Source organism: Anomaloglossus baeobatrachus, chromosome 4, assembly GCF_048569485.1.
Source record: "Anomaloglossus baeobatrachus isolate aAnoBae1 chromosome 4, aAnoBae1.hap1, whole genome shotgun sequence".
NCBI classification, from domain to species: domain Eukaryota; kingdom Metazoa; phylum Chordata; class Amphibia; order Anura; family Aromobatidae; genus Anomaloglossus; species Anomaloglossus baeobatrachus.
This window is the reverse complement of record NC_134356.1, coordinates 224,513,208-225,020,773: the sequence shown is the minus strand read 5'-3', so window position 1 is coordinate 225,020,773 and position 507,566 is coordinate 224,513,208. Positions and strand designations below refer to the sequence as shown.

The following is a 507,566-nucleotide window of genomic DNA, read 5'->3' as shown; positions in this document are numbered from 1 at the left end:
TTCCACTGTGCATGTTCAGTAGCGTGCCGCAACCGGAAAAAAACGGACGGGCCGCATGTAAAAACGTATGCAAAAGATGCAGTGTTTTCGCCGCATCCGTTGCATAGGTTTCACAACCGGATTGAGCTGCACTGCTAAAACCGGATGTTTGAAAGTAGCCTAAGGCTATGTGCGCACTAGAAATGTGAAGTTTCTCAAGAAACTTTCTTGAGAAACTTCTGGGAGTGAAAGATTTCCGGACCTCCGGAAAAAATCCGCACCAAATCCGCATGCGGATTTGACGCGGATTTGCCGCGGAATAGCCGCGGAATTGCCGCGATTTTCCCGCGGGTGGTTCCCTGCGGATTTTTGCAGGCTGTACTGCAGAAATCCGCAGGGTACCTGCGGAAATAATGGACATGTTCATTTTCTCAAGAAAGTTTCTCGAGAAATTCTTCTCGCGGAAATTTCTTGAGAAAAATCTGCACCAGTGCGCACAGCTTTTTTTTTTTTTTTCATAGAAATTGCTGGGAAATGTCTGCACAAAAATTGCAGACATTTCTCAAGAAATTTCCGCGGCAAATCCGCGGGTAAATCCGCGGGTAAAAAGCTCTAGTGCGCACATAGCCTAAGGCTGCTTTCACACATCACCTTTTTGGCATCAGGCACAATCCGGCGAAAAAACGGATCAGTTGCATCAGTTTTTTCCATCAGTTCCTTGAGTTTTTTGACAGATCCGGTGTGATACTGAGCATGCTCAGTTCAAAAAAACTGATCCGGCGGCCGGATCCATTTTTTTTGTTTCATTACGCCGGATCTATAGGCTTCCATTATAAAACATGCCGTACGGCTACGAATCCGGCGCGATCCATTTTTTTTGCCGGACACAAAAACGTTCACTTCAACGTTTCATCTTGCCGCAGGACAAGTACATTTTGCCAGATCCAGCAAAAAACGGATGAAACGCAAGGCCATCCGGCGCTAATGAAAGTATATGGGGGTAAAAAACGGATCCGGCGGCAACAGACACCGGATTAATTTTTTCATGTTTTTGCCGGATTGTGCCTGATGTAAAAAAACTGATGTGTGAAAGCAGCCTTAGGCTGTAACGTCAGGTGACGAGACCCGCGTTCAGTCTAGTTATTGCTTTTTAAAACTAAAAATGGTAGCCACAACACAAGATATTAGCCGGCTTACTCCTGGAATTAAACCGGAAAAATAAAGACTAGATCTGCGCTGCCGTGAAAAAGGAGTGCGGGACATACAGGGAAGAACGTGCAGTTTATTCAACGCGTTTCAAAGCTATCCAGCTTCAGGAGAAGAGTATTGTGGTTCTCCTGAAGAAGCTGGATAGCTATGAAACGCATTGAATAAACTGCACGTTCTTCCCCTGTGTGTCCTGGACCATGGATAGTTTATCACAGCAGCGCAGATCTAGCATGATTTTTCCGTTTTATCTCCACGTGTCTGCAGCAGCTGGTGGTTTATACCCATACAGTGATGTGTATCACACACCCCTATCAGGTGAGCCGCCACTGTCATTTATACCCCTTTTTAACCAGACCTATTGCACTTTTGCTACCCCATTGTCTTCACTCCTGCAATTAAGAAGTCATGCCTCTTTTATTACATGTAGATGGGATAGACGTCACTCTGTACATGTGTATGGTGCCCGGATATAATACTGCTCCATATACAAATAAAGAAAAGGAATCCAGCACTCAGAAATTAACAAGAGATCTGGGTTTTCATCGAAACGGCAATCCTGGAATATCACGCTTCAGTTATAATAGGGGTAGATGCCCACATGCATGGTGCCATGCTGGGCATTTACCTCTATTCTAACAGCGCTAGTCCATATACATTTCTGTCGGCAGTTAATCTGAAGAAGTCCTTGCCGACTGAAACGTTACATATTTCAGGATTACAATTTCCATTAAAACCCATATTTCTTGTTAATTTATGAGTGTTGGATTCCTTTTCTTTAGCTTTTATTATATGTCAACAGAAATAAGGGCTTATGAAGCTGTCCGTACCCATCTGCTAACCAGGAACCTAACCCTTTAAGTGTCAGTTTTTGTGAACACTTGCATGGTCAGTGTATCGTCACAAATGCCAAACATATCCATAGGTCCTCGTGCACCCAGCGGATACCTTATGGGGTATGCTCGGGATACCTTATGGGGTATGCTCGGGATACCTTATGGGGCATGCTCGGGATACCTTATGGGGCATGCTCGGGATACCTTATGGGGCATGCTCGGGATACCTTATGGGGCATGCTCGGGATACCTTATGGGGCATGCTCGGGATACCTTATGGCGCATGCTCGGGATACCTTATGGGGCATGCTCGTGATACCTTATGGCGCATGCTCGGGATACCTTATGGCGCATGCTCGGGATACCTTATGGCGCATGCTCGGGATACCTTATGCCGCATGCTCGGGATACCTTATGGCGCATGCTCGGGATACCTTATGGGGCATGCTCGGGATACCTTATGGCGCATGCTCGGGATACCTTATGGCGCATGCTCGGGATACCTTATGGCGCATGCTCGGGATACCTTATGGCGCATGCTCGGGATACCTTATGGCGCATGCTCGGGATACCTTATGGCGCATGCTCGGGATACCTTATGGCGCATGCTCGGGATACCTTATGGCGCATGCTCGGGATACCTTATGGCGCATGCTCGGGATACCTTATGGCGCATGCTCGGGATACCTTATTTTTCTATTGCATAGGAACCTGTAGTCTGCTGAATTTTCTTATACAGAGAAACAGAGTAAATAGTGAGTGGGAGGGAAAAACGACAGTGCCCTATATTGAAGGCTTCTGCGGGAGGTTTACATCGAAGGATACACTGATGGAAGCCTAAAACTAGATGTTAACAAAGCCCTTCCTGCATTCAAATAGGTCTGGTGGCCATATAAAGGCTCCAAGAGCCAGGTCACACCACTGGGCCTTCTCCATCCAAGAAAGATGGTCTGGAAAAAAATATTATAATCAGAGTCTGTCCAAAATGAGATTTTTTTTTTTTTTTTTATGGAGGTGGAGAATTAAAACAAAAAACAGTTTTACCATTATGTCAGTTCTATTTTTCACAGACTCTTAGGGGCACTTTGCACGCTGCGACATCGCAAGCTGATGCTGCGATGCCAAGCGCGATAGTGCCCGCCCCCGTCGCAATATGCGATATCCTTGTGATAGCTGCCGTAGCGAACATTATCGCTACGGCAGCTTCACATGGACTCCCCTGTCCTGCGACCGTCGCTCTGGCCGGCGACCCGCCTCCTTATTAAGGGGGCGGGCCGTGCGGCGTCCCTGCGACGTCACACGGCAGGCGGCCAATAGGAGCGGAGGGGCGGAGATGAGCGGGATGTAAACATCCCGCCCACCTTCGTCCTTCTGCATATTCTACGGAAGCCGCAGTGACGCCGGTAGGAGATGTTCCTCGCTCCTGCGGCTTCACACACAGCGATGTGTGCTGCCGCAGGAGCGAGGAACAACATCTGACCGTCGCGTCAGCGTAATCATGGATTACGCCGACGCTGCACCGATGATACGATTACGACGCTTTTGCGCTCGTTAATCGTATCATCGAGCCTTTACACACTACGATGTCGCATGCGATGCCGGAAGTGCGTCACTTTCAATTTGACCCCACGCAGGTACAATATCGTGTGATAGCTGGCGTAGCGAAAATTATCGCTACGCCAGCTTCACATGCACTCACCTGCCCTGCGACCGTCGCTCTGGCCGGCGACCCGCCTCCTTCATAAGGGGGCGGGTCGTGCGGCGTCATAGCGACGGCAGGCGGCCAATAGCGGCGGAGGGGCGGAGATGAGCAGGATGTAAACATCCCGCCCACCTCCTTCCTTCCGTAGAGCCGCCGGCGGCAGGTAAGGTGAAGTTCCTCGCTCCTGCGGCTTCACACACAGCGATGTGTGCTGCCGCAGGAGTGAGGAACTACATCGTACCATCGCTGCAGCACAATTATGGAAAAGTCGGAGCTTGCAACGATGATACGATAACGACGCTTTTGCGCTCGTTCATCGTATCATCTAGGATTTACACACTACGACATTGCAAGTGACGCCGGATGTGCGTCACTTTCGATTTGACCCCACCGACATCGCACCTGCGATGTCGTAGTGTGCAAAGCCGCCCTTAGGCTTTAATGGGCCAGTGCTGTCTGGCTCTAAGGCAAATTGTGTATTTGCATTTTTTTTTTTTTTTTTTTTTTTTTTTTACACTGAATTGGATTGTGAAGAGAAAAAAAAAAAGGTTTATCTGCATCGCCTGATTGAATACCATTGGTCTGAGTGCGGTCTGGTCGTCTGCACGAGCTTTTACTAAGATTACATATGACATGGCTTGATATTAAGCCTATTCGCTAATACACACTTTCCTAATGACTGCACCTCTTTCTTCTTTTAGGGGGTTTCTTTTCCAGCATCTTCTCCAGCTTGTTTGGAACCAGAGAGATGAGGATCTTGATTCTGGGTTTAGATGGAGCTGGAAAGACTACAATACTTTACCGATTACAAGTGGGAGAAGTCGTCACCACTATTCCCAGTACGTACCACCAATAACTGCACTGATACTCATAGTCCTGTGTGGACATTGGAGCGATAACAAATCTTGTGTAATATTTTATATGTATATGGTTTTTGCTGTATATGGGGGTTGTGTGTGTGCGTGTGTTTATATATACTAGCTGTAGTACTTGGGCATTGCCCGAGATAGTAACTGTCTCTCTCACAGTCTCTGTGTCGCTCTCCCCGTGGCTGTCGCTCTTCCCGTGGCTGTCGCTCTTCCCGTGGCTGTCGCTCTTCCCGTGGCTGTCGCTCTTCCCGTGGCTGTCGCTCTTCCCGTGGCTGTCGCTCTTCCCGTGGCTGTCGCTCTCCCCGTGGCTGTCGCTCTCCCCGTGGCTGTCGCTCTCCCCGTGGCTGTCGCTCTCCCCGTGGCTGTCGCTCTCCCCGTGGCTGTCGCTCTCCCCGTGGCTGTCGCTCTCCCCGTGGCTGTCGCTCTCCCCGTGGCTGTCGCTCTCCCCGTGGCTGTCTCCATACTGACATCTTATTACCTTTACACATAAGCTTCTTATATTAACATTGTCCTTTGTTCCTATAGCAACCACTCACAGTTGCTATTAATAAACTGTAGTTCCAGGCTCCATTCACTTGAATGGAGGCATGTTTTTTAGAGAGTAACTGTAAAGCGCGGGGTTAAATTTTCCTGTCAAAACACTTTGACGTCCCCTGGGTCATATGGGGTGTCTGTGCAAATTTTGTGATTGTAAATGCGCCGGTGTGGATTCCTTTAGCAGACATACACACACACACTCAGAGATAGAGATATATATATATATATATATATATATCTATTACTAGAAGGTGGCCAGATTCTAACGTATCGGGTAGTCTAGAATGTGTATGTAGGTTAGCAGATTGAGTAATAAATGGATTGGATGGGTTACCTAATGTGTACACTGGTTAACAGTGTACGCCGGCTCCGGCACACGTGTGCCGGGAGTCGGGGTAAGCTAGTAACCATGGTACACATCGGGTAAATCTTCAATGCAACAGTGCTGGTTCATTTTTTTGTTTGTTGGTCTCCTGCTGTGCAGCACGCATCGGCGTGTTTAACAGTGGGAGAGCAACAATCTTAATGGGCAGGGAGCCGGCATACGCTGGTAACCATGATACACAATCGGGTAAGTAAGCAAAGTGGTTTCCATGGTTACCCGATGTGTACCATGTTTACCAGCGTATGCTGGCTCCGACACGATCCCAGCAACGCAACGGTATGTCTCGGCTGGCTTGCCGGTGTGGGCTTCCGGGGGTGCAGCAGTCACCTGGGAGTCTTCGGGGAATGCGTGCGGGGGGCGGGGCCAGGTCGAGCATCCAATGCGTGAGGGGGCGGTGCCAGGCCGAACGTTTAATTCATGCAGGGGGCAGGGTCTGGCTGAATGGCCAATGCGTGCAGGGGGCGGGGTCTGGGCGAGCGTCCAATGCGTGAGGGGGACAGGGCCTGGCCGAGGGGCCAATCCATGCGGGGGGCGGGTCCAGGCCGAGCGGCCAATCCGTGGGGGGGCGGGGCCAGGCCGAGCACAGCGGCCAATCCGACGGTTGTCACTGTAACGACACAATTTTGGAGCAAGACAGACAGACAGACAGAATAAGGCAATTATATATATATAGATATATTATATATATATAGATATATATATATATATATATATATATATATATATATATATATATATATATATATATATATATATATATATATATATATATATATATATATATATATATATAAATATTATGCCAAACTGTGACGGCTATATGACTGGGGCAGACCATCTCCAAAATGGCAGATCCTGTGTTTGTTGTTTACAATGCCTAACACCTATCGAAGGTTGTGTAAGGAGAAGGACAACTGGTGAAGCGTGTCGGGGTCATGGGTGAATAGAATGGGCCCACAGAGGAAGGTGTCTGATGATTTTTACATTACATGGGTGGCCGGGGTGTGCGTGTTGCTTATCTGTGCAAGAACAACACCAGGATGCACTTATGATGGAAGCTATAGTGCAGAGGTAGTGTGGCACCCTGTGTTATTTTTTGCTGGGAAACCATGAGTCCCAGTTATTCTAGTGGATATTACTTTGACATGTCCTATCTACCTGAATATTGTTTCAGACTAAGTCAAACCCATTTCAGTCCAGTTGAGCATCTGTGGGGTGTGTTGGAAAAACATCTGGGATCCAAGGAGGCCACAACTTACAGGACTTAGACCTCGTGCACATGTTGTGTATTTGGTGAGTTTTTTACCTGGGTATTTGCTCCACTGCTGGTTCCTGGTTTTGGCCACAATCACAGGAAAAGTATAATAGAAACACGTCACCAACTCTGTATTTATTACCACTCCTGGTTTTGGCCACAAATATTGAGGTAAGAGAAAAACAAAGACCAAGTACAGCGAACCCCATAGAATACATACAAAAACTTGTGAACGAGGGGGGGTATTTTTCATGTTTTTTTGGAGTAAGAATTACTGCACCACAATTGTGAAAAAAGTATACAGTTTTTATTATTACCAAAAATACAAAATACTGGAAATCACATGTGATTGCAGTTAGTGATTAGACATACATAGTTAAAATCCAATTAAATGAGACAGAGAAAAGAAGGTCACAGGGAGGGAGACAGCCTACCCCTTAATTTCTGTGCGGGGAACAGGATAGTTAGATTAATTCCAGATGGCCATATAAATAACCAGAGAAACATAGACATATCCCCTAAGATAGTAGAGTAATGGAGTGCTTATACATGAAAAGTAACCAACAGGATAAGGTCCAAATCAGGGTCTGAACACAATAGTATGCAACACCACGAGCGAGTACATAGCATAATCTCAGATAAAGAAAAAAAAATAAAAAATTTTCATACAATGGTGGAGATTGGCACCTGAAGGACCTACCTGTGGTATGTATAGCACCCAAGGAGGGGAGTCTGTCAGCCTCACATGTGGACCCAGTCCCGACACGTGTTTTGCAGGTGCTTCAACGGGACCGTCACATATGAGATTATGCTATGTACTCGCTGGTGGTGTTACATACTATTGTGTTCAGGCCCTGATTTGGGCCTCATCCTGTTGGTTACTTTTCATGTATAAGCACTCCATTACGCTACTATCTTAGGGGATATACCTATGTTTCTCTGGTTATTTATATGGCCATCTGGGATATAATCAATCTATCCTGTTCCCCGCACAGAAATTAAGGGGTAGCCTGTCTCCCTCCCTGTGACCTTCTTTTCTGTCTCATTTAATTGGATTTTAACTATGTATGTCTAATCACTAACTGCAATCACATGTGATTTCCAGTATTTTGTATTTTTGGTGGTAATAAAAACTGTCTACTTTTTTCACAATTGTGGTGCAGTAATTCTTACTCCAAAAAAACATGAAAAATACCCCCCCTCGTTCACAAGTTTTTGTAAATATTGAGGTAAAAAACTCACCAGGTACTTAACCTGTACACTTGATCTTAAAGGGGTTTTCCAGTATTAGGAAAACAGGGCTGCTTTTTTTCAGAAACTGCACAAGCTATACTTATGGGTACTTAATGCAGCTCAGCTCCCTTCAAGTCAGTGGGCCTGAGTGGGAATAGCATGTTGAGGGGCAGTGCCATTTCTTAACCCCTTCACACACCATGCTGTACATGTAGGCCATCTATGTACGTATTAGATTCTGTTCACTGTTGCATTTACAATCACAAAATTTTGCACAGCCGCCACATTTGGCTCAGGGAACGTCATAGACTATGTTTTGAGGGGAAAATTTAACCCTGCGCTTTAGTTATTCACCAAAAAAACCTGCTTACATTAAAGTCAATGGAGCTGGGAACTACAGGCCATTAGTAGGAACTGTGACTGGTTGCTATAGGCAACGAAGGACATTCTTAGTATAAGAAGCTTGTGTGTGATGTAAGATGATATTGGTGGAGAGACAGAGGGGAAAAAGAGACACAGTTACTATCCCGGGCAACGCCGGGGGTACTACAGCTAATATTAACCCCTTAACGACCGCGGGCAGTAAAATTACGCCCTAGCGGTCATAACCTTACTGCCCGCTGTCTGCTGGCAGCAGCATGCTGCGATCGGCACACATCTCAGCTGATTTTCACAGCTGAGATGTGTGCCTGCTAGGCACGAGCAGAATCGTTATCTGCTCGTGCCGTTTAACCCCTTATATGGCGCTGTCAATATGTGACAGCGCCATTATAAGCGCGATCGCGGTAAACTTTTACTTACCGCCCAATACCGGAAGTCACGTGACGCGATCACGTGACTTCCGATAGTTGTCATGGTAGCACAGGGTCATGTGATGACTCCTGTACTACACATGATTTGCTTTCACTTTCGTTGTGCCCGCTGCACAGTGAAAAAGACAGAGCGTAACTGCTGTTTACAGCTGTATAGCTGTGATCAGCAGATGGTGCAGAGCGATCGGATTGCTGATCGCAATAGCCCCCTAGGGGGACTAGTAAAATAAAAAAAAAAAAAAAAAGTTTTAAAAAATTTTAAAAAAAAACAAAAAAACCTAAAAGTTCAAATCACCCCCCATTCGCCCCATTGAAAATTAAAGGGTTAAAAAAAATTAAAAATATACACACATTTGGTATCGCCGCGTTCAGAAACACCCGATCTATCAAAATATAAAATCAATTAATCTGATCAGCATACGGCGTAGCGGTAAAAAAATTCCAAACGCCAAAACGACGTTTTTTTGTCGCCACAACTTTTGTGCAAAATGCAATAAGAGACGATCAAAACGTAGCATCTGCGCAAAAATAGTACCATTAAAAACGTCAGCTCGAGACGCAAAAAATAAGCCGCCACTGAGCCATAGATCCCGAAAAATGAGAACGCTACGGGTCACGGAATATGGCGTAAAACATGCGCCACTTTTTTCGGACAAACTTCCGTTTTTGTTTTTTTTTTTAACCCCTTATATAAAAGTAAACCTATACATGTTTGGTGTCTACAAACTCGCACTGACCTGAGACATCACACCCACACATCAGTTTTACCATACAGTGAACACAGTGAATAAAATATCTCAAAAACCATAGTGCTATCGCACTTTTTTTGCAAGTTTTCTGCATTTGGAATTTTTTTGCCGTTTTCCAGTAGAATATATGGTAAAACTGATGGTTTCATTTAAAAGTACAGCTCGTTCCGCAAAAAATGAGCCCTCACATGACCATATTGACTGAAAAATAAAAAAGGTTACGTCTCTCAGAAAAAGAATGGCGGAAAAAAAAAACGGAAAGCGAAAAATCGGCCGGTCGTGAAGGGGTTAATAGAATTTACAAAATATGTTTTTTGTTGATTCTCACTGGAAGTGTAATAAAAAAAATGACCAAGAAGTCGTACACAGCACACAATGCTACCAATAAATGGTACATCGTGCCATAAAAAAATAAGGCCTCACACAGAAAAGTACCGTATGTCTGGCTCTCAGATTATGGCTGAACATGTCCTGAGGGATCCGAGCTGTGTTTTGGAGACATATGCTGGATTCAGGCAATTTTTTCTTTTCTTTTTGTTTTAATGTTATGGTGGATTATAGTATGTATTGTATGTAGACACTGTAGTGATTGCTCTGAGCTGGATTTTGGAAAGGTTTTTACGTCATACTGACAAGTGACACAATGTTACATAAGCATGCAAGGTGCATTCTCCCGTGTTATGCCTTGTTCATGAAGTTGAAGTGATATTTATGTATTTTTGGAACATGTAATTGTGAACCGGCTGGTTAAACATAATGACGTTCTATTGTCTTGTCCAGCCATCGGTTTTAATGTTGAGACAGTAACCTACAAGAACCTGAAATTTCAAGTGTGGGACCTTGGAGGACAAACCAGTATCAGGTAAGATTGATGTTATTTAGAAGGAAATGTTTAGACTTCCTTTTCAATAATCTATACTGCAACTTCAATTCTGTATCCTTTTTTTTTGGCGGGGGGGGGGGGGGTATGCTTCCCACCTTGTATCCTAATACATTTCCTTTTGTAATTGTGTAGTATACAGAAAATTAGAGGGGATGTCCAGTACTTCTACATTGATGACCTATCCTTGGGATGGGTCCTTAATATCAGGTCGGTGGTGGTGCGACATGACACACACCCCCACCGATCGCCTGCGTTCTGTGCTGCTGACGGCCAGATGTGGCTCTGTTAGCTGTACAGTGGATGCAGCGGGTTACTACAGATGCGCTATTATTCAATAGGGGACTAAGGAGGGTTCATCTTGCTGATTCCCTTTAAACTAGGATGATTTAACATAGACGTCCCACTTACCTATGTCATTTTAGAAGTTCCATTGTCATGTGCCTTTTGTTCTTGTTTTTTCCACAGGCCATATTGGCGCTGCTACTATTCTAATACAGATGCAGTAATTTATGTGGTAGACAGCTGTGACAGAGACAGGATTGGCATTTCCAAATCTGAACTGGTTGCGATGTTAGAGGTAACAGCGAGATGTGAATATATTGCAAGTAACATAGTACAATATTGGCTCTATAGTCGTCAAATGGTTTCTTTATAACCACTATTGATTTTTAAACTTTTCTGTGGTTAACTTTAAAGTGCATGTTTATGATAAACTTGCTACTGTCATGTGCCTGTATTTAGAACATAAGGGTAGGGCCAGGCATTCCATTGTATCTCTGTATGTTCAGGGTCGTTGCTCTACTGGAAGGTGAACCTACGCCTCAGTCTCAAGTCTTTTGCAGTTTTTCTCCTTTATTACCCTGTATTCTTCTCCATCTAGCTTCTGTGTCCCTGCTGAAGAAAAGCATCCACACAGCATGATGCTGCCACCACGATGTTTGACAGTGTGGATGATGGTTTCAGGGTGATGTGCCTTGTTAGATTTCCGCCACACATAGCATTTTGCCAAAAGAGTTCTTCTTTGATCTCATCTGACCAGAGCACCTTTGTCCATATGCTGTGTCCCCTACATGGGTTTTTGTAAACTGGACTTCTTATGGGTCCCTTTCAAAAATGACTTTCTTCTTTTCAGTGATTCATAAAGGCAAGATTTGTGGATTATATGACTAAGGCGATTCCACTTGCGATTAACACGGACTAGTACAATCCAATAAAACATTGGATTGCACTCACACCAGTGTTGGACACCGCTCCATTGTTTATCTGCTATTTTTTTTCCCATTCCATATCAGCATGACAAAAGAATCGTAGTATGTATGCTGCGGTTGGCAGCAAGTCTCGCATTAAACGCACCCATACATGTCTATAGGTGTGTGAGAACCATCGCACTGCACTCGGATGTTATCAGTGTGATATACGCACAGACAGGCAGCAGAGAAGGGAGAAAAGCGCTCACTCCCTCTTTTCCGCACCTGTGATCCAATCGCAAAATCAGATCACAGTTGCATGACACTCAGCTCACGCTCGCTGGGTCATTAGCATATCGATCTGATGCTCTCACGTCAGATGCCATATGCTAGTAAAATATCATATTTATTCACTTATATAGTGCCATTAATTCCATAGCGCTTTACATAATCAGAAACACTGTCCCCATTGGGGCTTATAATCTAAATTTCCGATCAATATGTTTTTGAAGTGTGGGCGGAAACTGGAGCAGCCGGAGAAAGCTCATGCAAACACAGGGATAATATACAAACTCCTTGCAGAAGTTGTCCGTGGTGGGATTTGATCACTGCACTGCAAGACTGCAGTGCTAACCACTGAGCTGCCCTTACTTGCTTACATAGAACACAAGATGCAAATATGGCCAGTGGAACTTAGGCCTAATGGATGCCCTGTGGATAGATTCTTCCACCTGAGCTGCGAATCTCTGCAGCTCCTCCAGAGTGACCACTGGCCTCTTGGCTGCTTCTCTAATTAGTATTCTCCTTTCTTGGATGTCAGTTTAGGTGGACGGCCATGTCTTGGTAGGTTTCCAGTTGTGTCATACTCCTTCCATTTTTTGATGATAGAGTACACAGTGCTCTGTGAGATGTTCAGAGGTTGGGCTATTTTTTTTTATTTTTGTTAATAACCTAACCTTGCTTTACTCTTCTCCACAACTTTCCCTGACCTGTCTGGTGTGTTCCTTGGTTTTCATGATGTTCTTTGATTCCTAATATTCTCACACAAACCCGAGGCCTTCACAGAACAGCATACTGAGAATAAGTTACACACAAGTAGACTCAATTTACTAATCAGGTGACATCTGGAGGCAATTGGGTCACTCAGGATTCTTTTTAGGGTAGCAGACTACATGAGGCTGAATACAAATGTACATCTGATTTGAAGATTTATATTTTTTTTAAAATACTTAGAAAACCCTGTATTTTTTTTACACTTCACAAATACTTACTACTTTTGTATTTGTATAAAACCCCAATAAAATACACTTGTGTAATGTGAAAACATGGAAAAGTTCACAGGGTATGAATACTTTCTCAAAGCTGTGTGTGTTTGTATTATAAATAAATGTGCAAAATCTGAAGCTACACTTCATTCTGGAAGACTAAATATCTACTTGTTGCACATACCTAAAAAGAAAATCACATCATAATGCCATTTTTCTTTTAGGAAGAGGAGCTGAAGAAGGCCATTCTAGTGGTGTTTGCAAATAAACAAGACATGGAACAGGCAATGACTCCCACAGAGGTTGCAAATTCATTAGGTTTACCTGCTTTGAAGGATCGCAAATGGCAGATTTTCAAGACATCAGCTACAAAAGGCACTGGCCTTGATGAAGCAATGGAGTGGTAAGCAAGTTAACATATCCATTTTACAATGCAAGTGATCTCTCACAGGCGTGTAAAGTCCTGCACTGAATGGTGAGGATGTCACACCGACGTGGTATGATTACAGCACCTAAGGCAGGAGGAATCTGGGGAATAGAGTCCCCACCAGACTAGTCCTGGCTAATTAGGAAATCGTGAGCCATGTAAATGTGCTGTTTAAAACTCATATCCGAGTCTTGGAAAACACCACATTTCTTTAAAATGTAATATGGCTCTTAAACGTACTAGTGACATTTTACATTTTGGGGTCCGTAGGGAGTCTTAACAGGTTTCCTTTAAGCCAAATATGGAGTAACATTATATGATAATTTTTATTTATATAGCGCAAACATATTCCGCAGCTCTTTACAATTTAGAGCAGACATGTACAGACAATATGAGACAATACAAAGTAACAAAATTAAGATGCCAACAGGAGTGAGGGCCCTTCTTGTAAGTTTACAGTCTATAAGGGAATAGGGGAGAAAAGCTTGTGATATATGGTTCAGCCATCGATTTAACACTAGAAGTCCAAGAAATTTCGAGCTCCATAGGGTTCCAATGGTAGAAATGGTAAATGACCCCTCTCTGGGACTTCTAGTGTTAATAGGGGTTCAAATCCAGCTGCGTGGACCGGTCGCCTGCCAGAATTTATGCATAGTGTAAAAAAAAAGTACATGAAGAGGAGTGGAATCAGAAGATACAGGGGACAAGATTTGGAAGTAAATTTTATGAAGGGCAGAATTGGGTTAGTTAAATGTGGGAGGTGAGGTGATAGGCTAGTCTAAAGAAATGTTTTTTTTTAGGGCCCGCTTAAAGGTGTGGATGTGGGGGATTAATCGAATTGTTCTTGGTAGTGTGTTCCAGAGGATAGGCGCAGCTCGTGAGAAATCTTGAAGACGAGCGTGAGTGGTTCGAATTATTGAGGATGTTAGTCTTAGGTCATTAGCAGAATGGAGGGCACGGGTAGGGTGATGGAGATGTAGGGCGCTGCAGAAGTGTGGAGAGCTTTGTGGGTGAGAGTGATAAGTTTATATTAGACTCTAATAGATAGGCAACCAATGCAATGACTGGCACAGAGCAGAGGCATCAATGAAGTGGTTGGAGAGGAAAATGAGCCTGGCTGCAACATTCAGAATGGATTGAAGAGGGGAGAGTTTAGTAACAGGGAGACCAATTAGTAAAGGATTACAATAATCCAGGCGAGAATGAATGAGAGCAACAGTAAGAGTTTTTACAGAGTCAACAGTATAAACATTTGTATACTGTTTTAGCTGTAGATGTCCATAACCTAGGTGGGACTTTGGTACCTTGTTCATGTAATTTTGCATTCTTGTCTTGCAGGCTAGTGGAGTCTCTGAAGAGCCGGCAGTAGTTATCCTGCCAAGCACATTCCTTTCTTTTCATTGTCCCACTATAAGAACGACTCTGGATGTAAATACACACCACCGCCTACCTATGCTCCAACAGTGATTGGCGAGGGAGTCTGACATCTGTGCCCATCTCCAATGGCACTGTATCATACTGCACTACTATTTGCGCCTGATCTGTAGTCTAGTTTCACCTTATTTATGACTGTTTTGTAAGAATAATTACAATTTGGGGAAATGCAGAATTCGGTTTTGAGATCACATATCTTGTTTGTTTTTTTTTCTTATGTAAGGTTTTTTTTATGTAAAAACCTGGTTGATTTAGATGATGGCCAGCTGGAAGAATGGCCCTCGGCTGTGTAAAGAATCTACTCTGAAATCCATCTGTATAAAATAAACATTTATTATAGGAAACCTTGTCTGACACCTTCAGTTATCACAGCTCTATTGTTTTTTTTTTTTTATTAAACATTACTTGATAGTTTGTGTTCATGTAAATAGATGAGAGCAAAATATATCAACAGCTTTGCCAGCTTTTGAGAGATTGTTTTTTTTTCCCAAGCAGTGGGGATCCCACTCCAGAAACCCTACTAAATGAGTATGAAGGCTGTTCTGTTTAACGGTTCTTTAACATCAGTTTATCCCTGGCCAGTGTTGGTACCATTAAACAGAACCACAGAACCAACCAGCAGGATTTTTATATATAAAGTAAAGCCAGTGCTATACTGAAGCTTAATGTAACCAGACCTTTGGTTCTGAGGTTGTATGTTTTATTTCAAAATACTGTATGTGCAAGTAAAGTAACAGAAAATTACTGATTTTTGATTGACAGATGCAACAGGGGTGGGAATACGTGGGTCGGGTTTTGCTATCTATTCCTGCCCCTGTTGCCGTCATGGATGTTAATTCCGGCACGTGCGCAGTAGCATTTGTAAGTATTGCAGAAAACTCTTCACTAAGATGGCATTGGAGTTGGCGCCTGGCACGATCTCCAGCGCCATCTTTTGCGAACACTGAATTCCTGCATTTTTTTGTCCGGTCTCCTCTGAAGCTTGCGGCTCGAGTTCTGGATGTAGTCTGTGGTGAGCCGATTTTGGGGACTGTCTCCACTTCTTTTGTGACTACGCACACTCCTGCAGTCACAACAAGAGCAGAGGATGCTGATGCAGGAAGACAGAGCATTCACAAAGATGGAGCTGGAGATTGCGCTATACGCAGGCATCTACTAAAACGCCATCTTGGTGAAGAGTTTTCTGTAACATGTACAAATGCAACTGTGCATGCGCCGGAATTAATGTCTGACGGCGACAGGGGGAGGAAGGGCAGTAATAGATAGCAATACCTCACCCACATATTCCCACCCCTGTTAAATAGCATGGTATTGTTGGAACTTTACTTGCACATATTTCTGAAATAAAACATCCAATCTCTGAACAAAAGCCATTCTTACATTCACCATCCTAGTGCCAGTATAGCACTGGCTTTACTTTATATATGAAAATCCTGATGGTTGGTTCCCTTTAAGCTACTGTGCAGGGAAACATGTAAAAGATTGCAGAGGCTGCATCACTAAACAAGAATTGCAGTGCCTTAGTGGGAACATTGTCACACCAATTACTTTCATACATCGGAAAGCAATGACATCTCTTAGCAATTTGCCATAACATTCCATGTTACATACATGCCATAAAGGGAAATCACCTATACTTATACAATCTCTATTGATATTCCTCTTCTGATTGTTGAGCCCTTACGCTCTGGGTAATATACTTTTCATCCGGAGGCCCAAAAGACTTCAGTAGTCATTGCGAAACACTTTACTTGGAAATACTCATAAGGCTTTTGCAGGGACATTATCCTTCCAATTCAAGATAAGCAAATTACTATTGAACCAGTTTTCTTCTACGGAGAGGTAAAAACTTGGTTGATAGAAAATTGTTACACAGCTCTTAATAATAAAACAAGTATCAGTTTTTTTCATTCAGTCCCACTGTCGTGTGTATAAAACCCAGCCATGTAGTCTTTACTAACAGTTGGCATAGGTCATTCTAAAAAGCTCACTCTGTCGTATAGTAGGATGCCACTGATGTAATAAGCCCAGCCCGTGAAGGTGGTTCTCTCCTAAATATCCCATCATCAACTGTGATTCTGTATTATTGGAAGCATTTAGGAACAACACACTTGGAGTGGGGTCTCTGAATGCTAAGGTGCGTATAAATCAATAGAGTCCAAACCATCTGGCAAATAACATCAGCACTAGAAACGGTGCACCAGGGGCTTCATTATATGGGTTTCTATGCCCAATCAGCGGCATACAAGCCTTACACAACTAAGCGTCGGATGGAGTGGTATAAAGCATGCTGCCACTGGATTATGGAGCAGTGTAGACGTGTTGAGAGAAGAGGCGAATTTCACTTCTCTATTTTAATCTGATGGATGGGTCTGGGTTTCTTACCTGCCTTCATTGTGGCAACTGTTGGAGAAAGGATAATGCTACGGCATTGTTTTTTAGAGACTAGCCTAGGCCTCGTCGCTCAAGTTAATGGAAATTTTAACCAGGACATTTGTAGCATTGCATGCCTCTAACTTTATGGGAACAGTTTGCGGAAGTTTTGTTCTGTTCCAGCAAGACTGTGTTTCATAAACAACGCAAGGTCCATAAAGGCATGATTGGGTGAGTTTGGTGTCTTAAGAACTTGACTGCCCACAGACACCAACCTCAACTGCATCAAACCTTTGAGATTAACTAGAACAGGGATTGTAAGCTAGGCCTGGTCGTTTAACCTCATCAATACTCTTCTGGATGAATGGGCAAAAATTTCCACAGACACTCCAAAATCATGTAGAAAGCCTTCACAAAGACTGGAAGCAATTTCAGCTGCAAAATGGTTGACCAACTCATTAATGATGCTAAAGATTTAAAATAAGATGCCATAAGATACCCTTAGGGTATGTGCACACGTTGCAATCCAGGTTGACAAATCTGCAGCGTTTTGTCACTGCATGTGGGTTTCGGATGCTTGCTCTCCCATAGACAGACAAGGAAAAGCATCCAAAACACACAAAAGAAGTGACATGTTGCTTTTTAGAACACATCGATTTTGTAAAAAAATTTGGCATCCAAAACGCTGCGTTTTAAAATGCAACCTGCGGATGGAATTTGCTTAATTCTCAGACTTTGCTGGGGACACACAACGCATGCATTTACACTGCAGTTTAAAATGCTGTGTAAACGCATGAAAAAACGCAACGTGCGCACACAGCCTTATACGGACAGGCTGATGTAGGAAGCAATGTGGGGATCTATATGAGATGCTTTTACCTATCCTGCTGTTATGTCTGCCTGTTGTATATTCTATTACCATTAGTCCTTGCTCTCACTTGTGTATGGCTTCCAGTAAGAGAATTGGATGCAATATGCCAATGACCCTCAGCTCAGGCTCTGCTGCGAGCGTGATCTAAGTGTCATTCACTGTGATCAGATCACCGATGCAGAGAAGAGGGAGAGATTAATTTCTCCATCTTATCCACTGCCTATCGCTGTGTGTATCACACTAATGATGACATCCAAGTGCACTGCAAAATTTCACATGCACCGATAGACTTGACGTGGGAGACTCCCTGCCAAACAGCATGCTGCAATTCTTTTCTCATGGCGATCCGACATGAGAAAAAAAATTAGATGAACACCATGTCATTATTTATCGCTGGAGTGAGTGCAATCTGATATTCATCAGATTGCACTCGTCCATGTTAATTGCAAGTGGGAGTGAGGACTAATACAAAGGAATCTTACAATACCATAAGTATGTGCCTTGCTGGTGTTTACATTTAGACAAAAGGCATTTTTTTCTCCTAAATACTTTTATAGATCAAAATTTCATAGAAAGCCTGTTGAAAAAATGGTTGCCTACTTAGTTGCTATATACTGTGTAGCAGTAGAGTTAACAGGGAATTTGTCTGAGCTTTCATAAAAAAAAAAAAGTAATTCAGCCTTCTGAAAAACCCTTTCTTCAACTAAATATACCCCAGGAAGACACCATAAGATGTCGCTTTGACTTATTCGTATATGAGGTGGCAATTCCCCAGACAGAGATGAATAAGTGAGAGAGAGCATGTACTGGTGGACATCTTATGGCGTCTTCCTGGGGTATATTTAGAATCGCCGGCAGGGGCCCATCAGTGACCCGTCTGAGCCTGCAGAGATCAGGGACCCATTGCCAGCCAAGAGAAGTGACCTGACTATTCTAGCGGTTTCCATTGGGAAGACGCTCTGTACTTTACAACACAGGTTTATGTGAAAGCTTAAAAGATGCCCCGCAGGACGCATCTTGCCATATATTTTGCTAAAAAAAACCAAAACACAATAGCAGTTTCTTCAATAGTCAATGGCATGGAAAAAAATAAAATAAATAAAAAGCCAGCAGCCAAAACAGTTGGTAGAAACACTCAGGAAATAGCCGAAACAACGACAAGATGTTTCAGGAAAAAAAGAATGAGAGTTTCCTGTTGAGCCTTAGTGAGGAGAGCAATGAGTATTTTGGATCTTTTGATGTCCAACCTAGAAGCTGTACCATGGTCAAATATTTTTGAATTTCTTTCAAGACATCCTCTCACAGTGGAACAAGATATCTTGACCAATGATTCCCTGTTTCAACGCACATGAAGTACCTCAAATGGGTAGTGTTGTGTCCTTTTGAACTCTGTGGGGAAAGATCTGTAAATGTTTTCCAAGAGGTAGTCCTGACAATTAAGGCTGCTTTCACACTTTTTTTTTAGCATGCGTCATGAACGTTTTTTTGCTGCAAATGCGGATCCTATTTTTGCAAAGAAAAAGGCATATGTTATTTCTCTATCATTGGGAGACACAGGAAACCATGGGTGTATGCTGCTGGGACTAGGAGGTGACACTATGCAAATAAGAAAGTTGACTCCTCCCACGTAGTATACACCCACTGACCGGAGCTGAGATCAGTTTTTGCTTAGTGTCCAAGGAGGTTGGACACGCAGGGGCTGCTCTCAGCCCCTCAGGTTTGTATTGTTGTGTTTTATTAATCTTTTTCCTTTGTTTTTCAGACACAGCTCTTCGGGTGACAGGGTGTAATCGCTCACCCTGCTCTCCCACATAGAGACCGGATGCACAGAAGTGGGGTCCGTCCGCCACTTCTGTTGTCTTCCGTGTCTGTCTGGCAGGACCCTACCCCCCTAACACTTTTAAGCGGTTTGGGGGGCATCCGCACAGAGGGACAGGCGGATGGTCCTTGCCCCCCTCCCCAAAAACTCTCTCGCTCCCGAGCCTGATTGTGGGGTAGGAGGACGAAGACCGTACCTAGGATGGAGAGGTATCCTTCCGACCTCCCCTATCCCCGGGACGACCGTCGAGATGTCTTCACTCGCCTTCCAGGACGCATCCAGGATCAAGGACAAGCCGGGACCTCAGGATAAGTACTCTGCACTCCCCCGTCCCGGGTTATGGGGGGGAGGGATCCCATCTATATAATCCCCACAGCCCCTTCTCCATTTGGGTCAGGGGGTCCCATATCTCCCTTAGAGCCCCACTCCAGGCCCCCCGTAGCTTCCTGTAGCGCGGACTCCCTGCGCTCCCCCGATCGGCCCCCCTGCCGTGGCGTCCACTACCCGGCTTCCCCCCCCGCGGCCCACCTTTAAACTTTAGTCCCCGGCTCCATTGCAGCCCGGCGTCCCCCCCCCATCCCACGGCGGCCTGCCTTTAAACTTTCCATTGCGGCCCGCGGCTCCAATGCGGCCCGGCGTCCCCCTCCAGCGGCCTACCTTCAAAATTTAGCCTCCGGCTTTGCGGCCCCCTCAGTATTTGCGCGCCCTCCAGGCCACGCCCCCAGACGGTATTCTGTCCGCGCGCGGGTTTTTCAAATCTCCCGCCTCTTTTCCCCTCGCGCGGCCCCAGTCCTCCTCCCGGCATCTGACGTCATTTCCTGGCGCCAATCCCCGGCGCGCGTCAACCCTGCGCCTTCACCGGCCCTTCCAACCGGGTAAGCGGCGCTGCCGCCACCGCGAAATCCGACCCCCTCCGCCCGGGTAGGTCGACTCTGCAGCCGCCGCCACGCCCGTGCTTCCGCCCGGGTGAGCGCTGCTTGCGCCGCCGCCAGGCCCGCTCTACCGACCGGGTAAGCGTTCCGGGCACCGCCGCGACTCTCCCTTCCCAGGCTGTCTGTGCCACCACCGCCGCAGGTTTGCGACACTATGCTCATCCGCAGGCAGTGCTGGACCCAGCACTCCCCACTGGCAGTGATTAGGCCACTGCTCCCCTGACCTCGGGGTCTGTCAGCGCTCTTGCAGCATTCAGTGCGCCACATCTGAGCCCTCCAACAGGCACCTAACTCCCCCTCAGGGCTCATTCTCCAGGGTACTGTTCTCCCTGAACATGCAGTCCTGTTGGTGAGGGGACAGGCCCATTCACTAGGATACCGCTTTGTGAAGCAGCCGTATGTCGCACAATTTTATTGTCTTCTGGCTTGTGTTGTACACACATCCTTCCTAACCCAGATGTGCTCCTGATTTCTAGGTGTTTATTGTCAGTTTGCCATTCTGTCTCCCAGATATTTACCGCCTGTAGCACTAATTACTAATCCTAGGTGTCCAGCGGTATTATGCGCCTGTGGCACAAATTACGGACGTCACTACAGCATTCTAAATCTTCCCCAGAGTATTGTCCTTACACCCGGTTATCCGTCAAATTACGGATAGATTATAGCGCTCTACCCAGCAATCAGAAGTTCACATCTCGCTACACACGTTGTTACCCGGCGGTCCATGACTTGGCCTTTCCGTGATCGTTCCAGTGTCTCCGTGAACCGGTCAGTCTTTTCCAGTGTGTTCCATGCTTACGCCCTGTGTATTCATATACCTGTCCTCTGTCCCACGTGTCAGTGTCTCTGCGTGCCACCTAACGGTTACAGTGCGCAGTTGCCTTTTTCTCTACACCAGTTTCTACCTGTGCGCAAGTGACACCAGTGTGCCTGTGTTTCTTTATGTACTAGTTTTCATCAGTGTGCTAGTCTCCTACTTGTCCACTACCCAGCGGGCCAGCGTTTCTCTGGGCACTGACCTGCTCCTGTGTGCCGTTTCCCTGTACCTGTTCACTTCCTGTGTGCCACTGTCTGCGTCAAGCCTGATGTTCCAATACCCAGGTGCTTTGGGGATCCTGCCCGCTGTTCCGTGGGCCAGCGTTTCCACATACATTTGTTTGCTTTGGTGTGTCAGGATTTTCACAAGCCTTTACACTACTCAGTGTAACAGGGTTTCTATACGCACCTGTCTACACCACTGTAACAGCGTTGTGTGAACCTTCCCACTGTTTAGGGTGTCAGGTCTCTATGTGCACCTGTCAGTATCAGTGTGCTAAAAGTTTTTTTCTATCAACCCGTCCGCCATTCTGATTGAGGGTTCCATAGACCTGTCCACTTGCCTGTGTACCAGTGTCTCTATATGTCGGCCCATCTCCCAGGGTGCCAGTATCCACGATCCAGTGTTTTCTCTATCCACCTGCCCACCATCTGGTGTGCTAGTATTTCTAAGACGTACCCTCTATATATTGTGTGCAGCGTTTCTATATCCCCCTGTCTACTACAGCGTGAGAGTGATTTGGGGAGCCTGCCCACTTACCTATGGGCCAGCACTTATCAGCACCAGAAGCCAGATACAGCAGCAGGCTTGAGTGCCTTGTTCAGCCTTCCGCTCATCTTCGACCTAGGCGAGAGCTCCATCCAACACTGCCCTATGAGGCGGCCTGCCAGCAGCTGTCGCATTCAGTGCCAGGATTCAAGATCACTGATCCTGCCCACTATCCAAGGGACTAGCTTTTCTCCTGATCAGAAGCTGGTTACCGTAACAGGTATGTGTTGCCCTGCTCACTACCCAGCGAGTCAAACGTAATACCTCACCTGGCGGGTCAGGTATCTCCTGTGGTCTCAGGTACGGCAGCAACTGTCACATTCAGTCCCAGTATTCAAGATCGATGATCCTGTCCGCTATCCAAGGGGCTAGCGTTCTCCAGACCAGATGCTGGATACCGTAACATGTAGGTGTTGCCCGCTTACGACCCAGCGAGTCAAACTTACTACCTCACCTGGCGGTTCAGGTATCTCCTTCTTCGACTGACGCGAGGACAGTGGTCTCCATGGACCCCTAACGTGGTACGGCAGCAACTGTCATCAGGTCGCTTCCCAGTGACCCGTGGGTTTTCTCCTGCTTCAGACAACTCATTCAGGTAACCTGAAGGTAAGCCAGGATGCCCCTGGCCAGTTCACTTCTCGGCGATCTGCAGCCATCTCCTACCTCACACCATACGTGTAACGTGATCTTGAGGTAAGGCAACACGCGACCTTCTGACTGGAGGGTTGTGTGATTCACTCCCTGCAGCAACCACGGACCCCATGACGCAGCACAGCAGCAGCTCTCATTTGGTCGCTTCCCAGTGGTCCTGGGACCTTCTCCGACCTCGCACCATTCATCTAAGGTAGCCACAAGGTAGGGTTTTTCTCTCTTGACCATACGCTGGCTGCATCGCTTCTTGAAGCAGCAGTCATTTTGGTTTTCAAATGAGGTAAGCAAGGTGCAGCTCTGTCCGCTAACCAGTAGGTTGTCCGTTTTACTTCCTGCCACCGTCCCCGGATGGTCGTGGTAATTCCGGTATCTGCCTATTCCTTGGTCTAGAACAGCCTTGGCCGCACCCCCCACTAGGGTTCCGGCCAGGCACTGTAAAGGTTTAAAACCATATATCGTTACTTACATTTTCTCTCAGATAGAAATCAGATTTCCTCAGTCCCTTCACAGTCAACAGATGAAGTTAAGAACCAGGCACAGGATCGTCTAACCAGTATTGATTCCACGGAGGACCAGCTTCACCAAGGGACTTTTAGTATCCTGACGGCCCAGTATTTGGGCCCACTCTTCCGGACAAGCTGTAAGGTTTCCTATAACTGTCTGTCTACTTTCCACAGCAGAATTCTTCAGGGAGCCCTGAATGCTCAGACCACTGGGTGTTTCCACCTGAACACTCAACACTACAGCGACTGGTCCACGTCTGATCTGCCAATCTCAGTTAACCTAGACATGACCTGCTTCCGTTTCAGGCCAAGAGAGGTCTTCATTTCCACTGCCCCGGGTCTACCACTTCCCCCCCCCCTCGTAGTCATTCTGGATGGCTCTTGGGGATATGCTAGATCTCTCCGATGCCCCTGACATACCAAATTCCGCGACCACTCGCCACCGCTTGGTCTCAGACGCTTGTGCATTCCTCTAAGTTCCTGCCAGACCATTTATACTCTCATATTCTTACTCATTTCCTTCCCTTCGTCGTCACTCCTTGTTGTGACGTGATGACGCGTTTTATAATAATAAGAAGAATATTTAATTCATTCTTCTGTCACATCTTCCTTGCCACCTTCCAGGGATAGGCGTCAATTCCCTGGTCGGCTAGCGCTTCAGCCGACGACATAGTCCGAGCCCTTTCTCGGAGTCCCCCTCGAAAGGGTTCTTCCTTCTCCCACTTCAGGTCATACATGCCAGGTCTTGTGCCTTTTGTCACTCACAGGAGCCCTCCCCCATGGGGGTTCTCCTTCCCATAATTCACCGCAATGGTCACCCAGTACCCGATTCCAGGGTTCGAGTTTCCCAGTCACGTCATTATAGATGCTAGGACTCCCTTCTCCTGTCTGTCACGTCATAGTGAGAATTGGTTCTTGGAATTCCTTTGGCTGCTTAACCTTGTCATTTTTCTCCGAACCTCACAGGTTCTCTGGACCCCTTCCATACACAGGGGAATTATCTCCCATATTATTTTCCCCGCCTGCAGGATGTTTCGTCCACTAGAGTAAGATCACTTCTCTCAGGTGCTGTGGAATCAACAGGTCAGGTTCCCCTATGGCAGAATCCCCTTACACTTTTCTCGAGTATCTCGACTTCCTTGCTACCTCTTAGGCGGTCGGTTTCCCGTTTAGTCATCCTGTGGCAATAATGGGCCAAGGCTCCTTTGGCCTCCGCTTACCTGGCACCTACCTCTACCAGGTGCCCTAGTTCTTCGCTCATTCTTCCACTCTCAAACGTAGTACCAGGGCCTGTCGGGTTTTTTCTTCTTAGCCAGATCTATTGCTGTCAGTCGCCTTAGCTCCTTAGCTTTCTTAGGTACAGACCTCAGAGGATGCAGTTTCTCCCTGATCATCCTATTCCCCATGCATTTTACACTAGTTCTTAGTACTCCCTAAGTACTCTAACTCTTCTCCTGTACTTCGGCCCCTGGCCGGGTAGGGGTTCCTTACGGGGTCTAGGACCAGGTTCCGGTCACAGAACCTTGTCTCTTCTAATCCTGTTTTCGGGTCTTTCTCTTCCCACCCCTGGGGACTGCTTTAGGACGTCCCATGGTTTCCTGTGTCCCCCAATGAAGCGATAGAGAAAAGTAGATTTTGGGTACTCACCGTAAAATCTCTTTCTTGGAGCCTTCATTGGGGGACACAGCACCCGCCCTTTTCTAAGACTTCAATGGATCCGGAATGTTCTAGTTTTCAAGCTTCTCCTCGTACTGCTTTTACACAAACTGATCTCCTCAGCTCCGGTCAGTGGGTGTATACTACGTGGGAGGAGTTAACTTTCTTATTTGCATAGTGTCACCTCCTAGTCCCAGCAGCATACACCCATGGTTTCCTGTGTCCCCCAATGAAGGCTCCAAGAAAGAGATTTTACGGTGAGTACCCAAAATCTACTTTTTGCAGGATCCTGTCACTAAGTTTATGGGTGCGCATTGGAGTCATGTGATTGGGAGTGAGGAGAACTGAACGTGAGACTGGGAGCCGACATCTGACAACTGTGGAGGCTCCTAACCAAGGTAAACATCGGGTAACTTGCTTGGATACCCGATATTTACATTGGTTACGAGCGTATGCAGCTGCTAGGAGCCGGGCTCCCTGCACACGTAACCAAGATAAACATCGGGTAACTAAGACCGCGGTTACCCGATTTTTACCTTGGTTACGAGTGTCCTCCGCTCTCAGGCGGGGGAGAGTGGAGCGAGAGAGAGAGAGAGCCAGAGAGAGGGACTGATCACGCGAGGCTGGTTTCTGTGCATGCTCAGTAGAGCAAGCAGGATCCTGTCTATCAGTATGCCAGTGTTCACATGCGGTTGCGTGCTGTTTAGTCAGGATCCAGCAATTTGCAGTATTTGGACGCAGCTCAAAAATGCTACTTGTAAGAAGTTAAACTGCAAGTCGCTGGATCCTTACTATAACGCAGGTGAACGCATGTTGACGCAAGTCCATTGCAAATGCATTGAAATGAAAACACATTTGCACTGGATCCGTTTTTTTGCGTTAAAACAACGTTCATGACGGATGTTAAAAAAACGTAGTGTGAAAGCAGCCCAACACTGTCAACTAAGGCCGAGGAGTCCATATCAACTTTAAGTGGTGGTTTCAAGGCACTCTGCAATTTACCTGCCCTTCCTACGTTTAACCCAGGCCTCGCTTCCACTTGTGATTAACATGGACAAGTGCAATCCAATAAAACAAATGTCAGATGTTCACATACCGGTCACCCCGAATTACAAGGCTTACTGGTTGAGCAGGAATTATGTGGATCCAGCTGGTAAAGTGGAGCTGAAAGATTTTGATCAGACCTCATCCAGACTAAAGCGGGCTAGCGATGTCGAGCGCGATAGCACCCGCCCCCGTCGTACATGCTATAGTGTGATCGCTGCCGTAGCGAACATTATCGCTACAGCAGTGTCACACGCACATACCTGCTCTGCGACGTCGCTCTGGCCGGCGAACCGCCTTCTTTCTAAGGGGGCGGGTTGTGCGGCGTCATAGCGACGTCACACGGCAGCCGTCCAATAGAAGCGGAGGGGCGGAGATGAGTGGGACGTAAACATCCCGCCCACCTCCTTCCTTCCGCATTGTCGATGGAGGCAGGTAAGGAGATGTTTGTCGCTCCTGCGGTGTCACACACAGCGATGTGTGCTGCCGCAGGAACGACAAACAACATCGCTAACAGCCTGAAAACGATTTTTTTGTTTCAGGACGACCTCTCCGCAGCAAACGATTTTGCCCTCTTTTGCGATTAAGATCGCTCTTAAGTGTTACACGCTGCGATCTCGTTAATGACGCCGGATGTGTGTCACAAACAACGTGACCCCGATGATAATTCATTAACAATATCGTAGCGTGTAAAGCCCGCTTAAGTCCAAACTTCAGTTCTATAACATCAGTCGGAAATGCCAGCAGGGGTCCATCAGCAATCACTGAGCCTGCAAAGCTCGGCACTATGCAGAGCAGGCAGGTAGTTAGCAACTACCTGCCTATAAGTCCTTAATCCAGGATAACCCCTAAAATTCTTTAAACTTATTATTTTTTTTTGTATTTGTCCCAGCAGGGAATCAAATGATTTCATTGTGTGTTGCCTTTGTACTCAAAGAAAAAAAGAGAATTTTGTTTACTTACTGTAAATTCTTTTTCTTAGAGTTCCGTATTGGGAGACCCAGACCATGGGTGTTTAGCTTCTGCCTCTGGAGGACACACAAAGTACTACACTAAAAAGTGTAGCTCCTCCCTCTGAGCTTATACACCCCCTGGTGAGCAGACCCAGCCAGTTTAGTGCAAAAGCTGAAGGAGAATAGCCACCCACAAGTAGAACAGAGCAAGAGCCGGAACAACCGGAGACTCTGTCCATGACAACAGCCGGTGAGAACACGCGGAACAAGAAAAATGCCAACAGGCAACAGGGAGGGTGCTGGGTCTCCCAATACGGAACTATAAGAAAAAGAATTTACGGTAAGTAAACAAAATTCTCTTTTTCTTTATCGTTCCTTTGGGAGACCCAGACCATGGGACGTTCCAAAGCAGTCCCTGGGTGGGAAAGAAACAGTATAAACTAAGAAGTAGGCAGAACCTAACTTCACAAATGGGCGACAGCCGCCTGAAGGATGCGTCTGCCCAAGCTCGCATCTGCCGAAGCATGAGCATGCACTTGGTAGTGCTTCGAAAAGGTATGCAGGCTAGTCCAAGTGGCAGCCTGACAGACTTGTTGAGCCATAGCCTGGTGCCTAAAAGCCCAAGAGGCACCGACAGCTCTGGTCGAATGTGCCTTGATCCCTGGCGGGGGAGGCACCTGAGAACTCTGGTAGGCGTCCGAAATGGTCGATCTAATCCAACGGGCTAAGGTCGGCTTAGAAGCAGAGAGGCCCTTGCGCCGACCTGTGGTCAGCACAAAAAGAGAAGCGCACCGTCTAAGTGAAGCGGTGCGAGACACATAGATCCGGAGAGCACGCACCAGATCCAGAGTATGCAGCGCTTTTTCAAAGCGATGAACAGGAGCCGGACAAAAGGAAGGCAGGGTAATGTCCTGGTTAAGGTGGAAAGGAGAGACCACCTTAGGAAGAAAGTCCGGAGTCGGACGGAGGCAAAGACCACCTTGTCTTGATGAAAAACCAAAAAAGGTGACTCAGAAGAGAGCGCAGCCAAATCAGAGACTCTCCTGAGGGAAGTTATGGCCACCAGAAAGGCCACTTTCTGTGAAAGACGATACAAGGAAACCTCTCTAAGAGGCTCAAAGGGGGGTTTCTGCAAAACCGTGAGAACCAAATTAAGGTCCCATGGATCCAAGTGCCGCCGGTAGGGCGGAATGATGAGAGACGCGCCCTGCATGAAGGTGCGGACCTGAGCCAGCCGAGCGAGACGTCGCTGGAACAGGACTGACAGAGCTGAGACTTGTCCCTTGAGAGAGTTGAGGGACAGCCCTAGCTGCAGACCGGACTGTAGAAAAGACAGAAGGGTCGGCAAGGAGAAAGGCCAAGGAGGATGGTCGGTAGAGCGACACCAGGACAGGAAAATTCTCCAAGTCCTGTGATAGATCTTAGCGGAGGAAGACTTACGGGCCCGAGTCATAGTGGAGATGACTTCAGGAGGAATACCAGAAGCCGTCAAAATCCAGGACTCAAGAGCCACGCCGTCAATTTGAGAGCCGCAGAATTCAGACGGAAAAACGGACCTTGCGAGAGAAGGTCTGGACGGTCCGGGAGATGCCACGGCATCTCTATGGACAGATGGAGCAGGTCTGGATACCAAGCTCGCCTGGGCCAGTCCGGTGCAATGAGGATGACTCGACGGCCCTCCATTCTGATCTTGCGCAGGACTCTGGGCAAGAGCGCTAGAGGGGGAAACACGTAGGACAGACGAAACTGGGAGCAGTCTTGAACCAGAGCGTCCGCGGCGAATGCCTGAGGATCGTGTGAGCGAGCCACGTAAACAGGAACTTTGTTGTTGTGACGGGATGCCATTAGGTCCACGTCCGGAGTGCCCCATTTGCGGCAGATTGACTGAAACACTGCCGGGTGCAGGGACCACTCGCCACCGTCTGACGGCTGAGATAATCTGCCTCCCAGCTTTCCACGCCTGGTATGTGGACTGCGGATATGGTGGACCCCGAGTCCTCCACCCATTGAAGGATGCGTTGTACCTCCAACATTGCCAGGCGGCTGCGTGTCCCGCCTTGGTGATTGATGTAGGCAACCGCTGTCGCGTTGTCTGACTGGACTCGAATGTGCCTGCCCGCCAACAGGTGGTGAAAAGCTAGGAGAGCTAGAAGCACAGCTCGGGTTTCCAGCACATTGATTGAAAGGGCTGATTCGGACGGAGTCCAAGTGCCCTGCGCTCTGTGGTGGAGACATACCGCTCCCCAGCCGGATAGACTGGCATCCGTGGTGAGGATCACCCAGGACGGGGCCAGGAAGGAGCGCCCCTGGGACAAAGAGAGGGGCCGAAGCCACCACTGAAGAGAGCTCCTGGTCTGTGGCGACAGAGCCACTAACCTGTGTAAGGAGGAAGGCCGCTTGTCTCAACAGCGGAGAATGTCCAGCTGCAGGGGGCACAGATGGAACTGGGCAAATGGGACAGCTTCCATTGACGCCACCATTTGACCCAGCACCTGCATCAGACGCCTGAGGGAAGAACGGCGGGGCCTCAGCAGAGAGCACACTGCCAGTTGGAGGGACTGCTGTTTGACTAAGGGCAACTTCACAAGTGCCGGAAAAGTCTCGAACTGCATTCCTAGGTACGTGAGACTCTGGGTCGGAGTCAGAGTGGATTTGGGCAGATTGACCAGCCACCCGAATTGGGCTAGAGTGGCGAGAGTGAGCGAGACACTCCGCTGACAGTCTGCGCTGGATGAAGCCTTGACTAGAAGGTCGTCCAGGTAAGGAATCACTGCCAACCCCTGTAGGTGCAGAACCGCAATCACTGCTGCCATGACCTTGGTGAATACCAGATGGGCTGTGGCCAACCCGAAGGGGAGAGCCACAAATTGGAAATGATCTTCTCCGATTGCAAAACGTAGCCAACGCTGGTGTGAAACTGCAATTGGCACATGCAGATAGGCATCTCTGATGTCGATGGACGCTAGGAAATCCCCTTGGGTCATTGATGCAATGACTGATCGCAGAGACTCCATGCAAAAGTGCCGCACCTGAACATGCTTGTTGAGAAGCTTGAGATCCAGGATGGGTCGGAATGTACCGTCCTTTTTGGGTACTAGGAAGAGATTTGAGTAGAAACCTCTGAACCGTTCCCGGGCGGGAACTGGTACAATTACTCCGTTGGCCTGCAAGGATGCCACGGCCTTCTGGAAGAGAATTCTATCCTGTAGCCGTGGGAGATGATATCTCTCACCCACTGATCGGAGACGTGTTGAAACCAAGCGTCGCAAAAGTGGGAGAGCCTGCCACCGACTAAGGACGTTGCTGGGGCGGGCAGATAGTCACGAGGAGGCTGCCTTAGTGGCAGCACCTCCTGTGGTCTTCTGTGGACGCGCTTTGGTTTGTGGCATGGAAGTACTCTTCCCACCAGTAGCTTCCTTAATAATTTCATACAGCTGTTCTCCGAACAGCCGGGACCCAGCAAAAGGGAGCCCAGCAAGGTACTTCTTTGAAGAAGCATCTGCCTTCCACTCTCGAAGCCACAAGATCCTGAGGATAGCGAGGGAATTAGCCGAAGCCACCGCAGTGCGGTGAGAAGCCTCCAGCTTGGCAGACATGGCATAGGAAGAAAAAGCCGAAGCTTGGGAAGTCAAGGCAACCATTTCGGGCATAGATTCCCTGGTGAGGGAATGCATCTCCTCCAGAGAAGCAGAGATGGCTTTGAGAGCCCACACTGCTGCAAAGGTCGGGGAAAAGGAGGCCCCCGCCGCTTCATACACGGATTTGACCAGAAGGTCAATCTGACGGTCAGTGGAATCCTTAAGGGAGGTGCCATCAGCCACCGACACAACGGTCCGGGCTGAGAGCCTAGACACTGGGGGGGTCTACCTTTGGGGACTGAGCCCACTCCTTGACCTCCTCAGGTGGAAAGGGAAAACGGTCATCAGAACTACGCTTTGGGAAGAGTTTGTCAGGACAGGCCCTGAGCTTGGACACAGCGGCCTGAAAACTGGTGTGGTTAAAGAACACACTCTTTGCTCTCTTAGGCGAGGTAAACTGGTGCTTTTCTGCCAGAGAGGGTTGCTCCTCTGATACTGGCGGATTGAGATCCAGTACAGAGTTAATGGAAGCAATCAAGTCACTAAAATCTGAGTCACTTTCGGACAGATCAATGGGGTACATGGAGTTAGCCTCCGAACCCCCTGTAAAGGCATCCTCCTCATCCTGCGAGTCCGCTCTTGAATCAGAGCCGCGGGAGGAGGAGGGAGAGGGAACCCTACGTCTCTTCTCAGGAGGACGGGGTCTGGGACCTGATGATGAATCCTCTGTGAGCTCCGGTCCTGAGAGAGACCTAGCAGCAGAGGCACCCTGTGAGGGGGGCTGATGCAGATTCAGCAAAGTCCTGGACAGAAGTCCCATGGACTCAGCAAAAGACTGGGAGATAGACCTAGAAAAGGATTCTACCCAAGCCGGGGGTTCAGCCACAGGAGCAGGAGCAGCCTGAGAGACCACTGGGGGTGAGACTCCAGGGCGTGGCACCGCCAAGGTAGAGCAGGCATCACAATGTGGATAGGTGCTCGGTTCAGGCAGCAGGAGCTTACATGCAGCGCATACAGAATAAAGCTTTGGAGCCTTGCTCCTCGTGTGAGACATGCTGCTGAAGTGGGGGCTCTGCCAGCGAATGAACCCCAGAGAGTATACACAGAGGTCCACAACCAGAACCGGTTGTGGCTTACCAGACCGCGGTGCTGTGCAGAGCGGTGTTGTGTGCCCTCCAGATCCCGAAGCCCGGACCCCCAAACACAGCACCTCAGCAGGGATGCAGAGACCAGCGCTGAGTGAACGCTGAGAAAATGGCCGCCGGAGCGAAGAGAGGGGGCGGGACTAGCATGAAGAGCGGGATCTGGAGGGCCATAGAGACCTACAGGGGAGGAGACACTCACAGCAGTGGGGAGTGTCCCTCCCTTTGCAGAACGGCCGCCGGGAGGAGCCGAGCCTGTCCCTCTGCATGAGTGACATGTGAGGGCAGTGAAAACGAAACTAGGCCACCGGCGAAGCCGGGGCCTAAATTTGAGCGGCGAGGCCGACGCGCAGGCACCATCGGCGCGGTTCTCGGGCGATAGCTAGAGAACCCGCCGGAAATGTCACTAAATACAGCAAACACACTCTCCCCAAACAATACAGCACAGGGACCCCCAAATATAAACGCCTCAGGTACTTAGCTGCTGAGACGCAGGGCCATGTCCCTGGGGATGAGTGCTCCGGTCCAGCAGGGTCCTTAAGGGCTGCGGATGGAGACCGGTCTCCTGCCAGGCATGGAGACCGTGCTGGCTCCCATTTCAAGCCAGAGCCCAGGAGGGATGGTGAAGGAGCACGGCATGTAAGGCTCCAGCGTAGGAAATCAACCTTACAACACCGCCGACACAGTGGGGTGAGAAGGGACATGCCGGGAGTCCAGACGTGGACCCGCAGTTCTTCAAACTCATTCCAAAGGAAAAAAATCATATGAGAATGCATGTGTGGATGTATGCCTCCTGAACACAAAGCGATAAACTGGCTGGGTCTGATCACCAGGGGGTGTATAAGCTCAGAGGGAGGAGCTACACTTTTTAGTGTAGTACTTTGTGTGTCCTCCGGAGGCAGAAGCTAAACACCCATGGTCTGGGTCTCCCAAAGGAACGATAAAGAAAACTTAATTACATATAGCTAGAGCAGAAGCATTGTAATGTAACTCAGGGTAAAGTAGAATCCTCCAGCAGTTTTTTTGTCACATTTCTTGTTTCTGGCTCTTAAGTTCTCTGTAATTTTCCATTGGGGTAAAACTGGGATAGGCAGGAGCTAAATTACTTTTAATTATGTACATATATCTGCTAGTTAACTTATTGAATCTTGACTTTTTTTGTTCTTGCCCACATTGTTATTTTTATTGTTTGGCACAGTCATCGGAGCAAAAAAATCAGTGTCATAATGGTCATGCGATGGGAACCAATGGTCATGCACTAGTCTCTTCCATACAACAGATAAGACTCACCCATTGAAATGTGTGTGCAAAAAAAAAAAACAAAAACAAAAAAACCCCCCAAAAAAACAGGTCATATAGATCATCCGGATATATTGGAATTAGTATAGGAAACTGTATTTGATCTATAAAAATGGATGCCAGGATGTAAAATGGATGACAATATGCATGAAAACTGTCCATTTTTTCATAAGTTTGTATGAAACCCGGCCTAAGACTAAGAGAAGCATATTTTTGACCCATGTACTATCCATACAAGTAACAGACTAAACAGACATTAGCCAATCTTACTGTGTATGCTAGAAAAAAATGGGATAGTTTCCCATATAGATTTTAGGTCCGCATGTAAAATATCACAACATGGTCTCTATCCCGGTTGAAACTACTAGTCAGACATATGTAAATAGTAGGCAGTTTCTGTAACCATCCACTATGTGGACAAGAAGATGGAGCCGTCACATTTGCAATTGTGCTCTGCAAAGATCTGCATTTGTCTGAACTTAGTCTTATTTATCTGGTGGAAACCAGGAAGCAATTCATATAAAGCAGATATCAACTACTGTGTTTACCCGAAAATAAGACAGTGTCTTATAGGTTTCTGCCCCGAAAAATGTGCTATGGCTTATTTTCAGGGTAAGGTTGGACTCAGACGAGCGTATGGCATCCAATGCGACCGCATCTGATGTGATATGCTAATGACTCCCGGCTCAAGCGTTATTAAAAATCAAGTTACACTGCAGAGTGCTGCCATTCTTTTTCTGTGGATGGACTTTATGTACTATGGCATAAGCACCGCGGGCAAATCATCAGCTGTTTTCCGCTAGCCGTACGGACTTAGTGAAGACTCAGAAGGCGTACATCACCCCGCTATATACTGACTGAGCACACGTGGCTGTTTCATACGCTTGGGAAATTGCCGCCGGGACTTTACATATGGTAAGCAGTGCTCTGCATATTTTTTCCTCCTACTTGCATTACTTTATCTGAGGGATACGGCTCTAGCAGAAAATCGCAGCATGCTGCCGCTTTTCTCGCATCCAGAATATGGATGCGAGAAAAGCTGACTAACTGCTCTCCCTCATTGACCAACATATGTCTCGCATTTTACTCGTCTGATTTTCACCCTAACACTTATTGTTGGGGAAACATGTTTGGAGGAAAGTTTACTCCCCAAAAAAATGCACACCCCCCCCCCCCCTTCCCAGGAGAATTCTTCGTACCAGACCCAGGACATCTGCGTCACTCACAGACACTCACATAAATCAGATTGTGCGTGTGCACATCAAATGGCGCACTTGCGCACACACACACACACACGCACCAAATAGCGCACATGCGCACGCACCAGATAGCACACGCGCATCAATGCGTTCCACCTCATGTCCTCGCGCTCCACTGCACTGTGTCCTTGGTCCCTCTGCCAGCTGTAAAATATCGGTATCACTGGATGTGGTGAGTGTGTCTGATCTGATGTGTGTAGATGTCTTCCACCGCAGGTCCTTGATGCATTCCACTGCAGGTCCTCCCATTCGGCATCTGGTAAGTATCATTGCGGGGTCTTCCGTCTTTTCTTCTCTTTTGGGGGTGTCTGCTTTCTACAATAGACTAAATTAATTACCGGTAATGGGATTTTCCGGAGTCCACGACAGCACCCACGAGAGAGGGATCCGCCCCCTTCAGGACAGGAAACCTACAGATAAAAAAGGGGCGTTCCCCCTCCCTCATCAGTTGGTTTCAGAGTATGTGAGAGGAACCGCCATGGATTAGTAAAATAACCAAAGAACACGAGATGTCACCGAAGACTGAAAGAGAAGAAGGGTAGGGGTGTAAAGGGTGCTGTCGTGGACTCCGGAAAATCCCATTACCGGTAAGTAATTTAGTCTTTTCCATTCGCCACGACAGCATCCACGAGAGACTTGCAGAGAAGCAGACACCTAGGGAGGGATCACCACCTGAAGGACCGATCTCCCGAATGCAAGGTCTGAGGTAGAAGAAAGGTCCAACCTGTAGTGCTTGTAAACAGTAGGAGAGGACCAGGTAGCAGCCTTACAAATATGGTCGATGGAGACGTCTGCCATTTCAGCCCAGGATGAGGCCATCGCCCTAGTAGAATGAGCTCGCACAACGGGTGGCAGTGGCTCTTGCTTAATTGTGTACGCCAGGGAAATGGCGTCCCTCATCGATCTAGCTAAGGTATTTTTAGTTACCTGGCGTCCCAGTCTAGAACCTTGGAAAGCAACAAACAATGCCCTATCTTGTCTCCAAGGCGCCGTCCTAGACCGGTACGCGAGAATGACTTCCCTGACGTCTAGGGTGTGAAAACGGCATTCCTCCGGAGTGGTAGGGTCAGGAAAAAAGGAAGGGAGAATGATCTCCTAACTCTTATGAAACTGGGAAGCTACCTTGGGTAAATAAGCTGGGTCTGTCTTGAGAATGATCCTATCTGGAAATACCAGCCAGCAGGAAGGGAGGATCCATGGACAGGGCTTGAATGTCGCTGATGCGACGGACAGATGTAAGGGCGACTAACAGGCAGGTTTTGAGGGATAGCAATTTATCTGATGCTGAGGGGAGGGGTTCAATGGTTGCAAGGGTTAGCGCATCCAGTACTAGAGTGAGGTCCTAGGGGGGTGGACTGGCCATACGGACGGGCTGGCTGCGGTCACATGCTTTAATGAAACGCATGACCCATCGATTACCCGCTATGTTGGTATTGTAGAGGGCGCCCAGGGCAGAAACATTAACTTTTAGGGTACTGACCGAGGAACCCATATCCCACCCAGACTGGAGAAACTCCAGAATAGAGGAGATTGGGACCGCAGCCAAAGAGGAGTCAGAAACGAGTCACAAAAGTGCTTCCATACCCGGCCATACTGTCTGGTTGTGACCGGTTTTCTATTGCGCAACAGGGTGTCAATTAGACGGCTGGAAAACCCGTGAGTGGCTAGTAACTCCCTTTCAAATTCCATGCCGTCAAGTGGAGACCCTTGACGCGTGGATGAAGGAAAGGACATTGGGACAGGACATCTGGCCTGGATGGGAGAACCCAGGGTTCTGTGACCGACGTTCGTCAGGAGGGAGAACCACGGTCGCCTGGGCCAAAAAGGAGCTATAAGGATCATTTGTGCCCGTTCCTCCCTGATCTTCCGGAGGACCGTGAGTAGGAGAATCACTGGCAGGAAGGCATAGGCCAGGCTGTACTGCCAGGGAACCTGAAGGGCATCTAGGACCCAAACCCGCCCTAGCAGAGTCATGGTGGTCCGGAGGGACAGTGACGGGTGATCTTGCGCATGTCTTATGACCCCTTGCAATCTTGTGACCTAGTCTGGAGGTAGAAAGCAACGCTGTTATCGGGAATCCAGGAGCATGCCTAGGAAAGACTGAAAAGGTGGTAGGCGTGAGTCTAGATTTTTGCAGATTCAATATCCACCCGAGACGTCGCAGGGTTGAAATAGTATGACCGAGGCGGGATGAACATTGTGCTGCCATGCTCCCCACCACCAGAAGGTCATCTAAATACGGGATGATCAAAGTCCGGTGTTCGCAAAGGTGAGTTGTGACCTCTGCCATGATCTTGGTGAATATCCGCGGAAACAGGGAAATGCCGAAGGGCAAGGCCGTGAACTGAAAATGGTGAATGGAGTGGTTAATCATGAGTGCTACCCGGAGGTATTGCTGATAACGCGGGTGGACAGGTATGTGGTAATACGCATCCTTTAAATCGAGGACCGCCATGTAACAATCGGGAAAGAGCAGCTTCATAGTGGACAGGAGCGACTCCATTTTAAACGGTCAGTATCTTAGTTAGCGGTTAAGCTTTTTAAGATTTATAATGGTTCTGTATGACCCATCTGGTTTTGGGACCAGGAAAAGGGGAGAGTAGAACCCCCGTCCTCTTTGATGTAACGGGAACGGTACCAGGACCTGTTTATCCACGAGAGTGAGAACCTCAGACACCAATGCGTGTTGTTGTTCCGCTGATCTCCTGGTGGGTGTAATGAAAAAAGGACTGTGGAGGGAGGCATGTAAATTCCAGCCGGAGGCCCTCCGAGAGCAGGTCCAGAATAAAAGGAGCTGGAAGTGATGGTCTTCCACACGGCCCCGAAAAAACCGGAGCCTGCCTCCTACCGGAAAATTAGGATTACTGTTTGGGATATTTTCGTCGGAATGAAGGGTTGCCAAACGGGGCTCTCTTGGACCCAGAAGCGGGATGGTCAGATCTGTCCCGATGCTCGGGTCTGATGGGCTAGAAGTGGCGCTTGTTAAATGGGTGCCTAGAGGGAGGAGTAAATGTATTAGGGAACCCGTTTTTACTATCTCCTGCCTTGGTGAGGATGTCGTCCAGTTGAGGGCCAAATAAGAACTCACCCTCACACGGAAGACTACATAGCCTTGATTTGGAGAATGTGTCCCCCTTCCACGATTTCAGCCATATAGCTCTACGGGCCGTATTAAAGGACCCTGCTGACCGGGCTGCCAGCCGGACAGAATCAGCCGATGCGTCTGCCAGGTAATTTGCCGCATCCTTGAGTAGAGGCAGGGAGGAGAGGATCTTATCTGTTAATGTCCAGGACTTCAGTTGCCTTTCCAACTGGTCTATCGAGACAGAGTGACCTGGCCGTACATGTGGCAGATATGGTCGGCTTCAGTGCCCCTGCTGAAGCTTCCCAGGTCCGTCGAAGGAAAGCATCTGATTTCCTATCTAGAGGATCTTTCAGAAATCCCATATCTTCAAATGGCAGGGCTGATTTTTTGGAAGATTTTGCAATGGCCACATCCACCTTTGGCACCTTGCACCACTGTGAGAGGTCCTTGTCGTCAAAGGGGTATTGCCGCTTCGAAGAGGATGGGAGGAATCCCCGGTGGTCTTGCTTCTGCCACTCCTTATGGATAAGGGATTTAAGGGCATCATTTACTGGGAAGGACTTTTGCTTTTTCTGGGTTAAGCCTGCGAACAATGTATGGTCCGCAGATTTGTTTTTTTTTTCCTCTGCAATTCCTATAGTCGAGCTTTTACCAGGCTGTCCATCCCTTCCTAGGAAAAGCATGCCTTCCTGCTTCATCAGAGGAAAATGACGAAGAAGCCAAAGGCGAGGCACTGTCGCTACTGTCTGAGGCAGGAGACAGAGGGAAATCAGGACGTGGGCAACTCTTCTTGTGCTTCTTGGGCCCCTGAAGGGATTTTAAGGAAGCCTGGACCTCTGAACAGATCATTTCCCGCAGATCCGGAAGGGGGACTGACGATGCTGGGGCTTCCTCCCGTATAGTGGCCTGTATGCATTTCTCACAGAGGCCCTTCTTGTAGTTCTTTGGGAGTGTATGGGCACACAGGTAGCATTCTTTATTGTTTTGCTTAGAAGCACACTTCCTAGGACCCTGCACAACATAAACTGGATACCGGCTTCAGAGGCGGAGACGAGGGCTTCGTCAGGTGACCCTTAGAGGATGCGGAGCCGGTGTGGTCCTCCTTCCTCTTGCGACCTGCAGAGCCTCTGGAGTCGCTGGAGTCCTTATGGCCAGCATCCCTGGACGGAGAAGGGTCCCGGGATGGTGATGTTTGCGGGCTAACCATAATGGAGAGGGCCGGAGCACGCTCTAGCAGGTCTCAACTCCACCTTTAATAGTGGAGGATCCCACAGCCCTCTCCAGGCCGCCTCCTCCGGATCCATTCCCCCGGAAGTGTCTGTGCACTGCCAGGTCACTGCTCTGGAGGCTGCGTTCTGGCGCGGCAGGCACCCAGGACTCTCCCCCTGCACGCGAGCTCTCCCTGCAACCTGGAAGAAGCAGGGCCATGCCACAAGGAGAGCTTCCGGTCCCACCGCGCACAGGATACTTACCGGCAGCCTCCCGCAGGCGTCATTTCCCTGGCGGCACCACCCGGACCAAGGCAAAGTGGACGCGGTGCACTAAGAGGAGCTCCACCGACCGTGCTTCTGGAACCGAAGCTCCGCCGTTCCCCTGAAAACCGCACGGACGCTTGCTGGACCCAGGTACCTGTACGTTCCGATCCATTCAGGACAGGAAACCAACTGATGAGGGAGGGGGATCGCCCCTTTTTTAACTGTAGGTTTCCTGTCCTGAAGGGGGCGGATCCCTCTCTCGTGGGTGCTGTCATGGCGAATGGAAAAAATTGTCCTGCGTATTCTTTAACCTTTTTAGCTGCATGGATACTTCATTATTGAACCGTGACTATGGCTTATTTTTAAGGGTAGGGTTAATATATAAGCCTTATGGTGAAAATGCTGAAAATTAATGCTAGGGCTTATTTTCGGGGTACGTCTCATTTTTGGGGAAACACAGTAGCAATTAAAACTGGATCACTCTGCCCCCTTACATCACTTTTTTTCCCCTCACACCTTTCTACCCTCTCCCTTTATTTCAGTTCATCATTGAAGATCAGAGAAGCAATTGTTGCCCATCAGTCTTTGAAAGGTTATAAGCAAATTCCAAACAATCATTCTACAGTGAGAATAATTATTGGAAAACATTCAAGACAACAACCTTACCATGAGTAGATATCTCAGCAAATTCAATCCAAGGTCAGACTTTTCACTGCTCAGAGAAATTAAAAAAACCTAAGAGCTACAGCTCAGACACTAAACGTATCGACACGTATAATATTCCAAGTTCATGATAGTACAATTGGAAGAAATTTACAAGTAGCGCTTATTTGGAAGGGTTACCAGGAGGAAGAATCTTATTTAACAAAAAACACAACAACATGGCACCAAAGCTAAGTTTGCAGAGTTGCATGTGAACAAACCACAAGACCTCTGCAATAATGTCCTTTGGATAGATGAGGTCAATATGGACTTTTTTCGCCATAATGTAAAGCTAGTCAACTCAAATTTTGATAAGCTTTTCATTTTCCATGTAGTATCTGTTTACTGTGTATACTGCATAAGAAGCTACTAAATACAGTAGGTTTTTCTCAGTTTGTTATAAATAAGTAATGGGAACTGCAGATCCTTTTCATATTCCTTTTTTTAACCAAGGAAACCATAATTATGTTGTTCAATAAAAACAACAACATCTAAAATCTAAAGAACTCTGTAAAAAGCTTGATAAAGATTCTGGTAATTCATCAGTCAACACATTACATTTTTAAATGAAATCAATTTTTAGAAAAAAAAAAATAATACAAAGTTTTGATAAGAATTAGAAGTTTTTAATAAGAAAACTTCAAGGTGTACATTAAACTGTACGTAATATTTTTTTTTTCCCCATAGGAGCACAACACACTTGGATCCATGTATAAAATTTAGCTCATAGAAAAAAAATTGGTATTAACCTTAGAAACCAGTCTCAATTTTATTTCTCACAGGTAAATGCCAACGATACTTTTGTTTGCCTTCATATATGCTCCCAACAATGTACATGTGTTCTATGCCTGATGGGATTATTCCACCATGGCCAAGTCTTTGAGAGCATGGCTGCGTGCCTTCTTCGCTCTATATCCAGGTCTCAGGCATTCTATTTTCCTCTTTTTGGCTACAGTTTGATTCTTGTGTTTCTTAAGCTTTTTCTTGGCTGCCATATCTGGGTTTGCGACCGCCTAAAAAGACAGACATGCATTATTAGGTGTACCATGCCACAAACGGTTATACTCAAATTATACTGGATTAATTTTATTCTAAAACCACTTTCCCTCCTCTACTCGTTACCCACATTTGCCCTTAGGAAAAGACACTTTACCTGTAATGCCTTCAGCTTCTTCCTCTTAACCCTCTTTAGATTGGCTTGTTTCTGTACGGCAGCAAAAGACAAGGAGAAAAACTCCAATCCAACCAAGCTCTTCAGAAGCTCAATGATTTCTTGAGAAAGGTTTTTCAATGTAGGGTCTGAAAAAACAATTAGCCAAAATTTGGTCAAAACTTATTATAAGACATCGCTTAAAATTCTTTACTTACTATCCCATAAGTCCATTATTACTTGAATCCTCAGGAAAAGTCACACAACAGGCCTCATAAAAACATGTATTTCACCCCTATAGAATTGTCTATTATGGAAGCAGCACCCAGGGGCCTTCACATTTACCAAAATTTCACATACTGTATGCACCATCAGGATATATCAATTACTAATATTGTTCATGGGGTTGTGGTATCCCAGCTTTTTAAAGGGAACCTGTAATGTTTAAAATTAGTATCTGATCTGCAGGCAGGATGTTATAGAGCAGGAGAAGTAGATCAGATTGATGTTCATTCTATGGGAAACATTTAAGTAAAACTTTCCTTTTATGCATTGAAATCCCTGGTGTTGGTATACATAAGAGTCCAGTGGGCGGTGCTATTCAGTGATAGACAGTCTTCCCTTTGTGCATGTAGAGATTACTGTGAATCGCAAACACTAGGGATTTTAATGAATGAAATAAAAGTTCTTCTGAATCTTTTCCAACAAATCTATCTATCTATATATATATCATTCTGCTCATCTTCTCCGTCTCTATAACATAGATCAGATCTTGGAAAACCTGTTACGTTGTACATGTAGTTAAGTTGTCTAGACAGTTTCCTAGGCTCGCCAAAACTACTGTTCTAGTGAGTAAATATTTGTCACACTTCTGCTTTATTAGGTGTGTGTACTTTTACCTTCCCCCCTCTGTATTTCTGTAATTTAAATATTTCACATACAATACATATCATATTTGGAACATTTTATAGAAAAAAAATTCCTTTAGGTTAACCCGTTAACGACCACGGGCAGTAAAGTTACGTCCTTCCAATCATAGTGTTAATCCCCACTGGCTGCTGCAGGCTGCCAGTGGGGACCTGCGCATGTCAGCTGATTTGTACAGTTGACATGTGTGCTTTGCAGGCACGAGTGGAATCACTATCCACCTGTATCTGTTAACACCTTAAATGGCGCTATCAAAATGTGACAGCGCCATTTTAATGGCGATAGTGCTAAAGCTTTACTCGCCGGCCGCTACCGGAAGTCACGTGACGTGATCGCGTGGATTCGATGGATGTCATGGTAGCACAGGGTCATGTGATTACTCCCGTAGCTCACATGACTCAGGTCTTGTAACAAGCAGCAGAGTACTGCAGGCTACAGGAGATGAGCATTTCTCCCGATCTGAGTGGCTCTGCTCTGATTGCTCATTCTTTTCTCTCAGACAGCTAATCCTTATAGTCCCCTAGGAGGACTAGTTAAAAAAAAAAAATAAAAGTATAAAAATAGTTTTTGAAAAAAAAAAAAATAAAACCTAAAAGTTTGCCCCGATGAAAATTAAAGGGTTAAAAAAAAAAATACACCCACATTTGGTATCGTCACGTTCAGAAATGCCCGTGCTATCAAAATATAACATCAAATTAATCTGATCGGTACACAGCGTAGCGGCAAAAAAATCCAAACGCCAAAATTACGTTTTTCGATTGCTGCAAATTTTATGCAAAATGCAATAACAGGAGATCAATACGTAGCATCGGCACAAAAATGGTACCATTAAATACGTCAGCTCGAGACACAAAAAATAAGCCAACGCTGAGCCCCATAACCCGAAAAATGAGAACGCTACGGGTTGCGGAAAACGGTGCAAAACATGCACCACTCTTTTTTTGGACAAACTTCAGATTTTTATTTTTAGCTAAGGGGTTAAAAAAATACCTATACATGTTTGGTGTCGACGAACTCGCACCATATATAGACGATAATAGAGTCTGGCTCACTGTTTATGTAGTAGGTGCACCGAGGAAAATATCGCAGTACCAAAACACCAAAATACCAAAAGGTTAACTCGGGCACACTGAAAGATGAGAGTCGGAGACAAAATGATGCTTGAAATTCAATTTGCTTGTTTTTATTGGTACAAAGGTCAAAAAGATTGGTTCTAACGTTTTGGCCTTAACATACAGGCCTTCGTCAGAGATAATCTCGACGATCTCGCACCGACCTGAGACATCACACCCACACATCAGTTTTATCATATAGTGAACACAGTGAATAAAATATCTCAAAAACAATAGTGCGATCACACTTTTTTTTTGCAATTTTTCCACATTTGGAATTTTTTTTCCCTGTTTTCCAGTCCACTATATGGTAAAACTCATGGTTTCATTTAAAAGTACAAGCCGTTCGGCAAAAGACAAGCCCTCACATTGCTATATTGACAGAAAATAAAGTTACGGCTCTTGGAAGAAGGTTGGTTAAGAAAGAAAAAAAAAAACAAAAAATGGAAAGCGCAAAATTGGGCAGTTGTGAAGGGGTTAACTGCTCTATGGATCCTACTGAACCATAGGGGAAAAAAATACTACTAAGCCCGATTTGTGGGAAAATTACCAGATTGTTGAAATACCACTTTATCATGCTATATTTAATAAGTTACAGAAAACCTAAAGACTGTGTGAACCGAGGAACTATTACAGGCACCGTAATTGCAAGACCTTACAGAGACAATGAACCTTGGAAAAAATTACGCAGTTCTCACCAATATTTTATCATAGACTATGCGGACATAGGATGCCATTGTGATACAAAAAAACTTTACAGGACTAAAAACCCTTATGAGCTGAAAAAACAGTGAATATGGCAGCTTCTCACCTTGATCTGCATACGTGCTATTCAGCTCTCTGAATAGTGGAGCAATGATGGTGGTCAGGAATGGCTTCACTTTCTCTTCTCCAAGATCTACTGCTATTGCGCCCAAGAATTTAAATACACATATTCTCTATGGCAGAAGCACAAAAAAAATTAATAAAGTTACATTTTTTTAAAGAAATATTTGTCCGACTAAAAAAATAAAATGTAAAATGAAGAAGTACTGAGTTTAGAAAAAACAAATCACGCCAATATAGTAAGACATGGTAAGATTCTACAATCTTTTGGAACGTTGGATTTACTGCCTTTCCATATAGAAAAATAATAATTCTCACTTAATCTATGACTAATATATGGACGATATATTTACGGAACCTTTTCTCTTACAGAGTACCAGGTCCTCAGCATTCCATAGTGCTACCGGCAGCATGGATTGTATCATTGCTGTACAGGAAACTTGGCGCTTTGTAAAGATATTTTATGTAATAGTCTTAGATTTCATGATAAGTGCAGGGAAACGTTAAACTAACTTTTAATGGATTTTTTGGTGTGTGTGCCGCTTCTCTCTTGGCTAGTATGGACAGCTTCTTCATAAGCCACATTAAGGTGGCAGGCTTCTCCTCCTGTGTCTCTTTTGCAGTGCTCTGCTCATCCTCAGAGTCATGTTCTCGTTCGCCCTGATCATCATTTCGCTCTTCGGTTTTGGCCTGGGTGTCCTCCACTTCAGGATGGAGGAGATAGATCACTTTCGCAACAAACAACAAGTTCTTTATGACCTTAAAAGAAAAAAATACTGTTTTAAACATTTAGGAATGGAAATACTTGATTCTCGATTGCAGAAATTACACTGCTTTCAATACCAAATGGACAGAGACACAGGAACCTTTTTATAGTCTACAGCAACTAAAGTGGGAAACAGCAGTAACAACCTTACCAGTCTATAAAACAAACTTTGAACCTGATATATTTGGTCTTAACCCTATACAAATTGCCTCAATAACTATGTACATGCCTTCACTATAGCTACAAGCAGGAATGGTTCATAGCCTAAAACAATGTGACAACATGGCACTGGGTGATCATCCATATTTACCTCCAGGTTTTTTAACATACCTGTTCCCCTAGCGTCTGGTCAAGAAATTTTGATTGCAACTGATGGCAGAAGGCAAGAGCAAGATCTTTCATCTGTGGAAAGATAGTTATATAACAATGATTTCAACTTACTTTATAAATGTACATCCATTTTTTTTCCAAGATTTGTGATGTTGTCTTTTTTAATCACAGCTAGGTTCAATAATACATTTACTATAAGAAATTATGGCAACAAACTATACATATATATTTTTTCATACACTTGAGAAGTTATGCTATTCCACACTTCCATAATACTGGGAGTAGGAACTGGTGTTACGTTCCCTTGTGAGGGTAAGGTGCGGGGAAAGGGTGAGGTGCGGGGGAAGGGTTAGGTGCAGGGGGAGGGCGAGGTGCGGGGGGAGGGCGAGGGGAGGGTGAGGTGCGGGGGGAGGGCGAGGGGCGAGGGAGGGTGAGGTGCGGGGGGAGGGCGAGGGAGGGTGAGGGGCGGGGGGAGGACGAGGGGCGAGGGAGGGTGAGGGGCGAGGGAGGGCGAGGGGCGGCGAGGGAGGGCGAGGGGCGGCGAGGGAGGGCGAGGGGCGGCGAGGGAGGGCGAGGGGCGGCGAGGGAGGGCGAGGGGCGGCGAGGGAGGGCGAGGGGCGGCGAGGGGTGGCGAGGGGCGGCGAGGGAGGGCGAGGGGCGGCGAGGGAGGCGAGGGGCGAGGGAGGGCGAGGGCGGCTGTTATTATTTCCTTTGTAGTTAAAGGAAAAAAAAAAAAAGATGGAGTACTTCTTTGTCTGTACATTGGCCATAACATATGAGCACCTGTACATTAATTTAATACTATAAGAGTGACCTTGTCGTAGGTGGATTGCTGATACACTTTTTGATCATAAACAGTTATTACTTCACATTTTTACGTGCAGTAATAGTGTAATTTGTGTGTTCATTAATTGCAGTGCCCTGATACATTTTAAGTTACTTAGTTAAAAATAAAACATGGGAAAAACAGAAGAAGAAGCTTAGTTACCCTCGTTTCCAGCTGATCGGTTAACAAAAAGTCAGAGGGTACAACTTGGCTTTTCTTCTTCTTCTTCTTGGTCTTCCTGGACATCCATTTATTGACCAGTTCTTCTGGCTTTTGAAGTGAAAACAGTTGTCCAAAAATCTGTGAAGACGTTAGCCAGACCCAACTATGGGGGTACCATAAATGGGACTGAACATGAGCTGAAAGATTAAGGAACAGGACATTAGATTCAATTATCATGGTTAACGCAAAGAATAAAGCATTAGTTACATAGAACATGACTAACATTTTCTGAAGATCCAGCACTAACTTCTTATCAGTAAAAATTAGACTGAAGCAACCCCATGTAATCCTCAATACAAATATATTAAAAAAACTGCTTAGTAATAGAAAATATTGTTTTAAATTTTCACTAATTTATGCATAGACTGCAACATTGTTTGTTTCAATCTGAAATCCAAATTTCCAATTTTTCATCACACTTCCTGAGCGACCAATGCATATTTACGCTAACAGAACACCACAACCCGTGTAGTCAGATCCTATAGTGATGCTGCCCGCCATCTGTGAGCTTCTTCTTGCTATCCCAATATTTAATTAGATTAAAGGAGACCTGTTATGTGAAAAAATGCTATTAACCTGTAGATATGGGGTTAATCTATAGGTCAGTGGTTTGAACCTGACTGGCACCGGCTTCTGGGAGGAAATTAACTTTATTCCTCCTAGCAGCATTTGGCTTCCAGTTATCTGTTTGGGCCAGCACCGGCTCATATTGCAGTATATACTGTAAGCTATCACAACATCGAAGGTTCAAGTCCCCAAGAAGACTAAAAAGAAGGGAATTTTGTTTACTTACCGTAAATTCCTTTTCTTCTAGCTCCTATTGGGAGACCCAGACAATTGGGGTGTATAGCTTCTGCCTCCGGAGGCCACACAAAGTATTACACTTTAAAAAGTGTAACCCCTCCCCTCTGCCTATACACCCTCCCGTGGATCACGGGCTCCTCAGTATTGGTGCAAAAGCAGGAAGGAGAAGACTTATGAATTGGTATAGGGTAAATTCAATCCGAAGGATGTTCGGAGAACTGAACCATGAACCAAAAGAACAATTCAACATGAACAACATGTGTACACAAAAGAACAACCAGCCCGAAGGGAACAGGGGCGGGTGCTGGGTCTCCCAATAGGAGCTAGAAGAAAAGGAATTTACGGTAAGTAAACAAAATTCCCTTCTTCTTTGTCGCTCCATTGGGAGACCCAGACAATTGGGACGTCCAAAAGCAGTCCCTGGGTGGGTAAAAGAATACCTCAATAACAAGAGCCGAAACGGCCCTCCTCTTACAGGTGGGCAACCGCCGCCTGAAGGACTCGCCTACCTAGACTGGCGTCTGCCGAAGCATAGGTATGCACTTGATAGTGTTTCGTGAGAGTGTGCAGACTAGACCACGTCGCTGCCTGACACACCTGCTGAGCCGTAGCCCGGTGCCGCAATGCCCAGGACGCACCCACGGCTCTGGTAGAATGTGCTTTCAGCTCTGAAGGAAGCGGAAGCCCAGAAGAACGGTAGGCTTTGAGAATCGGTTCCTTGATCCACCGAGCCAAGGTTTACTTGGAAGCCTGCGAACCCTTACGCTGGCCAGCGACAAGGACAAAGAGCGCATCTGAACGACGCAGGGGCGCCGTGCGAGACAAGTAGAGCCGGAGTGCTCTCACCAGATCCAAAGAGTGCAAATCCTTTTCACATTGGTGAATTGGATTAGGGCAAAATGAAGGTAAGGAGATATCCTGATTGAGATGAAAAGTAGATACCACCTTAGGGAGAAATTCCGGAACCGGACGCAGAACCACCTTATCCTGGTGAAACACCAGGAAGGGGGCTTTGCATGATAGCGCTGCAAGCTCAGACTCTCCGGAGTGATGTAATTGCCACTAGAAAGGCCACCTTTTGTGAAAGACGTGATAAAGAAACATCCCGCAGCGGCTCGAAAGGTGGTTTCTGAAGAGCCGTTAGCACCCTGTTAAGATCCCAGGGCTCCAGCGGACGCTTGTAAGGTGGGACTATGTGGCAAACTCCCTGCAGGAACGTGCGGACCTGCGGAAGCCTGGCTAGACGCTTTTGAAAAAATACGGAGAGCGCCGATACATGGCCCTTGAGAGAGCCGAGTGACAAACCCTTGTCCATTCCGGATTGGAGGAATGAAAGAAAAGTGGGTAAGGCAAACGGCCATGGAGAGAAACCATTATCAGAGCACCAGGATAGGAAGATTTGCCAAGACCTGTAATAGATCTTGGCAGACGTTGGCTTCCTGGCCTGTCTCATGGTGGCAATGACATCCTGAGATAACCCTGAAGACGCAAGGAGCCAGGACTCAATGGCCACACAGTCAGGTTGAGGGCCACAGAATTCAGATGGAAAAATGGCCCTTGTGACAGCAAGTCTGGGCGGTCTGGAAGCGCCCACGGCTGACCCACCGTGAGATGCCACAGATCCGGGTAACACGCCCGCCTCGGCCAGTCTGGAGCGACGAGAATGGCGCGACGGCAGTCTGACCTGATCTTGCGTAACACTCTGGGCAGCATCGCCAGAGGAGGAAACACATAAGGCAGTCGGAACTGCGACCAGTCCTGAACTAACGCGTCCGCCGCCAGAGCTCTGTGATCCTGAGACCGTGCCATGAATGCCGGGACTTTGTTGTTGTGCCGTGACGCCATGAAATCGACGTCTGGCGTTCCCCAGCGGCGACAGATCTCTCGGAACACTTCTGGGTGCAGAGACCATTCCCCCGCATCCATGCCCTGACGACTGAGAAAATCTGCTTCCCAGTTTTCTACGCCCGGGATGTGAACTGCGGAGATGGTAGAGGCTGTGGCTTCCACCCACTGCAGAATCCGCCGGACTTCCTGGAAGGCTTGACGACTGCGAGTGCCGCCTTGGTGGTTGATGTAGGCGACGGCAGTGGCGTTGTCCGACTGGATACGGATCTGCCTGCCCTCCAGCCACCGCTGAAAAGCCAAGAGGGCTAGATACACTGCCCTTATTTCCAGAACATTGATCTGAAGGGAAGACTATCGGAGTCCAGGTTCCCTGAGCCCTGTGGTGGAGAAAAACCGCTCCCCACCCTGATAGGCTCGCGTCCGTGGTGACCACAGCCCAGGTTGGGGGTAGGAAGGATTTTACCTGCGATAGAGAATTGGGAAGGAGCCACCACTGAAGTGACGTCTTGGTTGCAAGGGAAAGAGACGTTCCTGTCGAGGGAAACCGACCTCCTGTCCCATTTGCGGAGAATGTCCCATTGGAGCTGCCGTAGATGGAATTGCGCAAACGCCACTGCCTCCATCGCTGCCACCATCTTCCCCAGGAAGTGCATGAGGCGTCTTAAGGGGTGTGACTGACTCCGAAGAAGTGATTGCACCCCTGCCTGCAGAGAAAGCTGCTTGTCTCGCGGTAGCTTGACTACCGCTGACTGTGTATGAAACTCCATCCCGAGGTAAGTCAGTGATTGGGTCGGTGTCAACTTGGATTTTGGGAAGTTGATGATCCACCCGAACTGCTGGAGAGTCGTCAGAGCGACTGTAAGGCTGTGTTGACACGCCACCCGAGAAGGGGCCCTGACTAGGAGATCGTCTAGGTAGGGAATCACCGAGTGGCCCTGAGAGTGTAGGACCGCCACGACGGATGCCATGACTTTGGTGAAAACCCGTGGGGCTGTCGCCAGGCCGAAAGGCAATGCCACGAACTGAAGGTGTTTGTCCCTGATGGCGAAACGCAAGAAGCGTTGATGTTCGGGTGCGATCGGCACGTGGAGATAAGCATCTTTGATGTCGATCGATGCAAGGAAATCTCCTTGGGACATTGAGGCGATGACGGAGCGGAGGGATTCCATCCGGAACCGCCTGGTCTTTACGTGTTTGTTGAGCAGTTTTAGGTCCAGGACTGGACGGAAAGACCCGTCCTTCTTTGGAACCACAAACAGGTTGGAGTAAAAACCGTGACCCTGTTGCTGAAGAGGAACGGGGACCACCACTCCTTCTGCCTTCAGAGTGCCCAGCGCCTGCAGAAGAGCATCGGCTCGCTCGGGAGGCAGAGATGTTCTGAAGAATCGAGTCGGAGGACGAGAGCTGAACTCTATCCTGTAACCGTGAGACAGGATGTCTCTCACCCAACGGTCTTTTACCTGTGGCAGCCAAATGTCGGAAAAGCGGGAGAGCCTGCCACCGACCGAGGATGCGGTGTGAAGAGGCCGTGAGTCATGAGGAAGCCGCCTTGGTAGCAGCACCTCCAGCGGTCTTTTTAGGGCGTGACTTAGACCGCCATGGATCGGAGTTCCTCTGATCCTTCTGAGGCCTTTTGTACGAGGAGAATTGGGACCTGCCCGCACCCCGAAAGGACCGAAACCTCGACTGTCCCCTCCTCTGTTGGGGTAATTTTGGTTTGGCCTGGGGTAAGGATGTTTCCTTTCCCTTGGATTGTTTGATGATCTCATCCAGTCTCTCACCAAACAAACGGTCGCCAGAAAATGGCAAACCGGTTAAGGACTTTTTGGAAGCCGAATCTGCCTTCCATTCCCGTAGTCACAAGGCCCTGCGTATTGCCACCGAATTGTCGGCTGCAACCGCCGTACGGCTCGCAGAGTCCAGGACAGCATTAATAGCGTAGGACGCAAATGCCGACGTTTGAGAAGTTATGGACGCCACTTACGGCGCAGACGTACGTGTGAGTGCGTCAATTTGCGCTTGACCCGCTGAGATAGCTTGGAGTGCCCATACGGCTGCGAATGCTGGAGCAAACGACGCGCCGATAGCTTCATAGATGGATTTCAACCAGAGCTCCATCTGTCTGTCAGTGGCATCCTTGAGCGAAGCCCCATCTTCAACTGCAACTAAGGATCTAGCCGCCAGTCTGGAGATTGGAGGATCCACCTTGGGACACTGAGTCCAGCCCTTGACCACGTCAGGGGGGAAGGGATAACGTGTATCCTTAAGGCGCTTGGAAAAACGCTTATCTGGACAAACTCGGTGTTTCTGGACTGCCTCTCTGAAATCGGAGTGATCCAGAAACATACTCGTTGTACGCTTGGGGAACCTGAAACGGAATTTCTCCTGCTGAGAGGCTGACTCCTCCGCTGGAGGAGCTGAGGGAGAAATATCCAACATTTGATGTATGGACGCGATAAGATCATTCACTATGGCGTCACCATCAGGAGTATCAAGGTTGAGAGCGGCCTCAGGATCAGAATCCTGATCAGCTACCTCCGCTTCATCATACAGAGAGTCATCCCTCTGAGACCCTGAACAATGTGATGAGGTCGAGGGGATTTCCCAGCGAGCTCGCTTAGGCGGTCTGGGGCTGCGGTCCGTGTTAGAGACCTCACCCTGGGATCTATGAGACACCCCGGGGGAACATTGTTGTTCCAACTGAGGGGAACTAGGGGGCAGTGATTCCACAGTGCCCATGGTCTGAGATACCGGTCTGGACTGCAAAGCTTCTAGAATCTTAGCCATAGTCTCAGAAAGTCTGTCAGTAAAAACTGCAAACTCCGTCCCTGTCACCTGGACAGTGTTAGCTGGTTGTTCCCCCTGGGCCCCCCTTAGCAGAGGCTCCGGCTGAGTAAGTGCCACAGGGGCCGAGCAGTGCACACAATGAGGGTCAGTGGAACCTGCCGGCAGCGAGGTTGTACATGCGGCGCAGGCAGCATAGTAAGCCTGTGTTTTGGCACCCCTGCTTCTTGTGGGCGCCATGCTGTTGTCTCCTTTGAGCAACACAACAGGGTATATAGCCAGAAATCAACTGTGCACCCTACAGTGTAAAGTATAGCCTGTAAACATATAAACTATAATTACACTTCTGCACAAGTGGGGCCAGCACCTCAGGTGCTGCTTACCGCCCGCTTAAAGCGGTTGTGTGGCCACCAGAATCCCTGCCTGGGTCCTCCAGAGCTTGTCTCCCCTCTGCAGCGTCCGAGGAGCTGACAGGAATGGCTGCCGGCGTCCTGAGGAGAGGAGGGAGCCGTGGGCGTGACCCAGAAAGTGCGGGAACTGGTGCTCCACTGTGCACAGTGAGGGGGGTGGAGTATGCAAAGCATGCTCCAGCCCTCAGTGCTGCCGTGCTGTACAGCGTCCCGCCCTTCCCCTGACTGGCAGGGCTGGGGGCGGGAAGAAAAAGAGACTAGGCCCAAAAGCCGGGGACTCGAGTTATAAGCGCGGCCGCCGTATAAGCGCGGTCTGTGCGGAAGTCCCCGGCGCACTAACAGTCCCAGCCGCGCCGCAGTGTTAGCAATGGCAGCGGCGGTTAGCGCGGTAGTCCCCATACACTAACACACTCAGCGATGCTGCAGTGTGTAATGGCACAAACGCGGTCAGCGCCGCTGTCCCCGGTGCACTAGCACACCCAGCAATGTTGGAGTGTCGCTGTGCGCAGTCCCCACGGGGACACAGAGTACCTCAAAGTAGCAGGGCCATGTCCCTGAACGATACTCGGCTCCTATCCAGCAGAGTCCTCAGGAGCTGTGGATGGAGCACGGTCTCAGTGCCTGGAGACCGATAGGATCCCACTTCACCCAGAGCCCTAAGGGGGATGGGGAAGGAAAATAGCATGTGGGCTCCAGCCTCCGTACCCGCAATGGATACCTCAACCTTAACAACACCGCCGACAAGAGTGGGGTGAGAAGGGAGCATGCTGGGGGCCCTGTTAAGGGCCCTCTTTTCTTCCATCCGACATAGTCAGCAGCTGCTGCTGACTAATCTGTGGAGCTATGCGTGCATGTCTGCCTCCTTCGCACAAAGCAAAAAACTAAGGAGCCCGTGGGAGCACGGGGGGTGTATAGGCAGAAGGGGAGGGGCTTTACACTTCTAGTGTAATACTTTGTGCGGCCTCCGGAGGCATAGCCTATACACCCAATTGTCTGGGTCTCCCAATGGAGCGACAAAGAAAACAGGGTATATAGCCCGACCGAACAGAAATATATATATAAATACGTATCTATTCCGGCACCCTAGGGGGGACCAGCACCGGGTGACCGGTGTGGCTTACCGACCGCTAACAAGCGGAGTGTGTGCCTCCAGATTCCCAGCTTTAGGTCCCCTGGAGCTGTGAGAGCTGTTCCTGAGAATCCTCCACCGGCAGAATGCCCAAAAAATGGCTGCCGGAGATCTCAGGGGAGGAGTGGAGCCGTGGGCGGCGCCAGGAAAGTGCGGGAATCTGGGGTCCCCACAGTGATCAGTGAGGGGGGAGGAAACATGCAGGATGCTCCAGCCCTCACATCAGACGTCAGGTCGGCAGTCCCGCCCTTACCCCTGACAGGCAGGCCCGGGGGCGGGATTTTTGCGACTAGGCCGCGATGAAGCCGGGGACTAAATTTGAGACCGCGCCCGACAAGCAGGCACGGTCGGCGCGGAAGTCCGCCGGTCTCCACAATCCAGCAGCTGCCGCAGCGTCCGGGAAGAAGGTGCGCTCCTGCACATTCCCCAATGGGGACACAGAGTACCTTAGAGTTGCAGGGCCCGGTCCCTGAGGTTGAATATACTCCGGTCCGGCAGATTCCCACAGGGGCTGCGGAGGGAGCACGGTCCCAGCAACTGGATGACCGTTCAGGATCCCACTTCTCCCAGAGCCGCTAAGGGATGGTGAAGGAGACGGCATGAGGCTCCGGCCTTTGTACCCGCAATGGGTACCTCAACCTTAACAACACCGCCGACATAGTGGGATGAGAAGGGAACATGCCGGGGGCCCCGTGGGGGCCCTCTTTTCTTCCGACATAACTAGTATGAGAATGCATGAGTGGATGTGTGCCTCCTTCCACACAAAGCATAAAACTGAGGAGCCCGTGATCCACGGGAGGGTTTATAGGCAGAGGGGAGGGGTTACGCTTTTTAAAGTGTAATACTTTGTGTGGCCTCCGGAGGCAGAAGCTATACACCCCAATTGTCTGGGTCTCCCAATGGAGCGACAAAGAAAATATATTAAAGTAAAAAGTTTTATAAAATATAAAAAATATAAATATATTTAAGTTTTTTCTCCCTATTAAAAATCTAGGGAAAAAAATGTGACCTTGAAAAACACAAGCCCTCAACTCAGCCCATCAACAAAAAAATAAAAATGTTGCTAGTCTGGTAAAAAATGGAATTTTTTTGCAATCGGAAAATAGATACGTTTGGCATCACTGTAATTGGGCTGATGTGGACAATCATTTTTCAGGGCCATTTTGATTGCACAATGACCGCTCTAAAAACAAATAAAAAAAAAAGTCTGAATAGCATGTTTGCTTCATCAAACTTGAATTTTTTTCCCCATGTTTCAGTACATTATATAATAAAATGAATGGTGCCATTTAAAACTACAATGTCAACAAATATACGCTAACCAATGTCGATGGAAAAATAAAAAAAAGAAGTTATGTCTTTTGAAAGAAGGCGCTGAAAAAATGAAAGTGAAAAACAAAATTGCCTGGTCCTTAAAGGTTTAGACGTGATTTTTTTTCCTGCAAATTGGGTAATTGTTTTCCATAGGGTGTTGCCCCTTGGTAGCCACCTTACCGCATATTTTGTGGGTGATCTCCTTGTACTTCGGCAGCTGCATTACATTGCACTCCTTGATCAGCTTTGTAAGCAGGGTCAGTATACTGAACAGTAATCGGTCTGCTGCCTTCTCTTCTGTCTCCTCCTCTAACTGCAATAAACAAATAAAAAAAAAAAAGTCAGTGGAGCCTGTGTTAGGAGTCTCGACACGGAAACTAGCCAGATATCCCTCCAGGAAGAACCTAGCCAAGGAGTGGCTCTTTTTAGGAGATCACCATATTACGTGGCCCTTTTTGTCAATATCCAACTCTTTGACAAGTTTAAAGATATGACAAGGGAAATACCAAGGCCAGGTATCCATCCACAGACAGCTGTTTCGGGGTATTGCCCCTCATCAGTGTGGAGTAGGATTCTGGCCAGGTGGAAGCAATGTCTAGTAGACCAACAAGACAAAACAATCACTGATCTCGGGGAGACCAGCCAAAGAAATGAAGTATGACGTAATAACCAGTTGTTTGTTATTAACCCCTTCAGCCCCGGGGCACTTTCCGTTTTTGCGTTTTTGTTTTTTGCTCCCCTTCTTCCGAGAGCCGTAACTTTTTTATTTTTCCGTCAATCTTGCCATATGAGGGCTTGTTTTTTGCGGGACAAGTTGTACTTTTAAATGAAACCATAAGTTTTACCATATGGTGTACTGGAAAGCAGCAAAAAAATTCCAAGTGTGGAAAAATTGCAAAAAAAGTGTGATGGCACAATAGTTTTTGGGAACTTTTATTCACGGTGTTCACTATATGGTAAAACTGATGTGTGGGTATGATGCGGGAGGTCGGTGCGAGTTTGTAGACACCAAACATGTATAGGTTTACTTGTATCTAAGGGGTTAAAAAAAATTCACAAGCTTGTCCAATAAAAGTGGCGTACGTTTTGCGCCATTTTCCGAAACCCGTAGAGTTCTCATTTTTTGGGATCTATGGCTCAGTGACGGCTTATTTTTTGCGTCTCGAGCTGATGTTTCTAATGGTAGCATTTTTGCGCAGATGCTACATTTTGATCGCCTGTTATTGCATTTTGCGTAAAACTTGCGCCGACCAAAAAACGTAATTTTGGCGTTTGGAATTTTTTTGCCACTACGCCGTTTACCAATCAGATTAATTGATTTTATATTTTGATAGATCGGGCATTTCTGAACGCGGCGATACCAAATATGTGTATATTTTTTTTTTTAACCCTTTAATTTTCAATGGGGGGAAAGGGGGGTGATTTGAACTTTTAGGTTTTTTGTTTTTTTTTTTAATTTTTTAAAACTTTTTTTTTACTTTTATTTTATTTTACTAGTCCCCCTAGGGGGCTATAGCGATCAGCAATCCGATCGCTGATCGCTATCTGCTGATCACAGCTATACCGCTGTAAACAGCAGAAATAGTCACTTTCTTTTTTCCTCTGCTCCGTGCCGAGGAAAAAGGAAAGTGAAACTTCGTAGCAGCAGGCGTCCTCACATGACCCTGTGCTACGATGGCAACCACCGAACGTTACGTGATCACTCACGTGACTTCCGATGGGGGCGGCGGTAAGTAGAAAACATGGCCGCGCGCATATAGATCTCGCTGTCAGACTTTGGCAGCGAGATCTAAGGGGTTAATGTTCCGGGTGGAACGCGATTCCACTCGGAACATGTAGGCACACATGTCAGCTGTTGAAAACAGCTGATATCTGTGCCGATCCACGCCACCTGCCCGCGGCAGGGGGCGGGGCTTACTGGGACACGATCCATGACGGAAAGATCCGTCCATGGTCGTGAAGGGGTTAATGTGGAGACTTTAAGATACTTACATCCTCAAAGTGAATAGGGTCCATCTCACTTTCAATCTTTGAGAGGACAGGTTTAAGTCTCTGCTCAAATTCAACTCCTTCTACTTCAACAAACAATCCACAGGTCAGGGCTCCCAGTCTCTTGTGAGAGGACTAAGGGGAAAAGAAGGAAGGAATCAGACACATACATTGTACTTCTTACAGCTTACATATGAGCTCATATAACAACGCAATGTAGAAAGAAATATGGATTATAAACAATGATACAACAGGAAAGGTGGCGCTCCAACTCAAAATGATGTTATTGCTGCCGCCACGGCGTTGTCTACATGGATGACAAGAACACAACCAAACCCCCATCCACAACTCGCAGGGACAGGAGCTGTATTGTAAAGGGGACAATGTCCTTCAGTCTGTTAGATTGGCCTTCTGCAGCTTGATAATGTGGAAATAGTTAATATTTTAACTGCTCTAAAACTACAGCATGTTGCATTTAGAAAAATAAATTAACAATTTGGGAACTGGTCATGTAAAAACAAACACTATTATCCTGCAGAAATGGGGTTAACCTGCAGGTTACTAGCATTCCTACACCGTGTGGCTTTCAGTCATAGAGGCGCGGTTTCAGTTACCATCTGTGCATAGTGAGCGGCACCTGTCACCTCGCTCCAGCACTGACTGACAGCCACCTCAGTGTTGCATCAGTACAGAGCCGACTGTCAGTCAGTGCTGGGAAGTAGTACAGCTTTTGTGCACCATGTACTTAGTGATAACTGAATATGCGCAGGCCATGACTGAAATCCAAAGGCTGCCAGGAGGCATAAAGTTCATCTCCTACCAGGAGCGGGGCCACACTGAGTCAGAATGCCATTAATAAGCAGATTAAACCCATTTCTGCAAGGTTTTGTTTTTTTGACATGAAAGGTTCGCTTTAACTGAAGCGATGAAAATAAGACATTCTCAAACGGCCATTTAACAGCTATGCAGTTGTGTGGATTACTGTTCCATCGTTTGCCAATTTCTGCTATAAATCATGGTAAATTTGTCTGGTCAAAGGAGACTCAAGACTCCAAAAATTAAGTCTCGCCATTGTTTCAAAAAGTTGCAACGCAATGGAAAACACGGAAAAAAGAGAATTTTGTTTACTTACCGTAAATTCTTTTTCTTATAGTTCCGTATTGGGAGACCCAGACATTGGGTGTATAGCTTCTGCCTCCGGAGGACACACAAAGTACTACACTAAAAAGTGTAGCTCCTCCCTCTGAGCATATACACCCCCTGGTTAACCAGATCTAGCCAGTTTAGTGCAAAAGCTGAAGGAGAACAGCCACCCACAAGTAAAACAGAGTAAGAACCGGAACAACCAGAGCCTCTGTCTACAACAACAGCCGGTAATAACACGCGGAACAAGAACTGCCAACAGGCAACAGGGAGGGTGCTGGGTCTCCCAATACGGAACTATAAGAAAAAGAATTTACGGTAAGTAAACAAAATTCTCTTTTTCTTTATCGTTCCTATGGGAGACCCAGACATTGGGACGTCTCAAAGCTGTCCATGGGTGGGAATAAACAGAAACTGAGAAGTAGGCGGAGCCTAACTTCACAAATGGGCGACAGCCGCCTGAAGGATGCGTCTGCCCAAGCTCGCATCTGCCGAAGCATGAGCATGCACTTGGTAGTGCTTTGAAAAGGTATGCAGGCTAGTCCAAGTGGCAGCCTGACAGACCTGCTGAGCCATAGCCTAGTGCCTGAAAGCCCAAGAGGCACCGACAGCTCTGGTCGAATGCGCCTTGATCCCCGGCGGGGGAGGTACCTGAGTGCACTGGTAGGCATCGGATATGGTCGACCAAATCCAGCGAGCTAAGGTCGGCTTAGAAGCCGAGAGGCCCTTACGCCGACCTGTGGTTAGCACAAAAAGAGAGGTGCACCGCCTAAGAACAGCGGTGCGAGACACATAGATCCGGAGCGCCCGCACCAGATCCAGAGTATGCAACGCTTTTTCAAAGCGATGAACAGGAGCCGGACAAAAGGAAGGCAGGGAAATGTCCTGGTTAAGGTGGAAAGGAGAAACCACCTTAGGGAGAAAGTCCGGAGTCGGACGGAGAACCACCTTGTCTTGATGAAAAACCAAAAAAGGTGACTCCGAAGAGAGCGCTGAAACTGCAATTGGCACATGCAGATAGGCATCTCTGATGTCGATGGATGCCAGGAAATCTCCTTGGGTCATTGAGGCAATGACTGATCGCAGAGACTCCATGCGAAAATGCCGCACCTGAACATGGTTGTTGAGAAGCTTGAGATCCAGGATGGGCCGGACGGAACCGTCCTTTTTGGGGACTAGGAAGAGATTTGAGTAGAAACCTCTGAACCGTTCCCGGGCGGGAACCGGTACAATTACTCCGTTGGCCTGCAAGGATGCCACGGCCTGAGAGAAGGCGGCGGCCTTGGAGCAGGGGGGAGTGGACAGAAAAAATCTCTTTGGCGGGCTGGAAGAGAATTCTATCCTGTAGCCGTGGGAGATGATATCCCGCACCCACTGATCGGAGACGTGTTGAAACCACACGTCGCCAAAGTGGGAGAGCCTGCCACCGACTAAGGACGTTGCTGGCGCGGCCAGATAGTCAAGAGGAGGCTTCCTTAGTGGCAGCAGTTCCTGCGGTCTTTTGTGGACACGCCTTTGTGCGCCAGTTGGGTTTTTGGTCCTTGGCTGAGTTAGTGGACGAGGCCGAGGGCTTAGAGGATGACCAGTTGGAGGAACGAAAGGAACGAAACCTCGACTGGTTCCTACCCTGGGCAGGTTTCCTGGTTTTAGTTTGTGGCATGGAAGTACTCTTCCCGCCTGTAGCTTCCTTAATAATTTCATCCAGTTGTTCACCGAACAGCCGGGACCCAGCAAAAGGGAGCCCAGCAAGGTACTTCTTTGAAGAAGCATCTACCTTCCACTCTCGAAGCCACAAGATCCTGCGGATAGCGAGGGAATTAGCCGAAGCCACCGCAGTGCGGTGAGAAGCCTCCAGCATGGCAGACATGGCATAGGAAGAAAAAGCTGAAGTTTGGGAAGTTAAGGCAACCATTTCGGGCATAGATTCCCTGGTGAGGGAATGCATCTCCTCTAGAGAAGCAGAGATGGCTTTGAGAGCCCACACTGCTGCAAAAGATGGGGCGAACGAGGCCCCAGCCGCCTCATATACAGATTTGGCCAGAAGGTCAACCTGGCGGTCAGTGGAATCCTTAAGAGAGGTGCCATCAGCCACTGATACAACGGTCCGGGCTGAGATTCTAGACACCGGAGGGTCTACCTTTGGTGAATGAGCCCACTCCTTGACCACCTCAGGTGGAAAGGGAAAACGGTCATCAGAACCATGCTTAGGGAAGCGTTTGTCAGGGCAGGCCCTGGGCTTGGTCACAGTGGCCTGAAAACTGGAGTGGTTAAAGAACACACTCTTTGTCCTCTTAGGTGAGGTAAACTGGTGCTTTTCTGCCAGAGAGGGTTGTTGCTCTGATACTGGCGGATTGAGGTCCAGTACAGAATTAATGGCCGCAATCAAATCACCAACATCTGCGTCACATTCGGACAGATCAATGGGGCACATGGAGGTAGCGTCCGAGCCCCCAGTAAAGGCATCCTCCTCGTCCTGCGAGCCAGCTCGTGAATCAGAGCCACGGGACGAGGAAGGAGAGGGAGCCCTGCGTCTCCTTTTAGGAGGACGGGGTCTGGGAGCAGATGAAGAATCCTCTGTGAGCTCTGCTGAGCGAGCCCTAGCAGCAGAGGCGCCCTGAGAAGGGGGCTGATGCATGCTCAGCAGAGTCCGGGACAGCTGTCCCATGGAGTCGGCAAAAGACTGGGAGATTGACCTAGAGAAGGATTCTACCCAAGCCGGGGGTTCAGCCACCGGAGCCGAAGCAGCCGGAGGGACCACTGGGGGTGAGACTCCAGGCTGAGGCACCGCGAGGTTAGAGCAGGCATCACAATGTGGATAGGTGCTCGGTTCAGGCAGTACGAGCTTACATGCAGTGCATATTGAGTACAGCCTTGCAGCCTTGCTCCTCGTATGAGACATGCTGCTGAAGTGGGGGCTCTGAGCCAGAATGACCCCCAGAGAGTATATAAGAAGGTCCACAACCGGAGGTTGTGGCTTACCAGACCGTTTGTGTGCCCTCCAGATCCCACAGCCCGGACCCCCAAGCAGCTTAGCAGGGATGCTGCAGCCAGCGCTGATCCAGAGAAAAAACGCTGAGAAAATGGCGCCGGAGCGAAGAGAGGGGGCGGGACCTTCTCTGAGAGCGGGATCTGGAGGGCCAAGGAGATTTACAGGGGAGGGGACATGTACTCAGAGAGGAGTGTCCCTCCCCTGTACCGAACGGCTGCTGGGCGGAGCCGCACTGTCCCTCTGCATGATTGACATGCGAGGGCAGTGAAATCGAAAGTAGGCCTCCGGCGAAGCCGGGGCCTAAATTTAAGCGATGCGGCCGGCGCGCAGGCACCATCGGCGCGGTTCTCAGGCGACAGCCAGAGAACCGGCCGGAAATGTCACAAAAGTTACACAGCACACTCTCCCACCATAATAAAGTACCGGGACCCCCCCAAATATAAACGTCTCAGGTACTTAGCTTGCTGAGACGCAGGGTTCCAAGTCCCTGGGGATGAGTGCTCCGTCCAGCAGGATCCTGAAGGGCTGCGGATGGAGACCGGACTCCTGCCAAGCATGGAGAACCGTGCTGGCTCCCACTTCAAGCCAGAGCCCGAGGGATGGTGAAGGAGCACGGCATTTAAGGCTCCAGCCTTGTAAATCAACCTTAACAGCACCGCCGACACAGTGGGGTGAGAAGGGACATGCCGGGAGTCCAGGCTTGGACCCGCTTTTCTTCAAAAACTTTCCAAAAATTAAAAATCAGATGAGAATGCATGTGTGGATGTGTGCCTCCTGAACACAAAGCAATGAACTGGCTAGATCTGGTTAACCAGGGGGTGTATATGCTCAGAGGGAGGAGCTACACTTTTTAGTGTAGTACTTTGTGTGTCCTCCGGAGGCAGAAGCTATACACCCAATGTCTGGGTCTCCCATAGGAACGATAAAGAAATTGCTTTTTTTGGTTGCAGAAATGGCATGCGTCATAATTTGTAACTTTTTACTGAAAGAAAACAGGCGTTCAGCATTTCATTAATATAGCCTAAAATGGATTTAGATCAACCAATGAACTCAGAGATAAGGGACAAGGAACCCCTGTTTTCGTAATTGGCGGGGCTCAAGGCAATAAGGAATCTCAACTAAGAGAATAGATGATCATTTTGGATAAATGAATTGTGTGTTTTTATTAAAAACTAACAAATGTTGTTCAGCTTTTTTATTACCTTATTATTATTCAGCCATTGTGTGGCCAGCGAGAACATCAAGTCTTTCTGCTGTCGGCTGACTTTTCCAAGCAGGGCTTTTGCTGCCAAGGCGGCCATTTTCTTACACTTTGTGGAATCATCATTCACCATAATCAAAGCAAGGGGCACGAACATAAGCCCACAGTATACATCAAGTATCGCCTAGTGAGAGAAAGCACAGATTCATATTTTTTTTTTTTTTTAAGAGATGATAAAGCCATTGCCTGGATCATACATTATAAATAGAATTTAAAGAAATGTATGAATACCCGGGATTCTTTTTGGGAGAGAATTTTATTCAGCGAGTGTACAATGTCACCTGAACGTACAGTATGTCACCTATTTAGATATGGCTGTTTTTGTAAATACCATAAAATAATTTATCGATCGTTTTTAAAAACTCTGCATTGTGCTGTTCCTCTCACCTTTCCTGAATATTAAGATGAATGACTAAACTGACAAGAGGGCGTTAACATACAAAGGGGTGTATCATCATAAGGAGAGTAGACCAAAGAGTGGCATTGGTTTCATCCAGTATGAGAAGAAATGGCACTCACCAGGTCTTTGCTGTGCAGGGTACGGTTTATTTCAATCGTGGAGGTTACATATGTGAAGAGGGCTGGTGGGGAGGGAACACACGCCGGACACGTCAGACGACGGCCGTTTCGCACTTACACAGTGCTTCAGCTGAAGACGAAACAGCCATCGTCTGACGTGTCCGGCGTGTGTTCCCTCCCCACCAGCCCTCTTCACATATGTAACCTCCACAATTGAAATAAACCGTACCCTGCACAGCAAAGACCTGGTGAGTGCCATTTATTCTCATACTGGATGATACCTTGTCTTCTTATATATGTGCACCCCAGAACAGCACTGATTTATGCCTATATGTAAAAGACTTCCCTACAAGGACATGTATGGTGCGGAGTAGTGCCCTGGATTTCCCTTCCATTTCTAAAGTGGCATTGGTTTGCTAGGGACCTAACAAAAGAGAGGTCGCCTTGCCACTGGCTGTTGGGCTCACATAAAATCTGGCCATTTTTGTGTGCTAAGTATCTCGTTTACGTGTCTATATTCCCATATTCATTATTCCACATATAATAGCACTGCAGTATACAACTGTCTCCTTTTTGCTACTTGGAGAGTAGATCAGTCACCCTTGTGCTACAAAAGTGCCTGAACTGTAATTTACTTACCACGGGAAAAGTCTGGAACAGATAAGCAATCATTTCCAAAGCGGATTCCCGGCCAGTTTCATACTCATAACTGCTCAGAAGGACAAAAACAAAGAAGGGTTAAAACGACGACTAAATCCGGCTGTATGGTAAATGTAAGGCGTCATGGCACTATCTATATATGGATGATTGTGAGACGACAGATTTCAGCTTAGCAGTGGCATTATCACCAATTCCAATATTCACACCTGTGTTTTGTGTGTTTGCAATGTCAAAGCAAACATACACTCATCCCCCCCATAAACTAGAGAAAGGAGAGCTGCAGTGTACACAGAACAGAAGCAGACTGCACATTTGGATCAGATTCCAGGTAATGCAACTCGATTTGTGCCCATTAGCAGCGCCCTTAAACAATTTAACTGTGCCACTTTCACACTTTATAATAAACCATAAATATACGCAGCATAATAAAGAGGAAATGGCTTTAGCACATGATCATTTTCCTGGAATTTGACCATTCAATGTGTCTAAATGATACATATACAAGGGGCAGTAAAAAAGTAATAAGGCACAGAGTGAGCGGAATATCCTTTTTCTGACAGTAGCTACAGTTTATGAATACCATTTCCTACTATATCCCTATACGTAGGTCAGTCTCTGCAAACCCATCCAATGTCAATTAGCAATCCATATTTATGATCACCCACTTCAAGGGAGTCTGTCACAAGATGTTTTTACCAACTAATTTGAGAGAAGCATAATGTAGGGACAGAGACCCTGATTCCAGCGACGTGTCACTTGCTGCAGTTTTGAGAACATCACAGTTCTATCCGCAGGAGATTATCACTAGAGAACTACTAAACCTGCTGTCATGTAGTCCTCCATATTCATGAGCTATGTATAACCCTCCCCCACCACTGTGGCAGATTTCTGCCTATGCACAGTGTACACAGGAAACCGCCAGTGATGTGGGCGTGGTTAAAGAAAGCAATGCATCTGGATAACTGGTAGAACTACAGCACATAAAGCAGGGATTATTTTTTTCAAAACTGTACCAAGTAAGTGACACATTGCTGGAATCAAAGTCTCTGCCCTTACAACATGATGCTCTCAGATGGGAGAGCAGAAAACCTGAACGGACTCTTTAATATTCTGTTTAGCCACCTTCTGTAACAGTAGGCATTATAGTGCATTTCAGGAGGCAAAAACTGTATATGATACCCTAAGATTATCCATTGTGTTATTCATCAAGGATTAATATCCACATACACATTTGATTAAAGTGGACTGAAGGTGCTGATTTTGGTAGGATACATCAATCATGTACTGTGCACGGGGACCTTCCAACTCCCCTTTGGATGATGTTCAGGAAGAAATGGAGGAGTCATTTTAAAGTTTTAGGCTAAGTTCACACAGGGCATTTTTTTGCTGCGTTTTTGAGGTCACAAAGATGCACCTAAATGCATGCACTTCCTTCCCAAAGCAAAGACTGACATTTTGATTTTGCTGTCCACATTGGGCATTTTTTTTTGTCTACATCTTGGCTGCATTTTTCAAGATGCAGCCTGTCGATTACGTTTGCATTTTTACCTCGTTTTTGAGCCCTTCCAGTCAATAGATTTCACTTAAAAAATGCATTGGGCAAAACGCGGTAAAAATGCATTGCGTTTTGGATGCGTTTTTTCCGCGGTGAACACTTGGCGGAACCGAACGTTCATGTGTGAGAGTAGGGAGAGATAGCAGTTTCAGGGATATGGGCACCAATACAACCTACCTTCCCCACCACCATCCAACAGACACCTATTGGTTTAGAAATGGGAGTTAAATCAAGGCTAGCTTATAGACATATGTATGGTCGCATGTTCCATATTTGACTCGATTCCTGACATTTCTAGTCCAATGCCTGTGTGGAGTAGAGATGTGACTCAGTGGTGTCACCTCACCCTGGCTAAGTCGTAAACTAAGTCCACGTATGGTGAAATGGTTAATAATTAAGTTTGGAGCATTTTACTGAAATGCTTCATCTGCTCACAACACACAAACTGATACCCTTGGGCCACCATGTAGTTAGTATTTTAGTCTCCTGGTAACACTGTGAACAGTAATACAATCAGACACTACAAATTGAGAATAAATTTGTGAAAAAGAGAATTTTGTTTACTTACCGTAAATTCTTTTTCTTATAGTTCCGACATGGGAGACCCAGAACATGGGTGTATAGCTTCTGCCTCCGGAGGACACACAAAGTACTACACTAAAAAGTGTAGCTCCTCCCTCCGAGCATATACACCCCCTGGATGACCAAATCTAGCCAGTTTAGTGCAAAAGCTGAAGGAGGACATCCACCCACAAGTAGAGACAGAGCAAAACCCGGAACAACCGGAACCTCTGACTACAACAACAGCCGGTGAAAACACACGGAACAAGAAAACTGCCAACAGGCAACAGGGAGGGTGCTGGGTCTCCCATGTCGGAACTATAAGAAAAAGAATTTACGGTAAGTAAACAAAATTCTCTTTTTCTTCATCGTTCCTTATTGGAGACCCAGACCATGGGACGTCTCAAAGCAGTCCATGGGTGGGAAATAAACAGAAAACTGAGAAGTAGGCAAAACCTAACTTCACAAATGGGCGACAGCCGCCTGAAGGATGCGTCTGCCCAAGCTCGCATCTGCCGAAGCATGAGCATGCACTTGGTAGTGCTTTGAAAAGGTATGCAGACTAGACCAAGTGGCAGCCTGACAGACCTGCTGAGCCGTAGCCTGGTGCCTGAAAGCCCAAGAGGCACCGACAGCTCTGGTCGAGTGTGCCTTGATCCCCGGCGGGGGAGGCACCTGAGTACTCTGGTAGGCATCGGATATGGCCGACCTAATCCAACGAGCTAGGGTCGGTTTAGAAGCAGAGAGACCCTTGCGCTGACCTGTGGTCAGCACAAAAAGAGAGGTGCACCGCCTAAGAGCGGCGGTGCGTGACACATAGATCCGGAGCGCCCTCACCAGATCTAAAGTATGCAACGCTTTCACAAAGCGATGAACAGGGGCCGGACAAAAGGAAGGCAATGAAATGTCCTGGTTAAGGTGGAAAGGAGACACCACCTTAGAAAGAAAGTCCGGAGTCGGACGGAGAACTACCTTGTCTTGGTGAAAAACCAAAAAAGGTGACTCCGAAGAGAGCGCGGCCAAATCAGAGACTCTCCTGAGAGAAGTTATGGCCACCAGAAAGACGACTTTCTGTGAAAGTCGAAACAAAGAAACTTCCCTAAGAGGCTCAAAGGGAGGTTTCTGTAAGGCCGTGAGGACCAGATTAAGGTCCCAGGGATCCAAAGGCTGCCGGTAAGGTGGAATGATGTGAGATGCGCCCTGCATGAAGGTGCGCACCTGAGCCAGTCGGGCGATACGCCGCTGAAAGAACACTGACAGAGCCGAGACCTGTCCCTTAAGAGAATTGAGGGATAGTCCTAGCTGCAGACCGGACTGTAGAAAGGACAGGATGGTTGGCAAGGAAAAAGGCCAAGCAGCATGGCCGGAAGAACGACACCAGGACAGGAAAATTCTCCAAGTCCTGTGGTAAATTTTTGCCGAGGAAGACTTCCGAGCCTGAGTCATAGTGGAGATGACTTCGGGAGGAATGCCGGAAGCCGTCAGGATCCAGGACTCAAGAGCCACGCCGTCAATCTGAGAGCCGCAGAATTCTGGCGGAAAAACGGACCTTGAGAGAGAAAGTCTGGGCGGTCCGGGAGACGCCACGGCACCTCTACGGACAGACGGAGCAGGTCTGGGTACCAAGCTCGCCTGGGCCAGTCTGGGGCGATGAGTATGACCCGACGGCCCTCCATTCTGATCTTGCGCAGGACTCTGGGCAAGAGAGCTAGAGGGGGAAACACGTAAGCCAGACGAAACTGGGACGAATCGTGAACCAGCGCGTCCGCTGCGAAGGCCTGAGGATCGTGGGAGCGAGCCACGTAAACCGGGACCTTGTTGTTGTGCCGGGATGCCAATAGATCCACTTCCGGAGTGCCCCACTTGCGGCAGATCGACCGGAACACTGCCTGATGCAGAGCCCACTCGCCGCTGTCCACGGTTTGACGGCTGAGATAATCTGCCTCCCAGTTTTCCACGCCTGGGATATGGACTGCGGATATGGTGGACTTGGAGTCCTCCGTCCACTGCAGGATGCGTTGAACCTCCAACATTGCCAGGCGGCTGCGAGTCCCGCGCTGGTGATTGATGTAGGCAACTGCTGTCGCGTTGTCTGACTGGACTCGAATGTGCTTGCCCGCCAACAGGTGGTGAAAGGCTACGAGAGCTAGGAGCACAGCTCTGATTTCCAGCACATTGATCGAGAGGACTGATTCGGACGGAGTCCAAATGCCCTGTGCTCGGTGGTGGAGAAATACTGCTCCCCAGCCGGAAAGACTGGCATCCGTGGTGAGGATCACCCAGGACGGGGTCAGAAAGGAGCGTCCCTGAGACCGAGAGAGAGGCCGAAGCCACCACTGAAGAGAGCTCCTGGCTTGTGGCGACAGAGCCACCAACCTGTGCAAGGAAGAAATCTGCTTGTCCCAACAGCGGAGAATGTCCAGCTGCAGAGGACGCAGATGGAACTGGGCAAAGGGAACCGCTTCCATTGACGCCACCATCTGACCCAGCACCTGCATAAGGTGTCTGATGGAGTGACGGCGGGGCCTCAACAGAGAGCGCACCGCCAGATGGAGGGACTGCTGTTTGACTAAGGGCAGCTTGACAAGTGCCGGCAGAGTTTCGAATTGCATCCCTAGGTACGTGAGTTTTTGGGTCGGGGTCAGAGTGGACTTGAGCAGATTGACAAGCCACCCGAATTGAACAAGAGTGGCGAGAGTGAGCGAGACACTCCGCTGACAGTCTGCGCTGGATGAAGCCTTGACAAGAAGGTCGTCCAGGTAAGGAATTACTGCCAACCCCTGGAGGTGCAGGACCGCAACCACTGCTGCCATGACCTTGGTGAATACTCGAGGGGCCGTGGCTAACCCGAAGGGGAGAGCCACGAATTGGAAATGTTCCTCTCCGATTGCAAAACGTAGCCAACGCTGGTGTGAAACTGCAATTGGCACATGCAGATAGGCATCTCTGATGTCGATGGATGCCAGGAAATCTCCTTGGGTCATTGAGGCAATGACTGATCGCAGAGACTCCATGCGAAAATGCCGCACCTGAACATGCTTGTTGAGAAGCTTGAGATCCAGGATGGGCCGGAAGGAACCGTCCTTTTTGGGGACTAGGAAGAGATTTGAATAGAAACCTCTGAACCGTTCCCTGGTGGGAACCGGCACAATTACTCCGTTGGCCTGCAAGGATGCCACGGCCTGAGAGAAGGCGGCGGCCTTGGAGCAGGGGGGAGTTGACAGAAAAAATCTGTTTGGCGGGCTGGAAGAGAACTCTATCCTGTAGCCGTGGGAGATGATATCCCGCACCCACTGGTCGGAGACGTGTTGAAACCACACGTCGCCAAAGTGGGAGAGCCTGCCACCGACCAAGGACGTTGCTGGCTCGGCTAGATAGTCAAGAGGAGGCTGCCTTGGTGGCAGCAGCTCCTGCGGACCCTTGTGGACGCGGCTTCTTGCGCCAGGTGGGCTTCTGGTCCTTGGCCGAGTTAGTGGACGAGGCCGAGGGCTTACAGGATGACCAGTTAGAGGAACGAAAGGAACAAAACCTCGACTGGTTCCTGCCCTGGACAGGTTTCCTGGCTTTAGTCTGTGGCAAGGAAGTACTCTTCCCGCCAGTAGCCTCCTTAATAATTTCATCCAGCTGTTCACCGAACAGCCTGGACCCAGCAAATGGGAGCCCAGCAAGGTACTTCTTTGAGGAAGCATCCGCCTTCCACTCACGAAGCCACAAGATCCTGCGGATAGCGAGGGAATTGGCAGAGGCCACCGCAGTGCGGTGAGAGGCCTCCAGCATGGCAGACATGGCGTAGGCTGAAAAGGCTGAAGCCTGGGAAGTTAAAGCAACCAATTCAGGCATAGAGTCCCTAGTGAGGGTATGCATCTCCTCCAGAGAAGCAGAGATGGCTTGGAGAGCCCACACTGCTGCAAAAGATGGGGAGAACGAGGCCCCTGTCGCCTCATACACAGACTTGGCCAGGAGGTCAACCTGGCGGTCAGTGGGATCCTTGAGTGAGGTGCCATCAGCCACAGATACAACTGTCCGGGCTGAGAGTCTAGACACCGGAGGGTCCACCTTTGGTGAGAGAGCCCACTCCTTGACCACCTCAGGTGGAAAGGGAAAACGGTCATCAGAACCACGCTTAGGAAAGCGTTTGTCAGGACAGGCTCTGGGCTTGCACACAGTGGTCTGAAAACTGGAGTGGTTAAAGAACACACTCCTTGGTCTCTTAGGCAAAGTAAACTGGTGCTTTTCTGCCAGAGAGGGTTGCTCCTCTGATACTGGCGGATTGAGGTCCAGAACAGTATTAATGGACGCAATCAAATCACTAACATCTGCATCCCCCTCAGTCAGATCAATGGGGCACATAGAGGTAGCGTCCGAGCCCCCAGTAAAGACATCCTCCTCGTCCTGCGAATCGGCTCGTGAATCGGAGCCGCGGGACGAGGAAGGAGAGGGGTCCCTGCGTTTCCTTTTAGGAGGACGGGGTCTGGGAGCAGATGAAGAATCCTCTGTGAGCTCTGGAGAGCGAGCCGAAGCAGCAGAGGCACCCTGTGAAGGGGGCTGATGCATGCTCAGCAGAGTCCGGGACAGCTCTCCCATGGAGTCAGCAAAGGACTGGGAGATAGACTTAGTAAACAATTCTACCCAAGCCGGGGGTTCAGCCACCGGGGCCGGAGCAGCCTGAGGGACCACTGGGGAGACTCCAGGCTGAGGCACCACCATGTTAGAGCAGGCATCACAATGAGGATATGTGCTCAGTTCAGGCAGTACGAGCTTACATGCAGTGCATATTGAGTACAGCCTTGCTCCTAGTGTGAGACATGCTGCTGAGGTGGGGGCTCTGCAGTAAGAACACACTCCTTCAGAATGACCCCCAGAGAGTGTATAATAAAGTCCACAACCAGAGGTTGTGGCTTACCAGACCGATTTGTGTGCCCTCCGGATCCCACAACTCAGACCCCCAGACAGGTTGCAGAGATGCAGCAGCCAGCGCCGATCAGTGTGAGAACGCTGATAAAATGGCGCCGGAGTGAGGAGGGGGGGCGGGGCCTAGTCCAAGAGTGGGAACCGGAGGGCCAAGGGGATATACAGGGGAGGGAAACATCTCCTCAGAGAGGAGTGTCCTCCCCTGAGCTGAACGGCCGGTGGGCGGCGCCGCACGGTCCCTCTGCCTGACTGACATGCAGGGGCAGTGAAACCGAAAGTAGGCCGCAGCTGAAGCCGGGGACTAAATTTTACAGTGCGGCCGGCGAGCAGGCACCCTCGGCGCGGTTCTCAGGGGAAACCCAGAGAACCGGCCGGAAATGTCACCAAAATAACTAACATACTCTCCCCAACAATAAAAAATGCAAGGGACCCCCTGACAATAACGTCTCAATACTTAGCTTGAGAGACGCAGGGCCAGGTCCCTGAGGGATGAGTGCTCCGTCCGGCAGGGTCCTGAGAGGGCTGCGGATGGAGACCGGTCTCCTGCAAAGCAGTGAGAACCGTGCTGGCTCCCACTTCAAGCCAGAGCCCGAGGGATGGTGAAGGAGCGCGGCATGTAAAGGCTCCAGCCTTGAAATCAACCTTAACAGCACCGCCGACACAGTGGGGTGAGAAGGGACATGCCGGGGGTCCAGCTTGGACCCGCTTTTCTTCCAACTCTTTAAAATCAAAAATCAGATGAAAATGCATGTGTGATCCTCCTGAACACAAAGCATTGAACTGGCTAGATTTGGTCATCCAGGGGGTGTATATGCTCGGAGGGAGGAGCTACACTTTTTAGTGTAGTACTTTGTGTGTCCTCCGGAGGCAGAAGCTATACACCCATGGTCTGGGTCTCCCATAAGGAACGATGAAGAAAACAGGATTAGGCATTACACATGACACATTTAGTTACCCCCTATATCACTGCAGACACGTATTACATGTTTATAGATACCATTTATTGGAAGGATTAATAAATGTCACATGATTTTTAGAATAAATATGGGCAGAATAGAGATGAGTGAATAACTCCGCAGGACCCTGGTCAAGCAGCACGGTAGTATACGGTGGTCCCAGTACAGGGGCCCTGCGAGCTGCCTCCTAACTTCAGAATCCGCAGGAGTCTCTTAATTTGTAGGCTCAGTGCAACATCATTGTGACAACATGGCATGCACATGACATGGCGCCGAGCCTAAAAATCAAAGAAGCCCAGGAATGGCAGCAGTTGGAAAGCAGTTTTCAGGGTTCCCGTCCCATGGTCACAGAATACAGATATGGCCACTAGACCGGGATCCTTGAAATTGATTTACTCATCTCTAGGGAAGAGGTCATCATTTTAGATCCCATTCTATGATAGAAGACCAAATCACATTCGTCCAGCTTTGAAGAGGACAAAGAAAACTTTCACTTACTTTAATTGTGCAATTATAAACTCCAAGTTGACTTTCAGCTTTTCTCCAAGTGGATAGTCCAGCAAATAGCTGAGGTATATCTGGAAGGAGAAGTAAAAGGATGGATGTAGAAGCACATCTGCAGCAGAACCATATCTTGGCCTTGGGCTTCAACGTGGCACTCACCTGACGACACTGGACTCTGACTGGGTCGCTCTGGGCAGTGACTGCTAATTTTGCTACTTTCTTCATCACCTCATCCATCTCAGGAACAAGAAGTTTTCTATAGACTATCGCCTATAAGCAAACAAAAACAATAGGGCAGATCGATTAATTCCAAACTTAGACTAGACACTTAATGTACCACATTTATCAATGTGATTCATGCTGTATGTCATTGGACTGTTTAGACTCATTTTAGACCACCTATTAGTTGCCTTACTAAGTCCCAACATTTCCGTGCGTGTTGTTGCATGTTAAGGTAAGCCCCCTTTTTGCTTGCAAGGTGCAAGAACTGTCTAACACCCAGAAATATAGTGCAAGTCAAACACATGCTTTAAATCACAAATTGTTCAACATTTGTAAGCAAGTGTTTGGGAAAAAAATGTGTGCACTAATCCAGAGGTCCCCAACTCCAGTCCTCAAGGCCCACCAACAGTGCAGGTTTTTGGGATTTCCTTAGTATTGCACAGGTCTTAATGTAATTACCTGCCCAGGTGCTGGTTCCAACAGCAGTGCAATGCTAAGGAAATCCTGAAAACATGCACTGTTGGTGGGCCTTGAGGACTGGAGTTGGGGAACCCTGCATTAATCTAACAAACCAACCATAACAATCCTGTACTTCTAGGAGGTAGGAATTAGAACAGGTTGATAATTAAAAGGGATTGTCTTATAAAGACAACACTTGTGTAAATGTCATAATAGGGGATACGGACAACATGCCCAAGCTGTAAATGTCATATTAGGGGATACGGACAACATGCCCAAGCTGTATATGTCCTATTAGGGGATATGTACACCAATGACTATGCAAGAGGAATACATGTAATAGCAGAAACTGCTGTGTGAATACTGGCCTGAAAAATACAATAGCTATATGTATGAATTATAATCTGACAATGGAATCTGCATTACTGCCATGAACATATGAATAAAGAGAAAAAGAGAATTTTGTTTACTTACCGTAAATTCTTTTTCTTATAGTTCCGACATGGGAGACCCAGACCATGGGTGTATAGCTTCTGCCTCCGGAGGACACACAAAGTACTACACTAAAAAGTGTAGCTCCTCCCTCCTAGCATATACACCCCCTGGATGACCAAATCTAGCCAGTTTAGTGCAAAAGCTGAAGGAGGACATCCACCCACAAGTAGAGACAGAGCAAAACCCGGAACAACCGGAACCTCTGAATACAACAACAGCCGGTGAAAACACACGGAACAAGAAAACTGCCAACAGGCAACAGGGAGGGTGCTGGGTCTCCCATGTCGGAACTATAAGAAAAAGAATTTACGGTAAACAAAATTCTCTTTTTCTTCATCGTTCCTTATTGGAGACCCAGACCATGGGACGTTCCAAAGCAGTCCATGGGTGGGAATAAACAGAAAACTGAGAAGTAGGCGAAACCTAACTTCCCAAGTGGGCGACAGCCGCCTGAAGGATGCGCCTGCCCAAGCTCGCATCTGCCGAAGCATGAGCATGCACTTGGTAGTGCTTCGAAAAGGTATGCAGACTGGACCAAGTGGCAGCCTGACAGACCTGTTGAGCCGTAGCCTGGTGCCTGAAAGCCCAAGAGGCACCGACAGCTCTGGTCGAGTGTGCCTTGATCCCCGGCGGGGAAGGCACTTGAGAACACTGGTAGGCATTGGAAATGGCCAACCTAATCCAGCGAGCCAGGGTCGGCTTAGAAGCCGAGAGGCCCTTACGCTGACCAGTGGTCAGCACAAAGAGAGAGGTGCACCGCCTAAGAGCAGCGGTGCGAGACACATAGATCCGGAGCGCCCGCACAAGATCCAGAGTATGCAACGCTTTTTCAAAGCGATGAACAGGAGCCGGACAAAAGGAAGGCAGGGAAATATCCTGGTTAAGGTGGAAAGGAGATACCACCTTCGGAAGAAAGTCCGGAGACGGACGAAGAACCACCTTATCTTGGTGAAAAACCAAAAAAGGTGACTCAGAGGAGAGCGCAGCCAAATCAGAGAAAATTATAACCAAAAACTTCTAAAATTGCCAATTTTAATTATTATCAAGTTTAAAAGGGAAAGAAGTCCCAACATCAATATTAACAATAAACATCAATTTCAACAATACAAATATCAATCAAAAAACGTACAGGGGAGGGGGGGCCTGACCCTCAATAGACCCTAAAACTCGCCCCTTCCTTGCCGCGGAGGTCGGCACCCTAGAGGCCTGCGCAGTTGGCGCCCCCGCTCAACGAAGACTATCCCTCCGGGCCCTAAATGACCCTAGCAGATGAGGTGATAGTACTAAAGGAATAATTTCCAATATAATGAACCAACAATAATCTCTCAATTATGCAAAAAAATGGAAACACTGTCACCAGTATAATTAGACTAGAGACAGTGATAGGGTACAATGACCCAGGAAATAACCATTCAGAGATGAACTAATGGTTCAAAAAACAACCGCCCGACGCGTTTCCCCTCATCCATATGAGGTTCTTCAGGGGTGGAAAAAATAGTCAGTTCAAAATTAGCTCAATAGAAAATCATATGTTGGTAGTCCTGAGTCCCACTGAGAGCAAATTAACCCCAGAGTATATACAGTCCCAGTAAACATAAGATAAAGCCAGATGATTCACACCCAACAGGTTAAATAATCAAAAGGGGTGTTCAAATTGCATAGATAATGCTGGGACAAGGGGTAAACAGCAAATTATTCAAATATACAGTATTGACTACTTAGCTTAAGCCTCAGTGTAAGACAGATAAGGACAGTTTCCACTGGACTCCCTAGATAATGAGCGGGTCCATTATCCCCGTATCAGCAGCTAATTTTGAACTGTACGTTTTTTGATTGATATTTGTATTGTTGAAATTGATGTTTATTGTTAATATTGATGTTGGGACTTCTTTCCCTTTTAAACTTGATAATAATTAAAATTGGCAATTTTAGAAGTTTTTGGTTATAATTTTCTCACGTTGTACTTCTAAACTATCTTCCTTGAAAGAAATAGCCAAATCAGAGACTCTCCTGAGGGAAGTTATGGCCACTAGAAAGACCACTTTCTGTGAAAGAAGAGACAAAGAAACCTCCCTAAGTGGCTCAAAAGGGGGTTTTCTGCAAGGCCGTGAGGACCAGATTAAGGTCCCAGGGATCCAGAGGTCGCCGGTAAGGCGGAATGATGTGAGATGCGCCCTGCATGAAGGTGCGCACCTGAGCCAGCTGGGCGATACGCCGCTGGAACAACACTGACAGGGCCGAGACCTGTCCCTTGAGGGAATTGAGGGATAGCCCTAACCGCAGACCAGACTGTAGGTAGGACAGAAGGGTCGGCAGGGAAAAAGGCCAAGGGGCGTGGCCGGAAGAACGACACCAGGACAGGAAAATTCTCCAAGTCCTGTGGTAAATTTTTGCCGAGGAAGACTTCCGAGCCTGAGTCATAGTGGAGATGACTTCGGGAGGAATGCCGGAAGCCGTCAGGATCCAGGACTCAAGAGCCACGCCGTCAATCTGAGAGCCGCAGAATTCTGGCGGAAAAACGGACCTTGTGAGAGAAGGTCTGGACGGTCCGGGAGATGCCACGGCACCTCTACGGACAGACGGAGCATGTCTGGGTACCAAGCTCGCCTGGACCAGTCTGGGGCAATGAGTATGACCCGACGACCCTCCATTCTGATCTTGCGCAGGACTCTGGGCAAGAGAACTAGAGGGGGAAACACGTAAGACAGACGGAACTGGGACGAATCCTGAACCAGCGCGTCCGCTGCAAAGGCCTGAGGATCGTGGGAGCGAGCCACGTAAACCGGGACCTTGTTGTTGTGCCGGGATGCCATTAGATCCACTTCCGGAGTTCCCCACTTGCGGCAAATCGACCGGAACACTGCCGGATGCAGAGCCCACTCGCCGTTGTCCACGGTTTGACGGCTGAGATAATCTGCCTCCCAGTTTTCTACGCCTGGGATGTGGACTGCGGATATGGTGGACTTTGAGTCCTCCGTCCACTGAAGGATGCTTTGAACCTCCAACATTGCCAGGCGGCTGCGAGTCCCGCGCTGGTGATTGATGTAGGCAACTGCTGTCGCGTTGTCTGACTGGACTCGAATGTGCTTGCCCGCCAACAGGTGGTGAAAGGCTACGAGAGCTAAGAGCACAGCTCTGATTTCCAGCACATTGATCGAGAGGGCTGATTCGGACGGAGTCCAAGTGCCCTGTGCTCGGTGGTGGAGAAATACTGCTCCCCAGCCGGTTAGATTGGCATCCGTGGTGAGGATCACCCAGGACGGGTCCAGAAAGGAGTGTCCCTGAGACAGAGAGAGGGGCCGAAGCCACCACTGAAGAGAGCTCCTGGTCTGTGGCGACAGAGCCACCAACCTGTGCAAGGAAGAAGGCCGCTTGTCCCAACAGCGGAGAATGTCCAGCTGCAGAGGACGCAGATGGAACTGGGCAAAGGGAACCGCTTCCATTGACGCCACCATCTGACCCAGCACCTGCATGAGGTGCCTGATGGAATGACGGCGGGGCCTCAACAGAGAGCGCACCGCCAGATGGAGGGACTGCTGTTTGACTAAGGGCAGCTTGACAAGTGCCGGCAGAGTCTCGAATTGCATCCCCAGGTACGTGAGTTCTTGGGTCGGGGTCAAAGTGGACTTGGGCAGATTGACAAGCCACCCGAATTGGACAAGAGTGGCGAGAGTGAGCGAGACACTCCGCTGACAGTCTGCGCTGGATGAAGCCTTGACAAGAAGGTCGTCCCCAGGTAAGGAGTCACTGCCAACCCCTGGAGGTGCAGAACCGCAACCACTGCTGCCATGACCTTGGTAAATACTCGAGGGGCCGTGGCTAACCCGAAGGAGAGAGACACCAATTGGAAATGTTCCTCTCCGACTGCAAAACGTAGCCAACGCTGGTGTGAAACTGCAATTGGCACATGCAGATAGGCATCTCTGATGTCGATGGATGCCAGGAAATCTCCTTGGGTCATTGAGGCAATGACTGACCGCAGAGACTCCATGCGAAAGTGCCGCACCTGAACATGCTTGTTGAGAAGCTTGAGATCCAGGGTGGGCCGGAAGGAACCGTCCTTTTTGGGGACCAGGAAGAGATTTGAGTAAAAACCTCTGAACCGTTCCCTGGCGGGAACCGGTACAATCACTCCGCTGGCCTGCAAGGATGCCACGGCCTGAGAGAAGGCGGCGGCCTTGGAGCAGGGGGGAGTTGACAGAAAAAATCTGTTTGGCGGGCTGGAAGAGAATTCTATCCTGTAGCCGTGGGAGATGATATCCCGCACCCACTGATCGGAGACGTGTTGAAACCACACGTCGCCAAAGTGGGAGAGCCTGCCACCGACCAAGGACGTTGCTGGCTCTGCCTGATAGTCAAGAGGAGGCTGCCTTGGTGGCAGCAGCTCCTGCGGACTTTTGATGACGCGGCTTCTTGCGCCAGGAGGGCTTCTGGTCCTTGGCTGAGTTAGTGGACGAGGCCGAGGGCTTAGCGGATGACCAGTTGGAGGAACGAAAGGAACGAAACCTCGACTGGTTCCTGCCCTGGACAGGTTTCCTGGTTTTAGTCTGCGGCAAGGAAGTACTCTTCTCGCCAGTAGCCTCCTTAATTATTTCATCCAGTTGTTCACCGAACAGCCTGGACCCAGCAAATGGGAGCCCAGCAAGGTACTTCTTTGAGGAAGCATCTGCCCTCCACTGTCGAAGCCACAAGATCCTGCGGATAGCGAGGGAATTAGCGGAGGCCACCGCAGTGCGGTGAGAGGCCTCCAGCATGGCAGACATGGCGTAGGCTGAAAAGGCTGAAGCCTGGGAAGTTAAGGCAACCAATTCAGGCATAGAGTCCCTAGTGAGGGAATGCATCTCCTCTAGGGAAGCAGAGATGGCTTTGAGAGCCCACACTGCTGCAAAGGATGGGGAGAACGAGGCCCCTGCCGCCTCATACACAGACTTGGCCAGGAGGTCAACCTGGCGGTCAGTGGGATCCTTAAGTGAGGTGCCATCAGCCACAGATACAACTGTCCGGGCTGAGAGTCTAGACACCGGAGGGTCTACCTTTGGTGAGTGAGCCCACTCCTTGACCACCTCTGGTGGAAAAGGATAACGGTCGTCAGAACCACGCTTTGGAAAGCGTTTGTCAGGACAGGCTCTGGGCTTGGACACGGTGGCTTGAAAACTGGAGTGGGTAAAGAACGCACTCCTTGTTCTCTTAGGCAAGGTAAACTGGTGCTTTTCTGCCAGAGAGGGTTGCTCCTCTGATGCTGGCGGATTGAGGTCCAGTACAGAATTAATGGACGCAATCAAGTCACTCACATCTGCGTCACCCTCGGTCAGATCAATGGGGCACATGGAGGTAGCGTCCGAGCCCCCAGTAAAGACATCCTCCTCGTCCTGCGGGTCGACTCGTGAATCGGAGTCGCGCGACGAGGAAGGAGAGGGGTCCCTGCGTCTCCTCTTAGGAGGACGGGGTCTGGGAGCAGATGAAGAATCCTCTGTGAGCTCTGCAGAGCGAGCCGAAGCAGCAGAGGCACCCTGAGAAGGGGGCTGATGCATGGTCAGCAGAGTCCGGGACAGCTGTCCCATGCAGTCGGCGAAGGACTGGGAGATAGATTTAGAAAACACTTCAACCCAAGCCGGGGGTTCAGCCACCGGGGCCGGAGCAGCCGGAGGGACCACTGGGGAGACTCCAGGCTGAGGCACCACCATGTTAGAGCAGGCATCACAATGAGGGTATGTGCTCGGTTCAGGCAGTACGAGCTTACATGCAGTGCATATTGAGTACAGCCTTGCAGCCTTGCTCCTAGTGTGAGACATGCTGCTGAGGTGGAGGCTCTGCAGTAAAGAATACACTCCTTCAGAATGACCCCCAGAGAGTGTATAATAAGGTCCACAACCAGAGGTTGTGGCTTACCAGACCGTTTTATGTGCCCTCCGGATTCCACAGCTCGGACCCCCAGACAGATTTCAGAGATGCAGCATCCAGCGCCGATCAGTGTGAGAACGCTGATAAAATGGCGCTGGAGTGAGGAGGGGGGGCGGGACATAGCCCAAGAGCGGGAACCGGAGGGCCAAGGGGATATACAGGGGAGGGAAACATCTCCTCAGAGAGGAGTGTCCTCCCCTGAGCTGAACGGCCGGTGGGCGGCGCCGCACTGTCCCTCTGCATGACTGACATTAAGGGGCAGTGAAAACGAAACTAGGCCGCAGCCGAAGTCGGAGCCTAAATTTTAGAACGCGGCCGGCGCTCAGGCACCTTCGGCGCGGTTCTCTGGTGAAAACCGGAGAACCGTCCGGAAATGTCACAAATAGTACAAAACACACTCTCCCCAACATTAAAGTACAAGGGACCCCCCTGACAATAACGTCTCAATACTTAGCTTGTGAGACGCAGGGCCAGGTCCCTGAAGGATGAGTGCTCCGTCCGGCAGGGTCCTGAAAGGGCTGCGGATGGAGACCGGTCTCCTGCAAAGCTGTGAGAACCGTGCTGGCTCCCACTTCAAGCCAGAGCCCGAGGGATGGCGAAGGAGCACGGCATGTAAGGCTCCAGCCTTGAAATCAACCTTAACAACACCGCCGACACAGTGGGGTGAGAAGGGACATGCCGGGAGTCCAGGCTTGGACCCGCTTTTCTTCAAACTCTTTAAAATGAAAATCATATGAGAATGCATGAATGTGGATGTGTGCCTCCTGAACACAAAGCATTGAACTGGCTAGATTTGGTCATCCAGGGGGTGTATATGCTAGGAGGGAGGAGCTACACTTTTTAGTGTAGTACTTTGTGTGTCCTCCGGAGGCAGAAGCTATACACCCATGGTCTGGGTCTCCCATAAGGAACGATGAAGAAATTTAGCTATTGAATTGAGTTTTGGGGCTTTGTTGCATTGATCAATTCAATAGCTAAATTTCTCTTTATTCATATGTTCAAGGCAGTAATGCAGATTCCATTGTCATATTTTCATTCCTATTGTATTTTTCAGGCCAGTACTCAGACAGCAGTTTCTGCTTTTCATATATTCCCCTTGCATAGTCACTGGTGTGCATACTTTTTCTCCATATAGTGATGTTTTTTTAGGTTTTTGCACCCAGTTCAGACTTATAATGGTGTTCCAAACGTTATTTCTTAATTTATATTAGGGGATATGGACAAGCTGTAGATGTCATATTAGAGGATATGGAAATCATGCCCACGTTGTACATATCATAATAGGGGATATGGACATCATGCCCAAGCTGTAAATATTTTAGGGGTTTTGGACATCATGCCCACGAATATGGACATCATGCTTACGCAGTAAATGTCATATTAGGCGATATAGACATCCTCTCTATGCTGTAAATGTCATTAGGGGATATGGACATCATGCCCACGCTGTAAATATTTTCGGGGTTTTGGACATCATGCCCACGCTGTAAATATTTTAGGGGTTTTGGACATCATGCCCAAGCTGTAAATGTCATTAGGGGATATGGACATCATGCCCACGCTGTAAATATTTTCGGGGTTTTGGACATCATGCCCACGCTGTAAATATTTTAGGGGTTTTGGACATCATGCCCACGCTGTAAATATTTTAGGGGTTTTGGACATCATGCCCAAGCTGTAAATGTCATATGAGGGGATATGGACATCATGCCCACACTGTAAATGTCATATTAGTGGATATGGACATTATCTCCACGCTGTAAATGTCATTAGTGGATATGGACATTATCCCCACGCTGTAAATCTGTAAATGTCATTCGTGGATATGCACATCATGCCCACGCTGTGCGTGCAGCTCCTCGTCTAATAGACTCGAGCTATCCTTTTCATACATACAGGCCATTCATCTAAATGGTCACCATATTCAACGTTCACTTGCAGGGTAAATGTCTGGGAGCAGCACACAGTTCTCAATTTCCTCCAGTACTGCATTGTGAAAGATGTCAACTGTTCACAATCCCTTTGACATCTGACATGATAAAGTCTAAGTTCTAAAATAATATGAGGTTTAACCTTAAGGTATGACATAGCATCATGGTCCCTTAACTTTTCTAAACAACAATTCAACTAACTGGAAAGGGGAGAACATCTTAAAACCCATATGTTGCAAATATATTAATAAGTTAAGGCTGGCACAATTATGGAAACAAAAATTATAGACATTTGTGCAGTACTGCAATGTAGACATGTCTTACCGAAACGCATACAAATGGCAGACTGCCATTTAGAGACCCTAAATGCCCTGTCACACACAGAGATAAATCTGCGGCAGATCTGTGGTTGCAGTGAAATTGTGGACAATCAGTGCCAGGTTTGTGGCTGTGTACAAATGGAACAATATGTCCATGATTTCACTGCAACCACAGATCTGCCAAAGATTTATCTTTGTGTGTGATGGGGCCTTTAGTCTTCCCAAGAGCCCAGATACTAGGGTTGTAACTGGAAGGCTCCCATAGATGTAGCCAGTAAAGTATACGGTAACATTATATGTGAAACGAACAATGACCTGAAAATGAATTGCAAATAGTAAGAAAGTCACTTACTTTCAACAATCCAAAAGCTGTGGCCTGACGTGATGAATCGTACAGATCCTCCTCTGCGTACCCAAGTAAGACCTGTAGCTGCTTTTCAGTAATGGATCCCTTCATTTGTCGTACCAGAGTGGTAACACACTGCATGGAAAGATCACGTGCCACGGAATATTAAAACATTGACAAAATATTTGGAGATACATGAAAACAATGTAATAACAGTTTTTCCTTATTGTTGCATGTATAGACGGCAGTTCTGCTTCCTTCCCCTCTGCCTTAGCCACTCTCAGTAGTTGTCTAACCAAGTATCGGATCAGCATCTTATACAATCACATTGAGAATTGCTGTTTGAGAGTATAGTCATTTCAGTTGATTTAACAAGGCAATATCAATATTTAAAAGGGAACCTGTCATGTTGTACCTGTGAAAAGCATGTTATAGAGAAGAAGCTGAGCAGAATGATATATAGGTCTTAGGGAAAGGATTCAGTATAACTTGTATTTAGTGCACTGAAATCCCTGGTGTTTATATTACGAGTCCAGTGGGCAGTTCTACGCATTGATTGACAGATACCGCTGCATACAGTGTCATACAAGAAACACTCCCAGTACGTAGCTTAGCTTGGAAAAGACCATGCAGGTTGAAATGTTGCTGTTCTTATATGGAGGAATAAACAGATTTTTGTGTACTCACCGTAAAATCGTTTTCTCTTAGCCATCATTGGGGGACACAGGACCATGGGTGTTATGCTGCCTATCCATAGGAGGACACTAAGTAGATGCAAAAGCATAGCTCTTCCTCTGCAGTATACACCCCCTGGCCGGGCAACCTCAGTTTTAGTACACAAGCAGTAGGAGAAAAAAAACAGTAAAAACTTCAGAACAGAGGAACATGAGAAAAGAAGAGTCATAACCAAATAAGGTACTGAGAGAACCAAGGCCCAACAGGGCAACAGGGTGGGTGCTGTGTCCCCCAATGATGGCTAAGAGAAAACTATTTTACGGTGAGTACACAAAAATCCGTTTTTATCTGACGCCTCATTGGGGGACACAGGACCATGGGACGTCCTAAAGCAGTCCTTGGGTGGGAAACATAAAAGAAGACAACACAACCCAAGGACTAGGAACCAGTTCCAGACAGCCTGGAGCGCCTACTGAGAGAGGTGCTCTCTCTGCCGTTTTCAGAATTTTCCTACCCAGATTTGCCTCAGTTGAAACCTGGGTATGGACTCTGTAATGCTTTGAAAACGTATGTAGGCTAGACCAGGTCGCAGCCTTACACACCTGTTCCACTGAAGCCTGATGCCGAATGGCCCACGAAGCGCCAACTGCTCGCGTGGAATGAGCCCGCAGCCCACAAGAATGGGCTTGAGTTGCAAGCGGTAGACTTCCTGGATCACAGAGCGAATCCAGCGAGCCAGAGTCGCCTTTGAAGCTGCCTGTCCCTTCTTAGGCCCCTCAGGAATCACGACCAAAGAGTCCGTTTTCCTAAAGGGGGCTGTCCTGGATATGTAATATCTGAGAGCTCTGACTAGGTCTAACGAATGTAGAGACCTTGCCACCCTATGAACTGGGTGTGGACAAAAGGAAGGCAGAACAATGTCCTCGTTCAAATGAAACGGGGTAAGAACCTTTGGAAGGAAATCCGGAAGGGAGCGCAGAACCACCTTGTCCTGGTGAAAGATCAGAAAAGGCTCGCGGCAAGAGAGTGCTGCTAGCTCCGAAACTCGTCTGATGGACGTAATTGCCACCAGGAATGTTACCTTCCAGGACGAGGTTGAAGTCCCATGGGTCCAGCGGCCGTTTGTACGGGAGAACTAGATGGAAAACGCCCTGGAGGAAGGTCTTGACTTGAGGTTTTTGAGCCAGGCGGCATTGGTAGAAGATTGAGAGTGCTGAAACCTGCCCTTTAAGGGAACTGAGAGCCAAACCCGTTTGCAAGCCAGACTGTAGAAAGTCGAGAATTCTGGGGATGGCCAGAGGCATAGGCTGGACGTTAGTTTCCCTGCACCATGAAAGGAAGATTTTCCACGTACGGTGGTAAATGCGGGATGAAGCAGGTTTTCGGGCGCTGATCATGGTGGAAAAAACCGCGGGGGAGAATCCCGCTCTTGTTAATACCCAGGTCTCAATGGCCATGCCGTCAGCTTCAGGGCTCTGGAGTTCTGATGGGAAATGGGCCCTTGGGTCAGCAAGTCTGGGATGTCTGGAAGGCGCCATCGTGCGTCTGTGAGCATTTGTACTAATTTGGCGTACCAGGCGCGCGCCTGGGCCAGTCCGGTGCTATCAGTATCACCCGGACTCTCTCTGCCTTGATCTTCCCGATTACCTGCGGCAGCAGGGGTAGAGGTGGAAATATGTAAGGCAGGCAGAAGTGGTGCCAGGAGCAGACTAGAGCATCCGCGCCGATGGACTGCGGGTCGCGTGACCTGGCTATGAACGCGGGTACCTTTGAAATTCAACCTTGAGGCCATTAGGTCCACGTCTGGTGTGCCCCAGCGAGTGCAGATGTGTAGAAACACATCTGTGTGGAGAGACCATTCTCCGGCGGCCAGGCCTTGGCGACTCAAAGTCTGCTGCCCAGTTCTCTACCCCCGGTATGTGTACCGCTGATATCACTGATCCCATCGATTCGGCCCAGCTGAGGATCTTGTGGGCCTCGAGATAAGCCGCTTTGCTGCGGGTGCCCCCCTGCCGATTGATATAGGCTCCAGCTGTCGTATTGTCCGATTGGACTCGAATCTGACGACCCGCTAGCAGAGGGCAGAACGCTCTGAGCACGAGGAAGATCGCGCAGAGTTCCAGGGTGTTTATGGGTAGGGAAGACTCCTGGGGCGTCCAACGTCCTTGAGCAGTGTGGTGCCGGTACACTGCTCCCCAGCCTAGGAGGCTGGCGTCCGTGGTCAGGACCAGCCAGTTCACTGGGAGAAAAGATCTCCCCTTCAATAGGGATGAGGACCGAAGCCACCAGCGGAGTGCGTACCTGACTGAAGGCGTCAGGTGAAGATATCTGTCCAGGGAAAAGGGGCTCTTGTCCCAGGCCGCTAGAAGGGCTAGCTGCAGTGGGCGGAGATGCAGTTGAGCAAAGAGTACTGCTTCCATAGCCGCCACCATCTTGCCGAGCACTTTCATGCTGAATCGAATGGAGCGAGATGGAGGACGTAGAAGGCAGCGTACCGCTCGTTGAAGAGCGATCGCCTTGTACTGAGGGAGAAAGATCAAGCCCCGACGGGTGTCCAGGGACATGCCCAGGAAGGTGATGGATCGTGATGGGATCGGGGATGATTTGTCCAGATTCACTAGCCACCCTAAGCGGGATAGGGAGTCCACAGTGATCTGTACGCTGGTTGAGCAGTCGCGGAAGGAGGGGGCCTTGATGAGGAGGTCATCCAAGTAAGGGAGAACGATTACTCCCCTGGCGTGAAGGACGCTCATGGCGGCCGCCATGACTTTGGTGAAGATCCTTGGTGCGGTGGCAAGGCCGAAGGGTAGAGCTACGAATTGAAAGTGGGAGTCCTGAATTACAAAGCGGAGGAACTTTTGGTGATCTGGGGTGATGGGTATGTGTGCAGGTACGCGTCCTTGATGTCTGGAGGCGAGGAATTCCCCTTCGACCATGGATGCAATAATGGACCTTAGGGACTCCATTCTGAATCTCCGTACGTGCACATGTTTGTTTAGCTGTTTGAGGTCCAGGATGGGTTGAACTGACCCATCCTTTTTGGGGACCACAAAGAGGTTGGAATAAAACCCCCCAAACTTCTCGTCATCTGGGACAGGTATTATCACTCCTGCTGTTTGGAGCGAGTGGATTGCTGAGAAAAAAGCTTCGCGTCGTTTTCGAGTCTTTGGGGGGTTTGAGAGAAAGAACCGACTCGGGTCCGAAATTCTATGTGGTAACCGGAAGACACAAGGTCTCGCACCCATTTGTCGTCTGAGGCGGCAGCCCAGATATGTTGAAAGAGCCGCAGTCGACCTCCTACAATGAGTGTGTCTTCCGGGGCGCCGAAGGAGTCATGAGGGGGGAAAACGTCGTGGCCGAGTCTCCCTAGTCCTGGACTGTTTCGGTCTAGGCTGCCATGACGAAGTGGGTTTCGGGGAGAGCTGAGAAGGTCGGTCCCTGCGTAGTCCACGGCTGGTGGCGGGGACAGCACGGGATGTCGACCAACCAAATGAGTTCCGAAAGGAGCGGAACGAGGACTGTGGACGTCTGGTGAAGGACGTCCTGGACTTCAGCTGGGGGAGGGAGGTACTCTTTCCCCCCGTGGCGTCAGAAATGAGCTTGTCCAGACGTTCGCCAAACAATCGGTCTGGAAAAAAAGGGAAGGCCCGTGAGAGACGTCTTGGAGGCAGAGTCCGCTCGCCATTGTCGGAGCCAGAGAGCTCTACGGATGGCTATGGTATTTGAGGCTGTAAACGCTGCGCAGGTAGCAGCGTCCATGGAGGCCTGAATGAGGTACTCCGCCGCAGCGGCAATTTGAGCTGTTACCTCTGTGAAGGTCTGAGTGAACTGGGATTCCTCAAGCGAAGTATTAAGGGATTCTGCCCAGACCGAGATCGCCTTTGCGACCCACACAGAGGCAAAGGAGGGCGAGAGGGAGGAACCCGCAGCCTCAAAAGCAGAGCGGGCGAGGTGCTCCACCTGTCTGTCTGTCGGGTCCTTGATGGAGGAACCATCGGGTAAGGACAGGAGCGTTTTTGTGGCAAGGCGGGAGACCGGGGGGGTCGACCGAGGGCGGATCTGCCCAGCTCTTAGGGGCAGGTGAGGCAAAAGGGTACCGGGACTCCATGAGTTTTCGGTTACCGAAGCGCCTGTCAGGCTTCACCCTTTGCTTTGTGAGGATATCCTGAAACTCTGGGTGATCAGCGAAAACCTTTTGGGGTTTCCTTGCCCTCTTAAAGGAGACCGCATGGTCAGTGATAGTGGACGGGGGATCTTCCACATGCAGAGTTTGGTTGATTGCTGCTATAAGGGAGTCTATTGCAGTTTGATCATCTGGGGAGGATGAAACCAAGGAATCCTCTTGGTACAAACAGCATTCTCCCTCCTCCAGCTCTTCATAAGCCGTGGAGCGTGTGGGAGAGCCTGCCCTGTGTTCTCCCGAGGGAGAGCCCACTGGAGACACCCGGTCGTGTGCTCTTTTCCTGGTCTCTGCAACCGGTGAAGCATGTGCCCGGATTACCTCAAAAGGATCCTCCATAGGGGTATCCTCAGGCTGCATTCCGTCCAGGGACCCAGAAGGGTGTGGAGGACGACATTGCATAGTCAGAACCAGGTTCTGTGACAGTTTTTCCATGGATTGGGACAGAAACTGTGCCCATTCCGGTGGGCTGGGAGCCCTAGGCTCTGGGTTGACTGTTGCAGCGGTGGTGGCAGGGGGTCTTGGGGGGCTATAGGGGCACAGGACTCTCAGAGAGAAGAGGTGTGTTTACGTGGTAGCTCAGCGTGGCAGGCAGTGCAGGCTGAATAATAGACTATGTGGGCCTTAGCACTCTTGGTGCCCATAGAATTCTGCATGTTCCTAATAGGAGTATGCCAGGAGGGGGAGCAATGCTCAGCAGGGCTACAAGTGAAGCAAGTACCTCACCAGAATCAGCCGATGGCCCTGTCCTCAGGAAGGAGTAAGCTCTGTGGAGATCTTCGCACGCTTTTCCAGGGGGGGAGGCTTATCGCTGCCGCGGGGGGTGGTGCTTAGCGCTGAAAGAGCGCGAAGAAGAAGTCAGTGTGCCCCCCCCTGCTGTGGGTAGTAAAAAACGGCGGGAAGGGAGCTTCTGACAGTTTTCCTCCCTCTCCCTCCAATCAGCACACAGCTTGTCACTGGTGGTTCTCTCTGCCGGCTTTTCTGCTAGAGGAAATAAACAGCATATAAACAGCTTGAGTTCCTGAGCTCTGGACCTTCCCCCTGGTAAATTATCTGTGCAGGACTTTCTGCAAATAGCGAGGACTTCCCCCTCCTCCAGCCAGCAAGCTAGAGACAAGTTGTGTTCAGGATCCCTGGGGCTCTCCTCCTTGCAATCAGCAAGGGACTTTCTCATAATAAATACTGTAAATTCAGCAGTCCTGGGAGCCTTTCCTGCACCGTCTTTTCTCCCTTTGTCTGGGAAACCAGTCAGGGGGGATCTCACCGTAAACACTGCTTCAGTCCAGGCAGTGAAAATAGCAGAGTCAGCTTGCTGTGTCCGGTCACACAGGTGCCATATTCATGTGCCATATTCAACTCAGATCCTGCAAAGAGGGGCTGAGGAATTGTGCCTCTACCCTGGGCTTTGGAAAATCGGTGTCTGTGGAACCCGTCGTCCAGCCCAGGATCCAGCGTCACAGGAGGGGGTACGTGGAGGCGACACTCCACGTTCCCGCCCATTGATGGTAGTGGGAGATCGGTCCCAAAAAGAAACCGTCACCCTCAAAAATAACAAACCTTGAAAGGAAGTGCCTCCTACAGACACTAAGCTAAAACTGAGGCTGCCTGGCCCGGCCAGGGGGTGTATACTGCAGAGGAGGAGCTATGCTTTTGCATCTACTTAGTGTCCTCCTATGGATAGGCAGCATAACACCCATGGTCCTGTGTCCCCCAATGAGGCGTCAGAGAAAAAGGACTTTTCTATGAAACTTCCTGAATGGTTTTACACAAGCAATACTGTCAACCACTGTATAGGACCGCCCACTGGACTCCTGTACATACAATTCCAGGAACTTCAATGAATAAAAGGTCATTTTCATCTTAACATCCGACAAATTGTATAATCTGATCAGCTGCTCTACAATATCCTGCCTGCAGATAAGATATTATTTTCCCAATGACAGGTTCCCTTTAAGTTGTTGCAAATCTTCATTAACCTTCCAAAATTATAGTACAGATTTTCCGTGGACTGAGATGGTTTGCGAATATATACTAAATGCAGGTTCTATATGGAGGTTTGCATCACTTACCTTAAAACAACTAACCACCAGGTGAAAATTCTGCCCTCTGGCTACTCCTGCTTTAGCATAATCTTTCAGCAAAAGGAAAAGCTGTTTAATCATTTTCTCTGTGTTCTTATGTACAGATGGTAAAGGAAACTTCAAGAGCCAAATGAGAGATTGCAAAGAACCTGTGATAACCTGCAGAGAAAGGATCAGATGTTCTGGTGTTCAGCTTCAGTATGTATAGCAGGAAATAAATACAATGGTACAAATAGTCCACACTTTAAAGTAATACTTAAGTGGTTGTTCAGCACTATGACAACTCCTTCTCAGTTCCTATTAAAATAAAGTTTATATGCACCACCCAAGCCGATGGCGTTCCAGTGGTGCCGATGCTCGCATTCTCGGGGCTCATGTGAGCCCCAACGCCCTATCACTGCCGGCTTTTCTCTCCCTGCCTTGAAACACATGAGTAATCAACAGGAAGTGAGAAACCACCGCACAGCTCTAAACTGCTGTTGATTACTCATACATCTGAAGGCCGGAGGAGAGAATCCAGCAGTGATTGGACGCGCGGCTCAAGTGACTTTACAACTTCACGTGAGCGCCGGGAGAGAGAGAGAGCAGACACCGCTGGAACTGGAGCTAAAAGATTTTTTATTTTCATGGGGAAAAATGAGAATGAAAAGGGATTCACCAAAAAGTGGATAACCCCGTTAAGGTTTATCTTTTTTTTTTTTTTTTTTTTTTAACGCATCCCATCACAAGACCCCCATTAAATATATTTTAGCTGGTATTTTCTTAGCAAGTCATTCCTTTCTAACCAAAAATTCATGGTATACATCTCCTTAGTTAGCTCAGGTTATGAAATGGTGACCCCCACCCCACCCCTGGAAAGTACATGGCTTAAGTTCTCTAAAGTAGTCACTAGAAGTTCTAGTATTATGCAATTCTATTGACTGTACTACTTAATTAGTACACAAAGTAGGTGTTGGGGAGAAGATGTGCCAGACAGAGGCTCCCATCAAGGATACTGTAATAGTGTATGGTATTATAAGATCAGCATACCTTACTGTTTGGTTATAACACTGGTCAACAACAAAATTATATTTGGTTGGTAATATACCAAATCATATGTATTTTTGCCTCCAGGTTCCAAATATACCATCAAAAATGGTGTAACACGTAAGATTGTTTAGATATTAGAGATATTGCAGATTTTTTAAATGTATTTTGTGTACTCGCTTTGTCACCGCAATCCCTTGTTTTTTTGTTTGAAATGATTGAATCACTGAATAAGCATGTGATAGTATTCATCTTGGTGTAATATTCAGTGTAAAAAGCTATAAACAGTCACCAGAGGGTGTTAGAGAAGCCATTTTGTATCTTTTCCGAAGTTCATTATATTCTTGCACGTATGAGCATTTGATCAGTTATGCAATCAGTTATGCAATCTTGGAATGAGTAATTGATGTTCTATTCCACATCTGCTATTTGCTATGATTATCATTAAGGCCCTAGAATTGTTATTCTTTTATTGTTTATACGGTCATCTTGACATATGCAGTTTATTTGACAAGGTTTGATTGATTACATCTCTTGAAACGCTTTTGATTACATATCTCTTTGGCCTTGAAATATTAATCCTTTCCTTATGTGATGATATCATGCTTATATCCCAAAATGACTATATTTGGTATCTATCTAAAGTTATGTAACTATATCACATGTCTCATATTGCGTAATCAGCTTGAAAGGTATAAGAAACCTTCAGATTCAATAAAGGAGCAGAGTTATTTGATTCACTATAGACTCCTGTCTGTCTTGGTGTTTTAAGCTTACTCTCACAACCGGCCGGTCCGTCCCAGCTACCTGAGAGGAAACAAGAGCCCGGCTTTAACAATTTGGAGGCACCCAGCGAGCCCCATGACTGGGACCCAGACAGACTTTCCCCTTTCCATCCGTCTAGGACTGAACACAGCGTTCTTCCTCGCTTGAACAGAAAATACTAATATCAAACCTAGGTAAGTTGATCTTTTCGATCTCAAAGTATTTTCTCTTCAAGAGGGGGTAGAGGGCACGAGTCAGTCTCCGGGGGATATAAACAGGAAACTCGCAAATCCTCAGGTAGCCTGTATGTTTATTGTTTGTTTGTCTTGTCCTATATGCTGAAAACAAAGTTGTACTTTTTTTTGTAAGTAATGCTGCTATAAGTTTTTCCTTTCCTCCTCTGTCTTCTTTCTTCATCTATTTCACAATACTAACCCACTAACTAATCATATAATACTTGGCTACTTCTTCTTATTACATTTTCAATCGGATATATTATAATTGAAGTGGTTTTTTTTTGGTTTTAGGTGATAATATTCTGTCACTTTCCCCTGTATAGTCAGAGACTTACAGTGCAAAGTGAGGGGGGAGAACAGAGACTGCAGCGTTGTGACCTTATGACCCGCACTCGCTGAACAGAGCTCATAGAATTGGAATGCCGTGTATTAACTGAGTTAGAAGTATGTCATTTATTTCCAGATGGGCAAAAACAGAAGATCTAGTCTAGTATATATTGTTAACAGTTGTTTTACATCTCTGATGTTTAGAGGTATGGTTTGAGCTGCATATGATTTGTTAGGATTGGTGAACATTGTCTTTGCTTAGTAACATTGTGTGATATGAAGGTAAAGTTGCAATAGAAGATATATAGAGAGTTGTTGGACTGGGAATGAGAGGGGATCCACTGGATTACACACTCTGGGTGGATTCAGCCCTAGTAACGGGACCAGGAGGATGGACTTGTGTGTGCGGAGAACAAAATCCTGATTGGCGTGAATATTGTGCTGCCTGTGGCAGACCAAGACCACGAAAACGAGCAGGATCTTGTGTCCCCAGCATAAGATCAGGGAATAAGAACAGAATAGACGCACACCCTGTACCATGGGTGGATTCAGGAATAGAAGTGTCAGCATCAGATGATTCTGATGAATGAGGAATATATAGCTATTGCAATTGGAGTTGTGTTGTATTTGTTTGTGTGTCTTTACTAGCTTAGACAATGGTATATTAGGAAAAGAAAGAAAAAACTGGTTTGATTACCTTGAAAGATAGGGGTTCACCGTTGACTGCTAGTAGATAAATACTAGATTCAGGAAGGGAATTAGTAGCTAGCGGAAAGGAATTAGTAGCTAGCAGACATAAGTCAACCGCTTGAACTGCTAGCCAAGGGATCGCTACCCTTTGGGCAGATCAGCAGATAGTGTGAGGTGGAGGGCCGCTACCTTTTAACTACCACACTATGGGAACCAGTCTTACCAGACATTCTACTAAGTCAAACAGTATGGATCAAAGATTCAAAATGATTGACTTGGTCAGAGTGGAGAATGGAGAGAAAGCAGTTAAGAACAGTGCTAAAATACTGAAGAAGGCGGGGATGCCTAAGACAGGTTGTTTAGATTTTTGCCGGTGGCAGCAGTTCGGCCGAGAGAATTACCAATGGATTCAGAAGCACGGATACCATGCTCAAGTTGCAGCGTGGCTCCGGACTTCTGAACGCCATCATCCTCTTATAAATGACCATGACGATAAGGATAGACTTAAGGTATCAGAGGAAAATATGATTGATAGATTGTGTTCAGAAATGTTTCAAAGAAAAGATGAAAATGTAGACGAATATCATGCTCGATGTGTTTCCCTTTTTATAGATCATGGTTATGACTTAAAGGACTTTAGGGAAATAGCGCTCTTTAAGGGTATGTTTAAGGAAGGGTTAAGGAGAGATCTTAGAAAAGAAGTAGTAAGAACATGTGTAGATTATTCATATGTACCACTTGAACAATCATTGCACATGATAAGAGCTATAGAAGATCAGATGATGAAAAAGAAAGCTCAGGAACAAACCCCTGTAATGGTAAACATACACTCAAGAGTATTTGATAATGCGGTAAAAAGATCAGTGGAAGGATTACAGACTGAGCGTAGAATGGATAATATGCCAGACTTTGAGTATAAAGAAAAGGGATTGTGTTTTGGATGTGGAAAAAGGGGGCACTATAAACGAGACTGTCGCAGGATAAGAGGAAAAGGGCAACGGGAGGTACAGAGAAAGGGAGCATTTGTTAGAACAGATATAGGTTGCAATCATAAAAACAACATACTGGGACTGGGAAATAGGCAGCCCCCAAAGAAAGCAAATAATTAGGGGCAAACCTGTAGATGGCCCCTTAGCCACTGCACAGGATAGTATAATAGATATGAGAATAAGCCTTATACTAATTAATAAACAAAAATGCTGGAATAGTTCATTATAAAAAAATGGAATCACTGTTACAGGACCAATGCCGGAATCTATGCTTGTTGTAATGATGTCTTTGATTTAAATAGATGAAAGCAAGCTGGATGAGAACCATCATCAAAATTAAGGTACTGTATATTTGTGTATAAAATAATATCCCCTGAGCAGAAAGCAGAATGGAAGCCATCACAAAACAGGTAGAAAATTATCTAAAAGAACAGGATTGGAACAATTGGTGAGTTGTGAGTTGGGGAATGTCATTCCTTCAGTGTCAGAGAAAATGCAGCCAACTATTTCATGTGCTGGCAGCATGCAACAGGAACAAAATCCTGTCAGCAAAACTCTAAAAGTAAAAGAGGGTTTTGAGATGCTGAAGAGTGCTGACATTCTCTGTGGATTCATAATTCCCTCTACACCGGCACTGGAAGATATCTCATTTTATTTGTTTTGTTATAATTTAGGGAAAAACACCATCTAGTGGGATATGTATGTATAAATATATATATATATATATATATATATATATATATATATATATATATATATATATATATATATATATATATATATATATATATGTTCTAGTGGTGGTTACCCGTGCAAAGGAAGTATGTTAATGTTAATTTGGTAATACACCTTAGAAATACAAGGCACTATACTCAGTATAGTAATTACTATTTCAAGTATTGACAAAATATTTATTAAATGAACTGACTAGCAAAGTGTAAGGTAGCTCTACTCATAATATTTAATCCAGCTACTTTGTTATTCGACACAGATGATAAATGAAGTTTAGAGACAATTGTTTGTATCGAAAACCCACAACCTTTGAATTATTTGTATATTGTATATTTGTCCAGCAAAAAATTTTGAGTGAATAAATATACAAAAGGGGGGAAAGGAGGTTATCTATTATATACTCTAGTAGTATAGTAGCGCTTCCCTTGTAATAGCCACTATGAAACATGTCTATTAAGCAGAAAAATGAAAATATAATTGTTTTGTTCAGTATTTTTGACCATATCCATATAAAGTATAAATGCTGAAGACTATTAACTGGTTGGAGGTAATGTTATAAGAATGATATGATGACATATTTTTAGCTTTGTTTTTACAGATGATTGGTCGCTTCTGCACTGGAAATGCTACGGCTTACACAGCACAAAATAATTAAAATTTAAACCACTCCCTTCTTACCTATATTAGTACAGAAGGCAGTGATGATGAGGCCCTCTCTGAATGGGAAAAGAAGAACTGGGTAAGATAGTTAAAGATCCTTACTGAGTGTCAACTGAAATGAAAAACTGTAGAATATGTATGAGCCCGAATGAAGGTTCTCCTGTTGTTGCTCTCCTGTTATTAAATAAGCCAGGTACAATGAAGATAAAGTCTAGACCTGAGCTGACAGTGATGGAGCACAAAGAAGGGAATTTTGTTACTTACCGTAAATTCCTTTTCTTCTAGCTCTTATTGGGAGACCCAGACGATTGGGTGTATAGCACTGCCTCCGGAGGCCACACAAAGCAATTACACTAAAAAGTGTAAGGCCCCTCCCCTTCTGGCTATACACCCCCAGTGGGATCACTGGCTCACCAGTTTTAGTGCAAAAGCAAGAAGGAGGAAAGCCAATAACTGGTTTAAACAAATTCACTCCGAGTAACATCGGAGAACTGAAAACCGTTCAACATGAACAACATGTGTACCCGCAAACAAACCAAAAATCCCGAAGGACAACAGGGCGGGTGCTGGGTCTCCCAATAAGAGCTAGAAGAAAAGGAATTTACGGTAAGTAACAAAATTCCCTTCTTCTTCGGCGCTCTATTGGGAGACCCAGACGATTGGGACGTCCAAAAGCTGTCCCTGGGTGGGTAAAGAAATACCTCATGTTAGAGCTGCAAAGACAGCCCTCCCCTACGGGGAGGCAACTGCCGCCTGCAGGACTCTTCTACCTAGGCTGGCGTCCGCCGAAGCATAGGTATGCACCTGATAATGTTTGGTGAAAGTGTGCAGACTCGACCAGGTAGCTGCCTGGCACACCTGTTGAGCCGTAGCCTGGTGTCGCAATGCCCAGGACGCACCCACGGCTCTGGTAGAATGGGCCTTCAGCCCTGATGGAACCGGAAGCCCCGCAGAACGGTAGGCTTCAAGAATTGGTTCTTTGATCCATCGAGCCAGGGTGGCCTTAGAAGCCTGCGACCCTTTGCGCTTACCAGCGACAAGGACAAAGAGTGCATCCGAACGGCGCAGGGGCGCTGTGCGGGAAATGTAGATTCTGAGTGCTCTCACCAGATCTAACAAATGTAAATCCTTCTCATACCGATGAACTGCATGAGGACAAAACGAAGGCAAAGAGATATCCTGATTAAGATGAAAAGAGGATACCACCTTCGGGAGAAACTCCTGAATGGGGCGCAGCACTACCTTGTCCTGGTGGAAGACCAGGAAGGGAGCCTTGGAAGACAGCGCTGCTAGCTCAGACACTCTCCGAAGAGATGTGATCGCTACCAGAAAAGCCACTTTCTGTGATAGTCTAGAAAGTGAAACCTCCTTCAGAGGCTCGAAGGGCGGCTTCTGGAGGGCAACTAGTACCCTGTTCAGATCCCATGGATCTAACGGCCGCTTGTACGGGGGAACTATATGGCAAACCCCCTGTAGGAACGTGCGCACCTTAGAAAGTCGTGCTAGACGCTTCTGAAAAAAGACGGATAGCGCCGAGACTTGCCCTTTAAGGGAGCCGAGCGACAAACCTTTTTCTAACCCAGATTGGAGGAAAGAAAGAAGGGTAGGTAATGCAAATGGCCAGGGAGACACTCTCTGAGCAGAGCACCAGGATAAGAATATCCTCCACGTTCTGTGGTAGATCTTAGCAGACGTGGGCTTCCTAGCCTGTCTCATGGTGGCAACGACCCCTTGGGATAAGCCTGAAGATGCTAGGATCCAGGACTCAATGGCCACGCAGTCAGGTTGAGGGCCGCAGAATTCCGATGGAAAAACGGCCCTTGGGACAGTAAGTCTGGTCGGTCTGGTAGTGCCCACGGTTGGCCGACCGTGAGATGCCACAGATCCGGATACCACGCCCTCCTCGGCCAGTCTGGAGCGACGAGTATGACGCGGCTGCAGTCGGATCTGATCTTGCGTAGCACTCTAGACAAGAGTGCCAGAGGTGGAAACACATAAGGGAGCCGGAACTGCGACCAATCTTGCACTAGGGCGTCTGCTGCTAGAGCTCTTTGATCGCGAGACCGTGCCATGAAGGTTGGGACCTTGTTGTTGTGCCGGGACGCCATTAGGTCGACGTCCGGCCTTCCCCATCGGCGACAGATTTCCTGAAACACGTCCGGGTGAAGGGACCATTCCCCTGCGTCCATGCCCTGGCGACTGAGGAAGTCTGCTTCCCAGTTTTCTACGCCGGGGATGTGAACTGCGGATATGGTGGAGGCCGTGGCTTCCACCCACATCATAATGCGCCGGACTTCCTGGAAGGCTTGCCGACTGCGAGTCCCTCCTTGGTGATTGATGTATGCCACCGCTGTGGAGTTGTCCGATTGAATTCGGATCTGCTTCCCTTCCAGCCACTGCTGGAAGGCCAGTAGGGCAAGAAACACTGCTCTGATTTCCAGAACATTGATCTGAAGGCTGGACTCCTGCTGAGTCCACGTACCCTGACCCCCGTGGTGGAGAAACACTGCTCCCCACCCTGACAGACTCGCGTCTGTCGTGACCACCGCCCAGGACGGTGGTAGGAAGGATCTTCCCTGTGATAATGAGGTGGAAAGGAGCCACCACTGCAGAGAGTCCTTGGCCGTCTGGGAAAGGGAGACTTTCCTGTCCAGGGATGTCGACTTCCCGTCCCATTGGCGGAGAATGTCCCATTGAAGTGGACGCAGATGAAACTGCGCAAACGGAACCGCCTCTATTGCCGCCACCATCTTCCCGAGGAAGTGCATGAGGCGTCTTAAGGAGTGCGACTGACTTTGAAGGAGAGCCTGCACCCCTGTCTGTAGTGACCGCTGCTTGCTCAGCGGAAGCTTCACTATCGCTGAGAGAGTATGAAACTCCATGCCAAGATACGTTAGTGATTGGGTCGGTGACAGATTTGACTTTGGGAAGTTGATGATCCACCCGAACGCCTGGAGAGTCTCCAGTGCAAAATTCAGGCTGAGTTGGCATGCCTCCTGAGAGGGTGCCTTGACCAGTAGATCGTCCAAGTAAGGGATCACAGAGTGTCCGTGAGAGTGCAAGACTGCTACCACTGCTGCCATGATCTTGGTGAACACCCGGGGGGCTGTCGCCAGACCAAATGGCATAGCCACGAACTGAAGATGTTCGTCTCCTATCACGAAGCGCAGAAAGCGTTGGTGCTCCGTAGCAATCGGCACGTGGAGATAAGCATCTTTGATGTCTATTGATGCTAGGAAATCTCCTTGGGACATTGAGGCAATGACTGAGCGGAGGGATTCCATCCGGAACCGCCTGGCGTTCACATGCTTGTTGAGCAGTTTTAGGTCCAGAACAGGACGGAAGGAGCCGTCCTTTTTTGGAACCACAAAGAGATTGGAGTAAAATCCTCGCCCCCGTTCCAGAGGGGGGACAGGGATCACGACTCCTTCTGCTCTTAGAGAGTCCACCGCCTGCAGCAGGGCATCTGCTCGGTTGGGGTGTGGGGAGGTTCTGAAGAACCGAAGTGGAGGCCGAGAACTGAACTCGATTCTGTACCCGCGAGACAAAATGTCTGTTACCCACCGGTCTTTGACCTGTGACAGCCAAATGTCGCAAAAGCGGGAGAGCCTGCCACCGACCGAGGATGCGGAGGGAGGAGGCCGAAAGTCATGAGGTAGCCGCCTTGGAAGCGGTTCCTCCATTTGCTTTCCTGGGGCGTGAGTGAGCCCGCCAGGAATCTGAGCTCCCTTGTCCTTTCTGAGTCCCTTTGGACGAGGAGAATTGGGGCTTGCCCGAGCCTCGAAAGGACCGAAACCTCGACTGCCACTTTTTCTGTTGAGGTTTACTTGCTCTGGGCTGTGGCAAGGAAGAGTCCTTACCCTTGGACTGTTTTATGATTTCAGCCAATGGCTCACCAAACAGTCTGTCTCTAGATAATGGCAAGCTGGTTAAGCATTTTTTGGAACCAGCATCTGCTTTCCAGTCCTTTAACCATAAGGCTCTGCGCAAAACCACAGAATTGGCGGCCGCCATAGAGGTACGGCTCGTAGATTCTAGGACAGCATTGATAGCATAGGTCGCAAACGCAGACATTTGCGAAGTTAGGGACGCCACCTGTGGCACTGCTGGATGCATGATAGCATCCACCTGTGCTAAACCAGCTGAAATAGCTTGTAGTGCCCACACGGCCGCGAACGCTGGAGCAAACGACGCGCCGATAGCTTCATAGACAGATTTCAACCAAAGGTCCATCATTCTGTCGTTGGCATCTTTAAGTGAAGCGCCATCCTCTACTGCGACTATGGATCTAGCCGCAAGCTTGGAAATTGGAGGATCCACCTTTGGGCACTGGGTCCAGCGTTTGGCCACTTCAGAGGGAAAAGGATAACGGGTATCCTTAGAACGTTTAGAGAAACGCTTGTCTGGATGAGCGTCGTGCTTCTGGATTGATTCTCTGAAGTCAGAGTGGTCCAAAAAAGCACTTAATTTACGCTTGGGATACAGGAAATGGAACTTCTCCTGCTGTGCAGCTGCCTCCTCTGCTGAAGGAGCTGGGGGAGAAATATCCAACAGTCTATTAATCGCCGATATAAGGTCATTAACCATGGCGTCACCATCAGGGGCATCCAGATTGAGAGGGGCCTCAGGATTAGAATCCTGATCACCGTCCTCAGTCTCATCACAGAGAGACTCTTCTCGCTGAGACCCTGAGCAGTGTGATGACGTCGAGGGTCTTTCCCAGCGAGCTCGCTTAGGCTGCCTGGGACTGTCATCTGAGTCAGAGACTTCAGCTTGTGATGCTTGAGACCCCCTTGAAGTACGGATTAGTTCCAACTGAGGGGGACCAGAGAGCATAGCCACAGCAGTGTCCATGGTCTGAGGAACTGGCCTGGCCTGCAAGGTCTCCAGGATTTTTGTCATAGCCTCAGACATTTTATCAGCAAAAACTGCAAAGTCTGTCCCCGTCACCGGGGCAGGGTACACAGGCGTCTCTGCCTGGGCTACCACCACAATAGGCTCTGGCTGACGAAGTGCCACTGGGACTGAACATTGCACACAATGTGAATCATTGGAGCCTGCCGGTAGATCAGCCCCACATGCAGTACAAACAGTGCACACAGCCCGTGCCTTGGCAGCCTTGCGTTTTGCGGATGACATGTTGCTGCCTCCTCAGAGCAGTACAGGGTGTCCAGCCAAGAAGCGACCTTACAGTGCAACTATATATATATATGGTACCAAGAAAAAAGTACACTAATATATCACTGAGGCACTAGTGGGGCCAGCACTACTGTGCAGCTTACCGCCCGCTTAGGAGCGGTGTGTGGTCGCCAGAAATCCCTCTAGTCTGGGTCTCCCAGAGCCTGCTGCCTTTCCCCAGCCAGAACGCATGTGTAATGGCTGCCGGCGTCCTTGTGGAGAGGGGGGGCGGGCCCTGGGCGTACACCGACGAAGAGCGGGAAGTCTGCTTCCCCCTGTGCCTAGTGAGAGGGCTGGAGCATGTAAATAAAGCTCCAGCCCTCGGCGCTGCCATTGAGCAGCGTCTCTCCCCTACCCTGATTGACAGGGTGGGGGCGGGAACGAAGCGGCGCTAGGCCGCAGAAGCCGGGGGCTAAAGTTAGAAGCGCCGCCGCCGTAAAAGCGCGGTCGGCGCAGAGCCCCCGGCGCACCAAAAGTCGCAGCTGCGCCGCCGCTCCAGGAGCGGTCGGCGCAGTAGTTCCCAACACACAACGTCACTCAGCAAAGCTGCAGTGACCTAACCCCCAGCGTACAGCGCCACTGTCCCCGGCGCACTACAACGCTCAGCAAGCCCTGAGAGTGTCCGTGCCTGCCGGGGACACAGAGTACCTGAAAGTTGCAGGGCCTTGTCCCTGAACGGCACTCCCGCTCCCAATCCAGCAGGTTCTATGGGTCTGTGGATGGAGCCCGGCCCCAGGGCTTGGGGGCCGGCAAGATCCCACTTCCACAGAGCCCTCCAGGGGATGTGGAAGGAAAACAGCATGTGGGCTCCAGCCTCTGTACCAGCAATAGGTACCTCAACCTTACAAGCACCACCGCGGGTGAGAAGGGAGCATGCTGGGGGCCCTATATGGGCCCTCTTTTCTTCCATCCGATAGAGCCAGCAGCTACTGCTGACTACAAACAGTGGAGCTATGCGTGGATGTCTGACCTCCTTCGCACAAAGCAGAAAACTGGTGAGCCAGTGATCCCACTGGGGGTGTATAGCCAGAAGGGGAGGGGCCTTACACTTTTTAGTGTAATTGCTTTGTGTGGCCTCCGGAGGCAGTGCTATACACCCAATCGTCTGGGTCTCCCAATAGAGCGCCGAAGAAAAGATGCTTACACAGGTGTAGTTAACAAAGAAACAATAACCGGGCCTAGGGTTGAGAGTTTTCCATCTTTCCCTGTACAGACCACCTTGGTGGCTCCTGTCACGTCTGTGACGTCTGCCACTCCTTGTGTTCTTAAATCCCTACAGGTACAAGAAATTCAACGAGGAGTGGAGATAGAGACGCAGGAAGCCCAGCTGACTGAGGTCTGTGGATACAGGGCGGTAATATTTCTCTGCCATAAGCTCTCTTCTTATTGATGGTCCAGGTAACCAATAGATTAATAAGGAATTCTCTGTGAAAAACGGATATAAGTGTGTCTTAAGAAACAAGGTATGGGTGACACCAGAATTTAGTCCAGATTTACCCAGACTTGTAAGACATATGCCCAAAATACCCAAAATAATGTAAGAAGGAAAACTGTATAGTTCATAGAAATATACCCTGCATTGGCTCTTCCCATCTCAGAGACCGCAGATAAATTATAGTGATATACCATAAGCAGGAGTTATGCAAGTTTGTGCGTGTTCTGTAGATTTTTTCCCAGACTTGGTCAGAGGCAATCCAGTGCAGAAAATGATATGTTATTACTAGAAAAGCATATGATAGAAATTGTATATGTAAGATATGTATAAAAGATAAAAGATAAGAAGGTACAAAATGCAATTTTTGTTCACAGATCCAGTAAGATACAGTAATCTGATGTGCAATTTTTGATATATAAATGATTAATTAAATATGTAATACCATGTAATAAACAGTTGATTTCAGTTTCATTCCAGATCCTTCCAATCTGGCACACATTCTCTGAAGTTTGGGGGACTGGGTGACTGTCTGGAGGCGTCTGTGGGAAACTTGGATCTACACCAAGTCCAACTCAGTACACCAACCTCAGTAAAAGTCCATACATCCCATTGCAGGAGGGTTTACAAAGATTAAAGAAATGGCATTAGGGAAGTATCGTGTATTGCTTCTCTTTCTATATGTTGTTCTCCTCTTAGGAATAAACAGTGGGACAATAAATTTGTAATGTATCATGTATATATATCAATATCATATCTTGTTTTTGTAACCCCCATTCCCAATCAAATGTTAAAAGTTAGTTTTGAAATAAGGGGTTATGCCCCAAACCAAAATCCGTATTGTACCAGACCTCCTTGTATATCCCTGCAAAGATACATACATGAAACAAACTGGATCAGAGCCTATAGATTCGAACATGGTGACACTGATACCTGTGCAAATCGCAGTGCAATACACATGAGTGAAGAAGTTGAAGAGGGGCAATTAGGTGATGGAGCAGCAGATATGTCAATAGCTAATGATAGAGAACCATACTGTGTGCCCTTTCAATTTTATAGAGTAGTTACCACTGACTTAGAAGATTCTTGGTGTTTGTATGATGAGACCTTGCGATTTGTATCAGTAGTAATGGCGTTACTAAGTGAATATCAGTTTGAACTTCCAAAAGGTATTTACATTGTTTGTGGGGAAAAAGCTTATAGATGGATTCCAAAGGGAGCAGAGGGAACCTGTACATTGGCTAGATTGGAACCTGCAACATGGGTATGGAGTGAGGATGATTTCCCATACAAAAACATTCCTCAACACATGCTTGCAAAACGTGATACTGACAGGTCCATTAGGAATAATGTTGGGGAACATGAGAAATGCCCAAATGATTCAAGAACTAGGAGATATTTTTGATAATGTGACTGATCTATTATTTGATGCCATAAATATAGAATCAGCCTACACAAAGCAGCTCATCATCATTACCAATCAACATTCTATGGTACTCGATTATCTCACTGCTTCTAGTGGAGGTTTCTGTCAGGTGGTGGGATCTTCATGTTGTCACTTCATAAACCCTGAAGGACTGATGCAGGTTACACATGATATAAACCGAGCAGAAAGACTTAAGAAGGGATTTAAGGAAGCCAATGCATTAGGTGAACTACCCTTCCCTGAATGGCTTTCCCGGTTAAACCTACTGAATTTATTCAAAGGTGTGGGTGGATGGATCACAGGGATAATACATTATGTCATTCAAGGAGCGTTTATAATACTAGTAATTGCAGTATTGGTAAAATTATTTGTATTTCTTGTAAAGAAAATTCTAGGAGCTAATTGTAGCTGTTTTTCAGGAACATACCAACCCCAAAAGAGAGAAGCTATTGATACTGAATCCCTCCAAACTCAAGAAATGATGACCATAGCAACCACAAAGAGATGCAGATGTATGATATGTGACAAAGATACCCTGGCAGACTTAACCGACTGTGCCTACTGTGGAAGTCCTATGGAATCGTTTGACCACAAGATGCAAGAACATCAGCATGAAAAGAACTTTAACACCATACACCATAAAGTGTGTGATATATAAACACACTACAAGGACTATACAAACATATATCACATTTATATAATGAATAAACTGGTAGAACATACATATATGATATTATACTACATATATAGCCTTATATAGCCTTAAGTATATGTTCCCCTCTAGGAACAGTAGATAGGATGGGTATAGGGACATGTAGGCCGATCCCACAGAGCACATTTGAATGGCAGGTCCCCATGATGCGCGTAGGGAAAGCCTAGTGTATTGTGAAGTAGGACAAGTCTCTGCGGTCTACCCTATAGGAAGGGACAGATGAGATAGAACATAATTAATCAAAAGAGGGGAATTGTTAGAGAAGCCATTTTGTATCTTTTCCGAAGTTCATTATATTCTTGCACGTATGAGCATTTGATCAGTTATGCAATCAGTTATGCAATCTTGGAATGAGTAATTGATGTTCTATTCCACATCTGCTATTTGCTATGATTATCATTAAGGCCCTAGAATTGTTATTCTTTTATTGTTTATACGGTCATCTTGACATATGCAGTTTATTTGACAAGGTTTGATTGATTACATCTCTTGAAACGCTTTTGATTACATATCTCTTTGGCCTTGAAATATTAATCCTTTCCTTATGTGATGATATCATGCTTATATCCCAAAATGACTATATTTGGTATCTATCTAAAGTTATGTAACTATATCACATGTCTCATATTGCGTAATCAGCTTGAAAGGTATAAGAAACCTTCAGATTCAATAAAGGAGCAGAGTTATTTGATTCACTATAGACTCCTGTCTGTCTTGGTGTTTTAAGCTTACTCTCACAACCGGCCGGTCCGTCCCAGCTACCTGAGAGGAAACAAGAGCCCGGCTTTAACAAGGGCAGACGTCCTATATGATTGATATTGCGTAATATGATTTAGCGGTTTTCCATGGTATTGCTCAATTAAATGGTATTGCGCAATGATATGTAAAGCTTGGGAATGAGTGAAATGTCTGATCGGTATATAAATATGCAATCAGAGAGTTCTTCTGTATTTCTTAGCGTTTGTGAGACCCTTTTAAAATTCTTGTCTTATTTAATTACAGTGAAATAGCAAAATGGCAAGTGCTCAATGTCGTCGTTGTTGCGTAAACCATCCTGATAACTTCTGCTTTGTGTGAGGAAAGTTTACAACAAAAGCAAACAAAATTGTGAAATATAAAAATCATGATAGCAGATTTGCTGTGATTTAAAAGTTGTTGCTCTGCTTTTAGGTTTACAGGGTGGTTTTACTAAACTCTGCTGCTTTTTGTGTCTGTGGGACAGCCAAGATACCAAAAAAGAGAATTTTGTTTACTTACCGTAAATTCTTTTTCTTATAGTTCCGTATTGGGAGACCCAGACATTGGGTGTATAGCTTCTGCCTCCGGAGGACAGTACTACACTAAAAAGTGTAGCTCCTCCCTCTGAGCCTATACACCCCCTGGAGAACCAAATCTAGCCAGTTTAGTGCAAAAGCTGAAGGAGAATAGCCACCCCCAAGTAAAAACAGAGCAAGAACCGGAACAACCCGAGACTCTGTCCATGACAACAGCCGGTGAAAACACGCGGAACAAGAAACTGCCAACAGGCAACAGGGAGGGTGCTGGGTCTCCCAATACGGAACTATAAGAAAAAGAATTTACGGTAAGTAAACAAAATTCTCTTTCTTTATCGTTCCTATGGGAGACCCAGACATTGGGACGTCTCAAAGCAGTCCATGGGTGGGGATAAACAGAAAAAACTGAGAAGTAGGCAGAGCCTAACTTCACAAATGGGCGACAGACGCCTGAAGGATGCGTCTGCCCAAGCTCGCATCTGCCGAAGCATGAGCATGCACTTGGTAGTGCTTTGAAAAGGTATGCAGGCTAGTCCAAGTGGCAGCCTGACAGACTTGCCGAGCCGTAGCCTGGTGCCTGAAAGCCCAAGAGGCACCGACAGCTCTGGTCGAGTGTGCCTTGATCCCCGGCGGGGGAGGCACCTGAGAACACTGGTAGGCATCCGAAATGGTCGACCTAATCCAACGGGCTAAGGTCGGCTTAGAAGCAGAGAGGCCCTTACGCCGACCTGTGGTTAGCACAAAAAGAGAGGTGCACCGCCTAAGAGCAGCGGTGCGAGACACATAGATCCGGAGCGCCCGCACCAGATCCAGAGTATGCAACGCTTTTTCAAAGCGATGAACAGGAGCCGGACAAAAGGAAGGCAGGGTAAAGTCCTGGTTAAGGTGGAAAGGAGAAACCACCTTAGGGAGAAAGTCCGGAGTTGGACGGAGAACCACCTTGTCTTGATGAAAAACCAAAAAAGGTGACTCCGAAGAGAGCGCAGCCAAATCAGAGACTCTCCTGAGGGAAGTTATGGCCACTAGAAAGACCACTTTCTGTGAAAGACGAAACAAAGGAACCTCCCTAAGAGGCTCAAAGGGGGGTTTCTGCAAGGCCGTGAGGACCAAATTGAGGTCCCAGGGATCCAAGGGGCGCCGGTAAGGCGGAATGATGTGAGACGCGCCCTGCATTCGCCGGTAAGGCGGAATGATGTGAGACGCGCCCTGCATTAAGGTGCGGACCTGAGCCAGCCGGGCGATACGCCGCTGGAACAGCACTGACAGAGCCGAGATTTGTCCCTTGAGAGAATTGAGGGACAGTCCTAGCTGCAGACCGGACTGTAAAAAGGACAGAAGGGTCGGCAAGGAAAAAGGCCAAGGAGCATGGCCGGAAGAGCGACACCAGGACAGGAAAATCTTCCAAGTCCTGTGATAGATCTTGGCCGAGGAAGACTTCCGAGCCCGAGTCATAGTGGAAATGACTTCAGGAGGAATACCAGAAGCCGTCAAGATCCAGGACTCAAGAGCCACGCCGTCAATCTGAGAGCCGCAGAATTCTGGCGGAAAAACGAACCTTGTGAGAGAAGGTCTGGACGGTCCGGAAGATGCCACGGCACCTCTACGGACAGATGGAGCAGGTCTGGGTACCAAGCTCGCCTGGGCCAGTCCGGAGCAATGAGGATGACTCGACGGCCCTCCATTCTGATCTTGCGCAGGACTCTGGGCAAGAGAGCTAGAGGGGGAAACACGTAGGACAGACGAAACTGGGACCAGTCTTGAACCAGAGCGTCCGCTGCGAAGGCCTGAGGATCGTGGGAGCGAGCCACGTAAACCGGAACCTTGTTGTTGTGACGGGATGCCATTAGGTCCACGTCCGGAGTGCCCCACTTGCGGCAGATTGACTGAAACACTGCCGGATGCAGGGACCACTCGCCACTGTCCACGGTTTGACGGCTGAGATAATCTGCCTCCCAGTTTTCCACGCCTGGTATGTGGACTGCGGATATGGTGGACTTTGAGTCCTCCGTCCATTGAAGGATACGTTGTACCTCCAACATTGTCAGGCGGCTGAGTGTTCCGCCTTGGTGATTGATGTAGGCAACCGCTGTCGCGTTGTCTGACTGGACTCAGATGTGCTTGCCGGCCAATAGGTGGTGAAAAGCTAGGAGAGCCAGGAGCACGGCTCTGGTTTCCAGCACATTGATCGAGAGGGCTGACTCGGACGGAGTCCAAGTGCCCTGTGCTCGGTGGTGGAGACATACCGCTCCCCAGCCGGATAGACTGGCATCCGTGGTGAGGACCACCCAGGACGGAGCCAGGAAGGAGCGTCCCTGAGACAGAGAGAGGGGCCGAAGTCACCACTGAAGAGAGCTCCTGGTCTGTGGCGACAGAGCCACTAACCTGTGCAAGGAGGAAGGCCGCTTGTCCCAACAGCGGAGAATGTCCAGCTGCAGAGGACGCAGATGGAACTGGGCAAAGGGAACAGCCTCCATTGACGCCACCATCTGACCCAGCACCTGCATCAGGTGCCTGATGGAATAACGGCGGGGCCTCAGCAGAGAGCGCACCGCCAGTTGGAGGGACTGCTGTCTGATCAAGGGCAACTTCACAAGCGCCGGCAGAGTCTCGAACTGCATCCCTAGGTACGTGAGACTCTGGGTCGGAGTCATAGTGCATTTGGGCAGATTGACCAGCCACCCGAATTGGGCTAGAGTGGCGAGAGTGAGCGAGACACTCCGCTGACAGTCTGCGCTGGATGAAGCCTTGACTAGAAGGTTGTCCAAGTAAGGAATCACTGCCAACCCCTGGAGGTGCAGAACCGCAATCACTGCTGCCATGACCTTGGTGAATACCCGAGGGGCCGTGGCTAACCCGAAGGGGAGAGCCACGAATTGGAAATGTTCCTCTCCGATTGCAAAACGTAGCCAACGCTGGTGAGAAACTGCAATTGGCACATGCAGATAGGCATCTCTGATGTCGATGGATGCCAGGAAATCCCCTTGGGTCATTGAGGCAATGACTGACCGCAGAGATTTCATGCGAAAATGCCGCACCTGAACATGCTTGTTGAGAAGCTTGCGATCCAGGATGGGCCGGAAGGAACCGTCCTTTTTGGGGACTAGGAAGAGATTTGAGTAGAAACCTCTGAACCGTTCCCGGGCGGGAACCGGTACAATTACTCCGTTGGCCTGCAAGGATGCCACGGCCTGAGAGAAGGCGGCGGCCTTGGAACAGGGGGGAGTTGACAGAAAAAATCTGTTTGGCGGGCTGGAAGAGAATTCTCTCCTGTAGCCGTGGGAGATGACATCCCGCACCCACTGATCGGAGACGTGTTGAAGCCACGCGTTGCCAAAGTGGGAGAGCCTGCCACCGACTAAGGACGTTGCTGGCGCGGACAGATAGTCAAGAGGAGGCTGCCTTAGTGGCAGCAGCTCCTGCGGTCTTTTGTGGACGCGCCTTTGTGCGCCAGTTGGATTTTTGGTCCTTGGCTGAGTTAGAGGACGAGGCCGAGGGCTTAGAGGACGACCAGTTGGAGGAACGAAAGGAACGAAACCGCGACTGGTTCCTACCCTGGACAGTTTTCCTGGTTATGGTTTGTGGCATGGAAGTACTCTTCCCGCCAGTAGCTTCCTTAATAATTTCATCCAGCTGTTCTCCGAACAGCTGGGACCCAGCAAAAGGGAGCCCAGCAAGGTACTTCTTTGAAGAAGCATCTGCCTTCCACTCTCGAAGCCACAAGACCCTGCGGATAGCGAGGGAATTAGCCGAAGCCACCGCAGTGCGGTGAGAAGCCTCCAGCATGGCAGACATGGCATAGGATAAAAAAAAAGCTGAAGCTTGGGAAGTTAAGGTAACCATTTCGGGCATAGATTCCCTGGTGAGGGAATGCATCTCCTCTAGAGAAGCAGAGATGGCTTTGAGAGCCCACACTGCTGCAAAAGTCGGGGAAAATGAGGCCCCTGCCGCTTCATATACGGATTTGGCTAGAAGGTCAATCTGGCGGTCAGTGGAATCCTTAAGGGAGGTGCCATCAGCCACCGACACAATGGTCCGGGCTGAGAGCCTAGACACCGGAGGGTCTACCTTTGGGGACTGAGCCCACTCCTTGACCACCTCAGGTGGAAAGGGAAAACGGTCATCAGAACCACGCTTTGGGAAGCGTTTGTCAGGACAGGCCCTGGGCTTGGTCACAGCGGCCTGAAAACTGGAGTGGTTAAAGAACACACTCTTTGCTCTCTTAGGCGAGGTAAACTGGTGTTTTCTGCCAGAGAGGGTTGCTCCTCTGATACTGGCGGATTGAGATCCAGTACAGAATTAATGGAAGCAAGTCACTAAGATCTGAGTCACTTTCGGACAGATCAATGGGGTACATGGAGTTAGCCTCCGAGCCCCCTGTAAAGGCATCCTCCTCATCCTGCGAGTCAGCTCTTGAATCAGAGCCGCGGGAGGAGGAGGGAGAGGGAACCCTGCGTCTCTTCTTAGGAGGGATGAATCCTCTGTGAGCTCCGGTCCTGAGGGACCCCTAGCTGCAGAGGCACCCTGTGAAGGGGGATGATGCATATTCATCAAAGTCCTGGACAGAAGTCCCATGGACTCAGCAAAAGACTGGGAGATAGACCTAGAAAAGGATTCTACCCAAGTCGGGGGTTCAGCCACAGGAGCAGGAGCAGCCTGAGAGACCACTGGGGGTGAGACTCCAAGCTGTGGAACCGCCAAGTTAGAGCAGGCATCACAATGTGGATAGGTGCTCGGTTCAGGCAGCAGGAGCTTACATGCAGCGCATACAGCATAAAGCTTTGGAGCCTTGCTCCTCGTGTGAGACATGCTGCTGGAGTGGGGGCTCTGCCAGAGAATGAACCCCAGAGAGTATATACAGAGGTCCACAACCAGAGACCGGTTGTGGCTTACCAGACCGCAGGAGCGGTGTTGTGTGCCCTCCAGATCCCGAAGCCCGGACCCCCAAATACAGCACCTCAGCAGGGATGCAGAGCGCAGACCAGCGCTGAGTGAACTCTGAGAAAATGGCGCCGGAGCGAAGAGAGGGGGCGGGACTTGCTTGAAGAGCGGGATCTGGAGGGCCATAGAGACCTACAGGGGAGGAGACACGCACAGCAATGGGGAGTGTCCCTCCCCTGTGCAGAACGGCCGCCGGGAGGAGCCGAGCCTGTCCCTCTGCATGAGTGACATGCGAGGGCAGTGAACAGAAACTAGGCCTCCGGCGAAGCCGGGGCCTAAATTTGAGCGGCGAGGCCGACGCGCAGGCACCATCGGCGTGGTTCTCGGGTGACAGCTAGAGAACCCGCCGGAAATGTCAATAAATACAGTAAGCACACTCTCCCCAAACAATAAAGCACAGGGACCCCCAATATATAAACGTCTCAGGTACTTAGCTGCTGAGACGCAGGGCCAGGTCCCTGGGGATGAGTGCTCCGGTCCAGCAGGGTCCTGAAGGGCTGCGGATGGAGACCGGTCTCCTGCCAGGCATGGAGACCGTGCTGGCTCCCACTTCAAGCCAGAGCCCAGGAGGGATGGTGAAGGAGCACGGCATGTAAGGCTCCAGCCTAGGAAATCAACCTTACAACACCGCCGACACAGTGGGGTGAGAAGGGACATGCCGGGGGTCCAGACGTGGACCCGCACTTCTTCAATCTCATTCCAAAAGGAAAAAATCATATGGAATGCATGTGTGGATGTATGCCTCCTGAACACAAAGCGATAAACTGGCTGGGTCTGCTCACCAGGGGGTGTATAAGCTCAGAGGGAGGAGCTACACTTTTAAGTGTAGTACTTTGTGTGTCCTCCGGAGGCAGAAGCTAAACACCCATGGTCTGGGTCTCCCAAAGGAACGATAAAGAAAGATTTATCAATTCTATAGGGTTCTTATGCCATTTTTTACTTAAATATCAGATGGGACAATCCAATCCACAAAATGTTATCATCATCTAAATGAGACCTGCAGAAATCCATGCACCTGGTAACATCCTCATTTAGATAAAGAAAATTAATTTCCAGCCAGAAAACCTTCTGCAGTGTCAAAATATTTTACATTCTGTATTTTAACAAGAACATTAGGGTCAGGGAGTGGAATTTTTCTTTGTACAGACAAGACAGAAATCACAGAAGTAAAATTACTAACTTGGACATCCATCGCCTGCAGGCAGTCTATCAGCATCTGAACAAACGGATCAAGCATTTCCAGCGCACGCTCCTCAGAGGAGTTCACTTTGGATTTTCTCAAGCTCAGATGTAGAAGCTAAATCATAAGAGAAAATGCAAAAATAGACAAATTCAGACTGAAATACACTGACTAGCGCAAACTTTAGGTTTTAAAATATCTACAAGTAACCAGATTTCTGTGACGTTTTACATAAAACATTAATAAAAGATTATATTTTTTGCAGTCTATGCGTTGTAAACATCTGTCTGTTGGGTATGTCCAAGTAAAGACTACTCCTGCTCTCTTTACATCTATCATGCCTCACCCTTTCAGGCCAGGCATAACCAGGACTGTTGGCACAGAATGACTGTTCAAACCAAGCATCAGTGCATTGTGGCGTCACTAAACATTTAAGTGCTCCTTCCAACCTGCTTTTTTTCTCTCGATCTCTGTCCTTTTCTAGCTCTATGAAGCCACAGCTGTCAAAGCAGCATGTGAGGGTGGAGATGGATATAAAACAAGCAGGTGGGAAGATAAACCTAAATGTCTGGCCCTGCCATGATGCAGCGAGCACCTACCCTTGGTTTGAACCATTATTCTGTGCTGTCAAGAGTTCCTTTAAGAATAACAGTCCGTCAGTTTTACCGAACATGCTCCTTTAAAGCACTATTTCCATCTGATACAAGTGTTGTAAAACGTAAGATATACATCCATTTGGATCTTTGCACTTTAGTTTATGTAATGTCCAAAAACTACAATGGAGAATGCTATATACATGTGTATCTCATCTTCAACTTTCTGCAAAGCCAAACTGAGAAATCTGAGAGTTCATTCTCCTGATAAGGGCCGGGGCCACACGGGGGACTAATGCGATCCTCGCATGACACTCTGCTCACGCTGGCAGCACAGCAGGAGCCGAGTGTCATGCGAGTGTCACTGAGACTGAGGTCCGATCATGCGATCGGACCACAGCTGCGGGGAAGAGGGCACTGAGGAGGGGAGGGAGGGATTTATCTCCCTCTCTCCTCCGTAGCTGGCTATTGCCATTCTCACCCTGCACTCGCGGGACACCGATGTACTGCGAGTGCAGTGCGATTTTTCTCTCGCCGCATTGACTTGAATGGGTGCGATAGAAACCAGGAACGCATTACAGTCAGAGCATGCTGCGATTGTTTTCTCGGTCCGATTAGGGCTGAGAAAATAATCGCTCATGGGTGCTAGGACATAGGCTAATATTGGTCCGAGTGCAATGTGATGTTTTATTGCATTCCACTTGCTCAGATTTTCATGCCGTGTGTCTTAGGCCTAAGTGCGAGTCTCAGAAATAAACCCCACACCTACTGGACATTTATGGCTCAAACGGTCAACAAGCCTTTACCATTTCACATGGGAATTACCCCTTTAAACTTATTGAATCACTTAGTAGTGTTAAATCAGACAACGAGGCCTTCCGATAAGAAAAGGATGAAACCTCATATTGGTTCATTTAAGAATGGGAGGGGGAGATTGGAGAGGTCTTCTCTGAACAGCAATGAAGTAAACTTTTTTTTTTTTATATATATAGATTGTCATTGCCATACAAAATACAAGAAAAGAACTATAAAATTATGACTAGATTGGTAAATGCCCATCTGATCAGCACAAGGTATATCCATTGGTTTCCAGTCTCTACTGGAGATGTGAAACTGCTGAGGGTACCATGCTCCACATCTGGTGGGAATGTCCTGCTATCAAATGGCTTTGGAATCAAGTTCTCAATGTATACAAACATAATTTGGAAGAGGACTAGCCTAGCACTCCTCAGATTTGAAGTCTTTCCATGATTTCCGGTTCCTATAAAGCTATTAAACAAGGAATACTGAAGCATTGCTAGACAGCTACTTGCTCTATTATCCTGAGAAAATGGTACTCAGACAGCACAGTCTATTCCAGAATGGGCGTCAAAGAGGCTCTCAACAAACCTAATCCCGATTTATTTATTTTTTAGAACTTTGCTGATTTATATTATGTTCAGTGAATCTAACGATTTTTCAGAGATTCTATTGAGAGCTATTCAATCAACTATTTCTTAATGCTATGAATTTTTGCACCCACCCCTTCCTCTCACTTTTCGTCCTTTACTTATTTCTGTACTTTTCTTTCCTTTATGACATTAATCAAAAGGCAAAGTTGGTATCTCTGAATTATACTTCGGTTATACTAAAAATGTTATTGTAAGAGATTCTGTAGGTCTCCAAGTACATGAAAAGATATATTTTACCTGTCTATTCTGTAATGTGTTGATTTTTTTTTCAACAAAACATGTTTATTGGAGGGAGAAAAACGAAAAGGATGTGAACTTGTAATATTTAGTTCTAAATTAGTCACCATTTTTTTTTAGAGGTGTGTGGCCTAATACTCCAGTTGCAATTGTAAATAGAGGTAAACAATAATATATCTTTTTAACAATACCTAGAGAACTATTAAGACAAAAATGTTACAACTAACCTTCAGACCAGTGTCTACAAGAATATTCAGGTTAGTCTTAGTGCTAACAGCAGCTTTTACACCCCCACGTGGAGGAGGACGCTGGATCAACAAACAGCTATTTGGTTGAAGGCGAGGGTCTGGAGGTGGCTTTTCTTTCCTTATATTTCTGAAATAATAGCCCATAAAGTTTCAGGGAAAACATAAGAAAACAATACATAAACAATATTTTACAATATTCATATTACTGTCACTATTGACCCAGTGAATACTGATCATATCCATTTCATTTATATATGCTTAAGCATACAAGTCATGTGGTGACTTAAAGGGAACCTGTCACCAGATTTGGTGACTATGAGCTGCGGCCACCGCCAGTGAGCCCTTATATACCGTAGTCTAGAACACGGTATATAGGAGCCCAGGCGGCGCTCTATAACGTAAAAAACACTTTTCTAATACTCATCTAGTGGGGCAGTCCGGTCAGATGGGTGTCGCTGCTCTCCAGTCCAACGCCTCCTCTCTGCGGCAATCGCTGTCCTCCTTCTACCCAGCCGAGTATGGATATGTCCTGTGCAGGCGCACTTTGATCTGCTCTATCAACGGCAGATCAAAGTATTCTAATGCACATGCGCGGACAGTCTTTAAACTTATCTTGCGCATGCACATTACAGTACTTTGATCTGCCCTGAGCAGGGCAGATCAAAGTGCGCCTGTGGAGGACCGCAATGCCAGCCTAGGCTCGGCAGAAGGAAAATGGAAATCACAGCAGAGAGGAGGCAGCGGACCGGAGGGAAGCGACACCCATCGGACCAGACCGCCTCGTAGTTGAGTATTATAAAACTGATTTTTACTTTCTACAGAGAGCGTCCTGGGCACTGAATACTGTATATAAAAGCTCACTGGTGGTGGCCGCAGCTTATATTCAACAAATCTGGTGACAGGTTCCCTTTAAGAAAAATAAAACTTACTTTTCTATATCGGTTATGAGAGGAAGGTTTTCACTGATGAGACCATAACTGAGCAGAAGGATGGACTGTGCATTCATGTCTTCATTGGCAATTAAGCCAAAAACTATTCTGCGAAAAGCTTCAGCCACTTTACGAGCCAGTTTTAAACTTGTAGTCTCCACCAATACCTATATATTGGGATCATTTAATAAAAATAAATAAAACATTTGCTAAATGTAGAAATGAAAATATATCAACAGTATACAGATGCAGTAAGTTAATGAATTACTACTACCAGCATTCTATCAACTATGCATATCGTACCTCTTTCAACGGAAGAATCAATTTTATCACATGTTCCTTTCCAACAAATTGTGCAAGAAATTCATACGAGTCATAACTCTTGCTGCTTCGGGCCTCCATGAGCTTAGAGACTATTCCTTTGACTTCTTTTTCCTCAGCAATAGCCCCAAAAAGTTCATGATTAAATATCTTAATAAAACAGAAAAAAAAAAAAAAATGAGGAACAATCAGAGCCCAGATCTAAAGGCCCAGTCACACACAACGACTTACCAGCGATCCCGAAAACGATGCGACCTGAGAGGGATCGCAGGTAAGTCGCTGGGAGGTCGCTGGTGAGATGTCACAGTCAGGCCTTAACAACGATGCAGGAATGATACAGGTCACAGTAGCGACCTGTATAACGATCTCAGCAGTCACTGTGACCCTGTCACACAGTGTCAAACACAGCGATGTGTCCTGCCCAGCAGGACATCGCCTTTGAAGAAAATTACCTGGACCATTCGGCAACGACTAGCGATCTCACAGCAGAGGCCTGATCGCTGGTGTCACACATAACGAGATCGCTAACGGGATCGCTACTGAGTCACCAAAACGGTGACTGAGCTGCGATCTCGCTAGCGATCTCGTTATGTGTGACAGTACCATAAGTCATCGAGTCTATCTGGGATTACATCAAGAGACAGAAGTTTCTTTGTCGCTCCATTGGGAGACCCAGACAATTGGGTGTATAGGCTATGCCTCCGGAGGCCGCACAAAGTATTACACTAAAAGTGTAAAGCCCCTCCCCTTCTGCCTATACACCCCCCGTGCTCCCACGGGCGCCTCAGTTTTTTGCTTTGTGCGAAGGAGCCCATCGGTCTCCAGGCACTGAGACCGTGCTTCATCCACAACTCCTGAGGAGCCTGCTGGATAGGAGCCGGGTATCGTTCAGGGACATGGCCCTGCTACTTTAAGGTACTCTGTGTCCCCGTGGGGACCGCGCACAGCAACACTCCAGCATTGCTGGGTGTGCTAGTGCACCGGGGACCGCGGCGCTGACCGCGTTTGTGCCATTATACACTGCAGCGTCGCTGAGTGTGTTTGTGTATGGGGACTACCGCGCTGACCGCCGCTGCCATTGTTTTTACTGAGGCGCGGCTGGGACTGTTAGTGCGCCGGGGACTCTGCGCCGGCCGCGCTTATACGGCGGCCGCGCTTATAACTCGAGTCCCCGGCTTTTGGGCCTAGTCTCTTTTTCTTCCCGCCCTCAGCCCTGCCAGTCAGGGGAAGGGCGGGACGCTGTACAGCACGGCAGCACTGAGGGCTGGAGCATGCTTGCATACTCCACCCCCCTCACTGTGCACAGTGAGGCACCAGCTCCCGCACTTTCTGGTTCACGCCCACGGCTCCCTCCTCTCCTCAGGACGCCGGCAGCCATTCCTGTCAGCTCCTAGGACGCTGCAGAGGGGAGACAAACTCTGGGGGACCCAGGCAGGGATTCTGGTGGCCACACAACCGCTTTAAGCGGGCGGTAAGCAGCACCTGAGGTGCTGGCCCCACTTGTGCAGAAGTGTGATTATAGTTTATATGTTTACAGGCTATACTTTACACTGTATGGTGCACAGTTGATTTCTGGCTATATACCCTGTTGTGTTGCTCAAAGGAGACAACAATATGGCGCCCACAAGAAGCAGGGGTGCCAAAACACAGGCTTACTATGCTGCCTGCGCCGCATGTACAACCTCGCTACCGGCAGGTTCCACTGACCCTCATTGTGTGCACTGCTCGGCCCCTGTGGCACTTACTCAGCCGGAGCCTCTGCTAAGGGGGGCCCAGGGGGAACAACCAGCTAACACTGTCCAGGTGACAGGGACGGAGTTTGCAGTTTTTACTGACAGACTTTCTGAGACTATGGCTAAAATACTAGAAGCTTTGCAGTCCAGACCGGTATCTCAGACCATGGGCACTGTGGAATCACTGCCCCCTAGTTCCCCTCAGTTGGAACAACAATGTTCCCCCGGGGTGTCTCATAGATCCCAGGGTGAGGTCTCTGACACGGACCGCAGTCCCAGACCGCCTAAGCAAGCTCGCTTGGAAATCCCCTCGACCTCATCACATTGTTCAGGGTCTCAGCGGGAGGACTCTCTGTATGATGAAGCGGAGGTAGCTGATCAGGATTCTGATCCTGAGGCCGCTCTCAACCTTGATACTCCTGATGGGGACGCCATAGTGAATAATCTTATTGCGTCCATAAATAAGATGCTGGATATTTCTCCCTCAGCTCCTCCAGCAGAGGAGTCACCTTCTCAGCAGGAGAAGTTCCGTTTCAGGTTCCCCAAGCGTACAGCGAGTATGTTTCTGGATCACTCCGACTTCAGAGAGGCAGTCCAGAAACACCGAGTTTGTCCAGATAAGCGTTTTTCCAAGCGCCTTAAGGATACACGTTATCCCTTCCCCCCTGACGTGGTCAAGGGCTGGACTCAGTGTCCCAAGGTGGATCCTCCAATCTCCAGACTGGCGGCTAGATCCATAGTTGCAGTTGAAGATGGGGCTTCACTCAAGGATGCCACTGCCAGACAGATGGAGCTCTGGTTGAAATCCATCTATGAGGCTATCGGCGCGTCTTTCGCTCCAGCATTCGCAGCAGTATGGGCACTCCAAGCTATCTCAGCGGGTCAAGCCCAAATTGACGCACTCACACGTACTTCTGCGCCGCACGTGGCTTCCATAACCTCTCAAACGTCGGCATTTGCGTCCTACGCTATTAATGCTATCCTGGACTCTGCGAGCCGTACGGCGGTTGCAGCCGACAATTCGGTGGCATTACGCAGGGCCTTGTGGCTACGGGAACCGCCGGAGGTGCCGCTACCAAGGCGGCTTCCTCATGACTTACGGCCGCCTCACACCGCATCCTCGGTCGGTGGCAGGCTCTCCCTCTTCTGCGACACCTGGCTGCCACAGGTAAAAGACCGATGGGTGAGAGACATTCTGTCTCACGGTTACAGGATAGAGTTCAGCTCTCGTCCTCCGACTCGATTCTTCAGAACATCTCCGCCTCCCGAGCGAGCCGATGCTCTTCTGCAGGCGTTGGACACTCTGAAGGTAGAAGGAGTGGTGATCCCTGTTCCTCTTCAGCAACAGGGTCACGGTTTTTACTCCAACCTGTTTGTGGTTCCAAAGAATGACGGGTCTTTCCGTCCTGTCCTGGACCTAAAACTGCTCAACAAACACGTAAAGACCAGGCGGTTCCGGATGGAATCCCTCCGCTCCGTCATTGCCTCAATGTCCCAAGGAGATTTCCTTGCATCGATCGATATCAAAGATGCTTATCTTCACGTTCCGATTGCTCCAGAGCATCAGCGCTTCCTGCGCTTCGCCATAGGAGACGAACACCTCCAGTTCGTGGCACTGCCGTTCGGCCTGGCGACAGCCCCCCGGGTTTTCACCAAGGTCATGGCTACAGTAGTCGCGGTCCTCCACTGCCAGGGTCACTCGGTGATCCCTTACTTAGACGATCTGCTGGTCAAGGCTCCCTCCCAAGAGGCATGCCAGCACAGCCTCAACGCTACTCTGGAGACTCTCCAGAGTTTCAGGTGGATCATCAATTTTCCAAAGTCAAATCTGACACCGGCCCAATCGCTGACATATCTTGGCATGGAGTTTCATACCCTCTCAGCGATAGTGAAGCTTCCGCTGAACAAGCAGCGTTCACTACAGACGGGGGTGCAATCTCTCCTTCAAGGTCAGTCACACCCCTTGAGGCGCCTCATGCACTTCCTGGGGAAGATGGTGGCAGCAATGGAGGCAGTCCCTTTCGCGCAGTTTCACCTGCGTCCTCTTCAATGGGACATCCTACGCAAATGGGACAGGAAACCGACGTCCCTCGACAGGAACGTCTCCCTCTCTCAGGCAACCAAAGCTTCCCTTCGGTGGTGGCTTCTTCCCACCTCATTATCGAAGGGGAAATCCTTCCTACCCCCATCCTGGGCGGTGGTCACGACGGACGCGAGTCTGTCAGGGTGGGGAGCAGTTTTTCTCCACCACAGGGCTCAGGGTACGTGGACTCGGCAAGAGTCCTCGCTTCGATCAATGTTCTGGAGATCAGGGCAGTGTATCTGGCCCTAAAAGCGTTCCAGCAGTGGCTGGAAGGCAAGCAGACCGGAATTCAGTCGGACAACTCCACAGCGGTGGCATACATCAACCACCAAGGCGGGACACGCAGTCGGCAAGCCTTCCAGGAAGTCCGGCGGATTCTACTGTGGGTGGAAGCCACAGCCTCCACCATATCCGCAGTTCACATCCCAGGCGTAGAAAACTGGGAAGCAGACTTTCTCAGTCGCCAGGGCATGGACGCAGGGGAATGGTCCCTTCATCCGGACGTGTTTCAGGAGATATGTTGCCGCCGGGGCATGCCGGACGTCGACCTAATGGCGTCCCGGCACAACAACAAGGTACCGACGTTCATGGCACGGTCTCAAGATCCCAGAGCTATGGCGGCAGACGCCTTAGTTCAGGATTGGTCGCAGTTTCAGCTCCCTTATGTGTTTCCTCCGTTGGCACTGTTGCCCAGAGTGTTACGCAAGATCAGGGCCGACTGCCGCCGCGTCATCCTCGTCGCTCCAGACTGGCCGAGGAGGTCGTGGTACCCGGATCTGTGGCATCTCACGGTCGGCCAACCGTGGGCACTACCAGACCGACCAGACTTGCTGTCTCAAGGGCCGTTTTTCCATCTGAATTCTGCGGCCCTCAACCTGACTGTGTGGCCATTGAGTCCTGGATCCTAGCGTCTTCAGGATTATCTCAAGAGGTCATTGCCACTATGAGACAGGCTAGGAAACCAACGTCCGCCAAGATCTACCACAGGACGTGGAAAATTTTCCTGTCGTGGTGCTCTGCTCAGGGTTTTTCTCCCTGGCCGTTTGCCTTGCCCACTTTTCTGTCCTTCCGTCAATCTGGACTGGAAAAGGGTTTGTCGCTCGGCTTCCTTAAGGGACAAGTCTCAGCGCTCTCTGTGTTTTTCCAGAAGCGCCTAGCCAGACTTCCAAAGGTACGCACGTTCCTGCAGGGGGTTTGTCACATCGTTCCTCCTTACAAGCGGCCGTTAGAACCCTGGGATCTGAACAGGGTGCTGATGGTTCTTCAGAAACCACCATTCGAGCCAATGAGGGATATTTCTCTCTCACGCCTTTCGCAGAAAGTGGTTTTCCTAGTAGCAGTCACTTCACTTCGGAGAGTGTCTGAGCTAGCAGCGTTGTCGTGCAAAGCCCCTTTCCTGGTGTCTCACCAGGACAAGGTGGTTCTGCGTCCGGTTCCGGAATTTCTCCCTAAGGTGGTATCCCCCTTTCATCTCAATCAGGATATCTCCTTACCCTCTTTTTGTCCTCATCCAGTTCACCAATGAGAAAAGGATTTGCACTTGTTAGATCTGGTGAGAGCACTCAGACTCTACATTTCTCGTACGGCGCCCCTGCGCCGCTCGGATGCACTCTTTGTCCTTGTCGCTGGCCAGCGTAAAGGGTCACAGGCTTCCAAATCAACCCTGGCTCGGTGGATCAAGGAACCAATTCTCGAAGCTTACCGTTCTGCTGGGCTTCCGGTTCCCTCAGGGCTGAAGGCCCATTCTACCAGAGCCGTGGGTGCGTCCTGGGCTTTGAGGCACCAGGCTATGGCTCAGCAGGTGTGTCAGGCGGCTACCTGGTCGAGCCTGCACACTTTCACGAAACACTATCAGGTGCATACCTATGCTTCGGCGGATGCCAGCATAGGTAGACGAGTCCTTCAGGCGGCGGTTGCCCACCTGTAGGAAGGGGCCGTTTTACGGCTCTATTACGAGGTATTATTTTACCCACCCAGGGACTGCTTTTGGACGTCCCAATTGTCTGGGTCTCCCAATAGAGCGACAAAGAAGAAGGGAATTTTGTTTACTTACCGTAAATTCCTTTTCTTCTAGCTCCAATTGGGAGACCCAGCACCCGCCCCTGTTTTTTTGTGTACACATGTTGTTCATGTTGAATGGTTTCAGTTCTCCGATATTCCTTCGGATTGAATTTACTTTAAACCAGTTTATAATTTTTTCCTCCTTCTTGCTTTTGCACCAAAACTGAGGAGCCCGTGGGAGCACGGGGGGTGTATAGGCAGAAGGGGAGGGGCTTTACACTTTTAGTGTAATACTTTGTGCGGCCTCCGGAGGCATAGCCTATACACCCAATTGTCTGGGTCTCCCAATTGGAGCTAGAAGAAAAGGAATTTACGGTAAGTAAACAAAATTCCCTTCGTTTGTGTAAGCCTACATCTGATCGGTGTTTAGTTCACCAAACGAGTGCCTTCACAAACAATGGAATTGTACCTAGAAGAAGGGATTCTTTGATGCTATTTTGAAGGCAAAGAGAGGTTACATCAAACATTGATTTAATTTAGATTTCTCCCTTATTCATTTTACGCTTATCACTTAAAATGCAAACTATGAACACTTCTATTTTTGAAACCACTCTTACTTTGAGCATTTTTTCCAACCATCCCCAAAATTATTGCGCAGCACTGTATAAATACCAATTAATATTTAAAGACAATGATATAAATTAAAAATACACACACAGCGTGTGGGCATACCCACTGGTGTCCGGACTAAATCGAGTACTGAAAACCCCTGCCACAAAGTCCGATTAGCATATATAGTTCACCTACCAAAACAGTCCAAGCTAAACAAGTACAGTATAATGGAGCCAGCAAAAACTCGAAAACTGTCAGTAAAAGTGTGCACTGCTGATAAATAAATCCAGTAAAGATGAAGAAATAATGATTAAATAAAACTACAGCAACTTGTACATAAGCAATTCAAGTTGCCAAGGCAGAAGAGAAAAGAAAGTGTCCAGAAAAAAAGAAAGGTATGCAATGCTAAGTCAGAAGGAAAGGATAGATTTGAACAACTTTATTGGGAACGTATCATGTGTATTACTAGAGACCGACCCCTTGAAGAAGCCGGCGATACGCACGTGGATATTTTCCTGGACTTGGTATTTAATACATTTCTTTTTTGGGCACACTTCCTCTTATGTCTTTGCAAGTTAGAATTTGATAAGTGCTTAACGCGGTATTATTCAAACGATACAATTCTTCATCTATACTTGACAGTTATTTATTATGCTATGGGTAGAAGTGTGTACTTCCCCATACATTTTCTAGTTGGTGTCTTCATTACACCCATTAAGGTCTGGTGGTTTGGAAATTGGACCTTTTTTTGGAGGGAGGGGGAGAGGTGTGCAGATCTGCATTTAAGGGTGTGGAAAAACTCTACCTGCATATAACAAAAGTGGGCCATGCTCCCCATTCAACTGATGGCGGCAAGAGGATCCCGTTGGCCTCAATTGGCCTTGTAAATGATAGTTTACAGTGTTTGTGTATGTTCCACAAAAAGGCATCCAATTGAAAAAAATACTACTTTTTATATGATTTTCTAAGGACAACATATCCTACAGTATGTGTATGCGTAGAATGTAAACATAAGAAAATTCTTCTGAAATAAACAGACGTCAAATGCAGTGAGAAAGCCATCTACAAAATACAACCAAAAATCAATTTAATTACCCGAATCAAAGATTCGATGCAACCATCCAGATCTCCACTCTTCAGTTTGGCAGTAAGGCCTTTCAGCAGCAGATTTACTGTAAAAGTTAGCACGTGAACCTACATGAAGATGAAACCATATTTATGAAACCACGTTTATAGTTATATGCATACATACATATATATTGTATAATACAACAACTAGTCTTTACCTGGTATCCTTTAACCAATACATTCTGCATTTCTTTTAATACATAGTGCAGGTAGCGAGGCCCGAGTGTTTCTAAGATTTTAATCAGAGTGTTTCTTGCGATGTCGCGAATCTCCTGTGCTCGGTTTCTCAGGAGAATACACACCTTTAACAGTATGCTGCAAATGTAAAAAGTCAACATTAAACGTAATTAAAAGTAAAAATGATTGGTTCCATCCATTATTCCATACATGTATTAAAAAATGTATGATGAGATTTATTGTACTCCTTGATGAAATATCCCCTGAAGACTCAGTTTCCCCAAGTTGCTGCACTCCCCACCCCTCCTGCACTGAGCCTAGCAGCTCAGATTATAAACTTACCTCTTTTTCTGCATTGAGTACAAGAGACAAATACAATTGTAAAAAAACATATATACTTATTTATATTATAGTTTATTTGTTTTAACTTCATACCCCGGTAGGTTGACTTCCATAACTTCTTGCGGAAGTGTCTGCATCAACTTGACTAAAGCGAATGCAATTGGAACGCGGACTACTTCCTCTTCATTGACCACTTTGCTTTTCACCAATTTGTGCTCTTCATCCCTTTTAACCTGTAAGGGTAATGTAAATTCTTTACTACATAAAGATCTTTGTATTGGAGTAATCTTTAGCACAAATTTACTTATAAATTATTAATTTAATATTAAAATGCTATCAATGAAACACTGCTGAGGTTTTGTGGGTGAGCATCACCCAGGTATCTTGTCCTAATAGGCGGCGTACAAGAAACATGTCAGGTAGCCACTGAGGCAATGTCAGTAGCAGCTCTCAATGGAGAGACACCAACAGTAAGGACAAAAAAAATGGAAACGGATCTTAAGCATAGAAGAAGAAAAAAGGAGAGGAAAAAAATGACAGAGCATTTGAACGTTACCCTATGAAAATGTCATATAGTTCAACCTATTGAAATGAAGAAAACCAACCTTGGCATCAAGACATCTCTGCAGCTTTGGTATTATGGTATTTGTAACAGTCGCCTGAATGTGACTAAAAAGTGAGGCCAGATCTTCTTTATTTCTTGGAAGATAGTTCAAGACATGCTTGTTTTTGGAATCTTTTTCTTGCTTTTTACCAGGGGCTTCCTTATCTTTACTGGTGTGGGCCACATCCTGAGTGTCCATCTGCTCTTCCTCCTCATTCTCTAACTCCATTAACTCATCTTCCACATTGTTCTCTAGATCTAGAAAATAAGCAGCACCATAATCGTATTGGTTAACAAATCTATCCTTTAGTTAGAGAGGATTTTTTTCTATGAAAAGTATTACCATTTTTATTCTCTTTTGTTGCAGCTGCTTGAATTTGCTTCTCCATAGTCACGTAATCGAAGTGAAAAGCATCGAGCACGGTTATCAGTAGGCTGCGCAGAAAAGAAAAAATGATAAACATTTTTATCAAGTTTATAGTAACAAACAAAAAACATTCTAACATCTTTAGGGGAGTGCACATGATCAGGGTTTGCAGCGTTTTGGACACAGTATCTTATAACTATTTGGCTCACACTCGGCCATGCAGGCAATGAGCTCTTGGAAACCATCAAGACTGCACTCGGATGACATCTGAATGCAGTCCGATTTCCACACACAGTCAGTGGAGAAAACAGACATTTTGGTTTCCACCTTCTCACAGTGTGCTCTGATTCTTTCATTGGTTGAGAGAATCTACTACCGTGTGCACTTCTCCTTAGGGAGAGATCTGTACAGCTAAGGGAAAAAGGGCAGGTAAGACCACTAGAAACTTACATCGGACTAGTCATCTAAAAACCATAGTCCCAGATGCTGCATTGTTTCAGAGCAAACCATGCATGCTTGCAATAGTGCAGCCAGTGTCTGATACATGATGCCTGTGTTCGTTAAGGCGGCAAAAATCAGATGACAAGTTCCCTTTAAACATCTAACCAAATCAACGCTCAGTCAGCTCTTTTTGTGCCTTGAGGATCTTTATATTCTTTTAATTTAAAGAGAACCAGTCATCAGGATTATGCATGTTATACTAAAGGTATAGCCATAATGGTGCTGTTATACTGATTTAACAGATACCTTCAGTGAATAAATCCACAGTCTGGTAATTGTTAAGTTACCATTAGACGTTTGGGCTTCCCTGCATTGGGGTGGACTGTAGGTAGGGTCTTCAGCTCTGCTGCCTCTGAAGTCTTTATCTTCCGGTGTCAAATTTCTCACAGGCGTCATCCTAGCAGTGGGCTGGCTAGATAGATAGTGTGGCTGGCTTCAGCAAAATGGCACCGGTGGCATGCGCAGATTAATAGCTCGGCTAGTCATTGAGCAGAGATGTAAATCTGCGATGCACAGCCATTGGCACGATATTCCTGAAGATTGCCAGGAGATCAATCTGTGCAAATGCTGTCCGCGGCTAGTACGGCGCCGACATGAAATTTAAAAAAGGAAGATGATAAAAGACAGAGGCAGTAGAGGGTCAAACATCCTAACCATTGTCATAATTCTGATGACAAGTTCTTTTTAAGCAACACTATCAAGATAACGACCTTTTAAGATGTCTCATCAACATAAATAGCTAATGTTGCAAAGTGCAGGTAAAATAAGCAACTTTGCTGCAAATGACTTTTTATTATAATCCTCTTTTTTTCCTCAAGGGAAGGATTTTTAATCTTGTTATTTACTGCTCTTTGCTTATGACTGCAGTTTATCAGAGCAGTCCGGTTTCTAGGGAAGAAGTGGGCAGCCAGCTTCAGCTCTCACGTCCTGTTGACCAATCATATGTCCAAATGCAGGGGGGGAGAGAAGGTTGTGGTTACAACCTCACGTTAGCCCAGAGAAGGCAAGCGCCGAAACCGCTAGAACCGTTCCGGAATGAGAGAAGAGCACAATCTTTTTTTATTTTAATGGGGACAAAAATGGGGAATGAGAAGAGGTTGTCCCAACAGTGGACAACTCCTTTAATCTAAGTGTAGAATTCACGTTATGTTTGTGTATTTTCTACTCTTAGGGTATGTGCCCACAATCAGGACCTACTGTGTCTTGGACGCAGCGGGTCCTGACCTGTGGGGCTGCGAGTCTCCTCTGCAGGAGAATACAGGAGACCGCAGCTGTCAGTACGCTGGAGTATCTCGCTTGTGTTCTCCCTACAGAGGACGCATGCAAACCCGCAGCAAACAATTGACATGCTGCGGCTTGGAAAGACGCACCACAGGTCAGTGTTTGCTACTGAAAAAAACAAGCATAGTGGGCACAGGATTTCTAGAAATCCCGTCCACTGTGCTTGTACTGTGCAATGTAGCGTTTTGGAAGCAGCGAAACACGCTACATCCAAAACATTGCAAACACTGACCATGGGCTTAAACACAGTACTCAGCCTGACCAATTTTATTGTCTGACATCTAGAACAGTATAGCTGCCTGTATTGGTTTACATCAGAGCTCAACTGTCTTTCACTTGTCCACAATAGGAGTGCAAAGTTGCGTTAGTTGCCCGATACAGACAGATTAGTGGTGTAAAACTGCTCATGCCACTTTAATGATTCATAAGGCAGAAGAGAATCCTCTGACATCTGCATCAAAAGAGAAGCATTTGCAGTTTGACACCACTGATCTCTCAGCAACAGATAAACACAGCTCAAGTCATGTCAACCCCTGTATATAGAGCTCTCATACTGATGTATAGTTCCCCTTTCAGCACCTTGTATACAGTCCAGCCTGCACTACAGGTCTCATTTCTGTCCCCTCTACACACACTCTGCACCAAATTTTCTGTTTGACAGATTAATTTGGCTAATTTAATCTAATTAAATGTAATCTCATTTAAAAGCATTACATAGTCCTATGGAACTTCATTGATGATTGTTGTAGTAGGAACAACCCTTTAAGTGGTTCCACATCCTGGATATCAAGTAATTGAAATGCAAATCTGGACACAGAACATATTCAAAGAACTTTCTCTAACATCATCAATGAAATTTCCATAAACTGCTAAAAAAATACATTACTTCAAATTGAGCAAGTGTTGAAGAAGTGAACTACTTAATGGAAAACAAATAAGGAAAAAAAATGTACACATCATACCGGACTCCCAGTTTTTGATTGACTTGTCCCGTTTGGAGCACATGAATAAAATGTTTTAGATAAAACATGTATGCAGACCAGGATAAGTTTTTACATATAGAGCCAATCATTTCCACGGAGGCATTGACCATATTTTCATGCTGAAAAACAAGAATATTAGAATAACATGATTTTCCAACGTAGCATATATTGGGTAACTAAAAAGGCACCAAAAAGCACTTATGTGGGGAAACCCCTTCATGTCAAAGCATACTAAAAGCATCCCAAAAATAAACAATGCTTACTACATACCTTATGCATTTTTTCATCAAATATAGTAACAGTTGCATATGGCATTATATAATTTTGCATGGACTTGGAAGACAATACTACATTTCCTTCAATTAAATGATTTGCTAGTTTCCTCAAAGCTCGTGCTCTCCTGTGAATCTATAAAAAAAGAAGAAAACAAACCCCATTACCAATAAGTACCGAGTAATTGTGCTTACCCACTGCGAAAAATTCCAATTTAAAAAATAATATAAAATGTTACAGATACCTGGATATGTTTCATATTCTCGAAGAAGTCCATTTCAGGGTCATTGTAATCTGTAAGCTTGACCAAGTCTGAGAACTCTGAATGTCCAGGAAATGTTCGGATCAAGTTGCATAACAAAGTGGTGTAATCCTGCTGAATTGTCTGTTAAAAGAAGAAAGCTTAGCTAGACTCTGCAAACACTAAACTTACATTTATAAGCAGAAACACAAAAAGCATATTTGTGCCATTCTACCGGAAAATCACACTGCAAGACTGACTTGTATGCTGCTGCAACTCCTTAAAGACTGAAGATCATATGTTGCAATCGCCTCAAAAAGTTAAGATCAGAGCCCTAATGACTGAAAGGGATAATCGATAACAATAAACCCGGAGTTACCACATCCCTATGGTGTTGTGGAAGGGACTAAGCTTCTAAAACATAAAAGGAAATCTGGCATCCAGTAATGGCTATAAAAGCACAATCGTCTTTAAGGAAACCCTAGAGTCATGTTGCCTGAACCACAGAAGGCATGGATCAGAGCTTGGAGGCACAACTTCAGCCCGGTGTGTTTTCAGAAACGCTGCGGTGCAGCTAGGATCCAACTCATGCTGCCAGTTGTTCAGGCAACATTAATCTAATAACAGATACCCTTTACAATAAAGGGACTATAAAAAGGCTGCACTAAAACGGATATTATACACAAAATTGTCCAATGTGGTGTCTCTTAGGCCGTTTCTACACATTTGTGTTTTGTGGTCTATGTACAGACTGCACGGTCTATCTTGTTACCCAAACTTAACAGCATCAGTTATATACAAGGCTGTTGAGTTCGAGGCAGGAGACCTGGTTCGCACATTGAGGTCCATACCCAGACCGCGAAAAACGAATAGGTGAAACTGATCGACGGTGATGTGAAAAGAGTGTGTCTTTGGTTTCCTTTATGTCTATTCCTGTTTCCCCTTCCCTTAATTCCACCCTTATTCCATGTATTTCTTGTATTAAAATTATAAAAAGATGCAAATAAGAAAGAGTCTAACGAAGAAGCCAGCGTACCTTGCTGAGTGCACAGTGGTTGGTATACGTATAAACGCAGTGATGAGAAAAAACCCTATATGATTAAACCTCAAACTAGATCCTGTTGGCATATCCTGAACTTTTCGGAAGATTATCAGTTGAATAAATATAATGGGAGGAAAACGTCTCCATTTCATTCAAGCAGTAGGGAATCATCACTGTAATGCTAATCAAATGGTGTTACCTTTATAGTTCAAATGTGGTAAAACCTGTTGATCCACTGTTTTGTGATGCAAAAACGGATTTTTGTGTACTCACCGGAAAATCGTTTTCTCTTAGCCATCATTGGGGGACACAGGACCATAGGTGTTATGCTGCCTATCCATAGGAGGACACTAAGTAGATGCAAAAGAATTAGCTCCTCCTCTGCAGTATACACCCCCTGGCCGGGCCAGGCAACCTCAGTTTTAGTACACAAGCAGTAGGAGAAAAAAAAACAGTAAAAACTTCTCAACAGAGGAACATGAGAAAAGAAGAGTCATAACCAAATAAGGTACTGAGAGAACCAAGGCCCAACAGGGCAACAGGATGGGTGCTGTGTCCCCCAATGATGGCTAAGAGAAAACGATTTTACGGTGAGTACACAAAAATCAGTTTTTCTCTGACGCCTCATTGGAGGACACATGACCATGGGACGTCCTAAAGCAGTCCATGGGTGGGAAACATAAAAGAAGACAACACAACCCAAGGACTAGGAACCAGTCCCAGACAGCCTGGAGCGCCTACTGAGAGAGGTGCTCTACTGCCGTTTGCAGAATTTTGCCTACCCAGATTTGCCTCAGTTGAAACCTGGGTATGGACTCTGTGATGCTTTGAAAAAGTATGTAGGCTAGACCAGGTCGCAGCCTTACACACCTGTTCCACTGAAGCCTGATGCCGAATGGCCCACGAAGCGCCAACTGCTTGCGTGGAATGAGCCCGCAGCCCACTAGGAATGGGCTTGAGTTGCAGGCGGTAGACTTCCTGGATCGCAGAGCGAATCCAGCGAGCCAGAGTCGTCTTTGAAGCTGCCTGTCCCTTCTTAGGCCCCTCAGGAATGACGAACAAAGAGTCCGTTTTCCTAAAGGGGGCTGTCCTGGATATGTAATATCTGAGAGCTCTGACGAGGTCTAACGAATGCAGAGACCTTTCCACCCTATGAACTGGGTGTGGACAAAATGAAGGCAGAACAATGTCCTCGTTCAAATGAAACGGGATAAGAACCTTTGGAAGGAAATCCAGAAGGGGGCGCAGAACCACCTTGTCCTGGTGAAAGATCAGGAAAGGCTCGCGGCAAGAGTGCTGCTAGCTCTGAAACCCGTCTGATGGACGTAATTGCCACCAGGAATGTTACCTTCCAGGACAGAAGAGCAAGGGAGGATTCCTTGTGGGGTTCAAAGGGAGACCACTGGAGACCGTCCAGAACGAGGTTGAGGTCCCATGGGTCCAGCGGCCGTTTGTACGGGGGAACTAGATGGGAAACGCCCTGGAGGAAGGTCTTGACTTGCGGTTTTTGAGCCAGGCGGCATTGGTAGAAGATTGAGAGCGCTGAAACCTGCACTTTAAGGGAACTGAAAGCCAGCCCCGCTTGCAAGCCAGACTGTAGAAAGTCGAGAATTCTGGGGATGGCCAGAGGCATAGGCTGGACGTTAGTTTCTCTGCACCATGAAAGGAAGATTTTCCACGTACAGTGGTAAATGCGTGATGAAGCAGGCTTTCGGGCGCTGATCATGGTGGAAATAACCGCGGGGGAGAATCCCGCTCTTGTTAATACCCAGGTCTCAATGGCCATGCCGTCAGCTTCAGGGCTCTGGAGTTCTGATGGGAAATGGGCCCTTGGGTCAGGAAGTCTGGGATGTCTGGAAGGCGCCACGGTGCGTCTGTGAATATTTGTACTAATTCGGCGTACCAGGAGCGCCTAGGCCAGTCCGGTGCTATCAGTATCACCGGGACTCACTCTGCCTTGATCTTCCTGATCACCCGCGGCAGCAGGGGTAGAGGTGGAAATATGTAAGGCAGGCGGAAGTGGTGCCAGGAGCAGACTAGAGCATCCACGCCGATGGACTGCGGGTCGCGTGACCTGGATATGAGCGCGGGTACCTTTGCATTCAACCTTGAGGCCATTAGGTCCACGTCTGGTGTGCCCCAGCGAGTGTAGATGTGTAGAACACATCTGGGTGGAGAGACCATTCTCCGGCGGCCAGGCCTTGGCGACTCAGAAAGTCTGCTGCCCAGTTTTCTACCCCCGGTATGTGTACCGCTGATATCACTGATCCCGTCGATTCAGCCCAGCTGAGGATCTTGTGGGCCTCGAGATAAGCCGCTTTGCTGCGGGTGCCCCCCTGCCGATTGATATAGGCTACAGCTGTCGCATTGTCCGATTGGACTCGAATCTGACGACCCGCTAGCAGAGGGCAGAACGCTCTGAGCACGAGGAAGATCGTGCAGAGTTCCAGGGTGTTTATGGGTAGGGAAGACTCCTGGGGCATCCAACGTCCTTGAGCCGTGTGGTGCCGGTACACTGCTCCCCAGCCTAGGAGGCTGGCGTCCGTGGTCAGGACCAGCCAGTTCACTGGGAGAAAGGATCTCCCCTTCGATAGGGATGAAGACCGAAGCCACCAGCGGAGTGCGTACCTGACTGAAGGCGTCAGGTGAAGAGGTCTGTCCAGGGAGAAGGGGCTCTTGTCCCAGGCCGCTAAAAGGGCTAGCTGCAGTGGGCGGAGGTGCAGTTGAGCAAAGGGTACTGCTGCCATAGCCGCCACCATCCTGCCGAGCACTTTCATGCTGAATCGAATGGAGCGAGACGGAGGACGTAGAAGGCAACGTACCGCTTGTTGAAGAGCGATCGCCTTTTCCTGAGGGAGAAGGATCAAGCCCCTATGGGTGTCCAGGGACATGCCCAGGAAGGTGATGGATCGTGATGGGACCGGGGATGATTTGTCCAGATTCACTAGCCACCCTAAGCGGGATAGGGTGTCCACAGTGATCTGTACGCTGGTTGAGCAGTCGCGGAAGGAGGGGGGCCTTGATGAGAAGGTCGTCCAAGTAAGGGAGAACGACCATTCCCCTGGCATGAAGGACGCTCATGGCGGCCGCCATGACTTTGGTGAAGACCCTTGGTGCGGTGGCAAGACCGAAGGGTAGAGCTACGAATTGAAAGTGGGAGTCCTGAATTGCAAAGCGGAGGAACTTTTGGTGATCTGGGGCGGAAGGTATGTGCAGGTACGCGTTCTTGATGTCTATGGATGCGAGGCATTCCCCTTCGACCATGGATGCAATAATGGACCTTAGGGACTCCATTCTGAATCTCCGTACGTGCACATGCTTGTTTAGGTGTTTGAGGTCCAGGATGGGTCGAACTGACCCATCCTTTTTGTGGACCACAAAGAGGTTGGAATAAAAATCCCCGAACTTCTCGTCGTCTGGGACAGGTATTATCACTCCTGCTGTTAGAACCGACTAGGGGGTCGGGTCCGAAATTCTATGTGGTAACCGGAAGGCACAAGGTCTCGCACCCATTTGTCGTCTGAGGCGGAAGCCCAGATGTGTTGAAAGAGCCGCAGTCGACCTCCTACAATGAGTGTGTCTTCCGGGGCGCCGAAGGAGTCATGAGGGGGGAAAACGTTGTGGCCGAGTCTCCCTAGTCCTGGACTGTTTCGGTCTAGCCTGCCATGACGAAGTAGGTTTTGGGGAGAGCTGAGAAGGTCGTTCCCTGCGTAGTCCGCGGTGGTGGCGTGGACAGCATGGGGTGTCGACCAACCAAATGAGTTCCGAAAGGAGCGGAACGAGGACTGTGGACGTCTGGGGAAGGACGTCCTGGACTTCAGCTGGGGGAGGGAGGTACTCTTTCCTCCCGTGGCGTCAGAAATGAGCTTGTCCAGACGTTCGCCAAACCACCGGTCTGGAAAAAAGGGAAGGCCCGTGAGAGACTTCTTGGAGGCAGAGTCCGCTCGCCATTGTCGGAGCCAGAGAGCTCTACGGATGGCTATGGTATTTGAGGCGGCAAACGCTGCGCTGGTAGCAGCGTATATGGAGGCCTGCATGAGGTACTCCGCCGCAGCGGCAATTTGAGCTGTTACCTCTGTGAAGGTATGAGTGAACTGGGAGTCCTCAAGCGAAGTGTTAAGGGATTCTGCCCAGACCGAGATCGCCTTTGCGACCCACACAGAGGCAAAGGAGGGCGAGAGGGATGACCCCGCAGCCTCAAAAGCAGAGCGGGCGAGGTGCTCCACCTGTCTGTCTGTCGGGTCCTTGATGGAGGAACCATCGGGTAAAGACAGGAGCGTCTTTGTGGTAAGGCGGGAGACCGGGGGGGTCGAGCAAGCGCGGATCGGCCCAGCCCTTAGGGGCAGGTGAGGCAAAAGGGTACTGGGACTCCATGAGTTTTCGGTTACCGAAGCGCCTGTCAGGCTTCTCCCTTTGCTTTGTGAGGATATCCTGAAACTCAGGGTGATCAGCGAAAACCTTTTGGGGTTTCCTTGCCCTCAAAGGAGACCGCATGGTCAGTGGTAGTGGATGGGGGATCCTCCACATGCAGAGTTTGGTTGATTGCTGCTATAAGGGAGTCTATTGCAGTTTGATCATCTGGGGAGGCTGAAACCAAGGAATTCTCCTGGTACAAACAGCATTCTCCCTCCTCCAGCTCTTCAGAAGCCGTGGAGCGTGTGGGAGAGCCTGCCCTGTGTGCTCCCGAGGGAGAGCCCGCTGGAGACACCCGGCCGTGTGCTCTTTTCCTGATCCCTGCAACCGGTGAACCATGTGCCCGGATTACCTCAGAAGGATTCTCCATAGGGGTATCCTCAGGCTGCGTTCCTTCCAGGGACCCAGAAGGGTGTGGAGGACGACATTGCATAGCCAGCAACAGGCTCTGTGACATTTTTTCAATTCTGGGCTGACTGTTGCGGCGGTGGTGGCAGGGGGGTCTTGGAGGGCTATAGGGGAACAGGACTCAAAGAGAGATGAGGTATCTTTACGTGGTAGCTCATCGTGGCAGGCAGTGCAGGCTGAATAATAGACTATGTGAGCCTTAGCCCTCTTAGTGCCTTTTGAATTCTGCATGTTCCTGATAGGAGTATGCTAGGAGGGGGAGCAATGCTCAGCAGAGCTACAGTGAGCAGCACCTTACCAGAATCAGCCAATGGCTGGAGATCTTCACACACTTTCCTGGGGGGGTGGAGCGGGGCTTATCGCGGCTGCGGGGGGGCGGGGCTTAGCTAAAAGAGCGCGAAGAAGTAGTCAGTGTGCCCCCCCCCGCTGTGGGTAGTAAAAAAACGGCGGGAAAGCAGCTTCTGATAGTTTTCCTCCCTCTCCCTTTAGGGTGCCTTCACACTTGGTCCTGGTCAGGATCGCTGCTGCATCGCTACATGGTCGCTGGTGAGCTGTCAAACAGGCAGATCTCACCAGCGACCAGCTCCCAGCCAGCAGTGACGTGCAAGCGATGCTGCGCTTGCACGGAGCCGGCGTCTGGAAGCTGCGGACACTGGTAACTAAGGTAAACATCGGGTATGGTTACCCGATGTTTACATTAGTTACCAGCGCACACCGCTTAGCTGTGTGTGCAGGGAGCAGAAGCCGGCACCGGCAGCGTGAGAGCTGCGGAGGCTGGTAACCAAGGTAAATATCGGGTAACCACCCTGGTTACCCGATGTTTACCTTGGTTACAGCTTACCGCAGGCTGTCAGACGCCGGCTCCTGCTCCCTTCACATTCAGGATTGTTGCTCTCTCGCTATCACACACAGCGATGTGTGCTTATCAGCGGGAGAGCAACAATAAAAAAACAAACCAGGGCTGTGTGTAACGAGCAGCGATCTCACAGCAGGGACCAGATCGCTGCTCAGTGTCACACACAGCGAGATCGCTAATGAGGTCACAAAAACCGTGACTCAGCAGCGATCTCGCTGTGTGTGAAGCACCCCTTAGGGGTGCTTCACACATAGCGAGATCGCTACCGAAATCGCTGCTGAGTCACGGTTTTGGTGACACAACAGTGACCTCATCAGCGATCTCGCTGTGTGTGACACTGAGCAGCGACCTGGCCCCTGCTGCGAGATCGCTGCTCGTTACACACAGCCCTGGTTCGTTTTCTTCAAAGCCGCTCTCCCGCTGTGACACACAGATCGCTGTGTGTGACAGCGAGAGAGCAACGAAATGAAGCGAGCAGGGAGCAGGAGCCAGCATCTGGCAGCTGTGGTAAGCTGTAACCAGGGTAAACATCAGGTAACCAAGGTGGTTACCCGATATTTACCTTAGTTACCAGCCTCCGCAGCACTCACGCTGCCTGTGCTGCCGGCTCCGGCTCTCTGCACATGTAGCTGCAGCACACATCGGGTTAATTAACCCGATGTGTACTGTAGCTAGGAGAGCAAGGAGCAGCGCTAAGCAGTGTGTGCGGCTCCCTGCTCTCGCGGTTATGATCGCTGCTTCGGCTGCTGTGTTTGACAGCTAAGCAGCGATCATAACAGCGACTTACAAGGTCGCTGTTAGGTCAGAGAAAATGGTGACGTAACAGCGACCTCGTTGTCGCTGTCGCTTAGTGTGAACCAGCCCTTAAGGCCCCGTCACACTAAGCAACATTGCTAGCAACATCGCTGCTAACGAACAACTTTTGTGACGTTGCTAGCGATGTTGCTGTGTGTGACATCCAGCAACAACCTGGCCCCTGCTGTGAGGTCGTTGGTTGTTGCTGAATGTCCTGGGCCATTTTTTAGTTGTTGCTGTCCTGCTGTGAAGCGCAGATCGCTGTGTGTGACAGCGAGACAGCAACAACTAAATGTGCAGGCAGCAGGAGCCGGCTTCTGCGGAGGCTGGTAACCACTGTAAACATCGGGTAACCAAGAAGCCCTGTCCTTGGTTACCCGATATTTACCTTTGATACCAGCCTCCGCCGCTCTCACTGTCAGTGCCGGCTCCTGCTCTGTGCACATGTAGCTGCAGGACACATCGGGTTAATTAACCCGATGTGTGCTGTAACTAGGAGAGCAAGGAGCCAGCACTAAGCATTGTGCGCTGCTCCCTGCTCTGTGCACATGTAGCTGCAGCACACATCGGGTAATTAACCCGATGTGTGCTGTAACTAGGAGAGCAGGGAGCCAGCGCTTAGTGTGCGCTGCTCCCTGCTCTCTGCACGTGTAGCTGCGTGCGCTGGTAACCAAGGTAAATATCGGGTTGGTTACCCGATATTTACCTTAGTTACCAAGTGCAGCATCTTCCACGCGGCGCTGGGGGCTGGTCACTGGTTGCTGGTGAGCTCACCAGCAACTCGTGTAGCCACGCTCCAGCGATCCCTGCCAGGTCAGGTTGCTGGTGGGATCGCTGGAGCGTCGCTTAGTGTGACATCTCACCAGCAACCTCCTAGCAACTTACCAGCGATCCCTATCGTTGTTGGGATCGCTGGTAAGTTGCTTAGTGTGACTGGACCTTTAAGGCCCCGTCACACTAAGCAACATCGCTAGCAACATCGCTGCTAACGAACAACCTTTGTGACGTTGCTAGCGATGTTGCTGTGTGTGACATCCAGCAACAACCTGGCCCCTGCTGTGAGGTCGTTGGTTGTTGCTGAATGTCCTGGGCCATTTTTTAGTTGTTGCTGTCCCGCTGTGAAGCACAGATCGCTGTGTGTGACAGCGAGACAGCAACAACTAAATGTGCAGGCAGCAGGAGCCGGCTTCTGCAGAGGCTGGTAACCAATGTAAACATCGGGTAACCAAGAAGCCCTGTCCTTGGTTACCCGATATTTACCTTCGATACCAGCCTCCCCCGCTCTCACTGCCTGTGCTGCCGGCTCCTGCTCTGTGCACATGTAGCTAGCTGCAGGACACATCGGGTTAATTAACCTGATGTGTCCTGCAGCTAGGAGAGCAAGGAGCCAGCGCTAAGCAGTGTGCGCTGCTCCCTGCTCTGTGCACATGGAGCTGCAGCACTGCCAGCACACATCGGGTAATTAACCCGATGTGTGCTGTAAGTAGGAGAGCAGGGAGCCAGCGCTAAGCATTGTGCGCTGCTCCCTGCTCTGTGCACATTTAGCTGCAGCATACATCGGGTAATTAACCCGATGTGTGCTGTAGCTAGGAGAGCAAGGAGCCAGCGCTCAGTGTGCGCTGCTCCCTGCTCTCTGCACGTGTAGCTCCGTGCAGTGGTAACCAAGGTAAATATCGGGTTGGTTACCGATATTTACCTTAGTTACCAAGCGCAGCATCTTCCACGCTGCGCTGGGGGCTGGTCACTGGTTGCTGGTGAGCTCACCAGCAACTCGTGTAGCCACGCTCCAGCGATCCCTGCCAGGTCAGGTTGCTGGTGGGATCGCTGGAGCGTCGCAGTGTGACAGCTCACCAGCAACCTCCTAGCAACTTACCAGCGATCCCTATCGTTGTTGGGATCGCTGGTAAGTTGCTTAGTGTGACGGTACCTTTAGTCAGGACACGGCGTGTCACTGGTGGTTATCAGCCGGCTTTTCTGCTAGATCAAATAAACAGAGCAGATAATAAACAGCATGAGTCCCTGAGCTCTGTGATTCTCTAGCCACCCCCTCACCCTGCCACCGGGAAATTATCTGTGCAGGAGTTTGCAAACAGGAGGGACTTCCCCCCCTCCTCCAGCCAGCAAGCTAGGGAAAAGTTAACACTGTGTTCAGGATTCCTGGGGGTCTCTTCCTTGCATTAGCCAGGGACTTTCTCATAATAAATACTGTATATTCTTGCCCTGGGAGCCTTTCCTGCACAGCCTTTTCTCCCTTTGTCTGGGAAACCAGTCAGGGGGGATCTCACCTTAAACACTGCTTCAATCCAGGCAGTGACAATAGCAGAGTCAGCTTGCAGTATCCGGTCACAACGGTGCCATATTCAACTCAGAGCCTGCAAAGAGGGGCTTAGGAATTGTGCCTCTGCCCTGGGCTTTGGAAAATCGGTGTCTATGGAATCCGTCGTCCAGCCCAGGATCCAGCATCGCGGGAGGAGGTACGTGTAGGCAACACTTCACGTTCCCGCCCATTGATGGTAGTGGGAGATCGGTCCCAAAAGGAAACCGTCGCCCTCAAAAAATAACAAACCTTGAAAGGAAGTGCCTCCTATAGACACTAAGCGAAAACTGAGACTGCCAGGCCCGGCCAGGTGGTGTATACTGCAGAGGAGGAGCTATGCTTTTGCATCTACTTAGTGTCCTCCTATGGATAGGCAGCATAACACCCATGGTCCTGTGTCCCCCAATGAGGTGTCAGAGAAAGGTCTATTTATGGCATATCCATGAGACATATTATAAATCTATGTCAGATTGGGGACCCACCAATGGGACCTGCATCTATCTTCAAAAAAGGGGCTGTGTTGCATGTTACTATCATACAAATGAATGGGAATTACGACCCCCCTCTCTGATGATGGCAGCATGTGTCAAGGCTCTTTTCTCTGCATTCAATATATAGATTCATGACATAGGTTAACATGCCTTAAAATGTATAGGATGGAAAAACCTCTTAAAAAGATGGGCTACGACAAGTGATAATAAATATACATATAAACACACTTTTTACCATTCTAGCATGTAATTGCAAAAGTATACCTCAACTTTACTTTTGAGGCCATTCCTCAAGGTCTCAAGTAGAGTGCGCTGAATGATCTCCTGGTACTCCTCGTCAGTATGCTTTACTGCTGCCAGCTGCTTCATAACACTGATAAGGAAAAGTCCTGCATTGTCACTTAAAGACATATCGCCAAGCTGAAACACAAAACATTTTACAGCATTATTGCAATTCATAGTATCATAGTATCATAGTTTTTTTTTTCCAAAACGTTTTTTATTGATTTTTCAAATTTGTAAAAACATAACAAGTATCATTGCAAAAGAAGAACATTCGTCTGACAAAATGTGACATAGAGGTGGGTGATACCCCAATTTGGAGTTCCATGTTGCTGTTCGATTTAAGATAGTATACAGTAACATTAAACCAAAACAGAGGTAATGAAATATAATATAACATATGCAATACAATTCGTTAAATCTCTGTGTCGTCCCTGAATGATTTCAATTTTGCTAGCGTGTCTTGGTATTCCCAACCGTCTCGTCTCCCCCTCCCGCCAGAGCCCCCTCCTAGGTGATTCTCAGTTTACCCAGGCTGTCCTGGATATCGCTCAGGATATACCACTCCGAGTGAACAAAAGGTGCCATCAGGTTAATTATTTCTCCCTGTGTGAATTGGCTTTCAATAAAATGTCTCCATCTCACAAAAAACTTGGCTGTCAACCCATCTTTATCCCTCTCCGCTTCTAGTTTTTCCCACTTCAGAAGGTTGTGTAGTTCGCCCACAACCTCCTTTATGGATGGGCCCTCCCTTTGAATCCAGTGTTTTAAGATGCAACGCTTAGCTATCATGGCTATGTCATGCGTTATTGCGTATTTCCTCTTTTCCTGCGTGCTCGGTCCTCCTCCTACTCCTCCCTCAAAGGAGTGGAAAATCCACACCATTAAGTCTAGTTTGCTGAAAATTCCCCATGTTGACTGGGCAAATAGTCTGACTTGGTTCCAGAACCTAGCGATTGTCTCACATTCCCATAGCCCATGCAGCATATCCGTTTTTTCTTTTTGACACTTAGGACACCACCTATCCCTACCTGGTATGTTGAAACCTATAATGGCCCTATGTAGAATTCTGAATTGAGTGTCTCTCCATCTCTCATTGGTAATATGTTTCCGCACTTGTACCCATCCTCTCAGTATATCATCCACCACTTCTTCCCTTCCCAATTGTTTCCCCCACGCTTTTAAAGTCCGACTATCCTCCCGTGAGATAAGCACCCCCCTTAGCGATCGATAAATTTTAGAGACATTTATACTTGTTACATCACATTCCAGTAACTCATCAATCGAACTTCTGTTCAGCTCTCTTCCAACCACACCCAGGTCTCCTATTATTCCATGTTTCAATTGTTCATACTGGATGACATGTGAGCTATTAAGGTTGTACTTATCCAACACTTCCCGACCTGTCATCCACCTCCTGTCCTCCACATTCATAACATCTATCATTCTCCTGACTCCCCTCTCTTTCCATCTAGTAAATAGCTTGTTTTCTCGTCCCAGGGGAAAATTTGGGAATGCCCAGGGGTTCAAGTACTTGGACACTTTCCATGAGAGCCCCAGTTTTTTCCTTACCGACTTCCATGTTAGCATGGTGTCTCGGAATATAATTGAGTTCCTTATGTGCCCTTCAACCCTGGATAGTGGGGAGTGCAGAATGGACGTCAGATCCCACGGTGACGCATATTTAGTTTCCATCGCATGATCTGAGTGCCTACTCGTTCCTCTCACCCAATCAATTACATGCCTCATGATACATACAAGATTATACCCTTGGACATCTGGAAAGTTTAGACCTCCCTCCTCTGCTGACTTCATCAGCGTACGCAGCTTTATTCTGGGTTTCCTTCCCCTCCACAGAAATTCTGTATACGCGGAGTTGAGCTTATTCACATCCTTTAGTTTTAGCAATAGCGGGATTGTCTGGAAGGGATACAGCAGCCTAGGAAAGCTCATCATTTTTATCAGGTGACATCTTGCCAGTAATGGAAGTGGCAGACCTTTCCATCCCTTTAATTGAACTATAATTTTCCTGATTAGCGGTCCATAATTCAAGTTATAGATTGTTTCCACCGATCTTCCTATATGCACTCCCAGGTATTTAATTGAAGATTGTGCTATAGGAATTCCACATAGACAGCCATCCCTTATTTGTCCCCCCATTGTCCCATGATGCCCCTTTAGGAACATGATCTCGCATTTTTTTTTGTTCAGTTTGAAACCGGAGAATGAGCCAAATTTTTCAATCAAGGCAAGAGTCTGTGGCAAATCCGCACTGGGGTCCCCCATATAAAGTATGATGTCATCAGCAAAAAGCGCTGTCTTTACTTCTGAACCCCTTATCTTGATTCCTTTAAAGCTATTTTGTCCCTGTAGTATTCTTGACAACGGCTCGATTGCCAGGTTGAATAAAAGAGGAGATAATGGGCAGCCCTGTCTTGTTCCCTTCATCAAAGGGAACACGTCTGATAGAAAGCCCGGAGTGTGTACCCTAGCTCCCGAGTTGGCATAAAGGTTTCTAATGTAAAGTCTCATCTTGCCTACAATCCCTATGGCCTCCATTACCCTGTCTAACCACCCCCAATTTACATTATCAAACGCTTTTTCTGCGTCAAGTGTAACTAGGGCAGGTCTAGCCCCTCCCTCAGTGAGACCCAGTCTAACCGCGTCTACCACTAGAATTGTCTTTCGGATATTGGTAACGGCATTTCTCCCCTTAATAAACCCCACCTGGTGATTCGTAATGATCCTAGGTAAGATCTCGGCCAGTCTATTAGCCATGATCTTGGACATAATTTTTAAATCCTGATTTATGAGCGATATAGGTCTATAACTAGAGGGATCATCCAGGTCCTTGGTTCCCTTGGGGAGTAATTTAATATATGCTATGTTGGAATTTTTGGGTATTTCCGCCCCTCCCAGGAAAGCATTAAAGACTGAGGTTAGATCCGGCGAGATCAGATCCTTCAGAGCCTTATAGAATTCACTATTGAAACCGTCAGGTCCCGGTGCCTTGTTGGTGTTAAGCTCCCCAATTGTTCTCGTCACCTCCTCTACTGTGATATCTGCGTTTAAGGCACTCAAATCTTCCTCCGTCAAGCTAGGCATTTGGGCTTGTCTTAGCCACTCTGCCTCATCAGTCATGTCGTTATTCCCTGACCCATATAGTTTTCTATAGTAATCTCCCAACAGTTTATTAATGTCCTTAGGATCCGTAGTCACCTCTCCCCCCTTTGTTTTCAGTTTAGAGATCACTGTCATCTTTCTGCTGCCCCTTGCCAGATTGGCCAACATCCTTCCCGCCTTGTTGCCAAACCTATGTAAGTCAACCTCCTTGTGCGACCAGAATAGTTGTTCCTTTTTTTTGGCCCATTCGTCAAATCCCTCTTTTGCCTCCAGCCATCTGCCTTTTGTCATGGGAGATCTATTTGTCACATAATTTGTATATGCTACCCGTACTGCTTCACTATGGAAATTATAATTCTCATTGGTTTTCCGTTTGATCATGGCTGCGTACCCCACCAGACGGCCCCTTAGGACCGCTTTTGCCGTTTCCCAAAATATCACTGGGGACTCTCTATGTTCCTTATTGTCCTCTGCGAATTCTCCCCACCACTCCTGTAGCACCTTATGGAAATTATCTTGCCTGAGAAGGAACGATGGGAATCTCCATATGATATCTGTACCTCTCCTGAATTTCTCTCTAATGCCCAATCTCACCAGACTATGATCAGAGATCACCATATTCTCTATCACACAATCTTGCGTTCCACTCAGTAAGTCTTGCGAGATCCAGAACTGATCAATACGTGACCAGCTATCATGAGGGTGAGAGAAGTGTGTATACTCTCTGTCATGTGGGTGAGTTAGTCTCCAGATGTCTTTCAGTCCTACGTCTTCTAATGTTACATCCCTATTGTCTAAACTCCTGCCCACATTAGCTGTCCCCTCCTCGCCCCTCCTCCTATCTTCAGCTGAGTCTGGGACGGTGTTAAAATCGCCTCCCACTATAATGTTAGCCTCCCCATCTGCTAATATGGTGGCCTTTATGTCATCATGAAATGTGATTTGTTGTGAATTTGGGCCATAGACATTATAAATACTGAGTTTACCCGCTGGACTAACGATTGTTAAGTGCTGCCACCTTCCATGGTCGTCTGCCTCATGTGCCACTACCTCATGACTGAATTGTTTATTTATTAGGATCATAGTGCCCGCTTTTCTACCTTGTGCCGCTGCCCCGTAAACGGTGCCCACCCAATGTTTCTTCATGCGGAAAAAGTCCTCCCCCCCCAAGTGGGTTTCCTGTAATAAGGCAATGTCTGTCTTTAGTCTTTTCAGATGTCTCAATATCATTGCTCGTTTGTTAGGTGATCTCAGCCCTTTAACATTCCACGTAGTTATCTGTATCATGTTTACCTGTGTATTCTGCTTTTACTACTCCCTCCCCTATGGGCCCCTGCATCAAGGAAGACGAGATGTTCGACACTAGAATCACAGTTGCTACCACAAAATCGACACTCCCTTTCCCCACCTTGCAAATATAACAAATACAACAAAAAGCATGTAACTGTAAAACATTTTCCCTTCCGAGAAATCCACGGCGCTTCCCGCCACGTTGGTGAGCTCCCCTATTCCTAGCCAAAATATGTAGCTCCCTAATCACCCCCCAAAAAATATATGTTCTATCCCCGGACTAACTTGAATAAGCCTTTGAAAATTATGCAAAAATTAGCACAGTATGTCAAAACCTCAGCAAGATTCTCCAGTCCTACTTATCTCTGACTCCAGGTAGCCATCAGTCTGCCCAGAACAGGCCCACTTCATTTGAAGTTGGATGATGTTCCTGGACAAAGGAGAAAAAGAAAAAAAGACCAAGGGGAGAGAAGATGGAGAAAGAAAGAAGAAGAACAAAAAAAAAAAAAAAAAAAAAAAGAGGGGGGGGGGGGAAGAGGACCCAGACTTTGGGATGTTTTCCTCTCTTTTCTCCCTTCCCCCTCCTCCTCTCACCTCCCCAACCCACTCTCCGTAATGCATCCTCCTCAACGCCTCTCCCTGTTTGGGAAGAGAAAAAAAAAAAAAAAAGAAAAAACAATGAGCGAGTTCCAGTTCAGGTATCATGGTTTCTCTCCAAGGGTTGGTTCCTGTGTTCCAGGCGAGAATTATGCTGTCGACCCGGGCTTGGCCTCCTTTCCTCCCTGGTCTCGACTTGCTTTTGTCCCCCAAGACGTCCCACATCTCTTCCTGAGCTTGTGGGGGATCCTCTTCTATTATTCCCTTCTCCACTAGCTCCTTTTTCTTGCCTTTCTGACCTAGTCTTGTTGAGCTCTGCCATGAGAATGTTTTCTGCTTCTTTGTAGTCCTTGTAGTATACAAACGAGCCATTGGGGTTTCTAACTTTCAGTGTAGCAGGGTATAATAGCTGGCACTTTACTTTTTTGTTGTACAGAAATGAGCAAATTTTGGTAAATTCTTTTCTCCTTCTGGATACTTCCGCTGAATAATCCCCAAAAATTAGCAGTCTGTTGCCTTGATATTGTAGTGGACGCTTTCGTTCTCTAAAGGCCCTCAATATTTCCTCCTTATGCTTATAATCAAGGTACTTGACAATCACCTGCCTGGCTCTTATCGGGGTATTCTTGTTTGAGTTTTGGCCCTCTCCCTTATTCGCCTCCTGGTGTCTCAGTGGACCCACTCTGTGGGCTCTTTCAACTCTGAATTTCGCCTTTATGCCCAGGGCCTGCGGTAGCTCCAACTCGCATATATTATCCAACTGTCCAATCGACACAGACTCTGGCAACCCGACTATACGTAGGTTGTTTCGTCTCGATCTGTTTTCCAAATCGTCCGCTTTATCCTTCAAGTATTCATTAGATTTTGCTAGAGCTGCTATTTGTGCTTGCATAGCCAGTATTGTCTCCTCGGAGTCAGATATTCTCTGCTCTGATTCTGCCAGTCTAGAGGCATGGGCATTTATCTGTTTTTGCATATTAGCTAATGATGTTTGTATGGCTGCCTCAATAGCCACTTTAACCTCTTTTGACAAGTGTGATGTCACTTCTTCAGCCAGTTTTTTATAGTCCACATTAAGCTTTTGTGTGTACTTGTCTTGGCCTGCAGGTGGTGCTGTTTTCTTAGTTCTCTTTGTCTGGACTGGGCCACCACCTCCATCCCCCAATAACTTGCAGGCTTGTGATGTTGGTGTAGTAGGCTGCTTTTTGTTTCCTTTGGAAGGGGTACTATGAATTCTTGCATTTGACTTCCTGTGAGTCTGAGTGGGATTAATCTCCCTGTGCTGTTTGTCAGTTTCATCCTCCAACACTGCGGTGTCTCTGAGCTGCCCTGCTTTGTCTGCATCCTCTCTCCCCTCTGCCTCCATATCCCCTTCATCCTCCCATTGCGATCCACCGTCATCAGTCCCCTGCATCCACCTCTCTCCTGCTGTGTCCTCCTGTGACTCCTCGCTCATATCTTCCTTATCTCCTGTCTCCTCGCTCATATCTCCCTTATCTCTCCCCTTCCAGCTCTGTGTTTGCTTTTCTGTGTCTCTCACCATGCGTTCAGGCTCCTCCCCCATCAGGCTCGGCGCCATTATCTCATCTTCTCCCCTGTCCATATCAAAGCTTCTCCAGGCTGCCTCACCGCTCCCAGCACTTCTCAGGAGGTACCGTTCCATAGCTGGCTGCTTTAGGTAACCTCCTGTGCTGCTCTCTGTTTGGTGGCTCGTCCGGGGGGGTCTGTTTTTAGTCGGTTTCTGTGAGGGGTGGCAGGAGCTTCTCCTCTAAGCTTCCACCTCAGCCAGGACAGGAACCGGAAGTCCAGTATCATAGTTTTTAAGGTTGAAGGGAGACTAAGTCCATCTAGTTCAACCCGTAGCCTAACATGTTGATCCAGAGGAAGGCAAAAAAACCCCAATGTGGCAAACAAGTTCCAATGGGGAAAAAATTTCCTTCCTGACTCCACATCCGGCAATCAGACTAGTTCCCTGGATCAATACCCTGTCATCAAATCTAATATACATAACTGGTTATATTAAATTTTTCAAGAAGGGCATCCAGGCTCTGCTTAAATGTTAGTAGTGAATCACTCATTACAACATCATGCGGCAGAGAGTTCCATAGTCTCACTGCTCGTACAGTAAAGAATCCTCGTCTGTGATTATGATTAAACCTTCTTTCCTCAAGACGTAGCGGATGCCCCCGTGTTCCAGTCGCAGGCCTAGGTGTAAATAGATCTTTGGAAAGGTCTCTGTACTGTCCCCTCATATATTTATACATTGTGATTAGATCTCCCCTAAGCCTTCGTTTTTCCAGACTAAATAACCCCAAGTTTAATAACCTGTCTTGGTATTGCAGCCCACCCATTCCTCTAATACTCTTGGTGGCTCTTCTCTGCACCCTCTCCAGTTCAGCTATGTCCTTCTTATATATCGGTGACCAGAATTGTACACAGTATTCTAAGTGCGGACGCACTAGTGACTTGTACAGAGGTAGAACTATATTTTTTTCATGAACACTTATACCTCTTTTAATACATCCCATTATTTTATTAGCCCTGGCAGCAGCTGCCTGACACTGTCCACTAAAGTGAAGTTTACCATCCACCCATACACCCAAGTCTTTTTCTGTGTCTGTTTTACCCAGTGTTCTACAATTAAGTACATAATCATAAATGTTATTTCCTCTACCCAAGTGCATGACCTTACATTTATCTACATTAAACTTCAATTGCCACTTCTCAGCCCAATCCTCCAATTTACATAAATCTCCCTGTAATATAAAATTATCCTCCTCTGTATTGATTACCCTGCAGAGTTTAGTATCATCTGCAAATATTGAAATTCTACTCCGCATGCCCCCAACAAGGTCATTTATAAATATGTTGAAAAGAAGCGGGCCCAATACTGACCCCTGTGGTACCCCACTATGAACTGAGACCCAGTCTGAGTACGTACCATTAATAACCACCCTTTGTTTCCTATCACTGAGCCAGTTTTTAACCCAGTGTGGCACCGTATCAAAAGCTTTTGAAAAGTCCATATACACAACATCCACTGCATTTCCCTGGTCCAAGCTTGAACTTACCTCTTCATAGAAGCTGATTAAATTAGTTTGACAGGATCGATCCCTCATAAACCCATGTTGATACTCTGTCATAAGGTTATTTTTCTTGAGATACTCCAGTATAGCATCTCTCAAGAAACCCTCAAGGATTTTACCAACCGTAGAGGTTAAACTTACCGGCCTATAATTTCCCGGCTCAGTTTTTGTCCCCTTTTTGAATATTGGCACCACATTTGCTATGCGCCAGTCCTGCGGTACCGACCCTGTTATTAAGGAATCTGAGAAGATTAAAAATAATGGTCTATCTATCACATAACTTAATTCCTGTAGTACTCTGGGGTGTATGCCATCCGGGCCCGGAGATTTGTCAACCTTAGTGATTTCGAGGCGGCGGCGTACTTCCTGCTGGGTTAAGCAGGTAATATTCAAGGGTGAATTTATGGCATCACTGGTCATGTCATCTGCCATGGCATTTTATAAAAACCGTTTGTATAAAAACCGTAGAAAAAAAGTCATTCAGCAGGTTGGCTTTACCCTCATCCCCTTCCACCATTTCACCAAGACTATTTTTAAGGGGGCCAACACTATCGCTTTTCAGTTTTTTACTGTTTATGTAGTTAAAGAATATTTTAGGATTATTTTTACTTTCTCTCGCAATGAGTCTCTCTGTCTCAAACTTAGCTAACTTAATTTGCTTTTTACATATTTTATTTAATTTTCTATAATTATATAATGCCTCATCACTACCTACCCTCTTTAATTCTTTTAAGGCTTTCTGTTTTTCTTTTATTGCTTCCCTTACAGCTCTATTTAGCCATAGGGGTTTCCTCCTATTTCTAGAATGTTTGTTCCCATAGGGTATATTTTCTGCACAAGCCCTATTCAGGATGCTCATAAAAGTCTCCCATTTGCATTGTGTACTTTTATTACTTAGTACATCATCCCAGTTTATTGCACTAAGATCATCTCTCAACCGTTTAAAATTTGCTTTCCTGAAGTTTAGTGTCCTTGTAGCCCCTCTACTATACATCTTACTAAAGAATACATGAAAACTTATTATTTTGTGATCACTATTCCCCAAGTAACCCCCAACTTGTATATTTGATATGCGGTCTGGCCTATTGGTTAGTACAAGGTCTAGTAGTGCTCCCCCTCTTGTGGGGTCCTGTACCATTTGTGAAAGGTAATTATCTTTCATTGTTATCAAAAATCTATTTCCTTTGCTGGAACTGCAAGTTTCTGTTCCCCAATTTATATCAGGATAGTTAAAGTCCCCCATAATAATTACCTCTCCGAGACTCGCTGCTTTATCAATTTGCTTTATGAGGAGATTCTCTACCTCTTCCATAATATTCGGCGTCTTATAACACACCCCTATCAGTATTTTATTATTCATTCTCCCCCCCCTTTGAACATAATTGAACATAATATAAAAACAAAAAAGAGAATTTTGTTTACTTACTGTAAATTCTTTTTCTTATAGTTCCGTAATGGGAGACCCAGACCATGGGTGTATAGCTTCTGCCTCCGGAGGACACACAAAGCACTACACTAAAAAGTGTAGCTCCTCCCTCCGAGCATATACACCCCCTGGATAACCAAATAGAGCCAGTTTAGTGCAAAAGCTGAAGGAGGACAGCCACCCACAAGTAGAGATAGAGCAAGAACCGGAATAACCGGAGCCTCTGTCTACAGCAACAGCCGGTGAAACACACGGAACAAGAAAAACTGCCAACAGGCAACAGGGAGGGTGCTGGGTCTCCCATTACGGAACTATAAGAAAAAGATTTTACGGTAAGTAAACAAAATTCTCTTTTTCTTCATCGTTCCTTATGGGAGACCCAGACCATGGTACGTCTCAAAGCAGTCCATGGGTGGGAATAAACTACTGAGAAGTAGGCGAAACCTAACTTTACAAATGGGCGACAACCGCCTGAAGGACGCGTCTGCCCAAGCTCGCATCTGCCGAAGCATGAGCATGCACTTGGTAGTGCTTCGAAAAGGTATGCAGGCTAGTCCAAGTGGCAGCCTGACCGACCTGCTGAGCCGTAGCCTGGTGCCTGAGAAACCAAGAGGCACAGACAGCTCTGGTCGAGTGTGCCTTGATCCCCGGCGGGGGAGGCACTTGAGTACACTGTTACGCACCGGAAATGGCCGACCTAATCCAACGAGCTAGGGTCGACTTAGAAACCGAGAGGCCCTCACGCCGACCTGTGGTCAGCACAAAAAGAGAGGTGCGCCGCCTAACAACAGCGGTGCGAAACACATAGATCCAGAGCGCCCGCACCAGATCCAGAGTATGCAACGCTTTTTCAAAGCGATGAACAGGAGCCGGACAAAAGGAAGGTAGGGAAATGTCCTGGTTAAGGTGGAAAGGAGAAACCACCTTAGGGAGAAAGTCCGGAGTCGGACGGAGAACCACCTTGTCTTGATGAAAAACCAAAAAAGGTGACTCCGAAGAGAGCGCAGTCAAATCAGAGACTCTCCTGAGGGAAGTTATGGCCACTAGAAAGACCACTTTCTGAGAAAGACGAAACAAAGAAACCGCCCTAAGAGGCTCAAAGGGGGGTTTCTGGAAAGCCGTGAGGACCAGATTAAGGTCCAAGGGATCCAAGGGTCGCCGGTAAGGCTGAATGCTGAGAGATGCGCCCTGCATGAAGGAGCGCACCTGAGCCAGCCGAGCGATACGCCGCTGGCACAACACTGACAGAGCCGAGACCTGTCCCTTGAGGGAATTGAGGGATAGTCCTAGCTGCAGACCGGACTGCAGAAAGGACAGAAGGGTCGGCAAGGAAAAAAGGCCAAGAAGCATGGCCGGAAGAGCGACACCAGGACAGGAAAATTCTCCAGGTCCTGTGATAGATTTTGGCCAAGGAATACTTCCGAGCCCGAGTCATAGTGGAGATGACTTCAGGAAGGATACCAGAAGTCGTCAAGATACAGGACTCAAGAGCCACGCCGTCAATCTGAGAGCCGCAGAATTCAGGCGGAAAAACGGACCTTGTGAGAGAAGGTCTGAACGGTCCGGGAGATGCCACGGCACCTCTACGGACAAATGGAGCCGGTCTGGGTACCAAGCTCGCCTGGGCCAGTCTGGAGCAATGAGAATGACCAGACGCCCTCCATTCTGAGCTTGCGCAGGACTCTGAGCAAGAGCTAGAGGGGGAAACACGTAAGACAGACGAAACTGGGACAAATCTTGAACCAGCGCGTCCGCTGCAAAGGCCTGAGGATTGTGGGAGCGAAGATCCACTTCCGGAGTGCCCCCCTTGCGGCAGAGTGACTGAAACACTGCCGGATGTAGAGCCCACTCGCCGCTGTCCACGGTTTGACGGCTGAGATAATCTGCCTCCCAGTTTTCAACGCCTGGGATGTGGACTGCGGATATGGTGGACTAGGAATCCTCCGTCCACTGAAGGATGCGTTGAACCTCCAACATTGCCAGGCGGCTGAGTGTCCCGCCTTGGTGATTGATGTAGGCAACCGCTGTCGCGTTGTCTGACTGGACTCGAATGTGCTTACCCGCCAACAGGTGGTGAAAGGCTAAGAGAGCTAGAAGTACAGCTCTGATTTCCAGCACATTGATCGAGAGGGCTGATTCGGACGGAGTCCAAGAGCCCTGCGCTCTGTGGTGGAGATATACTGCTCCCCAGCCGGATAGACTGGCATCCGTGGTGAGGATCACCCGGGGCGGGGCCAGGAAGGAGCGTCCCTGAAGAGAGAGGGGCCGAAGCCACCACTGAAGGGAGCCCCTGGTCTGTGGCGACAGAGCCACTAACCTGTGCAAGGAGCAAGATCGCTTGTCCCAACAGCGGAGAATGTCCAGCTGCAGAGGACGCAGATGGAACTGGGCAAAGGAACCGCTTCCATTGACGCCACCATCTGACCCAGCACCTGCATTAGGTGCCTGATGGAATGACGGCGGGGCCTCAGCAAAGAGCGCACCGCCAGTGGAGGGACTGCTGTTTGACTAAGGGCAGCTTCACAAGTGCCGGCAGAGTCTCGAATTGCATCCCTAGGTACATGAGCTTCTGGGTCGGAGTCAGAGTGGACTTGGGAAAAGGACAAGCCACCCGAATTGGACTAGAGTGGCGAGAGTGAGCGAGGCACTCAGCTGACAGTCTGCGCTGGATGAAGCCTTGACTAGAAGGCCGTCCAGGAAAAGGGATTACTGCCAACCCCTGGAGGTGCAGAACTGCAACCACTGCTGCCATGACCCTGATGAATACTCGAGGGGCCGTGGCTAACCCGAAGGGAAGAGCCACGAATTGGAAATGTTCCTCTCCGATTGCAAAACGTAGCCAACGCTGGTGTGAAACTGCAATTGGCACATGCAGGTAGGCATCTCTGATGTCGAGGATGCTAGGAAATCTCCTTGGGTCATTGAGGCAATGACTGATCGCAGAGACTCCATGCGAAAATGCCGCACCTGAACATGCTTTTTGAGAAGCTTGAGATCCAGGATGGGCCGGAAGGAACCGTCCCTTTCGGGGACTAGGAAGAGATTTGAGTAGAAACCTCTAAACCGTTCCCAGGCGGGAACCGGTACAATTACTCCGTTGGCCTGCAAGGGTGCCATTGCCTGTGAGAAGGTGGCGGCCTTGGAGCAGGGGGGAGTTGACAGAAAAAATCTGTTTGGCGGGCTGGAAGAGAATTCTATCCTGTAGCCGTGGGAGATGATATCCCGCACCCACTGATCGGAGACGTGTTGAAACCACACGTCGCCAAAGCGGGAGAGGCTGCCACCGACCAAGGACGTTGCTGGCGCGGCCAGATAGACAAGAGGAGGCTGCCTTAGTGGCAGTAGCTCCTGCTCTGAGGACGCGGCTTCGTGCGTCAGATGGGCTTTTGGTCCTTGTAATAAACCAAAAAAGAAAAAACTCCTAAAAGGTACTTTATTCTTATCAATTATTAAAAGCTATGAGTATAAAAACAGTGCTTATACATAATCACTACAATAATACGTTTTAAGTGGGTGTAGAAGAGAGTGGTAGATCCGATTAGTGGGGATAGTGCTGTTTGTTTACTATTCTCATGGTAGGGGCAATCATAGAAGTTTACTTCTTGCTCCAATACACTTAAATAAGGAGATTGGGGGATGAAATATCTATCCCTCCCTTTTTCCTACCTACCAGCGGAGGTGCGCCATAATTTATTGGGTACCCCCCGCTCCACGTCGTCTCTCCCTAATATCTCCCTGCAACTAACCAGTTACGCACGGGAGACCCACCACCAAGAAAGATAGTTGTGCAAATAGTCACAAAGAGTAATTCAGGCATATATAGGTATATTATAGCCACTTATAGATATTATATAAATCTCAGACCAAAAATAAATTTTTGTTATATATATATATATATATGGATGTAAAATCCCAGCAGGGAATAACTTATCTGCCGAGATCATCCAGTACTCTATCCCGACGCGTTTCCCCCCTATATTTTTCTAGGGGTTCATCAGGGGAATGATCCGAGGTAGATCTCTAAAGAAGATACAACATATTCATAGTATAATATAATATCTTGTTCTATTTCAAAAATTCTAAGAGAATTTCTAGAGAAGGTGGAACACACTAATAATAGTGTATGATGGGGACATACCTTATAACTTTATAAATGACGGTCAAGAAGACAGTGTGGAGTCAGCCGCCCATAATAGGGTTACTCATTCGATGCGTAATGATGGCTGCTTTTAAAGTTCTGAATGTCCCATAGTGTCGACTATCATATACTGCGGCTTCCCTTATCCATCACTGTCTTATAAATGCTTTAAGTTCTTGCCGTTCCCGCCTCCCAGTTTCGCGCCGGAAGTGCCTAATATGTCACTTCCACATCCGCTCACTGGGATCGCATCACCACGCACCACGGCAACCAACCGGAAATGACCGGGAGGTCACCTCCGCATCTGCGCAGTACGGTGCGTTCCATTGGTTTCCAGCCGGAAGCGGTCATCCAGCGTCACTTCCGGTACGCGGCTTCTCCATTCCTCCCCACCATCCTGCGTTCCACAATGTCTAGGAAGCAGCCAAAGACATTACTTCCGGTGTACGGCTCTCCGATAAGGGGGGTAACATTGTGATTATGGATACGGATCAATATCGTTCTATGTGCCTCCAATTACTTTCGGATAAAACTACGTATGCTATTTTATCCGTGGATCCTACCCCTGAGTTCAAGGTAGCCCTCACTGAGATTTTACAGGAAGGCTTTGAGTTGACACTTATCTCAAAGGATGAAATGGACTTCCTGGCCCCAAAGGATGTGACAATAGCGACTTTTTACTCCACACCGAAGATACATAAGGGGATACATCCCCTGAGGGGACAGCCCATAGTATCAGGTATTGATGCTATGGGTCAAAACCCCAGCATTTACTTAGATAAAGTCTTGAGGAATTTTGTGAACATACAGCCCTCCTTTATCAGAGATACATCAGATCTGCTGAGTAAATTAGATGGTATACACATTGATGAGGATACTATCCTTACATCAATTGATGTCGAACAACTATATAGTTGTATACCACACAACAACGGCATCAGAGCAGTTGAGTATTTCTTGGAAACAAGAGGGGTACAATATAGAGAACACAATCGCTTTATAATCAAACTTCTCACCTTTGTACTTACCCACAACTACTTTACCTTTCATAACAAGTTCTACCACCAGCTCAGGGGTACTGCAATGGGGAGCCCTTGTGCTCCCACTTTTGCAAACATATACCTGGGCTGGTGGGAGGATGTTGTGGTTTTTGGGGACGAGGATGTCACGTGGAACCCCCAGATCATTTTCTGGGGTCGTTACATAGATGACATCCTCGTCCTCTGGAAAGGGGGTGCAGGATCCTTTCAAGAATTTGTAGGACATCTAAATAACAATAGCTTTGGACTCAAGTTTACTTATGAGGTGGGAGGCGATAGATTGCCGTTCATGGATACCCTCCTAACCAAAAATATTGATGGTACCCTGGGGACGACGATCTATCGCAAACCAACGGCAACAAATAGCTTGCTTAGATGGCAGAGTCACCATCCTGAGACTCTACGTAGAGGTATTCCAAAGGGGCAGTTTCTCCGTTTTAGGAGAAATTGCTCCTCGCTGTATGATTTCCAACAGAGGGCAAATAGCCTTAGCGACAACTTTAGGGAAAGGGGGTACCCTGAACACGTAATTCAGTCAGCCTTTAAGTCTGCCTGGGGCCAAAAGAGGGCTACATTGCTAAGTCCTAAACCTAAACCAGAACAAGAAAATATTACCAGACTAATTGGTTCATATGATGATGAAAATACCAAGATCATGCACATATTAAGACGACATTGGGGGATTTTAAGATCGGACCCCGATATTTGTGACTACATCACACCCCATCCGAGCATCACTTACAGAAGAGGCAAGACTATCAAAGACTATGTGGTACATAGCCACTTTGTGGCAGAAAAAGCACCAGGTTCATGGCTAGAAAGAAAGCCTCATGGAACTTTCAGGTGTGGGTCTTGTAAGTTTTGTCCCTTTATTGACCAGAATAAAACCTTCAGTAATCATCAATCGGGAAGGGTTTTTTATATTAGGGACTTTGCCAACTGCCGGACGGAGGGGTTAGTGTATAGGTGCACGTGCACATGCCCGCTGAGTTATATTGGCAAGACAAAACGCCAATTACGTGTCCGCATAGGAGAACATATAGGTGATATAATTCACAAACGCGACACGCCTATAGAGAGACATGTAAGCATGTGTCATCAAGGAGATCTAAAAAGTATACGATTCCAGGGAATCGAAGTCGTCCCTAGGCCAATTAGGAAAGGTAACTGGGATATTAAAATCCTTCAGAGAGAGGCTCGGTGGACATTTTTACTTGATACAGTCAGTCCAAAAGGACTTAATGAAGTTCTGAGTTACACCAGCTTCATTTAGAATTGTCATATGAGCCCCATGTATGTTGCTATACCCGAGAGGTATTATATTTATAAGGATAGCCAGGCTAATTTTGATAATTTTGTCATGTTGTTTGTCTGACAGTAGAGATTCGTGTCAGAATTTTAATATTAATATATGTATGTAATTTAATTCTGTGCACTTAGGTGATAGGTTCTCCTTGAGATTAGATCCCCATATTATTTAATTGCCTTCTAAGTACCCCTAGATAATTGAAAATAGATTTCCTACCTAGACAGTGGGCCATTATCTTTTGTGTGGCATTTATGGGGTTGAATAGATGAAATACTCATAATCCTCCCCATAGTAACAATTCATAAGGTGCCGGGACATATATCTTTCACATGTCCTGGAAGGCATGATATAATTATATGGCACTGAGGCGATACAGTGAGTACTGGAGGATTTATAAAGTGGAAATAATGTTATTGAGCTAATTCCGGTTCGGTACTGTTGAATGCAGCATATGTGGGGATGTCTAGAAGAGCCGTACACCGGAAGTAATGTCTTTGGCTGCTTCCTAGACATTGTGGAACGCAGGATGGTGGGGAGGAATGGAGAAGCCGCGTACCGGAAGTGACGCTGGATGACCGCTTCCGGCTGGAAACCAATGGAACGCACCGTACTGCGCAGATGCGGAGGTGACCTCCCGGTCATTTCCGGTTGGTTGCCGTGGTGCGTGGTGATGCGATCCCAGTGAGCGGATGTGGAAGTGACATATTAGGCCCTTCCGGTGCGAAACTGGGAGACGGGAACGGCAAGAACTTAAAGCATTTATAAGACAGTGATGGATAAGGGAAGCCGCAGTATATGATAGTCGACACTATGGGACATTCAGAACTTTAAAAGCAGCCATCATTACGCATCGAATGAGTAACCCTATTATGGGCGGCTGACTCCACACTGTCTTCTTGACCGTCATTTATAAAGTTATAAGGTATGTCCCCATCATACACTATTATTAGTGTGTTCCACCTTCTCTATGAGAACCTCTTAGAATTTTTGAAATAGAACAAGATATTATATTATACTATGAATATGTTGTATCTTCTTTAGAGATCTACCTCGGATCATTCCCCTGATGAACCCCTAGAAAAATATAGGGGGGAAACGCGTCGGGATAGAGTACTGGATGATCTCGGCAGATAAGTTATTCCCTGCTGGGATTTTACATCCATATATATATATATATATATAACAAAAATTTATTTTTGGTCTGAGATTTATATAATATCTATAAGTGGCTATAATATACCTATATATGCCTGAATTACTCTTTGTGACTATTTGCACAACTATCTTTCTTGGTGGTGGGTCTCCCGTGCGTAACTGGTTAGTTGCAGGGAGATATTAGGGAGAGACGACGTGGAGCGGGGGGTACCCAATAAATTATGGTGCACCCCCGCTGGTAGGTAGGAAAAAGGGAGGGATCGATATTTCATCCCCCAATCTCCTTATTTAAGTGTATTGGAGCAAGAAGTACAACTACTATGATTGCCCCTACCATGAGAATAGTAAACAAACAGCACTATCCCCACTAATCGGATCTACCACTCTCTTCTACACCCACTTAAAACGTATTATTGTAGTGATTATGTATAAGCACTGTTTTTATACTCATAGCTTTTAATAATTGATAAGAATAAAGTACCTTTTAGGAGTTTTTTCTTTTTTGGTTTTCTACATATTGACTCCTATTACTATATATTTCCTTGGTTACAAAACTTTTGGTCCTTGGCTGAGTTAGTGGACGAGGCCGAGGGCCTAGAGGACGACCAGTTGGAGGAACGAAAGGAACGAAACCTCGACTGGTTCCTGCCCTGGACAGGTTTCCTGGTTTTGGTTTGTGGCATGGAAGTACTCTTCCCGCCAGTAGCTTCCTGACTAATTTCATCCAGTTGTTCACCGAACAGCCTGGGCCCAGCAAATGGGAGCCCAGCAAGGTACTTCTTTGAAGAAGCGTCTGCTTTCCACTCTCGAAGCCACAAGATACTGCGGATAGCGAGGTAGTTAGCCGAAGCCACCGCAGTGCGGTGAGAAGCCTCCAGCATGGCAGACATGGCATAGGATGAAAAGGCTGAAGCCTGGAAGTTAAGGCAACCATTTCGGGCATAGAGTCCCTGGTGAGGGAATGCATATCCTCTAGAGAAGCAGAGATGGCTATGAGAGTCCACACTGCTGCAAAAGATGGGGAGAACGAGACCCCTGCCGCCTCAGATACAGATTTGGCCAGAAGGTCAACCTGGCGGTCAGTTATTCTTCCCGCCAGGGAATCCTTAAGAGAGGTGTCATCAGCCACTGATACAACGGTCCGGGCTGAGAGTCTAGACACCGGAGGGTCTACCGTTGATGAATGAGCTCACTCCTTGACCACCTCTGGTGGAAACGGAAAATGGTCATCAGAACCACGCTTTGGGCAGCGTCTGTCAGGACAGGCCCTAGGCTTGGTCACAGTGGCCTGAAAACTGGAGTGGTTAAGGAACACATTCCTTGTTCTCTTGGGCAAGGTAAACTGGTGCTTTCTTGCCAGAGAGGGTTGCTCCCCTGATACAGGCGGATTGAGGTCCAGTACAAAATTAATGGACACAATCAAATCACTAGCATCTGCGTCACTTTCGGACAGATCAATGGGGTACATGGAGGTAGCGTCCGAGCCCCCAGTAAAGGCATCCTCCTCGTCCTGCGAGTCAGCTCGTGAATCAGAGCCGCGGGACGAGGAAGGGGAGGGGACCCTGCGTCTCCTTTTAGGAGAACGGGGTCTGAGACCAGATGGAGAATCCTCTGTGAACTTTGCTGAGCGAGCCGTAGCAGCAGAAGCGCCCTGAGAAGGGGGCTGATGCATGCTCAGCAGAGTCCGGGACAGCTGTCCCATGGAGAGAAGGATTCTGCCCAAGCCGGGGGTTCAGCCACCGGAGCCGGAGCAGCCGGAGGAACCACTGGGGATGAGACTCCAGGCTGAGGCACCACCATGTTAGAGCAGGCATCACAATGTGGTTATGTGCTCGGTACAGGCAGTAGGAGCCTTCATGCAGTGCATATTGAGTACAGCCTTGCAGCCTTGCTGCTCGTGTGAGACATGCTGCTGAAGTGGGGGCTCTGAGTCAGAATGACCCCCAGCAGAATATATAAGCAGAGTATATAATATAAGCAGGTCCACAACCGGAGGTTGTGGCTTGCCATACCGTCTGAAATTCTGCCAACCCCTCTCTGTGCCCTCCAGATCCCACAGCCCGGACCCCCAGAGAGATACTGCAGCCAGCGCCGATCGCTGTGCTGACATAAGAACGCTGATAAAATGGCGCTTCTGCCCAAGCCGGAGCGGGATCCCGAGGGCCAAGGAGATATACAGGGGAGGGAAACATTTCCTCAGAGAGGAGTGTCCCTCTCCTGAGCCGAACGGCCGCTGGGCGGAGCCGCACTGTCCCTCTACATGATTGGCATGCAGGGGCAGTGAAAATGAAACTAGGCCTCAGGCGAAGCCGGGCCCTAAATTTAACGATGCGGCCCGCGCGCAGGCACCATCGGCGCGGTTCTCTGGTGAAAACCAGAGAACCGGCCGGAAATGTCAGAATACATAAACAGCACACTCTCCCCAACAATAAAGTACAAGGGACCCCCGGATAATAACGTCTCAGATACTTAGCTTGTGAGACGCAGGGCCAGGTCCCTGAGGGATGAGTGCTCCGTCCGGCAGGATCCTGAAAGGGCTGCGGATGGAGACCGGTCTCCTGCAAGGCAGGGAGAACTGTGCTGGCTCCCACTTCAAGCCAGAGCCCATGGGGGATGGTGAAGGAGCGCGGCATGTAAGGCTCCAGCCCTGAAATCAACCTTAACAACACCGCCGACACAGTGGGGTGAGAAGGGACATGCCGGGAGTCCAGGCTTGGACCCGCTTTTCTTCAAACTCTTTCCAAAAATCAAAATCAGATGAGAATGCATGTGTGGATGTGTGCCTCCTGAACACAAAGCATTGAACTGGCTCTATTTGGTTATCCAGGGGGTGTATATGCTCGGAGGGAGGAGCTACACTTTTTAGTGTAGTGCTTTGTGTGTCCTCCGGAGGCAGAAGCTATACACCCATGGTCTGGGTCTCCCATGAGGAACGATGAAGAAAGGATCTGTTAACATGTAATACTAATATTCACTAAGCCTTAGAAAAACTCAAACTGCTTTACATTATACGTAAGGGGTTGTCCGATCACAAAAACCCGATCCCAAACATTCTCTATAATACAAATTACTATTTTCATTACTAAGGTTACTAAAAAACTTTTTTACTAATAGAAGGATGGGAGCAATAGTCTGCACTGCTCGTGATCAACGAAGTCCAAAAAGATAGACAGGAGGGTGTATAAATGGTTTATAAATCAGCAAACAAACAGTTCTGCACTACCTTGCTAAGCCCTTTCCGGTGCCAGGAAGGAGTAAGCTCGTCGTATCCTTATGTTGTGTGGGTCTCGGGTGCACGTAGACGAAGAGAAGATGAAATTGCAAGCATCCATAGAAGTAGAAAGCCACGGCACATGCAGCGAGTATCCCAAAGGTGCTTTATTTAATTCCAAAGGTGCATTAAAATAGCGGGCAGAGGACCGGGTGAAGGTCCCCAGGAGACCTGCACCCGGTCCTCTGCCCGCTATTTTAATGCACCTTTGGAATTAAATAAAGCACCTTTGGGATACTCGCTGGATGTGCCGTGGCTTTCTACTTCTATGGATGCGTATAAATCGTTTATACTCCATCTTCCCGCAGACCACTTTATCTTCTCAGTTGTGGGTTTAACAACCCAAATTGGTGAGCACTTTTGTCTCCCCACTAACTGTTATCCACCAGATAATACCCTATTGTGCTTGGTGTCCCATTCTTTGTGTAAAAAAAAGAGAATTTTGTTTACTTACCGTAAATTCTTTTTCTTATAGTTCCGTCTTGGGAGACCCAGACCTTGGGTGTTTAGCTTCTGCCTCTGGAGGACACACAAAGTACTACACCTAAAAGTGTAGCTCCTCCCTCTGAGCTTATACACCCCCTGGTGAGCCAGTCCCAGCCAGTTTAGTGCAAAAGCTGGAGGAGAATAGCCACCCACAAGTAGAACAGAGCAAGAGCCGGAACAACCGGAGACTCTGTCCACGACAACAGCCGGTGAAAACACGCGGAACAAGGAAATTGCCAACAGGCAACAGGGAGGGTGCTGGGTCTCCCAAGACGGGACTATAAGAAAAAGAATTTACGGTAAGTAAACAAAATTCTCTTTTTCTTTATCGTTCCTTTGGGAGACCCAGACCTTGGGACGTTCCAAAGCAGTCCCTGGGTGGGAAATAAACAAAAAAACTAAGAAGTAGGCAGAATCTAACTTCACAAATGGGCGACCGCCGCCTGAAGGATGCGTCTGCCCAAGCTCGCATCTGCCGAAGCATGAGCATGCACTTGGTAGTGCTTCGAGAAGGTATGCAGGCTAGTCCAAGTGGCAGCCTGACAGACTTGCCGAGCCGTAGCCTGGTGCCTAAAAGCACAAGAGGCACCGACAGCTCTGGTCGAGTGTGCTTTGATCCCCGGCGGGGGAGGCGCCTGCGTTCTCTGGTAGGCGTCCAAAATGGTCGACCTAATGCAACGGGCTAAGGTCGGCATAGAAGCAGGGAGGCCCTTGCGCCGACCTGTGGTTTGCACAAAAAGAGAGGTGCACCGCCTAAGCGCAGCGGTGCGAGACACATAGATCCGGAGAGCACGCACCAGATCTAGAGTATGTAGAGCTTTTTCAAAGCGATGAACAGGGGCCGGACAGAAGGAATGTAAGGTAATGTCCTGGTTAAGGTGGAAGGGAGAGACCACCTTAGGAATAAAGTCTGGAGTCGGACGGAGAACCACCTTGTCTTGATGAAAGACTAAAAAAGGTGACTCCGAGGAGAGCGCAGCCAAATCAGAGACTCTCCTGAGAGAAGTTATGGCAACCAGAAAGGCCACCTTCTGAGAAAGACGATACAAAGAAACCTCCCTAAGAGGCTCAAAGGGGGGTTTCTGCAAGACCGTGAGAACCAAGTTAAGGTCCCAGGGGTCCAAGGGCCGCCGGTAAGGCAGAACGATGTGAGACGCGCCCTGCATGAAGGTGCGGACCTGAGCCAGCCGAGCGAGACGCCGCTGGAACAGAACTGACAGAGCCGAAACTTGTCCCTTGAGAGAGTTGAGGGACAGTCCTAGCTGCAGACCGGACTGTAGAAAAGACAGAAGAGTCAGCCAGGAGAATGGCCAAGGAGGATGGCCGGTAGAGCGACACCAGGACAGGAAAATTTTCCAAGTCCTGTGATAGATCTTAGCGGAGGAAGACTTGCGCGCCCGAGTCATAGTGGAGATGACTTCAGGGGGAATACCAGAAGCCGTCAAAATCCAGGACTCAAGAGCCACACCGTCAATTTGAGAGCCGCAGAATTCGGGCGGAAAAACGGACCTTGCGAGGGTAGGTCTGGACGGTCCGGGAGATGCCACGGCATCTCTACGGACAGTTGGAGCAGGTCCGGATACCAAGCTCGCCTGGGCCAGTCCGGTGCAATGAGGATGACTCGACGACCCTCCATTCTGATCTTGCGCAGGACTCTGGGCAAGAGAGCTAGAGGGGGAAACACGTAGGACAGACGAAACTGGGACCAGTCCTGAACCAGAGCGTCCGCGGCGAAGGCCTGAGGATCGTGGGAGCGAGCCACGTAAACAGGAACTTTGTTGTGACGGGATGCCATTAGGTCCACGTCCGGAGTGCCCCATTTGCGGCAGATCGACTGAAATACTGCCGGGTACAGGGACCACTCGCCACCGTCCACGCTTTGACGGCTGAGATAATCTGCCTCCCAGTTGTCCACGCCTGGGATGTGGACTGCGGATATGGTGGACCTGGAGTCTTCCACCCATTGAAGAATGCGTTCTACCTCCATCATTGCCTGGCGGCTGCGTGTCCCGCCTTGATGATTGATGTAGGCAAGCGCTGTTGCGTTGTCTGACTGGACTCGAATGTGCCTGCCCGCCAGCAGGTGGTGAAATGCTAGGAGAGCTAGAAGCACGGCTCTGGTTTCCAGCACATTGATTGAAAGGGCTGACTCGGACGGAGTCCAAGTGCCCTGTGCTCTGTGGTGGAGATGTACCGCTCCCCAGCCAGATAGACTGATAGGCGGTATAGACGGGGCCAGGAAGGAGCGCCCTTGGGACAGGGAGAGGGGCCGAAGCCACCACTGAAGAGAGCTCCTGGTCCGTGGCGACAGAGCCACCAACTTGTGTAAGGAGGAAGGCCGCTTGTCCCAACAGCGGAGAATGTCCAGCTGCAGGGGGCGCAGATGGAACTGGGCAAAGGGAACAGCCTCCATGGACGCCACCATTTGGTCCAGCACCTGCATCAGACGCCTGAGGGTATAACGGCGGGGCCTTAGGGGAGAGCGCACCGCCAACTGGAGTGACAGCTGTTTAAGGGCAACTTCACAAGTGCCGGCAAAGTCTCGAACTGCATCCCTAGGTACGTGAGACTCTGGGTAGGAGTCAGAGTGGATTTGGGAAGATTGACAAGCCACCCGAATTGGGCTAGAGTGGCGAGAGTGAGCGAGACACTCCGCTGACAGTCTGCGCTGGATGGAGCCTTGACTAGAAGGTCGTCCAGGTAAGGGAGCACTGCCAACCCCTGGAGGTGCAGAACCGCAATCACTGCTGCCATGACCTTGGTGAATACCCGAGGGGCCGTGGCTAACCCGAAGGGGAGAGCCACGAATTGGAAATGATCTTCTCCTATTGCAAAGCGTAGCCAACGCTGGTGTGAAACTGCAATTGGCACATGTAGATAGGCATCTCTGATGTCGATGGACGCCAGGAAATCCCCTTGGGTCATTGAGGCAATGACTGATCGCAGGGACTCCATGCGAAAGTGCCGCACCCGAACATGCTTGTTGAGAAGCTTAAGATCCAGGATGAGCCGGAAGGTACCGTCCTTTTTGGGAACTAGGAAGAGGTTTGAGTAAAAACCTCTGAAACGTTCCCGGGTGGGAACTGGTACAATTACTCCGTTGGCCTGCAAGGCTGCCACGGCCTGTGAGAAGGCGGCGGCCTTGGAGCAGGGGGGAGTTGAGAGAAAAAAATCTGTTTGGCGGGCTGGAAGAGAATTCTATCCTGTAGCCGTGAGAGATGATATCTCTCACCCACTGATCGGAGACTTGTTGAAACCAAGCGTCACCAAAGTGGGAGAGCCTGCCACCGACTAAGGACGTTGCTGGAGCGGGCAGAGAGTCACGAGGAGGCTGCCTTAGTGGCAGGACCTCCTGCGGTCTTCTGTGGACGCGCTTTTGGGCGCCAGTTGGATTTCTGGTCCTTAGCTGAGTTAGCGGACGAGGCGGAGGGCTTAGAGGACGACCAGTTGGAGGAACGAAAGGAGCGAAACCTCGACTGATTCCTACCCTCGGCAGGTTTCCTGGTCTTGGTTTGTGGCATGGAAGTACTCTTCCCGCCAGTAGCGTCTTTAATAATTTCATCCAGCTGTTCACCGAACAGCCGGGAACCAGCAAAAGGGAGCCCAGCAAGGTACTTCTTTGAAGAAGCATCTGCCTTCCACTCTCGAAGCCACAAGATCCTGCGGATAACGAGGGAATTAGCCGAAGCCACCGCAGTGCGGTGAGAAGCCTCTAGCATGGCAGACATGGCATAAGATGAAAAAGCTGAAGCTTGAGAAGTTAAGGCAACCATCTCGGGCATAGATTCCCTGGTGAGGGAATGCATCTCCTCTAGAGAAGCAGAGATGGCTTTGAGAGCCCACACTGTTGCAAAAGTTGGGGAAAACGCGGCCCCCGCCGCTTCATACACGGATTTGGCCAGAAGGTCAATCTGACGGTCAGTGGCATCCCTAAGGGAAGTGCCATCAGCCACCGACACAACGGTCCGGGCTGAGAGCCTAGACACCGGAGGGTCTACCTTTGGGGAGTGAGCCCACTCCTTGACCACCTCAGGTGGAAAGGGAAAACTGTCATCAGAACCACGCTTTGGGAAGCGTTTGTCAGGACAGGCCCTGGGTTTGGTCACAGCGGACTGAAAACTGGAGTGGTTAAAGAACACACTCTTTACTCTCTTAGGCGAGGTAAACTGGTGCTTTACTGCCAGAGAGGGATGCTCCTCTGATGCTGGCGGATTGAGATCCAGTACAGAATTAATGGAAGCAATCAAGTCACTAAGTTCTGAGTCACCCTCGGAAAGATCAATGGGGCACATGGAGTTAGACTCCGAGCCCCTTGTAAAGGCATCCTCCTCATCTTGCGAGTCAGCTCTTGAATCAGAACCGCGGGATGAGGAGGGAGGGGAAACCCTGCGGCGCATCTTAGGAGGACGGGGTCTGTGCCCTGATGATGAATCCTCTGTGAGCTCCAGTGGACGGAGGTCAGATGATAGGGATCCTAAAGGACCCTTAGCAAGAGCATTAGAGGCACCCTGTGAAGGGGGCAGATGCATATTCATCAAAGTCCTGGACAGAAGTCCCATGGACTCAGCAAATGACTGGGAGATAGACCTAGAAAAGGACTCTACCCAGGCCGGGGATTCAGCCATAGGTGCAGAAGCAGCCTGAGAGAACACTGGGGGTGAGACTCCAGGCTGTGGCACCTCCAAGTTAGAGCAGACAACACAATGTGGATAGGTGCTCGGTTCAGGCAGCAGGAGCTTACATGCAGCGCATACAGTATAAAGCTTTGGGGCCTTGCTCCTCGTGTGAGACATGCTGCTGGAGTAGGGACAGCCTCTACAAAGAGAATGAACCCCAGGGAGTATATACAGAGGTCCACAACCAGAGACCGGCTGTGGGTTACCAGACCGCTGGAAGCAGTGTTGTGTGCCCTCCAGATCCCGAAGCCCGGACCCCCAATGCACAGCACCTCAGCAGGGATGCAGAGTGCAGGATGGCCCAGCGCAGAGTGAACCCTGTCGAAGAAAATGGCCGCCGGAGCGAAGAGAGGGGGCGGGACAGAGGGGCGTCCCTGTAGGAAAGCGGGATCTGGAGGGCCATAGAGACCTGCAGGGGAGGAGGCACGCACAAGCAGTGGGGAGTGTCCCTCCCCTGTGCAGGACGGCCGCCGGGAGGAGCCGTGCCTGTCCCTCTGCATGAGTGACATGCGAGGGCAGGTAACAGAAACTAGGCCTCCGGCGAAGCCAGGGCCTAAATTTGAGCAGCGAGGCCGACGCGCAGGCACCATCGGCGCAGTTCTCGGGCAAAAGCCAGAGAACGCGCCGGAAATGCCAAAAACAAATACAGCAACACACTCTCCCCATACAATAAAGGACAGGGACCCCCAACATATGAACGTCTCAGGTACTTAGCTGCTGAGACGCAGGGCCAGGTCCCTGGGGATGAGTGCTCCGGTCCAGCAGAGTCCTCAAGGGGCTGTGGACGGAGACCGGTCTTCTGCCAGGCATGGAGACCGCGCTGGCTCCCACTTCAATCCAGAGCCCAGGAGGGATGGTGAAGGAGCACGGCATGTAAGGCTCCAGCCTAGGAAATCAACCTTACAACACCACCGACACAGTGGGGTGAGAAGGGACATGCCGGGAGTCCAGACGTGGACCCGCATTTCTTCAATCTCTTTCCAAAAAGCAAAAAATCATATGAGAATGCATGTGTGGATGTATGCCTCCTGAACACAAAGCAATAAACTGGCTGGGACTGGCTCACCAGGGGGTGTATAAGCTCAGAGGGAGGAGCTACACTTTTAGGTGTAGTACTTTGTGTGTCCTCCGGAGGCAGAAGCTAAACACCCAAAGTCTGTGTCTCCCAAAGGAACGATAAAGAAAAATGCTATCATTGCAGAGTTATCTCCACATTTGGTTGTTTTATATTGCTTTTCTGATGGTGCTCTGTTTACATCTCGTCACGTGCAAAGAGCATTTTCAAACACATCATCACCAACGTCCAAGCCAGAGGCAGTTTCTTCTTCCACTGAGAATGCACCAGTTGGCTATTGAGCTGCATGATCAGTTCTGTCACACTCCTACTCATGCTCCTCTAGTGTTGAGTGCACACTACCATGCTCGACTGCTCGGTACTTTTAAAGAGTTGGATGCTCGGATGGGTGCGATTCAAGTATCCGAGTATAATGGAAGTCAATGGGGGACTCGAGCATTTATCTGGAAGATTTTCCTGAAAAATGCTCAAGCTCCCCATTGACTTCCATTACAGTTGTGCCCATCCGAGCATCCGTGCATGGAAGTGCCCGCTCATTACTGGTTCTCCATTAATCTAGCATGCAATGCCTCATAACAATCACCGTCATAAGCGCAGTGTGTCGTATCTTTCCAGAGCATGCAGCAATGGTATTTACACCTGCATGCTCAGTAAAGTAAGAGGATTTATCAGAAACACAATGATCATATATTAGCATGTACATGACAAATACAGTGGTACTAGGTGGGTTGCTTACAGATGGTGGGATGAGTGGAGGCAGTACACTGCAGGGAGAGTGGACATTAACAGGCAAAGCTGGTGTAGACTGAGAAACCAGCGCTTTGTTTTATGGAAATGTAGTCCACTGGAGCCACCAAAACCTGGAAGGGGTGCATGTAAACAAACGTACCTGCACCACTGTCCTCAAGGAGAGGGTTAAGTGGCCAAAAAATAGACAGTTTTGAAGGACATATAACATTATTTATAGAACTGAGATGACACTGGTCCAGGGTCCACGTTAATATTCTTTGACTGCTAGACATGAGCGTCCATCAAAAGGCCATGAAATGCTGACGTGGCCACTGGTCCAGGGTCAAGTGAATCTATTTGCTCTTCTCTAAATAATAGGGATTTTTTTCTTTTATTATTGGAGGACCCACTTTATTCCACAAAAAGGAGTAAATGTAGCCCTATAATATTATATTATGATCCATAACTCCAATGAGAAGATTTACCTGTATTGTGTAGAAACAGTTATGCATAAGTGGCAGAATATAGTTCACATCTATAGCTTTCATCTCTTTAATGAAGGCAGTTGCTTGTTGGAAGGCTGTTAATCTGACGTCAAAGTGTATATCATCCAAATGTTTCTGATCAAAGGCATTTAACTGTAAAAAAATGAATAAGAAGTTTAATCCAATCCTCATCATTAAATGAAAAATGCCATTCAAAGACAAAATGCTACAAACCTTCACAGAAACATCAGTAATGTACTCTAATTGAGGATCCAGTTCAGAGAGGACCTAAAAGACAGACAAAAAAAAATAAAAATAATTAGCTACTAAATGTTTTTGTATTTTCCAGACTATAGGACGCGCCTTAATACGAGACACACCCCAGGTTTATACAATGGAAGATAGGAAAAACATTTCCTACCAATTACTTCTTTGGCGAATGTAAAGAAGTGGAGGGGTCAATGTCACTAGGATAGACTAGGGAGGTAAGAGATCAGCAGCATGTGCATTATACTCTTATAGATTTATATCACACATTTTGTGCACTCTGTAGCGTACACATTTGCACTTCACTGCCCCAAACACACACCTCTGCTCCATCCACACACACACACACACACACACACACGCGCGCGCACACACACACACACACACACACACACACGCACGCACTGAACCCGGCTGCATCGACGCGCACACACACACACACACACACACACACTGAACCCGGCTGCATCGACGCGCACACACACACACACTGAACCCGGCTGCATCGACGCGCACACACACACTGAACCTGGCTGCATCGACGCACACACACACACACTGAACCCGGCTGCATCGACGCACACACTGAACCCGGCTGCATCGACGCACACACTGAACCCGGCTGCATCGACGCACACACTGAACCCGGCTGCATCGACGCACACACTGAACCCGGCTGCATCGACGCACACACTGAACCCGGCTGCATCGACGAACACACTGAACCCCGCTGCATCGACGCACAGTGAACCCCGCTGCATCGACGCACAGTGAACCCCGCTGCATCAACGCACACAGTGAACCATGCTGCATCAATGCATGCACACACAGCTCTGCTACATCAAAATACACACAGACACACACAGACACACACAGACACACACAGACACACACAGACACACACAGACACACACAGACACACACAGACACACACAGACACACACAGACACACACAGACACACACAGACACACACAGACACACACAGACACACACAGACACACACAGACACACACAGACACACACACACAGTATATGTAACCATGGCTTGAAGTTCATCTCAGACATGTCAAGTCAGCTAGTCAAGTAAAAGGTCCTTCCGCTACTTAGGTCCTTGTCAGCTTTCGCTCAATTAGACAGATCAGTGTCTAGTAGGAACAGTAAGCAGTCATCTGTGATCGGGTAGACCGCTTTGTCTGCCTTCTCAATTATAGGATAATGTCTCTTGACCGTAAGAAACTTTCTAGCAAGATTTTTTTTCTTGCTAAAACCTGTCTTTTAGTCTTAAAAATACGGTAAGTATAAATGTTCTTAACACCTGATGCATACAGTACCTGAAATGTAGCACAAAGCGTCTGCCGTGATAGCTTATTTTGAACTATAGCAAATAATTTGCCTAGTGGCTTTAAGAAACTTGAGGGATTTAAACAATGTCTTAGCAAATTCTGCACGGTCTCCAGGATGTCCACTTCAGTGTCCTAGTGGGGAAAACAAACAGATTGGTTATGCATTTCATTTGCTAGCTTTTATTGCATTTTTTTTTCCAGCGGCGGTATGGTAACCAATAAACTACAGTAGTTCCATGATTTATTATTTTTTCTTTACAGCATTTACCATACTTTTGCGGCCCTGACAACACTATTTGTGTTCTTTTTAATTCTTATGTTAAGAGATTTTAACATTAATTTTAGGAGTTCACTCCTTCTCAACATAGGCTGTTAAAGAATATTGGGAATGGGTAGGAATCTGAGCCCGCTCCACACAGTAGGTGCCAGCTGTGTTTTACAGATGCCATTGGCTGTTGGTATCAGCGATCAGATCTTGCTCTTATCGCTGCTGCTTTAGTATAAACAGTAATTGGCAGTAGGCACCCCTTTATAAACAACGTGCAAATCATAGCAACAACATAAAAAAAGAAAACAAATAAGTACCAAACAGATTGGGTCACCTCACCTCGCAAGCACACCACAGAGGCCAATAGCTATATAATTTAGAGCAATGCCACATAAGGGGGAAACTCTACCAGGGAAAACCGATGGGAATTAAGAGTGGCAGCGGAAGCTCAGTCATCTGTTATTTTTTTCTAACAATTTGGTCTCTAAGTCTAGGCTTCTATATTAATTTTAGGACCAAGTTTGTTAAATCCAATTTATGAGAGTGGGAGTTCTTCGCCGCCATGCAGAATGTGGCCACTGTATATATTAACACAATTTACAAGCAAATTGCTCATGTATATTAGGGTTTAAAGTCAAACATTCAACTCATAGCTGCACAGAGCCTGCAGTGTATTTTATCTGGAATAACACAGTACATAACTTAATCACTTACCTGCGACAAGTTACTTTTATGCAAGTAAGATATAAGAAGTCCTATGAGTAAATTACTCTGTTCTTTGTCTTGGATAAATTTGCTAATTCTGTGAGTAAAGACAAAAAAAAACAAACACTAGGTTCAAATAACATTAACATCCGTGTGTGGGTGCACATGTATTAGTCAGAAGAGACTCCATACAAAAAATAAGAAGCACTGCAAAGAGCGGGGCACTGTATTACATATCATTTATTAATATAACTTTGTTTCTTCGGTAACAGAGCATTCAGCTTTCATAAACATAAATTAAGTAAAGACATCTCACAACTGGCTGATTGGCGTTTCCAATGGCAAAGGCTACTAACATCATTTACCAACACACCCCATATTACAGTGATGTGGGGGGGGGAGGGGTGTCAATGAGAATTGTCACTTTGTAGGAATACATACATACACACATTACATTATATTATATATATATATATATATATATATATATATATATATATATATATATATATATATATATATATATATATATATATATATATATATATATATATATATATATATATATATATATATATTATATTTTTTTTTCTGGCTTGGCAAAACTACAAACTTATTTCATAAACACCATTGTACAGTAGATCCCCTGATAAAGCTAGATGCGAAACGCGCATCAGATCCATTTTTATAGGTGACCCATTATCAATACCACTGGGTATGTACTCTATTTTGATATATAGGACCCTTTCTGTTTTCCATTGCTTACTTGGATGCATTATTTTGGGCTCTCTAGTTTTTCCCCTCTTGTGAGTATCCATATTCAGTGCTGTGATAACAACTGATTTAATAATTTGCTTATTAATATTTAGTGTAGTCCTTTTTCTCACCCAAGCAAGGTAAAGAGATAATATTTGTGACATTAAAGGGAATGTCAAATTTTAAAGGGAATTCCGTAAGGCCCTATTGCTGAAAATCAGATTTTTGTGTTACATATACTTTATAGAATAGAATTTTAAAAAATGTCAATTTTTTTCAGACTGGCTACTGGCGACTTTGTTAGACTTTAAGTTCCTGGTGTCTAAGGAAATTAGACATGAACTTTGCAGAATGGTCACACCCAGACCCCATCTCTTGTATTAAATGTGTCTATTGCGCTTGTGCAAAGATGACTGTAAATGGATAAGGAGCAGGGTCAGCTGTGACAACATGTATTGTAGTGGTGGATCCGGTGTCATCAGCTGTGAACAGAGGTGTTACCTGTCATTGCAAACCTGCCTCTGAGGAGAGGAAGCCTGCTGTAAACTAAATGCACTTTTCATTGTAATTCTGCCTCAGACGATAATACGCCTGCTGGTAACTAAATGGTGCCCAAAGGAAGCAGTGCTGCTAATGGTGCCCAAAGGAAGCAGTGCTGCTAATGGTGCCCAAAGGAAGCAGTGCTGCTAATGATGCCCAAAGGAAGCAGTGCTGCTAATGATGCCCAAAGGAAGCAGTGCTGCTAATGGTGCTCAAAGGAAGCAGTGCTGATAATAGTGCCCAAAGGAAGCAGTGCTGCTAATGATGGCCAAAGGAAGCAGTGCTGATAATAGTGCCCAAAGGAAGCAGTGCTGCTAATGATGGCCAAAGGAAGCAGTGCTGCTAATGGTGCCCAAAGGAAGCAGTGCTGCTAATGGTGCCCAAAGGAAGCAGTGCTGCTAATGGTGCCCAAAGGAAGCAGTGCTGATAATAGTGCCCTAAAGAAGCAGTGCTGATAATAGTGCCCAAAGGAAGCAGTGCTGATAATAGTGCCCAAAGGAAGCAGTGCTGATAATAGTGCCCAAAGGAAGCAGTGCTGATAATAGTGCCCAAAGGAAGCAGTGCTGATAATAGTGCCCAAAGGAAGCAGTGCTGATAATAGTGCCCAAAGGAAGCAGTGCTGCGAAAATGAACAATATAAACTCCCTGATGCTCCCCGCTGGCATACAGTTTACACTGGCTGCAGACATCACAGCCCATATACCATATGTAATGTTAGCAGCCAAAGGCCTTAGCGGTCTTGGGCTATATTCTACTGAGGCCAGTGATTGGCTGAAATGGCCATTTGTATATATTAGGTGTCATTATTTTAGCAGCGTTTTTCCTCTGTTGGTAATTTAACGTAACTTTAAACGAAAACCATTTTCAGCAACTATGACCCACCCGGGAATTGCCTGCTGGTAGCCTTTATGGTCAGTGAATGTTATCGGTGATTCTCTTTTCTGATCCTAGATGACCCCTTTTAAGTGCCTCTCTCTCAAGACATTCTAGAAAGTAGACAACTGTCGTAGTGTTCTAGGTATTACCAATTGTTTCCCATATCAGCCTCATCAAACCTTATTAAGAGTCTGAATATATATCAGAGTAAATAAATAATTCAAAAAGAACAGTTTTTCCACAATGTATCAAAGCAATAATGCCAAAACTATTTTATTTACAGGTACAGTGGTACCTCGCATAACGAGTAACCCTCTTAACGAGAATTTCGCTTACCAAGCAAAGCTTTCTGTAAATTTGTAACCCGGTTTACGAGAAAGCTTTGCTGTACAAGCGAAATTCTCACCGCACACACTTACGGTTTCGTCCATCCACCACACGCTGACCCGCACTTGCAGTCCACACAAACACACACATGTACGCACAAACACACATGCGCACACACACAGTATTATGCTCACCTTACCTTCAATTCCACCGCCGGTCTCATGGTTCTTGTAGTTCCCGGGTACATCGCGACGTCCTTGTGGCGAACTACAAGACCCAGGAGGCCTGCGATGGAACGGAAGGTAAGATGAGCATATAATATAACATAATATGTTTACCTTTCGTTTCATCGCCGGCCTCCTGGGTGCTGTAGTGCGCCGCTCCGCTCCAGTCCACGCTGGGTATCTGCATCCATAGCGACGAGGGAGGAACTTCCTGTCATCGCTAATGAAAGGCAGAGCGCTGGCCAATCAGAGGCAAGCGGCTCTGCCTTTGACGTCAGCGCTCTGGCCGGGAACTTCCTGCCTTGTCGTTATGGTAACTCGTTGTGTGGGTGCACATGTATTAGTCAGAAGAGACTCCATACAAAAAATAAGAAGCACTGCAAAGAGCGGGGCACTGTATTACATATCATTTATTAATATAACTTTGTTTCTTCGGTAACAGAGCATTCAGCTTTCATAAACGTAAATTAAGTAAAGACATCTCACAACTGGCTGATTGGCGTTTCCAATGGCAAAGGCTACTAACATCATTTACCAACACACCCCATATTACAGTGATGTGGGGGGGGGGAGGGGTGTCAATGAGAATTGTCACTTTGTAGGAATACATACATACACACATTACATTACATTATATTATATTATATTATTATTATATTTTATATATATATATATATATATATATATATATATATATATATATATATATATATATATATATATATATATATATATATATATATATTTTATATTTTTTTTTCTGGCTTGGCAAAGAAGGGAATTTTGTTTACTTACCGTAAATTCCTTTTCTTCTAGCTCCAATTGGGAGACCCAGACAATTGGGTGTATAGGCTATGCCTCCGGAGGCCGCACAAAGTATTACACTAAAAGTGTAAAGCCCCTCCCCTTCTGCCTATACACCCCCCGTGCTCCCACGGGCTCCTCAGTTTTGGTGCAAAAGCAAGAAGGAGGAAAAAAATTATAAACTGGTTTAAAGTAAATTCAATCCGAAGGAATATCGGAGAACTGAAACCATTCAACATGAACAACATGTGTACACAAAAAAACAGGGGCGGGTGCTGGGTCTCCCAATTGGAGCTAGAAGAAAAGGAATTTACGGTAAGTAAACAAAATTCCCTTCTTCTTTGTCGCTCCATTGGGAGACCCAGTCAATTGGGACGTCCAAAAGCAGTCCCTGGGTGGGTAAATAATACCTCATAATAGAGCCGTAACGGCTCCGTCCTACAGGTGGGCAACCGCCGCCTGAAGGACTCGCCTACCTAGGCTGGCATCCGCCGAAGCATAGGTATGCACCTGATAGTGTTTTGTGAAAGTGTGCAGGCTCGACCAGGTAGCCGCCTGACACACCTGCTGAGCCGTAGCCTGGTGCCTCAAAGCCCAGGACGCACCCACGGCTCTGGTAGAATGGGCCTTCAGCCCTGAGGGAACCGGAAGCCCAGCAGAACGGTAAGCTTCGAGAATTGGTTCCTTGATCCACCGAGCCAGGGTTGATTTGGAAGCCTGTGACCCTTTACGCTGGCCAGCGACAAGGACAAAGAGTGCATCCGAGCGGCGCAGGGGCGCCGTACGAGAAATGTAGAGTCTGAGTGCTCTCACCAGATCTAACAAGTGCAAATCCTTTTCACATTGGTGAATTGGATGAGGGCAAAAAGAGGGTAAGGAGATATCCTGATTGAGATGAAAAGGGGATACCACCTTAGGTAGAAATTCCGGATCCGGACGCAGAACCACCTTGTCCTGGTGAAACACCAGGAAAGGGGCTTTGCATGACAATGCTGCTAGCTCAGACACTCTCCGAAGTGAAGTGACTGCTACTAGGAAAACTACTTTCTGCGAAAGGCGTGCGAGAGAAATATCCCTCATTGGCTCGAACGGTGGTTTCTGAAGAACCATCAGCACCCTGTTCAGATCCCAGAATTCCAACGGACGTTTGTAAGGAGGGACGATGTGACAAACCCCCTGCAGGAACGTGCGTACCTGTGGAAGTCTGGCCAAGTGCTTCTGAAAAAACACAGAGAGCGCAGAGACTTGTCCCTTAAGGGAGCCAAGCGACAAACCCTTTTCCAATCCGGACTGAAGAAAGGACAGAAAAGTGGGCAAGGCAAATGGCCAGGGAGAAAAACCCTGATCAGAGCACCATGACAGGAATATTTTCCACGTCCTGTGGTAGATCTTGGCGGACGTTGGTTTCCTGGCCTGTCTCATAGTGGCAATGACCTCTTGAGATAATCCTGAAGACGCTAAGATCCAGGACTCAATGGCCACACAGTCAGGTTGAGGGCCGCAGAATTCAGATGGAAAAACGGCCCTTGAGACAGCAAGTCTGGTCGGTCTGGTAGTGCCCACGGTTGGCCGACCGTGAGATGCCACAGATCCGGGTACCACGACCTCCTCGGCCAGTCTGGAGCGACGAGGATGGCGCGGCGGCAGTCGGCCCTGATCTTGCGTAACACTCTGGGCAACAGTGCCAGCGGAGGAAACACATAAGGGAGTTGAAACTGCGACCAATCCTGAACTAAGGCGTCTGCCGCCAGAGCTCTGTGATCGTGAGAACGTGCCATGAATGCCGTGACCTTGTTGTTGTGCCGGGACGCCATTAGGTCGACGTCCGGCATCCCCCAGCGGCAACAGATCTCCTGAAACACGTCCGGGTGAAGGGACCATTCCCCTGCGTCCATGCCCTGGCGACTGAGAAAATCTGCTTCCCAGTTTTCCACGCCCGGGATGTGAACTGCGGAGATGGTGGAGGCCGTGGCTTCCACCCACATCAAAATCCGCCGGACTTCCTGGAAGGCTTGCCGACTGCGTGTTCCTCCTTGGTGGTTGATGTAAGCCACCGCTGTGGAGTTGTCCGACTGAATTCGGATCTGCTTGCCTTCCAGCCACTGCTGGAACGCTTTTAGGGCTAGATACACTGCCCTGATCTCCAGAACATTGATCTGAAGTGAGGACTCTTGCCGAGTCCACGTACCCTGAGCCCTGTGGTGGAGAAAAACTGCTCCCCACCCTGACAGACTCGCGTCCGTCGTGACCACCGCCCAGGATGGGGGTAGGAAGGATTTCCCCTTCGATAATGAAGTGGGATGAAGCCACCACCGAAGGGAAGCTTTGGTTGTTTGAGAGAGGGAGACGTTCCTGTCGAGGGACGTCTGCTTCCTGTCCCATTTGCGTAGGATGTCCCATTGAAGAGGACGCAGGTGAAACTGCGCGAAAGGGACTGCCTCCATTGCTGCCACCATCTTCCCCAGGAAGTGCATGAGGCGCCTCAAGGGGTGTGACTGACCTTGAAGGAGAGATTGCACCCCCGTCTGTAGTGAACGCTGCTTGTTCAGCGGAAGCTTCACTATCGCTGAGAGGGTATGAAACTCCATGCCAAGATATGTCAGCGATTGGGCCGGTGTCAGATTTGACTTTGGAAAATTGATGATCCACCCGAAACTCTGGAGAGTCTCCAGAGTAGCGGTGAGGCTGTGCTGGCATGCCTCTTGAGAGGGAGCCTTGACCAGCAGATCGTCTAAGTAAGGGATCACCGAGTGACCCTGAGAGTGGAGGACCGCAACTACTGCAGCCATGACCTTGGTGAAAAACCCGTGGGGCTGTCGCCAGGCTGAACGGCAGTGCCACGAACTGAAGGTGTTCGTCTCCTTGAAAAATCGAGTCGGAGGACGAGAGCTGAACTCTATCCTGTAACCGTGAGACAGAATGTCTCTCACCCAACGGTCTTTTACCTGTGGCAGCCAAATGTCGGAAAAGCGGGAGAGCCTGCCACCGACCGAGGATGCGGTGTGAGGAGGCCGTAAGTCATGAGGAAGCCGCCTTGGTAGCGGCACCTCCGGCGGTCTTTTTAGGGCGTGACTTAGACCGCCATGGATCGGAGTTCCTCTGATCCTTCTGAGGCCTTTTGTACGAGGAGAATTGGGACCTGCCCGCACCCCGAAAGGACCGAAACCTCGACTGTCCCCTCCTCTGTTGGGGTAATTTTGGTTTGGCCTGGGGTAAGGATGTTTCCTTTCCCTTGGATTGTTTGATGATTTCATCCAGCCTCTCACCAAACAAACGGTCGCCAGAAAATGGCAAACCGGTTAACCACTTTTTGGAAGCCGAATCTGCCTTCCATTCCCGTAGCCACAAGGCCCTGCGTATTGCCACCGAATTGTCGGCTGCAACCGCCGTACGGCTCGCAGAGTCCAGGACAGCATTAATAGCGTAGGACGCAAATGCCGACGTTTGAGAAGTTATGGACGCCACTTGCGGCGCAGACGTACGTGTGAGTGCGTCAATTTTGCGCTTGACCCGCTGCAATAGCTTGGAGTGCCCATACGGCTGCGAATGCTGGAGCAAAAGACGCGCCGATAGCTTCATAGATGGATTTCAACCAGAGCTCCATCTGTCTGTCAGTGGCATCCTTGAGCGAAGCCCCATCTTCAACTGCAACTATGGATCTAGCCGCCAGTCTGGAGATTGGAGGATCCACCTTGGGACACTGAGTCCAGCCCTTGACCACGTCAGGGGGGAAGGGATAACGTGTATCCTTAAGGCGCTTGGAAAAACGCTTATCTGGACAAACTCGGTGTTTCTGGACTGCCTCTCTGAAGTCGGAGTGATCCAGAAACATACTCGTTGTACGCTTGGGGAACCTGAAACGGCATTTCTCCTGCTGAGAGGCTGACTCCTCCACTGGAGGAGCCGAGGGAGAAATATCCAACATTTGATGTATGGACGCGATAAGATCATTCACTATGGCGTCACCATCAGGAGTATCAAGGTTGAGAGCGGCCTCAGGATCAGAATCCTGATCAGCTACCTCCGCTTCATCATACAGAGAGTCCTCCCTCTGAGACCCTGAACAATGTGATGAGGTCGAGGGGATTTCCCAGCGAGCTCGCTTAGGCGGTCTGGGGCTGCGGTCCGTGTCAGAGACCTCACCCTGGGATCTATGAGACACCCCGGGGGAACATTGTTGTTCCAACTGAGGGGAACCAGGGGGCAATGATTCCACAGTGCCCATGGTCTGAGATACCGGTCTGGACTGCAAAGCTTCTAGAATCTTAGCCATAGTCTCAGAAAGTCTGTCAGTAAAAACTGCAAACTCCGTCCCTGTCACCTGGACAGTGTTAGCTGGTGGTTCCCCCTGGGCCCCCCTTAGCAGAGGCTCCGGCTGAGCAAGTGCCACAGGGGCCGAGCAGTGCACACAATGAGGGTCAGTGGAACCCGCCGGTAGCGAGGTCGTACATGCAGCGCAGGCAGCATAGTAAGCCTGTGTTTTGGCACCCCTGCCTCTTGTGGGCGCCATGCTGTTGTCTCCCCTGAGCAACACAATAGGGTATATAGCCAGAAATCAACCGTGCACCATACAGTGTGAAGTATAGCCTATAAACATATAATCTATAATTACACTTCTGCACAAGTGGGGCCAGCACCTCAGGTGCTGCTTACCGCCCGCTTAAAGCGGTTGTGTGGCCACCAGAATCCCTGCCTGGGTCCCCCAGAGCTTGTCTCCCCTCTGCAGCGTCAGAGGAGCTGACAGGAATGGCTGCCGGCGTCCTGAGGAGAGGAGGGAGCCGTGGGCGTGACCCAGAAAGTGCGGGAACTGGTGCCCCACTGTGCACAGTGAGGGGGGTGGAGTATGCAAAGCATGCTCCAGCCCTCAGTGCTGCCGTGCTGTACAGCGTCCCGCCCTTCCCCTGACTGGCAGGGCTGGGGGCGGGAAGAAAAAGAGACTAGGCCACAAAAGCCGGGGACTCGAGTTATAAGCGCGGCCGCCGTATAAGCGCGGTCGGCGCGGAAGTCCCCGGCGCACTAACAGTCCCAGCCGCGCCGCAGTGATAACAATGGCAGCGGCGGTCAGCGCGGCAGTCCCCATACACTAACACACTCAGCGACGCTGCAGTGTGTAATGGCACAAACGCAGTCAGCGCCGCGGTCCCCGGTGCACTAGCACACCCAGCAATGCTGGAGTGTTGCTGTGCGCGGTCCCCACGGGGACACAGAGTACCTCAAAGTAGCAGGGCCATGTCCCTGAACGATACTCGGCTCCTATCCAGCAGAGTCCTCAGGAGCTGTGGATGGAGCACGGTCTCAGTGCCTGGAGACCGATAGGATCCCACTTCACCCAGAGCCCTAAGGGGGATGGGGAAGGAAAACAGCATGTGGGCTCCAGCCTCCGTACCCGCAATGGATACCTCAACCTTAACAACACCGCCGACAAGAGTGGGGTGAGAAGGGAGCATGCTGGGGGCCCTGTTAAGGGCCCTCTTTTCTTCCATCCGACATAGTCAGCAGCTGCTGCTGACTAAGCTGTGGAGCTTGCGTGCATGTCTGCCTCCTTCGCACAAAGCAAAAAACTGAGGAGCCCGTGGGAGCACGGGGGGTGTATAGGCAGAAGGGGAGGGGCTTTACACTTTTAGTGTAATACTTTGTGCGGCCTCCGGAGGCATAGCCTATACACCCAATTGTCTGGGTCTCCCAATGGAGCGACAAAGAAACTACAAACTTATTTCATAAACACCATTGTACAGTAGATCCCCTGATAAAGCTAGATGCGAAACGCGCATCAGATCCATTTTTATAGGTGACCCATTATCAATACCACTGGGTATGTACTCTATTTTGATATATAGGACCCTTTCTGTTTTCCATTGCTTACTTGGATGCATTATTTTGGGCTCTCTAGTTTTTCCCCTCTTGTGAGTATCCATATTCAGTGCTGTGATAACTGATTTAATAATTTGCTTATTAATATTTAGTGTAGTCCTTTTTCTCACCCAAGCAAGGTAAAGAGATAATATTTGTGACATTAAAGGGAATGTCAAATTTTAAAGGGAATTCCGTAAGGCCCTATTGCTGAAAATCAGATTTTTGTGTTACATATACTTTATAGAATAGAATTTTAAAAAATGTCAATTTTTTTCAGACTGGCTACTGGCGACTTTGTTAGACTTTAAGTTCCTGGTGTCTAAGGAAATTAGACATGAACTTTGCAGAATGGTCACACCCAGACTCCATCTCTTGTATTAAATGTGTCTATTGCGCTTGTGCAAAGATGACTGTAAATGGATAAGGAGCAGGGTCAGCTGTGACAACATGTAATGTAGTGGTGGATCCGGTGTCATCAGCTGTGAACAGAGGTGTTACCTGTCATTGCAAACCTGCCTCTGAGGAGAGGAAGCCTGCTGTAAACTAAATGCACTTTTCATTGTAATTCTGCCTCAGACGATAATACGCCTGCTGATAACTAAATGGTGCCCAAAGGAAGCAGTGCTGCTAATGGTGCCCAAAGGAAGCAGTGCTGCTAATGATGCCCAAAGGAAGCAGTGCTGCTAATGGTGCCCAAAGGAAGCAGTGCTGCTAATGGTGCCCAAAGGAAGCAGTGCTGCTAATGATGGCCAAAGGAAGCAGTGCTGATAATAGTGCCCAAAGGAAGCAGTGCTGCTAATGATGGCCAAAGGAAGCAGTGCTGCTAATGGTGCCCAAAGGAAGCAGTGCTGCTAATGGTGCCCAAAGGAAGCAGTGCTGCTAATGGTGCCCAAAGGAAGCAGTGCTGCTAATGGTGCCCTAAAGAAGCAGTGCTGATAATAGTGCCCAAAGGAAGCAGTGCTGATAATAGTGCCCAAAGGAAGCAGTGCTGATAATAGTGCCCAAAGGAAGCAGTGCTGATAATAGTGCCCAAAGGAAGCAGTGCTGCTAAAATGAACAATATAAACTCCCTGATGCTCCCCGCTGGCATACAGTTTACACTGGCTGCAGACATCACAGCCCATATACCATATGTAATGTTAGCAGCCAAAGGCCTTAGCGGTCTTGGGCTATATTCTACTGAGGCCAGTGATTGGCTGAAATGGCCATTTGTATATATTAGGTGTCATTATTTTAGCAGCGTTTTTCCTCTGTTGGTAATTTAACGTAACTTTAAACGAAAACCATTTTCAGCAACTATGACCCACCCGGGAATTGCCTGCTGGTAGCCTTTATGGTCAGTGAATGTTATCGGTGATTCTCTTTTCTGATCCTAGATGACCCCTTTTAAGTGCCTCTCTCTCAAGACATTCTAGAAAGTAGACAACTGTCGTAGTGTTCTAGGTATTACCAATTGTTTCCCATATCAGCCTCATCAAACCTTATTAAGAGTCTGAATATATATCAGAGTAAATAAATAATTCAAAAAGAACAGTTTTTCCACAATGTATCAAAGCAATAATGCCAAAACTATTTTATTTACAGGTACAGTGGTACCTCGCATAACGAGTAACCCTCTTAACGAGAATTTCGCTTACCAAGCAAAGCTTTCTGTAAATTTGAAACCCGGTTTACGAGAAAGCTTTGCTGTACAAGCGAAATTCTCACCGCACACACTTACGGTTTCGTCCATCCACCACACTCTGACCCGCACTTGCAGTCCACACAAACACACACATGTACGCACAAACACACATGCGCACACACACAGTATTATGCTCACCTTACCTTCAATTCCACCGCCGGTCTCATGGTTCTTGTAGTTCCCGGGTACATCGCGACGTCCTTGTGGCGAACTACAAGACCCAGGAGGCCTGCGATGGATCGGAAGGTAAGATGAGCATATAATATAACATAATATGTTTAACTTTCGTTTCATCGCCGGCCTCCTGGGTGCTGTAGTGCGCCGCTCCGCTCCAGTCCACGCTGGGTATCTGCATCCATAGCGACGAGGGAGGAACTTCCTGTCATCGCTAATGAAAGGCAGAGCGCTGGCCAATCAGAGGCAAGCGGCTCTGCCTTTGACGTCAGCGCTCTGGCCGGGAACTTCCTGCCTTGTCGTTATGGTAACTCGTTACACAGCCCGGCCCCGTACCAGAGAACAGCAGGTCCCAGCAGACCGGCGATGGAACGGAAGGTAAGGTGAGCATATAGTGTGTGTGTGTGTTTGGTGTGTGTGTGTGTTTGGTGTGTGTGTGTGTGTGTTTGGTGTGTGTGTGTGTTTGGTGTGTGTGTGTGTTGTGTGTGTGTGTGTGTGGTGTGTGTGTGTGTTTGGTGTGTGTGTGTGTTTGGTGTGTGTGTGTGTTTGGTGTGTGTGTGTTTGTGTGTGTGTGTGTGTGTGTGTTTGTGTGTGTGTGTGTGTGTGTTTGTGTGTGTGTGTGTGTGTTTGTGTGTGTTTCTGTGTGTGTGTGTTTGTGTGTGTGTGTGTTTGTGTGTGTGTGTGTGTGTGTTTGTGTGTGTGTGTGTGTGTTTTTGTGTGTGTGTTTTTGTGTGTGTGTTTTTGTGTGTGTGTGTTTGTGTGTGTGTGTTTGTGTGTGTGTTTGTGTGTGTGTTTGTGTGTGTGTTTGTGTGTGTGTTTGTGTGTGTGTTTGTGTGTGTGTTTGTGTGTGTGTTTGTGTGTGTGTTTGTGTGTGTGTTTGTGTGTGTGTTTGTGTGTGTGTTTGTGTGTGTGTTTGTGTGTGTGTTTGTGTGTGTGTGTGTGCATGTGTGTGCATGTGTGGAATGATAGAATAGGGGACCAGGATGGGACATTTTAGAAGTTGTGGAACGGATCGTCAGCATTGCAATGATTTCCTATGGGAAAACTTGCTCTGCTGAACGAGTACCTTGATTAACAAGTACAGTCGCAGAACGGATTGTTCTCGTTAAGCAAGGTACCACTGTATATAAAAAAAATACCGATGTAAAATATGGTGAATACCTTTTTCACTGTCTGAAAATGTACTTACTTGGAAAGGATACTGAGCTCCTTGCTGACTTGTTTGCCAAATTTCCTCTTTTTCATTTTTTCCACATTCAGCATACTTTTATTGAGATACTGGAGGAGCACAGGGACGTGGGGTAGAACAAGCTTCACACCAAAAGATGGGCACTCTATATTCAAAAAAACGTAGTCCCACATTATTATAATGGAGACTTCCGCAAGGAGTGCAGAGCAAAGAGAACTACATGAACCTCTTGCTTACCATCACCGATGTAGGCAGCATCATAAACCACGCAGTGGTTGACAACCAGAGAAGAGAGGATTTCCGTTTCTTCGAAGTCTGGACAGTTCAGCAGATTACTAGTGATGTCTATGACTACACCTGCTGTTGTGTCTGATAAATTCTTTGTCGATAGCAAAGCATATGCATTCAGTAGTACATCGAACTCTGGCTGTCCAGGCTTTTGTTTAGCAAGACAAGGAAAATACCTACGGAAAAATATACCCACACAACCACATTATGATTACAAATAAATGCATGTCTCATGATTTTTGTCTTGTCGCACTCCTAAAGATTTGTTTTAATTAAAAAAAGTTATTAAAAAGCAAGTTATGTAATAAAAAGGGGCCACAAAGCAAGGAATACATTAAACATTTTATTCACCTAGAAAGTCCACAGCTACTCCAGTGCTGCCACCAAAGAGATTCCACCAGTAGAGATTGTGTGAAATGATTCACAGGACCTAGTCCAGTGGCCACATCAGTCATTTGCGGTTGCAGGGATGGGGGCCCCTGAGAACCATCTCTTACATAACCGTAGCCCCAGCATTTCTGTTGATTAGCTACCCTGGTTCAATGTCATTGATGCGGTATCACTCATGTGACGTTCCGCCAGACCGGCTAAACAAAAGAAAAGCTGTGGATGCCGGCAGCAGGTTTGTACTGAGTGGAGGCTGTAGCTGCTGCGGGGATGACTATTACTGAAAACAGTGGCTCGCAGTAGACATACTTTCAGTTGTCCCTAGTAAACCCTCTATCTGCAGGTTGATAGTGTTGAGGATAAGAATTGAGTAACCAAAAATACTTAATTCAGCCATTTCATACAGGTATATAGTTTAGTAGATGTAAACTAACACACATATTTATGAATGCTTTTGTTTCTTACTAACACGTATATATGTATATTGCATATTTAGTGATTTTCCTTAACACAATATACCAGCACATGTAATTTGAAGATGGCTGCTGCATCCTGGACAACTCCCAAAGTAGTTAAAGAACAAAGGAATTCCTAAAGTTTTGACTGACCAATCCAGCAGAGACTATGCTAATTCCTATACGTCCTGAGTCCAGCCTGCGATACTTGATTGGACTGTATTTTGTCTACACCCCTTACTTCCCTTACTTCTCCTGAACTGTATAAAGTTTCAAACAATAAAGAGAGCCAGTTGCTCAGCGTGTCATGAAGGTGGTTCATAACCGATATAGTGTCTGTTATCGTTCTTTCTCGCGTGCACTCATGACATTATAATTTGGAACAGCAGTCAGATCCTGAGAGACCGCTTGAGTCTCGTCCTCAACAATAGCGATTGGGGACATAAATTCCTATCCAAGACTGAATGTGCACCAGGAGCTCGGGGTGGAAAGTAATTACATGGCAAGCAAATAGTTTGCTTTCTGGACATTTAGAAAAAAAAAAAAATAAAATGGTTCTGAATTACAAACTTAAGGAGCCAGCAAAATCAAAACAAGGGAGAAGTTACCTTAGTGGCAATGAAGGGAATTTTGTTTACTTACCGTAAATTCCTTTTCTTCTAGCTCCAATTGGGAGACCCAGACAATTGGGTGTATAGCTATTGCCTCTGGAGGCCACACAAAGTATTACACTTAAAAGTGTAAGGCCCCTCCCCTTCTGGCTATACACCCCCAGTGGGATCACTGGCTCACCAGTTTTAGTGCCAAAGCAAGAAGGAGGAAAGCCAATAACTGGTTTAAAGACCAATTCAATCCGAGGAAACATCGGAGAACTGAACCATACCACATGAACAACATGTGAACCCGAAAAAACAGAAAAACCCCGAGAAAACAGGGCGGGTGCTGGGTCTCCCAATTGGAGCTAGAAGAAAAGGAATTTACGGTAAGTAAACAAAATTCCCTTCTTCTTTGTCGCTCCATTGGGAGACCCAGACAATTGGGATGTCCAAAAGCAATCCCTGGGTGGGTAAAAGAATACCTCATGATAGGGCCGTCAAACGGCCCTCTCCTACAGGTGGCCAACCGCCGCCTGAATGACTTATCTACCTAGGCTGGCGTCTGCCGAAGCGTAGGTATGCATCTGATAATGCTTGGTAAAAGTAAGTAGACTCGACCAGGTGGGTGCCTGACACACCTGCTGAGCCGTAGCCTGGTGCCGTAATGCCCAGGATGCACCCACGGCTCTGGTAGAATGGGCCTTCGGCCTTGAGAGAACCAGAAGCCCAGTAGAACTGTAGGTTTCAAGAATTGGTTCCTCGAGCCCCCGAGCAAGGGTGGATCTGGAAGCTTGCGACTGTTTACGCCGACCAGCGACAAGGACAAAGAGTGCATCCGGGTGGCGCAGGAGCGCCATGCGGGAAGTAGAACCTGAGTGCTCTCACCAGAACCAACAGATGCAAATCTTTCTGAAATTGATGGACTGGACGAGGACACAAAGAAGGTGAGGTGATATCCTGATTGATATGAAAATGGGATACCACCTTAGGGAGAAATTCCGGAACCGGACGCAGAACTACCCTGTCCTGGTGAAGGACCAGGAAGGGAGTTTGTATGAGAGCGTTGCTAGCTCGGAAACTCTCCTAAGAGACGAGACCGTTACTAGAAGGCCACTTCCCGTGAAAAACGGGAAGGGAGACATCCTTCAAAGGCTCGAAAGGCGGCATCTGGAGAGCAATTAGAACCTTGTTCAGATCTCAGGGCTCTAACGGCCGCTTGTACGGAGTGCTGAGAAGACAAACTCCCCGTAGGAACGTGCGTACCTGAGGAAGTCGTCGTTTCTGAAAAAATACAGATAGCGCTGAGACTTGTCCCTAAAGGGAACTGAGCGACAACCCATTTTCCTACCTAGATTGCAGGAAGGAAGGAAACATAGACGATGCAACCGGCCAGGGAGAAACACCCTGCGCCGAGCACCGAGATAAGAACATCTTCCACGTCCTGTGGTCAATCTTGGCGGACGTTGTATGCTAGCCTGTCTCATGGTGGCAACCACGTCCTGAGGTAATCCTGACGACACTAGGTTCCAGGACTCAATGCCACACCATCCGGTTGAGGGCCGTAGAATTCAAATGGAAGAATGGCCCTTGAGACAGCCAGTCTGATTGGTCTGGTAGTGCCCCCGGTTAGCCTACCGTGAGGCACCACAGAACCGAGTACCACAACATCCTCGGCCAATTTGTAGCGACGAGGATGGCGCGGCCGCAGTCGGTCTTGATCTAGCGCAGTACTCTGGGCAACAATGCCAGAGGTGGCACCTAAGGTAGCTGGAACTGCGACCAATGCTGAACTAAGGCGTTTGCCGCCAGAGCTCGATGATTGTGAAACCGTGCCATGAAGCTGGCACATTGTTGTTGTGCCGTGACGCCATTAGATCGACGTCCGGCCTCTGTCAGTGGCGCCAGATCTCCTGAAACCCGTCCGGGTGAGGAGACCATACTCTTTCGGCCACACCTCAGCGACTTAGGAAGTCAGCTTCCTAGTTTCCACACTTGGGATGTGAATTGTGGATATGGTGGATGCCGTGTCTTCCACCCACATCAGAACCTGCCGGACTTCCTGGAAGGCTTGCCGGTTGCGCGTTCTTCCTTGGTGGTTGATGTATGCCACCGCTGTGGAGCTGTCCGACTGAAGTCGGATATGCTTGCTTTCCAGCCGCTGTTGGAAGGATTGTAGGGCAAGATACACTGCTCTGTGTTCAAGAACATTGATCTGAAGAGTGGACTCTTGCTGAGTCCACGTACCCTGAGCGCTGTAGTGGAGAAAAACTGCTCCCCACCCTGATAGACTCGCGTCTGTCGTAACTATCGCCCAGGACGGGGATAGGAAGGACCTTCTTTTTGACCAAGAGGTGAGAAGAAGCCACCACCGTAGAGATTCCTTGGCCGCCTGAGAAAGAACGACGACTCTGTTGAGGGACGTCGACTCCTCGTCCCATTGGCGGAGAATGTCCCATTGTAGTGGACGCAGTAAAACTGCGCGAAAGGAACTGCCTCCATTGCTACCATCTTACGTAGGAAGTGCATGAGGCGTCTCAATGTGTGCGACTGGTTCTTAAAGAAGAGCTTGCAGCCCGTAGTGAATGCTGTTTGTCTAGCGGCAGCTTCACTATCGCTGAGAGAGTAAGAAACTCTATGCCTAGATATGTTATCGATAGGGTCGGGGTCGGATCTGACTTTAAAAAGTTGATGATCCACCCAAAACTCTAGAGAGTCTCCAGCGCAACGTTCGGGCAGTGTTGGCATGTTTCCTAAGAGAGTGCCTTGACAAGTAGATCGTCTAAATACGGGACCACAGAGTGACCCTGAGAGTGCAGGACTGTGACTACTGCTGCCCTGACCTTGGCGAAGACCAGTTGGACTGTCGCTAGCCGGAAGGTAGAGCTACGAACAGAGGGTGTTCGTCTCCTATAACGAAGCGTAGAAACGCTAGTGCTCTGGATCAATCGGCACGTGTGGATAAGCATCCTTGATGCCTAATGATGCTAGGAAATATCCTTGGGACCTTGAGGCGATGACATGGCGGAGGGATTCCATCCGGAACCGCCTGGTGTCCACGAGCTTGCTGAGCATTTTTAGATCCAGAACGGGACGGAACGGCCCGTTGTTATAGGTACCGCAAAGAATTTGGGGTAAAAACCGTGACCTTGTTCCTGAAGAGGAACGGGGGTCATCACTCTTTCTGCCTATAGAGTGCACCCTGTTTGCAGAAGAGCAGCGGCCCGGCCGGGAGGTGGAGAAATTCTGAAGAATCGAGTTGGAGGACGAGAAGTGAGCTCTATCCTGTACCCGTGAGACAGAATGTCTCACAATCAATGGTCATTGACCTATGGTAGCTAAATATCGCCAAGGCGGGAGAGCCTGCTACCGACCGAGGCCGCAAGTCATGAGGAAGCCGCCTTGGAAGCGGGTTTTCAGACTGTCGCTTTTTTGGGCGAGACTGAGCCCGCTAAGAATCTTAGCTCCTCTGATCCTTTTGAGTCCACATTGGACGAGGAAAAATGGGACCTGCCCGAGCCTCGAAAAGGCCGAAAACCCCGACTGCCTCTTGCTCTGTTGGGGTTTGTTGTGTCCGGGCTGAGGAAAGGATGAATCCTTACCCCTGGACTGTTTAATGGTTACATCCAACGCTCACCAAACAGTCGGTCAGCAGAAAAAGGCAACTGGTTAGGCAACCTTTTTTGGAAGCAGAATCTGCCTTCCATTCACTTAACGAGCAGACCAGGCTCTGCTTAAAAACACGGAGTAGCGGAGGCTACCGCCGCACGGTTCGCAGAGTCCAGGACAACCTGAATCGCGTAAGAAACAAATGCAGACATTTGAGAGGTTAAGGATGCCACCTGCGGCACAGATGTACGTGTAACCGTGTCAATCTGTGTAAGACAAGCTGAAATAGCTTGGAGTGCCCCAAGGGAGAGAATGCCGGAGCCAACGGTGCGCCGACAGCCTCATAGATGGCTTTCGACCAGAGATCCATCTGTCTGTCAGTGGCATCTTTGAGTTTGCAGTTCCTTCTCCCACTGCAACTATGGATCTAGCTACAAGCCTGGAGATTGGAGGATGCCGCTCGGGACATTGGGTCCAGTCCTTGACCAAGTCAGGGGACAGGGATAACGTGTATCCTAAGCCGTTTGGAGAAGCGCATATCTGGATAAGCGTGGTGTTCCTGGACTGCCTCTCTGAAGGCAGAGTGGTCCAGAAAAATACGTGAAGCTGACTCCTCCACTGGAGGAGCTGTGAGAAATAACCCACATTCTATAGATGGACGCTATAAGCTTATTTACTATGGCGTCACAATCAGGTGTATCCAGATTGAGAGCGGTCTCAGGATCAGAATCCTGAGCCGCCACTTCCGCCTCATTACACAGCGAGTCCTTCTGTTAGGACCCTGATGAAACCGAGGCCGCTCATAGCGAGCCCACATAGGCTGTCTGGGACTGACGTCCGTGCAGAGCCGTGACTCTGGGATGCGTGTGACATTCCCGGAGCTGTTAGTTATTCACACTGAGGGGGGCCATGGATCAATGATTCAACAGTGCCCATATGTGAGAGACATGTCCGGACTGCTAGGCTTCTAGTATCATAGCCATAGTCTCAGAAAAACTGTCAGTAAATACTGCAGACACCGTCCTCATCCCCTGGCCATTAGTGCCTACAATGGGAGTCTATGTACCTGCCGGCCGTATAGCCGTACATGCTGTACCAGCTGTATAGAAAAACATGTGGTTCTGCACCTTTGTTTTACACAGAGAATATGCTGATAACTCCTCCGCATAATCCAGGAGGGTATATACAACGTGCGACCAAACAGTGCAATGTATATAGTACAAGCATATCTATAAGTGCACTTCTGCACTAGTGGGGTTAGCACCACAGGTGCTGCTTAACGCCTGTTACAGCGATTGTGTGACTATCAGAATGCCAGGGTCTTCCACACTTGTCTCTGTATCGTACAGAAACTGACACTAATGGCTGCCGGTGTCCTTGTAGAGAAGGAAGCCGTGGGCGTGCCTGAGAAAGTGCGGGAATCCGGATTCACAGTGCACACAGTGAGAGGGGTGGAGTATGCAAAACATACTCCAGCTCTCAGCTCTGCTCTATGCAGCGTCACGCCCCTACCCTGACTGTCAGGGCTGTGGGCGGTAACGAAGGGAGACTAGGCCCAGAAGCCGGGGACTCGAGTTAACAGCGCGGCCGCCGTAAAAGCGCGGGCCGCGCTGAAGTCCCCGGCGCACCAGAAGTGCCAGCCGCGCCGCAGTTCCAGCGGCCGGCGCGACCGATTCATAGAAGTGGCCAGCGTCCCGCCCCTCTCCTGACTGGCAGGTCTGGGGGCGGGAACGAACGGAAGCAGGCCGCAAAAGCCGGGGACTCTAGTTATCAGCGCGGCCGCCGTAAAAGCGCGGGCCGCGCTGAAGTCCCCGGCGCACCACAAGTGCCAGCCGCGCCGCTGCCAGCGGCCGGCGCGACCGATTCCTGGAAGTGGCCAGCGTCCCGCCCCTCTCCTGACTGGCAGGTCTGGGGGCGGGAACGAACGGAAGCAGGCCGCAAAAGCCGGGGACTCTAGTTATCAGCGCGGCCGCCGTAAAAGCGCAGGCCGCGCTGAAGTCCCCGGCGCACTACAAGTGCCAGCCGCGCCGCAGTCCCAGCGGCCGGCGCGACCAATTCCCATAAGTGAGCCTGCTTCAGCAAAGCTGAATGAGGCCATGGCACAGGCGCCGCAGCGCTGATGTCCCCCGGCGCACTACAACACCCAGCATGCTGCGGTGTGAGCGCCAAATGCACGGGGACACAGAGTACCTTGAGGAAGCAGGGCCATGTCCCTGATGTACTCCGCTCCATCCAGCATCTTCTCCAGGGGCTGTAGATGGAGCACGGTCTCAGTGCCTGGAGACCGGTAAATCCCACTTCACCCAGAGCCCTGTAAAAAGGGATGGGGAAGGAATCAGCATGTGGGCTCCTGCCGCCGTACCCGCAATGGGTACCTCAACCTTACAAACACCTCCGACATACAGTGGGGTGAGAAGGGAGCATGCTGGGGACACTATATGTGTCCTCTTTTCTTCCATCCGACATAGTCAGCAGCTGCTGCTGACTAAAAAGTGGAGCTATGCGTGGATGTGTTGCCTCCTTCGCACAAAGCACAAAACTGGTGAGCCAGTGATCCCACTGGGGGTGTATAGCCAGAAGGGGAGGGGCCTTACACTTTTAAGTGTAATACTTTGTGTGGCCTCCAGAGGCAATAGCTATACACCCAATTGTCTGGGTCTCCCAATGGAGCGACAAAGAAAATAGAAATTCCCATTGATATGAAAAGAAAATGCAGGTAAGTTTGTGGTGCACTGGGCTCTTGAGATTGGTCTAGCCCTGATTTACCAAGACCTAGTCTATTGATGTGAAAAGGAGCTAAGCTGCTCTACCTGGGAGAGTATAATCATAGAAATAAGATATTACATTTAGTGTCAAAGTGATTGTCCACTACTAAACAGTAGCCACTAATTGTGCTGTTCCACTCTGGACATGGTTTACATACTACAGATATCAGCTGCAGCTAAAGAGAAAAGAATAGCACTACATTCCATTAACCCAGAAGAAGCTAGGCGAAACGTGCATCGGGATTGTGGGACTTGGTGCTATTCTTTCTACTTTAGCTGCAGTTAAGTATACTATAAAAGGTAATATCCATAAATCCTTTTTATGTTTGACAGCCCTCCTAATTATGCAGTATATGGATTATCAGGAGAGTTTATTAATCTATTGACAGATTGATATATATACACACTTGCTGATATATACATTTCCCTTGTATTCCATGTATAGTATTGATAATCTATTACCTTTTATCCACATTTCCTCTGTTGAAGCATCTTTTTACACAAATGTGTTAAGATAATTTTCTAATAAATAAAGTGTATAATTTGTGGGGACATCAGTGTTCACTTTCTTTCTCCGAAGATTTACTCGCTTGCAAGTTGTGTTGTAGTGTTCTATGTTTAGAAGTGCTTACCAAAAATAATTATTATAAGGCTATGTCCACAACTTCCGTCTTTTTGCATTAGTTGCAATCCGTCGCCTTGAGGAATTACGGTATCCTGCAAAATATTTTGCAGGAATCTGTTTATTCCCCATAGACTTCTATTAGCGACGGATTATGACTGATGGCCCTGCGTTGCATCCGCCGCGTGACAGATCAGTCGTTTACTGACTGACCGTCAGGCGGTAGAAGCGCACACTAACTTTTGTTGTGTGCGGTGGATCGTTTTTTTACAGTGAGCATGCACACAGTAAAAAACTATGATGGATTGTAAATTCAGTTCCAGCGGCAGGAACGATCAGCTGATCACCCGGCGGCCGGCTTTTCAGAGCGATCAGCTGATCGTTCGATCTCTCTCTCGTTTTTATACAGAAATAATTTCACCAAAGGAATCCGCTTTCTCATGACAATCAATTCCATTTCTTGTCACCCATTGTACAACGCATCAGTCACAAGCGTCAAGCAACAAAGCTGAATGATGCAAAAAAAAAAAAATGAAAACGTGAACATAACCTTATTTGGACTACCTAGTGTTGATTGAAGCCTCTGCTGGAGAGGAGAACAGCTGATCGGTAGGAATGCCAAGAGTGGACCCCCAACCAATCTGATATTGTCAAAGGATAGGTCATCAATATCAAAATAATGGACAACCTATTTAATGCAATAACTAACTTCTGGGTCCAAGTGTATTACCTGGAATACTGGCTCCAAACATGAATGAGCTTCAGAACAAAAGAAGGAGAATGCTGACTTTCCAACGCAAGCCTGCAAATCTGTAACATAGAATAACAGAATTCAGAAAAAAGACCTATACAGATGATCCATCAAATATGTCAACCAATTCTCACATATATTAATATAGCAATGTTTACCTGAGGCCAAACCACAGCAAAAAATACAGCGTCAATCTCTTCCGCAGTGTAGGGGTAAGTTTCAAAATCGGTAAAAAACTCAACTATGCGTTTCATTCCAAGACGCCTCAAATTTTTTAATGGATTAATAAGTTTAAGTTGTATCTATGAAAAAAAAAATAACATTTTTCTTTCAAATTTGAACTTGTCCTAATTGTCAACATGGTTGGGGGTTTTCACAAATAAGAGTTTTAAAGGGTTTACAGTATTTGCCAGTGGTATATGTTGAGAGGATATCCTGACACACAATTCAGAAGGATGCAAATATAAAAGCATACATAAAATAATTGCATATTAGGCCTCTGTATTCACTAGGACAAAATCCTGCACTATTCAACACAGCAAAAACACGTATACCCAACAGGTATAGCAGACCAATGGCCAAAAGGACACAATTTTGGGAGCCACTAAGTAAACGGGGGCCTATGAGAACTACCCATGAAATCAAGGAGTCCAGGAATAACTTCATAAGATCGCTAAAAAGACCTGTGGCATTGGACACCTACCGTATATGTTTTCAATGTAAAGGACTTTAAGGAGCTACAACTACGTGGGGCCTCTGTAGATTGGAGTTGTTGCTCTTAGACAGTTTTCCCCAACTCCAGTCCTCAAGGCTAACCAGCAGTGCCTTTTTTCAAGATTTCCTTAGCATTGCACATGTGTTGGAATTAATACATGTGCAGAAGAAAAAATTATCAGCTGTGCAATGCTAAGGAAATCCTTAAAACATACACTGTTAAGGCTAGGTTCACACTTCCGTTGTTTTGCATCAGACACAATCCGTCACCTTGAGGAATTACAGTATCCTGCAAAATATTTTCCAGGAATCCAGTTTTTCCCCATAGACTTCTATTAGTGACGGATTGCAACTAAAGATGCTGCGTTGCATCCGCTGCGTCGCGGTCAGTTGTTTTTTAACTGACCGCCAGGGGAGCAACGCAGCCTGTAACGTTTTTTGAGCAGCGCAATCCATAGGATTTTGCTGCGCATGCTCTCTGGCTCCCTGCACATGTAACCAGGAAACACATTGGGTAACCAAGTAATGCGCTTTGGTTAGTTACCCGATATTTACAGTGGTTACGTGTGCAGGGAGCCAGCGCTAAGCGGTGTACGCTGGTATCCAAGATAAATATCGGGTAACCAAGCAAAAAGTGCTTTGCTTTTAGTTACCCGATATTTACCCTGGATACGTGTGCAAGGAGGCCGACACTTCCCCTTTGGGCTCCGCCCCCTCTCGCACTCCGCATGTGTAAACACACTCACTTGTCCCCAGCCCTGCAGTCCCCGCGGCACTTACGTCCTCAGTGCCACGGCCCCGCTCGGCTCCGCCCCCCGCACACAACAGAGTCCGACAATGATTTCTGTTCTTTGTCATCCGTAGTACAACGCATCACTCACATGCGTCAAGCAACGCATGTGACTGATGCAAAACAACGGAAATGTGAACCTGCCTTTCTTGAGCACTTGAGTTCGGAAACACAGCTTTAGGACAACTCTCAGAAGCACGTGTACATATGTGAGATTTACAACGGTGCTACCATAACTGTGATTGAATGCAGACTGTCAATCACGGCCCTGGAAGAGAAATTAGTGGATGTGAGGAAGGTCTAGTCCGGTATCATTTGCATATGCAAAGCTGCAGAATATAAGTTCTTATAATAAAAAAAAAAACAAAAAAAAAACAAAACTGGATCTTTAGGGGGTGACAAAAGAATAAGAATACAGAGGCAAAGACCCTGGAAGTGATCATATGACAAATTCTCAGTTCACACAGTGCTAAACAGAGGCTATAGAAGTCAAATGTTCCTCGTAAAAGTTGGAACCATTTTAAGAACTTGGTTTAGCACAATTGTAGATTGACTTGAATTTCATTAAAATGGTACTCATGCCATAATTGGTATACAAGTTGGACCAAGCCTCTGGTGTGCTTTCCATTTGTAGTGTTCAGGTCAGTGGAATTTGCCCGAGCTTTAAAATTGGGTATGGTTTGAAGAGGACTCTGGGTTATAGAGATAATCACCCTCCAACTATTTGGCACCTAATGAGTCAACACTTGTAACGTCCAAGTGGGATTTCTCAGTTTTCACTGGGGGTGAGATGTAATCACACTTGGGGTGCGTGCCCACAATCAGGGTTCACAGCGTTTTGGATGTCGAAACGCTGCGTTGAACAATACAAGCACAGTGGCTCTCCGAGCCGCAAGCATGTCAACTCTTTGCTGAGCAGTCGCAAGCTTTCTCCACAGGGAAAACCCAGCAAGAGACCACAGCGCCCCGAACCCTGATCGTGGGCACGTAACCTTATGTCTGCTGTCCTCAAGAAACTTGTACTGGCTCTACAGTGACATCATGGCCATCATAATACCTCATACATTAACAGTCTTTTCTGGGCTACTCCTGTGTGAGATGTAATGAGACCCAGCTCTGATCTCACTGTAGAGTGACTAAAGGCCCCGTCACACACAGATAAATCTTTGGCAGATCTGTGGTTGCAGTGAAATCATGCACATATTGTTCCATTTGTACACAGCCACAAACCTATCACTGATTGTCCACAATTTCACTGCAACCACAGATCTGCAGCAGATTTATCTCTGTGTGTGACAGGGCCTTAAGTTGCCATGCGCACAACAGATGTATTCGCTGTAGATCCTTGTCAGGTGGATTAGTGAATCGATATCTCGTTACATTTTTGCCTAGAGCTTGAAGTCATTCAGGTGAGGAGGTGACTGATGGCACTTCCACTCTTGAATTTGTGTCTGTAGCCAGAATAGGTAATTATCTGACTAATGGGGTTAAAGCTTATGCAAAACAGCATTGGGTGACTAGTTTTTTCCTGGTCAATGGGCATGCAGGTCTTAAATCTATCCATAGTTTCTTCATATACTTCATATATCCTGTCTCATTCGGTCTGCTGGTGTAATATCATTCCATCAGGTCCAGGATCTCTTGCCTTGTCCATGTAAGGTTTGTTCCAGTAGCCTATCATCAGATTGTCCTGGTTCCTCAACATCTGATACAGAGCTTGTTAATCCGGGCAATGAGAGAAGTAGGAATTATAGTGTTAGGAGTCTTGCCCAAGGTATAGTAGGGCATCTATATTTATTATACTTTCTAACAAGACCTGGATTTTAAACCCTGGTCTCCAATGCTGGAAATTGTGCCCTTGAAGGTTATGCACTTAAAAGGGAACCAGCCACCAGATTTGGCGACTATAAGCTGTGGCCACCACCAGTGGGCTCTGATATACAGCATACAAACATGCTGTATATAAGAGCCCAGGCCGCTGTGTAGAATGTAAAATTCACTTTATAATACTCACTTAACGGGCAGTGTGGTGCAGACTGGTTGGATGGGTGTCTCCGTTCTCAGGATCCAGTGCCGCCTCTTTCGGCCATCTTTGTCCTCCTCCTTCTGAAACCTGGGTGCATGACGCGTCCTACGTCATCCACACTAGCCGGCATTGAGGTCCTGCACAGGCGCACTACAATACTTTGATCTGAACTGAGCAGGGCAGATCAAAGGAAGCCTGTGTGTGACCTCAAGGCCAGCTAGTCTGCATGACATAGGACACGTCATGCACCCCGGCTTCAGAAAAAGAAGGACAAAGATGGCCGAAAGAGGAGGCGCTGGTACCGGAGAACGGAGAAACCCATCTGACCAGTCTGCACCGCACCACCTGTTAAAAGAGTAGTATAAAGTGATTTTTACGGTCTACACAGCGGCCTGGGCTCTTATATACAGCATGTTAGAATGCTGCATATAACGGCTCACTGGTGGTGGCTGCAGGTTACAGTCACCAAATCTGGTGACAGGTTCCCTTTAACCACTGCACTATACCCCCACACCCATATATATATATATACACACATACATTTTTTTATTATATAGATATATATACACACATACATATACTAAATATATATATATATATATATATATATATATATATATATACATACATACACACACACATACATACACATATATATATATATATATACACACACACACACACACGTTAGCAGAGCCTCAGTTCACAGGTACGTAGAAGTCGTAAACGGAATGACGATGTTTAAGATCTTCCAGTATCTGGACTCTTGGGGGTCAGAGACCTGCCCTAAACCAAGTGGAAATTTAACTAAATCATTTTTTGCCTGATCTAGCATTAGAAAGTTTCATAATCATTACCCAGATTGAAGCCTGTGGTGTTTAACTTATTGAACTTTTAACACCTTGCTGTCTAATGAAGCGATAAATGTACTGTACAAATGACTGCCTGGCAAACGAGGCACATAGCTACAAGTTACTGAATCTGAAAACCTGCTATAAAAACAAAGTTAAACAATTCTTAGTACGGATATTACATGTTGTTCAATGTAAGGCTGTTTATAATAATGTTTACAAAAGTTTGGTGAACAAGTAACATCTAGTTTAAGTGAAGCGATTACTTGACGGGAAAAAAAAAAAGTCAAGTTCAGTTTTAGAAAAACATGTGCAACTACTTCTAAGTAGAGGTTTTCTTCAGTGCTAAAGGTCACCAAGATTCATTTTTCAAAAACTTAAGAACAGGAACATTTGTGCATCAATCCAATCTTTAAATATTGCTCACATAAAGGCCAATTTGGTCTTTTAGCATTGGCAGAGAAATGTGTGGCTATAAACAGTGTCAAACAGGGCTGAAATAAAAACTTCCCTTGGGAAAATGTTTGGTGACAGAAAAGTCAGATGTCTTAAGTGAGAACATACGATTCGGGAGCCAGATACTCTATTTTTCAAACTATAGAGCTCATATTGTAATATGAAACCCAGTTTTAGACATCAGAAAACAGGAAAATTATATTTCCAACTATTAAAACTTACCAGGTATTGTAAATTAGTACAGGGTCAATAAAAGTGCTCTATGGAGCTGGATATGGTGGCGGCTTTAGACTAGAGAGGCTAACAGTCAGCCGCTGTTAGGGATTCTCACATTATGCACACAACACTGCTGTGTACAAAAGTAGACCACACAGCTATAATGTGTATGTGTACACATACACACACACACACACACACACACACACACATTATATAAATATCATACACACACATATACATATACCGTATTTTTCGGACCATAAGACGCACTTTTTTCCCCCCAAATGTTGGGAGAAAGTGGGGGGTGCGTCTTATGGTCTGACTATAGGGATGCGGCCGGGAATGTGGGTGCTGCGGTGGAGCGGGTCATCGGGAGCACGAGCAGGCTGCAGCAGCGCCTGCCGTGACCACGTGGGCCCGCTCATTACATATGCACGCCCATCCTCCCGCCCATCATCTCTCAGCGAACACGGCGCTGACAGGTGGGCGGGGTGATGGGCGGGGGGGTGCGCGCATAATTAACAGCCGGCCGTGATCACCCCTGGCAACTACAGCCTGGAGTGATCATGTGCGGCTGTATTCACTGCCCCCCGTGCATCATTATCAGCGCGGGGTGCAGTGAATCAGTATACTCACCCGTCACCGCGTGTGGAGCCTTCCCCCTGCAGCATCGCGCGATGTCTTCCTGTCTGTGCCGGTCAGCTGATCTGGTCAACACTAGCGGCGCGCACAGCGATGACGTCATCGCTGTGCGCGCCGCTAGTGTCCACCAGCTCAGCTGACCGGCACAGACAGGAAGACATCGCGCGATGCTGCAGACGGTGACGGCTCCACACACCTGCGCTGCAGCTGAGACAGAGATCGGTGCTTCAGGAAGTGAGGAAAGGTGAGTATAAACGTTTATTTTTTTTTTCTGTGCCACAGGCCATATACATGGATGGGGGAATAACATGAGCAGGATGGATGGGGGCATAACATGAGCAGGATGGATGGGGGCATAACATGAGCAGGATGGATGGGGGCATAACATGAGCAGGATGGATGGGGGCATAACATGAGCAGGATGGATGGGGGCATAACATGAGCAGGATGGATGGGGGCATAACATGGGCAGGATGGATGGGGGCATAACATGAGCAGGATGGATGGGGGCATAACATGGGCAGGATGGATGGGGGCATAACATGAGCAGGATGGATGGGGGCATAACATGAGCAGGATGGATGGGGGCATAACATGAGCAGGATGGATGGGGGCATAACATGAGCAGGATGGATGGGGGCATAACATGAGCAGGATGGATGGGGGCATATCATGAGCAGGATGGATGGGGGCATATCATGAGCAGGATGGATGGGGGCATAACATGGGCAGGATGGATGGGGGCATAACATGGGCAGGATGGATGGGGGCATTTCATGAGCAGGATGGATGGGGGCATAACATGAGCAGGATGGATGGGGGCATAACATGAGCAGGATGGATGGGGGCATAACATGAGCAGGATGGATGGGGGCATATCATGAGCAGGATGGATGGGGGCATTTCATGAGCAGGATGGATGGGGGCATAACATGAGCAGGATGGATGGGGGTATATCATGAGCAGGATGGATGGGGGGTATATCATGAGCAGGATGGATGGGGGGTATATTATGAGCGGGATGGATGGGGGGTATATTATGAGCAGGATGGATGGGGGGTATATTATGAAAAGGATCATATACAAGGCAGGAGGATCCTTACCAGAATGGGGTACCTTAGTAGAGAATTTGGGGACATTACCCCATAACAGTGTCAGCAGCAGATCCTCGCCCCATAACAGTGTGTCATGACCATATTTTTTGGTTAAAATTTTATTTTCCTATTTTCCTCCTCTAAAACCAGGGTGCGTCTTATGGTCAGGTGCGTCTTATAGTCCGAAAAATACGGTGTATATATTATATATATATATATATATATATATATATATATATATATACACACACACCGTATATATTATACTGTACATACACACACATATATATTCACACACACATGCATACATACACACACTCACGTAGTACATCATCCACCTATGCCAAGTGTGCACACCACTGCATCCTCTGCATGTGCAACCCCCCGGACACCCGCATATTTTCTCTAAAACCATAAATGGAGGGGGCACATATTGATTGATTTAGAGACATGTTATTGCTGACCAATGCCACCCTGCATAGCATGCTGAAGAGCCTAGCACTGTAGTCTTAACCAATCAGGGCCACTTTTTCTCAGCATGCCCAGCAGGTTTACCAATGCAGTCCCCATGTCACGGTCATCTCACAGATCTATTCTTATCTATCTTTTATTGTATAGTTTATATCATTTTTATTAAAATCACACTGGATCTTGAACATATACGTGTCTCTGGGATATTGGTTAATAGCATTATGTTTTAGGATATGTTTGCTATAATAATTGTATTTATTGGTGGATATATACAGTTATGATTGGTTGCAGGGGGTATAAAATAGGAGGGCTGTGCACTGCTGTATTAGCTTGTGAAAGACACACATACTGTCTCAACACCACTATTGTTCGTATGCAAAGTAAAAATGGCTGTAGAGCAGAATAAAAAATATGTTTTTTTTTATTTTGCCTCTTCGTTGCAAAGATATTGGCACATAATGAGTAATTTTTTGATAAGTGCAAGTGGGCGCTCTCAGAATTTTCACTGGAGGCGTGTACTTCTTCCTCTGTATGACGTTGATTGACCTATCAAAAAGGATGCAACGCAGAGCAGAAACAAAACACATCCCCCAATCTCAGCCCATGTTCTTCAGTGTGTGAAGTGTAATGAAAGACGTCCCCGATCTACTGCTCTACCAACCTCGCACACGATTATAAAGTGCTTGAAGTAGTACACAAATAATTAACAGCTTTCACATCAGCTTGCGGTTGTCAGTGAGGAGTGGACACAGTGCAGCTGAGTTTAACTGTGTCACATTACAAAACCTTTATCAGCTCTCTTCTCACAGCAATGCCAGGTCTGCTGTACTAACCCCCTGACCATCCTCCTACACTACCAGTGCAGAGATGTGTCAGTAATCGCACTTATGTTGGTCATGCTCATGGCAATTTTTATTCGCTCTGCAGTAATAACAAAAGATGATTGCATCCTATATAGAAGCAGCCTGCTCAGAGCTATGGTGGGGGTGTGTTCTTTTTCCCCTATGTGTTTCTGCCTGTTTATGATTGGGCAACGTCATACCGGGAAAGAAGGGAATTTTGTTTACTTACCGTAAATTCCTTTTCTTCTAGCTCCTATTGGGAGACCCAGACAATTGGGTGTATAGCTTCTGCCTCCGGAGGCCACACAAAGCATTACACTTAAAAGTGTAAACCCCTCCCCTCTGCCTATACACCCCCCCGTGCATCACGGGCTCCTCAGTTTTGGTGCAAAAGCAGGAAGGAGGAAACTTATAAATTGGTCTAAGGTAAATTCAATCCGAAGGATGTTCGGAGAACTTAAACCATGAACCAAAGAACAATTCAACATGAACAACATGTGTACACAAAAGAACAACAGCCCGAAGGGAACAGGGGCGGGTGCTGGGTCTCCCAATAGGAGCTAGAAGAAAAGGAATTTACGGTAAGTAAGGACTCGTCTACCTAGGCTGGCATCTGCCGAAGCGTAGGTATGCACCTGATAGTGTTTCGTGAAAGTGTGCAGACTCGACCAGGTAGCCGCCTGACACACCTGCTGAGCCGTAGCCTGGTGCCGCAATGCCCAGGACGCACCCACGGCTCTGGTAGAATGGGCTTTCAGTCCTGAAGGAACCGGAAGCCCAGAAGAACGGTAGGCTTCAAGAATTGGTTCCTTGATCCACCGAGCCAAGGTTGACTTGGAAGCCTGCGACCCTTTACGCTGGCCAGCGACAAGGACAAAGAGCGCATCCGAGCGGCGCAGGGGCGCCGTACGAGAAATGTAGAGCCGGAGTGCTCTCACAAGATCTAACAAGTGCAAATCCTTTTCACATTGGTGAACTGGATGAGGACAAAAAGAAGGTAAGGAGATATCCTGATTGAGATGAAAAGGGGATACCACCTTAGGGAGAAATTCCGGAACCGGACGCAGAACCACCTTGTCCTGGTGAAACACCAGGAAGGGGGCTTTGCATGACAGTGCAGCTAGCTCAGACACTCTGCGAAGTGATGTGACTGCCACTAGGAAGACCACCTTCTGCGAGAGGCGAGAAAGAGAAATATCTCTCATTGGCTCGAAAGGTGGTTTCTGAAGAGCCATTAGCACCCTGTTCAGATCCCAGGGTTCTAGCGGGTGCTTGTAAGGGGGGACTATGTGGCAAACCCCCTGCAGGAACGTGCGTACCTGCGGAAGCCTTGCTAGACGCTTTTGAAAAAACACAGAGCGCCGAGACTTGTCCCTTAAGAGAGCCGAGAGACAACCCCTTTTCCATTCCGGATTGAAGGAAGGACAGAAAAGTGGGCAAGGCAAATGGCCAGGGAATAAAACCCTGATCAGAGCACCAGGATAAGAAGATCCTCCACGTCCTGTGGTAGATCTTGGCTGACGTTGGTTTCCTGGCCTGTCTCATAGTGGCAATGACCTCTTGAGATAACCCTGAAGACGCTAGGATCCAGGACTCAATGGCCACACAGTCAGGTTGAGGGCCGCAGAATTCAGATGGAAAAATAGCCCTTGAGACAGCAAGTCTGGTCGGCCTGGTAGTGCCCACGGTTGACCCACCGTGAGATGCCACAGATCCGGGTACCACGACCTCCTCGGCCAGTCTGGGGCGATGAGGATGGCGCGGCGGCAGTCGGACCTGATCTTGCGTAACACTCTGGGCAGCAGTGCCAGAGGAGGAAATACATAAGGCAGTCGAAACTGCGACCAATCCTGAACTAATGCGTCTGCCGCCAGCGCTCTGTGATCTTGAGACCGTGCCATGAATGCCGAGACCTTGTTGTTGTGCCGGGACGCCATTAGGTCGACATCCGGCTTCCCCCAGCGGCAACAAATCTCTTGAAACACGTCCGGGTGAAGAGACCATTCCCCTGCGTCCATGCCCTGGCGACTGAGAAAGTCTGCTTCCCAGTTTTCTACGCCCGGGATGTGAACTGCGGAGATGGTGGATGCTGTGGCTTCCACCCACAGCAGAATCCGCCGAACTTCCTGGAAGGCTTGGCGACTGCGTGTGCCGCCTTGGTGGTTGATGTATGCCACCGCCGTGGCGTTGTCCGACTGAATTCGGATCCGCCTGCCTTCCAGCCACGGATGGAACGCCTTTAGGGCTAGATACACTGCCCTTATCTCCAGAACATTGATCTGAAGGGAGGACTCTGTCGGAGTCCAGGTTCCCTGAGCCCTGTGGTGGAGGAAGACCGCTCCCCACCCTGACAGACTCGCGTCCGTCGTGACCACAGCCCAGGATAGGGGCAGAAACGATTTCCCCTTCGACAAGGAAGTGGGAAGAAGCCACCACTGAAGGGAGGCCTTGGCTGCCCGAGAAAGGGAGACGTTCCTGTCGAGGGACGTCGATTTCCTGTCCCATTTGCGGAGAATGTCCCATTGAAGTGGACGCAGATGAAACTGCGCAAATGGAACTGCCTCCATTGCTGCCACCATCTTCCCTAGGAAGTGCATGAGGCGTCTCAAGGGGTGCGACTGGGCTCGGAGGAGAGATTGCACCCCTGTCTGTAGTGATCGCTGTTTGTCCAGCGGAAGTTTCACTATCGCTGGGAGAGTATGAAACTCCATCCCGAGATATGTCAGCGATTGTGTCGGTGTCAGTTTTGACTTTGGGAAATTGATGATCCACCCGAACCTCTGGAGAGTCTCCAGAGCAATGTTCAGGCTGTGTTGGCATGCCACCCGAGAGGGGGCCTTGACAAGAAGATCGTCCAAGTAAGGGATCACTGAGTGTCCCTGAGAGTGTAGGACTGCTACCACTGTTGCCATGACCTTGGTGAAGACCCGTGGGGCTGTTGCCAGGCCGAAAGGCAGTGCCATGAACTGAAGGAGTTCGTCCCCGATGGCGAAACGCAGGAAGCGCTGATGCTCTGGTGCAATCGGCACGTGGAGATAAGCATCCCTGATGTCGATTGAGGCTAGGAAGTCTCCTTGGGACATCGAGGCGATGACGGAGCGGAGAGATTCCATCCGGAACCGCCTGGTTTTCACGTGTCTGTTGAGCAGTTTGAGGTCCAGAACGGGACGGAAAGATCCGTCCTTTTTTGGTACCACAAACAAGTTGGAGTAAAAACCGTACTATGGGGAGATAAGGTATGCACACCAGTGACTATGTAAGGGGAATACATGGAATAGCAGAAACTGCTGTGTGAATACTGACTTGAAAAATCCAATAGCTATGTGTAAAAGTGAAAATGTGAAAAATGGAATCTGCATTACTGCCATGAACATATGAATCAAGAGAAATTTAGCTACTGAATTGATCAATGCAATAGAGCCCCAACACTACGCCAAAGTATTTCTCTACGTTGGGGTCCCTAGCTTGTGTGTGTCCTCTCATGCAGTTAAAAAAAACTTACCGTGTATGGGAAGCTGAGACCCAGGCTATTTATGCGTATTGTATGGATTGGCAATAGGTGTGGTGGGGAGGGTTCACAAACGAAAAACTACTAACAATAGTAAAAACCGTGACCCCATTGCTGAGGGGGAACAGGGATAACCACTCCTTCTGCCTTCAGAGTGTTCACCGCCTGAAGAAGAGCATCGGCTCGCTCGGGGGGCGGAGATGTTCTGAAGAAACGAATCGGAGGACGAGAACTGAACTCTATCCTGTAACCGTGAGACAGAATGTCTCTCACCCATCGGTCTTGGACATGTGGGAACCAGGCGTCGCAAAAGCGGGAGAGCCTGCCACCGACCGAGGATGCGGTTTGGGGAGTCCGCAAGTCATGAGGAGGCCGCTTTGGGAGCGGTTCCTCCGGCGGTCTTTTTAGGACGTGCCTTAGACCGCCACGAATCAGAGTTCCTCTGACCCTTTTGAGGCCTGTTGGACGAGGAGAATTGAGACCTGCCTGAGGGCCGAAAGGACCGAAACCTCGATTGTACCTTCCGTTGTTGAGGTCTGTTAGGTTTGGACTGGGGTAAGGACGAGTCCTTACCCTTGGATTGTTTAATGATTTCATCCAATTGCTCGCCAAACAGGCGGTCGCCAGAAAACGGCAAACCGGTTAAAAACTTTTTGGAAGCAGAGTCTGCCTTCCATTCACGTAGCCACATGGCCCTGCGGACTGCCACTGAATTGGCGGATGCTACCGCTGTACGGCTCGCAGAGTCCAGTACAGCATTCATGGCGTAGGACGCAAACGCCGACGCCTGAGAGGTTAATGACACAACCTGCGGAGTAGCGGCCCGTGTGACTGCATTAATCTCAGACTGACAAGCTGAGATAGCTTGGAGTGCCCATACGGCTGCAAATGCCGGAGCAAAGGACGCGCCGATAGCCTCATAGATGGATTTCATCAGGAGCTCTATCTGCCTGTCAGTGGCATCCTTGAGTGATGCACCATCTGCCACTGCAACTATGGATCTAGCCGCCAGTCTAGAGACTGGAGGATCCACCTTGGGACACTGAGCCCAACCCTTGACTACGTCAGGGGGGAAGGGATAACGTGTGTCATTAAGGCGCTTAGTAAAGCGCTTATCCGGAAAAGCTCGGTGTTTCTGGACTGCATCTTTGAAGTCGGAGTGATCAAGAAACGCACTCCGTGTACGTTTGGGAAACCTAAAATGAAATTTCTCCTGCTGAGAAGCTGACTCCTCACTCGGAAGTGCTGGAGGAGAAAGATCTAACACCTGATTGATGGACGCTATAAGGTCGTTTACTATGGCGTCCCCTTCAGGCGTATCAAGGTTGAGCGCGGCGTCAGGATCAGAGCCCTGATCTGCCACATCCGCTTCATCTTCCAGAGAGTCCTCATGCTGAGACCCTGAACAGTGAGATGAAGTCGAGGGAAGCTCCCAGCGAGCCCGCTTAGTCGGTCTGGGACTGCGGTCCGTGTCGGAGTCCTCTCCGTAGGACCTATGAGTCGACCCAGGAGCACTTTGCTGCTCCGACCGAGGTGGGCCTGGGGGCAATGAATCAACAGTGCCCGGGGCCTGTGTTACAGGTCTGGACTGCAAAGCTTCTAGTATCTTAGCAGACCATCTATCCATAGACTCAGAAAGTTTGTCAGCGAATACTGCAAACTCTGTCCCTGTCACCTGGACAGTGGGGGCCGGTGGTTCCACCTGGGCCGGGGGTCCCACCAGTGGCTGAGACTCCGGCTGAGTGAGTGTCACAGGGGCCGAGCATTGCACACAATGAGGGTAGGTGGAACCTGCAGGTAGCATTGCCGCACATGAGGTACAGGTTGCAAAGTAAGCCTGTGCCTTGGCACCCTTGCTTTTTGCGGACGACATGCTGTTGTCTCCTCTTAGAGCAATCAGTGAGGGTATATAGCCAAAAGTTAATAGTGCGGCCGTACAGAGTAAATGTATACAATATAAGCATATAAATATACACTTCGGCACCCAGGGGGGCCAGCACCTAGTAACAGGTGCGGCTTACCGACCGCTCTCAGCGGTTGTGTGACCACCAGATTCCCTGCCTGGGCCTCCCAGAGCTGTGGAGCTCGGAGTTGTCTCCCCTCTGAAGTTCTCCAGCGTCTGAAGTGCTGATAGCAATGGCTGCCGGCGTTCTGAGAGGAGGAGGGAGCCGTGGGCGTGCCTGTAAAAGTGCGGGAATCTGGTGCCCCACGGTGCTCAGTGAGGGGGGAGGAGGATACAAAGTATGCTCCAGCCTTCAGCGCTGACGTCCAGTGCAGCGTCCCGCCCTTACCCCTGACTGGCAGGCCCGGGGGCAGGAATATGCGGTACTAGGCCGCAAAAGCCGGGGACTAAAGTTATAAGCGCGGCCGGCAAACAAGCACGGTCAGCGTGGCAGTCCCGGCGCACAAACACACCCAGCAGCTGCTGCAGTGTCCATTTCACAGGCGCTCTATGCGCCGTCCCCAAGGGGACACAGAGTACCTCAGAGTAGCAGGGCCTTGTCCCTGATGATACCCGGTCTCCTGTCCAGCAGATTCCCCCAGGGGCTGCGGAGGGAGCACGGTCCCAGTGCCTGGTGACCGGTTAGGATCCCACTTCACCCAGAGCCCCTAAGGGATGGGGAAGGAAAACAGCATGTGGCTCCTGCCTATGTACCCGCAATGGGTACCTCAACCTTAACAGCACCGCCGACCAGAGTGGGGTGAGAAGGGAGCATGCTGGGGGCCCTGTTATGGGCCCACTTTTCTTCCATCCGATATAGTCAGCAGCTGCTGCTGACTAAAATGTGGAGCTTGCGTGGATGTGTGCCTCCTTCAACACAAAGCAATAAAACTGAGGAGCCCGTGATGCACGGGGAGGTGTATAGGCAGAGGGGAGGGGTTTACACTTTTAAGTGTAATGCTTTGTGTGGCCTCCGGAGGCAGAAGCTATACACCCAATTGTCTGGGTCTCCCAATGGAGCGACAAAGAAATAATGCCCATTTGCAGTTAACAAAACTTAACACTTGGTGCCAAATACTTATTGGGGTGGTTTCTGATGAATAGGGTGGTTGAGAAACTTTCTGCAATAAAAACTGCATTGTAAGAATAAATGAATTAAACGGCCACACAATTGTCACTAACAATGTAATTTTACTTTATCAGGAGTCTGTAATCCATCTCTTTAGTAATGTGCACTTACCTGCCAATAGATATTGTTAATTGAAAAATCAGGATGTGTGCAGTAACCCGAGAGAGACAATGTTCACCAAGACTCAGAGTTAAAGCAGTAAATATAAGAAGTGATATTATCAAGGTTGGGAGACCACAAAATGGTGTCCCTCGTCTGGGTTACAGAGGTTGGAGATCAAATCTGCGCAGATATTAATGAATCAGACAATGAAACGTGATCATCGTTTGAGCAGAAGCTTACTTCTGACCCGTGTATTAAAAAGACTTGTGATTATACAACATTCGACTTTGACCTTGAAGCAAGAACAAGGAGTGACATCCCACAACTCACATCCCTCATTTCAGCTGGGGATCCAAGCTCGCTTACAAAACTATAGAGATTATGAATGCACAATCGCAAACTTACCTTTTCCTTCTGTTCTAGAATATGAGACACCGTGGCAGTCATGCAAAGTAAAATCTGCAGTATCTCAGGTAAGTAAGGGCTGATTAGGTGACCTAAATTTTTAAGGACAACTTCCAAACTATTGTATAAACTGTGCTGTCTCCCAAGAGGCAGAACCTTAGAAAGGTCCATTCGTTCTACAGACTGCTGCACCAGAGCCAGACAGCTTCCTGCAAAGTAAGAACAAAACCAATGTCAGCATAACAGAAGAGGAGAAAAATGGCATTTTAGCTCATCATAAAGCAATCTCCACTTTAAAATGTCACATTAGCTATACGTAATTTAACATTTTAAATTTGTCAACAGGTGTATAAATGCCATAACTATTTTGCCATTGGGGTTCTTATGTCTGGCAGGCTGCTTGCGCTAACTTCATAGTCACTTTCTAGTACAGAAATGGCCTTTAAACGTATTTGCTTTCCTTACTCACTTCAAAACATGTAAGATGCAAAAGCCTCAACCATTGTGCGTTTTGATATCTGACTCCCTTCCAATATGGTCTTCTGGGAAAAACATTATAAAGTGGGTTCCTAGAACTTTGTCTAGCGTACAAAACTGAGAGACACTTATGCGGGCGTCACACGGTACGATCTATCGTGCCATCGTACCCCCACACAGCGGCCGCCCAATAGCAGAGGAGAGGCGGAGATGAGAGGGACGTAAAAATCCCGCCCACCTCCTTCCTTTTGCATCGCCGGCGGGACGCAGGTAAGCTGTGTTCATCATTCCCGGGGTGTCACACGGAGCGATGTGTGCTGCCCTGGGAACGATGAACAACTGGCACACAGAAGAAACGACTTTTTGAAAATGAGCGACGTGTCAACGAGCAACGATAAGGTGAGTATTTTTCCTCGTTCACTGTCGCTCGTAGCTGTCACACGCTACAATATATCAAACGATGCCGGATGTGCGTCACTTACGACGTGACCCCGCTGTCATATCGCCCAATATATTGTACCGTGTGACGCCCGCATTAGTCATCTCCTAAATGGCCACATAGTAATATTACACTGTCAGTGATGCCTAGCTTGCCCTGAAACTAACCGGCCGGTACCAGCTATACAATGGGTACAGGTTAAGTGAAGATTTACATGCAGTGAATTGTATCCTACCATCCTTCAGATGTTTTACTGGCTCATATAGAAGATCAAGGAACATCCGGATCTCTTCAGCCTGGGAACCAGCTAAGAAACGGAGAACAATTGACATCCGGGTGCTGGAGGCAGACTTGCCCTGTGTTTTCCTGCCAGTTTTGCTTCTCATGCGCCCATATAATATTCTATAAAGAGAAGATCAACATAAATGAGCAGTGAGTTAATAAATATTAAGTAAATATATACATAGACATACACACACTATACATACATTATATTATATATATATATATCCACACACACTATACATACATTATATTATATATATTATATATATATATATCCACACACACTAAATATATATATATATATATATATATATATATATATATATATATATTATATATACACACACACTTTTTTTTATTTCTTTTTTACAGGCAAGATAAATAATCCTATAAATTACTCGAATTAAAATTACACCGACAGTATTTACACGGTATCTAATTTATAAGCAATGATCCCAAAGACATTGAGCGTCATGTCTGTTTAATATGTTTTACTGATAACTAATATGTGTGCACCTTCAATCTATAGCCACCTCAGTGTACCTAAAATATATTACAATCTGTCAAGTGACAATTTTGTTTTGATTTTGTTTCCATAAACCATTGGAGACATAAATGGAGAAAAAATAAATAAAAAAAGATATAAAAAAAGAAATTATTTTTTTTTTTTAAGGAATGTATTTAAAGCACCACCCTAATGATTTGATTTTTTTTTATTGCACTGCTGGAGTGGTACTTTAAATCTAAGTACCATATCCTCTGTCTTTTACTCGCGCTCCGGCGTCTTCATTTTCAGCGTCGCTCCAGGTGGTCTCCAGCAGTTTATGACCTGTCGGAAGCTTCAGTGTTTCATGGGGTGAGCTGGAGGTCACTCTTCAATCCAAGTCTATGAGAGTTTCGTTCTTGCTCTCATAGACTTGTACTGAGAACCTGTGACGTAACTTATGACTTCCGTCCAGTCAGAAGCTGCGGTCACAAAATGGCACCAGAGGACTGTAGCGGCGTCAGTAAAAAGAAATGAAGACACAGAAGTATAGGGAGTGGGACCTTAAGTTAAAAGCACCACTCCAGCATTAAAAAACAAACAAAGAAAAAAAAAAAAACACACCACAACTCTGGAGTGTGGTGCTTTAACTAAAGAAGGGAATTTTGTTACTTACCGTAAATTCCTTTTCTTCTAGCTCCAATTGGGAGACCCAGACGATTGGGTGTATAGCTACTGCCTCCGGAGGCCACACAAAGCACTACACTAAAAAGTGCAAGGCCCCTCCCCTTCTGGCTATACACCCCCCGTGGGATCACGGGCTTGCTCAGTTTTAGTGCTAAAGCAAGAAGGAGGAAAGCCAATAACTGGTTTAAACAAATTCAATCCGAAGTAACATCGGAGAACTGAAACCGTTCAACATGAACAACATGTGTACCCGAAAAAAACAAAAATCCCGAAGGAAACAGGGCGGGTGCTGGCAGGGCTGTGGAGTCGGTAAGCCAAACCTTCGACTCCGACTCCGACTCCTCAAATTCTCTTGCACCGACTCCGACTCCGACTCCTCAAATTCTCTTGCTCCGACTCCGACTCCGACTCCGACTCCGACTCCGACTCCGACTCCGACTCCGACTCCGACTCCGACTCCGACTCCGACTCCGACTCCGACTCCGACTCCGACTCCGACTCCGACTCCGACTCCGACTCCGACTCCGACTCCGACTCCTACATATATTGCTTATAGTTAGGTGAAAAATTTATTGTAGTACATGAATATGTGTATGTGAACATCAGACATTTAATAATTTTTATGATACAATAATCAAGATATTTGGATAGAACATAAAATATATTTATTGGAATACAACTTTAGAACACAAAAAACTGTAATAAATTGTAAATATGTAATACACTATGTAATATACAGTAGATTACATATATATCTTGTGTGTGTATATACACTGTATATATATATATATATGTATATACAGTGTATATACACACACAAGATATATATGTAATCTACTGTATATTACATAGTGTATTACATATTTACAATTTATTACAGTTTTTTGTGTTCTAAAGTTGTATTCCAATAAATATATTTTATGTTCTATCCAAATATCTTGATTATTGTATCATAAAAACAATTAAATGTCTGATGTTCACATTATACTACAATACATTTTTCACTTAAATATAAGCATTATACTAAATGTTATTATTTAGTAAAATATTCAGCACATTCTGCATTGCACTCCTGTCCCCAATTTATTATATATTTTAGGAGTCGGAGTCGGTGCATTTTATACCGACTCCGACTCCACCAAAATGAGCTCCAACTCCGACTCCGACTCCACGACTCCGACTCCGACTCCACAGCCCTGGGTGCTGGGTCTCCCAATTGGAGCTAGAAGAAAAGGAATTTACGGTAAGTAACAAAATTCCCTTCTTCTTCGGCGCTCCATTGGGAGACCCAGACGATTGGGACGTCCAAAAGCAGTCCCTGGGTGGGTAAAGTAATACCTCAAGTTTGAGCTGCAAAACAGCCCTCTCCTACGAGGAGGCAACTGCCGCCTGCAGGACTCTTCTACCTAGGCTGGCGTCCGCCGAAGCGTAGGTATGCACCTGATAATGTTTGGTGAAAGTGTGCAGACTCGACCAGGTAGCTGCCTGGCACACCTGTTGAGCCGTAGCCTGGTGTCGTAATGCCCAGGACGCACCCACGGCTCTGGTAGAATGGGCCTTCAGCCCTGATGGAACCGGCAGCCCAGCAGAACGGTAGGCTTCAAGAATTGGTTCCTTGATCCATCGAGCCAGGGTGGATTTGGAAGCCTGCGATCCTTTGCGCTTACCAGCGACAAGGACAAAAAGTGCATCCGAGCGGCGCAGGGGCGCCGTGCGGGAAATGTAGATTCTGAGTGCTCTCACGAGATCCAACAAATGTAAATCCTTTTCAAAACGATGAACTGGATGAGGACAAAAGGAAGGTAAGGAGATATCCTGATTGAGATGAAAGGAGGATACCACCTTAGGGAGAAACTCCTGAATCGGGCGCAGCACTACCTTGTCCTGGTGAAAAACCAGGAAGGGAGCTTTGGATGACAACGCTGCCAGCTCGGATACCCTCCGAAGAGACGTGACCGCTACCAGAAAAGCCACTTTCTGTGAAAGTCGAGAAAGTGAAACATCCTTCAGAGGCTCGAAGGGCGGCTTCTGGAGAGTAACTAGTACCCTGTTCAGATCCCATGGATCTAACGGCCGTTTGTACGGAGGGACGATGTGACAAACCCCCTGCAGGAACGTGCGTACCTGAGGAAGTCGTGCTAGACGCTTTTGAAAAAATACCGATAGCGCTGAGACTTGCCCTTTAAGGGAGCCGAGGGATAAGCCTTTTTCCAAACCAGATTGCAGGAAGGAAAGAAAAGTAGGCAATGCAAATGGCCAGGGGGACACTCTCTGTGCCGAGCACCAGGATAAGAAAATCTTCCACGTTCTGTGGTAGATCTTAGCAGACGTGGGCTTCCTAGCCTGTCTCATGGTGGCCACGACCCCTTGAGATAATCCTGAAGATGCTAGTATCCAGGACTCAATGGCCACACAGTCAGGTTCAGGGCCGCAGAATTCAGATGGAAAAACGGCCCTTGTGACAGTAAGTCTGGCCGGTCTGGTAGCGCCCACGGTTGGCCGACCGTGAGATGCCACAGATCCGGATACCACGACCTTCTTGGCCAGTCTGGGGCGACGAGAAGGACGCGGCGGCACTCGGACCTGATCTTGCGTAGCACTCTGGGCAAGAGTGCCAGAGGGGGAAACACATAGGGCAGTTGGAACTGCGACCAATCTTGCACTAAGGCGTCTGCCGCCAGAGCTCTGTGATCGCGAGACCGTGCCATGAACGTTGGGACCTTGTTGTTGTGTCGGGACGCCATTAGGTCGACGTCCGGCCTTCCCCAGCGGCGACAGATTTCCTGAAACACGTCCGGGTGAAGGGACCATTCCCCTGCGTCCATACCCTGGCGACTGAGGAAGTCCGCTTCCCAGTTTTCTACGCCGGGGATGTGAACTGCGGAGATGGTGGAGGCCGTGGCCTCCACCCACATCAGAATCCGTCGGACTTCCTGGAAGGCTTGCCGACTGCGTGTCCCGCCTTGGTGATTGATGTATGCCACCGCTGTGGAGTTGTCCGACTGAATTCGGATCTGCTTTCCCTCCAGCCACTGCTGGAAGGCTTGTAGGGCAAGATACACTGCCCTGATTTCCAGAACATTGATCTGAAGGGTGGACTCCTGCTGAGTCCACGTACCCTGAGCCCTGTGGTGGAGAAAAACTGCTCCCCACCCTGACAGACTCGCGTCTGTCGTGACCACCGCCCAGGATGGGGGTAGGAAGGACCTTCCCTGTGATAATGAGGTGGGAAGAAGCCACCAATGCAGAGAGTCCTTGGTCGTCTGGGAAAGGGAGACTTTCCTGTCTAAGGACGTCGACTTCCCGTCCCATTGGCGGAGAATGTCCCATTGAAGTGGGCGCAGATGAAACTGCGCAAACGGGACTGCCTCCATTGCTGCCACCATCTTCCCCAGGAAGTGCATGAGGCGTCTTAAGGGGTGCGACTGGCCTTGAAGGAGCGAGTGCACCCCTGACTGTATTGAACGCTGCTTGTCCATCGGAAGCTTCACTGTCGCTGAGAGAGTATGAAACTCCATGCCAAGATATGTTAGCGATTGGGTCGGTGCCAGGTTTGACTTTGAAAAGTTGATGATCCACCCGAAAGTCTGGAGAGTCTCCAGCGCAACGTTCAGGCTGTGTTGGCATGCCTCTTGAGAGGGTGCCTTGACAAGCAGATCGTCCAAGTAAGGGATCACCGAGTGTCCCTGAGAGTGCAAGACTGCTACCACTGCTGCCATGACCTTGGTGAAAACCCGTGGGGCTGTCGCCAGACCAAATGGCAGGGCTACGAACTGAAGGTGTTCGTCTCCTATAACGAAGCGTAGAAAACGCTGGTGCTCTGGAGCAATCGGCACGTGGAGATAAGCATCTTTGATGTCTATTGATGCTAGGAAATCTCCTTGAGACATCGAGGCAATGACGGAGCGGAGGGATTCCATCCGGAACCGCCTGGTTTTCACGTGCTTGTTGAGCAGTTTTAGGTCCAGAACAGGACGGAAAGAGCCGTCCTTTTTTGGCACCACAAACAGATTGGAGTAAAAACCTTGACCTCGTTCCTGAAGAGGAACAGGGATCACCACTCCCTCTGCCCTTAGCGAGCACACCGCTTGCAGAAGAGCATCGGTTCGGTCGGGATGTGGGGAGGTTCTGAAGAACCGAGGCGGGGGACGAGAACTGAATTCTATCCGGTACCCGTGAGACAAAATGTCTGTTACCCACCGGTCTTTGACCTGTGGCAGCCAAATGCCGCAAAAGCGAGAGAGCCTGCCACCGACCGAGGATGCGGAGAGAGGAGGCCGAAAGTCATGAGGCAGCCGGCTTGGAAGCGGTTCCTCCGGCTGCTTTCTTTGGGCGTGAGTGAGTCCGCCATGAATCTGAGCTCCTCTGCTCCTTCTGAGTCCTTTTGGACGAGGAGAATTGGGTCCTGCCCGAACCTCGAAAGGACCGAAACCTCGACTGTCCCTTCCACTGTTGAGGTTTGCTTGATCTAGGCTGGGGTAAGGAAGAGTCCTTACCCTTGGACTGTTTAATGATTTCCGCCAATTGCTCACCAAACAGCCTGTCTTGAGATAATGGCAAACTGGTTAAGCATTTTTTGGAAGCAGAATCTGCTTTCCATTCCTTTAACCATAAGGCTCTGCGTAAAACCACCGAGTTGGCGGACGCCATTGACGTACGGCTGGTAGAGTCCAAGACCGCATTGATAGCGTAAGTCGCAAACGCAGACATTTGCGAAGTCAAGGACGCCACCTGCGGCACTGATGGACGTATGATAGAGTCCACCTGCGCCAGACCAGCTGAAATAGCCTGGAGTGCCCACACGGCTGCGAATGCTGGAGCAAACGACGCGCCGATAGCTTCATAGACAGATTTCAACCAAAGGTCCATCTGTCTGTCATTGGCATCTTTAAGTGAAGCCCCATCTTCCACTGCAACTATGGATCTAGCCGCAAGCCTGGAGATTGGGGGGTCCACCTTTGGACACTGGGTCCAGCGTTTGACCACGTCAGGGGGAAAGGGATAACGTGTATCCTTAAGACGTTTGGAGAAACGCTTATCTGGATAAGCATGGTGTTTCTGGACTGCTTCTCTGAAGTCCGCGTGGTCCAGAAAAGAGCTCAATTTACGTTTGGGATACCTAAAATGGAATTTCTCCTGCTGTGCTGCTGCCTCCTCCGCTGGAGGAGAAATATCCAGCAGTCTATTGATGGCCGCTATAAGATCATTCACCATGGCGTCACCATCAGGGGTATCCAGGTTGAGAGCAGTCTCAGGATTGGACTCCTGATCACCTAGCTCTGTCTCATCATACAGAGAATCCTCTCGCTGAGACCCTGACCAGCGTGATGACGCCGAGGGTCTCTCCCAGCGAGCTCGCTTAGGCTGCCTGGGACTGTCGTCCGAGTCAGAGCCTTCAGCCTGTGATGTCTGGGACCCCCTTGGAGCACGGATTAGTTCCAACTGAGGGGGACCGGAGAACATTGAATCAGCAGTGCCCATGGTCTGAGTGACCGGCCTGGACTGCAAGGTTTCTAGAATTTTTGTCATAGTCACAGACATCTTATCAGCAAAAACTGCAAATTCTGTCCCCGTCCCCGGGGCAGGGTTCACAGGCGTCTCTGCCTGGGCCACTACTAGCATAGACTCCGGCTGACGAAGTGGCACAGGGACCGAACATTGCATACAATGGGGGTCAGAGGAACCTGCCGGTAGATCAGCCCCACATGCGGAACAGGCAGCATATGAAGCCCGTGCCTTGGCACCCTTGCTTTTTGCGGATGACATGCTGTTGTCTCCTCAGAGCAATATAGGGTATAAAGCCAAGAAGCGACCGTACAGTGCAATATATATAGGTACAGACAAAAGTACACTAAACAACACTGTGGCACTAGTGGGGTCAGCACCTAGGTGCTGCTTACCGCCCGCTTAACAGCGGGTGTGTGGTCGCCAGAATCCCTTGTCTGGGTCTCCCAGGGCTATGTCCGTTCTCCAGCTCAGACTGCGTGCAGGAATGGCTGCCGGCGTCCTGTGAAGAGGGGCGGGCCGTGGGCGTGCTGCAGACAAAGAGCGGGAACTGGCGTCCCACTGTGCCCAGTGAGAGGGCTGGAGTATGTAAATAAGACTCCAGCCCTCGGCGCTGCTATTGTACAGCGTCTCTCCCCTTCCCTGATTGACAGGGCTGGGGGCGGGAACGAAGCGTAACTAGGCCGCAGAAGCCGGGGACTAGATTTACAAGCGCTACCGTCGTAAAAGCACGGCCGGCGCGAAGTACCCGGCGCACCACAAGTCTCAGCCGCGCCGCAGTCACCATGGCGGCCGGCGCGGTAGTTCCCCACACAAACTCACTCAGCAAAGCTGCAGTGAGTATAACCCCAAGCGCGCAGCGCTACTGTCCCCGGCGCACTAGAACACCCAGCAACGCTGGAGTGTGTCTGTGCCTGTCTGCACGGGGACACAGAGTACCTGAATGTTGCAGGGCCTTGTCCCTGACGGCACCCTAGCTCCGTATCCAGCAGGATCTCCGGGTCTGTGGATGGAGCCCGGCCTCAGAGTCTGGAGGCCGGTAAGATCCCACTTCACCAGAGCCCTTCAGGGGGATGGGGAAGGAAAACAGCATGTGGGCTCCAGCCTCCGTACCCGCAATGGGTACCTCAACCTTAACAAACACCGCCGACAAAAGTGGGGTGAGAAGGGAGCATGCTGGGGGCCCTTTAGTATGGGCCCTCTTTTCTTCCATCCGACATAGTCAGCAGCTACTGCTGACTAAACAGTGGAGCTATGCGTGGATGTCTGACCTCCTTCGCACAAAGCATAAAACTGAGCAAGCCCGTGATCCCACGGGGGGTGTATAGCCAGAAGGGGAGGGGCCTTGCACTTTTTAGTGTAGTGCTTTGTGTGGCCTCCGGAGGCAGTAGCTATACACCCAATCGTCTGGGTCTCCCAATGGAGCGCCGAAGAAATTTTTTTTTTAAGTTCACATTTACTTTTAAAGCTTGAGAAGGGCTCTATCCATAATTTTCCATTTTTAAGTGCCACCTGCTTTTTCCATTATCTGGTTTTTGGACTACAATCAGTGGGCTGGCTCCTACACGTAAGCTGTTGCTGCATCATTTTGTTTATTTTTTTTTTTCTTTGCCTATTTACCGAGATATATAAATGTATACATATGGGCGAAAATGAACGGTGCAATAACACCTACCGTAAATGGTGGATCCTGTGTTATTGACTATACATAGAGGTTACATAAAGGAGAGGAGGGCACTAACCCCCAGTGGGCATCACCATAAACAAAGACCATAGCATGAATATGAGAAGAAAAAGAATGTGCCAAACACAAAGGGATCACCAAAACAATAAAAGAATCAGTCCATTAATAGAGCTAAATAGGGCCCACTCTTCATTTTTTTCTGCCCTTGAGAAAGCCACAACCAGTGGTGATACGCGTGGGGTCACATCCCTGCTTTCCTTCCCTCCCTCATTAGCCCTATTGATGGATTGATTCTTTCACACACAGGCTTGCCTCTTGACATGCTACATTGGCCCCTCAGCGGACATTTTGGTCTACATATAACTATGCTGCATCTCTATTCAGGTTATATCTGTGGGTTACCTAATATGTTTGTTTTATATTGCGTGTTCTTTACCTAGTTCAGTGATTGTATTCATCGCTCATATCATGGTATTTCTATGCATTGTTTTAACATACCATTAGGCTAGGTTCACACACTGCGTTTTTTTGACGCTGCGTTTTTGTGCGTTTTTTGCTGCATTTTGCTGCGTTTTTGCTCACTGCGTATTTATGCGTTTTTTATCAGTGAACAATGCCATTAAAGATTGTTGAAAAAGAAGGGAATTTTGTTTACTTACCGTAAATTCCTTTTCTTCTAGCTCTAATTGGGAGACCCAGACAATTGGGTGTATAGGCTATGCCTCCGGAGGCCGCACAAAGTATTACACTCAAAAGTGTTAAGCCCCTCCCCTTCTGCCTATACACCCCCCGTGCTCCCACGGGCTCCTCAGTTTTGGTGCAAAAGCAAGAAGGAGGAAAAAGAATTATAAACTGGTTAAAAGTAACTTCAATCCGAAGGAATATCGGAGAACTGAAACCATTCAACATGAACAACATGTGTACACAAAAAAACAGGGGCGGGTGCTGGGTCTCCCAATTAGAGCTAGAAGAAAAGGAATTTACGGTAAGTAAACAAAATTCCCTTCTTCTTTGTCGCTCTATTGGGAGACCCAGACAATTGGGACGTCCAAAAGCAGTCCCTGGGTGGGTAAAATAATACCTCGTAAGAGAGCCGTAAAACGGCCCCTTCCTACAGGTGGGCAACCGCCGCCTGAAGGACTCGTCTACCTAGGCTGGCATCCGCCGAAGCATAGGTATGCACCTGATAGTGTTTCGTGAAAGTGTGCAGGCTCGACCAGGTAGCCGCCTGACACACCTGCTGAGCCGTAGCCTGGTGCCTCAAAGCCCAGGACGCGCCCACGGCTCTGGTAGAATGGGCTTTCAGCCCTGAGGGAACCGGAAGCCCAGCAGAACGGTAGGCTTCGATAATTGGCTCCTTGATCCACCGAGCCAGGGTTGATTTGGAATCCTGTGACCCTTTACGCTGGCCAGCGACAAGGACAAAGAGTGCATCCGAGGGGCGCAGGGGCGCCGTACGAGAAATGTAGAGTCTGAGTGCTCTCACCAAATCTAACAAGTGCAAATCCTTTTCACATTGGTGAACTGGATGAGGATAAAAAGAAGGTAAGGAGATATCCTGATTGAGATGAAAAGAGGATACCACCTTAGGGAGAAAATCCGGAACCGGACGTAGAACCACCTTGTCCTGGTGAAACACCAGGAAAGGGGCTTTGCACGACAATGCTGCTAGCTCAGACACTCTCCGAAGAGAAGTGACTGCTACTAGAAAAAACCACTTTCTGCGAAAGTCGTGAGAGGGAAATATCTCTCATTGGCTCGAATGGTGGTTTCTGAAGAACCATCAGAACCCTGTTGAGATCCCAGGGTTCTAACGGCCGCTTGTAAGGAGGAACGATGTGACAAACCCCCTGCAGGAACGTGCGTACCTGTGGAAGTCTGGCTAGGCGCTTCTGGAAAAAACCCAGAGAGCGCTGAGACTTGTCCCTTAAGGGAGCCGAGCGCCAAACCCTTTTCCAGTCCAGATTGAAGGAAGGACAGAAAAGTGGTCAAGGCAAAAGGCCAGGGAGAAATACCCTGAGCAGAGCACCATGACAGGAAAATTTTCCACGTCCTGTGGTAGATCTTGGCGGATGTTGGTTTCCTAGCCTGTCTCATAGTGGCAATGACGTCTTGAGATAACCCTGAAGACGCTAGGGTCCAGGACTCAATGGCCACACAGTCAGGTTGAGGGCCGCAGAATTCAGATGGAAAAAACGGCCCTCGAGATAGCAAGTCTGGTCGGTCTGGTAGTGTCCACGGTTGGCCGACCGTGAGATGCCACAGATCCGGGTACCACGACCTCCTGGCCAGCCTGGAGCGACGAGGATGGCGCGGCGGCAGTCGGTCCTGATCTTGCGTAACACTCCGGGCAACAGCGCCAGCGGAGGAAACACATAAGGGAGCTGAAACTGCGACCATCCTGAACTAAGGCGTCTGCCGCCAGAGCTCTGGGATCTTGAGACCGTGCCATGAACATTGGTACCTTGTTGTTGTGCCGGGACGCCATGAGGTCGACATCCGACACCCCCCAGCAGCAACGGATCTCCTGAAACACGTCCGTGTGAAGGGACCATTCCCCTGCGTCCATGCCCTGGCAACTGAGATAATCTGCTTCCCAGTTTTCCACGCCTGGGATGTGAACTGCGGATATGGTGGATGCCGTGGCTTCCACCCACATCAAAATCCGCCGGACTTCCTGGAAGGCTAGCCGGCTGCGTGTGCCACCTTGGTGGTTGATGTATGCCACCGCTGTGGAATTGTCCGACTGAATTCGGATCTGCTTGCCCTCCAGCCACTGCTGGAACGCTTTCTGGGCAAGATACACTGCCCGTATTTCCAGAACGTTGATCCGAAGCGAGGACTCTTGCAGGGTCCACGTACCCTGAGCCCTGTGGTGGAGAAAAAACCGCTCCCCACCCTGACAGACTCGCGTCCGTCGTGACTATTTCCCAGGATGGGGGTAGGAAGGATTTCCCCTTCGATAATGAAGTGGGAAGAAGCCACCACCGAAGGGAAGCTTTGGTCGCCTGAGAGAGGGAGACTGTCCTGTCGAGGGACGTCGGCTTCCTGTCCCATTTGCGTAGGATGTCCCATTGAAGGGGACGCAGGAGAAACTGCGCGGAAGGGACTGCCTCCATTGCTGCCACCATCTTCCCCCGGAAGTGCATGAGGCGCCTCAAGGGGTGTGACTGGCCTTGAAGGAGAGATTGTACCCCTTTCTGTAGTGACTGCTGCTTGATCAGCGGAAGCTTCACTATCGCTGAGAGGGTATGAAACTCCATGCCAAGATATGTCAGCGATTGGGCCGGTGTCAGATTTGACTTTGGAAAATTGATGATCCACCCGAAACCCTGGAGAGTCTCCAGGGAAGCGTCGAGGCTGCGTTGGCATGCCTCTTGAGAGGGTGCCTTGATCAGCATCCAAGTACGGGATCACCGAGTGACCCTGCGAGTGTAGGAGCGCTACTACAGTAGCCATAACCTTGGTAAAAACCCGTGGGGCTGTTGCCAGGCCGAACGGCAGTGTCACGAATTGCAGGTGTTCGTTTCCTATGGCGAAGCGCAAGAAGCGCTGGTGCTCTGGAGCAATCGGTACGTGGAGATAAGCATCTTTGATATCGATCGATGCAAGGAAATCTCCTTGGGACATTGAGGCGATGACGGAGTGGAGGGATTCCATCCTGAACCGTCTGGTCTTTACATGTTTGTTGAGCAGTTTCAGGTCTGGGACCGGGCGGAAAGACCCGTCCTCCTTTGGGACCACAAACAAGTTGGATTAAAAACCGTGGCTCTGTTGCTGAAGAGGAACCGGGATCACCACTCCTTCTGCCTTCAGAGTGCGCAGCGCCTGCAGAAGAGCCTCGGCTCGCTAGGGAGGCGGGGATGACCTGAAGAATCGAGTCGGGGGACGAGAGGTGAACTCTATCTTGTAACCGTGAGACAGAATGTCTCTCACCCAGCGGTCTTTTATTTGTGGCAGCCAGGTGTCGCAAAAGCGGGAGAGCCTGCCACCGACCGAGGATGCTACTAGAGGAGGTCGAAAGTCATGAGGAAGCCGCTTTATTAGCGGCGCCTCCGGTGGCCTTTTAAGGACGTGACTTAGACCACCATGCATCAGAGTTCCTTTGTTCTTTCTGAGACCTTTTGGACGAGGAGAATTGAGACCTGCCCGCGCCCTGAAAGGACCGAAACCTCGACTGCCCTCTCCTCTGTTGGGGTATGTTCTGTGTGGGCTGGGGTAAGGATGTATCCTTTCCCTTGGATTGATTGATGATTTCATCCAGACGCTCGCCAAACAGCCTGTCGCCAGAAATTGGCAAACTGGTTAAGCGCTTTTTTGGAAGCAGAATCTGCCTTCCATTCCCGTAGCCACAAGGCCCTGCGGAGTACCACCGAATTGGCGGCCGCGACCGCCGTACGGCTCGCAGAGTCCAGGACAGCCTTAATAGCGTAAGACGCAATTGCCGATGTCTGGGTGGAAATGGATGCCACTTGTGGCGCGGCCGTGTATGTGGCTGCTTCAATTTTGCGCTTGCTGAGATAGCTTGTAGCGCCCATACGGCTGCGAATGCTGGGGCAAAAGAAGCTCCGATAGCTTCATATATGGATTTCAACCAGAGCTCCATCTGCCTGTCAGTGGCATTTTTGAGCGAGGCCCCATTTTCCACTGCAAGTATGGATCTAGCCGCCAGTCTGGAGATTGGAGGATCCACTGTGGGACACTAAATCCAACCTTTAACCACGACAGGGGGAAAAAGATAACGTGTATCCTTAAGGCGCTTAGAAAAAACGCTTATCTGGACAAGCATGATGATTCTGGACTGCCTCTCTGAAATCAGAGTGGTCTAGAAACATACTCGGTGTATGAGAAGCTGACTCCTCCGCCGGAGGAGCTGAGGGAGAAATATCCAGCATTTGATCGATGGACGCAATAAGATCGTTCACTATGGCGTCCCCGTCTGGAGTATTAAGATTGAGAGCGCCCTCAGGATCAGAATCCTGATCAGCTGTCTCCGCATCATCAACCAGAGATTCCCCCCTCTGAGACCCTGCACAATATGATGTCGAGGGAAATTCTAAGCGAGCCCGCTTAGTCGGTCTGGGGCTGGGGTCTGCGTCAGAACCCTCAGCCTGGGATCCATGAGATACCCCGGGAGGACATTGTTGGTCCAACTGAGGGGGGCCAGGGAACAATGATTCAACAGAGTCCCTGTGCTGAGATACCGGCCTGGACTGCAAGGCTTCTAGTATCTTAGCCATAGTCTCAGAGAGTTTTGCGAACTCCGTCCCCGTCACTAGGACAGTGTCAACAGGTGGCTCCCCCTGGGCCCCTCTTAGCAGAGGCCCTGGCTGAAAAAGTGTCACAGGGGCCCAACATTGCACACGATGAGGGTCACATAATAAGCCTGTGTTTTTGGCACCCCTGCCTTTTGTGGGCGCCATGCTATTGTTTTCCCTAGTAACACAATAGGGTATGTAGCCAGAATGAACTGTGCTCATACAGTGTAAAATATATACTATACACAAATAATGTATCAGTACACTACAGCACCATGAGGCTAGCACCACAGGTGCTGCTTACCAGCCGCCTAAAGCGGTTATGAGACCACCAGAGACCGTGTCTGGGTCTCCCAGGGTTAATCCCTCTCTGCAGCGTCGGAGGAGCTGACAGGAAATGGCTGCGGCGTCCTGACGAGAGGAGGGAGCCGTGGGCGTGGCCGAGATGCTCACACTGTGCACAGTGAGGGGGGTGGAGTATGGAAATCATACTCTAGCCCTCAGTGCTGCTCTGTTCCGTGCAGCGTCCCGCCCTTCCCCTGCCTGTCAGGGCTGAGGGCGGGAGAAAAGGAAACTAGGCCGCAAGCAAGCCGGGGACTCGAGTATAAGCGTTGCCGCCGTAAAAGCGCGGCCGACGCCGAAGTCTCCGGCGAACTACAAGTCCCAGCCGCGCCGCAGTTTCACATGGCAGCGGCGGTTAGCGCGGTAGCCCCTACATATAAACACACTCAGCGACGCCGAGTGTGTAATGGCACAGTTTAACCCGGCAGCGCCGCGGTCCCCGGTGCACTAGCACACCCAGCAAAGCTGAGGTGTTGCTGTGCGCGGTCCCCACAGGGATACAGAGTACCTTCACGTAGCAGGGCCATGTCCCTGAACGGTACCCAGCTCCTATCCAGCAGTCTCCCAGGAGTTGTGGATGAAGCACGGTCTCAGTGCCTGGAGACCGATAGGATCCCACTTCGCCCAGAGCCCTGAGGGGGATGGGGAAGGAAAGCAGCATGTGGGCTCCAGCCTCCGTACCCGCAATGGATACCTCAACCTTAACAACACCGCCGACAAGAGTGGGGTGAGAAGGGAGCATGCTGGGGGCCCTATATGGGCCCACTTTTCTTCCAACCGACATAGTCAGCAGCTGCTGCTGACTAATCTGTGGAGCTGTGCTGTGCGTGTCTGACCTCCTTCGCACAAAGCAAAAAACTGAGGAGCCCGTGGGAGCACGGGGGGTGTATAGGCAGAAGGGGAGGGGCTTAACACATTTGAGTGTAATACTTTGGCGGCCTCCGGAGGCATAGCCTATACACCCAATTGTCTGGGTCTCCCAATAGAGCGACAAAGAAAAGAAAAAAAAAAAAAAGGTCTGATGGCATTTCCTTCTTCAATATGTTCTTCATTCTCCACTAGTGTATGCAATAGAGCAGACAGCTGCAGAACTACAAGGCTCAGCATGCTCTATACAGGACTGTATGCTGGAGGGAGAGGCAGAGGGAGGGAGCAGAACTACAAGGCTCAGCATACTCCATCCAATAGTGTATGCAGGAGAGCAGACAGCAGCTACAGAACTACAAGGCTCAGCATCCTCCATCCAGGACTGTATGCAGAAGATTTTGCCCCCCCAAAAAATGACGTGGGCTTCGCCATATTTTTGTATGCTAGCTGGGTACAGCAGGCAGGTACAGGCTGCCCCCAACCCCAGCTGCCTATTTGTACCCGGCTGGGAACCAAAAATATAGGGAAGCCCTTTTAATTATTTCAAGAATTTCATGAAATAATTTAAAAAAAAAAAAAAAAAATGACGTGAGCTTCGCCCAATTTTTGAGTCCAGCCGGGTACAACTAGGCAGCTGGGGATTGGAATCCACAGTGCAGAGTGCCCAAGCTTTCTGGGCACCCCCGCTGTGAATTGCAGTCCCGCAGCCACCCCAGAAAATGGCGCTTTCATAGAAGCGCCATCTTCTGGCGCTGTATCCAACTCTTCCAGCTGCCCTGATGCCGGGTGGCTCGCTGGGTAATAATGGGGTTAGGGCTAGCTGTATAGCTGGCCCTAAGCCCGAAATTCATGGTGTCACGCCAATATTAGACATGGCCACCATGAATTTCTAGTAAAGATAAAAAAAAAAAAAACACAACACACAGAATAATATTTTTATTAGAAATAAATCACAACACAATTAGTGACTCCATCTTTATTGAAATAAAGAACCCCCCCCCCCCTCCGCAGTAATCCTGGGTCAAGGGTCCCGCGCCGTCCAATCCGGATCAAATATCATCTGATCGGTTTGCTGGAAGGCAAAGCGATCAGATGATGTGTCAGGTTCTAGGGGCTGAAGCACATGACACAGCAGCTGATTGTATAAAAGCCGATTATACAAATCAGTTGATGCATCAGTGCAAAAAAAAAAAAAAAATACTCACTTATGTGCTGATTACCGGCAGCTCCTGGAGCGATGGGGCGGGAGTCTGATCCTGTACGATCGCTGCATCAGCTGCCGGTAATCAGGGATGAAGTCTCCTGACGCATCCGCTGATAGCTTAAACCGGCCAGGCGCCCGCGTCACCGCGATACTTACGATCACCTGATGCGTCAGGTGACTGCATCAGGTGATCCATCGCCAGGTCCTGCATCTATCGGAGGTGTCCCAGTCGTCTGCACACAGCCGGAGCGGCGATACCGTGAGAGGAGATGGGAGCGGGCATGGCACCGGGAGTCTGCAGACAGGTGAGTAACTTTTTTTTTTTTTCTACTGTTAATTTTTGTTTTCGCAGCCGCTTCCACCTCCCGCCCATACATGACGCCGCACGGCAGCATACATGCACAGGACTGGAGGTGGACGCAGCGGTGATGGTACCGGGAGGATTCACGCTTCTGTGTTTACTGACAGAAGGAATCCTCTTCCTGTACATGTCACTTTACTACCTACCTCCTGCATTTATAGCTGCGTTTTTGGTCTTAGAAACGAACCAAAACGCACCGAAACGCAGCTATTTGCGTTTCTCATTGCGTCTTTCAACATCCCATTGCACTCAATGGATGAAAAGCGCAGTGAAAAACGCGGGAATAATTGACATGCTGCGTTTTTGTGGCACCACAAAAACGCAGCTGAAAAAAAACCGCTGTGTACATACAGCAAAAATGAAAACTCAGACTTTGCTGGGGAAGCAAAGTCATGCAGTTTTCTGAGCAAAAATGCACCCGAAAACTGCGCAAAAAGCCGCGAAAAACGCACTGTGTGAACTTACCCTTACTTCAGCAAAACTGTGTTTGTGATTCTTTATTGTGTTTGCACAGGGCTGAATTTCATGGGAGAGTGATTTAGCTTTATTACAAGCTTGATGTTAAAGGGAACCTGTCACTTTTTTGGCGTATAAGCTGCGGCTCTTATATACAGCATTCTAACATGCTGTATATAAGAGCCCAGGCCGGGGGTATAAGATAAAAAAAACACTTTATAATACTTACCCAACAGTTGCTGCAATGGGCCATATGGGTGTCTCCGTTGTCCAATGCCGGCGCCGCCTCTTTCGGCCATCTTTGTCCTCCTTCTGACTCCTCTGTCTACATCATACACACTAGCCGGTCCTGCGCAGGCACACTACAATACTTTGATCTGCTCTGCTCAGGATCTGAATGCTGGTGAGTGTGGAAGACGTCGGACCAGTCATGCACCGCGGCTAGAGAAGAAGGAGCGCAAAGATGGACAAAAGAGGCGGCGCCAGCACCGGAGGCACCCATAAGGCCCACCGCGCGACCGTTAGGTAAGTATTAAAGTGTTTTTTGTATTATACCCCCGGCCTGGGCGTTTATATACAGCATGTTAGAATGCTGTATATAAGAACCTGGTGGTGGTGGCCGCAACTTATAGGCCAAAAAAGTGGTGACAGGTTCCCTTTAAGGGGTGTAAGCGTTTTTAGCCCTTTTGGCTTTTAAAGTGTTTTTAATTATGGTTGGCTCAATTTTGCTTCACTAATATTGCTCTAATAAAGTTTATATAATTTTGGGTGGTACCTTTGTGTTAAACTATACATAGAGGTGTTATCAGAAAAGTTGTCTGAACAGGAAGCATGAGTCTTATTTTAGGCTGGGTGGGCAGTGGGAAAAATTGCTACATTTCTAAACTGTTTAATATATTCATAACTGAAAAAAAAAAAATACATTTAACAAAAACCTGAAGGTTTTTTTTTTATGACATTCCCTTTAAAAATTGCTGTAAGATGATCTTGTCAATCTGTACTTAGGACTCACCTCATGAGCACGGGCATTAGGTCTGCTCTATGCATAGGCTTGACTACAGAGCTTTCCTCCGAAATGCTGAAATGGACAATTTCCCCCTTAAAGTTGTTATCTTCCAGCAACCTTTGCAAATTTTCTCTGTGAGATAGAAAATTATTAATATTTCATAATTTCATTCTGAAAATATAAATTCAAAATATGACCGTACTGAACACAACTATGATTTTATTTTTTTTTTACTAAAGCATGTCATACCCTGTGTGATATAGAAGGGACTATTATAGGAGCATAGCCAGATTTCAGCCACTCCGATACTAGGTATAAGGCCGGGGCCATACAGGGCACTACTGCGAGCCTCGCATGACACTGGGCTCTCGCTGGCAGCACAGCGGGAGCCGAGTAACATGCGAGTGTCACTGCGACTGAGGTCCGATCATGCGATCAAACCTCAGCTGCAGGGGGCGGGCCAGCTCTCAGGAGGGGAGGGTGGGATTTATCTCCCTCTCCTCCGTAGCCGGCTATTGCCATTCTCACTCTGCACTCGCATTACACCGGTGTACCGCGAGTGCAGTACAAGGTTTCTCTCGCCCCATACACTTGAATAGGTGCAAGAGAAACAAGGATCGCATTACAGTGGCAGCATGCTGCGATTGTTTTCTCGGTCTGATTAGGGCTGACAAAACAATCGCTCGTGTGCTGACACACAGGCTAATATTGGTCCGACTGGAATGCAATGTTTTATCGCACTCCACTCGCACCGATTTTCATGCCACGTGTTTTAGGCCTAAGAAGATAAATCACACTGGATATGGGATGGGTAGTTTGCTGTAATAATTGTTCATATTACATTACTAAACACGGTTCTATGCAGAGATGATAAATGCATATAAGAGGAGGGTAGATAAACATTCTGAGGAATGGTTGATGATCTATAATGTAGCTTTAAATGAAATTATTGATTTATAAACTCCAGTAAAGTGTAACAGAATACAATGTGTTGTGGAATCGAAGAGAGCCATGGGTAGTCCATGCATTGCGATCCGAGATCGGACGTCTGCACAAGCTCTTAGGATTGCCCAGGACTTTTACATTGATGTAATATCTTTAAGATAGGTCACCAATATCTGATTATGGGGGTGACACGTAGTACCCTGCCAATTAGCTGTGGCCGAAGCAGACAGTGGCTGAAGTGTATAGCCGCAGAAGGGTACTGCATATCTGATTCCTATTTGAAATCAATGTAAAAATTCTAGACAACCCTTTCAACTTAATTTTGGTACAAATATACAAGTTAACCGAAAATGAAACAAAATTAAATTATTCTTTTTTATTTTTGGTGTTTAGTACATGGCTATCTTCTCAACTCTCTATTTTTTAAGATTTCAAATTTCCCAAAATTGATAACATTTTTTGCCCATAGTTACTTGTAGGGTAGAATATGTGGGTGTTTGTAGCTCAGCACACAATCCAAAGCCGATTTCTGGACGTTTTGATCTTGATGACATAAAAGCTGGAGGGAGAAAGTGAAAACATGTCATAAGTGCGTTTTATTAACTTTTTTCGTTTTTTTTATGCTGATTTCACACTTTATTTTTTAACGAGATAAGGAAAGAAAGAGCGGTAGTCACATGATGCAGGAGAGGACCGGAGCAGCGCTAGAAATGGCGAGACAGCAACTAGTAAAATACATTACTGATAGCTAACAAGCAGAATATAAAAATAAAAAAAAAGAACAAAAAACACTGCAATGTAATGAAGAGAGAATAATGCAAAATATAATTGTAATGGTAGATGGATAGCTAGGATAGATCAATCAACAAACATTAGTAATGTCTACACAATATTACTAGAATATTAACCGATTGGCTGCAGACTTGATATTCTGTCTTAGCTAACAGAATGTAAAGGCTGGAGCCATCAAAACAAGGCCCCCCCCCACCAGAGGGGGAAGCCAGGAACCCAACTGGGGACACTGGAAGAAAAATGGAGGAGTGTCAACAATCTGGAAGTACTGGGCTTTTTTTGTTAGTTTTGAAGCATCCTTAGATTTTCAGAAAGCTTTAAAAGGGGACCAATCACCAGGATTTTCGTATATAACCTAAAGCCAGTGCTATACTGGCACTATCAGGCTTATTCTATACATACCTGTAGTGGTCAGCTTGCATGTTTAGGTTTTGCAATCCAAGAAAGTAAAGTTAACAAAATCAGCAGCTACTTGAGTGACAGCAGCTGACAATATCTGGGAGGAAATTCATAGTTATCCCCTCCCCCTGTTAGAATTATCATAAGTATTACACAAACAATTCACTTTTACTTGCAGGACCTGTGTGAGGTCATGCCCATGTGTCCAGAAGAGGCGGGGCCTCAGTCAACAAAGCTGGACATAAGGTCACATGGGTATGACATCACACAGGTCCTACTAGACAAAGTGAATCCATGGTATAAAACTTCTGTTAATTCTAACAGGGGGAGGGGATAACTATGAATTCCCTCCCAGATATTATCTGATCCTCAGCTGCTGTCACTCAAGAAGCTGCTGATTTTATAAACTTTACTTTCTTGGATTTCAAAACCTAAACATCAGAGCTGACCACTAATGGTATGTATAGACTCAGCCTGATACTGTCAGTATAGCACTGGCTTTAGGTTATATAGGAAAATCCTGGTGATTAGTTCCCTTTAAATATAGCTGATGAGCCCTTTAACCCCTTCAGCCCCCGGGCACTTTCCGTTTTTGCGTTTTTGTTTTTTGCTCCCCTTCTTCCGAGAGCCGTAACTTTTTTATTTTTCTGTCAATCTTGCCATATGAGGGGCTTGTTTTTTGCGGGACGAGTTGTACTTTTAAATGAAACCATAAGTTTTACCATAAGTTTTACCATATAGTATACTGGAAAACGGCAAAAAAATTCCAAGTGCGGAAAAATTGCAAAAAAAAGTGTGATCGTACAATAGTTTTTGGGATATTTTATTCACTGTGTTCACTATATGGTAAAACTGATGTGTCAGTGGGATGCCTCAGGTCAGTGCGAGTTTGTAGACATCAAACATGTATAGGTTTACTTGTATTTAACACTAGAACTACTGAGGTAGTCATTTTGACTACTTAGCACCATGTATTTCTATATAGGTGTCACGAGTCCAGTAGTTCTAGTGTTAAAGGGTTAAAAAAAATTCACAAGCTTGTCCAAAAAAAGTGGCGCACGTTTTGCGCCATTTTCCAAAACCCGTAACATTCTTATTTTTTGGGATCTATGGCTCAGTGACGGCTTATTTTTTGCGTCTCGAGCTGATGTTTCTAATTGTACCATTTTTGTGCAGATGCTACATTTTGATCGCTTGTTATTGAATTTTGCGCAAAACTTGCGGCGACCAAAAAACGTAATTTTGGCGTTTGGAATTTTTTTGCCGCTACGCCGTTTACTGATCAGATTAATTGATTTTATATTTTGATAGATCGGGCATTTCTGAACGCGGCGATACCAAATATGTGTATATTTTTTTAAACCCTTTAATTTTCAGGGTTATTTAATTTTTTTTTTTTTTTACCCCTAGCCCTAGGGGGCTATAGCGATCAGCAATCCGATCGCTCTGCACTATCTGAAGATCTCAGCTACAGAGATGGAAGTGAGTCATGTTAGCTACAGGCGTCATCACATGACCCTGTGCTACCATGGCAACCACCGAAAGTCACGTGATCGCGCATGTGAATTCCGCTGGGGGCGTCGGTAAGTAAAAATTATGGCCGCGCGCATATACATCTCACTGCCAGACTTTGGCAGTGAGATGTAAGGGGTTAAATGTTCCGGGTGGAATGCGATTCCACTCGGAACATGCAGGCACACATGTCAGCTGTTAAAAACAGCTTGATATGTGCGCCGATAGCCGCAACCTGCTGGCGGCAGGGGGCGGGGCTTAACCTCACACGTTCCATGACTGATAGATCCGTCCAAGGTCGTGAAGGGCTTAAGAGAGATTAATACATAACACAAATGTTAAGCAACACATTGTACGCATGAGCTGAGGAGTTAGTTGATGTCAGAGCTGAACTTGGGATCTAAATCGTCACAGCACTGTATATATTGTGTGGGTTACAAGGTAAAGTCTCTAGAAGTCAATAAACTAGAGACCATAACATAGGTAAAGTGCACAGATGGCATAACTTTAATAGGCTGTTCTATCTTTACTGCCACTAAGTAGTGAGGGCTATAAAGATATACAACTACATCAGTAACAAGAAAACATGAAGCCATTTATGATGGCTTCAAAGGGGTTGACAAGAAGTAAACTGTGTTAAATCAGGTGTATTAAAAATTAAATAAAAATCACAAATTCAGATGCATAGACATGGCTATACCACTCCACATCCACAGCGCTTACCTGAGTGTACAGCTCATATAACTTTGGCTCCAGGTATAATGAACGTGGATTTGAAAACTTTGAAAAAACTCCTAGATGAGCAATAAGCTGCCTGCAGAAGAAGAAGAAGGTTCAAAACCATTTCCACACTAAAATTATTAGATTACAGTTTAAGTCAATGGAGCAGTAATGCGCATGTGTAAACCCCATCCTATAGTAAGTCAATGGAGCAGTAATACACATGTGTAAACCCCATCCTATAGTAAGTCAATGGAGCAGTAATGCGCATGTGTAAACCCCATCCTATAGTAAGTCAATGGAGCAGTAATACACATGTGTAAACCCCATCCTATAGTAAGTCAATGGAGCAGTAATGCGCATGTGTAAACCACATCCTATAGTAAGTCAATGGAGCAGTAATACACATGTGTAAATCCCATCCTATAGTAAGTCAATGAAGCAGTAATACACGTGTAAACCTCATCCTATAGTAAGTCAATAGAGCAGTAATACACGTGTAAACCCCATCCTATAGTAAGTCAATGGAGCAGTAATGCGCATGTGTAAACCCCATCCTATAGTAAGTCAATGGAGCAGTAATGCGCATGTGTAAACCCCATCCTATAGTAAGTCAATGGAGCAGTAATGTGCATGTGTAAATCCCATCCTATAGTAAGTCAATGGAGCAGTAATGCGCATGTGTAACCCCATCCTACAGTAAGTCAATGGAGCAGTAATGCGCATGTGTAACCCCATCCTATAGTAAGTCAATGGAGCAGTAATGCGCATGTGTAAACCCCATCCTACAGTAAGTCAATGGACCAGTGATGCACATGTGTAAACCCCATCCTACAGTAAGTCAATGGAGTAATAGTGAGCATGTGTAAACCCCATCCTATAGTAAGTCAATGAAGGGGTAGTGAGCATGTGTAAACCCCATCCTATAGTAAGTCAATGAAGGGGTAGTGAGCATGTGTAAACCCCATCCTATAGTAAGTCAATGAAGGGGTAGTGAGCATGTGTAAACCCCATCCTATAGTTAGTCAATGGAGCAACAGAGAGCATGTGAATACCTCATCATATAGTCAGTTATTGGAGCAATAGTGGGCATGTGCATATCCCTTCCTATGGTTAGTGAATAGAGGACTAATGAGCATGTTTAAACCACAGACTATAGTTAGTCAATGGAGCAGTAGTGAGAATGTGGAAACTCCATCCTATAGTCTGTCATGAAGCAATGGTCACACATGATAACTGCTTTATTTACACAGGAGATTTCAAGATCTGATGCGTTTTGGTCTCACTCTAGGGCAAATTATATTAGGCTGTGCTGTTCTGGCTCCGTACTCTGTTTATATTCAGTAGCAATGTCGGAAGTGGGGGGGGGGGGGGATGAAATTTCTTCCCCCAGCAACCTGACACTGTTAACCTATTCTAGGGATCGGTCATTAAAGGGAACCATCCAGCAGGATTTTCATATATAAAGTAAAGCCAGTGCTATACTGGTGCTAGGATGGTGAAAGTAAGCAAAGCTTTTGTTGAGAGATTGGATGTTTTATTTCAGAAATACGTGCAAATCAAGATCCAGAAATGCACTGCTATTTGATTGACAGGTGCAACAGGAAGAGAATATGTGGGTCCGGTCTTGCTATCTATTCCCACCCCTGTTTGTCTGCCTGCAACTGATCGCTCCCGGTAGCCAGCCGCCGGGTGATCAGCTGATCGCTCCCAGCCGCCGGGTGATCAGCTGATCGCTCCCAGCGCCGGGTGATCAGCAGATCGCTCGGCCGCCGAGAATGTGTGCGGGGGACGGAGTGCGGAGTGGGTGGAGCTGAACGGGGCCATGGCACGGAGGACTGGTGTGTGTGTGTGTGTGTATTTATATACATACATGCGGAGTGGAGTGCGGGAGGGGGCGGAGCCGAGCGGGGAAGTGTCGGGCTCCCTGCACACGTGGCCAGGGTAAATATCGGGTAAAGCACTTTGCTTGGTTACCCGATATTTATCTTGGTTACAGGTGCAGGGAGCCAGAGAGCATGCGCAGTAAAATCCTAAGGATTCCACTGCTCAAAAAAAGTTACATGCTGCGTTCCTCCCGCTGGGCGGAAGCAACGCAGCGTCGCTGGGCGGAAGCAACGCAGCGTCACCCAGCGGAAGCAACGCAGCGTCACCCAGCGGAAGCAACGCAGCGTCACCCAGCGGAAGCAACGCAGCGTCATTTTGGCACAATCAGTCATCCACACAAGTCTATGGGAACAAAGGAATGCGTTAACGGATTCCGCTGTTTTCCAAAAGGGCAGATTGTGACGGAAGGAAAACAACGCAAGTGTGAAAGTACCCTTAGCTGTTACTTTCAGCCTTTCTCTACTGCAGAGGAACTCTGCACATGCTTTTCTGTCCCTATCCTTGTTCTCGTGTAAGCAATTACTGCTCCGTCTTGGGCCTGCTCCTCCCTATTCAGTACGGCTCAGCGTTTCTAAATCTGCGGCTCTGTATACCAGCGGAATCATCATTCTTGGCTGCAGGGACATCTCCTCTGGGACTAGGTAGGCTCTGTCACTTAGGGTCGCTCTGGTTTTTCTAGGAACAGGTTCCCAAACATCATGATCATGAAAGTGATTCTCTGCTCCTGCAAGAACCTGTATCCTTTTTCATTTTTTTTCAAATCGTATCCTAGTCTTCCCTCCCGGTGACTACATCAGGGCTCATGTTTCAGTGAGGTCTCACCCGTTCAGCCCATACCAACATAGGGTATTCTTAGGTAAGTCTGTCCCTGCAATTCTCAGGGTCAGCCCTTCTGCAGTGTTTTCTTAGCTGGTGGTGTCAATAAAGCGGTTTCTGCCTTTTTACTTACTTGAGCCAGGCATCCTTCCACAGTCCATTCAATGAGTTTTCAGACTTCTCGGAGCAGATTTCCTTTATGGGTAAGTAACCCTGTTCTCCCCTTACAGTTCTCAAAAACATTGTGATAATTTGTTGCACTGTGGATCATGTCAAGATAAACTCTTCCGCATTCAGAGGACACTTTGCTCATTTCATATTAAGAGCTGTTGCCTGTCTGGGTCCAAAACAGACAAGTCCAGAAGCCACAAGTTAACAGTACCTGTTTCCATAGATTGTTTGCTAGGAGGATGACTAGTTCAAAGTCTTAATTGGTGTTGTCTTTGTCATACACCAGTAAAGGCCATTTTTTATGTTAAAGTCCCTCAGATTTTTTCATTTAAATCTCTGCTTGGTCCAATAATTTCACTTCCCCACTCTGGATCTCAAGCTTACAGTCTAGTGTGTTCCTCTACACCCTTCAGGATAGAGACTCAGCTACTAAGGATAACCTCCATAGAACCAATGGGCTGCTTGCGTTTCGGTCTTCAAGATATCCCATTTCATGTTCTTTTCCTGGACCGTCAAAGAGGTATAAGTGTGTCATTGTCAGCTTATGGCCTTGCATTTCAACTGTCTCTTCCCCAGTGTGCATGGGAGGATCATGTCAGCGGCGTAGCCATCACATGTAATAGAGATATTAGTCTTCCTTGTATTTTTCATGTAGGTTTCAAGGCGCTCATCTTCAGTAAGCTGCAAGAGTTTTCTCATCCCTCAGAACACACTTCTCATTGGAGATCATTCTCAACAGGTCAAAGTCGTCTCTTATCCTGACCCAGTGTGTAGTCTAGAGCACGCAGCTTGGATCAACAGGTTAAGAGTCTCTCTGTAAAAGAGTTCTCTACTCTTCTTCTGGATTCAAACTCTCTATTCTTACATTTCATTTTCCACTTTTCCAAAGTAATTCCCTTGGTATAATAGACCCCCCCACCCCATCAGTGTCATAATCTTAGCCTGGTGGTAGTGTTCTTTTTCTTCACAAGAGACCTTTCAAATCACTGGAAGATCATGATTAAGGTCTCCAAATTTGGGGAACCGGATTCTAATATCCACAGTTCAAGATTGCTGGCAGGCTCGGTAAGCCTTCTCTCCCTCCTCCTTCGGATACTCAGACCTGGTCACTCACTCCACCTAGGTAGTGACCAGATAGGATCCTCTCTCGAGCCGCCCTCTGTTTCTAATTGACAGCGTAGTGGCATTAATCACTCATCCAGGTAGATTCCTATCCAGTTTGGTATCTGGTCACGGGCCGTACAATGTGTCTTTTCTCCATAAGTTCACATCCCCGGAGTAATCTCCGAGCCGCCGACTTCCTAACCCATGTAAGATGTTCAGCAGGAAGGTTGGCTATCTTAGCAGATGCTTCTTCATATTTGTTTTTGGCACAGCTCCTTGACTTAGTCCTGATGGCACCTAAAGTGCGCTTCAGGATCCCTTAGTTCGTATTCAGGTTCGGCAATCCTCAGCAGTTGTTCCTGACCCCCTGGTAGTTTTCCATCTCCCTCCATCCTCCCCTAGTTTCAGAATGCTCAAATCATTCGGGTGTTCAGAAATAATTCAAATTATTCAAATTCATTATTGGAGATATTTCCAGGTCATCATTTTTACCGCACAATTAACACTTAAAAAAAAAACAATGGCTCACATATATTTTTTTACCATTTCTTCACACATTTTTTTTGCTGTGTTTTAGTACATTATATGGTAGAAGTAATAAAAAAAAAAAAAAAAAAAAAAGAAGGATTTTTGTGTACTCACCGTAAAATCTCTTTCTCTGAGTCTTCATTGGGGGACACAGGACCATGGGTTATGCTGCTGTCACTAGGAGGCTGACACTAAGTAAACAGAAAAAGTTAGCTCCTCCCCAGCAGTATAACCCCTGAGCCGGAGGCGGGCTCAGTCAGTTTAGTGCACAAGCAGTAGGAGGAGAACCAAACAATCCTGAATAAAACAAGGTAAGAAACTATGACGATCATTCATGTGACCAGTGACCTGGGAATACAGGCACTGGGGCAACAGGCATGTCCTATATAACAAAAAACACAAGCAGGGTGGGTGCTGTGTCCCCCAATGAAGACTCAGAGAAAGAGATTTTACGGTGAGTACACAAAAATCCTTCTTTCTCTATCGTTTCATTGGGGGACACAGGACCATGGGACGTCCAAAAGCAGTCCCTGGGTGGGAAGAAAAACCATCACCGGAGATAGGAAGGAAGCCACTTCCCCCTTGCTGGGCTTGACCCAGACCTACAAGCGCCTACGTTGTTACAGGTGTGCCAATGCCACCCGCAAACCCTACGCCAAGACTGGCCTCTGCCGAAGCTTGGGTGTGAACCTGGTAGAAAATAGTCAAGGTATGCCGGCTAGAGCGGGTGGCGGACCAGGGGGACCTGGTCGATCGACGACTGGAGTCCAAACGTTCGAGGGTGCCCCTTGCTCGGTAGACCGCGGCGGAAGTCCGTCCTTCATGCGATAGTCTGCACATATGGAGGAAAGGATCCATGTGATATTCTGGCCCCTGGCGCCGGCACACGCTTCTTGGGCAAGGGTGGAGGATGGATTGACGGTCGGTGTAACCGAAAAATGGTGTCCTGCAGACACGAAAAACTGAGGGCTCGCACCAGCCCTGGAACGAACTATGCCCCTTTTTAGGCTGAGAGAGGAGCCTAGAACCGAAAGACCGAAACCCAAAGTCCTCTGCTGGAAGGAAGAGCGAGGTGTCTTGGACAGAAACGAAAGGTTCTGGCTGGAGCCCCCCCCTTGTCCTGCTGGCGGAGCCGGAGAAGTGGGGAAAAAACGACAAGAGGGCTGTCCGCCCTGATGCCGTCTGTAACAACCCGATGGCCACGAGGAGCCCACCTATCAAAACAGGTGGGAGCAGGGAAAAAAGGGGTACCTTGAGCGAACCCATCACTGGATTCAGGTCCCACATTTCTAGTGAACGATGAAATAAATCTTCGAGGAAACTTGATTCCCGGCCTTCTTCAATGTGTGCCATCATCTTGCCCACAGACCTGACGAGCCAGCATCCGGGATCCACTGGTGAGGCCGTGTAACTTGGGACTTCTGAGCCCTGGTAGAATAGAGGGGCCCCGACACGGAAGAATTTTGCGGTCTGGAAGGAGCCACGGGGCATTTGCGAGGAGATGAGTAATTTATGTGAACTATGCTCGCCTGGGTCACTCCCGAGCTATCGCTTGCCCTGGTCCATCTTGAGAACCCTCGAGATCATAGGAAGCCGCGGGAAGATGCACGAGAACCTGAACAGGCTACACGACCGGTCTAGGGCGTCGACATCTAGTCCAGAGCAGGTGCATACTCTAAGCACCCTTGACTGAGATTTGGATCAGAAGGCCCAAAAATGGTCCACGACCGGAGGTCTTCCTTCGCCAGAGATCTGGCTGGTGATTTCCGCGTTGGAGCCCTTTACCTATGCGAGGTCCATCCTACAGCGGAAATCGGCCGTCCAAACGTCCACGCTAGGGATGTGCTGCCGAGATTAGCGAGTGAAGGGACCCGTCCCAGAGCAAGATCTTCCTGGCCTCTTCCCTTGCCATGACACTCTCTGCGTCTTCCTGGGGTATGATGCACATCACCGCTGTGGCATGGTCCGACTGGAACCTGGCTGGGTCACCACGACCTAGAGAAGAAATTGTAACTGGGCTAACCAGCTGGCTCTGAAGTCCGGAATGTTGAAGGAGAGACGACGCTCTAGGAGTGTCCCTCGGGACCGTGCCGAGGAATGGTGGGATAGCATACCCTAGCACGGGAGGCTGATGACGGTTGAAAATAAGCTCCAGAGGAGGAAAGGGAAGCTTCCCAGGGATGGTTGCGAAGACTGGTCCGCTAGGAGGGGATTGGCGGGTCACCCGCGAAGACGGAACCTTCCTGTCTCCGTTCCTCAGTGTGCTCCGTTTGAGACTCCGGGATGAAATCTGGTATGTGCACCGTCGCTATCACCGCCACAGGCTGTGAAGGGCTCGCATAGCCAAAAACCGGAAGGGAAGAAACGGGCGCGGGAGGCAAAAAGCACGCGGTCGTTTCTGGGCGGAGAAAGCCTAGCAGCTCTGCAGAGTAGGATGCGTAGGGACAGTGATCCCTGTAAGCGTTTTTAGAAGGCTGGAAAGGACCGCAGCCATGCAAGGCGGAGATGGCTGTTGTAGGGATAAAGGCTTCCAGACGGTTTGCGTGAGGGAACGATCCTGGTGCATTAGGGCCGATGCCGGGAAAGGGATATACCCTTCTCTTACGTAGCCTAGGGGGGAGAGTAGTCTACCCTGACGTAGCCTAGGGATAAACTAGACTCGACCTATCTCCGAATGGGCGTTCCCGAAAGTCGGAAAAAAAGTCAGCGACTTCCTAGATATCGAATCTGCGTTCCTGATCCCGAGTCAGAGGACTCTATGGTGGACACACTGATGCTAGAGGTTCAGGCCGAGTAGCGGGCAGACATCAGGTTTGTGAAAAGAGGGTACTCACTCAGGAGGATAGCCAGCCCTGGGTCGGCATAGGCAAGACGTGGACCGCTGCGTATGGTGTCCAGGAAGTCCCTGCGGAACGGCACGATAGTGACGAGAAGCCCGGAGGAACCCAGGCGGGTCGCATAAAGGGTAGCGTGCCGCTTCCTTTCGGAGCCCCCTTCGAGAAGGGGCAAGACAAATAAACGGACTTACCATTTGGAAAAATCACGTCCGGGGATTATCCATGATCACGCAGTCACCGTGCGAACTGGCTGTCCACTGAAAAAAACGCAGTGGCCCCCACCTTGTTCCCTGCAAATAGGCATGCCCCCTCTCTCCAGAGCCCTTTGGGGGGATGAAAATGACAATAAGACGACTTACCGCTGGTAAACGCCGTGTCTGGTTGCCGTCTGTGATCATCAGCGACTCCAGTTTAGTATGCCCCTTCTCTCCGAAATCGCCTTGGAGAAGGGAAAAAAGACAATGACAAGACTTACTGCTGGTCAACTCCGTGTCTGGTAGTCGTCTGTGAGCCCGCGGTCACTCAGCGAGCTCTGGATGTCCTCTAAGCACATAAGGGTCTGCTTCAAACGTCTTAAGGGAGACCTGCGTGCACGGAGAGAAGAGGGCTGTCCGTAGCCTTACGGCTTGACTCACCATTTGCAGCAGGCTATTCGTCATGCGCCAAGACATCTAGGTCCTGCTCGGAATCCAGCAGAGGTGGAAGCCTGGGCCATCACCCGCGAGGTCGGAAGACTGCCGGAGGAAGGACAGTCTGGACCTGGGAGATAAGTGGAAACTGGGGAGCCACAAGGACGAGACCTGGCGGGTCCGCTTCCAGCATAGAAGAAAAAAGTCCCTGGTACGGGACTCCCCTCCCCGAGGGGATTGCGCCAGTCCTATGGATGGTATGACCGAGCATCGGCCGGAGACGCGGCGCATGCGCACGAACCCGAGGGACGTAGCGAGGGGAGTTATGGCCTGAGACAGGGCGTTACAAACCGGCAGGGGTCAACAGCAATCTGACATTTTCTTGAAAATAACTCACAAAAGAGGGGACCGAGTCTTGGGCTTACCGGCCCAAAATCACTAAAAAGTCGAGCTGGAAACGCTATGTACTAAAAACGTGATAGAAAACAAGTGCCCGCATAAGCCATGTAGGAGTCAATTGCACGTATCTATAATAAAAAAAATCGACCCAATATAAAAAATATACACTACAAAAAGAGTGTGTTCTGTTTTTTCCCCGAAAAAAGATGCTGCAGCCTCAGCAATCCGCAGACCGGGAGTCTGCCATAATCTTTGTTTTTTTTTTTTGTTCTTTAAATAATGAACACTGAGGGAGCGGGAAAAAAATATCCCCCACCCCCCTGATGATGCCTGGGGCAGAGCGGAGGGCGGAGAAGGAGAGGCCGGCGGCCAATAGCGCTGCGCAGGAGGCGGGCCTGGGACGCCGAGGACCAGGCCGGAGCCGGGGGCTAAATTATGACGCTGCCGCGCGGGCAGCAGCGGCGGATCCGGCAGCAAGGCGGCGGCGTCGCAGCCTGGGACGCCGAGGACCAGGCCGAAGCCGGGGGCTAAATTTTGACGCTGCCTCGCGGCCGAGGCAGCGCCGGCGGACCCGGCCGCGAGGCGGCGGCGACGCGGCCTGGGACGCCGAGGACCCGGCCGGAGCCGGGGGCTAAATTATGACGCTGCCGCGCGGGCAGCAGCGGCGGATCCGGCAGCAAGGCGGCGGCGTCGCAGCCTGGGACGCCGAGGACCAGGCCGAAGCCGGGGGCTAAATTTTGACGCTGCCTCGCGGCCGAGGCAGCGCCGGCGGACCCGGCCGCAAGGCGGCGTCGCGGCCTGGGACGCCGAGGACCCGGCCGAAGCCGGGGGCTAAATTATGACGAGGCCGCGCCGGCGGATCCGGCAGCAAGGCGGCGGCGTTGCAGCCTGGGACGCCAAGGACCCGGCCGAAGCCGGGGGCTAAATTTTGACGCTGCCTCGCGGCAGAGGCCGCGCCGGCGGACCCGGCCGTGAGGCGGCGGCGTCGCGGCCTGGGACGCCAAGGACCCGGCCGAAGCTGGGGGCTAAATTTGAGGCTGCCGTGCGGTCAGAGGCCGCGGCGGCGGACCCGGCCGCAAGGCTGCGGCGTCGCAGCCGCGATCCGATCTGCCCTGCCTAGGAGTCTTCAGGGAGCTTAGCGGGGGTGCCCGGCGACTAGGCCCAGACCGGGGCCTAAATTTTTGCAGCCGCCCGAGGGGGAGACGGTAGGAGAGGGTGTCCTACCTGATCCTCGGCGCGCTCCAGAGTGCAGGCTGAGACTCTGCACATGCTCCTGTGTGCTCCGCTCGCAGAAGGGATGGCTGCGGGCACCAGGGAGCTGGCTGAAGAAGGCAGGGAGGTGGACGCTGGTGGGGGGTAGAAGCCCCTAAAAACATAGCAGCGCTGCGGGCCCCATCCAGATCGAGACGCGCTGTGGTCCAGTCCCTATTTGCCGAGCCCCCTTGCGCCCTTTGGGGTGATACCGCAGAGCGGATAGGGGTGCCCAGGAAGATTCTGCCCCGCACGAACACACCAGGGATTGGTACCGCGGGAATGGACGGGGGCGAGGGCCCGAAGACTCAAACCTCTGCGACCCTAGGGAGTGGTACCCACCAGGCTGCGAGAGCTGAGGAAGAGAAGTACGATACCTTCAGAAACAGAAAAGTACCACAGATGAGAGCGACGAGCGTCGCCGAGAAAAAATGAAAAAATACGCAAAAAATCAAGTGGCTGAAGAGGGCCCAGTCGGCCCACATCAGCCTCCTACGACACTAAGCAAAAAACTGATTGAGCCCGCCTCCGGCTCAGGGGTTATACTGCTGGTGAGGAGCTAACTTTTTCTGTTTACTTAGTGTCAGCCTCCTAGTGACAGCAGCATAACCCATGGTCCTGTGTCCCCCAATGAAACGATAGAGAAATGACTCTTGACAGAAGGTGAGATAAAAAAAAATGAAGCAAAAATGAAAAATTCACTGGTCTCGAAGGGCTTTATGTCCCATCCATTCTTCCCACTAGTTGGAAAAAAAGAGAATTTTGTTACTTACCGTAAATTCTTTTTCTTATAGTTCCGTCATGGGAGACCCAGACCATGGGTGTATAGCTACTGCCCCCGGAGGACACACAAAGTTACTACACTCAAAACGTGTAGCTCCTCCCTCCTAGCATATACACCCCCTGCTAGCCAGTCCTAGCCAGTTTAGTGCAAAAGCTGAAGGAGGACATCCACCCACAAGAAGAGACAGAGTAAAATCCGGAAGAACCGGAACCTCTGTCTACAACAATAACAGCCGGTGAAGACACACGGAACAAGAAACCTGCCAACAGGCAATAGGGAGGGTGCTGGGTCTCCCAACACGGAACTATAAGAAAAAGAATTTACGGTAAGTAACAAAATTCTCTTTTTCTTTATCGTTCCTATGGGAGACCCAGACCATGGGACGTTCTAAAGCAGTCCATGGGTGGGAATAAACAGACAACTGAGAAGCAGGCAAAACCTAACTTCACAAATGGGCGACAGACGCCGGAAAGATGCGTCTGCCCAAGCCCGCGTCTGCCAAGGCATGAGCATGCCTTGGGTAGTGCTTCGAAAAAGTATGCAGACTAATTCGAGCTGCAGTCTGACAGACCTATTGAGCCGTAGCCTGGTGCCTGAAAGCCCAAAAGGCGCCGACAGGTCTGAACAAATGTGCTCTGATCCCCGGCGGGGAAGGCACTTGAGTACACTTGTAGGTCTCGGAAATGGCCGACCCAAGCCAACGAACCAGGGTCGGCTTAGATGCCGAGAGACCGCTACGCTGACTAGCAGTCAGCACCAGAGAGAGGTGCACCGCCTAATAACGGCGGTGCGAGACACATAGATCCGGAGCGCCCACACCAGATCCAGGATATGCAACGCTTCCTCAAAGCGATGAACAGGAGCCGGACAAAAGGAAGGCAGGAAAATTGCCCCGGATAAGGTGGAAGCAGTAACCGCCTTAGGGAAAAAAGTCCGGAGTCGGACGGAGACCACCTTGTCTTGATGCAAAAGACCAAAAAGGGGGGTGACTCCGAGAGAGTGCAGCCAGAACTCTCTGACGGGAAATTATAGCCACTAGAAAGACTACTTTCTGTGAAAGATGAAACAAAGAAACCTCCCTAAGAGGCGCAAAGGGGGGTTTCCGGGAACCGGGAGGACCGGATTAAGGTCCCAGGGCTCCATAAGCCGCCGGAAAGGCGGAATGATGTGAGATGCGCCCTTAAAGGAGCGCACCGGAGCCAGCCGGACGATACGCCGCTGGCACATACTGACAGAGCCGAGACCTGTCCCTTAATGAGGGATAGTCCTAGCTGTAGACCGGACTGTGGAAGGGACAGGAGGGTCGGCAAGGCCAAAAAGGTCAAAGGACACTTTGGAGCTCGAGTCATAGCGGAGATGACTTCAGGAAGGATACCAGAAGTCGCCAAGATCCAGGACTCAAGAGCTACGCCGTCAATCTGAGAATCCAGAATTCTGACGGAAAAAACTGACCTTTTGAGAAAAGGTCTGGACGGTCCGGAAGATGCCATGGCAACCCAACGGACAGAAGGAGCAGGTCAGAGTACCAAGCCTGCCTGGGTCAGTCTGGAGTATGAGAATGACCCGACGGCCCCCTTTACTGATCTTGCGCAGGATTCTGGACAAGAGGTAGAGGGTGAAATACATAAAGAGACGAAGCTGGGATCAAACATGAACCAGTGTGTCTACCGCAAAACCTGAGGATTGTGGACCACGGTTGGACATCTGCCTCGCAGTTTTCACATCTGGGATGTGGGCTGTGGATACGGTGGACTAGGAGTCCCTTGTCCACTGAAGAATGTTGAGCCGCCAAGATTGCCAGGCGGCTGAGTGTCCCGCCCTGGAAGCTGATGTAAGAAAAACGCTGTCACGTTGTCCGACTGGACTCGAATGTGCCTAGCCGCCAACAGATGGTGAAGGCTTAGAGAGCTAGAAATACAGCTCTGATTTCCAGCACATTGATCCAGAGGGCTGATTCGGACAGACTCCAAGCGCCCTGCGCTCCACGGTGGAGATATACTGCTCCCAAGGCGGAAAGACTAGCATCCTGGTGAGGATCACCCGGGACGGGGCCAGGAAGGAGCGTCCCTGAGACAGAGTGGCCGAAGCCACCACTGAAACGAGCCCCTGGTCAGTGGCGAAGCCACCACCCCGTGGAAGGAGGGAGTTCGCTTGTACAGCGGAAAACATCCAGTCTCAGAGGACGCAGGAGAAACTGGGCAAGGAATCGCTTCCATTGACGCCACCGTCTGACCAGCACCTGTATATGGTGTCTGATAGAACGACATCGACCGCCAGCGGAGGGACTACTGATCGACTAAAAGCAGCTTCACAAGTGCCGACAGAGTCTCGAATTGCGTCCGAGAACCTCTGGTTCGAAGTCAGAGTGGACTTGGACAGAATGACAAGCCACCCGAATAGGTTAGAGTGGCGAGAGTGAGCGAAGCACTCTGCTAAGAGTCAGCACTGGATGAAGCCCCGACAAGAAGGCCGTCCAGGGCAAAAGATCACTGCCAAACCCTAGGGGTGCAGGACCCTAATCACAGCTGCCCCAATGAGAATACTCAAGGGGCCATGGCTAACCCCAAGGGAAGAGCCACGAATTGGACCACTCAGATTGTCAAAACGTAGTCAACGCAGGTGTGAAACTGCGATTGACCCCTGCAGATAGGCATCTCTGATGCCGATGGCTGCTAGGGAATCTCCTTGGGTTCTTGATTGATCCGGTGAAAAACACACGGAACAAGACCGAGACTCCATGTGAAAACGCCACACCTGACTATGCTTGAAAAGCTAAAGATCCAGGTCGGAAGGCACCGCCCTCTTCGGGGACTAGGAATAGATTTAAGCAAAAATCTCAGAACCGTTCCCAGTCGGGAACCGGTACAATTACTCCATTGGCCTGCAAGAAAAGCCACGGCCTGTGAGAAGGCGGCGGCCTTGGAGCCGGGAGGAGTTGACAGAAAAAATCTGTTTGGCGGGTGGACAGAATTCCATCCTGTAGCCATGGGAGATATAATCCCGCCCCCACTGAACGGAGACGTGTTAGAACCATACGTCGCCAAGTGGAGAGAGCCTGCCACCGACCAAGGAGGTTGTTGGCGTGGCTAGATAGCTCGGAGGAAGCTGACTCAGTGGCAGCATCTCCTGCGGTCTTCTGAAGACGCAGCTTCGAGCCATTTGGTTCTATGAACCTAGGCCGAGCTAGAGGACGATCAGATGGAGGAACGGAAACCACCGAAACCTCAACTGATTCCTGCCCTGGACAGGTACCCTGGTTTAGGTTTGTGGCAAGGAAGAACACTCCCCGCCAAGAGCTTCCTTAATTTCATCCAGTTGGTTCCGAAGAAACTGGTCCCACCAAAGGGGAGCCCAGCAAGGAACCTCTATAGAGGCATCTGCCTTCCATTTCCGAAGCCACAGGAGCCTGCGGATAGCGAGGAAGTAGCCAAGACCCCCGCCGTGCGGTGTCCAGCATGGCAGACCTGGCATAGGATGAAAAGACTGAAGTCTGGAAGTTCAGGCAACCGTTTTGGGCATAGAGTCCCTGTGAGGGAATGCATCTCCTCCAGAGAAGCAGAGAAGGTACAAAAAAACCGCACTGCTGTAAAGCTGAGGAGAACGAAGCTGCTGCCGCCCCCATACTGACTTGGCCAAAAGGACAACCGGGCGGACCGCAAAACCTTAAGTGAGGAGCCATCAGCCACTGACATAACGGTCCGGGCTGAGCCACCTGAGGTGAATGAGCCCACTTCTTGACCACCATTGGTGGACAGGGGAAACACAGTCCTCAGAATCACGCTTCATGGGAAGCGACTGTCAGAGCGGACCCTGGGCTTGGTCACAGGGGCCTGAAAACTGGAGTGGTTAAGGAACACACGTTGTGTTCTCTTAGGTAAGGTAACTCCGGCGGATTGAGGTCCAGTACAAAATTAATGTACCGTGGGATCCTTATGGAGGTGCCGTCAGCCACTGATACAACTATCCGGGCTGAAAGTCTAGACACCGGAGTGGCCACCCTTGGCGAATGAGTACACTCCTTGACCACCTCTGATGGGAGGGGGAAACAGGCAGCAGAACCCCGCTGTGGGGTCTGCAGGACAGGCTGTGGGCTTGGACGCAGCGGGCTGAAAACTGGAGTGGTTAAGGAACACACTCCTCGTCCTGTTAAAGGTATACTGATGCCCTTCTGCCAACGGGGAATACTCCCCTGATACAGGCGGATGGAGGTCCAGTACAAGTATAATGGACGCAATCCAATCATTCGCATCTGCGTCACCTACGGACGGATCAATGTACATAAAGTTGCGTCCGAGCCTGGTAGAGACATCCTCCTCGTCCAGTGAGTCAGCTCGTAATCGGAGCTGCGGGACGGGGAGGACAGGGGACCCTGCGTCTCCCTGTCAGGAGGACGGGGTCTGCTTGTGAGCTTTGCTGAGCGAGCTGAAGCAGAAAACGCCCTGAGAAGGGGGCTGCATGCTCAGCAGATGCCGGGACAGCCGACCCCTGGAAATAGGATTCCCCCAGGGGTCAGCCACCGAAACCGGAGCAGCTGGAGGGACCACTAATGAGCCTCCAAGCTGAGGGCCACAGTGGTTATGAGCTCGGTACAGCCGTACGAGACTACCTGCAGTGGAATAATAAAAACAGCCTGCAGCCTCGCTCTGTGAGACATGCTGCAGAGGTGGGGGCTCTGTCTAGAATGGCCCCCAGCATATATAAACGGATAAAATAAGCAGCTGCACAAACCGGAGGTCGTGGCTGCAGATCGTTTGAACAGACATGTCTGTGCCCTCTAGTCCCTCAGCCCCGGCCCCCACTTGTCACAATGTGGAATCTCTGTGCCTATGCAGGCACAGAGAACGCTGAGAAAATGGCGACCGGAGCGAGGAGAGGGGGCGTGGCCTACTCTGAGAGCGGCAAATGAGGTAGCCAGGGGAGGGAATTTTTCCTCAGTGAGGAGTGTCCCTTCCCTTGTGCTGCACAGCCGCTGGGCGGAGCCACACTGTCCCTCTGCCTGACTGACATGCAGGGACAGTGGAAACCGAAACTAGGCCTCAGGCGAAGCCGGGGCCTAGAGTAAAACATGCGGCCGGCGTGCAGGCACCATCGGCGCGGTTCTCCAGTGAAAACTGGAGAACCGGCCGGAAACGTTAACACCAAACATAAAACACACTCCCCCAATAATAAACATAAAGGACCCCTGGAAAGACCACTTTCTGTGGTAATAACGTCTCATATACTTAGCTTGTGAGACGCAGGTTGCCAGGTTCCTGGGGGGTGATAGCTCCGTCCAGCAGGATCCTGCAAAAGGGCTGCGGATGGAGACCGGTCTCCTGCAAAGCAGTGAGAACCGTGTTGGCTCCCACTTCAAGCCAGAGCCCCAGCATGGGATGGTGAAGGAGCGCGGCATGAGAAGGCTCCAGCCTTGGAAAATCAACCTTAACAGCACCGCCGACACAGTGGGGTGAGAAGGGACATGCCGGGAGTCCAGCTGGACCCGCTTTTCTTCCAAATCTTTGATCCAGAAGGAAAAATCAAAAATCAAAATCAGAGATGCATGTGTGTGTGATCCTCCTGAAACACAAAGCATTGAACTGGCTAGGACTGGCTAGCAGGGGGTGTATATGCTAGGAGGGAGGAGCTACACGTTTTGAGTGTAGTAACTTTGTGTGTCCTCCGGGGGCAGTAGCTATACACCCATGGTCTGGGTCTCCCATAGGAACGATAAAGAAAAGCGGCCAGGCTGCTTCTCCTTCCTGACAGATGAAAATTGTATAATAGCAAAAAAATTGGAAAAGAACAGAAGTATCTTGACTGTTAGACCTTTACTCACACAGAGGGGAGGACACAGTCAGAAGAGGGCACTGCGCAAGAACAATATATGGGCCCTAACTCATAATACTACACAATTCGTCCTGCTTTGGAGATAGAAGTGGCCCCCTTACCTCTTGGGCCTCAGTACGGATGCACAAAATCACACCTATGGTGTGTTCGCCCCTACTCGCACATCAAAAGATATATAAAAGAAAAAAAAAATTGAATACTTAACAGCACTGTTTCAAAACAAGGAACCTGGAAGCAAGATTTTAGCTCCCAAATATGTAGCTCTTTCAAAGACCAGTCCAGCAATATTTAAATGGCCAGTCCAATCCTCAATTACTGAGAAATCGGCATTAGAATTGATATGCAAATTAGGTTGGAGATTTGGAGCCTCTGTCACTCCAGCTCAATTCCCCACTTAGAGACGCAGCCTCCTACTTGACTGACCGCTCCGTTGATTCAAGTCACACAGCACAGAAGTTGTCAACCAAGCAGGAGACCGCTTTGGGCAAAGAATAGAGCTGGAGTGACAAATGCTTCAGATCTACAGTCTCATTTGAATATCAATTCTAACGCAAACATCTCTGTAATATTCCCTTTCATGACACATGGTCAATGCGGGACTTTAAATGGGTGGACAACGACTTACAAACAGTCGATTATCTACTGAGCTCTGAATTCGCACACTGTCACTTGTAGGTAAGAATGTTGACTATTTTATGGTCAAGTGATCTCCACCCCCTGAATGTTTCCCCTTTTAAGGGTACCGTCACACTTAGCGACAAACCAACGATCCCACCAGCGATCCAAGCTGGCAGGGATCGTTGGTGAGTCGCTACATGGTCGCTGGTGAGCTGTCAATCAGGCAGATCTCACCAGCGACCAGCCATCAGCGACTCCTGTAATGATGCTGGGCTTGGTAACCAGGGTAAATATAAGGTAACTAAGCAAAGTGCTTTGCTTGGTTACCCGATATTTACCCTGGTTACCAGCATACACCGTTTACAGGCTGCCCGCGCTGGCTCCCTGTATTCGTAGCTAAGGTACACATCGGGTTACTAAGCAAAGTGCTTTGCTTAGTAACCCAATATTTACCCTGGCTACGTGTGCAGGGAGCCAGCGCGGGCAGCCTGTAAGCAGCTACGCTGGTAACCAGGGTAAATATCGGGTAACCAAGAAAAGTGGTTCGCCCAGGTTAATAACTGCTGTCAACAAAATAGAATGTATTAACAAAAATGTATTCTGCACACAAAAACCACAAAACAAATAGAAAGAAATGTAATTATTAAAAAGGCAAAAACTAAGCTAATAGAAGCATTTCACAACATATATTTCAATACCACAGATATTCCACACAGATTTCCCCGCCTGTCTCTTTCCCAGTCTGCCTGTCTCTTTCCCAGTCTGTCTCTGTCTCTTTCCCAGTCTGTCTCTGTCTCTTTCCCAGTCTGTCTCTATCTCTCTGTTTCTTTCTCCATCTGTCTCTTTCCCAGGTCTGTCTCTTTCCTCGTCTGTCTCACCGTCTCTTTGTCTGTGTCTTTTCCTGTGTCTCTTTCCCTGCCTGCCTGTCTTTGTCTGACTCTTTCCCCGTCTTTCTCTATCAAGGCCTGTGTCTTTCCCCATCTATAATTGTCTGTCTCTCTGGCTGTCTCCTCCTTCCCTGTCTGCCTGTCTCAGTCCCAGTCTGCATGTCTGTGTCTCTTTCCCCATCTGTCTCTTTCCAGGTCTGTCTCTTTCCCTGTCTGTCTCCCTCTATCCGTCTCACTACCGACATCTTATTACCTCACATATAAGCTTCTTATACTATCTCTTTTGTTCCTATAGCAACCACTCACAGCTCCTACTCATAACCTGTAGTTCTAGGCTCCATTTACTTTAATGAAGGTATGTTTTTTGAAGAGTAACTGTAAAGCGCGGGGTTACATTTTCCTGTCAAAACATAGTCTACGACATTCCCTGGGTCACATGAGGTGTCTCTGCAAAGTTTTGTGATTGTAAATGCGACGGTGCGGATATAATTTTTGCTTCACTTTTTCTCCATTACGTAGATAGGGGCAAAATTGATTGGTAAATTGGAACGCGCAGGGTTAAAATTTTGCCTCACAACATAGCCTATGACGCTCTCTGGGTCTAGATGTGTGAGTGTGCAAAATTTTGTGGCTGTAGCTGCGACGGTGCAGATGCCAATCCCGGACATACACACATACATACATATATTCAGCTTTATATATTAGATGACAATTTTCTTGATTTATCTGTCCACTGTGCTCATGTACCTGAAAGACCACCAATTCATTTTTTATAAAATGTATTTGCTAACCCTCTAGAATTATGGTCTTTTAAAATTTATCCTTATGACAGGCCATCAATAATATACGGGTGAGGTTTAGATTACAGATGCCCACCACCAATCAGGTGACTGACATCCCATACATCACTGTACACTTTGTATTGGCTGTAAATAGGACAGACCTACAATACTGGGCCTGATAAACAACCGGATACTCAACAGTGCACGTGGTCTCTTCAGTCAGCTGAGAACCAAACACTGTGAAGATGTAATTTACCCTCTCACTGTATATGCTGTGATACTATGTCATGATATGCATATTTCCCTGGTTGTATTAGTTGTAATTCATGTATTTCCTTGGGGGAGCTACTGATCTCAATGTGTCTCTCTCATACAATTGTAGTCTTGGCATCTAATGTGATTATGTAAATAGCCTGTCCTCTTCTTTCCAGAGTTGTGTATCTAATCTGTAATTGAATTGGCCAGTGAAGGAATAGTCATTGTTCTGCACAGCAGGGGATCCCTTCATCTACTGTGGCTGGCAGACATATCGGAGCCCTGTGATGGACCAAACCATTGATGATAGGATGTGTGACCCCCACCCCCTGAACATGGTGGGCTGGTCAAGGAGCACAGACAATGCATTTCCCTTTTTGTAACTTCAGAGTGAGCTGAAACTTGAAGGGAGCAGGAGCTCCAGCCTGTGTGGCTGTGGACACGGACGGAGCTAGGCCTGTGTGGCGGCCCGTGGGATTGTGTGGAACTCTTTGGACTACTGTAAGGACGATTGCTTTATAATCCGGTCCGAGGATTGTCGGGAAGGGCCCCCGAATCTGTTTTACGTGGACTTATCGTGTGCTGTTCCAGTGTTCTTGTGAATAAACCTGTTGGATCGTTCTTCGGCCTGTTGTCTCTCCTTGCTCTGCTGTACACCCCGTCACAAACACCACTAATAATTTTTTGGGATTTCATCTGATTGTACAATGATATATCATACCTGACAATCAGATCTGAGAGCAAATGAGATTTATTTGAATTAAGAATTCTCTATTAAACATGTATGATTCTCAAAGTGGGTTCTGTACTTTTTCGGAATGGTTTTAGTTAACATAATGGAGCACGGTAAAACTATGATCGTACTATAAACTTCAATCACTTGCATTGACATTAATCATAAGAACACAACCAAGCAATGCAATATGACCTGCACTTAATTATGGTGCCAAACACTTAACATGCCAGAAATAAGTGCAAGGTTAACAACCTAAAGTAAACCTCAAGATGCAGCCAAGAATTGTTCTTGAAACTGCATAATAATGCTAAATACACATCAATCAAGAGGAAACACTCACTTTGAGGCAGCTCTCCTGGTTCTCTTTCCTTGTGATCCAATATTGTCCATCTCATCCAATTCCATGTTCCCTTGTTCTTCCATTGCTACATCGTCAGTAATGCCTCCATCTTTAGTACAATCCTTTCTCTTATCAAGCTTCCGAAGGTCTTGGGAAGGAGCCACTAACAAGTCTGCTGGATAGTATTCATTGCTGGAAACAAGGTGGACAACAAACTCAATGTGTCGCTCATGCATAGATTAACAGCACACTACAGACATTTTAAAGAGAACCTGTCACAATGCTGCTCATAATTCAGACTGCATGGACAAAATCATGAGATGGAGATGGAGAGATAAATATATAGGTCTGTGTCAGTATAACTTGCATTTTATTCATTGAAATTGTGTGGGTGGATGTGTGTCTATTAGAGAGTTATATATAATAGTCTTATTCATGTACATTTAAAAACGGATTTTTGTGTACTCACCGTAAAATCGTTTTCTCTTAGCCATCATTGGGGGACACAGGACCATGGGTGTCATGCTGCCTATCCATAGGAGGACACTAAGTAGATGCAATAAGCATTAGCTCCTCCTCTGCAGTATACACCCCCTGGCCGGGCCAGGCAAGCTCAGTTTTAGTACACAAGCAGTAGGAGAAAAAAAGCAGTAAAAACTTACCTCAACAGAGGAACATGAGAAAAAAAAAAAAAAAAGAGTCATAACCAAAATAAGGTACTGAGAGAACCAAGGCCCAACAGGGCAACAGTGTGGGTGCTGTGTCCCCCAATGATGGCTAAGAGAAAACGATTTTACGGTGAGTACACAAAAAAGGGAATTTTGTTTACTTACTGTAAATTCCTTTTCTTCTAGCTCCTATTGGGAGACCCAGACAATTGGGTGTATAGCTTCTGCCTCTGGAGGCCACACAAAGTATTACACTTTTAAAAAAGTGTAGCCCCTCCCCTCTGCCTATACACCCTCCCGTGGACCACGGGCTCCTCAGTTTTGGTGCAAAAGCAGGAAGGAGAAAACTTATAAATTGGTCTAGGGTAAATTCAATCCGAAGGATGTTCGGAGAACTGAAGACCATGAACCAAAGAAACATTTGAACATGAACAAATCAACATCAACAACATGTGTACACAAAAGAACAACCAGCCCGAAGGGCACAGGGGTGGGTGCTGGGTCTCCCAATAGGAGCTAGAAGAAAAGAAATTTACGGTAAGTAAACAAAATTCCCTTTTTCTTTGTCGCTCCATTGGGAGACCCAGACAATTGGGACGTCCAAGAGCAGTCCCTGGGTGGGTAAAAGAATACCTCAATAAAAAGAGCCGAAAACGGCCCCCTCTTACAGGTGGGCAACCGCCGCCTGGAGGACTCGCCTACCGAGACTGGCGTCTGCCGAAGCATAGGTATGCACTTGATAGTGCTTCGTGAAAGTGTGCAGACTAGACCACGTAGCTGCCTGACACACCTGCTGAGCCGTCGCCCGGTGCCGCAATGCCCAGGACGCACCTACGGCTCTGGTAGAATGGGCTTTCAGCCCTGAAGGGAGTGGAAGCCCAGAAGTACGGTAGGCCTCGAGAATCGGTTCCTTGATCCACCGAGCCAAGGTTGACTTGGAGGCCTGAGAGCCCTTACGCTGGCCAGCGACAAGGACAAAGAGCGCGTCTGAACGGCGCAGGGGCGCCGTGCGAGACACGTAGAACCGGAGTGCTCTCACTAGATCCAAAGAGTGCAAATCCTTTTCACACTGGTGAATTGGATTAGGGCAAAAGGAAGGCAAGGAGATATCCTGATTTAGATGAAAAGGGGATACCACCTTAGGGAGAAATTCCGGGACAGGACGCAGAACCACCTTATCCTGGTGGAAAACCAGGAAGGGAGCTTTGCATGACAGCGCTGCAAGCTCAGACACTCTCCGAAGTGACGTGACTGCCACCAGGAAGGGAAGGCCACCTTCTGTGAAAGACGGGAGAGAGAGACATCCCGCAGCGGCTCAAAAGGCAGCTTTTGAAGAGCCGTCAGGACCCTGTTAAGTTCCCAAGGTTCCAACGGACGTTTGTAAGGTGGGACCATGTGGCAAACCCCCTGCAGGAACGTGCGGACCTGCGGAAGCCTGGCTAGACGCTTTTGAAAAAACACGGAGAGCGCCGATACTTGGCCCTTGAGAGAGCCGAGGGACAAACCCTTGTCCATTCCAGATTGTAGGAATGAAAGGAATGTGGGTAAGGCAAACGGCCATGGAGTAAAACCGTTATCAGAGCACCAGGATAAGAAGATTTGCCAAGACCTGTAATAGATCTTGGCGGACGTTGGCTTCCTGGCTTGTCTCATGGTGGCAATGACATCCTGGGATAACCCTGAAGACGCTAGGAGCCAGGACTCAATGGCCACACAGTCAGGTTGAGGGCCACAGAATTCAGATGGAAAAACGGGCCTTGCGACAGGAAGTCTGGGCGGTCTGGAAGTGCCCACGGTTGACCCACCGTGCTGTGCCACAGATCCGGATACCACGACCGCCTCGGCCAGTCTGGAGCGACGAGAATGGCGCGACGGCAGTCGGACCTGATCTTGCGTAGTACCCTGGGCAGCATCGCCAGAGGGGGAAACACATAAGGCAGTCGAAACTGCGACCAATCCTGGACTAAAGCGTCCGCTGCCAGAGCTCTGTGATCCTGAGACCGTGCCATGAAGGCCGGGACCTTGTTGTTGTGTCGTGACGCCATGAGATCGACGTCCGGCGTTCCCCAGCGGCGACAGATCTCTCGAAACACGTCTGGGTGAAGAGACCATTCCCCCGCGTCCATGCCCTGACGACTGAGAAAATCTGCTTCCCAGTTTTCTACGCCCGGGATGTGAACTGCGGAGATGGTGGAGCCTGTGACTTCCACCCACTGCAGAATCCGCCGGACTTCCTGGAAGGCTTGACGACTGCGAGTGCCGCCTTGGTGGTTGATGTAGGCGACAGCAGTGGCGTTGTCCGACTGGATTCGGATCTGCCTGCCCTCCAGCCACCGATGGAAAGCCAATAGGGCTAGATATACTGCCCTTATCTCCAGGATATTGATCTGAAGGGACGATTCTATTGGAGTCCAGGTTCCTTGAGCCCTGTGGTGGAGAAAAACCGCTCCCCAACCTGACAGGCTCACGTCCGTGGTGACCACGGCCCAGGTTGGGGGTAGGAAGGATTTTCCCAGAGACAGAGATGTGGGTAGGAGCCACCACTGAAGTGATGTTTTGGTTGCAAGAGAAAGAGAGATGATCTTGTCGAGGGAAGCCGAAATCTTGTCCCATTTGCGAAGAATGTCCCATTGGAGTGGCCGTAGATGGAATTGCGCGAACGGCACTGCCTCCATAGCTGCAACCATCTTCCCCAGGAAGTGCATGAGGCGCCTTAAGGGGTGTGACTGACTCCGAAGAAGTGATTGCACCCCCGCCTGCAGAGAAAGCTGTTTGTCCCGCGGTAGCTTGACTAACGCTGGCTGGGTATGAAACTCCATCCCGAGGTAAGTCAGTGATTGGGTCGGCGTCAACTTGGATTTCGGGAAATTGATGATCCACCCGAACTGCTGGAGAGTCGCCAGAGTGACGGTAAGACTTTGTTGACATGCCACCCGAGAAGGGGCCCTGACTAGGAGATCGTCCAAGTAGGGGATCACCGAGTGGCCCTGAGAGTGCAGGACCGCCACGACGGATGCCATGACTTTGGTGAAAACCCGTGGGGCTGTCGCCAAGCCAAAGGGCAATGCGACGAACTGGAGGTGTTCGTCCCCGATGGCGAAACGCAGGAAACGTTGATGTTCGGGTGCGATCGGCACATGGAGATAAGCATCCTTGATGTCGATCGATGCTAGGAAGTCTCCTTGTGACATCGAGGCGATGACCGAGCGGAGAGATTCCATCCGAAACCGTCTGGTTCTCACATGTCTGTTGAGCAGCTTGAGGTCCAGAACGGGACAGAATGACCCGTCCTTTTTTGGCACTACGAACAAGTTGGAGTAAAATCCGCGACCACGTTCCTGAAGGGGAACGGGAATCACAACTCCTTCGATCTTTAGATCGTCCACTGCCTGAAAAAGTGCGTCGGCCTGTGAGGGGGGGTGGGGAGGTTCTGAAGAAACGAGCCGTAGGTCGAGAGCTGAACTCTATCCTGTAACTATGAGACAGAATGTCTCTCACCCATCGGTCTTGAACGTGTGGCCACCAGGCGTCGCCAAAGCGGGAGAGCCTGCCACCGACCGAGGATGTGGCTAGGTGAGGCCGAGAGTCATGAGGAGGCAGTCTTGGAGGCAGTGCCTCCTGCGGCCTTTTGGGGGTGTGACTTTGACCGCCACGCATAGGAGTTCCTCTGGCCTTTCTCCGGCCGGTTGGACGAAGAGGATTGGGGCTTGGCGGAGGGACGAAAGGACCGAAACCTCGATTGGATTTTTCTCTGCTGAGGTCTCTTAGGTTTGGACTGGGGTAAGGAGGAATCCTTTCCCGAGGATTCCTTAATAATCTCATCCAACCGTTCGCCAAATAAATGGTCGCCAGAAAAAGGCAAACCAGTTAAGAACATTTTGGAAGCAGAGTCTGCTTTCCATTCGTGCAGCCACATGGCCCTGCGGACTGCCACGGAGTTAGCGGATGCTACAGCCGTACGGCTAGCGGAGTCCAGGACGGCATTCATGGCGTAGGACGAAAATGCTGATGCCTGAGAGGTCAAAGAAGAAACATGCGGAGCAGAATTCCGCGTGACAGCATTAATCTCAGTCAGACATGCCGATATTGCTTGGAGAGCCCACGCGGCCGCAAAGGCCGGGGCGAAAGACGCGCCCGTGGCCTCATAAATGGACTTCACCAAGAGCTCTGTCTGTCAGTGGCATCTTTCAGGGATGAGCCATCGGCAACAGACACAACGGACCTAGCAGCCAATCTAGAGACTGGAGGATCCACCTTGGGAGAGTGCCCAGCCCTTAACGACTTCAGGTGGAAAGGGATAACGCGTGTCAGTGAGCCGTTTAGCAAAGCGCTTGTCCGGGACCGCTCTGGGCTTCTGGACAGCATCCTTGAAGTTAGAGTGATCAAAAAACGTATTGCGCGTACGTTTGGGGAAACGGAATTGGTGTTTCTCCTTCTGAGAAGCCGACTCCTCTACAGGGGGAGGTGGGGGTGAGAGATCCAACACCTGGTTGATGGATGAGATAAGATCATTTACTAAGGCGTCCCCCTCAGGGGTATCAAGGTTAAGGGCGAAGTCAGGGTCAGAGCCCTGAGCTCCCACGTCCGCCTCGTCTTCCTGAGAGTCCTCAAGCTGGGATCCAGAGCAGCGTGAGGAGGCCGGGGAAGAGTCCCAGCGAGGCCGCTTAGCCGGTCTGGGACTGCGATCCGGGCAGGAGTCCTCCGCCTGGGACCTAGGGGCTATCCTGGGAGCGCGCTGCGGCGCGGACCGAGAAGGGCCTGGAGGAGACAGACTAACAGGGGTCGGGGCCTGTGAAGGGCCCGGTCTGGACTGCAATGCCTCAAGGAGCTTAGATGACCATTTGTCCATAGACTGTGCAATGGATTGAGAAAGTGACAGAGTTTCTCAGCGAAAGAGGCCAACGACGGTGACTCTGTCCCTGCAGCCTGCTCAGGGGGAGCAGAGGAGGTCTACATGAGCCGAGGGGCCCACAAGTGCCCTAGGCTCCGGCTGAGCAAGCGTGGCAGGAGTCGAGCATTGATCACAGTGAGGGTAGGTGGATCCCGCAGGTAACATAGCCCCACAAGAGGTACATGCCGCGAAAAAAAATCTGTGCCTTAGTAGCTTTGCTCCTTGTGGACATGCTGTTATCTCTCAGGAGAGTGCCCACTGAGGGTATATGGGAAAAGGGTATACAGCATTTCCGAACAGATTATATATATATATATATATATATATATATATATATATATATATATATATATATATATATATATATATATATATATATATATATATATATATATATATATATATATATATATATATATATATATATATATATATATATATCCCGGCACCCTAGGGGGAACAGCACCGGGTGACCGGTGTGGCTTACCAACCGCTAACGAGCGGAGTGTGTCCTCCAGATTCCCTGTCGTGGATCCCCCGGAGCTGCAGAGCTTTGCTGCTGAGTAGCATCCACCGGCAGAATGGCAAATATGGCCGCCAGAGCTCTCAGGGGGGTAGTGGAGCCGAGGGCGGCACTAACAAAGAGCGGGAATCTGGAGTACCCACGGTGGTCAATGAGGGGGGAGGGAGACATGCCAGATGCTCCAGCCCTCAAAGCCGACGTCATGCCGGTAATCCCGCCCTTACCCCTCACAGGCAGGCTCGGGGGCGGGATTTTTCGAGACTAGGCCGCGGCGAAGCCGGGGACTAAATTTAAGGCCGCGCCCGACAAGCAGGCACGGTCGGCGCGGAAGTCCGCCGAAAAGACAACGGACTGAACTACCGGTGCTTCCGGGGGGAAGGTGCGACCCTCCCTGTACAGTCCCCACATGGGGACACAGAGTACCTTCAAGTTGCAGGGCCCGGTCCCTGGGGATGAAGAAGCTCCGGTCCGGCAGGTTCCACCAGGGGCTGCGGATGGAGCACGGTCCCAGCATATGGATGACCGCTCAGGATCCCACTTCTCCCAGAGCCGCATAAGGGATGGTGAAGGAGACGGCATGTGGCTCCAGCCTCCGTACCCGCAATGGGTACCTCAACCTTAAAAGCATCGCCGACATAGTGGGGTGGAGAAGGGAACATGCCGGGGGCCCCATCGGGGTCCTCTTTTCTTCCATCCGACATAACTATGTCTGAGAATGCATGAGTGGATGTGTGCCTCCTTCCACACAAAGCATAAAACTGAGGAGCCCGTGGTCCACGGGAGGGTGTATAGGCAGAGGGGAGGGGTTACACTTTTTTAAAAGTGTAATACTTTGTGTGGCCTCCAGAGGCAGAAGCTATACACCCAATTGTCTGGGTCTCCCAATGGAGCGACAAAGAAAATCCGTTTTTCTCTGACGCCTCATTGGGGGACACAGGACCATGGGACGTCCTAAAGCAGTCCATGGGTGGGAAAAATAAAAACAAGACAACGCAACCCAAGGACTAGGAACCAGTCCCAGACAGCCTGGAGCACCTACTGAGAAAAGGTGCTCCACTGCCTCTTGCAGAATTGTCCTACCCAGATTTGCCTCAGCTGAAACCTGGGTATGGACTCTGTAATGCTTTGAAAATGAAATGTAGCCTAGACCAGGTCGCAGCCTTACACACCTGTTCCACTGAAGCCTGAAGCCGAATGGCCCACGAAGCGCCAACTCTTCGCGTGGAATGAGCCCACAGCCCACTAGGAATGGGCTTGAGTTGCAAGCGGTAGACTTCCTGGATCGCAGAGCGAATCCGGCGAGCCAGAGTCGCCTTTGAAGTAGCCTGTCCCTTCTTAGGCCCCTCAGGAATGACGAACAAGAGTCCGTTTTCCTAAAGGGGGCTGTCCTGGATATGTAATATCTGAGAGCTCTGACGAGGTCTAACGAATGCAGAGATCTTTCCACCCTATGAACTGGGTGTGGACAAAAGGAAGGCAGAACAATCAATGTCCTCGTTCAAATGAAACGGGGTAGGAACCTTGGAAGAAAATCCGGAAGGGGGCGCAGAACCACCTTGTCCTGGTGAAAAAAATCAGAAAAGGCTCGCAGCAAGAGAGTGCTGCTAGCTCCGAAACCCGTCTGATGGACGTAATTGCCACCAGGAACGTTACCTTCCAGGACCGAAAACCAAGGGAGGATTCCTTGAGAGGTTCAAAGGGGGACCTCTGGAGACCGTCCAGAACGAGATTGAGGTCCCATGGTTCCAACGGCCGTTTGTACGGCGGAACTAGATGGGAAACGCCCTCGAGGAAGGTCTTGACCTGCGTTTTTTGAGCCAGTCGGCATTGGTAGAAGATTGAGAGCGCTGAGACCTGCCCTTTAAGGGAACTGAGAGCCAACCTGCAGAAAATCGAGAATTCTGGGGATGGCCAGAAGCAGAATGCTGGATGTTAGTTTCCCTGCACCATGAAAGGAAGATTTTCCACGTACGGTGGTAAATGCGTGATGAAGCAGGCTTTCGGGCGCTGATCATGGTGGAGATAACCGCGGGGGAAGAATCCTGCTCTTGTTAATACCCAGGTCTCAATGGCCATGCCGTCAGCTTCAGGGCTCTGGAGTTCTGATGGGAAATGGGCCCTTGGGTCAGCAAGTCTGGGATGTCTGGAAGGCGCCACGGTACGTCTGCGAGCATTTGTTCTAATTCGGAGTACCAGGCGCGCCTGGGCCGGACTGGTGCTATCAGTATCATCGGGACTCCCTCTACCTTGATTTGCCTGATTACCCGAGGCAGCAGAGGTAGGGGTGGAAATATGTAAGGCAGGCGGAAGTGGAGCCAGGAGCAGACTAGAGCATCCGCGCCGATGGACTGCGGATCGCGTGACCTGGCTATGAACGCGGGTACCTTTGCGTTCAACCTTGAGGCCATTAGATCCACGTCTGGTGTACCCCAGCGAGTGCAGATGTGTAGGAACACTTCTGGGTGGAGAGACCACTCTCCGGCGGCTAGGCCTTGGTGACTTGGAAGTCTGCTGCCCAGTTCTCTACTCCCGGTATGTGTACCGCTGATATCACTGACCCTGTCAATTCGGCCCAGCTGAGGATCCTGTGGGACTCGAGATAAGCTGCCTTGCTGCAGGTGTACCCCTTGGCGATTGATGTAGGCTACAGCTGTTGCATTGTCCGATTGGACTCGAATCTAATGACCCGCTAGCTGAGGGCAGAATGCCCTGAGAGCGAGGAAGATCGCGCAGATTTCCAGGATGTTTATGGGTAGGGAAGACTCCTGGGGCGTCCAACGTCCTTGAGCAGTGTGGTGCCGGTACACTGCTCCCCTGCCTAGGAGGCTGGCGTCCGTGGTCAGGACCAGCCAGTTTGCTGGGAGAAAAGATCTCCCCTTCGAAAAGGATGAGGACCGAAGCCAGCAGCGGAGTGCGTACCTGACTGAGGGCGTCAGGTGAAGATGTCTGTCCGGGGAGAAAGGGCTCTTGTCCCAGGCCGCTAGAAGGGCTAGCTGCAGTGGGCGGAGGTGCAGTTGAGCAAAGGGTACTGCTTCTATAGCCGCCACCATCTTGCCGAGCACCTTCATGCTGAATCGATTGGAGCGAGACGGAGGACGTAGAAGGCAGCGTACCGCTCGTTGAAGAGCGATCGCCTTGTCCAGGGGGAGGTAGATCAAGCCCCGACAGGTGTCCAGGGACATGCCAAGGAAGGTGAAGGATCGTGATGGGATCGGGAATGATTTGTCTAGATTCACTAGCCACCCTAAGCGGGATAGGGTGTCCACAGTGATTTGTACGCTGGTTGAGCAGTCGCGGAAGGAGGGGACCTTGATGAGGAAGTCGTCCAAGTAAGGGAGAACGACTACTCCCCTGGCGTGAAGGACGCTCATGGCGGCCGCAATGATTTTGGTGAAGACCCTTGGTACAGTGGCAAGGCCGAAGGGTAGAGCTACGAATTGAAAGTGGGAGTCCTGAACTGCGAAGCGGAGGAACTTTTGGTGATCTGGGGCAATGGGTATGTGCAGGTACGCATCCTTGATGTCTAAAGCGAGGAATTCCCCTTCAACCATGGATGCAATAATGGACCTTAGGGACTTCATTCTGAATCTCCGTACGTGCACATGTTTGTTCAGGTGTTTGAGGTCCAGGATGGGTCGAACTGACCCATCCTTTTTGGGGACCACAAAGAGGTTGGAATAAAAACCCCTGTACTTCTCGTCGTCCGGGACAGGTATTATCACTCCTGCTGTTTGGAGCGAGTGGATTGCTGAGAAAAAACTTTGCATCGTTTTCGAGACTTTAGGGGGTTTGAGAGAAAGAACCGACTCGGGGGTCGGGTCCTGGTAACCGGAAGACACAAGGTCTCGCACCCATTTGTCGTCTGAGGCGGCAGCCCAGATGTGTTGAAAAAAGCCGGAGTCGACCTCCTACAATGAGTGTGTCTTCCGGGGCGCCGAAGGAGTCATGAGGGGAGAAAACGTCGTGGACAAGTCTCCCTAGTCCTGGACTGTTTCGGTCTAGGCTGCCATGACGAAGTGGGTTTCGGGGAGAGCCGAGGTCGGTCGGTCCCTGCGTAGTCCGCAGCTGGCGGCGGGGACAGCACGGGATGTCGACCAGCCAATGAGTTCCGAAGGAGCGGAAAGAGGACCGTGGACGTCTGGTGAAGGTCGTCCTGGACTTCAGGTGGGGGAGGGAGGTACTCTTTCCTCCCTGTGCGTCAGAAATGAGCTTGTCCAGACGTTCGTCAAACAATCGGTCTGGAAAAAAAGGGAAGGCCCGTGAGAGACTTCTTAGAGGCAGAGTCCGCTCGCCATTGTCAGAGCCAGAGAGCTCTACGGATGGCTATGGTATTTGAGGCGGCAAACGCTGCGCAGGTAGCAGCGTCCATGGAGGCCTGCATGAGGTACTCCGCCGCAGCGGTAATTTTAAGCTGTTACCTCTGTGAAGGTATGAGGGAACTGGGATTCCTCAAGCAAAGTGTTAAGGGATTCTGCCCAGACCGAGATCGCCTTTGCGACCCACACAGAGGCAAAGGAGGGCGAGAGGGAGGAACCTGCGGCCTCCAAAGCAGAGCGGGCGAGGTGCTCCACCTGTCTGTCTGAGCGTCTTTGTGGCAAAGCGGGAGAGGGGTCGACTGAGGGCGGATCGGCCCAGCCCTTAGGGGCAGGTGAGGCAAAAGGGTACCGGGACTCCATGAGTTTTCGGTTACCGAAGCGCCTGTCAGGCTTCTCCCTTTGCTTTGTGAGGATATCCTGAAACTCTGGGTGATCAGCGAAAAACCTTTTGGGGTTTCCTTGCCCTCTTAAAGGAGACCGCATGGTCAGTTGTAGTGGATGGGGGATCCTCCACATGCAGAGTTTGGTTGATTGCTGCTATAAGGGAGTCTATTGCAGTTTGATCATCTGGGGAGGCTGAGACCAAGGAATCCTCCTGGTACAAACAGCATTCTCCCTCCTTCAGCTCTTCAGAAGCCGTGGAGCACGTGGGAGAGCCTGCCTTGTGTGCTCCCGAGGGAGAGCCCGCTGGAGACACCCGGCCGTGTGCTCTTTTCCTGATCCCTGCAACCGGTGAAGCATGTGCCCGGATTACCTTAGAAGGATCCTCCATAGGGGTATCCTCAGGCTGCGTTCCGTCCAGGGACCCAGAAGGGTGTGGAGGACGACATTGCATAGCCAGCACCAGGTTCTGTGACAGTTTTTCCATGGATTGGGACACAAAACTGTGTCCATTCTGGTGGGCTGGGAGCCCTAGGCTCTGGGCTGATGTTTGCGGCGGTGGTGGCAGGGAGGTCTTGGGGGGCTATAGGGGTACAGGACTCACAGAGAGAAGAGACCCTCCTCCTGTGTTTACGTGGTAGCTCAGCGTGGCAGGCAGTGCAGGCTGAATAATAGAAGATGTGGGCCTTAGCACTCTTAGTGCCCTTAGATTTCTGCATGTTCCTAATAGGAGTATGCCAGGAGGGGGAGCAATGTTCAGCAGAGCTACAATTGAAGCAAACACCTCACCAGAATCAGCCGATGGCCCTGTCCTCAGGAAGGATTAAGCTCTATGGAGATCTTCACACGCTTCCCTGGGGGGGGGCTTATCGCGGCCGTGGGGCGGGGCTTAGCGCTAAAAGAGCGGGAAGATGAGTCAGTGTGCCCCCCCTGCTTTGGGTAGTAAAAAAAATGACGGGAAGGGAGCTTCTGATAGTTTTCCTCCCTCTGCCTCCAGTCAGCACACAGCTTGTCACTGGTGGTTATCAGCCGACTTTTCTGCTAGAGCAAATAAAACAGCCTGAGTCCCTGAGCCCTGGGCCCTACTCCCTGCCACCAGGAAATTATCTGCAGGACTTTCTGCAAACAGCAGAACTTCCCCCTCCTCCAGCCAGCAAGCTAGAGAAAAGTTAACACTGTGTGTGCAAGATCCTTGCTCCTTGCACAGAAATACTGTAAATGTCCTGGGAACCTTCCCTGCAGCGTCTTTTCTCCCTTTGTCTGGGAAACCAGTCAGGGGGGATCTCACCTTAAAACACTGCTTCCATCCAGGCAGTGAAAAGAGCAGAGTCAGCTTGCAGTGTCGGTGTCATATTCAACTCAGAGCCTGCAAAGAGGGGCTGAACAATTGGTGCCATCTTCAACTCAGAGCCTGCAAAGAGGGGCTGAGGAATTGGGCTATAGGGGCACAGGCCTCTACCCTGGGCTTTGGAAAATCGTGGTCTGTGGAACCCGTCGTCCAGCCCAGGATCCAGCGTCGCAGGAGGGGGTACGTGGAGGCGACACTCCACGTTCCCGCCCGTTGATGGTAGTGGGAGATCAGTCCCAAAAGGAAACCGTCGCCCTCAAAAAATAACAAACCTTGAAAGGAAGTGCCTCCTACAGACACTAAGCTAAAACTGGGCTTGCGTGGCACGGCCAGGGGGTGTATACTGCAGAGGAGGAGCTATGCTTTTGCATCTACTTAGTGTCCTCCTATGGATAGGCAGCATAACACCCATGGTCCTGTGTCCCCCAATGAGGCGTCAGAGAAAACAAAAATTAAAATCATAATCCAATTCAAGGTAGTTTCTTTTAAAGTGAACCTATCAGGAGTAATATGCACTCAGGACCACGAGCAGTTCTGGGTGCAGATTACTAATCCCTGCCTAACTGGCCCTGTATACACCAGCATAAATAAAGAGATCTATAGGAAAAGTTTTTCTAAACATCCATTAAGATATGCTAATGAGTGCAGGGACTAATAGCAAGGGCATTATTTCCCCTGACTAGTCCGCCCTCTTAGCATGCTATCCCACCCACAGGAGCATGCTACCATACCATTCAATGCTCAGCGTCATCGGCTGTGACTAGCATACTTGTGTCTGTTATCATCTCTGAGACGCCGGGTGTAGGGTCAGTGCGCATGATCAGAAGTCCCGGCACTTCCAGCCATGCGCACTAGACCTCTCTGAAGCCGGGAAGTGTACACCCAGCTTCATACTGCGCATTACTGGAAGTACCGTGACTTTTGATCATGCGCACTGCCCAATGTCTGAGGCGTTTACAACGGACAAGGTACGCGCATCACTGCCGATGACGCTGGGCATTGAATAGCATGTTAGCATGCCACTAGAGCTACAGTTCAGCATGTGCACATCTATTCAATATACTCTGTATGGGACTGAACGGATTAATATAGTGCTGTAGAGGAGACCACCCCCAATGTCTAATGATTTGAGTGCAACAGTCAGCATTGAAGAGATTAAATAGCTATGATTGAGTATTTCAGATGCCATTAGTTCTAAGGCCACGCTAAGGCTGGTTTCACACTACGTTTATTTAACATGCGTCAGGAACGTTTTTTTGCTGCAAAAGCGGATCCTGCTTTTACAGCAAAAAACGCATGCAAACGCATCTGTTATTTTGCAGGAACCTGTCACTGGATGTTTAGGGGCGGGCATTGGAGTCATGTGATCGGGAGTGAGGGGAACTAGACTGGGAGCCGGCTTCTGACAGCTGCAGACGCTGGTAACCAAGGTAAACATCGGGCTTGGATACCCGATATTTATCTTGGTTACGAGTGTCTGCAGCTGCTAGGAGCAGGGCTGCCTGCACACGTAACCAACGTAAACATCGGGTAACTAAGAAGTGGTTACCCGATATTTACCTTGGTTACGAGTGTCCGCAGCTCTCAGGTGGGAGAGAGAGGGAGGGGAGGAAGGGGGAAAGACAAAGATAGAGAGAGAGGGTGAGGGAGGGAGGAGGAGAGAGAGACAGATCACGCGAGACTGGTTCTGTGCATGCTCAGTAGAGCAAGCAGGATCCTGTCTATCAGCACACCAGCGTTCACCTGCGTTTGCGTGCTGTTTAGTCAGGATCCGGTGACGTGCAGTATTTGGACGCAGCTCAAAAACGCTACAAGTAGCGTTTTTGAAAGATGTTAAAAAACTGCAAGTCGCTGGATCCTCACTATAACGCACGCAAACGCAGGTGAACGCATGTTAACGCGAGTCCATTGCAAATGCATTGAAGTGAAAACGCATTTGCACTGGATCCGTTTTTCCGCTAAAAAAACGTTATGGACGGATGTTAAATAAACGTAGTGTGAAACCAGCCTAAAACCATGGCAAACTATTGTACTATGATGTCATGTTAACCAGGTTGTTCCCACAAAATGGCATAACGTGGCGTGAAAAGGTCTAAAAGGCATCTGGGTAAAGAATTTGTCTTTAAAACAGTCCTTTAAGATCCCCAATATATTCCAAAAGATCCAAAGTGATAGAGTAAACCTACCTTATAAATCGCAGGAGCAGCGGGGACAGTTCCCTGGATCGGGGTTCCACTCTGTCCGGGAAGTGAGACATTGCTTTCCAAAGCAGGAACCGGAAATTGGTATGATCAGTCCTCTCCGTTACATCTGCTCTATGATTCAGCATATCGCCATATAAAACGCCAATGTCTCCGGCATAAAAGCCAGGGAAATCCTGCTTGCCCTCTGACTCGTTCATTTCAACATTTTGTAGTTCTCTTTCTGTAGAAAAGGATATCACAAGTGAAAAGTAGAAAACTTGTAGAAAATGAGAATTAAAGGACGAAATTGTAGAGAAGGTTGGGAAAAGGCGAGTGAACAACGTTGGGCCAAGCTAGACCAATAGGGACTCAAAGATGAGGCAAGAATAAAAGTACAAGTATTGAACAATCTTTTTTATATTATCTCAAGATACTACATTTATTCTGCAATGGTTTAGCATTTCACATACATAAGCATTATTTCATAAGGATGAGTCAAGATGGTTCTGTATGCACACAAACACGTTACAGTCCATCTGTAAGGCTCAGGCCACTCGGGATTATGTGCGAGTCCTCGCATGACACTTGGCTCACACTCGCAGCACAGCGGGAGCCAAGTGTCATGCGACTGTGGTCTGATCGTGCAATCAGACCACAGCTGCAGAAGGGGGGGGGGGAGGGATTTATCTCCCTATCTCCTCCGTTGCCAGCTGTGCGATTCTCGCATCTGCACTCGCGTTACACCGCTGTAATGCGAGTGCAATGCAATGTTTCTCTCACCCCATAGACTTGAATGGGTGCGAGTGAAACAGGATCACGTTCCACCAGCAGCATGCTGCGATTGTTTTCTCGGTCCGATTAGGGCTGAGAAAATAATCGCTTATGGGTGCTGCCCCATAGAGTAATATTGGTCCGAGTGGAATGCAATTTTTAATCGCATTCCACTCGCTCTGTATTACTCGCCTTGTGTGCTAGGCCTAAGCTCTAATATTGCAGGTGACAAAGAGGACCGAAGCTACGACTGGATGTCAAGTAGAGCAACACTGCTACAGTTTAAGGCCAAGTTCATAAGTCCAGTAATCATCCATTAGATCGGATCCACCAGCAATCCACATCGGCAAAAAAGTTGTGCAGATAAATTCTTTGACCGATCTCAGCTGGATCATCTTTAACAATAAAATCTGTGGCAATTCATTAAATAGACATCAATTATCTTTCATTTGAAACTGATCCAGTAAGCAACAAATAGATGGCTAATTAAAGCATCATCCGTTTTCCACAGACTTCAATGTTAAAAAAACGGATGCAGCCGAAATCAGGTTTTTTTTTTAAAAATGGCCAAAAAAAGTTCTGTTTGCACAACTATTTTGCCAACGGATAGCTGCTGGATTCTTTTTACCGGATGATTACTGGACATGTGAAGATAGCCTACACATGGCACCTAGGAAACACTGAACACCTTTATGAAAAGGATGTTAAGGTACAATCCACAATACATTACCAGCATAAGTCGCCGACTTCTCCAAATGCTCGTAAAAAACCTTCCAGAAAGTTTTGTTGTCCATCTCATTTGCATGAGAACTGTGAACAAGAAATGAAAAAAGAAATTCACTTTTGGATCAGATCTGAGGAACATATGCGACACCTTCCATCTCACTTGGCATCTCATTCCTCTCTCAGGTCAGTCATACAGTATGCAATGTGACTTGAACTGAACATTTGCTACTCTGCGTATAATTTGCGAATCTGTGTGAACCAATCCTATGATATCGCACTATGCTAACAAGTTAAACAAGTAATATCCATCTCATCTTGCTACTGGCCCCCCTTTCAGACCTAAATAACTTTATAAAATATCACCTTTTGCTATAGTAATGAGGTTTGCTGGCCCCGGGGGCGGACTGTATTTCATCTGTTATCCCCCCTCCTGCCGCTGTTCGCCGTCCCCCAGTCTTCATTTACATAGACGACACCGCCGCCCTCATGTTCCACAGTGCTCTGGGAGTATCGCGCATGCGCAGTGTCACAATCGCGGAACTGAGCACGGTTTTCAAATCGCGAGCGCCGGTGAGGTTACTGCGCAGGCGCGAGACTATGGGCGGCGCTGTGAATGTCATCACCAGCGTCATCTAAGTATCCGCCCATAATCTTGCGCCTGCGCAACAACATCACCTTCGCTCGCGATTTGAAAACAGTGCTCAGTCCCGCGATAGTGCCACTGCGCATGCGTAAGACTTCAGGAGTACTGCGGAACATGAGGGTGGCAGCCTCATCTATTTAAATGAACACTGGGGAACGGCGAACAGTGGCAGGAGGGGGGATAACTGACGAAATACAGCCCGCCGACGGGGCCAGCAAACCTCATTACTATAGCAAAAGGTAATATTTTATAAAGTTGTTATTTAGGTCTGAAAGGGGGGCCAGTAGCAAGATGAATCTTTATAGAATGCAGCCCCGGAGCTGCAGAAGGAGATTATTTTAGTTTAATAGCGAAAATTCTGGTGACAGGTTCCCTTTAACAAAAAAAAAAAAAAATCAATTTTTAATCCACATGCAAATAAAGCTGGTGTTCTGTGAAAAAGGAGTTGTACAGCTCACCGTAAAGTAGATGAAGGGTGCAGTGCTCGGATGTCCTGGTCTGGTCACCAGGTTAACTGATACTAATGAATGACAAATGGATCCAGCATCCGCAATAAATAAAAACTGAATTTTATTGTAAAGATTAAAAGCCAAGCTGTAGCACATTAAGGCATACTAAAAGGGGAGGAACGTCAATGCGTTTCAAGCAAAAATGCTCTTAATCATGACCATGGTCATGACTAAGAATTTTTTCTTAAAGCGCGTTGATGTTTCTCGTTTTATTATGCCTTATTGTGCTACGCTTGGCTTTTAATCTTTACAATAAAATTCATTATTTATTTCGGGTGCTGGATCCATTCGGCATTCATTAGTTGAAGTGCTATGTGCCTCCCCGGCTCTATTCAATGACTAGCACCATTTCTTCTGCTTGACTGAAAGCTCCCAGCCTTGACTACACAGCCAAATTGGCTGTGGCATATAGATTGAAAGATGAGCCAAAGAGCCATATGGCAATATAAGCAGTTTGGGGACTTGCGCGACATGACAGATTCTCTTAAAAGGGTTATTCTCAGGCTATGTGCCCACGCTGCGGAAAATGCGCGGATTTTGCCGCAGATTTCTCGCGGAAAAGCCGCGGATTTTCCAAAAATCTGCAGCACAGCTACTCCCCGGCCATTTCTATGGCATTTGGGAAATGTTGTGCCCACGCTGCGGATTTTTCCGCAGCGGAAATCGTGCAGATTTTCGTGCGGAAAAATCTGCAGCATGTCAATTATTGTTGCGGATTTCTCCGCAGGGTCCCATATACTTACCTGCCTTGATAGACACCCGAGTCACTTTCCTCGTCCGGTGTACAGCAGCGCGGTGGATCCAGCCAGGTACAGGAAGGAAGAGATGGGCGGGGCTTGCACGAGCTCCGGTCATGTGACAGCCGGAACTAGTTCAGGCCCGCCCACCTCCAGCACAGTGCACCAGACGCTGACAGTGACCCGGCCGTCGGAAAGCGAGGTGCTGCATGATGGAGGTAAGTATGAGCACCCCGATCACTGCAGCACTTGTTCTGCATTGAGGATGCAGTGCCGAAGCCATGGTACTGTATCCTCAATGCAGAATGTCCGCACCATATCCGCAGGACATTCCGTTGTATATCTGCAGCATTGAAACAGAGAAAGTTCTGTTGCGGATTTCTGGGAGCACCTGCGGAATGTCCTGCGGATATAACCGCAGGACACTGTCCCCGTGGGCACATAGCCTCATAGTTACTAGTTATCGATAGGATAACTTGCTGATTTTGGGTCTCTGACTGCCTGAACCCTCACCGATCCCAAGAACTGGGCTCTTTATAGCCCAGCCTGAAAGGAGTCTTGTATGTGTATCACTATTCCATTCATTTTCCATTGGACTGGTGGAAAAATCCGAGTGCCATCTTCGGCACTCCTGGTATACCCAACCACTACTCCGTTCAGACAAGGCTTTCCAGAGCCCATTCTTAGTATTTGTGGGGGTCCCAGCATTTGTACTATTTGTACTCGATCAGCAAGTTTAGTACCTGATCAGCAAAGTGTGAATAGGTGATAACTTGCAAAGGTGAGAAGACGTCACTGCTTAACTTTATGTTAATTAAAAAAAAAAAATAAAAATTGTCAACTGTTTACTTTAAGGCCGGCTTAAAACACCATTGCAATCAGCGCACATCTCCCCATGTAGATTGAGGATGATGTACAGATGACATGACATCTTATGGACGTAGAATGATAACTCAGACTGACGATCTGCTTATACATAGTCAGTTAGCGATCGATTAATGGCCTGGATCAGCCTGTCCAAAGGGGCCACTACATCAGTCACATAAAAAGTTATATAAGACTAGCATGTGCTGTCTTACAGAATTACAGAATAGCCATTTCATTAATTAGTTGTACTTACACAATAAGATCAATTACTGGGTCCCAAAGAGGATTGAAGTTTATATAAAGCATAGCCAGCAAATATCTCAAAGGTACCTGGAAACAAAAATAAGTTAAAATAGATGGTAAATCAAAAGCTTAAAGGGGTAGTCCACTACTTTGACATTGATGGGCTATCCTTAGGATAGGTCATCAATGTCTGATCACCCGGGGTCAGACACGCCGCACCCCCGCCGATCAACTAATCTCAGTCCCCGCAGCAGACTAAGATGCTCAGTTCCGGCTAGGCTCAGTCTTCTGATAGCGGCTGAGGCCGGGTACTGCAAATCTGCCTCCTATTCTAATCAATAGGAGGAGGATGTGCAGTACCTGGCCGCTATCAGAAGACGGACCAGCACCGGACGGAGCATTTCCGGCCATCTGCTGCCACTGCCGGGACCAAGAACAGTTGATCAGTGGAAGTGCAGGTTGTTGGGCCCCGGCCGATCAGACATTGATGACCTATCCTAAGGATAGACTAACAATGTCAAAGTAGTGGACAATCCCTTTAAAACTAAAAAAAAAAAAAAAGAGAATTTTGTTACTTACCGTAAATTCTTTTTCTTATAGTTCCGTCATGGGAGACCCAAACCATGGGTGTATAGCTACTGCCCCCGGAGGACACACAAAGTTACTTCACTCAAAACGTGTAGCTCCTCCCTCCTAGCATATACACCCCCTGCTAGCCAGTCCTAGCCAGTTTAGTGCAAAAGCTGAAGGAGGACATCCACCCACAAGAAGAGACAGAGTAAAATCCGGAAGAACCGGAACCTCTGTCTACAACAATAACAGCCGGTGAAGACACACGGAACAAGAAACCTGCCAACAGGCAATAGGGAGGGTGCTGGGTCTCCCATGACGGAACTTTAAGAAAAAGAATTTACGGTAAGTAACAAAATTCTCTTTTTCTTTATCGTTCCTATGGGAGACCCAAACCATGGGACGTTCAAAAGCAGTCCATGGGTGGGAATAAACAGACAACTGAGAAGCAGGCAAACCTAACTTCACAAATGGGCGACAGACGCCGGACAAATGCGTCTGCCCAAGCCCGCGTCTGCCAAAGCAGGAGCATGCCTTGGGTAGTGCTTCGAAAAAGTATGCAGACTAATTCGAGCTACAGTCTGACAGACCTACTGAGCCGTAACCTGGTGCCTGAAAGCCCAAAAAGGCGCCGACAGGTCTGATCAAATGTGCTCTGATCCCCGGCGGGGAAGGCACTTGAGTACACTTGTAGGTCTCGGAAATGGCCGACCTAAGCCAACGAACCAGGGTCGGCTTAGATGCCGAGAGACCGCTACGCTGACTAGCAGTCAGCACCAGAGAGAGGTGCACCGCCTAATAACGGCGGTGCGAGACACATAGATCCGGAGCGCCCGCACCAGATCCAGGATATGCAACGCTTCCTCAAAGCGATGAACAGGAGCCGGACAAAAGGAAGGCAGGAAAATTGCCCCGGATAAGGTGGAAGCAGTAACCGCCTTAGGGAAAAAAGTCCGGAGTCGGATGAAGACCACCTTGTCTTGATGCAAAAGACCAAAAAAGGGGGTGACTCCGAGAGAGTGCAGCCAGAACTCTCTGGCGGGAAATTATAGCCACTAGAAAGACTACTTTCTGTGAAAGATGAAACAAAGAAACCTCCCCAAGAGGCGCAAAGGGGGGTTTCCGGGAACCGGGAGGACCGGATTAAGGTCCCAGGGCTCCATAGGCTGCCGGAAAGGCAGAATGATGTGAGATGCGCCCTTAAAGGAGCGCACCGGAGCCAGCCGGACGATACGCTGCTGGCACATACTGACAGAGCCGAGATCTGTCCCTTAATGAGGGATAATCCTAGCTGTAGACCGGACTGTGGAAGGGACAGGAGGGTCGGCAAGGCCAAAAAGGTCAAAGGACACTTTGGAGCTCGAGTCATAGCGGAGATGACTACAGGAAGGATATCAGAAGTCGCCCAGATCCAGGACTCAAGAGCTACGCCGTCAATCTGAGAATCCAGAATTCTGACGGAAAACGGACCTTTTGAGAAAAGGTCTGAACGGTCCGGAAGATGCCATGGCAACCCAACGGACAGAAGGAGCAGGTCAGAGTACCAAGCCTGCCTGGGTCAGTCTGGAGTATGAGAATGACCCGACGGCCCCCTTTACTGATCTTGCGCAGGACTCTGGACAAGAGGTAGAGGGTGAAATACGTAAAGAGACAAAGCTGGGATCAAACATGAACCAGTGTGTCTACCGCAAAACCTGAGGATTGTGGACCACGGTTGGACAGCTGAAATAGTCTGCCTCGCAGTTTTCACATCTAGGATGTGGGCTGCGGATACGGTGGACTAGGAGTCCCTTGTCCACTGAAGAATGTTGAGCCGCCAAGATTGCCAGGCGGCTGAGTGTCCCGCCCTGGAAGCTGATGTAGGAAAAAGCTGTCACGTTGTCCAACTGGACTCGAATGTGCCTAGCCGCCAACAGATGGTGAAGGCTTAGAGAGCTAGAAATACAGCTCTGATTTCCAGCACATAGATCCAGAGGGCTGATTCGGACAGAGTCCAAGCGCCCTGCGCTCCACGGTGGAGATATACTGCTCCCAAGGCGGATAGGCTAGCATCCTGGTGAGGATCACCCGGGACGGGGCCAGGTTAAGGAGCGCCCCTGAGACAGAGTGGCCAAAGCCACCACTGAAACGAGCCCCTGGTCAGTGGCGAAGCCACCACCCCGTGGGAGGAGGGAGTTCGCTTGTACAGCGGAAAACCTCCAGTCTCAGAGGACGCAGGAGAAACTGGGCAAGGAATCGCTTCCATTGACGCCACCGTCTGACCAGCACCTGTATATGGTGTCTGATAGAACGACGTCGACCGCCAGCGGAGGGACTACTGATCGACTAAGGGCAGCTTCACAAGTGCCGACAGAGTCTCGACTTGCGTCCCTGAGAACCTCTGGTTCGAAGTCAGAGTAGACTTGGACAGAAAGACAAGCCACCCGAAAAGGTTAGAGTGGCGAGAGTGAGCGAAGCACTCTGCTAAGAGTCAGCACTGGATGAAGCCCCGACAAGAAGGCCGTCCAGGGCAAAAGATCACTGCCAATCCCTAGGGGTGCAGGACCCTAATCACAGCTGCCCCAATGAGAATACTCGAGGGGCCGTGGCTAACCCCAAGGGAAGAGCCACGAATTGGACCACTCAGATTGTCAAAACGTAGTCAACGCTGGTGTGAAACTGCGATTGACTCCTGCAGATAGGCATCTCTGATGCCGATGGCTGCTAGGGAATCTGCTTGGGTTCTTAATTGATCCGGTGAAAAAACACACGGAACAAAACCGAGACTCCATGAGAAAACGCCACACCTGACCATGCTTGAAAAGCTAAAGATCCAGGTCGGAAGGCACCGCCCTCGTCGGGGACTAGGAATAGATTTAAGCAAAAATCTCAGAACCGTTCCCAGTCGGGAACCGGTACAATTACTCCATTGGCCTGCAAGAAATGCCACGGCCTGTGAGAAGGCGGCGGCCTTGGAGCCGGGAGGAGTTGACAGAAAAAATCTGTTTGGCGGGTGGACAGAATTCCATCCTGTGGCCATGGGAGATATAATCCCGCCCCCACTGAACGGAGACGTGTTAGAACCCACGTCGCCAGTGGAGAGAGCCTGCCACCGACCAAGGAGGTTGTTGGCGTGGCTAGATAGCTCGGAGGAAGCTGACTCAGTGGCAGCAGCTCCTGCAGTCTTCTGAAGACACAGCCTCGAGCCATTTGGTTCTATGAACCTAGGCCGAGCTAGAGAACGATCAGACGGAGGAACGGAAACCACCGAAACCTCAACTGATTCCTGCCCTGGACAGGTTATTCCGAAGCCACAGGAGCCTGCGGATAGCGAGGAAAGTAGCCAAGACCACCGCCGTGCGGTGTCCAGCATGGCAGACCTGGCTGAAAAGACTGAAGTCTAGAAGTTCAGGCAACCGTTTTGGGCATAGAGTCCCTGTGAGGGAATGCATCTCCTCCAGAGAAGCAGAGAAGGTACAAAAAAACCGCACTGCTGTAAAGCTGAGGAGAACGAAGCTCCTGCCGCCCCCATACCGACTTGGCCAAAAGGACAACCGGGCGGACCGCAAAACCTTAAGTGAGGAGCCATCAGCCACTGACATAACGGTCCGGGCTGAGCCACCTGAGGTGAATGAGCCCACTTCTTGACCACCATTGGTGGACAGGGGAAACACAGTCCTCAGAATCACGCTTCATGGGAAGCGACTGTCAGAGCGGACCCTGGGCTGGTCACAGGGGCCTGAAAACTGGAGTGGTTAAGGAACACACGTTGTGTTCACCTAGATAAGGTAACTCCGGCGGATTGAGGTCCAGTACAAAATTAATGTACCGTGGGATCCTTAGAGGTGCCGTCAGCCACTGATACAACTATCCGGGCTGAAAGTCTAGACACCGGAGTGGCCACCCTTGGCGAATGAGTACACTCCTTGACCACCTCTGATGGGAGGGGGAGACAGGCAGCAGAACCCCGCTGTGGGGTCTGCAGGCCTGTGGGCTTGAACGCAGCGGGCTGAAAACTGGAGTGGTTAAGGAACACACTCCTCATCCTGTTAAAGGTATACTGATGCCTTTCTGCCAGCGGGGAATACTCCCCTGATACAGGCGGATGGAGGTCCAGTACAAGGATAATGGACGCAATCCAATCATTCGCATCTGCGTCACCTACGGACGGATCAATGTACATAAAGTAGCGTCCGAGCCCCTGGTAGAGACATCCTCCTCGTCCAGTGGGTCAGCTCGTAATCGGAGCTGCGGAACGGGGAGGACAGGGGACCCTGCGTCTCCCTGTCAGGACGGGGTCTGAGCCCAGAAGGAGAGTCCCTTGTGAGCTTTGATGAGCGAGCTGAAGCAGAAAACGCCCTGAGAAGGGGGCTGCATGCTCAGCAGATGCCGGGACAGCCGACCCCTGGAAATAAGATTCCCCCAGGGGTCAGCCACCGAAACCGGAGCAGCTGGAGGGACCATTAATGAGCCTCCAAGCTGAGGGGCCACAGTGGTTATGAGCTCGGTACAGCCGTACGAGACTACCTGCAGTGGATAATAAAAACAGCCTGCAGCCTCGCTCTGTGACATGCTGCAGAGGTGGGGGCTCTGTCTAGAATGTCTAGAATACCCAAGACAGGGGTTCAGCCTGGGAAGACTCCAGGCTGAGGCACCACCACATAAGAACCATTACAGTGTGGGTCTGTGCTGGTTCAGACAATATAAGCTTACATGCAGAACATGTAGTGTACAGCCCTGGAGCTAGCTTGAGACATGCTGCTGAGGAGGAGATTCTATAATAAAGAATTAACTCCTTCAGAACGCCCTGAGAGTGTATAAAAGTGCACAACCAGAGGTTGTGACTTATCAGGCCGCTATTATGAGTGCCCTCCTGATTCCAAGCCTGGACCCCCAGCCAGATATTCACTCCCTCTGCACTGCAGAGCAGCCAGCGCCGACCAGTGTTCTAAGAACGCTGAGAAAATGGCGCCAGAGTGAGGGGGGGGGGCCGGGGGTTAACCCAGGAGCGGGAATCGGAGGGCTAAGGAGATGTACAGGGGAGGGAATCATCTCCTCAAAAAGGAGTGTCCTCCCCTGTGCAGAGCGGCCGGCGGGCGGCGCTGCAGTGTCCCCCTGCATGACTGACATGCAGGGGAACGAAACGAAACTAGGCTGCGGCTGAAGCCGGGGCCTAGAGTTATGCATGCGGCCGACATTCAGGCATCATCGGCGCGGTTCTCAATAAAAACCGTGGAACCGGCCGGAAACACAGTAAAAAGCAGCATTATCAAAGTAAATCACTGTCCCCCACAATAAAAGTGCCCCACATTGCAGAAGGACCCTCTGAATAACGTCTCTATACTTAGCTTCGAGACGCAGGGCCCAGTCCCTGTGGGGTGGGGGTCAGTGCTCCATCCAGCAGGGTCCTGCAAAAGGGCTGCGGATGGAGACCGGTCTCCTGCAAGGCAGTGAGAACCGTGTTGGCTCCAACTTCAAGCCAGAGCCCCTAAGGGATGGTGAAGGAGCGCGGCATGAAGGGCTCCTGCCCTGAAGTCAACCTTAACAGCACCGCCGCCAGGGGGGTGAGAAGGGACATGCCGGGAGTCCAGTGGACCCGCTTTTCTTCCAAATCTTTAGAGAAAATGAAAAATCAAAAAAGGATGCATGTGTGTGTGTTGATCCTCCAGACACAAAGCATGAAACTGGCTAGGACTGGCTAGCAGGGGGTGTATATGCTAGGAGGGAGGAGCTACACGTTTTGAGTGTAGTAACTTTGTGTGTCCTCCGGGGGCAGTAGCTATACACCCATGGTTTGGGTCTCCCATAGGAACGATAAAGAAATGTGAGTAGAACAGAGAGGAAAATGAATATCCAACTAACCTCTTGAAAGTCTTCATTTGCTGCTTGAACAAGATCATGCCTCAGCTTCCTAAGGTGAAGTAATTTTTCTCGATATAAATGGACAGTAGCAGAAACCAGTTCAGCTTGCAGGAGTATAGAAAATACTGCAGGGTCTTCACCTTCTCGAGGGTCCTAGAAACCAGACCAGTATTGGTTAACCTTTCCCGATAGACCTACAAAACGGCCTGTAAAAGCTTCACTTACCTCTAGCCTTCCAGACGGCTGGTTACAGAAATGATTTAAAATCCGGATTGTCAGCAGCCGCACCTAAATAAGATTGGAAATGGTTTACAAATACGACAAATTAAATCATGCAGAAAGTGGTATTAGAAGTGTGTTTACAAGTTGTGGTATTAGGCCTAAGCCACACGGCGAGAAAATCTGTGCAAGTGGAGTGCGATAAAACATCGCATTAAACCAATTCTAGCCTAGTGTGTCAGCGCACGAGCGCCCTAATTGGACCGAGAAAACAATCGCAGCATGCTGCGACTGTAATGCGATCCTGTTTTCTCTCGCACCCATTCAAGTGAATGGGGCGAGAGAAAAATCACACTGCACTCACAGAACATAGGTGTAACGCGAGTGCAGGGGAAGAATGGCAATAGCCAGCTACGGAGGAGAGAGGGACATAAATCCCTCCCTCCCCTCCTCAGCACTGGGCCTCCCCTCCGCAGCGCTGGCCTGCCCCTCGCAGCTGAGGTCCGCTCGCACTGTCGGACCTCAGTCGCATGAATACTAGCATGACACTCGGCTCCTGCTGTGCTGCCAGCGCGAGCCAAGTGTCATGCGAGCATCGCACTAGTGCACCGTGTGGCCCCAGCCTAGACCGGCAGCATTTGACTGTACCAGAAAAGTGAATGTCCTAATTTTATGCTGCCCATGGTTCAGGCAGCATGGATTACCAGATAGATTCCCTTTAACAATAATGAAAACTTGGACAACAACTCCTTGCTATTTTGTATAGTCTCTAAATCACTACATGGCTTTCCATTGTAAACTTTAATTTCTACCTAAAAATAAACAAAGCCTAACACAGAAACAAAATGAGCATATACCCTTCTGTAAGTAATAGTACATATAAATATCATGGAGTACTTAGTACATACTATTTTTGATTTTTTAAAAAGCGTATGCGTGACAAAGTGTACCCTAATTGGAACTGCCCTATCCTCTAATATTATAACCTCACCAAGTGTCAGATGACATCAATGTAGATGGGGGGCAGAACAGGACCGGGGGCGACTGGTCAGGCACCCAGCCATGGGAAGTTATATACAGTCTTGGCAAAATGTTGGCACCCTTGAAATTGTTCTAGAAACTGAAGTATTTGTCCCAGAAAATTATGGCAATTACACGTTTTGTTATAGACGCTTATTTCCTTTGTGTTTATTGGAACAACTAGAAATAAGGCAAATGGGACATAATTTCACACAAAACTACCAAAAATGGGCAGGTCAAATCTGTTGGCACCTTTCCAAAAATCGTGGGTAGACAACTTTGTTTCAAGTATATGATGCTCATTCAAACTCACCTGTGGCAAGTAACAGGTGAGGGCAATATAAAAATCACACCTGAAACCAGATTAAAAGGGAGAAGTTGACTCAATCTTTGCATTGTTGGCCTGTGTGTGCCACACTAAGCATGGAGAACAGAATGAGGAGAGAACTGTCTGAGGACTTGAGAACCAAAATTGTTGAAAAGCAACATTATCAAGGTGACAAGTCCATCTATGGAGATTTTGATGTTTCTTTGTCCACGGTGTGCAACATAAATCAAGAATTTTACAACCCATGGAACGGTAGCTAATCTCCCTGGACAGAAGAAAAAAAAGTAATGAAAATTTGCAATGCAGGAGAGTCCGGATTGTGGATAAGCAGCCCCAATCAGGTTCCTAAGAAATTCAAGCTGTCCTACAGACTCAGAGTGCATCAGTGTCAGCACAAACAATATGTCGACATTTGAATGAAATGAAATGCTATGGCAGGAAATCCAAGAGGACCCCACTGCTGTCACAGACATAAAAAGCTAGACTGCAGTCTGCCAAGATGTCTATGAGTAAGCCAAAAATCCTTCTGGAAAAGTGTTTTGTGGACAGAGGAGACTAACAGAGTTTTTTGGTAAAGCACATTCTACTGTTTACCAAAAACATAATAAGGCCTACAAAGAAAAGAACACAGTACCTATAATCACACCTATGGTGGAAGTTCAAAGATTTTTTTTTGGGGTTGTTTTGCGGCCTCTGGCACTGAGTGCCTTGATTCTGTGCACGGCATCATGAAATCTGGAGATTACCAAAAGGATTTTGTGTTGCAATAGTGCCCAATTTCAGAAAGCTGGGTTTGCATCCTAGGTCACGGCTCTTCCAGCAGGACAATGACCCCAAATATACGTCAAGAAGCCCCCAGAAATGGATTAAAACAGAGTACTGGAAAGTTCTGAAGTGGCCAGCAATGAGTCCGGATATAAATCCCATTGAACACCTGTTGAGAGATCTTAAGATTGCTGTTGGCAAAAGGCAGCCTTCAAATATGAGAGACCTGGAGCTGTTTGCAAAAGAATAGTGCCCAAATGTCCAGGAGAGAGGTGTAAGTAAGCTTGTTCATAGTTATAGGTAGAGATTAATTGCCATTATTAAGTCCAAAGGGTGTGCCACCAAATATTAAGCTGAAGGTACCAACAATTTCTTCTGGCGCATTTTTGGGGATTGTGCATGAAATTTTGTCCAATTTGCCTTTTTTCTCACACAAAGGAAATAAAGATGTGTAACAAAACATGTGTAATTGCAATAATTTTATAGGAGAAATACTTCATTTTCTAGAACACTTTTCAAGGGTGCCAACACTTTCGGCCAGGACTGTAAATGAAACCGTGTCTACTACTACCCTATGTTATATGTACTACTAGCTGTAGTACCCGGGCGTTGCCTGGGATAGTAACTCTAGAGATAGAGATAGTAATCTCTGCCCCGGCTGCCCCCGTCTCTCTCTACCCCGTCTGCCCCTCTCTTCCCCCAGCCTGTCTCTTTCCCGGTCTGTCCGTCTTTTTCTGTCTCTCTCTATCAGTCTATCCTATCTTATACTAACACAGTTTATTTTGTTCCACTGACAGTTGCTATTTATAGCTTATAGCTCCCAGCTCCATTCAGTTTGATGGCTGTAGGATTTTTGTAGAGTAACTGGAAAGCACGGGGTTAAATTTTCCCGCCCAAACAGTCTGACGTTCCCTGAGTCACATGGAGTGTCTGTGCAAAATTTCGTGATTGTAAATGCGACGGTGCCGATTCCTTTAGCGGACATACACACACACACAGACACACACACAGACACACACACAGACACACACACAGACACACACACAGACACACACACAGACACACACACAGACACACACACATACACACACACATACACACACACACACACTCTGAGCTTTATATATTAGATTACCTTCTACTTACAGCAGGGTATATCCTCAGTTTCTATCCTAGGTTTTGTTAAATGCTTATAGTGTGAACAAGCTTCAGTACGTCCACGTACAACCACTTATGCTCTGGCACATTTTTGGGGGTTTGGTTTTAAACATAAAACAGAGGAACTGATCTCTGAGCCATTGGTCAGAATATAAAATGGTAGGGAAGGCTACTACGGTAATCAGAAATATCTTACGTCAGTAGGGAAAACTTTTGCACTACGAGGTAGCAATACAGCTTGTTACAGTGCCGTTGTTACATCTTCCATGGACGTTCATGTAATTTATAGAAATGAGCAATCAGATTAAGCAGAGGAATAAATAAGTGTGCCATATGGTAATTGCACATTTGCAAAACTGCCTCCAAGGTCCATGCCAAATGTAATTACGGCCCTATGACAAGCCGTATTGTTACCTTTAGACTCATAAGAACCTCGTAAATGATATTAAATAAGTATTTTACAAGGTTTTGTAATTCACATCAATAAAGCTAGGCTGGGCTATATTATACTCAGTCAACTCACGACAATAAGAAGCTTCAACATTAAGACGTTGCCCTTAAACAGGATTCCAAAAAAGAGAAAGACTCCTGCTACCGTACGGGTGCTTCATATAGCAGGGTTTCAGAATCTCTCCATTAAGCTATATAAATACCATATACAGGGTATAATGTGTAAGACACTGATAAAGAGTCAAGCGTTTTGTTCACTGTGTTCAGATACCTTTGAGGAGCTGCTTGAGATATTAAATTGCAACTGGGAAAAAATCTCCTTTTGGATGTCATGAGAAAGTTGCTCCTGATAGCCACAGAAGACTAGTCTAGTGAAGTAAAGATCAGCCAGCAATAATGCGCATGGATCCGAGGGAGCAGCACTGTAAGGAAATAGGAAATGCAAGTCACAAATATTCATAATAAAGGGAACCTGTCAGCAGATTTGGGGCCTATAAGCTGCGGCCACCACCAGTGGGCTCTTCTATAGAGCATTCGAACATGCTGTATATAAGAGCCCAGGCCGTTGTGTAGAAAATAAACACTTTATAATACTCACCTAAACGGTCACTGCGGTGGAGTTAGGTCATGTGGTCATCTCCGATGCCGGCGCTTCCTCTTTCGGCCATCTTGGTCCTCCTTCTTCTGACGTCTGTGTGCATGACTGGTTCTACGTCATACACACTCGCCGGTCCCGTGCAGGCGCACTACAATACTTTGATCTGCCCTGCACAGGGCAGATCAAAGGGTGCCTGCGCAGGACCTCAATGCCGGCGAGTTTGGATGATTAAGGACGTGTCATGCACACAGGCTTCAGAAGAAGGACGACAAAGATGGCCAAAAGAGGCGGCGCCAGTACCGGATAACGGAGACTCCCATATGACCCAACTCCACTGCAGCGACCATTTAAGTATTATAAAGTGTTCTACACAGCAGCCTGGGCTCTTACATACAGAATGTTAGAATGCTGTATATAAAAGAGCCCACTAGTGGTTGCCGCAGCTTATAGGCCCCAAATCTAGTGACAGGTTCCCTTTAAACAATCAGGGATAACGAACAGATCACCAAATGCAATGCAATTACATAGAAAAATGCACAAGTGCCCAAGGGGTGTGTTCGAATCAAAATCGAGAGTGGATCATTATCTTTATTAGGAAGGAGAATGTAAGCGAAAAAGGGGAAAAAAAAAAAAAAGTTTGACTACTTCAGCATAATATCATAGTTGTCGGTAATCAAGCATTGATTGTCAGAGACGCTGAAGCACAACATCGATTTAAACATTTCTGAGACTTACAGTAACAAGTTTTTCACTTGCTCCACGGGCAGCACCTGCAGAACGTCAGCGGAGTCATCCAGACTAAGGAAAGTGCTCACAGCTTGGCAGGCTACACACAGCACACCTACAACAAAAAGCTGCATCAGCCTACAGGTTACACTCCCTCATCAGATCAGTACGAGTTCATATATATCCAACATAGTATAATTTTTCTTTTAATTAAAGCTCAGATTTTTTTTCACCTATTTTCAAGTGCCAAAATTGTGCTTTTAACACCATTTCCTAAGACCCATAACGGTTTAATTTTTCAAGATCTGGCACGGTGTATCTGCTTATTTTTTGTACCCTGATTTGACGTGTTTAAGTAGATCATTTTTGGGTATAATGACAACAGGATTTAACTGGTTAATAGCCACGGGCAGATCTCCAATACACCCGTGGCTGTTAGGCACACGTCGGCTGATTAGATCAGACATGTGCAGGGAAAGATGCAGCCTCGGCTGGCAAACCCGTATCAAAGGCAGGGACAAGACCTTGGACCAGCAGTACGTCAAAGGTCATGAAATAGTTAAAGCAGACTGCAGTGTTTTGTTGTTTTTTTTTTTATTTCCCCAGTGGAGTGGTGCTTTAAATCTAAGCCTCTGCCCAGTCTTATACTCGCCCTCCAGTGGCTTCATGTGTTAATGGCGCCGCTCTGGTCGGTCTTCTGTGATTTGTGACCTGCCCTCAGTTCTGGTGTTTTAAGGAGTCCGCCAGAGGTCACAAGTCAATACATCTTTATGAAAGCCTCATTTTGGCCTCACTCTAGCTCTTAGAGATGCATTGAGCACTTGTGATATCACTTCTGACTTTGGGCTAGTCAAAAGTTGCGGTCACAAGACGGCGCTGCAGGACCGGAGCGGAGTTGGTAACAGATGAAGCCGCTGGAAGGTGAGAATATCACAGGAAGCAGAGACCTTAGGATAAAAGCCAGAAACTATGACTAAAAGTCAACAGAAAGAGAATGCCTCAGTAAAAAATACATAACATCGGCAAAATGTCATTGAAAAGAAGTCATTTTTTTCTACCTGATTTTTAACCCAACTGCTTTGTGTTTTCCGAGCACTGGGAACAAACTTTGTATAAGTGGTACTTGTATTCAATAGTTGCAGTTACTGAAGATGGGAATTTTGTTTACTTACCGTAAATTCCTTTTCTTCTAGCTCCAATTGGGAGACCCAGGCAAATGGGTGTATAGCTTCTGCCTCCGGAGGCCACACAAAGTATTACACTCAAAAGTGTAACCCCTCCCCTCTGCCTATACACCCTCCCGTGCCTCACGGGCTCCTCAGTTTTGGTGCAAGAGCAGGAAGGAGGAAACTTATAAATTGGTCTAAGGTAAATTCAATCCGAAGGATGTTCGGAGAACTGAAACCATGAACCAAAGAAACATTTGAACATGAACAACATGTGTACACAACAGAACAACAAGCCCGAAGGGAACAGGGGCGGGTGCTGGGTCTCCCAATTGGAGCTAGAAGAAAAGGAATTTATGGTAAGTAAACAAAATTCCCTTCTTCTTTGTCGCTCCATTGGGAGACCCAGACAATTGGGACGTCCAAAAGCAGTCCCTGGGTGGGTAAAAGAATACCTCGATAAATAGAGCCGACACGGCTCCCTCTTACAGGTGGGCAACCGCCGCCTGAAGGACTCGCCTACCTAGACTGGCATCTGCCGAAGCATAGGTATGCACCTGATAGTGTTTCGTGAAAGTGTGCAGGCTAGACCAGGTAGCTGCCTGACACACCTGCTGAGCCGTCGCCCGGTGCCGCAATGCCCAGGACGCACCCACGGCTCTGGTAGAATGGGCTTTCAGCCCCGAAGGAAGCGGAAGCCCCGAAGAACGGTAAGCTTCAAGAATCGGTTCCTTGATCCACCGAGCCAAGGTTGACTTGGAAGCCTGCGAACCCTTACGCTGACCGGCGACAAGTACAAAGAGTGCATCTGCACGGCGCAAGGGCGCTGTGCGAGACACGTAGTACCGGAGTGCTCTCACTAGATCTAATGCGTGCAAATCCTTTTAGCATCGGTGAATTGGATTAGGGCAAAAAGAAGGTAAGGTGATATCCTGATTGAGATGAAAAGGAGATACCACCTTAGGGAGAAATTCCGGAACAGGACGCAGAACCACCTTATCCTGGTGAAAAACCAGGAAGGGGGCTTTGCATGACAGTGCTGCAAGATCCGACACTCTTCGGAGTGATGTGACTGCCACAAGAAAAGCCACCTTCTGCGAAAGACGTGATAAGGAGACATCTCGCAGCGGCTCGAAAGGTGGTTTCTGAAGAGCCGTTAGCACCCTGTTAAGGTCCCAGGGCTCTAGTGGACGCTTATAAGGTGGGACTATGTGGCATACTCCTTGCAGGAACGTGCGGACCTGCGGGAGCCTGGCCAGGCACCTTTGAAAAAATACTGAGAGCGCCGATACTTGTCCCTTGAGAGAGCTTCGTGACAAACCTTTGTCCATTCCAGATTGAAGGAAGGAAAGAAAAATGGGTAAGGCAAAAGGCCATGGAGTAAATCCATTCACAGAGCACCAGGACAAGAATATCCCCAAGTCCTGTAATAGATCTTGGCGGACGTTGGTTTCCTGGCTTGTCTCATAGTGGCAATGACATCCTGAGATAACCCTGACGATGCTAGGAGCCAGGACTCAATGGCCACACAGTCAGGTTGAGGGCCGCAGAATTCAGATGGAAAAACGGCCCTTGTGACAGCAAGTCTGTGCGGTCTGGAAGGGCCCACGGTTGACCCACCTTGAGATGCCACAGATCCGGGTAACACAATCGCCTCGGCCAGTCTGGAGCGACGAGAATGGCGTGGCGGCAGTCGGACCTGATCTTGCGTAATACTCTGGGCAGCATCACCAGAGGAGGAAACACATAAGGCAGCCGAAACTGCGACCAATCCTGTACTAATGCCTCCGCCGCCAGAGCTCTGTGATCCTGAGATCGTGCCATGAATGCTGGGACCTTGTTGTTGTGCCGTGACGCCATGAGATCGACGTCCGGCGTTCCCCAGCGGCGACAGATCTCTCGAAACACCTCTGGGTGCAGAGACCATTCCCCCGCGTCCATGCCCTGACGACTGAGAAAATCTGCTTCCCAGTTTTCTACTCCCGGTATGTGAACTGCGGAGATGGTGGATGCTGTGGCTTCCACCCACTGCAGAATTCGCCGTACTTCCTGGAAGGCTTGACGACTGCGAGTGCCGCCCTGGTGATTGATGTAGGCGACTGCAGTGGCGTTGTCCGACTGGATACGGATCTGCCTGCCCTCCAGCCACTGATGGAACGCCAATAGGGCTAGATACACTGCCCTTATCTCCAGAACATTGATCTGAAGGGAAGACTCTCTCGGAGTCCAGGTCCCCTGAGCCCTGTGGTGGAGAAACACTGCTCCCCACCCTGACAGGCTCGCGTCCGTGGTGACCACAGCCGAGGTTGGGGGCAGGAAGGATTTTCCCTGCGATAGAGAAGTGGGAAGAAGCCACCACTGAAGAGACGTCTTGGTTGCCAGGGAAAGAGAGACATTCTTGTCGAGGGAAGTCGATCTCTTGTCCCACTTGTGGAGAATGTCCCATTGGAGTGGGCGTAGATGAAATTGCGCGAAGGGCACTGCCTCCATCGCTGCCACCATCTTCCCTAGGAAGTGCATGAGGCGCCTCAATGGGTGTGACTGACTCTGAAGAAGAGATTGCACCCCTGCTTGCAGAGAAAGCTGTTTGTCCAGTGGAAGCTTGACTACCGCTGACTGGGTATGAAACTCCATCCCGAGGTAGGTCAATGACTGGGTCGGCGTCAACTTGGATTTTGGAAAGTTGATGATCCACCCGAACTGCTGGAGAGTCTCCAGAGCGACGGTCAGGCTGTGTTGACACGCCTCCCGAGACGGTGCCCTGACTAGGAGATCGTCTAAGTAAGGAATCACCGAGTGGCCTTGGGAGTGTAGGACCGCCACAACGGATGCCATGACTTTGGTGAAAACCCGTGGGGCTGTCGCCAAGCCGAAAGGCAATGCCACGAACTGAAGGTGTTCGTCCCCTATGGCGAAACGCAAGAAGCGTTGATGTTCGGGTGCGATCGGCACATGGAGATAAGCATCCTTGATGTCGATCGATGCGAGAAAGTCTCCCTGTGACATCGAAGCGATGACCGAGCGGAGAGATTCCATCCTGAACCGTCTGGTTCTCACATGTCTGTTGAACAGTTTGAGGTCCAGAACGGGATGGAATGAACCGTCCTTCTTTGGCACCACGAACAAGTTGGAGTAAAAAACCGCGCCCCTGTTCCTGAGGGGGGACGGGAATCACAACTCCTTCTGTCTTCAGAGCGGCTACTGCCTGAAGAAGTGCGTCGGCCCGAGCAGGGGGGGGGGGGAGGTTGTGAAGAAACGAGTTGGAGGACGAGAGGTGAACTCTATCCTGTAACCATGAGACAGAATGTCTCTCACCCATCGGTCTTGAACATGTGGCCACCAGGTGTCGCAAAAGCGGGAGAGCCTGCCACCGACCGAGGATGCGGTTCGGGGATGCCCAGAGTCATGAGGAGGCCGCCTTGGAGGCAGTGCCTCCGGCAGCCTTTTGGGGGCGTGACTTAGACCGCCACGCGTAGGAGTTCTTCTGAACTTTCTCCGGCCTATTGGACGAAGAGGATTGGGACCTGGCGGAGGGGCGAAAGGACCGAAACCTCGATTGTATCTTACGTTGCTGAGGTTGCTTCGGCCTGGACTGGGGTAAGGAGGAGTCCTTTCCCTTGGATTCTTTAATAATCTCATCCAATCGTTCTCCAAACAATCGGTCGCCAGAAAACGGCAAACCGGTTAGGAATCTCTTGGAAGCCGAGTCTGCCTTCCATTCGCGCAGCCACATGGCTCTGCAGGCCGCCACCGAATTAGCGGATGCCACCGCTGTACGGCTAGCAGAGTCAAGGACTGCATTCATGGCGTATGAAGAAAACGCCGATGCCTGAGAAGTCAAAGACGCAACCTGCGGAGCAGAATTACGTGTGACCACATTAATCTCGGTTAGACAAGCAGAGATAGCTTGGAGTGCCCACACGGCTGCAAAAGCCGGGGCAAAAGACGCGCCTGTGGCTTCATAGATGGATTTCACCAGGAGCTCTATCTGCCTGTCAGTGGCATCTTTTAGCGATGAGCCATCTGCAACCGATACCACAGATCTAGCCGCCAATCTAGAGACTGGAGGATCCACCTTGGGACACTGAGCCCAACCCTTAACTACGTCAGAGGGGAAAGGGTAACGTGTGTCAGCAAGGCGCTTAGTAAAGCGCTTGTCCGGAACCGCTCTGGGTTTCTGGACAGCATCCTTGAAGTTAGAGTGGTCGAAAAACGCACTCCGCGTACGTTTGGGGAACCGAAACTGGTGTTTCTCCTGCTGAGAAGCCGAATCCTCTATAGGTGGAGGCGGGGGAGATAGATCTAACACCTGGTTGATGGACGAGATAAGATCATTTACTAAGGCGTCCCCTTCAGGTGTATCAAGGTTGAGGGCAACGTCATGGTCAGAGCCCTGAGCTGCGACCTCCGCTTCGTCCTCCAGCGAGTCCTCCAGCCGGGAATCTGAGCATCGTGATGAAGCTGAGGATTCCAAGCGGGCCCGCTTAGCAGGTCTGGGGCTGTGGTCCGTGGAGGAGTCCTCTACGTGAAACATAGAGCCCACCCCGGGAGCGCGCTGCGGCGGGGACCGAGAGGGACCTGGAGGCGCCGATCCAACAGTGTCCTGGGTCTGTGTAAGGACCGGTCTGGACTGCAAGGCTTCTAGCAGCTTGGCAGACCATTTGTCCATAGACTTAGCCATGGATTGTGACAGTGACTCAGAGAGCTTCTCAGCAAAAACTGCAAACTCTGTCCCTGCCGCCTGGACAGTGGATGCATGGGGGTCTACCTGAGCCGAGGGGCCCACAAGTGGTCGCGGCTCCGGCTGAGTCAGTGTAACAGGGGTCGAGCATTCCTCACAGTGAGGGTAGGTGGAACCCGCAGGCAACATTGCCCTACAAGAGGTACAGGTCGCAAAGAACCCCTTTGCCTTAGCGCCCTTGCTCCTTGTGGACGACATGCTGTTGTGTCCCAGGAGAGTGATCACAGAGGGCATAAGGGAAGAGTATACAGCCCGGCCGAACAGAGATATATATATATAAGGATATATAATACGTATCTATTCAGGCAACCCAGGGGGACCAGCACCGGAAGACCGGTGTGGCTTACCGACCGCTAAAAAGTGGCGTGTGTGTCCTCCAGATTCCCTGCTCCAGGTCTCCCAGCGGTGGAGAGCTCTTTCCTGATGATTCTCCAGCGCAGAATGTCTGAAAAAAATGGCTGCTGGAGCTCTCAGAGGGGGAGTGGAGCGGTGGGCGGCACCAGGAAAAAGTGCGGGAATCTGGGGTCCCTATTGTGATCAAAGAGGGGGGAGGAAGCATACAGGATGCTCCGGCCCTCACTGCCGACGTCAGGACGGCTGTCCCGCCCCTACCCTGACAGACAGGTCCGGGGGCGAGATTTTGCAAGTAGGCCGCAACTGAAGCCGGGGACTAAATTTATGACCGCGGCCGACAAACAGGCGAGGTCGGCGCGGAAGTCCCCCGGCTTTCACGGCCTAGCAGCCCTTGCAGCGTCCGGGTGCCAGGCGCTCAATGAACCGTCCCCATGGGGACACAGAGTACCTGACAGATGCAGGGCCCGGTCCCTGATGAAGAAAATACTCCGGTCCGGCAGATACCACACAGGGGCTGCGGAGGGAGCACGGTCCCAGTACCTGGATGACCGCTCAGGATCCCACTTCTCCAAGAGCCCCCAAGGGATGGTGAAGGAAATGCGGCATGAGGCTCCGGCCGTCATACCCGCAATGGGCACCTCAACCTTAACAGCACCGCCGACGTAGTGGGGTGAGAAGGGAGCATGCCGGGGGCCCCATGGGAGCCCTCTTTTCTTCCAACCGATAACATCAGCAGCTACTGCTGACTAAAATGGGAATGCATGAGTGGATGTGTGCCTCCTTCCACACAAAGCATAAAAACTGAGGAGCCCGTGAGGCACGGGAGGGTGTATAGGCAGAGGGGAGGGGTTACACTTTTGAGTGTAATACTTTGTGTGGCCTCCGGAGGCAGAAGCTATACACCCAATTGTCTGGGTCTCCCAATGGAGCGACAAAAATATTTCCTAACAACGGTTTCATTAATAATGTATAGAGCAGAAAAAAAAAGTCTCTCTCAGCAAAAGTGTAGGACAAGTGGTAATTATTAACTTGCAGTTTTTTATCATGTAAATGTAGTTTAGCATGCTTTCACATGGGTGACCTACCAACAGAGCATTTCTCTAATCACTAAAGCCAAGCAAAACATTTTCATGACCCTGGTTCTGCGCCCACATTGGCACTCCTTGGAAGACTGACCAGGGCAGTACAAATCTCCTCGGATGGCACTCTAGTGTAGGCATCCTGAACATCTTTGGTGTACCAACGTGGTCATCAGGATCCTGCAAATCTTTTTGCTCAACTCTATAAATCACTAATGCTACAGTTGATGGCTTGATTTTCCACCTCACCTTGAGTAAACTGTGTTTGGTTCATCAAAGAGAACACGTTTTCGAGAAATTGGGATAAAACTGGAAAAATTCTGTCCTTTTCCAGAGGTCTGTAAAAAGAAAAGATAAAACAGAAAACAAAAACTATAAATAAGTGACTTATTGTGACTGCCTAATGCATTTTTGATGTGTCGTCATATTATACCTACCTTAAATGAGGTAAAAGAACTAAAGCAGACCAACAATAGGACAATTGACGGACATCTTCATGTGAAGACAGCATCACCAAAGACAACACGTAGTCTAGCACTGGGGACGGCTGACTGTCAGCACTTTTCAGCTTCACACTAATTAGAAGAGAACTAAAGGTAAGACAATTCAGAAGTTACAATTAAAGGGGTATATACATCTAAAACATTAAAAGGGATCCTATCACCAGATTTGGTGACTATAAGTTGCAGCCACCACCAGTGGTCTCTTATATACAGCATTCTAACATGCTGTATATAAGATCCCAGGCCGCTGTGTAGAACGTAAAAATCACTTTATAATACTCACCTAACGGGCAGAGCAGGCAGACTGGTCGATGGGTGTCTCCGTTCTCCAGGTTCGGTGCCTCCTCTTTCGGCCATCTTTGTTCTCCTTCTTCTGAAGCCTGGGTGCATGACGCTTCCTACATCATCCACACTAGCCGGCATTGAGGTCTTGTGTATGCCAGATCAAAGTATTGTAGTGCACCTGCGTGGGACCTAAATGCCAGCTAGTGTGGATTACTTAGGAAGAGTCATGCACCCCGGCTTCAGAAGAAGGAGGACAAAGATGGCCGAAAGAGGAGGCGCCGGCACCGGAGAACAGAGACATTTATCAGATCAGTCTGCACCGCACTGCCCATTAGGAGAGTATTATGAAGTGATTTTTACGCTCTACATAGCGGCCTGGACTCTTATATACAGCATTCTAACATGCTGTATGTAAGAGCCCACTGGTGGTGGCCACAGCTTATAGGCCCCAAATCGGGTGACAGGTTCCCTTTAACACAATATAAACATTTCTGGGATGCACCTATTGGGAGAACAGGGGACATGTGACCACCATTTTCTGATATAACACGTCCATCGGCAGCGGCTGCCTTTACCACTGAGTCTGTTAAACTACCTTTGATTGATCACAATGGTGAGAGCTGCACAGAGATAGGGTCCTAGATGTGGAGTTTTCACAGATCAAGGATTTATGATCCAGCCACAGCATTCATCCTCATAATTAGAATAACTCTAAATCTGCCCACACACCTAAACACAGTGTATGTAGCTTCCATGGAAACAAACATCATATATGTATATAAATAATATAGGTAAAATTAAACAATTGCTAAAAGTGATAAAAGCCCAGAGATGCTACCACTGCCTTATATTGAATAAATCTCGAAGGCTGATGACAAAATCTGGTAAAGCATCTTTATTACAAATATATATACCAAACACAAAGCAATGGAAGTTGGGTGTGTTCTATGTAAAAAGATTATACTAAGTACTCTACTTATTGACCATAAAAAAAAAGCAAGGGACAGCTACTGCTATAATCAAAACTGACAATATTTTACATGCTAAACACACAAACTTACGGTTCGGTCTTTTCCACAAACACAAGAGGATATTTTTCAAATGCCAGAGAACCAACCGCAGGGGGCTCAGCCTTTTCCAAAATGAGCTTGGTCAAGATGGCCAGAGCCTCACTTCTGGCTGTGCTATCCTCCTCAGTAAAGAACTGTAGAATATACTGCAAGAAGCTGGGCAGGAAATGCTGAAACACAAAACACAGTAAACTATTACAAAGTACAGACTTGGGGCTCATTCACACGACTGTAATATGCCTCCATTCGAAACCCATATTATTAGTGATGCAATGTAATTTCATGTATTGAACTGGCAGCATCTAAGGCTACTTTCACACTTGCGTTGGACGGCTTCCGTAGCATTGCGTTGTGTGACGGATGCAACGGATGCGTTGCATATAGTGGCACAACGGATGCTATGGATCGTACAAAACAACGGAAAGCTTTTTTTTTATTCTTCTTTACAGTTTTACCGGCAGCAGCCTATTGTGAACGATCAGCTGATCGCTCTGAATAGCCGGCTGCCGGTCGCTCAGCTGAGCGCTCTCACTTGCCGGCGGCCGGGCATGTCGGCGGGCAGGCGCTCAGCTGAACGTTCGGCCACCGCGAGACAAAATAAAGTTTGTAATTTTGTAAAACAAAAAAAAAAAGAGCATGCGCAGTGAAATCCTACGGATTGCGCTGCTCAAAAAAACGTTATATGCTGCGTTTCTTCCGCCTGACGCAGCGTCAAAATAACGACGCTGCGTCGTCCAGCGGATGCAATGCAGACACTTGCGTTACAGTGCGTTGTCCATAAAAGTCTATGGAAAATATTATATTCTCCATAGTGACGGACTCCGCTGAACGCAAGTGTGAAGGTACCCTAATCCTTTTGATTCCGATGGCACTGGTCTTGGTTTATTTTCCTGCAGCTGATCACTAGAGATGGGCGAGCACTAAAATGTTCAAATGCTTGTTACACGAATGAAGCAGGACAGAAGTGTGATGAGAGTATGGAGTATAATGGAAGTCACTGATTGTGGGCGGAGAGCGGAGCTGAACTGCCCAAACAGCTAGCCATATACAGAGCAGTCCCAGAGGGAGGGCGGGGTTTTATTTTCCTGCAGCTAATCACCAGAGATGGGCGAGCACTAAAATGCTCAAATGCTCAGTATGCGAATTAAGAAGGTCAGAAGCATGTGAGTAAGGTGTATAATGGAAGTTACTGATTGCATAGTTCAGCTCTCCATCCACAAACAGCCAGCCATATACAGAGCACTTCCAGAGGGAGGGCGGCAATTTTGGGTTTGTTTACTTTTGGTCACACTACATCCAAGAAGAACTTGTTTTATCCCCCAGGAGAACCAGACACTGTGAATGGATCTCACTGGTGTGAAGCACACCTATGTGTTGTGGTCGTTGTTTAATTGACAAAATATGCACGCACCCACGATACTCGGCCGAGCTCCACAATGATGCTCGATCAAGTAATGAGCACACTCAGTCATCACTACTGATCACATGTAGTCTACCAATGTGACCGCTGCAGACAGACATTCACTGGTCTCAGGTGCCTTGTGAGATACAACTACTTCACTGCTGAGGCCAATAAATGGCTGCATCACTAATACCGGTAGATTACTTCCCTGCTGCTGAATATGTGTAAACAGAGAACAACTGAGACCTATCCCTTTAACATTGTGTAAAGTGAAAATTAGACAATAGCTCGAAGCACATTAGTTAATTTGACTATTTAGCTATGTTGTGGTCCATTCAACTCCTTAGCATCTGAAAAACCTGTCTATATTAAACCGACAATTATTTTATACTAAAAAGCCCTATGGCAAACTATCACTAAAGTGATAAAAAAAACAAGGGAGGAGGGAAGCTGGGAGGGACTTATGACTAATATTTCATTACGCCGTTCAAAGTAATAAGTCCACTGGAGTTAGATAATCCTAATTTTGGATAAGGTGTATGCTTCCTAGAAATTAGACGCATATTTGGCTGTACATGCACCTGAAAAAAGAAGGGAATTTTGTTTACTTACCGTAAATTCCTTTTCTTCTAGCTCCTATTGGGAGACCCAGACAATTGGATGTATAGCTTCTGCCTCCGGAGGCCACACAAAGTATTACACTTTAAAAAGTGTAACCCCTCCCCTCTGCCTATACACCCTCCCGTGCATCACGGGCTCCTCAGTTTTGGTGCAAAAGCAGGAAGGAGGAAACTTATAAATTGGTCTAAAATAAATTCAATCCGAAGGATGTTCGGAGAACTGAAAACCATGAACCAAAAGAACAATTCAACATGAACAACATGTGTACACAAAAGAACAACCAGCCCGAAGGGAACAGGGGCAGGTGCTGGGCCTCCCAATAGGAGCTAGAAGAAAGAAGGGAATTTTGTTACTTACCGTAAATTCCTTTTCTTCTAGCTCCTATTGGGAGACCCAGACGATTGGGTGTATAGCACTGCCTCCGGAGGCCACACAAAGCATTACACTAAAAAGTGTAAGGCCCCTCCCCTTCTGGCTATACACCCCCAGTGGGATCACTGGCTCACCAGTTTTAGTGCAAAAGCAAGAAGGAGGAAAGCCAATAACTGGTTTAAACAAATTCACTCCGAAGATACGTCGGAGAACTGAAAACCATTCAACATGAACAACATGTGTACCCGAAAAACAACCAAAAATCCCGAAGGACAACAGGGCGGGTGCTGGGTCTCCCAATAGGAGCTAGAAGAAAAGGAATTTACGGTAAGTAACAAAATTCCCTTCTTCTTCGGCGCTCCATTGGGAGACCCAGACGATTGGGACGTCCAAAAGCTGTCCCTGGGTGGGTAAAGAAATACCTCATGTTAGAGCTGCAAAGACAGCCCTCCCCTACGGGGAGGCAACTGCCGCCTGCAGGACTCTTCTACCTAGGCTGGCGTCCGCCGAAGCATAGGTATGCACCTGATAATGTTTGGTGAAAGTGTGCAGACTCGACCAGGTGGCTGCCTGGCACACCTGTTGAGCCGTAGCCTGGTGTCGTAATGCCCAGGACGCACCCACGGCTCTGGTAGAATGGGCCTTCAGCCCTGATGGAACCGGAAGCCCAGCAGAACGGTAGGCTTCAAGAATTGGTTCTTTGATCCATCGAGCCAGGGTGGCTTTGGAAGCCTGCGACCCTTTGCGCTTACCAGCGACAAGGACAAAGAGTGCATCCGAGCGGCGCAGGGGCGCCGTGCGGGAAATGTAGATTCTGAGTGCTCTCACCAGATCCAACAAATGTAAATCCTTTTCATACCGATGAACTGCATGCGGATAAAAGGAAGGCAAGGAGATATCCTGATTAAGATGAAAAGAGGATACCACCTTAGGGAGAAACTCCTGAATGGGGCGCAGCACTACCTTGTCCTGGTGGAACACCAGGAAAGGAGCCTTGGATGACAGCGCTGCTAGTTCGGACACTCTCCGAAGAGACGTGACCGCTACCAGAAAGGCCACTTTCTGTGAGAGTCGAGAAAGTGACACATCCCTCAGAGGCTCGAAGGGCGGCTTCTGGAGAGCAACAAGGACCTTGTTTAGATCCCACGGATCTAACGGCCGCCTGTACGGAGGTACGATATGACAAACCCCCTGCAGGAACGTGCGCACCTGAGAAAGTCGTGCTAGACGCTTCTGAAAAAACACGGATAGTGCCGAGACTTGCCCTTTAAGGGAGCCGAGCGACAAGCCCTTTTCCAACCCAGATTGCAGGAAGGAAAGAAAAACAGGTAACGCGAATGGCCAGGGAGATACTCCTTGTGCAGAGCACCAGGATAAGAAAATCTTCCACGTTCTGTGGTAGATCTTAGCAGAAGTGGACTTCCTAGCCTGTCTCATGGTGGCCACGACCCCTTGGGATAATCCTGAAGACGCTAGGATCCAGGACTCAATGGCCACACAGTCAGGTTCAGGGCCGCAGAATTCCGATGGAAAAACGGCCCTTGGGACAGTAAGTCTGGACGGTCTGGTAGTGCCCACGGTTGGCCGACCGTGAGATGCCACAGATCCGGGTACCACGACCTCCTCGGCCAGTCTGGGGCGACGAGTATGACGCGGCCGCAATCGGATCTGATCTTGCGTAACACTCTGGGCAAGAGTGCCAGAGGTGGAAACACATAAGGGAGCCGGAACTGCGACCAATCTTGCACTAAGGCGTCTGCCGCCAGAGCTCTTTGATCGCGAGACCGCGCTATGAAGGTCGGGACCTTGTTGTTGTGCCGAGACGCCATTAGGTCGACGTCCGGCACCCCCCAGCGGCGGCAGATTTCCTGAAACACGTCCGGGTGAAGGGACCATTCCCCTGCGTCCATGCCCTGGCGACTGAGGAAGTCTGCTTCCCAGTTTTCTACGCCCGGGATGTGAACTGCTGATATGGTGGATGCTCTTTCCTCTACCCACATCAGAATCCGCCTGACTTCCTGGAAGGCTTGCCAACTGCGTGTCCCTCCTTGGTGGTTGATGTATGCCACCGCTGTGGAGTTGTCCGACTGAATTCGGATCTGTTTTCCTTCCAGCCACTGCTGGAAGGCTAATAGGGCAAGATACACTGCCCTGATCTCCAGAACATTGATCTGAAGGGTGGATTCCTGCTGAGTCCACGTCCCTTGAGCCCTGTGGTGGAGAAAAACTGCTCCCCACCCTGACAGACTCGCGTCTGTCGTGACCACTGCCCAGGATGGGGGCAGGAATGATCTTCCCTGCGATAATGAGGTGGGAAGAAGCCACCATAGCAGAGAATCCTTGGCCGTCTGAGAAAGGGAGACTTTCCTGTCTAGGGAAGTTGTCTTCCCGTCCCATTGGCGGAGAATGTCCCATTGAAGTGGACGCAGATGAAACTGCGCGAACGGGACTGCCTCCATTGCTGCCACCATCTTCCCTAGGAAGTGCATGAGGCGCCTTAAGGGGTGCGACTGACCCTGAAGGAGAGACTGCACCCCTGTCTGTAGTGACCGCTGCTTGTCCAGCGGAAGCTTCACTATCGCTGAGAGAGTATGAAACTCCATGCCAAGATACGTTAGTGATTGAGTCGGTGCCAGGTTTGACTTTGAAAAGTTGATGATCCACCCGAAAGTCTGGAGAGTCTCCAGCGCAACATTCAGGCTGTGTTGGCATGCCTCTTGAGAGGGTGCTTTGACAAGTAGATCGTCCAAGTAAGGGATCACCGAGTGTCCCTGAGAATGCAAGACTGTTACCACTGCCGCCATGACCTTGGTGAAAACCCGTGGGGCTGTCGCCAGACCAAATGGCAGAGCTACGAACTGGAGATGGTCGTCTCCTATCACGAAACGTAGGAAACGTTGGTGCTCTGTAGCAATCGGCACGTGGAGATAAGCATCTTTGATGTCTATTGATGCAAGGAAATCTCCTTGAGACATTGAGGCAATGACGGAGCGGAGGGATTCCATCCGGAACCGCCTGGCGTTCACATGCTTGTTGAGCAGCTTTAGGTCCAGAACAGGACGGAACGAGCCGTCCTTTTTTGGAACCACGAAGAGATTGGAGTAAAAACCTTGTCCTTGTTCCTGCAGAGGAACAGGGATCACCACTCCTTCTGCTCTTAGTGAGCACACCGCCTGCAGAAGGGCATTTGCTCGGTCGGGATGTGGGGAGGTTCTGAAGAACCGAGGCGGAGGATGAGAACTGAATTCTATCCTGTACCCGTGAGACAAAATGTCTGCTACCCACCGGTCTTTGACCTGTGGCAGCCAAATGTCGCAAAAGCGGGAGAGCCTGCCACCGACCGAGGATGCGGAGGGATGAGGCCGAAAGTCATGAGGCAGCCGCCTTGGAAGCGGTTCCTCCGGTTGTTTTCTTGGGGCGTGAATGAGCCCGCCAGGAATCTGAGCTCCTTTGCTCCTTCTGAGTCCCTTTGGACGAGGAGAATTGGGTCTTGCTGGAGCCTCGAAAGGACCGAAACCTCGACTGCCACTTCCTCTGTTGAGGTTTGCTCGATCTGGGCTGGGGTAAGGAGGAGTCCTTACCCTTGGACTGTTTAATGATCTCAGCCAATTGCTCACCAAACAGTCTGTCTCCAGATAGTGGCAAGCTGGTTAAACATTTCTTGGAAGCAGAATCTGCTTTCCATTCCTTTAACCACAAGGCTCTGCGCAAAACCACAGAGTTGGCAGACGCCATTGAGGTACGGCTCGTAGAGTCCAGGACAGCGTTGATAGCGTAAGTCGCAAACGCAGACATTTGCGAAGTTAGGGACGCTACTCGCGGCACTGCTGGACGTATGATAGAGTCCACTTGTGCCAGGCCAGCTGAAATAGCTTGGAGTGCCCACACGGCCGCGAATGCTGGAGCAAACGACGCGCCGATAGCTTCATAGACAGACTTTAACCAAAGGTCCATCTGTCTGTCATTGGCATTCTTTAAGTGAAGCCCCATCTTCCACTGCAACAAAGGACCTAGCCGCAAGCCTGGAGATTGGGGGGTCCACCTTTGGACACTGGGTCCAGCGTTTGACCACGTCAGGGGGAAAGGGATAACGTGTATCCTTAAGACGTTTGGAGAAACGCTTATCTGGATAAGCATGATGTTTCTGGACTGATTCTCTGAAGTCAGAGTGGTCCAGAAAAGTACTCAATTTACGCTTAGGATACCGGAACTGGAACTTCTCCTGCTGTGCAGCTGCCTCCTCAGCAGAAGGGGCTGGGGGAGAAATATCCAATAGTCTATTGATGGCCGCTATAAGGTCATTTACCATAGCGTCACCATCAGGGGTATCTAGATTGAGAGCGGTGTCAGGAGTAGATTCCTGATCACCCACCTCTGTCTCCTCATACTCGTCTCGCTGAGACCCTGACCAGTGTGATGACGGCGAGGGTCTTTCCCAGCGAGCCCGCTTAGGCTGCCTGGGACTGTCATCCGAGTTAGAGTCTTCAGCCTGTGATGCCTGGGACCCCCTTGAAGTACGGATTAGTTCCAACTGAGGGGGACCGGGGAGCATAGACACAGCAGTGTCCATGGTCTGAGAAACTGGCCTGGACTGCAAGGTTTCCAGGATTTTTGTCATAGTCACAGACATCTTATCCGCAAAAACTGCAAATTCTGTCCCCGTCACCGGGGCAGGGTTCACAGGCGTCTCTGCCTGGGCCACTACTACCATGGACTCTGGCTGACGAAGTGGCACAGGGATTGAACATTGCACACAATGGGGGTCATTGGAACCTGCTGGTAGATTAGCCCCACATGCGGCACAAGCAGTGCGTACCGCCTGTGCCTTGGCACCCTTGCGTTTTGCGGATGACATGTTGTTGTCTCCTCAGAGCAATGAGGGTATAAGCCAAGAAGCGACTGTACAGTGCAATATAAATATATATGGTACAGAGAAAAAATGCACCAAATAACACTGTGGCACTAGTGGGGCCAGCACTTATGTGCAGCTTACCGCCCGCATAAACGCGGGTGTGTGGTCGCCAGAGTCCCTTGTCTGAGTCCCCCAGAGCCTGTGTCCGTTCTCCAGCCAGACTGCATGCAGGAATGGCTGCCGGCGTCCTGTGGAGAGGGGCGGGCCCTGGGCGTGTTGAGACCAAGAGCGGGAAACTTGCGTCCCCACTGTGCCCAGTGAGAGGGCTGGAGCATGTAAATAAGGCTCCAGCCCTCGGCGCTGCCTATTGCACAGCGTCTCTCCCTTTCCCTGATTGACAGGGTGGGGGCGGGAACGAACCGTAACTAGGCCGCAAAAGCCGGGGACTAGATTTATGAGCGCTGCCGCCGTAAAAGCGCGGGCAGCGCGAGTCCCCGGCGCACTACAAGTCCCAGCGGCGCCGCCGCTCCCGGAGCGGCCGGCGCGGTAGTTCCCAAGACAAAAATCACTCAGCTAAGCTGCTGTGACTCTAACTCGAGCGCGCAGCGCTAGTGTCCCCGGCGCACTAGCACACCCAGCAAGCCTGGAGTGTGCGTGGCCTGTCTGTGCGGGGACACAGAGTACCTGAACGTTGCAGGGCCTTGTCCCTGACTGTACTCAGCTCCTCCAGCAGGGTCTCTGGGTCTGTGGATGGAGCTCGGCCTCAGGGTTCGGGGGCCGGTAAGATCCCACTTCCACAGAGCCCCTCAGGGGGATGGGGAAGGAAAGCAGCATGTGGGCTCCAGCCTCCGTACCCGCAATGGGTACCTCAACCTTACAAACCGCAAGTGGGGTGAGAAGGGAGCATGCTGGGGGCCCTATATGGGCCCTCTTTTCTTCCATCCGATAGAGTCAGCAGCTGCTGCTGACTAAACAGTGGAGCTATGCGTGGATGTCTGACCTCCTTCGCACAAAGCAGAAAAACTGGTGAGCCAGTGATCCCACTGGGGGTGTATAGCCAGAAGGGGAGGGGCCTTACACTTTTTGGTGTAGTTACTTTGTGTGGCCTCCGGAGGGCAGTGCTATACACCCCAATCGTCTGGGTCTCCCAATGGAGCGCCGAAGAAAAGGAATTTACGGTAAGTAACAAAATTCCCTTCTTCTTCGGCGCTCCATTGGGAGACCCAGACGATTGGGACGTCCAAAAGCTGTCCCTGGGTGGGTAAAGAAATACCTCATGTTAGAGCTGCAAAGACAGCCCTCCCCTACGGGGAGGCAACTGCCGCCTGCAGGACTCTTCTACCTAGGCTGGCGTCCGCCGAAGCATAGGTATGCACCTGATAATGTTTGGTGAAAGTGTGCAGACTCGACCAGGTAGCTGCCTGGCACACCTGTTGAGCCGTAGCCTGGTGTCGTAATGCCCAGGACGCACCCACGGCTCTGGCAGAATGGGCCTTCAGCCCTGATGGAACCGGAAGCCCAGCAGAACGGTAGGCTTCAAGAATTGGTTCTTTGATCCATCGAGCCAGGATGGCTTTTGAAGCCTGCGACCCTTTGCGCTTACCAGCGACAAGGACAAAGAGTGCATCCGAGCGGCGCAGGGGCGCCGTGCGGGAAATGTAGATTCTGAGTGCTCTCACCAGATCCAACAAATGTAGATCCTTTTCATACCGATGAACTGCATGCGGATAAAAGGAAGGCAAGGAGATATCCTGATTAAGGTGAAAAGAGGATACCACCTTAGGGAGAAACTCCTGAATGGGGCGCAGCACTACCTTGTCCTGGTGGAACACCAGGAAGGGAGCTTTGGATGACAGCGCTGCTAGTTCAGACACTCTCCGAAGAGACGTGACCGCTACCAGAAATGCCACTTTCTGTGAGAGTCGAGAAAATGACACATCCCTCAGGGGCTCGAAAGGCGGCTTCTGGAGAGCAACAAGGACCTTGTTTAGATCCCACGGATCTAACGGCCTCCTGTACGGAGGTACGATATGACACACCCCCTGCAGGAACGTGCGCACCTTAGACAGTCGCGCTAGACGCTTCTGAAAAAACACGGATAGTGCCGAGACTTGCCCTTTAAGGGAGCCGAGCGACAAGCCCTTTTCCAACCCAGATTGCAGGAAGGAAAGAAAGACAGGTAACGTGAATGGCCAGGGGGATACTCCTTGTGCAGAGCACCAGGATAAGAATATCTTCCACGTTCTGTGGTAGATCTTAGCAGACGTGGGCTTCCTAGCCTGTCTCATGGTGGCAACGACCCCTTGGGATAATCCTGAAGACGCTAGGATCCAGGACTCAATGGCCACACAGTCAGGTTCAGGGCCGCAGAATTCCGATGGAAAAACGGCCCTTGGGACTGTAAGTCTGGTCGGTCTGGTAGTGCCCACGGTTGGCCGACCGTGAGATGCCACAGATCCGGGTACCACGACCTCCTCGGCCAGTCTGGGGCGACGAGTATGACGCGGCCGCAATCGGATCTGATCTTGCGTAACACTCTGGGCAAGAGTGCCAGAGGTGGAAACACATAAGGGAGCCGGAACTGCGACCAATCTTGCACTAAGGCGTCTGCCGCTAGAGCTCTTTGATCGCGAGACCGCGCTATGAAGGTCGGGACCTTGTTGTTGTGCCGAGACGCCATTAGGTCGACGTCCGGCACCCCCCAGCGGCGGCAGATTTCCTGAAACACGTCCGGGTGAAGGGACCATTCCCCTGCGTCCATGCCCTGGCGACTGAGGAAGTCTGCTTCCCAGTTTTCTACGCCCGGGATGTGAACTGCGGATATGGTGGATGCTCTTTCCTCCACCCACATCAGAATCCGCCTGACTTCCTGGAAGGCTTGCCGACTGCGTGTCCCTCCTTGGTGGTTGATGTATGCCACCGCTGTGGAGTTGTCCGACTGAATTCGGATCTGCTTTCCTTCCAGCCACTGCTGGAAGGCTAATAGGGCAAGATACACTGCCCTGATTTCCAGAACATTGATCTGAAGGGTGGACTCCTGCTGAGCCCACGTCCCTTGAGCCCTGTGGTGGAGAAAAACTGCTCCCCACCCTGACAGACTCGCGTCTGTCGTGACCACTGCCCACGATGGGGGCAGGAATGATCTTCCTTGTGATAATGAGGTGGGAAGAAGCCACCATTGCAGAGAGTCCTTGGTCATCTGAGAAAGGGAGACTGTCCTGTCTAGGGAAGTTGTCTTCCCGTCCCACTGGCGGAGAATGTCCCATTGAAGTGGACGCAGATGAAACTGCGCGAACGGGACTGCCTCCATTGCTGCCACCATCTTCCCTAGGAAGTGCATGAGGCGCCTTAAGGGGTGCGACTGACCCTGAAGGAGAGACTGCACCCCTGTCTGTAGTGACCGCTGCTTGTCCAGCGGAAGCTTCACTATCGCTGAGAGAGTATGAAACTCCATGCCAAGATACGTTAGTGATTGAGTCGGTGCCAGGTTTGACTTTGAAAAGTTGATGATCCACCCGAAAGTCTGGAGAGTCTCCAGCGCAACATTCAGGCTGTGTTGGCATGCCTCTTGAGAGGGTGCTTTGACAAGTAGATCGTCTAAGTAAGGAATCACCGAATGTCCCTGAGAATGCAAGACTGCTACCACTGCCGCCATGACCTTGGTGAAAACCCGTGGGGCTGTCGCCAGACCAAATGGCAGAGCTACGAACTGGAGATGGTCGTCTCCTATCACGAAACGTATAAAAAAAAAAAAAAAAAAAAAAAAAACGTTGGTGCTTTGTAGCAATCGGCACGTGGAGATAAGCATCTTTGATGTCTATTGATGCAAGGAAATCTCCTTGAGACATTGAGGCAATGACGGAGCGGAGGGATTCCATCCGGAACCGCCTGGCGTTCACATGCTTGTTGAGCAGCTTTAGGTCCAGAACAGGACGGAACGAGCCGTCCTTTTTTGGAACCACGAAGAGATTGGAGTAAAAACCTTGTCCTTGTTCCGGCAGAGGAACAGGGATCACCACTCCTTCTGCTCTTAGTGAGCACACCGCCTGCAGAAGGGCATTTGCTCGGTCGGGATGTGGGGAGGTTCTGAAGAACCGAGTCGGAGGATGAGAACTGAATTCTATCCTGTACCCGTGAGACAAGATGTCTGCTACCCACCGGTCTTTGACCTGTGGCAGCCAAATGTCGCAAAAGCGGGAGAGCCTGCCACCGACCGAGGATGCGGAGGGATGAGGCCGAAAGTCATGAGGCAGCCGCCTTGGAAGCGGTTCCTCCGGTTGCTTTCTTGGGGCGTGAATGAGCCCGCCAGGAATCTGAGCTCCTTTGCTCCTTCTGAGTCCCTTTGGACGAGGAGAATTGGGTCTTGCTGGAGCCTCGAAAGGACCGAAACCTCGACTGCCACTTCCTCTGTTGAGGTTTGCTCGATCTGGGCTGGGGTAAGGAGGAGTCCTTACCCTTGGACTGTTTAATGATCTCAGCCAATTGCTCACCAAACAGTCTGTCTCCAGATAGTGGCAAGCTGGTTAAACATTTCTTGGAAGCAGAATCTGCTTTCCATTCCTTTAACCACAAGGCTCTGCGCAAAACGACAGAGTTGGCAGACGCCATTGAGGTACGGCTCGTAGAGTCTAGGACAGCGTTGATAGCGTAAGTCGCAAACGCAGACATTTGCGAGGTTAGGGACGCTACTCGCGGCACTGCTGGACGTATGATAGCGTCCACCTGTGCCAGGCCAGCTGAAATAGCTTGGAGTGCCCACACGGCCGCGAATGCTGGAGCAAACGACGCGCCGATAGCTTCATAGACAGACTTTAACCAAAGGTCCATCTGTCTGTCATTGGCATCTTTAAGTGAAGCCCCATCTTCCACTGCAACTATGGATCTAGCCGCAAGCCTGGAGATTGGGGGTCCACCTTTGGACACTGGGTCCAGCGTTTGACCACGTCAGGGGGAAAGGGATAACGTGTATCCTTAAGACGTTTGGAGAAACGCTTATCTGGATAAGCATGATGTTTCTGGACTGATTCTCTGAAGTCAGAGTGGTCCAGAAAAGTACTCAATTTACGCTTAGGATACCGGAAATGGAACTTCTCCTGCTGTGCAGCTGCCTCCTCTGCTGAAGGGGCTGGGGGAGAAATATCCAACAGTCTATTGATGGCCGCTATAAGGTCATTTACCATAGCGTCACCATCAGGGGTATCTAGATTGAGAGCGGTGTCAGGATTAGATTCCTGATCACCCACCTCTGTCTCCTCATACAGAGCCTCGTCTCGCTGAGACCCTGACCAGTGTGATGACGGCGAGGGTCTTTCCCAGCGAGCCCGCTTAGGCTGCCTGGGACTGTCATCCGAGTCAGAGTCTTCAGCCTGTGATGCCTGGGACCCCCTTGAAGTACGGATTAGTTCCAACTGAGGGGGACCGGGGAGCATAGACACAGCAGTGTCCATGGTCTGAGAAACTGGCCTGGACTGCAAGGTTTCCAGGATTTTTGTCATAGTCACAGACATCTTATCAGCAAAAACTGCAAATTCTGTCCCCGTCACCGGGGCAGGGTTCACAGGCGTCTCTGCCTGGGCCACTACTACCATAGACTCTGGCTGCCGAAGTGGCACAGGGATTGAACATTGCACACAATGGGGGTCATTGGAACCTGCCGGTAGATTAGCCCCACATGCGGCACAAGCAGTGCATACCGCCTGTGCCTTGGCACCCTTGCGTTTTGCGGATGACATGTTGTTGTCTCCTCAGAGCAATGTAGGGTATAAGCCAAGAAGCGACTGTACAGTGCAATATAAATATATATGGTACAGGGAAAAAATGCACCAAATAACACTGTAGCACTAGTGGGGCCAGCACTTATGTGCAGCTTACCGCCCGCATAAACGCGGGTGTGTGGTCGCCAGAGTCCCTTGTCTGAGTCCCCCAGAGCCTGTGTCCGTTCTCCAGCCAGACTGCATGCAGGAATGGCTGCCGGCGTCCTGTGGAGAGGGGCGGGCCCTGGGCGTGTTGAGACCAAGAGCGGGAAACTTGCGTCCCCACTGTGCCCAGTGAGAGGGCTGGAGCATGTAAATAAGGCTCCAGCCCTCGGCACTGGCTATAGAACAGCGTCTCTCCCTTTCCCTGATTGACAGGGTGGGGGCGGGAACGAAGCAGAGCTAGGCCGCAAAAGCCGGGGACTAGATTTATGAGCGCTGCCGCCGTAAAAGCGCGGGCAGCGCGAGTCCCCGGCGCACTACAAGTCCCAGCGGCGCCGCCGCTCCCGGAGCGGCCGGCGCGGTAGTTCCCAAGACATAAAATCACTCAGCTAAGCTGCAGTGACTCTAACCCGAGCGCGCAGCGCTAGTGCCCCCGGCGCACTAGCACACCCAGCAAGCCTGGAGTGTGCGTGGCCTGTCTGTGCGGGGATACAGAGTACCTGAACGTTGCAGGGCCTTGTCCCTGACTGTACTCAGCTCCTCCAGCAGGGTCTCTGGGTCTGTGGATGGAGCTCGGCCTCAGGGTTTGGGGGCCGGTAAGATCCCACTTCCACAGAGCCCCTCAGGGGGATGGGGAAGGAAAGCAGCATGTGGGCTCCAGCCTCCGTACCCGCAATGGGTACCTCAACCTTACAAACCGCAAGTGGGGTGAGAAGGGAGCATGCTGGGGGCCCTATCTGGGCCCTCTTTTCTTCCATCCGATAGAGTCAGCAGCTACTGCTGACTAAACAGTGGAGCTATGCGTGGATGTCTGACCTCCTTCGCACAAAGCAGAAAACTGGTGAGCCAGTGATCCCACTGGGGGTGTATAGCCAGAAGGGGAGGGGCCTTACACTTTTTAGTGTAATGCTTTGTGTGGCCTCCGGAGGCAGTGCTATACACCCAATCGTCTGGGTCTCCCAATGGAGCGCCGAAGAAAAGGAATTTACGGTAAGTAAACAAAATTCCCTTCTTCTTTGTCGCTCCATTGGGAGACCCAGACAATTGGGACGTCCAAAAGCAGTCCCTGGGTGGGTAAAAGAATACCTCGATAAAAAGAGCCGAAAACGACCCCCTCTTACAGGTGGGCAACCGCCGCCTGAAGGATTCGCCTACCAAGACTGGCGTCTGCCAAAGCATAGGTATGCACCTGATAGTGTTTCGTGAAAGTGTGCAGACTAGACCAGGTAGCTGCCTGACACACCTGCTGAGCCGTAGCCCGGTGCCGCAATGCCCAGGACGCACCCACGGCTCTGGTAGAATGGGCTTTCAACCCTGAAGGAAGTGGAAGCCCAGAAGAACGGTAGGATTCAAGAATTGGTTCCTTGATCCATCGAGCCAAGGTTGACCTGGAAGCCTGCGAACCCTTACGCTGGCCAGCGACAAGGACAAAGAGGGCATCTGAACGGCGCAGGGGCGCCGTGCGAGACACGTAGAGTCGGAGTGCTCTCACTAAATCTAATGAGTGCAAATCCTTTTCATATTGGTGAACTGGATGAGGGTAAAATGAAGGTAAGGAGATATCCTGATTGAGATGAAAAGGGGATACCACCTTAGGGAGAAATTCTGGGACCGGACGTAGAACCACCTTATCCTGGTGAAAAACCAGGAAGGGGGCTTTGCATGACAGCGCTGCCAGTTCCGACACTCTACGGAGCGATGTAACTGCCACTAGAAATGCCACCTTTTGCGAAAGACGTGATAAAGAGACCTCCCGCAGCGGCTCGAAAGGTGGTTTCTGAAGAGCCGTTAGCACCCTATTGAGGTCCCAGGGTTCCATCGGACGCTTGTAAGGTGGGACTATGTGGCAAACTCCCTGCAGGAACGTGCGGACCTGCGGAAGCCTGGCTAGACGCTTTTGAAAAAATACGGAAAGCGCCGATACTTGTCCCTTGAGAGAGCCGAGAGACAAACCCTTGTCCATTCCGGATTGAAGGAATGAAAGAAAAGTGGGTAAGGCAAAGGGCCAGGGAGTAAAACCCTTGTCAGAGCACCAGGATAAGAAGATCCTCCAAGACCTGTGATAGATCTTGGCGGACGTTGGTTTCCTGGCCTGTCTCATAGTGGCAATGACATCTTGAGATAACCCTGAGGACGCTAGGAGCCAGGACTCAATGGCCACACAGTCAGGTTGAGGGCCGCAGAATTCAGATGGAAAAACGGCCCTTGAGACAGCAAGTCTGGGCGGTCTGGGAGCGCCCACGGTTGACCCACCGTGAGATGCCACAGATCCGGGTACCACGACCGCCTCGGCTAATCTGGAGCGACGAGAATGGCGCGATGACAGTCGGACCTGATTTTGCGCAGCACTCTAGGGAGCATCGCCAGAGGAGGAAACACATAGGGAAGTCGAAACTGCGACCAATCCTGAACTAATGCGTCCGCCGCCAGAGCTCTGTGATCTTGAGACCGGGCCATGAATGCCGGGACTTTGTTGTTGTGCCGTGACGCCATGAGATCGACGTCCGGCGTTCCCCAGCGGCGACAGATCTCTCGAAACACGTCTGGGTGAAGAGACCATTCCCCCGCGTCCATGCCCTGTCGGCTGAGAAAATCTGCTTCCCAGTTTTCTACGCCCGGGATGTGAACTGCGGATATGGTGGAAGCTGTGGCTTCCACCCACTGCAGAATTCGTCGGACTTCCTGGAAGGCTTGACGACTGCGAGTGCCGCCTTGGTGGTTGATGTACGCGACGGCCGTGGCGTTGTCCGACTGGATTCGGATCTGCCTGCCCTCCAGCCACCGATGAAAGGCCAATAGGGCTAGATACACTGCCCTTATCTCCAGAATATTGATCTGAAGGGATGACTCTATCGGAGTCCAGGTTCCCTGAGCCCTGTGGTGGAGAAAAACCGCCCCCCACCCAGACAGGCTCGCGTTCGTCGTGACCACAGCCCAGGTGGGGGGTAGGAAGGATTTCCCCTGCGACAGAGAGTTGGGAAAGAGCCACCACTGAAGTGACGTCTTGGTTGGAAGGGAAAGAGACGTTCCTGTCGAGTGAAGTCGACCTCCTGTCCCATTTTCGGAGAATGTCCCACTGGAGTGGCCGCAGATGGAATTGCGCGAAGGGCACTGCCTCCATCGCTGCCACCATCTTCCCCAGGAAGTGCATGAGGCGCCTCAAGGGGTGTGACTGACCCCGAAGAAGAGATTGCACCCCTGCCTGCAGAGAAAGTTGTTTGTCCCGCGGTAGCATGACTACCGCTGACTGAGTATGAAACTCCATCCCAAGGTACGTCAGTGATTGGGTCGGTGTCAACTTGGATTTTGGGAAGTTGATTATCCACCCGAACTGCTGGAGAGTCGCCAGAGCGACGGAAAGGCTGTTTTGACACGCCAACTGAGAGGGTGCCCTGACCAGAAGATCGTCTAAGTAGGGAATCACCGAGTGGCCCTGAGAGTGTAGGACCGCCACAACAGATGCCATGACCTTGGTGAACACCCGTGGGGCTGTCGCCAGGCCGATAGGCAATGCCACGAACTGAAGGTGTTCGTCCCTGATGGCGAAGCGCAAAAAGCGTTGATGTTTGGGTGCGATCGGCACATGGAGATAAGCATCCTTGATGTCGATCGATGCTAGAAAGTCTCCTTGTGACATTGAAGCGATGACAGAGCGGAGAGATTCCATCCGAAACCGTCTGGTGCTCACATGTCTGTTGAGCAGTTTGAGGTCCAGAACGGGACGGAACGAGCCGTCCTTCTTTGGCACCACAAACAAGTTGGAGTAAAAGCCGCGACCATGTTCCTGGGGGGGGAACAGGGATCACAACTCCTTCTGTTTTCAGAGCGTTCACCGCCTGAAAAAGTGCATCGGCTCGCTCGGGGGGCGGAGATGTTCTGAAGAAACGAGTCGGAGGACGAGAGCTGAACTCTATCCTGTAACCGTGAGACAGAATGTCTCTCACCCATCGGTCTTGAACATGTGGCCACCAGGCGTCGCAAAAGCGGGAGAGCCTGCCACCAACCGAGGATGCGGTTCGGGGATGCCGAGAGTCATGAGGAGGCCGCCTTGGAAGCAGTGCCTCCTGCGGCCTTTTGGGGACGTGACTTAGGCCGCCACGCATAGGAGTTCCTCTGGCCTTTCTCCGGCCTGCTGGACGAAGAGGATTGGGGCTTGGCGGAGGGACGAAAGGACCGAAACCTCGATTGTATCTGTCGTTGCTGAGGCCTCTTTGGCTTGGACTGGGGCAAGGAGGAGTCCTTTCCCTTAGATTCCTTAATAATCTCATCCAATCGTTCGCCAAACAATCGGTCGCCAGCAAACGGCAAACCGGTTAAGAACCTCTTGGAAGCCGAGTCTGCCTTCCATTCGCGCAGCCACATGGCCCTGCGGACTGCCACAGAGTTAGCGGATGCCACCGCTGTACGGCTAGCAGAGTCTAAAACTGCGTTCATGGCGTAGGAAGAAAAAACTGACGCCTGGGAAGTCAAAGACGTAACCTGCGGAGCAGAATTACGTGTAACCGCATTAATCTCAGCCAGACAAGCTGAGATAGCTTGTAGTGCCCACACGGCTGCAAAGGCCGGGGCAAAAGACGCGCCCGTGGCTTCATAGATGGATTTCATCAGGAGCTCTATCTGCCTGTCAGTGGCATCCTTTAGCGATGATCCATCTGCAACCGATACTACAGATCTAGCCGCCAATCTAGAGACTGGGGGATCCACCTTGGGACATTGAGCCCAACCCTTGACAACGTCAGAAGGGAAGGGGTAACGTGTGTCAGTAAGGCGCTTAGTAAAGCGCTTGTCCGGAACCGCTCTGGGCTTCTGGTCCGGGCCGGAGTCCTCCACATGAGACCTAGGGCCCCCCCTGGGGACATGCTGTGGCGCGGGCAGAGAGGGGCCTGGGGGTGAAGATCCAACAGGGCCCGGGGCCTGTGTAGGGATCGGTCTGGACTGCAAAGCTTCAAGCAGCTTGGCAGACCATTTGTCCATAGACTGAGCCATAGACTGTGAGAGTGACTCAGAGTTTTTCAGCAAAAACTGCAAACTCTGTCCCTGCCGCCTGGACAGGGGGAGCAACGGATTCTACCTGAGCCGAGGGGCCCACTAGTGACCGAGGCTCCAGTTGTGGAAGCAAAACAGGGGTTGAGCATTGCTCACAGTGAGGGTAGGTGGAACCTGCAGGTAACTTAGCCGCACAAGAGGTACAGGTCGCAAAGAAGGGAATTTTGTTTACTTACCGTAAATTCCTTTTCTTCTAGCTCCAATTGGGAGACCCAGACAATTGGGTGTATAGCTTCTGCCTCCGGAGGCCACACAAAGTATTACATTTAAAAGTGTAAACCCCTCCCCTCTGCCTATACACCCCCCCCGTGCATCACGGGCTCCTCAGTTTTGGTGCAAAAGCAGGAAGGAGGAAACTTATAAATTGGTCTAAGGTAAATTCAATCTGAAGGATGTTCGGAGAACTGAAACCATGAACCAAAAGAACAATTCAACATGAACAACATGTGTACACAAAAGAACAACAGCCCGAAGGGAACAGGGGCGGGTGCTGGGTCTCCCAATTGGAGCTAGAAGAAAAGGAATTTATGGTAAGTAAACAAAATTCCCTTCTTCTTTGTCGCTCCATTGGGAGACCCAGACAATTGGGACGTCCAAAAGCAGTCCCTGGGTGGGTAAAAGAATACCTCGGTAAAAGAGCCGTAAAACGGCCCCTTCCTACAGGTGGGCAACCGCCGCCTGAAGGACTCGCCTACCTAGGCTGGCATCTGCCGAAGCGTAGGTATGCACTTGATAGTGTTTCGTGAAAGTGTGCAGACTCGACCAGGTAGCCGCCTGACACACCTGCTGAGCCGTAGCCTGGTGCCGCAAAGCCCAGGACGCACCCACGGCTCTGGTAGAATGGGCCTTCAGCCCTGAAGGAACCGGAAGCCCAGAAGAGCGGTAGGCTTCCAGAATTGGTTCTTTGATCCACCGAGCCAAGGTTGACTTAGAAGCCTGCGACCCTTTACGCTGGCCAGCGACAAGGACAAAGAGCGCATCCGAGCGGCGCAGGGGCGCCGTACGAGAAATGTAGAGTCTGAGTGCTCTCACAAGATCTAACAAATGCAAATCCTTTTCACATTGGTGAACTGGATGAGGACAAAAAGAAGGTAAGGAGATATCCTGATTGAGATGAAAAGGGGATACCACCTTCGGGAGAAATTCCGGAACCGGACGCAGAACCACCTTGTCCTGGTGAAACACCAGGAAGGGGGCTTTGCATGACAGCGCTGCTAGCTCAGACACTCTCCGAAGTGAAGTGACTGCCACTAGGAAGACCACCTTCTGCGAAAGGCGTGAGAGAGAAATATCCCTCATTGGCTCGAAGGGTGGTTTCTGAAGAGCCGTTAGCACCCTGTTCAGATCCCAGGGTTCTAGCGGACGCTTGTAAGGAGGGACTATGTGGCAAACCCCCTGCAGGAACGTGCGTACCTGTGGAAGCCTGGCTAGACGCTTTTGAAAAAACACAGAGAGCGCCGAGACTTGTCCCTTAAGGGAGCCGAGAGACAAACCCTTTTCCATTCCGGATTGAAGGAAGGACAGAAAAGTGGGCAAGGCAAACGGCCAGGGAGTAAAACCCTGATCAGAGCACCAGGATAAGAAGATTCTCCACGCCCTGTGGTAGATCTTGGCGGACGTTGGTTTCCTGGCCTGTCTCATAGTGGCAATGACCTCTTGAAATAACCCTGAAGACGCTAGGATCCAGGACTCAATGGCCACACAGTCAGGTTGAGGGCCGCAGAATTCAGATGGAAAAATGGCCCTTGAGACAGCAAGTCTGGTCGGTCTGGTAGTGCCCACGGTTGGCCCACCGTGAGATGCCACAGGTCCGGGTACCACGACCTCCTCGGCCAGTCTGGAGCGACGAGGATGGCGCGGCGGCAGTCGGACCTGATCTTGCGTAACACTCTGGGCAGCATTGCCAGAGGAGGAAACACATAAGGTAGTCGAAACTGCGACCAATCCTGAACTAAGGCGTCCGCCGCCAGAGCTCTGTGATCTTGAGACCGTGCCATGAATGCCGGGACTTTGTTGTTGTGCCGAGACGCCATGAGATCGACGTCCGGCGTTCCCCAGCGGCAACAGATCTCTTGAAACACGTCCGGGTGAAGAGACCATTCCCCTGCGTCCATGCCCTGGCGACTGAGAAAGTCTGCTTCCCAGTTTTCTACGCCCGGGATGTGAACTGCGGAGATGGTGGAGGCTGTGGCTTCCACCCACAGCAGAATCCGCCGAACTTGCTGGAAGGCTTGCCGACTGCGTGTGCCGCCTTGGTGGTTGATGTATGCCACCGCCGTGGCGTTGTCCGACTGAATTCGGATCTGCCTGCCTTCCAGCCACGGCTGGAACGCCTTTAGGGCTAGATACACTGCCCTTATCTCCAGAACATTGATCTGAAGGGAGGACTCTGGCTGAGTCCAGGTACCCTGAGCCCTGTGGTGGAGAAAGACCGCTCCCCACCCTGACAGACTCGCGTCCGTCGTGACCACAGCCCAGGATGGGGGCAGGAAGGATTTCCCCTTCGACAGAGAAGTGGGAAGAAGCCACCATTGAAGGGAGGCCTTGGCTGCCCGAGAAAGGGAGACGTTCCTGTCGAGGGACGTCGACTTCCTGTCCCATTTGCGGAGAATGTCCCATTGAAGTTGACGCAGATGAAACTGCGCAAAAGGAACTGCCTCCATTGCTGCCACCATCTTCCCTAGGAAGTGCATGAGGCGCCTCAAGGGATGCGACTGGGCTCGAAGGAGAGATTGCACCCCTGTTTGTAGTGAACGCTGTTTGTCCAGCGGAAGCTTCACTATCGCTGAGAGAGTATGAAACTCCATGCCGAGATATGTCAGTGATTGGGCCGGTGTCAATTTTGACTTTGGGAAATTGATGATCCACCCGAATCTCTGGAGAGTCTCCAGATCAATGTTCAGGCTGTGTTGGCATGCCACCCGAGAGGGGGCCTTGACAAGCAGATCGTCTAAGTAAGGGATCACCGAGTGTCCCTGAGAGTGTAGGACTGCTACCACTGTTGCCATGACCTTGGTGAAGACCCGTGGGGCTGTCGCCAGGCCGAAAGGCAGTGCCACGAACTGAAGGTGTTCGTTCCCGATGGCGAAACGCAGGAAGCGCTGATGCTCTGGTGCAATCGGCACGTGGAGATAAGCATCCCTGATGTCGATTGATGCTAGGAAGTCTCCTTGGGACATTGAGGCGATGACGGAGCGGAGAGATTCCATGCGGAACCGCCTGGTTTTCACGTGTCTGTTGAGCAGTTTTAGGTCCAGAACGGGACGGCAAGATCCGTCCTTTTTTGGCACCACAAACAAGTTGGAGTAAAAACCGTGGCCCCATTGCTGAAGGGGAACAGTGATCACCACTCCTTCTGCCTTCAGAGTGCTCACCGGCTGAAGAAGAGCATCGGCTCGCTCGGGGGGTGGAGATGTTCTGAAGAAACGAGTCGGAGGACGAGAGCTGAACTCTATCCTGTAACCGTCTGACAGAATGTCTCTCACCCATCGGTCTTGGACATGTGGCAACCAGGCGTCGCAAAAGCGGGAGAGCCTGCCACCGACCGAGGATGCGGTTTGGGGAGGCCGAGAGTCATGAGGAGGCCGCTTTGGGAGCGGTTCCTCCGGCGGTCTTCTTAGGACGTGACTTAGACCGCCATGAATCGGAGTTCCTCTGACCCTTCTGTGGCCTGTTGGACGAGGAGAATTGAGATCTGGCTGAGGGCCGAAAGGACCGAAACCTCGATTGTACCTTCCGTTGTGGAGGTCTGTTTGGTTTGGACTGGGGTAAGGACGAGTCCTTTCCCTTGGATTGTTTAATGATTTCATCCAATCGCTCGCCAAACAGGCGGTCGCCAGAAAATGGCAACCCGGTTAAGAACTTTTTGGAAGCAGAGTCTGCCTTCCATTCACGTAGCCACATGGCCCTGCGGACTGCCACCGAATTGGCGGATGCTACCACCGTACGGCTCGCAGAGTCCAGGACAGCATTCATGGCGTAGGACGCAAACGCCGACGCCTGAGAGGTTAAGGACACAACCTGCGGAGTAGAGGCACGTGTGACTGCATTAATCTCAGACTGGCAAGCTGAGATAGCTTGTAGTGCCCATACGGCTGCGAATGCCGGAGCAAAGGACGCGCCAATAGCTTCATAGATGGATTTCATCAGGAGCTCTATCTGCCTGTCAGTGGCATCCTTGAGTGATGCACCATCTGCCACTGCAACTATGGATCTAGCCGCCAGTCTAGAGACTGGAGGATCCACCTTGGGACACTGAGCCCAACCCTTGACTACGTCAGGGGGGAAGGGATAACGTGTGTCATTAAGGCGCTTAGTAAAGCGCTTATCCGGAAAAGCTCGGTGTTTCTGGACTGTATCTATGAAGTCGGAGTGATCAAGAAACCCACTCCGTGTACGTTTGGGAAACCTAAAACGGAATTTCTCCTGCTGAGAAGCTGACTCCTCAATCGGAGGAGCTGGAGGAGAAAGATCCAACACCTGATTGATAGACGCTATAAGGTCGTTTACTATGGCGTCCCCTTCAGGTGTATCAAGGTTGAGAGCGGTGTCAGGATCAGAGCCCTGATCTGCCCCATCCGCTTCATCCTCCAGAGAGTCCTCATGCTGAGACCCTGAACAGTGTGATGAAGTCGAGGGAAGCTCCCAGCGAGCCCGCTTAGCCGGTCTGGGACTGCGGTCCATGTCGGATTCCTCACCGTGGGACCTATGAGTCGCCCCAGGAGCACTTTGCTGCTCCAACCGAGGGGGGCCTGGGGTCAATGATTCAACTGTGCCCGGGGCCTGTGTTACCAGTCTGGACTGCAAAGCTTCTAGTATCTTAGCAGACCATTTATCCATAGACTCAGACAGTTTGTCAGCGAATACTGCAAACTCTGTCCCTGTCACCTGGACAGTGGCAGCAGGTGGTTCCACCTGGGCCGGGGGTCCCACCAGTGGCAGAGGCTCCGGCTGAGTGAGTGTCACAGGGGCCGAACATTGCACACAATGAGGGTAGGTGGAACCTGCAGGTAGCATAGCCGCACATGAGGTACAGGTTGCAAAGTAAGCCTGTGCCTTGGCACCCTTGCTTTTTGCGGACGACATGCTGTTGTCTCCTCTTAGAGCAATCAGAGAAAGTATATAGCCAAAGCAACAGTGCGGCCGTACAGAGTAAATGTATACAATATAATCATATAAATATACACTTCGGCACCCAGGGGGGCCAGCACCTAGTGACAGGTGCGGCTTACCGACCGCCTGCAGCAGTTGTGTGACCACCAGATTCCCTGCCTGGGCCTCCCAGAGCTGTGGAGCTCGGTGTTGTCTCCCCTCTGAAGTTCTCCAGCGTCAGAAGTGCTGATAGGAATGGCTGCCAGCGTTCTGAGAGGAGGAGGGAGCCGTGGGCGTGCCTCAGAAAGTGCGGGTACCTGGTGCCCCACGGTGCTCAGTGAGGGGGGAGGAGCATCTCTCAGTATGCTCCAGCTCTCAGCGCTGACGTCCAGTGCAGCGTCCCGCCCTTACCCCTGACTGGCAGGCCCGGGGGCGGGAGTATGCGGTACTAGGCCGCAAAAGCCGGGGAGTAAAGTATAAGCGCGGCCGGCAAACAAGCGCGGTCAGCGCGGTAGTCCCGGCGCACCAACACACCCAGCAGCTGCTGCAGCGTCCATAACACAGGCGCTCTATGCGCCGTCCCCAAGGGGACACAGAGTACCTCAGAGGAGCAGGGCCTTGTCCCTGACGATACCCGGTCTCCTGTCCAGCAGATTCCCCCAGGGGCTGCGGAGGGAGCACGGTCCCAGTGCCTGGTGACCGGTTAGGATCCCACTTCACCCAGAGCCCCTAAGGGATGGGGAAGGAAAACAGCATGTGTCTCCTGCCTATGTACCCGCAATGGGTACCTCAACCTTAACAGCACCGCCGACCAGAGTGGGGTGAGAAGGGAGCATGCCGGGGGCCCTGTTATGGGCCCTCTTTTCTTCCATCCGATATAGTCAGCAGCTGCTGCTGACTAAATTGTGGAGCTATGCGTGCATGTGTGCCTCCTTCGCACAAAGCATAAAAACTGAGGAGCCCGTGATGCACGGGGGGGTGTATAGGCAGAGGGGAGGGGTTTACACTTTTAAGTGTAATACTTTGTGTGGCCTCCGGAGGCAGAAGCTATACACCCAATTGTCTGGGTCTCCCAATGGAGCGACAAAGAAATAACCCTGTGTCTTGGCCCCCTTGCTCCTTGTGGACGACATGCTGTTGTCTCCTAGGAGAGTGATCACTGAGGGTATATGGGAAGGGTATACAGCCCGACCGAACAGAAATATATAAATATATATAGTAACTCTATGTGTGGCTTACCGACCGCTAAAAAGCGGAGTGTGTGTCCTCCAGATTCCCTGCCTAGGTCTCCCAGCGTTGCAGAGCTCTTTCCAGGAAATCTTCCACAGGCAGAATGCCAAAGAAATGGCTGCCGGAGCTCTCAGGGGAGGGGAGAAGCCGTGGGCGGCGTTAGAAAAGTGCGGGAATCTGGAGTCCCCACAGTGATCAGTGAGGGGGGGAGGAACATACAGGATGCCCTGGTCCTCACAGCCGACGTCAGGTCGGCAGTCCCGCCCTTATCGCTGATAGACAGGCCCGGGGGCGGGAGTTTTGCTACTAGGCCGCAATTGAAGCCGGGGACTAAATTTAATACCGCGGCCGACAAACAGGCGCAGTCGGCGCGGAAGTCCGCCGGCCGTCACAAATAAGCAGCTGCTGCAGCGTGCAGTAAAATCCTAGTAAAATGACCTAGGACAAGCATAGCCATAACCCTTTTCCACTACACTGTGTCCAGTTTTCAAAAACTGATGCTAAGGAAAAAAAAAGGAGAAAAGGAAATGCTAATTTTTGTGCAAATAAGGTATATGGCATAATGTGACTTTATGCCAGACGACTGGCACAAGGAGCATAGTTCATTCCCTATCAATGTCTTTCAAACTTGGTCCAGGGAACAATTTCTGTGAACTGTTGTACGCTCGATCATTAACTGCATATAGTCATTTTTATTTCTTTGCTAATCCCCAAAAGCAGTAAAACGGAAGTGCAAGCGGTGATGATCTGTCACACGAGAGATATCAAAGGTGTCCAACAGACCTCACTGACGTATGTCATCCGTTAATCTCTGCCATTAAATTAATCATTATACCGGAGGAAACTAGGCCGGCATTATACCGGAGGAAACTAGGCCGGCATTATACCGGAGGAAACTAGGCCGGCATTATACCGGAGGAAACTAGGCCGGCATTATACCGGAGGAAACTAGGCCGGCATTATACCGGAGGAAACTAGGCCGGCATTATACCGGAGGAAACTAGGCCGGCATTATACCGGAGGAAACTCGGCCGGCATTATACCGGAGGAAACTCGGCCGGCATTATACCGGAGGAAACTCGGCCGGCATTATACCGGAGGAAACTCGGCCGGCATTATACCGGAGGAAACTCGGCCGGCATTATACCAGAGGAAACTCGGCCGGCATTATACCGGAGGAAACTCGGCCGGCATTATACCGGAGGAAACTAGGCCGGCATTATACCGGAGGAAACTAGGCCGGCATTATACCGGAGGAAACTCGGCCGGCATTATACCGGAGGAAACTCGGCCGGCATTATACCGGAGGAAACTCGGCCGGCATTATACCGGAGGAAACTCGGCCGGCATTATACCGGAGGAAACTCGGCCGGCATTATACCGGAGGAAACTCGGCCGGCATTATACCAGAGGAAACTCGGCCGGCATTATACCGGAGGAAACTCGGCCGGCATTATACCGGAGGAAACTAGGCCGGCATTATACCGGAGGAAACTAGGCCGGCATTATACCGGAGGAAACTAGGCCGGCATTATACCGGAGGAAACTAGGTCGGCATTATACCGGAGGAAACTAGGCCGGCATTATACCGGAGGAAACTAGGCCGGCATTATACCGGAGGAAACTAGGCCGGCATGCTGCACTTTATTTTTCCAGCAAATGACAGAATCTGAGATGAAGACTCCAACACAGGTGTGAACAGAGCATTACGAACCGCAAATGTTCGTTAAAAAAAAAAAAAATTCTGCCGTTTTTGATATTAAACACAAACATCTAAAATGTGACAATCCTTAAAAGGGATAAATCCTGGTAAACACATGAATTACCTTAATGGATGGACTCCTTTCAAAAAATCAAAGCCTCTGGGTGCCCTTACTTATGAAAGTAACGTCCTACTTGCCATCCCCGGAGTCCAATCTAAGCCGCTGTCTCACATCAGCACTGCAGCTAATATCAAATACTGGGTGCTGAGGTGGACAACTAGCAGTGGACCCAGGGAGGGTGAGTAAAACATGCTTTATTTACTTTTTTCACAAACTGCCCGGAGAACATTTTGTTTCTGAAAGAGGGCAACCCCTTTAAGGGTTTTCTGTAATTTTACTTTAGCAGCCTATCTTTGCAGTCATTGTGAGCTTAACGGAACCCCACCTAGAAACACACTAAGGCTATGTGCCCACGGGAAAAGTGTCCTGCGGATATATCCGCACGACATTCCGCAGGTGCTCCCAGGAAACAGCACCACAACTTTTGTCTGTTTCCATGCTGTGGAATGTCGTGCGGATATGCTGCAGGCATTCTGCATTGAGGATACAGTACCATGGCTTCAGCACTGCATCCTCAATGCAGAACAAGTGCTGCAGTGATCGGGGAAGTTTATACTTACCTCCATCATGCAGCACCTCGCTTTCCGGCGGCCGGGTCACTGTCAGGCAGCGTCTGGTTTCACTGTGCTGGAGGTGGGCGGGCCTGAACTAGCTCCGGCTGTCACATGACCGGAGCTCGTGCAGGCTCCACCCACCTCTTCCTTCCTGTACCTGGCTGGATCCACCGCGCTGCTGTACACCGGACGGAGAAGTGACTCGGGTCTCTATCAAGGCAGGTAAGTATATGGGACCCTGCGGAGAAATCCGCTACATTAATTGACATGCTGCAGATTTTTCCGCACGGAAATCCGCATGATTTCTGCCGCGGAAAAATCCGCAGCGTGGGCACAGCATTTCCCAAATGCCATAGAAATGGCTGGGGAGTAGCTGTGCTGCAGATTTTCGGAAAATCCGCGGCTTTTCCGCGAGAAATCCGCGGCAAAATCCGCGCATTTTCCGCAGCGTGGGCACATAGCCTAAAGGGGCAACGGCACTCACTGGAGCAGCAATACCCGGCACAGCCTCGTGTGCACAGATGATGCCGGGTTACCTACTGCAGTGAAGGGACACTTACTTATCACATGACAATGGCTTATTTTAAAAATAAATCATTGATATTAAATACAGAGAAACCTCAAGAACAAAAAGAGGAATAAATCTGAGTAATACTTGCCTGTTCAAATTGCTTCATTTTGAAAACTTTTTCAGAGAAGTCCAAAAGTAATCCCCTCGAAATCTCACTCTTCAGGACCTTTAAGATAACGTAAGACACATTTGTTATATGCTCCTGACTAATACAGTTTATCACCTTCACCAGCCCAAATATTAGATCTGTATTATTTCTTCACTAGACTGTTCTAAAAACATGGGCATGTAGCTTGACTAGCTAAAATCAAAGAGATTCAGGTTTACAGCATGACGAACATATACCAATGTGACGTCATACCTCGCACTCCTCCCAGTAGAAAAAAACACCAGCTCACCTACTTAGAGTTCCATAAGAATCTGACCAGTGCACGGACATCAGCAGGACCCACTGACGTGTGAATATGAAGAAAGGAAATTCCAGCATCCAGGTTCCAGATTTTAAAAACCGAAATTCTTTATTCCAAAATGATTAAGAGGTCATTCCATATGTATAAAAACAAGTGGTAATTTTCAAACAGGTACGCGTTTCGGAAGATCAGCTCCTTAGTCTGAGACTAAGGAGCTAATCCTCCGAAACGCATACTTGTTTGAAAATTACCACTTGTTTTTATACATATGGAATGACCTCTTAATCATTTTGGAATAAAGAAATTCGTTTAAAATAATCTGGAACCTGGATGCTGGAATTTCCTTTCTTCACTTGCACTCCTCCCAGTGTACACATAGGATATGATCACACACACTGCATCTTTTTTTTTTTAAACCACAAAGATGCAGCATTTTGCGCTCCAATAAACGCACCCGCGACAAAACCGTCTGCATATTTTAGATGTTTCTGCCAAATTTTTGCCCAATGCGTTTTTTGTTTTTTTTTAAATCAAATCTATTGACTGGAATGGCTCAAAAATCCTGGCAAAAATGCAAAAGTATTGACATGCTGCATCTTCAAAAACGCAGCAAAAAAAAAGATAAAAAGATGCAGTGTAGACAGCAAAATAGAACACTCAGACTTTGCTGGAGGAAGGAAATGCATGCATTTAGGTGTATCTTTGTGACCTCAAAAATGCACCAAAAACGCTGTAAAAGATGCAATGTATGAACATAGCTATAATCTTACACACACCACACACACACTTTCAGACTATTAGATGTACTTTTTCCCCCAGATTTTGAGGGAAAGTTGAGGGTGCGTCTTACGGTCCGGCTGTACCTGGCTGTGGGGCGGCAGCTGCAGAGCAGGTCACAAGAGGCAGGAGCAGGGTCACAGGTGGCAGGAGCCGGCATTGGGCTAACAGTGTTCCCGCTAATAAAGACAATGAATATTCACTGCTCCCCACGCCCATAATCCAGCTCTCCTCTCAGCACTGAAGCAGACATCGAGTGTTGGGTGGGATCATGGGCATGGTGAGCAGTGAATATTCATTTTTTTAATAGCAGGCACACGTGGTCTTCTAGCCGCTGCAGGAAGCTGCCACCTGGGTGATCACATGCCCATTATTAAAGGAAATGAATATTCACTGCTCCCCACACCTAAAATCCCGGGTGTGGGGAGCAGTGAACACTGGCAGCTGATGTTGGCGAGTAACTGGGGGGTGCACGGCACTGACGTCATGCGTTGCATAGCTAACACGTTGACGTCATGACTGGAAGTGCAGAAGACTACTCACGTTTTCTGCATTTCCGATCATGCACAGGGAATCTCAGCTTCAGAGGCTCGATTATGTAAATGAACAAAGTGGTGTGCATGCGCAAGATCTGTATAGCGTTGGCGATGACACCGGCTCTTGTAAATCATGCCCACAGGAACATGACAACATTCTTAGTGGGTCAATTAGTGTGAGAAAACTATCATACCATAGACTAGAGAAAGGGTTAATTTGCATATCATAAACGGACTTTTGGAATTTTTTTTTTTTTTTTAACATCTGTTTCTATGTGCAACATAATAAAGGGACTGCTGGGCAGGGAACTTAGATTGCAAGATACAACGGCTAGTGGTTCTGAGGCATGGGAGACCTGTCAGATTCACTTTAAGCATGTGAAATGCATGCTTGATGGGGTTGGGATCTGGTGACTGACTCGGTCAATGAAAAATACTCCATGTCTTTGCCTTAAATAAACAAAACTCCTGGATTGCTTACAAAGAAGGGAATTTTGTTTACTTACCGTAAATTCCTTTTCTTCTAGCTCCAATTGGGAGACCCAGACAATTGGGGTGTATAGCTACTGCCTCCGGAGGCCACACAAAGTATTACACTTAAAAGTGTAAGGCCCCTCCCCTTCTGGCTATACACCCCCCCGTGGGATCACGGGCTCCTCAGTTTTAGTACAAAAGCAAGAAGGAGGAAAGCCAATAACTGTTTTAAATACAAATTCAACCCGAGAAACAGCCTCGGAGAACTGAACTGTTCAACATGAACAACATGTGCACCCGAAAAAAACAAACTTCCTAAGAAAACAGGGCGGGTGCTGGGTCTCCCAATTGGAGCTAGAAGAAAAGGAATTTACGGTAAGTAAACAAAATTCCCTTCTTCTTTGTCGCTCCTAATTGGGAGACCCAGACAATTGGGACGTCCAAAAGCAGTCCCTGGGTGGGTAAAAGAATACCTCGTGATAGGGCCGTCAAACAGCCCTTTCCTACAGGTGAGCCACCGCCGCCTGAAGGACTTGTCTACCTAGGCCGGCATCCGCCGAAGCGTAGGTATGCACCTGATAATGCTTGGTAAAAGTGTGCAGACTCGACCAGGTAGCCGCCTGGCACACCTGCTGAGCCGTAGCCTGGTGCCGTAATGCCCAGGACGCACCCACGGCTCTGGTAGAATGGGCCTTCAGCCCTGATGGAATCGGAAGCCCAGCCGAACGGTAGGTGTGAAGAATTGGTTCCTTGATCCACCGCGCAAGGGTGGATTTGGAAGCTTGCGACCCTTTACGCTGACCAGCGACAAGGACAAAGAGTGCATCCGAGCAGCGCAGAGACGCCGTGCGGGAAATGTAGATCCTGAGTGCTCTCACCAGATCCAATAAATGCAAACCCTTTTCAAATTGGTGAACTGGATGCGGACACAAAGACGGTAAAGTGATATCTTGATTGAGATGAAAGGAAGATACCACCTTGGGAAGAAATTCTGGAATTGGACGCAGAACTACCTTGTCCTGGTGAAACACCAGGAATGGAGATCTGCATGATAACGCCGCCAGCTCGGACACTCTCCGAAGAGACGTGACCGCCACTAGAAAGGCCACTTTCTGTGAAAGACGAGAAAGGGAAACCTCCTTCATAGGCTCGAAAGGCGGCTTCTGGAGAGCAATTAGAACCTTGTTCAGGTCCCAGGGCTCCAACGGCCGCTTGTAAGGGGGGACGATATGACAAACCCCTTGCAGGAACGTGCGTACCTGAGGAAGTCGCGCCAGGCGTTTCTGAAAAAATACGGATAGCGCGGAGACTTGACCTTTAAGGGAGCCAAGCGACAAACCTTTTTCCAACCCAGACTGCAGGAAGGAAAGAAAAGTAGGCAATGCAAAAGGCCAGGGAGAAACTCCCTGAGCAGAGCACCAAGATAGGAATATCCTCCACGTCCTGTGGTAGATCTTGGCGGAGGATGGCTTCCTAGCCTGTCTCATGGTGGCAACCACTTCATGAGATAAACCTGAGGCCGCTAGGATCCAGGACTCAATGGCCACACAGTCAGGTTCAGGGCCGCAGAATTCAGATGGAAAAACGGCCCTTGAGACAGCAAGTCTGGACGGTCTGGTAGTGCCCACGGATGGCCTACCGTGAGGTGCCACAGATCCGGGTACCACGACCTCCTTGGCCAGTCTGGAGCGACGAGAATGGCGCGGCGGCAGTCGGACCTGATTTTGCGGAGCACTCTGGGCAACAATGCCAGAGGTGGGAACACATACGGTAGCCGGAACTGCGACCAATCTTGAACTAAGGCGTCTGCCGCCAGAGCTCGGTGATCGTGAGACCGTGCCATGAAAACCGGGACTTTGTTGTTGTGCCGTGACGCCATCAGGTCGACGTCCGGCATCCCCCAGCGGCGACAGATCTCCTGAAACACGTCCGGGTGAAGGGACCATTCCCCTGCGTCCATGCCCTGGCGACTGAGAAAGTCTGCTTCCCAGTTTTCTACGCCTGGGATGTGGACTGCGGATATGGTGGATGCCGTGTCTTCCACCCACGTCAGAATCCGCAGGACTTCCTGGAAGGCTTGCCGACTGCGTGTTCCCCCTTGGTGGTTGATGTATGCCACCGCTGTGGAGTTGTCCGACTGAATTCGGATCTGCTTGCCTTCCAGCCACTGTTGGAAGGCTTGTAGGGCAAGATAGACTGCTCTGATTTCCAGAACATTGATCTGAAGGGTGGACTCTTTCCGAGTCCACGTACCTTGAGCCCTGTGGTGGAGAAACACTGCTCCCCACCCTGATAGACTCGCATCTGTCGTGACCACCGCCCAAGATGGGGGTAGGAACGACTTTCCTTTTGACAATGAGGTGGGAAGAAGCCACCACCGGAGAGATTCCTTGGCTGCCTGAGAGAGGGAGACCTCCCTGTCGAGGGACGTCGACTTCCCGTCCCATTGGCGGAGAATGTCCCATTGTAATGGACGCAGATGAAACTGCGCAAAAGGAACTGCTTCCATTGCTGCTACCATCTTCCCTAGGAAGTGCATGAGGCGCCTCAAGGGGTGCGACTGGCCCTGCAGGAGAGATTGCACCCCTGTCTGTAGCGAGCACTGTTTGTCCAGTGGAAGTTTCACTAATCGCTGAGAGAGTATGAAACTCCATGCCAAGATATATTAGTGATTGGGTCGGGGTTAGATTTGACTTTGAAAAGTTGATGATCCACCCGAAACTCTGGAGAGTCTTCAGTGCCACGTTCAGGCTGTGTTGGCATGCCTCTTGAGAGGGTGCCTTGATAAGTAGATCGTCCAAATACGGGATCACAGAGTGACCTTGCGGGTGTTCGCTTCCTATAACGAAGCGTAGAAAACGCTGATGCTCTGGTGCAATCGGCACGTGGAGATAAGCATCCTTGATGTCTATTGATGCTAGGAAATCTCCTTGAGACATTGAGGCGATAACGGAGCGGAGAGATTCCATCCGGAACCTCCTGTTTTTTACGTGTTTGTTGAGCAGCTTTAGATCCAGGACGGGACGGAACGACCCGTCTTTCTTTGGCACCACAAACAAATTGGAGTAAAAACCGTGGCCTTGTTCCTGAAGAGGAACGGAAGTCACCACTCCTTCCGCCTTTAGAGCGGACACCGCTTGCAGCAGAGCATCGACTCGGTCGGGCGGTGGAGAAGTTCTGAAGAAACGAGTTGGAGGACGAGAGCTGAACTCTATCCTGTACCCGTGAGACAGAATGCCTCTCACCCAACGGTCTTTGACCTGTGACAGCCAAATGTCGCCAAAGCGGGAGAGCCTGCCACCGACCGAGGATGCGGAGAGAGGAGACTGAAAGTCATGAGGAAGCAGTCTTGGTAACGATTCTTCCGGCTGGCTTTTTTGGGCGTGATTGAGTCCGCCAAGAATCTGAGCTCCTCTGATCCTTTTGAGTCCTTTTGGACGAGTAGAATTGGGACCTGCCTGAGCCTCGAAAGGACCGAAAACCAGACTGTCCCCTCCTCTGTTGGGGTTTGTTTTGTCTAGGTTGCGGTAAGGCTGAATCCTTACCCTTGGAGTGTTTAATGATTTCATCCAAACGCTCACCAAACAATCGGTCACGAGAAAAAGGCAAACTGGTTAAGCACTTCTTGGAAGAAGAATCTGCCTTCCATTCTCTCAACCACAGGGCTCTGCGTAAAACCACGGAGTTGGATGACGCCACCGCCGTACGGCTCGTAGAGTCTAGGACAGCATTAATCGCGTAAGACGCGAATGCAGACATTTGAGAGGTCAATGGTGCCACCTGCGGAGCAGATGTACGTGTGACCGTGTCGACCTGTGTAAGGCCAGCTGAAATAGCTTGGAGTGCCCATACGGCTGCGAATGCTGGCGCCAACGACGCTCCAATAGCTTCATAGATGGATTTTAACCAGAGCTCCATCTGTCTGTCAGTGGCATCTTTAAGTGCCGCCCCATCTTCCACTGCAACTAGAGATCTGGCTGCAAGCCTGGAGATTGGAGGGTCCACCTTGGGACACTGTGTCCAGCCCTTGACCACGTCAGGGGGAAAAGGATAGCGCGTATCTTTAAGCCGTTTGGAGAAACGCTTATCTGGATAAGCGTGGTGTTTCTGGATTGCGTCTCTAAAGTCAGAGTGGTCCAGAAAAGTGCTTAATTTACGCTTGGGATACCTGAAATGGAATTTCTCCTGCTGTGAAGCTGCCTCCTCCGCAGGAGGAGCTTGTGGAGAAATATCTAACATCTTATTGATGGACGCTATAAGATCATTCACTATGGCGTCACCATCCGGGGTATCTAGATTGAGAGCGGCCCCAGTATCAGAATCCTGATCAGTTACATCCGCCTCATCACACAGAGAGTCGTCCCGCTGGGACCCTGACCAGTGTGATGAAGTTGAGGGTCTCTCATAGCGAGCCCGCTTAGGTTGTCTGGGACTGTCGTCCGAGTCAGAGCCGTCACCCTGGGGTGCATGTGACACCCCCGGAGCTAGGAAGTGTTCCAGCTGAGGGGGACCAGGGGGCAATGAACCAACAGTGCCCATGGTCTGAGTTACTGGTCTAGACTGCAATGTTTCAAGAATTTTAGACATAGTCATAGACAATCTGTCAGCAAAAGCTGCAAACTCCGTCCCTGTCACCTGGACAGCATTCACAGGTGGTTCTCCCTGGGTCACCTCTAGCAGAGGCCCCGGCTGAGCAATTGCCACAGGGGCCGAGCACTGCACACAATGGGGGTCAGTGGAACCTGCCGGTAGAGCAGCCCCACATGCGGTACAGGCAGCATATAAAGTCCGTGCCTTGGCACTTTTGCTTTTTGCGGACGACATGCTGTTGTCTCCTTGAGAAATCTAAGGAGGGTATATAGCAGAAAATCACCAGCGACCGTACAGTGTAAAGTATTGCCAGCACAAAATACAAAGTACACTATGGCACAAGTGGGGGAGAGCCCTTGAGGGCTGCTTACCGCCCGCTGAAAAGCGGGTGTGAGGTCGTAGAATCCCTTGTCTGGGTCTCCCAGCCTCCCCTCTGCAGCTCAGCGTGCAGGCAGGAATGGCTGCCGGCGTCCTGTGAAGAGGGGCGGACCGTGGGCGTGTCACAAACAAAAGTGCGGGAAACTGCGTCCCACTGTGCCTAGTGTGAGGGCTGGAGTATGTAAAACAGACTCCAGCTCTTAGCGCTGCTGGTCTGTACAGCGTCCCGCCCTCCTCCTGACTGGCAGGTCTGGGGGCGGGAACGATACGAACTAGGCCGCAAAAGCCGGGGACTGTAGTAATCTAGCGCGGCCGTCATATATGCACGGCCAGCGCGGAAGTCCCCGGCGCACCACAAATCCCAGCCGCAACGCAGTAAACACTGACCCCAGCGGCCGGATCGGCCGATCGTACTAAGTCTCCTCACTCAGCAGAGCTGTAGTGAGTAACGGCACAAGCGCAGCAGCGCTGTTTACCCCGGCGCACTAACACACCCAGCAATGCTGCAGTGTGCGTGCGGTAAGCACGGGGACACGGAGTACCTTAATGAAGCAGGGTCCTGTCCCTGAGGAAACTCCGCTCCGTATCCAGCAGATCCTCCAGGGGCTGTGGATGGAGCACGGTCTCAGTGCCCGGAGACCGGTCAAGTCCCACTTCACCCAGAGCCCTAATGGGGATGGGGAAGGAATCAGCATGTGGGCTCCAGCCTCCGTACCCGCAATGGGTACCTCAACCTTAACAAACACCGCCGACCGCAAGTGGGGTGAGAAGGGAGCATGCTGGGGGCCCCCGTATGGGCCCTCTTTTCTTCCATCCGACATAGTCAGCAGCTGCTGCTGACTAAACAGTGGAGCTATGCGTGCATGTCTGACCTCCTTCGCACAAAGCATAAAACTGAGGAGCCCGTGATCCCACGGGGGGGTGTATAGCCTTTAACTTTAACTTTTAAGTGTAATACTTTGTGTGGCCTCCGGAGGCAGTAGCTATACACCCCAATTGTCTGGGTCTCCCAATTAGGAGCGACAAAGAAATATATTTTGGGCTTTTGTTCTGTACTATGAAGTGCCGTCCAATCAACCTTGGTGCATTTGCTTAATCTGAGCAGCAAGTATTGCCCTGTACACTTCAGAAGTCATCCGGCTGCTTGTGTCTTCAGTCACATCAATAAACCTTAGTGACCCAGTGCCATTAGAAGCCATGGATGCCATCAGACTGCCTCCACTATGTTTCACAGAGGATGTGGTGTTCTTTGGATCATGAGCTATTCCAAGTCGTCTCAATAACTTATCATTTTGGTACAGGTTCTTCATTTCATCTGTTCAATGAATGCTTTTAGGTGGTTTTAGGTTTGTAGGAAATAAAATACAGTAATATTTCACCAATGTAACTGTAAACAACTCAACAGCGGCAAACAAGGGAAATGAGATGAACTTTGTCCAAGTTGTGGACAACCCCTTTAAGGAGGACTAGAACTCCAAGCATGTCCTGTATGGCATGGAGTTCTAGTTCAGCACAGTGATGTGATTTTTTCCTCTAAGGTACGGTACTTTACTTTATTAGGGGGGAACTTAGTTTATTGTACTGTAACCTCTCACTTCTACTTATCGGACCAGACCGTACGGAAAGCTTGGCCCTGCCGCCGCTTTAGAAACCAGGAAGTACGGTATTACAGTGATGTAATGAAGCGGCAGTGCCAGAGGTGGGGGGAGGGAGGGCTGTGCTGTCCTGTGACCTGGCTTTTCATTTATCGCAGCACTTCATTTAGAGGAGGAAGACTGTCCACTTCATGGTCCCTAGAGCGTGGCCGGGCCAGGATGACATGCTGCGGTAACTGTACTGAGCACAGGTTAACATGCGGCGGCAGTCATTTCAGCACCAGAATGGTGCTGATACACTAGTTGCCGTCAGCACGCTGCTCCTGCTCTGCAATAGCAGGTAGACTATCTCCCCAGCAGCTGCAGGAAGCCGGCGGCTATTACGGGTACCAAGTAACACAGTGTCTGGTCCCCATGTCCTCTCTCAGCGTGCGCTGGCTTTAGTGCCGAGAGGTGGGCGTGGGGAAGCAGTGCATATTGATGAGGTTAATTAGCCGGCTCACGTGGTTGCTTTAGCGGGGGATTCTTCAGCGGAGACCCTCTCCTGTCATTGTAAAGTCCAGTCCAGCGCCGTCCCTTTGCCCCTCAAGCCTCATATAATCAAATATTCAGACTATAAGACGCACCCCCCCCCCCACTTTCCTTCAAAATTTGGAGGAAAAAAAAGAAAATTTTGTTTACTTACCGTAAATTCTTTTTCTTATAGTTCCGTATTGGGAGACCCAGACATTGGGTGTATAGCTTCTGCCTCCGGAGGACACACAAAGTACTACACTAAAAAGTGTAGCTCCTCCCTCTGAGCCTATACACCCCCTGGAGATCAGATCTAGCCAGTTTAGTGCAAAAGCTGAAGGAGAATAGCCACCCACAAGTAAAACAGAGCAAGAACCGGAACAACCGGAGACTCTGTCCACGACAACAGCCGGTGAAAACACGCGGAACAAGAAACTGCCAACAGGCAACAGGGAGGGTGCTGGGTCTCCCAATACGGAACTATAAGAAAAAGAATTTACGGTAAGTAAACAAAATTCTCTTTTTCTTTATCGTTCCTATGGGAGACCCAGACATTGGGACGTCTCAAAGCAGTCCATGGGTGGGAATAAACAGAAAAAACTGAGAAGTAGGCAGAGCCTAACTTCACAAATGGGCGACAGCCGCCTGAAGGATAAGTCTGCCCAAGCTCGCATCTGCCGAAGCATGAGCATGCACTTGGTAGTGCTTTGAAAAGGTATGCAGGCTAGTCCAAGTGGCAGCCTGACAGACTTGCTGAGCCGTAGCCTGGTGCCTGAAAGCCCAAGAGGCACCGACAGCTCTGGTCGAGTGTGCCTTGATCCCCGGCGGGGGGGGGCACCTGAGAACCCTGGTAGGCATCGGAAATGGTCGACCTAATCCAACGGGCTAAGGTCGGCTTAGAAGCAGAGAGGCCCTTACGCCGACCTGTGGTTAGCACAAAAAGAGAGGTGCACCGCCTAAGAGCAGCGGTGCGAGACACATAGATCCGGAGCGCCCGCACCAGATCCAGAGTATGCAACGCTTTTTCAAAGCGATGAACAGGAGCCGGACAAAAGGAAGGCAGGGTAATGTCCTGGTTAAGGTGGAAAGGAGAAACCACCTTGGGGAGAAAGTCCGGAGTCGGACGGAGAACCACCTTGTCTTGATGAAAACCCAAAAAAGGTGACTCCGAAGAGAGCGCAGCCAAATCAGAGACTCTCCTGAGGGAAGTTATGGCCACTAGAAAGACCACTTTCTGTGAAAGACGAAACAAAGAAACCTCCCTAAGAGGCTCAAAGGGGGGTTTCTGCAAAGCCGTGAGAACCAAATTGAGGTCCCAGGGATCCAAGGGCCGCCGGTAAGGCGGAATGATGTGAGACGCGCCCTGCATGAAGGTGCGGACCTGAGCCAGCCGGGCGATACGCCGCTGGAACAGCACTGACAGAGCCAAGACTTGTCCCTTGAGAGAATTGAGGGACAGTCCTAGCTGCAGACCGGACTGTAGAAAGGACAGAAGGGTCGGCAAGGAAAAAGGCCAAGGAGCATGGCCGGAAGAGCGACACCAGGACAGGAAAATTTTCCAAGTCCTGTGATAGATCTTGGCAGAGGAAGACTTACGGGCTCGAGTCATAGTGGAAATGACTTCAGGAGGAATACCAGAAGCCGTCAAGATCCAGGACTCAAGAGCCACGCCGTCAATCTGAGAGCCGCAGAATTCTGGCGGAAAAACGGACCTTGTGAGAGAAGGTCTGGACGGTCCGGAAGATGCCACGGCACCTCTACGGACAGATGGAGCAGGTCTGGGTACCAAGCTCGCCTGGGCCAGTCCGGAGCAACGAGGATGACCCGACAGCCCTCCATTCTGATCTTGCGCAGAACTCTGGGCAAGAGAGCTAGAGGGGGAAACACGTAGGACAGACGAAACTGGGACCAGTCTTGAACCAGAGCGTCCGCTGCAAAGGCCTGAGGATCGTGGGAGCGAGCCACGTAAACCAGAACCTTGTTGTTGTGACGGGATGCCATTAGGTCCACTTCCGGAGTGCCCCACTTGCGGCAGATTGACTGAAACACTGCCGGATGCAGGGACCACTCGTCACCGTCCACGGTTTGACGGCTGAGATAATCTGCTTCCCAGTTTTCCACGCCTGGGATGTGGACTGAGGATATGGTGGACTTGGAGTCCTCCGTCCATTGAAGGATGCCTTGAACCTCCAACATTGCCAGGCGGCTGCGTGTCCCGCCTTGGTGATTGATGTAGGCAACCGCTGTCGCGTTGTCTGACTGGACTCGGATGTGCTTGCCAGCCAACAGGTGGTGAAAGGCTAGGAGAGCTAGAAGCACAGCTCTGGTTTCCAGCACATTGATCGAGAGGGCTGACTCGGACGGAGTCCAAGTGCCCTGCGCTCGGTGGTGGAGACATACCGCTCCCCAGCCGGATAGACTGGCATCCGTGGTGAGGATCACCCAGGACGGGGCCAGGAAGGAGCGCCCCTGAGACAGAGAGAGGGGCCGAAGCCACCACTGAAGAGAGCTCCTGGTCTGTGGCGACAGAGCCACTGCAAGGAGGAAGGCCGCTTGTCCCAACAGTGGAGAATGTCCAGCTGCAGTGAACGCAGATGGAACTGGGCAAAGGGAACAGCCTCCATTGACGCCAACATCTGACCCAGCACCTGCATCAGGTGCCTGATGGAATAACGGCGGGGCCTCAGCAGAGAGCGCACCGCCAGTTGGAGGGACTGCTGTTTGACTAAGGGCAACTTCACAAGTGCCGGCAGAGTCTCGAACTGCATCCCTAGGTACGTGAGACTCTGGGTCGGAGTCAGAGTGGATTTGGGAAGATTGACAATCCACCCGAATTGGGCTAGAGTGGCAAGAGTGAGCGAGACACTTCGCTGACAGTCTGCGCTGGATGAAGCCTTGACTAGAAGGTCGTCCAGGTAAGGAATCACTGCCAACCCCTGTAGCTGCAGAACCGCAACCACTGCTGCCATGACCTTGGTGAATACTCGAGGGGCCGTGGCTAACCCGAAGGGGAGAGCCACGAATTGGAAATGTTCCTCTCCGATTGCAAAACGTAGCCAACGCTGGTGTGAAACTGCAATTGGCACATGCAGATAGGCATCTCTGATGTTGATGGATGCCAGGAAATCCCCTTGGGTCATTGAGGCAATGACTGATCGCAGAGACTCCATGCGAAAATGCCGCACCTGAACATGCTTGTTGAGAAGCTTGAGATCCAGGATGGGCCAGAAGGAACAGTCCTTTTTGGGGACTAGGAAGAGATTTGAGTAGAAACCTCTGAACCGTTCCCGGGCGGGAACCGGTACAATTACTCCGTTGGCCTGCAAGGATGCCACGGCCTGAGAGAAGGCGGCGGCCTTGGAGCAGGGGGGAGTTGACAGAAAAAATCTGTTTGGCGGGCTGGAAGAGAATTCTATCCTGTAGCCGTGGGAGATGATATCCCGCACCCACTGATCGGAGACGTGTTAAAACCACACGTCGCCAAAGTGGGAGAGCCTGCCACCGACTAAGGACGTTGCTGGCGCGGACAGATAGTCAAGAGGAGGCTGCCTTAGTGGCAGCAGCTCCTGCGGTCTTCTGTGGACGCGCCTTTGTGCGCCAGTTGGATTTTTGGTCCTTGGCTGAGTTAGTGGACGAGGCCGAGGGCTTAGAGGACGACCAGTTGGAGGAACGAAAGGAACGAAACCTCGACTGGTTCCTACCCTGGACAGGTTTCCTGGTTTTGGTTTGTGGCATGGAAGTACTCTTCACGCCAGTAGCTTCCTTAATAATTTCATCCAGTTGTTCACCGAACAGCCGGGACCCAGCAAAAGGGAGCCCAGCAAGGTACTTCTTTGAAGAAGCATCTGCCTTCCACTCTCGAAGCCACAAAATCCTGCGGATAGCAAGGGAATTAGCCGAAGCCACCGCAGTGCGGTGAGAAGCCTCCAGCATGGCAGACATGGCATAGGATGAAAAAGCGGAAGCTTGGGAAGTTAAGGTAACCATTTCGGGCATAGATTCCCTGGTGAGGGAATGCATCTCCTCTAGAGAAGCAGAGATGGCTTTGAGAGCCCACACTGCTGCAAAAGATGGGGAGAACGAGGCCCCTGCCGCCTCATATACAGATTTGGCCAGAAGGTCAACCTGGCGGTCAGTGGAATCCTTAAGAGAGGTGCCATCAGCCACTGATACAACAGTCCGGGCTGAGAGTCTAGACACCGGGGGGTCTACCTTTGGTGAATGAGCCCACTCCTTGACCACCTCAGGTGGAAAGGGAAAACGGTCATCAGAACCACACTTTGGGAAGCGTTTGTCAGGACAGGCCCTAGGCTTCCTGAAACAGAGCCGCGGGACGAGGAAGGGGAGGGAGCCCTACGTCTCCTCTTAGGAGGACGGGGTCTGGGACAAGATGAAGAATCCTCTGTGAGCTCCGCTGAAAGAGCCCTAGCAGCAGAGGCACCCTGTGAAGGGGGCTGATGCATGTTCAGCAAAGTCCGGGACAGCTGTCACATGGAGTCGGCAAAAGACTGTGATATTGACCTAGAGAAGGATTCTAGCCAAGCCGGGGGTTCAGCCACAGGAGCCGGAGCAGCCGGAGAGACCACTGTGGGTGCGATTCCAGGCTGAGGCATTGTCAGGTTAGAGCAGGCATCACAATGTGGATATGTGCTCAGTTCAGGCAGCACAAGCTTACATGCAGCGCATACTGAATACAGCTTTGGAGCCTTGCTCCTCGTGTGAGACATGCTGCTGAAGTGGGGCTCTGCCAGAGTGACCCCCAGAGAGTATATACAGAGGCCCACAACCAGAGGTTGTGGCTTACCAGACCGCTGGAGCGGTGTTGTGTGCCCTCCAGATCCCGAAGCCCAGACCCCCAAGCACCTCAGCAGGGATGCTGCAGCCAGTGCTGATTGCAGAGAAAACCGCTTATAAAATGGCGCCGGAGCGAGGAGAGGGGGCGGGACCAACACTGAGAGCGGGATCTGGAGGGCCAAAGAGACTTACAGGGGAGGAGACATGTACCCAGTGAGGAGTGTCCCTCCCCTGTGCAAAATGGCCGCTGGGCGGAGCCACACTGTCCCTCTGCATGAATGACATGCGAGGGCAGTGAAACCGAAAGTAGGCCTCCGGCGAAGTCGGGCCTAAATTTGAACGGTGCGGCCGGCGCGCAGGCACCATCGGCGCGGTTCTCAGGCGACAGCCAGAGAACCGGCCGGAAAGGTCAGAAAACTCACTCAGCACACTCTCCCAACATAATAAAGTACAGGGACCCTCAGAATATAAACGTCTCAGGTACTTAGCTTGCTGAGACGCAGGGTTCCAAGTCCCTGGGGATGAGTGCTCCGTCCAGCAGGATCCTGAAGGGCTGCGGATGGAGACCGGTCTCCTGGAAAGCATGGAGAACCGTGCTGGCTCCCACTTCAAGCCAGAGCCCGAGGGATGGTGATGGTGCGGCATGTAAGGCTCCAGCCTTGGAATCAACCTTAACAGCACCGCCGACACAGTGGGGTGAGAAGGGACATGCCGGGGGTCCAGACTTGGACCCGCTTTTCTTCAAACTCTTTCCAAAAATGAAAAATCAGATGAGAATGCATGTGTGGATGTATGCCTCCTGAACACAAAGCAATGAACTGGCTAGATCTGGTTCTCCAGGGAGTGTATAGGCTCAGAGGGAGGAGCTACACTTTTTAGTGTAGTACTTTATGTGTCCTCCGGAGGCAGAAGCTATACACCCAATGTCTGGGTCTCCCATAGGAACGATAAAGAAAAGTGCGTTTTATAGTCCAAAAAATACGGTATATAAGAGTACCTCAGCACAGGAAGATTTCATAATAAAGTAAAATAAAAAAAAAAACACCGAATTATGGAACTAATTATTCCAAGATCTGTTGATTAAAAGAACTTTGTTTGTGGGGAAAACCCTTTTAAGGCTGATTAATGGTTTGCACCTTATGGCTAAACCTCTGTATTTGCTCTCAAAGTCTTCTCCACTTGGATGGATGTTGTGAAGGGGTTTTCATGGAAAGGGTTCAGGGATCATCGCCGACTGTTGTCTTTCATGGACGTCCAGGCCTTTTTGACTTCTCAAGCTTACAAATACGCTATTTTTTAAATTTTTTTATTTTTTTTTCCAGTATATACAAAACTGTTGATTTTTAACATTTCTTGTAGCTAAATGATGTCTTCTTTATTTTCAGCCTAATGATGGTCTCTTTTTCCTCCACTGAGAGCTCCTTTGACTGCATGTTGTGGGTTCACAGAATCATCTTTCTAATGGAAATGCCACACCTGGAATCAGCTCCAGACCTTTCATTGCTTAATTAATGAAGGATTTATGAGGGAATAACCCGTGTAGTCTATTAAAGAGCTTTTGATATATTTTTCCAATACTTTCGGTCCCTTGAAAAAGAGGCAGCTACATATTAAAGGGCTGTAACTCCAAAACTCTAACTCCAATTAGGAAGTTGATACCCTTAAATTCTTCACAACCGATAACGTATATTTACATAATTGGCAGTGTCCCTACATTGAAGTGGGCTCACAAGCTGAGCCCACATCTTTCCCTGCACGTGACAGCTCATTTAACCAGCCATCAAGTGCCTCTAACAGTTACCAAAGGCTGATAACCAAATGACGCTGTCAATTTTGCCCATTAGCGCCCACGTCATGTAATGGGAGAGAGCCCATGGGTCGTCATGATAGCCAGAGGTCAGCTGATGACACCCATGCCTGTCATCATGATCCTCCTGCGAACACAAACACTTAAAATAGATCACTCTGTCTGTAATGACTCTATATATGTGCTTCCCTTTTTGTATTGAATTACTGAAATAAATTCACTTTTTGATGATATTCTAATGTATTGAGATGCACTTGTAATGCTGACAGTAGACGACATTCAGTGTGACGCTGGTGCTGCTCCCCCTCTGTCATGGCACGTTATGTCACAGATCAGGGGGCGTTGCCTGCTCCTGGCTGCTAGTAACAGCCAGCCCTCTGATAATATGTCAGTTCATTATGGATGGGTGCTTGATACTAGTTAAGAGCAGTTAGACGCTCTGATGGGAGCGACTCGAGTACCGGAGTATAATGGAAGACCATAGGGAACTTGAGCATTTTTCTGGGAAATCTTCTGGAAAAATGCTTGAATCACCTTTGACTCCGTATACTCGAGTGCCCGAGTCGCGTCCATCCAAGCATGGCATTGCTAGCTCATTACTACAGTTCACGCATTTGAAGAAAAGGGAACATGGCCTGCCATTGCCAGCAATTAGTGTGTGCTGTGCCTAAAATGTTTTGTACTATATTTGCAAAGTAATGAATAATAAAAAAAAGGGGTTTTTTTTATCGATGTGATGTACCTTATAAATGGCTTCTTGGATATCCGAGGCCGATAGGGACATGTTTTCATTGAGAAGCAAAGTAGCAATAATGGAAAGAAGTTTATGACAGCAAGAAGACGAGATCTGTGGCACTTGTAGAATGTTTGTCAAGGTCTAGGGAGAGAGGAGACCAAATAAAAATTACACCCCTTTCCGATAGACTGAATGGTTAGCAAGGTGAGCAGAGGTAAGGGGCACTTACGGCACAGACGCGCTCCGGATAGGTGACCTTTGATCCCTGGCTATGTTTTACCAAGATATTTAGTGCATCCAGTATCCGTTCTATTTGATCTGAACATTCCGCACTCCGAGCCGGGGACATGCTTCCTGCCACCTCCATAAGGGCATCCTTCAAGAAGAAAAAACACACATTATAATAAAAGTGGTTGTATTCTAGTTCTCTAAGTAATTTACCAAGAGAATTAAGGAAAACAATAAAAATACGTATATGCCGGACAATCTACATTTTCGTGGAACCTTTTTGTTATGAACAGAATGGCCAGCTGTGCTTTTATACAGGCACACTGCTCTACAGATATGCCAAAACTCCACAGCACTGCATACGCCACGTTAGCTAACGGCTTTGTGTGCGATCAGCATATATCCTGGAGGCAAACTAGTCTTTGCATAATGAGAAAGGCTCAGTGTCTTATGGCATGCCTACTTTCAAAGCAAACACACAAAAGGAGACAGCAGAGACCTAATGGCCAGGATCTCTCTGCGAGTTCCTATTGAATTCATTGTTTATTAGTCACTCATAAGCGGCAGTTTTATTTTATTTTCCATGTTCTCATACCTGAATGTTACTAAAAAGCGGATCCAAATGCTCTTTCTGGATATATGATGTAGCCGAATCCACAAACTGCTTGAAAACCTTTCCCACCAAAGTCCAGGGAAGAGACACTTCTTTCTCGGTAATCGGTCCTATCTTGTGTAGAATCAGTTGCATTGCCTAGCAAACAATACAGAAGTGGAGGACAAAATGTAAACCCTGAAAATGTACAGCCTATGTGCTCTGCAAACCCTGCTGTCTAATGTACACTGTTCCCAAGCAGATACTTGCGTCTTAGTAGTTATGATAGGAGTATGAACATATGGCTAGTCATTTTTTTTTATTTTATTTTTTTTAACTGGCCAAAATATTTTGTAAAGCCAATAACGCATGTTTGAGGTAGTTGTAAACTACCTAAAAGTTCTGCACAGCATCAATCTCTGCCATCGATTCTGCAGCCTTCGGTGAAGTCACGTTGACAATGCAGCTTCTTCTCTTCCCCTCTGCTCTGTCAATGGGGCGTTATTGCTGATATCATGATTGGCAACAGTCTTCCCACACTGGAAGAGGAAGAGCTGCTCTGTTGATGTGATATCAAATAAAGCAGGAGAATCGCCCACAGTAGTGGCCAGTGACTGCGCTGCGCCATCAGAGATCGGTGTTGAGCTTAAAAGACAGGTAGTTAGCCACTACCTGCCTGTAAGTTCTTTGCTCCATAGAGAAAAACAAAGTCCAAGTTCACCCTTTTAAGATGCATTGTAATAACCAAGGTAATAAACTGGATAAGGCCACTGGTACTAGATGTCTTTATATCAGATCCCAGATGGGAACCCACTGGAAACTCTAATCACATTTGTTTCTTTCGGAGACATGTCATTACCTTTGGCGCACAAGAGTGAAACATGTTTCTGACGCCTTTACATGTCTCGAACAGCAGCTGCCCTAAGCCATCAGCCTTCTGGTGGTGTTCCTTGAGATCTAAGAATATGAAGTTAAATAGTCCACTCAAATCAGGCACCTAAAACAAAATAGAAAAGCAGTTTACATTACAGCAGAAGGAAGGAAAAAAAAACGCAATACTGATAACATAATAGCAAATTAACTCCCATTTGTCAGACCCTAAATAATTAAGCATCAGCAATATAAGAAGCTGTCATGCTTCCCTACTAAATACAGTGGAACCTTGCTTAACGAGTAACCCACTTAACGAGAATTTTGCTTAACAAGCAAAGCTTTCTGTATATTTGTAACTCTGTTTACGAGCAAGCTTTGCTGTACGAGCAAAATCCTCACCGCACACACTTCCGGTTCCGTACATCATCCGCACTCTGACCCGCTCTTACTGTCCACACAAACACGCACATGCACGCACAAACAAACACGCACGCACATACAGTATTATGCTCACCTTACCTTCCGTTCCATCGCAGGCCTCATGGTTCTTGTAGAACTACAAGACCCAGGAGGCCGGCGATGGAACGGAAGGTAAGGTGAGCATAATATATGTGTACCTTCCGTTTCATCGCCGGCCTCCTAGGTCCTGTAGTTAGCCGCTCCAGGATGTGTATCCGCAACCAACGCGACAAGGCAGGAACTTTGGCTGTCACCGCTACTCAAAGGCAGCGCACTGACCAATCAGAGGCTAGCGGGTCCTGCCTTTGACGTCAGCGCTCTGGCAGCGGAAGTTCCGCCCTCGTCGCGATGGTAACCCGATACACAGCCCGTACCAGCGTGCAGCAAGTCCCAGGAGATCGGCGATGGAATGGAAGGTAAGCTGAGCATAATGTGTGCACGTGCGTGCTTGCGTGAGAGTGCGTGAGCGCGAGTGTGCGCAAAAGGGGACCAGGATGGGACATTTAACAAGTTGTGGAACGAATTGTCTGCATTGCAATGATTTCCTATGGTAAATCTGGCTTTGCTGAACGAGTAACTTGGTTAACAAGCACACTCCCAGAACGGATTGTTCTCGTTAACCAAGGTTCCACTGTATTACTAAAAGGATGACACAAAGATATTAAAACTAAGCTTTGTATAGGTAAAGGCCCAATATACCCCAACGACTAGGATACATAATCATGATTACTGAGAATACCTCAACCTATACAGAAAGTAAGAGATGTTAAATGTAGCAAGTTTAGTTATGGACATTTTCAGTAAACTTCTGTATTCTAGGTCTCATGCCCTAGATTAAGCAGGAAACAAAAAAAAGTTGCATAAAAAAAAAATAAAAATAAAAACAGATTTCCTGCAATTGGAATAAAACACCCTTTGCCTAGACTGGTTAGTACGGGGCCTCATATCTGTCCTAAGAAACGGTTCGTAGTAATACAGTAAAGGGTGCTTTACACGCTGCAATATCGGTAACGATATATCGTCGGGGTCACGTCGTTAGTGACGCACATCCGGCGCAGTTACAGACATCGCAGCGTGTAACAAATGAGCGACGATCAATGAGCACAAAAACGTGAAAAATTGTTGCTCGTTGACACGTCACTCATTTAGTTAAAATCATTTCTGCATCAGGTAGGATGTTGTTCGTCGTTCCTGCAGCAGCACACATCGCTGTGTGTGACACCGCAGGATACAGGGTGGATAAAAATCAATGTTTTTTTAAAAAAAAATCGGATTTTGATTTAAATCGGTTTTATTTAAATCGGATTTTTTTCAATAAACTGCTTTTTGGAGGAAAATATTTTACCATCCAAAGGTTCTTCCATCATGAGATAAAGCTGAGTTGTTTAACGCACTAGAATAAAGGCTGTATATGTATAACATTCACAATGCCATGCTCTTCCAGAGGTTTCTGTAGGATTAGTGGGCAGTTTCTCTCCTATATTATCACAGACACTCGCTTTACTTACGCAGTTCTCAAAACTGAATTTGACTCCGCAGAGGTCCCAGCCTCTTCTTCACGGCAAAAATATTACAACATGAACAGAGTTGAGAAAAAGACCTTAATCCTATTGTTCTACAAACCTATGAATACAGAATCAACCCCTTCAGTGCCAAGTCCAAGAAGTTAGACAATATGTTTCTGATTGTTTGCAGTGGAATAGATCTGCACAACACAAGAAGAATGTGAATCTGAGTGTGAGGAGGAGGAAGGGCAAGCAGACAAGAAAATGAAAGTAAAACTTTCAGCACAATACTGCAGCATAGCCACAGACAGACAAGTCTGGATCTGTTTGTGTGTACGATCTGAGGTTTATTACATTCTTTCCTTATAATGGCAGCAGGCCGTAAAAGAGACCCAGTTTGGGAATATTTTAATGAAGCTCCTTCACCTATCGGTAAGGCAGGCATGCGTGCAAAATGCAAACGATGCAACAAAGAGATGCCAGGCCTGGTGGTGCGAATGAGGCAACATCATGAGAAGTGCGGTGATGAAGATGACCAAAGAAACACTTCTGAACAGGCAGGATCTTCAGGTTGGTAAACATTTTTATTGAATCCTATTTCTAAAGACTGAACTGTCATGTGTGAGAAAAATTATATTCTTATTATTACTGCATGTTACTGTCATTTGGAACAGTTATGAAGAAAAACAAATATTCCTTTTGGGGCAGGGGCAGTGATGTGTTGTGTACAATAAGCAGAAATTGTATAATAAACAATAAAATAACAGCATTGACTTTTTTTGTTTAGGGGAATTCATGGATTCTGGAAACTATCCACCTCCAAGATCACCATCATCCTGTTCTACAGTTTCAGAGTTATCCATCCAGGATAGTGCTTCATTAGCAGCAGCATCATCATCAGACACCCACAGCCACATATCACCATCAACCAAAAGGAAGAAAAAACCTTTACCTCCTGGAACCACCATAGATAGGTTTGTGATAAGAACTAGCAGATTAGAAAAAGAGTTGATTGATGAAAAAATTGCCCAGTTTATTTATGCAATGAACTCTTCTTTCCGTCTGACTGAGAACCCACATTTCATTAATATGGTTCAGTCACTGAGACCAGGATACAGTCCACCCAGCAGAGCTGATGTTGCAGGGAAACTGCTGGATCAAGTGTATGACAGAGAAATGGAGCAATGTGCAACAGCTCTGGAGGGTAAAATTGTTAACCTAAGTATTGATGGGTGGAGTAATGTCCACAATGATCCTATTGTATGTGCTTGTATAACAGAAGAAGGTAAAGTCTTCCTTGCACAAACAACTGATACGTCAGGAAATGCACACACAGCAGAATACTTACAAGAAGTGGCAGTAAAAGCTATAACGACATGTGAACACAAATTCAAATGTCTAGTACGCAGTTTGGTCACTGACAATGCTGCAAACGTATCCAAGATGAGAAGAGATTTAGAAGAGCAGGGAGGGAATACAAAGCTGCTAATAACATATGGTTGCAGTGCTCATTTGCTGCACCTCTAAGCCAAAGACTTAAGTGTTCCAGAAATAAAGGCTAATGTTGTTGAAATTGCTAAATACTTCCGTAATAATCATTTTGCTGCAGCAGCTCTGAAAATGATGGGTGGAACCAAGCTAACGCTCCCACAAGATGTTAGATGGAACTCTGTGGTGGACTGTTTTGAGCAGTATATCAAAAACTGGCCTATTCTGATGACACTTTGTGAAGAAAATCGAGATAAAATAGATGGCACTGTCACGGCCAAAATCCTCAACATTGGGCTTAAGAGAAATGTTGAACATATGCTGAGCTTCCTGAAACCCATCTCTCAAGCTTTAAACAAAATACAGAAAAATAGCTGTTTTATTGTGGATGCTGTTGAAATTTGGAAGGAACTGAGTGAACACTTAAAAACAGAACTACACATGGACAGAATTAAATTACAAGCAGTAAACAAACGAATGGGACAAGCACCGACTCCAGCTCATTTTTTGGCAAATATTGTCAATATCCAATATCAGGGTCAAAACCTAAGTGCTGAGGAAGAGGAGTTAGCTATGACATGGGTATCCAGCAATCATCCATCTTTAATGCCAACTATAATAAACTTCAGAGATAAGGGGGAACCATTCAAGAAATATATGTTTGCTGAAGATATTTTAAGGAAGGTCACACCAGTAAACTGGTGGAAGTCACTTAAGTGTTTGGATTTAGAGACTGTTCAAGTAATGATTTCACTTTTAACAGCAGTAGCTTCTTCTGCAGGCATTGAAAGAATATTCTCTTCCTTTGGACTCATTCATTCTAAATTGAGAAATCGGTTGGGACCCAGTAAAGCAGGAAAGCTTGTTTTTCTTTTCCAGATTATGAATGGGAACAAAGAAGAAGATGATGATGAAGATGACGACAAGTGAGCTACAGAGGACAGCAGGGACAGTAGTATTTAAGTTTTTCATGTGTCGGCTGGGCTGACAGTCTAAGTTTCTTAAAATATATATATATTTTGTTTAGCCAAATTAGTTAACAAACATGGATGTTTGTTTAACCCTTTAGTGACGGAGCTAATTTTCACCTTAATGACCAGACCAAATTTTGCAATTCTGACCAGTGTCACTTCATGAGGTTATAACTCTGGAATGCTTCAACGGATCCCGGTGATTCGGAGATTGTTTTTTCGACACATATTGGACTTCATGTTAGTACCAAATTTAGGACAATATTTTTTGCGTTTATTTATAAAAAAAAATTGAATTTTGGCAAAAATTTTGAAAATTTAGCAATTTTCAACTTTTGAATTTTTATACAGTTAAACCAGAGATTTCTGTGACACAAAATAGTTAATAAATAACATTTCCCACATGTCTACTTTACATCAGCACAATTTTGGAAACAAAATTTTTTTTTGTTAGGAAGTTAGAAGAGTTCAAAGTTTATCAGCGATTTCTCATTTTTACATCAAAATTTACAAAACCATTTTTTTAGGGACCACATCACATTTGAAGTGACTTTGAGGGGCCTAGGTGACAGAAAATACCCAAAAGTGACACAATTCTAAAAACTGCACCCCCCAAAGTACTCAAAACCACATTCAAGAAGTTTATTAACCCTTCAGGTGCTTCACATGAACAAAAGCAATGTGGAATGAAAAAAAGCAAAAATTAAATTTTACCTAAAAATGTTGCTCTAACCCAAATTTATTCACTTTTAGAAGAAATAACACAACAAAATGGACCCCAAAACTTGTTACCCACTTTCTTATGAACACGCCAATACCCCACATGTGGTCAGAAACCTCTGTTTGGACAAATGGGAGGGCTCGGAACAGAAGGAGCAATATTTGAATTTTGGAAAGCAAATTTGGCTGAAATAGAATGCGGGCACCATGTTGCATTTACAGGTCCGCTAAGGTACCTAAACAGAAGAAACCCCTCACAAGTGATGCCATTTTGGAAACTAGACCCCTCAAGGCTTCTATCTAGGGGTATAGTGAGCATTTTGGATCCACAGGTACTTCACAGATTTTGTTATCGTTACGTTGTCATATTGAAAATTTTAATAATTTTCTCAAAAATGTTGCTTTAGCATTCATTTTTTCACTTTTTTAAGAGGTAATACCAAAAATTTGACCTCAAGGTTTGTTACCCACTTTTTTATGAGCGCGGTGATACCTCACATGTGGTCTGAAACCTTTGTTTGGACAAATGGGAGGGCTTGGAACGGAAGGAACAATATTTGAATTTTGGAAAGGAAATTTGGCTGAAAAAGATTGCGGGCACCATGTCGCATTTGGAGGTCCCCTAAGGTACCTAAACAGCAGAAACCCCGCACAAGTGACCCCATTTTGGAAACTAGGCCCCTCAAGGAATTTATCTAGAACTTTGGTGAGTACCCTGAACCCCCAGGTGCTTCACAGAATTTTATAACGTTGAGCCATGAAAAAAAAAAAAAAAAAAAAGATTTTACCACAAAATTGTTATTTCAACCAGGTAGCTTTTTTTTTTTACAAGAGTAAAAGGAAAAAAATCAGCATAACATTTATTATGCAATTTCTCCTGAGTTTGGCGATACCTTATATGTGGTGGAAATCAACTGTTTGGGCGCATGGCAGGGCTCGGAAGGGAAGGAGTGCCATTTGACTGCAAAATTGGCTGGAATCAATAGCGGACGCCATGTTGCATTTGGAGAGCCCCTAAGGTTCCTAAACAGTGGAGGTCCCCCACAAATGACCCCATTCTGGAAACAAGACACCTCAAGGCTTTTATCTAGGTGTATATTGAGCAGTTTGAATCCAAGAGTACTTCACAGAATTTGATAAGCTTAGGTTGCCATATTGAAAATTTTCATTTTTTTTCACAAAAATGTTGCTTCAGCATCAAATTTCTTACTTTTTCAAGAGACAACAACAAACCGTGGACCCCACAGGTTGTTATCCAATGCCAATGTCTTATAAGCACAGGGATACCCCACATGTGGCCAAAAACCTCTGTTTGGATAAATGGGAGGGCTTGGAATGGAAGGAGCACCATTTGAATTCTGGAAAAGTTGAAATAAATTGCGGGCACCATGTCACATTTGCAGGGCCCCTTGGGTCCCTATACAGCAGAAACCCCCCCACAAGTGACCCCATTTTGGAAACTGGATTTTATTCAGGAGTATAGTAAGCATTTTGAATCCACAGGTACTTCACAAAAATGTTGCTGTAGCAACAAATGTCTCACTTCTAGGCTATGTGGCCATGATCCAGTGACACGGCGTCTAGTACACAGTGTCAGCCTTCCTGCAGAGATGTGAGTGTTGTCCATGGGAGAACTCAGCTGCCCATGCCCACGATTTGGGTTCAGGCCGCTGTGGAGCTCTATGCTACCTGCAGAGAACACTCATCTCCGCAGCATAAATTGACATGCTGAGGCTCGGGAAGCTGGGCCACACGTCAGTGTATGCTGCGGAGAAAAGAAGCACAGTGGGCATGGGATTTCTAAAAATCCTTCCACTGTGCTTCTACTGCACAACGCAGCGCTATGGACGCAGGGAAAACACTCTGCACCCAAAACGCTGCAAACCCAGATTGTGGGCACACAGCCTAAAATGCTACAATGGATGAATGGATAGATGTCAAACATGTATAACGTGCCACCCCCCTGCATATTCTAAGCTGGCGCCCTTTAGTGCCTTTCATGTGGCACTAAAGGGTGCCTAGCCTTGTATTTAGCCCCCAAAAAAATTAATAATTAAAATAAACGACGTGGGGTCCCCCCTATTTTTGATAGCCAGCTAGGGTAAAGCAGACAGCTGTCGCCTGCAAACCACAGCTGACAGCTTCACCTTGGCTGGTGATCAATTTGGAGGGCTCCCCAGGCGTTTTTTAAAAAAAAAAAAAAAAAACGTGGGGTCCCCCCCAAATTAGATTACCAGCCAAGGTGAAGCGGACAGCTGGGGTCTGGTATTCTCAGGGTGGGAAGAGCCATGGTTATTGGACTCTTCCCAGCCTAAAAATAGCAGGCCGCAGCTGCCCCAGAAGTGGCGCATCCATTAGATGCGCCAATCCTGGCGCTTCGCTCCAGCTCATCCCGCGCCCTGGTGCGGTGGCAAAAACGGGGTAATATACGGGGTTGATACCAGCTGTAATGTCACCTGGCATCAAGCCCTGGGGTTAGTGATGTCACGGCATCTAAACAGATACCCGACATCACTAACCCAGTCAGTAATAGAAAAAATAAAGACAAAAAACAAATTTTATTTGAAAAAAAAAACTACCCGAAACATTCCTCTTTTACCAATTTATTGAAAATAAATAAATTTCGGTCGCTGTAATCCATTTTGGAGGTCCCTCGGCAACTCTGGACCTTCTAGAATATGGGGGGCACGTTCAGGGAACGTATCCCCCATTTTCTGGAAGAGCAAGCTCTCCATGAGCAGTGTGGGTGCAGTAATCTGAGAATACTGCACTCACACTGCCCCGGTCCAACCTAGGGCAGAGTGACCTGCAGTAACCTCATTCTAGAATATGAGGGGTACGCTCACAGAACGTACCCCCCATTTTCTAGAACAGCAGTCTCTCCATGTGAGGAGTGTGGCTGCAGATTACCGCACTCACCCTCCCCCGGTCCACAGTGCAGCAGCCTGTGCAGCAGCGACGTCAGCGTCCCTGCTTGCAGGGATCCAGCTGACAGCCGCTGTCTGCGCATGCGCCGCCAGCTTTCAAGAAGGAGGCGGCGTGATCGCGGGGACGGAGCACCAGCAGCCAGGTAACGTAAGACCGGGGGCTGGGGGGGGGTGACGGCGGGACCTGGGGACAACTTTCTGCCGCATGTGACGTGTCACATGCGGCAGAAAGAGCAGAATGAATGCGGCCGCGCGCTGTGCGCCGCCATCTTCCACGCTCCGGAGGGGGGGGGGGGCGGCTCTGGAGAACCGGAGGGGGCTCCGGGGACCAGAGATCTCCGGTGTACCGGAGGAGGGGTCGGGGGGAGGACATTTCCCTCCGATCTGAAATGTTTGATCATTTCAGATCGGAGGGAAATGAATGCAGAGCCGGCGGCGGCGGGAGTTTTCAGCGCGCGTCGGCGCCAACTTGGATTTTCCGGAGGGGGGGGTGTTGGATAGATTTCTCCGGTACCGGGGGCTTTGGGGGCACTAAGGGCTCATATTTATTTCTCATCTGACATGTTTGATCACGTCAGATGAGAAATAAATCAATTTTACCAGCCATTTATTTTTTTTTAATGTTGTCGCCGGTATCGCATTAACGGGGTCCAGAAAAAACACCCCGATTCATAATCTGGGGGGTCTCAGCTACCCCCGGTAGCTGAAACCCCCGAGATTTTCGGTCGCTGGGGGGCGCTACAGGGTTTTTTCGGGCCGCCGCTTTAAAGCGGCGGAACAGAATAAGTACCCTGTTTTGCCGCCGCTTTAAGTCGTACGGCCGTCGTTATGAGGTTAAGCAAATAACTTATGCTGTAATGTTGTTATTGTTTCAGTTGAATAAATCTATTTAAATTGTTATTAAGGTCAGGATTATTTTTCTCCTTCCTAAGTACAACAGAACAGTGGTGTCCAAATATGAATGATTAACCCATTAAACTGGGGAGAAAAAAAAAGGGAATTTTGTTTACTTACCGTAAATTCCTTTTCTTCTAGCTCCTATTGGGAGACCCAGACAATTGGGTGTATAGCTTCTGCCTCCGGAGGCCACACAAAGTATTACACTTAAAAAAGTGTAACCCCTCCCCTCTGCCTATACACCCTCCCGTGGATCACGGGCTCCTCAGTTTTGGTGCAAAAGCAGGAAGAAGAAAACTTATAAATTGGTCTAGGGTAAATTCAATCCGAAGGCTGTTCGGAGAACTGAAAACCATGAACCATAAGAACAAATCAACATCAACAACATGTGTACACAAAAGAACAACCAGCCCGAAGGGAACAGGGGCGGGTGCTGGGTCTCCCAATAGGAGCTAGAAGAAAAGGAATTTACGGTAAGTAAACAAAATTCCCTTTTTCTTTGTCGCTCCATTGGGAGACCCAGACAATTGGGACGTCCAAGAGCAGTCCCTGGGTGGGTAAAAGAATACCTCAATAAAAGGAGCCGAAAAACGGCCCCCTCTTACAGGTGGGCAACAGCCGCCTGGAGGACTCGCCTACCTAGACTGGCGTCTGCCGAAGCATAGGCATGCACTTGATAGTGCTTCGTGAAAGTGTGCAGACTAGACCACGTAGCTGCCTGACACACCTGCTGAGCCGTCGCCCGGTGCCACAAAGCCCAGGATGCACCTACGGCTCTGGTAGAATGGGCTTTCAACCCTGAAGGAAGTGGAAGCCCAGAAGAACAGTAGGACTCGAGAATCGGTTCCTTGATCCACCGAGCCAAGGTTGACTTGGAGGCCTGAGAGCCCTTACGCTGGCCAGCTACAAGGACAAAGAGTGCATCTGAACGGCGCAGGGGCGCCGTGCAAGACACGTAGAACCGGAGTGCTCTCACTAGATCCAAAGAGTGCAAATCCTTTTCACACTGTTGAATTGGATTAGGGCAAAAGGAAGGCAAGGAGATATCCTGATTTAGATGAAAAGGGGATACCACCTTAGGGAGAAATTCCGGGACAGGACGCAGAACCACCTTATCCTGGTGGAAAACCAGGAAGGGGGCTTTGCATGACAGCGCTGCAAGCTCGACACTCTCCGAAGTGATGTGACTGCCACCAGGAAGGCCACCTTCTGAGAAAGACGGGAGAGAGAGACATCTCGCAGCGGCTCAAAAGGCGGCTTTTGAAGAGCCGTCAGAACCCTGTTAAGATCCCAAGGTTCCAACGGACGTTTGTAAGGTGGGACCATGTGGCAAACCCCCTGCAGGAATGTGCGGACCTGCGGAAGCCTGGCTAGACGCTTTTGAAAAAACACACGGAGAGTGCCGACACTTGGCCCTTGAGAGAGCCGAGGGACAAACCTTTGTCCATTCCAGATTGTAGGAATGAAAGAAATGTGGGTAAAGCAAACGGCCAATTTAAGGCCGCGGCCGACAAGCAGGCACGGTCGGCGCGGAGGTCCGCCGAAAAGATAACGGACAGAACCACCGCGGCTTCCGGGGGGAAGGTGCGACCCCTGTACAGTCCCCACATGAGGATACAGAGTAACTTCAAGTTGCAGGGCCCGGTCCCTGGGGATGAATAATCTCCAGTCCGGCAGGTTCCACCAGGGGCTGCGGATGGAGCACGGTCCCAGCACATGGATGACCGCATAGGATCCCACTTCTCCCAGAGCCGCATAAGGGATGGTGAAGGAGACGGCATGTGGCTCCAGCCTCCGTACCCGCAATGGGTACCTCAACCTTAACAACACCGCCGACTTAGTGGGGTGAGAAGGGAACATGCCGGGGACCCCATTGGGGACCTCTTTTCTTCCATCCGACATAACTATGTATGAGAATGCATGAGTGGATGTGTGCCTCCTTCCACACAAAGCATAAAACTGAGGAGCCCGTGATCCACGGGAGGGTGTATAGGCAGAGGGGAGGGGTTACACTTTTTTAAAAGTGTAATACTTTGTGTGGCCTCCGGAGGCAGAAGCTATACACCCAATTGTCTGGGTCTACCAATGGAGCGACAAAGAAAGTAATATAAAAAGTGATTCTAAAAATCTTCATCTACTTTCATGTTAAAGTAGCAAGAACTAGTTTAGGTAGAAACTTTGATTTAAATCACCGATTTAAATCAAGCCTTGCTGACTAGTGATTTAAATCAAATCCACCCTGCGCAGGAACGACGAACATCTCCTTACCTGCGTCTACCGTCAATGCGGAAGGAAGGAGGTGGGCGGGATGTTAGGTCCTGCTCATCTCCACCCCTCCGCTTCTATTGGCCGGACGCTTAGTGACGTCGTGGTGGCGTCGCTGTGACGCCGAGCGCACCTCCCCCTTGAAGGAGGGATTGTTCGGCCGTCACAGCGACGTCGCTAAAATGCAGAGAACCTGCTGGAGATACAGTGTCCCTCATAACATTTATACAAGATGAACTATCAAATATATAAAGTGCTACAGTGCAAGTAAAAGTCATCAGTACAAATTCATCAGATTACATAGCCTATGCAGAGAACTGCTTATGTATCTTATATGCAGGAGGCATAAAAGCCTGTCCTAAAGGAGGTCAAAGACATCACAAGATGATAAATACCTTTTAGATAGAAATAAAAAGGAATCACTGGCGCCGCGTTCGTGCCCAGGGTACGAAAATTACCCCCCAACCCACTGACGCGTGTTTCGCCTGGAGGGGGCAAGTGCACCCCAACTCACAGCTTCATCAGGGAGGGAAGAATTCTTTAGTTATAGACATTGTACTAAAAGTTTTGTTTATAAGTGGGAAGGATGCCAAATGACAGAGAAAAATGTATAAAGCACCACTCCTGGGTTTCTTTTTTTTATTGCACCGCTGGAGTGGTGCTTTAAGGCTAGAGTCACACTTGCGAGTGCTTCTCGTGTAACTCGTGCGAGTCTCTCATTGAATCATCCGGCACGGACTCGCACTCTCCTGACAGGAGCGGATCGGTTGCATGTATGTCTATGCAGCTGAGATGCTCCTGGACTGAGAGTGTGAGTCCATGCCGGGTGATTCAATGAGAGACTCGCGCGAGTTACACACGAGGCACTCGCAAGTGTGACTCTGGCCTAAATCTAAGTCCCCTAACCCCGGTCGTATACTCATTTTCCGCCATGTTCATCTGTTATTACAGCAGCTACTATTGGGCTCCGGTGATTTGTGACCTGCCAGCAGGTCCAGTGTTTCAATGAGTGAGCCGGAGGTCACAACTCAAAACAAGTTTATGAGACCCTCATTTTGGCTCTCATAGGCTTGCATTGGTAGCTTGTGACATAACGGACTTTCACACAGATACAAGATGGCACCCGTGGACCACTACGGCGCCAAAAAAACATGAGAATGCCAAAAGACAAGTATAATACAGGAGTAAGGGGACTTAGATTTAAAGCGCCACTCAAGCGCTGAACAAAATAAAAACAAAAAAATGCTTGAGTGGTGCTTAAAGAATAACTTCAGGGATTTAATGTTTGATAATATTTTTTATAGAACATTATAAAATATGTAGATATAATTCAACTTCATTTTCTTGACTCTTTAAAGGGAACCTGTCAGGTGCAATATGCACTCAGGACCACGAGCAGTTCTGGGTGTATATTGCTAATCCCTGCCTAACCGTCCCTGTATACACTAGCATAGATAAAGAGATCTTTAGAAAAAGTGTTTCTAAAGATTCTTTATAATATGCTAATGAGCGCAGGGACTAGTCGTGAGGGCGTTACTTACCCCGACAACTGCCCTCTTAGCATGTTACTACACCCACAGGGGCATGCTAACATGCTATTCAATGCAGCATCTCGAGCAGTGATGCACGTACCTGTGCCCACGGTGAATGCTGAGCTGAATGTCCCGCACTTCCGGTCATGCGCAGTAGACCTGTCTAAAGCAAGGATGCGTACACCTGGCTTTATACTGCGCATGACCGGAAGTGAGGGGCATTCAACTCAGCATTCACCGTGGGCACAGGTACGCCCATCACTGCTCGAGACGCTGCTTTGAATAGCATGCCCCTGTGGGTGTAGTAACATGCTAAGAAGGCGGCTAGTTGGGGGAAGTAACGTCCAGGGGACTAGTCGCTGGCCTCATTAGCATATTATATCTTTTGTTGGAACATGATCTTATTTATAAAGAAAAAAAAAAAAAAATATTGCATTCCATTTGCACCCATGTTACTCTATAGGGCCCCTCCCATGATCGATTTTTTTTCTCAGCCCTAATCGGACAGAGAAAATAATTGCAGCGTGCTGCGGGTGGAATCCAATTAGTTTTCACTCACACCCATACTAGTCTATGGGTGCGAGAGGAACATTGCATTGCACTCACATTACACCCGTGTCAGGTTTCCAGGTTTTCCAGTTCTCTTTTGAATGAGCTTGCCCTCGGTTAACATGGAGTTTACTGTTCTGTTGCCCTACTTCCTGTCCAGCTGCTTAAAAGGCCGCCTCTAAGCCTAGTCCAGTGCCTGAGTATACTGCTTGCTGTGTGCTCCTGCTTTGCTGCTGCTAATCCTGATTGCCTTTGGATCCTCCTAAAGACTACCGACCGACCGACTCTGGACCTTACCCGGTTTCTCAAAGCTGTGCCCGGATTCCGTCTGCCATCTTCGGTCAGCACTCTGCCCGGTTCTCTCTGGTTTGTAACCACTCTGGACAATCATCCCGTACGGACACTCCTGGACTTTTACCGCTTGCCCCTTGTGTCCCGGCTGCGGCGCATTTAGGCCTTCCGGGGTGATTGCCGGACAGTCCCTGTATAGGGGTTCGCTCTGGTGGTCTCCCTGGGGGAGTCCGGTGCGTGGCCCCGGGAATTCCCTTCGCTCCGTTTCGGAAAGGTATTTTGTGTATTTGTACTGCTGTGTTTTCCGTTGTGTATCTACCGTGGTTACACATAATAAAATATCTTGTACCAAGAACTCGTCTCGGATTGTCATTGCCCTACGCTATCGAAATCCTCAGAACATATATAAGTATTACATTATACTCAGGCCATAGGAGGATTTCGCTGGGGCAATGACTGAGACACGAGTAGATCAGCTCTTCTCCATGATTAACTCCCTGCAGCAGGAGATGGAGGCGGTGCAGAATAAACTTAGAGATGTGGAGGCACAGCTGGGCCATGATCACCAGGCACTGGGGCCGGCTATACAGGATTTGCAAGTCAGAGTGGAGGCTCAGGAAGCCGTCCCCACTACGTCCGTATCAGCTGCCGGTATGCCTAGGTTACCCCCATTCCGTTTCAATGGGGATCGTAGTCAGTTCCGTGGATTTGTTAACCAATGTATACTGTTTTTCGATGTACATTCTGATTATTACCGTTCTGATCGGTCAAAGGTGTTATGTATCATCATGTTATTAACCTCACGAGCACTGGCTTGGGCTAATCCCATGATAGAGAATCGGGACATCCGTTTGAATCACCTGGATGACTTTCTGAACGCAATGGCGCAAATGTTTGATGATCCGAATCGCCGTGCTACCGCTGAAGCGGCTCTCCTTTCCTTACGTCAGGGAAAGCGTTCTGTCGTTGAATACGCCACTGAGTTCAAGAGGTTAGTGGTAGACACCGATTGGGGAAACAATGCCTTATTGTCTGTTTTCAGAAAAGGTTTGTCCGGTACCATCAAGGACGAGTTAGCCCGTTCCGAATCTCCAGGGGATTTTGAACTGTTTCTCCAGCACTGTGTGCGCATTGATACCCGTTTGACGGAACGTAGACAGGAAAAATGGGCAGCTGTAAACCGTGTAAACAATATTGCGTTTCCTTCCAGAGAACCCGCTCTCAGGACGCCACGGGAGGCCGAGGACGTACCTATGCAAGTGGACTCTCTGCAAAAACGAGAGACCAACGAACGTCGTGAACACCGGCTCCGTGAGCGTTTGTGCTTCTATTGCGGTCAATCGGACCATTTCTTGATCGACTGCCCGAAACGTCCCAATCGCCCAAATAAGGTATTGGCAGCCATGGCAGAGTGTGACAACACGGACGCAGAGTCCGAAATCTCTGAGGCAAGTGGACACTTGGATGCGGTATTTCCCTTGACGGTAATGTCCACCTCACCGAAGGACTCAGAGGGGAAATACACCCATTGCTCACTCCCCATTCAGATCCGTTGGGAGGGACAGCTAATACCTACCTCTGCAATGATAGACTCTGGGGCAGGGGGAAATTTCATGGACTCTTCCTTTGCCAGGAAACACGGTATCCGGACTCAGCAAAGATCCTCGCCGGTTACCATGGAGACGGTAGACGGATCCCCGTTAATCTCTGGACCAGTGGATCGGGAAACAGTACCGCTCGAATGCGTGATGAAGCCAGGTCAGCAGGGGACCCTTGTTTTCATGATAATTTCTTCTCATTTTCCGATTATTCTAGGTATTCCGTGGCTACGGTCTACAAATCCCGTCATCGATTGGGAGACTAAAGAAATATCCTTCCCACCGCAGAGTGGTCCGACCCTTTGTCCAACTGTTCCGGTTCCAGTAACATCTAATACGGAGGGCACTGTACAGGTACCTGTTTTACCCCCGGTTTACCGTGACTTCGCTGATATATGCGACAAAAGAAAAGCTGATTGGCTTCCCCCGCATAGACCGTATGATTGCCCCATAGACTTACTCCCAGGGGCGGAGATTCCGTTTGGTCATGTCTACCCGTTGGCGGCACCTGAGCTAGCAGCACTAAAAGAGTATATTGATGAAAGCCTAGCCAAGGGATTTATTCGTCCGTCTACCTCACCCGCAGGGGCACCCATCTTTTTCGTGAAAAAGAAGGAGGGGACTCTGAGACCCTGTATTGACTACCGGGAACTGAATAAGATAACCATCCGGAACCGGTATCCGTTACCGTTGATTCCTGAGCTATTGGAGAGGGTCCAACAGGCAAAAATATTCACCAAATTAGACCTCCGTGGGGCATATAATCTGCTTCGTATACGTCCCGGAGACGAGTGGAAGACCGCGTTCCGATGTCGGTACGGACATTTTGAGTACCTAGTGATGCCTTTTGGACTTTGTAATGCTCCCGCGGCATTTCAACATCTGGTTAACGATATTTTTAGGGATATCATGGACCAATTCATGGTGATCTATCTGGACGATATCCTAATCTTTTCTGATTCTCTACAGGAACACCAGGAGCACGTTAAGACCGTACTTACCCGTCTGAGGGAAAACCACCTGTACATTAAACTGGAGAAATGCGAGTTCCACTGCTCACAAATACAATTCTTAGGGTACGTCATCTCTCCTCAGGGACTGAACATGGAATCTAGCAAGATACAAGCCATTCTAGACTGGCCGGAACCGGGAAACATCAAAGAGGTACAACGCTTTGTCGGTTTTGCCAACTTTTACCGACGCTTTATCCGTAACTTTTCAGAGATCGTTCGTCCCATCACTCTGTTAACCAAGAAAGGACAGAAGTTTGTGTGGTCCGCCCAGGCCCAGGAAGCATTCCATCGTCTCAAGGTATGTTTTACCTCAGCGCCAATATTGGTACATCCGAATCCCGCTCTTCCCTTTATCGTGGAGGTCGACGCTTCCGACTATGCATTAGGGGCCATTCTTTCTCAAAGGACCGGGGACAAGAGTCTCTTGCATCCGTGTGCCTTCTTTTCCCGCCGGTTGTCCCCTGCAGAAAGGAACTATGACATTGCGGACAAAGAATTATTGGCGATTATTTCCGCTTTCAAGGAATGGAGACACCACTTACAGGGAGCCGCGCAGCAAGTGATAGTACTCACAGATCATCGTAACCTGGAATTTCTTAAGTCTGCCAGGTGCCTGTCTCCACGGCAAGCCCGTTGGAGCCTATTTCTTAACCAATTCAATTTTATCGTTACATACCGTCCAGGTTCACGTAATGGGAAAGCCGATGCCTTGTCCCGAATCCACGCCGTGGACTCCGTGCCTGGAACCCCGTCTCAGACCGTGTTATCGGATGCCAATTTCGTTGGAGTAATCCAGGACCAGGACTTGTGGAAGGACATCAAGCTGGCCTATGATGGTGACGTATTTCTTGCTGCCCCCCCGAAGGATGTAACGCTTGTTCTTCGGAATGGTGTGTGGTTGAGAGAGTGACGCATTTATGTCCCGGAGGCCGTAAGACTTCGGGTTCTCAAATTGGTCCACGACTCCGTGTTGGCTGGTCATAGGGGGGTACTGAAGACGCAGGAATTTCTGAGCCGTTTTTTCTGGTGGCCTACCTGTTTAAAGGATGTGAAGGACTATGTCCACTCATGTGTGGTGTGTGCCCGGTGCAAGGTCCCTCGTGTGGCTCCTACGGGACTCCTCCAACCGTTACCCGTGCCATCTCGCCCTTGGGGGTCTATCTCCATGGATTTTATTGTGGAGTTGCCAGTCTCAGGCGGGCACAATACCATTTTAGTGGTGGTGGATCGATTGACTAAAGCTGCTCACTTTATTCCGTGTACCGGTCTTCCCTCAGCCGCGGAGACAGTGGATTTGGTTATCCAGAACGTATTCCGATTGCATGGGGTACCAGACGAAATCATCTCTGACCGGGGCGTGCAGTTCACGTCTAGATTCTGGAAGGGGTTTTGTACGGCACTCCAGATTGATGTCTGTTTGTCTTCTGCATACCATCCTCAGACAAATGGGCAGACCGAACGGACGAATCAAACCCTGGAACAATACCTTCGATGTTATGTCAGCCATCTCCAAGACGATTGGTTGAAGATGCTTCCGTTGGCGGAGTTCTCCTATAACAACACTCAGAGCAGCTCCACTAAGGTAACGCCCTTTTTCGCTAACCTGGGTTACCATCCGACTGTTTTGCCTAGGTCACCGGTTGCGGTTTCGGTGCCAGCGGTGGAGGACAGATTGACGGAACTACGACAAAATCTGGAGGTTCTAAAGGACACTGTGGCTACGGCCCAGGAGCGTTACAAGAGGTCGGCAGACACTCACCGGAAACCGGCACCCATGTACAAGGTAGGGGACTCTGTATGGTTATCCACCAAAAACCTGAGATTGGGTGTTCCTTCGCAGAAGCTGGGACAAAAATTCATCGGTCCGTTTAAGATCACCGGGATCGTGAGCCCTGTGGCCTGTCGGCTACGGTTACCGCACCATCTAAAGGTACACCCGGTCTTTCATGTGTCTCTCCTCAAACCCGTTTCCCCTAATACGTTTCATGGTCGTGTTGTGCCTCCTCCTCCACCTGTGATGGTCGACGGCGAGGAGCAGTTCGTGGTTGAGGACATTATTGACTCCCGGCTCCATCGTCGTCGGCTTCAGTATCTGGTCCGTTGGCAGGGGTACGCCCCCGAGGACGATTCCTGGGAACCGGTGGGGAACATTCGGGCACCCCGAAAACTTGCTCAGTTTCATCGACGGTACCCGGACAAACCTGGCCCTGATCCGTCCTGAGGCCGTCTCTGGGGGGGGGGAGTAATGTCAGGTTTCCAGGTTTTCCAGTTCTCTTTTGAATGAGCTTGCCCTCGGTTAACATGGAGTTTACTGTTCTGTTGCCCTACTTCCTGTCCAGCTGCTTAAAAGGCCGCCTCTAAGCCTAGTCCAGTGCCTGAGTATACTGCTTGCTGTGTGCTCCTGCTTTGCTGCTGCTAATCCTGATTGCCTTTGGATCCTCCTAAAGACTACCGACCGACCGACCGACTCTGGACCTTACCCGGTTTCTCAAAGCTGTGCCCGGATTCCGTCTGCCATCTTCGGTCAGCACTCTGCCCGGTTCTCTCTGGTTTGTAACCACTCTGGACAATCATCCCGTACGGACACTCCTGGACTTTTACCGCTTGCCCCTTGTGTCCCGGCTGCGGCGCATTTAGGCCTTCCGGGGTGATTGCCGGACAGTCCCTGTATAGGGGTTCGCTCTGGTGGTCTCCCTGGGGGAGTCCGGTGCGTGGCCCCGGGAATTCCCTTCGCTCCGTTTCGGAAAGGTATTTTGTGTATTTGTACTGCTGTGTTTTCCGTTGTGTATCTACCGTGGTTACACATTATAAAATAGCTTGTACCAAGAACTCGTCTCTGATTGTCATTGCCCTACGCTATCGAAATCCTCAGAACATATATAAGTATTACAACCCGAGTGCAGTGCGATATACACATCAGCCGGCAAATGAGCCGATAGGGGAGATAAATCCCTCCCTCTCCACCTCAGCGCCCACCCTCCCCACCACAGCTGTGCTCTGATCACAGGATCGCATCACTGTGGCTTGACAGTTGCATGACACTCGCCTTACATTCCAGCAGAGCGGGAACCGAGGGTCATGTGATTCATTCGCATTAATGTCTGTGTGGCCCCAGCCTTACAATGTAAGAGATTACAGTTCAACCTCCCTGACTATATACTTATAACATATACATATATATATTTATACACACACACACTTCTAACATATACATATACACACATATACATATATATACACACATATATATATATATACACACATACTTATAACCTACTATATTTTTATATTTTTATATATATATATATATATATATATATATATATATATATATATATATATATATATATATATATATATATATATATATATATATATATATAGCAGAGTCTAAAAGACTCAGTTGGGTTAGAAGTGAGGGAAAAGGGGGCAATCAGCAGGATTACTGTTAAGGCTCGTTCAATCAAGCATAATTTCTGTCTGAGTGCTGTCCATAAAAACCAAATTGCATTTATTTAATGGGGCAGTGTAGTCGATTTTTATCATGGACCAAACAAAATTGCAACATGCACTAGTTTTCTCTAAATCTGATGCCAATCGCTCGTTCAAGTCAAATGTTCGCATAAAGAAAAGAAAAACAAATGAAAAAAATCAGAGCCACAATCTAGCATTTGGATACGTTCTAATTGTGTAAGATAGGAAACTAAATGATATCCAGCCATGTAACTGCTGCTCTAAAACACACATGCTTGGCATCATCTGAACCAAATAAGTTATAATCCATGCCCTTATCATACTGGTCATCAACAAACTGTTTGCAGGCTTTCTTCTGCATCATCTTTAGAAGAATCTTCCTTCTGGGATGACAGCCATGCAGACCAACTTGATGCAATGTATGGTCTAAGCAAGCTGACATACCAAACCAAGCGCTGCCTGGATGCGTTTCTATGGATACTCCGAATGTGGTGATGCTTTCTAATCACGGCGCACACTTCAGATACGTCATGAGATTTTCCCCTCCCTACAGTTCAGCTGAATGCTGGGTACTCCTGACAGTGACGTCAGGTGCCGGAGGGGAATGATTATCCCTCCTACTCGTGCAGTGCTTACCTAAACAGACACATTATTTAGCCACGCAGCAATGTGCGGGTCTTTTGGGCTGCTCTTTGACTACAGAACCCGTGTCTACCCTCTTTCTCCCCAGAACTAATAGTTCACTCCCCTGAAGAGTTGCCCAGTACTGGAAACAATACGCATTGTTTGGGTTACATTGGGACAGGACTACACTTGGGTTCTGTCCTTGTCAAGATGAAAGACCACACATGGGGCAACACAGGGAATTTATTAGGGCCAGTGTCGCCATTCTCTCTTCCATCTAAAGTTTTGGATGGCTCTTTTTCATCAGAAGAAAAAGACTGAACCATTTTTTATTTTTATTTTTTACACTGTTATGGAATTGCAATTAGTAGGCAATTTTTTATTTTTTAATGATATTAAACATTAGGTTTTCTGTAGACTATATAAGCACTTCTGCCATTTACTACTCATTTCGCAATATAACAGCACAAGATATAAAAATATACCGTATTTTTAAGATGCACTTTTCCTCCCAAAAATGTTGAAGGAAAATGAGGGGTGCGTCTTATAATCTGAATGTAGCTTACCGGTAGGTGGTGGACAGGGGTAACAGGGGGCAGGGGCAATGCTGCGGGTGCTGTGCTGGGCTGCGGGCAGTGAGAGCTTCAAATAATGGAGCATGAAGTAGGCGCATGCGCAGATGGAGCCCTCAGCTCAAGATTTCATCTTCGCACATGCCATCTCCAACTAACTGATTTTCAGGCAGCGGACTTAAGGAAAATGGCACGCGGAGGTGGCGTGTGCGCAGATGTGTTCTCGGCTTGTCATTGAGCCGATAGCTCAATCTGTGCACGTGATAACTCCAGGCACTATTTCTTTGAAGCCCGTACCACTGAGTTTCTGGGACACCCGCGCACCGCCCAGAGCATCACCCTTGTCCACCACCGCCCCTGCTTTCTGTGACCCCACTCCACCATAGCTACCGCCCCCTCCACCCCCATCCCCCCCCCCCCCCAAGACTCCAGCAGATTATAAGATGGACTCCTTTTTTTGGGGTGTGTCTTAGAAACCAAAAAATATGGTATATTGACAGCAGGGAGTAAAGTTCTAAAAAGCGATCTGTAGCCTACTCTCAATCCATGGACTAACAGACATCTCCTGCATACCACACAACAAATGTCCTTTACTAAAGCAGCACCTAGAGTGAGGAAATTGCGAAGGTCTGGAACACAAGGAAACAAGGAAACCCAGCTCTTGATATGCCGAGCAGCATTGTAGTATAGAATGCACCAAAAACAGATCTGGCTCTTACCTTCCGCATCAAAAATGAAAAGCTCTCTGCTGCAAAATTCCGGATGTGCTCTTTCTGATGAGCCAACAGTGCACTGTACAAACTAAGAGAAAAGAAGAGGTGTCAACATTTCTACACTTTCCTCAACATTCTCATCACTACACAGGTGTACTTTTCTGATATATTAAATGTAAGGCTAGTTTCACACTCGCGTTGAACGGCATCCATTGCATTGCGTTGTGTGACGGATGTTACGGATGCGTTGCATATAATGGCACAACGGATGCAACGGATCATACAAAACAACGGAAAGCTTTTTTTTTTTTTTTTTTTTCTTCTTTACAGTTTTACCCGCAGCAGACTATTGTGAACGATCAGCTGATCACCCGGCGGCCGGGCGCTCAGCTGATCGCTCTCAATAGCCGGCGGCCGGGCGCTCAGCTGATCGCTCTCAATAGCCGGCGGCCGGCTGCTCAGCTGAGCGCTCTCAATAGCCGGCGGCCGGCTGCTCAGCTGAGCGCTCTCAATAGCCGGCGGCCGGCTGCTCAGCTGAGCGCTCTCAATAGCCGGCTGCTCAGCTGAGCGCTCTCAATAGCCGGCTGCTCAGCTGAGCGCTCTCAATAGCCGGCTGCTCAGCTGAGCGCTCTCAATAGCCGGCTGCTCAGCTGAGCGCTCTCACATGCCGGCTGCTCAGCTGAGCGCTCTCACATGCCGGCTGCTCAGCTGAGCGCTCTCACATGCCGGCTGCTCAGCTGAGCGCTCTCACATGCCGGCTGCTCAGCTGAGCGCTCTCACATGCCGGCTGCTCAGCTGAGCGCTCTCACATGCCGGCTGCTCAGCTGAGCGCTCTCACATGCCGGCTGCTCAGCTGAGCGCTCTCACATGCCGGCTGCTCAGCTGAGCGCTCTCACATGCCGGCTGCTCAGCTGAGCGCTCTCACATGCCGGCTGCTCAGCTGAGCGCTCTCACATGCCGGCTGCTCAGCTGAGCGCTCTCACATGCCGGCTGCTCAGCTGAGCGCTCTCACATGCCGGCTGCTCAGCTGAGCGCGCTCACATGCCGGCTGCTCAGCTGAGCGCGCTCACATGCCGGCTGCTCAGCTGAGAGCTCTCACATGCCGGCTGCTCAGCTGAGAGCTCTCACATGCCGGCTGCTCAGCTGAAGACAAAATAAAGTTTCCGTGATTAAAAAAAAAAAAAAAAAAAAAAAAAAGAAAGAAAGATGCGCATGCGCAGTGAAAGAAGGGAATTTTGTTTACTTACCGTAAATTCCTTTTCTTCTAGCTCTAATTGGGAGACCCAGACAATTGGGTGTATAGGCTATGCCTCCGGAGGTCGCACAAAGTATTACACTCAAAAGTGTTAAGCCCCTCCCCTTCTGCCTATACACCCCCCGTGCTCCCACGGGCTCCTCAGTTTTGGTGCAAAAGCAAGAAGGAGGAAAAAGAATTATAAACTGGTTTAAAGTAACTGCAATCCGAAGGAATATCGGAGAACTGAAACCATTCAACATGAACAACATGTGTACACAAAAAAACAGGGGCGGGTGCTGGGTCTCCCAATTAGAGCTAGAAGAAAAGGAATTTACGGTAAGTAAACAAAATTCCCTTCTTCTTTGTCGCTCTATTGGGAGACCCAGACAATTGGGACGTCCAAAAGCAGTCCCTGGGTGGGTAAAATAATACCTCGTAAGAGAGCCGTAAAACGGCCTCTTCCTACAGGTGGGCAACCGCCGCCTGAAGGACTCGTCTACCTAGGCTGGCATCCGCCGAAGCATAGGTATGCACCTGATAGTGCTTCGTGAAAGTGTGCAGGCTCGACCAGGTAGCCGCCTGACACACCTGCTGAGCCGTAGCCTGGTGCCTCAAAGCCCAGGATGCGCCCACAGCTCTGGTAGAATGGGCCTTCAGCCCTGATAGAACCGGAAGCCCAGCCGAACGGTAAGCTTCGATAATTGGCTCCTTGATCCACCGAGCCAGGGTTGATTTGGAAGCCTGTGACCCTTTACGCTGGCCAGCGACAAGGACAAAGAGTGCATCCGAGCGGCGCAGGGGCGCCGTACGAGAAATGTAGAGTCTGAGTGCTCTCACCAGATCTAACAAGTGCAAATCCTTTTCACATTGGTGAACTGGATGAGGATAAAAAGAAGGTAAGGAGATATCCTGATTGAGATGAAAGGGGGATACCACCTTAGGGAGAAATTCCGGAACCGGACGCCGAACCACCTTGTCCTGGTGAAACACCAGGAAGGGAGCTTTGCATGACAGTGCAGCTAGCTCAGACACTCTGCGAAGTGAAGTGACTGCTACTAGAAAAACCACTTTCTGCGAAAGGCGTGAGAGAGAAATATCCCTCATTGGCTCAAATGGTGGTTTCTGAAGAACCATCAGCACCCTGTTCAGATCCCAGGGTTCTAACGGCCGCTTGTAAGGAGGGACGATGTGACAAACCCCCTGCAGGAACGTGCGTACCTGTGGAAGTCTGGCTAGGCGCTTCTGGAAAAACACAGAGAGCGCTGAGACTTGTCCCTTAAGGGAGCCGAGCGACAAACCCTTTTCCAGTCCAGATTGAAGGAAGGACAGAAAAGTGGGCAAGGCAAAAGGCCAGGGAGAAAAACCCTGAGCAGAGCACCACGACAGGAAAATTTTCCACGTCCTGTGGTAGATCTTGGCGGACGTTGGTTTCCTAGCTTCTCTCATAGTGGCAATGACGTCTTGAGATAACCCTGAGGACGCTAGGATCCAGGACTCAATGGCCACACAGTCAGGTTGAGGGCCGCAGAATTCAGATAGAAAAACGGCCCTTGAGATAGCAAGTCTGGTCGGTCTGGTAGTGCCCACGGTTGGCCGACCGTGAGATGCCACAGATCCGGGTACCACGACCGCCTCGGCCAGTCTGGAGCGACGAGGATGACGCGGCGGCAGTCGGCCCTGATCTTGCGTAACACTCTGGGGAACAGTGCCAGCGGAGGAAACACATAAGGGAGCTGAAACTGCGACCAATCCTGAACTAAGGCGTCTGCCGCCAGAGCTCTGGGATCAATCGGTACGTGGAGATAAGCATCTTTGATATCGATCGATGCAAGGAAATCTCCCTGGGACATTGAGGCGATGACGGAGCGGAGGGATTCCATCCGGAACCACCTGGTCTTTACGTGTTTGTTGAGAAGTTTCAGGTCCAGGACAGGTCGGAAAGACCCGTCCTTCTTTGGGACCACAAACAAGTTGGAGTAAAAACCGTGGCCCTGTTGCTGAAGAGGAACAGGGACCACCACTCCTTCTGCCTTCAGAATGCCCAGCGCCTGTAGAAGAGCCTCGGCTCGTTCGGGAGGCGGGGATGACCTGAAGAATCGAGTCGGGGGACGAGAGGTGAACTCTATCTTGTAACCGTGAGACAGAATGTCTCTCACCCAACGGTCTTTTACCCGTGGCAGCCAGGTGTCGCAAAAGCGGGAGAGCCTGCCACCGACCGAGGATGCGGAGTGAGGATGCCGAAAGTCATGAGGAAGCCGCTTTGGTAGCGGCACCTCCGGTGGTCTGTTTAGGACGTGACTTAGACCGCCATGCATCAGAGTTCCTTTGATCTTTCTGAGGCCTTTTGGACGAGGAGAATTGGGACCTGCCCGCGCCCCGAAAGGACCGAAACCTCGACTGCCCCTTCCTCTGTTGGGGTATGTTCGGTTTGGGCTGGGGTAAGGATGTATCCTTTCCCTTGGATTGTTTGATGATTTCATCCAAACGCTCGCCAAACAATCGTTCGCCAGAAATTGGCAAACTGGTTAAGCGCTTTTTGGAAACAGAATCTGCCTTCCATTCCCGTAGCCACAAGGCCCTGCGGAGTACCACCGAATTGGCGGCTGCAACCGCCGTACGGCTCGCAGAGTCCAGGATAGCATTAATAGCGTAAGACGCAAATGCCGACGTCTGAGTGGTTATGGACGCCACCTGTGGCGCGGACGTGCGTGTGGCTGCGTCAATTTGCGCTTGACCTGCTGAGATAGCTTGTAGCGCCCATACGGCTGCGAATGCTGGGGCAAAAGAAGCGCCGATAGCTTCATAGATGGATTTCAACCAGAGCTCCATCTGCCTGTCAGTGGCATCTTTGAGTGAAGCCCCATCTTCCACTGCAAGTATGGATCTAGCTGCCAGTCTGGAGATTGGAGGATCCACTTTGGGACACTGAGTCCAACCCTTGACCACGTCAGGGGGAAAGGGATAACGTGCATCCTTAAGGCGCTTAGAAAAACGCTTATCTGGACAAGCATGGTGATTCTGGACTGCCTCTCTGAAATCAGAGTGGTCCAGAAACATACTCGGTGTACGCTTGGGAAACCTGAAACGGAATTTCTCCTGCTGGGAAGCCGACTCCTCCGCCGGAGGAGCTGAGGGAGAAATATCCAACATACGATTGATGGACACAATAAGGTCGTTCACTATGGCGTCCCCGTCCGGAGTATCAAGATTGAGAGCAGCCTCAGGATCAGAATCCTGATCAGCTACTTCCGCGTCATCAACCAGCGATTCCCCTCGCTGAGACCCTGAACAATATGATGATGTCGAGGGAAAATCTAAGCGAGCTCGCTTAGTCGGTCTGGGGCTGGGGTCTGTGTCAGAACCCTCAGCTTGGGATCCATGAGATACCCCGGGAGGACATTGTTGGTCCAGCTGAGTTGGGCCAGGGAACAAAGAATCAACAGAGTCCCTGTGCTGAGATACCGGTCTGGACTGCAAGGCTTCCAGTATCTTAGCCATAGTCTCAGAGAGTTTTGCAAACTCCGTCCCTGTCACCTGAACAGTGTTAGCAGGTGGCTCCCCCTGGGCCCCCCCTAGCAGAGGCTCTGGCTGAGTAAGTGCCACAGGGGCCGAACAGTGCCTACAATGAGGGTCAGTGGAACCTGCCGGTAGCGGGGTCGTACATGCGGCGCAGGCAACATAATAAGCCTGTGTTTTGGCACCCCTGCCTTTTGTGGGCGCCATGCTATTATCTTCCCTGAGCAACACAATAGGGTATATAGCCAGAAATCAACTGTGCACTATACGGTGTAAAATAAACATATAATGTTACACTACTGCACAATGGGGCTAGCACCACAGGTGCTGCTTACCACCCGCTTAAAGCGGTTGTGAGGCCACCAGAGTCCCTGCCTGGGTCTCCCAGATTTTGTCCCCCTCTGCAGCGTCCGAGGAGCTGACAGGAATGCGTCCTGTGGAGAGGAGAGAGCAGTGGGCGTGACCCAGAAAGAGCGGGAACTGGTGCCTGCACTGTGCACAGTGAGGGGAGTGGAGTATGCAAAGCATGCTCCAGCCCTCAGTGCTGCTCGTTCTGTGCAGCGTCCCGCCCTTCCCCTGCCTGTCAGGGCTGTGGGCGGGAGGAAAGGAAACTAGGCCGCAAAAAGCCGGGGACTCTAGTAATAAACGCGGCCGCCGTAAAAGCGCGGCCGGCGTGGAAGTCCCCGGCGCACTACAAGTCCCAGCCGCGCCGCAGTTGGCAGCGGCGGTCAGTGCGGCAGTCCCTATACATAAACACACTCAGCAACGCTGAGTGTGTAATGGCACATATTAACCCGGTCAGCGCCGCGGTCCCCGGTGCACTAGCACACCCAGCAAAGCTGGAGTGTTGCTGTGCGCGGTCCCCACGGGGACACAGCGTACCTCCAAGTAGCAGGGCCATGTCTCTGAACGATACCCGGCTCCTATCCAGCAGGCTCCACAGGAGTTGTGGATGAAGCACGGTCTCCTGTGCCTGGAGACCGATAGGATCCCACTTCCACCAGAGCCCTGAGGGGGATGGGGAAGGAAAACAGCATGTGGGCTCCAGCCTCCGTACCTGCAATGGATACCTCAACCTTACAACACCGCCGACAAGAGTGGGGTGAGAAGGGAGCATGCTGCGGGCCCTATATGGGCCCACTTTTCTTCCATCCGACATGGTCAGCAGCTGCTGCTGACCAATCTGTGGAGCTGTGCGTGCGTGTCTGACCTCCTTCGCACAAAGCAAAAAACTGAGGAGCCCGTGGGAGCACGGGGGGTGTATAGGCAGAAGGGGAGGGGCTTAACACTTTTGAGTGTAATACTTTGTGCGGCCTCCGGAGGCATAGCCTATACACCCAATTGTCTGGGTCTCCCAATAGAGCGACAAAGAAAATAGGATTCTGCCGCTCAAAAAACGTTACATGCTGCGTTCCTTCCGCTGGCGGAAGCAACGCAGTGTCGGCCAGCAGAAGCAACGCAGGTACTTTTGGCACAATCCGTCATCCATACAAGTCCATGGGAAACAGCGGAATCCGTTAATGGATTCCGCTGTTTTCCAAAAGGGCGGATTGTGTCTGAAGGTAATTAACGCAAGTGTGAAAGTACCCATACTCAATAAGACCTCAGACATGGAAGGAGACCGATCATAAGCTGCCCAAAGAGTTCTGTGCCATCAAGAACTGCATTGGCAACTCTACTCTCCAACCCGCTCTCTGTCTCAGCAAACCTGACAAAGTCTGTAGAGAGACCACAATGATAGTGGCACCAAGTCACTTTTCTAATTATAAAAAAAAATAAATTTCTTAAACCAGATCATTGCAGATATAGTTCTTGCCATTATTGTATACCCAAATTCTTTTTTCTCCCCAGAAACTACAGACTGGATGAAGCAAGGAGTAGTGTCAAAAGCAAGAAATGATGGGTTAAAATGCATTAGAAAAAAAAAGCAATTCCACAATGTTAATTAATAAATTAGCTATTACGTTGCGCTACATTACCTAAAGTGGCAGTAGTCTTTGGTACATACCTGTAGATTACTGGCATGTCCTTCACCATCATTCTCCACAGGTACTTGTACAGGTAAGACAAGGATGTAAACGCCCATTCTATTTGTTCAGTATCCTTTGTATCAAGCAAGGAAGAAACCACTTTAAAGAAATCTTGAAAATGAGGGTAGAAATCAGCCTGAAGATCTCGAGCCAGCTGGACCACCAGACTAGATGGGAGGAGAAACATTACAATGAAGCTGCATAGTCTGAGCATACAACATAGGTACAGGATTGGGAGGAGAGGACTTGAGCGCACAATGCAACGATTTCTATTAACAGCAATATATAATTACCACAAAGGGGCACATTTTCAGGTGATTGGGGAGAGAATAAAGTTGTGCAGAAGGATGTATAGCAAATCAGCGGATTATAATCACACTTTCAAACTGAATGAAGTGATCCCTATAAAATAAAGAACTGGTATTCACCAGTCCAAAGTTCAACTATCCAGTTCCACTACCAGAAGGTGATAGAATGACGACCATCCATCAGGCACTGGACCCTGCAGCCTATCAGGGACCTCTGTGGTCAGGTGACTGTATGGTTGTGATGTCATCACTCCTGGTCCCAGAGAGGAGCCATTGGATTAGTGGGCGCTCAGCTGGTAACTCTCTCTTATAACTAATCTTTCCCTTCGGCAGTTTAGAAACGGTAGTAAGGAACCCTTTAACGCCAACAATTGCTTTAAAACAAACTAAGGCCAGGCCACACATTTCAATAAGTGGCACAGGTCTAGTGTCAGACAGCGCTTGCGATCGCCCGATATCATTATGCTAGGCTGCACCAGCCACATTTTGCCCACCAGAGACGTTACTGTGGGTACATGCCCATACAGAGTCCAGTTCATCTCTAGCTCAGTGGCTCTTCGTTCTTCCGCAGATATAAAAAGGTAATGAGCAGAGGCCCCGCTCTATATTTCCTCATTTAGTAGCTTCATCTGATTCAGAACAAGCAAAAAAGGAACTGACTGACCCAGACAGGTCTATAAACATATAGCTGCTGTTAGATAATAGCAATTAGCAGTAGCTCATATGGGCCTTAGAGGGAACCTGTCACAGGATTTCATACCCCAAACTTAATATGTGCAGGTAGCTCTAACAAAAGCCAGGTCCAGCATGACCTTTACATCACCAGTCTGTTCATCAGTTACTGAGAATCGGGATTTTAATCAATATCCAACTTACACTGTAGACCTGAAGCCTCTGTCACTCCAGTTCTATTCCCTAAATATGCCGACGCCTACTTGACTGGCGGCTCCATTGCCTGACATCACACAGCACATAGGCTGTCAGTCAAGCAAGAAGAGGCAGCGCTGGGTGGGGAGTAGAGCTGGAGCGACAAAGGTTTCAGATCTACAGCCTAGTTTGCCTATCAATTAAAACTCTAATTTCTCAATAACAAAGGAAATAACTGGTCATGTAAAGATATTGCTGGACTTGTCTTTGAAAAAGCTACATGCACATATAAATAGTTTAGGGTGTGAAATCCTGCTGACAAGTTCCCTTTAAGGGAGCAGTGCCATGTCAATTTTACATATAGAACAAGATTGGATCCCACAGTTATAGAATATGTTGTTATGACCTGTACATACTCAAGCAGAGGCTGGTAGGCAAGGCTATTCTTCACTTGTAGGTGCGTCTTCAAACTTTGCACTATGGCATTCTGGTGGTAAACGAGCAGGTGGAATGACTGGCATTTGCTGCACACTTCCCTGTAGAATGTGACTGAACAACAACAAAAAAAATTAGTCTTTCAGCTTATCCCTTCACAATACTAAGACAGATGGAAAGGAGCCTTTCTATATAATGCAGGCCTGTGGAGAAGGGAAGAAAGTCAACATAAGCAAATTACAGCATACTCATCCAGCTTAACCCCTGCCGACATGGAGATTTTCACGAGACAAAAGATTTGAATTTTGTACTTTTGAATTTGACAATTACCATAATTTTACCAAAGTGCTGTAAAATGAATGAAAAGAAAAAAAAAGTAAAAAAAAGTGGTAAAATTATGCAAAAAGCAGCAATTTCTTTGTGCGGTAAAATTCATCCAACCATATTCCATGATTGGTAATTGCAAACATTTTCTAAGTGACAGAGGGAAAAAGAAAAATTGGAAACTTAAAAAAAAAAAAAAAAAAAAAAAAACACACCATTTTCCAACACCTGCCTGGTTTTTAACGTATGAACAGAAAAAGTTATCGTTACCATTTTGGGGTAGATACTACTGTGTTGACTGTTTATTATCGCACTTTTTTGCCACGTTGCAGAAATGACATCCCGCAATTCTAGTGTTGATTTCTTTTTTCCTAGTCATTCACCAATTGGGTTAATTAATTTTATCTTTTGATAGGATGTACTTTTTTGGATTTAAGAGTTACCAAACATGTTTGTTTTTTTTAAAGTTGAAAAAGAGGGTCGGGATTTTAAAAAGAGAATTTTGTTTACTTACCGTAAATTCTTTTTCTTAGGCTAAGTTCACATTTCCGTTGTTTTGTATCAATCACATGCGTCGCTTGACGCATGTGACTGATGCGCTGTTCAACGCTGTACAACGGATGACAAAGAACAGAATTCTTTGTCGGATTCCGTTGTGTGCGGGGGGCGGAGTTCGGGGGGGGGGGGCGAGCGGGGCCATGGCACTGAGGACGTGCGAGTGAGTGAGTGAGTGAGTGAGTGAGTGTGTGTGTGTATATATACACATGCTGAATGCGGGAGGGGGCGGAGCCGAGCAGGTCAGTGGCAGTGCTGCGGTCTGCATGGCTGGGGACAGGTGAGTGTATGTGTGAGTGAGTGTGTGTGCATGTATGTATGTTTGTGTGTGCACATGCAAAGTGCGGGAGCGGGCGGAGCCGAGCGGGGGGCGGGGCCAGGCGCTGAGGATGTCAGTGGCAGTGCTTGTTTGCATGGCTGGGGACAGGTGTGTGTGTGTGTGTGTGTATACACACATGTGCAGGAGGGGGCGGGGCCGAGCGGGGAAGTGTCGGCCTCCCTGCACACGTAACCAGACTAAATATCGGGTAGCAAAGCACCCGATGTTTACCTTGGTTACCCGATATTTACCTTGGTTACGGGCCTACTCCGCTAAGCGCTGGCTCCTTGCACCGTAACCAGGGTAAATATCGGGTAACCAACCAAAGCTGGTGACGTGTGCAGGGAGCAAGAGAGCATGCGCAGCGAAATCCGACGGATCTCGCTGCTCAAAAAACGTTACATGCTGCGTTCCTCCCGCCCGGCGGTCAGTCGTTCCACGACTGATCAGTTGGGCGGAGGGTGCAACGCAGCATCATCAGTCACAATCCGCTGCTCATACAAGTCTATGGGAGCAACGGAATCCGCTAAACGGATTCCGTTGTTTACAAGAGCAGCGGATTGTGACTGATACATTTTAGCGGAAATGTGAACTTAGCCTTATAGTTCCGTATTGGGAGACCCAGACATTGGGTGTATAGCTTCTGCCTCCGGAGGACACACAAAGTACTACACTCAAAAGTGTAGCTCCTCCCTCTGAGCTTATACACCCCCTGGAGAACCAGATCTAGCCAGTTTAGTGCAAAAGCTGAAGGAGAATAGCCACCCACAAGTAAAAACAGAGCAAGAACCGGAACAACCGGAGCCTCTGTCTACGACAACAGCCGGTGATAACACGCGGAACAAGAAACTGCCAACAGGCAACAGGGAGGGTGCTGGGTCTCCCAATACGGAACTATAAGAAAAAGAATTTACGGTAAGTAAACAAAATTCTCTTTTTCTTTATCGTTCCTATGGGAGACCCAGACATTGGGACGTCTCAAAGCAGTCTATGGGTGGGAATAAACAGAAAAACTGAGAAGTAGGCGGAGCCTAACTTCACAAGTGGGCGACAGCCGCCTGAAGGATGCGTCTGCCCAAGCTCACATCTGCCGAAGCATGAGCATGCACTTGGTAGTGCTTTGAAAAGGTATGCAGGCTAGTCCAAGTGGCAGACTGACAGACTTGCTGAGCCGTAGCCTGGTGCCTGAAAGCCCAAGAGGCACCGACAGCTCTGGTCGAGTGTGCCTTGATCCGCGGCGGGGGAGGCACCTGAGAACCCAGGTAGGCATCCGAAATGGTCGACCTAATCCAACGGGCTAAGGTCGACTTAGAAGCAGAGAAGCCCTTACGCCGACCTGTGGTTAGCACAAAAAGAGAGGTGCACCGCCTAAGAGCAGCGGTGCGAGACACATAGATCCGGAGCGCCCGCACCAGATCCAGAGTATGCAACGCTTTTTCAAAGCGATGAACAGGAGTCGGACAAAAGGAAGGTAGGGTAATGTCCTGGTTAAGGTGGAAAGGAGAAACCACCTTAGGGAGAAAGTCCGGAGTTGGACGGAGAACCACCTTGTCTTGATGAAAAACCAAAAAAGGTGACTCCGAAGAGAGCGCAGCTAAATCAGAGACTCTCCTGAGGGAAGTTATGGCCACTAGAAAGACCACTTTCTGTGAAAGACGAAACAAAGAAACCTCCCTAAGAGGTTCAAAGGGTGGTTTCTGCAAAGCCGTGAGAACCAAATTGAGGTCCCAGGGATGCAAGGGCCGCCGGTAAGGCAGAGTGATGTGAGACGCACCTTGCATGAAGGTGCGGACCTGAGCCAGCCGGGCGATACGCCGCTGGAACAGCACTGACAGAGCCGAGACTTGTCCCTTGAGAGAGTTGAGGGACAGTCCCAGCTGCAGACCGGACTGTAGAAAAGACAGAAGGGTCGGCAAGGAAAAAGGCCAAGGAGAATGGCCAGAAGAGCGACACCAGGACAGGAAAATTTTCCAAGTCCTGTGATAGATCTTGGCAGAGGAAGACTTCCGAGCCCGAGTCATAGTGGAGATGACTTCAGGAGGGATACCAGAAGTCGTCAAGATCCAGGACTCAAGAGCCACGCCGTCAATCTGAGAGCCGCAGAATTCTGGCGGAAAAAATGGACCTTGTGAGAGAAGGTCTGGACGGTCCGGAAGATGCCACGGAACCTCTACGGACAGATGGAGCAGGTCTGGGTACCAAGCTCGCCTGGGCCAGTCCAGGGAAATGAGAATGACTCGACGGCCCTCCATTCTGATCTTGCGCAGAACTCTGGGCAAGAGAGCTAGAGGGGGAAACACGTAGGACAGACGAAACTGGGACCAGTCTTGAACCAGAGCGTCCGCGGCGAAGGCCTGAGGATCATGGGAGCGAGCCACGTAAACCGGAACCTTGTTGTTGTGACGGGATGCCATTAGGTCCACTTCCGGAGTGCCCCACTTGCGGCAGATTGACTGAAACACTGCCGGATGCAGGGACCACTCGCCACTGTCCACGGTTTGACGGCTGAGATAATCTGCTTCCCAGTTTTCCACGCCTGGGATGTGGACTGCGGATATGGTGGACTTGGAGTCCTCCGTCCATTGAAGGATGCGTTGTACCTCCAACATTGCCAGGCGGCTGCGTGTCCCGTCTTGGTGATTGATGTAGGCAACCGCTGTCGCGTCTGCTGACTGGACTCGGATGTGCTTGCCCGCCAACAGGTGGTGAAAGGCTAGGAGAGCTAGAAGCACAGCTCTGGTTTCCAGCACATTGATCGAGAGGGCTGACTCGGAAGGAGTCCAAGTGCCCTGCACTCGGTGGTGGAGACATACCGCTCCCCAGCCGGATAGACTGGCATCCGTGGTGAGAATCACCCAGGACGGAGTCAGGAAGGAGCGCCCCTGAGACAGAGAGAGAGGCCGAAGCCACCACTGAAGAGAGCTCCTGGTCTGTGGCGACAGAGCCACTAACCTGTGCAAGGAGGAAGGCCGCTTGTCCCAACAGCGGAGAATGTCCAGCTGCAGTGAACGCAGATGGAACTGGGCAAAGGGAACAGCCTCCATTGACGCCACCATCTGACCCAGCACCTGCATCAGGTGCCTGATGGAATAACGGCGGGGCCTCAGCAGAGAGCGCACCGCCAGTTGGAGGGACTGCTGTTTGACTAAGGGCAACTTCACAAGTGCCGGCAGAGTCTAGAACTGCATCCCTAGGTACGTGAGACACTGAGTCGGAGTCAGAGTGGATTTGAGAAGATTGACAATCCACCCGAATTGGGCTAGAGTGGCAAGAGTGAGCGAGACACTCCGCTGACAGTCTGCGCTGGATGAAGCCTTGACTAGAAGGTCGTCCAGGTAAGGAATCACTGCCAACCCCTGTAGGTGCAGAACCGCAACCACTGCTGCCATTACCTTGGTGAATACTCGAGGGGCCGTGGCTAACCCGAAGGGGAGAGCCACGAATTGGAAATGTTCCTCTCCGATTGCAAAACGTAGCCAACGCTGGTGTGAAACTGCAATTGGCACATGCAGATAGGCATCTCTGATGTCGATGGATGCCAGGAAATCGCCTTGGGTCATTGAGGCAATGACTGAGCGCAGAGACTCCATGCGAAAATGCCGCACCTGAACATGCTTGTTGAGAAGCTTGAGATCCAGGATGGGCCGGAAGGAACCGTCCTTTTTGGGGACTAGGAAGAGATTTGAGTAGAAACCTCTGAACCGTTCCCGGGCGGGAACCGGTACAATTACTCCGTTGGCCTGCAGGGATGCCACGGCCTGAGAGAAGGCGGCGGCCTTGGAGCAGGGGGGAGTTGACAGAAAAAATCTGTTTGGCGGGCTGGAAGAGAATTCTATCCTGTAGCCGTGGGAGAGGATATCCCGCACCCACTGATCGGAGACGTGTTGAAACCACACGTCGCCAAAGTGGGAGAGCCTGCCACCGACTAAGGACGTTGCTGGCGCGGACAGATAGTCAAGAGGAGGCTGCCTTAGTGGCAGCAGCTCCTGCGGTCTTCTGTGGACGCGCTTTTGTGCGCCAGCTGGATTTTTGGTCCTTGGCAGTGTTACTGTACGAGGCCGAGGGCTTAGAGGACGACCAGTTGGAGGAACGAAAGGAACGAAACCTCGACTGATTCCTACCCTGGACAGGTTTCCTGGTTTTGGTTTGTGGCATGGAAGTACTCTTCCCGCCAGTAGCCTCCTTAATAATTTCATCCAGCTGTTCACCGAACAGCCTGGATCCAGCAAAAGGGAGTCCAGCAAGGAACTTCTTTGAGGAAGCATCTGCCTTCCACTCTCGAAGCCACAGGATCCTGCGGATAGCGAGGGAATTAGCCAAAGCCACCGCAGTGCGGTGAGAAGCCTCTAGCATGGCAGACATGGCATAAGATGAAAAAGCTTAAGCCTGAGAAGTCAAGGCAACCATCTCGGGAATAGATTCCCTGGTGAGGGAATGCATCTCCTCCAAAGAAGCAGAGATGGCTTTGAGAGCCCACACTGCTGCAAAGGTTGGGGAGAACGAGGACCCTGCCGCCTCATATACAGATTTGGCCAGAAGGTCGACCTGGCGGTCAGTGGAATCCTTAAGAGAGGTGCCATCAGCCACTGATACAACGGTCCGGGCTGAGAGTCTAGACACCGGGGGGTCTACCTTTGGTGAATGAGCCCACTCCTTGACCACCTCAGGTGGAAAGGGAAAACGGTCATCAGAACCGCGCTTTGGGAAGCGTTTGTCAGGACAAGCCCTAGGCTTGGTCACAGCGGCCTGAAAACTGGAGTGGTTAAAGAACACACTCTTTGACCTCTTAGGTGAGATAAACTGTTGCTTTTCTGCCAGAGAGGGTTGCTCCTCTGATACTGGCGGATGGAGATCCAGTACAGAATTAATGGACGCAATCAAATCACTGACATCTGAGTCGGTTTCGGACAGATCAATGGGGCACATGGAGTTAGCCTCCGAGCCCCCTGTAAAGGCATCCTCCTCATCCCGCGAGTCAGCTCCTGAATCAGAGCCGCGGGACGAGGAAGGAGAGGGAGCCCTGCGTCTCCTCTTGGGAGGACGGGGTCTGGGACCAGAAGATGAATCCTCTGTGAGCTCCGCTGAGAGAGCCCTAGCAGCAGAGGCACCCTGTGAAGGAGGCTGATGCATGTTCAGCAAAGTCCTGGACAGCTGTCCCATGGAGTCGGCAAAAGACTGGGAGATAGACCTGGTTAAGGATTCTACCCAAGCCGGGGGTTCAGCCACAGGAGCCGGAGCAGCCAGAGAGACCCCTGGGGGTACGATTCCAGGCTGAGGCATCGTCAGGTTAGGGCAGGCATCACAATGGGGATTGGTGCTCTATTCAGGCAGTAGGAGCTTACATGCAGTGCATACTGAATACAGCTTTGGAGCCTTGCTCCTCGTGTGAGACATGCTGCTGGAGTGGGGGCTCTGCCAGAATGACCCCCAGAGAGTATATACAGAAGGTCCACAACCGGAGGTTGTGGCTTACCAGACCACCGGAGCGGTTTGTGTGCCCTCCAGATCCCAAAGCCCGGACTCCCAAGCACCTCAGCAAGACCAGTGGTGATCGCAGGGAAAAACGCTGCCACCGGAGTGAAGAGAGGGGGCGGGACTCACTCTGAGAGCGGGATCTGGAGGGCCAAAGAGACTCACAGGGGAGGAGACATGTACTCAGTGAGGAGTGTCTCTCCCCCTTGTAGAACGGCCGCTTGCCCTCTGCATGAATGACATGCGAGGGCAGTGAAACCGAAAGTAGGCCTCCGGCGAAGCCGGGGCCTAAATTTGAGTGGTGCGGCCGGCGCGCAGGCACCATCGGCGCGGTTCTCAGGCGACAGCCAGAGAACCCGCCAGAAATGTCATAAAAATCACTCAGCACACTCTCCCACAACAATAAAGTACAAGGGACCCCCATATATAAACGTCTCAGGTACATAGCTTGCTGAGACGCAGGGTTCCAAGTCCCTGGGGATGAGTGCTCCGGTCCAGCAGGATCCTGAAGGGCTGCGGATGGAGACCGGTCTCATGCCAAGCATGGAGATCCGTGCTGGCTCCCACTTCAAGCCAGAGCCCCGGAGGGATGGTGAAGGAGCACAGCATGTAAGGCTCCAGCCTTGGAATCAACCTTAACAGCACCGCCGACACAGTGGGGTGAGAAGGGACATGCCGGGGGTCCAGGCTTGGACCCGCTTTTCTTCAAACTCTTTCCAAAAATGAAAAATCAGATGAGAATGCATGTGTGGATGTATGACCTCCTGAACACAAAGCGATAAACTGGCTAGATCTGGTTCTCCAAGGGGTGTATAAGCTTAGAGGGAGGAGCTACACTTTTTAGTGTAGTACTTTGTGTGTCCTCCGGAGGCAGAAGCTATACACCCAATGTCTGGGTCTCCCATAGGAACGATAAAGAAATTAAATATTTAAAAAAAAAAAAAAATTTGTTTTTAAAACTGTCTTAGTTCCCTAATGAGACTTAAAGGGAACCTGTCATCAGAAATTTGGCTTTCAACCTAAATGTTTCCCCCTCTGCAGCTCCTGGGCTGCATTCTAGTAAGGTTTCTATACTTTTTGTGGCCCCTTTTAAACCAAAATAAAAATACTTTATAAAACTGTACCTTTCGGTTTGAAAATCTTGTAAATTCTCCATGGGGGCGGGCCGTGTGGCGTCCGTTGCTGTATCTTACGCCGTCCCCCATGCTCCAAATCATCCCTCAGGACGCCGCCCACTGCGCCCGAGGTCCCGTGCACGCCGGGACACCTGGTGACGTGGTCGCAGGCACGAGAGTATGGGCGGCGCTGTGATTGCATCGCAAGTGCCCGCCCATACTCTCGTGCCCGCCCTTTCCCCACTGCCTCCAGCGTTCTACGCCAGCCCGACGTCACCTCCTTCCCATCGTACCCTGCAGCAGGAAATAGATGGGAGGAGCGGAGCAGGCCACTACAGGAGAAGCGGAGGATCTGAGCGACGTACAGAGGGGAGATCGCGCCCACGAGAGTATGGGCGGGCACTTGCGATGCAATCACAGCGCCGCCCATACTCTCGTGCCTGTGACCACGTCACCAGGTGTCCTGGCGTGCACGGGACCTCGGGCGCAGTAGGCGGCGTCCTGAGGGATGATTTGGAGCGTGGGGGGACAACGTAAGATACAGCAACGGACACCACACGGCTCGCCCCCATGGACGATTTACAAGATTTTCAAACCGAAAAGGTACAGTTTTATAAAGTATTTATTTTGGTTTAAAAGGGGGCACAAAAAGTATAGAAACGTTACTAGAATGCAGCCCAGGAGCTGCAGAGGGGGAAACATTTAGGTTGAAAGCCAAATTTATGATGACAGATTCCCTTTAAATCTAAGATCATTCGGTCAGACTGGCACAACTCAGGTACCTGAGTATAAAGAACATCAATGGGGGACTTAAAGGGAACCTGTCAGGTGCAATATGCACCCAGAACCACGAGCAGTTCTGGGTGTATATTGCTCATCCCTGACTAATAGTCCCTGTATACACTAGAATAAATAAAGGGGTCTTTAGAAAAAGGATTTCTGAAGAGCCTTTATCATATGCTAATGAGGCCAGCGACTAGTCACAAGGGCGTTATATGCCCCGACTAGCCGCCCTCTTAGCATGTTAGCATGACCACAGGGCTCATGATTCACTGCGGACACAGGTACAAGTGTAACTGCTGGTCATGCTGAATTGAATAGCATGAAGTACACCCCTGTGGGCATGCTAACATGCTATTCAATTCAGCATCACCAGCGGTTACACTTGTACCTGTGTCCGCAGTGAATCATGAGCCCTGTGGTCATGCTAACATGCTAAGAGGGCGGCTAGTCGGGGCATATAAAGCCCTTTGGACTAGACCCCGCGTTCATTAGCATAAGATTAAAGATCTTGAGAAATACTTTTTCTATAGATCCCTTTATCTATACTAGTGTATACAGGGACGGTTAGGCAGGGATTACCAATATTCACCCAGAACTGCTCGTGGCTCTGGGTGCATATTGCACCTGACAGGTTCCCTTTAAGCATTTTTCCAGAAGATCTTCCGGAAAACTGCTTGGGTCACCCAATGACTTCAATTATACTCGGTACAAGAGTCAAACCCATCTTTGTGTTCGAATGCTCGTTATGAGCATGGTGGTGCTCACTCATCACTAATCGCTACGAGTACTGAGCACCCGAGTATGGTAGTGCTCACTCATCACTACTCGCTACAAGTACCAAGCACCTGAGCATGGTAGTGCTCACTCATTACTAATCGTTACAATTACCAAGCACCCAAGTATGGTAGTGCTCACTCATCACTAGTCGTTACGAGTACCAAGCACCTGACCATGGTAGTGCTCACTCATCACTAGTCGTTACGAGTACCGAGCACCTGAGCATGGTAGTGCTCACTCATCACTAATGGCAAAATTATTTGTTTCAACAACCAAACTTTTTTTATTTCTTTTCTTTTTATAGCCGTTGGTGGACTTGTTTTTGAATTGTCCTCCATTTCTTTTTCCACCTCCTATAATTTGACACTCTTTATAAGTAGCATAGGAAAAGTGTTAATTTTTTTGTGTGTCGCCGCAGTTATTTCAGGACTTGTTTTTTGCATTGTACCATAAGCTGTAGTTTTCATACATACACATCACTTTTGATCTCATTTCTTTACACTGTTTTGTAAGATACAATTACAAATTGTAGCAAACGTAAGACTAGACAGAATTAGGAAACAGCACCATCCACATTGATAAATCTGGTACATTTTCACATTGTCCAGTCTAAGAATTAACATAGTATTGATAAATTTGCCTCAGTGTTTCTGTATTGATGTGAAGTGGTCAGCTAAAATTGGCCATTAAAGCCAGATTAACAAATGCTGATTGGTCCTAACATTAGAACTGTCATTATTAGAGGAAAAATTGGAGATGGTGGCCTGTTCACTTCATGTATGTAAGAGAAACACTTTAGTGCATGCTACAGTAATGCCATTGGTATCAAGAAACATAGAGTTAGGTCCAGAAATATTTGGACAGTGACAATTTTCGCGAGTTGGGCTCTACATGCCACCACATTGGATTTGAAATGAAACCTCTACAACAGAATTCAAGTGCAGATTGTAACGTTTAATTTGGATAGAAATTGTAGGAATTGTACACATTTCTTTACAAACACTCCACATTTTAGGAGGTCAAAAGTAATTGGACAAATAAACCAAACCCAAACAAAATATTTTTATTTTCAATATTATGTTGCGAATCCTTTGGAGGCAATCACTGCCTTAAGTCTGGAACCCATGGACATCACCAAACGCTGGGTTTCCTCCTTCTTAATGCTTCGCCAGGCCTTTACAGCCGCAGCCTTCAGGTCTTGCTTGTTTGTGGGTCTTTCCGTCTTAAGTCTGGATTTGAGCAAGTGAAATGCATGCTCAATTGGGTTAAGATCTGGTGATTGACTTGGCCATTGCAGAATGTTCCACTTTTTTGCACTCATGAACTCCTGGGTAGCTTTGGCTGTATGCTTGGGGTCATTGTCCATCTGTACTATGAAGCGCCGTCCGATCAACTTTGCGGCATTTGGCTGAATCTGGGCTGAAAGTATATCCTGGTACACTTCAGAATTCATCCGGCTACTCTTGTCTGCTGTTATGTCATCAATAAATACAAGTGACCCAGTGCCATTGAAAGCCATGCATGCCCATGCCATCACGTTGCCTCCACCATGTTTTACAGAGGATGTGGTGTGCCTTGGATCATGTGCCGTTCCCTTTCTTCTCCAAACTTTTTTCTTCCCATCATTCTGGTACAGGTTGATCTTGGTCTCATCTGTCCATAGAATACTTTTCCAGAACTGAGCTGGCTTCATGAGGTGTTTTTCAGCAAATTTAACTCTGGCCTGTCTATTTTTGGAATTGATGAATGGTTTGCATCTAGATGTGAACCCTTTGTATTTACTTTCATGGAGTCTTCTCTTTACGGTTGACTTAGAGACAGATACACCTACTTCACTGAGAGTGTTCTGGACTTCAGTTGATGTTGTGAATGGGTTCTTCTTCACCAAAGAAAGTATGCGGCGATCATCCACCACTGTTGTCATCCGTGGACGCCCAGGCCTTTTTGAGTTCCCAAGCTCACCAGTCAATTCCTTTTTTCTCAGAATGTACCCGACTGTTGATTTTGCTACTCCAAGCATGTCTGCTATCTCTCTGATGGATTTTTTCTTTTTTTTCAGCCTCAGGATGTTCTGCTTCACCTCAATTGAGAGTTCCTTAGACCGCATGTTGTCTGGTCACAGCAACAGCTTCCAAATGCAAAACCACACACCTGTAATCAACCCCAGACCTTTTAACTACTTCATTGATTACAGGTTAACGAGGGAGACGCCTTTAGAGTTAATTGCAGCCCTTAGAGTCCCTTGTCCAATTACTTTTGGTCCCTTGAAAAAGAGGAGGCTATGCATTACAGAGCTATGATTCCTAAACCCTTTCTCCGATTTGGATGTGAAAACTCTCATATTGCAGCTGGGAGTGTGCACTTTCAGCCCATATTATATATATAATTGTATTTCTGAACATGTTTTTGTAAACAGCTAAAATAACAAAACTTGTGTCACTGTCCAAATATTTCTGGACCTGACTGTATGTAACAGATCATTTGTATCCGCTAGCAATAAATATGGCCACTAAAAGAGTGGAAGCCAAGACAACTAAAGTACATTGCAAGCAAGACTAAGGGCAGCTTTGCACGTTGCAACATCGCAGGTGCGATGTCGGTGGGGTCAAATCGAAAGTGACGCACATCCGGCGTCACTTTCGACATCGTTGTGTGTAAATCCTAGATGATACGATGAACGAGCGCAAAAGCGTCGTTATCGTATCATCAGTGTAGTCTCCGACTTTTTCATAATTACGCTGCCGCGACAGGTACGATGTTGTTCCTCGTTCCTGCGGCAGCATACATCGCTGAGTGTAAAGCCGCAGGAGCGAGGAACATCTCCTTCCCTGCCGCCGGCAGCTATACGGAAGGAAGGAGGTGGGCGGGATGTTTACATCCTGCTCATCTCCGCCGCTATTGGCTGCCTGCCGTGTGAAGTCGCTATGACACCGCATGATCCGCCCCCCTTAGGAAGGAGGCGGGTCGCCGGCCAGAGCGACGGTCGCAGGGCAGGTGAGTGCATGTGAAGCTGGCGTAGCGATAATTATCGCTACGCCAGCTATCACAAGATATCGTACCTGCGACGGGGGCGGGGACTATCGCGTGCGACATAGCTGCATCGGCTTGCGATGTCGCAACGTGCAAAGCCTGCCTAAGACATGAACTGGCTGAAGACAGAACCATACTTCCATGCCAAAGTACTGCACTAGATTATTTCATTATAATTTATACTGACCAAAACTTTCAGTGAGGTTTAGATCTTTCCATTTCTGTAAACCTTCAAAGAAATATGTTTCCACTTCCTAGAAGAACCAGAAAAGAAAAAAAATATATAGAATTGGTTGTTTTATACAGTGGAATAATAGTTTATGACTGGTCGTTATGGGTTTTACTTAATCACATATAATATAACCGCATCTGTCTTCTCTTTTGCCTGTTACATAGAGCTCAATGAGAGTTACATACTGAAAAGTGGACCCTGGCCATTAAAGGGGTTTTCCACCTTTAGGAACGTGAACCCCAAATGCTGTAAAATACCTAAATTAACAAAGAGGAAAGGTATTTGCCCTCCCTGGATTCAGCGCCAGCTGCCCATTGATGCTCGGATATCTAGGTTTTGGCTGCAGCAGTCACATCGAAAACATGCATAAACGCTGCAGGCAATCACTGAACTCAGCCACATTTACTATCCAGTTAGGTACAGGTGCTGAGCTCAGGGATTAGCTGCAGTAGTGATACTCAGTGTTGACGTGACTGTTGCAGTCCAAACAGAGAGATGCAAGCAGATGTATGGAACCAGTGATGGACCTGGGGAGGGTGAATCCACTTTCCTGAAAGTGCAAAATCCCTTTCAGAATGCCCAGAATAGCAGACCCATATCAGTTCAGTCACAGACTTCTCACTTACAGTTTTTTTCCCTGTAATTGGGGTTCTCATTGATGCCACAGTTATAAGCGGGGGAATGGAGAATAAATGTTTCCCAGCCATCTTTTAGCATAGGTTGCCTGTCTAACACTGACAGGATGGATAATGCACTTCTGTACATAAGTAGCAGTGACGATTAACTGCCAAAAGACAGGCAGGATAACGGTTTACTTTATTATAGGTCATCAAATAGTAATAATCCCGACAATAAATTACTTCCCGAGGAAGAAATTCATATAACAAGATACAAAAAACAACAACATGCAGCCAATATTTATTACAATCTATAGGTAGGGGCATAACTAGAGGAATCCATAGTTTTGAACAGGCCTTCCTCCTATAATGTATTGTACAACGACTGACTAGAATGGGACATATATCCTATTTTTGGACTATAAGGGTCAGCACACACTGCGAGTAATACGGAGCGAGTGGAACGCGATAAAAAATGTGCACTCACATTACGCTGGAGTGCAGTGCGATATACGCATCAGCCAGCAAAGGAGCATATAGGGAGATAAATCCCTCCCCTCTGCAGCTGTGGTCTGAGTGCATGTTCAGACCACACTCGCATGACACTTGGCTCCCGCTGTGCTACGAGCGTCAGTCAAGTGTCATGCAACCACTCACACTAATCCCAGTGTGGCCTCAGCCTAAGTACGCAACCCAGGTTTAGAGATCAGAAAGTAAGAAGAAGGGAATTTTGTTTACTTACCGTAAATTCCTTTTCTTCTAGCTCCTATTGGGAGACCCAGACAATTGGGTGTATAGCTTCTGCCTCCGGAGGCCACACAAAGTATTACACTCAAAAGTATAACCCCTCCCCTCTGCCTATACACCCTCCCGTGCATCACGGGCTCCTCAGTTTTGGTGCAAAAGCAGGAAGGAGGAAACTTATAAATTGGTTTAAGGTAAATTCAATCCGAAGGATGTTCGGAGAACTGAAAACCATGAAACAATTGAACATGAACAACATGTGTACACAAAAGAAACAACTAGCCCGAAGGGAACAGGGGCGGGTGCTGGGTCTCCCAATAGGAGCTAGAAGAAAAGGAATTTACGGTAAGTAAACAAAATTCCCTTTTTTTTCTCCCCAGTTTAATGGGTTAATCATTCATATTTGGACACCACTGTTCTGTTGTACAAAACAAAACAAAATTCCCTTCTTCTTTGTCGCTCCATTGGGAGACCCAGACAATTGGGACGTCCAAAAGCAGTCCCTGGGTGGGTAAAAGAATACCTCGATAACAAGAGCCGACACGACTCCCTCTTACAGGTGGGCCACCGCCGCCTGAAGGACCTGCCTACCTAGACTGGCATCTGCCGAAGCATAGGCATGCACTTGATAGTGCTTTGTGAAAGTGTGCATACTAGACCACGTAGCTGCCTGACACACTTGTAGAGCCGTTGCCTGGTGCCGCAATGCCCAGGACGCCCCCACGGCTCTGGTAGAATGGGCTTTCAGCCCCGAAGGAATCGGAAGCCCCGAAGAACGGTAAGCTTCAAGAATCGGTTCCTTGAGCCACCGAGCCAAGGTTGACCTGGAAGCTTGTGAACCCTTACGCTGACCAGCCACAAGGACAAAAAGCGCATCTAAACGGCGCAAGGGCGCTGTGCGAGACACGTAGAAACGGAGTGCTCTCACTAGATCTAATGAGTGCAAATCCTTTTCAAAGCGGTGAATTGGATTAGGGCAAAATGAAGGTAAGGTGATATCCTGATTGAGATGAAAAGACGATACCACCTTAGGGAGAAATTCCGGAACAGGACGGAGAACCACCTTATCCTGGTGAAAAACCAGGAAGGGGGCTTTGCATGACAGTGCTGCAAGCTCCGACACTCTACGGAGCGAAGTAACTGCTACTAGAAATGCCACTTTCTGCGAAAGACGTGATAAGGAGACATCCCGCAGCGGCTCAAAAGGCGGTTTCTGAAGAGCCGTTAGCACCCTGTTAAGGTCCCAGGGTTCAAGCGGGCGCTTGTAAGGTGGGACTATGTGGCAAACTCCCTGCAGGAACGTGCGGACCTGCGGAAGCTTGGCCAGGCGCTTTTGAAAGAATATTGAGAGTGCCGATACTTGCCCTTTGAGAGAACTAAGTGACAACCGCTTATCCATTCCGGATTGAAGGAAGGAAAGAAAAGTGGGTAAGGCAAAAGGCCAGGGAATAAAACCTTTATCAGCACACCAGGACAAGAAAATCCGCCAAGTCCTGTGATAGATCTTGGCGGACGTCGGTTTCCTGGCCTGTCTCATAGTGGCAATGACATCCTGAGACAACCCTGAAGACGCTAGGAGCCAGGACTCAATGGCCACACAGTCAGGTTGAGGGCCGCAGAATTCAGATGGAAAAACGGCCCTTGCGACAGCAAGTCTGGGCGGTCTGGCAGCGCCCACGGCTGACCCACCGTGAGATGCCACAGATCCGGGTACCATGACCGCCTCGGCCAGTCTGGAGCGACGAGAATGGCGCGACGGCAGTCGGACCTGATCTTGCGTAGTACTCTGGGCAGCATTGCCAGAGGAGGAAATACATAAGGCAGTCGAAACTGCGACCAATCCTGAACTAATGCGTCCGCCGCCAGAGCTCTGTGATCTTGAGATCGTGCCATGAAGGCCAGGACCTTGTTGTTGTGCCGTGACGCCATGAGATCGACGTCCGGCGTTCCCCAGCGGCGACAGATCTCTCGAAACACTTCTGGGTGCAGGGACCATTCCCCCGCATCCATGCCCTGACGACTGAGAAAATCTGCTTCCCAGTTTTCTACGCCCGGTATGTGAACTGCTGAGATGGTGGAGGCTGTGGCTTCCACCCACTGCAGAATTCGGCGGACTTCTTGGAAGGCTTGACGACTCCGCGTGCCGCCTTGGTGATTGATGTATGCGACGGCAGTGGCGTTGTCCGACTGGATACGGATCTGCCTGCCCTCCAGCAACTGCTGGAAAGCCAATAGGGCCAGATACACTGCCCTTATCTCCAGGACATTGATCTGAAGGGAAGACTATCGGAGTCCAGGTTCCCTGAGCCCTGTGATGGAGGAACACCGCTCCCCACCCTGACAGGCTCGCGTCCGTGGTGACCACAGCCCAGGTTGGGGGCAGGAAGGATTTTCCCTGTGATAGGGAAGTGGGAAGAAGCCACCACTGAAGAGACGTCTTTGTTGCAAGAGAAAGAGACGTTCCTGTCGAGAGAGTTCGACCTCCTGTCCCATTTGCGGAGAATGTCCCACTGGAGCGGGCGCAGATGGAATTGCGCGAAAGGCACTGCTTCCATCGCTGCCACCATCTTCCCCAGGAAGTGCATGAGGCGTCTCAAGGGGTGTGACTGAGTCTGAATCAGAGATTGCACCCCTGCCTGCAGTGACAGCTGTTTGTCTAGTGGTAGCTTGACTACCGCTGACTGTGTATGAAACTCCATCCCTAGATAGGTCAGAGATTGGGTCGGTGTCAACTTGGATTTTGGGAAGTTGATGAGCCACCCGAACTGCTGGAGGGTCTCCAGAGCGACGGTAAGGCTGTGTTGACACGCCGCCCGAGAAGGTGCCCTGACTAGGAGATCGTCTAAGTAGGGAATCACCGAGTGCCCCTGGGAATGCAGGACCGCCACCACGGATGCCATGACTTTGGTGAAAACCCGTGGGGCTGTCGCCAGGCCGAAGGGCAATGCCACGAACTGAAGGTGTTCGTCCCCGATGGCGAAACGCAAAAAGCGTTGATGTTCTGGTGCGATCGGCACATGGAGATAGGCATCCTTGATGTCGATCGATGCGAGGAAGTCTCCTTGAGACATCGAGGCGATGACCAAGCGGAGAGATTCCATCCGGAATCGTCTGGTGCTCACGTGTTTGTTGAGCAATTTGAGGTCCAGAACGGGACGGAATGATCCGTCTTTCTTTGGCACCACGAATAAGTTGGAGTAAAAACCGCGACCCTGTTCCTGAGTGGGAACGGGGGTCACGACTCCTTTTTTCAGAGCGTCCACTGCTTGAAAAAGTGCGTCTGCTCGCGCGGGGGGCGGGGAGGTTCTGAAGAAACGAGTCGGAGGACGAGAACTGAACTCTATCCTGTAACCGTGAGACAGGATGTCTCTCACCCATCGGTCTTGAACATGTGGCCACCAGGCGTCGCGAAAGCGGGAGAGCCTGCCACCGACCGAGGATGCGGTTCGGGGATGCCGTGAGTCATGAGGAGGCCGCCTTGGAAGCAGTGCCTCCGGCGGTCTTTTGGGGGCGTGACTTAGACCGCCACGCATAAGAGTTCCTCTGGCCTTTGTCCTGTCTATTGGACGAAGAGGACTGTGGCTTGGCGGAGGGACGAAAGGACCGAAACCTCGATTGTATTTTTCGTTGCTGAGGTCTCTTAGGTTTGGACTGGGGTAAGGAGGAGTCCTTTCCCTTGGATTCCTTAATAATCTCATCCAATCGTTCGCCAAACAATCTCTCGCCAGAAAACGGCAAACCGGTTAAGAACCTCTTGGAAGCAGAGTCTGCCTTCCATTCGCGCAGCCACATGGCCCTGCGGACTGCAACAGAATTAGCGGATGCCACCGCTGTACGGCTAGCAGAGTCTAGGACTGCGTTCATGGCGTAGGAAGAAAACGCCGACGCCTGAGAGGTTAAAGATGCAACCTGCGGGGCAGACGTACGTGTGACCGCATTAATCTCAGCCAGACAAGCTGAGATAGCTTGGAGTGCCCACACGGCTGCAAAAGCCGGGGCAAAAGACGCTCCCGTGGCCTCATAGATGGATTTCACCAGGAGTTCTATCTGCCTGTCAGTGGCATCTTTTAGTGATGAGCCATCTGCAACCGAAACCACAGATCTAGCCGCCAATCTGGAGACTGGGGGATCCACCTTAGGACATTGAGCCCAACCCTTAACTACGTCAGCGGGGAAGGGGTAACGTGTGTCAGTAAGGCGCTTAGTAAAGCGCTTGTCCGGAACCGCTCTGGGCTTCTGGATGGCATCCCTGAAGTTAGAGTGATCAAAAAATGCACTCCGTGTACGTTTGGGAAACCGAAACTGGTGTTTCTCCTGCTGAGAGGCCGACTCCTCTATAGGTGGAGGCGGGGGAGATAGATCCAACACCTGATTGATGGACGAGATAAGATCATTTACTAAGGCGTCCCCTTCAGGTGTATCAAGATTGAGAGCAACATCAGGGTCCGAGCCCTGAGCTGCAACCTCCGCCTCGTCCTCCAGAGAGTCCTCAAGCTGGGAACCCGAGCAGCGTGAGGAAGTCGGGGAAGATTCCAAGCGAGCCCGCTTAGCTGGTTTGGGACTGTGGTCCGTGGAGGAGTCCTCCACGTGAGACCTAGGGCCCACCCCGGCCGGGGTGTACCGAGAGGGACCTGGAGGCGCCGATCTAACAGGGTCCGGGGCCTGAGTAAGGACCGGTCTGGACTGCAGGGCTTCCAGCAACTTGGCAGACCATTTGTCCATAGACTGAGCCATGGATTGTGAGAGTGACTCTGAGAGCTTTTCAGCAAAAACTGCAAACTCTGTCGCTGCCACCTGGACAGTGGAAGCAGGGGGTCTGCCTGAGCCGAGGGGCCCACTAGTGACCGAGGCTCCGGCTGAGCAAGCGTAACAGGGGTCGAGCATTGCTCACAGTGAGGGTAGGTGGAACCCACAGGTAACATGGCCCTACAAGAGGTACATGTCGCAAAAAAACCCTGTGCTTTAGTGCCCTTGCTCCTTGTGGCCGACATGCTGTTGTGTCCTAGGAGCGTGATCACTGAGGGTATATAGAAAAAAGGGTATAGAGCCCGGCCGAACAGAAATAAGTATATATATACGTATCTATACCGGCACCCAAGGGGACCAACACCGAGTGACCGGTGCGGCTTACCGACCGCTAAAAAGCGGGGTTTGTGTGCTCCAGATTCCCTGCCTTGGTCTCCCAGAGCTGCAGAGCTGTTCTCTGTGATTCTCCACCGGCAGAATGTCCTAAAGATGGCTGCCGGAGCTCTCAGGGGAGGAGTGAAGCCATGGGCGGCGTTAGGAAAAGTGCGGGAATCTGGGGTCCCCACAGTGATCAGTGAGGGGGAGGGAGCATAAAGGATGCCCCAGCCCTCACATCCGACGTCAGGTCGGCTGTCCCGCCCCTATCTCTGATAGACAGGCCCGGGGGCGGGAGTTTTGCCACTAGGCCGCGATGAAGCCGGGGACTAAATTTAATACCGCGGCCGACAAGCAGGCCCGGTCGGCGCGGTAGTCCCCGGTCTTCACAATTCAGCAGTCAGTTGCGGCGTCCGGAAACCAGGCGCTCCATACACAGTCCCCATGGGGACACAGAGTACCTCATGGATGCAGGGCCCTGTCCCTGAGGATAGATAAGCTCCTGTCCAGCAGATTCCCTCAGGGGCTGCGGAGGGAGCACGTTCCCAGAACCTGGACGACCGCTTCGGATCCCACTTCTACCAGAGCCCTCAGGGATGGAGAAGGAAACACGGCATGAGGCTCCGGCCGTCGTACCCGCAATGGGTACCTCAACCTTGACAGCACCGCCGACTTAGTGGGGTGAGAAGGGAGCATGCCGGGGGCCTCGTGGGGGCCCTCTTTTCTTCCAACCGATACAATCAGCAGCTGCTGCTGACTAAAATGGAGATGTGTGAGTGGATGTGTGCCTCCTTCCACACAAAGCATAAAACTGAGGAGCCCGTGATGCACGGGAGGGTGTATAGGCAGAGGGGAGGGGTTACACTTTTGAGTGTAATACTTTGTGTGGCCTCCGGAGGCAGAAGCTATACACCCAATTGTCTGGGTCTCCCAATGGAGCGACAAAGAAAACCATTTTGTACTAATTAAACTTTCCTAAGTGGGGTAAATGAGTGGACTGATCAATCGCACTCATTTTTGTACAAAGTTAGAAAAGGGAGGTAATTGCTAACAGCGAGCTCTGTCCCACATGTGAATTATACATACAGCTCTGCTACATCCATATTATGTACACAGACAACTCCGCAATGCACACGCACCATACTTTCTGCTCACAGCTCTGCTGCCCAAACAGTATCTATGCAAATAGAGCTCACCTGCATAAATACAAACATAGCACTGCTGTGCACAAATTCACACAGCGACACTCCACACCACAGCTGGTCTACAGACGCGCACAACACCGCTCCATGCCACAGCTCCTCTACAGACGCGCACAACATCGCCCCACGCCACAGCTGCTCTACAGAAGTGCACAACATCGCCCCACACCACAGCTGCTCTACAGACGCGCACAACATCGCCCCACACCACAGCTGCTCTACAGACGCGCACAACATCGCCCCACACCACAGCGCCCCACACCACAGCTGCTCTACAGACGTGCACAGCATCGCTCCACACCACAGCTCCTCTACAGATACACACAGCATTGCTCCACGCCACAGCTCCTCTACAGACGCGCACAGGATCGCTCCAAACCACAGCTGCTCTACAGACGTACACAACACCGCTCTACGCCACAGCTGCTCTACAGACGTGCACAGCATCGCCCCACACCACAGCTGCTCTACAGAGGCGCACACCACAGCTCCTCTACAGACGCGCACAACACCGCTCCACACCACAGCTCCTCTACAGACGCGCACAGCATCGCTCCACACCACAGCTGCTCTACAGACGTGCACAGCATCGCTCCACACCACAGCTGCTCTACAGACGCGCACAGCATCGCTCCACACCACAGCTCCTCTACAGACGCGCACAGCATCGCTCCACATCACGGCTCCTCTACAGACGCGCGCTACACGCCACAGCTCCTCTACAGAAGCGCACAGCATCGCTTCACACCACTGCTCACCTACAGAAGCGCACAGCATCGCTTCACATCACTGCTCACCTACAGAAGCGCACAGCATCGCTTCACACCACTGCTCACCTACAGAAGCGCACAGCATCGCTTCACACCACTGCTCACCTACAGAAGCGCACAGCATCGCTTCACACCACTGATCACCTACAGAAGCGCACAGCATCGCTTCACAACACTGCTCACCTACAGAAGCGCACAGCATCGCTTCACATCACTGCTCACCTACAGAAGCGCACATCATCGCTTCACACCACTGCTCACCTACAGAAGCGCACAGCATCACTTCACACCACTGCTCACCTACAGATGTGCACAGCATCACTTCACACCACTGCTCACCTACAGATGTGCACAGCATCACTTCACACCACTGCTTACCTACAGAAGCGCACAGCATCGCTTCACACCACTGCTCACCTACAGATGTGCACAGCATCGCTTCACACCACTGCTCACCTACAGATGTGCACAACACCGTTCCATGCCACTGCTCTTCTACAGACGTGCACAGCATCACTTCACACCACTGCTCACCTACAGATGTGCACAGCATCACTTCACACCACTGCTCACCTACAGATGTGCACAGCATCGCTTCACACCACTGCTCACGTACAGAAGCGCACAGCATCGCTTCACACCACTGCTCACCTACAGAAGCGCACAGCATCGCTTCACACCACTGCTCACCTACATATGTGCACAGCATCGCTTCACACCACTGCTCACCTACAGATGTGCACAGCATCGCTTCACACCACTGCTCACCTACAGATGTGCACAGCATCACTTCACACCACTGCTCACCTACATATGTGCACAGCATCGCTTCACACCACTGATCACCTACAGAAGCGCACAGCATCGCTTCACACCACTGCTCACCTACAGAAGCGCACAGCATCGCTTCACACCACTGCTCACCTACAGAAGCGCACAGCATCACTTCACACCACTGCTCACCTACAGATGCGCACAGCATCGCTTCACACCACTGCTCACCTACAGATGCGCACAGCATCGCTTCACATCACTGCTCACCTACAGAAGCGCACAGCATCGCTTCACACCACTGCTCACCTACAGAAGCGCACAGCATCGCTTCACACCACTGATCACCTACAGAAGCGCACAGCATCGCTTCACACCACTGCTCACCTACAGATGCGCACAGCATCACTTCACACCACTGCTCACCTACAGAAGCGCACAGCATCACTTCACACCACTGCTCACCTACAGATGTGCACAGCATCGCTTCACACCACTGCTCACCTACAGATGTGCACAACACTGTTCCATGCCACTGCTCTTCTACAGACGTGCACAGCATCACTTCACACCACTGCTCACCTACAGATGTGCACAGCATCACTTCACAACACTGCTCACCTATAGATGTGCACAGCATCACTTCACACCACTGCTCACCTACATATGTGCACAGCATCGCTTCACACCACTGCTCACCTACAGATGTGCACAGCATCGCTTCACACCACTGCTCACCTACATATGTGCACAGCATCGCTTCACACCACTGATCACCTACAGAAGCGCACAGCATCGCTTCACACCACTGCTCACCTACAGAAGCGCACAGCATCACTTCACACCACTGCTCACCTACAGACGCGCACAGCATCGCTTCACACCACTGCTCACCTACAGATGTGCACAGCATCGCTTCACATCACTGCTCACCTACAGATGTGCACAGCATCGCTTCACACCACTGCTCACCTACAGATGTGCACAACACCGTTCCATGCCACAGCTCTTTTACAGACGTGCACAGCATCACTTCACACCACTGCTCACCTACAGATGTGCACAGCATCACTTCACAACACTGCTCACCTACAGATGTGCACAGCATCACTTCACACCACTGCTCACCTACAGATGTGCACAGCATCACTTCACACCACTGCTCACCTACAGATGTGCACAGCATCACTTCACACCACTGCTTACCTACAGAAGCGCACAGCATCGCTTCACACCACTGCTCACCTACAGATGTGCACAGCATCGCTTCACACCACTGCTCACCTACAGATGTGCACATCACCGTTCCATGCCACTGCTCTTCTACAGACGTGCACAGCATCACTTCACACAGATGTTCACAGCATCACTTCACACCACTGCTCACCTACAGACGCGCACAGCATCACTTCACACCACTGCTCACCTACAGACGCGCACAGCATCACTTCACACCACTGCTCACCTACAGATGTGCACAGCATCGCTTCACACCACTGATCACCTACAGAAGCGCACAGCATCGCTTCACACCACTGCTCACCTACAGAAGCGCACAGCATCACTTCACACCACTGCTCACCTACAGACGCGCACAGCATCGCTTCACACCACTGCTCACCTACAGATGTGCACAGCATCGCTTCACATCACTGCTCACCTACAGATGTGCACAGCATCGCTTCACACCACTGCTCACCTACAGATGTGCACAACACCGTTCCATGCCACAGCTCTTTTACAGACGTGCACAGCATCACTTCACACCACTGCTCACCTACAGATGTGCACAGCATCACTTCACACCACTGCTCACCTACAGATGTGCACAGCATCACTTCACACCACTGCTCACCTACAGATGTGCACAGCATCACTTCACACCACTGCTCACCTACAGATGTGCACAGCATCACTTCACACCACTGCTTACCTACAGAAGCGCACAGCATCGCTTCACACCACTGCTCACCTACAGATGTGCACAGCATCGCTTCACACCACTGCTCACCTACAGATGTGCACATCACCGTTCCATGCCACTGCTCTTCTACAGACGTGCACAGCATCACTTCACACAGATGTTCACAGCATCACTTCACACCACTGCTCACCTACAGACGCGCACAGCATCACTTCACACCACTGCTCACCTACAGATGTGCACAGCATCGCTTCACACCACTGCTCACCTACAGATGTGCACAACACCGTTCCATGCCACTGCTCTTCTACAGACGTGCACAGCATCACTTCACACCACTGCTCACCTACAGATGTGCACAGCATCACTTCACACCACTGCTCACCTACAGATGTGCACAGCATCACTTCACAACACTGCTCACCTACAGATGTGCACAGCATCACTTCACAACACTGCTCACCTACAGATGTGCACAGCATCACTTCACAACACTGCTCACCTACAGATGTGCACAGCATCACTTCACACCACTGCTCACCTACAGATGTGCACAGCATCACTTCACAACACTGCTCACCTACAGATGTGCACAGCATCGCTTCACACCACTGCTCACCTACAGATGTGCACATCACCGTTCCATGCCACTGCTCACCTACAGATGTGCACAGCATCACTTCACACCACTGCTCACCTACAGATGTGCACAGCATCACTTCACAACACTGCTCACCTACAGATGTGCACAGCATCACTTCACAACACTGCTCACCTACAGATGTGCACAGCATCACTTCACAACACTGCTCACCTACAGATGTGCACAGCATCACTTCACACCACTGCTCACCTACAGATGTGCACAGCATCACTTCACAACACTGCTCACCTACAGATGTGCACAGCATCGCTTCACACCACTGCTCACCTACAGATGTGCACATCACCGTTCCATGCCACTGCTCTTCTACAGACGTGCACAGCATCACTTTACACAGATGTGCACAGCATCACTTCACACCACTGCTCACCTACAGATGTGCACAGCATCACTTCACAACACTGCTCACCTATAGATGTGCACAGCATCACTTCACACCACTGCTCACCTACATATGTGCACAGCATCGCTTCACACCACTGCTCACCTACAGATGTGCACAGCATCGCTTCACACCACTGCTCACCTACATATGTGCACAGCATCGCTTCACACCACTGCTCACCTACAGAAGCGCACAGCATCGCTTCACACCACTGATCACCTACAGAAGCGCACAGCATCGCTTCACACCACTGATCACCTACAGACGCGCACAGCATCGCTTCACACCACTGATCACCTACAGACGCGCACAGCATCACTTCACACCACTGCTCACCTACAGATGTGCACAGCATCGCTTCACATCACTGCTCACCTACAGATGCGCACAGCATCGCTCACACCACTGCTCACCTACAGATGTGCACAACACCGTTCCATGCCACAGCTCTTTTACAGACGTGCACAGCATCACTTCACCCCACTGCTCACCTACAGATGTGCACAGCATCACTTCACACCACTGCTCACCTACAGATGTGCACAGCATCGCTTCACACCACTGCTCACCTACAGATGTGCACAGCATCACTTCACACCACTGCTCACCTACAGATGTGCACAGCATCACTTCACACCACTGCTCACCTACAGATGTGCACAGCATCACTTCACACCACTGCTTACCTACAGAAGCGCACAGCATCGCTTCACACCACTGCTCACCTACAGATGTGCACAGCATCGCTTCACACCACTGCTCACCTACAGATGTGCACATCACCGTTCCATGCCACTGCTCTTCTACAGACGTGCACAGCATCACTTCACACAGATGTTCACAGCATCACTTCACACCACTGCTCACCTACAGACGCGCACAGCATCACTTCACACCACTGCTCACCTACAGACGCGCACAGCATCACTTCACACCACTGCTCACCTACAGATGTGCACAGCATCGCTTCACACCACTGCTCACCTACAGATGTGCACAGCATCGCTTCACACCACTGCTCACGTACAGATGTGCACAGCATCACTTCACACCACTGCTCACCTACAGATGTGCACAGCATCACTTCACACCACTGCTCACCTACAGATGTGCACAGCATCGCTTCACACCACTGCTCACGTACAGATGTGCACAGCATCACTTCACACCACTGCTCACCTACAGATGTGCACAGCATCACTTCACACCACTGCTCACCTACAGATGTGCACAGCATCGCTTCACACCACTGCTCACCTACAGATGTGCACAACACCGTTCCATGCCACAGCTCTTCTACAGACGTGCACAGCATCACTTCACACCACTGCTCACCTACAGATGTGCACAGCATCACTTCACAACACTGCTCACCTACATATGTGCACAGCATCGCTTCACACCACTGCTCACCTACAGAAGCGCACAGCATCGCTTCACACCACTGCTCACCTACATATGTGCACAGCATCGCTTCACACCACTGCTCACCTACAGATGTGCACAGCATCACTTCACACCACTGCTCACCTACAGATGTGCACAGCATCACTTCACACCACTGCTTACCTACAGAAGCGCACAGCATCGCTTCACACCACTGCTCACCTACAGATGTGCACAGCATCGCTTCACACCACTGCTCACCTACAGATGTGCACAGCATCGCTTCATGCCACTGCTCTTCTACAGACGTGCACAGCATCACTTCACACCACTGCTCACCTACAGATGTGCACAACACCGTTCCATGCCACTGCTCTTCTACAGATGTGCACAGCATCGCTTCACACCACTGCTCACCTACAGATGTGCACAACACCGCTACACGCCACAGCTTCTCTGTAGATGCACTCACACAGCACAGCTCTTCTACATACAATACATACACACACAAGCATTCACACAGCACAGCTCTTTTACACATATATCACTGCTACAAAGCACCTCTCTTCAACAAACATTCACACAGAATTGCTACATAGCAAAGCTCTTCTACATACATGCACTCACACAGTACTGCTACATACTACAGCTCATCAACATACACACATTCACATAGCACTGCCATAAAGCACACAGCTGCACGTAAACGAACACGACTGACATCATGGCAGGTACCACAGCTAATTAGGACCTTTACAAGCCCCTTCAGCTTCCTCTCCTTCACAGATAGGTCAGTGTTGAACAAGGACAGATCTGTGTAACTCTTTCCTTGCATGGCTATAGTCAGGCCCCGGTCTATAGGAGTACAAGTAGCTTGTATATAGCTCAAGGCGTTTATACTAACTACAGCGGTATAGTCGACTGAACAAATCAATAAACCAATGACGTATCACACTACATACAAACCATTTTATCTACTTAGACATTGAGATTCATCAAGGGCTATAACAGATGTAAATCTTACCTCTGAAGAGCTTTCTGTCCTGTCAATACGATGTATGATGTCAATGTTCACATTTGCCAATCTTTCTGAAAACGTCAGAAACTAAAAGATACAAAGTGAGAAAAAAACATTATACACACATACGATACTAAAACTGTATATACATAAATTAAACAGAGAGATAAAAAACAAAACAAAAAAAACAATAAGGCTCTGTTCACATCTTGCATTGAGTCAAAGATCCACCAAAAAATACCAGACAAAATAGTGCCGGATATTACACCGTTTTATACAGTGAAATGGCAGACACCATAATGGTACCCAACAGAACCTATTATAGTGAATATGGTCAAAAGACAAAGTGCTGAAATCACATGTGACAGATCCAGCAGTGGGTAATTTTGTTGTTTTGATACATGACGATCACACATGAGATGAAGCTTTACGACACATCAGACACTCAGCAGAACAGTGACACCTCTTTGAGGCTACCACCAATGTGGCATTGAGAAGTGTTCTTCTAGGGGAAGAAGATGGCCATTATGCCTTTTATATGATTGAACTGAAAATGTGCCACGGGAAACCTGGTCTAAAAAAGGAGTAAGTCTTCTCAGCCAGTGGTTCTTCAGCAGATTTCACTGTAATTTACAAGTATATAATTTACATCATGATTAAAGGGAACCTGTCACTTAAAATATGCATAGCTATCAGCAGACGCATATGTGCCCTAATGACACCTTCCTACGCATCCCTGTGTTATAAAATTGTACAATATGAAAGTAATAAACATTTTATTACCTTCATATCTCGTATGTAAATAGCCGGGAATATGGTCACAGGGGCAGTGCCTTGCCCTGCATACTTTCCGTGGTATCACGCCCCTGTGGGCGTGATACCATGGAGTCACATGAGCAACGTCACCGTCGCTCATTCTATCCTGCACGCATTGTGGCAGGCTTCGTTTCTGGGTGTTCACGCGCCGTCTTCAGACGCGCACTGCGCGTGCGCAGTTGAAACTGACAAGAAGAACCCGGAAGAGAAGCCTGCCGCAATAGTAAGTGTTAACGTGCGCAGGATAGAATGAGCGACAGGGACGTTGCTCATGTGACTCCATGGTATCACGCCACAGGGGCGTGATACCACAGAAAGTATGCAGGGCAAGGCACCGCCCCTGTCACCATATTCCCTGCTATTTACATAGGAAATATGAAGGTAATAAATTATAAAACGTTTTTTATTACTTTCATATTAAAAAATTTTGTACCAGGGATGGGTAGGGAGGTGTAATTAGGGCACACATGCGTCTGCTGATAGCTCAGAACTCATATTTTATGTGACAGGTTCCCTTTAATAACAAAAGGGAAGATGAAAACTTCTTGGTTATTGGAGGGCCAACCACAGAGTTGCCCACTGGTCATCTGAAAATAGCACTTTTACCCCTGGTAGAATGGGGCAATGGTGCTCACGCGCCACCGCTGCTTCATTATTCACCATGGAGCTGATGGAAAATAGTTCTATAGGGAATAAATGGAGTTGAGGGAATACGCACTGATGCTACATTCAACTGGGGGGATAAAGGTGCCTCCTTGGAATGAATGGAGGTCTCTGCGGTAAGATGCACACCAATCAGAAGGACATCCCCTTTAGTACAAATATTTTGATCATTAGATCCAAGCCTTTTTCCCTGAATGCAGCAGAATTAGGCTGGTTTCACACTACGTTTATTTAACATCCGTCCATAACGTTTTTTTAGCGGAAAAACGGATCCAGTGCAAATGCGTTTTCACTTCAATGCATTTGCAATGGACTCGCGTCCACCTGCGTTCGCATGCGTTTGTGTGCGTTAGACACAGGATCCGTACTTTTGCGTTATTTTAACATGTTTCAAAAACGCTACTTGTAGCGTTTTTTACCTTTGTCAAAATAACGCATCTCACAGGATCCTTCACATTGCGCCGCAAGCTGCAATGCATTTCAATGAGCGCTGGATCCTGCCTAGCAGAATGCGTTGAGTTGCGTTGTAACAGGATCCTGCTTTTGTACTGAGCATGCCCAGAAAGTACTGAGCATGCCCAGAAAGTACTGAGCATGCCCAGAAAGTACTGAGCATGCCCAGAACCAGTCTCGCGTGATCTGTCTCTCCTCCTCCCTCCCTCACCCTCTCTATCTCTGTCTTTCCACCTCTCTCTCCTCCCTCTCCCCCACCTGAGAGCTGCGGACACTCGTAACCAAGGTAAATATCGGGTAACCACTTCTCTTAGTTACCCGATGTTTACGTTGGTTACGTGTGCAGGCAGCCCTGCTCCTAGCAGCTGCAGACACTCGTAACCAAGATAAATATCGGGTATCCAAGCCCGATGTTTACCTTGGTTACCAGCGTCTGCAGCTGTCAGAAGCCGGCTCCCAGTCTAGTTCCCCTCACTCCCGATCACATGACTCCAATGCCCGCCCCTAAACATCCAGTGACAGGTTCCTGCAAAATAACAGATGCGTTTGCATGCGTTTTTGCTGTAAAAGCAGGATCCGCTTTTGCAGCAAAAAAACGTTCAGGACGCATGTTAAAAAGACGTAGTGTGAAAGCAGCCTTATAGTGAGTACCGCAGGTGCATGAAAGGGTGAATATGCAGGGACACACAATACAGGCGTTGTGGAAGGTTCTATCCCTGCAGTAGTGTTTTAGTAAGGAGCAGGCATGCTCTAGTGATTGCCCACCATAGATCAAACATTAAAGGGGTTGTCCAGTTAAAACCAGTGACCAATTAATAAACTATCACTAGAGATGAGCGAACTCGTTGAAGTTCGGCTCATTCAGACAGACTTCAGATAAATTTCTGTTCTGGACCTGAATTCCACTGGAACTCACCGAGTGGGCAGCTCAGCTCTCCGCCTACATACAATCAGCCATTAATAGAGCATTTTCAGGGGAAGGTGTGGGGGGGTTACCATTCATATTTTTACATTTTGTGCACCTTACATTCGATAACGTTTATTTTACCCCCCCCAGTGCTCGCTCGAGTGGTTAGCACACGTAAAGCACCTGAATTCCAAAGTAGAACAATAATTTTATTGTAAAGTCTGTGTTCAGAACTAACACCGAACGTAAAAGTTCAGGTCTGCTCATCTCTAGTTATCACCTACCCCATTTATAGATGGACCCTTATCAATCAATAAGATATCGACAGCCGCAAACATCCTGGTTAGAATGGAGCGGCAGTGCACGTGTGGCCTGTACTATCCCATATGTAGCAGCTGATGGTTACACCAGGTTTTACAGCAGCCCTATAGAAAATGAACAGAGCTGCAATTGGGATTCTGACCTGCTGCTCCATTTTGTAATGGGGAGAAACGTTCCCCAATCTGCTGATCAGTGCACATCCCAGGGTCGTACTTACACCAATCAACAAGGTATGGTTAGGTGATGACTAGTGCTGAGCAGCCGCTCGGGTCACGTAACGAGCAGTCGGACGCTCAGACGGGAGAGAATCAAGTAAAGAGCATGATAGAAGTCAGTGAGGAACTCAAGCATTTTTCCAGAAGATCTTGCTATTGACTTCCATTATACTCAGTACACGAGTCACTCCCATCCGAGCATCCAACTGCTCGCTATGAGTACAGAGCAACCGAGCATGGTAGTGCTCACTCATCACTAGTTGTTCATCACTAGTCATTACGAGCGTTGAGCATGGCAGTGCTCACTCATCACTAGACGTTTCGAGCACCCAAGCATGATAGTGCTCGCTCATCACTAGGTGTGAGTACCAAGCATGGTAGTGCTCGCTCATCACTAGGTGTGAGTACCAAGCATGGTAGTACTCGATCATCACTAGTTATGAGTACCAATCACCCAGCATGGTAGTGCGCGTTCATCACTAGTCATTACGAGCGTTGAGCATGGCAGTGCTCACTCATCATTACACGTTACAAGCATCTGAGCATACATACAAGTACCAAGCACCCGAGCATGGTAGTGCTCGTTCATCACTAGGTGTGAGTACTGAGCACCTGAGCATGGTAGTGCTCGTTCATCACTAGGTGTGAGTACTGAGCACCTGAGCATGTTAGCGCTCACTCATCACTAGGTGTGAGTACTGAGCACCTGAGCATGTTAGCGCTCACTCATCACTAGGTGTGAGTACTGAGCACCTGAGCATGTTAGCGCTCACTCATCACTAGGTGTGAGTACTGAGCACCTGAGCATGTTAGCGCTCACTCATCACTAGGTGTGAGTACTGAGCACCTGAGCATGTTAGCGCTCACTCATCACTAGGTGTGAGTACTGAGCACCTGAGCATGTTAGCGCTCACTCATCACTAGGTGTGAGTACTGAGCACCTGAGCATGTTAGCGCTCACTCATCACTAGGTGTGAGTACTGAGCACCTGAGCATGTTAGCGCTCACTCATCACTAGGTGTGAGTACTGAGCACCTGAGCATGTTAGCGCTCACTCATCACTAGGTGTGAGTACTGAGCACCTGAGCATGTTAGCGCTCACTCATCACTAGGTGTGAGTACTGAGCACCTGAGCATGTTAGCGCTCACTCATCACTAGGTGTGAGTACTGAGCACCTGAGCATGTTAGCGCTCACTCATCACTAGGTGTGAGTACTGAGCACCTGAGCATGTTAGCGCTCACTCATCACTAGGTGTGAGTACTGAGCACCTGAGCATGTTAGCGCTCACTCATCACTAGGTGTGAGTACTGAGCACCTGAGCATGTTAGCGCTCACTCATCACTAGGTGTGAGTACTGAGCACCTGAGCATGTTAGCGCTCGTTCATCACTAGGTGTGAGTACTGAGCACCTGAGCATGTTAGTGCTCACTCATCACTAGGTGTGAGTACTGAGCACCTGAGCATGTTAGCGCTCACTCATCACTAGGTGTGAGTACTGAGCACCTGAGCATGTTAGCGCTCACTCATCACTAGGTGTGAGTACTGAGCACCTGAGCATGTTAGCGCTCGTTCATCACTAGGTGTGAGTACTGAGCACCTGAGCATGTTAGTGCTCGTTCATCACTAGGTGTGAGTACTGAGCACCTGAGCATGTTAGTGCTCACTCATCACAAGTCGTTACAAGTACCCGATCATGGTAGTGATCAGTCATCAATAGTGTGAGTACTGAGCACCCGAGCATGGTAGTGATCAGTCATCAATAGTGTGAGTACTGAGCACCCGAGCATGGTAGTGATCAGTCATCAATAGTGTGAGTACTGAGCACCCGAGCATGGTAGTGATCAGTCATCAATAGTGTGAGTACTGAGCACCTGAGCATGGTAGTGATCAGTCATCAATAGTGTGAGCATGGTAGTGATCAGTCATCAATAGTGTGAGCATGGTAGTGCTCACTCGTCACTACCAATTACTTATTTTCACTGGGCAACCCCTTTAACTCCTCTCCAGTGAATCCTTTCTATATACCTTCTGTGCCGATTTCTCCGTAGATGGAAACCTCCGGCAGCATTAGGGGTACATGAGTGTGTTAGCTCCCCCAGGAGCAGAACTCAGAAGCTGTCCACACTGTGCTGTTCACTACCAGAGCAGGGTTATAGCCTTGGAGGCCTGTGAGCACAATATGGAGCCCATGGTACCAGCCAGTTGTGTACACCCTGGCTGGGCACGAGAGTGGAGTACATGCTGGGACTTGTAGTCCCGCAGAATCTTCAGCCTTACTCCGCCATGTACTTATTGTGAGCTCAGGCACTAAACTTACCTTATACGTGTTCTCGGCCTTATGGTGAGATGACTTCCCCTTCATGGCTGCCGAGAGGTGAGAAGCTGTATCACTACAGTGAGTCTTGGATATGATATACTTTCTCGTCTGCAGCAGAAACACGTTGCTAGATACTGGAAGGGTAGAGGCTAGATCGGAGTTGATTTTTTGAGGGGGAGGAGTGATTTCATGAAATCATGATGTCACCGGAAAGGGCGGGGTTTCCTCAGTGCCGTGCAGATCTGTGGGCGGGAAGCGGCAGTGCTCGGGTTCCTGTGCAGAAGAGCGGAGGATCCTGACCCTGTGGTGGAGAAGATTCAGCGGTTCCCGTTTAGTTATAGCTCTGGGGTCTCACACTGGATGTTGGGGGCACAGAGCAGTGTCTCCTGTCTGTGTTGGGGGCTGCAGCTCGTGTATATCTCAGGCTTTAATAAGGTAAGTGTCTTATGGGGGGGTTACACGGAGCAGGGGGTGATGCTGTGGAGGTTTCATAAGGAATGTGGGGGTTACTCTAGGCAGGAGGCGACGCTGCATGTTTGGGGGGCTTGCAGGAGGCAATGTGAAACGTTTTGGGCGGCTCACACTTGCCAGGGAGCGACTTTGCATGTTTGGGGTGGACTCGCACTGGAAAGGGGGTGAAGCTGCACGTTTGGGGGGTTCACACTGGGCTGGGGGCGACGCTGCACGTTTGTGGGGGGCTCGCACTGGGCAGTGAGCGACTCTGCACGTTCGGGGGGGGGGGGGCTGGCACTGGGCAGTGTGCGACGCTGCACGTTTAGGGGGGCTGGCAGGGTGCAACGCTGCACGTTTGGGGGGGGCTGGCAGGGGGCGATGCTGCACGTTTGGGGGGGCTGGCAGGGGGTGACGCTGCACGTTTGGGGGGGGGCTGGCAGGGGGTGACGCACGTTTGGGGGGGCTGGCGGGGGTGACTCTGCACGTTTGGGGGGGGGGGCTGGCACTGGGCAGTGTGCGACTGCACGTTTGGGGGAGCTGGCACTGGGCAGTGTGCGACGCTGCACGTTTGGGGAGGCTGGCAGGGGTCGACGCTGCACGTTTGGGGGGGCTCGCACTGGCTGGGGGGCAATGCTGCACGTTTGGGGGTGGCTCGCACTGGCCGGGGGGATGGCACTGGCCGGGTTGGTGACGCTGCACGTTTGGGGGGGCTGGCGGGGGTGACTCTGCACGTTTGGGGGGGGGGGGGCTGGCACTGGGCAGTGTGCGACTGCACGTTTGGGGGAGCTGGCACTGGGCAGTGTGCGACGCTGCACGTTTGGGGAGGCTGGCAGGGGTCGACGCTGCACGTTTGGGGGGGCTCGCACTGGCTGGGGGGCAATGCTGCACGTTTGGGGGTGGCTCACACTGGCCGGGGGGATGGCACTGGCCGGGTTGGTGACGCTGCACGTTTGGGGGGACTCGCACTGGCCGGGGGGCGACACTGCACGTTTGGGGGGGCTCGCACTGGCCGGGGGGCGACGCTGCACGTTTGGGGGTGGCTCGCACTGGCCGGGGGGATGGCACTGGCCGGGTTGGTGACGCTGCACGTTTGGGGGTGGCTCGCACTGGCCGGGGGGATGGCACTGGCCGGGTTGGTGACGCTGCACGTTTGGGGGGGCTCGCACTGGCCGGGGGGGCGACGCTGCACATTTGGGGGGGCTCGCACTGGCCGGGGGGGTGACGCTGCACGTTTGGGGGGCTCGCACTGGCCGGGGGGATGGCAGTGGCCGGGTTGGTGACGCTGCACGTTTGGGGGGGCTCGCACTGGCCGGGGGGGCGACGCTGCACGTTTGGGGGTGGCTCGCACTGGCCGGGGGGATGGCACTGGCCGGGTTGGTGACGCTGCACGTTTGGGGGGGCTCGCACTGGCCGGGGGGCGACACTGCACGTTTGGGGGGGCTCGCACTGGCCGGGGGGCGACGCTGCACGTTTGGGGGTGGCTCGCACTGGCCGGGGGGATGGCACTGGCCGGGTTGGTGACGCTGCACGTTTGGGGGTGGCTCGCACTGGCCGGGGGGATGGCACTGGCCGGGTTGGTGACGCTGCACGTTTGGGGGGGCTCGCACTGGCCGGGGGGGCGACGCTGCACATTTGGGGGGGCTCGCACTGGCCGGGGGGGTGACGCTGCACGTTTGGGGGGCTCGCACTGGCCGGGGGGATGGCAGTGGCCGGGTTGGTGACGCTGCACGTTTGGGGGGGCTCGCACTGGCCGGGGGGCGACGCTGCACGTTTGGGGGTGGCTCGCACTGGCCGGGGGGGATGGCACTGGCCGGGTTGGTGACGCTGCACGTTTGGGGGTGGCTCGCACTGGCCGGGGGGATGGCACTGGCCGGGTTGGTGACGCTGCACGTTTGGGGGTGGCTCGCACTGGCCGGGGGGTGACGCTGCACGTTTGGGGGGGCTCGCACTGACCGGGGGGATGGTACTGGCCGGGTTGGTGACGCTGCACGTTTGGGGGGGGCTCGCACTGGCCGGGGGGGCGACGCTGCACGTTTGGAGGTGGCTCGCACTGGCCGGGGGGGGATGGCACTGGCCGGGTTGGTGACGCTGCACGTTTGGGGGTGGCTCGCACTGGCCGGGGGGGATGGCACTGGCCGGGTTGGTGACGCTGCACGTTTGGGGGGTGGCTCGCACTGGCCGGGGGGATGGCACTGGCCGGGTTGGTGACGTTGCACGTTTGGGGGTGCTCGCACTGGCCGGGGGGCGACGCTGCACGTTTAGGGGGGCTCGCACTGGCCGGGGGGTGACGCTGCACGTTTGGGGGGCTCGCACTGGCCGGGGTGCGACGCTGCACTGGCCGGGGTGCGACGCTGCACTGGCCGGGGGTGCGACGCTGCACGTTTGGGGGGTGCGACGCTGCACGTTTGGGGGGGGCGACGCTGCACGTTTGGGGGGGGCGACGCTGCACGTTTGGGGGGGGCGACGCTGCACGTTTGGGGGGGCTCGCACTGGCCGGGGGGATGACGCTGTACATTTGGGGAGGCTCGCACTGGCCGGGGGGATGATGCTGTACGTTTGGGGGGGCTCGCACTGGCCGGGGAGATGACTCTGTACGTTTGGGGGGCTTGCAGGGGGCGACACATGTTTGGGGGGCTCGCACTGGCCAGGGGGTTACGCTGCATGTTTGGGGGGCTCGCACTGGCCAGGGGGTTACGCTGCATGTTTGGGGGGGCTCGCACTGGCCAGGGGGTTACGCTGCAGGTTTGGGGGGCTCGCACTGGCCAGGGGGTTACGCTGCAGGTTTGGGGGGCTCGCACTGGCCAGGGGGTTACGCTGCACGTTTGGGGGGCTCGCACTGGCCAGGGGGTTACGCTGCACGTTTGGGGGGCTCGCACTGGCCAGGGGGTTACGCTGCACGTTTGGGGGGCTCGCACTGGCCAGGGGGTTACGCTGCACGTTTGGGGGCTCGCACTGGCCAGGGGGTTACGCTGCACGTTTGGGGGGCTCGCACTGGCCAGGGGGTTACGCTGCACATTTGGGGGGGCTCGCACTGGCCGGGGTGCGACGCAGCATGTTTGGGGGGAATGTAGGGGGCGACGCATGTTTTAGGGGCTCGCAGTGGCTAGGGGGTGACCTACATGTTTGGGGGGCTCGCAGTGGCTAGGGGGTGACCTACATGTTTGGGGGGCTCGCAGTGGCCAGGGGTGACGCTGCATGTTTGGGGGCTCGCAGTTGCCAGGGGGTGACACTGCACGTTTGTGGGAGGGGGCTCGCGGAGGGCGACCCTGCACGTCTGTGGGGGGGGGGCGGCTCGCGGAGGGCGACCCTGCACGTCTGTGGTGGGAGGGGGCTCGCGGAGGGCGACCCTGCACGTCTGTGGTGGGGGGGGCTCGCGGAGGGCGACCCTGCACGTCTGTGGTGGGGGGGGCTCACGGAGGGCGACGCTGCACGTCTGTGGGGGGGGCTCGCGGAGGGTGACGCTGCACGTCTGTGGGGGGGCTCGCGGAGGGCGACGCTGCACGTCTGTGGTGGGGGGGCTCGCGGAGGGCGACGCTGGACGTCTGTGGGGGGGCTCGCGGAGGGCGACGCTGCACGTCTGTGGGGGGGCTCGCGGAGGGCGACGCTGCACGTCTGTGGGGGGGGCTCGCGGAGGGCGACGCTGCACGTCTGTGGGGGGGCTCGCGGAGGGGCGACGCTGCACGTCTGTGGGGGGGGCTCGCGGAGGGCGATGCTGCACGTCTGTGGGGGGGGCTCGCGGAGGGCGACGCTGCACGTCTGTGGGGGGGCTCGCGGAGGGCGACGCTGCACGTCTGTGGGGGGGCTCGCGGAGGGCGACGCTGCACGTCTGTGGGGGGGCTCGCGGAGGGCGACGCTGCACGTCTGTGGGGGGGCTCGCGGAGGGCGACGCTGCACGTCTGTGGGGGGGCTCGCGGAGGGCGACGCTGCACGTCTGTGGGGGGGCTCGCGGAGGGCGACGCTGCACGTCTGTGGGGGGGGCTCGCGGAGGGCGACGCTGCACGTCTGTGGGGGGGCTCGCGGAGGGCGACGCTGCACGTCTGTGGGGGGGGCTCGCGGAGGGCGACGCTGCACGTCTGTGGGGGGGCTCGCGGAGGGCGACGCTGCACGTCTGTGGGGGGGCTCGCGGAGGGCGACGCTGCACGTCTGTGGGGGGGCTCGCGGAGGGCGACGCTGCACGTCTGTGGGGGGGGCTCGCGGAGGGCGACGCTGCACGTCTGTGGGGGGGCTCGCGGAGGGCGACGCTGCACGTCTGTGGGGGGGCTCGCGGAGGGCGACGCTGCACGTCTGTGGGGGGGCTCGCGGAGGGCGACGCTGCACGTCTGTGGGGGGGCTCGCGGAGGGCGACGCTGCACGTCTGTGGGGGGGCTCGCGGAGGGCGACGCTGCACGTCTGTGGGGGGGCTCGCGGAGGGCGACGCTGCACGTCTGTGGGGGGGCCCTGTGTGTGTGTGTGTGTGTGTGGGGGGGGGGCCCTGTGTGTGTGTGTGTGGGGGGGCCCTGTGTGTGTGTGTGTGGGGGGGCCCTGTGTGTGTGTGTGTGGGGGGGCCCTGTGTGTGTGTGTGGGGGGGCCCTGTGTGTGTGTGTGGGGGGGCCCTGTGTGTGTGTGTGGGGGGGGCCCTGTGTGTGTGTGTGTGGGGGGGGCCCTGTGTGTGTGTGTGTGTGTGTGTGGGGGCCCTGTGTGTGTGGGGGGGGGCCCTGTGTGTGTGTGTGGGGGGGGGCCCTGTGTGTGTGTGGGGGGGGGGGCCCTGTGTGTGTGTGTGGGGGGGCCCTGTGTGTGTGTGTGGGGGGGCCCTGTGTGTGTGTGTGGGGGGGGGCCCTGTGTGTGTGTGTGTGTGTGGGGGGGCCCTGTGTGTGTGTGTGGGGGGGCCCTGTGTGTGTGTGTGGGGGGGCCCTGTGTGTGTGTGTGGGGGGGCCCTGTGTGTGTGTGTGTGGGGGGGCCCTGTGTGTGTGTGGGGGGGGGGCCCTGTGTGTGTGTGTGGGGGGGGCCCTGTGTGTGTGTGTGGGGGGGGCCCTGTGTGTGTGTGTGGGGGGGGCCCTGTGTGTGTGTGCGTGGGGGGGGCCCTGTGTGTGTGTGCGTGTGGGGGGCCCTGTGTGTGAGGGGGGGGCCGTGTGTGTGTGGGCCGTGTGTGTGTGGGCCGTGTGTGTGTGGGCCGTGTGTGTGTGGGCCGTGTGTGTGTGGGCCGTGTGTGTGTGGGCCGTGTGTGTGTGGGCCGTGTGTGTGTGGGCCGTGTGTGTGTGGGCCGTGTGTGTGTGGGCCGTGTGTGTGTGTGGGCCGTGTGTGTGTGGGCCGTGTGTGTGTGTGGGCCGTGTGTGTGTGTGGGCCGTGTGTGTGTGTGGGCCGTGTGTGTGTGTGGGCCGTGTGTGTGTGTGGGCCGTGTGTGTGTGTGGGCCGTGTGTGTGTGTGGGCCGTGTGTGTGTGTGGGCCGTGTGTGCGTGGGCCGTGTGTGCGTGGGCCGTGTGTGCGTGGGCCGTGTGTGCGTGGGCCGTGTGTGCGTGGGCCGTGTGTGCGTGGGCCGTGTGTGCGTGGGCCGTGTGTGTGTGCGTGGGCCGTGTGTGTGTGCGTGGGCCGTGTGTGTGTGCGTGGGCCGTGTGTGTGTGCGTGGGCCGTGTGTGTGTGTGTGTGCGTGGGCCGTGTGTGTGTGTGTGCGTGGGCCGTGTGTGTGTGTGTGCGTGGGCCGTGTGTGTGTGTGCGTGGGCCGTGTGTGTGTGTGCGTGGGCCGTGTGTGTGTGTGCGTGGGCCGTGTGTGTGTGTGCGTGGGCCGTGTGTGTGTGTGCGGGGGCCGTGTGTGTGTGCGGGGGCCGTGTGTGTGTGCGGGGGCCGTGTGTGTGTGCGGGGGCCGTGTGTGTGTGTGTGTGCGGGGGCCGTGTGTGTGTGTGCGGGGGCCGTGTGTGTGTGTGCGTGGGCCGTGTGTGTGTGTGCGTGGGCCGTGTGTGTGTGCGGGGGCCGTGTGTGTGTGCGGGGGCCGTGTGTGTGTGCGGGGGCCGTGTGTGTGTGCGGGGGCCGTGTGTGTGTGTGTGTGCGGGGGCCGTGTGTGTGTGTGTGTGTGTGTGTGCGGGGGCCGTGTGTGTGTGCGGGGGCCGTGTGTGTGTGCGGGGGCCGTGTGTGTGTGCGGGGGCCGTGTGTGTGTGCGGGGGCCGTGTGTGTGTGTGCGGGGGCCGTGTGTGTGTGTGCGGGGGCCGTGTGTGTGTGCGGGGGCCGTGTGTGTGTGCGGGGGCCGTGTGTGTGTGCGGGGGCCGTGTGTGTGTGCGGGGGCCGTGTGTGTGTGCGGGGGCCGTGTGTGTGTGCGGGGGCCGTGTGTGTGTGCGGGGGCCGTGTGTGTGTGTGTGTGCGGGGGCCGTGTGTGTGTGTGTGTGCGGGGGCCGTGTGTGTGTGTGTGCGGGGGCCGTGTGTGTGTGTGTGCGGGGGCCGTGTGTGTGTGCGGGGGCCGTGTGTGTGTGCGGGGGCCGTGTGTGTGTGCGCGTGTGTGGGGGCCGTGTGTGTGTGTGCGTGTGTGGGGGCCGTGTGTGTGCGTGTGTGGGGGCCGTGTGTGTGTGTGCGTGTGTGGGGGCCGTGTGTGGGAGGGGGGCCGTGTGTGTGGGGCGTGTGTGTGTGTGTGTGTGTGTGTGTGTGTGTGTGTGGGGCGTGTGTGTGTGTGTGTGTGTGTGTGTGTGTGTGGGGCGTGTGTGTGTGTGTGGGGCGTGTGTGTGTGTGTGTGTGTGTGTGTGTGGGGCGTGTGTGTGTGTGGGGCGTGTGTGTGTGTGGGGGCCGGGCGTGTGTGTGCGTGCGGGGGCCGTGCGTGTGTGTGCGTGCGGGGGCCGTGCGTGTGTGTGCGTGCGGGGGCCGTGCGTGTGTGTGCGTGCGGGGGCCGTGCGTGTGTGTGCGTGCGGGGGCCGTGCGTGCGGGGGCCGTGTGTGTGTGTGCGGGGGCCGTGTGTGTGTGTGTGTGCGGGGGCCGTGTGTGTGTGCGGGGGCCGTGTGTGTGTGTGTGTGTGCGGGGGCCGTGTGTGTGTGTGTGTGTGCGGGGGCCGTGTGTGTGTGTGTGTGGGGGGGGGGGGGCCGTGTGTGTGGGGGCCGTGTGTGTTGGGTGGGGCTCGCAGGGAGAGAGGCTGCACGTTGGGAGGGGGGCTCGCAGGGAGAGAGGCTGCACGTTGGGAGGGGGGCTGCACGTTGGGTGGGGGCTCGCAGGGGGAGGGTGCTTGTTTTAGTGGGGCTCGCACTAGGCAGGGTGTGATGCACGTTGGGGGGCTCGCAGGGGCAATGCTGCACGTTGGGGGAGCTCGCATGGAGAGCGTCTGCACGTTGGGGGGGCTCGCAGGGAGAGCGTCTGCACGTTGGGGGGGCTCGCAGGGAGAGCGTCTGCACGTTGGGGGGGCTCGCAGGGAGAGCGGCTGCACGTTGGGCGGGCTCGCAGGGAGAGCGGCTGCACGTTGGGCGGGCTCGCAGGGAGAGCGGCTGCACGTTGGGCGGGCTCGCAGGGAGAGCGGCTGCACGTTGGGCGGGCTCGCAGGGAGAGCGGCTGCACGTTGGGCGGGCTCGCAGGGAGAGCGGCTGCACGTTGGGCGGGCTCGCAGGGAGAGCGGCTGCACGTTGGGCGGGCTCGCAGGGAGAGCGGCTGCACGTTGGGCGGGCTCGCAGGGAGAGCGGCTGCACGTTGGGCGGGCTCGCAGGGAGAGCGGCTGCACGTTGGGCGGGCTCGCAGGGAGAGCGGCTGCACGTTGGGCGGGCTCGCAGGGAGAGCGGCTGCACGTTGGGCGGGCTCGCAGGGAGAGCGGCTGCACGTTGGGCGGGAGCTTGCAGGGGGAGAGAGGCTGCACGTGGGGGGCTCGTGCTTGGCAGGGGGCCGTGTTGCACTTTGTGGGAGGGGGCTCGCCTGTGTGCTATTAATCTTCTCCCTTTGTTTTTCTAATACAGTTTGTGACTACTGGCATCTGGGTGTAATTGCCCCCCGTCGTCCCACCTTAGAGACTGAGAGAACAGTGTGGTGTAATGCACATCACACCTCCTGTGTCCTCCAATGTATTCAACAAGAGGATTTTTATGGTAAATGGAGAAATACAATTTTTACACCTAAAACGCACGGGACTCCGATACAAAAGATTTTTTTTCTTTCATTGTTGCCAATGTCCAACATGGCTTTATTCTACGTATTGATTTGTAAAGTTGATTGCTACAGTATATATTTGTATCCCCGACCTTCTGTCTCCCCCTCCCCATTACCCTGTAGACTGTAAGCCCCTGAGGGCAGGGTCCGCTCCCCTCTGTACCTGTATCTCAGGATTGGTTTATTCACTGTAATTTATATCTGTATTTTGTGTGTTACCCGTTCCCATGTACAGCATGGAATAAATGTTCTCTATAAAAATAAAACTGTATAAATATATTTCTCTTTTTTTTTTAAATTGATATACTTATTTTAATAAAACTGTTCTAGAAGTTTGGGCTGAATGTTCATTTCTATAATGATAAAGCTCGGTGTGACATTAGTGAGCAGTCACTGCCGGTCGGGCTGCGGTCACACATTGTTGTAGGTAGTTTCCAAAACATCTCAGTCCTCACATGTAGACCCACAGTAAACTGATCAGATCTCGCTGACAATTTATTTTCTGTCTTTAGCAGCCCCCTGATCCTCTCTCACGCCCCCCATTTATTAGGCCCCAGTCCTGTTTCCCTCCTTTGGTGGCAACATAACTCCATGAGGCTCACACCGCCTGATTCCTGTCATATGGGGCGAAACTTTTTTTTTTTTTTTTAATTTAAAGGGACGTAAGTTGCTTTTTGCTGAGCGTCTGAAGCTGTTGCCACCGCTGTTCCATAGGACAGGCTCTGGCAGAGGTGACACTACATATTTTACAGAGGGGTAACAATTCATCTTAGAAATTTTGAGAAGTATTTTTAGCCGCTGAGGAGAACATCATAATTTGCAGCAACTGAAAATGATAGTACATACAATAGATGGGTATCTATAAGGCCCCTTTCAGATGTCCGTGTTTAAACAGGTGCAAGCCACACGTACCAGTATGGTTGTCTGTGTGGTACCGGTAAAAAAAAGTAAGATACTGAAATGAATGTTTTTGTTTTTTTTTTTTGTTTTGTTTAATGTGGAAAGCCTGAAAAATTAAAGAGATAGGAAGATAAATAGAGCTTATAGAATAGTGTTCTAGAGATAGTTAGCTTGACCAGCGTTTTTACACCATTTTTATTTTTTAATTTAAAAAAAAAAAAAAAGACGTGGGGTCCCCCCAACTTTCATGTCCAGCACAGGAACAGCAGCAGCTGTAGGCTGAAATCCTCAGCTCTCTGCTGTACCTTGGCTGGTTATGAAAAATAGAGGGGATCCCACGCTTATTTTTTACATTTTTAGTTTAAAAAAAATTACGTGTAGTCCCCTCCATTTTTACTAAAAAAAACCAGCCATGGTACAGCAGACAACTGGGGGATGATATTCTTAGGGTGGAAAGGGCCATGGTTATTTGGCCCTTTCCAGCCTAACAATAGCAGCCCACAGACGCCCGAGAAGTGGTACATCAATTAGATGCGCCAATTGTGGTGCTGGACCTGGCTCTTCCCGTTGCTTTGGTGCAATGGCAAACTGGGTAATATTTGTGGGGTTGATGCCAGCTCCAGCATACACCCCTACTACTAATCCAGTAGATGAAAGGAGAATAACAAACTTTATTTGAACAAAAAAACCTTCGACTCAGACCTCATTCACCAATTTATTTGATTTTTATAAATAAAAAAACAGTTCTACCGTAATCTATGGTGAGGTCCCACGACATTCCCCAAAAGCAAACCTGGAAAGACATAAAAGAGAAAATCATTCAATAAATAAAGACAAAAGACATCCTCTTTTCCAATTTATTTCTCTATCAAAGCCCTAATTCTGGTCTGCCGAAAGCCAATTGGGGGCGGTCACGTCAATCCTATACTGCTGTCACACTCAGTGAAGAACCGAACATTCCTCATTGGTTGTGAGAGTACACACACACACACACACACACACACACACACACACACACACACACACACACACACACACACACACACACACACACACACACACTGCTGTGGATGCTTCTGTTTGATGACCTTCATCTCATAAGGTGAGCTCAGGTTATTCAGGTCAGCAGTATGTGTGCGGGCGCGGCAGTGATGTCACAGGTTAATCAGAGTTCACAATGAACTCAGATGACATCCTGATGACACCCGCGCTACTGTGGGTGTCGCGGCAGTAACGTCATGGGTTCATCGGAGTTTCCAATGAACTTTGAAGAACCCGTGAAGTCACTGTCGCTACACCCGCGGTAGCGTAGGTGTCGTCAGGATATCAGAGTTCCTTGGATACTCACCTGTCCCTGGCACTGATGTCTATGGTGCTGCTGCTTCCAGGTCCTCCGTTGAGTGCATATTCATTGAGTATAATGAGCGGGGATCGGAAGCAAGTGACAGCAGGGCTGGAGACAAGTAAGTATAAAAATTCATTTTATTTCAGAGACACGTGTTTTCTCTGGTTCGTGTCACACGGATCACATCAGTGTGACACCCGTGCTGCCTGAGAAAAAAAAAAACAATGTCTGCGTGCAGGGAAATGTGGGGCAACACGGTCCATGTAAAAACATGCATGTGTGAGGAACACTATAGAATAACATGAGTACGTGTGGCATCCGTGTTAAAAATGGATGACATCCATACCTGAAACATATGGATAAAAATTCCCCGTTTTCCCAATCGGTGCGGGTTCCAGTGATCGGACACTGATCACCAGGTGATCACCTTGCCCATGGATAAGTGATAACTTGTTTTCACTAAACAATCCCTTTAAGGCGTGTAAACAATCCCTACAATTATTTGTCCGACAGCTCTCTCTTGACTATCACATACAGGAGTGCTCGGCCAAATGTTCTTGTGTTCTCTCTCTGAGAGCTGATGTCGCCTCCTCTGGGGGTGGATTATCTTTCAAGAGATCAAAAGCATCAACAAGTGGAATTCAAACACGCTGATTCCTTCCCTCCCTTTACATCCATTCTCGAGGTAAGTGAGATAGCCCCAATACTCATCGGATTGTTGTCTGATCCGGGCGATTTTAGCCCTGTGTTTAGGGAGCTTTCATGTAATCTGTATAAGGGCTTATTCAAACATCTATGAACGTCAGTACAATCTCTGAACACAATGCATGGACTGGCTGAGGCCGTCCTTATAGACAGTACTGTGAGCTCAGAAATCATGAACCTCAGTGCAGCAACTCCGCTCTAGTCACCTCTAGTGAGATAGAATGGAGTTACTGTACAGGGGACGTTCCTTACAGACAGTGCTGTGAGATCAGAAATCATGAACCTTAGTGCAACAACTGTGATCTAGTCATCTCTGCGCTGGGCAGTGTTGTAACTAGAAATTGATGGGCCCCAGTGCAAAATTAGGACCTGCCCCCCCCAACACAGATACACTGGGTACAGGATAATGACACCGACACTCGGGGCATGGGATAATGACGCTGACACTCAGGGTACGGGATAATGAAGTTAACACTTGGCTCTTTCCCTCAGCACTCAGGTTTCCCATGATCTGAAATCCCTCTTTCTATCATCATCCAGCTTTCCTATGTTTTGATATCCATCTTGTCCTCAGCACCCAGCTTCCCTAGGCTCTGCTATACATCTTTCCCTCAGCACCCAGCTTTCCCATATCATAGCATCGTAAAGCTGGGTGCTGCGGGTAAGAGCCTCTTTCCATCAGCACAAAACTTTCCCATCCCAAGCTTATGTCTTTGTCCCCCCTCGTATATATAGTTCTCCAAATACTATAATGGCCCCCACATAGCCTTCCATATAGCATATTGGGTCCCACGTAACCCTTCATTTTACTAGAATGCGCCCCATAGTCCTTGTATTATAATGCATTTCCCATAGTCCTCCATGTATAAGGTAGCTCTTATAGCCCTCCAATTATTATACTACAACTCCCATAGTCCTCCATGTATTATAATTCACTCCATAGTCCTCCATATATTATACTGCACCCCTTAGTCCTCCATGTTTATACTGCACCCCATAGTACTACATATATTATACTGCACCCCACAGTCCTGCGTATATTATACTGCACCCCATAGTTTTCCATATATTATAATGCACCCCCATAGTCCTATATGTATTATAATGCAGTCACCATAGTCCTTCATACACTGTGTGCAGAATTATTAGGCAAGTTGTATTTCAGAGGATTTTTTTCTATTATTGATCAACAACTATGTTCTCAATCACCCAAAAGACTCATAAATATCAAAGCTTAATATTTTTGGCAGTTGGAGTGGGGGTTTTTAGATTTGGCTATCTTAGGCTATGTGTCCACGCTGCGGAAAATGCACGGATTTTGCCGCGGATTTCTCGCGGAAAAGCCGCGGATTTCCCGAAAATCTGCAGCACCGGCACTTCCCAGCCATTTCTAGGGCATTTTGGAAATGGTGTGTCCATGCTGCGGATTTTTCCGCAGCGGATTTCGTGCGGATTTTGGTCCGGAAAAATCTGCAACATGTCAATTATTGTTGCGGATTTTCATCCGGATTTTGGCTTTAAAATTGGGAAAAAAAAAAAAATCCGCACCAAAATCCGCATCAAATCCGCATCAAATCCGCGGCAATTCCGCGGCAAATCCGCACCTTTGAAAAGGTGCGGATTTTGTGGGAAAGCTGCGGATTTTGATGCAGAAAAATCCGCAGCTACATTCTCTCGTGGACACATAGCCTTAGGAGGATATCTGTCTTTGCGGCTAACTATTACTGTGCAGAATTATTAGGCAACTTAATTAAAAACCAAATCTATTTCCATCTCACTTGTTTATTTTCACCAGGTAAACCAATATAACTGCACAAAATTTAGAAATAAACATTTCTGACATGCAAAAAAAAAAAAAACACAAAAAATTAGTGACCAATATAGCACCCTTTCTTTATGATGACACTTAACAGCCTACCATCCATAGATTCTGTCATTGCTTGATCTGTTTACACTCAACATTGCGTGCAGCAGCCGCCACAGCCTCCAGCCACCACAGCCTCCAGCCACCACAGCCTCCAGCCACCACAGCCTCCAGCCACCACAGCCTCCAGCCACCACAGCCTCCAGCCACCACAGCCTCCAGCCACCACAGCCTCCAGCCACTGCTCCCAGAGGTGGACTGTTTTCTCTCCCTGTAGATCTCACATTTTATGAGGGACCACAGATTCTCTATGGGGTTCAGATCAGGTGAACAAGGGGGCCATGTCATTATTTTTTCATCTTTTAGACCTTTACTAGCCAGCCACGCTGTGGAGTAGTTGGATGCATGTGATGGAGCATAGTCCTGCATGAAAATCATGTTTTTCTTGAACGATACTGATTTCTTCCTGTACCACTGCTTGAAGAAGTTGTCTTCTATAAACTGGCAGTAGGTCTGGGAGTTGAGCTTCACTCCATTCTCAACCCGAAAAGGTCACACAAGTTGATCTTTGATGATCCCAGCCCATACCAGTCCCCACCTCCACCTTGCTGGCGTCTGAGTCGGAGTGGAGCTCTCTGCCCTTTACTGATCCAGCCTCTGGCCCATCCATCTGCCCATCAAGAGTCACTCTCATTTCATCAGTCCATAAAACCTTTGAAAAATCAGTCTTAAGATATTTCTTGGCCCAGTCTTGACGTTTTATCTTATGTTTCTTGGTCAGAGGTGGTCGTTTTTCAGCCTTCCTTACCTTGGCCATGTCCCTGAGTATGGCACACCTTGTGCTTTTTGATACTCCAGTAACGTTGCAGCTCTGAAATATAGCCAAACTGGTGGCAAATGGCATCTTGGCAGCTTGACGCTTGATTTTCCTCAATTCATGGGCAGTTATTTTGCGCCTTTTTGTCCCGGAACGCTTCTTGCGACCCTGTTGGCTATTTGACATGAAACGCTTGATTGTTAGGTGATCACGCTTCAAAGGTTTGGCAATTTCAAGACTGCTGCATCCCTCTGCAAGACAGCTCACAATTTTAGACTTTTCAGAGCCCGTCAAATCTCTCTTCTGACCCATTTTGTCAAAGGAAAGGAAGCTGCCTAATAATTATGCACACGTTATATAGGGTGTTGATGTCATTACACCACACCTCATTACAGAGATGCACATCACCTGATTTACTTAATTGGCAGTTGGCTTTCACTATACAGCTTGGAGTAGGACAACATGTAGAAAAAGCATCATGTGATCAAAATACTAATTTGCCTAATAATTCTGCACACAGTGTATTGTATTATTCACCCCATAGTCCTTAATGTATTCTAATGCAGCCCTATTGTCCATGTATAAGGTAACGCCATTAGTCCTCATATAATGCAGCCCCCATAATCCTATATGTATTATAACGCATCCCCATAGTCCTTCCTATTGTATTATGCAGCCCCATAGTTCTCCATGTATAATGCACCCTCGCATTCCATGTATAAGGTGTCCTTCATATTGTATTATGCAGCCCTATAATCCTCCATATACAGTGCCTACAAGTAGTATTCAACCCCCTGCAGATTTAGCAGGTTTACACATTCGGAATTAACTTGGCATTGTGACATTTGGACTGTAGATCAGCCTGGAAGTGTGAAATGCAGCAAAAAAGAATGTTATTTCTTTTTTTTTTTTTTTTTTTTTTTAAAATTGTGAAAAGTTTATTCAGAGGGTCATTTATTATTCAACCCCTCAAACCACCAGAATTCTGTTTGGTTCCCCTAAAGTATTAAGAAGTATTTCAGGCACAAAGAACAATGAGCTTCACATGTTTGGATTAATTATCTCTTTTTCCAGCCTTTTCTGACTAATTAAGACCCTCCCCAAACTTGTGAACAGCACTCATACTTGGTCAACATGGGAAAGACAAAGGAGCATTCCAAGGCCATCAGAGACAAGATCGTGGAGGGTCACAAGGCTGGCAAGGGGTACAAAACCCTTTCCAAGGAGTTGGGCCTACCTGTCTCCACTGTTGGGAGCATCATCCGGAAGTGGAAGGCTTATGGAACTACTGTTAGCCTTCCACGGCCTGGACAGCCTTTGAAAGTTTCCACCCGTGCCGAGGCCAGGCTTGTCCGAAGAGTCAAGGCTAACCCAAGGACAACAAGGAAGGAGCTCAGGGAAGATCTCATGGCAGTGGGGACATTGGTTTCAGTCAATACCATAAGTAACGTACTCCACCGCAATGGTCTCCATTCCAGACGAGCCCGTAAGGTACCTTTACTTTCAAAGCGTCATGTCAAGGCTCGTCTACAGTTTGCTCATGATCACTTGGAGGACTCTGAGACAGACTGGTTCAAGGTTCTCTGGTCTGATGAGACCAAGATCGAGATCTTTGGTGCCAACCACACACGTGACGTTTGGAGACTGGTTGGCACTGCATACGACCCCAAGAATACCATCCCTACAGTCAAGCATGGTGGTGGCAGCATCATGCTGTGGGGCTGTTTCTCAGCCAAGGGGCCTGGCCAACTGGTCCGCATCCATGGGAAGATGGATAGCACGGCCTACCTGGAGATTTTGGCCAAGAACCTCCGCTCCTCCATCAAGGATCTTAAGATGGGTCGTCATTTCATCTTCCAACAAGACAATGACCTAAAGCACACAGCCAAGAAAACCAAGGCCTGGTTCAAGAGGGAAAAATCAAGGTGTTGCAGTGGCCTAGTCAGTCTCCTGACCTTAACCCAATTGAAAACTTGTGGAAGGAGCTCAAGATTAAAGTCCACATGAGACACCCAAAGAACCTAGATAACTTGGAGAAGATCTGCATGGAGGAGTGGGCCAAGATAACTCCAGAGACCTGTGCCGGCCTGATCAGGTCTTATAAAAGACGATTATTAGCTGTAATTGCAAACAAGGGTTATTCCAAAAAATATTAAACCTAGGGGTTGAATAATAATTGACCCACACTTTTATGTTGAAAATTTATTAAAATTTAACTGAGCAACATAACTTGTTGGTTTGTAAGATTTATGCATCTGTTAATAAATCCTGCTCTTGTTTGAAGTTTGCAGGCTCTAACTTATTTGCATCTTATCAAACCTGCTAAATCTGCAGGGGGTTGAATACTACTTGTAGGCAATGTATAATGCACCCCTAAAGTCCATGTATAAGGTAACCCAATTAGTCCTCCATATAATGCAACCCCCTAAGTCCTATATGTATTAAAATGCACCCCATAGTCCTTCATATTGGATTATGCAGCTCCATAGTCCTCCATGTATAATGCACCCCTATATTCCATGTAAAAGGGATCCTTCATATAGTATTATGCACCCCTTATATTCCTGCATATAGTATTATGCACCCCTTATATTCCTCCATATAGTATTATGCTCCCCTTATATTCCTTCATATAGTTTAGTACACGCCTTATATTCCTCCATATAGTAGTATGCACCCCTTATATTCCGCCATATACTAGTATGCAGCCCCCATATAGTGCACCACCATATTGTGTGCCCCAATATAATATTGTGCGCCAACATATAGTTATATGTGTCACGCTCCCCGGTGCCCGTGCCACGCTCCCCGGTTCCCCTGCCACGCTCCCCGGTTCCCCTGCCACGCTCCCCTGCCACGATCCCCGACTCCTCTGCCACGCTCCCCGGCTCCTCTGCCACGCTCCCCCGCTCCCGGACCTCGCTTCCCCGCTCCCGTGCCACGCTCCCCGGTCCCCCGCTCCTCAGCCTCCATGCTCCCTCACCTGCGTCCTCCAGGCAACCCGGTCCCGGCGCCCGTCTGCTGTCCTGAGCCGGCCCGGCACTCCTGCCTCCTGTACACCGCATCCTGCTCTGGCTTCTGGCACCCGGGCCTCGTGCATGCGCATTAGGGTGCGCGCGCGGTCATTGACCTTTTCTTAAAGGGCCAGCGTCCTCCAACAGGATATTGAAGATGCAGGTACAGGGTATATAGGGGGTTCCTTTCCAAGTGGGCGGTGCCTGTTCTTCGTGTTTGCTAAGCTAGGAGTCAGGTCTCCCTGTGCCAGTGTCTCGTACTCACCTATCTCTCTTGTAGAGCCGCTCCTGTCCCGCCAACCGGTCCTGACGGTTCCAGAACCCCGAACGGACTGTCCGCCATCTTCTCAGTCCCTACCGTCTCCGATTCCTGGATCTGTGTGGTGACCGATCTCCCCGTTCCGCTGGTTCCGGACCCTGCCTGACATCATCTCGGCCTCCGAACCTGCGCTCCGTCACCCGGACTACCTTCAGAGACTCCGTGATCCCAGGGACTTCTACACCCACTCCTCTGAACGGACTGTCCTGCTACCCGTAGTGCTTCGGCTACCGGGCACCTTGCCCTTGGAGGGGTGCTCAGTCCAGTGGATCCACCTCCTGGGCCTACCCGTCATCCTGGTCCTAACAATATGCAGCCCCATATACTATTTTGCAACCCCCATATATGCTTCCTCATAGTCCTCTGGAATTCCTGATTAAATACACAAATATACTCACTTCTACTCATTCAGCCACTGCCCCAGTCTCCTCAGCGTGTGTCCACTGTTATGCCACTCTGACATTTTAGCACATCAGTGCGCAGTAGTGACATCACTGCTAGAGATGAGCGATGTTCGAGGTTCGCCAATTTCATGTTCGAGTGATTTTTGCTAAAAGCTCGACAGTTCGAGTTACGTTCGAGAACGGTTCGATCACCAAAAAGCCTAGCTAGTTACTAGCTGGCTTTTCACTGTAATAGTGTGAGTCACTCTGTGATTCACACTATTATCAAATTTCAGCGTATAGTGTGCGGGGGGGACGGGGTTTAGATCTGTGCTGCTGCAAAGTGCTGAGAGAATGCCGATCACCATTTGTTAATTTTTTTTTCCCCTAACCGCGCGTGCAGTGGGGCGTTCCAGGCTGTCAGCAAATCACAGACACACACACAGCTAAGTGGATTTTTGCCAGACAAGCAAGGGCATGTGTCATAGGCTGTGCATGTCACATGTCCTTAACCTATAAGATACGGCCATTTTCCCATTCGCCGCTATTATCTGTCTTCTGCGTGTGGGTGACAGTCACCGCTCACGCTGCTGCTGCTGCTGCTGTGTGCGCTATAGAGATACAGTGCAATCTACACAGCGCTTTAGGGATTAGGGACTGCTGGTTATTTCAGCCCTTTTCAGGGCTGATTTACAGGCATTCATAGCCATAGCTGCTAAGCATGTCCGTGCAAATGCGGTGTAGGGCTTTAGATAACTGCGTCTGGCTGCCTCAGCTCAGGCAATTCCTTGCTGCATTTTTTCATTAGCAGGGATAGAAAGTGAGGCTTCCTTTGCTGTCCTGCTCCCCAGAGCACCCGTGCATTCTACCCACATGCACATTTTTGCCACGCTATTTTATTTGCCCAAAGAGCTGACACTTTTTGTGCCATCCTAAAAGTGTCTGGAATACTACCTTAGTGTTCCTTTGCTGTCTTGCTACCTACAGCACCCGTGCATTATACCCACCTGCCCATTTTTGCCATGCTATTTTATTTGCCCTAAGAGCTGACACTTTTTGTGACATCCTAAAAGTGTCTGAGATAGTACCTTAGGGCGGCTTTGCACACTACGACATCGCAGGTGCGATGTCGGTGGGGTCAAATTGAAAGTGACGCACATCCGGCATCGCATGCGACATCATAGTGTGTAAAGCCTAGATGATACGATTAACGAGCGCAAAATCGTCGTAATCGTATCATCGGTGCAGCGTCGGCGTAATCCATAATTACGCTGACGCGACGGTCCGATGTTGTTCCTTGTTCCTGCAGCAGCACACATCGCTGTGTGTGAAGCCGCAGGAGCGAGGAACATCTCCTACCGGTGTCACCGCGGCTTCCGTAGGATATGAGGAAGGAAGGAGGTGGGCAGGATGTTTACATCCTGCTCATCTCCGCCCCTCCGCCGCTATTGGCCGCCTGCCGTGTGACGTCACTATGACGCCGCACGACCCGCCCCCTTAGGAAGGAGGTGGGTCGCCGGCCAGAGCGATGGTCGCAGGGCGGGTGAGTGCGTGTGAAGCTGGCGTAGCGATAATTTTCGCTACGCCAGCTATCACACGATATCGTACCTGCGACGGGGGCGGGGACTATCGCGTGCGACATCGCAGCATCGGCTTGCGATGTCGCAACGTGCAAAGCCCGCCTTAGTGTTCCTTTGCTGTCCTGCTACCCACAGCACCCGTGCATTATACCCACCTGCCCATTTTTGCCACGCTATTTTATTTGCCCAAAGAGCTGACACTTTTTGTGCCATCCTAAAAGTGTCTGGAATACTAATGCGGGCTTTACACGCTGCGACATCGCTAATGCGGAGTCGTTGGGGTCACGGAATTCGTGACGCACATCCGGCCGCATTAGCGATGCCGTTGCGTGTGACACCGATAAGCGATTTTGCATCGTTGCAAAAACGTGCAAAATCGCTAATCGGCGACATGGGGGTCCATTCTCAAATCTCGTTACTGCAGCAGTAACGAGGTTGTTCCTCGTTCCTGCGGCAGCACACATCGCTGCGTGTGACGCCGCAGGAACGAGGAGGCTCCCCTTACCTGCCTCCCGGCCGCTATGAGGAAGGAAGGAGGTGGGCGGGATGTTACGTCCCGCTCAGCTCCGCCCCTCCGCTGCTATTGGGCGGCGGTTCAGTGACGTCGCTGTGACGCCGCACGGACCGCCCCCTTAGAAAGGAGGCGGTTCGCCCGTCACAGCGACATCGCCGGACAGGTATGTATGTGTGACGGCTGTTGTGCGACACGGGCAGCGATTTGCCCGTGTCGCGCAACAGATGGGGGCGTGTACCCACACTAGCGATATCGGGACCGATATCGCAGTGTGTAAAGTAGCCTTAAGTTAGGGTCCCTTTGCTGTCCTGCTACCCACAGCACCCGGGCATTCTACCCAACTGCCCATTTTTCCCACACAATTCTAATTGCAAACTGTGCTGCCACTGTTAGGGGCATATTAAAATTGTCTGGGATAGTCAGTGTTGGTTCTTCAGCTGTCAATAAAGCTAGACCACCTCTGCAATCTACAGCACCTCTCCATTTTTGCTACCACATTTTAAGTGTCCAATCTTTTCGCTAACAAAATGAGTGGCAAAAGGACAGATGCTGGTGGAAAGGGGAACAGGCGTGTTGGAAAAGGAAAAAAAGTTTGTGGCCGTGGGGTAGGTGGGAAAGCTACATTAACATCTGCTGAAGAAATGCCATCTTCCAGCAAAAGTAAGATGTCTACTACTTTCCGTGGACAATCCGATGTGCTTCCTTTTTTACGGAACCGAACAACTGTAACAAAGGTAGATGATGCACAAAAAAAGAACAAGCTTGAAAGGATCTCAAGTGCTCCAACAAGTGGCCTCTCCTCCACCTCAACTTCAACATCCAAAAAACAACAGTCCTCTGAGTTGTCATCCCAATCGCACTTGCTTTCTCCCAGCTCTCAAGTCTCCACCCGCCCTGAAGAGTATGGTATAACAGAGATGGCTGAGTCTGCAGAGCTGTTCAGTCACACTATAGCCTGGGAATCAGAGGTCTGTGGCCAAGCTACAGTGAGTACAGACCAGGAAATGGTCTGCAGTGATGCCCAGAAGCTTTGTGAGTCTCATTCAGGCCTTGATGACCAAGTTTCTGAGCATAATGTAGACCCTCATTCCCAAACTGTAACACCTGTTGGTAGAGACAATGAGGAACATACTGATGACGATGAGACGCAGATACCAGATTGGGATGACAACTTAACTTGATAATGAAGTTCTAGATCCCACTTACTGTCAACCCACAGTCAGGCACTCGAGGAGGACACCAGAGGCGGTGGAGGAGGATGCAACTGATGACGAAGTTACCTTGCGCCTTCCTGGACAGAGTCGGAGAACTGGAAGGACGTCAACAACTGCATCCTCAGCCACAACTCTGCCTCTGAGCACAAGTCGGGGTGGCTCTGCAGGTCGCATGGCCTCTAAGCCTTGCCTAGCCGGGTCCTTTTTTGACCTTGCAAAGGATCTCCCAAATCATGTCATCTGTAAAATTTGTCACCAATCTATAAGTAAAGGTCAAAACCTCACCAGTTTGACAACTTCTTCCATGAATCGTCACATGAATAACAAGCATAAGTCCCAGTGGGAAGCTCACCGTGCTGCAATGCGGTCTAGCGGAGCGAGCCAACCACCGCCTGCCCCTTCAAGTTCCTCCGCGCGCCCTTCATCTTCTATGACTGTGGGGACAGCTGTCACACATGTTTTTCCACGCAGACCTTCCACCTCTTTAACCGCAACAGACAGTTTGCTTGGCAGGTTGTCAGTTGGTTTGGAAGGGGAAACAAGTGCTGGTGTAGAGCTCTCTCAGACATCGAGAGCACCAACTTTGGATGAAGGCAACATCATGTCTCCGCCTGCACTTTCCTCACAGACCTGCAGTTTTCCAGGGACACCCTACTCACCACCGTCTCCACACAGCAGCCAGATCTCGGTCCCTCAGATGTGGACAAATAAAAGGCCATTTCCTCCGAGCCATGACAAAGCTAAGAGGTTGACTTTCACCCTCTGTAAGCTTTTGGCTACCAAAATGCTGCCTTTCCGCCTGGTGGACACAGAGGATTTTCAAGACCTTATGTCAGTCGCAGTGCCCCAGTGCCAGATGCCCAGTCGCCACTACTTCTCCAAGAAAGGTATGCCTGCGCTACACCAGCATGTCGCACACAACATCGCCGCTTCCTTGAGAAACTCTGTGTGTGACAGGGTGCATTTCCCCACCGATACTTGGACCAGTAAGCATGGACAGGGGCGTTACATGTCGCTGACTGGGCACTGGGTAACTATGGTGAGAGATGGTGAGGGGTCTGCTGAATAAGTCTTGCCGTCCCCACGACTTGTGCATCAATCCTCTGTATGTCGAAGTTCCTCCACTGCTTCTGCCTCCTCAACCTCATCTGGGTCCTCCACCTCCGCCCAAAGCCTGTGTGGTCAGGCCACCCGCGTTGTAACTGTGCACAAGGAATCCCACACACCTCCTTACTATGCTGGCAGCAGAGCTCAACGGCATCAGGCGGTCTTTACGTTGAAATGTCTGGGAAATAAGAGTCACACAGCTGAGGAGTTGTGGTCAGCTCTGCACTCGGAGTTTCGTAAATGGTTGTCTCCACTCAACCTGCAGCCAGGTAAGACCGTGTGCGACAATGCTGCAAACCTGGGTGCGGACCCTCGCCGGGGCAAGGTGACACACGTGCCTTGTATGACTCATGTTTTGAACCTTGTTTTTCAGCAATTTTTCACCCACTATCCCGACCTAGATGGGCTTCTGCACAGGGCACGGTCACTCTCTGCTCACTTCCGCCGTTCAACCGCCGCAGCTGACCGACTTGCATCGCTGCAGAGGTCTTTCGGCCTGCTGGTTCATCGCCTGAAATGCGATGTGACGACACGCTGGAATTCGACTCTCCACATGTTATAGCGACTGTGGCAGCACCGCCGAGCCCTGGTGCAATACGTTATGACGTATAGCCTGGGCCAACGAGATGCAGAGGTGGGGAAGATCACGCTGATGGAGTGGTCTCAGATCAAGGACCTATGCACCCTTCTGCACAACTTCGACATGGCGACGAATATGTTTAGCGCTGACAATGCCATTATTAGCATGACAACGGAAGGGCTAACAAGATCTACTAGGACCAGACGTTCATCATCACCAAGGCGGCAGGCATGGGACAGTGGGGGAGAGGGATTAACAAGGGCGCATGGTAGCAGCCAAACTGTTTAGGAAGGGGCAGGAGCCCATGAAGAAATGGAGGACGAACTGTCGATGGGCATGGAAGACTCAGCTGATGAGGGAGACCTTGGTCAAATTTCGGTTGTTCGAGGTTGGGAGGATAAGTCAGAGGAAGGCAGCATGGTTATCACCTCGCCGCCACCAACACAGCAAGGACTTGGTCCGCAGGGATGCGCAAGACACATGAGTGCCTTCTTGCTGCACTACCTTCAACATGACCCTCGGATTGTCCGAATTAGAAGTAATGATGACTACTGGCTTGCCACACTCTTAGATCCCCGGTACAAGTCCAAGTTTTGCAAAATAATTCCAGCCATAGAAAGGGACGCACGTATGCAGGAGTATCAGCAGAAGCTGTTACTCGATCTTAGCTCGGCTTTTCCACCAAACAACCGTGCAGGTGCAGGGAGTGAATCTCCCAGTTGTAACTTCACAAACATGGGACGGTCTCGTCATCTTCAACAGTCTACCCGTACCAGTAGCACCGTATCTGGTGGTAACAGCAGTTTTATTGAATCGTTTCATAATTTTTTAGACCCTCCTTTGCAAGGCCACCAGAGACAACAAGTCTGACACATAGTCAACGGCTGGAGAGGATGATACAGGAGTATCTCCAAATGAACATCGATGCCATGACTTTGCAAATGGAGCCTTGCTCATTTTGGGCTTCAAATCTTGAAAAATGGCCAGAGCTCTCCACTTACGCCTTGGAGATCTTGTCGTGTCCCGCGACCAGCGTTGTCTCTGAACGTGTCTTCAGTGCTGCTGGGTGTGTGCTGACAGATAAGCGCACGCGTCTGTCCAGTGACAATGTGGACAGACTAACATTCATCAAGATGAACAAGTCATGGATCCACCAGGAATTTACTACCCCTGTGTCATCCTGGGGAGAGTAAATGCTTGTGGATTTGGATTGTGCTTGATGCAAGTCAACATGTGAAGTTTACAACTGGGGCACAAGTGATGCCACTGATGTGGTGTCTGTGGGGCCCAATTTTTGGAAAAAAGGGAGACTCCGCTTGGAGTCCCCTTGCTGTGTTTTTAAAAATGATCCAAGATGAACAAGTCATGGTTCAGCAAGGACTTTGCTACCTACCCCGGTGTCATCCTGAAGACAGTTAAGGCTGGCGTATTTTTGAATGCGCTTGATGCAAATCAACAGGTCACGTTTGCAACTGGGGCACAAGTGATGCCACTGAAGGGGTTAGTGTCTGTGTGGCCCAATATTTGGAAAAAAGGGAGACTCTGCTTAGAGTCCCCTTGCTGTGTTTTACATGATTTTAGAAGGGCATGCCATGCCTATATCTGTGTCTCCTCCTCTTTTTCCTCGTCCAGCTGTTTTGTTTTCGCATGAGTATATGTCCTTGTCACTTTCCCATATGTTTGTGGTATGTTGTGAGGTGTTTGTCACCTTTTGGACACCTTTGAAGGTGTTTTCTATGTGTTTTTATGTGTTTGCCTGCCATTGTTTTCAATGGGGTTCAAGAGGTTCGTCAAACGGTTCGTCGAACGGTGCCTCGAACGGACGGAGCCTTCAGAGGCTCGCTCATCTCTAGTAACCGCAGTCCTCCATGCTGACACATCAGTGTCTCACAGACACATAGTAGTAGAATGATTAGAAATAGAGTGTTCTGCTCCTCCTCGCATTGTTCCTTTCAATTGTATTGGCATCTGTGATGGTGATGCCGATATAAATGAAAGTACGATCGACGGCAGGAGGTCCACGGGGCCACAGTGACTCACGGGCCCAATCTAGACAGCTCACTAGTGAATCATCTAGAATGGAGTGGCAAAAATGAGGTGCTCAAAATATCCACTCTGATCTAGACGGCTCACTACTGAAGCAGCTAGAACGGAGTGGCTAAAATGAGGTCCTCAAAAAATCCACTACGACACAATGTGGATATTATGAGGACTTTCAGCTGCGCTCTGTTACGGTTTTTGCTTTGAGGCTCCTCCCACTATTCGAAAAAATCCATTCCAGTCACCTCAGTACCAAATATACATAATGTAGTGGCTAAAATGAGATCCTCAAAAAATCCACTCTGATATAGACGGCTCACTACTGAAGCAGCTAGAACGGAGTGGCTAAAATGAGGTCCTCAAAAAATCCACTACGACACAATGTGGATATTATGAGGACTTTCAGCTGCGCTCTGTTACGGTTTTTGCTTTGAGGCTCCTCCCACTCTTCGAAAAAATCCATTGCAGTCAACTCAGTACCAAATGTACATAATGTAGTGGCTAAAATGAGGTCCTCAAAAAATCCACTCTGATATAGACGGCTCACTACTGAAGCAGCTAGAACGGAGTGGCTTTTTTGAGGTCCTCAAAAAATTCACTACGACGCAATGTGTGAAATTATAAGCATTTTCTCGGCTGCGCTCTGTTACGTTTTTCGCCGTGAGGCTCCTCCCACTCTTCGAAAAAATCCATTCCAGTCACCTCAGTACCAAATGTACATAATGGAGTGGCTAAAATGAGGTCCTCAAAAAATCCACTCTGATATAGACGGCTCACTACTGAAGCAGCTAGAACGGAGTGGCTAAAATGATGTCCTCAAAAAATCCACTACGACACAATGTGGATATTATGAGGACTTTCAGCTGCGCTCTGTTACGCTTTTTGCTTTGAGGCTCCTCCCACTCTTCTAAAAAATCCATTGCAGTCACCTCAGTACCAAATGTACATAATGTAGTGGCTAAAATGAGGTCCTCAAAAAATCCACTCTGATATAGACGGCTCACTACTGAAGCAGCTAGAACGGAGTGGCTTTTTTGAGGTCCTCAAAAAATCCACTACGACACAATGTGGATATTATGAGGACTTTCAGCTGCGCTCTGTTACGCTTTTTGCTTTGAGGCTCCTCCCACTCTTCGAAAAATTCCATTGCAGTCAACTCAGTACCAAATGTACATAATGTAGTGGCTAAAATGAGGTCCTCAAAAAATCCACTCTGATATAGACGGCTCACTACTGAAGCAGCTAGAACGGAGTGGCTTTTTTGAGGTCCTGAAAAAATCCACTACGACACAATGTGGATATTATGAGGACTTTCAGCTGCGCACTGTTACGCTTTTTGCTTTGAGGCTCCTCCCACTCTTCGAAAAAATCCATTGCAGTCACCTCAGTACCAAATGTACATAATGTAGTGGCTAAAATGAGGTCCTCAAAAAATCCACTACGACACAATGTGGCTATTATGAGGACTTTCAGCTGCGCTCTGTTACGCTTTTTGCTTTGAGGCTCCTCCCACTCTTCGAAAAAATCCATTGCAGTCACCTCAGTACCAAATGTACATAATGTAGTGGCTAAAATGAGGTCCTCAAAAAATCCACTCTGATCTAGACGGCTCACTACTGAAGCAGCTAGAACGGAGTGGCTTTTTTGAGGTCCTCAAAAAATCCACTACGACACAATGTGGATATTATGAGGACTTTCAGCTGCGCACTGTTACGCTTTTTGCTTTGAGGCTCCTCCCACTCTTCGAAAAAATCCATTGCAGTCACCTCAGTACCAAATGTACATAATGTAGTGGCTAAAATGAGGTCCTCAAAAAATCCACTCTGATCTAGACGGCTCACTACTGAAGCAGCTAGAACGGAGTGGCTTTTTTGAGGTCCTCAAAAAATCCACTACGACACAATGTGGATATTATGAGGACTTTCAGCTGCGCTCTGTTACGCTTTTTGCTTTGAGGCTCCTCCCACTCTTCGAAAAAATCCATTGCGGTCACCTCAGTACCAAATGTACATAATGTAGTGGCTAAAATGAGGTCCTCAAAAAATCCACTCTGATATAGGCGGCTCACTACTGAAGCAGCTAGAACGGAGTGGCTAAAATGAGGTCCTCAAAAAATCCACCACGACACAATGTGTGAAATTATAAGCACTTTCTCGGCTGCGCTCTGTTACGTTTTTCGCCGTGAGGCTCCTCCCACTCTTCGAAAAAATCCACTGCAGTCACCTCAGTACCAAATGTACATAATGTAGTGGCTAAAATGAGGTCCTCAAAAAATCCACTCTGATATAGACGGCTCACTACTGAAGCAGCTAGAACGGAGTGGCTTTTTTGAGGTCCTCAAAAAATCCACTACGACACAATGTGGATATTATGAGGACTTTCAGCTGCGCTCTGTTACGCTTTTTGCTTTGAGGCTCCTCCCACTCTTCGAAAAAATCCATTGCAGTCACCTCAGTACCAAATGTACATAATGTAGTGGCTAAAATGAGGTCCTCAAAAAATCCACTCTGATCTAGACGGCTCACTACTGAAGCAGCTAGAACGGAGTGGCTTTTTTGAGGTCCTCAAAAAATCCACTACGACACAATGTGGATATTATGAGGACTTTCAGCTGCGCTCTGTTACGCTTTTTGCTTTGAGGCTCCTCCCACTCTTCGAAAAAATCCATTGCGGTCACCTCAGTACCAAATGTACATAATGTAGTGGCTAAAATGAGGTCCTCAAAAAATCCACTCTGATATAGACGGCTCACTACTGAAGCAGCTAGAACGGAGTGGCTAAAATGAGGTCCTCAAAAAATCCACCACGACACAATGTGTGAAATTATAAGCACTTTCTCGGCTGCGCTCTGTTACGTTTTTCGCCGTGAGGCTCCTCCCACTCTTCGAAAAAATCCACTGCAGTCACCTCAGTACCAAATGTACATAATGTAGTGGCTAAAATGAGGTCCTCAAAAAATCCACTCTGATATAGACGGCTCACTACTGAAGCAGCTAGAACGGAGTGGCTTTTTTGAGGTCCTCAAAAAATCCACTACGACACAATGTGGATATTATGAGGACTTTCAGCTGCGCTCTGTTACGCTTTTTGCTTTGAGGCTCCTCCCACTCTTCGAAAAAATCCATTGCAGTCACCTCAGTACCAAATGTACATAATGTAGTGGCTAAAATGAGGTCCTCAAAAAATCCACTCTGATCTAGACGGCTCACTACTGAAGCAGCTAGAACGGAGTGGCTTTTTTGAGGTCCTCAAAAAATCCACTACGACACAATGTGGATATTATGAGGACTTTCAGCTGCGCTCTGTTACGCTTTTTGCTTTGAGGCTCCTCCCACTCTTCGAAAAAATCCATTGCGGTCACCTCAGTACCAAATGTACATAATGTAGTGGCTAAAATGAGGTCCTCAAAAAATCCACTCTGATATAGACGGCTCACTACTGAAGCAGCTAGAACGGAGTGGCTAAAATGAGGTCCTCAAAAAATCCACCACGACACAATGTGTGAAATTATAAGCACTTTCTCGGCTGCGCTCTGTTACGTTTTTCGCCGTGAGGCTCCTCCCACTCTTCGAAAAAATCCACTGCAGTCACCTCAGTACCAAATGTACATAATGTAGTGGCTAAAATGAGGTCCTCAAAAAATCCACTCTGATATAGACGGCTCACTACTGAAGCAGCTAGAACGGAGTGGCTTTTTTGAGGTCCTCAAAAAATCCACTACGACACAATGTGGATATTATGAGGACTTTCAGCTGCGCTCTGTTACGCTTTTTGCTTTGAGGCTCCTCCCACTCTTCGAAAAAATCCATTGCAGTCACCTCAGTACCAAATGTACATAATGTAGTGGCTAAAATGAGGTCCTCAAAAAATCCACTCTGATATAGACGGCTCACTACTGAAGCAGCTAGAACGGAGTGGCTAAAATGAGGTCCTCAAAAAATCCACTACGACACAATGTGTGAAATTATAAGCACTTTCTCGTCTGCGCTCTGTTACGTTTTTCGCCGTGAGGCTCCTCCCACTCTTCAAAAAACTGAATTTCAGTCACCTCAGTACCAAATGTACAGAATGAAGGCTACAGAGAGAGCCTCAAAAAATCCACTCTGATCCAATATGGTAAGTTATGAAGACTGTCAGCTGCGCGGTTCCGTTTTTCCTTGTGAGGCTCCGCCCACTCTTTCAATGTCAGTCCTGCGGCCACGACTTGTGGAAATACAGTAAAATTAAAATTCCAGCAAAACTGAACAATCAGCGCTGTGTGGAATTATTTATATTGTAAAAAATAATAATAAAATGTAAGTTATAATAATAATGAAAATAAAAATTTGCCCTTTGGAAAAAAATAATAAATATAACAGTGTGAGCATCTAATAAATAAAACCATGAAATCATTCCAATTATAAATCTGATTCCAGCCCCTGCTGTAGAAACTGAACTGTGTTGTATGGAGAAAAGATCACAGAGATCATCAAAAAATCAACTCTGATCTAGCCACCTCACTGGTGAAGCAGCTAGAACGGAGTGGATAAAATGAGGTGACCAAAAACATGTGACTGCAGGAGGCCTCAAGAAATCAACTCTGATCTAGTCACTTCAGTACTGAACCGGCTAGATCAGAGTTGAAAAAATGAGGACCACAAAAAACCCACTCTGATCTAGACACTTCAGTAGTGAGCCGGCTAAATCAGAGTGGAAAAAATGAGGCCTCAAAAAATCAACTCCGATATAGCCGGCTCACTACTGAAGCAGCTAGATCAGAGTTGATTTTTTGAGGACCACAAAAAATCAACTCTGATCTAGACGCAACCATACTGGAAGCTGCCATGTTGCCTCGCAGAGTCAGACAGGATATCCGGTACCTGAAGCGACTGCCAACCACATTGTGTACGCATGCATGGCCGCCGCCATCTTGTGACTGGCGTCACCTGTAAGGAGGCACTAAACCAGGACGCATGCGCTGGATGTTTTGAACAGTGAGAGTCTAGGGCAGATTCTCCGGTGGTGTCCACCGTATGTTGTATTTCTTACAGCAGCCTCGGTATTAGACCGTGCAGTGATCCCCAGCACTGGTGTATACACATCCTGGGGCGGATGTAATGTATGTATTACACGTGTCTGCTGGTGGAATAACAGCATGGAGCTAATACATCATGAGGATGCAAGGCAGGGAAATCACCCGGAAAGTGTGAACCTCGCTGTATGGTTCATTGCAAAAGAATCCAGTGAAATTAAAATACCTCAACTAGGGGCGTACATAAAAATCATGGGGGTCATAGCAGATTGTCTATTGCCCCCCCCCCCCCCAAAAAAAAAAAAAAAAAACATTCAGCTGGGTCACAATAGAACATATCCACACCTTTACTGCCCCTACCAAGTCATTTTCCTCCTACTGAAGCCCCTGGATCCCCTTTTCATTGCAGCCATAAAGTAGCTATAAATTATGATGCCTCACAGTACCCTCCACACAGTATGATGACCCTACTGTACCCCCCTTCAACTACCCTGGCAATGAATGGTGACCCCCGTAAGTAAGTAATTACACACAGTAAGATCACCAACTGCAGTATAATGGGTCTGCAAACAGTAACCTTCAGGCTATGATCACACATAGCAGATTTCCGGTACCTAACGCTAACGAGTCCGGATGTACGTCACGAATTCCGTGACCCCAACGACTTCTCGTTAGCGATGTCGTTGCGTGTAAAGCCCCCTTAAGTGTTGTGAGAGCAGCACTGACAGATATAATCCAGTTATATCAGTGATCAGACACAGGAAAAAACGCAGACAGAATTGACATGCTGCTTCTTTTTCTGCACCAAAATCTGCAAGAAAAAAGAAGCAGCGTGTGCACAGCAAGTCAGGATTCTCATAGACTTTGCTGGGATGCATTTCTCCATGCAGTATTGATTAAAATCTGCAAGGAAAAACGCATGGAAAAAAACACGGCAAAAAACGCAATGTGGGCACATAGCCTCACACTGTATAATTGCTTGCATACAGTATCATAGCCCCCACATAGCCTTCCTTATAGTATAATGCACCCCCATAGTCCTCCATATAGTAAAATGGAACCAACATAGTTCTCCATGTCGTATAATACACCTCTTAGTCCTCCATATCATATAATGACTCCTATAGTCCTCCATATATTATAATGCACCCATAGCCCTCCATTTATTATAATGCACCCTCCATAGTCCTCCATATTGTACCATGTACCCCCATAGTCCTCCATATTATAATGCACCCCATAGCCCTCCATGTATTATAATGGACCCCAATAGTTTTTCATTTATTATAATATATCCTCCATGGTCCTCCATATTGTATCATGTACACCAATAGTCCTCTATATATTATAATGCACACTCTATTGTCCTCCATATTGTATAATGCACCCCCATAGTCCTCCATGTATTATTATGCATCCCCCATACACCTCCATATATTATAGTGCTTCCCTTAGTCCTTAATCCCATAGTCCTCCATGTGTTATAATGCACCCTCCATAGTCCTCCATATTGTATAATGCATCCGCCATATCCCTCTATATATTATAGCGCACTCCATAAACCTCCATTCATAATGCAGCACCATAGTCCTACATGCGTAATTCCCCCTATAGTCCTTCATGTATAATGGACCCCCATAGTCCTCCATGCATAATGCACCCCCATAGTTCTCCATATTGTATAATGCATCACCCAAACCCCTCTATATATTATAGTGCACCCATAGTCCTCCATGTATTATAATGCACCCCAATAGTCCCTCACATAATATAATATCACACATAGTCCTCTATGTATTATAAGGTACCCCACATGTAATTTCATAGAGTATAATACACCCCCTATTTTCTTCCATATATTATATTATTTCCACCATAGGCCTTCATATCGTTTGGTGCACCCCCATAGTCCTTTGCCCACAGTGTACTCACTGATTAAAAAAAATAATAATACCTCTCCTCGATCCCCTGCTGCTTCCATTCTCTGAAGCCCTGCATCTCTGCATCTGTCGGCACAGCGGCTCGAAGTAGTGACGTCACTCTCAGAAACAACGGGGAATGATGGAGCAAAAAAAAAAAAGAATTGCGCTTTTGTCGCCATTTGCAATCTCATTTTCCGGGATCTGAGGCTCAGTGACGGCTTATTTTTTGCATGTTGAGCTGGTGTTTTTAATGATACCATTTTTGGATAGCTACAATGAGGTTTTTATCACCCGTTATTGCATTTTAATTCAATGTTGCGATGACCAAAACAAAACGTAATTCTGGCATTTTTATTTTTTTTTCTTGCTACACCCTTTACTAATCAGATTAATTGATTGATTTTGATAGATCGGGCATTTCTGAACACGGCGATACCAGATATGTGGGGGGGGTAATTGTTTTATTTTCAATGGGGCAAAAGGGGGGTGATTTGAACTTAAGTTTTTCGTGTTTTTAAAAAGTTTATTTTTTTCTTTCTATTGATTTTAGTAGTCCCATTGGGGGACTTGAAGCTCATACACTGCAATCGCTTCTGCTGCTCAGAGGGATGTGTCAGCACCAGCATCATCAGCACCACTCTGTACAGCAGAAATGCTCTCCTAAGACTGCCAGCGCTCTGCCGGTATTCACAGATAGTGAATCATGACAGCAACAGGGGTCATCAGCTGACCCCCCGCTGTCATAACAACCCATCGGCGCCCTGTGATCGCATCACGGGAGCATCGATGGCGTCGGGGAATGGTGTGATCCCCACGTCGCCTGCTAGGCTGGAATCACACTTGCGAGTGTAAAATTGGACCGAGTCTCATGCTAGAAAGTTGCATGAGCTCTGCTCAAGTTGTGATCAGTGTTCAATGCAACTGCAATGCGATCCTGGGATTTTTCTCATGATTGCAGTCTGTGTGCAATGCGTGTTTGATGTGTATAGGATCCGTTTTTATTCTCAGCAGCTATGTCATCTGCCATTCAGCTCTGCTACATGGCCGCTGACAGCAGACACAGACAGAGCCATGTAGCAGAGCTGAATGGCCGCTGACAGCAGACACAGACAGAGCCGCACGATCAGAATGATGTCGGATGAACTTCACCCAACTTCATTGTCATCCCGCGGCTCTGTCTGTGTGGCATGGCCTGATTTTCGGTCACCGGTGAAGGTCTCACCGGTGACCGCAAATCCCCTGAGTGACTTAACGCAGATCACTTATCAGCGGTGCCGTCACTGAGGTTACCCGCAGCCACAGCAGAAGTTCTCCCGCTGAGATCTTTGGCCGCGGGTAACCTCAGTGACAGCTCCGCTGATAGCGCGACTCCCTTCAGTTGCTGCGGGGAGCTCACAGAGAGCGGTCGTGGTTTGTGACTGCTCTCTGTCAGCTTCCGATGTAGCAGAGCTGAAAGCGTCGTGGGACCTCTGTGGATTACGTCGGACATGGAAGGGTATTTGGGGACTTGAATAAAGTGGTGAAAGAGGGTGTGTTTTTTTTGTTATTCATTTCAAATAAAGGATTTTTTGGTGTATGTCTTCATTTTCTTTATCTTACAGGTTAATCATGGAAGGTATCTCGGGGAGACGCCTGCCATGATTAATCTAGGACTTAGTGGCAGCTATTGGCTGCTGCCATTAACTCCTTATTACCTCGATTGCCACCGCCCCAGGGCAAATCGGGATGGCCGGGTACAGTCCCGGGACTGTCGCATCTAATGGATGCGGCAATTCCGGACGGCTGCTGGCTGATATAGTTAGGCTGGGGGGCTCCCCATGACGTGGGGCTCTCCATCCTGACAATACCAGCCTTCAGCCGTGTGGCTTTACCCTGGCTGGTATCAAAATTGGGGGAACCGCACGCCGTTTTTTTAAAATTATTTATTTATTTAATTTACTGCACGATATAGACACACCCACGGCTGTGATTGGTTGAAGTGAGACAGCTGCCACTCAACGTGGGGGCGTGTCTGACTGCAACCAATCATAGGCGCCGGTGGGCGGGGAAAGCAGGAAATACTAGATAGAATAATGAGCGGCCGGCTTTTTCGAAAGAGGAAAAGCTGCCGGAGCAGTGTGAACGCCGTGCAGCTCCGCGCCCGTGATCGGGAGAGACAGACAGAGAGAGAGAGACCGACAGACAGTGAGACAGAGAGACCAACAGACAGAGAGAGACTGACAGAGAGACCGACATCGACAAACCTCACTCATTTCTAGTGTTTTCTGCAACATGCGATAAATGTATTTATAAAAACGCATGTCACTAGGATGGTGTATGTGCCGTCCGTGTGACATCCGTTTTTTTTTTTCACGCACCCATTGACTTTCATTGGAGTGACTCGCGCAAGAAACTCACCAAAACGCAGCATGATGCGATTTTTTTCTCAGTCCGATTTGGACTGAGAAAAAAATAGCAGATGGGAGCTGCCTCATTGATTAACATGGGTCCGAGTGCAATGCGAGAATTTCTCGCATTGCACTCGTGCAAGTTAATTGCAAGTGTGAAGCCGGCCTCAGATCGCACTGTCAGAGATTGACAGCGCAGTCTAACTAGTTAACAGGAGCGGGTGGATCTCAGGCCCACACCCTCCTGTTAGCTGCACATGTCTGATGATCAGATCAGCAGACATGTGCGGGGAATAAAGGGACACATACGACCTTGGAGGTTAAAGACGTTGTCCAAGACTTGAACATTTTTGACCTATTCTTAGCATTGGTTATTAATGTCTGATCGGTGGGGGTGCAGGACCTCACCAATCAGCTGTTCCCCGTGCCGACACCAGTCAGAACGACTCAATTACAGAGCTGCATAGCGCTATCAAAAGAATTATGGCCATGATGGCCGGGTACTGCACATTCTATTGATTGAATATGGAGCAGATGTGCAGTACCCAGCCGAAGCCACTATACATTAGACAGAGCTCTGCTGTGCAACTCAGTAACTGAGTATCTGCGGACAACCCCTAAATACCCACAAACCAGAGACAGCAATTCTATAAAACATGTGCTACCTGGTAAATCCTCAATCACGTCAGTACTGCCACTCCAGTGTAAAGTCCTGGCCATAACTTTGGTTTTCAATGTTTTCTGCTTTAGTTGTCTTTAGGTCTTTTAGTCGGATGTTTCTATGGTTACTGAAGTACAAGTATAATCATTTCATAAGTTTACACTACTATTGAAAAGTACACTAAGGTTAGGCCGGAGTCACACTTGCGAGTGACTCGCTTGAGTCTCACATCGCATCACCCAGCACGGCCGCACACTCTCCTGACAGGAGTGGGTCGGCTTCGTGTATTTCTATGCCGCTGAAATGCTACTGTGCCGCCCCCACGTCAGCAGCCGGGCTGCCCCCACCCCCCGGATCCGCAGTGGCTCGAGGGGTCTCCGGACCCGGGGGTCGTGCATACGCTCAAATAAACAGGGGTTGTAATATGTACAGAGGATTGTTGTAGATAGTTCGTGACGCCACCCAAGGTGTGTGGTAAAGTGGAGTACCACTGCTGCTGCTGGGGAGCACCCAGGGGCGATGGAATGGCAGCTGCATGTTAACCCCTCCGTGGGTAGTGGTGGATGCCCTGGGGCTCAGTGTCCAGAACACGGGAGGTGATGGCTGTTGGTGGTGATGCACCGGGCTGGACCAGAGGGTGTTGGTGTACTCACGATTGAATAAATGCACACAAGTCTGCTGGTAAACCAAGGTGTCAGTGGCCGGCTGCAGGGTGTATACGGTTCCCACAACCAGCTGGTGTACCAATGTCCCTTCCTCCGGAACTTTGTATTTTCCTTCTATTTTAGACGACCTCGTATGGAACGGGGACATCCGCTGCCGGTTTGGTTTTGGTTGGGAGATGTGCCAGCGAAAACTGACCCTTGGGATCTCAGTGGGTTGTTGCGGATACCCTATCCCTCCCGCGGTGGGCTGCCGTTCCACTCTATCTGGGCTAACACACTGGAACAACATCTGGAACCTTGCTCCCGGCCTGGTTAATTAGAGAAGGGGCTTGTCTTCTAACTAGGGACCAGGTACCCCGCCTGTGCACGGTTTCCGGACCGGATCTCCGCTGTCAGTACCGGCGGGCTCCAACCCTGTCCCGGTTCACTCTGGATTTCCCGCGACCGGACTCCTGTCGCCTTTGGACACGGTCCACTGCTTGCCACCTAGCCAGTAGACCAGGGCCACTACCCTGGTGACCCTTCACTAGGCTCAAACCTGACTTCTCTCCAACTTGAACTCAAACTAGAACTCACTGGTTCCCTCCCCCGGATCCTCAAGACCCCTAGGTGGGCGCTCCCAATCCGCCTGGTCCCACCCACTGGTGTGTCTTTCCTACCCTGAGGGAGGTGGCTAGGATTTTGTGGCTGATGGAACCTGGTGTGGGATGGTGTAATTTGGGGGGGGTGTTTTCTGTGACCACCTGGCGGCGCCAGGGCGTCACATTACTGTCTGGAGGGCAGCAGGCCGTGTCGGGTGATGTGATGCGAGACAATATATCTAACGATGTGTCGGCGGGGGTCACGTCGTAAGTGACGCACATCCGGCATCGTTAGTGATATTGTAGTGTGTGAAACCTACGTGCGATTGCGATTGAACGAATAAACGTTGATCGCATACACGTCATTCAAAACCTAAAAATTGAACGTCGGGTTGTTCAATGTTCCCGAGGCAGCACACATCGCAGTGTGTGACACCCCGGGAATGATGAACTGCAGCTTACCTGCGTCCCGTGGCTCCCGCCGGCTATGCGGACGGAAGGAGGTCGGCGGGATCCCTCTCATCTCCGCCCCTCCGCTTCTATTGGCCAGCTGCCGTGTGACGTCGCTGTGACGCCGAACGTCCCCCCACTCCAGGAAGTGGATGTTCGCCGCCCACATCGAGGTCGTATGGTAGGTAAGTACGTGTGACGGCAATTAATCGTTTGTGCGACATGGTCAACAAATTGAACTTGCCGCACATACAATGGGGGCGTGTCCCATTGCATACGATATCGTATGCTTAATTGTAAGGTGTAAAGCAGGCTTTACTCTGACCTTATATACTTACAGCGTTGACCCTTATTGACTTCTGCAATTTGTGCTGACATGTTGAATATCGGCTTTTGGGCCAAATGCTGGCTGATGACAACCCATTCTTGTCTCATCACTGTTTGGCGCGTAACACATTTTCTATGTTTTTGTTTTACCACCTGCTTTTTGAGGACTGACTTCAGGTTCTTAATAGGATTTTTTCTCTTGTGACATGGTCTCCATTATGCTGGATAAAGCATTGTCCATCACCAAATTTCTCCTAGATCATTGAGAGAAGATGCTTGTGCAGGAGATTTAGATCCCATTCTTTATTCATAAAAGTGTTCTTAGACAAAATTGTGAGTGAGACCCCTCTATAGATAAAAACCAACTGCACAAATGAATGGTCTCAGGATGCTATGACATGCGACTCATGGTAACACTTGGGTTTTCTTCTCCGGGCAATCATTCTTCTAGATGTTCCAAAAAGTATAAAGGGCCTTCGTCAGAGAAAATAACTTCACCCTAGTCCAGTGCAGAGCTTGTTTCTTTCTATCCTAGGCCCACTAATAGGGGTTTGTTCAGTAGTGACCACCTCCTAAACTTTGAAAACCCCTTTAATAAACCTTCCATACTGCATTTAAGGCCTCATACTCAGAAATTTCTTATGGCCCACCTAAACTTTTATGAGATAATGAAAAATCCCAGCACTCACTACCATGGCAAATTAATTTCTTTAATCGGGCTTCACTACCTGGACATGTCAGCTCTTCTCGAGCTTTCAACAGCAGTAAAGATTGTGTGTTACAGCATTCAATAAATATTGAAATCCAAAGGACTTTTGTGGCTACCTATCATACCAGTACAGTATATGCCCGTACCGCTACGTACCTGTACAGTGAATTATTGGATGCCATATTACGGAGCTTTTTACTATTAGAACTTCTTCAAGCAAGACGATTAAGTAATTGAATCCTTTAGCTCTGTGGTGCCAAGCCTAAAACCAAGTGTTGGCATTCCCCAAGCCAATACTGTAAGGGAGAGTGGATTTCTTTTTCTCATGCTATACACTTACTTACAATGCCTTCACGGCGTTTTATATGACGTACAAAGTACAGGTACTAAGTAGAAAATGGAGCAATTGTATTGTTTGGGTCAAAGAGAACATTTATCTGTTACCTGGACTAGGACAAGTCATCCATATGTGATTCTTCACACCTCAGTGAAATGTACTGGAAAATTGCTCAAATTAGTAATTTATTGCTGTGTGAATTATATCTCTAAGCTGGATTTCTACGGTGAGAAACTGGAAGAAATATATTACCATGTTTTATATGTGTTCCCAAGGTCAGTGCTGCAATGGTCAATCCAGCCGTGTCTCACAATTACTGCCGGATTTGTACAACAGTGACGTTTTTTCTCTGTAAGGCCATAAATGGGGTGGTTTATGGCACGGACCCATCTGACATCAAATTATCAATAGCAAATTGGGGCTTTATTAATTTTGAATTCCTATGTAGCCCCGACATGTTCTCCAATCTAAATTCCTTATAATTATGTCTTCAGATTGTTGCGGAAACCCATATAAACAGGGAAAGGACTTAATAGCCCATTCATTTGTTTCAAAAGTCCAGCACTCTATAGAATCAAATGTATTGAATAATTTTTTTTAAAACGGTCCCTGTTAAACACTTCAAGCCTTTATCATACATTAGGAGAAATTTAGAAAAAAAATCCAGCAAACTTAATATCCAAGATTAAAAACCAACATTTTATTCAAAAAAATTGCTTAAAATTACATACACCAGGTAGCAAAGGCAGACTCAGGTGTCGACCAGCTGTGTGCTAATTAGTGGAGGAGTTTGTCCATCTGTGCCGTCTATAGCTTTTTGCTATACCGTTCCATGTCCTATTGGTTTCCAGTCTGGTGATTTTATAGCGCCCCTGAAACCATCAGGGTGCTACAAGGTTTTGCATCCCCACAAGGATGCAGGGCCTACCCCCTTAGGGACCCAGAACTCCAGTGTCAGTAACAACAAAAACCTAGGTAATCCCAGTTTTCCCCAACAATCCCCCATATAATGGTACCCAGCTAGGGTGGGACCAATGGATGGCCACCTAGAGATGGAGCCAATCCAGTCCACGAGTTGACCAGGTGGGAGGGGTGGACTGTGGAGAGAGACAGTGAGTGAGTTGACAGTCGTCGGTCGGGTGGAAAGGAGAGAGTTGACAGAAGAAACGGTCTGTCGCAGGTTAACGGTGACCTGGTACCCAGGAGAAGTGGTTGTCGGTGAAGTATGGTGGCGTACTCCTGGAACTACGCACCGATGAGGTACAGGACCCTAGGACAGGAAAGAGCTCCAGGCTGACCTGTTAACACCTGCACAACAAGGGGTCCATCAAGGACCTTGCTGACCCTAAATAATCCTAAGACTTAGTAGCAATGGGAGAGCCAGGAACAGGACCAGAGACTCCAACCCTACAGGGTTCACGCTATCGTCAGAAGGACAGAAGTGGATAAACCACAGAATGGGGACCCCCAGTTGTTCCATACCACGGAGACACACTTACCAGAGACAGGAGAAGAAGGTACCAGAGAACCAAACTGGCAGTGGGACGGAGGGGACCTGGAGGTGAAACCAGCCAGCCTCGGGCAACCAGTCAACATCTACCATCAATGAGTAAACCAGTTGCACTGAACACCTGTCTGGACTACCTTTTTCCGACGCCCACTACACCATACACCCTCTGGGGCACAACCTTACTTGCAGAGGGTCTACCATTCTAACTGCCAATATCACCAGCCCCAGTAGAGACATTCTGCACCGGTGGCTCCCTACACTTAGTCGCAACACCGTAAGTGGTGTCACATGTGAACATTATCTTATTCTCCCCTGTAAATATCCCCATTACAAAAAGGGCCCAGGGCACAGAACCGGGTAATGGCCACCACGAGACTTCCTCAAAACCTGTACTGCCCGGAACCGAGTACCCCATATCCCTGGGTGTTACAACCCTGGCGCTGTAAACAGGATTGAGCTGGACCTGGCTAAACCGGGTGACGTGTGCACGTTCTTTGGTATTCTGTGGAATTCCTCCTGTCATCTTGTTATTTCCTCCCTGCTTTCCTCCTTATCACTTGCTGTCTGATAACTCTGTGTGAGCATGTCATGTGATAGTTTTCATTTCCCCTGTTTGTCCATCACTGTTTGCAAACTTCTGTCCTGACTCCTCCCCCTGGGCTAGAGGGGGGGGTACTAGATCAAGGCTGGTCAGGAGCAGGGGTGGGAAGGAGGGCCAGACATCATCACCATCAGACGTATCTCTGGGTCAGGGACAGCTTGGGCCCCCCTAGCCTGAGGACCAGTTTAGGAGTCCCGGTTCCTTGTTATACCCTGCCACCTCGTAACAACGGAACAGTGAAGATGCAAACTTTATTTACATACACTTGACTAGAGTGCACGAGACACTGAATTCTATGGAGCTCATAATATAACAGAATAAGGTAGCACAATAAACTTACTGATCCTGAAAGTTCTCCTTAAGCACTATTAATAGATAACATAAGTATTGTACTACAAAATCACCTGACCAATTTTCTTTAAAGGGAATCTATCACCAGGTTTTTTCTACCTCACCTCAAAGCAGCATAATGTAGCGTCAAAGACCCTGATTGCAGCGATGTATCACTTAGTTTACTGGGTACAGCAGTTTTGGTACAATCAAAGTTTTTAGATGTATCATTGCTAAGAAGGCTAACCACACCCACACCACAGTTTCCTGTGTACATTGTATATTGACAGTTAGCTGCTAATTAGTGCTGGGAGTGTGGTTAGACCAGGTTTTGATTGATCTAGTTTTGGCAGTGATAATCTCCTGCTAATAAAACACTTATTGTATGGAAACAACACCACACAGCCTGGTAAGTGACAAATCCCTCAGATCAGTATCTCAAGCCCAAACTCCAGCTGTCCTCAGATTTCATAGCAAAAGCCTGCTGACAGATTGACTTTCTTTAAGTTTGATTATTTTTCCTTTTTATATAATTGAAATTGCTGATCTTTCATTGTGCTGTTGACTGTCTAAACTGGCTATTAAATGACTGCCGACCAGCAAACATGTTTTTGAATTGCAATTGTTTAAGCAGCGCATCGTTTAGTGTATATGTTCTCTAAGGGTACCGTCTCACTAAACGATGTACCAGCGATTTCGACCACGATACGACCTGGTCAGGATCGCTGGTATGTCGCTACATGGTCGCTAGTGAGCTGTCAAACAGTCAGATCTTCCCAACGACCAGTGACCAGCCACCAGCGACTCGTGTAACAATGCTGCGCTTGGTAACCAGGGTAAATATTGGCTAACTAAGCAAAGCACTCTGCTTGGTTACCTGATATTTACCCTGGTTACCAGCGTACAGTGTGACGACATGGACTCTCATGGGTTAAAGTTTCTTAACATTCAGCCAGACTATTGTTCTTATGTGTGCTAAGTCATGTTTGCTTAGCTATTGCTCTCCAGACTTTTCCAGTAACCATTGTATTGTAGTTGTGTATTGATAATGTAATTACCTTAGTAGCCATTGTCTAGTCGGTGACTTGCCGACTCCATGTAGATATACTGAGTCTTTCTATGCACATCATTTAAATGAACATTATCCATGCAGCTTGAAATTCATCCAATGGGAGAAGCAATCTTGTCCAACCAATTGATGAGGACGCAGTGTATCCTAAGGGAAGGTTATGGCTATAAAATGGACTTCTTTAAGCCACCAGGGTTGATGAAGGTTGATGGATGCTGATGGATCCAGTCTAAGCTCTTTGGAGCTGAATAGAGGATCAGGATATCTTATGGCTTCAATCTAGGGACTCCGGTCCCGGTTGGAGACCATATCCACGCCTAGGGATTTCGACTCCGGCTGCCAGGATTTTAACATCAAACCAGGACTACCTAAGGAGGAAACTCAAGTTGGGACAGTTCAGTCACCTGTTACAAACTTTGCAGACCTCAGACAGCTTGGAACCTGTGAGGCATGGACATTCTAAATCCCTGGTGAGCCAGCGGAAGGGTGAGACTCTGTTGCCTGTTACATTTGTGTGTTTTGCTGGTTATGTGTTATGTGCCGTTAATTGTTTGGGGATCCAATAAAGTCTAATTATTGTGGTTCCCTCATCCTGTGTTGTCTGAGTAGTGTTATGCCCACGGTTAAGGAGGCCGGCGTTCAGTTGGGATGAGCCCTGAGCCACGCTGTCTTTCTAAAGGCGGCGGGTTTTAGTGGACGAGAGCACCCACTGAGCCCCGTGTCTCCACAATTGGTGGCAGCGGTGGGATACTACTCAGCCTGGTTTACCCAGGGGAGCTGCAGCGGACTGGTGTTTTCGGACACCGTCCAGGGCTCAACAACCAGAGAGGCACATAAGCATACCCAGCAGGCCATAGGGGAGGCATTCAGGTTTCGGACGCTGCTATGTCCAACCCCACCAGCTCAGCCATAGGACAAGGACAGGAGAGGAGTTACGACCGTTGCAGTAAATGGATGCTACAGGATCTGTGCCAGAGGCGAAAGATTATCTACTGGAACGCCGAGACTCGGTCAGCCTTGATCCAGAAATTAGTCCGTTGGTATGCCCAGAATGATGCAGAGGACGGTGAGGATCCCGCCGATATGGACCCAGAGGATTTAAACTATGTGCCACATCATGCATCTAGTGACAATCGGGAATCAACTTTGTCCAAAATGACCCAAGCCACAGCGTTGTTGGATGCATTGGGGCCTAGATCCTCAAGAGAAGAGAGGGCTTATGTTCTGGAATATGTTTATGGGATTCCAGCTGCAGTACTGCTAACACCAGCCGGTCGAGAAGGATGGTCCCGCTACCCAGCAGAAGCTGCGCCAAAACAAAGGACTACAAACAGGGCCTGTGACTCGCCCAATCTATGGCGCTGTTATACATGTGGGCACCATGGACATATAGATAGAGATTGTCTCCAAAACCGAGGCCGCATGCTTGGAGCCCATCTACCAGCTCAGCCAGTCAAGAGCCAGAGACTACGAGACACTGTTTCCTCCATTACCCTGGTAAGTCCAGTTATTGTTTCCCCAGAAGACCCTGTACCAGATTCCCAATTATCCATCTCCCTGGCTGAGGGCCAGCGCTCAGACATTCCTCTGGCATGTGTGCAGTTGGACCTAAGGACCGACCAGGGAGAGGTCGAGGTGGAGCTTGTGGACAGCCTCCCCACACCTGGTATTTTGGGGACCAACCAGGAAGTGATCGATGTGAGGATTGTGAACAGCCTCCCCATACCTGACATTGTGGAGACTGACCAGAACAAGGCTGATGTGGAGCTTATGGACACCGTCCCCACACCAGTTATTTCGGGAAAGGACCAGGGAGAGGTTGATGTGAGACTTGTGAACAGCCTCCCCACACCTGTCATTGTGGAGACTGACCAGAGCAAGGCTGATGTGGAGCTTATGGACACCATCCCCACACCAGTTATTTCGGGAAAGGACCAGGGAGAGGTTGATGTGAGACTTGTGAACAGCCTCCCCACACCTGTCATTGTGGAGACTAATCAGAGCAAGGCTGATGTGGAGCTTATGGACACTGTCCCCACACCAGTTACTTTGGGGTCTGACCAGGAAGAGGTCCATATGGAGTTTATGGACAGCCTCCCCACACCTGTTGTTTCGGGGACTAGCCAGGAGGAAGTTGAAGTGGGGTTCATAGATGGCCCCACCAAGCCTGTTGTTTCGGATACCACTCAAAGGGAAGTGAAAGTGGGGCTTGTGAATTACCTGCTCACACCAGTCATTTTGGAGAATGACCTAGGACAAGGACTATCCAGTCAGTTTGAAGCAGCCATCACCCACCTCCAAGCCAAGCAGGACCCTGATGTGGATCTTTCTAACATCTTTTCCAGGGATGGTTTGCATTCCCGGTCTCCATCATCCACTTCTGAGCCAAGAACCGTGAGTAAGCCTAACCACACTGTGGCTATTGACTGGGGGAGGATTGATAGTGGGAGATTTGTGCAGGCCCAACTCATGGACCCCACCTTAGTGCTTGTCCACAATATGGCTGCTCAACTTGGGGGAGGTAATCAGGGGGAGGTGTATAGATGCAAGCCTCTGTTGCTGACCTCACCATTAAAAAGGACAATGCCGTCAAGAGGAGAAGGATGATCGGAAGCCTATCATGTCTGGCTAATATTAAGAAGGGGGAGGAATGTGACGACATGGACTCTCATGGGTTAAAGTTTCTTAACATTCAGCCAGACTATTGTTCTTATGTGTGCTAAGTCATGTTTGCTTAGCTATTGCTCTCCAGACTTTTCCAGTAACCATTGTATTGTAGTTGTGTATTGATAATGTAATTACCTTAGTAGCCATTGTCTAGTCGGTGACTTGCCGACTCCATGTAGATATACTGAGTCTTTCTATGCACATCATTTAAATGAACATTATCCATGCAGCTTGAAATTCATCCAATGGGAGAAGCAATCTTGTCCAACCAATTGATGAGGACGCAGTGTATCCTAAGGGAAGGTTATGGCTATAAAAGGGACTTCTTTAAGCCACCAGGGTTGATGAAGGTTGATGGATGCTGATGGATCCAGTCTAAGCTCTTTCGAGCTGACTAGAGGATCAAGATATCTTATGGCTTCAATCTAGGGACTCCGGTCCCGGTTGGAGACCATATCCACGCCTAGGGATTTCGACTCCGGCTGCCAGGATTTTAACATCAAACCAGGACTACCTAAGGAGGACACTCAGGTTGGGACAGTTCAGTCACCTGTTACAGACTTTGCAGACCTCAGACAGCTTGGAACCTGTGAGGCATGGACATTCTAAATCCCTGGTGAGCCAGCGGAAGGGTGAGACTCTGTTGCCTGTTACATTTGTGTGTTTTGCTGGTTATGTGTTATGTGCCGTTAATTGTTTGGGGATCCAATAAAGTGTAATTATTGTGGTTCCCTCATCCTGTGTTGTCTGAGTAGTGTTATGCCCACGGTTAAGGAGGCCGGCGTTCAGTTGGGATGAGCCCTGAGCCACGCTGTCTTTCTAAAGGCGGCGGGTTTTAGTGGACGAGAGCACCCACTGAGCCCCGTGTCTCCACATACACCACTTACAGGCTGCCAGCGCTGGCTCCCTGTATACGTAGCTAGGGTACACATCAGGTTACTAAGCAAAGCGCTTTGCTTAATTACCCGATATTTAACCTGGTTACCAGCGTACTCTGCTTACACAGAGTCGGTGCTCGTTGGTCTCCCGCCGTCAAACATGCCAATGTGTGCTGCACAGCGGGAGACCAACGAGCAAAAAATGAACCAGAACAGTGTGTAACGATTAGCGATTTCACAGCAGGGGCCAGGTCGCTCCTTAGTGTCACACACAGCGTGATCACTGATGAGGTCACTGATACATCACAAAACCTGTGACTCAGCATCTCGCTATGTGAGAAGTACCCCTAAGGGTTGGGGCTATTGTGACGCCCTGGGCAAGCCAGGGGTCACAGGTCATGACACCACCACACACCCCACATTCCCTGCAGGCACACCAAGGTCAGAACACAAATCCTTGTTGCCTTCCTCCAGGGGCTGATGTCCACACCAGGGGGTGGGCCAGGCGGTTGGCTCCGCCCACCGAGGAGTTCACAGCCCTGGAGGCGGGAAAAACCAGCAGTTCAGTTGAGAGTTGAGGAGAGAGTAGAAGGAAGTGGTAAAGGAGCAAGTGACAGGAGTGGAACTGAAGGAAAGTGACAGCAACAGAGCCTGAAGTTGGTCCGGGTGTGTGCCCTGGACTGAGACAGAAAGGTTGGCAGACAACGGTGACTGTCTGCAGGAGAGGCTGATCGGAGGTTGCCGAAAGGACCGTGGATGGGTGGTGGCCCGGCGGTACCGGAGCGGTATACAAAGAGAAGCCAGCACCATTGGCAGGGGCCTTTCGGATCCCAGCAAGGCTAGGAGTCTCCGTAATTTGCCAAATCCGTCAGTGAAGGGGACCTCCGGGTCTCCCAGCAGCAAAGTCCCGATTGAAGGCAACAGTCCAACCGTGAAGGGGAGACACCACCACCGCCAAGGCACCAGTTTCCCAGGGCCAGCGCCTGCGGGCAAGAGAGGGGCTCCTCCGGCTCATATCCAAGCTGGGGAGCGGGTTACCGGTGGGAATCCATCGCTACCAACAACCGTTTCTAGGTGCAGGGAAGAGACAGTCACCGCTAACTTGCAGGGAACATCTACACAGCAGCTGTCCGAGGGACCCGTCCAACCAGCCGTTTGTTTACCGTGAACTGTGTCATCATCCTTGGGCTGAGTGAGTACCTCCGTGCCGTGCGGCACAGCGCTGCCCCTGCGTCCCTGCACCTCCACAGGCCCCATAACCCGCCTGTCCACCACCCTAAACCCCCGTCATCGGGCCCCGGGACCACCAAACCCCCTACCCACGGAGGGGCAAACCAACATCTAGCTGCTCCATACCACCACTCCCGGGATCCCCAGACAGAGCAGCGGTGGTGTCCACACAATCACCACAACCGTGGGTGGCGTCACGGACATTAATCAAATCCCCCACCAACAAATCACCCCTTTCACTCACGGGCGAGGAGCGCCGCTCGAGTCCCCGGGATCCGGCCTATCGCTCGAGCCACCGAGCAGCAGTAGCCGCAGAGCAGCGGCGGCCGGACCCGAGCAGTGGGAGAGCGCAGCGTTGACACCCTCCTCCCCGCCCGCGACAACTTGGCGTCACGAACAGGATCTTACCGCTCTGCCGTCTGGTAGAGGTGCGCCTTGTTACCGCCGGAGGTGTCCGGCCATAAAATTTCAGAAGCCGCCATCTTTGGCGCGAAAAGTCCCCGCTCGAGCGTCTTCTCGAGTAGTGGAGGCGCGAAGGCCAAAACCCCGCCCCGATAGAGGAGGAGCCGGAAAGAGGCTAAGGGGGACGGAAACAAGATATCTGCGCCCGACGGAGCTGCTGGAGGAGCGGCGGTCGCAGCCGCAGCGGCACCCGTGGATGGGAATGGGCCTGCCCAGGTCCCGGCCGCGCTGGCGGGGGTGCCGCGGCCCCAGCTCTCGCCCAGGTAATGCCGTTCTCCTTGCCCTATGTGCCCGGAGCGACCTGGCTACCGCAGTACGACGGGAAGCCTGATGCGTTACATGTTTTCCGAAAAAAGCTTAACCCGCTCCTGGAATTATACCCCCTGACTGATAAGCAACGTGCAGCGGTAATCCTAGGCCAGCGCGGCTGAGCAGGAGGCGGAGACCTGGGCCGAGGGGGACCGATTCTCTGTAGCCACTATCTTTGAGAAGCTACAGACTGCTTTTGAGACCCGTACCGAAGCTGAGCTGAGGATGCAGTTTTACCAATGCCGGCAACGGTCCGTGGACAGCATTCGGAACTACGCTTTACGTCTGCAAACCGCCCTCCGCACACTGAAGCGGGTGGACACCATCAATGAGGCGGACAGCAGCAAAATGTTAGTAGAGCAATTTGTGCAGGGGATGAGAGCCTCTGAGGACCGCAAACAACTCCGGCTGTGGGCCCTAGAACACCCTGACGTGGACTTTGCAGTGTTAAAAGAATGGGCCATTAAAGCTCTGCAACCCCCAGCTTCGGAAGTTGTGGAACCAGCCCCGTGGCCAGTTGAGACGGCCCCCGTCGTGGTGGCCCCTGCCCTAGCAGCCTCTCCAGTACCTTCAGCTCCAAGCAGCACGGTGGAAGAATTGGCTGCCCAGGTCCGTCGCATGGATGGAGACCTCGCCAAGATTCTCGCCGCACTCCAACCTCTGACCAGATCCCAGCCTCCAGCCAAGATACAGCTCGCCGACAGTCCTGAGGATGTTCCCTGGATGCAGCGGAGAGGTGCTAACAACTCGCGGAACAGGTCTCCAACCTGCTACAAGTGCAGCAAGCCTGGCCATTACATCCGACAGTGCCTGTTAAACGAGCAACCCCTGGGGCCACTGGCCAATCCTCAGGAGTAGAACCCCGTGGCCCCCCAGACTGGCGGGACCGGTATATCGGGGCCCGGCCCATCATCCCTGTAGCTGTGGACGGCGTACCGGTGATGGCTCTCTTGGACACTGGATCGCAGGTAACCACCATACCATACACATTGTACCAACGGTATTGGGGGACAGACGAGCTGGCTCCCCCAGATACTAGTATAACACTAATTGCTGCTAATGGACTCCCATTGACCCAAGTGGGGTATAAACAAGTGGCCATGACAGTGGGGCAAGCTGAACTGCAACACCAGGGTATGATTGTGATCATGAATGAACCCAGTGATCATAACCCGAGGATAGTGCTGGGAACCAATGTGATGGAACACTGTATGAGTGAGGTATTGGCCCTACTGCAGCAGCTGGCCGCCACGGCGGCGGGGAGCCGACAGAGAGCTGTGCAGCGTGAGATCCGAGCCTTGATGTATCGCCAGCATGTAAAATCAACAGGAGGGGAGATTGGTGGAGTGAGAGTGATGAATGCCGCCCCGTTGACTGTGCCCCCCAGGAGTGAGATGATAATTTGGTGTAGGGCAGCAGTAGGGCCTCAGGGGCGTGACTACCCTGCCATGATAGAGCCCATGCCCTCTGAACACTGGCCCACAGTAATGGCCGCCCGAGGGGTGGTAGATGTAAAAAAGGGGAGGGTGCCCGTGAGGGTGCTGAACTGTGGGGAGGAAGAAGTCAGACTTCCCCGGTATGCTACACTTGCCAAGTTGCTCACCCTAGATCCCCATACCATCCATGACGCAGCTCCCCCAGTCTCACTACCCACTGCCAACACTCACCCGCCCCAAGGAGAGTTAGAAGAGTGGCACCAACAGTTACACGTGGGCACTGATGAAACCCCTACACATCACAAAGAAGGGGTATACAGGGTGGTAAGGGAGTATGAGCAAGTTTTTAGCAAACATCCCCTAGACTTTGGTCAGATTAAAGGGGTCCAACATCATATCCCTACCGGTGAACACCCCCCTATCAAGGAGAAGTACAGGCCCATTCCCCCTGCCCACTACCAGTGCGCCAAAGACATGTTGAGGAATATGAGGGAGGCAGGGGTTATCAGGGACAGCTGTAGTCTCTGGGCCGCCCCGTTGGTACTGGTTAAGAAGAAAGATGGCACCATGCGGATGTGTGTGGATTACCGGAAGATTAACCAGATAACACATAAGGATGCCTACCCTCTGCCCCGTATTGAGGAGTCCTTGTCCGCGCTGAGAACTGCCAACTACTTCTCCACCCTTGACCTCACCAGTGGGTACTGGCAGGTGGCCGTAGCGCCCGAAGACCCAGAGAAAACTGCCTTTACCACCCCTATGGGACTCTGTGAATTCAACAGTGTGCCGTTTGGGCTGTGCAATGCCCCGGGTACCTTCCAACGGCTGATGGAGTGCTGTTTGGGGCACTTGAATTTTGAAACCGTCCTGTTGTATCTGGATGATGTAATTGTGTATTCACAGACGTATGAAGCCCATCTGGAACACCTAGCCGAGGTGTTCGCGTCCCTTGCCAAGTATGGGATGAAGTTGAAGCCCTCCAAGTGTCATCTGCTGAAACCCAGGGTGCAATATCTGGGGCATGTGGTGGGAGCAGAAGGTGTCGCCCCCGACCCCGAGAAGGTCACTGCCATCCAAGATTGGCCGAGGCCAACCACCGTGAGGGAAGTAAGGCAGTTCCTGGGTCTGGTGGGGTACTACCGTCGCTTCATCAAGGGATACACGAAGATGGCTGCCCCCATGCAAGACCTCCTCGTGGGACAGACCAAGGGTGGTAGACCCATCGGCGCCCCACTGGTGTGGGAGGAGAGGCATGAGGAATCTTTCAGTCAGCTGAAAGCGGCCTTGACCGGGGAAGAGATCCTGGCTTATCCTGATTATAGCCACCCATTCATCCTCTACACCGATGCCAGCAATGTGGGCTTGGGGGCCGTCTTGTCCCAGGTCCAGGATGGGAAGGAAAAAGTGATTGCCTATGCTAGCCGAAAACTTCGACCGACTGAAAGGAACAATGAAAATTACAGCTCTTTCAAGCTGGAGCTCCTGGCACTGGTGTGGGCTATCACCGAGCGGTTCCGCCATTACTTGGCCGCAGCAAAATTCACCGCTTTCACGGATAACAATCCGTTGACCCATTTAGACATGGCCAAATTGGGTGCGTTGGAACAGCGGTGGGTGGCCACGCTAGCCAACTACGATTTCACAATTAAATACAGGGCTGGTCGTGCCAACGTTAATGCTGATGCACTCTCTCGGATGCCCCACTTGTCAGAAGAAGGGTGCGAGGATGATGACCTAGAAGAGATTGAGTTGCCTGCATTTCATCAGCCACCAACTGAGAAGGTACATGTCCACCAACAACGGGTGAACCTGGATCCACTGCCCAGCCAGGAGTGGCAGGAAGCTCAAAACCGGGCGCCCGCTGTCCGCCTAGTCAAAACTCTGGTGGAGCAAGGCGCTGCTGGAATAGACCCTGCCGCCCCAGCTGAAGCCCAACGCCTGTGGAAGGAACGGACCCGGCTGTATCTACACCAAGGGAAGTTGTACCGCGAGATGGTTAACCCGAAGACTCATGAGAAAATTCACCAGTTGGTGATTCCCCAAGCTAATGTGTCCACCATTCTACAAGCGTACCATGATGGTGCCGGACACTTTGGATGGAAGAAATTGGAAATGCTGCTGAGGGAGCGGTTCTATTGGAGTGGGATGAGGGAGTCTGTGGAGGCCTGGTGCCGAGAGTGTGGCCCGTGTACACTGAGAAGGAAGGATGAGGCCAGCCAGAAGGCACCCCTGCACCCGATCGTTACACATCAACCGCTGGAGCTGGTCGCCCTGGACCATGTGAAGCTCACCCTCAGCCGAAGTGGGTACACTTATGCTCTCACCATAGTGGATCATTATTCAAGATTCATGGTGGTTGTCCCGGTCAAGGACCTAACTGGCCGTACCGCCGCTAGAGCGTTCCAAGCTTACTTCTGTCGACCACATGGATACCCTGAGAAGGTGCTCACTGACCAAGGCCCAGCCTTTGAAGCAGAGGTGTTCCATGAGTTCTGTCAGCTGTACGGCTGCAAGAAGATCCGGACCACGCCTTACCATGCCCAAACCAACGGTATGTGTGAGAAGATGAACCATTTGGTCCTTGGTCTCCTCAAGACGTTGCCGCTAGAGGAGCGGAACCTGTGGCCGGAGAAGCTGCCTGACTTGGTCGATATGTACAGCAATATCCCATCCAGCTCAACGAAGTGCACCCCAGCATATCTGATGAGGGCTCGCCCCGGCCGACTGCCGGTGGATCTGGAAATGGGACTGGAAGCACCAGAGACACTCCCCTCGACGGCTGAATGGGACACCCGGTGGAGGGTTCAGTACCGACAGATTCAAGAATATGTGGAGAAGAACTTAAGTCAGAGTCGAGAACAACAAGAGCAGCACTTCAATCAGAAGGCGTCTGCTGGCCCTTTCCAGCCTGGAGATGCTGGAAACGGAAGAGGAGAACCCACAAGCTGGATGATCAGTGGGAACAAACCCCATACATCATACAGCCCACAGGATGGGAAGATGGGAAGGCTTACCAAATCAGTCGTGACCAAGGGGGCACTTTAGCTATGGTTTCCCGGGACCATCTGAAAAGGTTCCCGCCAGCATTGAGGACAATGGCTGAAGTACCGGTTCCTCCACCAGCAGAGAAGGCAAAAGAGGTAATCCACACCGTGATGGGTGACTTCCCAGCGGACTGGCCTACACAGAATGGCGCGGTGATTCTTCCAGTGATACTGTTCCCACAACCCGTGGATGAAGAAGTGATGGAGGTGGTCAATCGTGAGCCAAAGCCAGTGCCAGTGCCCAGGGATGAACCTGTGCCCAACTCCCCTATGCCTCCGCCTGCCCCACACATTAGCAGGGAAGAGGAACTGATTGTTCCCTCTCCCCCGCTGCCTGCCACCACTGACACCGGACCCCGGAGGTCCACTCGTCCCAACCTAGGTAGACTCCCACTTAGGTACAGGGAAACCGTTCTTTAGAAGTGTGTGTGTTTGTTTAAAAGTTTAAAAGTTGATGAGAAAATGAAAATGATTACCGAACAGTAACCTGATTGTCTGCATCCATGATTTGCAACCGGCCGTTGCCGGCACCGTTGTCCCCGTGGGGACCGCTTGAAAAAGTTGTTTAGCATAGGAACTCCTATGGACAAGCCCGTGAACTTGCAGGGCAACCACAAACGTTAGTGGCTTGTAAATATGTTTTTGTTGCAACTGCCACCGTACCGCCTCCGGAGAGGCAGATTGGAGGGAGGGCCCGCAGTGGAGCAGGCTGGGGCCCAGCCACCACAGGAACCGGTGGCTACCCTCTGGAGGGGAAGGACAGATCCCGCTCGGGTAACTTGGCTCAGGACTGGGGTCAAGGGGGGCTGCCTGTTTCTTAGGGGCAGCATCAGGGCCAGGTTACTTGGGTGGGAGAGAACGGCAGCAGCAACCGTTTAAAACCGTTAGTAACGTTTAAGAAAAGTGCCTCCCGTTGTGGGATGATGTTAATATGCTTGTATGTCTTGTTTTATCTTTTCAGAAAAAGAAAAGGAAAAATAAAACCGGTGTTGGACGGGCAGCCCGAGTCTTGCTAAGGGGGAATGTGACGCCCTGGGCAAGCCAGGGGTCACAGGTCATGACACCACCACACACCCCACATTCCCTGCAGGCACACCAAGGTCAGAACACAAATCCTTGTTGCCTTCCTCCAGGGGCTGATGTCCACACCAGGGGGTGGGCCAGGCAGTTGGCTCCGCCCACCGAGGAGTTCACAGCCCTGGAGGCGGGAAACACCAGCAGTTCAGTTGAGAGTTGAGGAGAGAGTAGAAGGAAGTGGTAAAGGAGCAAGTGACAGGAGTGGAACTGAAGGAAAGTGACAGCAACAGAGCCTGAAGTTGGTCCGGGTGTGTGCCCCGGACTGAGACAGCAAGGTTGGCAGACGGCGGTGACCGTCTGCAGGAGAGGCTGATCGGAGGTTGCCGAAAGGACCGTGGACGGGTGGTGGCCCAGCGGTACCGGAGCGGTATACAAAGAGAAGCCAGCACCATTGGCAGGGGCCTTTCGGATCCCAGCAAGGCTAGGAGTCACCGTAATTTGCCAAATCCGTCAGTGAAGGGGACCTCCGGGTCTCCCAGCAGCAAAGTCCCGATTGAAGGCAACAGTCCAACCGTGAAGGGGAGACACCACCACCGCCAAGGCACCAGTTTCCCAGGGCCAGCGCCTGCGGGTTAGAGAGGGGCTCCTCCGGCTCATATCCAAGCTGGGGAGCGGGTTACCGGTGGGAATCCATCGCTACCAACAACCGTTTCTAGGTGCAGGGAAGAGACAGTCACCGCTAACTTGCAGGGAACATCTACACCGCAGCCGTCCCAGGGACCCGTCCAACCAGCCGTTTGTTTACCGTGAACTGTGTCATCATCCTTGGGCTGAGTGAGTACCTCCGTGCCCCAGCCACTGGCCCTGTCCACGGGCTTTTTAATCCTAGCAGCACTTGCCTGGGCCTGTCCCGCCCACAGCTGTGACTCAGTCACAGGCGCGGGAATGAAAAGCACCAGGTAAGTGCTGCCTCAAGCAGTTCTGCATTTGATGTGTGAGGCCATATGGCACCCCAAACAAAATATAATATTTAGTGTAGGACTGCCCCATGGGATTTGCCGTGACGTTGGCGGAGTGGCTCAAAATATTGCAATGTTTTGCTAAAAATCTCTTATTTATCAGCAAATGCAGAGTAGAAATCGTGCTGGCTTTTTCTCTTTGAATTTTATAAACTTCCCATAACGGGAGGCACAGTGCTTTAACGTTACCAACATTTTATTAACGGTACGGCTTCCGCTCTCCCCCCGCCCAAATAACCTGGCCCTGATGCTGCCCCTAAGAAGTGGGCAGCACCCCTTGCCCCAGTCCAGAACCAAATTGCCCGAGCGGGTACGGTCTCTAATAGGGGACCCACGTCCATGGGGAAGCCCTGAATCCCTGGAGGATTGCCACCGGTTACGGTAGTGGCGGGCCTGGGCCATCCCTTTCCTCCAGGCCCATCCTCGGAATGGAGTGAAATTCCGGGGGTATTCCGCAGGTACCTGCGGAAAATAATGGACATGCTCATTTTCTCAAGAAAGTTTCTTGAGAAAAATCCGCAGCGTGCACACAGCTATTTTTTGTTCCCATAGGTTTTGCTGGGAAATGTCTGCAGAAAGATTTCAAACCTTTCTCAAGAAATTTCCGCAGCAAATCCGCGGGTAAATCCGCGGGTAAAACGGCCTAGTGCGCACATAGCCTAAGAGGTGTTAGAAGCTTGTTGATGGTTATAGGAAGTGTTGCGGGCGGGGGCCGCTGCCGCTTCTCTCTCTCAGGGGGCCTGCTCGGATCCGGGTTACTGCTACGGCTCGAGTGGTGACCGGACCCGGGCTCTCACAGCCGCTCATCCTCACGACTGTCAGAAAGGTGATATTTACAGGGGAGTTGTTGTGTCTGTGATGCCACCCATGGGTTGCGGTGAGGGATGGTGGCACCGCAGCTGCCTGGTGATGGGGCGCCCGGGGCTGATGGAGTGGGATGGCAAGATGGGATCCCCTCCACGGGTAGGGGAGGTGTAGTCCCGGGGCCCGCAAATTGAACACGGGAGTGATGGCTGCTGGAGGTGGTGCGCCGGGCTGGACCGGGGGACAATGGTGTACTCACAGTTCAGTAATTTCACACAAGTCCAGTAGTAAACCAAGTTGCCGGTGGCTGGCTGCCTTAGGAGGGTGCGTTCAGGTCCCGTACCCAGGTTAATGAACAGGTATCCCTTCCTCCTGAACTTTGTGTTTGTCTTTCCTTCTGGACGACTTCGCATGGAACGGAGAAGTCCACTCCCGGTTCTGTGTGTTGGGAGCTGTGGCCCGCGAAAGCTGACCCTTGGGATCTCAGTGGGTTCTGACAGACACCCTATCCCCCGCGTTGGGCTTCCGTTTCGCTCCATCTGGGCAGTTAATGGGACAAAGTCTGGAACTTTGTCCCCGACTGGTTAATTGGAGAGGGGCTACAAACCTTCCTCGCCCTAGGGTCCAGCACCCCGACTTCGGCGGACCGGATTCCCGCTGTCGGCAATGGCAGGCTACAACCCTGCCCCGGTCCACTTTAGGTCTCCCGCAACCGGATCTCCGTCGCCTGTGGCCCTGTTCACTGTCTGCCACCTAGCTGGTTAGTCCAAGGACTACACTGCACACTTCGCTCCTCTCACTTCAACTGTCAAAACTCAATTGCTACTTCACTTAACTTGAACTCAACTGTCTGGTTCCCGCCCCTGACACCTCAGGACCCCTAGGTGAGCGTTCTCATCTGCCTGATCCCACCCACTGGTGTGTCCTTATTATCATGAGGGGGTGGCTAGGGTTTAATGGCTGTGTGTTGTGCCTAGGTGTGGTGGTAACAAGAAGGGTGTACTACTTTTGTGACTACCTGGTTTTGCCAGGGCCTCACAGAAGCGATAGACTTAGGTTATTTATTCCAAATGGTGTGCAACCAAATATTCAATTGAGGGTGCCAACAATTTTGTCCCGCCTAATTTTGTGATTTTGTGTGAATTTTTTTCTGTTTTTATTTTTTGTGTTGTTAAAGTACACAAAAAAAATAAACATGTGTAAAACAAAACGTGTAATTGTAATAATTTTCTGGCACAAATACTTAGTTTTCTGGAACAATTTCAAGGGTGACAACACTTTCGGCATGACTGAGTGTGTGTATGTATATTTATTTATTTATTGAACTGGACCATCCCTTAATAATTCTACTGTGTATAGTCTGATGACTATTCTGTCTACTGTATATGAATAGTCTATTATTCCTCTTCTATCATTCTTGATGTTTCATAAATACATCAAGGTCACATTTTTTCTTACTAAATGTTATTTTGGCAGCCTCTTTAGCCTCAGGGATGGAATGGAATTAACATGAATTGATGTTTTCTTCATAATGTGTCAAATAGAAACAATGATGTCAGAGCCACATTTAATACATACATACCATTCTAGGGTTATAATATTAGTTTTCCATTCCGTGTCCACCATTTACAGCAGGGGTCTCAAACACATGGCCTGCGGGCTGCATGTGGCCCCTAAGCCAGTTTCTTGTGGCCCGCAAGCCCCCTAATGATCGCGGCCCTATGCTTGGGGCCGTAGCCATCTGTACTTTACTTCAGATGATTGATTTCCGCCGCTGCGCACAGGAATTCTCTGCAGAACTTCACCAGAGGCAACCGCCGACCAATCAGAGGCCAGCAGCTGACGTCATTGTATGATGTCACCTGCTGGCCTCTAGCTGATACTGCCATTGGTAAAGCCCTGCAGGCAGTTCCTGTTTGTGGCAGCGTAAATCAATCATCTGAAGTAAAGCACAGATGGCTGTGGCCCCCCGGCATAGGACAGTGATCGTCAGGGGGCCTGCGGGCCGCAAGAAGTAGCAAAGAGGACAACGATGTAACAGAGGACATGTGAGAAGAATCTTTTTATTTTTTTTATTTATGTTTTCACAGTGCCTTGCAAAATTATTCAGCCCCCTTGAATTTTTCAACCTTTTCCCCACATTTCAGGCTTCAAACATAAAGATAAAAATCTTAATGTTATGGTGAAGAATCAACAACAAGTGGGACACAATTGTGAAGTTGAAAGAAATTTCTTGCTTATTTTAAAATTTTTAAAAAATAAATAACTGAAAAGTGCAGCGCAATATTATTTGTCCCCCATAAGTTAATACTTTGTAGCACCACCTTTTGCTGCGATAACAGCTGCAAGTCGCTTGGGGTATGTGTCTATCAGTTTTGCACATCGAGAGACTGAAATTCTTGCCCATTCTTCCTTTGCAAATAGCTCGAGCTGAGTGAGGTTCGATGGAGAGCATTTGTGAACAGCAGTTTTCAGCTCTTTCCATATATTTTCGATTGTATTCAGGTCTGGACTTTGACTTGGCCATTCTACCACCTGGATACGTTTATTTGTGAACCATTCCATTGTAGATTTTGCTTTATGCTTGGGATCATTGTCTCGTTGAAAGACAAATCTCTGTCCCAGTCTCAGGTCTTTTGCAGACTCCAACAGGTTTTCTTCAAGAATTGTCCTGTATTTGGCTCCAATTTTAACCATCTTCCCTGTCCCTGCTGAAGAAAAGCAGGCCCAAACCATGATGCTGCCACCACCATGTTTGACAGTGAAGATGATGTGTTTAGGGTGATGAGCTGTGTTGCTTTTAACATATCGTTTGGCATTGTGCCCAAATAGTTTGATTTTGGTCTCATCTGACCAGAGCACCTTCTTCCACATGTTTGGTGTGTCTCCCAGGTGGCTTGTGGCAAACTTTAAACAACACTTTTTATGGATATCTTTGAGAAATGGCTTTCTCCTTGCCACTTTTTCATAAAGGCCAGATTTGTGCAGTGTACGACTGATTGTTGTCCTATGGACAGACTCTCCCACCTCAGATGTAGATCTCTGAAGTTCATCCAGAGTGATCATGGACCTCTTGGCTGCATCTCTGATCAGTCTTCTCCTTGTTTGAGATGAAAGTTTGGATGGACGGCCGGGTCTTGGTAGATTTGCAGTGGTATGATATTACTTCCATTTCAATATGATCACTTGCACAGTGCTCCTTGGGATGTTAAAAGTTTTGGAAATCTTTTTGTAACCAAATCCGGCTTTAAACTTCTCCACAACAGTATCATGGACCTGCCTGTTGTGTTCCTTGGTCTTCATGATGTTCTCTGCGCTTTAACACTAAAGCGGACTTTACACGCTACGAGATCGCTACAGCGATCTCGTTGGGGTCACGGATGTGGTGACGCACATCTGGCCGCTGTAGCGATGCCGTTGCATGTGGCACCTATGAGCGATTTTGCATCATCGCAAAAACGTGCAAAATCGCTCATCGGTGGCATGGGGGTCCATTCTCAAATATCGTTACTGCAGCAGTAACGAAGTTGTTCCTCGTTCCTTCGGCAGCACATATCGCTCCGTGTGACACCGCAGGAACGAGGAACCTCTTCTTACCTGCCTTCCGGCCACAATGCGGAAGTAAGGAGGTGGGCGGGATGTTACGTCCTGCTCATCTCCGCCCCTCCGCTTCTATTGGGCAGCGGTTCAGTGACGCTGCTGTGACGTCGCTGTGACGCTAAACGAACCGCCCCCTTAGAAAGGAGGCGGTTCGCCGGTCACAGCGACGTAGCAGGGAAGGTAAGTCCGTGTGACGGGTCCGGGCGATGTTATGCAACACGGGCAGAGATTTGCCCGTGTCGCACAACCGATGGGGGCGGGTACGCACGCTGGCGATATCGGTACCGATATTGCAGTGTGTAAAGCGGCCTTTAGACTATCACAGAGCAGGTGCATTTATATGGAGACTTCATTACACACAGGTGGCTTATATTTATCATCATCAATCATTTAGGACAACATTGCATCATTCAGAGATTCTCAATGAACTTCTGGAGTGAGTTTGCTGCACTGAAAGTAAAGGGGATGAATAATATTGCACGCTGCACTTTTCAGTTATTTATTTTTTTAAAAAGTTTAAAATAAGCAATAAATTTTGTTCAACTTCACAATTGTGTCCCACTTGTTGTTGATTCTTTAGCATAGCATTAAAATTTTTATCTTTATGTTTGAAGCCTGAAATGCGGGAAAAGGTTGAAAAATTAAAGGCAGCGGAATACTTTCGCAAGGCACTGTATGTGAAAACGGCATAATGTGGCATAAATAGAAGACATTACTACAGGATGGTGCATTGCTAAAAGAAGGGGACAAGGACGGGTTTTTTACTACAGGGGTGGCAAGATTGGCACATTACTACAGGGCTCAAGGATGGGCATATTACTACAGGGAATAAGATGGGCACAAGGATGGGCACATTACTACAGAGCACAAGAATGGGGCAAATTACTACAGGATGAGGACAAGGATGGGCACATTACTACATGGGACAAGGATGAGCACATTACTACAGGATGGTGATAAAGATGGGGCACATTACTGCAGGGAACAAGATGGACACAAGGATGGGGCACATTACTACAGGAGACAAGGATGGGCACATTACTACAGGATGGGGACAAGATGGACACATTGCTACAGGATGGTGACAACAATGGGTACATTACTACAGGAAACAAGGATGGGGCACATTACCACAGGGGACAAGAATGGGCACATTATTACAAGATGGGGATAATGATGAGCATATTACTACGAGGAGACCAGGATGGGACACATTACTACAGGATTGGCACATTATTACAGGGGACAAGAAAGGGGCACAATACTACAGGATTGGGACAAGGATGGGGTACAAAAAATATGTTATCACTAAAAATGTCACTTTGTCCTGCAAAGAATACAGCCCCCCCAAATAAAAATTCTATGTACCGCCCATATACCAATCTGAGTTTGAGATCTCTGATTTACAGTGAACCTTTTAGATCTCATAACCAATGGAAACTGCCATTACAATTATATACACTCCTTCATGTAGAAATTGTAACACGGAAAAGTCGTTGAATTGTAGAAATCACAGGAAAGATAGACATGTTAATGATATATAAATGTTGAGAAAAAAAAAGCCAACAAATTTTTTAAAACTTCCTGATTGATTTGTTTCGCCCGGGGACCAGGGGGTACTCAGATCCGGGCCACAGAGTCACTTCTGTGGGTATCACGATGGCGTGACCCGGTCTGTGATCCCAGGCTCCACAGTAAAAGGGGATTTGGGTAAGGGAGATTGTCCGTGACGCCACCCACGGTTGTGGTGATGGTGGAACACCACTGCTGCTCTGGATGGGGATCCCGGGAGCGATGACAGGGAGCAGCGTAGTTGTTATGTCCCCTCCGTGGGTAGGGGGGTTGGTTGTCCCGGGGCCCAGTGATGGGGTAAGCAGGGGGCGGCAGGGCACAGTGCTGCAGTGCAGTGCCCGAGGGCACGGGTGTACTCACAATAAAGTCACACGGAGTCACTGGTGAACTAAGAATTGCCGGTGTCCGCAGCCTTCGGTACGGGGGTGTTTGTATCCCACACACGGTGCAGCAGCCCTGGTTGTTCTTTCCCTGCAGCAAGTGTCTTTCTCTCCACTCTCTTCCACTGCTCCTCAGCCGGGAACGGGGAATCACTCCCCTGTAGTGATCCGGGTACCCAGGTACCGAGGGGCCACCGCCCGGCTCCGGCTACCTGTTCTGGCCCCTTCCTCACTACGGCCTGTCCCGGCCCTCTCAGAGCACACTCCACTCCCAGCCGGGAGCTACTACTTCAGACCTCCGTCCTGTCTGCTCTCCACACACTGTCTGCTCCAGCCCCTCCCCTCTCCTCTGCTTTTCCCTTACACTGGGGGCTGTGCTTTGTCATGCTGCACCGTGTGAGATCATATTACCAAGGAGGATTAACTCTTTATGTGACACCCTGGCTGTGCCAGGGCGTCACACACCCCCTTGGTAAAACACGGCCCGTCCTCGGGCCGGCTAGGCACCGACATTTTATTAAACTGGAAAAGATAAAACATCAAACATTTTCAATCCTCCCAAAACGGGATGCACATCACTTTAACATTGCAGTAACAGTCCAACACTTTTAATAATAACAGGGTAACGGTTCCTTCAGTCACCCACCCAAACAACCTAGCCTTGGTGCTGCCCCTAAAACCCAGGCAGCACCCCTTGACCCCAGTCCAGACACGGTTCCAGATTGGTCAACGGGACCGGTACTTTGCTGCCGTTGCGGCCGGGCGGACTGCCGGAGCCGTCGTCATCTCCGTCGCGGCCGGGCGGACTGCCGGGGCCGGTGGCAGGGTGGTGACAAAGGTGAGGCCTGGGGACCCCAGGTCTGGGTCCTCCCCAACAGGCGCTGCGGGCTCCGCTACCGGTAACAGGGGTAACGGCTCGGTGCATCGCTGCGGCGGCCTCTTCCAGGAACCAAATGCTGGCAGAGTCCTGGCGTCCCTGCTTCCACAGTCCTTGTCACATAAGCTGCGGTTCCTTTCTACTGCTCCCCCTTGGTACTCGGGAGCAGTCCTTCCAGCAACTTTTAAAGTTTCCCTTTCGCTTCCGGTCCTCCGGAGCTTCACTTCCGCCCGCGTTCTCGGGGGGGCGGAGCCTCTTTTTCGCGCCCAACGCTTGGGGAAGAAGGTGCTGGGCGGGAGATTTTCGCGCCCAAAATGGCGGCAAAGATGGTGACTTTAAGATTTTTGCAGCGGATCACCGCTGACAGTCCAGAATAAGGCGCACTTCCTCCAGATAACTGGATGGGTTCGATCCTGTTCGTGACGCCAAATGTTTCGCCCGGGGACCAGGGGGTACTCAGATCCGGGCCACAGAGTCACTTCTGTGGGTATCACGATGGCGTGACCCGGTCTGTGATCCCAGGCTCCACAGTAAAAGGGGATTTGGGTAAGGGAGATTGTCCGTGACGCCACCCACGGTTGTGGTGATGGTGGAACACCACTGCTGCTCTGGATGGGGATCCCGGGAGCGATGACAGGGAGCAGCGTAGTTGTTATGTCCCCTCCGTGGGTAGGGGGGTTGGTTGTCCCGGGGCCCAGTGATGGGGTAAGCAGGGGGCGGCAGGGCACAGTGCTGCAGTGCAGTGCCCGAGGGCACGGGTGTACTCACAATAAAGTCACACGGAGTCACTGGTGAACTAAGAATTGCCGGTGTCCGCAGCCTTCGGTACGGGGGTGTTTGTATCCCACACACGGTGCAGCAGCCCTGGTTGTTCTTTCCCTGCAGCAAGTGTCTTTCTCTCCACTCTCTTCCACTGCTCCTCAGCCGGGAACGGGGAATCACTCCCCTGTAGTGATCCGGGTACCCAGGTACCGAGGGGCCACCGCCCGGCTCCGGCTACCTGTTCTGGCCCCTTCCTCACTACGGCCTGTCCCGGCCCTCTCAGAGCACACTCCACTCCCAGCCGGGAGCTACTACTTCAGACCTCCGTCCTGTCTGCTCTCCACACACTGTCTGCTCCAGCCCCTCCCCTCTCCTCTGCTTTTCCCTTACACTGGGGGCTGTGCTTTGTCATGCTGCACCGTGTGAGATCATATTACCAAGGAGGATTAACTCTTTATGTGACACCCTGGCTGTGCCAGGGCGTCACACACCCCCTTGGTAAAACACGGCCCGTCCTCGGGCCGGCTAGGCACCGACATTTTATTAAACTGGAAAAGATAAAACATCAAACATTTTCAATCCTCCCAAAACGGGATGCACATCACTTTAACATTGCAGTAACAGTCCAACACTTTTAATAATAACAGGGTAACGGTTCCTTCAGTCACCCACCCAAACAACCTAGCCTTGGTGCTGCCCCTAAAACCCAGGCAGCACCCCTTGACCCCAGTCCAGACACGGTTCCAGATTGGTCAACGGGACCGGTACTTTGCTGCCGTTGCGGCCGGGCGGACTGCCGGAGCCGTCGTCATCTCCGTCGCGGCCGGGCGGACTGCCGGGGCCGGTGGCAGGGTGGTGACAAAGGTGAGGCCTGGGGACCCCAGGTCTGGGTCCTCCCCAACAGGCGCTGCGGGCTCCGCTACCGGTAACAGGGGTAACGGCTCGGTGCATCGCTGCGGCGGCCTCTTCCAGGAACCAAATGCTGGCAGAGTCCTGGCGTCCCTGCTTCCACAGTCCTTGTCACATAAGCTGCGGTTCCTTTCTACTGCTCCCCCTTGGTACTCGGGAGCAGTCCTTCCAGCAACTTTTAAAGTTTCCCTTTCGCTTCCGGTCCTCCGGAGCTTCACTTCCGCCCGCGTTCTCGGGGGGGCGGAGCCTCTTTTTCGCGCCCAACGCTTGGGGAAGAAGGTGCTGGGCGGGAGATTTTCGCGCCCAAAATGGCGGCAAAGATGGTGACTTTAAGATTTTTGCAGCGGATCACCGCTGACAGTCCAGAATAAGGCGCACTTCCTCCAGATAACTGGATGGGTTCGATCCTGTTCGTGACGCCAAATGTTTCGCCCGGGGACCAGGGGGTACTCAGATCCGGGCCACAGAGTCACTTCTGTGGGTATCACGATGGCGTGACCCGGTCTGTGATCCCAGGCTCCACAGTAAAAGGGGATTTGGGTAAGGGAGATTGTCCGTGACGCCACCCACGGTTGTGGTGATGGTGGAACACCACTGCTGCTCTGGATGGGGATCCCGGGAGCGATGACAGGGAGCAGCGTAGTTGTTATGTCCCCTCCGTGGGTAGGGGGGTTGGTTGTCCCGGGGCCCAGTGATGGGGTAAGCAGGGGGCGGCAGGGCACAGTGCTGCAGTGCAGTGCCCGAGGGCACGGGTGTACTCACAATAAAGTCACACGGAGTCACTGGTGAACTAAGAATTGCCGGTGTCCGCAGCCTTCGGTACGGGGGTGTTTGTATCCCACACACGGTGCAGCAGCCCTGGTTGTTCTTTCCCTGCAGCAAGTGTCTTTCTCTCCACTCTCTTCCACTGCTCCTCAGCCGGGAACGGGGAATCACTCCCCTGTAGTGATCCGGGTACCCAGGTACCGAGGGGCCACCGCCCGGCTCCGGCTACCTGTTCTGGCCCCTTCCTCACTACGGCCTGTCCCGGCCCTCTCAGAGCACACTCCACTCCCAGCCGGGAGCTACTACTTCAGACCTCCGTCCTGTCTGCTCTCCACACACTGTCTGCTCCAGCCCCTCCCCTCTCCTCTGCTTTTCCCTTACACTGGGGGCTGTGCTTTGTCATGCTGCACCGTGTGAGATCATATTACCAAGGAGGATTAACTCTTTATGTGACACCCTGGCTGTGCCAGGGCGTCACACACCCCCTTGGTAAAACACGGCCCGTCCTCGGGCCGGCTAGGCACCGACATTTTATTAAACTGGAAAAGATAAAACATCAAACATTTTCAATCCTCCCAAAACGGGATGCACATCACTTTAACATTGCAGTAACAGTCCAACACTTTTAATAATAACAGGGTAACGGTTCCTTCAGTCACCCACCCAAACAACCTAGCCTTGGTGCTGCCCCTAAAACCCAGGCAGCACCCCTTGACCCCAGTCCAGACACGGTTCCAGATTGGTCAACGGGACCGGTACTTTGCTGCCGTTGCGGCCGGGCGGACTGCCGGAGCCGTCGTCATCTCCGTCGCGGCCGGGCGGACTGCCGGGGCCGGTGGCAGGGTGGTGACAAAGGTGAGGCCTGGGGACCCCAGGTCTGGGTCCTCCCCAACAGGCGCTGCGGGCTCCGCTACCGGTAACAGGGGTAACGGCTCGGTGCATCGCTGCGGCGGCCTCTTCCAGGAACCAAATGCTGGCAGAGTCCTGGCGTCCCTGCTTCCACAGTCCTTGTCACATAAGCTGCGGTTCCTTTCTACTGCTCCCCCTTGGTACTCGGGAGCAGTCCTTCCAGCAACTTTTAAAGTTTCCCTTTCGCTTCCGGTCCTCCGGAGCTTCACTTCCGCCCGCGTTCTCGGGGGGGCGGAGCCTCTTTTTCGCGCCCAACGCTTGGGGAAGAAGGTGCTGGGCGGGAGATTTTCGCGCCCAAAATGGCGGCAAAGATGGTGACTTTAAGATTTTTGCAGCGGATCACCGCTGACAGTCCAGAATAAGGCGCACTTCCTCCAGATAACTGGATGGGTTCGATCCTGTTCGTGACGCCAAATGTTTCGCCCGGGGACCAGGGGGTACTCAGATCCGGGCCACAGAGTCACTTCTGTGGGTATCACGATGGCGTGACCCGGTCTGTGATCCCAGGCTCCACAGTAAAAGGGGATTTGGGTAAGGGAGATTGTCCGTGACGCCACCCACGGTTGTGGTGATGGTGGAACACCACTGCTGCTCTGGATGGGGATCCCGGGAGCGATGACAGGGAGCAGCGTAGTTGTTATGTCCCCTCCGTGGGTAGGGGGGTTGGTTGTCCCGGGGCCCAGTGATGGGGTAAGCAGGGGGCGGCAGGGCACAGTGCTGCAGTGCAGTGCCCGAGGGCACGGGTGTACTCACAATAAAGTCACACGGAGTCACTGGTGAACTAAGAATTGCCGGTGTCCGCAGCCTTCGGTACGGGGGTGTTTGTATCCCACACACGGTGCAGCAGCCCTGGTTGTTCTTTCCCTGCAGCAAGTGTCTTTCTCTCCACTCTCTTCCACTGCTCCTCAGCCGGGAACGGGGAATCACTCCCCTGTAGTGATCCGGGTACCCAGGTACCGAGGGGCCACCGCCCGGCTCCGGCTACCTGTTCTGGCCCCTTCCTCACTACGGCCTGTCCCGGCCCTCTCAGAGCACACTCCACTCCCAGCCGGGAGCTACTACTTCAGACCTCCGTCCTGTCTGCTCTCCACACACTGTCTGCTCCAGCCCCTCCCCTCTCCTCTGCTTTTCCCTTACACTGGGGGCTGTGCTTTGTCATGCTGCACCGTGTGAGATCATATTACCAAGGAGGATTAACTCTTTATGTGACACCCTGGCTGTGCCAGGGCGTCACAGATTCAGTTTTGATGAATGCACACGTGCAGGCAAATCATCAAGATCTACTGCTAGCAGCTGCCTTTGCAATTGCTGACCAATGACATCCTAGATCCGCTTGATAGGAGACAATTTCAGGTACATTGTAGGCCATTGTAGCAATGTTTGGCCATGAAGGCTGCTCACAGTATCACGTGCAACAGCAGCCACTAAGTGGCTGGAACCTGCAAGTGACACAACAATATCATATCACACGCCTAAAACAGTGGTGCCAACATCACTGGAATAGGAGGTGAATACAGATTATTTTTATTTTGATTGGGGTTCTTAATTGTCAGTTTGAATCAATTCGCACATCCCATTCCATCAACCATGAGAGTGGTCTGTGACAGGCGAACTACTTCTTACCAGCAATCAGCTCGATTTTCTTTTGATTAGCTAGCCTGGCACAGCCACATTTGTGTCACACTGCAATGATATCACACTAGACCATCTAATCAAAAGAGGAGCCAGTTACAGTATAACCAAGGTGGGGTAAGATGTAGTTCTCCCACTCCGATGTCATGGCCACAGACCACTGTCATGGCCGATGGAAATCAGACCTGCAAATAAATTTACACCAACTCTAGCTTTAATTTAATTAAGCAGGGGTTGTTTAGTAGTCGACAAGCTCTTTAATAGCTTGTTTGCCTATCATAAAATAAAAAAGCAGCATATTTACCGCTCTCTGACCAGTGCTGATCCTCAAATCATAGTTGTTATCATTGTCAATTGACAGCAAGAGTAGCTATTGATTATCTATAGCCTAAGGGTACCTTCACACTTAGCGATGCAGCAGCGATCCGACCAGCGATCTGACCTGGTCAGGATCGCTGCTGCATCGCTACATGGTCGCTGGTGAGCTGTCAAACAGGCAGATCTCACCAGCGACCAGTGAACAGCCTCCAGCCAGCAGCGACGTGCAAGCGACGCTGCGCTTGCACGGAGCCGCCGTCTGGAAGCTGCGGAGACTGGTAACTAAGGTAAACATCTGGTATGGTTACCCGATGTTTACATTAGTTACCAGCGCACACCGCTTAGCTGTGTGTGCAGGGAGCAGGAGCCGCGCACACTGAGCGCTGGCTCCTTGCTCTCCTAGCTGCTGTACACATCGGGTTAATTAACCCGATGTGTACAGCAGCTACATGTGCAGAGAGCCGGAGCCGGCAGCACAGGCAGCGTGAGAGCTGCAGAGGCTGGTAACTAAGGTAAATATCGGGTAACCACCTTGGTTACCCGATGTTTATCTTGGTTACAAGCTTACCTCAGCTGTCAGACGCCGGCTCCTGCTCCCTGCTCGCTTCATTTGTCACTCTCTCGCTGTCACACACAGCGATCTGTGTGTCACAGCGGGAGAGCGCCTTTGAAGAAAACGAACCAGGGCTGTGTGTAACGAGCAGCGATCTCGCAGCAGGGGCCAGATCGCTGCTCATTGTCACACACAGCGAGATCGCTAATGAGGTCACTGCTGCGTCACAAAAAGCGTGACTCAGCAGCGATCTCGGCAGCGAGCTCGCTGTGTGTGAAGCACCCCTTAGCCATTGCACTCAAATGAGCTTATAACTTGGACAAGTGCTATCTGATGTTTTATTGGATAGCACCCAGACCAATCTTAGGGGTGCTTCACACATAGCGAGATCGCTACCGAAATCGCTGCTACGTCACGGTTTTGGTGACGCAACAGTTACCTCATTAGCTCAGCTCACTGTGTGTGACACTGAGCAGCGATCTGGCCCCTGCTGTGAGATCGCTGCTCGTTACACACAGCCCTGGTTCGTTTTTTTATTGTTGCTCTCCCACTGATAAGCACACATCGCTGTGTGTGACAGCAAGAGAGCAACAATCCTGAATGTGCAGGGAGCAGGAGCCGGCATCTGACAGCCTGCAGTAAGCTGTAACCAGGATAAACATCGGGTATCCAAGGTGGTTACCCGATATTTACCTTCGTTACCAGCCTCCGCCGCTCTCACGCTGCCAGTGCCAGCTCCTGCTCTCTGCACATGTAGCTGCAGTACACATCGGGTTAATTAACCCGATGTGCACTGTAGCTAGGAGAGCAGGGAGCCAGCGCTAAGCAGTGTGCGCTGCTCTCTGCACATGTAGCTGCAGTACACATCGGGTTAATTAACCCGATGTGTGCTGTAGCTAGGAGAGCAGGGAGCCAGCGCTAAGAAGTGTGCGCGGCTCCCTGCTCTCTGCACATGTAGCGACGTTATGATCGCTGCTGCGTCGCTGTGTTTGACAGCTAAGCAGCGATCATAACAGCGACTTACTAGGTCGCTGTTACGTCACAGAAAATGGTGACGTAACAGCGTCGTCGTTATCGCTGTCGCTATGTGTGAACCCAGCCTTAAGGCCCCGTCACACGCAGAGATAAATGTTTGGCAGATCTGTGGTTGCAGTGAAATCATGGACATATTGTTCCATTTGTACACAGCCACAAACCTGACACTGATTGTCCACAATTTCACTGCAACCACAGATGTACCGCACATTTATCTCTGTGAGTGACAAGGCCTTTAGGCTGTAGGGCACTGTCAATCAGCATATTTTTTCTCATGACAGTACAGCATGAGAAAACATTTTGCAGCATGCTGCGATTGGCAGTGTAAATCAAATGATGCACATCCTTTTAAGCCTCTGGGTGTATAGAAACCATCAGACTGCACTTAGATTACATCGAACTGCAGTCCGATTTCCACGGACTCACAGAATGGAGAAGATGTCTTCAAAGCAGGAGGAGAAAAAGGGTTAATCCCGCGCAATCCGCCAGAATTGGGCATTGTTGATATCGTGGTCCTGAGGAAGAGGTCTTCATACCTCGAAACGCGTAGACCTATGGAATAAAAGAGTTATTAATCTATCAACATTTCCACATCTTATTCTGGCGGTTTGCGCGGGATTAACCCTTTTTCTCTTCCTGCTTTGAAGACATCCCAACATGGGGCCGCGGCAGCCGCCATTATCTCATGCTATCTATGGTGGTTGTGACCCTTCACAACCACATCTGGTGAGTGTATTATATCATATATTACCTCGTTTATTTATCTGGTAAGACCCTATGAACGCTTCTGTTTTTCTAGCTATATTACTAGAATGGAGAAGATGGAGATTTTTTGTTCTCCATCTTCTCATCACCGGTGCTTCGATTCTCTCCTCTAAGAGAATCGGATCACACTAAGCTGACACTCTGATAAGAGTTTGATCCGACATTTACATAAACGATACGACACTCTCAGAAGAGAGAGTCTTCGCTCATGTGAGTGCAGTCTCACAGTTCCATCAGAGGTGAAAAATTTCCAAAGAGCGGAACTTGTCGATTATACATGTACATAGAAATACATCTGTACACAGCAGTGTATAGCTATGTACCTGTATTCTAGTGGTAAAGAAGCAATCAGATTATCTTGTTCTTATAAAATTAATTTAAAAAAAACTTGCAAAAATGTAAATTTTTTTCTAATAAAAATATTTATATTTTTTTTTTCATGTGAGTGTCTCTGGGACTTGAACCCACAACCTTTACAATTGCAGGTAGGCACTAAACCTAAAAGCTACAGGCTCTGCTGATGTCACTGACTGTTTGTATACTTGACCTGCATTGCAGCCTCTGAATTCACAGCCAGATTGTACTGGTACATAGAGATACAATCTGTATATGCCAGTGTATTTCTATGTCCCTGTATTCTAGAGGGAGAATAAAATAGATTTTTTTCTTCATATAAAAATTGCTAAAAAATAATAAAAAACAATTACAACAATGATATTTTTAATGCGCTTTTAAAGACAAATAATAAACATCACAAATCAGCACATAATATACACATATTTGGTGTCCCTGCAATTGGAATGACAGGACCAACACAGCAATTAGATTATTTATGGTGATCCGTAAATGGTGAAAAAACATGGCATGATTGATTATTTCTCTCTAGTAAACCCGTAAAAAAGTAATAAAAATGTAATAATATTGCGTTTTTTCTGTTGCGTTTTTCTGCAGGTGTTTGTACCATACAACACAGTCACACTCTGCTCTGGTAATTACATGTGTGTTTTCTTTTATGCATTTTCCATCGTATTTGATGTGTTTTTGGTGCAGATGTGAATTTGCATGTTTAATAATTTTTTTTAATGCTTCAGAAAAGCTTTGATTCTGCATTTTTTTCAGGCTCCACATAGACGCCTATAAAGATAAAAAAGGACCAAAAGATCACAGTCCAGGAGCATCTTTAGATGGCGGAGATTTCATGGAATCACATCCACTTTGTTTGGACATAGGTTGTGTTCATATTTAGTGTAAATGTTGTGTTTTTTTGGCTTTTTTTGCTCAGAAATTCTGCTGTGTTTAACTGTCCAAGCAAAGTGGATGCAATTTAATGAACACTTCACCCATATGTAAAGCATAGAATAAACTGACTTTTTATTATGCCATTACTAAGAACCGCTAACATCTAGGCTTGAAACGCGTAGGTGATCAGAATTTTTTTTTCATGATGTCCTGTTTTTAATCTTGTCTTATTATTTTTAAATGGACCAAGGTAATTCTACTGTTTTTATCTGGAGAGTGAGTGCTGGACAAACTATCAGTTTCATGCAAAGTGTGACACAAGCACATTTCAGCCAGAGCAGGGCCTTTCTCTAAAGTACAGTAATACCCACTCAATGTCCATTCACAGTCTTCTCCCACCAGATTCCCCACTTACCTGAAGGAAGAAACCTCTACCACTAGCTGATTTCTCAGATGCTTCATGTTTGGTGTCCAGGGAGAGATTCTGATTCTTCCAGATGTTGGGGAGGTCCCTCCTTATTGTAGGAGCTGAAAAGGTTGGCAGGTATGGAGGGTGTTCATTTTCTTGCTCTTCCACTGCATGCCTTTGGGCCCTATGTATGTGTGTAAGGGGTGGGCAGACCCCTTACAAGGAGGTACAGTTTCCCCGGAATGTTAATGTGATTTAATAAAAATGTTTTATTGTTAAATGCTTTTACTGTTTTAGGGGATCCCCTAGTGGCCGGGTGGGACGGCTGTCACCACAGAAACAGGGCAGAGGAAAGGAGGAGCCGACAGCAGAAAGGGGAGGGAGAAGGAGAGTTGTTAGGAAAAAGAGAGATCAGAGGAAGTTGAGTCCGGGACGGGAGAGAAGAAGCAGAGCAGGGGCAGAGTGTGGGAGCTGGATAAAAGGGAAGCCGGAGAGAAAAGGAGCGGGTGGAACCTCAAAGTGCGAAGCAGTACCGGTGTGGGTCCGGTCTGTGGGTAGCCGTAGTGGGAGCCAGGTGAAGAAGATTAGCCGGGCACATCCCCACTGGAGGAGACGTAAGGACAGGTTTTCCCCCAGCTAAAGGAAGTGTGAAGTCATCTGTAACTGCTGGTTGTGTGAAGAACTGTGTAATAAAGAATGTCTTTTGGTTGCACCGAATCATGCCTGGAAAGTGTTTGTACGTCGGACGACATCTGCACCACCACACTCTGCCCCACCAAGTCATCTCCTGTCCCGATAGTGACGGCGGAGCCAGGGGTAAGCCTGAGAGAAAAAGGGGCCATGACTACAACCCCCGAGGCACCCCTGGCACCCCGTTACATGTGGCGTAGTCGGCAGGATCCGGATTATATGCAAGGGGTCCCAATCCAAGAAGATGGAGACCAAATGGTGCCTAGGGCACAGGATCCGGATTATTGGCGAAGGGTCCCGATCCCATGGTGGGAAGAACAAGTGGTGCCCAAGGCGTTGTACCGGGCACAAGATGGCAGCAAGATGGCCGCCGTCTTCATGGACACAGTGAGCGCGCGAAGAATTGGCGCCGAAAGAAGAGCCTGGAGCTGGCTGGTGAAGAAAAAGAAGTACGGAGTACTCCGCCCAAAGAGGGGGGGTGCTGGTCCCAGGATGCTGAGAAAAACATGTGGAAGTGGGCGGTGTTCCAGGAAGAAAGAAGAACCGCCGCGGAGGGGTCGATCTGATGTGGGAGACTGGGGGTGGAGTATACCCAAGAGCGGGAAAAGTAGGCCCGCCTCCACTTCCTCCAGCATCTCCACTGACCCCGCCGCCATTACCAGAGACGCTGACTACAAGAAAGATGGAGACCGCAGGAAAACAGCAAGATGTGGTGGCCGCGCTGGCAGCAACTAACCTGGGCCGAGGACGCCCTAAGCAGACTGCGGCTGCAGCTGCGGAAGGACTTCCTCTCAACCTACCGGCTGTACCCGGAGGACCGGAGCGGCCCACGAAAGTCACCTGGGTTACGACCTGGGACGCCGCGACCGGAGAGACCACGACCGAGGTCCGCGCGACTTACACCGCACAGCTGCCGTCGGGAAACCCGTTCCTGGGAACCCCATACCCGTGCCCGGAGATACCCCCGCCAGTCGCGGTGGGATCTTCAACCCACGTACCAGTTCCGGCCCCAGAAGAACCATACGCCCGGGAGCTAGAAAAGGACGAGTGGGGTTTCTTTTGGGATCCAGTACAGCCATTGTCCCAGACCCGGCGGAAGTCTCCATCACCAGAACCCGACCCGGTACAGGAGAGACTACTGGCCGAGACCGTCGCCCGGGAAATGATGGCCGGTCCCCGGAGTGAGGAATTCGAACGCCAGTGTACCGTAGGGACGGTGGTGAAGTTTAACCAGAAAGAAGGTTACGGTTTCATCGAGGATGAGGAGACCGGCGATCACTACTTCTACAATCGGGTGAACCTTAACACCGAGGGCCTACCACAGCGCCTCCACACGTTATACCCGGGAGAGAAGGTGCGGTTCATGAGAGAGGTGGGATGCCGAGGCCTCTTTGCGGTCGGAGTGACCCGGATGCCCACTACCCAAGAGGCTGCCCAATGGCAGCAAGAAATCGAGTGGGAGGAATGTCAATACCGGCGTGCACAGCAAAGACCGGTACTAGCGGAGATCTCCCACCCGAGAAGCACACTGGCCGTGGCCCCGGAAGTCATGCCCGGACCGAGCGTAGACCCCGAGAAGGGGACCCCGGCGGTGCTGGCCATACAACAGAGCCTGGTGACTCACCCGGTAATCGTCATGGGCAGTCCCCAGCCGACCCGTGCAGCGACCCCGTCACCCCCGTCGGGAGTTGAGAAGACAAGACCAGAGACTGAGACACCGGAGTCGACCGTCAATTATGAGCCCTTCCGGAGGCTGCGCCGGTTGCCTGGACAGTCTTTGTCGGACTACGTGAAGGCTCAACGGGCCGAATGGCAACGTGCCTATCACCAAGAGTGAACTGTCAAGACCGGAAGAAGTGGACCGGTTTATGTTACATACCGGCGTTGTTCAGAGCCGGAGAAGTTCTGTTGTTGCAATTTGTTTAAGCTGCTGAGCCCGGAGGGAGCCTGACGCTGGACTAAGCCAGGGGTTCCTCCGTGTGGTAAAAGGAAACCTTGCTCTTTTGTGTTCCTGCCATCTAAGACCGGGAGTGCTGCAAAAGCCTCCGGGCAGAATCTCTACAAAGACCGGGAGAGCTTACTGAAGGCCTCCGGGCACACTACTAAGACCGGGAGCTTCCAGGAGGGACTCCGGGCGCCGGACTGGTGCGCCCCTTGCGGGTGCCCTAAGGTGAACATGTTCATAGTTTTAATTGCAATGACTTTTTCCATATAAATGTGGTTTTAGGTTTATGCCTTGCCGGGAGGCTTAGGCTTAAAGAGAGGAGGTATGTAAGGGGTGGGCAGACCCCTTACAAGGAGGTACAGTTTCCCCGGAATGTTAATGTGATTTAATAAAAATGTTTTATTGTTAAATGCTTTTACTGTTTTAGGGGATCCCCTAGTGGCCGGGTGGGACGGCTGTCACCACAGAAACAGGGCAGAGGAAAGGAGGAGCCGGCAGCAGAAAGGGGAGGGAGAAGGAGAGTTGTTAGGAAAAAGAGAGTTCAGAGGAAGTTGAGTCCGGGACGGGAGAGAAGAAGCAGAGCAGGGGCAGAGTGTGGGAGCTGGATAAAAGGGAAGCCGGAGAGAAAAGGAGCGGGCGGAACCTCAAAGTGCGAAGCAGTACCGGTGTGGGTCCGGTCTGTGGGTAGCCGTAGTGGGAGCCAGGTGAAGAAGATTAGCCGGGCACATCCCCACTGGAGGAGACGTAAGGACAGGTTTTCCCCCAGCTAAAGGAAGTGTGAAGTCATCTGTAACTGCTGGTTGTGTGAAGAACTGTGTAATAAAGAATGTCTTTTGGTTGCACCGAATCATGCCTGGAAAGTGTTTGTACGTCGGACGACATCTGCACCACCACACTCTGCCCCACCAAGTAATCTCCTCTCCCAATAGTGACGGCGGAGCCAGGGGTAAGCCTGAGAGAAAAAGGGGCCATGACTACAACCCCCGAGACACCCCTGGCACCCCGTTACATGTGCATGTTAATTAAAGGGAACCTGTCAGGTCATACAATCAGTGTGATGTGTGTGCTAGTAACCCCTTCCTACCCATCCCTGTGTTTTATTAATGTGTAATGTGAATGTATAAAATGTGTTTTATTACTTATGTGTTCACGTCGCTGATATAAATCCATGGTGTCACACCCACAGGGGCGTGATACCACAGAAAACATGCAAACGCCCACAGGGTGAAGCGATGCCCATGGAGCTAGAGCCTCTGCTCATTTACATAGGGTACATATAAGTAATAAAACACATTTTTATACATTCCCATTACACATTAATAAAACACAGGGCCATAAGAAGGGGTTACTAGCACACACATCACACTGTTTGTAGGTTAGGACACATAAATGACCTGACAGGTTCCCTTTAATGCTAGCTTAACAGTGTTGTTTCCTTTACATCTGTATAGTCGTATGTGAAGTACTCCACTTCTGCAGACATTTTTCTACTATGATTTTGTAATTGTTAGAGTATTCTGCATACCACTTCACTGTGCACCCAGCATCATATACACATGTTTATTCCGTGTGAGCTGTAGGGACTCTTTGTGTCACCGCAGGATATGTCTATGTGCAGCGGTGTTTTTAGAAGAGAACACTCAGTCGTACAGCATCAATGAAGCATCCCACTATTTCTTGTTTCTCAAGGACACATCCATTGTGGCCCAGAGATTGCTATGAGCAGTGTTTTTAAGATCCATATTACATGGGTACCAAATCTGACCATGTGCATGGAGGATCATAGGGTGTTTTTATCAGATGAAATGTTCCTTATAAGTGCATTGTGCCATTTAAAGCAATGGCTAACGGTATGCATGATGTTTATCTTTCTGGCAATCATTTCTGGGATCGTACTCACCTATTAACTATTGGTTAACTGTTATCTCTAGCAATATTTCTACACAAAGGATATTTGACAAGATAATATTTAAGCATTTAATATTGAGCACTGGCATCGCTTTACATATACGTATGGTGTAGGGGTTCGCTCACGTTGGCATTGGGTATTGGGCAGTGTTCACGCCGGCCAACATTTTTAGTCCAACAAGGCAAGGTTTATTAGCTTTACAAACCCCAGAGGGACTATAACAACACAAATCAGCCATGCTCTGGCACAAATGTAAATACAGCAGGATAGTACATACGGCAGGTTAATACAGTCATATGAAAAAGTTTGGGCACCCCTATTAATGTTAACCTTTTTACTTTATAACAATTTGGGTTTTTGCAACAGCTATTTCTGTTTCATATATCTAATAACTGATGGACTCAGTAATATTTCCAGATTGAAATGAGGTTTATTGTACTAACAGAAAATGTGCAATCCGCATTTAAACAAAATTTGACCGATGCAAAAATATGGGCACCCTTATCAATTTCTTGATTTGAACACTCCTAACTACTTTTCACTGACTTACTTAAGCACTAAATTGGTTTTGTAAGCTCATTTGAACTTCATAGGCAGGTGTATCCAATCATGAGAAAAGGTATTTAAGGTGGCCACTTGCAAGTTGTTCTCCTATTTGAATCTCCTATGAAGAGTGGCATCATGGGCTCCTCAAAACAACTCTCATATAATCTGAAAACAAAGATTATTCAACATAGTTGTTCAGGGGAAGGATACAAAAAGTTGTCTCAGAGATTTAAACTCTCAGTTTCCACTGTGAGGAACATAGTAAGGAAATGGAAGAACACAGGTACAGTTCTTGTTAAGCCCAGAAGTGGCAGGCCAAGAAAAGCACTTGTGTCGCGGGCGGAGGAGGGGACGCTGCGCTCACCCACTGCTCGGGTCCGGCTGCTGCTGCTCGGTGGTGGCTCGAGCGGTGGGCCGGATCCCGGGGACTCGAGCGGCGCTCCTCGCCCGTGAGTGAAAAGGGGGATGATTTTGGGGATTTATTGTCCGTGACGCAACCCACGGTTGTGGTGAGGTTGTGACACCACCGCTGCTCTGGACGAGGATCCCGGGAGCGATGACAGGGAGCAGCTTGGATGTTACTTTTCCCCTCCGTGGGTAGGGGGTTTGGTTGTCCCGGGGCCTGGTGAGGGGAGGATGGCAGGTGGGTTACGGGATCTGGTGAGGTGCAGGGTCGAGGGGGCAGCGCGGTGCCGCACGGCACATTGGTACTCACTCAGCCAATGATGAATACAAAGTCTCCAGTAAAACAAACGGCTGGATGGACGGGTCCCACAGACAGCTGAGGTTGTTCTCCTCCCGGTAGGTTGATGGTGACTGCCTTTCCCTGCACCTGTGTTGTGTTCTCGGTTCTGGTGGCTTCCCACCGGTAACCCGCTCCCCAGCTTGGATGGATGCTGAGGGAGCCCCTTTTGCCCGCAGGCTCTGGCCCTGGGAACTGTAGCCTTGGCGGTGACTGTATTTCCCTTCACGGTTTGAGCTGTTGCCTTCAATCGGGTCTTGATTGCTGGGAAACCCCGGAGGTTCCTTTCGCTAACGGATTTGACCGGTTTTACGGCGACTCCAAGCCTGGTCGGGGTCCGTAGGCCCTGCCGAATGGTGCTGGTTTCTCTTCGCTCCCCGATCTGGTACCGGCGGGCCACCGCCCGTCCCCGGCCCTTACGGTTCATGTCAATCAGCCCCTCCTGCAGACGGTCACCACTGTCTGCCAACCTTGCTGTATGTGCCCGGGCCACGCACCCGGACATGGTCAGTCTGCTCTACTACCACTTCACTCTCCAACCCTAAAACTCATCTGACTTCCTTTTCCCGCCTCCAGGACTGTGAACTCCTCGGTGGGTGGGGACAACCGCCTGGCTCCACCCCCTGGTGTGGACATCAGCCCCTGGAGGGAGGCAACAAGGATTTTTGTCTGACTTCGGTGTGCCTAACCGGGGTGTGGGGTGTGTTGTTGTGGTACCTGTGACGACCTGGCTTGTCCAGGGCGCCACATTTGCTACCCACAGTAAAATTTTGTGGAGGTTCCATCATGCTTTGGGGCTGTGTGGCCAATGCCGGCACCGGGAATCTTGTTAAAGTTGAGGGTCGCATGGATTCCACTCAGTATCAGCTGAGACAATAATGTGCAAGAATCAGTGACGAAGTTGAAGTTACGCAGGGGATGGATATTTCAGCAAGACAATGATCCAAAACACTGCTCCAAATCTACTCAGGCATTCATGCAGAGGAACAATTACAATGTTCTGGAATGGCCATCCCAGTCCCCAGACCTGAATATCATTGAAAATCTGTGGGATGATTTGAAGCGTGCTGTCCATGCTCGGCGACCATCAAACTTAACTGAACTGGAATTGTTTTGTAAACAGTAATGGTCAAATATACCTTCATCCAGGATCCAGGAACTCATTAAAAGCTACAGGAAGCGACTAGAGGCTGTTATTTTTGCAAAAGGAGGATCTACAACATATTAATGTCACTTTTGTGTTGAGGTGCCCATACTTTTGCACCGGTCAAATTTTGTTTAAATGCGGATTGCATATTTTCTGTTAGTACAATAAACCTCATTTCAACCCAGAAATATTACTGAGTCCATCAGGTATTAAATATATGAAACTGAAATAGCTGTTGCAAAAACCCAAATTGTTATGAAGAAAAAAAGGTTAACATTAATAGGGGTGCCCAAACTTTTTCATATGACTGTACTTCGACACGTATATGTCTAATGCTCCAGGCAGGTACCCTTCCAATACTCCCTCAGGTATACATCCAATACTCTGGCAAGTAACCTTCCAATACTCCTCCAGGTATACGTCCACCAATACACAGGTCAATATGAGATTTCTGATATTCAGCACCTTGGTACATTGTCCACTATTAAATGGTTCAGTTCCTCTCTAGGACCAAAGACTGCACAGATATAAGGAAACAGTCACTATAATGAGGCAGAGTCACTTTGGCATCTGTCTGGCCATTGCTCCGGCAAAGTCCCCTCTTTTTTTATTTCCCGCACTCATACCTACAAATGTGAATGGGGTATTGACATGGCAGCGTTTTTCGCAGACCAAGTGGTCTGTGCAAAATCGCAGAGGCATGTCCAATTTTGCTCCTAGTGTCGGATCAAAATCAGCAATGCAAATCTATGGGTCCATGAAAAAACAAAATTGGCATCCGAGTGAGGTCTGATCTTCACAGATTGACTGAAGAGTTTGGAGAAACTTTTTTTTTGATGTAGGACAAAACGCTAAAATCTGATTAAGCTCAGTCATTTTTTATTAATATGTGAAAAAACTGACGTGAATGCACAAAGGCATGGTGGATCATAGTTTTGTGCACTAGTAAACAAAGTTCAGAGTAACTGAGGCCTCGTTATAGGGAATTGTTGCATTGGGGTTTCATCTGAATCATGTATTTAGGAGATTTAGATGGAAAAACTGATATAAGTACTTAACATAGTGTCTTGAAAGTGATCCAAAATGTCACGCACTTAAAATCAGCACCGTTATAAGCTCAAACTTAACCCACAATAAACAAAAATACAATTAGGTCCTTCGTCTGTCAACAGAAATATAAACAGGAAAAAGCTGTCGATATAAGGAGCGCAATAGGGGCTTACCAGTGTAAAATATGGTGACTTTTTAATAGGAAAACCGCTCACCTGGAAAGGTTGTGAGACTCACAACCAGTATAGAGACATATAACAGCTGCAGCCGATCCCACGTGCCAAAGGCAGAAGCAAAAACAAAAACCAGGATAATTGTGGTATACTCCGCGCTGCTGTACAAAGAATCACTCCAAATAATAAAAGCAATGGTGATGGTTTATTCTAAGCGTTTCAAAGAGATATCCCCTCTTCTTCCTCAGGAAAATCCACCGAAATTTTCCTGAGGAAGAAGAGTGGATATCTCTTCGAAACGCGTAGAATAAACCATCACCATTGCTTATATTATTTGGAGTGATTCTTTGTACAGCAGCGCGGAGTATACCACAATTATCCTGGTTTTAGTTTTAACAAAAATATAAAGGATTTCCTCGTTACTGGTAACACAAAGGCTCTGGAAAAGCGCTATGGCTCCCTTTCCCAAAAGAAATCCAGTAATATCTGCACTCCCAAATCCAAATGGCCCCCTTCCTTCCGAGCCCCAGATTGTTCTTAAACAGCAGTTAACGTCCACATGTATGGCATTACTGTAGCGAGGAGAGCCCAACTGACAATTAAACAAAGACATTTCAAAAAGTGTCTTAAGCCCATATTAAATGGGGCAAAAATCGCGCATAAAATCGCAATATCGTTCTAATGACTGCAATATTGTGTTATAGCTGCAAGCAATCGTAATATTGTTCAATTGTCACAAAACCAGATCTTTCAACTTAAAAATTATTGCTTGTCGGCATAAAATTTTACCATGTAATAAGTCGCCTTAAAGGGAATCTGTCACCAGATTTTTTCTCCCCCGAGAGCAGCATAATTACAGACAAAGACCCTGGTTCCAGTGATGTGTTACTTACTGAGCTGTCTGCTATCATTTTGATAAAATCAATGTTTTCTCTGCTGCAGATCTATACAGAGCTCATGAATATGCTGGACTACCTGGCAGCAGGACAAGTAGTCCTCTAATGATAATCAACTGCTGATTAATCAGTGATTGTATCAAAACTACACTAAGCAGCCCAGTAAGTGACATATCGCTGGAATCAGGATCTCTGCTTCTACATTATGCTGCTCTCAGATTAGGGGCAAAAACCTGGTGACAGATTCCCTTTAAGCTGTAATAAATGATTTTGTGAACGACTAGTGACTTTCCATCAACCGCAACAGCGATCTTTCAAGCCAACATCTGGTTTTGTAATAATGAGCTTGTATGCATGATAACGATGCAATAACTATTCGCTTGTCAATCGCGATCGGTGAAAAAGCATACTGTCTAAGACACCTTTATAGTAGACACATGATGAGTGTGATTTGTCAGCTACTTTTTGTTGTGTGACTATCTGATTTAAATGGAATCTGTCACCACTTTTTTGCTATGCTATCTGAGAGCAGCATGATGAAGCTGCACAGATCCACAGATGTCATCAGAGATGTCCGATGATTTTTATGCACCCATAGACTTATAAAGGTGCGTTCTATCTGATTTACTCTGCCAATCGCAGCATGCTGCAATTTATTTCTCATTCCCACTCTGCCTGAGAAAACATACACTATTGGCATTGCTCCATAGCCCAACCTTGTTCCGGGTGCTGTCCAATAAAACATCAGATAGCATAACCATATTATTAAATGTACTGGTTCCATATTATTAAATGTACTGGTTCAAATGTAGTGCTGTTATAGAGGCAGCTTGGTCTTACTATAACCACTTCAATGTAAATATAAAACATAGAGGAAATGAACCGCCTACCCCAGGGCTATGGGACACCCGGTGCCGGGCCGGACTAGTCCGGGGGGTAGTCAGTGTTGGCGGGGCCCGACTCCGTGACCCTGGCGGGAGTCAATTAATATGGCTTCAGTGTTGGGGGTGATTATAGTTTATATTATTCGTGACGCCACCTGTGGTTTGCGGCTATTAAGCCGCCGCTGCTGTATGGAGCCTCCGGGGCTGATGTAATGGCAACTTGGATGGTCCTGCTCCCCACAGGTGGATCGGTGCCCCGGGGCAACAGTTGGTGCTTATTAAAGTCTATGCAGTGATGGAAGTCTATGCAGTGATGGAATAGTGCAGGCGAAATAACGGAGACAACACTAGGGGGTGCAATTTCAAGATGTTTACTCACAGTTCCTGGGCTGCAGCACACTGGTGCCTTTGGACTGCTGGAACCCACTGTCAGGGACCTCCGCTGATCCTGGGTAGATCTGGGGGCAAAAGCCGGTGCACCCCTCTATTGTGTTCCTTTCTTCAGCTGACTTGGCCTCCACTACAGCCTCCGGGCCGGGGGCTTGCCTAGTGGGTATTCTACCCCCTTTCCAGAGGTTCTGCTGTGGGCTGTGGCCCGGGGAGCTTGCAACTACCCTGGGCCTCAGTTTTTACCTTTGGAATTGACTTCTCTTCCTCCAGTTTCTAGGGACCGTCCCTTGTATGCAGCTTGATCCCTCCATCTGATCTTTCTGTGGAACAGGCCACTACCCTGAAAGCTGTCTGTGGCCCTGAAATCCCCTCTGTTCTGCTTGGTGTCACCTGGACCTACTGGGTCCCAGGGTCTTCACCAGGAAGCATCACTTTCTTGTGCTGTTCCTCTCTCAGGTTATCTGCCTCCTCTGCCTCCCGCAGACCTCCTCACTCCCCTCCTCTCTGAGGTAAACTGAAACTCTCTGACTTGACCTTCCTGTAACTACTCTTCTCTCGGCTGCTCCTCCCACCCACCCAGTTGCTAAGCTCCCACCCTATGGAAGAAGGGATGGGTCTTACGGCCACTCCCAGCATGCAGCATGGGAGGGTAGCTGCCACTATCCCCGGTCCCTGTGTGTACCTAACAATGGGTGTAGTGTAGATTTGCCTGTGGACCGGCGTTTACTCCTTTCCTTACCCAGGATGGGACATCACACCGCTGGCTGAGGTGCAATGTCTCTGTGGTGACAGATGCCTCAGGGGCGCCACAGAAATATTTTATACAGTATGCTATAGTAAAAAATGAATGATTAAGGGCCCCATACACATTAGTCAAATATTGTCTTAACCCACCAAAATTGGCTGACAATCCAATGTGTATGGGGGCTCCTCGATAATTACCCAACATTCTTTTGGGAGTGAGAAGGATCCAGCAAGGTAGATGCTCCATTCTCCAGGAGATAAGCCATCTCATGAGGAGTTTGTGACAAGGTCTTTCATAGAGAACACAGGATATTATCTATTGAGTATGTGACGCTTATGGAATTCTTCTTTACAGACAGATTATGCTGTAAGGCCAGGGTCAGACTAGCATATAGCATCGGATGTGATAGTGTGGCGCCCCTGAGGCTTTCGTCGCCACAGATGTACTGCACCTCAGCCAGAGGTGTGGTATCCCATCCTGGGTAAGAAGGGGGTCATCTACCGGTTCACAGACAAAACCTGCACACACTAATTGTTAGGTCACACACTGGGTCAGGGTTTAAGGCAGGTACTCCATTAATATGCTGAGAAGCAGCGACCAGTATACCTGGTTATGGAGCCTTAAGTCCCATTCACTGGCTTGAAGGGGTGGAGCCTGGCAGGGGGGAGTGTAGGAGGAGTCTGTGGGTCAGTAGAAAAAGTGGGCAGAGCTAGGTTTAAAAAATGAACAGTTGAGGAGAACTGTTAGGACCGGTTCAGTCGGAGAGTTTACAGGAAGATCTAGTCAGAGAGGAGTGTAGCCAAAAGAAGGTTTTAGGTGAAGATCCTGGGGTCTTGCTAGGCCCAAGTGACACCGATTGAAGGGATTCCAGAGTGCCACGGATGTGCGGGAGGCCTCCGTGGACTTGTTCCACCAAGAACACCGGGGTGGAGGGATCTGCTCGCAATAACGGGGACGGACCCCAGGCTTAAGAAGAAAAACATTTCCTTTAGCAATCCGACGGCCCGGGAGATTGCTTCAGGCACCTGAGGCCACAACCTGCCACCCATCACCTGCAAGGGGGAGCAATAAGAGGACCGAGGTCAGCCACCATTTGGACCGGCTCGGTGGTGGAGGCGCAGGACAGTCTAGTGAAGGTCGGCGCTAGTGAGACGACCAGGGACGGACACATTGAGGGGTGCACCGGTACTGACCCTTGAACTATTCAGGATCGGTGGTGGCCCACGACAGTGAATCCGGGCATACCACGGGTCAGCTGCAGTGTTGGAATGAACAGTGAGTAAAAACATCTTAACTGCAAGCCCCATGTCATCTGATTTGTCCTGCACCTCATCAACATCCACCATAGAGTTTATCCTGACGGTAGCCCCGGGGTACCCGCTCCACCTGTGGGGAGCAAGAAACACGTCAGCTGCCACAACGCCAGCCCCGGAGGTCCCATCCAGCAGCCGCGGCTTCAAAGCCGCCATCCACAGGTGGCGTCAAGAATCTTTATTAAACTTTATTACTATCTCCCCCAATATCGCCACATTGATTGACTCCGCCGGGGTCATGGAGTCGGGCCCTGCCACCGCTGACTACCCCTATCTAGTCCGGACCGACACCGAGTCACCTAAGGCCCTGGGGCGGGCGAGTCAATATGCCAATAACTCTCGGCTCAGATTCTGCTATGAGCGTGAGCCGAGTGTTATTCTACTGTGCATGCGAGAATCGGAGCACAGGTGAGCAGAAGATGGAGAGATTAATTTCTCCACCTTCTCCATGGCCTGTCTCTGTATATATCGCACTGCACTCGGATGACATCCGTGCAGTCCCATGTTTCACATGTACCCATAGACTTGTATGGTTGTGTGTGATCCAAGATACGCTGCTTACAGTGCCTACAAGTAGTATTCAACCCCCTGCAGATTTAGCAGGTTTACACATTCGGAATTAACTTGGCATTGTCACATTTGGACTGTAGATCAGCCTGGAAGTGTGAAATGCACTGCAGCAAAAAAGAATGTTATTTCTTTTTTATTTTTTTTTTTAAATTGTGAAAAGTTTATTCAGAGGGTCATTTATTATTCAACCCCTCAAACCACAAGAATTCTGTTTGGTTCCCCTAAAGTATTAAGAAGTATTTCAGGCACAAAGAACAATGAGCTTCACAGGTTTGGATTAATTTTTCTCTTTTTCCAGCCTTTTCTGACTTATTAAGACCCTCCCCAAACTTGTGAACAGCACTCATACTTGGTCAACATGGGAAAGACAAAGGAGCATTCCAAGGCCATCAGAGACAAGATCGTGGAGGGTCACAAGGCTGGCAAGGGGTACAAAACCCTTTCCAAGGAGTTGGGCCTACCTGTCTCCACTGTTGGGAGCATCATCCGGAAGTGGAAGGCTTATGGAACTACTGTTAGCCTTCCACGGCCTGGACAGCCTTTGAAAGTTTCCACCCGTGCCGAGGCCAGGCTTGTCCGAAGAGTCAAGGCTAACCCAAGGACAACAAGGCAGGAGCTCCGGGAAGATCTCATGGCAGTGGGGACATTGGTTTCAGTCAATACCATAAGTAACGTACTCCACCGCAATGGTCTCCGTTCCAGACGAGCCCGTAAGGTACCTTTACTTTCAAAGCGTCATGTCAAGGCTCGTCTACAGTTTGCTCATGATCACTTGGAGGACTCTGAGACAGACTGGTTCAAGGTTGTCTGGTCTGATGAAACCAAGATCGAGATCTTTGGTGCCAACCACACACGGGACGTTTGGAGACTAGATGGCACTGCATACGACCCCAAGAATACCATCCCTACAGTCAAGCATGGTGGTGGTAGCATCATGCTGTGGGGCTGTTTCTCAGCCAAGGGGCCTGGCCATCTGGTCCGCATCCATGGGAAGATGGATAGCACGGCCTACCTGGAGATTTTGGCCAAGAACCTCCGCTCCTCCATCAAGGATCTTAAGATGGGTCGTCATTTCATCTTCCAACAAGACAACGACCCAAAGCACACAGCCAAGAAAACCAAGGCCTGGTTCAAGAGGGAAAAAATCAAGGTGTTGCAGTGGCCTAGTCAGTCTCCTGACCTTAACCCAATTGAAAACTTGTGGAAGGAGCTCAAGATTAAAGTCCACATGAGACACCCAAACAACCTAGATAACTTGGAGAAGATCTGCATGGAGGAGTGGGCCAAGATAACTCCAGAGACCTGTGCCGGCCTGATCAGGTCTTATAAAAGACGATTATTAGCTGTAATTGCAAACAAGGGTTATTCCACAAAATATTAAACCTAGGGGTTGAATAATAATTGATCCACACTTTTATGTTGAAAATGTATTAAAATTTAACTGAGCAACATAACTTGTTGGTTTGTAAGATTTATGCATCTGTTAATAAATCCTGCTCTTGTTTGAAGTTTGCAGGCTCTAACTTATTTGCATCTTATCAAACCTGCTAAATCTGCAGGGGGTTGAATACTACTTGTAGGCACTGTATATCACAGCATGCTTTTTGCTCATGACAAATTAAATTAATCCATAAAAGAGATAATACAATTGGTGCTTTTATATATCTGTTGGGCAAAATAGTATTTAAGAAAATTACATTTTGTAAAAACAAAAAACACAAGATCTCAGATCCATCTCAAAGAAAATGAACGAACTCTAGACTTCTATGATATTTGTTCAGCCAACACAATAACAAGTAAACGTCATGCAGGGCATGAGGTTTGATAGACAACTAGGAACAGATTTACATACAGTATTCCTATGCCCAAGATCAGACCAAAGCACATAATTCTGCAACCCCTGGCGCTGGTGTCACTAGCACTAGCACACGGGGAACACACTTGTGCCAAATTCACGACACATGGAGGGCAATACGCACCTTAAACACATCCGTGAAAAACGTGTGTGTTTTCCATGGACGTGTGAAAGAATCCTGCGACATTACGGTGATAGCGGAAGTAGAATCAGAGAGCCGGCGCTGCACTCACATCCCCCAGAGTGTCTTATCACCCAGGATCCAGGACGTCTTCAGAAGGGACAGCGATGCAAAGAAACTATAGTAAGTAACTGCAGTGCTGCCACCTGTGTCTGAGCAACAAAAATGTACGGCACAATTTATTTTATGTATATGGATGTAAATTTAAAAACAACATTTTATATGGCTTTTGCAAAATAATACTGAAAAAAAATTGAAAATATTTGATTGTTATCTCTTCTTTATGTACGCCCCCCCGACTGCTCTGCCCAAGGCCATGGCGTAGGGTGGCCTTTTAGGAAATCGAGCTCTGTAGAGGATGGCTCTTTCATGCTAAGGTAGCCCTTCGTTTAGCCATTGGAGCATTTTGCAGTTTATTTAAAGGTGGTGGCATGGTTTCGCACTTCTCTCTTGCCTCACATAGTGAAGCTTACATGAACAAAAAAGCTATGACTGAGAGAATATATGATCAAAAAAAATTGCATTACAAAAATATCTTTGTGTTTATTTGTGTATTTTATATATGCTTGTGTGCATACAGATGTATGATATTAGCATGTGTGTATTATATTATATTGCGTATAATGTGAATATGCACAGGAGGGCTTCACTGTAATTGTATGCTCCTGGATTACAGTTAACCACTATGTCTGCACATCATTGTGCACAAATTGGATTTTTCCTGTCTAATTGTTTTCCTTTTGAGATAAGACACCAGAAATGTCAAATATCCCGCCAGCACAAAATAAATACGCACATACCAAAAGATAATAAGGAAGTTGGTTGTAAATATTGCAGTGTGTAAACCCAGCTTAAGAGATTTTGGATAATTATTCAATGTCCATGTTCAAACAAAGTCTTAAAGGGAACCTGTCAGATGTAATATGCACCCAGAGCCACGAGCAGTTGTGGGTGTATATTGCTAATCCCTGCCTAACCGTCCCTGTATGCGCTAGCATGGGGCCTAGGAAGGGGGACATATACTCCAGGATAGGAGACTTACATAAGAGGATGGGGGATATATTTACCCAGAAGAAACAAAGGATGGGGGACATTAGTGTAGGATGGGAGGACATTGCTACATAATAAAGGGGGGGGGCAACATGTATGTTTTTATAGGATTTAGAATACTACAAGCGCTCATACATCTGACCAACATGCGGGACGGGAGGGGCCTAGGCCCAAACTTTGCATAGAGGCCCATCAGACGCTAGTCACGCCTACGCCACTGCGCCAGGGTAAATTACGGCACAAATGTGCTGCATCTCCTGACTGGATTTTTTTACTCTGGCGCATAGTTATGCTCACACTTGAACTCTCATTCATGTGCTTCTATCCCAATATGTAGTAGGTGTAATAATAATAATATTAGCAAATACCTCCAATTAGAAATGTAGTATAGTTCTTCTGATATAGCCATGTCTCTTACCTCACTGGTAAGGCATTGCAGTATAGGTATCCATGGTTACAACAACAAGCAAACAACTAACTAAGAGCACAGTGACACGGCCGCATGACTCGTCTGAGGATCACATCACATTGACTGGACTCGCCGTTGCCTCCCCTAACCTGAGCGTGACAGGATGTATTTCTAAGCAGCTGTCAAACTCGGGTCAGGAGAGCCGATGGCCAGTCCGAGCATTGCGATGTGATCCTCGAACAAGTCATATGGCTGTGTGACTGCACTCTGACTGCCACTATAAGTGGTCATAATCATGGATACCTAAGCCACAATGCCCTGCTCATGAGGTAAGCAACAAAGGTAATCAGGAGAACTGTACTACATTTCTAATTGGAGATATTTGCTATTATTATTATTATTATTACGCCTACTACAAATTGGGATAGGATCTTTGGGATGGGAATACCCCTTTAAGCCGTATTCTCAGGAGTGACGTCAGGAGTATGTCCAACGGCTTTAGCTACCCACTGTATGCACAAAAAACAGACTAGAAACATATACAGCTGACAGTGATATATTTACAGATGTACATCCCCAAAAAGTGAAATGTTTCTGAACACGCTGTGAAACAGGTGATGGAGAGGGGACTTTTCATGAGAATTATATCTTAAAGCTCCATTCCAGCGTTTTTTTATTTCACCGCTGGAGTGGTGCTTTAACTGTAAGTCCCCTGCCCCCTGTATTATACACACCTGTTGACGTCTTTATCTGTTATCTCCGCCGCACCGGTCTCCTGTGATTTGCGACGTGCCAGCAGCTCCAGTGTTTCATTGAGGTCAAAATTCAATACAACACTATAACAGCCTTGTTCTGGCTCTCATAGATGCATTGGGAGCTTGTGATGTAACTTCTGACTTTAGGCCAGTCAGAAGTTATAGGCACAAGATGGCGCTGTGAGACTTGAGAAAAAATCAAAAACACTGGAGTAATGCTTTAAGTCTGTTTCTGTAAAGGAAGAAAATATGTTGGCAATGTACTGTAATCAATCAGTGATAATATGTTCGTTATTTAGCATGTGTGGTTCCCCTGAGACTTCAGTCGCCACAGGGTACTGCACCTCACTTAAGGTGCAGTGCTTAACCTTGATCCAGAGGAGGTCGGTAACCGGTTTCACCACTTATACAACTCATACACACAACCAGGTTGCCCTCCCCAATTGGGACTAGGCTAGGGTCAGGTTTTAAGGCAGTCACCAAACATGGGGGACAGCCACCTACTAGTGACAGGGAATCTGGGAAGGAGCAGCCACCAGGGGGAGTTAGAAGCCAACACAACAGTTAGAGGGTTCTCCAGCAGGAGAGGAAAGGAGCAGACGGTCTCACCGGTGACTTTGGTGGTACATAGGAGTTTATACGGTCGCCGAGGGGAGAGCTTGATTGCTCCCTCGTGACCAGTGCAGCACAGGGTGCAGAACCTTAGGGGAGATCATACTTCAATTTGGTTTTCCAGAATCTACCGGACAGGGCGATTGCACGTTCCTCTGGCCAACACAGTACCCGGAGCATAGTGCCTCATAGGATCCGGGGCTTAGATCTGAGTCAGGCCCCATTGCGGAACCACGGCACCTGCAAACGGGACAGGAGTCTCACTCAACACAGAGTGGAGTCCCCAAGTAGCTTTAAGCCACGGGGATCCATCTTACACGGAGCTGAGAGGAAGGTCTCACCAACCACCGCACCGGACTGACGTCAAAGGATCCGGGTTCGACGGGGCCCATCACAGCGGGTGACCGGTACTTCCCGGATGAGCGGCATAAGGCTATGTGCGCACGTTGCGTACTAGCCCTGCAGAAATTTCTGCAGCGATCTGAAGAGCACACGTGCGCTTCAATTCGCTGCAGAAAATGTCCGTAGAGAAAAAAAAAAAAGCCGATTCCATGCGCTCTGCCTGCAGCTCCTGCCATAGACAGAGCAGGAGCTGCCGGCAAAGCGCACGGAAGAAGTGACATGTCACTTCTTAGAACACAGCGCTTCGGGCAGCAGCCAAAGCGCTGCGCTCTAAGACGCCATGTGCGCACGGCCCCTGCACAATCTCCATAGATTGTGCAGGGGACGCAGGACGCATGCAGTTATGCTGCGCTACAAAGCGCAGCGTAACTGCATGTATTTACGCAACATGCGCACATAGCCTAAGAGTGAGTAAAACTACCTGGAACCACAGAGACTGTGTGAAGATTTTATTGCCGGCACCGTCGCCCTGCGCTTCGGCGCCAATGGCCAAGTACAACTCCCCTCATCATCCTCCCCGGGGCCCGCTCCACCTATAGGGAGCACAACCATCTTTGCTGCTACTACCATCCGCCCCGGAAGACAGCGACAGCAGCGGCGGCTAATCCCTAGTCGCGTACCGCAGGTGGCGTCACAACAATCATCTCCATCCATTCCCCCTTTTCTGTGGACACCTCGGGGTCACCAAACCCAGCAAGCCACCAGTGACATCCCCCTGACCCTACACCAGCCCGGCGACAAGTAACCTCTCCGGCTCCGTGGGGTGCGCCACATGCACAACCTATTATGTACCCACAGTTCACTGCAGTCATGTATGTTGCTAGCCATTGTTCCTTTGAATGTTAAATAATCAATGTTCGGTAGCAAATCCCCACTTTTCTGCTTGATGAAATGAATTGCAGTGCAGCAATTCATTAAAACCTGTTAAGATGTCCATTAAATCCTAATTAGCTAGTGTAGTCAAATGTCTTTTCAGATGAAGACGGTACACAAACCAAGTTTCTGTTCTGATAGCAGGAAGAATGATCTGGGTTGGATGACACTCTTTGTCCAAGGCTAGATACTCCTTATCCTCTTTATCTTGATTAAAATCCTTTATAGGAGATGTCATGAGTTCAGTCTCTGTTTCCTTGTATCTGATCTGCTCAGGGCATACAATCTTTGTACACCTGATTATCATTATCTATAGAAAGACATGTGAACCATAGCCTAGGGTCACAGAGCTCAGTCTTGGAGAAGCAAAGTAGCAGCAATGGCATGCACGACAAGCGGCATGTGAGAAAGCCATGGACCCCATAGGGGGGAGGGGCGACATGACCAGAGGGAAGGGAGGGAGTGAGGGGTTAATAAAGTGAATTAAAGGGCATTATGGGCCCTTATAGGGGATTGGTGGAATAGGGTCACTGTAGGGTGGGGAGGGGGCTAGTATATAAACTATAGGGGAGGGGGTCTTACCTTCCTTGTGACTCCGGACAGTAAAGGATTCCGACCTGTCCAACGGCATGGCGGACCTCCAGGAACGGGACAGGACGATCCGATCAGCGATGGCGGTGCACGGGGCCCAGGCAGTGCAGTCCCACTTCAGGGCTGCCTGGGTTTCCCCGTCGGCACCTGCCCCTTGTCTCCCCCTCGGCCGCGGGCGGCGTTCCAGGCCCCCCCCCATCATCAGGTATTCTCCGGCCGCAGGGGGGGCAAGGAGGCCCAGTGAGAGCCCCCCCTCGGGACCCTCCGCGGCGGGGCGGGCAGCGGCTGCTTCCAGCGTCTGCCCCGGCCGCAGGGAGGAATCTCCGGCGAGGCCGCGGCGGCCGCAAAGGGGGCGTGGCCAGCCCGGGGCCTTCTCCTGATGTCGGGCCTCGGGCTGGAGTGAGGAGCCCAGCGGCGTCTCCCGGCCGGGAGCGAGCCCGGCGACGATCTGAGGCCAGCGGCGGCCTGGACGGAGGCGGGCCCGGCCTGGGGCCTACTTCCGGTCCCAGGCCTCGGGCTCAATTACCAGGCCAGCGGCAGCCCGGGACCGGGGGGCGTGCCCAGCGGTGATCGGAGGTTTGAGAGGGGGCGTGCCCAGCCTGGGGGGCCTGCTCCTGGTGACGGGCACCCTGCGGAGTGACACGGCCCTGCGGCAGCTTCCAAATGGGAGCGGGCCCTGCAATTGAATGAGGCCAGCAGTACCCCCCGTGGGTGGCGGGGGGGGCTGGGCGCAGGCAGCCAGCGGGGGGGACCGGTGTGTGCAGGCGGCACCCGGATACCCGTGAGGCTGCGGGGAGCAGGGGGGACGGCAGGAGCCCTGCGGTTCCCGCCAGGTCCCTCAGGTCATCAGTACTGCGCCCGGCAGCAGCGGTCTCCCCCTCCCGGGGAGGACCCGGCGGGATGCCACGGTTGGGGCCCCTGGAGGGCTGGAGGCGACGGTGGGGAGCCCCCTGAGCTCAGGGAGAGGCTCCTCCAAGAAGAGGATTCGGTCAGCGGCGGCCCGGGGGACTGGACGGTCTCGCGGGCTGTCGCTGCACAGGAAGAGACGGATGCCCACCGCCAGTGCCCACGCGGCGGCCCAGGAGGGCGGCCGTGGTGGAGGGGAGGCATCGGCTGCGTCCCCTGGAGCTGGAATGGTGGAGGACGACTACAGCGAGGAAGAAGAGGGAGCCCTCAGGTCGGGGGGACGAATCTGACGAGCAGATGGCGGAGGACGTCGCGGTTCCAATTTCCATTTCTGCGCCACGGTCGGGTGAGCTAGCCGTGGATTCGGCATTGCTTGCGGCGCGGGGTGCTAGTTTTGGGGAGGTGGCTGCGGGCACGGCAGCGCCAAGGGGGGTCAGCATTGCTTAGTCAGTTGCTGGGCTTGTTGCAGGGTTTAACGCGCGCGCCGGTGGCAGCAGCGGCCTGGACGGGTCGACGGTGGAGGGCGCAGCGTCGGTCAGCAGCGAGGCGGCGCCGGTAGGGACGGGTGCGGTTGGTGGAGTAGTGGAGCCCGCGGGTTAAACAGCGGTAGAACAGGAAAATGGGGATGAGGTGGTGCGTTTGGCGGATAGGGCTAAGTTTACGTGTGCTTTGAGGGACCGTTAGGGGCTCACCTCCAGAGGGAGGTGAGGGACAAGATTGGGAAGGGGGAGTATGTGAAGATATTTTCCCTGCTACCCCTGTTAAAAAAAAAAAAAAAAATTTAATCTGGACAAGGTGAAGCCGAACGACTCCCAAGAAGGAAGGGGAAGAGGAAGAAAAACGCCGTTATATGCTCATTCCTCGCCCCCCTTTTTTCCAATTGGCTGCAGGCGTTTGCAATTTGGCAAGTGTCATAGGGGAAAAGGAGCCGGAGCACTGCTCGGCTCTGTTTGACTATCGGGATGCAATGGGGGAGGCGTATCGCACGGACAGGGGCTTGCCATGGCTGCGGTATGATGTGCAGTTTAGGCGGCGGAAGGCGTTGCGGCCCGGCATGCGGTGGGACCGTGAGGACATTTCCTTAGGGATGCGTTGAATGGCGGCCCCGAGCCAACCCCTCCCCCCCCCCCCTTTCATGGCGGCGCCGGGGGGAACGGGAGCCAGGCCCTCGGGTACCCAGGAAAAGGGATTGTGCTGGCAAGTTGGCGACGGCCGGTGCAAATTTGGGGCAGCATGCAGGTTCGAGCATGAGTGCTCCGGCTGAGGGGGGACGGGTTTTGGTAAAAGGGAGGACGCCAGTGAAAATAGGGGCAATGGCGCCATCTTTTAAATAGGTATCCGGGCGGGGCAGCGGCGTCAATTTTGCGGTTTGGTTTTTTATACGGTTTTCAGATTTCGTCGGCGGTCGAGGCATGGCCTCCGGTTTGTCGTACTTTACGGTCGGCAAGGGACCACCCTATGGTTGTGGGTGGGAAGTTGGGGACAGAGGTTGAGTTTGGCAGGATGGGGGGGTCCATTTGAGAGCCCGCCGTGCAGTAATCTGGTGGTGTCCCGGTTGGGGGTGGTGCCAAAGATGGAGCCGGATAAATTTCGGCTCATCCAGCATCTTTCATTTCCAAGGGGTCGTCAGTGAATGATGGCATCGCGCTAGAATTGTCGGCAGTGTACTACGGCTCGTTTGACAAAGCGCTGGACTTGGTGCGGGCGGCGGGATGCGGTGCATTGATGGCAAAGGTGGATGTAGAATCGGCGTTTCGTTTGCTGCCGGTGCATCCGGAGAGCCAGCACCTTCTGGGTTGCTGGTGGGGTGATGAGTTTATGTTGATCATTGTTTGCCTATGGGCTGTTTCAATTTCTGGTTTGTATTTTGAGGCGTTTAGTTCCTTTGCTGAGTGGGTGGTGCGGGACGTGTCTGGGTGTCCTCCATTATCCTCTATCTAGATGATTTTCTTGGTGTCGGTCCGGCGGGATCCATGGTTTGCGCTGGCTCGTTGTTCGCCTTACAGAGAGTGGCGGATAGCTTTGGGTTCCCTTTAGCACAGGATAAGTCGGAGGGGCCGGCGACGGTTATGCGGTAATTTTTGTTTTCTTTGGGGACTGAGATTGACTCTTTGGCTATGGAATGCAGGCTGCCGGAGGGGGAGATGGTGGCCTTGTGGTGAGTGGTAGCAGCAATGCTGGCAGCACGGAAAGGGCGGCTGAAGGTGGTGCAGTCTTTGCTCGGGAAGTTTGAACTTTGCGTGCAGGATTATGCCAATGGGGCGGGTGTTCGCCAAGATTTTGGCAGCAGATAGGGTAGGCGTACGGTCCCCGGCGCATTTTGTGCGGGTCACGCGGGAGATCAAGGAGGATTTTCTGGTTTGGGATGTTTTTCTTGCAATGTTTTAACGGCCGAGCCTTGTGGTTGAAGAAGGTGGTGCCCAATGGTGTGCTAGAACTGCACAGGGGCGCGGCCGGGTCGGCAGGTTTCGTCACCACTTTTTCAGGGACATTGGTACATTGGGAGGTGGCCTGAGGAATGGCGGCAGGTTGGTCTGGTTAGGAATCTGGCCTTGCTGTGGTTATTTTCGATCGTGGTGACGGTGGAATTGTGGGGGGTCGCAATTTTCGGGATGTAAGTGTGCGATCACTGCGATAATCAGGCGGTGGTGCATGCGATAAACAGCTTGTCAGCAGAGTCCGGACCGGTAGTGGCTTATCTGCGGCATTTGGTGCTCAAGTGTTTACTGTGGAACGTTCATGTGGTTGCGAAACACGTGGTGGGGGTTGATAACGGGGTGGCGGACGCTTTATCTCATTTTCAGTCCACAGGTTGTGGGAGTTCATGCCGGGGGGCAGACGAGATCGGAGCAGTGTCCAGAGGACTTGTGGAGCCTGGTGGGGCATTGATTGCGGGTTTCATTAGGAATTCGGTGAGTGGCAGGAGATGCTGGGAGTTATGTTTGGTGACGGGCGAGCAAATTACTTGTTGGCGCTACTGGCACTAGTGAGCGAGGATTTCAGGGCTGGGAAGTCAGCATCAGCAGTGATACTTAGGGTGGCGGCTGTGGCCTTTTTTGGTTGAAGGTCAGGGGTGAGTGGGGCGTGTCGCGGAATTTTGGGGCGGCAGGCCTTGAAGGGTTTTTTTTCGAAAAAAGGGCGAAGGAGCGGGACACTAGGTGGCCCATTTCTTTGGTTTTGTTACGGCAATTGGTGGACGGTTTGCGGGAAATTTGTGTCTCAGTTTATGAGAGGGTGCTTTTGAAACGGTTTTTGTGTTAGCCTTTTTGGGGCGTTGGTGAGCCCTTCCAGGTTCAGGGGGAGTGGTCTGATGTCCGAGGTTGTGGCATTGGTGGGACGGAGAGTAGAGTGTCAGCTTAGGCGGTCCAAAAACAGACCTGATGGGTCGAGGCAGGTTGGTTGTGATGGATGCGTTGTGCCCGGGGCAGTTGGGGAGGAAGTTTTGCGGCTTGGGGGCGGTCCTCCGGGCCTGCTGTTATGGCACGTGGATGGGTCTTGGTTTGTCTCGTTACCAGTTTGTGGCCGTACTGAGGAGTTGTTTGCGCGGTGCGGGGGAATGCTCGGGAGATTATGGGCCTCATTCCTTCAGGATCGGGGCGGCTGCGGAGGCTTCGCGTTGTGGCCTGGGTGATGACATGGTGGGACGAATCGGTTGGTGGGAGTCTTATCGTTTTTCGGGGTTATGTGCGCCCACAGTTGTTGTCCCAGTGAGGGCTTTATGGAGTAGTTGGTTGTGACTTTGTCGGGGTTTCATGCTAACAAATTGGTGTTGGTGGGGTTTGTTTTGGTAAAGTTTTTGTGGTTGTAGGAATCTGCCTGATGTGGATTCTGGGGCTCTCCTTCGTGTTCTGGGGGGCCCGTCGGGCCGATGCTCGCCTGAATGGTCGGCAGTTGGGTGGACAGATCGCTTGCGTTGGTCAAGTGGTTCGGTGTGCGGGGCATGGAATGGAGCGGGGTCGTGACGGAGTTTGAATACTATTGCAGGGTGGATAGACCTCCGAACGTGTTGGTTTTTGCACGTGGGGGGGAAGTGACTTGGGAGTGCGGGCATCACGTGATTTGATCTGGGACATCAAGATGGATCTATTGCGTTTATGGACCAGGTATCCGGGTTTGATAGTGGTATGGTCGGATTGTGGCCACATTGGTGTGGAGGGGGGCACGGTCAGTTGAGAAGCTGAATCGCGCCCGGGATCATGTGAACAGGGTGGTTGCGCGTTTCGTGCGGAGAAACGGCGGTAGTGTAGTGTGCTGTGCGGATCTGGAGTCGCCAAAGTGGCAGTTTCGAAGGGGTGATGGGGTTCACCTTACTGAGATTGGTTCTGATCTCTGGGCCTTGGGTTTGCGTGATGGTGGAGCAAGCCTTGGGTGTGTGGCGGGTCCAGGCCACGTAAGGTGTCACGTGTCCTGTGGCGGGGGTAGGTCTGGTCCAGAGGCGGTTGTAAGGGATTGGTGGCTGGACTGAGAGGCACTGTCTTGGTATGGTGTCTCCGGGTTCCGGTAAATTGCAGGCACGGGGTTCTGCAAGGTTTGGGGGGTATTAATCCACGGGGTGATTAATACCTCATCTCTGGGTCGGAGTGTTGCGGCCAGGGATATTGGTGGAGGAAGTGGTTTCTGGACCGGGCCTACATGGGGTTACATGTACAGTTATTATTTATGTGTTACCTATTATTTGTTTGGGGTCGCCCGTTGGACGGCGCCCCCTTGTGTTAGTATGTTAATAATAGGTAATAAAGGCTGCTGTGGCCAATTTGTTTAACCAAGTCACATGCAGTCGGTGTGTTATTTATTAGGTTAAGTGGGTATACTAACCATCACGACCGGAGAATCCTTCCTCAGTGGTCATGAACCTGTAGACAGAAAGTTCGTTTTGGTCCATACTACCCACTATATGGAATCTTTGTGCCATTGTAAGGAGCCTCCATTAGGCTGCTTTCACACATCCATTTTTTCCTGTGCGGCACAATCCGGCGCTTTGCAGAAAAAACGCAACTGTTTTTTTTTTGCCGCCAGTTGCGTTTTTTTTGCATAGACTTACGTTAGTGCCGTATTGTGCTGCATGGGCTTGCGTTCAGTCCGGTTTTTGCCGCATGCGGCAGATTTAGCCGATGCAACGGCCAGATGGAACGTTGCCTGGCACGTTTTTTTGTCCGGCAACCGATGCGGCGCGATTTGCAATGCATGCCTATGGACGCCGCATGCGGCGTCCTGCAGCAAACACCGCATCCGGCCGCCGCATGCGGTTTTTTCCATTGCGCATGCTCAGTAGCCTGCCGCAAGCGGCAAAAAACGGACGGGCCGCATGTCAAAAACTTATGCAAAGGATGCGGTTTTGTTGCCGAATCCGTTGCATAGGATTTAGAGCCGGATTGGCCGGCTCTGCTAAAACCGGAGGTGTGAAAGCAGCCTTAGGCTTCACACTATGCTCAAAAAGCAATACACTATGGGACAACACCTCCCAAATATGACTTGTTATTTTGTATGAGATTATTTATTTTATCAAGACCTTTGATTGCATCTATGTAAAATTAAAGACACACAGAAATACAGCATAGTCCATAGATTTCTATGGGAGCTGTATTTTTGGATATGATCTAAATCTCTTATGTTAACATTTTCCCATCCATTTTAACATGTTAGGCCATGTTCACATGACAGTAGAATTTTTTTTCCTCACTTCTCATCTGTGTGCTCGCCATGTATAATCCATTTTTGTACTCAGCAGCTATTAATCATGTAAAGGACCATTTACAGTTTCCTATGTTATAATAATGCAATGTACCTGTAAAAATCAGATGTTATACTGCGGCATCCATTTTTTTCTCTCAGCTACAGACGTGAATGGATCTCATCTGATTTCATAGTCATATTACAGCATGCTAAAAAAAAAATTTTCACAGATTCTACCAATTCAAAAAAGTCATTGAATAGCATTGCTCAGCGTGCTATCCAATTAAAAAAACGGATAGCACTTGTCCAATTTTTTTTATGGTTGTCTGAACAAGCTCTTATTATAAGTATTTATTTAATGAAGTCATTTTGAAATAACTATGTAGCTAATTAAGGCTGGATTTACCCCAAGTTATTTCAGTCTGTTTAAAGCAAAAGAACAACAAAAAAGATTATAGTATGCTACAAAGTTTTTGTATTGAAAAATTATTAAAATATTTTAAGAAGAAAAAAAATAGATAAATAAAAAAATAATATATATATATATATATATATATATATATATATTGTACAGACCAAAAGTTTGGACACAGCTTTTCATTCAAAGAGTTTTCTTTATTTTCAGGACTCTGACAATTGTAGATTCACATTGAAGGCATCAAAACCATGAATTAAAACATGTGGAATAAAAGACTTAAAAAAGTGTGAAACAACTGAAAATATGTCTTATATTCTAGGTTCTTCAAAGTAGCCACCTTTTTCTTTCATTACTACTTTGCACACTCATGGCATTCTCTTGATGAGCTTCAAGAGGTAGTCACCGGAAATGGTTTTCCAACAGTCTTGAAGGAGTTCCCAGAGATGCTTAGCACTTGTTTTCCCTTTTGCTTTCACTCTGCGGTCCAGCTCACCCCCAAACCATCTCGATTGGGTTCAGGTCTGGTGACTGTGGAGACCAGGTCATCTGGTGTAGCACCTCATCATTTTCCTTCTTAGTCAAATAGCCCTTACACAGCCTGGAGGTGTGTTTGGGGTCATTGTCCTGTTGAAAAATAAATGATGGTCTAACTAAACGCAAACCGGATGGAATAGCACGCCACTGCAAGATGCTGTGGTAGGCATGCTTGTTCAGTATGCCTTCAATTTTGAATAAATCCCCAACAGTGTCACCAGCAAAGTACCCCCACACCATCACACCTCCTCCTCCATGCTTCACGGTGGGAACCAGCCATGTAGAGTCCATCCGTTCACCTTTTCTACAAAGACACGGTGGTTGGATCCAAAGATCTCAAATTTGGACTCATCAGACCTAAGCACAAATTTCCACTGGTCTAATGTCCATTCCTTGTGTTCTTTAGCCCAAACAAGTCTCTTCTGCTTGTTGCCTGGTCTTAGCAGTAGTTTCCTAGCAGCTATTTTACCATGAAGGCCTGCTGCACAATGTCTCCTCCTAACAGTTTTTCTAGAGCTGAGAAGGTGTGTCCAAACATTTGGTCTGTACTGTGTGTGTGTGTGTATATATATATATATATATATATATATATATATATATATATATATATATATGAAAGTGGCTACTGAAAAAAGCAAGATAACACCCACTCACGTCTCCTGAAGAAGTTTGGAAACGTACGTCGAGGCGGCAGGATTCCCCACACAATACACAGTTGTTATATCTGCAAGTGCAGAACTGTGAACTGCTTTATTTATTCATTTAGACTTTAGTTATACTCCTGATAGAGATATTTTTGCTTAGCTGATATTGCACAGGTTTCTATAAAGTGAGTGCCTAGCAAGACTTCAGTCGCTTAGGGCATTTCAGGTGATCAACAGTTAACTGTATACCACCTCTTTCTACTCTGACTATATTTAATTGGGTGATCAGTTTTGGGACTTGTAGTTCTCTTACACCTTATATGTACAGTATGTGCTTAATTACTAGAAATGATTGGTATATTTTGCCTGTGTATTTTCTGTATATACTACCTCAGTTCTATCAATTGTCTCTTTTGACTTTGTATATAAGAATATATTTATAACTATATCATCTATTTAAAATATTCTTACTAATTTTGATAGCAGTTCCTCAGTTTCTTATTTGTATATATTTATTTACTTAAAATATGGCTGTTCTGCTTTTTTCAGTAGACACTTGATATATATATTTTTAAGAAAAAAATCTTAATATTTTTTCAATAAAAAAACTTTTTAGCATAATATACTCTTTTTGTTGTTCTTTTGCTTCAATCATTATCAGAGTTAACTTTTATATTTTGGTATAATACTAATGGGCATCATTTGACACAACTAGTATTTCAGTCTGTATACGGACCTCAATGCACAGACTAAGGCTGGGGCCACACGGGGATTACTGCGATCCCCTCGCATGACACTCGGCTCACGCTGGCAGTACACCAGAGCCGGGTGTCATGCGAGTGTCCCTGCGACTGAGGTCCGACTGTGCGAGCAGACCTCAGCTGCGGGGGGCGGGTCGGCTCTGAGGAGGGGAGGGAGAGATTTATCTCCCTCTCTCCTCTGTAGCCGGCTATTGCCATTCTGGCACTGCACTCGCGGTACACCGGTGTACCGCGAGTGCAGTACATTTTTTCTCTCGCCCCATTCACTTGAATGGCTGCGTGAGAAAGAGTCTCGCATTACACTCGCAGCATGCTGTGATTGTTTTCTCAGTCCGATTAGGGCTGAGAAAATAATCGCTCATGTGCGCTGACACACAGGCTAATATTGTTCCGAGTGGAATGCTATTTTTTATCACACTCCACTCGCACCGATTTTCATGTCGTGTGTCTTAGGCCTAAAGGCCGCTTTACACGCTATGACATCGCTAAAGCGATGTCGTTGGGGGTCACGGAATTTGTGACGCACATCCGGCCACGTTAGCGATGTCGTTGCATGTGACACCTATGAGCGATTTTGAATTGTCACAAAAACGTTCAAAATCGCTAATCGGTGACATGCCCCCCTATTCCCAATTATCGTTGCTGCTGTATGTACGATGTTGTTCGTCGTTCTTGCGTTAGCACACATCGCTATGTGTGACACCGCAGGAACAAGGAACCTCACCTTACCTGCGGCCGCCGGCAATGAGGAAGGAAGCAGGTGGGTGGGATGTTACGTCCCGCTCATCTCCTCCCCTCCTTTTCTATTGGGCGGCAGTTCAGTGACGCTGCTGTGACGTCGCTGTGACGCTGAACGAACCCCCGCCTTAGAAAGGAGGCGGTTCGCCAGTCACAGCGACGTCGCAGAGCAGGTATGTGCGTGTGACGCTGCCGTAGCGATAATGTTCGGATAATGTACGGCCACATATCGGCCGTACGACGGAGGCGGGTGCTATCGCGCTCGACATCACCAGCAAATGCTAGCGAAGTCGTAGCGTGTAAAGCGGCCTTAATTGTGAGTCTGCAGACCCGAACTTAAGGCGTCATATGTGTCTAAAGGCCCCATCACACACAGAGATAAATCTTTGGCAGATCTGTGGTCGCAGTGAAATCATGGACATATTGTTCCATTTGTACACAGCCACAAACCTGGCACTAATTGTCCACAATTTCACTGCAACCACAGGTCTGTGTTTGGTACAAACACCAAACCTCGGGTTCTCTCATCTCTAGTCCTGGACCCATTTTGGTCAATCTATCTGCTTACAATCCTTACTGCATCTGATTTTTCTCTTGCAGGTACTCTGAGTTTTTATATGCAAAGTTTTCGTATAGAATTGCTTTAGTTGCAGAGAATTCACAGGAAAAAAAATGTACGTGTTTTAATTGCGTTTCATTAGAGAGAAAAACGTACATTTATTGTAATGGATCTATGATCTATCTGTAAATATAATGGATAGCATGTACCAAAAAAACTAATGTGTGAAACTGGCCTTACAATTAACCCTTTCAGGACCTGTGATGTACTGGTACGTCCAAGTTCATGTTTGTCCCTTCAAAGAGGGCTCGCTCGCTCATGTTTCCCTGCACGTCGGCTGATCTGATCGGCCGACATGTGCTGTTAACAGGCAGAGATCCACCCTCGCCTGTTAAACAGTCAAATCCCAATCTTTGACAAACGCCAGTTGTGATAGTGTCATTTCCTGCCCCCCATTGGCGACCCAGTAACGTGATTGTAAGGTGGGTTGTCATGACAGTCAGGGGTCAGCTGATGACCCCTGTCTCTGTCATGTTGGACTTCCTATGCGTCGGCATTCACAGGAGATCAGCATTTTTGCTGTTCAGAGTGGTGCTATAGCATTGCTTTGTACAGCAGAAGTGATTGAACAATGCAGGCTTCAAGTCTCCTTAGGGGACTAGTAAAAACATTAAAAAGTGTAACAAAAAAACAAAAAAGGTTTTAAAAATATAAAAATTTTGAAAAAAGTTCAAATCACCCCCCTTTTCCCCACTGAAAACAAAAGAATAAAAAATACACATATTTGTTATCATCACTTTTAGAAATGCCCAATCTATCAAAATATAAACTAAATTTAAGTGCTCCATAAAGAGCACAACGAAAAAAAAATTAAAACTCCAGAATATTTTTGATTGCCGCAACAGTGCATTAAAATGGAATAACAGGGGATTAAAACATCGCATCTACACAAAAATGGTATGATTAAAATGTCAGCTCAAGACACAAAAAATAAGCCATCACTACGAGTCTCAGAAAACAGTGACAAAAGTACAAATCTTTTTTTGACAAATTTCAGATTTTTTTTTCCACCACTTAAATAAAACAAGCTGTACATGTTTGGTATCTATGAACTTGTACTGACCCGGGGAATAATAATGACAAGTCAGTTTTACCGTATAGTGAACATGGTAAGTGAAAACCCCAAAACACAATGGTGGAACACCACTTTTTTTGCAATTTCACCAAACTTGGAATTTTTTTCCGGTAGTATATGTGGCAAAATAAATGGTGTCATTCAAAAGTAAAACTCATCCCGCGAAAAACAAGCCCTCATATGGCTATATTGACCAAAATATAAAAAAGTTATGGTTCATGGAAAAAGGGGAGGAAAAATGGAAAATGAAAAAAAGCCATGTAGTGAAGGAGTTAAAATTATCACTAATAGCAAATGATACTATGATATTAGAGATAAATACTAATAATATGCTATAAAGGGATTTTTGGATGCGGAAGACAACATGGTCAGAAATATGGGATCAGGAAATGCTTTTGTACCGCCCCGCGGCCTCGGCTGCGGCCGCCGAGCCGCTCGGATCCATGCTCGCGTTCTACGGGTGGTGGCTCGAGCCTCCCACGGACCCGGGGGTCATGTCGCTCTGCAAGGGGGTTGGCGTTACACACGGGGGATGCGGGTATTTGTTTTTTGGGATGATTGTTTGTGACGCCACCCACGGGTTGTGGTGATGGTGGGCACCACCGCTGTGGTAAAGGTACGGGGACTCCTGGGAGCGGTGTAGTGGTGCAGCTAGGTGTTGACCCCTCCGTGGGTAGGGGATGTTGGTCCTGGGGCCCAGTCGGGCTGTGGGCAGGGGTGCAGGGCGCAGTGTTGCGGTGCACCGTGGTGCGGTGCCTGATGGCACTGTTGTACTCATGATTAAACCACACAGAGTCACTGGTAAACCAAACGGAGGAATGAACGGGGCCCGCAGCCGGCTGCAACTTCTTAGTCGGGTTGGCAATGTCCGCCTTTCTCCTGCACCTGTGTTTGTAGTGTGACCACTGTGCCTGGGCACTGGTAGTCCGCTCCCCGGCGTGTATGTGTCGTAGGAGCCCCTGTTGCCCGCAGGCGCTGGCCCTTGGATCTCTGGCCTCTGGCGGTGGCTACTATCCGGACGGGTTGGGCTGTTGCCTTCAAACGGGACTTTGGTGGGAATGAACCCCTGCGGTCCAGACCGCAATCAGTTAATCTGACTATGGTGGTGGCTTATAGCCTAGTTCGGGGTCTGAGTACCCTGCCTGTTGCTCCGGTATCCAGTTAGCTCCCCGGTTCGGTTCCAGCGGGCCACTACCCTGTCCCGGTCCCTTACGGTTCCGCTGGTTGTATTCCCGGTCTCCTGCATGCGGCCACTGCCGTCTGCCTGCCTGACTGTTGCACTCCACTCCTTGAACTCTCTGACTGAACCAACTGTTTTCCTGCCTCAGGCCAGCAGACTCCTCGGGGGCGTGTCTTTCTGCCTGACTCCGCCCACCTAGTGTGCTTGTCTAACACTGAGGGAGGCAATCAGGTCTTTGTGGTTGACTGGTGGTACCTTGCTAGTGTGGGGGTGTATGTGGTGAGTGTTGTGACCTGTGACCCCTGGGGTCCAGGGCGTCACACTTTGTAAGCCAAAATCAGGAGTGTTACCTAATGCTATTTTCTGCACTAATAATGTGGCGCCCTGGACAAGCCAGGTCGTCACAGAACAACACCAACACACCCCACACTCCCGGTCAGGCACACCGAGGTCAGACACAAATCCTTGTTGCCTTCCTCCAGGGGCTGATGTCCACACCAGGGGGTGGGCCAGGCGGTTGGCCCCGCCCACCGAGGAGTTCACAGTCCTGGAGGCGGGAAAAGTAAGGCAGAGTAGTTGTGGAAGTGGAAGTGAAAGGAGGAAAGTGGCAGTTAAGCAGCCTGAAGTTGGTCCGGGTGTGTGGCCCGGACGGGTCAGCAAGGTTGGCAGACGGTGGTGACCGTCTGCAGGAGTGGCCTATTGGAGCTAACCGTAAGGAACATGGACCGGACCGGTCCGCAAAGAGAAGCCAGCACCATCCGGCAGGGGCTTACGGACCCCGGCAAGGCTAGGAGTCGCCGTGAATTTGCCAAATCCGTTAGCGAAGGGAACCTCCTGGGTTTCCCAGCAGCCAAGTCCCGTCAGAAGGCAACAGTCCAACCGAGAGAGGGAAAGACGGTCACCGCCAAGGCTAAAGTTCCCAGGGCCAGAGCCTGCGGGCAAAAGGGGCTCCTTCAGCACCCACCCAAGCTGGGGAGCGGGTTACCGGTGGGAACCCATTGGAACCGTACACATTACACAGGTGCAGGGAAAGGCAGTCACCATCAACCTGCCGGGAGGAGAAACACCGCAGCCGTCAGTGGGACCCGTCCATCCAGCCGTGAGTTTTACCGAGAACTGTGTCCTCATCATTGGCTGAGTGAGTACCACTGTGCCGTGCGGCACAGCGCTGCCCCCGCGACCCTGCACCTCGCCAGGCCCTGTAACCCGCCTGCCATCCATCCCTACCCCATCACCGGGCCCCGGGACAACCAACCCCCTACCCACGGAGGGGAGAACTAACATCCAGGCTGCTCCCAGTCATCGCTCCCGGGATCCCCGTCCAGAGCAGCGATGGTGTCACCAATATCACCACAACCGTGGGTGGCGTCACGGACAATAACCAAATCCCCACAATCCCATCCCCACCCTTTTCACTCACGGGCGAGGAGCGCCGCTCGAGTCACCGGGATCCGGCCCACCGCTCGAGCCACCACCGAGCAGCAGCAGCCGCAGCGGCCGGACCCGAGCAGTGGGAGAGAGCAGCGTCCCCTCCTCCGCCCGCGACAATAATATAATGTAATCTGCTCCATATTGACTGCTACCTACTGTACTGTTTCATTCTCATGAGTGATTAATCACATTGTGAAATATATCCCACAATCAATGGAGACATTGGATGTTCCCAGCATTTCATCTGGTGGTAATGATTCTGCAATTATTACAAAGCAAACCTTTGCCTTATGTAAACATGCTAATAAAGAAAGTCTGAAAACCTGCATGGTGCCAGTAAGAACAGAGAATTATTATATGCAAAATGAATGGTGCTCACCGGCTGCCAACTAGATTAGTGTTTCTCAATACACAGCTTGCGCCATCACGGCACATTTTATCCAGGATGTTGTAGGTATATATTTAATCACAGATTACCATGTGCCTGAGTATACAACCTGTAGGACAGTATACAGATATCAAATCTGTGGGATTTACTTTATTAAAGATGTATATTTTATTAAAGTGGAACATGTTTTTTGTGACTTTAACACCTTATAGAAAACAGAATTCCTCATATGGTCCAGTAAATGAACATTTCACATACAGTATGGGATTTTTTCATCCTTTTTTCATACTGTTCGCTAGCCATTAAAAGGAGAACTATCAGTCATAATTTAAAGTGATAAAAAACAGAAGATGAAAAGTTAAAATCCACGTTGTCAATGGGACAAGATGTGAAGAGGACAAGCCAGGTAAGTATATTTCAAGTAGTTTATTGGGTCCTCACATTAGGCCTCATTCACACATCTGTGCAAAACACTAACGTTCTGCATGGTCCTTGGTGAAGGTCTGTATGTGTGTCCTTATGTGTGTCCTTATGTGTGTCCGTATGTGTGTCCGTATGTGTTGTCTGTGTGTTACATACTTACATAGATATATAGGTTCAAAAAAGACCTAGGTCCATCTAGTTCAACCTTCCTCCGCCAGTTCTACATTTTGTTATTAAGTAATTTATAACCGACAATGTTGTGTGTACTGAGGAAATCATCAAGCCCTTTTTTAAAAGCTGTTATAGTATCTGCCATTACTACCTCTTGTGGTAGGGCATTCCACAGTCTGACTGCTCTAACTGTAAAGAACCCTTTCCTATTTAGCTGCCGGAATCACTTTTCTTCCATTTGCAGTGTATGCCCCCTGGTCCTTAGTATTGTCTTTGGAAGGAATAAGTCATGTGTCAGTCCTTTATATTGACCACACATGTGTTTATACATATAAATGAGATCTCCTCTGAGACATCTTTTTTCTAAGCTAAACAAATCTTGCCCCTGTGCTATCCATGTGACATCAAGATAGCACACGGACAGCATGAGCTGGTGTACTTACCTGTCAGCGGCGCTGCTATTACTTCCAGGTCCGGGCTGAGTGCAGTGAATATTCATGAGCATAATGAGTGTGCTTGGAACTAACAGCAGAGGCAGAGACAGCAGCACCGGAGACAGGTTAAGCGTGCTTTACACGCAAGTGATTGTACCCGCCCCCGTCGGTTGTGTGACACGGGCAATTCACTGCCCGTGCCACACAACCTCGCTTAACCCCGTCACATGGACTCACCTGCCTAGCGACGTCGCTCTGGCCGGTGAACCGCCTCCTTTCTAAGGGGGCGGTTCGTGCAGCGTCACAGCGACGTCAAACAGCGGCCGGCCAATAGAAGCGGAGGGGCGGAGATGAGTGGGACGTAAACATCCCGCCCACCTCCTTCCTTCCGCATTGCCAGCGGGATGCAGGTAAGCTGCAGTTCATCGTTCCCGGGGTGTCACACGGAGCGACGTGTGCTGCCTCGGGAACGATGAACAACCGGAGCAGAGCACAGAAGGACTTTTGATTTTTTGAAAATGAGCGACGTGTCAACGAGCAACGATAAGGTGAGTATTTTTGCTCATTCAGAGTCGCTCATTTGTGTTACACGCTACGATATGTCAAACGATGCCTGATGTGCGTCACTAATGACGTGACCCCAACGACATATCGTTAGATACATCTTAGTGTGTAAAGCTGTCTTTAGTGTCAGTGTTCCGGGATTTCCAGTTTGCTTTTGAAGGATCTTGCCCTTTGCTGACATGGAGTTTTCTGTTCTGTTGCCCTACTTCCTGTTCATCTGTTTAAAAGCCCACCCCTAAGCTTAGTCTAGTTGCTTGAGTATACTGCTTCCTGTCTACTCCTGCTCCGCTGCTCTTTTTTCCTGGTTGTTATTTTGGACCCTGGTGAATCACCCGACACTGGCCCTGGACTCCACCTGGTCTCATCAAGCTGTGCCCTCTCTGGTCCCGTACTCCGTCGGCCGTCTCTGGTCGGCGCTTGTGCCCGGTCCCTTCCAGTCCATATCCACCCTAGGACCCGTGTTTCACATCACGTACAGCCATTTTTGGACAATAACCTGTTGCCCTTTCGTGTCCCGGCTGCTGCGCATTTAGGCCTTCTGGGGTGATCACCAGACAGCCCCTCTATAGGGGTTCGCTCCTGGTGGCCTCCCTGGGGGAGTCCGGTGCGCGGTCCCGGGAATTCCCCCTTGCTTTGAACCTGGCAGGTATATACTGTGTTTATGTTCTTTTCTGTTTACATATTGTTGGTTGCATATCATAAAACTTCTTTGCACCAAGAACCTGTGTCTGGTTGTCATTGCCCTAACGCGATCGAAATCCTCAGTTCATACAATAGTATTACAGTAAGTATAAAAATTCTTTAATTTTATGTGACCTGTGTTTTCTCTTGTATGTGTCACACTGATGTCACATGGATCATATCAGTGTGCGGTCCGTGTGATATCTGTGCTGCCGGCAGAAAACGGACATGTCACCGTGTGGAGACGGACACGCATGTGCTCCACTCGGACACATGGTCCATGTCAAAACACGGACATGTGTGCAGACCCATTGATTTTTATGGGTCTACGTGTGTGCGGTTCTCCGGTACTTGTGAAACTGGATGGCAAATGTATCAGAGACACGGATGTGTGAAAGAGGCCTTACGAAATATAACCGTCTTCTTCAGAACAGAAATTGCAACAAAAGATAATACAAACTCGTCATCATTTCTGTCCTGAAGAAGTTTATACATCAAAACGTGTAGACTAGTGATGAGCGAGTATGCTTGTTACTACTCGGTACTCGCACGAGTATCACTGTACTCGGGCTACTCGGCGGGGACCGAGTAATCTCGCGATACTTGTGCTGTACTCGTGGTCTTCATCCCTGCATGTTGGCGCTCTTTTGAGAGCCAGCCCTCATGCAGGGATTGGCTGGCAGACCACTGCAATGCCACAGCCCTGTTAGTTGTGGAATTGCAGTGATTGGCCGGCCTGCACAGCGTGACCGAGCCTTTATACCGGCGGGCGCGCTGTGCTCTGCACACAGCCATCCAGACAGTCAGTGCAGGTGTGGCGCCCCTGACCTGGTCAGGCACCACTGAGTACTGCACCCATGCTGGGGACAGTACAATACAGGCAATCCAGAAGGCTGACCGAGGTGTGACTACACAGGCGCATAGTGATCAGGTCTCACACATGTACCTATGAGAGGACCCCTGGGGATCCCAGGAGGGGGAAAAGCCTTCACCTTCACTGGAATAGTGGAGGGGGCCAAAAGCCTCCATCTCCTCTCAAGGGGTGTGGTAAGAGAGCCTGGTTGCTAGGTGGCGTAGGCAAGAACAGGAGAGGAGGAGCAGTGAGCCGGTTCAGTGCAGTGCAGAGTCCAGGGAGCTCCGAGAGGAGCTGACCCCTTCCCCTGGAGCTGTTGCAGTCTGACAGCGTCCGCGCAGTGGCTACCGACGGGGGAGAACGGTCACCTAGGAGTGCTACCCGAAACCCGTCTCCAGCTAAAGAGAGAGCACAGAGTGGGAAGTAAGGAGACTGCTAGGGAGTACCAGGCCCAAACGGGCGGCAGATCCCGGAGCGGGGATAGATCCACCTTTCCTTGCTAAACCTGCCGGTGTGGGGCCCTCAAAGCCCACACCACAACACCACAAAAGCCGCAGCCACGTAGCCACAGTTAGGGCCCATAGCTCACAGGAGGCAAGCAGCTGGAGTGATCTGGCCCAGGCAACAAGCAAACGGCAAACGAAGGGGAGAGAGGCTTCAGCAACTTCCCTGGGTGACCCCCATAGGGACTAAAAGTCGGGGTTATCCCAAACCACCAAGGGCTAAGGAAGGCGAGTTGGTAGTCACCATCAGAAGTCAGCCTGAAGGATACCTGGTTCCAGCCTGGTTCATCCCAGCTACGCCCGGGTTACTCACCCTGCCATCAACTGTGAGTAAAACCCCTGAAAGACATCCTGCTTGTGTGGAGTTATTCTGCGCCTTGTGGTTCTACACATCTACACAGGGCCCTGGGGCTTGCCTCACTCTCAGGAGGCTATCCCAACTGACTGCACATACCATCAGCCCCAGGCGACCCTCAACCTGCAGTGGCGGTCACCACTGACCGCAATTCTGAGAGTGGCGTCACGACAAATAGAAGATTTCCTACCTGTGACAGGATCCAGCAGAGTGGAGTCCCTGAAGGTAATGCACCGACACAGCGTTCTCGGGGCTTCACATCTGGCGTCACGAACAGGATAAGGACTAGACCTGTCTAGACAGGTGACCATGTGCCTGGGCGGTCCGCTTGAAAAATTGGAAGCGCCGCCATATTGCCACCATGAAAAGCGCGCTGAAAAACAACAGCAGCCCGCGCTGGGAGAAGTTACCGCCCACGAAGAGGTGTGGCTACCCAGAGATCCCCTGCAGAGTTCTGACCTCGCTTGTGAAGAGAGCGGAAGCGTCCAGAGACGGCGGAACGGAAAAGAAGCCAGCAGCTTGTTGCTAGAGAAAATGGCGTCTGAATGCAGAGACCCAGAGCCAGGCTCCGCTGCCTGGTGGTGTCGGGAGCTCGCCGAGTTCTGCGATCAACTGGAGGCCAGGGTCGGACGGCTGATCAGAGAGGGACGGACGGAGTTTCTGTGGATGACCGCGGCGGTTCAGGCCTATGAGGGGAGAGCCGCGCGCCGAGTGCCAGACCGGGCGGTGACGACTCAGACCCCGATGTTGCCACCGATGGGTGAGTCCAGTGATGCCCCTGCCAGCGCGAGTGCCCCGACCCCTGCTGCCACGTTCGCGGCCCCTGAAGAGGCGTCCGGCGCGGCGACGCTGAAGCCGGCCGCAGCCACGCCAGGTGCAGCCCGCCAAGCTCAGGCCGCCGCAGCGATGCCCTGCTCGGCCCACCAAGACCCGGTCCCTGCAGCAACGCCCAGTCCGGTCCGCAAAGAACCGGCTGCCACCGCGACCCTCATCCGCGCCGCAGGTGTGACGCTGACCCAGGCCGCCGCCATGCTAGGCCCGGCCCGCCGAGACCCCACCGCAGCCGCAACGCTCGTCCGCGCCGCAAGTGAGGTGCTGAACCAGGCCGCAGCCCCGTCAGGTGCGGCCCGCCAAGCTCCGATCGCTGCAGCGACGCCCAGCCCAGCCTGCACCGATCCCATCGCGACAGCGACGCCGATCCAGGCCGCCGCCATGCAGGGCGCGGCCCGCCAAGACCAGGCCGCCGCCATGCCGGGCGCGGCCCGCCAAGATAAGATTGCATCACCATTTTCCCCGGCCTGCAAGGCCAGAGCAGACACCGCTCCCCAGTCCAAGGAGGTCCCTGCTAGGAAGTCCCTGGTAGGTGAGGACCCCGCATACTGGCAGCTGAAGGCTGACATGGAGGCCAAGTTCCCACAGGAGATGGTGGATCAGTACATGCTCCCTCCGCACACCCCCAAGAGGATTCCGGCAACCCCTGCAGCAACTACGCCAAAGAGTCCCCCGCCTGGGCCTGCTGAAGAAAGTCCATCCCCAGCACTGCCACCAAAGGAGTGCTCAGAAGCACTAAGGGGGAGGGGAGGCCAGGAAGCTGAGGAGCTGACTCAGGAGCAACCAGCAGTGGATCCATACCCCGAGCCAGAAATGCTGCCGTATTCCCGCTGGGATGAGGAAGACCTAACACCGTCTGCTGACGAAGATTTGCCTAAAAGCCTCACCTGGGAGCTTGTAAGCTGTACCTCGCAGAATCCAGCCCGCAAGACACGGCGCCGTAACAGAACCCAGTCTTTCCCTGCACCGCAGTCCCCAGAGCAGAGAGATGACATAACGGCCAGAGACCTAGAGGAGAAACGGTTCCTGAGAAGAGCCAAAGCCCAGGTCAGAGGACCCCTTTGTCGAGGAGTAGTCGAAGATTTTAGCCTAAAATCAGGATACGGCTTCATCGTAGCACCTGGTATGAAAGAAGGCATTTTTGTCAACAGAAGAGACGTTAGAGCTCATTTGCCCAGAGGACATCCTGGAAGAAACCTAAGGATGGGAGACACAGTGCAGTTTACCATGCATCAAGGCGAAAGAGGCTGGTATGCGCTAGATGTAGCACCATGTCCTAAAGAAGAAGAGAGGAAAGACAGTGATAAAGAAAGAAAAGACCAAGGACCTACTGACGAGACTACCACAGATGAAGAAAAAGGTCAAGGAAACAGCAGGTGCCGCAGCCCTACAGGCCCAAGCCCTGGTGAGGAGGAGTCTGCATAAAGTTCATGTAAAGTAAAGCAAGTTACCAGTTTTGAAGTTTTGCAACGTTTTAAAGTTTAAGCAATGTGCCCACATAAACTAATGTGAGAAATGAACCTTAAGGCTATGAACTGGCTATAGCCACAAACTCTCGCAGTGTAAATAGTTACACCAGAGGGCACCACCACCACCAGAGTCAGCCTCTTTAGGGGCTTGGCTCGTCTGCAACCAGGGAGCACGTCCGTATATAGGGCCTTGGCTTACCTGCAACCAGAGAGCATGCCTGTTTATGGGGCCTGGCTCTCCACCACAAAGAGGGTACCTGGTCAGCACCAACTGTGGAGGCCGCCTCTACATCCTGCCAGAAGTGGCTGAAGGCGTGGCCAACGTGAGAGGGTTTTGGGTGGGTTAACGGACTTGTGGGTGGAGGGTGGTGATGTATGGTACCTGGTGCTTTTAAAAATGTTTTACATGTTTTAATGTTTTATGCATTTTAAAATGTTGTCTTGCAGCCCGAGGACGTGCTGGTGATAACTAAGGGGGAATGTGGCGCCCCTGACCTGGTCAGGCACCACTGAGTACTGCACCCATGCTGGGGACAGTACAATACAGGCAATCCAGAAGGCTGACCGAGGTGTGACTACACAGGCGCATAGTGATCAGGTCTCACACATGTACCTATGAGAGGACCCCTGGGGATCCCAGGAGGGGGAAAAGCCTTCACCTTCACTGGAATAGTGGAGGGGGCCAAAAGCCTCCATCTCCTCTCAAGGGGTGTGGTAAGAGAGCCTGGTTGCTAGGTGGCGTAGGCAAGAACAGGAGAGGAGGAGCAGTGAGCCGGTTCAGTGCAGTGCAGAGTCCAGGGAGCTCCGAGAGGAGCTGACCCCTTCCCCTGGAGCTGTTGCAGTCTGACAGCGTCCGCGCAGTGGCTACCGACGGGGGAGAACGGTCACCTAGGAGTGCTACCCGAAACCCGTCTCCAGCTAAAGAGAGAGCACAGAGTGGGAAGTAAGGAGACTGCTAGGGAGTACCAGGCCCAAACGGGCGGCAGATCCCGGAGCGGGGATAGATCCACCTTTCCTTGCTAAACCTGCCGGTGTGGGGCCCTCAAAGCCCACACCACAACACCACAAAAGCCGCAGCCACGTAGCCACAGTTAGGGCCCATAGCTCACAGGAGGCAAGCAGCTGGAGTGATCTGGCCCAGGCAACAAGCAAACGGCAAACGAAGGGGAGAGAGGCTTCAGCAACTTCCCTGGGTGACCCCCATAGGGACTAAAAGTCGGGGTTATCCCAAACCACCAAGGGCTAAGGAAGGCGAGTTGGTAGTCACCATCAGAAGTCAGCCTGAAGGATACCTGGTTCCAGCCTGGTTCATCCCAGCTACGCCCGGGTTACTCACCCTGCCATCAACTGTGAGTAAAACCCCTGAAAGACATCCTGCTTGTGTGGAGTTATTCTGCGCCTTGTGGTTCTACACATCTACACAGGGCCCTGGGGCTTGCCTCACTCTCAGGAGGCTATCCCAACTGACTGCACATACCATCAGCCCCAGGCGACCCTCAACCTGCAGTGGCGGTCACCACTGACCGCAATTCTGAGAGTGGCGTCACGACAAATAGAAGATTTCCTACCTGTGACAGGATCCAGCAGAGTGGAGTCCCTGAAGGTAATGCACCGACACAGCGTTCTCGGGGCTTCACACAGGGAGAGTGTTGCTGCTTCAGGGAAAGGTTTGCGGCCCTTTATAGTTATTTCCGTAGCAGGGCTGCAAACAGTGTGACCAGAAGTCCTTCTCAGGATTATTATAGTTGTATACAGGCAGGCAGGGTATAGCCAGGTCGGAGTACAGTAGCAGAGTCCTTCTCAGGACTATTGTTGCTGTATACAGGCAGGGTATAGCCAGGTCAGAATACAGGCTAGTGACCAGAAGAGTCCT

General features: G+C 49.4%; 2 protein-coding genes and 1 long non-coding RNA gene across 4 annotated transcripts in view; 2 read left to right on the top strand and 1 right to left on the bottom strand.

Annotated features, from left to right (window-relative positions):
- The window catches only part of ARL1 (ARF like GTPase 1), a 17,687-nt gene extending 2,584 nt beyond the window's left edge, over window positions 1-15,103 (top strand). Inside the window, exons 2-6 of the mRNA XM_075344694.1 lie at window positions 4,425-4,562; window positions 10,344-10,425; window positions 10,912-11,023; window positions 13,123-13,301; window positions 14,664-15,103. Coding sequence (XP_075200809.1) covers window positions 4,425-4,562; window positions 10,344-10,425; window positions 10,912-11,023; window positions 13,123-13,301; window positions 14,664-14,694 — 542 coding nt within the window. The 3' untranslated portion in view covers window positions 14,695-15,103. The remainder of the gene's footprint in view (window positions 1-4,424; window positions 4,563-10,343; window positions 10,426-10,911; window positions 11,024-13,122; window positions 13,302-14,663) is intronic.
- A 25,228-nt stretch (window positions 15,104-40,331) lies between these two features.
- UTP20 (UTP20 small subunit processome component) lies at window positions 40,332-395,394 on the bottom strand. Of its 2 annotated transcripts, none has more exons than XM_075344692.1 (62): window positions 395,250-395,394; window positions 389,562-389,642; window positions 374,909-374,975; window positions 362,328-362,460; window positions 360,715-360,903; window positions 353,960-354,041; window positions 332,342-332,479; window positions 331,486-331,641; window positions 330,892-331,038; window positions 330,669-330,803; window positions 314,141-314,218; window positions 286,567-286,745; window positions 285,155-285,307; window positions 284,967-285,055; window positions 277,387-277,492; window positions 276,325-276,475; window positions 272,339-272,401; window positions 272,114-272,266; window positions 265,713-265,789; window positions 262,708-262,787; window positions 261,210-261,447; window positions 246,897-247,088; window positions 227,050-227,140; window positions 224,097-224,182; window positions 222,685-222,810; window positions 204,775-204,941; window positions 203,624-203,832; window positions 188,591-188,734; window positions 188,412-188,491; window positions 179,200-179,426; window positions 178,963-179,107; window positions 166,545-166,632; window positions 165,551-165,694; window positions 164,186-164,239; window positions 163,952-164,104; window positions 136,048-136,203; window positions 125,465-125,605; window positions 125,218-125,355; window positions 124,927-125,066; window positions 122,159-122,250; window positions 121,817-122,073; window positions 121,305-121,444; window positions 120,851-121,007; window positions 120,660-120,758; window positions 113,118-113,285; window positions 112,815-112,981; window positions 111,865-112,012; window positions 109,357-109,473; window positions 87,780-87,950; window positions 80,862-80,990; window positions 71,341-71,451; window positions 71,176-71,255; window positions 62,674-62,743; window positions 61,457-61,639; window positions 56,126-56,257; window positions 54,314-54,446; window positions 45,785-45,981; window positions 44,797-44,868; window positions 44,214-44,459; window positions 43,687-43,813; window positions 40,840-40,985; window positions 40,332-40,699 (listed from the first exon to the last, which is right to left on the bottom strand). In XM_075344692.1, the coding sequence occupies exons 1-62, from the start codon at window positions 395,292-395,294 to the stop codon at window positions 40,544-40,546; spliced, it is 8,319 nt and encodes a 2,772-aa protein (XP_075200807.1). In that variant the 5' UTR covers window positions 395,295-395,394; the 3' UTR covers window positions 40,332-40,543. The 2 variants fall into 2 exon arrangements, with proteins under 2 accessions (XP_075200807.1, XP_075200808.1); XM_075344693.1 differs by having other exon boundaries at window positions 285,155-285,292.
- Window positions 395,395-395,479: 85 nt separating this feature from the next.
- LOC142301396 (uncharacterized) lies at window positions 395,480-404,113 on the top strand. The gene is made up of 2 exons (XR_012752788.1): window positions 395,480-395,684; window positions 403,592-404,113. It is a non-coding gene; the product is annotated as an uncharacterized LOC142301396 (long non-coding RNA).
- The last annotated feature ends 103,453 nt before the right edge of the window (window positions 404,114-507,566 follow it).

Bases quoted from the DNA above. Each gene is read 5' to 3' on its own strand.
- UTP20 (XM_075344692.1), bottom strand. From the start codon at position 395,294: ATGAAGGGGAAGTCATCTCACCATAAGGCCGAGAACACGTATAAG. The intron at 354,042-360,714 runs GTATGTACCAAA...CTTTTCTCTTAG, and splicing joins GACATGCCAGTAATCTACAG to TTTGTACAGTGCACTGTTGG. The intron at 120,759-120,850 runs GTAAAGACTAGT...ATCTTCATGTAG, and splicing joins TATTGGTTAAAGGATACCAG to GTTCACGTGCTAACTTTTAC.